Source organism: Prionailurus bengalensis, chromosome A2, assembly GCF_016509475.1.
Source record: "Prionailurus bengalensis isolate Pbe53 chromosome A2, Fcat_Pben_1.1_paternal_pri, whole genome shotgun sequence".
NCBI classification, from domain to species: domain Eukaryota; kingdom Metazoa; phylum Chordata; class Mammalia; order Carnivora; family Felidae; genus Prionailurus; species Prionailurus bengalensis.
The window spans coordinates 57,825,108-58,397,582 of NC_057348.1; the positions used below are offsets into that span (position 1 = coordinate 57,825,108).

A 572,475-nucleotide genomic window follows, 5' to 3' on the forward strand; every position below is an offset into this window, starting at 1 on the left:
TTAGTTTTATGTCTTTGTACCACCTCTAAGTTGCCAGCAAAATTCTCTTTGTCTGCTCTGTCCTCAGAAATCAGCCTAGGGCAGAAAAAACAAGCATGCCAATTAGGTTGGCAATAATCAGAGAGGCGTGTAATTCCAAATGTAGGTGAGGATGTGGAAACCCAAGATCACTGAATAAGCCAATTAGTTTTAAAAAGAGATTCCCTCAACAGGGTATTTCTTTGACTTATTGCTGATTGGCTGGGATCTTGGGACCATGGCTCTGAAGTGCACTCCACATGTTGGGAATTATTCTGCTTATAATAAGCATAGTAGGCTCCTTGGTGTGACATACTCTCTCAAAAGCTTTAAATGCACATTCCCAGCCATTGATCACCATGCAAATGATCTCCCTAAGACTAGACTGTCAGAAAAGGAATGAAGAGAACGATTAACTTCAAGAATGCAAACCTCACTTTGTGACCTGTGAATACCACAAAATTCAACAAAACACGGAGGATTCTAGAGCAACCGCTGGGAGGAGTGCTGATGCCTTACATTTTGATCACATCCTTCAGTTTGGCTGAGAGTCTGATCAAAAGGGGGGAATTGTTAAAAACAAGAAACTAAGCTCAAAATGGACTCACTTATGCTAAGCCCCACATCACCAAACCAAGACTTAATTAGCGTTGGTTCTCCAAGAAATGGAATCTTAAACCTTATCAGGAATCGTCTGATCAGCACTAGATAATCTGCCTGATAGACCCTGCATCCCCTAAAGGAAAGGAACCTTGTAATAACCAACCCACTTCTTTTGTCTAGTGGGACTTTCTTATTTCTGCCCCCTTTCATTTTGTGGGGCTCCTTGGAGATCCTTTCTGCTCATTGGATGCTGCCTGATCCGTGAATTGTTGAATATAGCCAATAACATCTTTAAAATTTACTCCGTTGAATTTTGTTTTTTAAGCTTGCAAAGGATATCAAAAGATATGGATCAACTGCCAGATGAAGAGATACATAGGTCAAGGTATGGGGAAAGAGCCTGAAGCCTAAGCACATCATACTCCCCAAATCTTCACGTGTTCATCAAGTTCTCTGAATCCTTTTGGGGTTTTTTTGGAGGCTTCATTACATGGGCACAATTGTTTAATCACTGGTCATTGGCAACTGATCTAACCTCCAGCCCCTCTCATCTCCCTGGAGACCAGGGGAATGGGACTGAAAGTTCCAACCCTTTAAATACTTGGCTGTTCTCTTGGTAGCCAGCCTCCATCTTAAGGTGCCGTCCACAAGCCACCTTACTAATGTCATAGACCTCCAGCTCCCATCACTTAGGAAATACCAAGGGCTTTAGGAGCTCGATGCCAGAAATAGCACAGAGACCTGTTAAAAAACAAAATTCATTTGACGATCTAATTGGCTTCATTTAATGATTCATGAATTGAGAAGCATCCCATCTTAGCAGATAGAAGGGAGCTCTGGGGAGCTGTACAAAATGGAAGGCTTTTATAGGAAGAAGTGGTGGGGGGGAGAAAAAGGAAGTTTCTAGCAAAGAGTGGATTGTTTGAGGCCAGGTCTCCTTCCTCTGCAGGAAGGCAGGGGTCTATTAGGCAGATTACCTCACTAGTGCTGACCAGATAATTCCAGATGGACTGGTTAAAGTCATATTTCCGGAAGGTGTTGAAACTATAGTCAGGTTAGGAATTAAGTCTTGTTTGTTGCCATGGGTCTTAGCACAAGTGACTCCATTTTAGGTCTCTTGTTTCTTTTTTAACAGACCAAATATGTATTTCTTTTTATAAAACACAGTATCATAGCTCCTATGGATAATGCTGCTATGAAAACTGGTGTGTAGCTAGCTCCTAAGTCCCTGTTTCCAGTTCTTTGGAGTATATACCTCAGAGTGGGATTGCTGGGTCACATGGAAAATCTGTTTAACTTTCTGAGGAGAAACTGTTTTCCACAGCAGCTGCACTATTATACGCTCTCATCAGCAATGCATGATGGTTCCAGTATCTCCACATCTTGGCCAATACTTGTTATTTTGGGTTTTTCTTTCCCTTGCCTTCCCTTTCCTTCCCTTCCCCTTCCTTCCTTCTTCCCTTCCTTCCTTCCTTCCTTCCTTCCTTCCTTCCTTCCTTCCTTCCTTCCTTCCTTCCTTCCTTCTTTTCCCTTTCCTTCCATCCTTCCTTCTTCATTCCCCCTTTCTTCCTTCCTTCCCTCCTCTCCTCCTTCTTCCTCTCCTTCCTCTCCCTCCTCCCTTCTTCTCCTTCTTCTTCTTCTTTCTCCTTATTCTTCCTTAAGTCCACCCTACTGGGTGTGAAATAGTATCTCAGTGCAGTTTTGATTTATATTTCCCTGATGACAAATGATGTTGAGTATCACTTCATGTGCTAGTTGGCCATTTGTACATCTTCTTTGGAGAAATGTCTATCAAGTCCTTTGCTCATTTTTTAATGGGTTATTTTTTTGTGTGTTGAGCTGTAGGAGCTCTTAGAATTTGCTAGACATCAAATCCTCATCAGATACATGATTTGTAAATATTTTCTCCCATTTTGTGCATTATTATTTCATTCTGTTGAGAGATAGAGTCTTTTGATGCACAGAAGTTTTAAATTTTGACTGGGTTCAACTTATCTGTTTTTTTCTTTAGTTGCTTAAATATGGTACCATATTTAAGAAACCATCGCCAAATTCAAGATTATGAAGATTTACCCTTATGTTTTCTCTTAAGAGTTTTATAGGTCCTCAACACAGGTTTTGGATCCACTTTGTATTAATTTTTGTATATTGTATAAGGGGCCAACTTCTTTCTTTTGCATATGAATATCCAGTTTTCCCAGCACAATTCATTGAAGAGATTGTCCTTTCCAACTGTCCCATTGAATGGTCTCGGCACCCTTGACCATATATATGAGGGCTTATTACTCTTTATTATGCCTTCCTGAGGCAGTGGTGAGGGCAGAGGTAGGTTTGATCTGGGCTTGTGGTTCAAAGGTCAGGTGTGAAAGAAGTCAAAGCAAAGAAGAAGCAGAAGGGGTTGAGAAACAGTTAGCTGAGATCATCAAACTTGGACTGGAGAAAAGAGGAGATGAGAAACTGGAGATGAAAGAACAAGGGTCACAGAAGTAAAATGAGAGAGCTGGCAGGTCTGAGAGTCTCATCCAGCACAATTCGGGAATGTAGCAGTCCACATAGTTACTTGTATATATATCATCACACTGATAAGGACTTTCATCAGTACCCATGGATGGAGACCTAACTCAAACTATTTTAAGCCCCAATGTCAGTGCCATTTACACTGAAAGTAGGGCAGAGCTGTACCTGGGAATGTAAAAGATCTCATCAGGAATGTCTGGCCAGCTTTCTTCTCCTTTGTGTTGACTTTATTCTTAGGCAGTTTTCCCATGAAGTGGCAAAGATGACCTGGAACACCATGACTCAAGTCTCTTTCTTGGTATTTCCAGTGAAGGGACCGGAATTCAGTGTCACTGGACTGTCTGCTCACATTGCTGAACCAATCATCATTTTTGTGGTGGGGAGAAGGGATACTTTGATAGGCCAGGCCAGGGTCCCATATCCATTCCTGAAACAAAGCTGTGGTTGGGTCAACCCATCCAAACAACTTGGACTCAAAGTCAAAGAAGGGTGGCTCTCGAAAGAAAATTAGACTCATGGTAGCCAGAAGAAGCAGGAGGACGCTGCGTAGGCAACATATGTCCACTACTGTGGGCTTCACCTCCCCTTTACTCACCTGTGTATCTTGGACAATGGCCTGCTGCATAGTCTTCTGTTGAAATGAAAGAAACCGTCTAGTTCTACAACCAGACCCAGCTTTTTTCTACACCAGATGTGGGTCTAGGCTTTGCCAGGCACTTCTCAATTTGTGATCTTGGACAAACTCTGACCCCTCCTAGGGCCTCAGTTTCCTCATCTGTGAAATGAGGATATGGCTAGGCCCGATCTGTGATGGAACAGCTCTGGTAGAAGGGGAGGTGGGGGCATTGGACTGGCATCCTGCCTCTCAGCTTTCCCTTTCCACACACCTACTGGCCACAAAAGAATTCTACAACCCCAGGGAATGTGGTTTGAAAACCATTGGATCAAGTGATCCTACTGAGTTCCCCTGAGCTCCCAAATCCTTATTCCCCAACCCTCGCCACTCATATCAGCCGGAAGGAAATCCTTCTCTTCATGCTAAAGTTTGGGGCTTAAAATACTAAATGTAGGAAAGGTCTTCTCTCCTAACTGAACAATACACAAAGAAGTAAGTCCCACAGAGTGCCTCACTTCGACTACTAGTTGGGGGAAAGTTTTCCTCTTTACAGGGTGAAAGAATTGCTCCTCACCTATGGGTAATGACCAGGAAAAAGTCTATGAGGTGCTAAGCAACCTTCTCAGTGTCATAGGGTTGACGAATCATAGGCCACCTGTAACAAACTCAAGCCTTCCAAGGATTTTCCAAAAGCTTCCATTCACTGACAGAAACCATTACTAAGTCCCATAAAACCTACTGTTTAAAATACATGCAAAATAATAATAATAATAGTAAGGGGCACCTGGGTGGGTCAGTTGGTTGAGCATCCAACTCCTGATTTAGATTCAGGTCATGATCTCAGGGTCATGGGATTGATCCCTGTGTTGGGCTCTGTGCTGAGCATGCAGGCTGCTTGAGATTCTCTCTCTCTGTCTCTCTGCCCCTCTCCTCCGCTTGGGCTGTCTCTCTTGAAAAAAAAATTTTTTTAATTTTAAATAAAAAATAAAATACATGCAGCAAAACTACATGATTTCAAGCGTGTATGTGGTGGTTTAGAACCTTATTTGGATTCATAAGAAGACTCCATTGTGAGCCAGGCTATGTGCTAAGCAATTGAGTTAAAATGAACACAAACATGGTCTACACGCTCCTAATGCCTGCAGTTTAGTGAGAGACAAACATTGACCTAATAATCTTGCAAACAGAAACCTAGACTCAAAAATAATGTTGAAGTATAGATGCGAGAGTCAGAAATTACTACAGTAGCATTTAACTTCAAGTCTGCCTCAACCCTAATGCAAGGCGTCCTAAGTTCTAGATAAGTCCCTCCTTTTCCCCATCTCCAAATCGGAGGTAATAACTTGAGCTCCGCAGAAGGGTATGACTTTCAAATAAGATAATACATAGTGGCACAATTAAGAGCCAGACTCCAGGACCTCACTTTGGTGCAGCGCCCCACTCCAAGGCCAAACTCCTGAGGAGGTCCCCTTGCATTTTCATCCTAGGGTCAGGGCAGGAAGCGCTGGCTGCGGGGAAAGCCAAGCGCGCGGCACAGCCGGAAGTGGGTGGGCGGAACCTTGCCGGCAGTCGCGATGGGCACGGCTACGAGCCAATGGGAGAGCGGAGGCGTTCCCGCCCTCGCCAATGGGACGCCGAGTGAGGCGGGCCTTGACAAACCGCCCTAGTAACAGCCGCATGGTAACCCAGGGGCTGGGCGTGTGGTACTTGCTCCCGGTTTTCCACGCAGGCTGTGGCTCCCGGCGTCTGCAGGATGAAGATTGAGGAGGTGAAGAGCACCACGAAGACGCAGCGCATCGCCTCCCACAGCCACGTGAAGGGGCTGGGGCTGGACGAGAGCGGCCTGGCCAAGCAGGCGGCCTCGGGGCTCGTGGGCCAGGAGAACGCACGAGAGGTGTGGCGGGCCGGCCTGGGAGTTGAGAGGCTACTGAAGTGGGGGGCTGAGGGCGGGGTGCGCGCTTGGATGCCCCGCCGAAGTTTCCGTAGGGCAGTGAGAATGGGCTACGAGGTCGACGAGGGTCGACGAGGGAGGTGCACCCTGGGAGTGGGAGAGGGGCCATCCAGGAGAACAGGTGCCGCCCCCACGGGGACGGTTGACTGCTTCACCTCATTGACAAGTGTCGATTGAGCCCCGTCCACTGTGCCATGACGCAGGGATAAGCGGGGAAGAAGATAGTTAAGGTCCCTGCTCCCCTGGAGCTTACATTTTGGTGTAGTGAGAGACGATAAACGTTTAACCAGTAAATAAAATAATCATTATGTTTTGGTGGAGGTCAAGTCCTGCAGGACTTTGTCGGACCTGGTAAGGAATTTGGATTTTTGTGAACAGCAGTGGGAGTCAATGGGGGCTTTAAAGTAGAGGAGTGATCAACCTTAGAAAACTCACTTTCTTTCCAAGGCCTTGGCAGCTGAAGGAGGAAAGCGGGAGTTAGGGAGAGGAGCATCCTTTCTGACCGTTCCAGTCAAATCCACTTTTTGTTTTTAAGTGGCAGTGATGCCAAGTCATTTCACTTACATTATAATCGCGAAACTATTCACGCTCTTCGTATTATATTTTTTGCAGATGAATAAATTGAGGGTGGAAGAGGTCACTTCACTTACCCCCTTGCCACTGTTTAGCAATGGTAGTGCTGGGATTTGTACTCCCATGTCTTTCTGACTCTCAAAGCAGTGCTCTTTCTGTGATATTACAGCCCCTTTTCTGCCTGCTGTGCTCTAAGATCAGATCCATGCCAAGGCCTTTCATAGCTTAGCAGCTATAGAAACCTGCACTTAATGTGAGGTTAAAGCTATTGCCTCCTAGGCTGATTGTGCTAAAAGAAAGGGCCAAAGAAAAGCCTCTGGCTTCTCTTTTGAGCATCGTCTTTCTAAAAGGAAATATTGACAAGGTCAGGGTGACTTTGAAGCTTCTTTATCCAGCCCCTCTCTGCTTACTGAGGACGTTTTACTGAAAACAGCTAACTAACACTGGTTGAATGCTTGCTCTGCGCCAGGCAGCTCTTATCTCCAGTGTCTTGTTTCACCTCCACCCTAATAACTGTCTGTCCCCTACTTTACTATGCCACTTTTCGGACATACAAAAAAGTTAAAAGACTTGTATAGGCACCTGCGTGCCCAATTGTGCAATGAACATTGTACTCGTTTGGTTTATCCTGTATCTGTTCATTGATCCATCCACCAATCCACTGTTGCATTTCAAAGTAAGTTGCAGACTGTAGTACACTTTACCCCTAAACCCTTTAGCCTGTGTGCCAGTCATGAACTGTGTTTTCAGATTAGGAACTTGGATTCACAGAAGTTAGGTAGGTAGGTCCAAGGTCACTCAGTGGGTAGTGGTAGAGACAAGATTTAAACCCAAGTCTGTTTGACTCCAGAGTTCATGCTCATAATTCTGATGCTTTATGCTTCCTTATGAATATGAGTTTCCTGAGAATAGAGATGGTTAAATATGATTATATTTACTCATTAACGGGGCGCAGTATTTATTTATTTATTGAATTAATAGGCATCCCGCTGCAGCTTCCAGGTTCTTGCATGACTCTGGTCATATCAGCAGTCTCCCTGGTGCTTAACATCCACTCATCTGAGTGTTAGATGAGGCAATCTTTTAAAGGCCCTTCCAGTTCTTTTTTTAGAATTTTAGAATTCACTAAATACATGTCACTGGAGAGAATTTGGAGCTTAAACCGAGGGAGAGAAATGGAAGAGCTCATAGTGTGTCAGTAAGAGTACACATCGACAGTTTGGAAAGTTTCTTTCCAAAGAGTACAGAGGATTATGAGCTTCCATTATTAAGGAAGACCATAGTGGGTGGCTCTATTTTCTTAGAAATGCAGTATATCTGAAGAATACCTTCTGGGCTCTGTTCAGGGCACTGCTTTTCCAACTGAGCCAAAAATGGAAGATAGCCCATCCACATGCACACTTTGAATCCACCTATTTATTTATTTAACAAAAATTTTTAATGTTTATTTATTTTTAAGAGACAGTGTGAGCAGGGGAGGGGCAGAGAGAGAGGGAGACACAGAATCCAAAGCAGGCCTGGAGGCTGTCAGCACAGAGCCTGACGCTGGACTCAGACTCACAAACTGTGAGATCATGACCTGAGCCAAAGTCGGACGCTTAACCGACTGAGCCACCCAGGCGCCCCTATTTATTGATTGATTGATCGATCGATTGATTGAGAGTGTGTATAAGTGAGCGTGGGGGAGGAGCAGAGAGAGAATCCCAAGCAGGTTCTGTGCTGATACAGCAGAGCCCAACTCTGTCTTGTGAACTGTAAGATCATGACCTGAGCCGAAATCAAGAGTTGGACACTTAACCGACTGAGCCACCCAGGCACCATTGAACCCACATTTTTGTAGTGGCTGTCTAAGTGTGGGACCAAGGTACTTCTCCACAGTCCACGGGAAGTAGTGGTAGCCTGGCCTAAGGCAAGGAGATGCACCCTTAACAGTTATATGTTAGGTTGTTAAATCAGTGTAAGAAACCTGATAGTCCTGGGATGTAAGTGTTCAGTAAGTGTGACTCTCAGCCTTCTTTATAGTTAATATCCTAAAACATATAAAAATCAGTAGCCCATTTATGGAATTTATATATACACACATTTATATATCTCTATGTATGTGTACATATGGCTATAAATGATTTAATAGTATTCAGAGAGTTAGAATGAAGTTATAATTCAGAGATGTATTACGAAATCATCAGGCAGTTTACTCTTGAGGATTTGAAAGACATTCACATCTTACGGCGCCCTAGTGTTCACCTCACGTGCAGCATTTGCAACATTCTGGGAGTTAACCGATGGCCAACTAGTAGTGTATGCCTTGATTTTTAACCCTTAATGAGTTAATTTGGGAATCTGATGAAAGCTGTGACTCTCTTCCCTGGAAAAATGCATATGGGAACATATACACACAATTTTGTTTTCAATTTAATTCCGAAATTCAGGAGGTGTTGGGCCTCTGAAGTCTATCCCTGGTCCCAGGCTAAAAATCACTGCTCCCATTTGTACCCTACCATCCATTCTCCACACAGCAACCATCAAGGTCTTTTTTTTTTTTAAATTTTTTTTTCAACGTTTATTTATTTTTGGGACAGAGAGAGACAGAGCATGAACCGGGGAGGGGCAGAGAGAGAGGGAGACACAGAATCGGAAACAGGCTCCAGGCTCTGAGCCATCAGCCCAGAGCCCGACGCGGGGCTCGAACTCCCGGACCGCGAGATCGTGACCTGGCTGAAGTCGGACGCTTAACCGACTGCGCCACCCAGGCGCCCCCATCAAGGTCTTTTAAAAAAGAAATCATCATCTTGGGATGAATAGTCTATGTAGATGAACTTAAACTTTACTAAAATTCTTTTCTGAGTCCTGGCCCCTGCCTGCCTCTTCGACCTGATCTTCCCATTCTCCTGTTAGCTATGCTTTGGGCACTGCGGCCTTTCTGTCCCTTGGATATATCCAGGTCATTCCTGCATTTTGAATTTGGGGTTTCCTTGGTCTGCAACACTGATTCCTCTTTGCCTGGAGCTTTACATGTCAAATAAAATGTCATCAGAGAGGCCTCCCCAGATCATTACCCTTTTTTCTTTACGTTAGCGATCTCATACAGTGTTTTTGTGTATGTCCCTTCCGCTAGACCACAGGCGAGCTCCATGACCACAAGGCTTTCTTTTCTGTCGCCCTCCACTGCTTCCAGCACCTAGAACGCTGCCTGTAGTGTAGTGGCACTCATCGTTGGCTGAATGAGTATGTGAATTGTTTGAACCAGAAACCGGAATTTTTCCCCACGTGAAACGTTTTAATACTGATTTATTATTTCTTTCCATTGTGGTGTCTAGGCATGTGGTGTGATAGTAGAATTAATCAAAAGCAAGAAAATGGCTGGAAGAGCTGTCTTGTTGGCAGGACCTCCTGGAACTGGCAAGGTACTCATTTTCTCTCATTTTCTAAATCTACCCAAGAGAATGATCTTAATGTTTAAGCCAAATTGAATTCGTGTCTTAACTAGTCTTTGTTTAGCTAAATTCGTTACATGTATGTTTGAAAAACTAATGTGCAGTGATACAATTGAGTATCTAAAATCCATGCTCCTCTAAAATTCAAATTATCCTGGCTGACCTCCAGAGAAGAGAGGATGAAGTCCTCAGAGGGGTCTCATTGTGTCTAGAATTTGTCCTTTATCTCTTTCCAGTCTCCTTTGCCTTGGAAATACATTTCTTTTGGCCTAGGGCTTCATTAAATCTTGGGGATGACATCTTACTTGAAGGGGAAAGAAAATCAGGCAGCAACCATTTTCCCGAATGCTAACTTTGCCTAGTGCTATTCTGGCTGTGTGAGAGATGGGGGAAAAGGAAAGAAGAACGGAATCAGAGATACGATTTTTATCTGTAAGGGGCTTCTCTCTGGGGGAGAGAGAGGAAACCATGACAGTACAAAATGCTTCAGTTGAACACTCAGCTGCGAGGTACTGACTGATCTTAAATGCAGTTGGAGTTTGAGCTGGAGGTGGGACTGAGGGTTGGTAAAAGCTGGTAAAACTCTGCTGGACATTTGGCCTGCAGTGTTTGAGAGCATTTGGCTTCACAGGGAAGAAGAGGGCCTTCCAGGCAGAGGAGGCAGTACAGCTTGTTGAGATTTGTGAGAGCACTGGCCAGATACTTGAGACGTATCAGTGTCCCCAATCTGAGTCATGCACGTTCCTCCAAAGGGCCACTTGGTACAGGAGCGTAGGAGCTTGGGGTTGTGTTTGTAAGGAAATAAGCTTTAAATTGCAGCTCTGGTGTTGACTTGCCATAGGACCCAAGGCAGGTTTCTCCACCTTTTCTGAAGTAGCACATGCCTCATTTCAGACAGTTATTCCAACCGGTCAGTTGTAAGATAATGACTGTAATTATCATTTTGAAATCATGTAATTGAATTGGTGGTGTCTTTACATATGTCGGTGTCTTAAAATAGAAGAAGTGCTGTATTTGTGAAAAAGCCTACTTAACCTTTAAAGTGCCATATAAATATGAGCTTTAATTATCTCTCTGCAGACGACATCAGGTTGTCCACTGTATTTACCACGTATTTGCTTACTTTCCTTTTTCTATCTTAGGCCTTCCCTCTCCCTCCATTTTTCTTCTTTCTAAAGAAGAAAAGTACATCATTTAGATGTTGCTTCTAGACGTTTGTTGGTGGCCAAGTCGGGCTTGTATTTATCATGTTGCCCTTGTTTTCAAAGATGGTTATGTTGGATATATAAGTCTGTTGATAGCTATTTTCCGTTGGTACTATTTCTCTTGATATTTGCTACCTGTTGGCTTCTCTCTTTGCTTTTGAGAAGTCTCATTTTGAGGGTTTTGTCTTTTCTTTCTGATGTTTTTGGTTTTGGTGTTTCACTATGATACGTTATCTCTTGATATCTCTTGACTATGATATTATTTCTTCGGATATTGCATTTCCCTATTTGTGCTCTTCTTTTGGAACTCCAGTCAGATATTTGTTTGTTTTTAAATTTTTTATTCTTTTATTATTTTTGAGAGAGAGAGAGACTGAGAACAAGCAGGGAAGGGACAGAGAGAGAGGGAGACACAGAACCAGAAGCAGGCGCCAGGCTCTGAGCTTTCAGGATAGAGCCCGACGCGGGGCTTGAACTCACACAGACCTCGAGATCATGACCTGAGCTGTTGTCGGCCGCCCAACCGACCGAGCCACCCAGGCGCCCCTCCAGTCAGATATTTGAATGCAGCGGTTCTCAACTTGGGGCAGTTTCACCCCCCAAGGGACATTGGTGATGTCCAGAGACATTCTTGGCTGTCACAGTTTGGTTGAGCGGGTATCTTGTGGGTGGAGCGCACAGGTGCTGCTAGACAGTGCTCAGGACGGTCCTTACAAGAAGGAAACACCCAGCACAAAATATCAGTAGTGCCAAGGCTGGGAAACCCTGCGCCAGAGTTTCTCACTTTGTCTTCTTTCTTTTGCAACCTCACTTTCGTGTTTTCCATCTCTTGGGCTTTGCTGCACTGTGGGTAATTTCTTTAGGCCTCTGTTCCAGTCTAATTGTTTTGTGGATTATGACTAAGCTGCTGTTTAATCCAACCCACTGAATATATTTCTCTTCCTCGTTTTGAAAAATTTGAAACCTACAAAAGAGTTGGAAGAATGGTATGATGATCCCCTCTCTACCCTGCATGTAAATAATTAATTGTAAATATTTGGTGACATTTGTATTTTCTCTATTTCTGAACCATTTGAAAGTCAGTGCAAGGACATTCTCCTGTTACCAAGATACTATCATCCGCCCAAGAAACTTAATGTTGCTAACGATATTAGCTAATGTCTAGTCTAAATTAAAATTTTTCCCAGTTGGTCTTTTTGGGGGCTTTTTCATATTTTATATTTGTAAATTCAGAATACAATCAAAGATCATACACTGCACACATTGTTATGTCTCTCTCTTTTTTTTTAAGTTTTTTTATTTATTTTGAGAGAGCGGGAGAGCATGTGTACACAAGATAAAGAGGGAGAGAGAGAGAGAAAGAGAGAATCCCAAGCAGGCTCCACACTGTCAGTGCAGAGACTCATGTGGGGCTCAAACTCACGTACCATGAGATCACAACCTGAGCCAACAGAGCCACCCAGGCACCCCTCTTTAGTCTCTTTTTATCTAATCAGTTACCCTCCCCAGCCTTTTTTGGTTTTGTTTTCTTTTTTGACATTGACCTTTTGGAAGAGTCCTGGACACTTGTTTTGTAAAAAGGTTCTACAGCTGTCCTACAGAGATCATCTTATTGTTTTGTCAGTAGGAGAAGTTAAACACTTGGAAAAACACTGCCCAGGTGATGTCGTGTCCCGTTGTGTCACAGCAGGAGGCTGACAGGAAAGGGGGATAAGGCCACATTCAACGGGAAGGTCCTGGTTCCCTTTATAATTAATTAGTAATTGGAAGTGAAGTGACCTGTGGAGATGTTGCAAATACCCTTTCACCCTAAGGGTGTAGTGCTCCCTCTGATGGTTATTGCTGTATCAGTTACCACACTGGTAGTTGCAAAACAGTGATTTTCTAAATCTGTCATTCTATATGTATTAGCTTGCTTTTGGTTTTGTTCTTCGTAAATAAGGAGCATCCCACTCTTACAAGTTCTATTTTTTTTAATCTGGATTTTAAAAAGTCTGGCTATTTTTGATAGCCTTTTATTCCTTGTTCATGAATCAGTTTCTTTTTTCTGTATTCTTGGTATGCCTGTGAACTTATGTTTGGCTGGTCAAATCTGCGAGGCTTCTCCTGAGAGTGCTTCTGAGGGGCCCTGCTGCACTATCCAGGGCACTTGCTGTGAATTTTGTGGCTTGGGTTTTCTGGTCATCAGCTTAAAGACTGATCCTAGAGTCGTGTGAGAGCATGCTGTGGAGACTTTTCTCCTCACCCAGAGCCACAGGCAGGACCTACAAGTTTATACCTTGTATGTCAGGGGTTGTTTGTTTGTTTGTTTGTTTGTTTTTGGGCTTTTTTTGGCTCACCTTTTCTACTCATGCATGGCCCTTCAAGCCTCCTTTTTATTCGGGGGTTTCTCTCTTACCACTGTAGTACCTTGCTGAGGTTTCTGCTGTCAAAACCCTCCAAACTTTTTTTTTTAATGTTTGTTTATTTTTGAGAGAGAAAGAGAGAGAGACAGAGTGCGAGCACGGGAGGAGCAGAGAGAGGGAGACACAGAATCCGAAGCAGGCCCCAGGCTCTGAGCTGTCAGCACAGAGCCTGATGCGGGGCTTGAACCCATGGACCGCAAGATCATGACCTGAGCTGAAGTCGGACACTTAACTGACTGAGCTACCCAGGCGCCCCAGAACCCTCCAAACTTTCAAGGCGATGGTAGTTTACTACTCTGGATTTTTTATTATTTCTTTATTTCTGGCTGTTTGTAACAGGAAGGATTTTCCATGACTCTCTCTAGTGTGCCATATTCCTGGCAGCGTAAACCGTTCGTTCCTTTTGTAGTACTGTACCATTTTCCTCTAGGAAATACGGGAAGTTCTCACCACTGCTGGTTTGTCCAGTCCCTTTACATGAAGGCATGTGGTAACTCTTCTGCTTTCCAGGGCGTTGATGGGCCCCACGGTTTAGGCAGCTTAACTAAGTGGAGGCAGGAATACGGTGGTGCTTATTTTAGAGAAACAAAAAAGTGGTTGGTATGGACGACCTGTTCTCTTGAGGATGTCACACTGTTCGTAGCAGGGCCTTATGTTTAGGTTTTAGAGAAAGGTGGTGTTCTAATGAGATGGGAAATGAAGCAGACTTCTTCAGTCTTCTTTTGGCAATAACCTCTTTTTTGTGTGCCACTTGCCACTTGCATGAGGGGTAGTCACAAAGAAATAATGTCTTAGAGGTTGGGGTTTGCATCTTGGCTTTGCTGCGTGCTAACTGATGTTGGGTGAGTTAGTAACGTGTGTGTTTCAGTTTGTAAATCTATCCAACACGATATCAGACATCAAACACTAGATCATCAAGTTCATAGGCTAGTTGGGAGGATCCACTGAGACCTCATGCAAGTGACCTAGCACTATATACCAGGTGTGGGTATAATAGCTATATTGTATACCCGCCTTCTGGGAACCTTTACAAGGAAGAAACTAGACATGCCGGAAGCATTTCTTAACCAAGTATTTATCATATTTTAGTGGAAGGATACTGATCATCTCGGCTGTATTAGCTGGAGGTGGGGAGATGTCACCGAATCAGATAGAGTCACTGTCTTTGATGTTCACAACTGAGGGTGTGGAGTCAGGGCCCGTGGAGATACCTGGGTGAGAAAGAGGAGTGACTGAGAAGGTGGCAGGTTTGGGTAGCAGGTGGACGTGGTGCTGGAGTCTGCTCCTCACACTGTACCCTGTCGTGCTCCAGAGATTATTCCTTCGCTTTAGGGTATCAGAGAATAACAGTTTTAGGGGCATCAGTCTCAAGGTCACAAACTCAGATGCCCACTCAGATAGGCTGTGAGGATGAGGGAGGTGCCTGGGCACCAGCACGAAGGGGCAGGGTGACTGTGGGGGCCAGAGCGGCACACCCTCACTGAAGGTGGCAGCTGTTCCTGAGGTCTACACCCGGTGCTGCCACGCAGTAATGAGGGCCCATTGTGGCTAGACTTTCTGGATCCTCAAAAGAAGCCAGATACCTCGATTTTTTTAATATATGAAATTTATTGTCAAACTGGTTTCCATATAAGACCCAGTGCTCATCCCAAAAGATGCCCTCCTCAATACCCATCACCCACCCTCCCCTCCCTCCCACCCCCCATCAGCCCTCAGTTTGTTCTCAGTTTTTAAGAGTCTCTTATGCTTTGGCTCTCTCCCACTCTAACCTCTTTTTTTTTTTTTTTCCTTCCCCTCCCCCATGGGTTTCTGTTAAGTTTCTCAGGATCCACATAGGAGTGAAAACATATGGTATCTGTCTTTCTCTGTATGGCTTATTTCACTTAGCATCACACTCTCCAGTTCCGTCCACGTTGCTACAAAGGGCCATATTTCATTCTTTCTCATTGCCACGTAGTACTCCATTGTGTATATAAACCACAATTTCTTTATCCATTCATCAGTTCATGGACATTTAGGCTCTTTCCACATTTTGGCTATTGTTGAGAGTGCTGTCATAAACATTGGGGTACAAGTGCCCCTATGCATCAGTACTCCTGTATCCCTTGGGTAAATTCCTAGCAGTGCTACTGCTGGGTCATAGGGTAGGTCTATTTTTAATTTTTTGAGGAACCTCCACACTGTTTTCCAGAGTGGCTGCACCTGTTTGCATTCCCATCAACAGCGCAAGAGGGTTCCCATTTTTCCACATCCTCTCCAGCATCTATAGTCTCCTGATTTGTTCATTTTGGCCACTCTGGCTGGCGTGAGGTGATATCTGAGTGTGGTTTTGATTTGTATTTCCCTGATGAGGAGCGACATTGAGCATCTTTTCATGTGCCTGTTGGCCATCCGGATGTCTTCTTTAGAGAAGTGTCTATTCATGTTTTCTGCCCATTTCTTCACTGGATTATTTGTTTTTCGGGTGTGGAGTTTGGTGAGCTCTTTATAGATTTTGGATACTAGCCCTTTGTCCGATATGTCATTTGCAAATATCTTTTCCCATTCCGTTGGCTGCCTTTTAGTTTTGTTGGTTGTTTCCTTTGCTGTGCAGAAGCTTTTTATCTTCATGAGGTTCCCAATAGTTCATTTTTGCTTTTAATTCCCTTGCCTTTGGGGATGTATCAAGTAAGAAATTGCTGTGGCTGAGGTCAGAGAGGTCTTTTCCTGCTTTCTCCTCTAGGGTTTTGATGGTTTCCTGCCTCACATTCAGTTCCTTTATCCATTTTGAGTTTATTTTTGTGAATGGTGTAAGAAAGTGGTCTAGTTTCATTCTTCTGCATGTTGCTGTCCAGTTCTCCCAGCACCATTTGTTAAAGAGACTGTCTTTTTTCCATTGGATGTTCTTTCCTGCTTTGTCAAAGATTAGTTGGCCATATGTTTGTGGGTCTAGTTCTGGGGTTTCTATTCTATTCCATTGGTCTGTGTGTCTGTTTTTGTGCCAATACCATGCTGTCTTGATGATGACAGCTTTGTAGTAGAGGCTAAAGTCTGGGATTGTGATGCCTCCTGCTTTGGTCTTCTTCTTCAAAATTACTTTGGCTATTCGGGGGCTTTTGTGGTTCCATATGAATTTTAGGATTGCTTGTTCTAGCTTTGAGAAGAATGCTGGTGCAGTTTTGATTGGGATTGCATTGAATGTGTAGATAGCTTTGGGTAATACTGACATTTTAACAATATTTATTCTTCCAACCCATGAGCATGGAGTGTTTTTCCGTTTCTTTATATCTTCTTCAATTTCCTTCATAAGCTTTCTATAGTTTTCAGCATATAGATCTTTTACATCTTTGGTTAGATTTATTCCTAGGTCAGATACCTCGATTTTTATATGAAATTTCCCAACATTAAAAAATGGGCAACAGATTGAGTTTAAAAACGCACATGACACTCAGCAGGGCAAAACAGAACTGGGCTGTGGGCAATGAGTTTACAACTTGTGATTTAATCCAGGACCTTGATTTGGCAGGTGGGGAAACAGGGCAGCAGAGGTTTGCCATGGGCCCAGGGTCACGGTAATAATTAGTTGCCGAACCAGCACTACAACCCAGTTTTTGCCCTTTCCACCAGTGCTTTTTGTGCTACATCACATGCTGCTTCTCTAGCAGATGCTACCATCTTAAAACTATCACCAAAATGGCACTGAAAAGAAAATCTGAGAGGAACCTCTGCTGGGCCAGTTTTAAAATACTGTCTCAGGGTGCACTTTGTTGTTCTGGGCAAGCTTGTTTTCTTGCTTAGCCCTGACCCCTTGGGAACTGACCTTACTTAGGCTCTTGTTTCAAAGTTGAGGAAAGATGAAAACAGCATTAAAATGCTGTGGCATCTCCCTGTCCTGTACCAGCTTTAAAGCATCGGCTTTTCATACTTGATATTTGACGATACATCTATTTGGTCTGCTTGTGTTTACCATCTGTCAGCTGTAGTTATCTTTTGTAGTTATCTACAGAATCAATTTGTAGTTTACTAGGGCATGTTCAAGTGTAACTTGGGACCAGCTCATAGCTTGAGAATCTAGCTCCCACATCCTTCTTCACCGTGTGTGGGCCACTCAATCCAAAGCGAACGTCACGTAATTCATTCTTTGGTTAGTGTTTTCTGATGCTCTCCAGGTTGGTGTCCTCCCATGCTTGTAAAAACAGAGAGTAGTATCTCAGAGACTGGAGCGGTGTTCCGAGCCCTGTTTTGATATCGAGGGGACAGTTTGGGAAGTCTACTAATTACGATGGCAACAATGATCTTTGGAACCCTACTACTGCCAGAGTTCAAGTTCCCACTCTGCCATTTTCTAGATTATGATTCCCAGGACATGTTATTTTACCTCTCCTGTGTCTCAGTTTCCCTATTTGTAAAGTGGGGAAAGTTCATTGTGTAGCTCATAGGCAAGTGGGAGGGTCACGTGATGCACTTAGAGTCGGGCCTCACTGGTGTCAGTGAGTGATAACTGTGGTAATTACAGGGATGATTAAAGGTGCCATTTAGGTTATAAATCGACTGTCCACAAAAGTCATTCAGCATTTATTGTGTGAAACATGCCAAATGATGTTGAAACTAAAAGGACTAGATCTTCGGTTACTCCTGATTCATAATTTTCTGATAGGATATGTTTCTGAATTATCATATTTTCAAGAATGTAAAACAAGTGCATTCCCATTGTTCTCTGTAGACAGCTCTGGCTCTGGCTATTGCTCAGGAGTTGGGCAGTAAGGTCCCCTTCTGCCCAATGGTGGGGAGTGAAGTTTACTCCACGGAGATCAAGAAGACGGAGGTGCTGATGGAGAACTTCCGCAGGGCCATTGGTGAGTATCACGTCTGTGGCAAGAGTTGTTCTCATTTGCCCAGTTCGCTGAAGCTGCTTCATTGTGCAAACGCCTTTACAGCTTGTATTTGTTGTGCTACCATTTTTCTTTTGGCACCATTAGTGTTATCTTCGCAAGCCAAACAAAAACCCAACTTTTCTAGTTGAAGTGTTTTAGCAGTCAGAAAATGTAGACCCTGGTTACGGGACTGGGGTTTTTCACATGACAAAGTAGATGTGGCCATAAAATGATTTTTTAAATAACAAGTCAGATTTTCCCGGCAGCCTTATTATGCTTTTAGAGGTGACTGTCCAGTGAGAAGGTTTGGACTTATGCCATAAGCTTTGTGTGTCGCGATGCTAGAATGTCCCCGGTCCTGGATGTTGAGCCAGAAGAATCGTGGCCTGTCAGAGAGTGAGGAAACCATGGGGGGGACGGGCAGAGGTTTGAGCTTACAGGGTTTGGTGCTTGTTACATGGCAGGGCCCCCCTCAACATTGATTATAGCCTTTTGTTCCCCCAAGAGGAATTCTCTGTCTTCATTTTGCATATGATGACACAGAGTCTCAGGACGTTACACGACTTGCCTACAGTGACCCAGCTAGTGAGTAGCAGCACTGTAGTCTGAACCTATAGCTCTCGGATTCTAGAGCCTGTGCTCTGAAGACCTGCAATGAGAAGAAAATGGCCTCTCCCAAATAGTTACGTCTTCTCCACTAGGAGGTCTGGGCCTGTCTCCCTGCCCCATTTTTGTTGCCCTCGCTCTGGGAAAATCCCAGTGTCCCTCACATCTAGAAATAGTTTATTCCTTTTAAGATACTAAAAACTGTTTAATGTGTGTCTGCACATGTGGGAGCCTATCTCTAGGATACGGTTGCTGAGTCATGGGTTATGAACCCTTGTCATAGTGCCTGTACAGTTTTCCAGGCCCTTTGGTTGTCAAAACAAGGTGAGCATTCTTCAGAAGGAAATTTACTGGAAAGCTTGGAGGAAATGAGGAAAGTTTAAGCAAGAGTGGATTTGTCTAACCCAGAATGCTTGCCTTAAGAATGCTAAAGTCTAGGTCAGGGGTGAAATCATGTAGGGTCTTAAGCATGATTAGGGCTTTGCATCTGTCACTGAGTGAAAAGGGAAGCAATTAGAGAGTGGTTTGGGTTGTCCAAGGATCCCTCTGGCTGGGGCATGGAGAGGGGACAGTGAGAAGAGTGAAGGGACAGTGGGAGACTGTGAGGAGCCTGAGCAGGAGATGGTGGTGGCTTGGACCTGGTGGTGGTGGCAGAGGTGATAAGAAATGGTCAGATTCTGGATCTAGTTGGATGGTGGGGCTGACAGGATTGCCCAGAGGATTAGATGTGGGGCTGTAAAGAAAGAGAGGTGGCCATTTTGGGAGATGGGAAAGTCTGGAGAAGAGCAGACTGGGTGTTGATTGAACATCTGCTATGGACAGAGTATCTCCTGTGGCCCCAGTTCCTGGCACATAGTGGGGCTCAGTGAAGTTTTTCTGAATGAGAGAAGGGACTGGGCTTTTAAAGCAGGTAGAAAACAGAAGCCTTTAGCCGAAGAAAGATAGCCCTCAGTCTGTGTCTGGTGATAGACATACTCCGCTTGGTCTACACAGGGTTTTTTAAAATAAATGTTGCATTGGTTGCCAGTGTTGAGAAATTGGGAAATGTCCTATGAAATCCTTCTTTCTGGCTTCCTGAGAGAAGCTTTCCTTCCCACATAGCAGCAGTCGGGTGGGGCTGAGCAGGGCCCCTTTCCAGAGCGGGGCTCGCCCTCCAGCCTGCCGCCGTCCCTGGTACACCGGCCCTGCTTCTTCATGTCGCCCGCCAGGCGCTCACCCGCACCAGGTCCCTGCGATCGCTGGAGGGTGGGACTCTTGTTCTAAGCCAGAGACCCTGTGAGCTGTGTCTGTAGGCTTTGTGTTGTGTAGGTATGGACTTTTTTTTTTTTTTTTTTTTAACTGTAAAGTATTTCTTACTGGAAATCTTTTTTACTGTGAAACATTGAATTTTTTTGGTGGTTGTTATAAACTGAAATATAACATACTTAGAGAAAAGTATGTAAAGCATGCCTGTAGTTTAACAATTTCTTATGAGGTCAACGCTTATGCCGTCACCACTCAGCTCAGGGAACGGAACAGGGCCAGCACCGCAGCTGTCATTCTGGCCCTGGCTGGCCACAGCCCCTCCCCTCTCCCACGCCAACCCACAGAGTGCGAGGGTTGTGTGGCCGCGGCCTCTGTGCTCATCAGAGCCTGTACAGCAGTGTGGCTGAATTTTGCCCTTTTCTTTCTTTCTTTTTTAAAGTTTATTTGTTTATATTGAGAGAGAGAGATTGAGATTGAGCAGGGGGAGGTGCAGAATCCTATACCAGCATTGTCCATGACTGTCAAACGCTGGGAAAACTCCAATATCCATCAAATGTGGAAGAGATGCTTAAATGTGGCTTATTCATACTGTCAGCACGGAGCCTGACGTGGGGCTCGAACTCACAAACCATGAGATTATGCCCTGAGCTGAAACCCAGAGCCGGTCGCTTAACTGACTGAGCCACCCAGGTGCCCTGTATTTTGCCCTTTAAACGTCTTCTAAATGGAACCTGGTTTAGGTGTTGTTCCTTTAGCAGCATTGATGTTTGTGAGGTTCAGCGGGTGTCATTACATGTTTGGCCGTCTTTGGACTTTTGCATCGTATCTGGAATAAGGGTGGAAATGGGTCACAGGACCCAGGGTTTATAAAATCTTTCTCTGAGTGCCTTCTAAAAACTTAATGAACATGTGGCAAAGATCGTATTTAACTCACTAATTAAGACGCTACAACTGGCCCAAATCCCTGAGCACTTTCAATATGTATTGTTAATTATTAAAAAGAAATATTTTTCTGCCCTTGATAAAATCTGACAAAACTGACTTTCGCACACGTGCGTGCGTTTAGGTTGCATGAAAGTAACTTTAATGCTCTGCAGTTTGAAAAAATAAAGATAAATTTCCTAGGTATCTATTTTGCAATTTGCCATTTTTGAGGGGAGGGGCAGCGTAGTTCTTTTGATGGCAGTGAGGTAAAGAGAATTTCTTGATCCTGCCACAGAATAAAAAGGCAGGCCATTGACTGTCTTCAAAAAGGAACCCTGCCCATCTTCCTCTGCCTTTGAATTCCTGTGAAGTTGGCAGAGGGGTGGGGAGGAAGCGGTAAGCTGACCAGAAATAAAAAGCAAGAAGTCTGTGCTGTTTCCTTGACGTGATGAAGGTCCCTGTCAGGGATTTAGAAACCTGAGCCAGCAGATGAAACCTGTGTCATTTGTGTTGCCGGTGCCAGAGATAGCGCCAGCTCGGCCCCTTCCCTGGCTAACAGCCGCTTTCATTGTCCGTCACCCACATCCCCTGCCTGCTTGTCAGCACAGAGCGACTTCTAAACAAATACGGGCACTAGTGAGAGACGGGAATGCCTTTCTTCCCCACTCAAGGAATTTCATGTCATGGTCATTAACAGGAAATAGAGGGAAGCATTCCACTGGAAGGAATTTATCTCTGTGGGATATAAAATTGTTGATTGAAAAAAAAATCCAAGTTCATTTTAAAAGTACAGAATTTTCCAAGTATGTCACAGGCTTCTGATACATTCATGTAGTTTGGAAAATTTTTGTCTTGATGTTCAGGAATTGAGAGTTTGGTAAGGCAAAATGTAACACAACATCTCTTTTGGGGCTGTTCCAAAACTTCCATTTGTAGGCTATCAGATTGACTGAAGGTAGAGTAGAACTTTTCCTTAACTTCAGTATCTGAGAGAGTCTTTGTCCTGGTTGGGTTTCTGGAGAAAGAAGGCAACTGCTCCAAAGATAAGATAATGACCACATTTAAAAATGCGAAGTGATGGAGAGTGTCTGACCCCATTGGCGGTGTTTCTTTGTGCCGCTGGGCTATTTGCATATCAGAACAGAGGTGGCTTGATGGTGAGGACACCCAAACCATATCTGGGCTACCTGTCATCACAAGTGGTTCGTGTCTCTACATTGTGAGCAGAACAGAGTTCTTCATTCCTTCTTACATGAGTGGTTCTCAGCTGTGACTGTACGTTGGCATCATCCGGGGAGCAATCCCAACCCCTGAGATTCAGGCAGATGGTCTGAGTACAGCCAGGGCAGGAAAAATAGTAGAAACCTCTCGTGATTCTAAAGGGTGAGAGCCATGATGTAGACTCCAGCTGAGGTTTAGAGCAGTGTTCCCAAAACTTAAGCCAGCAGTGTTCCTCCTTTGCCAGGTCTTACCAGTTTTACGTACTTAAATATTTCTTTTTAAAATGACGTGGTACTTTTGTGTGCACATACAGTAAAGTGCACGGGAGCGTTAAGCATATAGCTCTGTGAATTGTCGTACATGGAAAACCCATGCCGCCAGCATCCAGTCAAGAAAGAGAGTATTGCCAATACCCCAGAGTGCCCTTCATGTCTGCCCCCAATCTCCATTCTTCCTTCCTCCCCGCCCCCCCACATTAACAACTGTCTTGATTCTAACATTATGGTTGTAGTTATGCCTGTTTTTGAACCTCATATACACAGTCATGCAGTATGTATTCTTCCGTGTTTGGCTTCTTTTCCACAAAGTTATGTTTGTGAGATTCATCAGTATTGTTGTATTTAGAATAATTCTTTTTCACTGCTCTGTGATATTCTATTGTGTGAATAAGCCACATTTAGGCATCTCTTCCACATTTGACGGATATTGGAGTTTTCCCAGTGTTTGATAGTCATGGACAATGCTGCTATGACCGTTACTGGCCATGTCCCTTGGTGCACACGCGCGCCCATACCTAGTGGGTATATACCTAGGAGCTGAATTACAGGGATACAGGATATTCATGTGTTCAACTTTAGGAGACGTCAGTTCTAAAGCATTTGTGTCAATTTATACTCCCATTCGCAGTGCAAACCTTCCTGCTGTTCTGCGTCCTCACCAACTCTTGGAATTGTCATCCTTTTAATTGTAACGATTCTTGAGGTTGTCGAATAGTATTTCATTGGTTTTTTTTCTTTTTAGTTTGGAAATTTTCAAATGTACAAAAAGTGGTCAAATGCTGACCTTCCCACATGGTCTCATCACCAGGCTTCAGCTCATAGTTAATCTTGATTGATCTGTAGCCCCCATTATTCCCCTCCCAGATTCTTTTGAAGTTAATTGCAGACCTGCTTTTTCATCCATAAATATTTCAGTATGTGTCTCTGAAAAATAAGGACTTAAAGGAAACCCCATTGTACCACTGTCCTGCCTAGAATAAACAATATATTCCTTAGTATCATCAAATATCTAGTTAGTATTCAAATTTCCAGTTGTCTTGTGTCACAGTGTGCTTTTTCTTTTTTGAAGATTTTTTTAATTATTGTTTGAATCAGGACACAATCTATCTGCATGATAGATTAGTTGATATGTGTCTTCTATCTTTTTAGCCTATGGGTTTCCCTTACATTTGTGTTCTTTCCTTGGGGCAAAACATGAATTTGCTGGAGACTGGGCTCACACCCAAGGGCTGGCAGAAAGGACCGCTGAGGTCTGTGGGCACATGTTACCTGGAAGAGGAAGGACAGAGCAAGTGTTGTAGGAAAGGCAGTCAGTGAGCTGGGGCCCTGTGGTGTAGTGTGGTGTGGTGGGAAGAAGCTGGTCTCAGAACCAGAAGACTTGCACGCTTGTCCCAGGTCTACCACGAGGGAGGAAAGGACCCTTTGCTCCAGTTCCCGGAGCTGACTTCCCCTCTGTAAAATGACCTAAAGAGTCCTCACTCTGGCTGTTTCACAGGGCTAGGTTGGGATGTGGTGGCACCTCCTCTTGTCCTCACGATACCAGTGCAGGATCAAATGAGGCAGTGACATGCAAGCCCTCCACAGACTGGCAGGAGGGCTGCTTCTGTGGGCTAAGAGGCTGCCACAGCCAGAGGTAAACCTATAAATAGTATGTTCCTACTGGTGTGGCCCGCGGCTTTCCTAAATGTAGGGACTCCTTCTGTACCCATCTTCAACTAGTATGACCCAAGGATGTTTTCCTCCTTGTCTTTGAACCGATGACATATACAGTGACTTAAAATTATTTTCTTGTTGATGTAGAATTCTTGGAAAACAGATGCATTAGCTGTTAACTTACCTGTGGTGGGCATGGTTTCAGAGAAAGCCATTTGTATCTCTAGACTCAGACTTTAGGAATTTGGGAGAGTTTGTGCATGCGTGTGTGTGTGTGTGTGTGTGTGTGTGTGTGTGCTTTCAGAGCAACCGTGTTCAGTGGTATGCGTTTGTTTTCCTGTCTTAAGAAAACCTTTATTTGCAGGGTGTTTGGGTGGCTCAGTCGGTTAAATGTCCCACTCTTGATCTCAGGATGGTGAGTTCAAGCCCCTGTGTTGGGCGCCATGCTGGGTGTGGAGCTTACTTATAAATAGCTTACTTATACATACATACATACATACATACATACATACAAAAATCTTAGCAGAGTTTAAAAAAAAAACGAAGAAAATCTTTAGTTATTAGTAATTATCATTGCTTTGTTAGAAAAACTCATGGGGCGCCTGGGTGGCTCAGTCGGTTAAGTGTTTTACTCTTGATTTCGGCTCAGGTCATGATCTCACGGTTCGTGGGTTCGAGCCCCACGTAGGGCTTAGTGCTGACCATGCAAAGCCGGCTTGGGATTCTCTCTCTCTCTCTCTCTCTCTCTCTCTCTCTTTCTCTCTCTCTCTCTCTCTCAAGATAAATAAATAAACTTAAAAAAATTAAAAAATTTTTTTAACGTTTATTCATTTTTGAGAGACAGAGAGACACAGAGCATGAGCAGGGAATGGGCAGAGAGAGGGAGACACAGAATCTGAAATAGGCTCCAGGCTCTCAGCTGTCAGCACAGAGCCCGACGCAGGGCTCGAACCCAGGAAATGTGAGATCATGACCTGAGCCGAAGTCAGATGCTCAACCGACTGAGCCACCCAGGTGCCCCAAACTTAAAAAAATGTTTAAAAGAAAAGAAAAACCCAATTTTCTTGTTGTTATTTTAATGTGTTATTAAAGCATTATATATATGTGTGTGTGTATGTATGTCGATACATACATACACACAGGAAGAAAACATAATCATAGGTATATAGCTCAGTGAGTTTTCATAAAGTCAGCATACTCATGTACCCTACACCCAGATCAAAAGACCAGTACTAGAACTCCAAAAGCTCCTTGTGCCCCCTCCAGTCACTCTTCCCTGCAGGGGCATGCCTGTGTTGACTTTGGAGGCAAAAAACCTTTGATCCAGATGAGGCCTGGGTTTCAGGGTTGGGGGTGTCATGGTGGACCTGAGCTATTGCATCACATGGCAACTTCCTTAGAGATCTTGGGCATTACGGAGAATATGCAGAAGTATCTGTAGACAGATTTCTTAGGTATCGGATGGTCTGCCTGATGGCACTCCCTTTCCCCTTGAGTATCTTCCTGCATTCATCCATTTTTGTGTGTGGCTATTGACTGTCTAGCAGAGGGGGAGTCAGGTCTCCAGAGTCCCTGCAATCCCATGTGTGAGTGCTGGGTGGGAGGCACAGGTTGCCATGGGAGTCATTGGAGGGTAAAGAAGAAGGGTGTGTCAGGCAAGCTTTCTAGAAGGAGTAAGTATTTCAGCTGGGGAGTTGGCAAAGCCAGAAAGGAGGGAAGAGTACTTTAGGCAGCAAAAACATTATATAAAAAGGCACTGAGACCATGTTGTAAAAATTAATTTGGTAACAATTCTTTGTTTGCCAACAACATTTATTGACTAGCTTATGTGGTTGATGTTTCGAACAAGGAGAGACATTTGCCTTCACTTATAATATTCTAATCTGAAAACTGAATGCTTTATTATAGGGTGAGGGGGGGTTGTTTTGGGGTTGTGGCCTTGGAAAACTTCTAGAACAACCCACTGCAAATGCTGAATGACAACTGGGTATTTCTTCTTGGGGTGTGCACCAAGGGTCAGTCAGAGGCCCAGAACATTTGGCAGGTCACATATCACTTGCTGTTGGCACGGACCTCTAATTAACATAACATACCTAGCTCAGGTCTGTTGGTGACACAAGGGATGTAAGGAGTTATTCCATTGGTTCTGAAATTTTTTTTCAAGAATCAAAAACACAAGAAACAAGGGTATATGTAGTTGCTGCTCTAGTGGAGTAGAATGGTTGGGGTTCAGAAATTGGATTAGAGGTTAAAGCTTAATTTCACCCCCTTGGGGGTGGAACAGATGGCGGATACAATTTTGAGAATTGTAGCTTGTCTAATTAATTCTAGATTTGAACCGAGGAAGTCCCTTTGAAAAGTTGAAATAAAATTGTCTGCGTTCTGACTAGCTCCTCCAGTTTACAGTTACAGTATTTTCCTATCCAGTACTTTTCTACCCTTGAACGTACATTATTAGTAAGGCTGACTTGTCAGTCGTTGTGACATGGAAGGTTTGTGGCTAAAAAGGCTATTAAGGACTTACGTAAGAGAGAGAGGGAATACGAATCTGTGAGAGAGAGTTCTGGAGCTCACCTGCCGTCTCTTCCAGGGCTGCGGATAAAGGAGACCAAAGAAGTTTATGAAGGCGAAGTCACAGAGCTGACTCCGTGTGAGACAGAGAACCCCATGGGGGGATACGGGAAGACCATTAGCCATGTGATCATAGGACTAAAAACGGCCAAAGGAACCAAACAGCTGAAAGTGAGTATGTGTTTGTCCTCTGTTTTCTCTTGCCTCAGAATCTCTCCGCACTGCATGGCCTTGGGCAAGTGGCATAACCGCTCAGTGTCCCATTTTGCTCTGTGCGCTGTGGGTGATGATACGTCACAGGGCCGTTTGAGGATGTTTCGTGTACGGAGCAGTACCTAGAATAGGGCAAGTACACAGGGAGACTCAATAAAGATAGCTCTTGCTTTTCTCATTCACTCCTGTGAAACTGTGCATTAAGACATGAGCTGAGTGCCTGCCATCGTGTATCCTGTATTGTGACCGTGTGTCAAAGGTCACGAGCCTGTCTCTGAACCTGTGGATTAATTTTTCAGATATCAGTGCCCATGCTTCGAGAAAGAAGCAGCAGTGACTAATCTGGTAAGAGTCGTGTAGGATGACGAATGGACGTCTCAAGGGGCCAAACACAGAATCCTGACTGCCAATTCCTTTCAGGAGTCAGGGCCCCGAAACCTATAGTAGCTTTAGCGGTTGGTTCTGCTCAGGCTACAGCTTTGTGGAGAAACCATAGTGGTGGCAGCGTGGGGCCCTCGATTATGCTCCTCAGACACTTGTCTGTCAACCTTGAGGATGCAGGTGGCAGGGGCACCTGGGGGAAGAGTGTGGTTTGGAGGCAGACAAAGTCTGAAAGAGAGACCAGCCTCTGCTGCTGACAGCGGTGTGGCTTTTGGCAAGTTACTTAATCTCTGAGCAGTAGTTTCTTTGTCTGTTAAATGGGGATGTTTGCCTATCTATCTCATGGAGTTCTTAGAAGGATATAAAAGTTGTAGCTTTGGGTGTAGCCCCAGTTACCTAGGAAGTGGTAGCTGTTGATGTTACTGTGAGAGCCTTCAGTTAGAGAAATGGGACGATTGGGATTGTAGGTATTGTCTTATTGCTATTTATAATAAACAGTATTATAATAGTTATAAAAGCATTATAGCTCTTACTTACTGGATGTGGCAGGCCCCGGCTAAGTGCTTTAACAAATACTTCATTTGTTGTTATTTATAGCTTTCTACATGTGTATGTGCCGCGTGTATAGTTTCCCTCATGTTACAGATAAGGGAACTGAGCCTGCATAAAGAGGTTAATAAGCAGGTGTCCTAGGGTCCTACAGCCTGTTAACAGGGAGAGCAGACTCTGCATCCCAACTGTTATGTTGTCCCTCCAACTTGCTGTGTGACCTTCAGGAGTCAGTTGAGCTCTCTGGGCCTCTGGGTGCCCATCTGTGAACTGTGGTAGGTTGACCATATAATGTCTCCATCTTCGTTCTCTTCTGCGATTTTATGGTTCTTTGATCCTGTAAGGTGGTTTCTTGGTCACTGCTTTATGGAGATCATAAAAATGTCACTTCTTCAGAGGGTCATTTTTCTTTTTCCTAACAGGGTTTCCATCTCAGGAAGTTGCCTCTGCAAATACCTCTTTTAAACCTCCCCCTCATCTCTCCCATTCTGTATTAATTAGATTTCTTAGTAGGATCTGCCGCCTTTCCAGTAATTACATCTTCAGTCAATTCATTTGGGAAATTAACCGATATTAAAGTGCTTGAGGCAAAAAAAAAAAAAGGACCCCTCCCCATTGTAGGATAGCTGAAGTCAGGCCTGCTGTTTACATTCCTGCCCTCCATCAGGCCACTTTGCACAGTTTCTTCAAGAAAATAACAGAAGCGGGGCACTTGGGTGGCTCAGTCAGTTAAGCATCCAACTCTTTTGTTTCAGCTCAGGTCATGATCTCGCAGTTTGTGAGTTTGAGTCCCACGTCGGGCTCTGCGCTGACAGCAGGGATCCTGCTTGAGAGTCTCTATTTCCCTCTCTCCCTGCCCCTCCGCCACTCATGCTGTCTCTGTCTCTCTCCAAATAAACAAATAAAGCTTAAAAAAAAAAAAGAAAATAACACGAGAAAGAAAATAAATTTTTCTTCTTCCCAGATGAGTACTTCTAGCTCCTTTGAGCATATGTACAAAATACTTGGACAAACAGAGCTCAAATAGTTGGTGTAGGGGGGTGCCTGGGAGGCGCAGTTGGTTAAGCATCTGACTTCAGCTCAGGTCATGATCTTGCAGTTCGTGAGTTCAAGCCCCGCATCAGATTCTATGCTCACAGCTCAGAGCCTGGAGTCTGCTTTGGATTCTGTGTCTCCCTCTTGCTCTGTCCCTCTCCTGCTTGTGCTCTGTCTCTCTCAAAAATAAATAAAGATTTAGGGGCGCCTGGGTGGCGCAGTCGGTTAAGCGTCCGACTTCAGCCAGGTCACGATCTCGCGGTCCGGGAGTTCGAGCCCCGCGTCGGGCTCTGGGCTGATGGCTCGGAGCCTGGAGCCTGTTTCCGATTCTGTGTCTCCCTCTCTCTCTGCCCCTCCCCCATTCATGCTCTGTCTCTCTCTGTCCCAAAAATAAATAAATGTTGAAAAAAAATTAAATAAATAAATAAATAAATAAAGATTTAAAAAATTAAGAATAAAAAAGAGAAATAGTTGGTAGAGGTATTGATTTGTGAAGGAGAATACCGTATTTGCCATCGTTACCACGTACCTGCCTCGTGCCAGGCCTGTGTCATAAGCTCTGCTCCTTGTGCTCTAGGAGGTTACCAGGCCTCACCACGCCAGTGACACAAAGCCCCGAGTTTGTTCCTGTGGTTACTGTCTCTAACAGCTTTATTGAGATTTAATTTTAAATAAAATTCACCCATTTTAAGTGTACAACTCTAGGAATTTTAATCTACTTACAGTGGTACAACCATCACCACTGTCCAATTTTAGAACATTTTCAGCACCCCACAAGAAACCTCATGCCCATTGACAATAGTGCCCATTCCCACCCACACCTCCTGGCAACCACTAATTCATTTTCTGTTTCTGTGTATTTGTCCTTTCTGAACATTTCATGTAAATGGAGTCATACAAGCATGTGTTCTTTTGTGTCTGGGTTCTTTCACGGAGTCCTAGATTTTTACTCTTTAATTTTGAGACAAAGTTTTTTTCGCATTATAAAATATAAAGTTTAACTGAGAAACAGGTGTCCTTGAAGTTTAACAGAGAGAAACTTCCTATTTTTTTTTTTAGTTTATTTATTTTGTGAGAGAGAGAGAGAGAGAGAGCACACATGAGCAGGGAGGGGCATGCAGAGAGGGAGAGAGAGAATCCTGAGCAGGCTCCATGCTCAGCACGACGCGGGGCTCATTCCCACAACTCTGGGATCATGACCTGGGCCGAAATCAAGTCAGACAGACGTTTCACCAACCAGGTGCCCCAAGAAACTTATGTTTAAATCCTGACTGCTGACAAAAGATGCTGTCCTAGAATATTAACATCAAAGGTAGCCTGAATCTGGATGATCCGGAGAAAAGCAGCAGTCTGCAAAATACACTCCTCTCCTTTTCTGGAGATTTAAGCAGGCAGGTCCGAGAACAGACATGGATTTGAATTAAAAGGCCTGGGAAAGATCCTGGTTTGTGTTTCCCTTTGGATATTTACACCTGGGTGCTGCTGTGTAGATGAGGAAACTGAGGCTCAGAGAGCCTTGTCTAAAATCACGACCACCAAAAGTGCCAGCCGTAAAGAGCAAGCAGGTTCCAGCAGGTGCTTCACTTGCAGGAAGTTCCACCCCCACCTGAGGTGAGGAGGAGAAGAATTGAAGCAGGGAGAGCAACCCCAAAAGGGGGCGTTAGGGCCTGTGGTCCCCTGGACAGCGTAGACCTCACCTAAAAGCAGTCAGAGCCATATTTGCCATTTTGCGACCTCAGGAGTAAAAGGAAGGAGAATTCTAGATCTCCCCTTGTGTTCTCCTTGGGTGCCCTCACTCTCCTGCTATCTCTAGGACACACATCCCCAAAGCCAGTGTTCTCCTATATCCACTCACACACACACGCACACACACACACGCGCACAAATATACTTTCTCCATATAGTCATGAGGTAGCTACAAGCCTCTTGTGGAAAGGTACCTTACGGTGAGTTGGAAATAAATATTGTATTACAGTTCTCTGAGCCCCATGTTTTTGGGTTTTTTTCTTTTTTTAAAGCTGGATCCCAGCATTTTTGAAAGTTTGCAGAAAGAGCGAGTAGAAGCTGGAGATGTGATCTACATCGAAGCCAACAGTGGGGCTGTGAAGGTGATGCTATGACTGGTTTGCGCGAGGAGGCCTGGGTTACAAGGGGGTTGTTTTCTTCAGGGGGTGCGGGGTGCGGGAGGGGGCTGGCATCTGGCACGATGCTGATGGAAGGTCAGCAGTTGCCCCTTTAGGTTTAATAAAGTTTGCTTTCCCTTTATCTTCCTGCTTTAACCTTCTCATGATTAAAACAGACAGTCTGTTCGAAAAATACTAAAACCTGCGTAGAGGGGGGGAGTACAGGGTGAGAAAGCAAAACAACTGTAGTCATTTTCAAATTGAAATGTGCAGCGTATTTAATCTTCCTTTTATCTCTTTGGTATTTTCTTCCCAAGATATATGCATGTGGAAGGGGATGCTGCATTAGTTGGCATTCTTTTTATATCTGATTTTCAGTGTCCTGTACAGTGTTCCTCACTGTTTAATGGATGAGCATAATACTTCATATCATACGATAAATCACCCACCTACAAAAGAGTCTGAACAGCTCCCTCCGTCTCCAGTTAATCTACTGGATTTGCCCTTTATCAGGAATTGCATACAGTTAAAAGAAAGAGAGGGGGGAAAGATTCTTGGAGAAAGTATCAGGTGTTTTTCAACTGGGTTTTTGGAGCCCAGTGATGAGCAGATAGCTTCCTTCTCTTGGCAGCAGGGGAGTGGGGCATATTTGGAGTTTGTCAAGTAGGCTGTCAGGCCTGCGGTTGGGAACTGAGACTTTTATCTCACTTAGCACTGTGCCATTCGGGGACTTGGCAGTGAAAACTCACCAGGCACTCCGGTTTCTCTCTTTTTGCAGAGGCAGGGCAGGTGTGATACCTACGCCACAGAATTCGACCTTGAAGCTGAAGAGTATGTCCCCTTGCCAAAGGGGGATGTGCACAAGAAGAAAGAAATCATCCAGGATGTGACCTTGCATGACTTGGATGTGGCCAATGCACGGCCCCAGGTGCTGCCTCGATGCCGGCGTGACCTGGCACACGAGCCCTTTTGTGTGTGCACGGAAGCCCTGGGAAGCCCTGGGAATGAATTGTCAGACTCTTGCTGCCCGTTTCTTAGGGCAGACGGTCCTTTTCTATCTGTGATGTTCAGCAATTAACATCGACATGAGCTACGAGCGACTCCTTTGTTCCAATTCAAATGCTCTAGTCACAGATGATTTCGTGTGTATTGTTTCTTATCCCAGCCAAGCCTCTGGCCCTGAGCTAGCCAGCTTCTTCTGTGGCTTCTCTCCAGCATCGGGCTCACGCTCATGCCTGGGATTCTCTGGGTGTTAACAGTGGAGGGCAGGAGTGTTCTTTGAGACCTTTGCAGGATTTCAGAAAGCCCGACAAAGCTGTGTCTTCCCCCCTGCTTAGCAGAATCTTCAGTGTTTCCGCTTTGAGCAGGAATTGTGTCTGCTCCTCATGCCGACAAGATGGATACTTACGCCTTGACTGATAAACGTGGGGGAAATATAGTATGACTTTTTGACATCTCTAGGAAATGTGTGATTTTAAAACCCCACCCCTTCCCTGCTGCTGGTCTTTCAGTTCGATTTCCTCTTGATCTTAAGAGAGTCCACCTCCTCACCAGCAGGGAATAGACTTTCTAACTTGAAATTTGACCCTTGGTGTTTTGCCCCTTGGAGCCTTGGCCAAGAGATTGGTGAAGAATTGTCTCGGACCTCCAGGTCCCTCAGTGTTAGAATGGCTGTCCCCAAACCAGCCTCCTGGGAGTGTTTGCCTTAGTTAGAGTGTTTGGCCAAGAGTTGGGAGTCAGGGATTGTATCACTCCGACACTAATGAGCTCAGCCAGTTAGTCCCTCTGTGTCCCCGGGTTTTCCGTGATTTAGGGCTATCTGGTTTTGAGTTCCCTCCTCTGTGAAGAAGGCATTATAGTTCTTGTCCTGCAGGATCAAGTGTTGTAGGTTCTCAGGAAACATTTGCTACATTTTACAGCTGAACATTTAGCGAGCACCTCTGTGTCGCAGGGCGTGGCAACAATGGGATCTCTTCATCCCGTGCAGGTGACAAAACAGCACCTCTTGCTGATGGCACTAGGAGGGGCTGGGGGGACGGTCAGCAGTGGGCAGGTGGTGAGCAGCTCCAGACCAGGACTACGTTAATGTGACTGTGTAGTCGAGTTTAGTAAGGAGACACAGGAACGTAGATAAGTATGTCTTAACGCTTCCTTCCACAATCCCTGTGTCCCCAAGGGAACCAGAGCATCGGCAGAGGGCAGGGGCCTTTGACCTGAACTTTACGGGTAACTGGCGCTTCCCAGAAAAGAGATGGTGCTTCCTGGCAGGTGAACTAGAGTATGCCAAAGCACGGAAAGAACGTGGGTGTTCAGAGGAGGGTACAGTCCTGTGTGGCTAATCAGGGAGTGCTGATTGGAAAGGAAATGGCTGGAGAGGGAGACTAGGCCGGGCCCCACAGAGCTGGTACTTCCCACGAAGGGTTTTGCTCCTTCTTGCAGGCTGAGGGGAGCCTCTTAAAAATCCCTCTGCTTGGACGCTCCTCACGCTTTCCGTTGTGGGGGAGGGGTGGGAGAAGCGGTCTGGCTTCTCCACGCCTCAGGACCCTGTGTCCAGTTGACAGTGGTAACTGGTGTGATGGAGGTGGTGACGATGAGACTTCTGCAGGTGCCTTAGAGAGCGGGACTGACTGTGTAAATCTTCTGTTTTGCAGGGCGGACAAGACATCCTGTCTATGATGGGCCAGTTAATGAAGCCAAAGAAGACCGAAATCACAGGTAAGAGAAATAGTAAGGCCTGTGAGCAAGATGCTGAGCTGTAGGGCCCTGGATTCTGGCATAGCATGAGAGGCTTTTCAAGTGAATCCCCGGACCTGAGGAAATGCCTTGGGACAGGTTCTTTCTTCCTCTTCATTCAGAGTCTGACCAGCCCGTGGCTGCTTTAGACAGTTGTAAATAAAGCACACTGTGTGCTGTCTGGCCCCAAGTGCTAGCACGGCCTCCTGGATGCACTTAGTATCCTTGCACTCGTCTGTGAGATGGGGGCTGTCACAATCTCCTGTCCCTTTGAGGTCCCAGAAACGTGGGTTGTATCGGGCCAGCCGTGCAGGACAGCTCCTGCCGGAGCACCCCGAGCACGGCAAGCCCCGCCGCCTTAGTTCCCTGCAGCCACCCCACAGCTCCTAGCCTGCCCCACTCAGCCTCCTGGGCCCTTCCCAGAGTTTGGCAGGGATGTCGCTGCTCCCTTGTGGACCTTGGGTGTCCTCTCTTCTCACCCTGGTGAGGACCCTGCCTCTCCTTCTCACCTGGTACGTCCCTCTTTTTTCTAATTACCACCTATGGCTCTGTCACCTTGAAAGGTTTTCTGTTTCACGTTAGCCCATGGAATGATCTGAGACCTTTCTATTAGAGTTGCCAAGACCAGTGTCTGTGCTGTAATCATTTTCACCATGCCTCCTCTTCTGACCAGCCCTGCCTCAAGGCTCTGGTGGCAGATGTGGCATCTGATCTTCCTTTTCTGTGTTTGTGAGCTGCTCCCTCCTGATGCTAGTGCAGGGGCTGGGCAGGAGAATGAGAACCGTGACCTTAGATGGTCCTCTTTGACGCTGAGAGCCCCGCCCCTCTAGATCTCTGAAGTGGGACCTTTCCTCAGAGCCTGCAATTCTCCAGATTTCCTGCCAGAGAGGCTTGTGAGAGGCCTGTTCACGCACCCTGTTCCTTCGCCTAGGCACTTGATTGAAAGTTAATTAACCTAAGCTTTGTCTACAGGGCCAAAAGAAAGGGTCATTTCCCGAGTGCAGAATGGAAAAATTTGCATATGAAAACTCACTTCATGCAGGGCTCCCCAACTCTGGGATGTGGCAGGGCACTAGGTGGGTGGATGTGAGCAATAAGGCAAAAGGTGAGAAGTGCGACTGGGGGGAGATGTGTGCCCTTGTGAAGACATGCAAAATTCAAAGCCATTTACAGACTTAACAGGACATGTTGGCAGGGGAAGCTGCCAGTTCTGTGACTTCTACGTGGTGATTATCCCTATTTTCAGATGATGGCACTGAAGCGGGGATGTAACCTGACAAAGGTCACACAGCCAGCAGTAAAACTGGGCTCCACACTTGGGTTTGGGTCAAATTTGGGGGGGGGATGAGGAGAAAAGGTGACCACTCCCGCCACCTGACCTTGCCTGTCTACTCCTGCTCTCTCCTAGACAAACTTCGAGGGGAGATTAACAAGGTGGTGAATAAGTACATCGATCAGGGCATTGCTGAGCTGGTTCCAGGTGTGCTCTTTGTTGATGAAGTCCACATGCTGGACATCGAGTGCTTCACCTACCTGCACCGGGCCCTGGAATCTTCTATCGCCCCCATCGTCATCTTTGCATCCAACCGAGGCAACTGTGTCATCAGGTAGGGTGGCTACCTGCCAGCCATGAGGCTTTTTCACCCTCCGTCTGGGTTCGTGTTTTCCTCTGGGATCACTTTAAACCCGTAACATCATGAGTGGGGATGGAGATGAAGGAGGTCACGTTCATTTCGAGAGAAACCTGTCAAAATGGCCTCTGCCTTCACAGGTAGTTCATGCATCAGCCTCATACCATCATGGCCATCAAAGGCAATAGTCACCCTGTTGCTGAATATGAGGGCCTCCCACATGGTCTCTGGGGCTATGGTGTGGTGTGATTTGGTCCTTTGGTTGGAGTGGGCAGAGATCAGGTAGACAGGCTGGCCTCCAGTGGTCTTACATATGTTGACTTCTATCCTCATACTAGCTATGGGCAGTAAGTATTTTTGGCTTCATCTTTTAAAAAATTTTTTTTTTCAACGTTTTTTATTTTTGGGACAGAGAGAGACAGAGCATGAACGGGGGAGGGGCAGAGAGAGAGGGAGACACAGAATCGGAAACAGGCTCCAGGCTCTGAGCCATCAGCCCAGAGCCTGACGCGGGGCTTGAACTCACGGACCGAGAGATCGTGACCTGGCTGAAGTCGGACGCTTAACCGACTGCGCCACCCAGGCGCCCCTGGCTTCATCTTTTAGATAAAGAAACAGAATGGCAGAATAACTTGCCCCTGGTCATAAAGATAGGCCGAGGACCCAGATCTTTCTGATAATGAAACCAGTATTTTCTCTCTATCCCAGATCTTCTTGGAGCCACACTGGCGCCTGCACCCACTCCCAACCCCTTTGGCCTGCTTTTGGGAAGGGGGTAGATGTTCAGGCCCGGAAGGCACATGCCCACATGGTGCTCCACCCTGCCAGGGCTGGGACCGGGGACTTTCTTGAGGTTCTTTTTCTCCTGATTACTCTGGAAGCTTATGAGCCCCTGAGAACAACACACTGTCTTCCTAGCTCTCAAGGGCCCTGGACTTGGTTGTTTTCTTGCTCTTTTGTTTGAATGTTGGGGCCTGGTCCCAGCAGTGCTGGGGCGTGAAGCAGGGTGGCAAGGAGCCCTTTTGAAGCCTGCAGCGAAGTCGTGTGGGTGAACAGAGCCCTGGAGGCTGCCAGCTCCTGGCAGCAGGGCTGGTAGGAAAGAGACCCTCAGGCCCATGACTGTCTCAGCACAGAGCTGGAGCCAAACCAAGTGAGGAACCCAAATTGCTGATTCACCTAGACTTGCCTCTGAGTGATGGCGGGTCAGATCCAGGCATTTAGCTCACTCTTGACGGAGAAGCTTTGTCTCCATTGAGATTGTTCAGAAGCTGTGCGGCTGGCTGTGGGGCAGCTCCCCTCTCAGGTGATCACTCTGGCTCCGAATTAGGATTTGTGAGTGTGATTCAAGTTCATGTGGCAGCAGCCTGTAGTCCCTCTTTAAATCCCTGTAATGCTGTCTTGACAAGATTATCATCACAGGTGTTTTCTGCATCCTTGGGAAGAAGGCAGCTTGTTCCAGGGCTGGGCCAGCCATTGGTGAGAGGAGCTGGCTACCTGGGCAGCTTCTGGAAATGGGGATGTGGCCTGGTGCCCGGTGAGCCTGGCATCCCTGCTGCACAGACCCTGTAGGTTTGCCGAACTTTGCATGCTTTGGGGAGGCCTGGCTTCGGTCTGAAAGTTGGTGAAAGGCTCAGCCTGGAGTGATGGCTCCCCCTGCTGGGGACTGCTAACAAGCTCCTCTCCCTTACGGCTGAGCAGCCTGGCAGCTTCTGACAGGAGCAGAATCCCTTAGGACTCAGAGTACCTTCTCTCAGACCCAGCCCGTTCAGAAAAAGAGCACACGGTGAGGCAGCTCTGATCTCAGAACATGCCCAATGGGCATGGAGCTCTGGTCCGCCTGAAACCTGGGATACTTGGCCTCAGCCCCTCCAGACTGATTTCATCAAGGGCTGCTAGAGGTTGTGGCTGCCTGCTGCCGCCAGACCGCAGTCACCCACCTGGGAAAAAGATGCTCGGGGTGTGAAGCTCTCTGCTGGGGCCACCAGAGTTGGGGTGTATGCTCTCAAAGCGGGTTGTGGTGCTAAGCCCTAGTAGGAATTTTGTTGTCGTGGTGTTGATAATAATAGTGTCAAATTAGCAACAATAAAAATAATAGCTAACGTGTATCGAGGAGTCCTTCTGTGCACCAAGCACAGAAGTTCACACCTCAACTTACTGAGGAAGGGACTGGTTCTCACCGTTCAGATGAGGACACTGAGGCTCCACCAGGATGGGGGACTTGGCTAAGGTCATACAGCACAGAAGGAAGGCTGGGATTTGAATCCAGTGTTGATTGAGTTTAAATGTGAAATGATGAAATTTCTGGAACGTTGGCACAGTGTTGGCAATATCTGACTTGCTTCCCAGCAGACTTTTTCCTAGAGGGGTGCTGTTGAGCCTCCTTGCCCTTGAGACCCTCTGTGACCTCCAGAGCTTGAAAGAAAAGGGAAGAGGAGGAAGCGCCCAGTAACTGAGGGCTTCCTCTGTGCCAGAAACTGTCCAAAGTACTTGACATGGGTCATCCCATGTAGTCTTGGGCATCTGACAATCCTGTGAGCAGGTGATGTTATTTCCAGGTGCACACGGGAGGTGACATGAGTGGGCCACAGGCCTGAGGGTCGGCTGGCTCCAGAGCTCCTGCTACCCCTGTTCTCCTGTGTTGCTTCTGGTCAGTGTGTGTGTGGGGGTTGGGGGGGGGGGGGGGTGGGGGGGTGGGGGGTAGGTTGAGCTGGTGCAACGAGCCTTGACCACCGCCAATGAGTGGCCCCCTCGTCCTCTAGGTCATGGCTCCCTGTGCACAGGGGAGGGGGAGCCATTCCTACAGCAGCATCTGACACTAGGTTTCTTCCTTGAGGCCTTAGGCTCCTCCTGGGAAGAGATGACACCCCTGGGTCCCCAAGGAGGTGCACCTGTACTGCTGTGCCTTAGCTCCACCCTCCCTTGCTTCCCTAAGAAGTCCCCTCTGTGCCAGGACCCTCAGCCATTAAAGGAGAGCCTGACCTTCATCCCAGCTCCCAAAACTTGGGAGGTCTTCTTTTCTTGTGGGGAAGAGCCCCCTGGGGCTAAGAAGTCTTCAGAGGAGTTTCTCTCCACTTTGTTGCACCAAAGAGCAAGACTTAGGAAACAGCGTGGTCTCCATTCTGTGTATTCCTGTGGCAGAAAATGGCAATTTAAAAAAAATGTTTATTTATTTCTGAGACCGAAAGAGACAGAGCATGAGTGGGGAGGGGCAGAGAGAGAGGGAGACACAGAATCAGAAGCAGGCTGCAGGCTCTGAGCCTGACATGGGGCTCAAACTCACAAACCGTGAGATCATGACCTGAGTCGAAGTCGGTCGCTCAACCGACTGAGCCACCCAGGTGTCCTAAAATGGCAATTTTTTAAGAAAACAGCTTTATGGAGATAGAATTCACACACAACATAATTCACCTATCTAAAATGTACAATTCAGGGGTTTTTAGTATATTCACAAAGTCGTATAACCATCACCACTATCTGTCTTAAAGTATTTTCATCACCACAGCAAGCAGTCCTATGCCAATCAGCAGTTACCTGCCATGCCTCATCCCCCAACTTAACTTCACCATACAATCTGTTTTCTTTTGTGCCTGGTTTCTTTGACTTTTACAAGGTTCATCCATGTTGTAACATGTGTCAGTGTTTTTTGGTCTTTAAGGCTGAATTGTATTCCATACTGTGGAATATTTAATAGCACATTCACCCATTCATTAGTTGATGGACATTGGGTTGGTTGTTGGGTTGTTTTTACTCATGGCTATTATGAATAATGCTGCCATGAACACTTGTGTACAACTTTTTATGCAGACTTAGGTTTTTATTCTCTTGGGTACCTACCTATGAGTGGAATTATTGGGTCAGATGGGAACTCTTTTTATTTTTTTTTAAGTATATTTATTTTTGAGAGGAAGAGAGAGAGAGAGAGAGAGAGCGAGTGAGCGAGCAGGGGAGGGGCAGAGAGACAGGGAGAGAGAGAATCCCAAGCAGACCTTGCACTGTCAGCATGGAGCCTGACACAGGGTTTGAACTCCGGAACCGTGAGATCGTGACCAGAGCCGAAATCAGAGTCAGACACTTAACCAATTGAGCCACCCAGGCGCCCCCAGATGGGAACTCTTTTTAACCTTTCACGGAACTGCCAGACTGTTTCCACAGTGGCTACACCATTCACCACTACACAGCAGTGTCTGAGGGTTCCAGTTTCTCCACATCTTTGACAACACTTGTTACTGTCTGTCTTTTATTTTATAGCTTTCCAAGTGTGAAGTGGTGGCTTACTGTGGTTTTGATTTGCTTTTCCCTGGTGGCTACTGATGTTAAGCATCTTTTCATGTGCTTATTGGTCATTTGTACCTCTTCTTGGGAGAACTGTCTATTACTGTCCTTGCCGCTTATCTTATCCGGGTTATTTGTCTTTTTATTAGTGAGTTGTAAGATTTATGTGTTCTGCACACTAGACCCTTACCAGATGTATGATTTGCAAATATTTCCTCCCATCCTGTGGGTTGGTTTTTTTTTTTTTTTTTCAGTTTCTTGATGGTGTTTTTATGTTTTGATGCAATTCAGTTTTTCTGCTTTTTTTTTTTTTCATTGCTTGTGTTTTTAGTCTCATCTGTGAGAAACCATTGCCTAATTTAAGGTCACAAACATTTACATCTGTGATCTCTTCTAAGCATTCTATAGTTTTAGCTCTTAGGTTTAGGTTTATGATCATTTGTAGTGAATTTTGTGTTTGGTCAAGGAGGAGGCCTGTCCAGCTTCAGTCATTTGCATGTGGATGTCCATTTGTCCCAGGACCATTTATTGAAAAGACTTCTTTTTTCATTGAATTGTCTTGGCAGCCTCTTCAAAAACTCAAATGGTTTTCTTCGTAACACTGTTTCTGTGTCCACTGAGCCAGGGTTCAGTGTGCTTATGGGGATTACCCTTCACATTACCAGAGAGGTGTCCTTCACTGCACTTCCTGTCATCAGAAAAGCTTTGTGTTATCTGTGTCCCCGCAGTTACAGGGTTATATAAAGAAGCAGTCAGGCAGTGGTTCTCAGCTGGGGACATTTTTACTTGTCACAACTCATGATGCTACTGGCATCTAGTAGGTAGAGGACAGGGATGCCACTGAAGATCCTGCAATGCACGGGATAGTCCCCTACAAAAAATTGATTTGATCCGAAATGTCAAAAGCGTCGCAGTGGAGGAGTTCTGAGTTGTAGTAAGAGGGAAGCATTCACAAATGAGTCAACCATTTACACTTGTAGGTGTAGCTATAGGATAAATAGAAGTGCAGTTACCTTGTTCTTGCAGATACACCATATTGGATTTGAAGGAGAATTAGGCGTCTGGCGTCACAGCCCAAAATCGTGTGCCTGGAAGAGGCACAGCGTTAACACCATTTGAACAGTTGTCAAATGGCCTAATGGTGAAATCAATATCGGGCTGGGGCCAAAGCCAGAAATGAGCCTCTGGGTACAAGAATAAATCTGCAGTTTTAGCCAAATGTAGTTATTACAGCTTATTATTAGCAATTTCATAATCTAATAGTGCAATTATGGCAGCCTTGTCAAACGGTGATTGCTCTGCACGGAGAGCTCCTTCTGGGCTCACCACCTGGGCAGGAGCTGGTAAGTAGAGGCTTCCGTTCCTGGCCCACTTAGTGTGATGGACTCTTTTTGCAGAACAGAATTCCAGAAACCATTTTTCACTAATAAGTTTTCTAAAAGAAACTTTGTACCTAAGATTTGTAGCTTGGACAAATGTTTTGGCTTTAATTCCTAAAAATGCTTAGCAGTCTTTAAACAGACTTTTTTGTTTAAATTTTTAGTTTTGTGGACTCAAAACTATAAGAATTTTTTTCCTTTTTTTTTTGCGTAAAAAACAATCAAATTAAATTTTAAAAAATAGAAATAATTTGAAAAAAAAACCAAAAGAATGGTGCAGATCAACTGAAAAGAGTTCTATGTTTTGGTGAGCACATTTATTGGAAGGGTTGGAGAAAAATAAAAATGCCCTTTAGCTTGAGAATTTGTGGGTTCTCTGCAAATCGACTCCTTTCAGGAGTGGAGGAATCCTTGGTTCTTTCTTCATACCAAAATTTACGCAGTTTTCTCTTTTGAGTGTCTTCTGTAGTTAAGGAGGCACTCCTTCCTACAGACTCTCCTATGTCCCGCGGTCAGTTCTTTGTTTCAGCCAACTCTCAGTGGTTGGGCAACTACTACAACACCATCTTCCCGGACAAAGAGCATCGGAATATTCCGTTTCGCCGATTTATGTCTCTTTGCATGTGTCCTCATCAGTTTCTGTAGTAGTCGCCGTCTCTCCCACATCTCCTGATACCATATTTAAATGTTGAACATAAGCATATAATCTGCCTCAAAGCTCTCTGTCATTTCTCATCTTTGTGTAAGGTCACGTGTCCAGGCTGAGCCTGCGGAGACCCAGGGGCTCTTCTGAGGTGCTGGGGATTTGCTGCTGGTCCACTTGTCCGCCGTGGGTCAAGTCCCTATGAGAATTCTTTTTTATTTTTTTTAAGTTTATTTATTTAGAGAGAGAGGCGAGTGAGGTGGGGGCGGGGCACAGAGAGAAAATCCCAAGCAGGCTCCATGCTGGCAGTGCAGAGCCTGATGCGAGGCTGGATCCCACAAACTGAGATCATGACCTGAGCCGAAATCAAGAGTCAGATGCTTAACGTACTTGAGCCGCCCAGGCACCCCCTCCACGAGAAATTCTTAGTGCACTGTTATAAATACTGTTCTTTTGAAGTTTAATTAGGGAGTACTTCATCTTTTCCTCTAACCGTTTCTTCTTTATACTTTCTATGTTTGTTATTATATCTGAATGGAGAGTTATTTACCACAAGTGTTACAGAATTTGGGATATCTTAACATGGCAAAGTTGAGATCTTTTAAAGAGTTCCCGAGAATTCCCAAGAGAAATCCAAAGTAAGACTTAAAAAAACTGAACTTGCGGCCTAAACAGAATCAGATACTTCAAAATTAATTGTAGTTTTAATTTTGCATGTAAAGATTGCAAGCATACCAAATACTGAGATTTGAATCATGATAGAATTTACTCTTTATAATTCTTCCTTGTTACTTTGGAAATCTTTTTTTGGTGGAAAAGATTTGTTTTCTCTGAAGTTACCTTAATATTTATATTTGCTATTAGTTGACTTCCCTATTTATTTTGAAAGGTCTTAATTGTTTTTTAATATTAGATTTAACAATTATTCCTTAAGGATAGCATTTTGTTCTTCCTTTGAATTGTTTGTATTTGAGAAAATGTATATAACGGAATTTGCAATTTTAGTTACTTTTGAGTATACAGTTCAGTGGCACTAATTGCATTCACAGAGTCGTACAACCATCCCACCACCCATCTTGAAAACTTTCCCATGTCTCCAGACAGAAACTCTGTACCCATTAACCAGTGAGTCCCATCATCCCCTTCCCCGAGCCCTTGGTAACTTCTACTCTACTCTGTGTCTATGAATTTTCCTTTTCTAGGTATTTCCTACCAGTGAGATCCTGCAGTATCTGCCCTCTTGTGACTAGCTTCTTTCACTTAGCATCCTGTTGTAGTGTGCATCAGAACATTTTATTCTTGCAATGATAAATATACATTTATACTTCGACTGACGACCTGATAGAATTTCAACACAAAGATTTCTTCACTAAAGTTGTATTTCTTGAATGTTCACTTATGTTTGAAACGGAATACTCTGATGTTAACAGCTAAATCCAGATGACCTTCCTTGTTCTTTGTTCTGTTGATGAGTTATGACCATGGACTCTGCAGCCTGGCGCAGGTTTAGGGACGCAGGAACAGCGCCGATGTAGACCTACGGCCGCTCTGACGCCAGTGGCTGCAGTGGGAGCCCGTGGCACGTCGGGCTTCCGGACCCTATGGCTGAGGCCAACCTCATTTGCGACCAGGTCTGCCGGGCACATGGCCTATCGGGCACCTGGAGTCTTGGGGCCTGGTGGGTCGGCAGGACTCCCCTCCTGGGCTGCTCCTCCCACGACTTGTTTAAGGACTCGAGAGAAAAGTAGGCACCAAGGACACAATTAGTTCCAAAAGGAAAGAAAATAATTAATGCACCTAAGGGAAGACGTTCAAGTGATTTGCTAGTAATCCAGGAACTGTAAGTTCAAACAAGGTGTCACCCTTCCTTTTTCTAAACCATGAAAGCAGCAAAATATTTAAGAATTAGACTACCCTGTGCTGGCTGCAGTGCAGTGAGATCGGATCACTCATGTAGCTGTGTAAATTAGGACATTCATTCCTTCAGACAGATATTCAGGGTCGTGTCAGGCACTCTGAGAGTGGCTGAGGAAATGTTCATGACTGTATGCATAAAATTATTTATCAGACATCATTATTAATAGCAATACTTGGAAACCAGCTAAATCCCCAACAGGTTGGGTTAAGTAAAATACTTGATAGGTTATTAAGACAGAAGCAGTGTGGGCAAAACCAAAACAAAAATCTACATACTTAGCGTAATTTATAAAGGCATGTATATGCAAATTTGGTAAATATCTATATGAATATTTTTAATAGGATTTTAGATGTCTTTTTCTTCTCTTCCCCAAATATCCTATGATATTGATATTTGCTAAAATAACGAAGCTGTTTTTGACACCACCTGAATGTTAGTTAATTTATTCTGTGGTCGCAGCTCGGCCCAGGATGTGAATTGGCTGCTCTTTCATTGTGAGCACCTCAGCCATGTTTCCGGTGTCTAGTTTCTGGTCTCAGAGAGGCCCGGGTGATGTGATCATTTTGGTCCTTGCAGGGGTACTGAGGACATCACCTCTCCTCACGGCATCCCCCTTGACCTTCTGGACCGCGTGATGATCATCCGGACCATGCTGTACACCCCACAGGAAATGAAACAGGTGAGTCCCCCTTCCCCCTCTCCACAGTCTTCTCCCCTCATTTGCCCCAGCATCCCTGATGCTGTGTAGAAAGGTATTCACGGAGCACACCTGGCTCCCACCACCGTCCCGGCACTTAGCTCCTGGCCTTGGGCAAGTCACAGTACTCCAGAGCTTCAGTCCTCACGTCTGAAAGATGGGTGGGCTAACGGGGGGCTAACGAGACATTGCTTGAGGTATTCCCAAACCCTAGCTGCCTGTGGGTCTTGGCTGTTGTTTCTTCTATCATATCCCTTCTGATAAACTTTAGGAAAGGGATAGTGAAAAAATCAACTTGATGACAAGCCTTTAGGGAAGCTACCAGCTCTAGGAAAGAGGCAATAAAATATGATTTTGTGGTAGCCTCTTGCTATCTAGGCCACGCCCCCTCCAAGGCTTCTTCTGTTGAGTAGGCGAAGCCAAGAGCTCTGTCCCACCAGGACCCACGCAGGCTGGCTCCAGCAGGGCACAGAAGCTGGAGGGGGGCGAGAGCGTATCTGCTGCCACCCACGTGACTAGTGGTAGCCGTCCTGGGGGCTTTGGAGGCTGTGCCTGAGGCTGCTGCGGAGGCCTAGAGAGCTGGTGAAGCAGGGTCACACAGCTTCAAGGGGCCCCTGGGAGTGGAGGTCCTAAAAGCAGCCTATATGAGGCTGAAGGAAGTGTACCTAACACAGAGTGTATGCTCGACATTCCACGTGAGCCGAATTTGCGTTAGACCTGGGGGTGGAAAATGACATGGGTGTCTGAGATTGGGCCTTACCCCAAAGGGCACTGCCCCGGCTCTCTGCACAGGGACAGCCTCGTGCTTGATCTGGACCTGGGGCGCCACGTGCCCAGGCACTTTACACTTAGAATTTCTAGTCCCCTTATGCGTACTTCCAGGTAGTCATTGGTCACCCTCGCTTCCTGCGGATGGCTCAGTCCCTGGGTGACAAGTCCAACATGCAGAGCCAGCCAGTACCCTGCAGAGCCCAGGCCACGTGCTCAGTGGCAGCCTGTGGCCTAGGTTGGTAGCCCACCGGGGCAGCGCGGCTGTGCTCTTGCCCTGCTCTGCCCGCCCTTGCCCCAGATGGTCCCACTGCCGGTGTAGGTCCCTCACTGTGGGTCCGTGTGGACCAGGGCTGCACCAGTGTGTGTCTCCACAGGCCCTGCCTGGACCCTCTCCTCTCACAGAGCGCAGGCCCCCTTTGTTAGATGTCATGCTGAGCCCATGGACACACTTAGCCAACACGCTTCCGTTTGATCCCCGGTACCTGTGAGGTGGGAGAGTTATTACACTGTCATTCTTAAAGGTGAGGACCCAGAGACCGAGGCTGACTAAGCCACCCAAGCTCATAGAGCTTGTCAGTGGCCAGTGGGTGACAGGACTGACAGACTGGAGTCCAGGCTGCCTGGTCTGGAAGCCCCTGGTCTTCATCACTGTGCCACCAGCTCCCACGTGCTAGAAAGGTCCCGGTTGGGGGTGGCTTCCCTGTGGCAGTTTGTCGGCAGGGCCTTTCCCTTTGGAGCTCTGAAGGCCTCTCCTGGCGTTCCGTGGCAGCACTCTGCTTGCCGTGGCCCGAGGGGCCCAGCCCTGCTGGTGTTTGTGGTCGACGGCGCCCGTGAGTGCTGTGGAGACTCGGGAGCCAGAGACCTCCTCGTGACCAGCACTGACAGGGGTGCAGAGCAGCGGCTGGCACGCTGTGTAGGGGACGGTGTCCGTGGCCGGGGGCCTTGTCATCAAATCATGGTCTCCAGCCCTTGGACGAGTGCCGGGTTGAAGCCAAGGCATTCACTGAACAGAAGCAGAGGCAAAAGCAAAGGAGAAGCCGGTCGCGCCCCCATCCTTACCCTGGGGACGGGGGCACCGCGTCATCGTGCCAGGGAGGCAGCCCACACGCTGGCAGTACTTCCTGGCTGAGTGACTAGAGCAGTTGGCACAAGGTCTGCTGTCTCTTTTCAAGGTTGTCGTGAGGAGTGAGTGAGACAGCGAGGCTGACTGAGGGAAGGGATGGGGCCGGCTGCCCCGCTCCACTGCGGTTACTATCATGGCTGTTAACAGCTTGCGGGGACTTCACAGTCACCTGCCAGGGTCCTCACAACAGCTCTCAGTAACCAGGCTTCGGGGCTCGGGAACAGCGAGCATCCCCAGGTCACAGAGATGAGCTTCAGAGGTAGGACCTCACGTGGAGCCAGCTCACCGTGGAGCACGTGGTCTGGGCTCTCCGGGAACGTTCCACCCCATGCCTCTGGCTCCTCCAGAGGGCTGGTTCCCTCTTGGCTCAGCCAGGAGAGCCTCTTCTCAGGCTCTCTCTCTCGGGTGAGCAGAGGTCAGACTAACTGCCGGGACGCGCACTGCTTTGTTCTTGTGGGTTCAAGGGATAACCTCAGCATTTTTACGGGAGCCTGGGGTGGGTTTTTAAAAAAACAAAGTAAATGTAACTTGTGTACCCTGCCATCAGTGCCGACACCCTCATAAACTATCCCTGCAGGTTATTAAATGATTAAAGATCTAATTTATGAACTGTCCGTTTCCGAGCAGTCTGCAACAGGAGCGCTTGGGATTGCTCTGACCTGCTCTCGAGAGAGAGTGAGAGCAGAGCGTCCCTGACATTCCCGAGGCCCGACGTCCAATGCCGTGGGGCTTGCTGACAGCCGGATGCTCTGGTCTGAAGCTCTCACCTTGAGCGGGCTCCAGGATTCAACATTTGCATCTCCCTAGAGTTTCCGAAGGCCCCCAGGGGACGTTTTTCTTGGCAGGACCTGGAGGTTTCCTTAATCCCCAGCTGTCAGTGAGAAGCCCTCTTGCACAAATCTGTCTGGCTCTGGCTGTTGTGGTCGGAGGGGCGTCCTGTGGTCGGAGCCAGGAGCAGGATCTCTCTCCCTGCTCCTTTGCCAGCCACCCTTCTGCCTATCCGGTTACTTCCCTCTGCCCGGTGCCTTTAGCTTCACACCCTAGACGGTGGACGGTGGAGCTCCTCCTGCACAAGCTAAGAGTCTTTTGACAGAGGTCACACTGGCAGCCCGCTCACTGGCTGAACAGAAGAATTCTACACGGCCGGGGCCGTGTTTGTGAATTATTCGAACAGGTTGCCAACATTTAGACATCAGAACATTTCACACAGAAGTCTAAGTTCTGAGTCTCTCCTGACAAAATGAAACTTCCCTACCCTCCGCCCCGGTGGCACTGGTGGCGTGCAACAGGCCACCGGCCCTGGCTCACGAGGTCTCGTCCACCTTGGCTCTTGCCCTGGTCCAGTTGTGCAGGGCCTGGCTGTCCTACCGAGCAGGACTCATCCCGTTCACGGCAGCCGACGTGCTGGGTGCCCTCCCCGGGGTCCCCGACGCTGAGCTGCCTGCCTCTGCGGGTCTCTGCCCGGGAGCTGTGAGGCCAGTCTGAAGAGCCCAGCTCCTAAACCCCGGGTCCCTCTCTTCCCCATGCAGGGCTTGAGCCGGGGGCTCAGTCTTTCCCATTTCCTATGCCTCTACCTCGGGTGTTTTTATGGCTTTAATTTAAACAAGGGCTTCTTGATATCTTGTTTACGAAGCTGCCAAAGTGAAAAATTCCTGTATTATATGAGGCTCGAAGTCCTCGAGTTATCTCGGCTCCCCAACACACAACATCATTATCCCAGCTGCCCCTTATCACTCAGCGCCGGTGCGCCTGCAGGATGCCGGGGCCACTTGTACTCCAGCGGCCGCGCCGCCAGCCTGCCTCCCCTCCAACTTCACCAGGATCTTCCAACCGCAACAAGCGTCAGCCTCTCTGTGATAGATTAGATATCTCCCAGTGATGTTATGAGGGCTGGTAAATCTTTAAAAGTAACTTTTTTGATTTATTTAACCATCGTATTTATCAAACAAATAAAAAATGTCTCCTCTTGCCTGAGTGCTTATAGGTGGTGGTACCCATGCTGGGGAGGAAGGTTAGAGCCCTTGAGGGAGCCTGGGCAGGTGTCGGAGAGGCCCACGTTCTCTAGGTTTGGGGACTGCCGCGAGGAGGGTGGGGAGGTAGGAGCCGAGCTACCTAGCCCACACCTCCAAGGGTACCAGCCGCCATCTGGTCACCGTGAACCCTGCACCCCGGAGGTATGCAGGGCCAGCAGCCCAGGGTGGAGGCCAGCTCTCTGCCCTTCCAGCCCAGATTTGGGCCTCTTCGGCACGGTTGATGCCAGGCAAGACACGCTGGACAAGATTGTTTTTAAAGCACTTGATAAAGGGGACACTTGAGGTCAGTCACTATTGATCATGGTCTTTCTCCTCCAAAAGATTATTAAAATCCGAGCCCAGACAGAAGGGATCAACATCAGTGAGGAGGCGCTGAACCACCTGGGAGAGATTGGCACCAAGACGACTCTGAGGTGAGCACGTCTGCCCGGAGCTACTCCCTGCCCATCTGCCCTGTGGAGCCTCCGTAGGGCCCATTCTGAGACATACTGATGGGTCCCTCACAAGGGCACAGGACCACGTCTGCTCTCACTGCTGTGATGGGTCTCGTCCTGGGCACTGCGATTTAGAACGCGGAACATTTAAGTGACGGCGCCCATAAAGCTAGAGTGACAGGTTAGGTCCCTTTGTCCTACAGTGGATGCTCCCCTGTGTGGAGAGCTTGCCAGCTCCCTTAGTGGAGGAGATGGACAGTCCGGAGACCAGGGTCCGAGGCAGAGGGCTCACTGGCCAGGCCCCGCTTGACCCCTCCCCCTGGCTCTGTTCTCCAGGCTGTGGTGGGCAGGGGGTGGCGGGTGCAGGGGAGGGGGAAGGACGAGCATGGACACAGATTGCTCTCCTGACTGTTCGCCAGTGGCCCAGAGCCACCTGCCTGTGGATGATGTCCCTCTTGGTGTCCCGACTGCTTGAGAAATCACGACCTCACAGCTCCCAGCCAGTCCCTGTTTCCCTTTGAGTCTGTTCCTTGCTCGGAGGTTCAAGCAGAACTGCAAGATGTTTTCTTTGGGTGGAGCGGTACTTAACTCCAGGATTTTTGTGCCTTTGCTTGGGGAACGTGCTTTTGGTTGACTGTGTGCTCATTTGCCTGCCGTCTGCCATGTCCAGTGTCCAGTCTGGGCCTTAGCATTCCTCGCCTGCACCTGTGTCCACCACAGTTTGTGGTCCCTTTTATTTTTCTCAAAGATTTTAGTTTTAAGGAATCTTTATACCCAGTGCGGGGCTCGAACTCACAACCCCGAGATCAAGAGTCTCGCACCACCGACTGAGCCAGCCAAGCGCCCCTGTGCTCTTTCGAGTAGCAGCGCAGTTACAGCCTGTCTGAGAACTTTCAGACTGTGACAGATTTGGGGGCTGGGATGTGGCTTGTGGCTTGTGGCCCTCCTCTGATGTGGCCCCGTCTCACTCCTGCCCCGGCCCCTGTCACTCTAGGTACTCGGTGCAGCTGCTGACCCCGGCCAACTTGCTGGCCAAGATCAATGGGAAGGACAGTATCGAGAAAGAGCACGTGGAGGAGATCAGTGAGCTCTTCTATGATGCCAAGTCCTCGGCCAAAATCCTGGCTGACCAGCAGGATAAGTACATGAAGTGAGACGGCCGAGTTGGCTGCGAGACACTCCGGGCGAGCCTGGCCTTGGGTCTGGCGGGAGGCCGCCCTGCGCTTGGGCTCTGTCCCCACTCAGCCGCGGTCGGGAACGACATCAGTTCAGCGTGGAAAGTGTTTCTTTTTAAGTTATCATAACTTCTGTGGTTGCTTTGAAGGAACCCTGCTTCACCTGGAATGTTTTCTAATAAACCCTTGTAGGTTATTTTGATGCCGTGTCTCTCTCTGAATTTTTTAAAAATAAACTTTGTGTTTTAGAACAGTTTTAGATTTCCAGAATGTTGTGAAGACAGTGCAGGAGGTTCCCGTGTGCCGCACACCGCTTCCCTCATTGTTAACGTTCCACAGTGCTGGTGTGGTTCCTTTGTCACATCTGCTGTGCCAGTATTGGCTCGCATTGTCCTGCCCTGCTCAAATTTCCTGGGTTAAGGAATGGCCTTGTCTGTCCCAGGATCCCACCCAGGACACCACACTACATTTAGCCGGCCCACCTCCTTCAGCCCCTGTTGGCTGTGACGGTTTCTTACCTGTTCTCTGATTTTGCCGACCGTGACAGGTTGAGGGGTGCCGCTCAGGCGTTGTGTCGATCAGCCCTCCGCGTTTGTCTGAGGTTTTCTCACCATCACTCTGTGGAAGACCACGGAGGTGCAGGGCCGTTCCCGGCAGTCACCTGGCTCCGGTCATGTTTGTCACCTTTGTCTCATCCCTCTTCTATATCGTCCTCTTTGGAAGGAGTCACTAAGTGCAGCCCACCTGGAAGTGGAGGGGAGGGGGGCTGCTCCACCTCCTCGAGGGCTGGGGATCTACAGAGATGATCTGGAATTCTGCATGGGAGATACCTGTTCTCCCCCATTCTCTCCCACTTGCGTGTTTACTCAATCCTGTATATCGGTGTGGATCGGGGAGGGATATTCATCTATACTTGGGGTTATAATCCAATACCACGTTACTTATTCTGTTACACTGGTCCGGCTTCGACCGTTGAGAGCTCTTTCGGTGGGCTCCTGTGTCCCTTTGACACGTTAGTGCACCGAGTGGGGCTTTCGCCCCTTGAGAGGAAGGGGAAATGGCAGCCCTGGTAGATACCTCGGTGGAATGTTCTCGCCTGGTAGGATGAGCACAACACTCTGCCTGCCCAGCCTGGTCCTCGTCTGCCAGCTTAGCCACCGAAGTGGTTCCTGACACGGGCGGGGTCTGCGTGCTCCTTTTTTTATTTTTTAAACGTTTATTTATTTTTGAGAGAGAGACAGAGCGCAAGTGGGGGAGGGGCAGAGAGAGAGGGAGACGCAGAATCCGAAGCAGGCTCCAGGCTCGGAGCTGTCAGTGCGGGGCTCCAACTCACAGACCACGACGAGATCATGACCTGAGCCGAAGTCAACACTTAACCGACTGAGCCACCCAGGTGCCCCATGTCTCCGTGCTCATACACGCCAGAGAGAGGACCAACCATGATGGGGATGTTGATCCAATCAGGGCTTTAATCCCACTTAGCCATGAGGGCCCTGTGGGGCAGGCACAACTGTTTTCCCACGAGTGATCTCCACCTGAAAATGTCCGGGACACTGAGGGCAGGAGGGCTGAGGTCTTGTGTGGGAGTTCATCTAACCCTCCGAGGGTCCCTTGGCCACACTCACGCCCCGAGAAGGCCCCAGCTGGTCCCTGTTGCCAGAGTGGTGGGCCTGGCCCCAGAGGGAGGTGCCACCTTGGAGAGGGGGGAGGGCGGGTGAGGACAAGGGCTTTGGCGGGAGGTGGCGAGACGCTTCCAGAAGTCGGGGCTGAGTGCTGTGCCTTGTCCCTGCGGCCTATATCCTCTGACCTTGTGCCTGTGTCTCTGGCCTCCCAACTCAAGGCACGTTAGAAAAAAAAATGACACCTAAGGTGTGGCAAGAGCTATTTAGTACTGGAGCCCGTGTAACTGTTTTCCATTTCCATCCACGTTCTTACTGTAGCCCAGCCGGAAAGAGGTGGAACCGGGATTTGCGGTCAGACTGGCCTGAGTCCGTGCTCCTAACCCCCGTGGGCTAACCACCTTGCTCCGTGTGGAGTTGTTGGGGAGGCCTCCAAGATCTGACCTCTGTACCAGGCAGGTGAGGCAAGCAGGGTCCGGTGTGAGGACAGTGACTTGCCTCAGATGTCCCAGAGGCCGAGAGCAGGCTCTGCCCCTGCAGGACCTCCTCCCCTGGCCCCCAAACCTTTTCCAGTGTTTAAGGAGCAGCAGTGCTGACAAACCTCTCAGGCCCGGGTTAGGACAGCTCCCTCCCCACTGCTCAGGGAACCCCCGATGGCCAGAGCAATGGCCAGAGCGCTGAGGAGTGGGGGGTGCGGGGGGGGGGGGGGTGGTGTCACAGCCTTCCTCTCCTCAGGTATCTTGGCCTTGGAGCCACCCAGGGAGCTAGCCCACCTCCCTCATCTGTGCTCCAGTAAGGGAGATGGTTCTGGATAGGTACGAAGGTTGGGTTATTTTAATTTTCCTCCTATTTTTTTCCAGCAAGGCCCGTGATTGTTACATTAATCTTCCAGGCGAAGTTTTTACGACCGATCCCTCGCCGACTATGAGAAGTTTCTCCATCCATTACCAAGAGGGAAACAGACCCTGGTGGGGAGGAAAATATTTGTTACATCTTATCAGGCTGACACACAATCTAACAACAATTACAGCAGCCCCATTTTTTGCACTATTTCAGCTCCGGTGTGAAAAATTGTTGTAATATTAAAGTGAGGCAGGGTGGGGGGCTGGTCGGCTGATATTCAGAGCCCTGGGCCCAGGCTCTCCTGGGGGCCTCCCGGCTTGCCCAAGTTGATTGGGTGGCTGAGGGGAAGTTGTTGGCATGTAAATCCCAGCTCCCCGATGGGAGCTAATGGCCCTTGAGATGCAGAGATGCATGTGAGAGCTGGAAGGGCTCCTGAAAGACAGAGCGTCCCTTGTCTGGGAAGTCCCCTTGTCCCCCTCCATTTTCTCAGCCCACATGCCTTTGCCCCGGCCACACACACCTCTTAGGGTGCGCTTCCTACATTCGTTCGTAGGATATCATGTTTTTTAAGGACTGAACAGATAGATGGTGTCACACCAGAAAGTGACTTCTTGGTTAGCAAACAAGAAGCAAAACAGAGCTGCACAGCGGTGGGGGGTGGACTCCCTGGTGGCCCCCATGTCTGAGCCCAGCGTCAGCAGGCTTCTGCCAGGAAAGCAGCAGACGTTGGTCACCCAGCAGTCCTCGGCGGCCCCCAGAGCCTGGGCAGCTGGTCCGGCCCGAGCAGCTCTTGAGGGATCCTGGTCAGGCGACAGGTGGGAGTCCAGAGCATCTGGGTCTGGGGGCATGATGCACAGGGATGTGTTTTTGATTGGGTAAGGCCCTTGGTCCCGATGAGGGTGGTCCCTCTGGTCCTTGAGCTTTGGCTTCCGCATCTATGAGATGGGGGCAGCCGTGTCCCATCGATGGATGTGGGGACATGGTTAAGTGATGTGTGGCTGCATCGGGCGCTCCAGGTAAGTAAAATTCAGAAGGAGCGCCGGATCCTATCCTATCTCCTGGGAGAAGAGAAGGTCACAGTTTTGCCCAACGGGAGGCAGAAGCTGGCTAGGCTCTGCGCCTCCCTATCCGAGGAGCAGGCCCTTGGCAAGGCCTAGAAATCCCAGGTGGCTGGACTCTTCTGTTAGGCCCGGAAGGACAAGCCCTGCTCAGGGCTCTGGAAACCTGCAAAGGCAGGAGCTTTTTCCTCAGTGTTCACAACTTCCCGAAGCCTGTGCTGCCCCTCACTGGGCCCCTGGGCCCTGCACCCCCAGAGGCCCAGCCAGGGCTGGAGCAGCCAGAGGGCAGAAATGGCTGCCTCCTGATTCCAGCCAAGCACTGGCGGCTGTCAGGACAGGTCAGCCCTCCCTTTTGGTCTCTGGGAGGCCGCGTAGCCCAGGAGCAGAGCAGGGTCCACCTGGGCGCACCTGCTCGGCGCTCCCCACTCCATACCCCTCCCCCCTCCCATTTATCCCGCGGCCAGCAGCCCCCTAGGGACCAGCCGGAGGCCCGGGCAGGGTCACCGGGCAGCCCAGGGTGCGGGGAGAGGCGCGCAGCAGGGCCGGGTGGTGGGGAAGGGGTGGGCCGGCCGCGGGGGCTGGCTGTCGGCCCGGCTGGCCCTGTCGCCCCTCCCCGTCACTCGGCGGCAGGCGCGGTGATTAATGGCCGGGCCGCGCCGCCCGTGCCGCCATCAGCGCGCGTCTGGGCGGCGATGGATGCGGCTGTCAGGCCGGCCCGGCCCGCGCTGACCCCCGGCCCCGGCCCGGCGCGATCAATGGGCGGCGCGCGGCGGGCGGCGGCTGGGCCGGCGCGATAAGATGGGCCGATGGGCGCCCGCGGATTGCCCGCTCCGTCACCCGCCGTCACCGTCCCCGTCACGCCGCCCGCGCGCAGATCGGCGCCGTCAGCGCCGCGTGATTAATGGGGACGCGGGCAGCGGCGGGGAGGGCGCCAGGGCGCGGGCGCGCGGACCCCGCAGCGGAGGGACGCGCCGGCGGCGGGGGTGCCCCCAGGGGCCCGCCAAGCCCGCCGTGCCACCTGCGGCGGGTCTCGCGCACAGGACACCGCCCTCTCACACTGGGGCACAGGGGTCACCGAGGGGGTGGCGGAGTGCGGGTCTGACAGCGCGGGGAGGGCCGAGAGTAGGGGGGACAGCTAATGTGACCTCTGCTCTCAGACTCCTCCAGGCCTCTGCCACCAGGGCCACCAGCCTCCTGGGCCTTTGCAGGCCTGTCCCCACTGTCCCAGCCATCTTTGGAAACTCCAGACCTGAACCAGTCAGGCCCCTACTCAAAACCCTTTCATAGATCCCCACGGCCCAGGGGACAGATCACAAGGCTCGCGGGTGGTGTCCCACCAGCTCCCTGGCCCCTGCCCTCTCGCCAGCCCGGCGTCCTGGGTTCACCCCGTCTGCCCCGCCCGTGCCACACCAGGTGACTGAGTAGAGCCTGCGGACCGCCAGCGCCAAAGTCCACAGATGCCCACCGAGGTGACCCGTCCCCAGGCCTCTGCTGGGGAAAGAGCCAGGCTGCCTGGGACGGTCAGCCTCGGAGACAGACGCCAGCCTACCCACCCATTGACAAACTGACAGAAAGGAGCCGGAAGTCAGGTGCTCAGGCAGGCGTCTGGAGGGCTTCCCAGAGGAAGCGACGGGAGCGCAGGGGAGGCCAGCGGCCCCAGGCCGGGATGGGGGAGAGGCGGGTAGTAGGCGGGAAGCCCGAGTGGCTGAGCACAGCGCGGGCGAGGCGAGGGGAAGGGCGAGGGGCCCGGCTGTGGCCTATCCGGTGGGCGGCGGTGTCCCAGAGGCGAGCGACTGCGAGGACAGTGCCAGTCCCTCTCCCTTGTCGCTTCCCGGGGGTCTTGACCGCCTCCCCACGGCGGCGCGAAGCCCGTGACTGCGAAGCCACAGCGCCCCCGCGCGGTCAGAAGCGCACAGCGCCTGCCTCCCGTGTGCCCGCCCTGCTCCCAGCGCCCCGCCCACGGGGCGTGGCCAAACCTGGTCTTAGGGTCGGAGATGAGAGCCGGCCCTGAGCCTCCAAGCAGGCTCCCTGCAATGGAGGCTGAGGCCAGGCCGACTCCAACACGCTAGAGAAAAACAACGCTGTTCTGGTTTTTCTCACCATAGATCAGCTCTGCCTGATCTCGGACTTAAAAATGGGGTAGTACTTAAAAGCGTGGATGCATTCTCTTGTGACTCGTTTGAGTCCGCTTCAAACAGATCCACGCTTCTGAGATTCGTGCAGGCTGTGCTATCACTGTTCTTTTGATTCCTGGAGATGCCACTGTATGAGTGTACTACTGTTTCCTCGTCCACCTACCTGCCGTTGGCTGTTTGGCCCAATCTTACATTTCAGCTACTATGAATCAGCTGTGATGAACATTTAAAAAAAAAAAGAGTTGCCTTTAATTCTCTTTTCCAATGTTCAGCAAATATATTCTCACAAAATAGTGAATGGCAGTACAGAACGTGCATGTGATGTATATAGTCTTATTTTTTATTTTTTAAAATATATGTATTTTTTTGGGAGTGAGAAAGCAGGACGGGGGTGGGGGGGTACAGAGGGAGAGAGAGGGGGAGAGTCCCAAGCAGGTTTCATGTCCAGCGTGAAGCCTGACACAGGGCTTGATCTCACGAAAGTGAGATCATGACTTGAGCTGAAATCCAGGTCAGATGCCGAACAGACTGAGCCACCCAGGCGCCCCTGATTGTTTTATTTTTAAGTAGTCTCTGCACCTAATGTGCTTGAATTAACCCAGAGATCAAGAGTCGCATGCTTTACCGACTGGGCCAGCCAGGTGCCCCAGACATTCTTGCATAAAAGTCTTTGTGTAGACATAGATTTTTATGTCTCTTGCGTAAATACCCGGGAGTGGAGCAGCTGGGTGCAGATTCATGAGAAATTGCTAGACCTGTTCCTGATGCACAGTGTGCTTTTTAACCCCCCACCAACCTTTAAAAAAGTTTATTATTTATTTTTGAGAGATAGCGAGCGTAAGTGGGAGGGGGCAGAGAGACAGAGAGGGGGAAACAGAGGATCCAGGCTGACAACAGAGGCTCAAACTCTACGGGGCTCAAACTGTCAAACCTGGAGACATGACCTGAGCCGAAGTCAGACGCTTAGCCAACGGAGCGACCCAGACGCTCCACCCCTGACCCAACTTTTAGAATACAAATAGTGACATATGCTACTGCTGCTTCTAGGGTTTTTTTTTTTTTTCTCCCTCAAGGGCACATCTTGGAGATTCCTCTAAGACCATATATAGACTTTTTTCCTAGTTCCATTCCATGGGAGGGAGGGGCTGTAATTTATCCAGTCCCATTCCGATGGGCATTCCAAGGTTTCTAGCTTCATTGAGCTGGGCTTTGAAGGATGAACAGGAGTTTGTCAGGCAGACAAAAACTGAGGGAAACTGGGGAGAGCCCAGAAGCTAGGCAGATGTTGCAGAACCTGTCACTGGGGGGGTGAGCTTTCTGAGCATAGAATCAACCCCTGCCCCATTTACCCCCGGGGGCTCGATAATGTGCTTCAAATGGAAAGGAGTGGGCGATGTGGACGTGTGCCGGCCAAAGGTTCTGGAGCAGGGTGATGGAAAGTCCCAGAAAGTTTGGGGCAGTGGGGCAAGGTGGGCATCGCCACCAGGGGGCACTCCTGGGACTCTCCAGAACCAGGTACTGGTGGATATTATAGTTCGTACTAGGGCTTTTGCTGAGCCTTGGACAGGGGTCACCTGCCCACCCCTGGGGCCTCATGTCGGGAAGCTGTGCTCTTCCCTAGGAAATGGCTATCCTCTTGGGGCAGAGACAGGATGCTCACCTGTCTTCCCCACTATACACAGGCTTCTTGGCCCAGCCAAGGGCAGGGTCTGCACAGGTTCCCAGCAGGGGGAAGCTCCCAGGAGCGCAGCAGGTTTCCCGAAGCCCCCCATCCCTGGTTCCAACTATGCCCCTTGCAGAGGAACCCACAGGCGGGCAGGCCCAGCAGCCAAGCAGGAACTTGGGGCAAGAAGGGCGCCTTGGGCTTTCAGTCTTGGCTCTGCCACAGAGTGGCCGTGTGGCTTCGGGTCACACTCTATTTCCCTGGGCTCAGTTTCTGCACCAAATGGGGCAAACTGTTTCTCTCCCTCCCAGGCCTTGACCGGGTCGAGGGGCAGAGAATGAGATCACGTGTAAGGGGGCTAGCACAGCACCAGCCCCACGGGGAAAAGAAGGCGTTACCAGGCGGTTAGAAGGAGGCGCTGCCGGACAGTTCCTGGCACAAGGGTCCCGCCTGGCATCACGTGAGCCGAGGCAGAGCCTGGCACCCTGAGCCACATACACGGCTGCTCCAACATGGGCTCCGCTTGTTCGGCTCCCAGGTTGAGGCCGGTCTGGTCACAGGCCCAGCCAAATTGCCCAGGCAGCGAGAGAGGGTGCAGTGCCTCTCTGGGGGCGGGAGCTTCTCTGACTTGAGTTTCTGGATGTCACAGCCGGGGACCCTACCTGCTTGTCTGGCTCCCATCGGGGGTCTCAGCCCATTCCGGCAGCCAGCAGTCTGGAGGGAACACAGGGCAGGCTGGTCACACACCCCATCTTGGGCGCAGCCTCAGCCCAGCTCTGACAGGGGGCTTCTGCAGGGTCAGGCTCCAACACCTGTCCCTCCAGGGGTCCCAGAGGGACATCCTGCCCTGGCCCAAGCCCATCTCAGAAATCAGAAGTTCTCTGTTTTTTTTTTTTTAAAGTAGGCTCCACATCCAGCGTGAAGCCCCATGTGGGGCTTGAACTCATGACCCAAAGATTAAGACCTGAGCTGGGATTGAGAGTTGGACACTTAACCGACTGAGCCACCCAGGTGCCCCAGAAATCAGTTTTCCAAGACAAAGTCTAAGGTTGTCCTTGGAACACTGAGGCTGGAGCCCAGCTAAGGAGAAAGGGTCCTGCCCACCGGTCACTCGAGAGTCACTGAGGCAGCACCAGGCCGGTGGTGGTGGCAGAGGGTTCGGGGTGAGGCACCGTCCAGGAGAAGCTTGTCAGCTTCAAAACCAGGCAGGCAAGTGGGAAGTTTTCCTTTCACATCACCCTGGGAACATGCGCTATTCTCCTCAGGGTGGAATCCCTCGGGAAGACTTCCCCACGCCCATCCCACGGGAGCAGTCATCATGTCGGCCCCCGCCATCCGCGTGATGCTGGGGTCCAGGACAGGGTGGAGACCCTCCTGGCTTAGCTACAGGTCCGGCTGATCAGTGGCTGGATGTATAGTGATGTCTGCCGTCACAGCCTAGGGCAACGGTACCCCTTGGCCTGGACAGGCCGGGAGGGCGCTGCGTGGGTACGGCGTGATGGGCTGCATTCACAGGGATAACACCCGTCTACTCCCTCACTTCTGGGAGGACCCGGCACTTCACCCGTGTTTCTCTTCACCAAAACCCTGGGCGTGCAGCTGACACACCCCAGGAGAAGCACGTTTCCCAGGGGCTACGCCCGCCCGGGGAGGGACTTCTGTCTAGTGGAGACTGGGGCACCCTGTGCAAAACCAGGACTCAACCACGCCTCACACACACCCGAAGGGCACCCAGCTCTTCTCTCGCCGGCCTTCCTGGGAACTGTAAACCAAGAGAACGTGACCAAGTGGCTTGTAAAAAGTTGGCTTTATTTGTCACTTATTCACCTTAACTCAGTTATGCCATTACGGCGTCCACAGTGACAGTCCCCTGGAAGCTGGGGTCGGCCCCCACCCACCATGATCATGGACCACAGAGCACGAGCCCCGCGGGGCCCCACCCACGAGGCAGGCGCTCCCGGCGTTGCCACGCAGGGGCTCGCGCAGACTGTGCGTCACAGGGAGGCATGGAGTCTCTGCTCAGGACTGGGTCTGACAAGGCCACGTGTGATATGGTGGTATGCCCTGGACTGGGGGTCGACAGACCTGCCGGGCCCATCCTGGTTCTGCCGCTGGCTTGCCGGGTGGCTTTAGGCAAGTCGCTTTTTGTCCCTCGGTCGGTTTGTTTCCTGGTTAGCGCTGCTAGTGAGGTCTCCTAGGACTCCGACTCAGACGGGCGCCGGCCCTGTCACCTCTGCTGAGTCGTGACCATGGCTCTGTGCTTCGAAGGCCGCTGTGTGCCTGCTGCTGGTGGGGCGTCTCCTTCCGCAGGGCCCCAGGTGCTCCCTTTTTAGAACTGGGGCGTCTTCCGGTGAGAACCCCTCAGGGTTGCGGTGCCCGACTCTGCTGTCCCTGCTGCCAAGCACAGCCTGTCCCCTGAGGAGCCTTCCTAAAGGCCTCAGAAAAGGTTCCAATTCCTAAAATCTAGGTCCTCTGTTACTGCAAACAGAACTTAATTTAGACATAATTGTGAGTCTTTTCATTCCAAACACACTGGAGCCACTTACAAAAAAACAAAACAAAACGAAACCCAAACACCAAAAAACCCGAAGCCCTCTGACCCGGATCTCATCATGGATCTGAGGCCCGAGTCCTCCTCTCTGCTGGGTGGTCCCGATGGAAGTCGACAGGAGACGGGTGGCATCTAGTCACTTACTTTACATGCATTTGGTCCCAGGCACAATTAAAAAAGTGCTAAAAACATGATAGGAAGTCCTCAGCCTGGAAGGCAGCGGTGCTGCGACAGCCAAGCTGCTGCCTTTCCACGTCTGTGTGCGTCTCCCTAGGGGTGAGCGGGAGGCCCGTCCGGCGACAACCAGAAGGACTGGACAGACACACATCACTCCAAGGGACCTCTATGCAACGTCCACCTGGCTTGGGTCAGCCACAACGCCATAAAAGCTGGTGACTCCTGGCCCCGCTCGATCAGGGGACACAAACCGACTACAGACAGACATGGTGGAGCCAAGCCGACTCTGTGCTTTTCAGCCTCAAAGCCCGACTAGAACAGTCAATGAGAAGAGCCAACAGGCACATGCAGAAAAATTAACAGACGGCCCAAGAGCATCTTCTGGAAAATCCATCCCTTTCTTTTGGAAGAAGCTTGGTCCTAAAAAACTACTTACAAAAAAGGAAGACAATTGTGTCTTCCAGAAAAACAGTTTTAAGCCAGATATTCCCACCCCTGATTGTGAAAGGGACTCACTAGTGAGTCCTCCAGAAAACATGATTTGCTCTCAGCCTCGTGCCCTGTGGCCACGACGTAGACACTGCCACAGGGTTTGTGCTTCTAACCAACAGGACATTCCCTTGGTGGGGGAACAGCTCAGACCACTGCAGCCGCCTACGGCACTGAGCAGGTGCAAAGGTTACAACAAAAGTTACATGGACACTTGGGGACGGTCACTTACCACCCCCACCTCTGGCAGTCAGCTCAATAAAACCTCAGTTCTACCGTTCTTTCTGCCAATGCCAGAATAAAAAGCAAAATTTCAAACTGGAAAAATTCTAGCACTTTACAAAGTGGAATGAAAGAATATGAAATTCAAAACCATTATTAAACAAAAGTCCCGGTGCCGTAGCAGCACTCCCTGTGATGAGCACCCCACGGTGAGGTCTTGCTGTTCCCTTCCCCCACAATTCCGTGCACGGCCCCTCTCCCTGGTCCGGGGAGACAGGGCTCAGAACAGAAGGGCCCCCATGCTGCCGACCTCGCTCTGCTCCTTCACGAAGATTTCAAAGTACTGGTATATGATCGTGACCGCGAGCAAGATCCCGGTTCCAGACCCGATGGCGCCCAGGAAGTCGGCCAGGACGGAGAGGGCCCCGATGCACAGCCCGCCGAAGGCTGCGGCGGTGGGGATGTACCTGGGGAGCAGGGGGGGCCGGTCAGCCACGTGGCACCATGCAGAGTCCCCCGGCCGGGCCATCCGACATGCCCACCTCTGATTCAAGACCCTGACTCCTTAGAGGCTACTCCACTACCTCCTTGAACCTTCACCTACGTCACGGCTTGTTGGTCTAGACTGGGGCTGTGCTGTCCAGTGAGTGCCGTGTATGGCTCGTGAAATGGGACTAGTCCAGATCGAGATGGTAAAGGCCTCACGTGAGGTTTTGAAGACAAGAACGTAAAATCTCAGTATGCTTTTTCTTATGTTAACTGCAAGTTACAAAATGATATTCTGGACATAACTGGATTAAATAAAATATACCATGAAATTTCATTTCACCAGTTTCTTTTTAAGATATAGTCTACATACGACATTTTATTAGTTTCAGGTATATTCTTACTTTTTTCAGGTGGCCGCTAGAAAATTTAAAATTTCCCACGTGGCTTGCAACCTATTATGACTGAACAGTGACATCAATGCAGAGGGCTCAGAGATCTGCCCTGCTAGAGATCTGGAAACAATCCGAAACTTGCAGCACTGGCTTCCCCTGTGGTTGCTTCCTTTAGGTGAGGTGAACAAGCTACCGGCCACAGGACAAACCTTGTCGGCCACCTCATTCTGTGAACGGTTTTCCAGGAACACAGCCTCCTTCATTCGTGTACTGTGCACGGCTGCTTCCCAGAGGCATTGGAAGAAGTAAGAACTCACAACAGAGGCTAATGGCTTGAAAAGCTTGAGACACCCGTGCAGCCCCCAGAGACAGCTCACACTGTAACCGCCTGTCTATGAAGAGGGAGTGCGGACAGCACGGTGATGCGTAAGCACCCTAGGGGCCAGCCTGGAGCTTTCTCCAACCCCAAACGCCCACACCCTCCTCCTGCAGCTGGTTACCGAGCGCTGCAGCCAGCCTCTCCTCCACGTCCCCAAGTCCCTGTGGCACTCGGGACCCCGTGCCGCCATGCTCACCCAAACTCCCACAGTGGCCTCTCAGTCAGCTTCACCTCCCTCTGGTGGGTCTGCCTCCAGCGCTGAGCTTCCTGAAGGGACCCGGGGTGCTGCCCCTTCCCTGTGCGGCTTTGTTAGCCTCACCTCCACCTTGGCCCTCATCTGCACTCAGAGCATAAGCAGGGTTCCCGTGCCCCAGTGGCCAGCTCACCGTCCTGTGACGGTGGGGCCGTGTGCCGCTGCCTTGCTCCCTGGTGGCTCCTTCTCCGAGGAGAGGGGCTACACGCACTTACTTTTTCTATTTCCGGTCTCCAGCAGCTGGCAAGCTCACAGTTACAGACGCAGGGGTCTTTCCTATCCCATTACCCAAGGGTAAGAGTTAATAAACCCGAAGTCCCTAAGCCTGATCAGGATGCTGAGTGTGTAAGGAAACCACAAACACAGAATCTGGGGACCTGGGGCCAGCACTCACCGATTGAGCTCATGGACCATGGAAGTCTCTCGGTGGCCCCTCATCACCATCTGCTGCTCCTTTAGCTGCTTTGCAACCTGTGTGACGCCCACCAAAGAGACAACGTTAAACTCTAAACTTGAAATTGAAGGGAAGGCAGCGGTCTCCTGGCGGCACTCGGCCCTCACCGCTTTCTGTTTCCACCCCCCTCAGCGCTCACACGGGTAACCCTGACACCTGCTGCAAAGGCGAGTCCCACAGTTTGGCTCCAGCTTCCCAAACCGAGTGCTCATTTACTTTTGGGCTTTATCTCTGGCCATCAACGCTTCACAATTGCCCCGCAATAGGACGAGGGGTATGCGGGCATTCACAGACCGCTCTCTCAGGAAGAGGTGAGGAGTGGAGACTCTGTATGCCACTAAGGAGTGACGGCCACTGCTTCCCCATTTAACCACTTGTCCAGCACCCTACTGTAACTTCTACTCACATCTTTGGCGGAGGAGCCCGAGACCTCAATCCAAGTTTTGGAGAAGAACGCACACGAGCCGAGCATGAACACTATGTACACCACGGCATGGACGGGGTCTTCTAGCACGGAGCCGAAAGACTCTGGAGGGGACAGGTAATAGCACAGGCCACCAACCGGATAAGCACGTGCGGGACCCCCGGAAGAAGTATCCTGGAAAGAATACGCGGAAAACCTATGGGTGCCACCTTGTCATACCTTAGCATCAAGACACAAATAGTTCCGAGCAGACGGAAGGCAGTTTTGCTCAAGTGCCCGCAGTGCGGTTCACGCACGGACAAGAAAATTTAACGCGCTGAATTTGTAAAAGGCACGATTAGGAAAAACCTCTGGGTGACATATTTGGTCAAGAGCAAGACACACGGACGCACACACTGCCACTTGCCACAGCACTGACACAGACTGCTTCGAGCAGCTGTACTTACAGACCAAGTGCCCAGGAGGCTGACCAGCAGGTTGCCACTGAAGCGGGCGGACAGCATCTGGGAGATGACGTACAGGTTGGACACGAGGGCGGACTGCAGGATGATGGGGATGTTGGAGGTGTAGAAGAGCTTGATAGGGTACGTGTTGTACTGGCCTCGGTACCGGGCCGACTTGATGGGCAGGTCCACGCGGAAGCCCTGAAGAGCCAAACAGAGCGAAATGGCCCTCAGAGCCTCATCCGGCCGGTTGCCCAGGACGGCCCGGCATGGCGCAGCCGGGGACAGCCTCGAGAGAGCCGGCCCGGAGCATGGGTTCCGGGGCTCTTGTGGCCCTGCCTTACCCGCCTCCCCACCTGGGGGCACCTGAACGGAAGGTTCCTAGAAACACTGGCGTAAACACGCACCAAACCCCAGCAGAGTGAAATAATCCCACTTTTGTCAAAAACCAAAGTCCAGCACGTCACATTCACCTCTCTGCAGGATTCAGAGAGAATCCAGAGAGACGTGCGCCTGAGTCCCAGGGGCGCCTCCCTCACCTGTGCTTTCTGTGGCCACCACGGCCTCTGCCTCACTCCCCACAACAGCCTTTTAGGACATTTCTGATCATAAACAGAAAAGCTAAGCTCTTCTAGGAATTCAGCCTCTCCCTCTGAAACCCCTGAGAAGAGAAAGGGTTTCTTTTCTATTGTTTTCACAAACTCCCAGTGCCTAGAACAGGGCTCAGAATACATACGATTTCAAATAAAATGTTCACACTCCAAGTGCAAGTAGTTGCCAAGCCCCCAATAAGTCCACTTGTTAGTAACGAGGCTTCTGAGTCTCAGCTGAAGGACCAGAACTGTTAAGCCCTCAGAAAAAGCATTTGCCTGGTTTAAATACCCTTTCGACTGCTTCCTCAACTGTTGTCCCTCCTTATCAATAAATACCAGAATACAAAGCAGCCAATCAAAAAATAAAAAGATTAACCTGACCCCCAGCAGTTCAAGTCCCTCGTGCAGACGCGTGTGACACAGACTGATAATTTGGAAGGTAAGAGGAAGGCCTTTTCCAAGATGAGGCTACTGCCTGCAATTACTACACAACCTTTGGGTAACACACAGATGAGGTTTTAGAGCTTGGTTACTTCTCATTTCCCCTGAACTAAGAACTTAAAGACAGATCTTCTCTGTCTGCTGACAGGCCCGACCCAAGGGAACACGATTTCAGGAGCGTTCTGCCTAAACTGTGTTTAGCGCAGTCAAGTTCTGACTCAGTGGGAGGAACCTGTGCCGCTCACATGGAACGCGTGCCCTTCAAACGCCATCTCATTTCAGTGCGACGCAATGGGATGTGCGCCACCCTGGGGTGTGGATGGGGGACACGCACACCAAGGCGCTCTCAAACTTAAATGCAGTCCATCAAAACTTGCCGTGGCCGGATCTGGACGCACCTGGAAATAGATCACCACTGCGAAGACGAAGATGGTGGCGATCAGATTCATGAGGTTGGGCAGATTCTGGCGGTAGAAGGCCTCTCGAAGGGCTCGGACCTTGTCAGTGCGTGTGGCCAGCAGATGGAACAGTGCGATGATGGCACCTTCGAATTCCATTCCTGTTGGCGAAGGAGAGGACGCATGTGGTAAAGAAACAAACCACCAACTAAATTTGGCTCTAAGGATCTTGGTAGCCAAAAAGAGTAAGCCCTACCATTCGCAGTGCCTGCTTCTATAACCACAGGGAGAGAGTTCTCTCACACCTCTCTCATCCTGTAACCTGCAGAAATGGGCCATTCTACCTTTTGACTTAACTGATCTCAAGTCTTCGACATATAGGAGTCAATGGCTACCAGATGCCTGGCATGATGATCGATTACGAAATCACACCGGCAGGGTCTGCTGAACTCCCGCTGAAGGGGTCTCCACTGCAGAGTGGCCTCCCAGCAGTCGGATCCTCCTCCTGGAGACGCCGGCAGCACGAGGAGCAGGCTGGCCCTGACAAGGCAGGGCTCGGACTCTGCTCCCTACACGGACGGCTGAGCGGAAAGGACCACACGTGTGCCTACCACATGGCGGATCCGAATCCGAGTTCACGCCTTACCCTGAGAGGGTGTGGAAGGAGGCAGCCCGGTCACAGGGCCAAGAAACCAAGGCCCCGAGGCAGACTGAGCTTACCCCGACACCGAAGGAAAAGAGCAAGCGTGGGCACCTGACCTGAGGAGCAGGCAGCACAGGGGCAAGTGAGAGGGCCTGGGTGCACGGGGCAGCAGCAAGGCCTAGGGGTGTATACATTTTCAGGAAATTTACATAAACTGAACACACAAAAGCTAACGCCAGAAACGGGAGCATTGCATTACTGTGACTGACCACTGCTGACCCAGGACAGTCTAACTATCCCGTGACAGACGTCTGGCACTCATGCACAAAGCTAGTGCCACATCCAGGCCACGGTCTCCGAGGACCGGTAGCGGGTACTGGGAACAGTGGCATGTGGTGCGCCTTGGTCCTGTGCTGCGACAGCGTTTGCTCAAGTTTCTGACGCGTGGTGACTGGTGCCACACGTCGCGTCTCCCTCTGGCTTCTCCTGGACTGTTCTGAGACGACACTTTAGGTCAACCATCTAATGGGCATCACCACTGACCTTCTGGATGTAGCTTCTATGGAAGCAACACTTGTTCCCAACTGTCAGGAATTCCTCCCCTCACCCTATGATGCCGTCCTCAGTCATGTGACTGGCCCATCTTCCTAGGGCACAGAGTTCAGGGATCTTAAAGCTGGAGCCAGGACAAGCGCGTACTTCACAGAGGACACTCCAGCTGCCCAGGAAGGGGGAACACCCTCTGCCCTCTGTCAATACTGCCCCACCCCCACACCTCTGATCTCAACTCTGACTCCTCTCCCCCTTCTTCATTCTGCGCCAGCTGACCTGGAACACCGGCTACATTCCCACCTTAGGGCCTTTGTAGCTGCTCGTTCCCTCCACATGGGACATTCTTCCCCCACAGTCACGGGGCTCCCTCCCCTCTAAAGGACTTTGTTCCAACGGAGGGTTGGGAGGATGGACATGGTGGGGGTGGGGGAATCTTCTTGATCACCCAGACTAACCCTGAGACAACCTTCCTGGCATTTCCATCTTTTTCCTCTGCCTTGTTTTTCCCCAAGGTACCTGTCCCAACACCTAACCTACACAGTACTCGGCTCCCTTCATATTCCCAGTGCCTAGAACAGCGCCTGGTCCTTAATAGATGCCTGGCCAATACTTTCTCAGTGAAGGGTGATGCCAGGGTTAAGCTGTAGTTCTCCTAATTTTTAATACAATCATTTCTTAAAATTCGTTACCTGCTGAATCTCTGGGAACAAGACCGGGTTTCCAAGGGCGAAGTGTCACTTCGAGGGCACAGGCAGTTTTGTACCTTCATGGTCCCTGCTAATCCCATTTGTGCTGTCCCCACTTGCCCACGGAATGGTTATTCTCCCAGACCTGAGAGGGTCACAGTAAGTAACCTATTTCCACGTGCCCAACAGAGTTTCAGATGTGCCGCCATGCTGCCTTCTCAGTCCTGTGACCTCTGTGACCTGTGCCCTCCTCCAGGGTCCAGTCCTCATGAACCCCCTCTCCTGTTCCCTTCACCCCATGGCTCCCACGGTGACACTCACCACCCACACACGTGGCTGTGGAGTGACCCTTCCTGGCTGCATCGTCTCTCCAGCTCGGTCCCAAAACTACCAGCTGACAGCATGACACTTTTATTTTAAAACCAGAAACAAACCCGACTTTGCTTCACAATTTTCCGTCACCCTTGAAAGAACCTCCATTGTCCCACCTCTTACACGCTGTTCTCCTCGTGCCCTCGCTCAATGTTTTCTACGACAGGTTGGCTCATCAAAGCTGAAGGACTGATTAGCTCCCTGGCTTTGCTCTCTGCCCGTCTCCCCCAGTCCAGGGTGAATCATTCCTTCCACACCCCAACTCTCAGTGCCTCATGGCCTGCTCCTGAATAGAGGGTGGCACAGTGGCCAGAAAGCCCTGGCTGGTGGCTTCTACTATCCCTTCACCGTCCTGCCTTTTCACACCCATTCCTGAAAAACCCTGACCTCCTTCCCACCTTCCAGCTTCTCCTAATCTGCCCTGAATTTCCTAAAATTCCGGGAAGTGCCCAGGGAGGAATCAAGTCTGCTCCTGTACTCCTGAGGCCCTTCTGACATTTCCTATGTCCAGTTACACTCTTTTCCTTGTAATCTATGGGATGCAAGTGGCCCTCATTTGTCCAGGGACCTACTTTCAGTCTCACAAATGAGACCATGTGGTCTCTGGAGGCCAGGGACTGTTTCCAGCAGTCAGTTCAAAGAAAAATACTCAAATATGCATGAATATTGACTTCTCATGGGACTCTTCCAAGTGAAAAGCATATTTAGTGATGAAAAAAACTTGATTTTCCTTTTCTAGGAAGTTTCCTTTTCTAAACTTCCCTAAATGTTTAGAAGTTTTGTTAAAAACACTGCCTGTAACAAGTTTTCCATTCTTTATAGGTATAACGTGGAACACCTATATGCGGTATGCACCTACTTTGAGCCACATATCACTGAGTTCATGTTATTTCTCACTTAATCTTGGCACCCATGGCCACTTACTACTACCAGCAACAGCCAGGATTTAAACCCCAGTGAGCTCCAAGTTCAGACCTCTCTCACAAAACTGCCCTTTGCATGACCAAGTGCACTAGTTTTGTAATTTCATTTTTAAAAACGTATTCGCTGTGAGCAACTACCAAGATACGTCAAGATGAATGTGTGTGGATGTGCTGTAACAACAGTGGAACTGGAAACAACCTCAGCGTCCATCAGAAAAAAACTGGTTATGACAAGTGTTGCTTTATCCTCGCAACAGAAGTCCACACTGTGCTAAGGAAAATGAGCCAGAGCTATTTATTCCAGCATGGCAAATGTCCATGAAACGCTCACATGAAAAAGGCAAATTACGTGTGTTTATGAGCACAAACCTATCTGTGTTTAAAAATTTCTACAGATAGAGGTTACTCTAAACCAAACCAAAGCAAACCAAACCAACGAAAACAACTCTGCAGATCCACAGAGAAAAATCAGAAGAGATGTACCTAAAACCGAAAATTTTTCCTTGGAAGCGGGGGGACTACTGTTTCCTGCTTTGCGCACATTGGTACTTTTTACTGAACCCCATCCCCAGAGAAGGCCAGGGCCCTTACCTCGGCCGGTGTTCACAGTGGTGGGGCTGAACGCCTTCCACACAATGGTCTCGCAGATGTTAGTGGCAATGAAGAGGGAAATCCCAGAGCCCAGGCCATACCCTTTTTGCAGAAGTTCATCCAAAAGTAACACAATTAAGCCAGCGACGAAGAGCTGTGAAAATTAAAAAAAGAAAAAAAAAAAATTAAAAACCCAAACAGACTATGCACTTCTGTTCTTCATGGGCATAGTTCTCTCCTTCTGCAGTAACGACCTTCCCTGATATAAATGCAAAGGCAGAGTAGGCCTCGGAGAGTACAGACTTCCTCTGGTGAACTCAGAAAGGCCAACACAGGGGCTCCGGCTTCCTCTCCTGCTTATTTTAGGCATGCCTCAGATTTGTCACTTGGGAAGTCTAAGTGCGTGTGAGGGACTACTCCAAAGGGGGCATATGTCAGAGTAGCAATTACCTGGATGGTGATTAACAGGCAGATTCCAGCACCCATCTCAGAAGGGTCTCCGTACATTCCTGTCATCACATACACGATGGACTGGCCGATAGTAATGATCATGCCGAATACTGGAAATGAAAACAGTGTTCAAAGTGGGACATTGCATGGTCCAGGAGAGAACAGTTACTAAACACCAACTCTGTGACAGGCACAGCGGAAGACGAAGGTGGAGAGGAAGAATATGGATACTGCCTGCAAGGAGATTGGTCCAGGAAACACTCAACAGCCCCATGGCCAAAGCACAAGGTAATTCAAATGCCTTCTAACAAAAGCACGCAGGCTCGTCAATTTCAGCTTCTCCTAAATTCACTTTCCTTTCAGTGAGGGCAGGAGAAAAAGTTGAAACGTGACAAATCTAGTTCTTGATAAAAAGGTGTCAGGGAATCAGGGGAGATGACATCCAGAGACACCTGATTTGGTGATGGTGCTGACCTGAAGCACCTGAACTCAGGGTAGGTCGCTGGGGCTTGGGAGAGCTCCTTAACTGAAGTCCATGCCCGGGCCCTCTCCAGGCTCATCTGGGTCTGAGTCCAAAACACTGAATATTAACTCTGGAATAAAGTGACCCCTTCCCAGTTTGTAGTTCATGTGTTTTTTAAGGAAAAACTTCACAGTGCCATCAATTTAGTTACTGGTTTCCTCTGCCACAAAGGTCTTCTGGCCTAAGACACTTTTCTTTTTGTATGCAGACGCGTTTGTTTCTTGTACCTCATGACACTCCATTGTTAGGCACAATGGAATCCATTTGTTTTTATTGGTTCCACGAAACCAAATGGGTTTGGGACTCAATTTCCCTTTTCTGCTTAGTTTGCACATAAAATACAATTTTATTTCAAAGTACCTATCAGATATAGTTTCCATTGGACTTTTTTAAAAGTGCCTAATAAAACTGAAGTCTTAAGACAGAAAAATTTCAAAAAATTGTCCAAGGCTGAAGAGAAAACAGCTGGTTTGTACTTTTGAAAAATATTTATGTATATCCTTTTCAATCCTGATTTGTGTCTGAAACTGACATGTCTGAATTAGCTTAGTCTTTCTTGTTCAGTCACTTAACCTCCTAACTTAAGATCTGTAAAACATGCTGGTGTGGAAGAAATACGGCTGCAGAGGAAACTGTAAACGTCGTTTCCTAGTTAACACATTCCACTTCAGAGGCTGAATGTGGTTAATTCTGAGGCCCACTCACTGTTGCTAGTAACACGTTATTTGCCATAAAGCAAATACCAATATTCTGCTTACTTTTGCAGATGAAAAAACTGAGACTTCAGAGCTGTCACCTAACTTTGTGCGAGGCCACAGAGCTAGGAAATAGCAGAGTTGGACTGAGAGGATCCTTTTCCCCTAAGTTCAATCCTTTCAAACTCCCAGAGGAAGGAAAACAACACTTGTAGAATAACTACTGTGTGCCAGGCACTGAGAGAGGTTTTACACACACTGTTCAACTGAATTCTTACAACAGCTCTGAAGTATCTCCTTCGAAGTGGTTAAGTGGTAAGGAAGAGTGAGACCTCCAAGCCCCACTCCTTCCACTTGATCACATGGTGTCTGGGGCCTGTGACATTGCTTTCCCCTGCCTCATCCCACCCATCCAAGTGCTCTCTCTCACTGACAAAGCCTAACAAGGTGGTAGGCCAAGGAGGTTACCTCGTACAAAAATACCTGTTTGTTTTTTTTTTGTAAACCTGTTTATAGAAAATTTGAATTCCCAACTACAGACATCTGAACATTACTCAAAATCTCACTTACGCTTCTGGGCTCCATTGAAGAGAGCTCGGTCTTTTGGGGTGTCACCGACTTCAATTATTTTGGCACCAGCCAAGAGCTGCATGATGAGGCCGGAGGTGACAATGGGAGAGATACCCAGCTCCATCAATGTGCCTTGAAGGAAGGGGGAGGCAAAACACAGCCAGTATGAGCTTGGAAAAGCAACCAATTATTAATAACTGAATGAACAAAATTTGACTGTGAACACCGTATACAATGTGTTTCAGTTTGCTAGTGGCAGTTAATTTCGAGAATAATCCCCCAATATCAATGATGAGAGTGTGATTCAATTCGTTCCATTCAGTCTGTCAGGCAACATCTTATTCTGTTTAGGAAGTCACGTGGCATGTAAACAGATGAATGCATCTGAATTCACCATAAACAGATTCATTCTGGCTTTGCAGAGATAAGAAAGGTTCGTCTCTTCATCAGTTAATAAAAACAGGGTAACATTCAAATAATTTCCAGAGTTTGGAAAGAAGGTCTGTACCACTGTATCTAGATGGGAATAAACGTCTACTTCCATTATGCCAAAATGAGCTACACTTCCAAGGAATTTGAACTTAATTTGAACTGTATTTAAAAAATGAATTAATCAAAAGCAGTATCAACATAAGTGTTCAAAATCCTCCCCCCATAGGTAATGGGTTCAAGTACACAAAACACCGTTATGTATTTTCTTTGACACATACACGTAACCTATACACACGAAAAAAAATGTTGCAGGGAAATAAATGACATATTCCAAAGAATGTTATCAAAACAGGAGAAAGACTGGTACAAATGTCGCCATTTCAGCTGTTTAAAACACATTCTAGTTCTTCCATGCTTTTTTATCCTCTACGACCTAGACTAATCTTGTTAGTACAGGTTTTGTGTTGCATTCAAATACAATTCCGAATGTGACATTAGGCCTCAGTGCGGAATTTGGCATTTGCTAAGGCTATTCAGCACAGCACGCCAACATTCTTCCCCAACGCTCTGAAGCCCTCTGAATTCCGCATAAAGCCAAAGCCTGTCATTTAACTGAGGGAGGCCAGGCAGGTCTACACTGCAGGGAAGTGCAGGTGGCCAGGGTCCTACCTCTGTTAGAGGCCAGAATCACTCTCATCCAATAGAAAGGGTCAGCTGAATCTGAAGACATGATTCCGAACAGGGGAATCTGGAAACAAGTGGAGAGAAGGAGTCAGCACACTTAGCCCCAGCCTGCTCTCATCCCCACTCCAATTCTGGGACGTGAGCTGTGCTTACCTGGCAGCATACTAAGAAGATAAAGAGGGTGATTGCGGTCCACAGCACTTTCTCCTTAAACTGAATCTGTAATGGAAGAAAATGAATTCAGGCAAGAAGGTATTTTCATAAGCAAATTAATAGAAGTGACCTCTACTCGGACCCCTTTCTCGGTTCACCAGACAAGTGAGCGCTGAACACTCCAAACTACGTGCCAAACATAAAAAAAACATAAGCACGTGTACTGCATGCTTTCTACGTACAAGACACTTATACAGAGACCTTCAGATGTACTATCTCATTTGATCCTCTTACCACATGGCATTATTGTCTTTATCGTATGAGAAAACGGAGTCTTAGGAAAGCTAATTTGTCCCAAATCCCACAGCTGAAGTGAGTTTGAGTGCAAAACCCGTGCTCTTAACCACCAGCATTGACACTTTAGGATTAGACCCAAGATCAAAGACTGTTGCGACAGAAAGGGATTCCGAAACCAGACACGCCCTTACAACCAGTGAACAATCAATTCTCATTCGAAAAGCTTTTGTAATTGATAAAATCTTGCAATTCTGTAGGTAACTAATTTGCAATTTGTGATCGTTCAACAGCGTATTTGCTATGAATTAAGCGTAAAACAGTGTAATAAACAATACTGGGGGGAAGACACCTCTAACCTACTCACTGCCTACTAATGGCACCTATTTAAGACTTTTTCACATTTCCTTGGGTACACAGGTAGGACAGGTGACTATTAGGAATCATTTCATAGATAACTTGTAAGTATCATTAGAGAGTTTAGAACCCACCACCCCAAGGTCCCTCTGGTACAAAGTAGTGGCAGCTTTTCCAGGTGTTCTGCCTCTACAACTGCCTTCCCTAGTACTTGCTGCCTATACTGCAAGAAAGGTTTCAAAGGGCTTGAAAAACACCATAACTATTGCGTGAGCTGAGGATTCTGATAGGGAAAATACTTTGTGAGCAACAGTGTTAAGTGAACAGAATTGTGTTCTGAAAACCTACTTTTCAACCGGAGGGGAAGAGAAGTCAAGCCTAAGCGAGCTCCGAGTCAGAGTCTGGCTCTCTGGTCTGAACAGAAGCTGCGGTCTTCCTGGACTACCCCTTTTGGCAGGCCCCAACGAGGTCGCAGCACAAAGGTGATGGGCATACAGTGTCTCACGCTCCACATGAAGCTGAGCTGAATTCCCAGAAAACTTCTTCCTCCTGAGAATGCTCCCCTGCCCACCTGGCACCTCGCTGCACCAAGAAATTAGGCCAAGGGAAGGCGACATCCCTTCAGGCTAACTAGGAATGCAACATGCTTGTACTGAAATGATTCTTTAAGGGAAAAAAAGAGTAGATAATTAAAAAAAATTTTTTTTTTCAACGTTTATTTATTTTTGGGACAGAGAGAGACAGAGCATGAACGGGGGAGGGGCAGAGAGAGAGGGAGACACAGAATCGGAAACAGGCTCCAGGCTCTGAGCCATCAGCCCAGAGCCTGACGCGGGGCTCGAACTCCCGGACCGCGAGATCGTGACCTGGCTGAAGTCGGACGCTTAACCAACTGCACCACCCAGGCGCCCCATGAGTAGATAATTTTTAGAAGACTCCTCATTTTTAAAAAAAAATTTTTTTTTAACGTTTATTTATTTTTTTGAGACAGAGAGAGACAGAGCATGAACGGGGGAAGGTCAGAGAGAGGGAGACACAGAATCTGAAACAGGCTCCAGGCTCTGAGCTGTCAGCACAGAGCCCGACGCAGGGCTCGAACTCACGGACTGTGAGATCATGACCTGAGCCAAAGTCGGTCGCTCAACCAACTGAGCCACCCAGGTGCCCCGACTCCTCATTTCTTTTTTTTTTTTTTTAATTTTTTTTTTTAACGTTTATTTATTTTTGAGACAGAGAGAGACACAGCATGAACGGGGGAGGGGCAGAGAGAGAGGGAAACACAGAATCGGAAGCAGGCTCCAGGCTCTGAGCCATCAGCCCAGAGCCCGATGCGGGGCTTGAACTCGCGGACCACGAGATCGTGACCTGAGCCGAAGTCGGACGCTTAACCGACTGAGCCACCGAGGTGCCCCGACTCCTCATTTCTTAGTAACCAAGTCTCCTCTCCTGGACGCAGCCAAATTCAACAGCAAAACTTCAAAAGCACTTATCCCAGTCCTATCTACCTGACCTTTGAAACAGCCTCTTGAAACCTTGTCTCCTAGCCCACCCCACACACCCTCTATTGCAAAAGCCTCTAGACCACTCTCCTCTCTACCTACTTCCAGAGCAAGTTTCTAATCATCTGGCCCTTCCACTGCTCCCCACCATCTTTTATGTTCTAGCAATGTGGATCTATAGCTAACACCCTCCCACCTGCTCGTCTTCCTGGTCTTTGCACACCATATATTCCTTATGCCTGGAATTCCTTCTCCTCTCCTCAAAAAAACTTCTATTCTTCCACTAAAACCACCATCAGAAACCACATCTTCCACAGTTAATCCTTCCTGAGCCACTGCTACTCCTTGCATGTATTTCCACTGCTCCATCTACCACACTTAGTCACAAGGCCAAGGATGGACAGCTTTTAAGAGGTTTGTGAAGGGTAGGTCCGAAGCTTGTCGGCCTCCAGAGCCATACCCTTTCTACTAGGCCAGGAGGGTGGAGTGGAGGGGACACCTTTACATTCTGCCCCCTGAAGGCAGCACGCATATGGAGCACTCTTACACAAAATGATTAGAAGAAAAAAAAAAAAAAGGAGACTCCAAGAGTAAGTGTCCACGCTGCTGTCAATTACACACACGTACACGTGAATGCATGAGCAACAGTCTGAAAAGAATCTAAAAACAAAAATATTTCACTATTCATTCTTTTCAATGCAAGAATCTAAATAAAACTGTCTCATTGTTTAACAGCTTTACTAACAGTGGCCACACTCGCTATCCTGGGCTGTTGCTGTGCAGGAGCAGAAATTCTGATAAAGGGTCTACATTTTTATCTTCTCTACATTTTATCTTTAACGTGTCTGCCGTAAAAAGTAGGGTTCCTAAAACGCCTTTCCCCCCCCTCAATGCTGTGACAGTCTACATACAAACTCATCTATACGGGGAAAAGTGACCGCTCTTAGCCTCTTTTAGCACATGCATACTAAGATCTTCTCCTAGGAAAACACCAACCATAAAGTGCTCCTGGTGGACGTGAAGAAGGAAGGGTGGGTAACCCAGTCCGAGTATCCTGAGGCTTTCGAGGCCTTATACATTCACAGCCGAGATCCCTTTTTGGGACAGAGCAAACCGAAGGCTTTGTTCCCTAGAGATGCTCCAAATAAAGCACGACTTGATTTCGGTGCAAACTCCCACACAACCCGGTCACCTTTCAACAAAGCTCAGGAGTACACACAACTACACTCCAGGAGGAAGGAACAGGAGACAGAGTTTCCATCTGGCGTGTTGAAGCCATTTTTAATTGTACTGTAAACTTCAAGCGCCCAGTTTCACGAAACCTTCTTTGACGGCGATACGGGGAACTTACCTTCCTCTCCGGCTTCTGAATTTCCGGCAGGATGACACAGAAGGGCTTGATGACTTCCAGAAATTTGACTTTGATGGGAGAAACAAAAGCAGAGTTAGGGCACGTAAAAACCTCCTGTGCTCCCTGGGGAAGCCTTCTGCCCAGCACGAGTTGGAGCAGGGACTAGGGGAGCAGACCGCGCGCGGGGACCACCGAGGGGGCCAGGGGACGCGGGCCTCGTTCTGAGGGGACCCGGGAGGGCCCGGTGGGTGGGCGCTCGCCCGGACCGGTGAGGGGAAGGGCGATCTGATCCTTCCCGGCTTTGCCGCGGCTGCCCCGAGGGACTCACTCGCCATGGCGGCGGCGGTTCAGGCTCCGGGTCCCGCTTCTGCTCCGCTCCACTCCGAGTGAGGTGACACTGCCCGCGGCCCAGCCCGCAACGGAGCGCAGCACCTTCGCCGAGAGACACGTCAGTGCTAGCACCGCGGCGAGCGGCGCGGCGCGGCGCGGGGCGGGGCCGGGGGCGGGTCGCAGGCCGCTTCCGCTTCCTGCCACGCGCCGTGGCGCCGCACCGCCTCCGCCAAGACCACAATTCCCGGCATACAGCGGGGCTCCCGGGGCCTGCCGGGAAGAGGGTGCCCGCCGGCGGGGTTGGGTGGGGCACGCCGGGATTGGGAACGTGCGGCTGCGCAGACCTTGCAAAGTGACAGGGCGGGGGGGAGGGCGGGTTCGGCTGATGGAGAAACTGAGGCAAAGGGTAGAACCCGTCTGCGCCGCAACCCTTTGAGCAAGGCGAAGTCCCAGGTCACTTCTATACCCTTCATAGCACTTATAATTCTGAATTAATGAATAGAGCGTAACCTCCTTTAATCAGGAGCCGTGTCCCGGCGTAGACCGCAGTGCCCGACTCCTACTAGGTTACCCGGCTGGTGGGGCCGTCGGCACACCCTCGTTTGTTGAGTCATTTAGCAAACCCGGAGGCCTGCTTGGGCACAGGGTCCCAGAAATGATTCCTGTCGGGTCCCTGCAATCTCAGGACGAATGGGAGGAGTTCCTGGAGAGACAGAGGGTCAGAGAAGAACTGGGAAGCTCAGGAAATGGTCTGGCCTGCTAGGGAATCCAGGGGGGCCTCCCAGAGGAGGCTTTTGTGCCACACCTTGAGGGATACTGCCAATGAGAAATGAGGGAGGAGAGTGCGCCAGGTTGAGAAAACCTTTGTGAGCAAGGCATGGCGGTGTGACTGCCTTAAAGATCTATAGGGGAAAATGTCCTGTTTGGAGCAAAGGCTATATGAAGGGAAACAATATGACTTAATGTGCGTTGGAGGATAATGGGTGGGGCAAGGTATGCTAGATGGGGAGTTTGGAATTTATTTCCGAGCCATGTATACTCAAAGGGTAGCATTGAGGGAGAGACTTTATGCTGTGATCATTTAGAGGAAGAGGAGATGGGCTATGCTGGCTGGGGGTTAGGGAGGGTTTCAGTGAGCTAAATCGTGACCTGGACCTGGTATAAGTTAGAGGTGCAGATGTGGCAAGATGCATTTTTGTAATATTAATTTAGGGTTGCTATTTCTCTTTCCCCCCTCCCTCCCCACTCAGCCAAGATTTGCAAATTCTTGCCTCAGCAATTTTGCTGGGACAGGAAGTCTTTTTTTGAGAACCTAACCCGGGGGTGGCAAATTACAATGACTGCAAGAGGCAGGCAGGTGACTTCACTTATTAGTGAAGTGGTCCAGGTGTGACATCACTTGATATCCATCCCCCCACACAAAAAAGTGACCATGCACGACTCTCAGAGGTGCTTCTGAAATGCAGCCTCATCTTCCAATCAAGGAGCCATTGATAGTCTTTTCTGGGGTGGCGGCCAAATGCTAAAACTGGCAGCTCCTGGTCTAAATCCAGGAGATAGGCCAGAGCTGGTTTAGCCAGCCCGCACCCTGTACCACACTGATGGTTAAATTATTGAAAGACAAGGGGTGCCTGGGCGGCTCAGTCAGGTAAGCATCTAACTTCAGCTCAGGTCATGATCTCACGGTTCATGAGTTCGAGCCCCGCGTCAGACTTTGTGCTGAAGCTCGGAGCCTGGAGCCTGCTTCAGATTCTGCGTCTCCCTCTCTCTCTGCCCCCTGCTCCCATTCATGCTTTAATGTTTTAAATAAACATTAAAAATTTTTCTTTAATACTGAAATACATAAGGGTAAATTGTATTGTACTAATTGTGATGTGTTATAGTTAATATAAATTTAATATAAACTCATTGGTGACAGTTTTAGGGTATTAGTACCATTGAAAATGGGCCTCCTGATGTAGCTACATCTGAGAAATAGTCATGACATAGTTTGGCCTGTGTCACTGAAGGAACTGGCTGAGTTACTTATGTTAACAAAATGCTAATTGCTTTAGGAGAATCACTAGTTAAAATAATCTTATTGTTGGCACTTTGTGATTGTTTTCAAAGTAGTAGCTGTGCAGCGTCTCGTATTTATACATGTAAGATTTTAGTATAAAATACTAAAAAATACCTAGAATGAACAGACAAAAAAATCTGGATACATTTTTAAATATATTTATTTTAAATATAATAAACATGAATCTTGTCCATCTGCAGAAGAAGGAATTCTAAGAGCAGTGAATCCCAGCCTGAGACTTGTTTCGATGCTGTATGAAAATCTGCACAAAATGAAACTTGTATTAAATAAACTTTATCATATAAAATCTATAGTTCTGGAGTGAAAAAGAACTTGATTTTTTTTTTTCCAAGCAAGAATATGACTTCTTGCTGGTGACAGAAATGTTGGATGCAAATAGTGCTCGAAAGTTATGTGTTGAAACATTAAAGTACTAAGCAAGTGTATTTCAGCAGGATGCTGTTAAAACTTGTTCAAGTGAAATCTTTGGTACTATATATATATATATATATATATATAGGGCATTTTTATGAAAATATTTAGAACTTTTTTTAATTTTTAAAATTTATTTCTGACAGAGAGAGAGACAGAGTTTGAGCAGAGGAGGGGCAGAGAGAGAGACAGAAACACAGAATCTGAAGCAGGCTCCAGGCTCTGAGTTGTCAGCACAGAGCCCAACACAAGGGCTCGAACTCACGGGGGCCACTAAACCGACTGAGCCACCCAGGCACCCCTAATAGGACTTCTAAAGGACTGCTATTGATATGGACATGGGTACCATGGACCCACTCGTTACAAAACATAGATGTACCTAAATGAGAAAACAACTTTTTGACAAACATAAATGAAGGCAGTGCACTTAATTTTTTACTTACTAGATTACCGGTTTATTATAAAAAGTGTACTCAGGAAAAGCCAGATGGGAGAGACACACGGGGCAAAGTATGTGGGAAAGGGCTCAGAGATTCTGTGCCCTCTCCAGGTGGGCCGTTCTCCCCAAATCTGCATGTGTTCACCAACAGGGAAGCTCTCCAAACCCTGTCCTCTTGGGTTTTATGGAAGCTACATTACATAGGCATAACTGATTGAATCATCAGCCGTTGCAAATTGATTTCAACCTCTAGCCTCTCCCCCAAGGCAGAGTGTTTTATTTTTTTATTTATATATATTAACAAAAATTTTTTTAATCTTTATTTTTGAGAGAGAGCATGAGCAGGGGAGGAGCAGAGAGAGAGGGAGACACAGATTCCGAAGCAGGCCCCAGGCTCTGAGCTGTCAGTACAGAGCCTGACACGGGGCTCGAACTCACAAAAGCGAGTTCATGCCCTGAGCCCAAGTCGGATGCTTAACCGACTGAGCCACCCAGGTGCCCCTATTTATATATATTTTTAATGTTTTTATTTATTTATTTTTCCTTTAAATTAAAAAAAAATGTTTATTTTTGATGGAGGCAGAGACAGAATGTGAGTGGGTTGGGGCAGAGAGAGAGGGAGGCACAGAACTGAAGCAGGCTCCAGGCTCCGAGCTCTCAGAACAGAGCCTGACGTGGGGCTTGAACTCATGGGCTGTGAGATCATGACCTGAGCTAAAGTCGGATGCTCAACCGACTGAGCCACCCAGGCGCCCCTGTTTTTATTTATTTTTGAGAGAGAGGGAGAGCCAGCAGAGGGGCGGGGGGGGGGGAGGGGAAGAGAATCTGAAGTGGGTTCCCTGCTGACAGCAGATAGCCCAATGTGGGGCTTGAACTCAGAACCGTGAGGTCACGACTTGAGCTGAAGTCGGAGGCTTTTCTTTCTTTTTTTAATGTTTATTTTATTATTTTTGAGAGTGAGAGAGGCAGAGCACAAGCAGGGATGGGCAGAGAGAGACACACAGAATCCGAAACAGACTCCAGGCTCTGAGCTGTCCGTACAGAGCCAGACGTGGGGCTCCAGCTCGGGAACAGTGATATCATGACCTGAGCTGAAGTTGGGCACCCAGCCGCCTGAGCCACCCAGGCGTCCCAGGCAGATCGTTTTAAATCACCATCAAAGAAACTTCATTTGGGGGCCCCTGGGTGGCTCATTTGGTTGAGTGTCTGACTTTGGCTCAGGTCATGATCTCGCAGGTCATGTGTTTGAGCCCTGCGTTGGGCTCTATGCCAATGGCTCAGAGCCTGGAGCCTGCTTTGGATTCTGTGTCTCCCTCTCTCTCTCTGCCCCTCCCCTGCTCATGCTCTGTCTCTCAAAAGTAAATAAACATTAAAAAAATATTTTGAGGGGCTCCTGGGTGGCTCAGTTGGTTAAGCGTCCAACTTCAGCTCAGGTCACGATCTCGCGGTCCGTGAGTTCGAGCCCTGTGTCGGGCTCTGGGCTGATGGCTCAGAGCCTGGAGCCTGCTTCCGATTCTGTGTCTCCCTCTCTCTCTGCTCCTTCCCCGTTCATGCTCTGTCTCTCTCTGTCTCAAAAATAAAAAAAAATATTTTGAAAAAAAGAAACTTCATTTGTTTTACTTAAAGTCAATAATTTGCTTAAAATACAAATTTCAAGATTTTGAAGATGATGGTTTTTGTTGACCTTATGATGTGAGCCACACTTAATACAATGTAAAGAACTTTGTTCGTAGGTAAGAAAAATTATATTTCACTGAAAAATATTTCCCTAAAAATGTCATTGGAGTATTTGACAGCAATTAAAAAAAAGCCATTGGATTTTGTACAAAAAGTACTAGTGTAATATTAGAGGGTCTGGGGTTTCAGCCAAAAGTTTAGAAAAAATTTGGATGTATTAACTTGGCACTAAGTTACCAAATTTAATTAATTTTGGATAAAGCAATATACAAGATGCAAGTCAAGTAATTCTCATATTTTGCTTGATGCACTATATTTACTATCACACATCAAATAAAGATCAGAAAGAACTGCAAATTACAGAGTGAAAATGGAACCTTGATAGACAGCTTGAAGCCCTAGAACTTCAAAAGCAGTTTGGAAATCAGTAAGTTGTGTATACGTTTGTTCACTGTCAGAAACAAACGGAGTGGTTAACTGTTTCAAAAACATGTTTTAAGCATGTTGGCCTTAATAAATGATATTTTCATGGAAATGTCAAAATTCATTTCAGTTTAATGAGAAAAGTGATTTCATTATTGTAGCTGATATTTTAATGAACTCCATAAATGAAACAGCTGAACGTATGTAAACTGTTTAGTCTGTTTGGGCTGCTATGATAAAATATGAAAGACTGGTTACTTATAAACAACAGAAACTTCTCACAGTTCTGGAGGCTAGAAGTCAGATTACGGTGTCAGCACAGGGTGGGTTCTGGTACAAACCCTCTTCTGGGTTGCAGACCACAGACTTTTCTTTGTGTCCCCACGTGGTAGAGAGCAGAGCAGAGGAAGCAAGCTCTCTAGTGACTCTTATAAGAGCATTATTCGTTATGATTCCCACCCTGTGACTTTATCTAATTCTAATTATCACATTGGTGGGGGGGGGCATGGCTTTTTTTAAAAAATTCTTTAAACATTTATTCATTTTTGAGAGAGAGAGACAGAGCGTTAACAGGGGAGGGGCAGAGAAAGAGGGAGACACAGAATCCAAAGCAGGCTTCAGGCTCTGAGCTGTCAGCACAGAACCCAAAACAGGGCTCGAACCCACAAACTGCAGGATCATAACCTGAGCTGAAGTCAGACACTCAACTGACTGAGCCACCCAGGCGCCCTGGGACAAGACTTTAGTATGAATTTGGGGAAGACACATTCAGTCCATAACATAAACAAATAAAGGAAATTGTGAAACAGATGTGGAAGATACAGATACGAAAAAAATAGGTATACTGTTTGAAACTAAATAATCAATTTCAATAAAAAAAACTATAAGATTGTCCCACAGATAGTATGAAAACGTATTTGAGGACAAAAGTGAAAAATGTAATGAACTTTCTGATTGCTTCAATTTACTGAGTTCTGAAATTTGGCCAACTGGTTTATGCAGTTCTGCAGATTGAGGGTGAACAAGAAGTAGTAAATTAAGCCAACTGGTTAAAAGGCATTTCAATAAATGATTTTTGTGATTTAGTCAATAATAGAAATATTGAATATGTAAAAGCCTCAGAGTATAAGTCTGGAAAATGTTTAAATATAATTGCTATTCATCAGAAGCTGAGAATTCAACACTGTCACTGATGTGAAGAAAGATTGGCTACTTAAAAAACTCATCTAGTGGTTATCAATTTAATGAGGAAGTTGTTGGAAGAATTTGATGTCGCTCCCTATGTCAAATCATGACAGAATTTAGTGACAGCTGCATCAAAAGATAAATAATTTCCAAATATAAACAAATGATTTACCCTTACTGGAATGATCTGATGAATTATTTTTGCTACAATTATATTATTTAACTAGCCATTTTATAATACATATTGTTTATCTAGAAAATAGCGTAAGATGTGTTTTAAGTTTTTCATTTACATATTGATCCATATATTAATATTGCTAGTTCAATATTTCTGTGGAAGATAGCTTTTGTTGTTATTTTTAAAATAAATATAGGGAGAGTACCTAAAGCATAAAATTAAATTTTTACTTTGAAAAATCAGAAGACCTTACAACATTGTGCCTACATTCCTGCAAGTGAGAACTCAGCCACATAGTGGTTGCTCTTTTTAGGTTGGTCATGAACTCTTCAGTTCCCATAAGCATTTGAAATTGTGGCCCCTGCTTTAGAGTTTTAAGCCTGGGCTCCTGGCTGGATGGTGGTGTCATCTACTCCATTTACTAAATCAGAGGAATCAGGAACAGAATGAGTTGTCTACCCTTAGCTCTGTGGTGAGTGTGTGTATGAAGGAGAGGGAGAACTGTGGGCTTGATTTTAAACATACAGAGTTTGATGTGCTGGTAATGCATCAGGGAAGAGAGGTCTGATAAGCAGAACTGATGCTGAGAGATGGGTTAGGTTTAGAAAGGTTTGAAGTCCTCTTCAATGACAGTAGATGAGATTTCCAAGGAAGGAAACATGGAGAGAAACCAGATTTAAGGAAAGACCTTGAAAGTGAGAGCGCCACCCATGTTTAAGGGTAGCGAGGAGGAAGAGCAGTAGTTCAAGAAGTAGAAAGGCTGAGTGGAGGGGGCGTGTTATTTTGGCAAGTTTGTTGATGTACTACTTAGGATGTAAATTTGGCTGTTGCTGCAGAGTCCGAAAAAAACACAGTACAATAAACCAGAGGAAGTCTGGGTAGCAGTATAGAACTCAAGTTCTGCATATCTTATCACTTCTCTCCCTTTAGGGTGGTGTCCTTGCCTACAAAATCCATCATGGCACACCACTGTGTCTACGTTTTGGCATGCCCTTCCTTTTAACACACAACCTGGAAGGTGAGCACATTACTTCTGCTCATATCCCATTGGCTATCACCTAGTCATATGACCACACTTATCTGAAAAGCAGGCTGGGAAATGTAGTCTCTATCTTGAAACGTTATGTGCTGGCTAAAAATCAGAATTACCGTGGAAGAAAGGGAGAATGGATATTGGGAGACAGCCTGAGCATAGGATGTTAATATAGGAATTACCATCAGAGAGAAGTCTAGGAATTAGGTTTTAGATTGGAGAGCTACCAAACGGAATTTGTTCGTTTTCTCTCTTCTGTGGGGGAAATTGTTCCTTTCTGTTTTTATTTTATTTTATTATGTTTAAAAATTTTACTTTTAAATGCAATTTGTGTTGCCTCTTCTTTTTATTAAAAAAATTTTTTTTTAATGTTTTTATTTATTTTTGAAGGAGAGAGAGAGACAGCATGAGCAGGGGAGGAGCAGAGAGAGAGGGAGACACAGATTCCAAAGCAGGCTCCAGGCTCTGAGCTGTCAGCACAGAGCCTGACACGGGGCTCAAACCCACAAACTGTGAGATCATGACCTGAGCTGAAGCCAGACGCTCAACCGACTGAGCCACCCAAGCGCCCCAACCTCTCTAATCTTTTTGTCAAGTTGAAAAAGGTATGCAAAAATGAAACAAACATCCTTATTCCTACCGCTCACAATTAACATTGTCAACAAATTGTTCACAGACAAGGCTGGGTGCTTCAGTGGATTTAAGAATCCCTTGCATTAATTTCCTCACCCTCTTGGCTTAGCTGTATATGACAAAAAAAATACCCAGTTTGAATACATTGGAAAAAATAAACAATCCTGGAATTTTTTAGCTGATGTACATCTAACCATAGGTGAGTCTAAGGGCTCAAAAAATGTCATCAGACTCAATTTCTCTCCACCTCTTCTCTGCTGTCTTTTATATATAGGCTTCCGCCTTAGACTGATTCTCCAAAGTTCCAGGCTTCCCGGTTCAAGTCCCCCAGAAGGAGAGATTCTCTCTTTCCCACAGTTCTTACAAAAGTCCTGGGTTTGAGTATCATTGGATTGATTTGGACCAGGTGTGCATCCCTGAGCTGTCCCTGTGACTATATGGGATGAAATAAACTGATTGGTCAGGCCTGAGATTAATCTCATCCAAACCATAATGGATGGACAATGTTCGAAGGGTGGTTGTATCGTGGAAAATCAGGGTCCCCTTCCAGAAGGAGGAATAGATCCTGGGTGAGCCAAAAAATATGCATATCCCTACCTGTCCACAACCTGCCACTGGAACGAGCATTGGATATGGAGTCCAACAGACTCACATTCCCATTCTGGTTCAAATATTTGATAGTCACATAAGTTATTTAAAATCTGAGTTTCAGTTTTTAATCAGAGAGAGATGCTAATGTTCTTATGGGTTTGTTGTGAAGGTCAAGTGGAATAACACAGGTGAGGACACCTAACAAAATAATGGGCCTGGACGGCCTAACGTTTGCAAATTTCCTTTTTGCTATTAATTCAAGCCTCTTTGAAGCATCCAGGGGCAAGTTCACCTTTCTTGCAAAAAAAAAAAAAAAAGTGAGTTAATAATTATCACACTTGTTAGCACCTATTGTTTGCTGTGCACCATATGCATTGTTAGATAGGACTGTCTCACAAGCCCACACAGACTGGGCTGCACAGCTCCCCATCTGGCCAATCACAGACTCCAATGAGGATGGCGCCCCCTGGGGGTGGCAATGCAGCAGTCCTATTTACAGGTACTAAGTCAGTCCTCATTGGTCCTGTGAAGATGGTATTGTTAACCCATTTTACAAAGACCTTTGTAACTTAGGTTAAGGAACTTGCCTAATGTCATTTAACGACTAAGTGACACGAACCAATGGAAACTGTACCCTTCGGAGATACCTTGCTGTGGCATTATAAGCATAATCTCAGGATCCACAATGAGTACAGCCCTCCACTGAGGGGACTGGAGGGGAGGCAGAGGGAGAGGACAGACCATTTCATTTTGTAAAACCATCTCCAACCTCCCCTCCCCGCCCCCAATAAAAAACGCCTACCAGAACCCTGGAGCTGAGAATATTGCCAGCTGACTCATTTACTATCCCTAGCCTTTAGGAAAGGGACAGAAACATAAACAGTCTGGAGCATCTTCTACCTCCTCCAGATAATTTGAAGCAATTATAGCAATCGTGAAATGTGTCAGATTGACAAGCTTTGGAACGATGCGGTTTATTTATTTACTCAGTGGATAATGCTCGGGATATGGTAGCAGAAGTATCTTCCAGGGTCCTGTCAAAGTCAGATGGTGCCGTTTCTTGGATTTTTCATGTGAAAATACATGCTTGTAATTCTGGAAAGGACTTCAAGCACTTTTGCTCCAACCACGTTGGCCTCAAAGTTAGTTGAGAGAGTTAGAGAGTTAGTTGTCTTCTGTCTCTTAAAAAGGTTTTGATTAACACCTCTCCGAAGGCCATGAGTCCTCACAAATTTGTTTACTTCAAAACAATAAATTTGAGATATTTTTTAAGAAAATATTTTAGGGGCGCCTGAGTGGCTCAATTGGTTAAGTGTCCAGCTCTTGATTTCAGCTTAGGTCATGTTCTCACGTTTCCTGAGTTCAAGCCCTGCATCAGGCTCTGCGCTGACAGAGTGGAGCCTGCCTGGGATTCTCTCCCACTCTCTCTGCTCCTCCTCTGCACTCTCATATGCGTGCACACTCTCCCTCTCTCAAAATAAATAAGTAACTTTAAAATATTTTTTAAAAAGAAAGAAAATATTTTATAGATCACAAATAAACCCAATTTTTTATTTGATAGGCTTTCATGACAGGTTTTGCCAAAACTCACAGTGGTTTTCAGTGGCCTTCGATGTTTAGCTTTGGGGAAGCACCTGCTGGCCGTCTGTCAGGTCAAGGCCAGCAGGCTGTGCGTGGTGCTCAACATCAGTCTTACAAAATGCTCAGCATGACTCTTCGCTTGTTCAGGGAACTTAATGGCAACCTCAGCTCTCAAGAGAACAGCTGAGAGTAAATCAAAGGAGACTCCCAGATGGCCCTCACAGGCGTCCTAGGGCTCACTTTACTCTTGAAAGAATCATTTCAGAACCTATTTGCTTTTCTAGAGGTACGGTCGTATGTAGTTGTTTTCTGAGATGCAATTCGAATACCATAAAATTCAACCACGTAAGGTGTACAACTCAGAGGCTTTGGTATATTTGCATGTTTGCACAAACATCGTTATCTGATTTCAGAACGTTTTCATCACCCCCAAAAGAAACCCCACACCCATTAGCTGTCGATCCCCATTCTACCACCCTTACCCCTAACTCCCAGCCACTGGCGACCACCTGGTCTGTCTTTAAGGATTTACATTTTCTGGATACTTTGTTTAAGTAGAATTATATAATATGTGGTCTTTTGTAACTGGCTTATTTCACTTAGCATAATGTCTTCAGGGTTCATCCATGGTGGAGCCTGCATCAGTATTCCATACCTTTCTATGGCTAAATAATAGTCCGTTGTCTGGTATTTAATAGCACTTTTCACCTTTTCATTAGTCGGTGGATGTTGAATTCCTTCTACTTTGTGACTGCTATGAATAATGCTGTTACGACAACTCACGTATAGGTTTCTGTGTCAGTATTTGTTGTCAGTTCTCTTGGTTATGTATACATAGTGTGGCATTGCTACATCATATGGTACCATTATGTTGGACTATTTGGGGAATTGCCGAACTGTGTTCCAAAGCAGCTACCCCATTTTACGTTCCTGGCAGCTGCATACAAGGGTCTAATTTCTCCACATCCTCCCCAGTGCTTGTTATCGTCTGTTGTTTTTTAATTGTCATCTTAGTGAGAGTGAAGTGGTATCTGGTTGAGGTTTTGATTTCCGTTTCTGATGGCTCATGAAGTGAGCATCTTTAATGATGTTGAGAATTTTCTTTTTAATACTTATTGGTCCTGCATATATGTTACCTGGAGGATTAGACATTTGAATTAGACATTCAAATTCTTTGCCCGCTTTTAAATAGAATTGCCTTTCTACTGTTGAGTTGCAAGAGTTTTAACATATATTTTGGGTATGAGTCCCTTAGTAAATATATGATTTATAAATATTTTCTCCCACTCTGAGCACTGCCCTTTCACTTTATTTTTTTTTAATGTTAATTTTATTTTTGAGAGAGAGAGAGAGAGCAGGGGAGGGGCAGGCAGAGAGGGGGCAGAGGATCCAAAGCAGGCTCCACGCTGACAGCAGCGAGCCCGATGTGGAGCTCGAACTTACAAACTGGGAGATCATGACCTCAGCTGAAATTGAATACTCAACTGACTGAGCCACCCAGTGCCCCTGTCCTTTCACTTTCTTTTTTTTTTTAATTTTTTTTTTTCAACATTTATTTATTTTTGGGACAGAGAGAGACAGAGCATGAACGGGGGAGGGGCAGAGAGAGAGGGAGACACAGAATCGGAAACAGGCTCCAGGCTCTGAGCCATCAGCCCAGAGCCCGACGCGGGGCTCGAACTCCCGGACCGCGAGATCGTGACCTGGCTGAAGTCGGACGCTTAACCGACTGCGCCACCCAGGCGCCCCGTCCTTTCACTTTCTTAATGGTCACCTTTGAAGCACAAAAGTTTTTACTTTTGAAGAAATCCAATTATCTGTTTTTCTTTTGTTGCTTGTGTTTTGGATATCGTAAGAAATTATTTCCTCATCTAAGGTCAAGAAGATTTACAGCCATTTTCTACTAAGAGTTTTATAGCTTTAGCTCTTAGATCCATTTTGAGTTAATTTCTGTATATGGTGTGAGGTGGGGATCCAACTTTATTGCTTTGCATGTGGATGTCCAATTGGCCCAGCACCATTGGTTGACAAGACTATCCTTCCCTACAAAATTCTTATGCGGAAGCACTGACCAACCCCTAGGACCTCAGAAAGTGACTGTACTTGGAGATAAGACCTCGAAAGTGTTAATGAGTTAAAATGAAGCCATGAGGGGGGGACCTCATCTAACATCCAACTGGTGTCCTTTTAAGAAGAGGACATGTGGACACACAGAAACATCAGGGATGAATATGCCTAGAAGGATGGTCATGTACGTGAAGAGGCAGCAGGAGGGCAGCCATCTGCAAACCCAGGAGAGAGGCCTTAGAGGAAACCAACTCTGTCAGCCTCTTAATTTTAGATTTCCACCCTCCAGAACTGTGAGAAGTAAATGTCTGTTGTTCAAGCCACACGGTCTGTGACGTTTTGTTATGGCAGTCTTAACAAACTAATACAGCTGGGGTGAAATAAGAGTAGGTTCAAGGGCAATTGACAGATAGGAGCCATTTATTATGCCCCCTCCTCCCCCTCCACTGCTGGCCCAGGGTGATATTTCTGCCTTTTCTTGCTGTGGCACCTCTCACTTCCTCTTGGTGCCAGTGTCTTTCTCTGATCATTTCCTGTCCCCTTTACCAACCTGACATTGCCTGAAAAAACAATACCCACAGTAGTTAAAACTGGACTGCTGTTGATGTCAGTGCAGTTGGCAGAGTGAGGACCTCGCCCATTTTCTCCTTCATAAAAGAAACAAGAAAACTGCCAAAAATGATTTTTAAAAAAAAATCGACTTATTCAGAGCTCTGAAGGGTAGCCAAAGCCTTGCGGCAATCTGGTGAGCATTGATTCAAGAACAACAGCAGAATCATGATGAAAGTGGTGAACTTTGTGGTGTTTGAACCTGCCCTGTCCTCTCCCCACAGCCCCCAGCTCTGCGGTACCTCCGGAAGAGCAGCAGGTGCAAATGGCGAAAACCGATGGCCTGGCAGTCACTAGAGGGTGCAGAGCGGGGTGGAGCTGCTTCAAAGCCCCATTCCAAGAGAACTGGCACTACTTGACTTGTCCGGAGAGTCTCTGGAAGACCCCACTTGCAAGACCCCACTTTATTTGACTTGATTTGGAGCTCAGAATTCACCTAGTGCAAAAAAGCCTTTTCCCCAGGGGCATTTGCCAATAACACGTGCAGGCAAAGGTGTAGGCAAGGGTTCAACTTGCCTTCACAACTGCCTGAAGTAGCAAATAATGCTTGAGACAATAAGTTAGCCAAAAAGGTTAAAAGGCAGAACTGGAGAATGGGCATCCATAGCAGCTCCGAAGAGCTCTAAAACATTCCTGAAATCTAGAAGGCCACATGCATGGGTTGAGCACACACATGCTTACGGCTATGCATGTGCCCAGCAAAGACTCTAACATGGGGCGGACCTGGAGGCTCTACTCCTTGAGCTGTCCACTGACTAGCTGAGTGTTGAGGGTTTGCTCAGGCAGTGAACCCCTCCGTGTATGTTAGGAGAATATTGGTCTCCTGTGTTTAAGGAAATCTCCATCTTATCATTAGGTGATCACTAACCTAACTCAGCAGAGACTTCGGTGGCCACACACAGCAAAGGATACAGAATTAGTCCAAATAAATCACTAAGCAAACAAACAATAACAATGATAAAAGTAAGCCCTAGGGAGGGGACAAAATCGGCTTCCAGAGTTGCCCTATTATATTGTTTAAGATGTCCAGTTTTCAATGTGGATTTGAAAACATGCCCCCCAAAAAAGGAAGAAAAAAAGAGAAAGAAAGAAAGAAAGAAAGAAAGAAAGAGAGAAAGAAAGAAAATATGACCCATACATGGTAAGCAGAAGCAATCCATAAAAGCTGTTCTTGAGGAAGCCTAGATGTTGGACTTAATACACAATGACATGTATGTATGTATGTATGTATGTATGTTTAAATGATTCATTTATTTGTCAGTGTGTTTACTTTAAAACTTTTTTTAACATTTATTTATTTTTGAGACACAGAGAGAGACAGAGCATGAGCAGGGGTGGGGCAGAGACAGAAAGGGAGACACAGAATCTGAAGCAGGCTCCAGGCTCTGAGCTGTCAGCACAGAACCCGACACCAGGCTTGAACTCACAGACCGTGAGACCATGACCTGAGCCGAAGTCTGGTGCTCAACCAACTGAGCTACTCAGGTGCTCCTGTCCGTGTGTTTGCTTTATTAGTAAGATACAGCATACATACTATAAGATACACAAATCTGTGTCCAGCTCAATAAATTTTACTTACATACACACTTGTTAACCATGATCAGATCTAATTCACCAACATCCAGAAGCCTCTCTTATGCACCCTCCCAGTCATGACTTTCTCACCAAATAGAACCACTATTTTGACTTCTATCACTATATATTAGTTTTACTTCTTTTAGAATTTCATGTAGATAGAATTAAACAATATGTATTCTCTTGTCTCTGCTCTCTCATTCAACAATGCACCTGTGATGTTCATCCATGCTCCATGTAGTAAGACCTTGTTCTTTTTCGCTACTGGTAGTATTCTATTGTACAATATAGCACAATTTCTTATTCATTTTATTGTTGTGGAACATTTGGTTTGCTTTTCATCTTTTACTATATTGGACAGTGTTGCTATGAACCCACTTGTACATGTCTTTTGCTGCATATATCTATGCTTTTTCATTGGTATCTAGCAATGGAATCGCTTATCATATGGTCATGTCACACTGCCAAACAGACTTCCAAAGTGATTCCAGAAGTTTATACTCCCATGAGCAGTGAACGAGAGTTTCTGTTGATCTGTACGGTTGTCTACCCTTGGTTTTACCTTTTTTCTCCTTTAAATTGTATTCATTCTAGTGGTCATGTTGTGATCTCTCATTGTACTTTTAATTTGCACTAGCCTAGATGGCTAATGATGTTGATCACCCTTTCATGGGTTTACTATCTGGTTATGAAATGTCTGTCCAAATCGTTGGTCTTTTTTACATGAAATTTTCAGGGTTGTTTTTTTCTTGTTAATTTGCAGGATTTCCTTATTTTTGGCTCTATTATTGTGAACATAATTCTGTTCTGTGACTTGAGTTTTCACTTCTTGGTGATATCTGCTAATAAACAGAGAAGTTCTTAAATTCAATGAAGAAGAATTTATAAATCTTCTATATTATAGTTCGTGTTTCTGTACTTCTGTAAGTTTAGTGTTTAAAAAAATTTTTTGCATACCTCAAAAGAATGAAGATTTTCTCTTACATTTTGAATTTTTATTGTTTTATGTTTTGTAGTTAGGTCTTTGACCCACTGGAAAATGATTTTATGTACAGTGTGAAGTGTGAGGTAAGGGTTCTTTTTATGTTTTAATTTTTTTCCTCCCAATTTTAATTTAAATTCTAGTTAGTTAACATATAGTGTAATATTGGTTTCAAGAGTAGAATTTAGTGATTCATCACTTACATATAACACATGAGAAGGGCATCAAAACAAGTGCCCTCCTTAATACCCATCACCTCATTTCGCCCATCCCCCACCCACCTCTCTCCATCAACCCTCAGTCTGTTGTCTACCATTAAGAGTCTCTTATGGTTTGCTTCCCTCTCTCTGTTTTCCCCTTCCCATATGTTCATCTGTTTTGATTCCTAAATTCCACATATGAGGGAAATCATATGGTATTTGTCTTTCTGTAACTGATTTCGCTTAGCATAATACACTCTAGCTCCATCCATGTTGTTTCAAATGGTAAGATTTCATTCTTTTTCATGGCTCAGTAATATTCCATCACACACACACACACACACACACACACACACACGCACACACCACATCTTCTTTATCCATTCATCAGTTGATGGACACTTGGGCTCTTTCCATAGTTTGGCTATTGTTAATAATGCTGCTATAAACACTGGGGTGTTTGTGCCTCTTCAAATCTCTATTTTTGAATTCTTTGGGTAAATACCTAGTAGTGCAATTGCTGGATCATTGGGTAATTCTATTTTTAACTTTTTGAGGAAACTCCATACTGTTTTCCAGAGTGGCTGCACCAGTTTGCATTCCCACCAACAGTGCAAGAGGGTTCCCGTTTCTCCGCATCCTCGCCAACACCTGTTGTTTCCTGTGTTGTTAATTTTAGTCATCCTGACAGATATGAGGTGGTATCTCATTGTGGTTTTGATTTGTATTTCCCTGATGATGAGTGATGTTGAGCATCTTTTCCTGTGTTTTTTTTTATCCATCTGAATGCCTCCTTACACAAAAACTTTAAATGTGCTTTTCCAAAACATGTACAAAGAGTTAAAGCATGTCTGAAGAATTAAAGGAAAGTATGCGAACACTGTCTTACCAAATAGAAAATACCAATAAAGAGCTACAAATTACAAACATAGAAATTACAGAGTAAAAAAACAAATACAGTAACAGAAATGAAAACTCCACCAGAGGAGCTCAATAACAGATTTCAACAGGTGGGAGGAAGAATCAACAAACATAAAGATAGAACAATTGAGATGATCCGTTCTGAGGGAAAGACAGAAAAGTGAGAGCGAGCTAAGCCCCAGGCAAGCATAAGGAAGCATATGACAGTCACAGTGATGACCATGAGACCTAAAAGGGGGCTTTCAGTTTGGTACAGTAGTTAGTCCTTCTTACAGGGGATTGTAAGGTGTATTTTGCATATATTCAAGTCCCGTTATACAAAAGTGTGTTGATCACAGGATAAACCCTGAACCCCCAGAACAGCTAGTCCCAATGTTGTTCTCTGCTGGGATGTCTCTGACCGGTAGTAGTTCTATTGCAAGCAGTCCCTTGGGTTGTATGCAGTGTCTTGCTTGTACCTTCCTGGTACTCCCTGTAACACCTTCATTCCCTCCCAAGAAGCCACTTTTAAAGTGCAAATGATGAGTTTGATCTGATTTAAATAAAGCAAATCATTACTGACAGACCTCTCACAGTGCACTTTACTCTGATCAAGTCACATATGTGACTTAATGCATTTTCCAGCATGACAGTTGAATACTGTTGGCCTAGGAATTATGCTTACTAGAAAATCTTTATTCTCTCATGTTAGGGATAAATGAAGTGTTCCGCCAGCAATGACTCATACTTCCAAAACTGTTTTTGAAGATCCACGGGGCCAACTCGTATTTACCTCTGAGAAGTTCAGCCTGGGTGGGCAAGGATGCCAGAGGGCTGCCGTGGACGAGAGAACAATCAGTGAAGGGATTCAAGCCCCTCCTCCTTGTAGTTTTCCCTGTGCCACGGACCCGTGGAAGAGATGGGGCCAGTTTTCCTGTAGAAAGTCCCTTTCTCTGGATTGATCTGCTTGCTCCCCTGAGGTACTGTATTAACTGCTTCTCCATTTTTTGTTTCCTAACAACTTAAAGTAATATTGAAGGATGTATTGGATGTAGTTACAACATTTTTGGCAAGAATCCTTCACAGGTGGTGCTGGGTACTTCATTCCGTATCATGTCAGATGGCACAGAATGTCTGCTTGTTTTGCTCTTACTGATAAGTGGGTCCAGATAATGACAGCTTGCTCTCCCTTATAAGGTATATTTTTCCTCTGGATTTTTCCCTAGGGGATGAGACTTTGTCAGCCTGTGGCTATCACCCCACGGCTTTGGCATTCATTGATGATTGTAGCCCGGATCAGTTATTTCAATTGTGATTTTAAAGCTGTCCCTACTTCCACATTTATAAATGGAATGCTTCTGCACGGAAGAGCTTTCCCACATCAGCTGGAGTCCCTCGGTAACCCGGAATTCCAGTTTGTACCGGTAAGTCGGGAATCACGCTTAATTATGCCCCGTAATAATTTTGAGAATAAGGAGTTGATACTCAATAGTGGCAAATTAGATTTATTTTTGCTTTCCCTTATTTTGATTATGCTTATAAACTTGTGAATTTTTATTTGATGGGTTTTAATCAATTATAATAATTCTTTTTAATGCTCAAATATTCCCATCTTTGGACAATGGGGCCTTTTTTTAGGGGGCTCCTTGTGACCTTTGACATGTTATGGAGCTATTTTTAAACATTTAATTAAATTTAATTTTAAATACTATACTGGTATTTAAATATCGTGTCATATTAGTTTCATATTTAATATTTAATATTTAATATTTAATATCGTGTCATATTAGTTTCAGGTGTACAATACATTGATTTAACAGTTCCATACATCACTCGATGGCTCATCATGACAAGTGCACTCCTGAATCCCCATCACTCATTTAACCCATCCCCCCATTCACCTCCCCTCTGGTAGCTGCCGGTTTGTTTTCTGCAATTAAGAGTCTGGGGGTGCCCGGGTGGGTCAGTCAATTAAGCATCCGACTTCAGCTCAGGTCATGATCTCACCGCTCGTGAGTTCGAGCCCCACGTCGGGCTCTGTGCTGACAGCTCAGAGGCTGGAACCTTTTTCCTCTGTGTATGTCTCTCTCTCTGCCCCTACCCTGGTCACACTCTGTCTTTCTATCTCTCAAAAATAAACATTGGAAAAAAAATTTTTAAAGTACATATATCTTTTTGAGTTAGTGTTTTTGTTTTCTTTGGGTAAATACCCAGTACTGCAGTTACTGGATCATAAAGTAATTCTATTTTTAATTTTTTGAGGAACCTCCATACTGTTTTCCAGAGTGGCTACGCCAGTTTGCACTCCCACCCGCAGTGCACAAGAGTTCCTTTTTCTCTACATCCTCACCAACACCTGTTGTTTCTTGTGTTGTTGGTTTTAGCCATTCTGACAGGTGTGAGGTGGTCTCTCATTGTAGTTTTGATTTATATTTCCCTGATAATGAGTGATGATGAGCATCTTTTCATGTGTCTGTTGGCCACATGTATGTCTTCTTTGGAGAAATGTTATGTATGTCTTCTGCCCATTTTTAAAATTGGATTATGTGTGTTTTGGCATGGAGCTAGGTTTTTCAAAGCTGCCTTATCACCACTCATGTGCCAGACTAGCTAATGAACAAGTCTGATAACAGCAAGGGACAGTGAGCTCATGGAGCCATAGGACCTCTGGTACATTGTTGATGGGTGTGGAAATTGGTGTGACCGTTTTGGAAAACAGTTTACCTTAAGCTACACATACACCTATGCTATGACTCAGAGATTCCACTCCTAGGAAGATACTCAAGAGAAATGATTGCATATGTTCACCAAAGGACATGGACAAAGTGTTCATAGCACCCTTCATAACAGTTTCCCAAACTGGAAACTATGTGTTGATTGATGGCAGAATGGAAATATATCGTGATATATATATATGATATATGATATATATATATCATATATATCATATATATATATCATATATATATCACGATATATATATATATATATATATATATATATATCATATATATATATATATATCTGCACTGTCAGTGTAGAGCCCAATGTGGGGCTCATACCCATGAACCATGAGATCATGACCTGAGCCAAAGTCAAGAGTTGGACACTTAACTGACTGAGCCACCCAGGCCCCGACTCCTTCATTTCTCCTGACAGGGTAGCTCTTACTATTTTCCTGATACAGATAAGGAAGCTCAGATTCAGACAGGTTAAGTGACTGGGCCAAGGCCACACAGCCAGTGGTGCGGGAGCTGGGGTTAGAACCATGGAGTGCTGTGTGGCTCTTTATAAAATATATTGGAAACATGTAGGAAAGAATAGAGAACAATGTAACAGATATCTGTGTGAAGATCACAGGGCTAGAACAAATCCTGATGTTGCCTTCTACTTGGTTGGGAATCCTTGAGGTCCTGGAGACATTCTGATGAAACCGAAGTCAGCTTTGGGCCTTTCTCCATCGCATTTCTCTCTCTCCCTACACATAACCCTGTCTGAGGTCATTGTGAATCTTTGTCATCCACGTTATTTACTTTATTACATCCGTACACATCTCTAACTCATACACAGCATCATTTCGCATGTTTTACCCTGTGGTTTCATGCGGGATCTATAATCTGGCTACATGCTTGTTGTCATTCAATGTTATGTTTCTGAGATTTATCCACACAGATGTGTGTATTCTGGTTTGTTCTAATTTCTGCAGATGGTTCCGTTGCACGAATGCACCTAGAGTAGCCATCCATTCTTCTGTTGAGGGGCGCTGGGTTCATTTTCTGACACCTTCCCAGTTATTACAGAAAACGCTGCTGTGAATGCCTGGCGCGGATGCCTACACCTCCCTTGGCCTGGGGGCAAGGGTTTCTTCCCTCTGCATCTGCGAGGGCGGCAGGGCGTTTGCACCTTCAGCTTTACCAAGTAATGCCAAGCCATTCTCCAAAGAGGCTGCCTTGAGGTGCTCCACGCGGCAGAGGGTCCCGGCCAGGCCGGGTCAGGACGGCGCTCTTGTCTGCTTTCTGCCAAAGGAGGGGTGAGGAGTGGTGTCTTCTCGGCTGCTCATCTCCCCCCCCCCCCCCCCCGCCCACCCCCCCCTGCTTTTTTTTGCTTATCGTTTTGTAGACCTTCTTTAGGTACCCTGTTTCTAAACCAGGTCTAAGGGACTTTGCCGATGCGGTTCCTGCATCTCCGGATCCCTGCTGTCCGGGTTGTGTCGGGAGCAGGCCCTGCTAGGGCCTGGGGAGCGAGCCTGGTCCCGGGGGGCAGGGCGGGGGCCCACCGCCTCAACGCAGGCAGTTGTCGGGTCCGGCCACCAGGGGGAGGAGCTGCTTCCCTGACATCCTCGCCAGTTCGCGGCCGCAACGTTGGGAAACGCGGCCTCCGGGAGAGGGGCAAGGAGGGTGGGTCGGGGCTTGACCCTAAAAGCAGGGTGAGCCCCCCTGATGGTGGCGCTGAAGGAGGCGGCCCTGGCTAGCTGGCACCTGACGCCTGGGCGGGGCAGCCCTTGTCCACGGGACAGTGACCCGAAGGCTGCGGCTGGAGCCACCAGGTCCAAGGCCGTTTTCCAGGTGGCCCTGTTTTCCCGCTCCATTTGCTACCATCCTTCATCCTTCCTGGGTTTAAGGGGACCAAAGAGCAATCCGTTTGGCAGCTCGACCTCCTTCCTCGGGGGAGCCTGATGTAATCAGTGTTCTTGGCCGTTGAGTCCTGACTGCCCTGAGTTTCACACCCCGCCTGTCTGACCCGGGTCCTGTCTGACCCGCAGCCGCAGCCGCTGCAGGCGAGACTGGGGCTGGGCGGGGGCGGCGGAATCCTGCGAGACGAAAGCCCTGACGGGGGGGGGGGGGGGGGGGGGGGGGGGGGGGGGGGGGGGGGGGGGGGGGGGGGAGTCTGGCCGGGTGGCTCCCAGGGGAGAGAGCCAGGGACGCAGGACTGAGGGCTGTAGGTCCCCAGGGACCAGCTGTGGGTGCCGCCACTCGGACCCCTGCGCTGGAGGGACACTGGGCACGTGGTTGGCACACAGAGACAGGTCTGGGTGTGACTCCCCACCCCGGTGTGCCCCCACCCCCCTGACTTTGGACAAGCATCAGCTTTCCTGTCTCTAAAATGGGAGTGATCACAGCACTTTCCTGTCTCTAAAATGGGAGTGATCACAGCAGCAGCGATTGGCTGGCAGGTCTGCCAAGTGCTTTGGAGGTTAAATGACTGAAGGATGTAGGGCCCGTAGGGAGCTGTGGTTGGGTTAACTGTCATTAGTCATATAGAGAAAACCCTCCTGCAGACAGTGCAAAGTGACTGGAAATTATGTCTTTCTGAAAGACAATGCATGTGCTTAGTTCAATTGCCACACAGAGTATATAGAAAAAATTTGGTTTCAGGGGCACCTGGGTGACTCGGTTGGTTAAGCATCTGACTTCGGCTCAGGTCGTGATCCTGTGGTCCATGAGTTCCAGCCCCGGCTCGGGCTCTGTGCTGACAGCTCAGTCTGGAGCCTGCTTTGGATTCTATGTCTCTCTCTCTCTCTCTCTCTGCTCCTCCCCAGCTCACGCTCTGTTCTCTCAAAAATGAGTAAACGTTAAAACAAAATTAAAAAAAAAATTTGGTTTCTCCCTTCCCTGTCTGACCCCAGTCTCCCAGTTCCAGAGTCCTGGAGGGGTGCAGTGTACCAGCTTCTTAGGAATCTTGCTATATACCCCCACACCCTCCAATGCCTACATATACACCCAGGCACACACACATGTATACACACACTCAGTCGTATACACATGCACATACCGCTGGGAAAATAATTAAAATCTCTTGCCAACCCAGAAAACCTCTCCACGAAGATAGAAGAGAAAGAAAACAGTTTTGTTATTGAATAAGCATTGAACCAGACTGCATGCATCATGGGTAATCCGCTAAAGAGGTTGCAAAGAAGAAAACGACAGCTTACCTTTTTATACAGCCTGGCAGACACAAGCCATTGCCCACGTGCTAGTTGTCTTTACCCAGAGGAAAAGTGAAATCCCTCTCATCCTTTGACAAGCAGGCAGTTGCGTCCTGGGACCTGGCAAGAGGGGGGACAGGCACCAACCTTCTGAATGTTTACATTTTAGAGAGGGAGGCTTGACTCTGAGAAAGCCAGTCCCAGGATGCAAAACCATCAAGAAGCTTATTTAGCTTTTATCTATTTTTAAAAAGTTTATTTTATTTATTTATTTTTTGTCATCTCTACACCCAATGTGGGGCTCGAACTCACAACCCTGTGATTAAGAGTCACATGCTCTTCTGACTGAGCCAGGTAGGTGCCTCCTTATTTACCTTTTTTTTTTTTTTAATTTTCGAGAGAAAGAGAGAGAGAGAGAGAGAGAGAGAGAGAGAGAGTATCCCAAGCAGGCTCCATGCTGTCAGTGCAGAGCCTGATGCAGGACTCAATCTCATGATCTCTGAGATCATGACCTGAGCAGAAATCAGGAGTCTTATGCTCAACCAACTGAGCCATCCAGGCACCCCCTTATTAAACTTTAAAAGAGAGTGACATACCAGGCACCTGGGTGGCTCAGTTGGTTGGGTGTCCAACTCTTGATTTGGGCTCAGGTCATGAACTCACAGTTTGTGAGTTCGAGCCCCACGTGGGGCTCCGTGCTGGCAGTGTGGAGCCTGCTTAGGATTCTCTCTCTCCCTCTCTCTCTCTCTCTGTCCCCTGCTTTCTTGCTCTCTCTCTCTCTCTCTAAATAAACTTAAAAAAAAGAGAGAGGTTTACATACATCTCAGGGAGACAGAGATATAGCATTTACAATGTCAACTTTTCTAAAGGAAATGCTGAAGTGTGGGAGAGGGTCTGGTTTTCCTGTCATGCACCAGATAAGACTCAATTTCTCTAGTTTTAGGTTTGTATTCACCCTTACAGGGCACACTCATACATATATACACACTCACACACCGCCATACACACATTATAGGCACACACGCTCTTATACACATATACACATGCGTCTGCATACACACATAACATTCTCATAAACACTCACACACATGCATACATGGACACAGACATGTATGGTGGTGCTCATGGCCTTGTCCACATCCCGCCAATGGAACCGGGTTATATACTTAGTTCTCCATCTTGCCTTTTTCACTTGACATTGCACCACAGAGATTGTCTCTTCCTGGTAGAGGAATTAACGATAATTAATGGTAGTGCAGACCCCTAACTTTTAGGTGAGCCAATATTCCCCTAGGCGCTTCATCTACATGCGTGCTTTTAACCCCCATACCCTAAGGGTTGCATACTACTATACCCCCATTTTACAGATGGGGCAACAGAGGCGCAGAGAGGCCCCGAGGGCCACACCTGGTGCTGTTTCGTGGTCTTTAAGCAGTGACGTTCTCCACCACGTGCATGCACAAGAGCGAGTGGGGAGGGGACCGGGGCCAGCTGAGTGGGTCGTGTTTGGTTCTGCCACGAGCTCCTGGTGTGGCCTTGCAAAAGTCCTTCCCAGCTTGGGCCTGGGGTCCCCCTTCTGGCGGGTGAGAGGTTGGGCCTGTGGTGCGTCCAGGCCAGCTCTGAGTTTTGCTGGTTCAAGGGCCTCCAAACTGTGGGTCCATTAGCTCCTGAGAACCAGGCGCTGCCCTGCCGAGGCTCTTCAGTGACTCGGGCATGGAAGGCCCTTTCCTGCAATAATGGAGAACACCCGGCATAGGAGTGGAGGGTACCTGCTTGTTGAGGATCTTTCGTCCCTGTCCTCACCCATGTCCCTGCCCCTATTCCCTTCCTAGTCATTAATTCCAGCTCAGGCTTTGCGTTCTTGTAAACTGATGTAAACACCAGTCATAGCTGAGCCTTGGTAAGGTGTGGCTAGCTTTCCTCTCCGGGGTTAATGGTGCCCTGATTTTTATTTATTTTTTTCCTTTGGCTTAGCTTTCTATGTTCTGGAGAGACTGAAGAGGGGAGTTCCCAGAGCAGTGCATGGACCATGGTAGATACTCAGCAAGAGTGTGTCGCAAGAGTGAAGAGTTCTTGGTGCTGTGGGGGGAGCTGGAGAAATCAGAGCAACAGAAGACTGTTCTAATCCCTTCATAGCTCTGAACAACGGTCTGGTCCAAACGTCTGGTCTTCACAGCTATCCTGAGACCGATGCTGTTCTTTCTCACCCTTCTTTTCTCAGACCGAGAAACTGAGGCAGAGAGGTTTCAGGTCACATAAGGTGGGTGGTGTGGGATGTGGCCCTGGAGAGCTGTGGGTAGAGAGAGGCCCCAGGGTCACTCCCCCAGGTTACGAAATTTTCTCCTCCAAGGGGGGAGAATCACTTCATTCGATTTTCCAACATCCTGCAAGTGGAGTAGAAATGATTAGTCCCACTGTCTAGGTAGGGACCAGAAAGGAGAGGGGATGAGGGGTGCCCAAGGTCACACAGCAGGGTGTGGGGGCTGGGATGGGAACTGGTTGGCCCCGCTTTCTCTGCACCCAGCTACCTGCACCTGGGGTTCTGGGCCATGAGAGAGGCCAGCAAGGTGGTGCTTGCATGGGTCTGCTTTTGAGACAGAAAACTTTTTTTGGTAGGGCTTGGTGGCGATTAGAGAGTATGTGTGCTGGTATTTTAACTAATCTCTATGCCCAATGTGGGGCTAGAACTCACAACCCTGAGATCAAGAGTCACGTGCTCTACCCACTGAGCCAGCCAGTGACTTTTTTTCCGGCTGAAAGTTGTGCACATAATGATCGGAAACCACTTGGGCAGAGTGAGTGCATAATGTGTAGACTCCAACCCCTCATAAGATGTCCTTTGCTGTATATGCATTCGTCTCTCCTCTAGAACGTGAACTTGTGAAGGGCAGGGCCCTGCATCACGGATCTCTGCCCAGCTCAGCCCTGGCTCAAGAAAAGTGAGAAAGACCAGGTTCCCCACTGCGGGTGAGTTCTGATCCTCCTCGCGCGGCTCCCCTCTGAGTAGCTCCTTGGTGGCAAGGGGCCTCCCGCTAGCTCAGGGCTGAGCCCTCCAATGTGCCAAGTGGAGAAAGGGGGAGAGTGGCTCCATCTGGGCTGGAGCTGTCAGATCTGTGCCATGGGATGTCCTGATCCTGCCCTCTCCCTCGTCCGTCCTCTCAGGTCCTGCCCCTCAGATGCTACAGACACAGAGTCGGCTTGCTCCCCTTAGAATATGGTTCTGGAGACCCACAGCATTGCAAAGGCAGAGAAACCGGCTATCATTGCCACTGCTGGGCCTTAGACCATGCCTGACTCAAAGGAAGTGCTCTTGGGGGTGAAGAGCCCCAGGTTTGGTGTGGCACCAGAAGCTTCGGTTGCTCTTTCTGACCTCATTTTTCCTGTGCTGCACTGGCCCTTGGAGATGACCCACTGCTGGGTCTTTCAATGCTGAGGGAGGTGCCTGGCCTCCCACGTGGGCTGCGACCACGCTCACACATCAGGTGCCCCTCTCGGTGCTGACTGGGTGCCCTCCTCGTGAGCCCTTCAGTGCGGCTCAGACCAGCCTTTGCATGAATCCACTCTACTTCCTAACTTGGCTGCTACCTGTCATGTCTCTCCATAAGCCCAGATGCCACTGAGTGGCTTGAGACCACATGCAGCACAGCCGGGCACGCCCCTGCATGTGTCTCCCAGGCTCCCGGCCTCCACAGAGAACCTAAGTGTCGTGCAAAGCCCACTTTCCAAACAACCGCCAGTCTGGAATTGAGTGCCACAGCTCACAGCAATAGAGCAGGTCAGATCCCTACCCCTTCAAGTAACAGCTGGAGGGAACAACTGTGAAATCCCCATCCCTGGGTGATCTGTTAGAGAAATTAGGTCACACCTGTGATAAGGTGCGATATGGCCCATAAAAAAGAAAGTGAAACCCTCTCTTTTAGCCATATTGCTGAGTAAAAGCAGAATGGAAGAGAACCATGGTATATATGTGAAAACAAAAGACTAGGCATCTATTTTCCTTTATAATGGACGTATTTCCTTAGCTCAGTATTTCTCGTCAAGGGAATCTGATGGAAGGCACTGGAAGTTGGCAAACCTTTTCTGTGAAGGACCAGATGGTAAATATTCTGGGCTTCACGGGCCGGAGGTCTCCATCGCAGCTCCTTGGGTCTGCTGCTGCAGCCGGAAAGCCGTAGACAAAACGTGCGTGGTGAGTGTGGCTGTGCCCCCAGAACATTTTATTCACAAAAACAGGTGGCGGGTGGGATTAGTAGGAAACAAAAACACTGGAGTTTTGAGAGGAAAATACTGGAGAGATAGCTCGGAAACCATCGGCCAGGCATGCAGAACTCCCCTCACAGAGGGAATGAAGACACTCTCAGATATCCCAGCAACTGGACTGTTTGAGTCCTCCCCTTGGGCGGGGCTAGCAAATGTCACCCCAAGAGCAAGTGGCTTTGGTGGGGGAGGGTTGGAGTGTTGGGAAATCTTGGGCTGCAAGGAACTCAGGGAAGTCTGAACTTAGGGAACATTTATCGAAACAAGTGGCATGTGGCAAAAAGTCCCATGGCTGGTTCATTCCGTGGCTTCAGCGTGTTATCCAGGACCTGGGTCTCTCCATGCCCCCGGCTTGTCCCCATCTGTGGGTCAACTGCAGCTGTCTCTGTTTGTCTCCTTGTCACCGCAGGGCAGTGGCTGCAGCCCCAGTGGCACACAGATTTGAAAAGACTTGGCAGAGAAAACCCTTCCAAAAGTCCCTCCAGAGATGTCCCTCTAGATCCCTTTGGCCGAGACTATTCTACATGGCCTGTTAAGCTAGCTATGGTACAAGCAGTGGCTTCTGTGACCGCTTCATGCAGGACTTCCTGATGAGCTGGGACAGCCTCCTTGTTGTTGCAAACAAAGATGGGGCCAGCTGGGGCCGCTAGGGCTGGCAAAGAAGTGGTATGAGTCAACTACACCCCAAACCCTCTTTTCTCTCTTGATGACTCCCGGCTGGGCCCGGTGTGAACGGCTGAAGCCATCTGGTTGGTGGCTGTCTTTAAGGGTCACTGGTGGAGGGGGCAGGACCCCTGAAAACGTTTTCTGGGTTTTGGTTTTGGGTGACTGGCCATTCTCCTGTGGTAAAGCTCCCAGCATCTCCCTGCTCTCTGAATCTGCTAGCAAACCACACACACCCTCTGCTTCTGTGCAATGGACTTGCTGTCCTAACCTCGCGGTTACCAGGTTAGTTCAGCTTCGGTGACAGGGACTCCTGCCCGTGTCTGCTCTCACCCTGCCCATCCACACTGCACCCTGGAGGGTTGTTCCTGAAGGACTTCCTTGCCTGAAACCGAGGTGCCAAGGCAGCGACTGACTCTTTGGTGTGGCATTCAAGGCCTCTCGTGATTGGCCTCATCTCTTTTTCCTGACATCCTCCTGTGTTTCAACTGTCCTGGAAGCAGGGTCACCTCCTGCCCCCCTTCCCACCTCACACGTCCTGGCCTCTGGGCCTTGCTTGCTCCTCGTGATCTTCTGGCGGGACATCCCTCCCTGCCCTCCCTGGGATGCTCAGTACTTGCTGGGCACAGGAGTCCCTTCTTCAAGAGAAATCTACATGGAATTGCAATATGAAAAACAATAAAAGTGATTGTTCATTATCGTACATTTTTATTTTGTAAGTTCAAACTGAAAGCATTTGCTCATCATAAAGTCGATCAGTGAGAACAGTGGCGCTTTCTTGGCGGATGCAGACCAGACGGGGCTGGGCTGATGGCTGCCACCTCTTGCCAGCCTCAGCCTCCGGATCATTTCCCTACTATGGTGTGCTGCTCAGTGTCCGGAAGTCCTGCCTCACGAAGAGTCCATGTTTTCTGAGAGTCCTCCACTGAGATACTGGGACAGCCATCAGCTGAGATGAGGAAAGGAGCGGTAGGAATTCAAAGCTGAATCTCTGACAATATCTGCCAACAGGAGGGCAGAGACATCTTGTTTTTAATTTACAAATATGAAAGTCAGACAAAAAGCACCTCGGGCTTAAAATAGACACTAAAGCGAAGGCTTGCTTGTTTACCTGCACACCACCTGGAGGGCCTGAGTGGCTGGGTCTGGGGAGCTAAGAACCCCCTCACACCACATGCACGGCTCCCCTATAATCCCACGAGTCCACTCAAGTACTGGTTGTTGTGGGCACCATGCTTTGGGAAATGCAGACTACAATGACGATGCTACTAGAAATAATGGCAGGTAAAGGATGTTTATTAGTATCGAACAGGGACTGTGCTCAGCACTTTCTCGCTTGGTCCTCACACCACCTAGAAATGATTTTTCTTCCCATCCTTCATTTGGGGAAAATGAGGGGCGCCTGGGTGGCGCAGTCGGTTAAGCGTCCGACTTCAGCCAGGTCACGATCTCACGGTCCGGGAGTTCGAGCCCCGCGTCGGGCTCTGGGCTGATGGCTCAGAGCCTGGAGCCTGTTTCCGATTCTGTGTCTCCCTCTCTCTCTGCCCCTCCCCCGTTCGTGCTCTGTCTCTCTCTGTCCCAAAAAAATAAATAAATAAAAACGTTGGAAAAATAAAAATAAAAAAAAAAAATGAGGCTTTAGAAAAGGTTATTTTTGGCCAAGATCACACGGCTGGCTAAGTAGCAACGCTGGCACCAGGGCCGAGATCTTGAACCCAGTGCCTCTAGAAGATGGATCACGACGTGCCGACCAGGCCTCCTTGACACACGGAAATGTGGCAGCTTCTAGTGTGTGTGTGCAGCAGGCACTGTGGTTCTGCTAAGAGGAAGTTGGGGAAACAGACCTGTGGGGGGCTCTCTGCAACCATGGCTTCCATGGCCAGCACTGCCCACTCCCAGAACTGCTCTGCCTTTGCAGCAAGAAAAATAATCCACAGATTGTGGAGAAGGATCAGCTCATTTGAACTCACGTGAGTAGTGTTCTTAGAACCCTCTGTATAAACACAGAGAATGTGTTTGCGCCTCACTGCCTACAAGCACACTTTGCTCACCGCGGGCTTCGAGTAGCACAGTTGCAAAGTGCAAAGTGACAGACACGGCCCCTGCCCTCCTAGAGCCTGGCCTACTTGGGGACAACCTGTGCTGGTCTAAGTGGACCCTCTGGGTGGTGGCAGAAGCAGGTTTCCAACTGGCTCCAGTTTCCATGGACCTGGCTCTTCTGCCTGGTGTAGCCTCTCACTGGAATCTGGCGACATGGGCTGATGGGCATCACGGCCACATAGCTCTGCACCAGAGAAGAGCCATCTCGATCTAGCATTGTCTCCTTCTGGGAAAATTCTAGGGAATTTGCTGACCACTCCTGTGTAAGCAAGAGTCCTGTGCACTGGGACACTCTGGAGAAGCTACCAAAATGCATTCTTTGAATCCATTGTGCTTCCAAGAGTTTGGATGGCCAGGAAAATAGATGGATTTCCCATGTGTCATTTACATGTCAGCCCTAAAGCATATCTTGGGAGTACCTGTTTTCTGATGATGCTCAACCGGAGCTGAAGCAGGCAGCTCCATCCCTACCTTCCAGTCTTGGGGAAGATATTGCAAAGGCTGGGTAAGAGGGCAGGCGGCAGGTAGCCAAAAGGATATGCTTCCTCTCTCCTTCACTCCAGGGCCTGGACTATGGGTGGCCTAGGCCAGTTGCATGCAGCCAGGGCCAGTGTCCAGAAGGTCATATGCACTTGAGAGCCGGCCAAGGGCAGCTTGGATAAGTGTTGTCCAGGGCACTGTGTGCCAACCTGAGTGGGCCAGGGTAGCAGGGCTCCCCATCTCTGTCCCTGGCACTGCCCTGGCCCAGGGTGGAGTTCCTCTCTGCTCACTGTGGTTGGGCTTGAGTGCCTGAGCTGTTGGCAACTTGTGGTCCACGGCTAGCCCCGTTTTGGGCAATGTTGTTGCAGTAGAAGAGTATCATACACGAGAATAGAAAGCCTTTGTAAGACTGAAACCAGAACAGAGCAGAGAGAGAAGTCTTCCTTTAACATCACAGGATGTTGAGATAACTCCCCTGCTCAGCGACCAGGTCCACAGTCCTTGCTTTTCCAGGTGTTGGTCACTTATCTGTAACCTTCTTTTCCAACCTTAGTAGCAGAGCCTATGGCCCCGGCAACCTGACCCAGTTCTGGGCCTTTGCTCAGCTGTTTCTGTGATGTCCCCATCAGCTGGACCCATGGGACTGCTTCTTCCTCATCCTCCGAGGCCCTGGTGAAAGGCCTGCTCCTTGACAGTGCAGTCCTTGAGTCCCAGCAGCATGAGGTCCCTCCATCACCCTATTCCTATGGCACTCACCCTGTGTTCTTCCTGTGCTGTCGCCACACTTGGCCTTGTAATGTCTTGTCCATCCTAGCCGACTGGAGGTCCCTGAGCACAGACTCTGCTCACTCCCTATCACAGCACCAAGCACACGCTGCTATGCACATGGACCGCTATGCCTGCAACACACATGTCCAGGGTGACTGGCTGGGGCCTGTGGCTCTCTCCATTCCTAATGCCTCCTGTGCAGACGTAGCAGGAGGTCCTACAGCAAACACTGACTTCAGTGCTCATTGCCTTCTTCCACCAAATCTGAAGGTGGGGGGATGAGGTCTCGGGGGTTCATCCTGGCCACCAGGCAGACATCGTAACTGTCATGCATGAGGACATCAATGGCTACAACATTCCACTGGTTTTCCCATGGGTCTAGCTCCAGTATTTCTTTGGAGATAACTTCATGTCGATCTGAAAAATAGCAAGGTAGGAAGACAAAAATATCATGGGGGTATTAAATTCAGAGGCCATTTTCACTCTATTTAACAACTTCCTCTAAAAGGCATCAAGTACCAAAATGAAAAAACAACTGAATAAACATACTTTACATGGAAGGCACAATGCCCCTGACATTTAAGAAACTAACAAAGGCCATGTTACAACTCACATTCAGAAATTATTTGACATACTAACAGACTACTGTAGACTACTGTCTACATTTGCTAATTTATTAATGTTGGGAGCTACAGATGAAATTGTCATATTTCTACACCTGTAGGGGAGATACAGCTTGTGACCTTGTATGAGTTGCTGACCTCCCTGAGTTTATGTTTCCATAAGGGCAGACAGGGATGCTAATACTAAGCCACGGTCCTTGCAGGAAACAGATGGCTCACCCTATCTGGATGATTTGAAGAGAATTTAGTGAAGGGTCTGTTGGAAAGGTGTGGGCAGGGTTCAAGAAGACCCACAAGGGATGGCACAATCCTCCAGGGCTAAGAACATCAAGGGCTATTACCACCCCTAGACCTGAGAGGCAGCAAGGGGAGGAATAGGGACTGGACTTGGGGAGGGCAGCTGTCTGGAGAGTGCAGCCTGGTTGCAGCAGACATAGGTGGGGAAGATGGAGCAGTCATCCTCAGCAACCCCACAGGGAGGAGGCAGGGACAGGAAATGCCCTGACTCTACCCTCCTTTCACCCAACAATCTCTGCTCTTGCCTCCCATTGGCTGAACCCAACCAGAAGACAGAGGAGAAAGGTGTCTGTGAATGCACCCAGTATACGTCGGCTTCGCAGGATGTAGAGCATGACAGAGAATGGGGCAGGGTGAGTCTGGAGGGGCAGATGGAAGATTCCTGGTCTGGATGACTATTTCATAATTTTATGATGATCAGAGGAGATAATATATACAAAAGTGCCCAATACTGGCATATTATCAATTTTTGAAAATGGTCCGTATGTGCCTGTAAAGGATGTGTATCTTGTAGTTGGTGCAATGTCCCATATACACTCATTGGGTCATGTTAGCTAACACTTCCATGTATTTACTGATTTTTGTGGGCTTGTTCTTCCAGGTACTGAAAGAGTTTTGTTAAAATATTCTGCTAAGATTATGGATTTGTCTGTTTCTCCTTTTAGTTCTGTCAATTTTTAGTATACACATTTTGAGTCTGCTATTAAGTACATATAAATTTTACCATTTATAAATTTATTATTATGAGTGATCTTCTTACTCTAGAATAAGTTCCATCAGCAGTCTTTTGACTGATATGATAAATACTAAAAAGTCAGATTTTTGGCACAAAAACAGACACATAGACCAATGGAATAGAATAGAAACCCCAGAACTAGACCCACAAACGTATGGCCAACTCATCTTTGACAAAGCAGGAAAGAACATCCAATGGAAAAAAGACAGCCTCTTTAACAAATGGTGCTGGGAGAACTGGACAGCAACATGCAGAAGGTTGAAACTAGACCACTTTCTCACACCATTCACAAAAATAAACTCCAAATGGATAAAGGACCTAAATGTGAGACAGGAAACCATCAAAACCTTAGAGGAGAAAGCAGGAAAAGACCTCTCTGACCTCAGCCGTAGCAATCTCTTACTCGACACATCCCCAAAGGCAAGGGAATTAAAAGCAAAAGTGAATTACTGGGACCTTATGAAGATAAAAAGCTTCTGCACAGCCAAGGAAACAACCAACAAAACTAAAAGGCAACCAACGGAATGGGAAAAGATATTTGCAAATGACATATCGGACAAAGGGCTAGTATCCAAAATCTATAAAGAGCTCACCAAACTCCACACCCGAAAAACAAATAACCCAGTGAAGAAATGGGCAGAAAACATGAATAGACACTTCTCTAAAGAAGACATCCGGATGGCCAACAGACACATGAAAAGATGTTCAGCGTCGCTCCTTATCAGGGAAATACAAATCAAAACCACACTCAGGTATCACCTCACGCCAGTCAGAGTGGCCAAAATGAACAAATCAGGAGACTATAGATGCTGGAGAGGATGTGGAGAAACGGGAACCCTCTTGCACTGTTGGTGGGAATGCAAATTGGTGCAGCCGCTCTGGAAAGCAGTGTGGAGGTTCCTCAGAAAATTAAAAATAGACCTACCCTATGACCCAGCAATAGCACTGCTAGGAATTTATCCAAGGGATACAGGAGCACTGATGCATAGGGCCACCTGTACCCCAATGTTCATAGCAGCACTCTCAACAATAGCCAAATTATGGAAAGAGCCTAAATGTCCATGAACTGATGAATGGATAAAGAAGTTGTGGTTTATATACACAATGGAATATTACATGGCAATGAGAAAAAATGAAATATGGCCTTTTGTAGCAACGTGGATGGAACTGGAGAGTGTGATGCTAAGTGAAATAAGCCATACAGAGAAAGACAGATACCATATGGTCTCACTCTTATGTGGATCCTGAGAAACTTAACAGGAACCCACGGGGGAGGGGAAGGAAAAAAAAAAAAAGAGGTTAGAATGGGAGAGAGCCAAAGCATAAGAGACTGTTAAAAACTGAGAACAAACTGAGGGTTGATGGGGGGTGGGAGGGAGGAGAGGGTGGGTGATGGGTATTGAGGAGGGCACCTTTTGGGATGAGCACTGGGTGTTGTATGGAAACCAATTTGTCAATAAATTTCAGAAAAAAAAAATAAATAAAAAGCAAAAAAAAAAAAAAAGTCAGATTTCAAGAACCATTCTAATGATCTTTGTCTTTTAACTGGAGCATTTAATCCATTTATATTTAATGTAATTACTGATCTATTTTGATTTAAATCTACCACCTAATTTGTGGATTGTCCTTGTCTCACTTATTCTTTCTTTTCTCTTTTAATGCCATCTTTTAGATTGGCTGAGTATTTTTTATTATTCCATTTCCTTCCCTCTACTGATTCAGAAGTTATAAACCCTGTTTCTTTCTTTCTTCTTCTTCTTCTTCTTCTTCTTCTTCTTCTTTTTTTTTGGTGTTTATCCTAGAAAGTAAAACATGCATACTCAACTTATCAAGACCTAAAGATAATCAATGCTTGACCCTCTTCTTGGAGGGCTTTAGAATAGTTTAATTATATTTACTGCCCTCCCAATTTATTAGCAACTGTTGGTGTGCATTTAAATTCTACATATCTTTTAACTGTGCAAGACATTATCATTATTGTTTTATACAGTAAATGCTCATTTAGAATTAACCCACATATTTACACTTTCATTGCTCTTCATTATTTTTTGCATCTTAGACTTCATCTATGATAATGTATGATAAAGTATATACTGTGATAAAGTACATACTTTAGAGGAGGTCTACTGCAAACCCTTCAGCTTTCATTTCCCTGAAAATGTCTTTTTTTCACCTGCATTTCCTGAAAGACTCTTCACTCCCCAAACACCAGAAAATAGTAAAAAACTGATATTTATTGTATGTGTACTGTCTACTGTGCTCACTATGTGCTGGCTGCATTTGAGACACTGTGTTATATCATCCTCATAGTAAGCCTGTGAGCCAGTACTCTTGTTATTCCAGGTTTACAGATTTGGAAAAACTTACAGCAATTAAATGCTGTGGCTACAGGCATACAGTTAGAAGTGGCAGACCCGGAATATGCACCCAGATACGCAATTCTCAAAACCTGTGCTCGTAACTACTAAGCTCTATTGAATGAAGGGGGACATCGTGGTATCACTGTATTTTCCACAGTATATTGATGAGGACAATGAGTGGGACCTAAAGCTTATATAAATTTGGTGGTCCTCTTTAAGGAAAATATCACAAAATTACAAATACAAAATTAGGTGTAAAGGTGAAGATTTTTTCCAGCTTTACTGAGACCAATTGACAAAAATTATATATGTTTAAGGTATACATTGTGAGATGAATACCACAATCAAGTGAATTAACACATCCGTCACCACACAGTTACCTTTGTGTGTGTGTGCATGTGTGTAGTGAGAACACTAAAGCACATTTCAAGTGTACAATACAGTATTGCTAATTGTAGTCACCATGCTGTACGTTAGATTCTCAGAACTTACTCATCTTATAACTGAAAGCATTTGACCAACATCATCAGTCTCCCCACCCCAAGTCCCTGGCAACCACCATTCCACACTCCACATCTGTGAACATCACTATTTTAGATTCCACATATAAGTGAGATGGTATAGTATTTGGTTTTTTGTGTGTGTCCAGATTATTCCATTTAGCATGTTGTCTTCCCAGTTCATCCTTGTTGTGGCAAATGGCAGGATTTCCTTCTTTTTCATGGTCGAATAATATTCCAGTGTGTGTGTGTGTGTGTGTGTGTGTATCACATTTTCTTTATACTAATTCTGTCCAGTAGAACTTACTGTGATGAAGGAAATGTTTTATAATCCATGCTGTCCAACACAGCAACCTTTAGACACATGTGGTATTGAATAATTTGAAATATTGCTAGTGGGACTGAGGAACTGATTTTGAATTCTTATTTAATTGTACTTAGCTTAAATTAACACAAAGCTCTAAATCTCTTTTTGCCTTGATTTCTTTTTTTCAATACCTATTTGATCTGTCCATTTATGAGAAAGGTATCTTAAAGTCCATGCAGATTTTGTGGATTTATCCACTTGTCTTATGATTTGTATACATTTCTGGTATGTATATTTCAAAGTTGTTAAACACAAAAGGGTCATGCCCTTTGTGTCAGTTCAGGTTCTTGGTAGCCACAGCAGAAACCAAATTGGGCTGGCTTTCCAAAAATGGGGATTTATTGCAAGGAAGGTAGGTCAACAGATTGAGGAGAGCTGGAGGCTTGGCAGGAGGCCCTGTCAGGGGAGAGCACTACCACTGCTGCTTCACACGGCTGGCTGCTGTGGCTGTGGGCACTGCTGCTGGAAATGCTGTCAGCCCCTAAAACATGACAGGTGTCCAGTACAATGTTCCATCTTCTTGCTTGTTACTCCTATTGAGATGAAATGGCCTTCTCCATCTTACTACCATTGTCTTGGAATGTGTCTTTTACCGTTGCCACATCTGGCTTACTGTTTTTTTTTTTTTTTTTTGCTTTGTTTTAGCTGGGTGAAGGCTTCTGGTGTCCTTCTGAAACTTAATGCAGGCTGGGGCCTTTTACAATTTCGAAGTAGACAGTTTTCTTCACTAATTTTGCTTCCTTCTGCTCACTGCAGTGTTTATTGGGGAGACATTTTAAAAAAAAACCATGTATGCCTATTACCAGCTTTTCTAGAAATCTCTTACTTTATTTATATGGAATGAAAATTACTGCATCAGTGGCAAGGAAGTGAAGAAGACAGCCAGTAAGCTCTCTTGAGTATGAAAGCTCTGAACTAGTGTTCTAGAAAACAGGCATGCTTGTGGGGGGCTTGAACTCTCAGGAAGAGCACAGACCCCTGCCATGCTGCCCCTCCCCTCCCCCACCCCAGAATCACCTGGGCAGGGCCACACGTTTTGGTGGGGCCATCCTGGATGCTGTCCTAAATTTCTGCTAACAGAGCTCATAAAGCAAGGAATCAGGGGTTGGCATTTGTACTTATCTATTTATGAGAGTTTGGGTTCTGGAAACATTATCACACTAACAAGGATAAAGAAACTGGAGGTTGAACTCAATGTCAGCTTTTTTCAATTCAGCTAATATTCCAAAAATAAACACACTTAATTATTAAAGGAGTCAAGAAACTCTCCCTGCATCCTGACACTTCCAAGACTAAGTGGTCTGAAACATTATTTTACATGAAGTAAATAGAAGTTTTGAGATAAATAATGAGCTGTCAAAGAAATTCCATCTATGTGGTAGACTGCCTTGGATTGCACCCCTATGTATTTTAGGGGGGGTGCTGTCTGTCGTTGGTGGTACGTCAGTGGAAAAATTTGAGAAGCACACTTCAGTCTAAATTTCATCCTTGAGGGGCACCTGGGTGGCTCAGTCGGTTAAGCGTCTGACTTCAGTTCAGGTCATGATCTCATGGTCCGTGAGTTCAAGCCCCACGTCGGACTCTGTGCTGACAGCTCAGAGCCTGGAGCCTGCTTCAGATTCTGTGTCTCCCTCTCTCTCTGACCCTCCCCCATTCATGCTCTCTCTCTGTCTCAAAAATAAATAAACATTAAAAAAAAATTTAAATTTCATCCTTGAATTCAATCAGACTACCAGAAAGCCAAAAACTTAGAATATTTTAAACCTTTGTAGAGTTGTTTTCTTTTGACTTACTCTTCAGTGAGATGCTAACTTGCCATTTTATTCATTATGGGAGCATTGCTGGGGGCATTTCCCACTACTCTATATGAGGCTATGGGGAGAAGTTTCTCCCATGTTTAAAAGATGTGTACGTTCTAAGCAGTGGCTTGTTCTTCCCGTGAGGGTGATGTGCAGTGGCACATCTCTGACAGGGAGTGCTTTCCTTTCTGCTCTGGCCTCTAGTGAGATCAGAGATAAATTGGCAGTCCAGACATAGCCAGGGCAAAAGAACTTCGGGCACCTTTATGTACTGACATCACCTCATCTTGCTTGATTTTCTTTTTCTATTTTCATTTTCCTTTCATTCAATTACCTGATTTACTTTAATTTCTATCTTCTTGCGTTGTATGCATCTCTATAAGCCATCTCAAATTCTATTTCATTTTGAATGAAGGGGTATGTGAATAAATAATAAATCATAAAATGAGTAATGGACCCCAGGCTAAATTGGTTTGTCCTCCGCTGAGGGGACCGAGTGGTGAAGGGGCCACATATCGGTGGAAGGAGCCACTTAACTGCCCCTGACTCAATCAGGAAGAGGAGGGTCATAAATGTCACAAATAGGCATAACCAGCGGCTGATGGCTTCAGCTAGTGGAAGAAGCCAAGAGTCCATTCAAATGGGGGAAAAAAACCCCAAATGAATGGCTGAGTATACGTAGTTGTCTGTCTGCAAAGGAGGTGGACGGGGAAGCAATGGTTCTCTATAGCCCTCTAGAGATATCAGTGTAATTATAAAATCATGTTGCATGGTCACGTTCTTTCTCTGTCTATAAATTCAATTACTTAATCAAAGATTTTATATTTTCCACCAAGTTGTAGAAATGGATATGTAAAACCCCTTTTGATCAAGTGATAATTGACATTCTATGTAATGGTTTGTAAATGAACTCCTACTAAGTATTCTGGGTTTATGTATAAGAAATATAGAATTCATTTTATGCTTAAAGTTACATGGAGGAGTTAAAATAGGAAATGATTCTTTCAAGAAAATATTTTGAGTTTCATGTTCCCAAGAGGAAGACATCTTTTTTTATTTTTTTAAATGAGATTACACTTTCTTTAAGCAGAGGTGGAAGGTCTATGAGATGAAATTACCTGATAAAGACCATTATATTTATGTAAGTATTGATATGTTTAGATTTAGGTCACTATTTTATGATTCCTTTTATTTTTGTACCTTGATTTTCTCTTTCCTTCTTTTTGTATTCTCTGAACATTTTTAATATCCATTTTAATTTATCTTGAGTTTTTACACACCTTTTTAAAATAGTTTTTTGAGCAGTTGTTCTAAGGATTACAATACATATACTTAACTTTTAACAGATTAGTATATTATCATTTCAAGTGGAACATAGGAACCATGTAGTTCCTCTCCCTACCGTTGGGGAAATGGTCCTCTCTGTGTAACATTAACATACACTGAAAACACTATCAGACCATTGGTTGTAGCAACTTCTTTCTAGAAGAAAGAAGTCTCCAGAGGCAAGAGAAACAAAAGCAAAAATAAACTATTAGGACTACATCAAAATAAAAAGCTTCTGTACAGTGAAGGAAACAATCAACAAAACTAAAAGGCAACCCTTGGAATGGGAGAAGATATTTGCAAATGGCATATCCAATAAAGGGTTAGTATCCAAAATATATAAAGAACTTATAAAACTCAACACCCAAAAACCAAATAATCTAACTGAAAAACGGGCAGAAGACATGGACAGACATTTCTCCAAAGAAGATACCTAGATAGCCAACAGGCGCATGGGAAAATGCTCATCATTGCTTATCAGTGAATGCAAGTCAAAACTACAATGAGATATCTATTACCTCACACCTGTCAGAATGGCTAAAATCAAAAACCCAAGAACCAATAGGTATTGGCAACATGTGGAGAAAAAGGAACACTCATGCACTGCTAGTGGGAATGCAGAGTGGTGCAGCTGCTGTGGAAAACAGTATGGTGGTTCCTCAAAACGTCAAAAATTGAACTATCTTGGGGGCGCCTGGGTGGCTCAGTTGGTTGGGTGTCCAACTTCAGCTCAGGTCATGATCTTGCGGTTTGTGAGTTCAAGCGCCACATCAGGCTCTGTGCTGACAGCTCAGAGCCTGGAGCCTGCTTCGGATTCTTTGTCTCCCTCTCTCTACCCCTCCCCTACTTGTGCTCTTTCTCTGTCTCTGTATCTGTCTCAAAAATAAATAAATATTAAAACAATAAATAAAAAATAGAACTGCCTTATCACCCAGCACCCACACTACTGGGTATTTACCCCCAAAATACAAGAACATTAATTCAAAGGGAAACATGCACCCTTATGTTTATAGTAGCACTATTTACAATAGCCAAGATATGGAAGCAGCCCAAATGTCCATTAATTGATGAATGGATATTATATATATTATATATTTATTACCTTCAAATGTACTTCACATGTATATATGAATGTACACCTGAAATATTCATCCATAAAAAACAATGAAATCTTGCCATTTGCAATGACATGGATGAAGCTAGAGTGTACTATGCTAAGCGAAAGAAGTCAATCAGAGAAAGACAAATACCATATAATTTCATTTATATGTGGAATTTAAGAAATCTCTCTCTGTATTTAATATATAAATTTAAAATTTATATATAAATATATATATTTAAATATATATTTAAGAATTTATATATATAATATATATAATATGTATTTCCCCTTTGCTCATTTGTTTTGTTCCTATATGTCTATATATAGAGAGAACAAACTGATGGGTACCAGAGGGGAGGTGGGTGGGGGGATGGGTTAAATGGGTGACAGGGATTCAGAAGTGCACTTGTGATGAGCACTGAGTGGTGTACAGAATTGTTGAATCACTGTGTTGTACACCTGAAAGTAATATAACACTATGTTAACTAACTGGAATTAAAATAAAAACTTAAAAAAAAAGAAAACGCTGTCAGACAATGTAAAAATTTTTTCTGCCAACTGTCAAACATATTCTAAAGAACTGAAGAGGAGAAAAGCAGTCGATTATACGAATATCCACGTATTTACCATTTCTGTTGCTCTTCCTTGATTCCTGAGGTTCCAACTTTCTCTACATCATTTGCCTTCAATCTGAGGAATTTGCTTCAACTTTCTTTTTTAGAGGTCTGTTGGCAAGAAACTCTTAGTTCCTCTCCATCAGAGAATGTCTTACCTTAATTTTGCCCTCATTCCTGAAGGATATTTTTACTGAATGTACAATTCCAGGTGATTCCTTTTTTTTTTTCAGAGCTTAAAGTTTTTGTTCTGCTTCCTTCTGGCCTGGTTTGAGAAATTCACACCCATTCTAATACTTTCCTCTCATATGTTATCTTTTTTTCTTCTCTGGCTTCTTCAAGATCTTTTCCTCTATCTTTAGGTTTTGGAAGTTTGCTTATGATGTGTCTGGGTGTGAGTTTTCTTGTGTTTATCTTGTTTTTAGTTTGCTGAGTTTCTTGAATCTGTAAGTGTATTTAGTTGGCCAATTTTGGCAAGTTTTCAGCCATTATTCTTTTAAATATTTTTTATTCACCCATATTTTTCTCCTTTCTTTTTGGGATCATGACATGAGTATTAGATCTTTTAATATTGTCTCATAGGTCCCAGGGCTCTGTTCACTTTTCTTTTTCAATTTTTTCTCTTTGTTACTCCGATTGGGTAAGTTTTATTTATTACCTTCAAATGTACTCACTTCTCATTTTTTCCTGTCATTTCCACTGTGATATTAACACCATTGAGTAATCTATTTGCTATTTCATTTTCCAGTTCCAAAATTTCCATTTGGTTCTTTTTAAAAAAATAACTTCTACTTCTCTACTGAGACTTCCTATCTTTACATACCTTTCAAAAGTAGTCACTCTTCCTTCTTGGAGCCCATTATTATAATTGCTTTAAAGCATCTGTCTAGTTATTTCAAAATCTTGGGGTGCCTGGGTGGCTCAGTTGGTTAAGTGTATGACCTTGGATTTGGCTCAGGTCATCATCTCACGGTTTGTGGGATCAAACCCCACATTGGGCTCTGTGCTGACAGCATGGAGTCTACTTGGGATTCTCTCTCTCCCGCTTTCTCTGCCCCTCGCTGGCTTGCTCACTCTTTCTCTCTCTCAATAAATAAATAAATAAACTTAAAAAAGTATTTCAAAAAAACCCCAAAAGACAAAATCCATGCCATCTCAGAGTTGGTATCTTCTCTTGTCTTCTCCCTTGTGAGACATTGATATTTTCTTGGTTTTTGGTATGTCAAGTAATTTTGAATTACATGTAGGCATTGTGAATATTGTATGATTCTGGGTGTTGTTTAAATCCTGTGGAAAAATATTGATTTTTTTTTAAGCAGAAAACTAACCCAGTGAGATATGTTCCCATCTATCTTTTGCAGGCTATGCTCCTGGTGTCAGCTCAGTTTTCAAAGCCCTTGCAATGTTACTGGGCTCTCTCCATCTGTGTGCCCATGCAGTGGCTGTGCAGTGACTGAGCAGCGGTTTACTATTCAGATCAGTTTTCAAAGACTTTGGTATACCAAAATATATGGCTAAATCATCCATGTGCACCTTGGGCATGAGCTCAGGAGTTCATAACCAACTTCACGGGACCTTTTTTTTTTTTCTTCACTAGCTGGGTATTCCACCGCACCACTATTGATGACATCAACACTGTAGCCCACACACTGGGCAGTCCCCAGGATATCTTTAATGGTTCCAGAGAGTTCTCTGGCTAAAGCTTGGTGCTGTATCTGTTGAGAAATGTTGACAATCTCATCAAAAGTGATATTTCCATTGTGCTTAATGTTTTTCTGCTTCTTTCTGTCTCTTGCTGGTTCCTTGAGGGCTTTGGTAATCGGGGCAGACGTGGAAGTTCCCACTTCAATCTGGGCCTGTCAGTTTCACTGTGATCCCCAGACCCTTTCAACCACTGGTTGCCTTGTCAATGTCATCACCAAACTTTTATGGAGACAGATGCAGTGGGTTGATCTTCTGGGGCAGGGAAGATGTGGCACTGACTGCCCCACCCATGCACCTCAGGTATATGACTTTGATCTTGTTGGTGTTGAACTTAGGTGGTGTGGTGGAGGTGGCTGGTATCAGATGAACCCAGATTTGGGTTGATGAAAGATAGTTGCACCTTCCCTTCCTCTGAGCCAAAAGCCCAAAGCTATGGGATCATTTTCTTGAGCTCATTCCTATCTGCAATCTTCCTGACACTTTGCCCCTAGGGATTCCCTTGTTCTCCTTTCTGGCCTTCTGGCTATAAAGCTGGGGCTTTAGATTCCTGGCTCTGCAGCACACGTTCCTCGAATGTGTTTGCCTCCAGGTCTAAGTGACCGGTAGATTGAGAGAGAAAAGCATTGGGGTCTTTCCTCACATACTTGGGACCAAAGTTCCCTGGTCAGGAGAGAAGGATGCCAGCCCAGACCCTGCAGCTGCCAGGCACCACCAGGCATTGCCTGAAGGCTGGGGTGGGAGAGAAGGGAAAATGAAGCAGAAAAAATCCCCCACTTTCTCTAACCCATGGGGTCCTCTTTCTTGTTCCTTGAAACAGAAATAAAGGGCTTCTCTTAGAGCTCTTTCTCTCCACACTTGGTGCAAGGTTCCAGGTTTCAGATTGCTTTTGAGTCTTGGCCAGTGGGTAACAAGGGAAACAAATGAGGAACTTACTGATTTGGTAGTATTGCAAGTTCTGGTTCTCTTCCCCAATTTGCTCATGACCATTTAGTTTCAAGAGTTCTCAGGTAGCTGCTCCATGCATTCTACCCAGGGATATTGCTTGCATTCAGTGGGAGAGACAGGGTGAAAGGCACTTACTTGATCTTGACTGGAACCCAGTTTACAATCTGTTGTTAAAATCAGGCAGATGGCCCTAGCTTTTGGTCCAAAGAGATGTTGGGGAGTTGCCTTAGCAAAGAATAAAGAACAGAGTTCCTATGATACATAAACACAATGGAACACTAGCCAGTAAAAATGAGCAAGGATGATCTCTATTACCTGATATGGAGTGATTTCTGGGAGATACTGTTAAGTGAAAAAATTTAAATGTGTGGTTTTAAAGCATCTCCTCACACATTGCTCATTAGTTGCAAGGGAAAAATAGGAATTATACATTGGAGAAATTAGACAATATCTTGAGCAGGTAAATAAAAACTTCACTGCCAGTGAGGGGTAATGGACTTGACTTGCCTCTTTTTGTCATGCCCTGAGAAGGACATAGTGGATATGTAATATTTTAGCCAGAAAAGCATTACCTGAGTTTGAGCACAAGGAAACATCAGCTGGATCTCAGAAGAGGAATGTTTTATTTAAAAAGGGGGAAGATTGCATCACTTTAAAATATCAATGTTATAAGAGGCAAAATAATGTATGTAGAAATATTTCAGATTTAAGGAAACTGAAGAGACATATCAACAAAATGCAATACCTGCTTTTAGTGTCAAGAGGAAAAAATTCTATGAAGGACATTATTAGGTCAATTGACAAAATTAGAATACTAAGAAGAAAATAAAAGGATGGAATCAATGTTAAAATTACTAAAATTGTTAGTTATATTGTGGTTATGTAAGAGAATATTTTATTCTTCGTATTCCACACACTCCAGTATTTAGGGCTAAAGGGCATGATGTTTGCAACTTACTCGCATATGATGAGAAGAAAGTTATGTATCTGTCAGCATGTATGAATATATACATAACTATGGCCAGATGGATTCAATTACTAAGCACATGCTAAATAAAGCAAAAGGGACAATGTGTTAGTGACAGGTGAATCTGCGTACTCAGTATGCTATTTTTATTTTTGCAACTTTTCTGTAAGTTTGAAGTTGTCTCTGAGTGAGTTTTAAAAAGAACAGAGTTCTCTTCTTTGGAAAAATGTCTATTCATGTCTTCTGCCCATTTCTTAACTGGATTATTTGTTTTTTGGATATTGAGTTTAATAAGTTCTTTATAGATTGTGCATACTAACCCTTTTTCAGCTTTGTTCAATTTAAGAAACAAAACAGCTGAACATATGGGAAGGGGAAAAAAGAGAGAGGGAAGCAAACCACAAGAGACTCTTAACTGTAGAGAATAAACTGAGGGTTAATGGAGGAAGGTGGGTGGGGGATGGGCTAAATGGGTGATGGGCATTAAAGAGGGCAATTGTTGGGATGAACACTGGGTGTTGTATGTGAGTGATGAATCACTAGATTCTTCTCCTGAAACCAATATTACACTATATGTTAACTAACTTGAATTTAACTAAAAATTTGAAAAACAAAAAACAACAGTTTCCCAAATTCTGTTCTGTCATGGGTGTTGTGATATCTATGTTGCAAATGGCAGTAACTGATCCTAGGCCTTTCTGCTACCTGCAGTCCAGCTGATAGCAGTCTTCCCCAGCCTTTCCCAGCTTGCTGAGATTGGAGAGAAAATTTTATGTCATGCTTACAAATCAATGTCAACCTTTAAAGCTTGCAAAAACTTATAAAACATATATAGATCTGTATGCCAGCTCAGCACAGAGCATAGAGGCTGCATTCCTATTCTTGGATGTGTTCTAGAAAAAAGAATGCGAACCCAGTGATTACATGGTAAGAAGAAGCTGGTGCAAGATGAAAACAGTGACAGTCGGCTAAAATCACCAGAAGCTGAATCTGCTCAGATGCATCTTTTTAGTTAAAAGTAATAAACCCTCTTTGTTTAAAGGTGGGTGGTTAGGCTGGTGTAGAAAACTCTGTCAGTAATATCACTGACATATCAGCTGTCAGCCATATCCCCTCTGTGATCATTGTTCCAGAACACGCTGATTACATCCACCTGCTACTCTTTTTGCCTGAGGATTTTCTCTCCACTCAAGTGCGGCAAGTTGGGAGTGCCAAGAAGTCAATCTGAGGATAAATACCTCAGATTCTGCACCCTCTGGTAAGGAACAGCCCAGAGGCTGTTCCACACTGTCACTAAGTTTTCGAATGGGATTGAATGCCAGTGGCCCAAGGCGGTAACCTGTCAGTTAATTTTCCCTTGTGGCCCCCTACTTTCCCATCTTTTTCCTCTCTTAATGCTTCCCAGAACTATGTAAACTCAAATCCTGTCTCAGCATATATTTTGGAGGAGCTCAACCTAAGGCAGATGATTATTTTTATTAATTGGAAACTTAATTGGAAAATTAAGCCAAATGGTGTGGAAAGAAAAGCTGATGTGGAACAAGGAGTTAGTCCCTTAGCAGTCAGGACAGGAGCTGATGTGGTGTAACCCCAGGATTTCAGGATGACATGTTAGCCTCTCACTCTCTAGTGACAGGAGGTCACACCAGTTGGAGGATATTACCTTTCTGATGGCCTGAACATGAACTGAGGCCCACTCCATTGCTCTAGCATCTAGAGAACAGTGCTGGATGACTGGAGAGGCAGAACAGGGTAAAATTGATGGCTGTTGCACCATCTTGCCCTGTATCATGGAAGGTCTCTGGGAAGGGCACAAGTGGAAGAGAAAGAAAATAAGTCAGGACAGAGCCTGAATCATTAACCTGGCTTCACTTCATCAGGCAGGCAGTTTATTATCTTGTCACTCTGGGAGGAGACAAAGGATTCTGGCAGAGGACATGAAACTGTAGTCAGAGACAAAGGACTCCGTCAGTCATGGCACACTTCCCTCAACAAGCAAACTGAAATACACCTAGGATCTAGCTTCCTTTATTTGACTTTTTTTTTTGTTTTAAATTAAAAAATGTTTATGTTACTAATTTTTTTCTTCCTCCAAAATGACAAGACAGAGGAATTCACACCTAAAGAAAGAACAAGAAGAAATGACGGTCAGGGGTTTAATCAGCACAGATATACATAAGATGTCTGAACTAGAGTTTAAAACCATGATTTTAAATAGTAATAATAGTAGCTGAGGTTGAAAAAAGCGCAGAAGACACCAGAGAATCCCTTTCTCCGGGGATAAAAGAACTAAAGTCTAGTCAGGCCAAAATTAAAAATGCTGCAACCAAGATGCAATCTCGAATGGATGCTGAAACAGCAAGAACGGATGAAGCAGAGCAGCGAATCAGCGATACAGACGATAAAATTATGGAAAATAATGAAGCAGAAAAAAAAAGAGGGAAACAAAGGCAAAAGATCACGATACATGACTTAGAGAAGTCAGCAACTTATTAAAGAGGAATACCATTTGTATCATAGGAGTCCCAGAAGATGAAGAGACAAAAAGGGTCAGAAGGTTAATGTGACCAAATTATAGCTGAAAACGTTCCTAATCTGGGGAAGGGCACAGATATTAAAGTCCATGAAGCACAGAGAACTCCCATTAGATTAAAGATTCAGGCAGACTTGGATGAGAAGCAGTAGAAGGAGGCACTTACATGCCTCTATCAATAGGAGCTTCAGAAACCATCATTTTTCCTTCTTTGCCTTGGTGGCCAAGAAGCTGAACTAAGTTCTGGAAATTTTTCTTAACTTAGGTTTTCTGATAAAATTACCCCCTCTACTTATTACTAAGCATGTTTGTAGTTTCATTGCACCTACACTTATCCTTTAAATTGTCTCCATTGTTTTTGGAATACAAATGGCATATATGACATATACAGTATAAATATGTGGTGTATGTGGAGCAAAAACCAGAGGTAGCAACTCTCCTTCAGGGTATCACAAGTTCAGTACAACTTTTCCAGGGAGGACTGAAATAGCAATAGTAAAACAGACAAATTCAATCACAGTGTATCTCTCTCTGTTGATAGTCCTGGGATAAAACAGAATTTCATCCTGTAGTTGTGACCAAAGTTGTTTGTTCCTTTCTCAACTTTCTATTTTGAGAAATTTGAAACAGTTGAAAGAAGAGTACAATGAATACCTTCAGACTTTACATCCGGATTCAGTAGTAGCTAACATTTTTTCCATATTTTTACTGCCTCCCTCATGTGTACACATGAACACGCACTTTCTTTTTCTGAAACCCTTAAAAATTAGTTGCAGACATGACACTTCACCCCTTCACGCTTCTTCTAAGAATAAAGATATTCCTTTACATAATTACAATACCATTATACCTATGAAAAAACATTAATTCTATCCCATTAAGTAATATTCTGTCCGTGTTCTGATTTCCCCAAAATGTCTACATTGTCGTTCTTTTCAATCAGAATCCAATAAATGCTCACATTTTGTATTTGGTTTTTATGTCCCTCTGATCTCTTTTCACTTAGGATGGAACCATCTTTTTTCCCCCATGACATTAACTTTTTTGAGTATCTGGGCCAGTTTTCTTGTTGAATGTCTACATTCTGAATTTGTTTCTCATAGGGTCATTTAACCTGTTGTTCTCCCTTGTATTCCCTATAGATTGGAAGTTTAGAGGCTTGATTACACAGGAGTTAATCATTTTGGTGGTGGTAGGTGGGCAAGAATCCTTCCTACTGTATTACACAGAAAGAAAATACACTCATTCTTGAACAACCTGGGTTTGAATTGCATGGGACTACTTATATGCAGACTTGTTTCAATAAGTATAGCAAGTACTATAAATGTATCTTCTCCTTATTATGATTTCTTAACATTTTATTTTCTGTAGCTTATCTTAATACAATTATTTTAGCATATAACACATATACATAATATGTGTTAATTGACTGCTTATGTTATCAGTAAGGCTTCTGGTCAAGAGTGTAGGCTACTAGTTAGGTTTTTGGAGAGTCAGAAGTTATATGTGGATTTTTGACTGCACGGGGGGTTGGTACCCTAACTCCACATTGTTTAAGGATCAACTGTACTATAAAATTATCCCATTTTAAATGATGATTATTTGGTTGCAACGGTAGCCATCCAATTTCACCACTGTAAGAGTATATATTTTTCCTCATTGTAATTAGTATTAATTAGAATTGTGGTTAGTATTGGTATTATTTGTATTATTAGGCTAATACTTTGGTGTCATGTACATATCCTGTTCTTCATAACCTGTCAATCAATGCTTTTAGCATCCGCTGATGGTTTGCCAGAGCCAATTATTATATGTAGTCTTCTATCATTCCTTCTACATTTATTATTCATTCAATCAATTATAGTCAATTATGATTTTTGATGTTCAAGTTATTTCAAATTTGGCCACGGACTGCCCTTTTACACTGGCTTGTCTGTCTTTTGATGGGACTCCCTTAAGTCTTTGATAGTTCACCTGCTTTCTGGTATAACAGGACATCCCAAGCTCAGCTCACCATTTTCATGTTCCACACCTGGAACCGGCTATTTCTCTAAGGAGCACAGCTACTTTCTAAGCCTCTGACTGAAAGCATTGTTCTACTAAGGTAGCAACTTCCTATTTGGTCCTCGCTTAGCCCCTTCAGGGCTGGGACTGCATATATTGGTTCTCTAGGGCTTATCTAGAAGTCATTCAATAAAGGTTTGTTGAATGAATGAACAATGGACATCAGCCAGGGCAGTGGTTCTCATTTGAACCACTGCATATTAGAACAATCTGAAGAGCTTTTATTTTTTTTATTTTTTATTTTTTTCAATATATGAAGTTTATTGTCAAATTGGTTTCCATACAACACCCAGTGCTCATCCCAAAAGGTGCCCTCCTCAATACCCATCACCCACCCTCCCCTCCCACCCCCCCATCAACCCTCAGTTTGTTCTCAGTTTTTAAGAGTCTCTTATGCTTTGGCTCTCTTCCACTCTACCCTCTTTTTTTTCTTTTTTTTTTTTGAAGAGCTTTAAAATTTTTTTTTAATGTTTATTTATTTTTGAGACAGAGAGAGACAGAGCATGAATGGGGGAGGGGCAGAGAGAGAGGGAGACACAGAGTCGGAAGCAGGCTCCAGGCTCTGAGCCATCAGCCCAGAGCCCGACGCGGGGCTCGAACTCACGGACCGCAAGATTGTGACCCGAGCCGAAGTCAGACGCTCAACCGACTGAGCCACCCAGGCGCCCCGAAGAGCTTTTAAAAAATATTGATGTCTTGGGGCGCCTGGGTGGCGCAGTCGGTTAAGCGTCCGACTTCAGCCAGGTCACGATCTCATTGTCCGTGAGTTTGAGCCCCGCGTCGGGCTCTGGGCTGATGGCTCAGAGCCGGGAGCCTGTTTCTGATTCTGTGTCTCCCTCTCTCTCTGCCCCTCGCCCGTTCATGCTCTGTCTCTCTCTGTCCCAAAAATAAATAAACGTTGAAAAAAAAATTAAAAAAAATATTGATGTCTAGGCCCCAGACCCAAATATTCTGATTTAACTTGTCTGGCATGGAGAGACAATTTAGCTTCCTGGTTAAAAAAACACAATACAAATGGTGGGGCCAGACTATCTGAATTTTGAATCCCAGAATCAACACGTACCCTCTGTGTGACCTCTTTAGATGGCTTGTTTCTCCAGTGGTCTGTAAAGGTAATGACATCTACCTCACAGACAGGTCACGGTGAGATTTGTATAAATTAACATATGCAAAGTGCTCACAACGGCTCCTCGCAAAGTCAACACCAAGTAAGTCTTACATGTCCATTTGATTCTACATTTGTTAGTGAGGTAATTAATTTTTTGAAATACTTCCCAACGCGGTTCTTCTTTTTGATTACTCAAGTTTGTCCTCAGCAGCCTTTCTCCCTTTAGGGCTGGGCCCCGTGCTGAATGAGAGAAGACAGAGGGGTGGTTTGCGAGAAATTCCTGCCAGGGACAGGGAAAAGGCAGAGAGCTTCTCTGGTCCTGGGCAGAGAAGGGGCAGCTTCCTGGCTCCCCTAGAATTATCCAGGGAAGATGGTGCAAATGAGTCAGGTGGGTTAAGGGGGACTGGAAGCAGAAGGGCCTTACGGCTGGACTCTGGCAGAAACTCTCTGCCCAGAGCTCTACCCACTCTGGCAGCCAGCATGGAGCCAAAGTGGAGAAGAGGTGCACTCCCTCAGCTCGCTCAAAGCATTCCTATGTTACCTTGGAAGGATTGCAAGAGTAGCTACAGACTGCAAATAAGTGCAGGTGCCAACTGGCTGCTGTAGTGGTAAAAGGTGAGGGGACCCTGCCCCAGAGACTTAGGGGGAAACACACTAAAACCAGAGGCTGGGAGGAAGATGCAGGCGAGTCTCAAAGAGCTAGTAGCTGGAACAAGAGCCAAAGTGGGGGCTCTGTCAGCAGGAAGCCAGCTGAACCCTGGGAGCAGCCCCTACTCCCGGGATATTCAAGAATCCTGGGTGCTCACTGGAGCTAGAAAACACGGGATGCTTCCTCTCCAAGCTCACTTGGTCCCTCGAAAGGTAGGACTTCTGGGGGTGCCTGGGTGGCTCAGTGAGTTGAGAGTCCCACTTTGGCTCGGGACATGATCTCACGGTTCGGAATTCGAGCCCTGCATCGGACTCACTGCTGTCAGCGCAGAACACGCTTCGGATCTTCTGTCCCCCTCTCTCTGTCCCTCTCCTGCTGGCGCTTTCTCAAAAAGGCAGGATTTCTGTGTCATCGACACAGGGATCCTTTGCAAGTTCCTAAGGCCACGATGCCATCTCCTCCTGGAGGCTTTTATGAGCAGGAATAAGTTCCCGCCACTAGGTGTCACCTGCCACCACTGTCTCTCTGTCTCTGGAAACTTAACATTTCTGTCCCGGGATAGAGCCATTTCTGCCTCTTCCGCACAAAGAACTCCCTCCCCTCCACTGCACTCTCCTGTGGGCAGTTCAGCTAATTCTCCTTATTAGTGTCAAACACAAGAGCCAATTACTTTGGGGGGAGAGAGAGGAAGAGCCTCTTTTTCCTTAATAACAGCATTATTGAGATATGATCTACATGCCATACAATTCATCTTTAAAAAATGTGTGATTCAGTGTATTTTAGTGTATTCACAGAGCTATGCAACCATCACCAGCATCTAATTTCAAAACATTTTTGTCACCTCAAAAAGAAACCTTGTACCCCGTACCCACTGGCAGTCATTTCTTGTTCCTGATTCCCCCTGACAAGCACAAATCCACTTTCTATCTTTATGCATTTGCCTATTCTGCACATTTCACAGAAATGGAACCGTACAGGGTCATCTGTGATGGCTTTCTTTTACTTAGCATAATGTTTTCAAGGTTCATTTATGTTGTAGTATATGTTAGGACTCCATTCCTTTTTAGTGTCAAATAATATTCCATTGTGTGAATGTACCGTATTTCCTTTGTGCATTCATTAGTTGATAGACACTTGGGTTGTTTCTACTTTTGGGCTGTTAAAAATACTGCTGCTATAGGGGCGCCTGGGTGGCTCAGTTGGTTAAGCATCTGACTCTTGGTTTTGGCTCAGGTCATGATCTCAAGTCACGAGATTGAGCCCCGTGTCGGGCTCTGCACGGGGCGTGGGGTCTGTTTGGGATTCTCTCTCTCTCTCTCTCTCTCTCTCTCTCTCTCTGCCCTTCCTCTGTTGGTGCTCTCTGTCTCTGTCTCTGTCTCTCTCTCCTCTCAAAAAAAAAAAAAAAGAGTGGGATGCCATGGAATGCCATGGAAACTTTCTCTGTGAGGTTCTCCACAGGGTGACTTGACTTATGCTCTATTTTGGGGCTGGTCAGGTCCTGAAGACAAGTCTTCTGGCCCCCTGCTGGAGGCTAAGGCTGCCCACATTCTGGGAGCCAGGGAGGGAAGAAAGGTGGTGTCTCAATATTCAGTGTGCAATTTTTGCTCAGCCTGCCTGTTTTAGTAGCGAGTGCTTGCCCTCCACTCCCGGCCTCAGCTTCGGTCTCCACTGGGGTGAGCAGGGGCTCTGTGTCACTACTGAGAGTGGGGCAGGAGACTGGCTCCTCCTTGCTTCCAGCCAGTCTTCATGGTCTCAGCTTCATGTTTCAATCGCCTTTTTCCTGAATCAACTACACAGATTATGAGACATTCGTTGCTTGACTGTGGTTTTCTGAATAAATAAATGGAATGACTAGGTTTGTGTCACACAAGGAGAGGAAATCCAGTGCCTGTTTTTAGATCTGATGCTGAAGTTTCTGGTTCATAACGGGCATGCTATTATACAATTGCTCTATTTTTCATAAACCCCAGGAATGATTCATTCAGCTAATCCCAGACAATCCATCATGTTAGGACCAAATAATTAAAATGGACTTTGAGAGCTCATATGGTAAATCCCTTTCCCTCTGGCTGAGAGCATTATTAGTCCCCTGTAGTACCAAGAAAAGAGGTTGGCTCATAGTATGAGGATAGACCGTTTGAAAAGTTGGAGGTTATCAGTTCTCTAAGTCAATATTATACAAGGAATGAAAAGATAAAGAAAGGAGACAAAACAGAATTATCTTCTCGGTCTTCAGATACTAACTGCCACCCACCCCTCTGGATGTTCTGAGGCCATCCTTTGTATTCTCCTGGTGAAGAGAAAGCCAAAAGCCAGGGGATGAAGAGGAGGCCTGTGATCCCAGTGGGAGGAGAGCCCTGGTGGGTGTGTGGATGCAGCAGCTGGAATCTCTCTCCTGACTCCGTACTCGTATCCTTCTTACACACAGAGCTTGAACCTGGGGGCACTTATACATCTCCTTCCTGAGCCAGGGTTCTTGGCTACTGTGATAGATGACACAAGCATGTGCAGTTTAACATAAAAGATATTAAAAGCACTTTTTAAAAAACCTCTTTGGAAAGTCCTCTGAAGAACAGACAGAGAAAGGAAAATTAAAGCTTTTTATTATGGGAATACTCAGACATACACGAAAGTAGTAAAATAACACCCCAGTGTATCCATTATCTAGCTTTACCAATTAGCAACATTTTACCAATGCTATAAAATCTGTTCTCGCCCCTCTCACCCCAATCACTTTTTAAAAAGTCTTTGCTGGAGTAGATTAAAGCCAATTTCAGACAGCATATCACTGACACCCATAAATACTTCTAGATGATCTCTAATTGTTAACATTTCTCTTTTTTCCTTTCTCCTTTATATAAAACCACGAGGCCATTATTATCATAACCGAACAATTAACAATTCCCGAATACCATCTAATTCTCCAGTCCATATTAACATTTTCCAGATTATCTGAAAAATATCCTTTTTTTAAAAAAAATTTTTTTAAATGTTTATTTATTTTTGACAGAGAGAGAGAGAGAGAGAGAGAGAGAGAGAGACAGAGCGTGAACGGGGGAGGGGCAGAGAGAGAGGGAGACATAGAATCCAAGCAGGCTTCAGGCTCTGAGCTGTCAGCACAGAGCCCGACCCGGGGCTCGAACTCACGGACCACGAGATCATGACCTGAGCTGAAGTCGGACGCTTAACCGACTGAGCCACCCAGGCGCCCAGAAAAATATCTCTTTACAGGAGATTTGTTTGAATCAAGGGGCAAATAAGGCCCACTTGTTGTATTCAGTCTATCCATCTCCTCTCGTGGTTGGTAATGAAAACTTCATTCTTAACTTACGTCTAATTATGTGCATTAAAAATGAAGGTGGGCTTATAAAAGGCTTTGCTCTGCTGCAGTGTCAGCTTTATTTTAATCTGGCCCCCTTCCAAAGTTTTAAGTGCTCTAGAGGCATGCTTTTCATGGATATATACTGGCCTAGCGCTTCTATCAGTGAGGTTAGAATTGAACAGTTCGTCATTTCAATATACCTGCATTCTGCCGTATTTACTGGTGTGGCGAAATAACTTTGGAGACAGTTGCTTATGAGATTGGTGCCTATTTCAACAATTTCTGTTACATTAAAAATTCTAAATCCATACTGTGCTTTGCAGTGACGTTACAATCTGGTACGTGGGAACTAAGTGTGGTAATAAATACGTGTGTATTTAGAAATGCTTTCAAGCAATTGATTTCAAGTGGTAGTCGTGGAGGACGAATAAGAGTGTCCTCTGAGGGTGGGATCTCTTGGTCATTAAAGACAGTGATGAAACCCAACAGTCCGGCCATGGCTCTATTTCTGCCTGGTCTTCACGTTCTCAAATCTCTTGTTAGCCCTGCAGTCGGGCCTTAGACTTGCTCTCCCACTTCTCCTCTCCTCATATTCGGCTAATATTTACTGAGTGACTGCTGTAGGCTAGACACATTATAAACTGGATCTCATTTAACTCTTAAAATAGCCTGTGGGCGTGGCGGTTCCATTTTGCAGCTGTGAAAACCCAGTGCAGAGCTTCGGTGAGAGGCTCCAGGCCACTGAATTCTGAAGGCCAGGCTTCTTCCCGGGCTCACCCTGCTGTCTGGATTATCCTTTGGGGGCTGGGTCAGTTAAGGGAGTTTAAAGCCAACACCAGCGGAGGTGATAAAACATTTAAAATTGGATCGGTACCTGCTCCGTGGAATCCCCCGCAGACATAGAGCTTCCCATCCACTGCTCCTGCGTTGGTAGAATTGGTTCGAAGGGAGAGCAGGGGGCTTGGCATAGGTGGGCCCTCTCTCCAGAAGTCCCCATCAGGGTTATAGATCTCTACCACATCGAGGCACTTTCGAACCTGGCCTTTGTCTGGACCTACACAGCCAATTCCACCTACAGAGAATGATACACAGAAATGAGATTACCAAGAACTGCACCTTCATCGTGGCTAGCACCCTCTTCCTGCTACAGTTTGTATCACATATTTACAGGCCTTTGACTTTTCCTTGCTTGGTGCTACTTCTCAGATAATTTCTTTCCTTTGCTTGCTCTTTCTTTCTTTCTTTCCTTTCATTTTCTTTCTTTCTTTCTTTCTTTCTTTCTTTCTTTCTTTCTTTCTTTTCTTTCTCTTTCTTCTTTCTTTCTTTCTTTCTTTCTTTCTTTCTACGTTTATTTTTTTAGAGAGAGGGAGACAGAGTGCCAGCGGGGGAGGGGCAGAGAGAGAGGGAGACACAGAATCGGGAGCAGGTTCCAGGCTCTGAGCCGTCAGCCCGGAGCCCAATGTGCAGCTCAAACCCATGAACCGTAAGATCATGACTTGAGTCAAAGTCAGACACCTAACTGACTGAGCCACCCAGGCACCCCATCTTTTTTTTTTTTTAATGTTTATTTTTGACAGAGAGAGCACGAGCAGGGGAGGGGCAGAGAGAAAGAGAGACACAGAATCCGAAGCAGGCTCCAGGCTCTGAGTTGTCAGCACAGAGTCCGACGCGGGGCTCGAATTCATGAACCATGAGATCATGACCTGAGTCGAAGTCTGATGCTCAACCGATTGAGCTACCCAGGTGCCCCTCAGATAATTTCCAAGCAATAGTGATGTCTGCTCCGTACTCCATACCCAAAGTTAACATCATTTTTACTCATAGTGTTCTGTATGTTTGTGCTATGCATGAGGCTGATTCCCTTTTATGTTCTACAACTTCCAACACTGGTTCACACAATGAGCATCGCCCTTAGAATAAGAATTTCAGGTTTGAATGTGAGGGTAACTCAACTCTGACATCTGTCTTTCTGTTGATTGTTAGCAATGATTTCACTAATCTGCTAGTAGGGATGCATCCTTTCCGTTCTTCATCATTGTAAGCTTGTCTCTTCCTCTCTTCTTAAGTTGCATGAACTTTTCCCCATGAGGGAAGGGCTCTCCTTTAATGAATTTCAAGTTTGAGGTCAAAGAAAGGCTCCATACCCAAATGCCCAGGGCTTGTTCCATTTTTGGATGATACAGGTCATTCAACAGCTATTCACTGGTTGCCTATTTTATCAAGGCAATGTGCTAAATTATAAGAAGTTTAGGGAAATGAATAAGGCATGTTTCTTGCTCTTAAGAAATTAATGAGGTGGAGGGGCACCTGGGTGGCTCAGTGGGTTAAATGTCCGACTTCGGCTCAGGTCATGATCTCATGGTTCGTGGGTTGGAGCCCCACATTGGGCTCTGTGCTGTCAGCTCAGAGCCTGGAGCCTGCTTCAGATTCTGTCTCCTCTCTCTCTCTCTGCTCCTCCCCTGCCCATGCTCTGTCTCTCTCTTAAAAAATAAAATAAACCTTAAAAAATTTTTAAATGAAATTAATGAGACACAAAGGGTCATGTATGCAAATAAATAGGTAGACAACATCATGACAGGTAACTTAGAAGAGATACAAATTAGACTCAGAGGTCCAGAGTCTGTGACAAGTAACAGATATATCATTTACATAGTTATGATTTTAAGTCCAGCCCTTCATGGGAAAAGTAATCGTATAAGAATTTCTAATATACTGTAATAAGAAACACTCGTTTGTAGGTGATCTTTTTTTTTCTCTCCTCCGAAGTCCCACAGTGAAAGGTCTTTGCCGCCAGGGCCATGTTTCTTGACCTGAAGGATGGCTCCTGAGGCAGAGGTGAATTTCCCGGAAGGACAGACACTCCTCTCATGGGTGACCTCCTTCCATGCTGACCCAATCTGACAACCCTGCTCTACATGACCAATCTCCTTCCTGTTTCGGGGGTCCAGAAGAGTCGTGTTGGCTGAGGCTTGGCTGTGTTGTTTACAGCAGTATCAAAAAACCTAAACTGAGCTGGTCTGATCTCCTGGCATTTACCTCACGTACCACTTACTGAGAATTTAATCAGATACCATTTCATGGCATTTTTTCTTTCACTGTTACTTCACACCTTTTGCCCATCGTTGTGCTAGTCAGATGGTATTTTCATCACCGCCTGTTTTTTTTCAGTCTTTCTTCATACCTAGCACAGTGTCTGACACATGGGTGCCTGGAATGAATGAATGAATGAATGAGAAATTTAACTCTTCCTCTGCTTTCTCTGTCCACGTGGATGTATCATAAGCTCACTGAGGGCAAACGTTGCTTTTTACACCTCATATCTCACAGTGCCTCACACCCAGTGCTCAAAGAATTCAAGGAGATTGATGGGAACAGCTTATTTTCACCCTGGTCGGGACCTACGCCAGGCAGGAGAGGTGATGGCAGAGGACTTTGGAGGAAGATTCCATTTTTTTTATCCCCCCTCTTTGCTGATGGAGCCTGGCCTGTTTCCTGTCTCAGTATGAATCCAGGGACAGAGACTATCAGCTCAGGAAGCTCCTAGTTGCTTTCTCTCGTATCCGACCAGATAAATAATTTAGCCTATTCCAGTGCCAAGTCTGGGCCGCAGCGTTTCCAAGGAGGGGACGTGCTGGCCTTGGCTAACTGCACGGCTCTGCTGTTCACGGGCCCTCTTTCAGCGTGGCACTGTGGTAGTCAGAGGTGTCTTAGGCCAACAAGAAGTGGAATTTGCTATGTGTGGGGCAAGACGGCCTTCAAGAAGAGGATTTATCACCAGCAGCTAAACCTGGCACCTACTCATCAGGTAAGAACGAGACGACTTAGTTACCTGCTCTGCAAAGACCCAGGAGAGGTATTATTAGGCTGGTTTATATTACAACCACTTTGGAAAACTTATGAACAAGTGGAAGCAAGCAGGTTAAATGTGAGCCACTGAGAGTCAGGCTGGGGGCAGGCGGAGCACCCAGCATCCTGAACAGAACTTAGAAGTTTCACTAAGAGCCCATTCGAAAAGCTTTCCCAACATAATGTGTATGAAGAATGGTAGTATTCTCTTGGTTTTTGGAATAATCGGAGCGCTTGCCATTTTTGTTATTCTGGTACTAAGTGCACTTAATTATCGCGTGCAGCCCTCACTCTGCTCTTGGAGACATGTGCCCTTTCTGTTTGGTTGGCAGACCGCGTGCACGCTCTGCTCGCGGGTGCCACATGGCTTACGGGACATTGTCTTTGCTCCTGACCATTAACGCGTGAATATGTTCCCTGTCTCACTTGGATGTAATCCCACCATCAAGTACACTTAGAGCGTCACTCTGTAACAGCAGACTTAATGAGCTTAAACTGAAGGTGAATCCTGATTAGATAAATAATCAAATAAAAGCGTGATCTTTATTAATAAGTCAGCAGCAGCACCACAAGAGAACTCTTTTGATGAGAGAAATCTAGGGTAGGATCAGCACATCTTTAGAATTTCAATGAGATACCTCCATATCTTTAATTTATATGCTATCAGAACCTCTCAGCCTGACTTTTCTTTATTCAAAACAGGCAAATGAATAGAAATCAGCTTTGGGAGTCACCCCCAAATCGACCTCAAGTGCAAACTATACTCCTTAGGGTTTTTTCAGTGGGTGGAAATTATAGAAGAGGACAGTTTCTGCCTCTCCTCGTTTTTGTTTCTACAAAAATGAAGACCCGCTCTTCTTGGGTGTGGCTGCTACAGATTCCTTCTCTTCTGTGGCCTGGCGGGGAGGTGGCTGAGGGCAGAGGGGAGTAGCACTTCTCTGACCCCCTCCAAGGACTCCCTGTCCACAGCACCCTGCCTGCAATGGGGCTGGCTCCCAGCATCTGCCCTGACGGGTAGCCTTCAGGTGGCAGACTTACTCTATTCTTCCCTGGGCTGGATCCAAAAGAGGAAGGGGATTGTGTAATGGCTCTGACAAGCTCCCAAAGTTACTTGCGTTGCTAAAGACGCTTTAGAAACAAGCTTTAGTAAATATCTTTGGTGTCGTAAGCTCCCTTGTGACGCAGGAAAAACACGTGGGCTTTTGGAAACAGCCAGACTCTGGTTTACATGCTTGGGTAGCCACTTACTAGCTGGTAACTTGGGTCAATATGATTTCCCCAAGCCTCAGTTTTCTCGTCTGTACATTAAGGATAATAATACCAATGTCATAAGTTGTGGCAACGATTACGTTATTATATAACTATGTAAAGGGGAAGAGGGGTAAGGAGGTACTTGCGTTTGCTGTGTATCTATTCACAGGCATTCCTATGGGAATTTTCTTTATTCTCCTGTACTGTATGTAAACAAAGTGGCTGGCAGGCAGTGTGAATTCTTTCTCCTGCATGTTCTGCAATGTTGGGTAAGTAAGCCAGTGGTCACCGAAGTTGCTGAAATCTTATGTTTGCTTCTTCTCAATTTAACTATTTGCTACGTCTATGGCTGATTTGACTGTGTGGTCAAATCTCTCTTAAAAGTTTCGTCTTCAGGAGGTCAGGGGGCTGCAAAGTAGGCTGAGCCATCATCTCAGCCATCATGAGGAGAAAAGCTCCCTGACAAGATTTAGAGGAATTCATTTGGTCATGAATGTCTGAGAGAGGCAGGGGCTATCAAGTGACATCCTAAAAGCCAGAAAAGGATTTTGCAGTGAGCAGGTTTCCAGGAGTGAAGCTGGCCCACCCGTCTGAGTGGATGGGCTACTTTCTGACTTGTGTGTCAAATTCGATCTATTCACTGCTGATAGAATGCCTGTGACGATTTTGTTCTCACTTGAGTTGTCTGCTCTCCGAGTTTTTTTCTACTCTCATTTTAGAGTTCCCGATTTGGAGCCTAAGACCCTAGGAGATGTGATCTTGTTCCTTTCTTAGTCTAACACAGGCATCTTGGGTATTTTGAGAAAAAAGTCCTTGAGGACTGGGTTGAAAGCAGGCTTATCTGCCGTTTACAAAATTCCGTGTGATGCCAGGCACTGCTTATCTGTGTTGTGCCTTGGCTCCCAGAACATGGTCTGACAGTCCTCACTTGTAATAAGGCCATTCTCTTCACCTGCTAACCCTTTACTGTCCTTTGCCAGTTTTTTTTCTCACCAGGCTAAGAAAACAATCATCTGTCTGCATTTAATTTGCTCCTCAAAACATATTAGCTTGAAAATCAAATGAAAGAGCTGAAAAGTTCTTGATTGTGAAAAGCTTGATTTTGCTTGAGGGCAAATCATGTGTTTGAAATGTCTTACATTTCCACTGGAATTAGAAATACATTTCCAGGGACACCTGCGTGGCTCAGTCTGTTAAGTGTCAGACTCTTGGTTTCAGGTCAGGTCATGATGTCACAGTCTCATGGGTTCAAGCCCCGCCTTGGGCTCTGCACTGCCAGCATAGAGCCTGCTTGGGATTCTCTCTCCTGTCTCTCTGCTCCTCCCCGACTTGTGCTGTGTCTGTTTCTTTTAAAATAAATGAATAACCTAAAAAAAATTAAAAAGCAATACATTTCCACATTGAGAGAGAGAGAGAGAGAGAGAGAGAGAGAGAGAGAGAGAGAAATACACTTCCCACTGGAAATGTAGGCAGCTGAATAGTAAGTTCTGGCACTGAAACCTCGGGTGCCAGATAAGCTGCAATTACAAAATTGCTGTCCCACCTGATTCTGATAATCCCTGGGCTTTACTGGACCCAGTCCTGGGAGTCAGTGGATTTGCATATGTGAGACATATTCAAATACGTGGCCTGACCCCAGCAGTTCTTTCAAGCCCTGGGGTCCTCTTTCTTTCTTTCTCTTTCTTTCTTTCTTTCTTTCTTTCTTTCCTTCCTTCCCTCCCTCCTTTCCTCCCCCCTCCCTCCCTCCCTCCCTCCTTCCTTCCTTCCTTGCCTCCTTCCTTCCTTCCTTCCTTCCTTCCTTCCTTCCTTCCTTCCCCACACCTCTTCACTAGCTTGTTCTGCAGGCTTGACAGGTCTGAAGGCTGAGTCCCTATGGGGAGAACCAGAGAGAGCCTGGGAATGGTGGGTAGGAGCAAGCTTAGCAGGTGACCTAGAGATGTCATGCCAGGTCAGGGGTGACAGGGCTCAGCCTCAGATGAATATCACCACTGTCCTCCTTGATTCAGCAACCTCTGTATCTCACCCGTCACCCAATTCCGTTGGTGGTACCTCCTCAACACGTCTCCTATGTACCCCTTCCCTGTAAGGTACACAAGCTTTGATGACCCAGCCACTGCCTGGTGCTACGCCTTCCTATCACCTCATGCTCCAGGCATGCTGGGCTGCTTGCAGCTCCCCAAACAGGTGAGGCTATGTAGCTCTTGGCCTTTGCTTAGGCTGATCTCTGCCTAGAACGGCCTCTCTTCCTCCTCCTCCCCTCCTTCCTCTCCCTCCTTGTCCTCCTCCTCCACTTCAAAAACTCCTACTTCTCTTTTAAGGCTCAGCTCAATAGTCACCATCAATAAATCTTTCATGTCTAGGGGCGTCTGGCTGGCTCAGTTGGTAGAGCACACAACTCTTGATCTCGGGGTTGTGAGTTCGAGCCCCATGGTGGGTGTAGAGATTACTTAAGAATAAAAAAATCTTAAAAAAAAAATCTTTCATGTCTCTACATAAAATTGGCCATTCCTTTCTTTGGGCTTCCACTGTCCTTTGAACCGAAATCAGATTCTATATATAACATATATTGTTCTTATTTATCTTCATGTATGTTTCCCTATTAGATTAGGTTGTAAGTCACTTGAGGGCAGAAGAATGTCTAGGTCACATCTGTATCCTCAACACTTTTTACAGATAGTTACGAAACAAACATTTAACTAAATGCACAAATGGATCCGCTCCTCACCCTCATCCCAGGTATCTTTTTTCTTACACATTTTGTCAAAACAAAAAGCGATGACTGGCTTCCCAGAATGTGGCAAGCCCTGAGTCCAAAGGGCTGAAAATTCACTTCCTGTCAGTTTATAAAAATCGTCTTCTTAAGGATACAGGAATGTCCGCCCAAGTATTGAGAAAAATTGTGGGTGTGAGTCTGTTGTTGTTGGGCTCAGCTCTTCCCCCGGGTCAGCCTGCCTACATCAGTTAACTTCTCTTAATCTGGGCTGGACCTGACCTGACAGGACACGAGCCCACACTCTGCTAATACTTCTCTGAGGTGAGGACTATGAATCAGATATATTCCCCGGCTGAAAAATGTAAACACACAGGATGTAAATCCTTGAAGGCAAGGTATGCGTATTGCTATATTCTCTGAGGTGCTAAGAATAATGCTTTTTTTCCTAGAGGATCTTGGCAATATTTGTCGAGTAACTATTGAAGAAAAAAGGCCATAATAAGGGTGTGGCATGTTTATCTCATGTGTAAATAAAATGATTTGCAGAAAACCATAATTTGTGCTCATTTCCATATTTACCCAAGAACTTGTAGAGAATCGGAGTGATAAAAAAATGATCGCATATATGAATCAGGATAAACTCGTTGAAGATAACACATTCTACTCTTTTATGTTTTAAAACATATGTTATTCTCTGCCTTAGTGAACTGAAGATACCAAATGTAATTAAACATTTTCTCAAGGACTCAGGAGTAACAATACAACTTGTTGTCATAATATGCCATAGATACAGAGATGACTCTATTCATTAGGCTGCGCGAAAACAGACCCAAGATTTGCTTTCATGAACAAATCTTTGCTGTTGGTGTGGCTTTTAGCAATTTACCTCTTTTCATAGAAGCAAAGCATAGAATGTCTAGGTGCATGCACAGCCCTTTGGCTGTGGAACACTATGCTAAATCAGGGGCCAAGACAACAGTCTCCAGAGATATTACTCACTTTCAAGAACATTATCACCACTGCTCATCAGGGGCTTTCACATTGGAGAAGCTTCCAATTTTGACTTCAGAGTAAAAAAGTGCTTTAAATTTATAGTTAATTTTAAGCAATTTATAAGTATATTCTGGATATCCACTTTGTATTTATACTAGGTATCTGAGAATAATACGTTTAAGAACCTTTTTTTTTTGTCCTTAAGACACAGTCTACTGGGGGCTGTGGGGGGGGGGGGCGCCTGGGTGGTTCAGTCGGTTGAGCGTCTGACTTCGGCTCAGGTTATGATCTCATAGTTTGGGAGTTCGAGCCCCGCGTTGGGCTCTGGGCTGTTAGCTCGGAGCCTGGAGCCTGCTTCAGATTCTGTGTCTCCTTCTCTCTCTGCCCCTCCCCTGCTTGTGCTCTGTCTCTCTCTGTCTCTCAAAAATAAGTAAATGTAAAAAAAAAATTAAAGAAAAAAAAAGACACAGTCTACTGGGAAACCAAAGGCAAATATGAAATCACAAGTCACATAGCATTATAATTATATATGGATTGAATAAATAAGTATATATAAATAAAATATATATTATAAACATATAAATGAAATATATACATAAAATATAATTTCTAACTAACTGCCACAAAGAAATGCGGGACTGCCAACTTTCTGTGAACTTTCAGGATATCAGTGATAAAAATTACTATAGCTAAGTTGTAATTTGGGAGCCACTTGGACTTCAGAAATGTCCCAGTCCAGAACACTCTGGAATTAGATCAGAACACACTGACAGCCTGCTTGATAACTTATGACGGCCAGGATGCTTTGACTAAATAACCTTGACATGCTCTGAGAACACCTGACTAGACAGTGCTGTCCCGGGGGAAGGGATGCGGTTCCATTCTTCTCTGCAGCTCTTCCAAGAGCTGCCTCAGGGCCTGGCCTGTGTGATGCACGCTCAGTAAATATTCTGGGCATATGATACTCCGACCCAAACGATACTACCTCTTCTCTGTCCTCACCATATTTGTATTTCTCAAAGGGTAGTTCTACGACGAGTCATTCCAGAACTGCCTGGATGCTTCCTGCAATTCAGATTCCTAAGTCCCACTTCAGACCTACTAGCTCAGAACCTGCCAAGGGTGAGGGCCAGGGACCTGCCATTTTGACGAATAACTGAGGTAATTTGAGGAACACTTCTCTCTTTTAAAAAGTTGCTTCAAATTGTATCTGAAGAAAGATAAAGGCAAAATCTTACCATAATAAAACTTAGTGCTTCCATCTGATAAAAGCATTCACCTCTAGCGTGATCTCTGAAGTGCATTTACTCTAGTGACTGAAACCTTCTGTGTGACTTCCCGTGTCACCCTCGCTGGCACTCCAGCTGAGAGACTGCACAGTACGGCTGCCTCAGCAAGCCAGTGAGGTACAGAGTGGTCTCCTGGAGAAAGTGATACCCGGTGGTTTGGGACATCAGCTGTGTGGGAAGACTTCTTGTTAGCTGGCTCCCCAGACAGGAAAATGAAGAGTCCTACTTTAAATTTTTTTAATGTTTACTTATTTTTGACACAGAGAGAGAGAGAGAGAGAGAGAGAGAGAGACAGAGCATGAGCGGGGGAGGGGCAGAGAGAGAAGGAGACACAGAATCCGAAGCAGGCTCCAGGCCCTGAGCTGTCAGCACCGAGACGGACGTGGGGCTCGAACTCACGAGCTGTGAGATCATGACCTGAGCCCAAGTTGGATGCTCAACCGACTGAGCCATCCAGGCGCCCCAAGAGTCCTACTTTTAAAAATTCTCCATGATACCCGGAACTGATTGTTTTTGTGGCTTTTCATACGATGGGAGAAAACGACGGGCTACAGAGATGAGGGAAGTCAGCTCGGTAAACTAGTGTATGTCAAGCCGCTGTCACAGAAGCCAGGCCCTGGGCTGGCTCTTGGAAGAGATGTGGACACGAATGAGCCAAGGTCTCTTCCCCTAGTCTGTCTGAGTATAGCGTGATGATGGCAATGACAGCCACAGAGCAGCATGCTGTGGGGAACCCGGACCTAGTGGCCACACAGCCACCAAGGGGAAGGGCATTTCTTGCCAGGTGTTGAAGGATGTGTAGGAGGTAGGGAAACAAAGGAGGAGGCAGTAGAAGCAGAGGGAGGAGAGTAGCCACAGGTACACAATGGAGGTGTGGACAGGAAATGACTGTTGCTGTGGCTGGGGTTTGAGTTTTGTGGGGCTGGGAGGGGAGAGGCTGGAGGGGATGAGGCTTCACAGGCAGGCTGGGGTCAGGTTGGGAAAGGTCCAAACCTTTCCACAAATAGACGCGGGTGCTCACTTTCTATATTTGAGTTTCCTGACCCATCGAGCTGAAGCAACTTCTGACTTTTTAAAAACACTTGCCAGAATCCCATATTTGTGAGTATCCATTGCCATTTCAGAATCAAGCATAATTTATTCAAAAGCCTAACTAAGAGCAGGAGAGCTAAAATGCTTGCTAGTTTATTTCACAAAAACTCTTTTTCAAAGACAACTCCTGGTACCATATTTAAAATCATTTTTTTTTTTTTTTTTTGGTCATGCAGACACCCAACAAGAGCTCATAACCAGGGATTAATGAGGTGGAGCCTGGAAGATTCCATCTTTCTCAAAACTTTACTAATAGGAGCCTGCATTTAATTCATCTCCTCCTTTATTACTCATAAAAATATGAGTTTAAACCTTGAAAACAAGGAGTTAACATTTTCTCACAGTGATGGGATAGGTTCACCTAAAATTTTAAGGCTGCCTGTTTAAAGAACATTTTCTGGCAGATTAGGATGTATTTTGGATTAAAGTAGCTTAACTATCTCTTATAATGAGCATTCATAGTACAAATGACAAAAGATTGTTCTTGAAAAATAAAGCACTTTAAAATGCATGGCTTTAAACAGCATTTTAAAATGCAAGGCTTTTTTTAAAAAAATTTTTTTTTTCAACGTTTATTTATTTTTTTGGGACAGAGAGAGACAGAGCATGAACGGGGGAGGGGCAGAGAGAGAGGGAGACACAGAATCGGAAACAGGCTCCAGGCTCTGAGCCATCAGCCCAGAGCCTGACGTGGGGCTCGAACTCGCCGATCGTGAGATCGTGACCTGGTTGAAGTCGGACGCTTAACCGACTGCGCCACCCAGGCGCCCCTAAAATGCAAGGCTTTAAACAGCACCCTCTGCTCTCTTCCCAGAGGGTTTCAAATGGTTCTGCCATCGAGCCCACAGCCCGCTCCTTCCTGCACAAAAATGGTTACGCTCCACAGAAGCCCTCAGAAAAAAAGCCAAAATGAAAATCAGCCAGTTTTAAATACCTGGGCTTTCAATAGGGTGTCATTTACTCATAAGGCTTACATAGACTCTTTCAATTATTTAAAGCTCTCCAGGAAGTTATTCAACAGAAGAGCCAAAGACAGTGTGCAAAACTGACCAAATACACATGTAACTGAGTGGACAGTGGAGTCACTTAAGCAAACAATCTGGCCGTATCTTTTCCTGTATTTTTATTTTAAGAATGCAATTTATAGATTTCCAGGAAAAACTATCCAGTGTCTGACTAATATGCCTCTTGGCTAGTTTGCCATCATTCCAGGAGCCATTTTCGTCTAAATTCAAGTCATTACCTGTGGCAAGACACTTATGCAAAAATTTAGCACAGATGTTAACTGAAGCCAATATTCTGAAATCTTGACAACGCCTATCAGACCTTGGGGTCAGCCTCAGCCACAACGTGCAGTAGTGTAAATGGAAAGAATACATTCTGGACAGGATTCTCCAAGAGCCCCTCACATGAAAATGTGTCCCTGCTCCACACAGAAAAGCAGGCTGGATGGACACGCAGTGTGTGTTTGGTGTGTATTTACAATGGGAGGGAATGAGAAAAGTGGACAGAAACAGACCTCTGACCCCAATGCGTGAGGGCAGAGTGATCCCAGCACCCAGATGGCTCCCCAGCTGGGCCCTGCGGCCACAGCACAGAGACCTGTCAGCCGAGGAGCTGGGACAGCTCAGGCTACTGAGGTTAGGAGGACTGGGCTGAGCATTTTGGGGACCAAAGTGTTAATTGTCACTTATTACGAGTAATAATAATAATTATCATTATAACTCTTATTTCTTGTGCACTTATATATGTGCCAGGCACAGTATTCCTCATCTGACATAATACTCTCAAGCTTCATGACTGCATGAGATGACGGTGTATTATTATTATCCTTATGTTATGAAGAAAATGGACTAACAGTTAAGCAACTTGCTCAAAATGGCATGGCATTAATAAGTTGCAGAAATAGGATTTGTCTGCAGAAGGACCTTTCCTTTATACGGCTTATTTGAGGTAAAGAAGAAACCTGGGAAATCTTTGTACAGATGGCATTAACTCAGATTTGTAAAAGTATAAAAAAGTAAAGGCAAGGGCCATTAATCAAATGAGCCAGATGCCGCCCACCCCCCCCGCCTGGCCTAAATCTCTCCCCAGGGTGGTTAGATGCTTATTGGGACTTTCAGGCCCCTAGGGCTCCAGTTAACCTGACACGCTAACCCCTCATTTAACAGGAAGCCAGATTTCAAGTCACGGCCCAGAACACAAATACCAACGCTGAACAAAGTAAAGAGAAGTGAATGGCAGTGCTGTGACGGAGACCTTGAATTCTATTCTGAAGAAAACTGGAGACATTGTTAAAGGTCCACAGCCGCACAATCTGTGTGAACGCACAATCGTCTGCCCGAGCAATCTTCAGGCACAACTTGGGGAAGGCAAGGAGAGGGGAAGAAGCGGCACCGGAGCAGTGGGAAGGAAAGGAAGGACCATCACAACATAGCACCTGCTGGCCTTCTAGCTCGGGGGCGGACGGTCCTACCTAATTCACAGCCAATTTGTACGGCACTCACGTACAGAGTGGTACACTTTTTGATGTTCCTCATGATGATCTGTACAAGTTATTTTAACCTTGACATGGGGCAGATTTGGGTTTGAACCCTAGATTTAATCGCACTACTTGTACGATAAAAATAAGCAGAGACGTTACCTTTGTAGGACATTGTGAGAACTCGGACAACACATGCAAAGCACCAGCATTTAGTGATTCTTCGACACAAATTACTTTCCTTCAAAGAAATTTCTTCAGGAGGCAGAGAAAAGTGTGATAACCTAAAACATTTTCTGTCTAGTTACAAATGTTATCAGATGTTGGCACTTAAAGGTGCTGGCACCAGTTATTTGGCAAATGTAACTTTGTAGACTCTTTCCTTTTCCAATGCCTGGGAAACAGTTTTGGCACCACTCAGAGCATAGACTGACAAGGGGGATTATCTACTTATTTAAAGGTATATTTTACTCCACAAGTAAGGTAATAAACTTTTTGTGGATAGGGGCTTTGTCCACGTAATTACCTAAATAGTGCCGGATAAGTAATAGCAAAATTGTCCACACAATAAAGGCGAATCAATAGGAGAGTTGGAAAAAAATTTTAGGAAACTTCCAAACAATTTAGGGTAAAGTAAGCCTTGTCCTCTCTCTTTGTAAACGGACTCAGAGTGGAAACAGGAGTCTCAGAAAAATAAAATGGAATTAAAAAATTGCTGATTTAGAAGATCTCTAAGATGGGCTGAATGTTCTTAAAGAGAAAGAGCAGGAGGACCGGACACCCAGCCACTGGGGATCTTAAAGGGAAATTCTCCAGACAACCCCCAGAAGCATTTACTCCTTGGAGCATCCTTAGGATGTGGGAAACAAAGGCAAATGAAAAATTCCCTTACTGCCTGCAGCCCATTGGCAAGTCCTTGAAACAGGCAGAGTGACCTCCCTCTAGGAGCTCGGCTGCCTCGATGATGGTGACACTTTGCTCAGGCCAAAAGGCAACCTTAGCTTAACATTATGTCGACACCCCCCCCCCCCCCCCCCCCCCAGCATCCTGTAAGTCTACTTTCACATATAAATATTCCTTTGGAAATTTCCTTTATCTCTACCCGCTTCCCCATATATGTTGGCAATCATCCTCCAAGCTTATGGCCCCCGACATACATCTGAAGGTCTCATGACTGAACTTTTACTAAACAGTAATAAATGACCTTTTCCTAACAACAGCTAGCCCCTCAAGGTCCTGGAAACCTTGCTTCCAAAATTCCTTAGAGACTCTCGCTGTCCCTAACCCCCTCCCAAACTGAAGGTTTATAATCAGTCACCCATCATAACCTCAGAGCAGCTTTCTGCCCATGGGTCCTGCCCCTGTGCTTTTAATAAAATCACCTTGTTGCACCAAAGACGTCTCAAGAATTCTTTCTCGGCCATCAGCTCCGGACCCCCACCACCACTCAACTGCATCACTTAGACTCAGACCATCAGGACAGACAAGACTTTAGTAAAACCACTGTCAGGCTCTTCTTTGTGTACTTCTTTATCCCTTTGGCCATATTTTTCCCTCTTTACTGGTTTACTAAGGGCTGGTGGCCATCCTAACTTTTTAATTTGCCTCTCCCAGACTATTGCTTTTGCAGTGAATTTTAAGTATGGCATACAGATATGTCAAACTGATGTTACCAATAGTGACACGATAAAAAAAATGAAAAAAAAAATGTCCCTGCATTGAGAGAGAGGGATAACAATTTTCTTGAGATTGTTTAAAACAAACAACCCACAAAAAGCACAAGGCCCAAAATGGTGTCATTTAGACCAAGTTCTCACATCAGTGCTCTATACATCATCTAATTGCAGTTTCAACCTCCCCCAGAAATATAGTCTTAGCTGGTCAGTCAAGAATTTTTCAGTCCCTGCCAGTGAGTCTGCACCGGAGTCCTTTCAGGGCCCCCAAGGAAAGATGAGGTCATCTCCATGATAGGGCACTTTGCTTCTCCCCCGCCCCAGAAAGCTGCCTCACATAAAATAATCCTTTTCTTTTGCTGATAACTTTCTTGTCCCCACACTGGGCTGTAACAACCTTCTGTTTAGTCCCACTCCTCTGGCGCCTCTCCACCTGCTAGGTGGGGGCTGCCCAATTCATGAATGGGTTAATGAAGCCAGTTAGACCGTCAGATTTACTTGGTTGAGTTTTGTGATTTAACAGGATGTGATAGCGATTGTTTATCATGAGCCCTTAAGACAAATCTACCTCCAGCCCCAGTAGCGCTGATCATGTCTCTGTTGCAGCACTCAGCGTCTTTTTTCTGTGTAGGAACCAGGCTCTTTGATGCTGATCCAGGACCAGGACAACTGTTTTATCAGTCTTTTAGTTAGACCAGGTGTACAACTCTCCGGTACCCTCTGGGGGTTATGTCTTCTTGTAAAGAGTTTGAAGGGATAGAAACCCTTCCCACATTGGTGGGACAGATTTCTGAGGGTAACAATCCCATCCCCACGTGCTGCTCAACTCAAGTGATCCTTGGAAATTTCTCCCTCGATTTGGTCAATATAGAAAATAGTAAACAAACCAGTTAAACTTCCTTTGCCCAAAGAGCCATGAACTAGCATAATCCTTGATTTTTCCATTGCTAACCAAAAAGAGTCTGTGCCATTGCTGACACTTCATTTTGTACCTAGATTAACATCGCAGGGGAGGTAGAACAATTTCTGTTAAGAACTGTTAAGGAAGACTCAGGGAGTTGCTGGGCCTTGTTTTGATGGTCAGACCTGGAAAAGTCTAAATTGTGCCATGAGAGTGTCTTCCACTCTCTTCTTGTAATACCTTGTCACACTTGTATATCGCATATCTTGACGTGTTTATTCAGAGTCTTAAATCTACACAGCCACTGTCCTAACACATGTTTTGACAAATGATTTGAGGACAAAAACAGGACAAATTCATGCTGATCGACAAGTAAATTAAAATCTGATCCACAAGTAAAACCTTCTCTTCAAGAAGGATCAACGATAATGGAGATTGTCCGGACCAACCCTGATGGTCTCTCCTTGTGCTTGGGCTGAGAAGACCAGAAGGGGAGGGGGAGAATATATCAAACTTCCACACTCCTAGGAAAAGTCTGGCTGTTCTAGAGCCAGGGTAACAAATCAATATCGGAAGTGGTTTTCAACCTGGTTAATCAATCAATGACAACTTGCTTCTGTGAACGTGTCTCTGGAACCAGTCAGTCAGCTGGAGCCTCAGACTCTGAAAGGAAGCCAATCTGAGGCCGACTCACTCAACTGACCCCTCTGCTAGGACGGACTCCACCCACTCCTGCCTCTGTAATGGACACAATCCATCCTTCTAAAGGTGACAGCAACCTTTGTAACAACACTAAACCAAAATAAGCTCCTGCCCGCGATCCTGAGTTATCAGTCAGCTGTGTTCACTGGGAGTATCTCTCACCAGTTAACCATTCCTGCATCTAAGAAATCAATATACTCAGCTTTTTTGACTCCAAGATACTGAGTGCTGGTCTCATCCTTTAATGGTGATAAATAATTGACATTTAATTCAGAAACAGACAAAATTAATATGCACTCATGAAATGAATGTATTAAAGCAACTCAACCTAATCTTTCTCTACCATGCTTTGACTTCTACTGACCCTGGTGCCAAGCCTCCTTCCCCTTTTCCTTCATCTGACTAAGTCGCACCTGTAGGGTGACCGAGTCGACCCTCCACACATCCCCATAGGTGTGCACTTAACCGTATGCACGACTGACCTGACTGTATCTTATTCTGGTCCACGAGTTCCTTCTGGGCATAGAGTTTGTCTTTCATTTCTAGATCCTCAGCACCCAGGCCAGGGTCTGACATATTATATGCCCAAAAAGTATTTGTTGAATCAAATTATGGTATGATAAGAAAATGCAATATCTCTCCATTGGAAATTATTAGTCTCTCTGATACCAATGTTACTCAGTTGAATTTTACCTGTTATTTAGAAAGGCTTACCTTCCCTGCTTGTTTCTCCCTTCAATTCTGAAAGGCCAGATCTTGCTCATTTTCATTCATCTAGTTCCTAAGAACTGTTTTCATTCATAAGTCTCTTGATGATGCTTCTTCCCCATTAACCCAGGCCTTGCTACTTGCTATCTCCTTCTCCCCACTTCCCTCACTGTACTAATTTTGAATTTCTAGACCATATCTTCTTTCCTTACTATGTGTGCTTCCCATCCCTTTACATCTTTCTTAGTTCAATGGCATGTTTTGTAATATTAATTTAAGCAAATTTTATTTTGGTAAGAACACTTAACATGAGATCTATCCTTTTAACACATTTTTAAATGTACAACACAGTATTACTGACTCGATACAATGTTGTACAGTAGCTCTCTTGCTACCATATTCATCTTGCTTAACTGAAAATTTATGCCCACTGATTAATAACCTCCATTTCCACCTCCCCCAGTCCCTGGCAACACCATTCCACTCTCTGCTTCTGTGAGTTTTACTATTTTTGACCTCAGAAAAGTGAAATCTTTCTGTGACTGGCTTATTTCCCTTAGCATAATATCCTCAAGGTTCATCCATGTTTTTGCATATTACAGAATTTCCTTCTTTTTTTAAGGCTGAATAGTATTCCATTGTATGTACATGCTACATTTTATCTGTTCGTCTCTCAATGAATACTTAGGTTGTTTCCATATCTTGGCTATTGTGAATAGTGCTTCAATGAATATTAGAGTGCTAGTATCTTTTTGATATTCTAATTTCAAATATTTGGATAAATACTCAGATGTGGGATTGATGGATCATATAGTCTTTCTATTAAAAAATTTTTTTTAAATATTTATTTATTTTTGAGAGAGAGAGTCAGAATGTGAGTGGGGAGGGGCAGAGAGAGAGGGAGACCCGGAATCCAAAGCAGGTTACAGGCTCTGAGCTGTCAGTACAGAGCCCGACACGGGGCTCAGACTCAGGAACTGAGCCCAAGTCAGACACCCAACCAACTGAGCCACCCAGGCACCCAGATATTTCTATTATTAATTTTTTGAGGAAAAAACTTTCTTTTAATATTTTCCATAGTGGCCACACACTTGCCTTCTTAATAACAGCATTCCAGCGTTCCAATTACTTCACATCCTTGCCAACACTTATCCACATGCAAGAAATTGAAATTAAACCCTTATCTTACACCATACACAAAAGCCAACTCAAAATCAATTAAAGACATAAAGATGTCAAACTGTAAAATTCCTGGAAGGATACTTAGGAGAAAAGCTTTGTGACACTGGTTTTACAGCAATTTCATGGGTATGATACCAAAAGCACAGGCAACAAAAACAAAAACAAACAAATGGGACTACATCAAGCTAAAAGTTTCTGTACAACAAAGATAATAACAGTAAAAAGGCATCCTGTGGAATGGGAGAAAATATTAGCAAACCATGTATCTGATAATGGGTTTATAATTTTAACTTTTTTTTTTAATTTTTTTTTTCAACGTTTATTTATTTTTGGGACAGAGAGAGACAGAGCATGAACGGGGGAGGGGCAGAGAGAGAGGGAGACACAGAATCGGAAACAGGCTCCAGGCTCTGAGCTATCAGCCCAGAGCCTGACGCGGGGCTCGAACTCCCGGACCGCGAGATCGTGACCTGGCTGAAGTCGGATGCTTAACCGACTGCGCCACCCAGGCGCCCCTATAATTTTAACTTTTGTACATATTGCAAATATTACTATATCAGGCTCAGATGGCAGTAAACAAAATTTAAATACTTCAAAGGTAACAAAAACCACATTATATTCTTATCCAAACCCAATAGGTCCCACTATAAAGCCAATTCTTAAATTCTCATACTAAGTCAGAAGAAAGAAAGCATAGATAATAAAAATCCACATTTTACCCAAGCCATAATTTAGCTACTGCCTTGGCAAACCACGTATAAAAGTTATTAAGTCAGAGGGCAAAAGTAGCTAATTTGATTTTCAGCTCCTTTCCTTTCTCTGGCTCACCATCTGGCTTACACATCAATAGTGTAGTGACTAAATCACAGGTAATGGAAAGAAATAGAGATCTCACTTGCTTCAGTCTCTAAAGAGTGAGAATTTCTTAAAAGACCCAGTTAGAACTTTAACTTCAAATATTCAACCATTCTGGGGGCACCTGGGTGGCTCAGTTGGTTAAGCATCTGACTCTTAATGTCAGCTCAGGTCATAACCCTAGGGTCATTGGATAAAGTCACATGTCAGGCTCCACACTGAGCATGAAATCTGCTTAAGATTCACTCTCTCTCTCTCTCTCTCTCTCTCTCTCTCGCTCTCTCTCTCTCTCCCCCCTTCCCTCCCTCTGCCCCTCTCCTACTCAGTCCCTCTCTCACTCAGTCCCTCTCTCTTTCTCTCTCTCTTAAAAAAAAGAAAAGAAAAGAAAAAAATCAATCATTCTGTTTCTCAGCTTGGATTTTGTGAGAAGTGCTATAGGTCCTATTCATTCAGGACTTACATACGAGATGTCATGATCCTGGCTAGAGCATACGAGTTTATGATTTATCTCATTCTTCCAGTTATGGAAAAACATCACAGAACTTATATGCTTACATAGTGGTAAACCAGATTTCCTAGGTCAGCCCCTGTGGGGAGTCTCTCGCTTATGATTTTTGGCAGGAGATAAAGAACTACTGAAACCTGAAAGCCCTAACCTTGAAGGCAGAGAGTTGCAAGGCCAGCAGCATCCAATACATAACTCGTTGGAAAACCCTCAGCTGACTCAAGGCACAGACAGAACCAGGTACTTCCCTAAGGGCTTCTGTTGACCACTGACCACGGCTACTGAAGCAGTCTTAGTTGAATGACAGGACCAAAGTCAGTAACCCTGCTGTAAGGAAGGAACAGCACAGTGGCCAAAAGTAAGGCTCTCTTGTCAGACGACTGGTTCTGATTCTGCTCCGCCATTTAATAACTAAGTTTGAATAGGGTACTTACCCTGAGACCTTGTTCTTTCCCATTTCCCATTTTACAAAATCGTAACACAAACATTTCATACAAAGGAACTGTGTCTAAAAAAATGAATCACGGCAATAATTTTTCCATTTCTTGGGGCGATGTAGTAGTAGGTCATGGCAGGTTAATGACCCTAATGCAACTAGTAAAACAGGAGCACATTGAAAACAATCACATTTTTAGAGATGTTAGAGAGGTGTGGAAACAATAAAGACTGGATGAACTAAAACGCCAGAGAGGAAAGAGCCCTTTCTGGGCCATTTTCTACACCTGGGGCACGTGTTAATTCTGGACGGAGGCAAAGAACTGGATTGGACACAGAGAGACTGTAGTGAGAGAAAGAGAAACCGGGGTGGGGGCTGGGGGCAGCTGTGCGGGCTGTGTGACAAACCGAAAACCAGAGGATCTGCAAAGAGGAACTTCCCACACATGGCCATTTCTTTACTCAGAAACGCTGAGTTATTAAGGCAATCTGGGATTCTGAGCCAAATACTTTTAACGGTCAGAGGGAAATCTCTTAGAGCTGCGTGGTATGTAGAACACCAAATCTGACTGAAGTGAGGTTCCCTGGCACAAGCCAGAGGTCTCCCTTTTGAGATGTTGTCAGGTTTTGAAGCTGTTCAGGAAGGAAAAAAAAATTAGCAAAGCTCAAAAAAATCTGAAGGGAAGAGCTGAATCTCCATAGTCTTTCAGGAGAGAGGATACAGAGATCCATGAAGCTCTCAGTCCAAAACCTGGAAGGACCATGACCAGGGAACAGGGACAAACAACAGGTGAACTAAGTGTTACTAAGGCTGCGGCCCAGCCCTGGCCTTGCTCAACCCCTGATCACACTGAGGTGACTAGTCCCTTGCTCTGTTTTGCCAATGAGGGCAGACTCTTTCTTGGGGGAGGACAGCATTGGGAACCTCTTTGGTTCTTTTCCATTGTTCAGCATACAATGAATAATTACCAGACATGTGAGTAGGCAGGGAACTAGGACTGATAAAAGAAGAAGAAAAAAAAAAAAAAACAACAAACATAATAGAGGCAGATTCACGAATTACCCAAATACTGGAATTAGCAGACCAACAAAATAACTGTTTAAGAAGATAAAAAAGAGGAAAAGATCTTTGACAAAGAGGATGAAAAAATTGGAGAAATGCACCAAAGAACTGGAATCTATGAAAAAGAATAAGGTGGACATTCTGGAAACACACAGACAAACAAACAAAAATCATAACTGAAAATAAGAATTCATAGGATAGTTAGCAGCAGACTGAATACAGAAGACAGGGTAGTGAATCTGAAGATGGTTCAAAAAAAGGTATTCAATCTGAAGTATTGGAAGAAAAAAGTAGGAAAGGAGAATCCAGATAAGATCATAAGGGACACAGGGCCCACATCTAAAGGTCTAACATACAGCTAACTGGAGTCTTACAAAAGGAGAGAAGGGAGAGAATAAAATAGAAGCAATATTCAACAAGATAAGGGCCAAAGTTTTCCCCCAAACTGATGAAAACATTAATCTATAAATTCCAAAAGCTCAGTGAACCCCAAACAGAATGGGGAAAAAAAAAAGACATCACACTCAGGCAGACATCAGTGAAATCACTGGAAACAAAAATGAAGAGAAAATCTTAAAGGAAGCCAGACAGAAAGCATACATTACCGTCAAAGGAACCACAATAAGACTATTGGCTTTTTAAACAGACACCATGAAAGCCAGATGCAACAGGCTGACATATTTAAAGTGCGAAAAGAAAATCTGCCAGCCGAGAATTCTCTAACCAGCAAAAGATTTGCTTCAAAAATGAAGACAAAATAAAGCCATTTGCAGATGATCAAAAGCCAAGAGAATTCATTACCAGCAGACCTGCACTACCGGAAATATTAAAGACAATTCTTTAAAGATAATTGCTCTTTATTGGAAGGTTGGAAGGAAGCCTGTAATGTAAGGAAGGAATGAAGAGAGCACTGGAGATAGCAATTTTGTGGATAGCTATCAAAGGTTGTTTAAACAACAACAGCAGCAGAAACAATAACCACAAAATAAGGGTATGTAAAGTGTATGACAACAAAAGTACAATGAGTAGAGGGGATGAAGTTAAACTATTGCTAGGTTCTTATAGAAGCGGTAAAAGGATTAATGGAAGGGCAGACTCCAATGTCCAGAATGCATATTGAAATCCCTGGGCCACTACTGAAAAATTACATGAGTGTATAATTTTATTTTATTAAAAAAATTTTTTTTAATGTTTTTATTTATTTATGAGACAGAGAGAGACACAGCATGAGCAGGGGAGGAGCAGAGAGAGAGGGAGACACAGAATCCAAAGTAGACTCCAGGCTCTGAGCTGTCAGCACAGAGCCCGATGCTGTGCTCCAACCCACGGACTGTGAGATCATGCCCTGAGCTGAAGTCGGGCGCTCAACCAACTGAGCCACCCAGGCGCCCCTAATGAATGTATAATTTTAAAAGACAGAATAAAAATAATCAATCCAAAAGGAGGCAGGAAAAGAGGAATAATGAAACAAAGAAAACATAGGACATATAAAAACAAGTTGCAAGATGGTTAAATTAAATCCAACTACATTACTAATTATGTGAAATGTACATGGTCTAAAAGACATATATATATATTTTTTTAATTTTTTTTTTCTCAACGTTTATTTTCATTTTTGGGACAGAGAGAGACAGAGCATGAATGGGGGAGGGGCAGAGAGAGAGGGAGACACAGAATCGGAAACAGGCTCCAGGCTCTGAGCCATCAGCCCAGAGCCCGACGCGGGGCTCGAACTCACGGACCGCGAGATCGTGACCTGGCTGAAGTCGGACCCTTAACCGACTGCGCCACCCAGGCGCCCCTGTGCCTTCATTTTCTTAACAGTGTCTTTCACAGAGCAAAACTTTTAAATTGTGATAAAGTCTAATATGTCAATATTTTCTTTCATAGATTGAGGTTTTGGTGCCATATGTAAGAACTCTGTGTATCTCAAGGTCATGAAGATTTTCTTCTCTATTACCCTGGAAGTTTTAAATTCTTGTGTTTTACATTTATATATATGATCTATTTTCAGTTCATTTTTGGGTAAGTTCTGAGGTTTAGACTGAAATTTTTTTTTTTCTCTTCCATATGACCAGTTGTTCCAATTGTCTTGATTGTATAGGATTTTAATTTATAGAGGGGACTGGGTGATGACATAGAGAGGTCAGTGACATTGAAATAAGAATTTATTAGTTACGATTCCTGAGAGAAAGGGGCATGTCATGCCACAAAGATGGGAAAAGAACCAGGGTCAGTCAGGAGGCAGAAGGGAAGGGCATGGATACAAACTTTTGTTTTTTTACTCTATGGCAGGAAGTTGTTAGGTAGAGATAGCCACTATTCGTCAGGAAGAGAAACACAGATGTTAGAAATTGTGGTTGGAGATTTGTAATATCATTTTCAAGCATCCACAAAAGCCAGAATGCAGGAGAGATGTAACCTTGGGCAGTTAGTTTGGCTCTGTGACCAATGGATGCCAAATCTTCAAAGACAGAATCTATAAAAGTTCATTAGAACACCAATGCTGTTTGTTGAAAGACTATTCTTTCTTAATTGAATTTCTTTTGCATCTTTGTCAAAAACCTATTGACGATACTTGTGTGGACCTAATTTGGGGGCTCTATATTCTGTTCCATAGATGTATATGTATCTATCTATCTATCTATCTTTGTGCCAATGCCACACTGTCTTGATTATTTTAGCATTATCGAAAATCTTATCATCAGTGTGATTCTTCTAACTTTATTCTTTTTCAAAATTGTTTTAGCTATTCTAGTTTCTTTGTCTACTCATATAAATTTTAGATCAGACTGTCTATAGCTGCAAAAGAATTCCTGGCATTTTGACTGGCATCGCATTAAGTTTCTAGATCAATTTGGGGATAACTGACATTTTTACTAGTTTGAGTCTTCCAATCCTCTTTGATTTCATCAGCATTTGCTTTGTAATTTTAGCATATAGCTCCTGTACATGTTTTGTTACATTTATGCATCAATATTTCATTTTCTTTGGAGCAATTGTAAATAGTCTTTTTAATTTTGGTTTTGTACTTTGCTAATGTATAGAAATGATACTAAACTCATTAATTCTAAGAATTTAAAAAATAGATCCCTTGAGATTTTCTACATAGATGATTTTATGCAGATGTTATTTGAAAACGGGGAATTTTATTTCTTCTTTTTCTTTTGCCTTTTATTTCTTTTTCTTTCCTCATTGCATTTAGACTTTCAGTATGATGTTGAACAGTGACAGTGGACATCCTTGTCTTATGTATGAACTTGGGGAAAAGCATTTAATTTTCCCATTTAGAATAATGTTAACTGTAACTTTTTTATAGGTTGCCTTTATCAGGTTTCTCTGAGAAGCTGAGTAAGTTCCCCTTCTCTCCCTAGTTTGCTGAGAGCTTCTTTTTATTTTTTAACTGTTTTTTTAAATGTTTATTTTTGAGGGAGAGAGAGTGCAAGCAGGGTAGGGGCAGAGAGAGAGGGAGACACAGAATCCGAAGCAGGCTCCAGGCTCTGAGCCATCAGCACAGAGCCCAGCGTGGGGATCGAACTCACAGACCACGAGATCATGACCTGAGCTGAAGTCACACACTTAACCAACTCAGCCACCCCCGTGCCCCTGCTGAGAGTTTCTAACCATGAATCGTTGTTATATTTTTTTCAAATGATTTTTCTGCATCCGTTGACATGATTGTGTGGTTTCTTCTATAGATTTCATATGGTAGATTACATTGATTAATTTCTGAATACTGAACTGACCGTGCATTTCCAGGATAAAACTCATTTTTGGTTATGGTATGTTATTCTTTTTAATATTGCTAGGTTTAACTTGATAATATTTTCTTGAGGATTTTTGTGTATGTTCATGAGAAATATTGGTCTGTAGTTTTCTTTTTCTGTATAATCTTTGGTTTCATATCAGGTAAAGCTGTCTCATAAAATGAGTTGTTGAGTGTTTCCTCCTCCTATCTGTTCTGAAAGAGGTTGCAGAATTGGTGTTATTTCATTCTTAAGTGTTCAGTTAAATTTACCAGTGAAAACTTGTAAGCCTGGCAATTTATTTTTTGGAATGTTATAAACTAAGAATTCAATGCATTTAATAGTTTAGGGTTACTGATTTCATCTTGAGTGGCTTTATGTAGTTTGTGGTTTTCAAGGAATTTGTCCATTTAAGTTGTTGAGTATATGTGTCTAGAGTTGTTTGTAGCGCTGCTCTCTTATCCTTTTAATGTCTGTGGAGACTGTAGTGATATGCCCTTTCTCATTTCTGATGCTGGTAGTTTGTCCCTTAATTTTCTTTTTATTTGTCACTCTTGCTAGAAGTTTATTCATTTTATTGATCTTTTCAAAGAAACAGCTTTGGTTTCATTGATTGTCTCTATTTTTTTTTTAAGCTTTCAGTTTCTTCTTTCATTGTTTTCTTCTCTTATTTCCTTTCTTTTTGATTTGGATTTCTGTTGCTCTTCTTTTTCTAGTTTCCTAAGGCTAGCACTTAGAGATTTGAGACTTTTCTTCTTTTTTAAGCACTTACGCACTCAATGCTATAAATTAACTTTTAAGCACTACTTCTGCTGCACTCCATAATTTTAATTAAAAAAAATATTTTTGAGAGAGAGAGCACAGACAGGGGAGAGGGGCAGAGGGAGAGAGACAGAGAGAGAGAGAGAGAGAGAGAAAGAGAGACTCTTAAGCAGATTCCATGCTCAGCACAGAGCCCAATGCAGGGCTCGATCCCATAACCCCTGGGATCATGACCTGAACTGAAATTAAGAGTCCGACATTCAACTGACTGAGCCGCCCAGTTGCCCCAATAATTTTTGATATATTGTGTTTTCATTTCCATTCAGCTCAACATGTTTTCTCATTTCTTTGAAGACTTCTTCTTTGAATCATAGATTATTTACAAGTGTATAGCTCAATTTCCAAGTGTTTGGAGACTCTCCTGTTATCCTTATGTTGTTGACTTCTAGTTTAATTTCACCATGGTCAGAGACGATACTTTGTAGGATTTCACTTCTTTTAAATTTGTTAAGGTTTAATGACTCAAGATACGTTCTATTTTGGTGAATATTCCATGTGCACTTAATGTTCCATGTGTTCTTTTTGGATGGAATGGTCAATAAATGTCAATTAGATCCAGTTGGGTTGATGGGGGCATTGAGTTCTTCTATATTCTTTATGATTTTCTGTTTACTGGTTCTAGCTGAGAGAGGAGTGTTGAAATCTTCAACTGTAATTGTAGATTTGCCTATTTCACATTTCAGTTCTGTCAGTTTTTCCCTCATGTATTTGGAAGTTCTATTATTAGGTGCATACATATTTACTATTGTTATATCTTCTGGTAATCATTTTATCATTATGTGATGTTCTTCTTTATCCCTGGTAATCTTCTTTGCACTGAAGTTTACTTTGACATTAATATAGCCACTCCAGACTTTGCTTCATTAGTGTTTGCATCATATATATTTTTCATCCTTTTACTCTTAAATTATCTACATCATTATGGTTGTAGTGGATTTCTTGTAGACAGCATATTGTTAGATCATTCTATTTTTAATCCATCCTGACAATTTATGTCATCTGATTGGTGTCACTAGACTATTTGCATTTTACTAAGTATTTTTATGGCTAGAATAAGGTCTACTATTTTATTGCTTATGTTCTGTTTATTCCTTCTGCTCTTTGTTGCTCCTCTTTTTTTCCTTGTCTACTCTTGGATTACTTGAACAGTTTTTCGTTTTCCATCTTAATATATTATTGTGATTTGACTGTATCTCTGACTATAGTTCTTACAGTGATTGGTTTGGATGTTTAAAAATTACTTAACATTTCATAGTCTACATAGAATTAATATTGTGTCATTGTAATTAGAATGTAGATTTACCACCTTATAAGTCCTGTTACCCTTCCCTCTTTATACTATATAAATATATCTCATGTATTATATTTAAATGCATTGAAAACTCAATCAGAAAATGTAGTTTTTTACTTTCAATCACTAAAGATATTCTAAAGAACTCAAAAGGAGAAGAATTTTCTATTATATTTACCCAGATATTTACCATTTCTATTGGTCTTATTTCATTCTCGATGTTTCCAGTTTCCTTCTGTCATCATTTCCCTCTGAAAAACTTCCTTTAGCAATTCTTTTAGAGTAAATCTACTCCTGGGGCGCCTGGGTGGCTCAGTCGGTTGAGCGTCCGACTTCGGCTCAGGTCACGATCTCTCGGTCTGTGGGTTTGAGCCCCGCGTCGGGCTCTGGGCTGATGGCTCGGAGCCTGGAGCCTGCTTCCGATTCTGTGTCTCCCTCTCTCTCTGTCCCTCCCCCATTCATGCTCTGTCTCTCTCTGTCTCAAAAATAAATAAACATTAAAAAAAATTAAAAAAAAATCTACTCCCATAAATTTCAGCTTTCCTTGAAAGTATTTCATTTCCACTTCTGAAAGATATTTTCATGAGATATAGAATTCTATGTTGACAGTTCTTTTAACACTTTAAAAATGTTTTTCCACTGCCTTCTTGCTCCCATGGTGTTTGGTGAGAAATCACCATCTTTTCTTGTACTTCCCAGATAGGCATATATCTTCTTATGTAAAATGTCTATTCAAATCTTTTGCCCCTTTTTTTTTTTTTTTTTTTTTTTTTTTAAGTAGGCTTCACGCCCAGTGTGGAGCCCAATGCAGGGCTTGAACTCACAACCCTGAAATCAAGACCTGAGCTGAGATCAAGAGTTAGACACTTAACTTACTGAACCACCCAGGTGCCCCTAATTCTTTTGCTGATCTTAAACAGGATTATTTTCTTATAATTGAGTTGCAAAAATTATTTACAAGCTACTTGTATTTTGAATGCAAATCTGTGTCAGATGCATGATTTGCAAATATTTTCTCCCAGTCTCTGGCTTGTCTTTTCCTTTTTCTTAATGTTGCCTCTTGAAGAGCAAAATTTTTAAAATTTTGATGAAGTCCAATTCAACCCTTTTCCTCTTATGGATCATGCTTTTAGTTTCATATTTTTGCCTAATACCAAAGTCATCACATTTTCACCTGTTTTCTTAAGTCTGGAATCCATATTGAGTTGTTTGTGGTTTATTCCCCCACCCCCCCCCCGCTTTTTTAAAAATTTGCTATGGTGTGAGGTAATGGGCTAAGCTCATTAGGTTGCATATAGATCTAACTGTCTTGGCATCCTCGTTGAAAAGTTCATCATTCCTCACTGATTTGCCTTGATACTTTTGTCAAGGATCAATTGACTATAAATATAAACATTTATTACTAGACTCTCATTTCTGTTCTATTGATTTAGCTGCCTGTCCTTGGGCCAATACCACTATATCTTAATTATTATAGCTCTGTAGTAGGCTTTTGAAGTGAGTTAAGTTCTTAAGCTTTCTTCTTTTTTTAGAATTCTTTTGGCTATTCTACATCACTTATATTTTCACATAATTTTAGAATTAGCTTGTCAATTTTTAAAAACAATCCTTGTTATTTACAATAGCCAAATTATGGAAGCAGCCCTAGTGTCCATTGATACATGAATGGATAAAGAAGATGTGGTAAACACATGCAATGGACAATTATTCAGCCATAAAAAGGGAAATCTTGCCAGCTGTAACAACATAATGGACCTAGAGAGTAAATGTTAAACAAAATAAGTCAGTCAGAGAAAGACAAATACCATATAATTTCATTCATTTGTGGAATTTAAGAAACAAAACAAATGAACATAGAAAAAAAAAAGAGAGAGACAAACCCCAAAACAGACTCTATATTAATAGAGAACAAACAGATGGTTACCAGAGGGGAAGTGGGTGGGGGGATGGGTGAAATAGGTGAAGGGGATTAAGAGTACACTCATCTTGATGAGCACCAAGTAATATATAGAATTGGGGAAATTTACATTGTACATTTGAAACTAATACAACACCGTATATTAACTATACTGGAATAAAAATAAAAATTAAAATTAAAAAAGACTTAAGACAAAAAAATGAAAAACAATGCTAGGATATCACAGGGATTGTACTGAATATACAGCTCAACTTGGGGAAAATTGCTATCTTAACAATATGGAGTCTTTGGATACATAATCAAGAATATATCTCTACTTATTTAGATCTTTAACTCTCAGGAGTGCTTTATAGTTTTCTGCATAGGATTCTCACAATTTGGGGGTTAAATTTATTCATACATATCTTTTTCTTTTTCATACTATTGGAAATGGAATTATTGCCTCAATTTCATTTTTGGAATTTTCATTGCTAGCACATAGAAATACAATTAGTTTTTCTATACTGATTTCATATCTTGTGACCTCTTTACCCTGCAGCCTTGGCTAAAATTATTAGCTCTAGTAGTCTTTCTTTTCTTTCTTTCTTTTTACATTTTGTTTTTTTTTTTTTTTTTTTTGGTAGCTTCTTTAGGATTTTCTTCCCTCCCCCCCCCCTTTAGGATTTTCTACACACAATAACATATAATCTGTGAATAAGGCTTTTTTAATTCTTCCTTTCTAATCTGTATACCCTTAACTTCTTTTTCTTGCCTTATTGTATGGGTTGGAACCTCTGGCTCAATGTCAAATAGGAGGAGCAAGAAAACATCTTTCCCTGTTTTTAAGTAGAAAGATCACCTAAGCTGTAGGATTTTCATAGACACCTTTTAGCAAGCTGAGGAATTCTCTTCTATTCCTAATTTGTTGAGAATTTTATCAAGAATGGGGGTTGAATTTTGTCAAATGCTTTTTCTACATCTATTGAGGTGATTGTATCCTTTATTAATATGGGGTATTACACTGAATTTTGGATATTGAACTAAACTTGCATTCCTGTATTCCTGGGATAAATCCCATTTGGCTGTGGGATTTATAATCATTTTTTATGCTGCTGGATTCAGTCTGCTCATTGTTTCTTAAGGATTTTTTATGGCATATAATCATTTTTTTATGTTGTTAGATTAAATTTTCTAATTGTTTCTCAAATATTTTTGAATCTATAGTCATGAGGGATATTGATTTCATTCAATTCAAAATATTTTATTTTCTGTGTTTTTTTTTTACCTAAAGGTTATTTAGAAGTATGCTGTTTAATTTCCATATATTTGAGGATTTCCTTTTTCTGTCTTTGATTTATAATTTAATTATGTTATGGTCAGAAAATGTACTTTGAATAATTTCAATAAAAAAAAATCTGTTGAGACTTGTTTTTATGACCTGGCATATGATTAAACCTGCAGAATGTTCCATGTACACTTAAAAAGAATGTGTATTTTGCTATTGTTATATGCAAGTACTGTAAATGTCAGGGAAGTTAAGTTGGTTGATTGTGCTGTTCAAGTCTTTAAAATTTTGCTGATTTTCTGTCTGGTTCTTCAATTATTGATGGGATATAAATCTCCAATGGTGATTTTCTATTTCTCATGTTAGTTTTTGCCTCATATACTTTAAGGCTCTGTTTTTGGGTGTGGTACATCTATAGTTGATATATATTCCTATTGTATTGACCATTTTATTACAAAATTTCTCTTTGTAGTTCTTTTCTGACAGTCAATTTTGTATGATAATGATATATTGCCTTCAATTCTCTTAAAGTTAGTTTGCATGGTATGTATTTTTCTATAATAGTAAAACTTTCAACTTATTATGTATTTGAATATAAAGTATCTTTTATAGATACCATACTTTATTCAGTCTGAAATCTCTGCCTTTTGATAAACGTGTTTGGTCTATTCCCATTTAATGTAATTTTTTTATATACTTGGATTTACAGCTGCCATCTTGCTATTTGTTTTCGGTCTCATATCTTTTTTGTTCCTTTGTTCCTCCTTCACTGTTTTCTTTTATGTTTATCATTTTCTAAGTGTACCATTTTAATTCTTTTGATTTTTAAACTATTTGAATCTTTTCTTAGTTGCTCTAGAAATTCCAATATGTGTGTTACTTTATCACAATCTACTTCAGGTTAATACTGCCTTAAATATAGCAACTTTGTTCCAATATATCTCTATTTCCTCTCCCTCTAATTCTAATATTGTTATATGTACCAAATCTACATATGTAATAAATCTAACAGTATAGTCCCATAATTATTGCTTTATTTGGTCTTATTTCATGAAAAAAATTGAGATGAAAAAGAGAAATATGTATCAAGTCTTTTATGTTTACCTACATTTTAATCACTTCCAGTGCTTTTCATTTATTCCTGTGGATTAGAGTTACTCTGGTGTATTTCTTTTTAATCTGAATTATTTTAGTATTTCTTTGGTATTCCTTTAGTATTTCTTGTAAGTCTGCTAGCCTCAAATTATCTCTGTATTTATCTGAGAGTGTCTTTGCTACATTTTCATTTTAAAACAATAGTTTTGCTGGACATAGAAGATAGGCCCAGAAGCATTCTTGGTTGAGTATTTTTCCTTGTAGCACTTTGAATATATTATTCCAGTGCCTTCTCGCCTCCACTGTTTCTTTTTGCTTTTCTTCAAATTTTTATTTAAATTCTAGTCAGTTAACATACAGTGCAATATTGATTTCAGGAGAATTCAGTGGTTCATCACTTACATGCAACACCCAGTGCTCATTCCAGCAAGTGCCCTCCTTAATGCCCATCATCCGTCTAGTCCATTGCCCACCCACCTCCCTCCGTCAACCCTCAGTTTGTTCTCTATCATTAAGAGTCTCTTATGGTTTGTTTCCCTCTCTCCCTCACCCCATATGTTAATCTGTTTTGTTTCTTAAATCCCACATATGAGTGAAATCATTTGGTATTTGTCTTTCTCTATTTCCCTTAGCAATAATACTCTCTAGCTCCATCCATGTCATTGCAAATGACAATATTTCATTCTTTTTGATGGCTGAGTAATATTCCATTATATACATTATCACATTATATATAATATTCCATTACACACACACACACACACACACACCACATCTTCTTTATCCATTTATCAGTTGATGGACATTTGGGCTCTCACCATAGTTTGGTTATTGTTGGTAATGCTGCTATAAACATCGGGGGAGCATGTACCACTTTGAATCTGTATTTTGTATCCTTTGGGTAAATACCTAGTGGTGCAATTGCTGGACTGTAGGGTCGTTCTATTTTGAGGAACCTCCATACTGTTTTCCAGAGTGGCTGCACCAGTTTGCTTTCCCACCAACTGTTCAAGAGGGTTCCCCTTTCTTTGCATCCTCGCCAACACCTGTTGCTTCTTTTGTTGTTACTTTTAGCCATTCTGACAGGTGTGAGGTGGTATCTCATTGTGGTTTTGATTTGTATTCCCTTGATGATAAGTGAGCATCTTTTCATGTGTCTGTTAGCCATCTGGATGTCTTCTTTGGATAAGCGTCTATTCATGTCTTCTGCCCATTTCTTAAGTGGATTATTTGGTTTTTTTGGGTGTTGAGTTTGATAAGTTCTTTATAGATTTTGGATATTAACCCTTTATCAGGTATGTCATTTGCAAATATCTTCTCCCATTTTGTAGGCTGCCTTTTAGTTTTGTTGATTGTTTCTTTTGCTGTGCAGAAGCTTTTTGTCTTGATGAAGTCCCAATAGTTGATTTTTGCCTTTGTTTCCCTTCCCTTATGTCTAGTAAGAAATTGTTCTGGCAGAGACAAAGTGGTTGCTGCCTGTGTTATTCTCTAGGATTCTGATGATTTCCTCTCTCACATTTAGGTCTTTCATCCATTTTGAATTTAGTTTTGTGTATGTGTAAGAAAGTAGTCCAATCTCATTCTTCTGCATGTCCTTGTCCAGTTTTCCCAACACCATTTACTGAAGAGCTGCCTCCCCTGCTTCTGATAAGTCACCTATGGAGCATATTATTGTCGTATATTGTGTGTCATTTTTTCCTTGCTTGTAATAATTTTTTGTCTATGATTTTTTTCAATGATGTGTCTATGATGCGTTTAGGTGAGGATCTCTGTGAATTGATCTTACTTGGAGTTTGATGAACCTCTTGGGTAGAAGAAAAATCATTAAAAATTATTTTTGTTCATTCTTTGAACATATATTTAATAGCTACTTTGGGGGCACCTGGGTGGCTCAGTTGGTTGAGCATCCTACCCTTGATTTTGGCTCAGGTCATGATCCCAGGGTCATGGGATTGAGACCAATGTTGAGCTCTGTATTGACAGTGGAGCCTGCTTGAGATTCTCTGTCTCCCTCTGTCCCTCTCCCCCATTTCTGCTCTTTAAAAAACACTTATTTTTTTTTGTTTTTTAAAAAATTTTTTTATATTTACTTATTTTTGAGAGACAGAGTGAGACAAAGTGAGACTGGGGAAGGGGCAGAGAGAGAGGGAGCACAGGATTGGAAACAGGCTCCAGGCTCTGAGCTGTCAGCCCAGAGCCCGACGTGGGGCTCTAACCCACAGACTGTGAGATCATGACCTGAGCCGAAGTCGGACGCTCAACCGACTGAGCCACCCAGGCACCCCTAAAAAACACTTTTTAAAAAGCTATTTTGAAGCCTATGCCTGCTAAATCCAACATCAGGAGCCACCCAGAGACAGATTTTATTGAATGCTCCCATGCCCCTGCCCAGCATGGGTTACACTTCCCTGTTTATTTTTCTTTGTATGTGCTGTAAATCTTTGCTGGTAACTAGACATTTAAAATAATATATTGTAGCAATTTTTAATTTTATTTCCACCCCTAGGGTATTTTTGTTGTTGTTGTTGCTGTTGTTTGAAGTAATTTGCTCAGATTGAATATGCCTCCCCTGTGGTTTGTTTCTGTCTCTGCTTCATTTTTTAAAATTCTCTCTCTCTCTCTTCAGCATAGGGGTTACTCTTATTTCTTCATGGCTTAGGTCTCCTCAATGACTAACTGTTTGTAGTCAAACACTAGTAAGGCTTCCAGCCTCGCTGGGTGGGTCTATGTGTAGGTTGGGAGCACATTCAAAGCTCAGGTAGTTTTCGAGTCTACCATGACTTTAACCTTCTGCCTGGCTTTCTCAGATCTCTGTACATGTGCTCAGCCTCCCAGTCGCCCAGGAATGTGTGAAGAACTTGTATCCTCTTCTGGGCTGCATGTCTGTATGACATGACTAGCTTCCCTAGTCTCTAGGGATGTGTGGAGCATTTATCAAGCCCCTCCATGACTCTCATTTCCAGGATTTCCCTGGAAGATCCCTATTAAATTTTTGGCTAATTCTCTTGTCTGCTGCTATCCTGACCAGGACTAAAAGCTCAGCTTAGGAGAGATGCAGCCTTTTCCCATTTGTCACTGTGAGTGTGGGTTTCCCACCCTTCACTCCCAAACATGTCAGCCCCCACCCCCCCGTCAAACAGAGATGCTAGTTTTCATAGGTAGCCCAGTTTGGTAGAAGCATCGGGCTGAATCAAGTGGGGCGGGAAATTGGGGCAGCTCAGGAAAGAATGCCAAGGATTGCCTGAAGACTCACGTCAAGTTCAGCAGTTTTGAGAAGCGAAGCTCTTCTCGATTTGTTATCTTTGGTTGGTTTCTAGAGACCTGATAGGGTTGTTTCCAAAACCCTGGTTTTATAATTGCTTATTGAGGAGAGGATGTCAACTCATTCACTTCTTCAATAGCCGGAAGCCTCCTGCTTTCACTTTGCTGTTGGCCTGCTAAATTCTTACTGCCACACAAAGTGTAGAAGCTTCTCAAAAAATTTAAAACATGTTTTCTCAACATTTTTTTGGTGTTTCCACTGGGAGAATCAGTCTAGATATCTAGTGTTCCATACAGGAGAGTTAATACTGTATCAGTTTTTTATAAGCATTAAGTGAATTTCTTTATGCAAAGAATTCAGCAAAGTGTCTGTAACAGAAAGGAGCTAAAAAATACAGTAGTTATAATAATGTCTGAACACTTACATTGTAGGGATTTTACATACCTTGTTTTATTTAATCTTGACTCTAATAAGAGGTAGGCATTCCAATTTTAATGTTAGCAAAAAAATATATATGTATTTACTAGGCCAAGACATGTAAGTAATAAATGGTAGAGTCAGGATCTCAATCCAAATCTACTCAATTCCAAAGCTGGTACCTTCCCCACTTTACCACACTGCTTCTGTGGTAAAGGAGATTTCAGAGGTTGTTATTTTGGGGTAGCCTCTAGACTAACTAGGAGATAGTAAGAAATTAAGTCTATTACAGGTATCAGGGGGAGGGGTTATTGTTATAGCAATTGGCAGTGACCCCCATCACAGTGGGGCACACATAGATTCCCAAAAGCAGACAGGGCTTTCGCTAAAACAAGTAACACATGACTGTAAGGCTCCTGTGTGAACCATTGACACTGATAAGGTTTTAGGGTTCTATATGGTATTTGCCCAAATTCCAGTTACACATACTATAAACAATGATATTTGAACTAAGGCTACCACAAAAGTCCTTAAACAGCTGAACTTCATTCCATTTCAAAGCTGATAAGTATATTTGGGTATTAAGTAGCGAATGTTGGGAACGTTGACTTTTTTGGTTTGAATCTTCCAAGTGGGTGACATTCATTTGAGTGATTATGAGACCGGTTCTCAGTTCTGAATATTCAGAAACTAGATTCTAAGTTACTACAAAAGCCTTCCTGACTGGTCTTTTCCATATCTAGTTTCTTCTCACCATTGATCTGTTCTCTAATCCTTGCCTCACCAACATTCCCCAAACATTCTTTAATCATGTTGCTTCTGCATGGTTTCTCACTACTTATTACTATTCTCAATTCTCTACTATAGGCCTTTGTAACTGGCTCCCAACTTACCTGTAAACTCTCTATCTCCCACAGTTCCCTGCTCCTGGTAGGCTCATTTACTCACTCTTCTTCCATTCTCTATTCTTACTACCTTCATTCTCACCTCCAAACCTCTGCTTATGCTTTCTCCCTACTCGTTTTCTTTCCTGCCCCTCCACATGATCTCTCTTCCCGGGTGGGCTCTTTTCTCCCCTCACCTACCCAAATCTTACGGGTCCTTTAACATCTACCTCCTTTCATTCAGCTGCGGACATTTGTTCGTGCCAAGAAGCATAAGCTCCAAAATTTGTCTCTAAGGTTCCTTTTCCCCATCTAACTTACCCAAAAAACAAACAAAAATTTACATTTTTATCCCACATCTAGCCTAGTCGTGGCTCCACATTAGGGGAAATCTCATTTTTGTTCAATTGATACATCACTTTTATCCCTCTTTTGACTGCCTCCGACTTTAATATAATTAGGAGATCGGCCCTTCCCTCCCCGGAGTTATATATCTGTCCTAGGCAATCTATTCTAGTTTAGATATGGTCTCTTCTGGGGCTATGACACAGCATATGGTTATTACCAAGTAACAGATATATTTCCAGAGGAAAAACTTGATTATAATTACGAGTCTCATAACTGAGGTAGTTGTAAATTATGTTGCATAATGTTCTTAAAATTATAAAACTATTAATATTTGAGTGCATTAATTATTTTGCTTCATGCTGTGCAGGCAGCCAAGAGATAATGGCTTCCTTTTAGCAAAAAAAAAAAAAAAAAAAAAAAAAAAAGCTATTCAAATGCTTGGTTTGCTCTGAGCCCGTATCTCGTGTTTTTTCTTTGCCATCTCTTTGGTACCCATCACCTTCCCTGTGTTTTTTCCAGTTAGTCATCAATGTGGATGAGATGACATAAACAATACTGGCATACTTATCAGTTTACCAGCCAAGTGTGTTTCCTTGTCCCAGTCTCACCCTTTCCCACACAGGAGCAGGACAGTGGGAGAGGGAGAGGAAGTGATGGAATCTGCTTAGAAGAGCCAAGGACATAATAAAAGAGGAAAAAACAAGAAGTGAAGAAGGAGAGGGGAAACTTAGGAGATGTTCTAGAATTTCTACCCACTTTAGTGGGTATGAACCAGTCTTACACCATTCCCTACTGGTTAGGACAAGACCACACATATTTAGGACATAAGAAAAAAAATGCATTCAGATGAGAATTATTTGATAATACCTCTACAGGAATTTGGTAGGTGAGGCAAAATGAAGAGGGTTGGCATAACTGGTGTCTTACCTATTGTGGCTGAATCTTCTATAAGCAGAGACAATCAAGGTTGCTAAAACCCACATTTCATCAACTAAAGGTGGCCAAAGGCTTATTCCCATTTCAAAATATTTTAGTTGATAGTATATATAAAGATGTATCACTACTGTTCTTGCATTCCAAGGGACCTGAAAATTCCATACAAATAATTTTGCTTTCAATAAGTCAGTGGACTTTCATTTAATCTTATCTGACTGCACTAGAAAAACAAGAAACAAAAGAATATTTTTGGCTAGTTATAGATACATCTGAACTGGGATGCAAGAGGAAGGAAGAATATGTCATTTTTACTGAGGTGAACTGCTCAGGAAAATAAAAGTAGTTATACTCTTTTAGCAATCTGCTTCTTCTTACCCAAAACATAAATCTCACTGTTGACTACGGCTGTACTGAATCGGTACTTAGAGAACTTCATGGGCGCCCGCTCTGTCCATTGATCTTGGCTGGGGTCATACTGCAACAGTCGGTTGCTTAGTCGATCTGGTTCTTCATCAGGAAGATCCATCTGTGTGAAATATGACAGCCGATGTAATAACATACCATTTAGAAATCTCTGTGAGTGCATGAGTGCAATTAATCAAAGCAGACAGCCAAGGAGATGAATAGAAGTTAGCTGTTGTGACTCACACTCACAAACACACCAGATCCCGTGACTTGGGGTGATGAGGACTCTGTCAATGTCAGAGGAATTTATGTTCTGTAATAATGGAGCTAGGGTGTCGGCCTACAGCAAACAATCTGTGATCTTAGCAATGAGACAAGACAGCATTTTTTAGAAAATGAAGTGATGGCAGAGCCTTAAAAATGAAACCAAACTTTCTTGAACAGTATTTAAAGTGTAATTTTATTTCCGCAAACGTTATTGGGCTAGAGTTTAATAATATTTGCAAGAGACTAATTTTAATAATTCATAAGGCATTTTTCTTTTTAATATTTTTCTAATCCAAATGGAATGAAATTATAAAAACGTTTTAGTGTTTTAATCATTAGAGTATTTTTACACTATAATTACGACCTATATGGGAATGGTTTGAACTCAATTTTTAAGATTTATGGATTAATATAAATTATTTGCAGTTATTTTAATGTATTTATTTACATACATTTTTAATGACTAGAAACAGTAAAAATTGAACTGTTTATTCTTACACACAAGAATATGGCTTCCCCTAATCATAAACTTTAGGTGAAGTGATGTGTTTTGTCTTCAATGTGTCAAGAACTTTTATGGCCTCAGTCTAAGGATGCTTAAATGGCTTTTGTTTTGGATGCAGGTGTTTGATATAGAAATAATTGCCATACTTATGAAAGTTGTAATTAATTTAATTACTCTAAATCCACCAGGGGTTATGATCACTGTGATACAATCACGAACCCACGTGAGCTTGCAGTTTAATGCTCTGTAGTTACAGCCCTGCAAATGCTTTTGTTATACGGTAAATATTCATGTGCCATTTGTGTGAAGACGTTATACAGGAACATTGTTGACTTTACCGTTTTAATTTTCCTTCTCATTTTTAAGTATTTGATCTTTATTTTAGTGGGAAGAAAACCAAAGAAAAGCTTCTATGTTGTCTTTGGAGCTTATTCGTGCAATATTAACTATAAAATGGATAGCTCTGAAAAGCTTAACTACACATAATCAGTCAGGTCTCGGCTACTAGCTGTGATTAAATCTGTACTGCTTCTTGATGCACAGCACAAATTTCACGAAGCATTAAATGCGGAGTTTAAGTTTTAAAAACAGGTATGATAAATGGCAAAATCCAAGCTCGTGAAATGAATGCAAAAAGCATCAGTTTGATCACAAGGCGAATTTCCAAAACAAGAAATCCTACAGGCTGAAAGAGGTTGACTTTTTGATATGAGGATGGACAGTGAGCTACGGAGAAGAGTTTTTACAAGGAAGACCCGCAGGCCAAGGCAGAAGGCAGCTGGCATGTTACTGCTGTGAGAGCTCAGGGCACTGGGAGGGACGGCCACGGAGAGAAGGAAGGGCCGCTGTGGTCACACTCTACTGACTTTGCCATCTCGGCGTGTATCTCCTCGCAGGGCTTTACCACAAACGGTATCCTGGTTTCTCTATCTGCTGGTGCCCAGCAAAGACATGAAGTGTTTCCAATGACAATATACTTTTGTGGCAATGATCGTACCATCACTGGTTGGGTATTCTGGCTTCCTGGTTAGAGTAAGAGCTTTATATTTAGAAGAGACCTCAGAGTTACTTGGCCTCGGCTCACACAACTATTGAGCAGACAGAAGCGGCATGAAGATCCAGCTTCTCTGCCTCTAACTTAGATGCTCCCCACAGATAATTCCTCAGCATAAGCATCTTTCATAATTAGCAAGAATGGGAAGGATTATAAAGAGCATAGCATGAATACTGAATGAAGTCATATCTATGAATAACACACTTTAAAATTCATTCCCCTAAAATGCTTTAACACTTTACAAGTTTAATATTCTATAAAGTAAAAGGCATTTTACCCAAATATAAGTCATGCTCTTTTAGTGTTCCACGAGTACATTTTTCAACACAGCAACCAGACGCGGCACGGCCATGCCAGTTAGCGATGCAGGAAATTTCTTAACCTGAGGGGTCCAGCCTCCGATCACGTAAAGTTTATTATTCACCGTGACTACGGCATGGCACGCCAACTGCAGTGGGAGGGGAGACACCCTTCTCCAACTGTCCCGTTCTACTGAGTACTTATCGACACAGTTTGTGATGAGATACTGGTTTTTAACTTTCATCTGTCCTCCTATAACATAGAGGTCATTACAGACACAGCCCAGAGCGTAGAGCTCTCGAAATTCAGCTGTGCATAACTTCTCCCAAAACTGGTTCCCTCTGTCATGATACCTGCCAATTAAAAGAGAGAACCTGGGATTAGTGTTAACTGGAACACAACTTACCCAAGAAACATACTTAAGTTTCTTTTCCAGCTACAAACAACATGATCTGGGTCCTACTATTGGTATGAGGAAGACACATTAATATAAGATAGTAATACAGGTTTGTGCTTCTTTTTTTTGGCAAGGGTTGATGAACAGACTCTAATGTGCATAGAAACAATTAACCGTATCTCTCTGCCGAATTTATTTATTTTGGTAGTTATTATTTATTGATTAATTTAGTTTAAATTCAAGTTAGTTAACATACAGTGTCGTCTTGGCTTCAGGAGTAGAATTTTAGAAAATATACTGACAAAGTATAGGTGATAGCTTTCATTTCCTAGTTCCGGGAAAGCAAATCAAGAATAGGAAGTCTTTCAGAAAATCCTTTGTAATTTTACTAGAAAGGAGGAATAAGTAAAAATGAAAAAATGGCACAATGTATTAGTCTGTGGAGTAGAAGTCTCACTTTAATACCATATTCAAGCAAGCAGCTTTCCAGCAAACTCAAAATACCTCAATTCAGAGATTTTTAATGGGACAATGTATGCTATGCAGAATTTTAAGGATTCTTCTTGTAGTGCTAACTGGCTGAGAACAGAGTCAAGAGCACCTGTAGGTGTCTGATACATTTAGCATCTACTTTAATGCTCTGGGTATGCTAATTTCCGTAATTTCTTCAACGAATAAGTGTATCTGTCTGAGAAGGGTTTGGGGTGGTAGAGATACCAGGATATTGGTTTCTCAATATCTCCTAGAGTCTGACACTTTGATTGTGTGTGTGTGTGTGTGGCGCATTATAGAGTCACTAAATATATGATCTTGTGGGTATCCTTTGTCTTGCCTCTTGATAATAGGAAGTCTGTTTTCTCCAATCATGATTTGGGACATGCAGTCTAAGATGGACAAAAGTACTCATGGGGACAGTGAGGCGTGAAATTAGATCTGTCCCAGGAAATCCAGAATGTATTCTGGAATTCAAAACTAAAACAAAACCAGGAAAATGTGGAAAATAAGAAAAGTTATTCTGTTTGGAAACAAATGAAGAAACTATGAGTGTTCTATACAGAGGACAGTTTTAAAGTACAGACTACTTATTTTGCATCAAACATTTGACAGTTAATAGGATTATAGGAGTTTTCCCCAGCAGTTCTGGGCCAATTCTTATATTCTTCCCCAGAGATAACTGCTTACTTAGAGCTTGACAGGGAAGTTGGAAGATTACATTCCTTTCCTAGAGGGCTTGTCTGGTTTGTCACAATCTGAATGCAGAAACTTAATGCTAGCTGTTGTCTATGCAATTCTAGGTAGGACACCGGTCCCTTGAATCACAGTTGGAATTTTCACCAGTACTTTTAATTGTATTGGGTTTTAGAAGAGGAAGGAGGGCTAGGTGTCATGGATGGGGGGAATACTGAAGTAAAGCCAATTTATTAGTATATCAATAGAACTAAAAGAATGGGGTTTTGGCTTACTGAGACATGGTTTAAGAGAACAAGCCAAGGATGAAATATGTCCCATGAGGGTTGGGAAGTACACGTTTTCTGGGCAAGCTTGCTAATCTGATTTTTGTTTTGATACTTTAAAATGAAAATGGGGAGGAGAAAAGGACCAGATAAAAGTATAAAACATATTATTAAGAGAAATGGATAGAACATAAAAAGACTGACAAAAGAGGTTCAGCATTCACAGAGGTTGATAGTGTAAAGACAGCCCTTATATCCTCAGCTGTTTGTATAACTGAAGTATGAGGGAGAATTAAAGAAGATGGAAAGGTAGATTTTTTTTTTTTTTTAAAGAAATTACCTACTAGGGGCACCTTGGCAGTTCAGTCGGTTAAGCGTCCGACTCTTGATTTTAGCTCAGGTCATGATCTCATGGTTCATGAGATCGAGCCCTGCATCAGGCTCTGTGCTGACACTGCGGGGCCTGCTTGGGATTCTCTCTCTTCCCCTCTCTCTCTGTCCCTCCCCTTGCTCGTTCTCTGTCTCTCTTAAAATAAGAAAGTATACTTAAAATAAATAATGACAGAACTGCAGCCTGTCTTGATGAGGAAGCAAAGTAGCAATCTAAAGAACCCAAGGTACCTGTACAAGAGGCTCTACGATGAAAAGAGGGACACCGAGGGATCTGATAGCCTGGCTCTGTAGTCTATACCTGATTATTCTGAGCAAGACTGTTCTTGCTGCCCAGGAACATGCTTGGTCCCCATGGGCATAGGGCCAGGTCACTTACCCAGGGCTCTGCAGTCCCTCCCCTATCACTACTAGGGGAGATGATGGTAAAAAAGGGACAGGCCTACAGTTCAAAAGAGATGATGGAGTGTTAAGAGATGACAGAAAAATAATAGACCTCTTAAGTCTTCCTCCCAACTTTGCCATGAAGAGGAACTACTTTCTCACTGAAAAGTCTGAACAAACCCTCGTAAGAGGGAACTGAGAGGGGAAGGATACTAAAGGAGAGCTTTTCTACCTAGTATTTATTCTAGGTGCCTATTTCTCACTTACCCAGTTAGCTGAAGACCTGAATGCTCACTGAAGACTTGCTGAATAAACAGTAAACAGACACATCCTCCTCACATACAAGACCTATGCTACCTCTTAGCAGACACTCGTTCCTTTTATGATTCTAGGATTTGAAGCATTCTTAGACCACAAACATTTTACACTATTGGAGGTTTAGGAAAGATCTACAAATTAAGAATACAGAGTGAAAACTGATAGATAATTAGTAATTTTTGGTTGAGAAAAAAAAATTACTTGTTCCTCTGAATTATGAACTAGAAAATCAGCTCAAAGGAATCAATAAACTTTTCTTCTTGTTGAGTTATATCAACAAGCTCTTCAAAACCTTATCAGTTACACACTTAATTTTTTTTAAGTTTATTATTTATTTTTGAGAGAGAGAGAGAGAGAGAGAGAGAATGAGTTCAAGGGGCAGAGAGAGAGGGAGAGAGAATCCAAAGCAGGCTCTGAGCTGTCAGCACAGAGCCTGACGTGGGGCTGGAACCCACAAACCATGAGATCATGCATGACCTGAGCCAAGTCAGACACTTAACCGACTGAGCCACCCAGAGGCCCCTCAATTACACCCTTTCTTTTGGATCAGAAATGAAAGCTAAGCATGAAAATATACAACGGAGTCATAATATATGTACATTTACCTTATAGAAATCCAGCTGTATGCTCTTAACAAAAGGAGAAAAATAATTTTAGAATGTAGGTGATTTCATTATGAATGATAATACATATGTAGAATATGACATTACGGGGTAATTTTGACTACATGTAATTAAGATATGATCGCTCCTTGGGAAGTATTTCCTTCTACTGTTGCTAGAGTCAAGATAATTAAAACCAATTTACAAATATTTGCTAGATACAAACCTATAGATTTCAACATTCTTGTTCTTTTGTCTAGCGAGTTTGGAGGCACTTGCTTCTCCGGCCACAATTATAGTGTTGTTTTCCGTGACGACACCAGCACACACGGTTCCCAAACCCTCTCCATACTTGGGAGATGAAATGAAATAGGTCTTCCGTGAAGCGGGATCATAACAAAAACTGGCCTCCCCATAGTTCCTGTGTCTTGACCTGATTCCTGAAGAATTGTTGCCAATGCAAAGCAAAAGACTAGTAGTCTCCATGCCATAACGGAGATTTAGAGAGTGCTGCTGGGGTGTCTTGATGGCTTTGAATGCGTTTTGAATGATGTCAATGCAAGCTGCATCACACAGAAGCATTGTGTTCCTTTTTAGGGCTTGTCTTAAAAAAGAAGGATTTATAAGTTCCAATCTGACCTGCTTCAAAAGCTCAACAAGATGTTCTGTGCGCAATTCTTGGTTATGATTTACCCATCTCAGGACTAAGTCCAGGATGCTCTCCTCCCTGGATATGTTCAAGTCATCTGATTTAATAAGCGTCAGAAATTGGTGTGCTCCAATTTCTAGTATTTCTTCATGTAAGCTCACCTCAGCAAAGTGCTGATATAAATATTTCTTCGATTGATCGGATAAATCTTCAGCTCCAATCTGCTTTGCAAAATAATAGATACCTACACAGTTCGAGGCATCCATATGGTCCATCATGTATTTTTGACACACACTAAAGATTTCTTCCATCTGCATAAAGTAGGCAGCCATAGCTACGGTCTGTACATTGGCATTGTTGATCTCCAAAGCCGCATTGTACATGTAGTTCAGTATCACTGACACACTTTCTGCTGTAATGTCATGAAGTATGACTTCCCTTTGAGTACATTCAAGCAGTCCACAAGTGAACATAGCTTTGAAATAAGGACTAAATGCAGCCAGGACCAGCCTGTGGCAAGGAAATTTCTCCCCTTCTGCTATGAGTACTACGTCAATCATTTCTGCTAATTCTTTCATGTTCTTAACTTTATTCAGTAAATTCAAGCTATGTTGGTATTTTTCTTTTCCCTCAGCCTTGAACTCCATGATACACTTTTCAATGTTTCTAAGTAAGTCTTCTTTAAATTTAGCTTGATTCTTGTGGGGCTATTTGCATGTCTGATTACTCACAAAGCAGAGATGTCCTGTAACACTCCTGAGGGAGAGAAAAGAATGTTTTCTTGTAAGAAAAAAATTCTCTGTAATTTAAATATGGAGCATTAGTACTAAGAAGTATTTGTAAATAAATATTATCCATTCCAAACAGAGTTTAAGACAACCACTTTTGTGTCTAAAAATAATGCCATTGATTGCATAAACAGTAAATTATTAACTACTAACAACATTAACCTAATCAGCAGCAGAGATTTTTCTAGGAGGGCTGGAAAGTCCTCCCTTCCAAGGTGAATGGAGAGAGAGGTGATAAGCTGGCATGTTTTGCAGATACATTTCCAGTTACCAAATACAGCTGGCCGGCAAGCAAAGGAGGCAGGGGCATCAGGTAGCCTTCTCTCTGAGGAGATGCATCATTGAAAATGTTATGCGCACCCTCCCAAAGAAACACACCCACATGTTTAATGGCCACAAAACCATACAGGATGGCTGAGAAAAGAAGTCCATTAAAGTTCTGTGCAAACTTTTGCTACGGGGCAAACAACTCAAAACAGTGCTTTGCAAAGCACAACCAAATGTCTACTGACCTGAGAATTTACAATACTTGAAACTTAGAACTAACTCATCCTAAACTTAGAAAGGACCCCAGAGCCAGCCTGTGTCTCTTTCCCCACTCCTTGCTCAGCTTCTCTTGGTTCCTGACTTCCTCATGGTGTAGATGGACTCACTTCCACCCTTAAAAAGCACTGGTCTAATCAGAAGTCTCTTTAAGCTCGTCTTCACCTTGCCCAGAGGAATGGTAACAGGGTATTTCAAGGGAGTTAAAGAGCTGTTTGGATTTAAAGAAGGGCATTCTAGAGTGAGCAACCCTCACGCGAAGAGCAGATCTCCAGGCCCCATCACCCTCTGTAGTTCTTACTTGGCTATTAGCTGTAAGCAATAAGAATAAATGATGGTAGGAAAGTCAGTGTTAGGAGTTAAGAGAGGAAGAGAGGTGATTATTTCAATCACGTGAAAGCATAATTTGTCAGCTATAGAGGTTGTAAATTTTCTACATTTCTGTAATCCTATCAAATCTCGATGAGATTTCTCCATCTCCATTCTCACTGTGTCTCAATGAGCAGTGGCACTTGTTTCAGTGTTGAATGAAAGTTCATTTCAGGAAACAAGTGTTAGGCATGACAGGAATGTTTAAGTATGTAATGGCAACTATAAGACCTAAAAATCACTGCACTGGAGTGTGTGGAATTATAACAACCAGCCAATCTAAGAGTCTGCACAGACTTCAAATAGGAGTAAAGCCCTCTTTGCCAGATTTTCCAGCATTAATGGCTCAGCTTGATTTCAATAAAAGCTTAAGGCTTTCTTTGTGAGGCCTTGCAGGTTAAAAGTGAACCTCTGCTTTTTACTTTCATTTGTTTTAGATTTTACAAAGAGAATCCAATTATCGGTAATTAGGAGGTCATCATATTTCTGAGCTCTCCTACACCACATTATGGGTAGCCCAAATAATATTACGTGGGCTTCTTTGTACATAAACACATCAATTCACTTTACAGATGGCAGCTGTTACCTTGAGCTGAAAACCAGAAAAGTTTCCTCATAAGGAAATAAGTATTAGAAAATTTCTACTATTCCATCTGTAGGGATACATAAGAATCACTCAGAGGATAACCAATCCCAGTGCTGGAAAGCCAAGAGCAGTTTCCAGATAGGGTCACTAGATCTAGTATAATGCAGGCAGTTAAGACTCGTCAGTTTCTAAAGTGTTGACCTTGATGCTGCTAGGAAGAAACGAGATGCTGGGGACCCAAATATTATGACCATAACCCTAGGGTTTTGTATTTTTGAGGCAGGAACCAAACCACCCTTGTTGAATTTGGTGGCATAGGGCTATCTTAATAAAAACACAGGCAGCATTAGTTTCAAAGAGAGTTAAAAAATGGACTAACTAGTATAATATGTTTGTTTTCTTTATAAACATAGTAGTATCTTATAAATGACTTTACAGTGGACAATATTGGGTTTCCCCCAGCATCCCAACCTGCCTTCTCTTGGAGTCAATGGGGTAGGGCCACTGTGACTGGTTCAAGGATGGTGTGAGACCTGAGGTTGGCTTCATCAGTGTGAAGCTCACGTCTCTGGTTCGATGGTTGGAGGTGCCCATGTGTCATATAGATGAGAGGTCTGGACCGGCTACAGCCACGTCTCCATAAGCCAGCATGAGGACAAAGCTAATACAGGGAAGAAGGCAGAGAATAGAGAGTGACGGGTTCGAAACATGCTGTACATCTGTATTTTTCAGGTTTCAGTGACAAACCATTTCCTTTACTGTTTACGCTAGTTTGAACTGGGATTGCTGAACTGACACTCAAGAGTCCTTATGGTACAAGTGGCAGGTGCAAAAATATCAAGAAAAGGTTGCCTAACATGCTTGCAGTTGTATATGTTGTAAAATTTCACTTTCGTTATGTTCTTATGTTTTCTATTATTACATTGTCAAGTAAAAGAAAGATGGAAACTTCTAGCTATCTTCATTTCTTCATGACAGAAGACAACTATCACTAAGTCACTCTTCTGAGTTTACCTCTTCTCGTTAAATGGCCACAACATTTTACAGGTGCAGGAACGGAGTCTTGAACCCAGTTCCATCTGACTCCAAAGTCTGTACTCTTAACCATTCCCTCTTGTACAAGTGCAGACAAACTAGGGCCACAGACTAAATATTTCAGGCTCTGTAGGCTCTAGGGTCTCTGCGCAGCTCAACTCTGCCATTGTAATGCAAAAGCAGCCAGAACTGATACATAAACAAAGGAGCCTGGCTGTGTGCCAGTGAAATGTTTTAGGGCTATTGAAACTTGAATTTCATATATTTTCATGTGTCACGAAACATTCTTCTGATTTCAAAAAAAATTTTTTTTAATGTTTATTTATTTTTGAGAGTTAGAGACAGAGCATGAGTTGGGGAGGGACAGAGAGAGAGGGGGAGACACAGAATCTGAAACAGGTTCCAGGCTCTAAGCTGTCAGCACAGAGCCTGACACAGGGAGGGCTCCAACTCTGGAACAGTGAGATCATGACCTAGGCCACAGTTGGACGCTCAAACAGACTGAACCACCCAGGCACCCTAACATTCTTCTGATTTTTAAAAGCTATTTAAAATTATAAAATCCATTCTTAGCTTATGAGCTATACAAAAACAGGCCACAGGTCAATGACTCTTGCTCTACTGTTATAAATAAATCCATTTTCTAGATCATGAGTAGGACAATATCCCATCTGGGTGCCTATTCTCCACTTCTCTGCTTAAACCCAGCTGGGGAGTTTTGAGAAGGGTAATGGTCAGATCCCTATTTCAAAATGATCATCTGATTTTTCCCAAGGTCCCCAAAGAGAAATCAATTTCTTGCATAAATACTTTATTTGGATGCAGCTTGTCTGCCCCAAACATTGGCTTCAACAACAACAAACACTTTTAAAACAAAAATAACTGTTACAAACACTATGAAGAAACATTTATGAATTTTTTAGATGCATGTAAATATTTAAGTACCCCCTCCTTCCAATTGCCTTTTACACACCTCCTGAAATATGCTCTAAATTTCTATGGATTTATAGACCAAATGAATTTGCTGATGGAAACCCTGAAAAATACCCAAGCAGTTAAACTCACCACCATATTTCAAAGACATTCTCAGCATTGTTTCCCGTATGTATAAGGTGTAGAGAAGATACTGGCATTGCAGTGAGATAGCTTTGAAGGGACACCAGTCCTGGCTTTGCATCTGTTTGGATACTTGCTATAATCCTAAAATTATTTAACCTTTGAAAGCCTTGGTTTGTTCATCTGTATAATGGGCATAATGTACATAAATAAGGTAGTTAGGTTAGTTCTTGGCATCCAAGTGCTCAATAAATGGAAATTACTGTTATTTTACGGTAGTATAGCAGGGTGCAGCTCAGAGGCTAGAAACGTGGGCTTTGGCTGGGATTACTGAGGCCTGGGTTTGAATCCCTGCTCTACTATCTAGTGACATGAGCAAGTTTCTTAAGGCTCGTTCAGTCTTTTAACTGGAGATTAGCTTTGAGAATTATATAATAGTCGGGAGAATTAAATAAGGTCATGCATTTATAATATGTAATTTGCTTGGTAAAATCTGCTCGGTAAAGCTGAAGTAGGATATACCTGTACAAATAATTTTCTAATAATAACGATGTTTGGGTCCATATACAAACTGCTTGTGGGTACAGACACAGCTCATAAATAAAAGAGAGCTGACAGAAACTTTTTCTTGTAATGAGGGCAGAGAGGGCATTCTCCTTTCATCAGCAAAACAAAACTGTATAAATGTTCTCAATGATATCAATGGGAAGTTATTCTCTGCTCCAATTTATAGAAGACTGAACTGGTGCATTCATATTAATAGTACCCATAATAACAGAGAAAAATGAGTAGCAAAGATAAATACAAATCACAAGAATAATGCCTAATTACTCTGCAAATCCAAAATGCAGTTATACCCGTGTCCAGTATACTTAGTTTTGAGAGATGGACTGCTACAAATTTTAATGCGGCATAAAAATGTTAATTTAAACTGCCAATGATTTGCTTTTATGTTTGATTTTATAATCTTTACATTACCTTTTCCTAAATAACAAATGATACATGACCTTCTTCCATGTGTTGAAGTCAAAACTAGTTTAAATTTAATAGTAGCACTGTTTGAAATGGTAAAACTTTGGAAATAACCGAAATATCGATTAATGTGAGAACGGTAGTACATTCCTTCAAGAGAATACTGCACAACATAAACAAAGAACTTCTCTGTGAGTTTGAAATTACATCAAAATAAAAAGTTAAAAATGTTATATACATACAACTGTGGTGGACTATAAAGAAATGAAGGGTAATTATAAAACAGACCAAATTCAGGATAGGGTTGCCTTCAGGAAGTGCGAAGGAGGGGATACATTGGAGAATGGCACAGCACGTGTCACCGTGAGCACCGCATAATGTATGAAACTGTCCAATGTCTACGTTGTACACCTGAAACTATTATAACATTGTAGGTCAAATATACTTCAATAATAAGGATTAACAAAATTTTTCCTGAGCTTCTTTTCACCGCCAGCACTCCTTGTTCAAACATTATGAGGTCCTTCACAGTCTGGCATCTCCCAACCTTTCCTGCTTCATCTCCTGGCTTTCCTTCCGTATACTTCTCAATCTTTCAGTAGTACCGAACCACTAACAATTCTGATGCAACTTGTATCCTCTTCTGGGCTGCATGTCTGTATAGCTTCCCTAGTCTCTAGGGATGTGTGGAGCATTTATCAAGCCCCTCCATGACTCTCATTTCCAGGATTTCCCTGGAAGATCCCTATTAACTTTTTGGCTAATTCTCTTGTCTGCTGCTATCCTGACCAAGACTAAAAGCTCAGCTTAGGAGAGATGCAGCCTTTTCCCATTTGTCACTGTGAGTGTGGGTTTCCCACCCTTCACTCCCAAACATGTCAGCCGCCCCCCCCCCCCCCCCCCCCACCGCCCCGGTCAAACAGAGATGCTAGTTTTCATAGGTAGCCCAGTTTGGTAGAAGCATCGGGCTGAATCAAGTGGGGCGGGAAATTGGGGCAGCTCAGGCAAGAGATCTGGAATATCCTTCTCCCCCTTCCATCTGTTCCACCTGAAAAAATACAAGTGGCTCTTCAAAATTTAGCTCAGACATCGCTTCCTCCTTGCTCCTGCCTTGAACACAGTGATTGTTGCACTGTTGTACTGCAATTTATTTATGCAATTGTCTGCCTCCCCTTTCAATAATGAGCACATTGAGAAAGAGGGCTCATGTTTTAATCATTTCCATATTCTTAACCTCTGTCCCCAATGATGCCTGGTGCATTAGAGTCGCTCAATTAAGGTCTCTGCAATTTTATGAATGTTTTGCTTAGTCCTAAATTGTAAGTTCACGATAACCTTTTATCCTTCTGGTTTTATATATATTATTAAACCACTACCTGGAAGATTTTGTTTCTACATTTAAAAGTTGTGCCTGATTCTTCAAGTTGCTAACCTATTGTCCAAGTCAAGCAAACAACCCAGAATCATTAACTTGATTTCCTTGCCTAGAACGTGATGCACTGTGACACCCACTTCTCACTTCTAATTTTGTTACCATGTGCTCTCAGGAATTTGGCCCCAATTTCTAGAGAACTGAAGCCGAGATCACAAATTACCTGCTCAAAGACTTTTTTTTTTGCAAATTAATTGTCAACAGGCAAAACTGACACATTGCAGCATCTATTGAAAACAATGGAAGATATGGCAACAGTGGGCCAGCCCTTCATTCCCATGGCGACAATGGGGTGCAGGACCTGAGTCGTCCGTTGCCACCTCTCAGATGGCACTTCTACTCTCCGGTCCGCAGCCCCCATTATCCTTTTATTGGGACCGGAGTGTCTGTCTTCATTTATAATTCTCCTCACGCTGTTGCCTTTCTCCTCCGGCCTTTTTAGTTATCCTACAGCCACTTATTTGTGACCCCAGGCTTTCACCATTCCACCCCCACACATTACTTTGCCTCAGCATCACAACAAGGTGCAGACACTGGTAGAAAATGGCTCAGAATACCCGCACCACCCTAAATGCACTCTGAGTCTCCCACTAGTAGGGAAAAACACCTGGTTCACTTAATAGCAATAATCCATCCCACACACTTGGGTGTTTAAGAACGGCCAGGCATATGAGTGATAAAGCTAAATAGGACACGTTTCCTTTTGGCTTTCCTTTGAGGAGTTCACAGTTTTGCGTTCTCTGGGCACTTTATACTTTTCAAAGTGCTTTAATGTGCATTATACAGTAGCTCATTAGTTCCTGTTAAGAATCACGTCGGGGGGAGGGGGGGGGGACGCAGGGCAATTATATTCCTGGCTTTCAAGTTAAGAGAGTTGCCTGGGGATACTTTTGATACTTACAGAAGCTTTTTAAAGTGCCAGGCACTATTCAAGGCTCCAGGCAGACAAGCAGGAACGAGAGAGACGGAAGTGTCCCTACCTTTACGGAGCTTGCAGTCTAGGGAGGGAGGCAAACAACGTAGATAATTCAGAGAATGATGCTGCCAGGACAATGGATGCTGTGACATTAAGGAGGGGAGAGACCCCTGGCTGGGCAAAGACGGTCTCGTTGGGAAGCGAATGCTGGGCTGAGCTGTGAAGGCAGTAGCTGGCCCCCAGGCCACCGGAGGGAAGCGCAGAAGGCCCCGCAAGTGCCAAGGGCCCGGAGGTTGCCCCCAAGTCCGGCCTGGCCCTTAGAGCCGAGATAAGGCCCTCGAGAGGCGCCCCTGTTTCCTCTGTCACTGTTACTTACTTACGAGCTGCCGCCCCCCCGGCTTGAGGCACGGCCCCCACTGGCTCCGCAGAGGCCGCAGCGATGGCGCCGCGACCTGGCCCTGTGGCCGCGTGGACCGAGCCAGATGGGCTGGGGCGGGGCGGCCAGCGGGCTTGGCCGGCGGGCTTGCCCGGCAGGCACTGCCCAATATGGGCCTGTGCGGGCCCAGCGATATAAATAGACGGCGCTGGGAGCCCCGGGGACCGACGGCCGGCACCCTGCGGAGGGGGAGGGAGGGCGCTGGCAGCTCCTCTAAAGTGACAGGTGCCCGCCCTGGCCCTCGGGATGGGCCGCTCTGCGCCTGCGCGGGCCGTCCGCGAGGCTCCGCGACGGCAATCCGCTGGCCCCGCCTCGGGCCGCTCTGCGCCTGCGCGGGTCTTCCCGCGCCGGCCCGCGTGCCAGGGCGGCTGAAGGTCTGCCAGGACTGGGCGAGGTAAAGAGAACCCGGAGACGGAATTTTTATAAATGACACATCTCTCCGTTTAATCTCTTAAGAAAATGCAAAACGACCCAAATCCACTATGTGTGGGCTCACTGAATGTGGGTAGGGAGTAGGGTTGCCAGAAAAAATACCGGCTGCCCAGTTAACTGTAAATTTTAGATTCTCAACCAACAGTTTTTAAGTATATGTCCCAAATACTGCTTGTGGGTTTTGTTGTTCTTGTTCTTGTTCTGTGTTCTGTGCTTTTATTTGCTACATCTGGCAAGTCTACCTGGAGACCAGGAGCTCCGTGACCTTGGGCCTCAAGTGGGAGGTCCCCTAGAAGCCTGAGAAAAGACTCATTAGTTATGCCCAGGTTTGGGGTAGTGCAGGAAGGAGGAATGTTCCCTGGAGGCAGCTGTTAACAGAATATTTACTGTGTGGATAAGGCAGTAGTATGAGGTCAGCCAGTTGAGAACAAAACAAAATTTGTTTTTGGTGGTAATAACACAAAGTTGTTATCTTACACAAATTTATTTCTTGTAGTTCTGGAGGTCAGAAGTCCAGAATGGGTCTCTCTAAGAGCTAAAAGCAGTGTCTGTAGGGCTATACTTTTTTTTGGAGGCTCTAGGGGAGAATCTGTTTTCTTGGCTTTCCAGCTTCTGTTAATTGTACTCATTCTCTCTGTAGCTCACGGCCCCATCCTCTGTCTTCAAAGCCGGAAACAGAGTTGAGTGTTTCCCAGGTTGCACTTTGCACTAACTCTTCTGCATCTCTCCTCAGTTTTTTGTGTTTGTTTGTTTTTTTACTTAAATTATGGTTGGTTAAATATGCATAAATGTTTCCATTTTAACTATTATTTATACATAAATTTACATATATACATATATTATACAATACATATATACGTATATTATACAATAAACATACATATAAATTTCACCATTTTAACTATTTTTAAGTGTGTAATTCCGTGGCATTAAATACATTCACAGTGGTGTGCAGCCATCTCCACTAGCCATTTCCAGAATTTTTTCATCAGAAAGAAAAAAAGTTTCCCAGGCAGAAACTCTATACCCATTAAACAGTAACTCCCCATTCTCACCCTTGCTCCCCTGCTCCCCTTCTCCCCCCCCCAGCACCTGGAGACCTCTATTACATTTTATGTCTCTATGAATTTGCCTATTTCAGGTACTTCATATAAATAGAATCATGCAGTATTTGTCCTTATGAGTCTGGCTTATTTCAGTTAGCATAATGTCCTCAAGGTTTATCCATGTAATAGCCTGTATCAGTATTTCATTCTTTTTAAAGTTGAATATTCCAGTGTGCGTGTGTGTGTACATGTGCCATATTTAAAACAAAACACATTTCATGTTGGTAAGTAAAATTCCTTAAAACATTGTAGAAGCTCATGTCAATCCTTTCATGCATTTGTAGTTACATGTACGCATTATAGCTTTTTGATAAAACTCCTCTCTCTAGATCTCTTGACCTGATAGCCCCATTAGGTCCTTCTACACCTGATTCTATTCCTGCTTTTGGTTTTGTTTACCAGATGATTATGCTAAGCTAATGAATCTTTTTTGGCTTGCTCTGAAGACCCTGTTTGATTTCCTACGTGGCTATTTTATTTCATCTGTTTCATTGGTCTCTAGAGGAAGTGAGTCATGGTGTGAAGGGCTAGGGCTTCCGGTCCATTAAGAGGCTAAGTTGGAAGCTGGGCTCTCAGGGACTTTAGCTGATTTTCAGATGATTTTCCAGATGATTAACGAAGGACTAATATTATGAAATATGCTGATTAACCAAAAACTTATTTTAAGGAACATACTTCTTGAATAGATTACATATTACTATTTACTCAGCAGTGACTTACTGCTTCATTTTCAGCCTTCAATTTCTTACAGTGTTGAGTTGCTTTCCAGTATTCCTTTGGGCATATTTTGCCATTTTGGTTTAATTTATTCCTCCTTAAGGCTAATCTACCAGTGTCTGGCTGTCTTTTATTGTGATTTGCCTCTGGGCAGCTTTTTCTTAATAGAGAAGTCATTTTTTTTTTAATTTTTTAATGTTTATTTATTTTTGAGAGAAAGAGAGAGAGAGACAGAGCATGAGTGGTGGAGGGGCAGAGAGAGAGAGGGGGAGATACAGAATCCAAAGCAGGCTCCAGACTCTGAGCTGTCAGCACAGAGCCCAACACAGGGCTTGAACTCTCAAACTGTGAGATCATGACCTGAGCCGAAGTCGGATGCCTAACCGACTGAGCCACCCAGGCACCCTGAGAAGTCACTTTTCTCCCTACATATCCAGTCCCATGACATCTCCACCTGTTAAAGGAAAAGTACATACATCTGAACTATTCCTGACACAGCACACTGGTTCCTATCTTGAACTATATCTATGATTTCGCTCGATCAGTTCCTCGATTAGAGGAAACCATTCTTCTAAGTGAAAAAAATGAACAACCAACCAGATTATTTAAAACTTAATCTGTCCTCCAAAACAGCCTGCCACGGAATGATGAATGGGTACATACCAGTGTACCCGTTCATGGATCAGTTTTCTTTTCCTTTCCATGTCTTCATTCTTACTTTCCTGCTGTAGTTCTTTTGCTGTATCTTCCCATCCGTGGAGTGATATTTTTGAAATATTACCTGTTTCTTCCCACCTCCTTCCTTCAGCATATATCCTTGTGATGCTTTGCTTCTCGATGCCATTTCAAAAAGTTAAAACTGCTCTAGGCTTATTGCCTCCTGTGGGTGGAGAAATCAGGACCTCAGAAAACCTAGAGGGAGGGAAATTAAAGAAACGCCGCCTTCTGATTCCAGAAGCCTAGGCTCTTTCAAGAAAGGAATGAGTTCTTAGAAGGAAACCTAAATTATGTTAATGGATCTTCTTCCCATACCCCTTTTCCCAACTGAGAAGCAGGGAGGTCTCTGGAGGAGAAGTTATAAAGAAGACCCATGCCCTGTTCTGCCGGACTAAGTGTGGGGAGGTTTGTGAGATCTGAGAAGACAGGGAACTGATGTCTCCTTCATCGAGAAGGGCTGTCGGGGGTCAGCCAGAACCCAAAGAGAGGAAATGACTCCATAGCATCTTGGATAGCAAGGGCTTAGGTAACCCTTCCAGAGACCTGCATATCCCCCAGGCCCCAGTGGTGGAGAGAGCCATTGAACCAGAGAGGCCCATGCAGACAGGTACATGGAGACTCTTGCAAGACCGAGGACCTAGGGGCAGTCGACCTCTCCATGGGTCAGTATGGATAGATGACAGATATGGAGCGTGGGAAGGCACGCCCCTTGGCCTGACTCTAGTGCATTGGTTAGACACCCCTGTGCCCCAGAACTTAGATGGGACTCTGGGGAAAGGGAAGGTTTGGCCATCCTGGGAGCATGGGAACTTCAACTAGAATGTGTTGGCACTAATAAAGTAGTGTTTGACCCATACTGTAGTTTGTGGACCGTAGCAACGGAGACACAAAGTCTGGTGCAGGAAAACGAGCAACAGCAGAAGTGGTTTGTCACCCTCTGAGGGATGGAATGCACAGAACCTCAAGATCGTTGTTTTTGTTTTGTTTTAAGTTGATTTATTTTTCCAGAGAAAGAGAGAGCATGCACACGAGCAGAGGAGGGGCAGATAGAGAGGGAGAGAGAATCCCAAGCAGGCTCCACACTCAGCACAGAGCCCAGTGCAGGGCTTGATCCCGTGAACTGTGAAATCATGACCTGAGCCGAAATCAAGCATCAGATGCTCAACCGACTGAGCCGTCCAGGAGCCCCTAGAGATTATACATTCAACTTTAGTTTTCGCGAGCAGCAAAGAGCAACTTGAAAGGCAGAGCTAAGAAACAGGACCCAGAGTTATCGCTACCGTATCACACTGTTGACATAGGTCTTGTCTGTGGCTGGTTCCCTTCTCATCCCGAATGTTAGCCCCCTGAGGCCAGGCAGTAGGCCTGTCTCCTTCACTGGTGGATCCTCAGCACCTGAAAAAGTGTCTGGCACAAAGTTGGTGTTCAGTACTTATTTGTACAGTGAAGGAACACATGAGCAGGTCAGAGCAGTTGAGGTGCAGGTGGTGGAATTCAGTTTGGCTAGGTTGGGAGTGCCCCTGAATCGGGCTTGGATGTTAGAACGCTGGGGTGGTGGGGGGGGAGGGCAGTGTGTCCCAGGGCAACAGTCAGAAGAAATGCTCCTGTCACCTGCTGCTCTGCCCCATGAGGGGACAGACTCAGAAACTTCCACAGCTTGCCTCACACTCTCCCTTGACACAGGACCTGGATTCACCTCGAGGTGACTCGACTCACCTCCACCTCCAAGTGTCCTGTGGGTGCCACTGATTGACAGAAGCCAGGTCACCTGTCCACACCCTGGCTTCAAGGCAGTCTAAGAAATGGAATTTTAAGAAAAAGGAATTTTGGGGCGCCTGGGTGGCTCCATCAGCTAAGCATCTGACTCTTGGTTTCAGCCCAGGTTGTGCTCTCACAGTTCATGAGTTCAAGCCCTACATCGAGCTCTGTGCTGACAGCGCAGAGCCTGCTTGGGATTTTCTCTCTCCTCTCTCTGCCCCTCCCCAACTCGTTCCCTCTCACTCTCTCAAAATAAATAAATAAACTTTACAAAAAATATATTTTTTTGTACTTTCCAGTTCTTATAGTTGGAGGGTTGGGACACATGTTGCCACACCTCATCCTGAGGTCTGTGAGCTGTGAGGAACTTAGCCACCACCCCCGAGAGGGCCTAGAGGGCTGGAGGTAAGTGTGTGTGTGTGGGGTGGGGGGGACGGGGTATTCACCCCTGCAGCTTCAGGCTCAGCACCTGTAGGTGTGGGAGGGCGGGGTCCCGGGCAGTTGCCATCATCTTATTGTCTTTACTGGCTGTTTGGGTCTGAAGGACTCAGCGCATTGTTGCCTGTGGCTGTCACATGGTGCCATCCTATAGAACTTCACACTGTAGCAGGTGTATACACCTGTCATATTTTCCCATCAAGCCCACAAGCTCCCAGAGGCCAAGGGCTCTGTCCTGTTCACCTTTGTGGCACATTCACATGCCTGCCTCAGGCCCTCCAGAGAACAGATGGTCAGGGGATGTTTACTGATTGGGGTGACTGAGAGGTGAAGCTGGTAAGTGAGAGGAAAGTGGGGCTGGGGATGGGACACCCGGTATCCTAACCTGGCACTGCTTCTGAAGGCCTCATGGCCTCATGTAACGCAGACTCTTGGAGGATAATAATAGGCAAAGTGATAATTCATCTGCCTCTCACAGATTATGTGGAGGATAAATGAGGAGAACTAACAGATGTGAACAAGGGCTTTCATAAACGATGAAGTGACTCCACGTCATTTTCCCTAATGAGGCATGTGTTCTTAAATGGAAATTCCCTTCTCCAAAGATCTTGAAAATGAGACAGAAATCCATTTCTTCCCAATAATATTTATTGCATCCTGTCTTGAGGCAGAGATCGGACCGTATTTCTTTTGGAGGCTCTTCTGCTTTAAGAATCCATCACAGGGAAGCATGGGGAATGGAGTTAGCTACCTCCTAAGCCCTGCTTCCCCACTTCTTTGATGATAAACCATGCTCAGACAGTCCAGCCTTCAGCCTGCAGGTGTTCGAGGCTGCGTGCTAAATCTAATAGATTTGAGGGGTTTTGACAGGTCATGAACTCTCTGAAAACCACATTTCCCTCTCTGTATCCCAATATTATTTCATTTTCCCCAGCAATGAAATCCTCAAATCCTGAGTATATGAATAATCAAATCTTGCTGTTTTAGGCAGACTCCTAAGTGGTTTCTTAACACAAGCATGACCAATTGTGATTGTTGGTTCCATTATTATGTAGTGACCACTATTTATACCATGTGTAAGTTAAGGTCTGTAGAGATTTAGCCACTCTAACAAAGAATTTGAATGATAGTTCCCTAAAGAAGAAGGAAGTTAATTTTTCTTTCATGCCTAATTACAGGTAGTAAAGAAGCAAATAGGGCAGTGTGTTAGGCTACAATAAACAGGGCTCAACATTTCATGGCTTAACATAATAGGAATTATCCTTTGCTTATGCAAAATTCTAGGCATGTATTCAGATCATCAAGGTAGCTGTCTTTCATCTAGTGGTTCTGGGACCCTGGCTGGTGGCAGCACTGCCGAGGGCCCCTGGGTGTTCATCTCCTGGCCAGCCAGAAGGGAAAGGATGAGGAAGAGGGTACATAGCAGGTTTGTGGATCAGGCCTCAGAGGGGCAACTCTCACACCTGTTCACATCCCCTTGGAAAGGATTTTGGCGCATAGCCATCTGTCACGGACCAACTGGAAGTGGAGACACTGAGTGCAAACCAGAACTTGTAAGAGCAGGACATTAGTTCCTCCAGATATTTGGAAAATGGAGTTCTGCGTTAGAACCATTTGGGAAATGCTGCGTTCCATGTCCCTTGTTGAAGAGTCAGAATGCAGGATGAAAGGTCCTGATGAATCCTGCAGTAAAGATGCAAAGCATTTCCTTAAGCGTTCTTGACTCTGGATCTACAGTGTGAATATGGGTCTGCGTATGATGCATGCTGAGACCCTGTGGGGCACACCTGGGAAACAGGACCTCAGGGTAAGTTAGGAATATGTCCAGATAGAAGCTGTAAGTCGAGACAAAGGCAAGAACCGAGAGACACCCTTGGAAAGGGGGGAGATTCCAAGTGTCGGAGGGGTCAAGGCAAGGAGGTGGGAAGGAACTGGGAATTAAAGTAGCACAAACACCTCCCAGCCTCCCAGACCCGCTACAGACAGCTGTAAAGGAAATGACAGAGTGCTGTCGCTCCCAGAAGTCACGGCTGTCTCCTGCCTGGCGCTCTCGCTGCTGGGGCTCTGACTCCGTCCCCAGCAGGAGGTGGTGCCCTGATTTGTGGGTCTTGTGAGCCTTGCACTTTGCATAATGCCTCCTACCTGGTTCTCTTTTAATCCTTGCGCCATCCAGGAGCCTGTATGGGGAATGACAGGGTGGTGCCCCCTGCCGGTGAGGGAGCCGGCTGCGGAACCCTGCCCCCTAATTCTGTATCTGTTACACTAGCTGTCTCATCATCATCCTACTGATTATTCTCCCTTTGCAGCTTTAGATGGTCCCCAGGTGTGAGAAGAGGGTCTCATGTTGTCTTTTCCTGATAGAGTTGAACAGAGCAAGGCTTTGTGGCACTTTGCTAGAGATCCTCCCCCCCCACCTCTACTGTTAGGGGTTGAATTGTGTCTTCCTAATTCATACGTGGGAGTCCTAACTCCCTGGCAACTCAGAATGTGATCTTATTTGAGATAGAGTCTATACAGAGGTAATCAAGTTAAATGAGGTCATTAGAGTGGGTCCTAATCCAATATGACTGGCATCCTTATCGAAAGGGGAGACTTGGACACAGGGAGGTAGCCCCTCAAAAGTGAAAACCACCATTGACAAGGCAAGGCAAGAGGGCTAAATAGACCCAGTTCACATTGACTGCTAGAGCACACAGTCTCTTCTAAATGTTCATAGCCCATCTATTTGAAGATTCATTCCAGGATTTCCCCGAGGATCAAGTTCATCAGTCCGTAATGATCCTCACCCACTTTGTATAGACCCTGCTAAACAGACCCTGCCCTGTGTGCCCTCAGAAGGAACCTGCTGCCCCTGCCATCACCTTAATCTTGGACTACTAGTCCCCAGCACTGTGAGAAGGTAAATTTCTGCTGTTTAAGCCACTCGTATGTGGTGCTTTGTTACAGCAGCCCTGGGAGACTAATTTTCCACCTCCGCCCCAAGCAGGTTGTGTCTATATTGTGAGTAGTGGTGGTCAGGTTGCTGTAAAAATGCTCTCTGGGGTTTTTTGTCTTCTTATCCATGAAGGTATTATGGACAACTTAGTCAAAAACTTCGCCTACGTAGGGATACACTGTGCTGGTGATCATTTCTTTAATTTACTTTGGAAAGGAAAATGAGGTTAGCTTGACCTAATTTGCGTATATTTATTTATTTATTTATTTATTTATTTTTGGGGGGGAGTTCACATTGACTGCTAGAGCACACAGTCTCTTCTAAATGTTCATAGCCCATCTATTTGAAGATTCATTCCAGGATTTCCCCGAGGATCAAGTTCATCAGTCCGTAATGATCCTCATCCACTTTGTATCAATTGCAACACTTGCCTATCAGGAGACTTACCAGCTCTGAGTTCCTTTAGGTGGTTGGATTCTCTTGTCCTACTGGCTCTCCTGTCTTGGGGACCCTTCTCTTTCTCCTCTCATTTTGAAAGAATTTCAAACATACAAAACCATTTCAAGAATATTACAATAAATTCTCAATGTATCTTTCACCTAGGTTCACCAGTTACTAACTTTTTGCCACACTTACTTTCTCTCTCTCTCTCTCTATGTATATGTAATATATATATTTATGATCTATATATGTATATATATGTATTTATATACTTATAATTTATATATATACATATTTAATTTTACTTTTATTTCACATATATTGTGTTCTGAATATTTGAGAGTAAACTCCAGATATTGTGACCCATTACCCTTAAACACATACACATAATTTTAAGAACAGGAATATTATTTTACATATCCATGGTGTGATTGATTTTCAAAATCAGGAAGTTTAATGTCAATAACAAAACTTTTATTGTACCTACAATCTGTACTAACTTTATGCCTAAGCCCTCATATCACCCCTTATACAATTTTCACAGTGCATTTGTTGTCATATCTTTTCTCCTTCCTTTAATCTGCTTCTGCGGAAGCAGAACATTTCCTCAGCTTTCCTTTGCCTTTCATGACCTTGACCGTTTTGAAAAGTTCAGGGCAGTTATTTCATAGAGTCATTCCAGTTTGGGTATGTCTAATGTTTTCTCCTGCTCAGACTCCAGTTGTGCACTTTGCCATATATAGGTTCGTTTTAAGACCATTCCCTTCCTGGGGCACCTGGGTGGTTCAGTCGGTTAAGCCTCCCACTTTGGCTCGGGTCACGATCTTGCAGTTCGTACCCCATGTGGGGCTCTGTGCTGACAGCTCGGAGCCTGGAGCCTGCTTCGGATTCTGTGTCTCCCTCTCTCTCTCTGCCCCTCCTCAGCTCATGCTCTGTCTCTCTCTCAAAAAGAAACAGACATTTAAAAAAATTAAAAACAAAAAAGACCATTCTCTTTACTGAGGAAGATTTGAAGAAAAATAATAGTTGCGTGTAGTAGTTCTTTCTTCTATTATTAATCTGTTTTCATGACTTTTCCCTTATTCCAGAACTTCCCCTCCTTTGTTCTCATTGCCAACATGGTTGTAAAAGTCTTTTGTGATGCCATTAATAATTTTCACTGAAATCAAACCAAATAAAGTCTCCATCTTCATGACTTCATGTTGGAGGTACAAAGTGGTTTTGCTTTCCCTGTCTGGGTTTGAATCCTCATTCTATTATTCCTCTGTTGCCTCTTCTTGGACAAGTTTTCCTAACATCCTTGAACTTGAGTTTCCATACATATAAAAATGGTGAATTTAAGCACTCAGCTTGCAAGACTATTGAACTGAAGAAGGTAACACAGGAAGTGACAAGCACATGGCACATAGTATGTGTAAAATGCTATTTCTGATTTTCCTTTCCTTCCTTCTCCTGGCTGCAGGTGATGCCTTGTATCTATCCCTGGTGTAGTATATGCCCTCGCGCACCACCAAGACCCCCCATTCAGCGCAGAGCTACATTCCACCGACTGAGTGCTGGCTGCTGAGGACCCATAGCTCAGTCCCCTCCAGAGGAGGTTTCCCCCCTCCCTAAGGGCAGCGATTGGTTGTTGAGGGTATACAAAGGCCCTCAGTTTGGGACAGATCTGAAGAGCCTTCCCAGACCCAGAGCTTCCCATGGGTTACTTGTCTTTCAAGAGGCAGCCTCTGACCTTAGATTTAAATTTAGGTCATTCATTTGGGAAAAAAAGTTACTGAAAAATATACCTATTATAAATATTCAACCAATACAGAAAAGTTCAAAGGAGTGAGTAAAACTCACCCAAACTCCCAATAGTTTGGTGTCTTTCCATCCATCAAGATGCATGTGTGTGTGAGAGTGTGGGCAGTGCATTTTATACAAATGAGATTATGCACTACGTGCTATGCTATAATCATGCCAGAGACCGCTGGTCTTTCCATATCCAGCCTCTTCTCCTCCTATAGTAATGTCATTTAGGCACATGACTTCCTAGAATAAAGATGTCGTCTCCCAGTCTCCCTGGCCGCTGGGTACAGTCATATGACTTCTGGCCAATGGCACGTGAAAGATAATGAGGTGGGCAACTTCTGGGTCAGGTCCTCAAGGAGGAAGGGACATGGCTGCCTCTTGTCCCTTTTTCCTTCCAACTGATGACAGTATAAAGGGCTTTTAGCAAAAACCAGCAGACCCCGTTATGTCTCGATGGACTCACTTAACATTTTATATGTTGAAGGGAGTCTAGGTGGCTCAGTCGGTTGAGTGTCTGACTCTTGAATTCAGCTCAGGTCATGATCCCGGGGTCATTGGATTGAGCACCATGTTGGGCTGTGTGAAGCCTGCTTGGGATTCTCTCTCTCCCTCTCTCTCTGCTTTTCCCCCACTCATGCATGTCCTCTCTCTCTCTCTAAATAAAAATAATAATAATAATTAAAAAAAGGTTATATGTTAACTTCATTTTGTTTTGGTAGTTGAGGTTTAGATCTGGTGTGGGAACCAAGAAGTTGCACTGTGCCAAGACTAACTTTGAGATGTCTATGAGACGCCCAGCTGGAGATTTCAAGGATGCCATTAGATATGTCAGTCTGGTCCCTCATAGGAAAGAACTTTCTTTCCATCTTTTACCTTTAAGCTCAGAAAATTACACGCTCAAGGGGTGCCTGGGTGGCTCAGTTGGTTAAGCTGACTTCGGCTCGAGTCATGATCTCGTGGTTCATGGGTTCTGTGCTGACAGCTCAGAGCCTGGAGCATGCTTCCAATTCTGTGTCGCCCTCTCTCTGTCTCTGCTCCTCCGCTGCTTGTGCTCTCTCTCTCAGAAATGAATAAACGTTAAAAAAAAATTTTTTTTTAAAGCAACTTCTTTCATCCCATTTCAAGAGTTTTTATGAATAATTTTATGAGTTTTTATGAATAATTTTATTTTCTTTTAATGTTTTTTCAGGTTCAGTGTTTAAAAAGGGTTTTTTTTATTTATGAAAGTATTATATTCAATAACAAAAATCAAGAAAATACAAAACATTATGAAGAAGGAAATAAAGATCAACATGGTTAATGTTTTGGTTATATCCTTCCATGCAGAATTTGTAATATTGACAGAAAAATTTTTTTTTCCCCTTGTGTGAGATTTTTATTTTTGTTTATGGTACATTTTACTAGAGAAATTTAAAGTTGTTATGTAATCAAATGTATCAGTCTTCTCTTTTTTGGGCCTCTGGGATTCATACACTTAGAAGACCCCTCCCCTGAAACACACACCAAAAGATTATAAAAACGTTCTCCTGCTGTATTTTCTAGTCGCCTTTTTGTCTTTGTTTTTTACACTTACAGCTTAATACATCTGGGATTGATCATGGATAAAGGAGAGTGTTCATTTTTGCCCTCAGCGATGCAGTAGTTTTCCTACCGCCATTTATTAATAATTCATTTCTTTCTCCCTAATTTGAAATGCTACCTCAGCCATAAACTAAACTTCCCTCTGTCATTGAATCACTCTCTCAACTTTCTTTTCCCTCTCTTCATTTCAGATTTCTGCCTCCGCCTGTAGCGTTACCACTCTGTTCTAATGGTTGTATCTTTAGACTACGGTTTACCACCAGCAAGGGCAAATGCCCCTTTATTACATTAAAAAAAAAATTCTTGGCTTTCCTTGCCCATCTATCCATCTTTTTTCTCTTTTGAAAACATTGTTTACAGAAAATTTCATGTAAGCATAGTGAACTAATTCGTTGTACCCCAAGGAATAACAACAACAGAAGCCTTTTGGCCAGCATTGCTGTAGACAACAACACCATGCACTTGTTTAGATAATAGACACACTGTTTGCCAAAAGGAATCACATTTCTTTCTCTGATGCTTTGACAATTTATAAACACGTCAATAACATGGATTGCAACTTTTGGTGTCTGCTTGGTATGGTGCCCAGAGCGTACCAGAATACATGTGACTGCTTTTCACTGGTGTTCCTTTTGTATCAGTTTTCTTTTTCTCTTTTTCTTTTCTGGCAGTTGGAAGTATTGTGAGGAATTTCATTGTGCAGACAGCTTTTTGAACCTCTAATAATTTTCTTCTGATAGATTCTTAGAAATGGGATTTCTTGGGCAAAAGGAGTATATCCTTTTTTGGGCAGGGGTTTTATAATATTTTGTAGTTTTTTTTTTTTTTTAGTTTTCATCTTGATTCTAGTTAGTGAACATACAGTGTTGCATTAGTTTCAGGTGTACAATATAGTATAGTGATTCAGCACTTCGACCCATCACCTGGTGCTCATCACAACAAGTGCACTCCTGAATTCCCATCATCCATTTAACCCATCCCTCTACCCACCTCCCCTCTGGTCACCATCAGTTTGTTCTCTATAGTTCTCTATAGTTAAGAGTCTTTTAATTGGTTTCTCTCTCTCTCTCTCTTTACCCCCTTTGCTCATTTGTTTTGTTTCTTAATTTCCACATATGAGTGAAATCATACAGTATTTATCTTTCTCTGACATATACCCTCAAGCTCCATCCATGTCATGGCAAATGGCAAGATTTCATTCTTTTTTATGGCTAAGTAATATTTGTTGTGTGTATGTGTGTGTATATATACCACATCTTCTTTATCCATTCATCAGCTGATGGACACTTGGGCTGCTTCCATATCTTGGTTACTGTAAATAATGCTGTAATAAACATCAGGGTGCCTGTATCCCTTTGAATGAGTATCTTTGTATTCTTTGAGTAAACACCAAGTAGTGCAATTACAGGATTGTAGGGTAGTTCTATTTTTACTTTTTTGAGGAACCTCCATATGGTTTTCCAGAGTGGCTGCACCAGTTTGCATTCCCACCAACAGTGCGTGAGGGTTCCTTTTTCTCCACATCCTTGTAAACACCTGTTGTTTCTTGTGTTGCGTTTAGCCATTCTGACAGGTGTGAGGTGATATCTCATTGTAGTTTTGATTTGCATTTCCCTAATGATGAGTGATGATGAGCATCTTTTCATGTGTCTGTTGGCCATCTGGATGTCTGCTTTGGAGAAATGTCTTTTCATATCTTCTGTCCATCTTTAAATCACATAATTTTGTTTTGAGGTTGAGATATATAAGCTCATTTCAGATACCCTTTATTGGATATGTCATTTGTGAATATCTTCTCCCATTCCATAGGTTTCCTTTCAGTTTTATTGTTTCCTTCGCTGTGCAGAAGCTTTTTATTTTGATGGAGTCCCAATAATTTATTTTGCTTTTGTTTCTCTTGCCTCAGGAGACATATCTAGAAAAAAAGTTGCTATGGCCAATGTCAAAGAAGTTACTATCTATGTTCTCCTTTAGGATTATTATGGTTTTAGGTCTCACATGTAGGGCTTCAATCCATCTTGAATTTACTTATTTATTTATTTATTAAAAGAAATTTTTTTTAACGTTTATTTTTGAGACAGAGAGAGAGAGAGCATGAACAGGGGAGGGTCAGAGAAAGAGGGAGACACAGAATCTGGAACAGGCTCCAGGCTCTGAGCAGTCAGCACAGAGCCCGATGTGGGGCTCAAACCCATGGACTGCAAGATCATGACCTGAGCCGAAGTCGGATGCTTAACCAACTGAGCCACCCAGGCGCCCCCATCTTGAATTTATTTTTATGTGTGGTATAAGAAAGTGATCCATTTTCTTTCTTTTGCATATTGTTGTCCAGTTCTCCCAGCACCATTCGTTGAAGAAATGGTTCTTTTCCCATTGGATAGTCTTAAGGCGTGCAGAGTTTACAGTCAGGGTTTTTCCCAGCAGCCTGCACCCACAGGATGTGAGTACCCAGCGTCTACATCTTGGCCACCACCAGCCTTTGTGGTCTTTCCTCTGTGCTATTCTCTTAGGTGAGAGTTGTTATCCTGTTTTTATTTTTGCTTTTTACTGTTAATAAAGTTGAACATCTTTGCATATGATTATATTTGTATTCTTTTATAATTTTTCTTGTACAATGTATTTGCCCGTTTTTATGCATTTGATTCATTATTTTATTTATTGCTTTATTTATTTGCTTTGTTTTATTATTATGGGTTTGCTTTTTATTTATCATTTGAGGCTTGAGATAGAAATAACAATAACTTTTTTTGCTGTAATACATTACAAATATTCTTCTCCAGCCCCCTTGTCTTTCAGCTTTATGGAATTTTTTTAAGTTCTGTTGTTGTTTTCTGGGTTTTGCAGTATGCTTAGAAATGTTTCTTCTAATCCCCAGATTATTTTAAAAATGCATCAGTTTTTCTTCTAGTGTGTTTATGGCTTTGTCTATTTAAAATCCTTAAATTTTTGACCCATTTGGGATTTATTTTGGTGTCAAGAATGACGTGGGCATCCAGATTTATTATTATTTTTTTTTCCCCAAGTGTTGAGTTAGTTATTCCAATTCTATTTATTGATCACTCCATCTGGAGTGTTCTGATTTAAAATTCTAACTTTCTCCTGTATCAAATTTCCTTATTTGCTTCTGTCCATTTCTGTACTCTCTTTTTTTCTGCTGGGCTGTTTGTCCTGTCATGGTAGCATAATGTTTCAGTCCTCATAGCTTTATAATATTCTATAACTCATGCTAGGATAAGTTTCTCTTTGTTGTCTATATTTTCTTGACCATCCTTGTATAACTTCTTATATTTCAATTTTAACATCATTTTGTCAAGTGTCCAAGAAAATTCACTTTGTCATATTATTTAGAATTGCAAAAAAGCCCAATATATTATTTGGGGAAATAAAATAATTTTATCATGTTAAGTATTTTGTCCAAGATTCAGACATACCTTTCCAATTGTTGAAGATTTCCATTACGTCCCTCAGGTAGTGTTTTTTTTTTTTTTTTTTTTTATGAAAAATGCCTCTAGTTCTTGGCCTGGGTGGATCTCGTTGTGATAGGGAAAGAGGATAAAATAGGCAGAGGGAAAGGTTACAGAGTTAAGGTAGGGGTGTGGGAGGAAACGCCTATTTTGGAACAATGCTGAGGAGCTTTTGACCTCAGCAAACCCCTTAAGAGGGCCTAAGGTCCCTCTTAAGAACGCAACAGACACCACCTACACCCCCTCAGGTTCTCCTCAGGAATTTGGCAATCAAAAGAGCTAACTAAAAAAACTAAATCATAAAACTAATGTTATAGGAGGGACAGTATGACCAATCTGACTGCTCACACAATGGAGTTGAGCCAATCAGGAATGGACCACCTAGCACCTAGAATGATCCACCCAGTAAGGGTAGAACCTGAGAAGGAATGAAGGGAAGGGAAGGGGGTGCTGACCAGAACCTTGTAAAACAAGGACGCTTGCCTGTTGTCAAGGGCATTCACTTTGGAATGCCCCCTCTCTGTAAAGAGAGCTTTCATACTCTTCTTACTTTCTGATCTTCTCTTATACTCTAATAAACTTTTGCCTGCTGCTCATTTTATTTTCTGTCCACCTCTTCCTTCTTTGAAGTGGCTAGACTACGACGCCTGAGCATTGAGGTAAAAAAAAAAAAAAAAAATCAAGCAACATTACCAAGAGGCACACACTATGTGTCATGTACCTTAGAGAAAATTTAAGACTTAAAAAAAAATTTTTTTTAACATTTATTCTTTTCTGAGAGACAGAGAGAGATGGAACATGAGTGGGGAGGGGCAGAGGGAGAGGGAGACACGATATCCAAAGCAGGCCCCAGGCTCCGAGCTGCCAGCACAGAGCCTGCCTGATGTGGGGCTTGAACCCACGAGTCGTGAGATCATGACCTGAGCCAAGGTCGAGTGTCCAACTGATCGAGCCACCCAGGCGCCCCAGAAAATTTAAGACTTTCAAGGGCAATTTGGATTATCACTAATTTTTCCATACATGTAGATTTTTAGAACCCGACCCATGTGGGTACCATATCATCCATGCTGTTCCAGTGACCTCTGGAGGACCAAGTGGGCTAGAGGCATTCTTCATTTTTTGTTTTTATTTTTGTTTTTGCTTATTTTGAAATAACTCTAAATAGAGTACAATTGAGGGAAACAGTGCTCTATTTGGATGTCTAATCACCAGCGTGTATGTAGTTTTTGGTGCTATGTAATTTGCCATGATTGCTCAGTGGTTCCCCTTTGGTTGCGGGGAACTTGCTGCAGAAGTACTGTGACTTCTGAGGACAGGTGTCTGTTATGTTTTGAATCTGTGCCAATCTGTCATATTCCAAGTGATAGGCACCTGTATATGGAGTATGTATATACTCAAAGTATATGCAGCTGTGGCAAAGTTAGGTTGTAAGATTCAAGATACTGCTTTTTACCAATAAGAGTTAAAGGGTGTCCTGTAGCCTTGGCCAGTGCCAAAAAAACCAGCGTTTCCTGGAACACTGCAAAACTTTTCCTTATTAGGGCAGGTCCAGTCACAAGCTTCACTCAAAGACCCAGTGTTGTAGGGTGAATAGTGAGATAACCGTGGGCTCTTTTATAGACCCGCAAGACTTGGTTCCACTGAGAAAGTGTTTTCACTGTAATTATTTCTGACCTGTTTAGTGGCTTCCTCCCCGCCCCCCTCCCTGCCTTGATCCTTTATTCCCCTCAAGTGTGCTGTAGCCATAAAAAGGTTACCAAGGAGTGGGGGGATAGTCAATTTAGGGCCAGGAAGGTGGGATGTAAATATAGCTGTGTGGCTGACAACATGATTTATTGCTTTGTAGGTCATTGGAAAAGAGCAGAATTTCTCAAACTGTGTTCCATGGGCTGATATTAATCATACAAATGCCCTAAGTACAAAAAGTTCTCAGGGCGCCAGGGCCAAGTTGGCTTAGGAAATGCTGCCTGCTAATTCCCCTCTCAGAGCTCTACAATGTGCATTAGCATATTAAAAGTTCTGAGAAGTACGGCAGGAAAGAATCCAGTTTTAATTCTGCTGAGTGATTAAGCAAGTATATTAGTGCAAGGGATGGTTTCCTTTTAGGCCGAATGGGTTTCCCTTAACGCCAACTCTGGAAGGGCTAGAGGAGATTTAATGGCATTTCACCCCCTCTTTTGTCAGAGGGTCCCAGCGGCCCATTAAAATGTGTCAGAATACTAGAGCTAGATTTTAAATGAAATTCAATCAAAATCAAGTTCTACTGGAATATAACTTTGCTCATTTATTCATAAGATCAGTGGTATATTTAAGTGTGTCAGATACAACAAATGGTGGACCTTTTAACTCACGTGATACTTTCAGAAAAGGACCTTCTAATATATTCACTGATGAATGTATTCGAATAGTAGGTATTAAAGGACTTCGGGATCTTTAGCACTGTGCTGAGAGAGAGGAGTGGGAGATACTTTAGAGTCTGGGAGTGGTAAGGGATAAGAGAATTTGGGGGATCCAAGAAACCCATATCGTTGGTGTGGCTCCCATCTAATCCTTTGGCAGAATTCTGTCATCAGCTTTCAATGGCTGTGGGAGGAGAAGTTCCAACTTGAGCCTGAGATGACTGGTGGCTCAGGCCAGAAAGTAGGTCACCTATTCATTGGGAACCCTTGAGGGGTTTTGGTAGAGACACCACACCTACGAACAAAATTGTGACGTGTATTGGTTTGCAATGATAATACTATTGCATAACAAACCACCTCAGAACTCAGTTGCTTGAAGCAATATTCATTTGTTATCACTGGTTGGCTTGGGTTGATCTTGATCTCTGCTCAGCAGGTGGCCCTGCTGCGGGCTGTGGCCACAAGGCAGCTCTGCTTCCTGCTTCTGGTCCGTGAGTCCAGTGGGAGCATCTCTGCTCACAGGTCTCTCATCTTCTTTCGGCCAGCGGGCTCACTAGGAATGCCCTTCTCATGGATGTGACAGAGGCAAAGATGGCAAGCCCAACCATGCAAGAGCTTTCAAGACCTGGTTGCATCTCATCTACGAACATCCCCTAGACCAAAGCATGTCAGAGGATAGCAAAGTGTGCCTCGCTCCTATCAGGTGGAAGTTACATAGCAGTGGGTGTGGATGTCTTACTCTGGTAACTGGGGAACAAGTAAATAGCTGGAACCATAATGGGTCTGACACATTGTGGGAAGGGCCTCCTCTAAGACCCTGGGGTGATGATGCTGGCTCCCCTTCAGGAATATAAATTCCACTGGGGCCTCTGAGACCTCTGGTCTGGCTAGTGGATATGAGAAAGTCTCTGCACCCAGTGAGACCCAAGGGCTGGCGGCTGACTTGAATAACATATAGCAGCCCAGGAACAGAAGCTGGGCCAGATGAGTAGGATCCCCCAGCTTATATATTCTAGTTACATCCTCCTTCTGAGACTCAGGCCCTGGCTGCAGCCAGCACATATGGTGCCTTTGAACAGATTAGAAGAGGGTGGCTCCCCCACCCCACCCCTGCTATCATGAGCCCCTCTTCAGGGAAACATTGGAGGATGAACTCCAACCAACCAAGGAATGGCAGAGGAAACTTCACAAAAGAATTGAATGTTGGAAATATTTGATCAGAGACATTGGGCAAAAGCAAAGCAGGGGATAAGATGAATGGAACAGAGTGTGGGGTAGCCCATACAAAATGGTCTTTTCTTCCACACTGACTCTGGGCTTGGCCCAGTGACTTGTTGGGTCAGTGGAGCAACAGAGGTAATGCGAGTGGAAACCTGAAAAGTGCTTGGTGTGTTGGGGCTTGCCCTCTCTTGCTGCCGAAGCCCTTCTGCTGCCATCTGAACAAGCCCCTGCTGGATGATTAGAGGCATGTGTCTGTTGCCTCAGCTGACATCTAGCCACTGCCAGACCCCTGAGTGAGGCCCCTCAGGACCAGTCTTGCTGCCAACCCTGTGACTACACCATGTAGCCAAGCTGGCCCAGGGGAGCCAGCTGCTCAGCCAACCCATAGGATGATGACAGATAATGAATGTTCATTGCTTTAAGCCACTCCATTCTGAGGTGTTTTGTTAAACACAGAAAGCCAAATGCTACGTAATGTAATCGTTGTATGCCCTGGCAATGTATAAATACAATAAGCTCGTGGATTGCCTTGCCTTTAATGCTGACAAATTATGTTGTCCAAACTTAAGAATGTTTTAATAAAAAGATAAACACTAAGAAAAACAGTATTATTGCTGAAAATTGGGGAGGAAAAGACAGGGAGAGGTGAAGGAAGCAGAGACAGAAGCTAATTCCGTAGTTCACTTTTTAGAGAAAACAAAGAAGACATTACAGGTGTTGTATAAACAGATAAATGTAAAGCTGACCACTAGAACAGAATACAAATATTCCTTAGTAGTTGAAGAGCTGCAATAAAAAGTAGAGGAAATACGTTACATATATATTAAAATATATACCAAATTTTATTAAATCTTAACATTGGATCAGTTGTAAGATCACTATCATTTTAATCATCTTTGTTGCCAATTAAACCGTGAGGCACCATTGGTTGTAAGACATCTCAATTTCAAAGATGCTACAATGTGAAAAAGTGACAGGGAATTGCTACGATGCAGCATCTAAAAACAGAAAACATGGTATACAATACGACACAAACCAAGACCAGACACGTCATGCTAATAAATGCAAATATAATTCTCCCATTAGAAGAAAAAGATCTTCAGATTACATCGCAAAGCAAAATAGAAAAACTAAAACTAAAAACTATTTGTAATAACATGGATGGACCTAGAGGGTATTGTGCTAAGTGAAATAAGTCAGACACAGAAAGACAAATACCACATGATTTCACTCATATGTAGAATTTAAGAAACAAAACAAATGAACAAATAAAGGAAGAAAGAGACAATAAAGAAGACTCTTAAGCACAGAAAACACACTGATGGTTAGCAGAGGAGAGGTGGGGGTAGGGGAGGGGTGAAGAAGATGAAGGGGATTAAGAGTACACTTATCGTGGGGCACCTGGGTGGCTCAGTCGGTTGAGCGTCTGACTTTAGCTCAGGTCATGATCTCACAGTTCTTGAGCTTGAGCCCCACGTTGGGCTCTGTGCTGACAGCTCAGGGCCTGGAGCCTGCTTCAGATTCTGTGTCTCCCCTGCTCATGCTCTGTCTCTCTCTGTCTCAAAAATAAATAAAAACATTTAAAAAAATAAAGAAAAAAGAGTACACTTTTTGTGATTAGTACTGAAGAATGTATAGAATTGTTGGATCACTGCATTGTACATCTGAAGCTAATTAAACACTGTATGTTAATTGTACTTTGATTTAAAAAAAGAAATAAAAAGCATCGACAAAGATACACCAGCAAAAACACCGTGTGTGTGTGTGTGTGTGTGTGTGTGTGTGTGTGTGTGTGTGGTGGAGACATAATCCTGGTATAAAACAAGGTAAAATTCAGGCCCTAAAGTATTAAATAAGACAAAAGCTGGCACCTTACCATGCTACAAACCACTATGGAAATATAACAATTATGCATATCTATGCATCAAATCATAACATCTTTCGTGAAGCATAAACTAAGGAGACATAAGGAGAAACAGACAAAGCACACTGATCATAGACCTTAACTCACTTATTTCAGTAGAAGGCAGATAAAGCTGACAAAAAAATTGTTGTATCAACTTCATTAAATATTTTGTAGCCATTGCAAATGAGGATTACCTAGTTCTAGGAGAATAGTGTACAAACGTATGAGAAACAAATACATCACACATGTGTGACTGTGTTATTTCATTATAACTTGCAAATTGGGTGTTTAGAGGTGCCTAAAGATTGGAAGAGCCATAGGGAAGTGTAATTAGTTGTTTGAGTGAACAGAATTGTGAATCCATAGATTTTTAGCAAATTGTTTTGATGATTTCAGTATTTTAAGGAAAATGCATCCATCTGTATGTTCATTATAGAGGAAAAATGTGACAATGCTGGTCCATGTAAAGGTACATGTGGAGACATCTAAACAAGAAACATAGTCATTTATGAATTAACTCATCATATGACTAACCCCAGAGCATCTGACTAAAAACCAAAATGTTTTTAAATTTTTATTTATTTTTGAGAGAGAGAGAGAGGGAGAGGGAGACACAGAATCCGAAGCAGGCTCCCAGCTCTGAGCTAGCAGCACAGAACCCGAGACAGGGCTTGAACTCACGAACCGCGAGATCATGACCTGAGCTAAAGTCAGTTGCTTACCCGACTGAGCCACCTAGGAGCCCCAAAAACAAATTTAAAAGGTTAGGCTTCGCGAAGACAGTGTAACCAGGACACTGGGAGTCAGACATTTGCTGGTTGTTTTCTGTGCTCTGAACATTAGCTTTGATGCATGAAAAGTATTTTCTACCAACCATTCTCTACTGCAATCCTTAGGCTAAATGCTTAGCTAAAAGAGTTTAAGTGTCTGAAACAAACAATAGTAAATTCCCAGAGAATTACACACTCCCAGGGGTAGGGGATAGGGAGGGAAGAGAAGAGTAAAATGGAATTTTGAAGAACTATTGATTCCAAACAAGGAAACTAAGACAACTCAGATTGTTTAAGTGATTCACCTGTGGTCACAAATAGAGGCAGGATTGAGATCAGAACAAAATTCTTGCTTTCTAGGAAGAAAAATGTTAAATTCCTTCCAGTTCCACCACCTGAATGTTCATTAGAACTGGGCATATTTTAAGATAAATGTTATGTTTCATATGATATACTTAATATGTGTTAATATGTCCATATATTTTTAATTTTCTGGGTCTTTAAGAAGTCTTGTATGGGAGGGACCTCTGGGTGGCTCAGTCAGGTAACCTTCTGACTCTGGATTTCTGCTCAGGTCATGATCTCACGGTTTGTGATTTCGAGCCCCACATCGGGCTCTGTGCTGACAGTGCAGAGTCGGCTTGGGGTTCTCTTTCCCCTCTCTCTCTGCCTCTCCCCTTCTCGTTCTCTCTGTCTCTGTCTCTCTCTCTCAAAATAAATAAATAAACATAAAAAAAAGAAGTCTTGTTTGGGAGTCTCATACCTTAGTATTTCACATCTTCACATGGGGCGCTTTTTTCACAACATCATGCCGATACAGTAGCAGACTCTGTCATCGGCTGTCTCTCCTGGTCACGGGTCCCCTTTTTCATGGCAGCTGTTTTGCCAACCCTGTTTCCCGACTGGGAATGTCCCAGTCAGCTGTGGAAAACAAAACCCAAGAAGCACAAAGTTTAACAGTCGCATACGTTTATTTAAAAATAACAATGCATGCAGGGCTTCTTAAGTTAAAAATCTTCTGCACACATGTTTCAAAGCCAAAGTGCACCAAATTTCCAAAATAAAGCTTGTGGAAACATTAGCAGGCGTGAGTGCACTCAGCAAGCTGATGGTCCGCAAAGCCAGATGTGAGGACAGAATGCTGTGGAGAAATGCAACAGTGGTTTCCAAGTTAAACAAATTTTCCAAAACAGTAAACAGGGTGAGTGGATAAGATCTCGGGTCAACACAGGGAATCAGGGAAGAATCTAAGCGTAGTCTGTGAAGGGAAGTCTTGGGGATGAATGCTTAAAGATTTGAGCTGTATATGTTTATTCAAAAATATTTTAAAGCACCTATAAGTGTGCCCAGCGCTGCATATGCTGGCTTGTTAATGCTGTTAATGGTCTATATGCTTCGTTCCATTTTATAGATTCTTTGTGATAAACCCTCAGTCCCTATATTGGCTAGCAGGTGCCCAGAATACTGTTGGGGCCTTCCTGCCTACCTTCCTGGAACATACCTTTTTATTTATCTATTTAACCTCAGCTAGAGAGTGGGAATGGTAGGTCATTCAGTAGCACTTCAAATGTAAGATATAAAAAAATATAAATGCAAATATATATTCTCTTTTCCTGTTTTGGTTGAATGGCTGTTTTGAGCTTGAAACTGTCACTGCTATTCCTCTATTAGGGCGTATTATCCAGAGGATTTTCTGTCTTGTTAAAATGCAATACAAGCCAGGGCGCCTGGGTGGCCCAGTTGGTTAAGTGTCTGACTCTTGATCTCAGCTCAGGTCATGATCTCACGGTTCGTGAGTTCGAGCCCTGTGTTGGGCTCTGCACTGACAGCACGGACTGTGCTTGGGATTCTCTCTCTCTTTCTCTCTGCCCCTCTCCTGCTCTCTTGCACATGCTCTCTCTCTCTCAAAAATAAATACACAAACATTTTTAAGAAATGCAATACAAGCCAACAGCTATTCAGGGGTTTCTAATTTCTCCTGTTGTATTTGGCCTTCAATAGAATACATTTCTGTATTGGAAGCCATTGTCCTGTTTCATGTTATATGGTGTTTGTATTTTGAGACCCCTTTTGGGCTTTTTTGGTGAATTTCACTTTCTTCCACATAATGGCCATTTTGTGATTCCTGTGCCTTAGGAAAGACTCAGGATGGAAGGAGAGGGGGAAACGGATAGAGTGTCAACCCAAGGGAGGCTGTAAGACATGCTGGTGAGACAGGAGGAAACTCTGACCTGTGCTCAAGATACTGGCTTAGATATAGGATGGGTCCAGCAGGAGAGACCCAGTAATTTAGTTTTCCTTGTCCATTTATTGGGTAACCTTGAACTGTCCTTTTTGATGTATTTTGATGTCCTATTTACTTATTCAACAGACTTCCAGTTTGGGCCGTGATGGAGTAGCTGGTATAAAATGTGACCTCTTACTGAGAATAACTTTAAAAAATGGATAGAACTTAAGCAATAGTTTTCAGGCATTGGACAGTGAGTAGCTTGGAGCCATGATCTTTGAGCCAAGGGAAGCACATGAGGTGACCTCCAAATTCACCCTGGCTTCCCGCTTGGACATATTTTGCAAACCACAGTGCCAGAAAAGAATACCCTAATAACCTAATTAACATTTCTTTCTTTCTTTCTTCTTTTTTTTTTTTTTTTGTGGTGGGAACACTTAGGATCTACTCTTTAACAAATTTCAAGTATACAATACAGTGTTCTTAGCTCTAATCACCATACTATGCATTAGCTCCCCAGACTTGCTTTCCTTCTTCATGGCTAAATAGTATTCCATTGTGTATAGACCACATCTTCCTTATCCATTCATCCATTGACAGATGCTCAGGTTGTTTCTGTGTCCTGCTTACTGTGAATAATGATGCCATGAATATGGGAGTGCAGATATCTCTTTGAGATTACTGTCCCTTTTTGTCATGGTTTTGAAATAGTAATTTTACTTTTCTCTCCATGAAATTATTCCCCCACTTCCGGTTTTATTGACAAATGGCACTGTGTAAGTTGGGGTATATGGCATAATAGTTTGACTGACATATTTTGGAAAATGGTGACTACTCAAAGTTTAGTTAGTATCCATCATCTCATATGGGGACAATAAAAAGGAGCAAAAATAGAAAGGAAAATAATTTTCCCTTGTGATGAGAATTGTTAGGATTTACTCTCTTAGCACCTTTCCTGTATATCACACAGGGGTGTTAGCTGTAGTCACCACGCCGAAAGTGACATCCTAGGACTTCTTTATCTTACATCTTTTGCCTGCCTTCTCCAATTCCCTCTCCTTCCACCCTCTGCCTTTGGTGACCACAAGTCTGATCTCTTTTTCTGTAAGTTTGGGGTTTTTTTGTTTTGTTTTGTTTTTAGAGTCCACGTATAAGTGGGATCATACAGTATTCATCTTTCTCCAACTTATCTCACTTACGTAACACCCTCAGGGTCCATTTATGTTGTTGCAAATGGCAAGATTTCCTTGTTTTCTATGGCTGAATGATATTCCATCTGTATTCCAGATTTATATTCCAATTTTATAAGTTTATCTATAGATTGTGTGTGTGTGTGTGTGTGTGTGTGTGTATATATATATATATATATACTGTGTATATAAATTTATATGTAAATATATGTTGTGTGTATACATTGTGTGTGTGTGTATATATATACATACACAACAACTTCTATATCCATTCATCAACCAATGGACACTTAGGCTATTTCCATATCTTGGCTATTGTAAATAATGCTACAATGATATCTTTTCAAGCTAGTGATTTCATTTCCTTTGGTTATATTCCCAGAATTGGGATTGCTGGGTCATGTGGTGGTTCTATTTTTAATGTTGAACCTCCATGCTGTTTTCCATAGTGGTTGCACCATTTACATGCCCACCAACAGGGTTCCCTTTTCTCCACATCCTCACCAGTATTTATTATCTCTTGTCTTTTTGAGGATGTCCATTCTAACAGGTGTGAGGTTAACACCTCATTTTAGTTTTGATTTGCATTTCCCTAATGGCTGGTAATGTTGGACGTCTTTTCATGTACTTGTCCGCCTTTTGTGTATCTTCTTTGAAAAAATGTCTATCTGGGTGTCTTGCCCATTTTTAATTGGATTATTTGGGTTTTTGTTTTTTTGTTTTTTGTGTTTTTTTGCTATCTTATCATTCCCTTTCTACAGCTGTGGTCCAAATATGATTTCCCATAGCATCGCCAAAGTAGGATGGAGTTTTTATTTTATTTTATTTTATTTTATTTTATTATTTTTCAGGTTTATTTATTTATTTTGAGTGAGAGAGAGCATGAGTGGGAGGGGCAGAGAGAGAAGGAGAGAGAGAATCCCAAGCAGGCTCTGCACTGCCAGCAAAGAGCCTGATGCGTGGCTTGAACTCACAGTGAGGTCATGACTTGAGCCAAAATCAAGAGTTGGACACTTAACTGACTGAGCCACCCAGGTGCCCCTAGAATGGACTTTTTAAAAAGAACTTGTTAAACATCAAGGGGTACAAAAGAGAAAGCCAGGAACATACAAGAAGCATAAGAAGAGTTTTGCTTACAAAAGTTCTTAGTTTAGCAGACTTGATTGGGGTGTGGGCATTGTGCCACTCACTTCTTTCCTCCCCAGCCCCTAGAGGCTGGTACAACCAGACAGGCTCTTGACAGGGGTACTTCTTTCCCTGCTCCTAGCCTGGGTACACGTGGTAGGCATCACTAATGGCCCACAGACTCAGCCTCTCAGACATGGTGAGTTGCTCATTGCCTGGTCAAGAGAGTGATTCTACTTTATCTGCCTTTGTAAGGTCCTTCCTCTTGGTTCTTGTTTATGGACTGATACACTCTTCTCAGTCCCCAGATGATAAGCAAAATTTTGATAACTGACACAATGCATTATGTCACTCTTCAAGTCAGATCCAGTCTACGGGATACAAGTCCAACAGGTAAGATGCCTACCCACATACTACCCCTGGCCCCAGTGCGACAGATGTTATGATAACATCACAGCAGTGGGTCCTTCTACAAACATTTGATTGACATGGGAGCCTGCTGGTTTTTTTTCTCCCCGATATTCTCTGCCAATGTTTTGCCTGGTGTTTTAGTTATCTAAGGCTATGTAACAAACCACTCCAAAAGAGTGGCTAAAAAAAATAGCAAAAGTCCACGAGTTGGGGGGGTTGATTGGGTCAGCTGGGTAGTCCTTGCTTGGGGTCTCTTAAGGGGCTATAGGCAGTTGGTGACTGGGGCTGGGTTATCTTGAAAGCCTCTTTAGTCACATGTCTGCCACCCAGGCTTGGAAGAGTGGCTGGCACTCCACAGATACCTTTGTGTCTCTGTCTCTGATCTTCCCACAAGTGGCCTCTCCAGTCTTACATGACCACGGAAGCCTCCATTCACTGGCAGTTTGTGAATCTCTGTATTTCCTATTCGACATCGCCACGTGGGGATGAAAGAAAACCGTAAATACTCAAATAAATAGTGTGCAGCCAGGACCACAGCAGTTTAAATTCTATATAAATCAGGAAGAGAAATTTCAAGAAGGCATCTAGTATATAAGTCTTGGATTGTCTATCAGGTTTTCAACATCACTGTACTTCCCAAGGAACAAGCCCAGGAGGGGATAAACCTGGGCCTCGTGTGTTTTGGGAGCTGGTGATGACCCCCATGGACAGTGGGAGGGCAAGAGACATGATGTAGGCTCTGGCTGCCTGGATTTCCCCCCTGCCCGGCACAACCACATCCACTGTGGGGTCTCCATCAAGTTTCTCCAACCCCTCTCGGCCTATTTTCCCTCCTCTGAGAAGTGAGGATCATAGTAGCACCTCTCTCACTGTTTTTGTGAAGCATCGGTGAGCTATTTCACCAAAAGCATTCAGAACATCTATCTGTCCATTACAGAGTAACGCTCAAAAAACTGGTAGCTATTATTGCCATGGACACAAGATCTTAGAATTTTTGCCATGAAGCATCAGATTTTTATTGACAAGCTTTTGGCCTGACGTCCCTATCTCTCTGAAAATGTTGATGTGCGTATATATGAGTAGACATAAATAGAAAGAAGAATAAAAATGTTCCAGTGGGTTTGACACAAAGACAATTCTCCTTTGGCAATTATGAAGCTATAAAAAGAACGAGAGCAGCTAGTGTTCTCAACACGTTCCCAAACAACGTGGCTCAAGGATCAATTACAGTACAGAGAAGAACTAAGTACCGTGGGAGCTCCTTTGCAAAGCCCTATGAAAGTTTCAGGGCTGATTGGCTTTTTTGTTGTTGTTGTTGTTTTGTTTTTTTGTTTTTTTGGGCAGCAAGAAAATTTGTCAAGCAGGAGTGTGAAAATTGGAATTGCCAAGACTGCAAGAAAAAGCAAACACATTTCACCATTTTGAGGAAGCATCCAGGTTGGGCTTCGCAGCTGTTGTCCTGGATGAAAGAAAATACAGGCCCCTGGCTGGAAAAAATGGAACATAATTACGTTATGATGAGCTGGGAGAAAATGGCAAAGAAAAATTGTAATGCAAAGCATGATGGATGCTAGTTTGTCAGTCGGAACTGCTGGAATATAGCGGTAGAGCATTTTCCAACTTGGCAAGCAGAAACACAGCAGCATATCACATCTCGTTGTTTGTTTTTTTTTTCCTCAACATAATTATGTCAGGTTTGTAGAATGGATTGTAGAGTCATTGATAATGAAAATAAAGCAGATATACCACCTTAAGGCACAAAACTGTAATTCTATTGAGGAGAAATTTCCTGTTGCTTATTTATATTTTGAAAATTACACAGGGGGCCTTCTCTTAGGGTAGTTTACGTGATGGCAAACCATCCGTCTTTGACTACATGGCTTCCAGGTAGTGTGGATTTTATTCACATCCAGTCAGCATTAATCACATTTTACATCATGATTTATGTCACAATCAGGAAGACTCAACTCAGATCATTAATCAAGGAGGCTCAGTTTCTTTTTTTTTAAATTTTTTAATTTTAATTTTAATTTTTTTTTTGAGAGAGAGACAGAGCATGAGCAGGGGAGGGCAGAGAGACAGAGACACAGAATCCGAAGCAGGCTCTAGGCTGTGAGCTGTCAGCACAGAGCCCGGTATGGGGCTCGAACTCACGAGCTGTGAGATCATGACCTGAGCCAAAGTCGGACACTTAACTGACTGAGCCATCCAGGCGCCCCAAGGAGACTTCAATTTGTATTTGTTCTTCTGCAAAGGGTGCATGTAGTCCAGTGATTTGGTTTGGTGGTAAGTTAATGGGTTTTTTTTCACAGAGGTAGAAGATGTATTCTTCTTTAATGCAGTATTTCAATTTCATATGTTTTCATAACTAAATAAGAAATCTGAGTGATGATTCAGATATTTTAACAACCAAATTACTCAGAGCATATTCTTTTAATTTATTTACTGGGAGATTAATCATTTATAATTTAACAGAATAACCATAGATATACAGAGATTATATTTGGCACGCCATATTAAAGGAAAACAACCAATATGTCTGAACTGCTTTAATTAACAGAAATAACAAACATATATTACATATGCAGGTGTATGTTTTGAAAACTAACTTTGGAGTCCAGCATGCGGGGTGAATTGGCAACTAGAGGACTGGAGGCACAGAGACCAGTTAGGACATTATTTCAATGGTCTGGGAAGGAGGCGGGGAGCACCTGACCCCAGGGAGTGGTACTCGGTAGGAAGCAAGGGGACAGACTAAGTGGCAATGAGCAGAAACCTCTGAGAGGAACAAATGATGAGCGGGGCAACAAGTCATGGGAGGTAAGCCTGGGGAAGATGTTTACACAAGACTGACGTCTTCTTTCCAATATCATTTTTCTTCACTAAGAGCTGCTACCATGCTTAAAAATCAAAACATCATTATTATAGTAGTACTTAAAAATTCTACATAGTGTTCATTGAGGGTTCTCCCTCTGTGCTGAGTCTTTTGTCAGTCATTTAGAACTCCAGAATTAAAAAAAATATATCACACTTTCATATTTTTTGACTATTTGTGTATACATTATTCATATCTTATATATACATAAAATGCACTTGCATTTTATGCAAGAGAAATTACAGATCTAAGTAAGTGCAGAAATATACCATGCTTATCAATTGGAAGACTCAACTTAGTTAAAATGTAAAAGCTCCCCAAACTGATCTTTAGTTTTAATCTGATCTCAATCAAAAAGCCCAGGAAAAATGGATAAGTGAATTGTAAAACTTACATGAAGTGCAAAGAATATAGAGTAGCCAAAACAATCTTGAAAGAGTACAGTAAAGCTGAAGCCCTCACGCAGTCTGATTTCAGGACTTACTACAAGGCTAAAGTAATTGAAACATAGCATGGTATTGGTGTCACAATGGACAAATGGATATTGGAATAGAAGAGAGTCTAGAAATAGACTTACACATAGTCAATTGGTTCTTCAACAAATGGCAGCAGAACCCAATTTTAAAAAAGGGCAAAAGACTTAAATAGGTACTTCAGAAAGAAGAAATACAAACAGCCAATGAGCACATGAAAAGATGTTTATGTCTTAGTCACCAGAGAAATGCAGTCTGAAACCCAAATTAGGTCCCATTATGCATCCAACTGAGTGGCCAATGTTAAAAAGATGGACAATATCAGGTGTTTTCAAGGATATGGAGCAACCAGAAGTCTCACATATGACTTGTGGGAGTATAAAATGGTACAACTTTGGAAAACTGGTGTTTTCCAACACATTAACTAATGCAGTTCCCAGAAATGCCATTTACAGGTTTTACCAAAGTTAAACAAAAATATATCTTCACATGAAGATACACAGAAAAAATAGTAAAAAACAAACAAACTAAAAACAACACAAATGTCAAATAGGAGGAGAATAGACACACAATTTGTATCACATCCATAGAATGGAATACTAACCAACAATACAGAGGAACAAACCACTGATGTATATAACAGCATGAATGAATCTCAAAAATAATATGAGTAAAAGAAGCTAGACAAAAAAGTACATACTGTATGATTCCATTTATATGGAATTCTAGAAAAGGCAAAATGATCTACAGTGACAAATCAGAGTAGTGGTTGCTTTGAGTGGGGAGAGTTGACTAGAAGCGGGTACAAGGGAATTTTCTGGATGATAGAGATGTTCTTTATCTTGACTGAGTGTCAGTTACATGGGTGTAGATATTTTTCAAAATGTATTGATTGCATACTATGATCTGCATTTCACCATATGTAAATGTTACTTCAATGAAAAAAATGCAAAAATTCCTAAGGAATAATAGTTTCGTCAAATATTTATATATGAGAGGTCTTTAGAAGTCTTCTGACATAGTCCCACATTGATAACTACACTAATTAGCATAACTACAATTCCACATTATCAAAACTCAAAAAACGTGGATGTAACCAAAATTGTCTCAAGGGCAATTTGTAACTCTTATTATTAAACATTTATAACTGTGTCAGTATCTTGGATGTCACCCCATCCTCCCTTTGGCTGAGAAGAAATCTTAAAACCTGATTTCCCCTGGCAATACATATGGGGCTTAATAGTGGGGGAGGAATTATAATTCCCTTGATCACTCCTGACTTCTAATGATTTTGTGATCTGCGTTCTAGATCTTTACTTCCTTTGCTCTTTTCATGCTGCTTGTTTTCCTGGGATGACATCCATAAAGCCAGCACAGTATTTTCGCCCAAGGTTGTGTGTGGAGTCCACAGGGCTGGAATTTTGAAGCCGTGGAATAGTTTCATAATGCAACAAAGCACATCAAATGATGCGTATGTTTCTATGGATCTTTCATTGGTCGTTTTTTACATCTGATACCCAGTATCTGGCCATATAGCTGGGCTCTCTCCTTTCTGCTTCTCCTCTTCTCCCCCTTGGCTTGCTGCAATCCCCAGTACCCCTTCTCATTTTGTAGTTTCTCTCCTTGCCAATCTAGGCTGGGCTCTGGATTCTAACTTCTAATATGTCGGGTGGTCCACTAAGATCATTTGCTGAAATTCCTGAGAGGGATTTAAAAAAATTTTTTTTAATGTTTATTTATTTTTGAGTGAGTAAGACAGAGCATGAGTGGGGGAGGGGCAGAGAGAGAGGGAGACACAGAATCTGAAGCAGGCTCCAGGCTCGAGCTGTCAGCACAGAGCCTGATGCGTGGCTCAAACCCATGAGCCGTGAGATCATGACCTGAGCCAAGGTCGGAAGCTCATCAAGGTCATACCGAATCACCCAGGCTCCCCCCCGAGAGAAATTTTAAACTCATGAATATCTTCCTTTTCATTGACTGTCGCAAAGAAATACCAAAAGTATATAAAAGAAATACCAAATAGCCTCCAACTGGAAGAAAAGTGGATGGAGTATGTAGCTATGCAGCCCTGGGGAAGAGAAAAGGAAAATCTTTCTTAGTAGGACATCTCACACATCACCACGGATTATAGAGGAGGCCAGAAGGGGCCATTTTCAGGATTCTTTGGCATTTTGCCCAAAACATGAAGAAAATGACTCAATGCCCGTGAGAGTGGGACATATCTCTGTGAGGACGGTTGTCCCAGATACAAGACACCGAATGAATGTGCAGAAAAGAGAGCAACGGGCAGTGCCCTGGTAGGGGCTTCAGGCACCTGCAGCTGGAACAGCATTGCTTCCGACCCACACCACACGTGCCCTCAAGTGACACACAGTTTAGTCTAAAACAACTCTTAGACTATCAATTGTGGCTCACAGGGGAAGACCCAGGAGTGTCAGATCAGGTGGAGAAAACACTAAGGGGGACTTGTCCACACGATAGCAGAGAAAATAGAAGATCTGGACAGATGGGGACCATCATTAGTATGTGCAAGATAAAAAGAAATGGCGCACAGCTATGCAAGTTTGTAACAACAGAAATGCACAAAATATTGCATGGAAATAAAGAACCCAGTCTGGAAGAAAACATAATTTGAGAAACAGAAGAAAACTTCAAGGTGTTTTTCATGATGCAGATGAATTGAAAGAGGGTATGAATTCAATCAAACTAGCTCAATATTGAGGTAATAAAATAACAGAATGAAAAGGAAAGAGATGCGGAAAAGAGATGCGGGAAAGAGATCCAAACACTATGACAGATCTGATACATAATTTAAAAGGAGCCAGAAATCAAATTCCTGATATAGAAAAAAAGTTTGAGATAATCACAGTAACTTCAGAGGAAAAATACAAAAGGACTAAAGCAATGAAGAAGGTGACAGATTTGCAGGAATGACAAAATGAACCAACGTAAAGATAACGAGAGTCAAATACAGAACCCAAGACGTTGACCAGATGAATGTTCATAAATATAATAGAGAAAAAAATCCCTCTAATGAAAGACCAATAACATCTTTGGCTCATAGGGGCACATATGGTCTAGAGGAAAATTCATACAGAACAATCAAAACCTTACACTTTGTGAAGTTACTGAACTTTGAGATGAAAGATGTAATTTTTCAGGCATCCAGATGGATGAACAAGTCATTTACAAGGGAGGACAGGACGTCAGTTTTGATTTCTCCTCCATAGCCTTCATTTCCAGTAAACACTGTAGTGATGTCACATTGGTGGTGTTCTGAGGGGAAGAAGGTGTGACCCAGGATGATGACAACCAGCCAAAGAGTTATTCTAGTAGAAAGGAAACAAGAAGTCCCACTCAGACATGAAAAAGTCCAAGAAATATTGCATTTGGCATTTCTTGTAAAAAAAAAATGACAATAAATAGAACCAATGATGAGATTAATTTTTTTCACTTTTATGCAGTAAAGAAAGAAAACTTTATTTTTATGTTTTATTTATATTTAAAATTTTAAGTTTTTAAAGAAGTTTTTATTTATTTTGGGAAAGAGAGGGTATGTGTGTGCACACGAGTGGGGGAAGGGCAGAGAGAGGAAGAGAGAGAGAATCCCAAACAGGCTCTGCACTGTTACTGTCAGCATAGAGCCCAATGTGGAGCTTGAACTCAGGAACTGTGAGCTCACGACCTGAGCCGAAACCAGGAGTTTGGCACTCAACCGACTGTGTCACCCAGATAACCCTTTTTAATTTTTTTTTTTTCTTGAGAGAGAGAGGGGGTGGGGAGAGGAGCAGAGGGAGAGAGAGAATCTTAAGCACACCAGGCTCCATGCCTAGCGGGGAGCCTGACATGAGGCTCGATCTCACCACCGTGATTCATGACCTGAGCCCAAATCAAGAGTCGGTTGCTTAACGGACTGAGCCACCCAAGCGCCCCTAAGGAAAACTTTAACAAATTTTTGAAATAAATATGAGAATGGCCAATTGAGTTTAGGAAAGACAAGAACAAGAGGGGTGACTTACCCTGTGGAATACTGAAACACTGTAATGCAATTGCACAAAACAAAGCAACATGGAGCCCAGGGAAGAACAGACAGCTATTTCACTGCAACTCAATGAAGTCCCTTTCCTGACTCACGTGTTTATGGGAATTGGTGTCTGTTAGATGTGGCCTATAAAAACAGCAAGGTAATGTAATAAATTCCGTTAGGTATTTGAGAAATAAGTTGAAAAGCTATCTCACAAAATGTAACACAGTTCATCTTTAATACTGTAAGAATTTAAGAGTTTAAAAAAAGGAATAATAAGAGGGAAAATCATAAGAAGATGAGGAAATTGTAGGTGATTTCTGGGTAGGGAAGGACTTTGTCATTCTGATACCTAAAGAAAAACAAATGAAAATTGCAGTAAGATTGACTACTTGACATTTTAAATGTTTCTATGTGACAAACCACCACACAATGATTAAAATCAAATGTGAACTGGGGAAAATTTGGCTGTCTATGTATCTATCTTTGTTATAGGCAACTAATTTGTGTCTTTAACATGTAAGAACTTTGCAGGAATGACTAGGAAATGAATGACATGAACAGAACAATCACAAAGACAAGAAACATTTAATTTTTTTTTAATTTTTTTTCAATGTTTATTTATTTTTGGGACAGAGAGAGACAGAGCATGAACGGGGGAGGGGCAGAGAGAGAGGGAGACACAGAATTGGAAACAGGCTCCAGGCTCCGAGCCATCAGCCCAGAGCCTGACGCGGGGCTCGAACTCACGGACCGTGAGATCGTGACCTGGCTGAAGTTGGACGCTTAACCGACTGCGCCACCCAGGCGCCCCTAATTTCTTTTTAATGTTTATTTACTTTAGAGAGAGAGAGAGAGCGAGAGCGAGAGAGAGAGAGAGAGAGAGAGAGAGTGTGAGCAGGGGAGGGGCAGAGAGAGAGGGAGACACAGAAACCGAAGCAGGCTCCAGGCTCCGAGCTGTCAGCACAGAGCCCGACATGGGACTTGAACCCATGAACCGGCAGATCATGACCTGAGCCGAAGTAGGACGCCCAACGGACTGAGCCACCCAGGTGCCCACGTTTTCTACTTTTTAAATGTTTCTTGTCTTGAGGCACCTGGGTGGCTCAGTCAGTTAAGCATCTAACTTCAGCTCGGGTCATGATCTCACAGTTTATGAGTTCGAGCCCCGAGTTGGGCTCTGTGCTGACAGCTCGGAGCCTGGAACCTGCTTCGGATTCTGTGTCTCCCTCTCTCGCTGTGCCCCTCCCTCATTCATGCTCTGTCTCTCTCTCTCTCTCTCTCTCTCTCTCTCTCAAAAGTAAGTAAACGTTAAAAAAATAAAAAGTAGAAAATGAAGCAAATATTTCCTTTTATTTGTAGACAAATGTAATTTTCAAACTGTGGCATGTCAGGGTTCTTTCTACTTATATTAAGTAGAAAAAATTTCAAATTGTATAAAACTCAAGGTAGGTGAAGTTTCAGGTAGTGGGTACTTTCCTATACTATTGTGGAACTATAAAGTAGTACAATATTTTTTTATGGTTGGAGCTCTTTTTTCTTTTTTTTTTAAGTTTATTTATTTAATTTGACAGAGAGAGAGTGGGGGAGGGGCAGAGGGAGAGGGAGAATCCCAGGCAGGTTCCATGCTGTCAGTGCAAAGTGTAACATAGGGCTCGATCTCAGGAACCACGAGCTCACGAGCTCACGACCTCAGCTGGAGTGGGACACTTAACCGACTGAGCCACTCAGGCGCCCCTATTCTTTTTTCTTAATTGAAGCATAGTTCACATACAAAAGTTGAAACAATATTAGTTTCAAGTGCACAGCATAGTGATTTGACAATCCTGTATATCACGAAATGCTTACCATGGTAATTGGAGTCACTGCCACCATACAACTTTATTATAATATCATTATAATATGCTGTACAATATGCTGTAGTCTTTAACTCCATGACTTATGTATTTCATAACTGGCAGTCTGTACCTAGGATGGGCTAAGTACAGTTTTTAGGACAACTTGGCAGTTTATTATATTAAAACCTTAAAAACACACAGACCCTTTTACCCAATAATTTTTTCCTTTAGGATTTATTCTGCAGAAAGAGTTGAATCCTGTGCAAAAAAAAAAAAAAAATTAGCAGCATTGTTCAGGATAATCGAGAACTTCTCCCCAACTGTTTCATGAAAAGTTCTCACCCCACCACTCTACTTGCCACTATGAGAGATGAGGAAATTTATACTTAAATTTCCCCTCCATTTATCCCTTATCCTATAATTTTGTGTAAGTCCTATTATTTTTAGGTTGCCAAGGCTTACATTATTTACATCTGTTTTATCATTGTGAGTAAGTCTTCCATGTTCTGATTCTAAAAATGGAAGGCCAATAGACTTCATTTACCACGTGATGATCATGTAAGTGTTCCTTCTGGAATTTTGAGAAAGCACCACAGGCAGGGATTTTCATCTGCTTGAACATGGATGCGGCCCAAAAGCGTAGAGGAGGACAGCGCCTTGGTAAGCATTGAATAAATATTTAAATACGTATTTGTTGAATAAGTGAGACTATTCAGTGGTATGATTGGATTCACAGAGAAGAGAATGTCATTCTTTGTCATTAGAAATGCGGCTGGAGAGAGGCCAGAATGTGGCTCAGTTCTTCCGAGAGAGCTAAGGAAGTGACCTGGGAACTTGCTTAAAATATAGCGTCTCGGGGCGCCTGGGTGGCTCAGTCGGTTGGGCGTCCGACTTCGGCTCAGGTCATGATCTCGCAGTCCGTGAGTTCAAGCCCCGCGTCGGGCTCTGGGCTGACAGCTCAGAGCCTGGAGCCTGTTTCGGATTCTGTGTCTCCCTCTCTCTCTGACCCTCCCCTGCTCATGCTCTGTCTTTCTCTGTCTCAAAAATAAATAAATGTTAAAAATTTTTTTTAAAAAAATACAGCGTCTTGCATCGGGATCTGCGAAGAGCACGTGGGAATTCGCATCTTTAAGATGCACTCAGTGTGGTCCTCCTACACGTCCCTGATGGAGAATCATCACCCTGTTGGATCCTTTTTCTTTTCATTTTGGCCTCATTCGTTCTTTCTGGGCCACATACAGATGCCACAATATGCTGTATCCTATGTGGTCTTTTTATTAGAGCCTTTTTGCTAGAATTCCTAGGATAGATTTAAAAAAAAAAAAAACCAGACTACGGCCAATAAATTATGAGTTCTTGTTTTTTTTACATGTCTTTCTCTTACCTTCACGTTGATGTAAGGTGTGGGTGGGTCTATAATTCTAGGCTCCAAAGTCTTCACCCAGAATTCTGAAGCATGGCCCCATGACAGTCTTGGGTCCAGTATTGCCAGTGAAAAGTCTGGTGGAAAAGCCTAATTCCCTTATCTTCTACAAAGCCTGCTTTATCTCTGAGGGTTTTAGGATCTCTTCTTGACCTTACCTCTGAATTTTCACTGGAATATGTTTGCTTGTGAGTTTCAGATAAAATGAAATCCTGCTGGGCCCTCAGTGATTTCTTAGCTTGAGGACCATCTTCCTTAGAGCACTGGGCTGAAGGAGAGGTGGTGATGCTTCCACACCCTCTAGGTTAGTGGTCGGCAAACCTTTTCTGGAAAAGTGAGCATTTTTAGATAGGGAACATTGGAGGCTTTGCAGGCCACGTTTCAGCCTTTGCTGAAATGACTCTACTCCGCCATTGAGAAATGTGAATGAATGACTATGGCTGTCTCCCAGTGAAGCTTTACTTGTGCACCCTGAAATGTGAGTTTTGTATGTTTTCACGCCGCAAAATATTATTCTCGTTTGGATTTTTTCCAACCATTGAAGAGCGATCCAGAGCGTTCAGGCTACACAAAAACAGGCGGAGTTGGGTTTGGTCCTCAGACCTAATTTTGCTCACCCCTGCTCTAGGCCAACAGAGAAAGCACAATATAGTATTTTTCCCAGTTTGAGAGGCTCTCCAGTGTATTTATTGTGTTTATTCTGTATGTTCTTTTTTTTCCTTCCATTAACATCCCCTTTCCTAACCGGAGGTACTTTGATTCCCAGAAAACAGACTGCCTTTCAAAGGATAAGCCAGCTTGTTGTTGGGGTTGTTTTGGTAACTCCAGGGGAAGGACTGTGTATGAATATGGATTCACCTCAGGCAGACCTGGGTCCTGATTTTACAGAATTATATAAATGATTACAACACACCAAAGAAGATAAAGATGTAACGTATGCTGGTCCCAGGTAGTAAATTAGTACATCAGAAACACATCTCCACGGAGTCAACATTTTCTTTTTTTTTTCTTTTCTTTTTTACATTTTCCTGATGAAGTTGATCTAGTTACCATTCCCACTTCCCAGAAGGTGCCCCGGGCCAAGCAGCGTTTACACTTATTGTTTTAAAAATTATTTTCTCTCTGTTGTTGTTTCTTTCCATTTCTTCTAGAATTCCTAATGGTTGAGTGTTAAACCTTGGATCTATCTTCTATGTCTCTGAATTTTTCTCTCTCTCTCTCATCTTTTCCATCTTGTCTTTTTGCTCTACACCTTAGATCTATTTGGTTTCATTTTCCAGATCACTAACGTGGTGTTTCTGTAAGTCCATGACGTTTTCTGTACTCAAGGAATGTCTTATTTCAGTAAGCACGTTCTAGTTTCCAAGAACTTTGAGGCTCCTATTACTCCTTTTACACAGCAATAAATAAAGCTGTGTGCAGTAAGCGGAACAGCTTATATTGTAAGTATGTCCATACTGTGGTCTCTAAATACCGTTCCCACAAAAAGGAAAGCAGGCTTCTTGGAGGAAAGGTTAATTCCAGGTCTGGACCAAGAAATATGCAAGATGAACTGCAACCACTCATTGGACGGAATAGCCAGGGAAAGTCATAATGAGGACTGAGGTTGTGTGTGAAGGGCTCCAGAGCCAATCTGGAGCGGCTCCCACAGGCCAAACATGGGACAGTTGGAGCATTAACAGTGGTAATAACTATGATGGATGGAAACACAAAATATGTTAAAAGAAATGAGCTCATAATGGCAAGAATACAATATCTCCCTTTGGAGTATCCTAGGGAACCAATCATTATTTTTTTAAAGTGGCAGTAGAGGAAAAGAAACAGACACTTATCTTGTCTTTGTTACATAAACTGCTCTTCTGGTTAACAGAATAGATGATTCAGGGAAGTGTCTTGTTATGGGTGTATTTCAGCAAATAAATGAAGAAGGGATCAGTAGAGTTTGAAAAACATTATTTTGCAACATCTAGCAACATCTAACATGGATTTAGGCAGTGATCATTAACAGCTGCCAACATCACAAAAAGAGAGACAAGCAGACACGAAGGGCCTCTTGAAGGAAGTTCACAACGCTTCCTATGAAGTTGTTTTGCCTCCCATCCACCCCAGTCAAAATCAAATCAGAATCTGATAATGTCTCTAAATCTAACTACCAATTTACAGAAGAAACAGACAACAGAAGAACACGTTAAGAGACACCATGGACACACTCAGCAGAATCCAAACTGTGGGGGATTCTGCTAGACCAACAGCTCAATTGATTCTTCGAAAATTTATTTCAAGGGAAAGAAGAAACAGTGACTGAGGCTGAACCTACAGATTAAAAGGGACTTAAGAGGCATATTAACTAATCATGATGTGTGTTCAGGGAAATTTGAATGCTGATTGGTTATTGGATGATATTAAGGAAATGTTAATTTTGCATATGTGATTATGGTATTGTGATTATATATTTTTTCTAAATGTTTATTTTCAAGAGAGAGAGAGAGAGAGTGAGAGAGTGAGCGCAAGTAGAGGAGGGGCAGAGTGAGAGGGAGACAGAGGATCCAAAGTGGGCTCTGTGCTGACAGCAGAGAGCCCCATGTGGTGCCCGAACCCACAAAATGTGAGATCATGACCTGAGCCAAAGTCGGACGCTTAACTGACTGAGCCACCCAGGTGCCCCTGTAATTATGTTTTTTAAAAGAGAGATACAAACGGGCGCCTGGGTGGCTCAGTCAGTTGAGCATCCAACTTTGGCTCAGGTCATGATCTCATGGTTCATGGGTTTGAGCCCCGCATCGGGCTCTGTGCTGATAGCTCAGAGCCTGGAGCCTGTTCCAGATTCTGCATCTCCCTTTCTCTCTGCCCCTCCCCCACTCGCACTCTGTCTCCCTCTGTCTCAAAAATAAATAAACATTAAAAAAAATAATTAAAAAAAAAGAGAGATACAAGCAGAATCTTTTACCTAAGACTACTGGGCTGTTTATGAATGAAAGCTGTGATGAGTGGGATGTGCTTTAAAATAATGTGGGATGGGAGCTGATGGGATTATAGACAGACGAAAATTGGCCATGCGTTAGTAATGGGTGCATTTGAGTAATCGGTATATGCGGTTCACTATATAATCTCTCTACTTATGTCAGTGTTTGAAATTCCCCAAATGAAAAGTTTAAAAAGCAAAGTGAAAAGACAGATGATAAATTTGTGGAAATATTTTCATCATACATCACAGACACAGAGTTAATCTGGTTACTGTATGGAGTGGCTAGGAATCTGGCACAAAAGGAGGTAACAACCCAATAAAAAAGAAAAACAATTAAAAATTGCCAGTTCACCAAAAAAGGAATCTAAAATGGCCTTAGAATGTAAGAAATACGCTCACCCTCACTTAGAAGGGAAATGAGAATGAAACTGTATGAAGAAAGCATCTCTTACCCATTGGATAGGCAAAAATCCCAAAGATTAACAACATAGTCTGTTGGTGAGGCTCTGAAGGAAATGAGCCCTCTCATACAATGTTGGGGGAAGTTGCAAAATGATGTAGCCAAGGAGAGCCTTTGGCAATATCTCTCAGGATTACAAATGCCTTTCGCCTTTGGCCAAGCAATCCCATGGCTATGATCATACCATATAGACATGCCCAACAACCTATGAAGTGGAGCTTAGTTTATAAAGTGACAAATTGGAAAAGCAACCCAAGTGTTTGTGCATGGAGGACTGATCAGGTACACCACAGTATATCCTCTGAATGAAGTAATGTACGCCATGAAAAAAAATGAAAAAAAAAAACCTCTATGTATTGATGTGGGAAGGTCTCCAAGGGCATATTAATGAGTGGAAAAAAAGCTGAAGGGTATTGTAGTGGCAGGGGTTGAATTGTGTCCCCTGAGAATTCCTGTGTTGATGCCCTAACCCTCAGAATGTCACCTTATTTAGAGATTAGGTCTTTAAAGAGGTAACCGAGTGCAGACGAGATCATTAGGATAAGCCCTAACCCAATTTGACTGGCGAAATACTTGCAAAAGGGGAAATCTGGAGGCAGACATGCATATGGGAGGAGCGCCATAAGAGCATGAAGACGGCCATCTACAAGCCGGGGAGAGAGGACTGGACTAGATCCTTCCCTCCCAGCCCAGAGAGAGCACTGACCCTGCCATCACCTTGATTTCAGACTCCAGAACAGAGAGGGTAGATTTCTGTCATTTAAGCCACCTGGTTTGTTACGGCAGCCCTGGGAATCTAACCTATGTAGTATGCCACATTCCACGTGAGACAGGAAGGAGAATAAGTATATTTTGTCATATTTGATTGCATTTGCACATAAAGTAAGGCTGAAGGGCAAGGATGGGAGTGAAACTTCTCAACATATCCCTTCCCATTTTTTCTTTGAGTTTTGAATCATGCAAATATAGTACACACTTTAAAAGCTAAAAATTAGGGGCGCCTGGGTGGCGCAGTCGGTTAAGTGTCCGACTTCAGCCAGGTCACGATCTCGCGGTCCGTGAGTTTGAGCCCCACGTCAGGCTCTGGGCTGATGGCTCAGAGCCTGGAGCCTGCTTCTGATTCTGTGTCTCCCTCTCTCTCTGCCCCTCCCCCGTTCATGCTCTGTCTCTCTCTGTCCCAAAAATAAATAAACATTGAAAAAAAAAAAAGCTAAAAATTAGAATAAATGTAAGATTTATATTGTGTTTTTCTCTTTTTAATGTGTATTTTTTGAGAGAGGGAGAGAGCGTGAAGGGGGGGAGAAACAGAGAGAGAGAGGAGACACAGAGTCTGAGTTGTCAGCACAGAGCCCACGTAGGGCTCGAACTCACGAACCCTAAAATCATGACCCGAGCCGAAGTCAGATGCCTAACTGACTGAGCCACCCAGGCGCCCCTGTACTGTGTTTTTCTTTAATGTTCTGAGTCATCTCTGATTCCTTCAAGTTCCTGTCCGTCTTTCTCTTACTTGGTGGCAGTTTTCCTCAAATGTCTGGTGACCATTCGTTGCCACGTGTGTTTAATTAAGGAAAGACTGGGGCGCCTGGGTGGCGCAGTCGGTTAAGCGTCCGACTTCAGCCAGGTCACGATCTCGCGGTCCGTGAGTTCGAGCCCCGCGTCAGGCTCTGGGCTGATGGCTCAGAGCCTGGAGCCTGCTTCCAATTCTGTGTCTCCCTCTCTCTCTGACCCTCCCCCGTTCATGCTCTGTCTCTCTCTGTCCCAAAAATAAATAAACGTTGAAAAAAAAAAAAAATTTAATTAAGGAAAGACGGTCCTGGCCGGTGTCGGTTTCTGTGCCGTGGGTCTCTGTTTTCCCCAGTGCTGGCTCCCCTGCTGGCAGGTTGTGTGTGAGCCGGGAGTGGAAGCCTACAGTGGGGAGAGGTCCCTGCGTGGTACAGGTCAGGGAGCTGGCTGGCTGACTGGGAGCCCACGGCCACATGGCAAGCAGAGCTGTGTTCTGCTCTATCCCGGTCCTGGGCTGAGGGACTTCTCTTTCCCTCCTGTATCCTCCCCTGTGTCTGCCTGTGCTCCACTCTGCTTCTCTTGCCAAGGACCTCAGCTGAGGCCTTGCCCTTTCTTTGGAGTGCCTTCGCTGCTGCCAGGAACTGTTTGACAGAGACAGGGGGACTCAGATTTTCCCAGTGGTCTGGATGTGACTCAGATGCCCAAGAGTGGCTCCTGTCTCTGTACCTGCAGGTACCCATCGGGGGGCTTCTCCAGGGCTCCCCTGGGAAGAAGGCCTTTACCCTCTGCCCTGATTTCTCTATCCATCAGGCTCCAACTGCTTTCTCCCTCCCTAAAATGCCTCTGAAATCCTGGTCTGCAGGGGGCACCCTTTGTTGCCTTCCAATGTTATTATAGCTTTATTACAGCTCAAAAACAGAAAGAATAGTTGTTTTCTCCCATCCTTACAAAGTCTGTTGGGAAGCAGGGGTGGCAGGTGTGTATGCTCCTGAAACAGGTCCCGGGGACCTCGCTGTTGCAGCATCGTCGTTATTGCCACTTGTCAAGTCAAGAGTACACAAGTTCATTATACTCATTTCAGAAGACAGGGAAATATAATACATGTAAGTAAGGTGTCAGAATCCATCAGTATTCAAGAAAAAAAAATTGACCCGTATATTTCCAGCAGAGAGGGATTGTCTGAAGGAAATTGGTTTTCCACTAAGGAAAGGCTGGAGGTGCGTAAAGTGGGGGTGGGGTGGGGGGAGGTGTTGGTGCCCAGAGACCAGGGCGTAAATGAATGTGCTGATGCCCCCGTTGGTGTCCACCACGCCGTCACTGTGGAGTGGGTGTGTTGCTCGTCTCTGTAGATGCTGGGCTCTCTTTGCTACTGCAAACAGCCGGAACCTGCCTGTGGCATCTGGGTGGCATGGGTGCCTGGAAAAGCCCAGCTGGATCCCTGCTATCAGGGCATCTGCACCAGGGTGTTTCTCGCTTCCTTCCCCAACTGCATAATGAAGAAAAAGAAAGGATGAAATTGAAACATTCACGGACACAACTAAGTTATGGGGGAACTGACAAGACATTCCTGGAGGTTCAGCAAACAGCTCAGGAGCCAGACTGCCTGGTTCAATCTCTGCCACTTAGCAGAGCAGGGATGGCTGTGCCTCAGTTTCCCCACTGGGGGAGTGATAAGAGCAGCACCTCATGGGGTTTTTGTAACGATAAATGAGTTAATGCATGCATGGTCCTCAGAACAGTGCCTGGAACAGTCGTCCTTTGTGAACACTAGGGCACTCAAAGAAGTGACTCTGTTTTAAAAATGCTTTTCTCATTTGGTGGAACTGGACTTTATGGAAGGATATTTTTAAAAAATTTTAATGTTCATTTATTATTTTTAAGAGACAGTACGAGTGGGAGAGGGACAGAGAGAGAGGGAGACACAGAATCTGAAGCAGGCTCCAGGCTTTGAGCTGTCAGCACAAAGCCTGATGCGGGGCTCAAACTCATGAACTTGGAGATTATGACCTGAGCCGAAGTCGGACACATAACCGACTGAGCCACCCAGGTGCCCCTATGGAGGGATATTTTTATACCCTTTAGTGAAGGAGTTCATGTTTCCAAAATCCACAAATCACTGGAAGTTTCTGAGCAGAGAACCATTGATATGAAGTGTGTGTGACTTAATTGTACCACAGATCATGACCTTTAACCATTTTGAATAACTAATTTACCCCAAATACATTTTTGTCACAAGGGCTCTTAATATAAAAATATTAAGTATTTAAACTTAATTTTTACTTCTACCCATCTCTCAATAAACGTGAAAAATATAGACTAAAGGGGAAAAAGGAGCAGGAGTGGTGAAGGTTTTATGACAGCTGATTGACTGTTATTGAGTTTGGAATTTGAAAACTTGGGTTGGAGTCGTCATCTTGCCTCTCACCAGCTGTGTTACTCTGAGTCATGTAAATATTGCCTCATTTTATCTTCTTTCCAAAAAAGCGAGGGGGTACTGGACCAGGTACAGTCCAACCTAACAAGCCCTCCTAACCTTGTTAGGTTACAGTTCTATGTTAAACTATTATGGATTGAGATTGAATTGATTCAACCATGACATACGACCCCATACATGTGTAATCAGATTGCCCACTGATGAAATAAAGACCATGTGAGGGTAGGAGTCTTATAATTAGTACACTTCGTTTTCATACAAGGTATAGTATAGGGGTGCCTTGGTGGTTCAGTCGGTTAAGCGTCCGACTCTTGATTTTGATCATGATCTCACAGTTCGTGGGAGCTTGCTTGGAATTCTCTCTCCCTCTCTCTCTCTGCCCCTCCTCTGCTCATTCTTTCTCTCTCTTTCTCCCTCTCAAAATACATGAATAAACTTAAAAAAAAAAGGTGTAGGATATATTTTCAAATTTGAAATAATAAAGTAAAAATTAGTGATTTTCAATATAAAATAATTTTTCATTTCCAAAAATATCTCCCATATTGTTTTTTTAATTTCAGAATCTCCCGGGCATCTCTGTAAAGTGTGTGAAACATGAAACGATTTGGGGCACCTGGGTGGCTCAGTTGGTGGAGTGTTCTACTCTTGACTTTGGCTCAGGTCATGATCTCACGGTTCTTGGGATTGAGCCCTGCATCTGGCTCAGCGCTGACAGTGCGAAGACTGCTTGGGATTCTGTCTCTCTCCCTCTGCCCCTCTCCCCATCTCGTGCTCTCTCTCACTCTCTCAAAGTAAATAAATAAACATTTTTTAAAAGGAGAGAAAAATTAAATGATTTATGCACAGCTTTTCAGGAGGGCTTGGAGAGCTCTGCTACTTTGACAAGAGAATTCTAACCTCTCAGCATGACATAAAGTGAAGATCATGATCTGGTGTCTGTTCTCCATCCCTTCGCCTCATCTACTCCTTCCTCACCTCCCAAACTTCCATTCTGGCATTAAGACAACTCTTAGCCATTTATTAATGTCCTCTGCATCCCCACTGTCCAGCATGTGGTAGGTGCTCAACAAATGTTTGTTAAGTGGACATCTCGATTTTGCTTTGATCTGCATTCAAAAGATAAATAGATGTTCCAAAGAGGGAGGTCAATTCACAAACTATAGAAGGCTCAGAGGGACTGGTGTACTTTAACTTTATTCAACTTTATTTTTTTAAATTTTCTTTATTAAAAAAACTTTTTAAATGTATATCTATTTTTGAGAAAGAGAGAGAGGGGGGCAGAGAGAGAGAGGGAGACAGAAAATCCGAAGCAGGCTCCAGGCTCTGAACTGTCAGCATAGAGCCCGACGCGGGGCTCGAACTCTCAAACTGTGAGATCATGACCTGAGCTGAAGTCGGACGCCCAACCGACTGAACCACCAGGCACCCCTAATAGTTTGACTTTAAAGGTAACTTTAAATGAGAGGAGTCCTTCAGGGAACAATGTGTTTGTTATCCCACAGATGCTCCGGGGTAGAGTGAGGAGGGAGGCAGCATGACCCAGTGCAGAGGCAAGCCTGTTGGACTGGGGCACCTGTGGTTGCACAAGTATTGAACACCTGGTCGTTAACTGGTATGGCAGGGACACCTCAGCAGCATCCTGGATGCTCCTTTCCACACCTCCTTCAGGTGTTAACCTACAGATTTCCCCCCAGCATTTTATTATGAAAATATCTCAACATACAGAAAATTTGAAAGAATTGTACAGCACTTTAGAGTCAGACAGGAAGTTTTATTCACTCTGACATGGGGGTCTCTCTACCTAATGCAATGGCTTATAGATGGGGCTGCAGCCATCCAGCGTGCAGGTGAGTAATATTTTAACATTTTGGATCCTGGAGACTCAGGAAATCACGGTTTTGTTCATGCTGCCTTTTGGGGAGTGGGCTGGAATAATTTTGCCTTTTCTTCCCATCTGGCTATGAACAAACCTTCCATATATTTTAAGGCACCGTTCAACTAGCACCATTAAAGCTGACTGAATCTCTCCCTTCCACACAAGCCTTCCCTTGACCTTTGTTAGGGCACTTAACCATTCTCTGCGTGTGGGCTCCTTTTCTGGACACGTTTTATATCTCATTGGCCGTGAGCTCCTGTCAGGGTAGGCGCCCTTCCCTCTGTGTCCTCGGCTTTCCCACAGCACCTTGCAGGCAGCAGGGACTTCAAGTTGCCCGGGGAAGGGACTGAGAATCTGTGCGTGGGGACTGAAGTGTCACAGATATGTGTGTCTGGGAATGGGCCTGTTCAGTAGGAGCTGGTGAGAGCTGCATTTGGGGCGTGTGCCTGCTCTCTTGCGCTGTAAAAATAGCCACAGGCGAAGCCTATCATCAATCTGCAGAGGAAGCCACCTCAGGAACACCCAGAAAGCCACCTGCTGAGAATATCACACCAAACTGGGGGAGGGGGGGTGTTGAAAGAGTAGGTGTTGTTAAGAATATGGGAATCAGAAATGTGATCTATATGGAAAACAGCAGCTCATTAGCATGTGTCAAGTGTGGACCAGGGGAGGGTTGGCTTTCTCCATATCCCTGAGGGTTTGGATCAGTAGGCAGGAGTGACTCTACCCGATTTGTAAAAATGACATGATTTCTCACCCCGGAAGCCTCGGGTTCCACCAAGATGCCCTCTGATTTTTACTGTTTTCCAAGCAGGCTTCTGAGCTGGGAAGAAAACCTGGCAGGCTGCCGACACGAATACTGCAGGATACTTGGCAATCACGTTTAGTTTAAAAAAAAAAATTGCGCTTATTTTTTCAATTATAAAAATAATACATGCTTATAATAGAAAATTGGGAAGTATTAAAAACTAGAAAGGAAGAAATAATTATTCATGATTTCACTGCCCAGAACACCCACTGTTAACATTTTAGTGTATTTTCTCCCAGTCATTTGCTATGAATTTTTATATAGTTGGATATATTTTCGGGGTGCACTCTTGATCTTTCACTTTTGACTTGAAGTTATAACACAAGCATTTGTCCATGATGGATGACTGTTATAGGTATTTACCACCTAGAGTTTTACTTCTATTTTTCTAGCTTTTTAAACTCTTCAGGGACATCAATAAAATTAGAAGTATAGGGGCGCCTGGGTGGCGCAGTCGGTTAAGCGTCCAACTTCAGCCAGGTCACGATCTCGCGGTCCGTGAGTTCGAGCCCCGCGTCAGGCTCTGGGCTGATGGCTCAGAGCCTGGAGCCTGCTTCTGATTCTGTGTCTCCCTCTCTCTCTGCCCCTCCCCCGTTCATGCTCTGTCTCTCTCTGTCCCAAAAATAAATAAAAAACGTTGAAAAAAAAATTTAAAAAAAAATTAGAAGTATACACATTTTTTTTTTCCTCACCGCAGCAGTAGAAGCTCATGGTAGCAAAAAACATCAAAGAGGACAGGAAAATATAATTTGGAAAAGAGAAAGTTTCTTACACTTCCTCTGCTCAGATAGAATCACCATCATGGGGTGAGCTTTTCTATACATATGTGAACATTCATATATTTATACACATGTACAATTTTAAGATTTCTAGTACTTATTCATTACAGTATGAAGTAAGTATTTGAAAGGGCGAGTGTGCAGAATAAAATGTGGACGGCCGTGCCCAGCACACCCTCATTCCCTTCCCTCAGGGTGACAGCACTTAGGAATTTGGAATCTGTGTGTCCAGTTCCATCCCTGAGCACTTATGTACAGATGATCATGTTCATTCACATTTTGCTGAGGGCTGCTAGAGCAGTGGAATTGAATATGTGAAACAAACACGGAATATGTGACCTTCACCGCCTGGCATACATATGTGACTTTTCTGGGCAGAGGCGTTTTGCAGATGTAATTAAGGTTACTACTCAGTTATTGTCTGCCTAGTATAATGTCACATGTCCATTGTACCTCAGTTAGGGGGGAAAGGTGGAAAAGGCAAGTAGAGAAATTCTAAGCACAAGATGACTTGAAGACAGGAGGGGCCATGTAGCTGGAAACGGAGCCGTCGCCCCTACAACCAAAAGGAGCTGATTTCTAGAAGTAGGTTCTTCCCCAGAGACTCCAGGTAAGAGGCTGGCAGCCAACACCTTGATTTCTGGCTTGTGAGCCCTGGGCAGAGAATCCAGCCATGCTGTGTCAGACTTCTGAACTACAGAGGTGAGAGCTAATAAACGGGTGTTGTTTTAAGTCACTATGTTTGAGATCATTTGCTATGCAGCCTGGAAAATGAATACAGATTTGTGTTGTATTGTAGATCTTTACGATCCGGCTATTTGCGGTAAAAGTTTGCTGACCGTGTACTAGACAGCCCCCATTTTTCTTTCTCCATTGAAATTTCCTGAGCCTTTACCTCTTCTGGATGATTATTGTGGAAGGTGCCTCCAGGTCCCTAAAAAACATTTTCATATCACTCCTTCCTTTTCAGGTTTTCTTCCGGACTATGGATTCCCACCCTGAAACTCAAAGTGGGCTTAGCTTCCCACTCTGGCCCATCCTTGCCCTCCCATGGTTTTAGTGTGATTATGCCAATGGTCAGTGTTCATACTATCATGGCTACAGAAATACTATTTGCAACTATACAATTGCCCAATGTAGTAAACTATGATTACCTTTTCTTTTTCCCCACACAACTTTTGTTTTCCCTGGAGTTAGTAATTGTCTTTTGTTTTCATGAACTTTGTGTTAATTCAGTCCCAAACTCCTTATCCATTGTCTATATTTCCTCACAATACATCAGATACACTACCAGTTCATCTTCCCCAGGGTCTCTTCTGGACTGAGCCACTCCAACTCGGACCACAGCACAGTTGTCCTTCTGGAATGTCTCTTCAACATCATCTTGCTCATACCCTTTCCTTTGTCCCTATGTGGGATCTACTATTTTCTGGATTCCTAATGCCTTCTCTATCTTGGTTGAGTCATTTGTTTGAGAATGTCCTTCAGGAGCTTCTTCAGAGAGGATGTGTGGGAGGCAAATTTCTTGAGAATCTTACATTTGAAAATGTCTTTATTTTACTCTCACACTTGACTGATAGTTTGGCTGAGGAAAGAGGTCTTCTAGGCAGGAAAAGAGGGTTGCCTTGCTGCCAACCAGGTTCTAGTGTTGCTCTTTAGAAGTCCAACTCTGTGGTGGATAGAGTAATGCCCCCATCCCAAAGATTCCCTGGCCATTATCTCTGGAACCTGTGAACGTGTGACAAAAGGGATTTTGCAGGTGTGATTAAATTAAGGATTTTGAAACAGGGAGATTATCCTGGTGGGTTGAATATAGTGGCAAGCATTGTCCTAGGAGGAAGACAGAGGGGTTGGAGTCAGAGAAGAAGATGTGAGAGTGGAGGCAGAGGTGGCACGGCGGGCAGAGAGGGAGGGGCTTGAAGATGCTACTCGTCTGGAAGACAGAGGGACCATGAGCCAAAGAATACAGGTGACCTCTAAAATCTAGAAAAGGCAAAGAAACAGATTCTTCCCCCAGAGTCTTCAGAAGAAACACACCCCAGCCTGCCCCATGACTTCAGCCCAGTGAGACCTGTTTGGGATTCTTGGCCTCCAGAACTAAGTTTATGCCATCGTAAGCCACTAAATTTGTGGTTATTTTTTATAGCAGCAGAGGGAAATGAATACAAATGCCATTCAATGAAAGTCTGACAGATAGTCTGATTATAGGTGGTTGACAGTCTGATTCTTGGTCTTTTCCCCTCAGGCTTTCTCTGTCTCTGGAAACTTGTAGGATCTCTTCTGCCTCCAGCATCCTTCGGGTTCAGGATGGTGTGCCTCAGTGTGCATTTGGTGGATCTCTATGATGTGGCAACTCATCTTCTGGGGGGGGGCAGCTAGACTCTTCCCCACTCACCATCTGTTTGATTATCTTTTTTTCCGAAATGCCTGCCATTTGAATACTGGACCTCACAGACCAGTCTTTTAATTTTCTCAGCTTTTCTTTTTTTTTTTTTATTTTATTTATTTTTTTTTCTGAAATTTATTGACAAATTGGTTTCCATACAACACCCAGTGCTCATCCCAAAAGGTGCCCTCCTCAATACCCATCACCCACCCTCTCCTCCCTCCCACCCCCCATCAACCCTCAGTTTGTTCTCAGTTTTTAACAGTCTCTTATGCTTTGGCTCTCTCCCATGCTAACCTCTTTTTTTTTTTTTTTCCTTCCCCTCCCCCATGGGCTCCTGTTAAGTTTCTCAGGATCCACATAAGAGTGAAACCATACGGTATCTGTCTTTCTCTGTATGGCTTATTTCACTTAGCATCACACTCTCCAGTTCCATCCACGTTGCTAACAAAAGGCCATATTTCATTTTTTCTCATTGCCACGTAATATTCCATTGTGTATATAAACCACAATTTCTTTATCCATTCATCAGTTGATGGACATTTAGGCTCTTTCCATAATTTGGCTATTGTTGCGAGTGCTGCTATGAACATTGGGGTACAAGTGGCCCTATGCATCAGTGCTCCTGTATCCCTTGGATAAATTCCTAGCAGTGCTATTGCTGGGTCATAGGGTAGGTCTATTTTTAATTTTCTGAGGAACCTCCACACTGCTTTCCAGAGTGGCTGCACCAATTTGCATTCCCACCAACAGTGCAAGAGGGTTCCCGTTTCTCCACATCCTCTCCAGCATCTATAGTCTCCTGATTTGTTCATTTTGGCCACTCTGACTGGCGTGAGGTGATACCTGAGTGTGGTTTTGATTTGTATTTCCCTGATAAGGAGCGACGCTGAACATCTTTTCATGTGCCTGTTGGCCATCCGGATGTCTTCTTTAGAGAAGTGTCTATTCATGTTTTCTGCCCATTTCTTCACTGGGTTATTTGTTTTTCGGGTGTGGAGTTTGGTGAGCTCTTTATAGATTTTGGATACTAGCCCTTTGTCCGATATGTCATTTGCGAATATCTTTTCCCATTCCGTTGGTTGCCTTTTAGTTTTGTTGGTTGTTTCCTTTGCTGTGCAGAAGCTTTTTATCTTCATAAGGTCCCAGTAATTCACTTTTGCTTTTAATTCCCTTGCCTTTGGGGATGTGTCGAGTAAGAGATTGCTACGGCTGAGGTCAGAGAGGTCTTTTCCTGCTTTCTCCTCTAAGGTTTTGATGGTTTCCTGTCTCACATTTAGGTCCTTTATCCATTTTGAGTTTATTTTTGTGAATGGTGTGAGAAAGTGGTCTAGTTTCAACCTTCTGCATGTTGCTGTCCAGTTCTCCCAGCACCATTTGTTAAAGAGGCTGTCTTTTTTCCATTGGATGTTCTTTCCTGCTTTGTCAAAGATGAGTTGGCCATACGTTTGTGGGTCTAGTTCTGGGGTTTCTATTCTATTCCATTGGTCTATGTGTCTGTTTTGGTGCCAATACCATGCTGTCTTGATGATGACAGCTTTGTAGTAGAGGCTAAAGTCTGGGATTGTGATGCCTCCTGCTTTGGTCTTCTTCTTCAAAATTCCTTTGGCTATTCGGGGCCTTTTGTGGTTCCATATGAATTTTAGGATGGCTTGTTCTAGTTTCGAGAAGAATGCTGGTGCAATTTTGATTGGGATTGCATTGAATGTGTAGATAGCTTTGGGTAGTATTGACATTTTGACAATATTTATTTTTCCAATCCATGAGCAGGGAATGTCTTTCCATTTCTTTAAATCTTCTTCAATTTCCTTCATAAGCTTTCTATAGTTTTCAGCATACAGATCCTTTACATCTTTGGTTAGATTTATTCCTAGGTATTTTATGCTTCTTGGTGCAATTGTGAATGGGATCAGTTTCTTTATTTGTCTTTCTGTTGCTTCATTGTTAGTGTATAAGAATGCAACTGATTTCTGTACATTGATTTTGTATCCTGCAACTTTGCTGAATTCCTGTATCAGTTCTAGCAGACTTTTGGTGGAGTCTATCGGATTTTCCATGTATAATATCATGTCATCTGCAAAAAGCGAAAGCTTGACTTCATCTTTGCCAATTTTGATGCCTTTGATTTCCTTTTGTTGTCTGATTGCTGATGCTAGAACTTCCAGCACTATGTTAAACAGCAGCGGTGAGAGTGGGCATCCTTGTCGTGTTCCTGATCTCAGGGAAAAAGCTTTCAGTTTTTCCCCGTTGAGGATGATGTTAGCTGTGGGCTTTTCATAAATGGCTTTTATGATCTTTAAGTATGTTCCTTCTATCCCGACTTTCTCAAGGGTTTTTATTAAGAAAGGGTGCTGGATTTTGTCGAAGGCCTTTTCTGCATCGATTGACAGGATCATATGGTTCTTCTCTCTTTTTTTGTTAATGTGATGTATCACGTTGATTGATTTGCGAATGTTGAACCAGCCCTGCATCCCAGGAATGAATCCCACTTGATCATGGTGAATAATTCTTTTTATATGCCGTTGAATTCGATTTGCTAGTATCTTATTGAGAATTTTTGCATCCATATTCATCAGGGATATTGGCCTGTAGTTCTCTTTTTTTACTGGGTCTCTGTCTGGTTTAGGAATCAAAGTAATACTGGCTTCATAGAATGAGTCTGGAAGTTTTCCTTCCCTTTCTATTTCTTGGAATAGCTTGAGAAGGATAGGTATTATCTCTGCTTTAAACGTCTGGTAGAACTCCCCTGGGAAGCCATCTGGTCCTGGACTCTTATTTGTTGGGAGATTTTTGATAACCGATTCAATTTCTTCGCTGGTTATGGGTCTGTTCAAGCTTTCTATTTCCTCCTGATTGAGTTTTGGAAGAGTGTGGGTGTTCAGGAATTTGTCCATTTCTTCCAGGTTGTCCAATTTGTTGGCATATAAGTTTTCATAGTATTCCCTGATAATTGTTTGTATCTCTGAGGGATTGGTTGTAATCATTCCATTTTCATTCATGATTTTATCTATTTGGGTCATCTCCCTTTTCTTTTTGAGAAGCCTGGCTAGAGGTTTGTCAATTTTGTTTATTTTTTCAAAAAACCAACTCTTGGTTTCGTTGATCTGCTCTACAGTTTTTTTAGATTCTATATTGTTTATTTCTGCTCTGATCTTTATTATTTCTCTTCTTCTGCTGGGTTTAGGCTGCCTTTGCTGTTCTGCTTCTAGTTCCTTTAGGTGTGCTGTTAGATTTTGTATTTGGGATTTTTCTTGTTTCTTGAGATAGGCCTGGATTGCAATGTATTTTCCTCTCAGGACTGCCTTTGCTGCGTCCCAAAGCGTTTGGATTGTTGTATTTTCATTTTCGTTTGTTTCCATATATTTTTTAATTTCTTCTCTAATTGCCTGGTTGACCCACTCATTCGTTAGTAGGGTGTTCTTTAACCTCCATGCTTTTGGAGGTTTTCCAGACTTTTTTCTGTGGTTGATTTCAAGCTTCATAGCATTGTGGTCTGAAAGTAAGCATGGTATAATTTCAATTCTTGTAAACTTATGAAGGGCTGTTTTGTGACCCAGTATATGATCTATCTTGGAGAATGTTCCATGTGCACTCGAGAAGAAAGTATATTCTGTTGCTTTGGGATGCAGAGTTCTAAATATATCTGTCAAGTCCATCTGATCCAATGTCTCATTCAGGGCCCTTGTTTCTTTATTGACCGTGTGTCTAGATGATCTATCCATTTCTGTAAGTGGTGTATTAAAGTCCCCTGCAATTACCACATTCTTATCAATAAGGTTGCTTATGTTTATGAGTAATTGTTTTATATATTTGGGGGCTCCGGTATTCGGTGCATAGACATTTATAATTGTTAGCTCTTCCTGATGGATAGACCCTGTAACTATTATATAATGTCCTTCTTCATCTCTTGTTACAGCCTTTAATTTAAAGTCTAGTTTGTCTGATATAAGTATGGCTACTCCAGCTTTCTTTTGGCTTCCAGTCGCATGATAAATAGTTCTCCATCCCCTCACTCTCAATCTAAAGGTGTCCTCAGGTCTAAAATGAGTCTCTTGTAGACAGCAAATAGATGGGTCTTGTTTTTTTATCCATTCTGATACCCTATGTCTTTTGGTTGGCGCATTTAATCCATTTACATTCAGTGTTATTATAGAAAGATACGGGTTTAGAGTCATTGTGATGTCTGTATGTTTTATGCTTATAGTGATGTCTCTGGGACTTTGTCTCACAGGGTCCCCCTTAGGATCTCTTGTAGGGCTGGTTTAGTGGTGACAAATTCCTTCAGTTTTTGTTTGTTTGGGAAGACCTTTATCTCTCCTTCTATTCTAAATGACAGACTTGCTGGATAAAGGATTCTTGGCTGCATATTTTTTCTGTCTAGCACCCTGAAAATCTCGTGCCAATTCTTTCTGGCCTGCCAAGTTTCAAAAGAGAGATCAGTCACGAGTCTTATAGGTCTCCCTTTATATGTGAGGGCACGTTTACCCCTTGCTGCTTTCAGAATTTTCTCTTTATCCTTGTATTTTGCCAGTTTCACTATGATATGTCGTGCAGAAGATCGATTCAAGTTACGTCTGAAGGGAGTTCTCTGTGCCTCTTGGATTTCAATGCCTTTTTCCTTCCCCAGTTCAGGGAAGTTCTCAGCTATTATTTCTTCAAGTACCCCTTCAGCACCTTTCCCTCTCTCTTCCTCCTCTGGGATACCAATTATGCGTATATTATTTCTTTTTAGTGTATCACTTAATTCTCTAATTTTCCCCTCATACTCCTGGATTTTTTTATCTCTCTTTTTCTCAGCTTCCTCTTTTTCCATAACTTTATCTTCTAGTTCACCTATTCTCTCCTCTGCCTCTTCAAGCCGAGCTGTGGTGGTTTCCATTTTGTTATGCATTTCGTTTAAAGCGTTTTTCAGCTCCTCGTGACTGTTCCTTAGTCCCTTGATCTCTGTAGCAAGAGATTCTCTGCTGTCCTGTATACTGTTTTCAAGCCCAGCGATTAATTTTATGACTATTATTCTAAATTCACTTTCTGTTATATTATTTAAATCCTTTTTGATCAGCTCATTAGCTGTTGTTATTTCCTGGAGATTCTTCTGAGGGGAGTTCTTCCGCTTGGTCATTTTGGATAGTCCCTGGCGTGGTGAGGACCTGCAGGGCACTTCCCCTGTGCTGTGGTGTATAACTGGAGTTGGTGGGCGGGGCCGCAGTCAGACCTGATGTCTGCCCCCAGCCCACCGCTGGGGCCACAGTCAGACTGGTGTGTGCCTTCTCTTCCCCTCTCCTAGGGGTGGGATTCACTGTGGGGTGGTGTGGCTCGTCTGGGCTACTTGCACCCTGCCAGGCTTGTGATGCTGGGGATCTGGCGTATTAGCTGGGGTGGGTAGGCAAGGTGCTCGGGGGCAGGAGGGGCAGGCTTAGATCGCTTCTCCTTAGGTGATCCACTTCAGGAGGGGCCCTGTGGCAGCGGGAGGGAGTCAGATCCGCTGCCGGAGGTTTGGCTCCGCCGAAGCGCAGAGTTGGGTGTTTGCGCGGAGCGAGCAAGTTCCCTGGCAGGAACCGGTTCCCTTTGGGATTTCGGCTGGGGGATGGGCGGGGGAAATGGCGCTGGCGAGCGCCTTTGTTCCCCACCAAACTGAGCTCTGTTGTCAGGGGGCTCAGCAGCTCTCCCTCCCTTTGTCCTCCAGCCTTCCCGCTTTCCGAGCAGAGCTGTTAACTTATGACCTCCCAGACGCTAAGTCGCGCTTGCTGTCGGAACACAGTCCGCCCGGCCCCTCCGCTTTTGCAAGCCAGACTTGGGGGCTCTGCTTGGCCGGCGAGCCGCCCCTCCGCCCCGGCTCCCTCCCGCCAGTCCGTGGAGCGTGCACCGCCTCGCCGCCCTTCCTACCCTCTTCCGTGGGCCTCTCGTCTGCGTTTGGCTCCGGCGACTCCGTTCTGCTAATCCTCTGGTGGTTTTCTGGGTTATTTAGGCAGGTGTAGATGGAATCTAAGTGATCAGCAGGACGTGCGGTGAGCCCAGCGTCCTCCTAAGCCGCCATCTTGCCGCAACCCCAGCTTTTCTGCTTTAGTTTCCAGCTCTTTGTCTTTTGTTTACTTTGTGTCCTTTTATCTTCTAAACTTTCTGTTGAGCTTTTCATTTCGGCCATCATGACTCTAATTTCTGGGATTTCCTTTTTGTTCTCTGAATGTTAATTTTGTGTGTGTGTGAGAGAGAATTCGAACCTGAGCATGTCTCTCTGTCTCTATCTCTGTTTCTGTCTCTGTGTGTGTGTCTCTGTCTCTGTCTCTCTCTCTGTCTCTCTCTCTGTCTCTCTCTCTCTCTCTCACACACACACACACACCCTGCTAGTGGAGGAGGGGCAGAGGGAGAGAGAGAATCTCAAGCAGGCTCCAGGGTCAGTGTGGAGCCCAATGAGTGTCTTGATCTCATGACCCTGATAATATGACCTGAGCCAAAATCAAGAGTCAGACGCTTAACTGAGACACCCAGGTGCCCCATGAATGTTAATTTTTATAGTATCTTGTCCGTTTCATGGTTGCATTATCTTCTTTGATCTTTCTGAGGCTATTAATAATCTTTTTGTTTTAAACATTCTTCTCTTTGCAAAAATCTCTGTTTTCTCCAGATTTTCATTCTCTGTTTGTCTCCATCTTGGCCCATGTCTACCTGCACCTGGGTATCCTCTTGCACATTAGAGCTTTCCCTCTGCTGTGCCCTGATGCCTCTTCACAGTCAGGAATGGGGCACTAAAACAATTATTGGAAACCGGGGGCCTAGGTGGGGCCTGTCAACTTGGCGCCTCACTGCAGGGTGCTGTGGCTAGGTTGCTTGGTTGGGGATGTCCCAGTGTCATTCCACAGATTCCATCCAGAAAGATCCTCTGGTCTCCTGCCTCAAGGTGAAGATTTCTGGAAACGGAGCCAGGAGAACAACTGGGGATTTCAGCATCAAATATACACATAATCTTTTTGGTTTTTTTGGTATGACAACATTGCCTTCGACTGTACCTCGTGTTTCCCAGTGCAGAAGACTCCCTTTTATACTCTCCCCTCCCAGAATGTTTCTCATCCTCTGCTAGGTTGGGAGAAAGGCAATAATGTGGAGTGGGGCGGGGTCTCAGCGGGTGGCTTCTCCCGAAATCCCCCTCATCACCATCATTGTCACCCCTACCTCCAAAGGTGTCCAGTGCCTCTCGTTCCTGGGAATCCCGGGATTCTGCAGAGGTTCCTCTGGTTTCTCCACTTCCAACCGAACACTTTGTCTTCCTGGGCTGCTGAGTGTGCCATTCACCTGTCCTCCCTCTGGGTTCCAGCTCCCAAAGCTGGGTCACAATTGTCTCTCTCCTGCCTCCTCTCCCTACAGGTTCTGACTTTTTAAAGTGACCTTCTTCTTGGCTTCTAAAAGGAGTTTTGGAAGAGAACAAAATAGACACCTGTGTTCAATCTGCTGTCTCCACCTGCTGTGACTTATTGGGCACCTCAGGAAAATACTTCTTTTAACAGCTCTTTCCTTACACAATATTCTTTTCAATAGCAATCGTGAAATAATAATCATGAAGAAGACTATCTAGAAGAGAAATGCCACAGTGAAAATTGTCTTTTATTGAACTTCACACATAGAATCATGTCAGCACACAAACACGAACAAAGAAAAAGCAATGGATTAACATTTTTAATTGGATTAATTTAAAAGGGGGAATATGCAGTGAACTCTCACACTCTATTTCAGTGTTTTAAATTTTAAACAGAAATTAAAAATTCCAAGTCATCATGTAAAAGAATAGCAGAACTGCAGGAACTCAAGTTCCCTTTTCTCCTCTGCAAAATCACTGTTTTGTTTTTTTTTTAATCTGCTATCTCAAAGTGGAACATGTGATATCCATACCATGTATACACTGGAGATAGGAGTCCGAAGCAAGTGTAAATGACTCCAGACTTCCCACCTGTGTTGGGACCTAGAAGTTCTCTGAATGGACTAGGCAAACTGTTCCCACTGTGCTGCCCTTAGCATATACATCACATTCTAGAAGATTCTTAAATTATTTTTAAAGTAAAATTTGTTGACCACCTACCGTATGCTAGATACTGCTCGGAGCTTTCACCTGTATTCTCTGTATATGGATATATGTAATTGAGTTGTCATCTTTTTTTTTTTTTAATGTTTTGATTTGAGAGAGAGAGAGAGAGAGACAGAACAAGTGGGGTTGGGGGGGGGGTAGGTGGGACAGAGAGAGAGAGAGGGAGACAGAGAATACAAAGCAGGTTTCAGGCTCCAAGCTCTCAGCACAGAGCCCGATGTGGGGCTCGAACTCACGGACTTTGAGATCATGACCCGAGCCAAAGTCAGATACTTAACCGACTGAGCCACCCAGGCGCCCCGAGTCCTCTTCTGATGATTTCGGCAATGTTCACTGCCTGCTAGGTCAAGTGGTTCCATGTCAACTGTGCCTGCAGTTCAACACTGAGATGGAAAACCCTCCTCTAATGAAGTTGGGCTGCGGGTTACCCGTCATCCAGCTGCATGAGTAAACGATTTGTACAAATGTGTGGAGAAACTGAGGGAGGGATTTCCAATCCCCTTGAGAGGCTTTCCTCCTTGGTTCCCCTCCCATCCTGCAGCCGAATTCCTGACTCATTCATAAGGAGTCTGTCGCTGGCTCAGCTTGTCATGGCTGCTGTGGTCGTGGCTGTTGATGTCACTTGCGGAAGTTCATGTTTGTGTGAAGGTATTTCACAGGACAGTTTCCCCCTTACTCTTTCTGCCTCAGCTTGTGAACCTCACTGTGCATGTTGTTGTCAGGAACAAACCTGACCATGTCCCAGAGTGGGGGTGAAGCTGATGGGTCTCTTCCGCTCTGCATTGACTGCTACCCACTGACAGTGCCAAATCCACTGTGAGCAGAGACCACTTGTTCGTGTCCCCAAAAGTCTTACTGAAACCTACCCCCCATGGGATGGTGTTAGGAGGCAGGGCCTTCAGGAGGTAACTAGGTGATGAGGGTGGAGTCCTCATGAATGGAATTAGAGCCCTTAGGAAAGAGACCCCAGAGAGCTTTCTAGCCCCCTTTCAGCCATGTGAGGACCCATGGGAAGAGAAGTCAGTCATCTGCAACCAGGAAGAGAGTTCTCACCAGAACCTGATCAGGCTGGGACACCAAACTTGGACTTCCAGCCTGCAGAACCGTGAGAAACAAATTTCTGGCGTTTAGAAGTCACCTCATCTATGGTGAGGAGCTATAGCAGCCAAAATGAACTAGGACATCTTTTTCTTTTTTTAATGTAAGTACTTTCATTTATTTTCTACATTGTCATTGGAAGAACCAACAGGTCGGTAGGATGCAGAAGGTCTCTTGAATACATTGCCTCCTTGAATACATCATCTCAGACCCTCTTGTATGTAACTCAAATTCTTTCCCTTCATTACATCTTATTTTTCTCCTCCAGCTTTCACTGTGACAAATTTCAAATCCACCCCCAAAGTTAAAGGAATAATACGATGAAAAAGTATATGCTCTGTATCAACAATTTACCAACTGTGACGTTTTGCTTTAGCGTTTTCCCTTCCTCCCTGGCCTTCTCTCTTTCCTCATTACACTTACATACACAAATACACATTTAAAAGTCATTGGAAAGCTGGGCACCTGGGTGGCTCAGTTGGTTGAGCATCTGACTTCGGCTTAGGTCATGATCTCACTATCTATGAATTCGGGCCCCACGTCGGGCCTTGTGCTGACAGCTCAGAGCCTGGAGCCTGCCTCGGATTCTGTGTCTCCCTCTCTCTGTGCCCCTCCCCTGCTCACTCTCTCTCTCTCTCAAAAATAAATAAACATTACAAAATTTTTAAAAATCATTGGAAACTAAATTTCAGGCATCGTGATATTTCACCTTTAAAAACATCAGCATGTAGTTACTAAGAGAAAGGACATTCTCTTACATAATCACCACACAATGATCTCAGCTGATGAATTTAACATTGGTCTGTACTATCATTTAGTATATAGACTGTATTTGAATTTCCCCAATTGTCCCAACAATTGTCTTTCACGGTGGTTTTTTTTTTTTTTTTGGATCAAAGATTTTATCAAGTATTTGCATTGATTTGTTATATTTCTTCATGTGCTTTAAGCTAGAATAGTTCCGTTTCCTTTATGTGCTCACGTATGTGCTTATGTGCACATTCATGTGTATGTGTATCTCATGACATCGACATTGTTGAGTCCAGTCCAAATCTTTCCAGAATGTCCCTTGATTTGAATTTGTCTTATATTTCTTTATGCTTAAATTCAGGTCGTATGGTTTTTGAAGGAAAACCGTAAAGTGACGTTCCTAGTGCACTTGGTACCTTTATTACTCATGTTAGGATTGACTGCTTGGCTAAGGTATCATTGCAAAGGTGTCCTTATCTCTTTACAAGAAACTGGGTTTATTTTTAAATTTTTCTTTTTTTAAAATAATTTTTAATTAAGTTTATTTATTTATTTTGGGCGAGAGAGAGAGCGCGCACATGCGTGAACATGTGGGGGAGGGGCAGGGAGAGAGAAGGAGAGAGAGAATCCCAAGCAGGCTCTGTCTGCGCAGAGTCTGACATGGGGCTTGACCTCACAAACTGCGAGATCATGACTTGAGTCAAAATCAAGATCTGGATGCTCAACCAACTGAGCCACCCAGGCACCCCTGATTTTTAAATTTTCAAAAAATTTACTTAATTTATTTTATTCAAATTATTAACATACAGTGTTATATGGGAAACTGGGTTTTAAAATCCTTTCATGGGGTGTAGTTTCCAACCAAGTGCTGTGCACATGGTACCTGACAGTTAATGTGCTGAGTTAGAAGGAAAGTGAACATTTTGTTGTGCTTCCCTCTTTGGGTCACATTAGCATCTCATTGAATTTCGCCAGCCAGTTCATCATTATTCCCATTTTATAGACGAGACAGTTGAGGCCCAGAAACATAAACATAAGTGATTTGTTCCAAGTGGCACCCCAAGAGATACACTGGGATTCAGACCCAAGGGTATTGTAAAGTTGACCACTGCCTTATTTCCCTGCCCTTCCCTGCCTAGAAGTCTGTTCCTGTCTCCTTACTCTGGGGGGGTGGAAATGCTCATGACTTGCTTCTATACACATGGGCAGTGGATAAACCTTCTGCAGGCCAGAGATGTTAGCAAGTGTCCTTTAAAACAGCGCCGGAATTTGTGCTTATGAAGCACGTGTAAATAGGACAGCACTCATTTACTCCTTGCTGGCATTGAATAACCTCTCACAGCCTGACAATTCTACTTTTGAGAAATCAAAAAATCACTATCGGGTCAGCATGTCAGAATAAATTGAGCAGAAAATGCAAGCATTTTACATCAGGTTTTCCCAAAAGTATTCCAGAGATCCCAGTGTAGCATATGAAGGCAGAGGCTGCTGACACTCTCCCGTTCTTTCTTAAGGAAATAGGACCTCCCACTTTTGACTTGGCAGATGGCTGCCACATGGCTGCCCAGAAGAACTACATTTCCCAGGCTTCCTTGCAGCTAGATTCCTACCCTGTCAGTATGCCACGTAAGTGAGCCCTAGGTGCAGTTTCCAAGTTGTACTCTTAGAGGGAAGAGGCTTGTGCTCTGCATGCTCCTTCCAGATAGAACATGGGATGTGAATATCTAAAAGTGGTAGGGGGGAGTATAGAATCCATTCTGAATGCAGATGTGGCAGGGGTGAATGGAGAACATGCAGGACCATGTAGGGATGAATGGAGAGTGCCCTGGAACCACATGGGGGTGAATGGAAAATGCCCAGGGTCTACAGCTATGGCAAGGATCAAGTGCAGAGGTGGCAAGAGTAGAGTACTGAGGCACAGGGGTGAGCGTGTTGAATCTTGTGGAAAAGAGCCCAGCCCCGGTAGAGTGGCACCAAGATGGAGGGAGCTGGGGACTCTCACACTGAGATGCCTTCCTGCCAGCCTACTCTGCCCATGGCCATACTATTAGGTGAGAAAGAAACAGCTTCATGTTTTTAATAAAACTTTTAAATTTATTTTTTAATTTGAGACAGAGAGAGAGAGCGTGCATGAGCAGGGGAGAGGAGCAGGGGGGAGAGAGAGAGAATCCGAAGCAGGCTCTGTGCTCGATCACAACCTGACCTGGGATCACGACCCGAGCCGAAATCAGGAGTCGGATGGTCAGATGTTCAAGTGACTGAGCCACCCGGGAGCCCCAAAAACTTCATTTTTAAAGCCACTTTTATCAGGTGACTTTTTTTTTTTTTAGGACAGCCGAACCTATTTCCAAAGTAACAGCTGAGGCCACACTCTTCGACTTCATCCTACCTGGCTTCCCTGCCCCCTTTCACACCACAGCTCTCTGAGGACACCCTGCATTTCCATATGTGTGTGGTTTTTCTTGCGAGTTTTGTATATGCTGCCTTTGCTCTGCCCAAATGCCCTCCCCTCCCCTCTTATGCCTGGTAAACTCCTACTCACCCTCTGATACTCCACAGAGCGGAGGGAGCCTTCCCTGACTCCCAGCCCTTGCCAGGCAGGATTCGTTCTTTTCTCTTCTTTGAGCCCATAAGAAAGTGCCTAAATTGTTATTGGCACTTGCTCTATGGCACCATAATTATTTGCTCACATGTCGATCTCTCCAGCTAGGCTGTAGTTTTCTTAAAGTCAGGGGCCATATTTTATTCATTTTTGTATCCCCAACACTGCATTTGTAAAAGGTACTAATAGATCGTTGGTGAACGGCTGAATGAACACAGATGATATAATTACACGTATACGCATACGAACCCTCATTCTTTACAAAAGTGTTTCCTTCTTTACGTGACACCTCTTGCGAATAGCACACCCATTCCTCCCACAGAAACTCAATGAGCATAAATTTACTATTATGTAATTTATAAACCAGGGGACTGATTATACATTGCCTGAAAATTTGCATCATAGATTTGTCAGGTCTCCTTAGCTGCAGTCCTGTAAATGGGCTCCTCGCCCTGGCATTTCGGTGACTGCACCATGTTACTTCAATCAGTGCCGGGGCTCTGTTTGTTTCTGTCTCTTTTCAGTTCAGAGCAGGCGATCTGGGTTGCAGTACTAGCAGCTTCCAGAAAATGCTCAGGCGTGCTCAGAGCTAACAAAGAGACTGGCATGTTTTCCTGCCCTGGAACGCTGTGGAGTTCAAGGGCTTTTCAGGCTAGCGTGTTCTGTTCCAGTGGGTATCATGTTTTGCCTTTCTTTTATTCCATGCCAAATATCCTACCAAGGCTAGCAACTCTGCAGGTGCATTTGGCACTACTTTTGTACGAATGCTAATACTGGTATTAAAATTAATTTTCTCCTCTCTAGAAATACGTTGTTAGCATTTTCTAGGTTTCAACATGCCGTGCGTGTGGCAGGTCTAGAAGCTGTCCCACGTTTGCGGCACTCTGCTGGGACTGAATCTCCACCCATTCTGAATGCCTCTTTATTTAAAAAAAATGTTTTTTTGGGGCGCCTGGGTGGCGCAGTCGGTTGAGCGTCCGACTTCAGCCAGGTCACGATCTCGCGGTCCGGGAGTTGGAGCCCCGCGTCGGGCTCTGGGCTGATGGCTCGGAGCCTGGAGCCTGTTTCCGATTCTGTGTCTCCCTCTCTCTCTGCCCCTCCCCCGTTCATGCTCTGTCTCTCTCTGTCCCAAAGATAAACAAACGTTGAAAAAAAAAATTAAAAAAAAATGTTTTTTCTTTAATGTTTATTTTTGAGACAGAGAGAGACAGAGTGTGAGCAGGGGAGGGGCAGAGAGAGGGAGACACAGAACGTGAAGCAGGCTCCAGGTCCCGAGCTGGCAGCACAGAGCCCGACGTGGGGCTCAAACTCATGAGCCGTGAGATCACGACCTGAGTGAAGTCGGATGCTTAACTAACTGAATGCCCAGGAGCCCCCTGAATACCTCATTAGATGGTGGCCTATGTGTTCTTATACCTAGCCTGGGTTCTATTTTTGCCGAGATTTATCTTAAATATCCTTCATTTGTAAAAATCCTAAAATTATTCTCTGAAAAAATTCCACTTGCCCAATTTTATCCCCCGAGCTGTGGATTTTAAAAATTAATTGGGAGCATGGATTCTCTTCTCTGAGCATGCAATACTAAATATATAGAAGGCATATATTAATTTGTGGTCTTCTTTGCTCATTTTCGGTCTCCTCCAGACAGAACATAAGCTCCAGTAACAGAGGCATCCTGTCTGTTTCATTCTGGCTGTATCCTCAGCACCTGGCACATGGGAGGTGCTCGGTAAATCTGTGCAATGGCTGGGTGGGTTGTAGACATATTTGCTGCATTAGCCAGCCGCTCTGAGTGGGGCCTGTCTGTACGGGTCTGGGAAGGAAAAGCTCGTGGTCTACACTTGCCCCTCACTCTCCACTCCTTACCTGTCCCTGATTCATCAGCACGTGGCGCCTTTCTGATGCCCAGGCCTGCTGCCCATTGTGCTGTCTCCCGTGTGAATGCCTGCTTGTTCATGTTTTCATTTCCTTTCTCCCAGGTGTTCTGTCAGTTTAATTTGATTAACTAATTTGTCCATAAAATGAGCCATTCAAAATGCAAGAAGGATTTTGGGAAAGAATGGAGCCAATTTTCAGAAGCTAGTGTTTTTAAGACATGTTTTTGAGCTAACCAAGAAGGAGCTAACTCAGGACAGGGGCTTAAGTGAGCAGACAAGGAAGGCTGTCAATTTCTTATGTAACAATGATATCAGAGGGCAAGGAACTGAAGAGGGGTGGGAGGGGAAGACAGAGGGAGATTGAGGGCAGAGGGAGAAACCGTGGATCACTAAGTTTTCAATGAACACATAGTTCTATTCAACAAATGGATACTGAGCCTGTACCATGTGCCAAGTGCTCTCCTAGATGCCAGGACAAGATAGACAAAGTTCCTATTCTCATGGAACATTCATCCTAAATCACCACCACCCAATGGAAACAGAATAAAAATCACAAATGCATGCCACATGTGGAATTTGAAATTTTCCAGTAGACACACTGGCAAAATGAAAAGGAGTAAATGAAATTAATTTCAATAATAAATGGTGGTTAACCCAATATATTGGGTTCGTGTAATCAGTAATATAATTGATATATAATGACATACTTTGTATTCTTTTTTTAGGCTAAGTCTTTGAATTCCAGTGTATATTTTACCCTTATAACCCCCTTTTCAGTTCAGACGAACCAGGTTTCAAGTGCTCCATAGCCACATGCCGTTGATGGCTACCATATTGAATGGTACCATTCTAGATAATAAAGATGTAATATATAATAAGTATATTTATAAATAATGTAGTTTTATTATTGAGTATTGTGATATATAATGAAGTATTCTTAGCAGTAAAGGTATTTGGAAGAAAAACAAAAAGCACAGGCAATAGAGGATAAGGGTACCATCTGGCCAGCCTCCTATCTATGGAGCTGATGCTTGAGCAGAGATTGGAGAGAGTGAAGGAGTGAGCCATGCCAGGGCTGGAGAAAGAACTCCCTAGGTGGAGGGCCTCGCAAGAGCAAAGGATCTTAGGACCCCACGTGGAGTGTTCAAGCCCCAGTAAGATGGCAGGTGATAATCATGGAGATCAGATCAGAGCCACTGGGGCTGAGGCCTAACCCCTAGAAACTCGCAGGCCAGGCAAGGAGTTTGGCCTACCATGCCCGTGTCTTGTCTTTAGGGGACATGAATCTATGCTCATGTTTCCTAGATGTTCTGGGGTGGTTTTTTTTTTGGCCCATGTTGAAGGGTAAAAGTCTAAAAGCCTCTCTCTGATGCTGTCTTAGGATCTTAACACTCTAAATATAGTGGTTGGCCTGTCTCCTCTTTCAGTGTCCTTAGCAGTTCCTATATTACAGCTACTGTCACGTGCTCTGGACACACACACAGTGTGTCTGCAGCTTGGAGGGCAGAGCATGCCAACACACACCCATTTATAGGCATTTTCTCCCTGCAAGGTGTCACAAGTCACTAGCACGTCCTTTGAATAGCTTCATTCGCACGCATCATAGTCATGCTTAGAAAGGGAGTTTTAAATGCATTATCAGCTTTTTTCTGGGGTCAGATATTTGGAGGGGTTTGTCCTTTCCCTTGCCGAGGAAGTCTGACTTAACCAGCTCATCTTCGTACCATCCATCAACTCAAGTCCCCACACTCTGAACACCTCTGGCATTTGCAGGACTCTCCAAGGGCAGGAACCTCTAGACGCCGGCCCCAGGCTGCGCATCCAGTGAGGGCAGCAGGCACTTGTGGGCGGGAGCATGCGTGCCTAAGACAGTCTGAGCAGCCCCTCTGTTTCTTTCTGGAGATTTCCCCAGTATGTTGCAGACACATTTCAGTGACCCCTTCAATCCTCTGCTCCCCCTTCAGTACCCCCTTCACCTGCAGGGCCCTTCCGCATCAGCCCCTTAAGCTCTAGCTCTCCCTCTGGACTTCTGGGTTGGGGAGGTCAGTGTGGGATGGCCACCTCCACTTCCCGCTGTAGAGCAAGTTCTGACCCATCCTCAGGGAGGCAGCCAAGTTATTATGCTCATCACTCTCAGAAAGCAATTTAAGACATTAGGGGTCACGCTCCCCCTACCCCATGTGAGGACATCTAGGGTTCCTATTACAGCAGGTGTGGGGCTGCTGGCTACATGAAAACAGTGTTTGTAACCCCTCAAGAAAACAGGCTAAGTGTTACTACTGCCTGTAGTAGCTTCACGCGCCTGGTGGCCCCCTTCCTATCGAGGCCACTGTCTATTTTTCCATGGCACTGTGCTACCTCATTGCAGTTCCATTTAGGGGACGGTGCCCATGCTCCCTATAGTTCTGGTTTAATTTATTTCTTAGAAAAAATGTAAATATTTTAAAATTTATTCTGAGAGAGAGAGAGAGAGAGAGAGAGGGGGGGGAAGGGGCGGAGAGAGACTCCCAAGCAGGCTCCTCCCTGTCAGCATAGAGCCCAGCGGGGAGCTCAGTCTCACAAATCATGAGATCATGACCTGAAATCAAGAGTCAGACGCTCAACCCACTGAGCCACCAGGGTGCCCCTGGCTCAATTTCTGAACGAACATAGGAGAGTATTAACTTAGAGGTAGAACCACATGTTATTTCCAACCTCTTTGAAATTGGTCTTTTTGTGCTTTGGGTGCTAGAATTTAAAGGATTTTGTCTCTTCCAGCATTTTGTTCCCCTTTGTCACATGCCCAGGTCCTCTGTCTCTTCTGGTGTTTCCTGAGTACAGATGGGCAGTAGCCTCGATGCTGGTTGGTATACCTCTATCTGAATTCAGCTTCAAATTTGTGTGGTTCTTGTGTTGACACATATCACACATATATACTGAGGCGGGAAAGATCTAAGAGCTTTTGAAGGGCCAGAAGGGTTCCCTGCTGGGATAGCAACAGTTCAAATATTATATTAGTCACAGCAAGTAACGCCAGCTGCTGTAACAGACAAAACCCAAATCTCAGGGACCTCAGGCAATAGGTTATTACTTCTCCTTTGCTCTATGGCTCAATGCAAGTTATTGGTGGTGGGGGTTTCTCCTCTCCACGCAGTAACTCAGGAGCCTAGGCTTTTTCTATTGCATGGCTTCACACCACCTTTTAGTATCCTTCACTTTTTACCTAGCGGGCAGACAGGGAAAGGGAGAGAGGTTTTATGGGGCAGACCTGGCCATGGTAGGGATCATTTACCTCCACATTTCATCGGCCAGGAGATCCCGAAGCCACAAGGGTGTGTGGGAAGCGTAGTCTAGTAGTGTGCCCACGAGTGCTGGCAATCTTCACCACAAATATGGCTTGAATACATTGTGTACATCACGGCGTTGTCCCAGCTGTGCAGGTAGATGAGTTGGAGGTGGCTTGAAAGCCATAGGATGTATTTGTTCTTAGGGGAACACTCTGCCCTAAGTTAATTTGCTGGGGAGTTGAAATCCCAGCAGGTGACAATCGGGAGGGACCTGAGAAGCCCTTAATACCAGTGGTTTTCCCATAGCTGTGTGGTTTCCTTTTTTCATGTCTGGATCCCTGATCCCTTTGGAATTTGCTCTTGAGTAAGGTGTGAACTGTGTTACCTTTTCCCAAACTGCTAACTAAGTTGTCCAGGGCTGTTTGCTAAAAAGCCCCAGCGATTTGAGAGGCCACCTTTATCAGATGCCAGATTCCTCTATGTGGCTGGGTCTATTTTTGGACTTTCTGTTCTTTCCCACTGGTCTGCTGGTCTTTTTATGTGCCAGTACCACACAATCTAAAAAGGTATGCTTTAACATCTGGTAAGACATTCTTGCCTCTCAGACATTCAATGCTAGTCTTGCATTTTTTAAATGAAGAGCTTTAGTATCTATTGTCTAACTCCACAAAGAAGCTGGTTGCTATTTTTGTTGGGAGTGTTTAAACTTCATAAATTAATTTAAGGAAAACTGGCATCTTTATGATGCTGTCATCCTATCCAGGAACAAGGAATGCCTTTTCACTTGTTCACATTTTGCCCTGTCTTTCAAAGGTGATATGAGTTTTGCATATTTTTTAAGTATATTCCTAAATATTTTACCCTCTTCATTGTTATTGTAAAGGGAATTTTCTCTTCCTTAATATCCTCTGATTATTTTATGTATGTAAATATAGATACATATGTATATGTATTTAAAGGCTACTGATTTCTATGTGCTAATTTTATTTCCTGCTATCTAATGGATTTTTTTTTAACATCAGTAGTTTGCAACCTGCAAGGTTCCTGAGAGCCACCTAAGGAATATTTTGGGGGGCACCTGGGTGGCTCGGTCGGTTGAACGTCTGACTTCAGCTTCAGATCATGATCTCATGGGTTCGTGGTTTCGAGCCCGGCATCGTAGCTGAGAGCCTGGAGCCTGCTTTGGTTTCTGTGTCTCCCTCTCTCTCTGCCCCTCCCTCCCCCCCCCCACTCATACTCTGTTTCTCTCTCTCTCTCTCTCTCTCTCTCTCTCTCTCTCTCTCTCTCAAAAAATGAATAAACATTAAAAAAATTTAAATATCTAAGGAACATTTTCCAATAGAGATGCTGAGACTCTCTCCCCCACCCCAGGTTGCGGAGGATGTCAGGGAAGGAGGAGAGCTTTGGTGGCACTCTGTTTCTCCGTTCAAAACCCATTGATTAAGACCCAGAATGTGAGCGGCTCAGGTCACGAGTCAGAGTGGGGCTGGGCCAAGCACCACCCTGTGTGCGAATACATTTCCCCCCTGAGACCAAGGGAAGGACCAGAGCCTCGGACCAGAGGAAGCAGGGCATGACCTCTCAAACTGCAGAGACACACATCCGAAAAAGGTGCAGCAGCCTAGGGGAGCAGACCTCGAGGCTGAGCAGAGCCAAGCACCAGGCCCAGGAGGCCGGCACTCCGACTCCTGGGGAGAAGTGAGAACCTCAGAGCGAGCCCCAAAGGGGACGAGGACAGTGACTGTAGACACTTGTCATTACTTGTTTATAGATTGACGTGTTTAGTTTTGAACTTGAGGTGCATGGGCCTGAGCCAATCATCCCCTTGTTTCACACTACTTTGTCACGGTTGGTTCTTTCTTCTTTTATGTTATGTACGTTTTTCTTCTTCACTTATTATTTTATTGTTTGCCATTTAGTTATTACTTTTTAGTACTGTTTTTCACTTGTCATTCTCTGTATCTCCCAGTTCTCCTTCCAAGCAAATATAGCCCTTCTTTTCCGTTTATAGATCATGTTTTAAAAATATGTTTTCTGTGGGGTGTCTATGTTTTCAAACACGTATCAGCGGAAGTGTGTTCTAGATTTCGTTGTTGTTCACTTTGTTCCCCAAGTGCTCTGTGTAACATCCATCCTATCACTTTGGGTGTGTCTGACCATTGCTTGGAACTCTGCGCGACTTTCCGAGGTGTGTCCGTGGCCCCAGCGGTGGCCACTCCACATACCTGGACAGCCCTTCACAAAGGATTGTGCTTCCGCCTCTGGACCTGTGTGAGAACTGGAACGTGAGAGGCTGGCCATGGGGGGCATGCGCTTCCTTGAGAGTGGCTGTCCACTCCCACCCAGCCAGGCAGAAGCTTTCCCCCAGCTCCGTCCTGTCCCTGCCACCACGTCCCGTGGCTCGGCTTCTGCTTGATGCCAGGCTAATGAAGTGCTGATGTTATCAAACTGTGCAATTCTCGGACGACTGATGATTTGGAGCATCTCTTCGATGTGCTTGTTAGCTTTTTGAGATTCTGTTTCTAGAAATTCCGTTCCTATTCCTTGCCCATTTATTAAAAATGAGGGCAGTTCAGTTTTTCTTGTTGACTTGTAAGAGTTCCATGTAACTTTTATAAATGAATCCCTAATTTGTCTTGGCAAATATTTTCGCCTTTTCTTTGTTTTCCCCTATTTGTCCTAGGATTCCCTGGCTGGAAGAAAATCCTGAATTTTGATGTAATCAAATCCGTTTATACTTTGTGTTTTTACAATGTAATTGAAAGAATCCTTTCCTTCACCTGGGTAGCAAAGATATTCTCCTCCATTTTCTTCTATTCATTTTTAAAGTCTATCTCACTTTTGGGTCTATAGTCTATGTGACGGTAGGTAGAGATCCAGCATTATTTTGCCAATACCATTTACTAACCCCTCTCCCATCTCTGGCTCCTACTCTTTTATGAAAAGAAGCTAGTGATTCAACTACATTCATATCTGGGTTGAAAATATTATAATTAATTATATACACATCTCTAAATCTTAGTCACTCATTCTGTCCTTTTGGGTCCTCTCAATCCCTTTGTTTTAATAGTTTGAAGCCCCTGTAGGTGTTGAGAGCTAACACTTGGGGCCTGGTAGACTAGGGTTGCCAGATTTGGTAAATAAAAGCACAGGATGCTTAGTTACACTTGAATTTAGAAGAAACAACGAATAGCTTTTTAGTGTAACTATGTGTCAAATACTGCATGGGATGTACTAATCCTGAAAATCACTGCTGACCTGAAATTTAGATGGAACTGGCTTTCTGCATCTTAATCGAATGACTCTCTGATATATTCAGCCCACAGGGACGTGCCTTGACCGAGTCTTCCTGCCCTCCCTCACCCCTCTGCCATTGTCCCCACTAGTCACAAGGACACTGGTTGCACCCTATTTCTGGCTGACATGGCTCGGTTCCTGACCCGAGTCCTTCTAAACAACCTATCCTTAAATGAACATCTCAGTGTTTCACCTAAGGGTTTGACTAGACTAACCCTTCTCAAAAGTGAACATGCTTGTGAACCACCTAGGAATCTTGTTAAAATGCAGACTGTGGTTTGTGGGTCTGGAATTCCCTATTTCTTTTCTTTTTTTTTTTTTTAACGTTTATTTATTTTGGGACAGAGAGAGACAGAGCATGAACGGGGGAGGGTCAGAGAGAGAGGGAGACACAGAATCGGAAACAGGCTCCAGGCTCCGAGCCATCAGCCCAGAGCCTGACGCGGGGCTCGAACTCACGGACCGCGAGATCGTGACCTGGCTGAAGTCGGACGCTTAACCGACTGCACCACCCAGGCGCCCCCTGGAATTCCCTATTTCTAACAGGCTCCTAGGGCACGTCAGTGCTGCTGGTCCGCGGACCATCCTCCGGTAGTAAGGAACTAAGGGGTTCCTGTGCACGTCCCTAGGGGGCCTGGTTGGTAAACCATTGGGACTTCGGGAACCAGAGCAAAGCCCAGGTTGGCCTACTCATGTTCCTTTCCTCCGTGCCAAAGCCTGGAATAGGACAAGAACCCATGTTTGAGAGAAGACAGGTCACACGCTTGGAACTGTCCTGGACTCTTCACACATCCTCCTCTGGCTGTTGAAGATGAACGTTGCCATCACATGCGTGTGAGCCATTGGTTGATCCTTTGTGGTCCGTCCGCACACACACCTCCCTTGGGGTGCTTACCTCCTCAGCTGCGATTGTAGCTTTCTTGTCCCTCTTGCTCATTAGACTGCAAGTCACCCGAGGGGCGAGATGGCGGCTCTAGCTCCGTACCCCAGCATCCAGTGCAGTGTCTGGCATGTAGCGGCTGCTTAGGAAATCTGAGTTAAATGAAGGAAAGAAAGAACAAGTGAACACTGACTTCCACTGTCAAGGCTGTCCTTAAAACCATTTTTTGATTCACTTTTAAGAGCTCTCTGTTGTTTTGCTGTGGCTGTTCCCTAAGGGAGGAAGGAGTCCTGGGAAGTTTCCCTCTCTCCATTGTCTGTTTTCCTGTTTCCCCGCTGTCAGCTACACCATACCACTCACCCACCCCACTCTTGGGGACTTCAATAGGCCAACTTCTCTGCTTGACAGAATTCCTGTTTCCCAGTCTTCTGGGCCTTCTCCATGCCGCTGGGCCTTCTCCATGCCGATCTGAAGAGACTCCTTAGTTCTCAGTCTCTTCAGCTCTTTTCCTTCTCCCCAGACACCTCAACAGCATACCCTGCACTTCCCGCTCCTCATGTCTCCAACATTCCTTCCACTTGCCAGTTCCCAGGGGCTCTGAAAGGCTAAGTCAACAAGTCAAGTTGTATCTGCCAAGGTTCTTTGATGGCAAGCAACAGAAATCAACTCTGGCCGATGCAAGGCCAAGGGGACTTTATCAGAGGTCTGTTGGGCCGCTCATAGAACACACTAGAGACTAGAAGACCAGGCTTGGAAACAACAAATGAGGACCAGGACGTGCAGCGGGTATACCCAATTACCTTACCTTGCCCAGAAAGCCTGAGGATGAGTGAGCTCTGCCTGGGCCTCCCGTCTGACATCACTCTGCTCAAGATCTAGTCAGGGACAGTGCAGTGGCTTCCGTGGGCCCTGGTTGGCAAGAGTGATGGGGGCACCTCGACTGACAGTTGCCCCAAGAATTCACAATAGTGGTGGAGGCTTCCTTTAAAGGAAATGTAGCTGTTGGTAGAAAGTAGTAAATAATGCCTGGTGGGCAAGAAACAAACAAATGAGCGAGAAATCTGACACAGGTGTGTGGCAGGGTGTGGGTGAGAGACCCCAAGGTATTCCTGGTCTCCAGCTGCTTTTCATTTTTTTTTTTTCAATGTTTATTTATTTTTGGGACAGAGAGAGACAGAGCATGAACGGGGGAGGGTCAGAGAGAGAGGGAGACACAGAATCGGAAACAGGCTCCAGGCTCTGAGCCATCAGCCCAGAGCCCGACGCGGGGCTCGAACTCACGGACCGCGAGATCGTGACCTGGCTGAAGTCGGACGCTTAACCGACTGCGCCACCCAGGCGCCCCTCCTGGGTTTTCATAGTGGGAACACTAAGAACCTGTTAGGAATGAAAGGAGATGATGTAAATAGTTCCAGGAGATGCAAAAGGTGGGGCCCGGGACTCTTTTTCTAATTCAGATCTGGTCACCAACGTGCTGTACAACCTTGGGCAAGTCCCCTTACCTCTCTGGTCTTAGCTGCTTTACCTATAAAATGATGGCTTTGATGCCATGCTATCTAGGACATATTCCAGCAGTAAAATCCTACCCAAGGCTTGCCAATTTTGCTTGACATGCACTGAAATGTAGATTTAATATTGTAGAAGGTAACATGATTTCGGAAGGCAGATTCTCAGTGTATGGTATTTACAAAGGCAACTTGGAGAGTTGAGGCTGTATTCTACTGCTATTACTACTAATATAGCTCATACATTAAGCATTTACTATATGCCAAGCATTGCTCTTTTTTTTAACTGTTTATTTATTTTGAGACAGCACACGTGGGAGGGGCAGAGAGAGAGAGAGACAGAAAGAGGGAGAGAGAGAGAATCCCAAGCAGGCTCTGCACAGAGCCCAGCATGGGGCTCTATTCCACAAACTGTGAGATCATCAAGAGTCTGCACTTAGCTTAGCTGCTTGACTGACTGAGCTACCCAGGCACCCCTGCCGAGCACTGTCCTAAGTACTTTAATGTGTTCATTTATTTCATCCTTACAATTCTGTGAAGCAGCTTCTATTATTACGTCCATTTTACTGAGAAGGAAATGGAAGCACAGCCAGGCTAAGTAACTTGCCCAAGGTCACACAGGTTTTAAGTCCAAGACCTGAGTCAGACCCTGAGGTCTGTGCCTTTAAAAGGCATGCCAAGTGGCCTGTTTGACCAAAACCAGCCAATTAAAAACAGCCCAGGAGAAAAAGTGCTATTGTTTAGAAAAACTGTGCTAGTGTGCTCCTTCCCTGCCCTGACCTGCCTAGATTATCTGGAAATATCTATACATATGTAACAGTTTCTGCAGAGCTACTCAACCCATCCCTGGACTTTCCCTGCCTAATCATAACCACTACCTCATTTGCCTTCAAAGACTAAAACTTAGCATTAGGTCAGTCGCATCTATTTCAAAAGAAGTCAGGATTTTTTTTAATTTTTTAATTTTTTTATTTTGCGAAAAACAAAGTAGGAAAATACACACATGTGACCTGCCACTGTTACTTGCTAGCAGGGGTCCATTTTATTTGCGCTTCTAATGACCCCAAAGGAATATTTTTCAGCATGTATAACTTTTAACTGGTCCATTAACCAGATTAGTCAGTGCAGGAATTTCTCCTTTACCGCTGAGTGCAGATCTCGTTATAGTGATTGGGCCAGATTACTAATTGCTGGCTTTCCGGACTTGCCAAATGCATTTAAAGAAGGTGGTGGGTGGGTGGGAACCAGTATTTTGATCTTAGTAGGTTTGATTGTGCTTAATGGCCTTTCCCAGTAGGGCTGGTGCTGGTGCTTAAATACATAGCAAAAATAGCCATCTGCAGAATGTTTCTGAGAGCTGGAAAGGACCCCTGGAGACCATCTGGGCCAATCCTACCCTGACCCACAGAAAGCTGAGGACCAGAAGTGCAGTGGCAGACTGGTGTGGAAGGAGCTGGAACCCAGAAATGCAGGTTAGAGACAGAGCAGGAGAGTGGGAGGGGCCAGGCCCACACCCTGCTCTCCTACCAGCATTTCACCCTGAGTCCCCAATCTCAGTTGTGGCTACCACTGACATTCTGACTTTGCATTATCTTTGTCCCACGTGCTCTGTAATTTACTTAATATCTTTCTTTAAATCAACCCGTATTTTAAACTCCATTTATTTTTATTTTTGTTTTAAGTTTATGTATGTTGGGGGAGACAGAGTGTGAGTGGGGGAGGGGCAGAGAGAGAGAGAGAGAGAGAGAGAGAGAGAGAGAGAGAGAGAGAGAGAGAGAGAGAGAGAGAATCCCAAGCAGGCTCCACGCTGTCAGCATAGAACCCAGCTGGAGGCTTGAACTCACGAACTGTGAGATTGTGATCTGAGCCAAAATCAAGATTTGGCTGCTTAACCGACTGAGCCACCCAGGCGCCTCAAACTCCATTTATTTTTAAAAGGTTTCATTAGGGGCCCCTGGGTGGCTCAGTCAGTTAAGCATCTGACTTCGGTTCAGGTTATGATCTTACAGTTGCTGGGTTTGAGCCCCGCACGGACTCTGTGCTGACAGCTCAGAGCCTGGAGCCTGCTTCCCACTCTGTGTCTCCCTCTCTCTTTGCCCCTCCCCCACTTGTGTTCTGTTTCTGTCTCAAAAATAAATAAACATAAAAGGTTTCTCTAAATAGAAAATGAACACTTGCCACACATTTAAGGTAACCCAATAGATAGAATGAATTATAACAAAGCCAAGTGGTTAAAAAGGGAGATGCACAAACGGAATGTTACAGACACAGGAAAACCTAATGAAGACTGCTTGTTACTCATCATCAGAAAGATGAGAGCAAAGAGGGACTCTCACCATGAAGCTGTTATTTAATACCCTGCATGTTGAACACCTGCATGCATTTTCCCCATTAGCCTGGGTCCACACGCCAGCCTGCAGCAAAGGACCAAATACAGGACGTGGGCGGATCAGGTCGAGTCTGGCTCTGCCACTTGGGCAGTTTCTCGAGCTGCCAAATTCCGCGTTAGAGCCCTCTCTCGGGGTCGCTGTGACGTCGGTGGCAGTGTTGGCAAGGCACCTATTCAGTTACCTCCCTATTTTGGGTCTGATTGTGCAACTTCTGTGGGAACCACACTAAAAGGATGAAAAATTCCCTGTTTTGTTTTTCCTGCATGATTCTTTTTTTTTAACTTTTTTTAATGTTTAATTTTGAGAGACAGAGTGAGAGTGGGGGAGGGGCAGAGAGAGGATGACACAGAATCCAAAGTAGGCTCCAGGCTCTGAGCCGTCAGCACAGAGCCCAACGTGGGGCTCGAACCCACAAACTGTGACATCATGACCTGAGCTGAAATCCAGAGTCAGATGCTTAAATGACTGAGCCACCCAGGCGCCTTTCCTAACCATGGGTATCACTGGCCCTAAATCTCTAAACCTAAATAGGAAGAATTTATATAGAAGGAGCTTAACATTTTGTGGGGAAAGTAGGGAAAGGGGCCAAGGCAGAAATGATTTTGGGGGAAATTTTTACAACCATTTCAATAAGAGCAACAGAATCAACACACATATTCCCAGCAATATTAAGAATATTTATTGACCTCTCTGTTATAGCATTGGGTACGTGACTTTGTTGGTTCTGTCCTTTTTTTGTAGGTATTGTGTATAGTACAAAGTTTCTTTTTTTCCTTTCTTTTTGTACTGGAAAAACCCAGTAGTCCTCTTGAGTAGGGAAAAACCCAGTTCTTCTCTCCAGGAGTGTCTCCTTTCACACAGAACACTTCCCTTCTGACACTCCTGGTCACCAGACAGGTGGGGTTTTCCCCGCATGAAACAATTCTGTGACACCAGCTGAGTCACAGAATCTAACTCCATTCTGACACTGTCTACCTAGAGGCAGTGCAAACTTGCACAAAGTCACAATGCAAAAGGCCATTTACTGGGGTCACTGAAGCAACAGACCTCCTCCCTCCCCGGAAGAAATGGTTCTCAAGCCCTGTCCTTAACACCCACTCAACAGTTTGGTCCCGCCTCTTCAAGAAGCCCAGCACGATGGAGCCACCAGAAATGCAGTGACTCCCTTCTGATACCTCGGTGTCTTAGTTTCTCTCTCACAGGTATTTCTGGCATGTTCCACGCTCCTCAGACCTCAGAGCATTTCCAGTAACCCACGCAATAACCTGCAGAGGTGTTTGCCTCCGGGGACAGAAACAAGGGTGCAGGAGTGGGAAGGAGATTCATAATTCACTGTTAACTCTGGTTCTCATTGGAACTTCTCATTGGAGCTTTTCTTTTTTTTTTCTTTAATGTTTCTTTATTATTGAAAGACAAAGAGAGTCAGAGCATGAGGAGGTGAGGGGCAGAGAGAGAGGGAAACACAGAATCTGAAGCAGGCTCCAGGCTCCAGCTGTCAGCACAGAACCCGACACGGGTCTCAAACTCACAAATCACGAGATTGTGACCTGAGCCGAAGTCGGACGCTTAACCGACTGAGCCGCCCAGGCGCCCCTCATCAGAACTTTTCAAACATGCATATGTTCCCTTAACTTAATAATGGTGACACTACGTGTCACCCTGCCCTCCTGTGCCAGACATTCATGCTAAGCAATTTACCTGTCCTATCCCAGGCAGTTGCATGAGCTAGATAGGATTCTTCTTTTTAATATGAAATTTATTGTCAGATTGGTTTCCATACAACACCCAGTGCTCATCCCAACAGGTACCCTCCTCAATAGGATTCTTAATGATCCTCCTTTTACAGAGGCATGAAGAATGTAAACCATGGGTGGGTGACTTAGTCGGTTAAGCATCTGACTTTGGCTCAGGTCATGATCTTGCGGTTCTTGGGTTCAAGCCCTGCATCGGGCTGTATGCTGACAACTCAGAACCTGGAGCCTGCTTCAGATTCTGTGTCTCCCTCTCTCTCTGCCCCTCCCCTGCTCATGCTCGCTCGCTCTCTCTCTCTCTCAAAAATCAATAAACATTAAAAAAAATTTTTTTAATTAAGAATTTTAATTCCAAGATAGTTAACCTACAGTATTATATTAGTTTCAAGACAAGTGTACCATATAGTGATTCAACACTTTCATACATCACCCAGTGCTCCTCACAAGTGCCCTCCTTAATCCCCATCACTTGTTTAACCCATCTCCTGACCCCTCTTCCCTCTGGTAACCATCACTTTCTTCTCTGTAGTTAAGAGTCTGTTTCTTGGTTTGCCTCTCTCTCTTTCTCCCCTTTCCTCATTTGTTTTGTTTCTTAAATTCTACATATGAGTGAAATTGTATGGGTATTTGTCTTTCTCTGACTGACTTACTTCACTTAGCATTATACTCTCTAGCTCCATCCATGCCATTGCAAATGGCAAGATTTCATTCTTTTTCATGGCTGAGTAATGTATATGTATATCATATGTATATATCGCATCTTCTTTATCCATTCATCAGTTGATGGATACTTGGGCTGCTTCCATATCTTGGCTATTGTAAATAATGCTGCTATAAACACAGGGGTGAGTGTATTCTTCTGAATTAGTGTTTTTGTATTTTTCGGGTAAACATCCAGTAGTGTGATTACAGGATCTATTTTTAACTTTTTTAAAAAACCATTTTTAGAGCGGAGGGGGTGGGCAGAGGAAGAGAGAGAAAGAGAGAGAATCTTAATAGGCTATACACTCAACACAAGCCCAAGACAGGGCTCAATCCCATGACCATGGGACCAAGGGACCATGACCTGAGCCAAAATCAAGAGTCCGAAGCTCAACTAACTGAACCATTCAGGCCTCCATAGTGTTTTCCACAGTGATTGCCCTGGTTTGAATTTCCATCAATAATGCACAAAAGTTCCTTTTTCTCTACATCCTTGCTAGCACTTGCTATTTCTTTGTGCTTTTGATTTTAGCCACTCTGACAGATAGGAGGTGATATCTCATTGTCATTTTGATTTGTATTTCCCTGATGGTGAGTGATATTGAGCATCTTCTCATGTATCTGTTGGCCACCTGGATGTCCTCTTTGGAGAAATGTCTATTCATGTCTTTTGCCCATTTTAATCAGATTATTTGCTTTGGGGGCTGTCGAGTTGTGTAAGTTCCTTATATATTGGCTACTAACCCTTTATCAGTTATGTCATTTGCAGATATCTTCTCCCATCCCGTAGGTTGTCTTTTAGTTTTGTTAATTATTTCCTGCACTGTGCAGAAGCTTTTTATTGTGATGTAGCCCCAATAGTTTATTTTTACTTTTATTTCCCTTGCCTCGGGAGACCTATCTGGAAAAATGTTGGTATGGCTGATGTCAGAGAAATTCCTGCTTGTGCTCTCTTCAAGGATTTTTATGGTTTTAGGTCTCACATTTAGGTACTTAAATCCATTTTGACTTTACTTTTGTATATGATGTAAGAAAGTGGTACAGTTTCATTCTTTTGCATGTAGCTGCCTGGCTTTCCCAACACCATTTGTTGAAGAGACTGTCTGTTCCTCACTGCATATTCTTGCCTTCTTTTTTGAAGATTAATTGACCATAAAATTGTAGGTTTGTTTCTGAGCTATATTGAATAAAAGAGGGGAGAGTGGGCATCCCTGTCTTATTCCTGACCCTAGAGGGAAAGCTCTCAGCTTTTCATAACTGAGTATGATGTTAGTTGTGTGGTTTGTTTCTGAGCTCTCTATCCTGTTCTATTGATATATGTGTCTACTGTTGTGACAGTACCTTACTGTCTTGATTACGACAGCTTTGTAGTATAACTTGAAATCTGGAATTGTGAGGCCTCCAGCTTTCTCTTTTTCAAGACTGTTTTGGCTCTTTGGGGTCTTTTGTGATTCCATGCAAATTTTAGGATTATTTGTTCTAGTTTCATGAAAAATGCTGTTGATATTTTGATAGGGATTGCATTAAATCTGTAGATTGCTTTGAGTAGTATACACATTTTAATGATATTTGTTCTTCCAATCCATGAACATGGGATATCTTTCCATTTCTCTGTGTAATCTTCAATTTCTTTTGTTAATGTTTTATACTTTTCAGACACAGGTCTTTCACCTTCTTAGTTAAGTTTGTTCCTAGGTATTTTATTATTTTGGGTACAATTGTAAATGAGATTGCTTTCTTAAGTTCTCTTTCTGTTGCTTCATTATTAGTGTATAGAAATGCGATAGATTTCTGGGCATTGATTTTGTATCCCATGACCTTAAATTCTAATAGTTTTTGGGCAAAGTTTTTAGTTTTTTTTATACATAGTATCATGTCATCTGCAAATAGTGAAAGTTTTACTTCTTCCTTGCCAATTTCGATGCCTTTTATTCCTTTTTCTTGTCTCATTGCTGTGGCTAGGACTTCCAGTACTATGTTGAATAAAAGTGGTGAGAGTAGACATCCCTGTCTTCCTCCTGACCTTAGAGGGAAAGCTCTCAGTTTTTCATAATAGAGTATGATGTTAGTTGTGTCTTTTTCATGTATGTATGGCCTCTATTATGTTGAGGTATGTTCCCTCTAAACCTATTTGTCAAAGGTTTTTATCATGAATGTGTGTTGTACTTTGTCAAATGCTTTTTCTGTATTGATTAAAGTCATCATATGGTTTTTAATCCTTTCTTTTATTAATGTGGTATATCACGTTGATTGATTTGTGAATATTGAACCACCGTTACATCCCAGGAATAAATCCCAGATCGTGGTGAATGATTTTTTTTTTTCATGTATTGTTGGATTCAGTTTGCTAATATTCTGTTGAGGAGTTTTACATCTATGTTCATCAGAGTTATTGGCCTATAGTTCTCTTTTTTGTAATGTCTTTATCTAGTTTTAGTTGCACGGTAATGCTGGCCTCATAGAATGAATTTGGAGGATTAGCTTTTCTTTAGGTGGGCTCAGCAGTAGGGCTGGCAGACGGGCAGATGCATGTGTCACCCAAAGAGGACAGGTTCCATCCAACCACGCTGCTGACCACTGCCAGGCACCAATGTGGCCCTGTGTTGACAGGCTTTTTGCCTTTCAGAGGAAACCCAGGGACCAGCACTATCATGTGAAATGTCCTGGTTTTTAAAAGCTGGCCACTAATTCAAATATTTTGAAAGCTCAGCATTGGCCAAGCTCAAACTCCCGCAGACTAAATGCAGTGTGTGGGATGCCAAGTCATACCTTCACCTGCTTATTCTCTGGAGGTGAGTGTACTGTATTCCACAGATGCAGGGATCGTTTCTGGGCCAACTCCCACATCTCTGGCCTGACCTTTGTCTTCACTTCTAGACCTACAAATCCAGCCTCCCCTACAGGCACCTCATGCTCAACACATCCAACACTCTGGCCCCTTGTGCCCGCATCTCTCTGCTCTTCAAGAGAAGCTGGGAATCTGGATTTGCGTGTGACATTACCAATCTTAAAAATTCATATTAAAATTTTTGCTCAGATGAAAAAGTACTTTTTCTTGGGCCACACGCTGCCACTCTTGATTTAGCGCAAGCTGGCTGCCCACCAGGCCCTGTGCTGAGTGCGGCACAGACACGATCTGAACTGACTGTGGCCAAGGCCCAGAGTGGGTATTCATATCACCCCGTTTCAGGTGGGGAGGCAGTCTCAGCAAGGCAAAGTCAGTCACCAGAAGTCACACAGCTAGTCCGTGGAGCATATTTCAGAGTTTACGTATTTTTGCTCAAGTTCATTTTTAAGTTTGTACAAAGTCTTACATCTTTCGTTATTCACTCTAATTACCATCTCCACTCCCAAGCTCCACTTCTCTCCATCCAGGAGTGATTTGTAGTTGAAATATACCACCACCCACATTCCTAGGATTGCAAAAAAGCAGTAGAAGTTAATTCACACATACCAACATTTCTAATAAGAGACACTCCTGGCTTTCTTAACGTCTCCTAGTTTGCTCTTACTGCCTTCCTCCCCACAGATATTTCCAGCATGTTCCACTCAGCTCAAACCTCAGAGCATCTCTGGAAGGCCACACAAGACACTAGTGGGAGCAGAAAGATGCTGCTTTTACTTGAATTGCTGGCCTGCTTTTTCATCCCAGGCAGTAGGGGCATATCCTGCCAACTGGCACTTTTCTGGGAGGTGACTGTCTCTAGATCAGTCCAGTCTAGAGAGACTGGGTTCTGAGGTCTTTCTGGGCGCGTGGGTTGGTAGGAATTGCTGAAATATATAGCCAGATACAGGACATCTGCATCTGCAATGGCACAGGAGGTGTGTTGTTTCCTATTCCTCCAGGTAAATCCCACTAAAAACCCTGGACATCATATGTAAACCTAACTGAAAGAGGCTCTGAAAGGGGAGAAAATAGGCAGACCAACTAGAGACCTCAGGAGCCAAGGAATGACATGGTGGCAAGTTCCCGAGTTTTGGGTTTGTCTCAGATATTCCAGTCTTGCAGCTAGAGAAGCCAGCAACCCAAAAATGCCAAAGGCACAGACCAAATGATACTTAACCAAAGCCTGCCCTTTCCAGCCCAAGGACCAGGAGAGAGAAAACTAAATAAGCCAAAAAAGTTTCAGACGTTGGCCTTTCTACACTAGTCAGACAACACAGAAGAAAACAGTGGCCCACACCCACACCCACACCCACACCCACCAAGACTGAGTGGGCAACCTGTGTGTTTAGCTCCACCTGGGACTAATGAGGCCACATGGCCACCTGCCTGTCCCCTGGCCCACAGCAGTGTCAGAGAGGATCAGCTAAGACAGAAGCTTTAAATAAGATCCAGAGTCTCATAACGTAATACAAGATCATCTGGTTTCTGTAGAAAATCACATATCTCACCAAGAACCAGAGAGATCTGAAATTGAACGAAAAAAGACAATCAATAGATGCCAACTGAAAGAACAGAGATTTTAAAGCAGCCATGATAAAAGTGCTTCAAGGAGCAAGTACAAACATGGCTGAAACTAACAAAAACTAGAGATTCTCAGCCTAGGAAGAGAAGATCCAATCTTCATTAGAATTTCCAAATGGAAATTGTAGAACTGAAAAGTTTAATACTGGGGTAAAAAAGCTCAGGGGATGGGTTCAGAGGCAGAATGGAGAAGAAGAAAGAAGCAGTGAACTGGAAGACAGGGCACTGGAAATTACCCAGTCTGGACAACAGAGGGAACATAGACTGGAAAACAACTGAAGAGAGCCTCAGAGACCTATAGGACTATAACGAAAGATCTAATACTATATCATCTGAGTCCCAAAGGGAGAGGAGAAAAGATGGTGAGGAGGAAAAAACTAAAATAAAAATATATATATTGACAACACTAGATGCTGACAAGGTCGCTGAGAACCTAGACCTCTCACATCAGGAATGTGAAATGGTATCGCCACTCTAGAACACTTTTGGGCAGGCTCTTAAACAACATGTAATTTCCTTATAGCCCAGCAATTGCCCTTCTGGGAATTTATCCCAGAGAAATGAGGACTTGTGTTCACACAAAAAGTTCTACAGGAGTGCCAAAAGCATTTTTATTTGTGATAGCCCCAAGCTGGTAATGACCCAGAAGTCCCTCAACAAACTGTGTGGTACGTCCACACCACAGAATGCTACACACACTGCCTGGAGATGCTGAATGAAAAGGTGAATCCTCAAAGGTCATATACTGTGTGACTTTATAGAACATTCTTGAAATGAGAAAATTTTATAAATGGAGAACTAATTAATGCTTGGCAGGGGTTATGAAGGGAATGGGGGTGGGAAGGAAGTAGATGTGGCTACAGAAGGGCAACACAAGGGATCTTTGTGGTGATCGAATGTTCTGCATCTAGACTGTATCAATGTCAATATCCTGGTTGTGATATCATCCTACAGTTTCGTAAGATTGGGGGAAACTGGGTAAAGGGTACACAGCATTTCTCTGGATTATTAACAACTGCATCCAGATCTACCTGTATCTCAAAATAAAAAGTTTAATTAAAAAAAAAAAGCCAGATACAGAACAGCACAGTCTCAATGTCTTAACTCATGGTTTCCCAACCTGCTGACCACACACCATGCTCTCATCTATGTCGGTAACCAAGGACGCAGAGCTTCCAATTCTCTACCACCATTTCTACTGAGGCTCTGCTGACAACTTCAGCAAAATTTGTCCTCAAGCCTTTCACACTGTCTATTTAAAATGTTGGAATATTGGAGCTGGAAAACACTGAAACCACAGCTGTGTACAAGGTGCGCTTTGGGCCCCGCCCCCCCCCCCATAGCATCCATTAGATCCCCAGCTGCCGCCCTGCCCCCACCTTGAACAAATTACCATCCAAGTAAATACAGTGTATTTAGCATGGCCAGCTTGAAAGCCAGCCCCCAGCTCCCTGCCCCGATTGCTGCCTCGCATGGATATTGTAAAGCTGCATTTAGCTACCCTTCTCTGTCCCAGGCCTGGTTGGTGAACTGCTTGAGGCCAGAGGGCTGGCTGAGCTTGGCAGCACTTACAGCCCATAGCTTCTCAAAGGCTATTGTTTTATTTCTTAAGTTAGATCACAGGCTCTAAGCAGCCTGGGCCTCCTGCACACACACAATGTGACATTGAGACACCAGCTTCTGGAGTACAGCAGTTCTTTTCAACATTGCAATGGGATAAAGTTATTTATGAAAGAAGAAAACGTGAAAAGGCCAGCTGAAGTCAGTGTGACCTGGGGACCTTGGTCACACTCCTTGGGGACACAGGTATGGTTGCACCCAGGCTACAGGTGAGGAGATTAAGGCTCACAGGACAAATGGAGGAGCTGCTGCAGGTGGTCTGGACCCTAAATCCAACACTGGTTCCTGCACCCCCACAATCTACATTGCTAGTTGTACTGGATAGTGTTCAGACCTTCCCCTGGCCTGTGTAGATCCACCTGAGATTTCGTTTGGGGGCCGGTCTCCTAGAACGTAGGGACGGTTGCTGGGTATAGGGGTAGAGGGATAAGGCCTACACTAGTCTGCCTTTACCCTACCTCCTGGGGGTTTGTGCACCCCCAACCCACTTTCTATGTGGGTGTCTGATCATGTGCATCTCTGTGCGGGTGTGAATGTGTCTGTATATGAGTGTCTGCCCATATGTGCATGTCATGTGTGTATACTTGATGTCTACGTGTGTCTCTGTGTGTGTGTGTCTGTTTCTTTCCGTGTGTGTCTATGTGAGTTTGTGTCTCTGTGGATGTCATGTGTCTGCCTTTGTGTACCGAGTATCTGTATGTGTGTGGTATATTTTTTGTGTGTCTGTACATGTCCATGCGTGTGTATCTGTGGGGAAGTCTATGTGCATGCCTACATGTGTGGCGTGTGTCCTTGTGCACATGTAGTGTCTACATGTATCTGCATGTGTCCCTGTGTCTGCACGTGTACTATCTGTGTGTGGGTCTGTGCACGCATGCGGTCCGTGTGCATTTGCAGATTGTGTGGTGTCCGTGTGTGTCCCTATGCGGGTCTGTGTGCGCGAGGTGTGTTGCGCGTGGGTGTGGCGAGCCCTCCCGCGCTGACACTCGGGAGAGCCCGGCTGGGTTCCAGGCCTCGTGACGGCCCCCCGGGCGGCCACCCCGGGGCGCGGCCTCCCCCGAGGCTGGGAGGGGAGGAGCGCGTGGCCGGGTCCGCGGGCTGCGCCCCCGCTCCTCCCCGCGGGCCGGGCACACGTGGGCCCAGGGCGCCGCCTCCCCGCACCGCCCGCCGGTCCCGCGCGTCCCCACCCACCTCGGGCCGCCCCCGCCGCCGAGCGGGCCCGGGGATAAAGTGGCAGCGCAGACGCCGCGCCCTGTCGCCGCGAAGCCGGCGGCGCGCAGCTCGGCCCGGCTCTGGCCCGCCGCAGACGAGGACCCGCGGCGCTCGGGGAACGCGACAGCGGCGCTCGTGGCCCCGGTAACTGCCTCCCGGCCCCCGCCCCAGCCTGCGAGTGCAGTCCCCACCGGTGGGGAGCAGCCTCGGGGGTCCCCGGCATGCTCGGCGTGGGCTCCCGCGCCCCTGGTGCGCGCGCGTCTGTGCACGAGTGTGTGCGCGCGTGTCTGTGTGTGCGCGTGTGTGCGCGCGCCCTCCCCTGCTCCCTCGCCCCCAAACCAACTTGTCCCCGTCAACTCCATTTTCCCGGTCCCCTTCGGCCCCGTGCACACGCCCGGCGACGTCTCCCGGTTTTTCCCGTGGTTTTTCCAGTGACAGCTGCGGGGCTCCGTTCCCTGCGCTGTCGGAGACAGGCAGGAAGCAAAGTTTGTCGGGAGCCTCGGGGGTGACTTTGCCTCGGGGACCCGCATTTGTGCGTGTGCGAGGTGCCTCGGTGTGCGCCGAGCTGGTTTCCCAGTTTCCGGGGCAGGGGTTGCCGGGCTCGCGAGCCCCTCTCCTCTCCGAACCCCTCCATGGATTTGTGTACAAAAAGTGATGACCTGAACTAGTAGTGGGGCGTCGCGCGCGCCTGTTCCCCGCCCCTGGGGACGGAGGGGGAGCCCCAGAGAGCTTCCAGTGCGAGCTGGAAGCAGGCTCCCGGGCTCAGCACCCCGAAAGCCCTCAAGACTGGCTCTGGGGGCAGGGCGCGGGGTGGGGGACAGGGGCTGGGGAACTGCTTGAATGCCGCCCTGTGACCGCCGAGATGAGGGAACAGCCCTTATTTGCCTGGCTCTGATTCTCCATGCTGTCGTGGTTGTGGAATGCAAAAGCCAGGACATGATGGAAACAGGTTTGTCATGGAATCTTTGGAATTTCAGACACAGGAGGCATTAATTGGAGTATCATCCACCTCATTATTGTGCCCCTTTGAAACTTCCTTGGGGATTTTAAGATAGATGGGTCTTCTTGCAGCTGCGTCTTTATACCCACAGAGCTGAGTATAATTTCCACTTGATTACAGCTAAAATAGTCTTTAAGATGAAGTTTCCTGAAATGATTTAAAATAAACACAGATGGGAAGGGGGGAAAAAGCTGTAATGAGGCACTTAAAAAACAAAGTGAGCATTTTCTTAAGAACAAATGGGATTTTTCAGTCTTGGAGAGACTGCAAGAAATATGTTTTTGTTTTGTTTTTTTTTTTTAAGTCTTTGAAATGGAGGGGGTCCTTTTAAACTGCTTAAAAATGTTTCTGACACCGAACGAGGCTTTGCTCCCCATTTCTGTGTGTTTTTGCCGTATTTCTGACTTCGGAATATGTCTTCTTTTCTTTCAAGGACTTGGAGATCCTTTCAGAATGCCGGAGGAAAGTTCTCCCAGGCAGACCCCACAGAGCGTTCCATACCAGGACCTGCCTCACCTGGTCAATGCCGATGGACAGTACCTCTTCTGCAGGTACTGGAAACCTACGGGCACACCCAAGTAAGTCCCCCCCTCCCCCCCTGCCGAATGCTGCTCCAGACGCACTTGGCTCCATTCACGCTGGCCTCTGCCCTTCTTCCTGTAGCATACCCTTCGGGACTGCTTTCTTCATGACCTACTTCACATACGTTTTAACGTCAGGCACAGCAGTGCCCACAAAGATGAGATTTAGACTTTATCATTTTTTTTTTTAAATTAAGAAGCAGGAGTTCTATTTTCATTATAACAACCAGGATACGGATTCTACCGTATGGCAGTTTTCAAAAATTCCACATGACTTTATTTTTTGTACTGGACTTGATTTCCTGTTGCAAGGGCATTCCTTTGAAATCAACGGCGACAACTCCAGAAAGCCACCTAAGCAGATAAGAACATCAAAACTGTATATATAGTAACCTTTGTTCTGTCTTCCTGTTTGATTATGAGCTTCAGAGGTGTCCTACGTGTATAACTAGGGAGAAAGGGGTCTGGGTATTTCCTTCTGATTTCTTGCCAGCTCAATTACTTTGTACATTTTCCATCAAGGATTTGTCTTGCTGTTAGAAAAGGCATTGGGACGATACACCATAAGACAGCTGGTCGCCTGCTGCTCCCCTTCTCTTGTACGAAACAGGGAAAGCCCTGCTTGTTTATGTTATTCGGGGAAAGGAATTATTGGTGGTAACCATTTGGCCTAGTGACGAGTGAGCGTCTCCTGTTCCACGGATGTTTTACCTGTCTCCCAGGCCTCTTGTCTCCCAGGGTACACGGTGTGATGTAGATTATAGCTCTCTTTGTGTCTCAGTAATCACCCAACCCTAGCACAGCTATAGCATTTCTCCTGTTTTTCAACAAGGTGTATATAATCCAGGTAGCTGCACGTTAAAAACACAGAGATGTGGACTTTTAAAGACCCGGTTTAAAATCATAGCTTCAGGGCAGCTGTACAAACTGCCTATCGTAATGGGCTGTTAATAGTTCCTACCAGTTCTGGCAATATCTTTCTTAAAGATATCCTCCAGAAGAGAGCGTGTGTCTCTGCATATGTGTCAGATGGAGACAGAGGAGAAGAGAGGGAAGGAGGGAGGGAGGAAGGGGGTGAGGAGAGAGAGAGGAGAGAGAGAAAGAGAGAGAGAGTTGTCAAGCATCGTCATTAATTCTCCATTCTGACTTACTCTCCACTCTGACTTATTTGGCTGTACAGTTGCATGTTCTTGGTTTAACTTCTGAGAACTGTGTGGTATATGGGGCATTATTTGATCGATATACAAAAAGAGGACAAAGAATTGAAAGTAGGCATTTTTTTTGTCCAAGTCCTAGACTTTGGGGGCTTTCCTCGGTTGAGTGGGGAGGCTGTCCTAGTTGGAGGTCAGCGAAATAAAGAGGACCTTTGGTCTCCAAAGGGGGCGGTGCAGGGCGGTGGGTGAGTGGGTTGGGAATGGCCAACCGGCTGCCCTTCCTTGGCTGTGAGTGGTTTTCACAGTCTCCACGCTGATGTCGCCTTGTGGGGAGGTCTCTCGGTTCCATTGCTTTTGCTCCACTTAGATGTGGCAAGCCCCCAGTAGCTTAAACTGAGCTGTCTCTGGGAAATCAGTGTCTGCACTGTGGTGGCCGCCGATGGCAATAAGAAGGTGGGGTGGGTGGTTGAGGCAGTTGGGCCCTGGGATTTGGAAGAGAACTGTGATGGGAAGGCTACTGGCCTACCTACTCTGCCTCTACCCTCTGGAGATGATTCAGGTCAATAAACACCCTTTTGGAGTTGGGGCCAATGTCAGAGGTAATGTTTAGGCGATTTCACAACCAGCCCTGACCCATCAGAAAGTCCTGGAGGCCTCCGGCAACAGAAGTTAACCCTGTGTCTGCATCTCTGTATATCAAATAGGGTGAGGGGTTCCTGGAGGAGGGATCATGGCAGCCAGAGTGACGGGGAGCAGGGGGGTGGCCTCAGGGCAGAGGTTTATGCCAACTGGAATGGAAGCGTGTCCATGTCTGAATAACTGAGACCAGCTGCTTGGGCAGATACCAGCCACTGTGCGGGCCTGCCTTCTTGCATGCTCTGGAATGTCTCTGCTGTTGAGTTTCAACACCATTGCCTGTTGCTTTTAGGAAGGGAGAGGGGACCTCAGGTCACCCCTGACTCCAGTCCGTCCCTTCCAGGGAGTGTCCTAAAGTCCCATTCCCAGTTCAGCTCCAGGCCTTCTCTACTCCACCGTCTGTGGGGAAAACCCAGACAACTGTCACCTTTCCTTCTGTTTTTCCACTCTGCTCCATTTAAAAAATAATCTCCCTCCCAGAGGACCTGGAGACCTCAGAAGCCACCCTGGGTGGCGTCTTTCAGAGCAGGGTCTATGTGCACCTCTATTAGCCACACTGCTTTGGGTTGGTTTTTTGGTCAGCAAGTTGCCTCCAGCTCCTTAGGCCTGCCTCAGAGTGCCTGAAACTTTCCCATCCCGAGACCAGCTCTGCAGGTGGCTCAGAGTGACACTGGGTCACAGGTGTCAGCCATAGCTGAGAAACCGGCCAAACCTGCTTATGGAATCAACTTATGTCCTTATACATGCCAGCCTCTCACGCTGGACCCTGAGAGAGAAGAAGGCATTTCTTGGGAGTGTCATTACGATGTGTGTATCCAAACACAACGCTGTTTTTAGTACAGCAGACCAAAGACTCCATCTTTAACTGTTTTGCACCCAAGATTTTTAAGCCTACATTTGGCAGTGTCAAGGCAAATTCGTGTTCAGCTAGTGGTGTTTACAGTGTAACAAATGTTAGACTTAAGGTATAGCAGAATTATCTTATGTTCATTGAGTATCTCCTATTAATTGAGTATCAAATATGTTCTAGGGTCTGGATTAGGCTCTCTACCTACATGATCTCATCTTAACTTGACATCAGCCTGTGAGGCCAATGTTATCATTACCATTTCCTATTTTACACATGGGGGCACAGGCCCAGGATGACCCAGGTAGGGTAGCTGGATTCAGTTCAGATTCCTCTGGCTCCCAGGTCAGTTGCTCCTCTTAATGCATCACTGTGGAAGGCAGACTTTCATCTCTGCAAGTAGCGTCTTCCTGATAAATTCTGACATTTTCCATCAGGGTTGAAGACCACTTCACCCTACGGTAAAGAGTAATAGAGTAATGAATTCTCCCTGATTGTTGGCTCACAATTACTGAAAGTGGGAAATCAGTGAAAGATATGTCTCCATTCTGAAACTAGAAATCTTGCAATGCCCTGGGGGAGTGGCTGCTTGATCCAGATTCAGTATCTTGGACTTTTAAAGTACTGGTCCTTCAGCAAATTTCCAGCAATCATGTCGACAGAAAGACGGAGACTATAGCACCTATGAATTCAGTCCACCAGGTGGTCCTCCTTAGTCCAATGAAAGATGACTTTAAATTCGCTTCTGAATGTTAGTTAGACATGCTCGGAACAGTGAAGGTGTTCCTGTCCCATGTGGCGAATGGCCGACCGGCTGGGGAGAGGCTGGGTGGTCAGAAACCGTACTCAGTCTGAGGACGTGAAGCCTTCCTTTGATTCTGTATGACAAGGAAGGCCGGAGAGCCCCCCTACAATTGTGTGGTTGTGCAGCCGAGGTCCCCACCAGACAGTTCATTCTAAACATGGGCCAGAGCATGTTGGTCTGGTGATCAGCAGGGCCACTGTGAAGTGTGTGTGTGTGTGTGTGTGTGTGTGTGTGTGTGTGTGTAATATACCCCTCGGTGCCTTTCTTCCTTCTCTAAAGCTGCTACTTCCCTCCTGTGCACTTGGTCTCTGGGCCACCCCTCACCCCCAAAGGGCTGACAGGCTTTCCTTTCTGTAGCTGCTGTTGGGATAACAGCTGGGAGATTGAGGGAGCTGTTTCAAAGTGCGGCTGTCCCCGGTCCCTCTGCTTGCAGAGTCCTGATGCCAACACCCTGCCTGGAGAACCGCTGCAATTCACAAATGACTCATTTTTGAAAGTTTCATTTAGCATTTTGTTCCAAATTTCCCTACATTTTCGGAGACGTTCCAGAACATAAGCCCTGGAGTTCCTTCCACAGACCTTGCTGGCTCTGTGTTTTCTCCCTTTCTTGCCTCCGACTTCAGGTTCAGTAACCTGGCTTTTCCCTCCAGTAACCAGGCGGCCACACCCTCACATGGATGCCACTCCTCTCCCCTCCTGGTTCCAGCAGTCTGAGCTTCCTCCAAGGCAGTCTGCAGTTGGTGTCGTTTTTAGGACTTTCCTCTGGGTGACATGGGGGTCAGGGCTGGGAGTGGGATCCTCCCCAAGTTCTCAGTCTTGGCCATTGTCAGTGGATCTAGAAGCAATAAGCCAAAGTCCTAACTCTGGCTGCTCCTTTCCTTATTCCTTATTCCCCAAAGTGGGGCTCAGCTGATATCCCCTACCTCTGCGCTGGGTCACACTGATCCCTGTGTCCTCGAAGCCTCAAAACCCTGTAGCTGAATTTTTGGGCAATGCCACCTTAGGACACTTCCTCCTAACTATGCAAATTTACCTGGAAAAGAGGTGATTTCCCGGAGCTGGGAATGTCCTCATGATGTCCTCCTCATGTCAGCCACCAGCCCTTTGGGTGTGGTACCAGTGGTTCCAGAAGCTAAGGGCTCCTCCCAGCCAACTGGATCCAGCCCATGGAGACGCAGCATCTCCATCGTCTGGCTGGACATAATTTTGACCCCCTACTGCCTTCTGGAATTTTCTTCTCATAGGTCAGACTGGCTTTTCCTATGTTCCCCTCACCCTTTGGTTTCCTAATCAGGTTGGAAGTCACTTATTTAGTGCCTTCCTCCACGCCCCCTAGCCTATGGCATTGGTTCAGTGCTCTGAGCAACATTCCACGAGTTCTGCTTACATCTTTGGGTGTTTCTGTGCGTTCCCTGCTGAGTCCTGCAGTCCTCATGGCCTTTCTGAACTCCTGCCCCCTGGGTGATGAGGTGTTGCTGCATCACTTGCCTGTGGTTGCTACATCCTCAGAGTGAACCAAATCATATCCCTTCTTTGTCCCTAAGAGGAGCCATTTTGAACTCCATTCTGTTGGTCTTTGTGGGTGTGAGAACAGGCAGGCATCCCCCCGCCCAGCCCCTTGAACATTCCCCCTGGCTGTAAGGCTCTGGGTTAGCTCTTTGGCTCTTCCAAGCCTCTGTAGCAAGACAGGCTCTGAGGGTTTATCTCCCTGCTCTTTTTGTTCAGCCACAGTCTCGCTCCCATTCAACCGACCAGTGACGTCAACGGTTTTTGACATCCACATGTTCCAGGCATTGTGTTGGGCACCAGCGTGGGGAGAGACTGCTTTGTTTGATGAAGGGGTGGGGGTAGATGAACATGTGGATAATTATGATGTGATGTGGCAAGCCCATAGAGATAGGACCCCTGCTAAGCCATACGGAGCCTTTGTGCAAATTAAGAAGGGAGTCCATCCATGAAGACATAGCCCCTCAGGTGTGTGGCTTGGGAGGCAGAACATGGGCTGGGTTTCAGCTCCTACTTCCCTTTTTACCCATGCCCTCGAACAGCACTCCACATGCAGGAAGGGCATGCCAGGGGAGGGGGCTGGGGCAGGAATGCATGGGCTGCGTGAGAATACCAGCAGTGGTATTACTGGGGCAGAAGGCACCAGGTGGACAGTGGCAGGAACCTAAATGAAGCTAGAGAGGTAGAATGAGGCCATTCCCTGGGGGGTGAGATGGATGGGGGGGGTGCTGCAGGTTGAGCTACAGGCTCAAACTTGAACCTTCGGGGGTGGGGGGAGCCCAGTGGTTTTAAGCCAGCAAGTGCTGTAGGCAGACTTGTAACATGGACAAATGGTGGTTGGAGGTGTTTGCCACAATCCAGGGGACAGGTGAGGAGGGCTGAGATCCTGCAGAGTAGTGACAGCATGTGATAGCAGTGGAAGGACTAAAGTTGCCTGCTCCTGGTAATGGTGGCAGGAGAGGTGGGGGAAGGATGGCTCCCAGGTGTCTCCCCAAGGGACAGGCACATAGGGAATATGGGGGTTCTCCTTCCCAGCAAACACCTTTATTACCTCTGCTCTCAAGATACCTGCTCTACTCTCTGACAGTGAGGACAGGTAGGGCCACCTACCCTGTGGGACACCTCATTGGAGCACCCCTGGAATAAATCAGTGGGACAAATGAAGGAGAGAGAGCATGGACAAGCCAACCAAATTACCAGTAAAATATTAATGACAGGGACAAGTTCATTTTCATGAAGGTGAGAGAGGAATCATGTCTTACACTGGCGCTTTGCAATGAGGACTCGAAAATGAAGCACCTTTAATTTAATGCGTTGTTTTATGAAATTTACACCTAAGCTCCTGGAAAGCGGATATTACTCTGCATTTAGAGCAACAACACTATTTTTGATCAGATCGATCAACTTTACAGTAGCAGTTCAATTTTTTTTTTTTTTGCCTATTTAAAAAATTTCTAAAAGTTTTTTTTCTCTTGTATGAAACTGTTGTTTCTCCTTCTGATGCCTCTGCCTTTGTTATAGCATAGGAAACTGCCTTATTTTTACATAGGGATCTCTTCTGGGTGCTTTCTTTTTTTTAAAGACTCTTTGGATAGCAAAGATCTTTTGATGACCAGGGGAAAGGCCGGCTGCTATTCTTGCAGTTGATTTTTCCAACAGCTTCGTCAAGGGATAATTTCTTCCAGTTGCTATAAGAATGTTCTGCAGATACAAATCTGGCTTTGTTTTGCAGTGGAGTCTAAGAAAAAAATAGCCAAATAAACTGCTTCCTGAATAGCCCCCATTGTCCACCATCGTCTATTTATTGGCACCTTCTAGGTTTAGATGTGAATCCCAGATGCACTTTGTTTTTGAGTGCAAACCCGACCATCAGTGATTGTGTAAATGGAGGAAATGGTCTTCTGTGGTGCAAATTTTTACAGCTGAGATTACAGGACAACCCTTGTCCCATATTTGAGGGTCATCCGAGGTTCTTGTTGGTAGGACATTCCTTTCATTTCACACAGCCTTGTTCATAGCGGGTGGGGGTAGGGATGCTGATGGTGGTCACTGACGGACTGGGAGTGACATTGTTCTCTCTGTGTCAGAGACACACACAGCAGGGGGCTGTGTGTAGCTAGGAGGTCACAACAAAAGCTGTGAGCTGTGTCACTCCACTTGGAACTGCCCCCCCACCCCTTTCACGTTCATCACCAGCTCCCAACATGCCTCTCCTGCACCTGCTGACCATTCATTTCCTCTCTGGGCTGCCCAGCAAATCCTCCTGTGTGCAGTGGTGAGAAACCATGCCTCACCTTCCTCAAAAAGGTGTAAAGGAGCTGTTTCTCCTGGGCTCACAGCTCCATCAACATTCTGGAAGGAAAAGGAGGAGGGAGGGTGGGAGGGAGCAGGGAGGAGGGGAGAGGAGAAGGGGGAAGAACTGAAGGAAAGAAAGAAGGTTTGGAAAAATACATCTTCAGTTGATGTTAGGATTGAGGGGAATTAGACCTTCCTTTTCCTTGAACACATTTCCCAAACCAGAAATATGGGGCAGGATTAATAGAGATCAGGATGGAAATGGGTCACTTTGTGAAATCACACCTGTGCTACCTGTAGGGCACTCGTGCCTCTGTCCCCTTGCATTGTTCTCCCCAGAGAGCAAGTGTCAGTGGAATGGCCTGTCGTCATGTCCCTGGTGCTTAGAATAGTGGCCTGCCTTCAGCAGGAGCTTAATAAATGTGTGTTAATGAGTGAATGAATTGCTCCCAGAGAAGAAAGGGGCGTGAGCCAGTCACTGGCACAGTGTCTTTCTTCTGGTAGAGGAAGTCAGACTTGAGTATTAAGGTCCTTAGAGTTCTCCAGCTCTCCCTAACCCTGGGGACTTCCCCTGAGTAGGTGGCAGAGGGTTTTAGGGTTTAGACTCTAACCGAGTCTGTTGGACCTTTTGACATCATGGCTACGTTAAGTATATGCACTTTTCTGGAAAGGAAGACGCATCACAGACTCCATCAGACTCTCGAAATGGGGGTGGTCCCTGCCCCCAGGGCTCAGTGGCAGCCTTATCATTTTGTCAATGGGAAGACTGAGGTTCAGAGAGTAAACATGAAGTCACCTAGGGGGCTGGCGTGTGCCCGGGGGCTAGCTCCTGACCACGCTCTCACCTCTGTGCCATGCCGTGTCTCAGGAGTTGTTGACCCCATACCTTCTCCTTCTGGGTTGAAACCACAAGGCAGCCCTTCACAGTGGGGATTTCAACAGATGGGAAGTTTGGGGCTGGGCTTGGAGAGGTCTTAACTGGCCACCTCCCTCCTCGCTGCCAGAAGCTGTTTGATGACATCTACATTTTGGGGGCTCTGTTTTCTGTGGTTAGAAGCATGTGGGCACCTAGGCAATGCCCCAGGACTCTGAGTAATGGACTTCAGAAAGGTGGCAAGAGACTCACTTAGAGGACCCACGAGATGGGGTGGCAGAAGGGGGATGAATTCTAAGAGGGGGAAAAGAACAGACAGCCTCTAGGAGAATAAGAGAAGCATGTGGGAGAGGAGGTATGGGGCCCCCGAATACAGAGGGGGGCGGGAAGGGGAAGGACAGAAGGAGAAAGAGCTTGAAGACAATTAGAAACCGCCATCTTTGATCTCAGGAAGCCTCTGGTTAGTCTCACCTTGTCAGGGCAGGCAGTTTCCCCAGGCCACTTGCAGGCCACTGGATTAGAGACGAAAGACCCCTGGCTGGGAAATTGCTGCCTTTAGACATTTTGGTCAGTTGATCCCTGAAGGGACATGTTTCAGGGAAGACTGGTCTGTCTGGGACACAAAGCATCCCAGTGTAGGGAGAACAGTGTAGGCCATGGAGCCAGACTCTGCGGGGAACAGACTGGGTCCACTCAGACAAGGCATGGGGCCATAGATTCGCTACTTGACCAGTCTCTGCATCTTTAAAATAGGGGACACCAGCACCTTTCCCTAGGGTGCTTGTACAGGTTAGATAGATGCGTGGGAGTTCACATCTGGCACAGTGTAAGTGACATGTGAGTGTGAGCTCTTACTGCTTAGTTTGATCTCTTTGGCTGCCTCTGCCATCAGTCTGGCAGGCTGCGAGGAAGGACTGTGTGTTGGGCTTGTTTGTTACCTACCATTGTCCCTTACTTCCCAGCACCCTCCTGGCAAGCATCAGCCACGTAAGCCCTAGAGTGAAAGCAATACTCATACATCCCACCTTTACTGCTCTTCCCCATGACCCCAGGCTGCAGGCTTTCCCCCAGTCTTCAGCTTATTTACTGGCTTTTTTTCTTAACAGTTCAAACTCAGTTCTGTTTTGGGGCACCTGGCTGGCTCGGTCAGTAGAGTGTGCAACTCTTAATCTCAGGGTCCTGAGTTGGAGCCCCACGTCAGGTATAGAAATTACTTTAAAAAAAACCCTCAGTTCCATTTCAGTGAGATTTCAAACTCCCTAAATGACAGAAGTTAATAGAAATAGACGCTGGATGGGACACCTGGGTGGCACAGTCGGTTTAGCATCCAGCTCTTGATTTTGGCTCAGGTCATGATCTCACAGCTTGTGTGTTGGGCTCTGTGTTGACAGCTCAGAGCCTGGAGCCTGCTTCAGATTCCATGTCTCCCTCTCTTTCTGCCCCTCCCCGCTTGTGCCCTGTCTCTCTCTGTCCCTCAAAAATTTAAAAAAATGTAAAAAAAAATAGACACTGGATGTTTAATCTACAAGGTAAACAAAACAAGAAAACCGTGAGAAAGCCGTTGGTGGTGAAATTCTTTTTGAGATAACACACAGGACAATGAGATGCTTTTATCTTGTGTAAAGCTTCCGCGAGTGACAGCATTTAGGTACAGTCTCACTGGCAGGGAGGCCAAACCTTCATGAGCAGGGCTGGAAATCTGTGCCAGCAAACTTCCATAGAAGCATCCACTCCATTTTCGGTAGTCTGTGTCTTAAGACGTTCCAGTCTTTGGCACGTGTGTTTCCATTGGTCCTGAATGCGTCAGCACTGTGTGGAAACATTCCTAATTGCAGGAGATGAGATTACTGGTACAAGTGCCGTCCTGCCATCTATCCGGAGTGCCCAGGGCCGTCGGGGGCGCCTTTGTAATCTATCGCCGTGTAACCCCATTTACTTAGCTCACAATTCCAATGGATTGGCGATTTGTGCTGGGCTCAGCCGGGCAGATGTTCTGCCTTGGCTGGGCTTCTTCATGCATCTGTGGTCAGCTGCGGCCTCTACGGGCACTGGTGGGCCAGCTAGGGGCTCCCTGGGCTTCGATGGCTTTACTCATGTGTCTGGTATTAGGACGCTATTGGCAGGAGGACCTCGGTTCTTCTGCATGTGGTCTGGCACCCTTTAGTGGGCTAGCTCAGATCTGTTCTTAGGGTGGCAATGTTTCAAGAGCAGCAAGAGAGCAAACCCCAATGTGCGGGTGCTTTTCAAGTTTCTGCTGGTGTCAGAGCTAGTGAGCCCAGAGGTGGTGTGTGAGGGCACATCCAAGGAGCGAGGATGAGGGCAGGGCCTATTTTGAGGCCACTTTTGAAATTCTACCACGTGGAGAAAAGCTCTTTGTCCTAAGAGTCAGAAATGCAGCCTTGAAGTTTTGTTTCTGCCTCTGCCTCTGAGTAATTCTTGACAAGGTATCATCTCTTAGACTTTCGGGCAAGTTCCCGGAGACTTTTGCATTTTCTGTAACTCTAGGACACTTTGCATCTTGTGATGGTGAATAACCCCTGAGCTTTTCTAGGGCAGAAGTCATGTTTACTCTTATTCTTCCTTCTCCAGCGCTCCCCTCCTTGTAGAGTATCTTGCCTGGCACAAAATAAGGGATCTAACTGTGTTTGTTGAATGAATAAATGAACTTCTCATATTTAGAGTCAGGTAATTGGGTTAGATGATTCTCCAGAGTCCCTTCTGGCATGGTTTTCTAGGGAAAGGACAGACTGTTTCCACAGAGGATGATCAGAGGGGCTTTTTTGTTCAGGAAATGGAGCAGCAAAATCCAGAAGTATCCCAGAAGGAGTCAATAATAGCTAGAATAAGAATATTCCCTGTAGGTGATCCCTTGACATAACAGGGGGCTGTGTTTTCGCCAATTTAATGCAGAGGTAAAATTCTGTATGTGAAAACGCACATACGAGTGGGGCCTGCAGGACAGCAGAAGGGGTTTTCCACTTGAGCACTGACATCAGCATAGACACCAGAATCTGGACGTGAGTGAGGTGTGCCTCCTCTTTTGACATGGGGAGATGATTCCGCAGTACTAACTGAGCTCCAAATGCAAACTCGGCACCATGCCAGACAGCAAGGGAGGGTCCATGGTGCGGCATGGAGGTTCGGGCCTGTGGGAGGGCAGACCTCCAGTCCTACGAGTTCCTCCTGGACACCTTGCGTGTGCATTACCCCATTCTAGTTTGGCAATATGGAAATGAAGGGGCTCTGTCTCTGTCTCCAAAGGCATCTGCGCATGTGTACTGAGGACACCATTCTGGGCACCGCGGGAGTTTGCTTGTGGGGGCCACCCTGTGTTGGGGCCTCAGAGAAAGGTTAGGTGACGCGAGCTGACTCTCGAAGGTGGAAAGGGGCATTCCGGGCAGTGGAGAGCACTTTCATACAGGCATGGAGGTATGTTCTGGAAATGACAGGAAGTCTTCAGAAACTGTAAAGTACGTGGCAGAAGATGATTTTGGAATGGTTTGTTTGGGGGCCAGGATTTGAATGGCTGTTGTATTCGCTTGCTAAGGCTGCCATAACAGAATACCACAGACCCAGTGGCTGAAACAACAGAAATGAAATTTCTTACGGCCCTGGAGATTTGAAGTCCAAGCTCAAGGTGCTGGCACAGTTGGTTTCTGGTGAGAGCTCTCTACCTGGCTTGTAGACAGCTGCCTTCGTGTGGTCTTTCCTCTATATGTGTGCATTCCTGGTGTCTCTTTCTCTTCTTATGAGGACACCCGTATTATCGGATAAGGCCCAGTCCTTATGGTGTCATTTAACCTGAATTACCTCCTTAAAGGCCTTATCTCTAAATACAGTTAGATTGGAGGTTAGGGCTTCAACATGTGAATTCTGGGGGGGTGGGGAGGGGACACAACTGTTTGTAACAGCTGTATTTGACATGCTTAGGGACTGGGATCTTATTGTGTAGGCTGTGTGGGAGCCATCATAGAGGCAGGGGTCCCGTGCGGTTGGTTATTGTTTACAGTCTAAAACATTCAAAGCAACTGGAAGATCTTCCATGGCTGAACTTGGATGAGGATCCGATCCTGGCTTCTCACATTTTTGCTTCTCTGTGGTTTCATGGTAGATGCCCCAGCCTGTCTGAAGTTGCTGTGGATTTACCTTTTGCCTTGATGTCTCGTGTCTAAGACCATCTAGTCTCAGCAGGTCCCATCGGCCAGCTGGCTCAGACACAGGAGTGGGAACATGCCAGGGATAAACTGTGTCTTTACAGAGTTAGGGCACTGTTCAGACCCGGTGTTCACCCGCTCTGTAGCCATTCCTCCTTATGTCTCACTGATTGTTGTCCCCAGAGGTACAATTCATGATTGGTTTCTATCAGGTGTGACTACACCATTGCCTTCCTTGGGTCATTTGCAGCCAGGGCTGGCTATAGGCCTGGTCTTCTTATGACACTGGACTATGTCAACTTATGACACTAGAAAAAGAAGAGCAAATTAAACCTAATGCAAGCAGAAGGAAGGAAATAAGATCACAGCAGAAATGAATGGAACAGAGAATGGAGAAACAATATGTAAAATAAATGAATCCAGAATCTGGGTGTTTGAAAAGATCAACAAAATGGACAGATCTTTAGCTAGATTGATCTAGAAAAAGCAGAAGACTCCTATTACTAGTATTGGAAATGAAAGAGGGAACGGTGTCACCCATCTTTCATGAATACAAAGGATTAGAAAAGAATACTATGAACAACTGTATGCTGATAAGTCAGATAACTTAGAGGAAGTAGACAAATTTCTAGAAAGGTGCAAACTACTGAAACGGACTTGAGAGAAATAGAAAGTCTGAATCAGCTTACAATAATAAAAGAGCCTGAATTAGTAGGCAGAAAACTAGCCACCAAGAAAAGCCAAGGCCCAGATAGCTTCACTGTTGAAATCTACCAAACATGTAAAGAATGAATATCACTTCTTCACACAACTTTCTAAAAGAAGACAGGACACTCCCTAACTCATTCTAAGTGGCTGCTGTTACCTGTATACCAAAAGCAAACAAAGACGTACAGGAAAAGAAAAGTACAGAATATTTCCTATGAATATTAATGCAAAAACCCTCAATAAAATACTAGCAAACTGAATCCAACACCATTGTAACAGATTTATACACCGTTACCAAGTGAGGCTTGTCTCAGGAAGGCAAGGGTGGTTTGATATCTAAAAATTAATTACTGCAACACACCATATTGGTAGAATAAAGAAAGAAATCATTTCAAAATATGTAAAAAAGTATTTGACAAAATCTAGCCCACTTTCATGATAAAAACGTGCAAGAGACTAGAAGGGACCTTCTTTAACCTGGTAAAGAGCAATGACCAAAAACTAAAGCCAGCATCACACTTAATGATGAAAGACTGTATGCTTTTTCCCTAAGGTCAGGAACCAAACCAGAGATATCCATCTCCCCGCTGCGATTCAACACTGTATTTGGAGGATCTAGTCAGGGCAGTCAGGCAAGAAGAGGAAATAAAAGACATCCAGATTGGAAAGGAAGAAGTCAAACTATATTTGTAGATGACATGACCTTGTCTGTGGAAAATCCTAAGGAATCCGCTAAAAATCTATTATAACAAATTAATGACTGCAACAAGATTGCAAGATACAACATGAATATATACAAATCAATTGCATTTCCACATACTTGCATTGAATAATCTGAAAATGAAATTAAAACAATTCCATTTACGAGAGTATCAAAGAGAATAGAAATACCTAAGACTAAATTGAACAAAAGAAGTGCAAAACTTATACTCTGGAAACTGCATCACATTCTGAGGGAAATTAAAGAAAATCCAAATGAGTGGCAGACATCTCATATCAATGGACTGGAGGACAATATTGTTAAGATGGCAGTACTCCCCAGATTGATCTACAGATTTAAGGCAACCCTTATCAGAATCCTGGATGGCTTCTTTCTAGAAATTGACAAGCTGTTCCTGAAATTGGTGTGGAAACTCAGGGGGCCCAGAAAAGCCAAATCAATCTTGTAAAAGAAGAACCAAGTTGGAGGACTCCTATTTTCTGATTTCAGAACTTACTACAAAATAACAATAATCAAGGCAATGTGCTACTGGCATAAGGAATTGGGAGTCCAGAAAAAAAGACATGTCTATGATCAATTAATTTTTGATAAGAATGCCACAATACTTTAATAGGAAAATAATAGTCTTCTCAGCAAATGGTGCTGGGGCAGTTGGATTTCAACATACAAAAGAATGAAGTTGGACCTCTCCTTATACCACATACAAAAATCAACTAATATCCTAAATGTAAGAACTCAAACTACCAAAATCTTAGAGGAAAATATACGAGTAAATTTCCATGACCTTGGATTTGACAGTGGTTTCTTAAGACACCAAAAGCATAAGTAACAAAAGAAAAAAATTGATAAATTGGACTTCATCAGAATTAAAAACCATTGTGCTTCAAAGTACACAATTAAAAAAGTAGAAAGAGGGGCTCCTGGGTGGCTCAGTCGGTTAAGCGCCCGACTTCAGCTCAGGTCATGACCTCGCAGTTCATGAGTTCAGGCCCCACATCAGGCTCTGCTGACAGCTCGCAGCCTGGAGCCTGCTTCAGATTCTGTGTCTCCCTGTCTCTCTGCCCCTCCCTTGCTCACACTCTATGTCTCTCTCTCTCTTTCTCTCTCTCTCTCAAAAATAAGTAAACATTAAAAAAAAGAAAGAAAGCAGAAAGCCAATTCACAGAATAGAAGAAAATATTTACAGATCATCTATCTTATCAGGAAATTGTATCTAGAATTTAAAAGAACACTTACAACTCAATGATAAAAAAAGAAAATAACCAATTTTAAAAAGTGGGCAGAAGACCAGAGAATATTTCTCCAGAGAAGACATACAAATGACCAGTGGGCACATGAAAAGATGCTGAACATTAGTTGTCATCAGGGAAATGTGACTCAAAACCACAAGGAGATACCACTTCTCACCCACTAGGATGGCTAGAGTCAAAAAGGCAGACAACAACTCTAGGTGAGGATGTGGAAAAATCAGGATCCTCTTGCGCTGCTGGAGAGAATTTAAAATGGTGCAGCCACTTTGGAAAAGCAGTGTGACCATTCCTCAAAAGACTAAATGCAGTTACCATAAGACCTAGCCATTCCATTCCTAGGTATGTACAAAGGCAACTGAAAACCATGTTCATATGTCTACATGAACTCTTGTACATGAATGCTCATAGCAACGTTATTGATAACAGTCAAAACGTAGGGACGATCCAGGGCACCTGGGTGGCTCTGTTGGTCGAGTGTTCAACTGTTGATTTTGGTTCAGGTCACGATCTCACAGTTCGTGGGATCAAGCCCCACATTGGGTTCCATGCTCAGTGTGCAGCCTACTAAGATTCTTCTCTCTCTCTCTCTCTCTCTCTCTCTCTCTGCCCCTTTGGCCCCCTCCCCCACTTGAGCTCTCTTTCTTTCTCTTTAAAATAAAAAAAAAAAAGTAGGAACAATCCAAATATCCATCAATTAATCAATGGTAAATAAAATGTGGTGCATCCAGACAGTGAAATACTATTTGGGCATAGAAAGAAAGGAATGAGATACTGATATATGCTGCCACTGCAATGAACCTGAAACAATTTTGCTCTGAAGCCAGTCACAAAAGACCACATATTATCTTATTTCCTAAAAGTATCCAGCATAGGCAAATCTGTTGAGGCAGAAAGTAGATTAGTGGTTGTCTAGGGCTGGGGTGGAGGTTGGGGGAGTAGGGGGTGATAATGAGTACAGGAGTTCTTTTTGGGGTGATGACAATGTTCTAAAATTGATTGTGGTGATGGTTGCACTACTGTGTGAATAGACTAAACACCACTGAATTGTATGCTTTAAAAGAGTGAATTGCATGGTGTGTGAATTATACCTCAATAAATCTGTCACTAAAAGATGCAAACCTAGGGATATGAATTAAGGAATATTATGAAAACATTTTAAGTGACGTTTACCATTAAAAAATCCAATAGTACAGAATGTTCTTTAGGAGACAACGATACATAGAAATAACAATGTAAGACTTTGATCTCAGCCATGTTAAAAATATGATCATGGAAAAAAGACTAGAAATACAAATAGTGGTCATTTCTAGGTTGTGGAATTGTGATTGGTAACTTTAATTATATTCTTCACACTTTTCTGATTTTCCCACATTTTCTAAAAGGAGCAGTTTGTGGAAAGGCTTTGGAGGGCTTCCTACCTGAGCCAGGTCTGGGAGGGTGATAGATTTGAACAAAGAGGAAAGTGTGTTCCAGGCAGGACTGAATAGCCTCAGAGGACATAGTGGGAATGGAGAAAATGGCTTGAACACTGAGGGATGAGGTTGGAAAGGCAGGTGCGTGTCTGGCTGGCAAGGGCTCATGAGCCTCGTTTGGACTTTAACTTGCAGGCAGTGGAGAGGCTCCAAGACTCCCTTGTTGGGAGTTGGTGGGCATTAATACAGGGAGAAGAGCAGAGACCCTGCTGCTGAGATCGCCAGCAGATGCAGTAGCAGGAAGCATGTAAAAGAGAGAACAAAAAATAGTAGATAGCTCCGAGGGAGTGCTGATAGGGAGCACCATCACAGGAGGAAGAGCGGGCCACTGGCATCAGCCCCTGTGGATAAGAAGCTGGCCTGTGAGTCCCTTCTCCCTCACCTTGGTAGTATCTGCCACAAAGCATGGAGATTTCTGAAAGATGATTCCACCATAGCACTCCTTCTTACAGCTTTTCTCGAAATGACTCAGGGACTCCCTGAGAGAGAAGGGTGTGCCCAGCTTCTGTGCCCCAGAAGGGAGAGCCTGGATCTTCTGCAGCATCCGTGAGGGAAGAGACAAATGTGTAGCTATAACCATCCATCTGTGCAGCCATCCACCTGTCCCTTCCTTCATCCGCCCATCTATACATCTCCATCAACCATCTGTCATCCATCCATCCATCCATCGATTTCATTCAACAAACATTTACCGAGCACCAACTCTGTGCCAGGCCTTTTTCTGGGCCTTGAGAGACCATTGAGACCCAATGGTCCCTGCCTTTGGAGGACCTCCAGTACAGAGAGAAAGGCAGGAAGGCAAGCCACTTGTGCGTGTGCCAGGGTCCAGCGGAGCCTGGGTTCTAGGCCAGGTGCTTTGCTTGGAGAAGCTTAAGAGCTTCACCGAGTGTCCTCCCCTTGCAGTCCCAGCTCATGTCCTGCCCAGATGTTGCATGCATTCAGAATTTCACACAGCACATCCAAGATGGCCACTGTCAGATTCCATCTCGACTGGCTCCAGCCAAGAGCTGGGGAGAGAGCCTGGCTGATCTCCATGGCTGAACCTGAAAGGGCTGCAGTGAAGCCAGACTTCCTTGAATACACATCTTTAAGCCTGTATCATCTTTGGAAAGGGAAAGGAAACAGATCCTCAGAAAGGCCCAAGCCTGAGGCTGACACCTTGCTGGATAACCCTTTGCCTGTATCTGCCCGACTCTCACATCGCCATAGGTTAGAATCCTTCTTGCTATTTTATTGATGGAGAAATGATCTCTGAGTCTCAGAGAGCCACATGTTCATAAATGGCAGAGCCAGGGTCTGAACCCATATCTGTTTGCTTTAAAGGCACTGTTCTTGCCCCAACACACACCTTTGCCTTGTGAAACACTTAAGAGAGCCTTTTATATAGCCCTGATAGTGTGATAGGTGCTATTCAGTGCTCACAATGACCAGTGGAGGTAGAGATGATGGCCCCATTTTACAGATGAGACTGAGGTTCAGAAGGACACAGTGGCTCGGATAGAGACCCATGGCAGAAAGACAGGCCTGTGGTAGGAGCCCATGGTCCGTGGTCCGTCCAACTCCAGGTATCCAACTCCAGTGTCTCCACGCCTCAGCTGCCAGTTAGGGTCGTAGCAGAGGTCAGAGGCCTTGCGGTGCCCATAAAATTGTGGCTGTGTCCCTTAAATTCATCCCTGTGTGTTCGTCTCACCTCTCCTGCATTCTTAATAGATTCCTGATCGTTTATTGCCATCCGTTTGGCATCTCACCACCCAGAAGAACTTCGAGCCATCTGCACACTTGGAAAGTTCATGCTGTTCTCCTTCCAGGAAAAAAAAAAAAAAAAAGAAAAGAAAAAAAACGTTACATAAGATGGAGCCCGGCACGCTCATATAGGAAGGTCTGGGAGCCTCATCTCTGACTAAAGAAACTCTCTGCTCTCTCCACTGGCCATTCCCTATTGTCTCGAGGTCCAAAGCCACATCACAGCTGTCTCTTTAAAGTTTTTTCCTTGCAAAGCCTTCAAGAAGACTCTAGATGTTATCCCCATACCCTCTCTCCAAGGTCTCCTTTGGGTTCTGTGAGGAGAGGTTTCTCCTGGAGAACTCTCGGGCCTTCCTCCTTGCTATCAGGGCTGGTCACTTTGTCGTTGGTCCTTCAGGTGGTGATTGGGGTCATATCTGGGGGCCAAGGTTCCCCATGGACCCTCTCTGGGGTCACTGGCTGGCCTGACTGTGTTCGTTCGTTTCTCCCTCATGGAACAGGCTCTTTCTCTACTCATTCATCTTTGGTCATTTAATTTTGCGGTCGTACATAAAATTTGCTCTATTTTTATTTTTATTTTTATTTTTTTGGCAAACATGTTCATTAAAAGACGTTGAGAAATTAAGGGAAAGCAGAAAGCTAGAACACCTGACCACCACAGGACAGTCATGTTAATAGTGGACTCTGGTAGGTGGGAAAGCACCTAAGGATGATCTAGTTCCATCCCTTGGCTCTACAGTTGGGGAAACTGAGGCATGGAGGGTCTTTTATTCCTTCTCAGAGATGTAGCTGGCAGCAGCAGGGGTTGGGGAGTGTGAGCTGAGTGTGCCAAGGTCCTTGCTTCCAGGAAGCCAGAAGTGGGATGGCATGCAAGACAGCAGTTGAGGGATAGGTCACCAGTGGGGTAATGTGGGACAGGTGACAAGTGAGCAGACGGATCGACTGACTGCTGCTGGCTCGGGTGGCTCTGAGGCCAGGTGACATTTGAGCTGGGTCTGGGCTGGAACCCCTCTGGCCAGTGACAGGGAGGGTCTGGAGCTCGTGCTGGCACTTGCCTCACCAGAGTGGGGCTTCTTCATCCTCCCAAGACCACCATAGAAGTGGGCCTCCTCCCTGGGTACCCTCACTCGGGTCATTTCTGCCCCACACCTCCCTCCCCCATCTCAATCGCAAGTGAGTCCTCAAATGCTTGCCAAGGGCTGCAGCGAGCAGCTGGGCAGGGACCGAGGGGCCTGGAGACCCCCCTGACCGCCCCCCCCCGCCCCGGTCAGTTTTGCTGGCCCACTGCAGACAAAGAGCCCGCGTGTCCTTGTTAGACCACGTTCCCCACACCTTGGTCGTTCACACACCTCCTGTGTGCTGTTCAGTGCAGCCCTTTGAATTGAATATTATTTTTCATGGTTGTCTTTGACTCTCTTTTTCACTTCAAATCTATTTTAAGAGGAAACGTTTTTCTAACTCAGGAAACAGAAAACCAGTATCATATGCCATCAATAGAAGCGGAGACCAGGGGAGAAAACGAAACCAAGGTGCTAAAACTACCTTGGACTTGCCGGAAAGCCCCAAGCCCAGCGGCTTCTCTCTCCGTCCTGGAGATTGGCTCACGTTCTTAGGTATTTAAGACAGATCGGCACCTCCCTGAGACCCTCCCTTCCATGCTCACAGACCGGAACTGGGTGACTAGGGTTAAGTAACATTCTCCTTGTGCGCTTTCATGTTATTTAAGGTTGTGTCACTGAACCTCCCTCCTCCCAAGCACCACCAGCGTGAGGATCTTGCAGGTCGAGAGCCTGTAATGTGGCAGTTTGGCACCTGCAAGATTCATCACACCAACAAGTAAATGTTGACGTTCGTACCGTCCCTCCAGGAGATTAATAGTCTAGCTCTCCAACTTTTTTTTGCCCACATGTGTACACATGCCTGCAGTCAAGAGTCACCCTATAATAAGTGTGCCTCCCCCCCCCGCTTTTTTTTTTTTTTTTTTTTTAGTGGCACATGCCAGTACAGCAAAACCATCCCAGGCAGCATGAGTTCCCCTGCCTTGGCCATTGTGGTGGGTCTGGTCGGCACGTGGGAGGATGCGGGCAACAACAGAGGCGAGGGGTCCCCCCTCTGCACCTTCAGGTGGCCTGCATGTGGGCACCCCACCGTTGACAAGGGCAGACGCAGCCCCTTATTTGTGCAGTATGAAAGAGAAGACAGAGCTCAGAGTGTGTCACATCAACGTCTGGCCCTGCCTTTTCTGCAAGTGGGGGACAGCTGTGAAGCTCTTCATTAATGGACTGTCCTAAAAGTCACGCCGTGTGCCTTCCACAGACCATTAATGATTTCCCAGAAGGCCTGTTCCAAATATTGATCAGGACAGCGGCCTCTGAGGAGCCCTTTGGCATGAGGACCTATTCAGAGCTGGCCACAGCCGTGGCTGCCAGAAGAGGTCTCTGAAGAGACTTTGCATGTTAATGAAGGGTCTGAATCTCTTGGCCTTTCACAGAACTGCTTTGCGATGAAAAATAAATCATTCCTGGAGGTTGTATCCCTCAAAAGGTAGGAAATTATCTGAGGGCAGGACGTACCTGATGTTGCAGGAATAATCATTTCTCTGGAAGCTTCTAACTTAGTTCACGTAAGGCAGTTACCTGCCTCACTTCCTTGGAATCGACACGTTTTCTGCACCTCCAGGAGATTATGAGAAGAAGGGGACATGTAAGGGAGGCTGATTAAGCTTCATTAGGGAACCCAGGATGTCACTTTCGCTCATTATCGCGTTCTGGGCACTAAGACTGCCAGCTGTGAAGTGCCTCAGTGGGCCCCCATATTTGGTCATTTTTTTCGCTTTATTGGCAGCAGTAAGGCACTTACAGCACTGACGTCTTCTCGGACCAAACTCTTGCTGGCGCTCTGTGCGGCTGACACACAGCACCGGGTAAATCTACGACGGACAGCGCGGTGGCTCGTTTCCGTGTGTTGTGGCACGATCGCGACAGGTTCACTTAGCATCCGCCACCTCATCCAGTAACAACAACAAAAAAGTAAAAGAGGAAAAGTTATTTTCCTTATGATAAGCGCCCTGAGGATCTTATCACCTTTCCGAAATGTCGCACAGCGGCGTTACCTCTAGCCACCACGCCGTACGTGACATCGCGGGGATGATCTATCTTATAACTGCAAGTTTGTATCTTTTGACCCCCTTCTGCAAGTCCCTCTCCCCCCTGCCCCCCGTCCCCCAGTAGCCACAAATCTGATCTCTTTCTCTATGAGCTTGTCTGTTTTTCTTTTTCTACTTTAGATTCCTCACACAAGTGAGATGAGATGGTAGTTAGCACAGTGCCCCAAAAGTCTGTCCATATTGTCACAAATGGCAGATATTCCTTCTTTTTATGGCTGAGTAATATTCCATTGTGTATGTGGATGTGCACACCCCCTCCTCTTTATCCACCCACCCATCTATGGACACTTAGGTTGTTTCCATGTCCTATGACCCTCCAGCTTGGATGACTCACCTGTGGACTGGTAAGGGAGAGGGACCTAGACCTTTGTCTTGATCTAAGCCATCTCTTTCTTTTACATTGCTCAGCCTGTGCTCCAACAAACGCAGACCCATTAACAAGATTCACGTAACAGCGTTATACATCGTGCTGCCGTGAACACGGGCCGCGGAGGACTCTTCAGCATAGTTTTCATTTCCTTTGGGTATATTTTCGGAAATGGAATCACTGGTTCCTATGGTGTTTCTATTTTTAACCTTTTGAGGAAACTCCATGCTGTGTTTCTTAGCGGCCGCGCAGTTTCCATTCCCATCAGCCGTGCGCAACGTTCTGTTTTGTTGCCATCCTCGCCACCCGTTACCACTTGTCTTTTTGATACTAGCCATTCTGACTGGTGTGAGTTGATATCTCATTGTGTTTTGATTTGCGTTTCCCTGATGATTGTGAGATTGAGCACCTTTTCATGCACCTGTTGGACATTTCGTAATCTTGGGGAAAATGTCTCACCAAAGTCTTGAACCTAGCATCTCTAAATTAAAACAAAAAACATTTTTATTGCTTGTTTATTTTTGAGAGAGAGAGGGACAGAGTGTGAGTGGGGGAGGGGCAGAGAGAGAGGGAGACACAGAATCCGAAGCAGGCCCCAGACTCTGAGCAGTCAGCACAGAGCCCGATGTGACGCCCGAACTCACGAACTGTGAGATCATGGCCTGATCCGAAGTTGGATGCTCAACTGACTGAGCCACCCAGGCACCCCTTGAACCTAGTGTCTCTAGTATGATTGGTACTGTAGGTGGCAATGCTGTGTTGTTGGGGGTGGGACAGAATACCCTGACCTCCAACCCTGACTGTTTTTCTCCACAGTGCTTAACACGGCCCCAGAATGTATTTATTTGCCAAGTATTCTGGGTCTGGCACTAGCATGAAATCTCCATAAGGGTAGGGACTTCATTTAATTCAGATGTGTCCCTAGAGCCTCAACGAGTGCATGCCCAAAGTGCTCAACAATTCTGTTAATGAAGAAATGAAGGGCTGAGAGCTGCGTGGGCCTCAAGCTGATGCCAGGCAGTCCTTCTGTTCCTTCATGTTGCATTATGGGTGTAATCATAGCAGCCTTCCAGTCTCGTGGGGCTTCATCTTTTCTAGGAAAAGAAAAAAAATACACACACACACACACACACACACACACGTATTTGAAAGAAAATAGGCGCTTTGGGAAATATCCCAGAACCTTGCAGGCATCTGAACTTTACTCTGCAGTTCATACAACCATGCTTTTTAGGGTGCTTGCATTAAAATGGATGTGAGGGCAGTAAAATCAGTTGTGGCAGGAAGATAACAGCTAACCACACAAGGGACCAACAGAAAAGCTATTTCCTCTGGCACAGGATGACTGACACAGGGTGGCCTGGCTGGAGCTCTACCGGTAGGAAAACATTTTGATGTGACGCCAACGACAACAGCCGGGGCTTTGTTGTGTGTCTTCGATGTCCGTTAATTCTCCCTGAGGGTCCTGTTGTTTTCTACCTCGCAGACGAGGAAACAGAGAATTCAGCAACTCACTCGAAGTCACAGAGTTAGGAAGGAATGGAGTCTGGATCTGAACCCAGGCCAGCTTGCTGCTGGGCATGTAAGGGACCTTGTTAGCGAGTCTGTATTTGAGTATAGGCTGAGCAATGTGAAAAAAAAAAAAAAAAAGGTCTCCAAACTTAGATCAAGATGAAGGTCTATGTCCCTCTCCCTTACCAGTCCACAGGTGAGTCGTCTAAGCTGGAGGGTCAGTCGGCTCCCCACGGTCATTCAGGGGCCCAGGTTCCTTCCACCTCGTTTTCTACCACCTCTGAAGGTGTGGCCCCACGGCCAAAGCTGGGTCATGGCCATTTCTGTGTTCCAGGCTGGGGGAAGGAGACAGAGAGCGAGCATAAGACAAGCAAGGGGGTTTAAAGTGGGTGTCATGGAAATTGCCTCTGTTGCTTCCGCTTATGTTCCATGGGCACATGTCAGTGATGTGGCCATAGAGCTACAAGGAAGCCTGGGGAATGTGGTCTCTACCTGGGCAGCCGTGTGTCCAGGTAAAATTCTATTGCTCTGGAAGGAAGGGAGGACGGAGTTGGGGGCAGTCAATTTGCAGCCTGCCATGAAGAACATATCCTATTTCATCAACGTTAATGCTGGTCTGTTGCAAGGAAAGTGCTAGCTCTGTTCATTATCATCAGGCATGCGTGTGGTCACCTACTCACTTAGTAAATGTTCTTCAGGCTTTCTTCGGGGGGCAGCTCTGTGGTGAGCAGCGTGGGAGCCCCCAAGAAGCCAGATTCACTGTTTCTACCCGTGGCATAGCTAGGAGAGGAGAGATCAGCCACCAAGCACAAGGGAGCAGAGTCGACTCACGATTTCATTCATCCATCCACTCTCATTTATTCACACGTGTGTCTTTCCAAGCAAGGACTGAGGTGGCATAACTACAGTGCTGGGCAGTTGGCAAATGCTGTTCACACACACCATCTCTCTCATCTTCTTCCCTACCCCGAGAGAGGCAGGGCAAGTTCAGAGAAGTTACATGGCCCCCAAATCACATGGCTGGTGAGGAATGGAGCCAGAATTAGGAGCCAGACGTTTAGGGTAGTGTGGCGAAATGGGCAGAGCACAAGTTCAAGGTCAGGTACATACAAGTTCTAGTTCTGACTCCTCTGCTAGCAAACAGCTTCACTTCTTGGAGCCTCAGTCTCCTCATCTTTAAAATTGGTGCCATGGTTCCTTATGTCAAAGAGTTATGCGTAAGAATCTCCTGGCGGAATGGATTAGTCTTTGGTTAAATGGATGCTCCCTAGGTAGGCACGCCCTTCCCTTCTGGCTTCTTTGGGGCACTTGATCTCTGACAATTTATCCTGCATGCTTCATGAGGTCCTGAGAATGCACTGGGATAACACGGAAGCCACAGACCCCAGGAAGCTGGGCAGATGGCTCTGCCCGTCCCTCCCAGTCCTTGCTTCCTTGTGGGGGTTGGGGTGCTCTTTCGTCCTGACCCTTGTTATCTGCGGTCCTGCTTCGGAACTGCTCCCGCCTCCTGTGGATCTGCCCCAGATGACTCCCAGGTGCTGCCCGTCTTGGCCACATGGTCCATGGCCTCAGTTCACTGTGGGGACCCTGACCACCTCACCCTCACCGGGGCCCCGGTGGCCAGAAGGCAGAGCCTGGTGGGACAGGAAACTTTGGCAGAGTGAAGCAGCTGGGGCGGGGTGGGGTCACGGGAGGGGCTGGCAAGGTGAGGGCTGAATGGAGGAGTCGGTTGTGGGAGCAGAGCAGTGATGACTTTTAGCTGCAAACACAATAGAAGGCTGGGGTTTGTGCCAGCACAGATTTGAGTGGGAGAGGCTGGGGGCAGGGTGTCGAGCTAGAGGCTGCTGCAACCATCCAGGTCTGGGGCAGTAAGGGCGGGGGTGGTAACAGAGGGAATGGAGAGAACAGAGAGGAGAGGGGGGCTCTCAGGGAGGAGTCTGAGGGAGTTGGTCTTGGGACTCGGTGTCTGGGGGGCCAGCTGCTGGAGCCACAGGCATGGTCACAGAAGTGAGAAAGAGGCAGGAGTCCAAACCGGGCCCTCGGAGCCAGAGGGGACCCAGGACTTGGAGCTCAGAGCTGGAGGGGGCGCCCACAGAGATGAACTGCTTATACAGCATTCCAGGAATTCACCTTGGTAAGGAATCCAGACCTGTCTTTTTATCTAAATCCAAACTTTCTTTCACCCTATGTCCAAACTCCCTCGTACTAGAAGAATAAGTTTTTCTCTAAACCTGATAAAATCCATTGGCAAACATAACCTAAGTAGCCATTCTGTGCCAGGTGCTGTTTTGCACAATGTACACAAGGGAAATTTAGGAAGACTGTCATTGACTGGCAGAAACAATAAGGAAACAGGTTATTCCAGCCCAGGGTGGTCAGGGAGTGTGACACAGCTAAGCCCAGCGCTGTGGGAACCCAGCAAGATGTGTGACTAATTCTGGCTCAGAGAACTTGAAAGGATGCTGTTACCCAGAAGGGCCCATCTGAACTGGGTGTTGCAGAGTGAACAGGAGCTCACCGGCAGAGAGGAGGGTACTCCATAATGCATGTGGTCACGGTGGTGCGAGGCAGCTCAGCACGGAAGGCTTATGATGTGCCAGACGCGCTCACACCCATCAGTAATCAGCAAACAGGAATTAAAACCACAACAATATACCATTTCACACCCATTGAACTGGCGAATCTGAAGTCTGACATCACCAGGTGGTGGTGAGGAGGCGAGCAGAGAAATGTTCATACCTGTAAGGAAGAATGTAAACCGGTCCCACCTCTCTGGAAAACAGTTTGTCATCACCTGCTAGAACTGAACATCTTCATGCCTTATCCAGGGACTATTACCAGATAGACACGCTAGAGACACTCTTGCCCACGAGCGCCCAGAGACATGTAAGAATGGCAACGTGACTCGTAACATGCCCAAACTGGAAACAATCCAAATGCCCCTCCACAGGAGGCTGGATAAGCGCATTATAAAATATCCTTATGGTGGAATCCTGTACAGTAGTGAAAGATGACCCTGAAGCTACACATATCCGTGTGGGTGAGCTCCCAAGGCATACGGAATAAAAGAAACAATCAAGACCCAGAAAAAAACGTCAGGATGAGTCTGTTCACACACAAGTTCAACACAGGCCAAACTAAACAGACCACTGTTTCCCTCCATACAAAAGTGGTTAAACTGTGAAGAAAAGCAGGGGCGCCTGGGCAGCTGAGTGGGTTGAGCATCCGACTTCGGCTCAGGTCATGATCTTGCAGTTCATGGGTTCGAGCCCCGTGTCGGGCTCTGTGCTGACAGCTCAGAGCCTGGAGCCTGCTTCGGATTCTGTGTCTCCCTCTCTGTCTGCCCCTCCCCCACTTTCACTCTGTCTCTCTCTCCCTCAAAAATAAATAAACGTTAAAAGAGTTTTTTTTAACTGTGAAGAAAAGCAAAGCAGTGATTATCCCAGGAGTCAGGACAAGCAGTGACTTCTGGAGGGAGAAAGAGGTATACGTGCGCTTCTGTAATGCCAGTGATGTCCTGTACATGCATTGTCCATTTTTGTTATGATTATTAACCTGCATGTGTAGATTCACAATGAGAAGTCACACAGCCTTGCTGACCTGGCAACACTGACCTTGGTGTAATGGGTATAGGGGCTGGATTGAGGCTGGAGACCAGGGCTGGAGACACATGGAGAAGGCTCTCCGGGGCAATATAAACAATAGGATGTTGTGTTGTTTTTGATTTTACGTTGTTTTCCTCATCTGGGATATTTTAGAATATCAGTGATATTCAGAATATACAACACCTTGGGTGTCTAAATAAGGAGTTGCAGGTAGCCATAATGAAAGGATGTTCTGGGTCTCCATCTTTTTGCCCTGGATTTCTGCTTTCCGAGGCCTTCCAGCTCGGAAAATAGGCTGTGTGCAGAGGAAGTCTAGACTGTTCATCAAAACATCTCGAGGAAATGTTGTTTAGGAGAGATGGTGCTCTTGTCCATCGGGGGACATTTTTCTTTGCCTATAAAAAGTAAGCTTGACTGTGGGCCTTGTTCTGCTCCCCCCCAGGGCTGCTCAGGACACCCACAGGAGTGAGAGGAGCCGGCAAAGGAGAGGTTGGCAGGGAACAAATGTCCCAGAGGCTGAGTGGAGAGCAGTCCTGGGACACATCCTCTGCAGAGAAAAAGAAGGACAGTGGGGATGGGGGGTGGTGTTGATATGGTCATGCAGCCCACAGCCTGTGACGCACCGGTGACGGAGTGATGTCACATGCTTCTCTCTGCCAACCCTGACTGCAGACCCACCAGTTGCTCACAGGCTCCCATGAGGCTCTGCAGAGTGAGGAAGGCATTGCCTTCCAGAACCTCTGGGCTTAGCAGGCCGGATGAGGCAGGTATCTGGGTGGCCCAGGGAGGGGAATGCGCTAAGTGTCCAAAGAGAGATGTTAGTGGTATGATAAATCAGGTGTTAAAATGCATCAAACTATTTATCCCCCTCTGTTTCAAGCTGGTTGATGCTGGATTTGCTTGTGCACATTTATATGGAAATGCATCGTTGCTGTGGCTTGTAATTTTCTAGTTGAATAACTTCAGGGCAGGCCCACTTTGGAATTTAATTATCCTTACGCTGGGAAGGCTTTACGGCTTTGCTAAGGCTTTACTGCTCAGAAGACCAGATGACTCCAGGCATCTTGTGATACTTATCAAGGAGCACCAATGGCTTCAGTGTGTTGCTATTTTGAGAGTTGTTTGATAACGTTCTTTTATGGCCCAGGAGTCAAGATGGACCGGCCTTAAACTAAATTCTGCCCAGTCACTATGGTGCCGCAGGGGAGTCTCTTGTCTGCTGGACACCTGACTAGAGCTTTTAAAGCCAGACCCTTATTTGGGCAACCCAGATGCATCGCTCCACTGTGCTCTACATGGAAGGCCCAAGCTACATGTGAAAGAGTCAACTACTGATTCGTGGAATGCAAGAGGCTGGATGCTCCAACTAGTGATGACATCATCCTAGGGGGAAATTGGGGATTTAAGCTACACAGAACTAGCCTTCTCAAAACCAGGGCCCGGTTGGGAATATAGTATGTGGCCGTCCAGAGTGGGGTAACTGCCGAAGGCTTACAGGCTGCCTGGGGATCAGAAGAGTAGGGAGCTGTGATTTATTAATAATGTCTGCTCTGGACTCAGGAAGGGAATAGGGGTCCAAGTGCTATGTGTTTTTCACCTCATCACTTCTTAGATACCTCTCAGGTGCTGGGCCCTGTGCTGGGGGCTTTCTCAGATGCCCCCCCCCCCGCCCCTGCCATTCACTCTCAGAGTGACTTGGAAGGAAGTGGCAATGTTCTTCCTGGGGCAGCTGTTCATGGAAAGATGTTAAGGAATCAAAGGCAGGATCCAAAATGAAACATGCAGTGTGATTACGATGATAAGTTATAATTACAATTGAAAATCGTAGCTGTTAATTTATGATGAAACACTATCAGTAATGACAAGCAAAGTTTAATATATATGGAGAGAAAGAACCCAAAAGGAAGCAGAATGTTCATACTGGTTATCACTGCGTAGTGAGGTTATGGATGGATTTTATTTTCCTTTAGGCTTATCTGTATTTTTCCATTTTTTAGAATGACCCACATTCCTTTTCCGAGCATACATAAATTATGTGTGTGGGTGTGGGTATGTGCATTTGAAAATGTTATATATAGAGAAAGGTTTGGTGGCATGCATTTGTCACTTCATGAATTCACCAGGCATATCAATTATTCCCTCCCAATGTATTTCTTAGTAGCTACTTAGAGTAACCCTAAACCTTTTGCTTCATCTGGACTGAAATATTTGGGCGAGAACCTTCACAATCACCTCCCAATTTCTAACGCTGAACAAATCCTGGCCTTTGGAAAATGTGGCCAAAAGATGAAAAGTCACCAAGAGAGCCAAAACACGTAGCAGCCCTGAAGAAGGGCATCCTTCGAAGGAGTCACAGACACGGTCATCTTAGGAGGTAGTATTGCTACAAGAAATTTAGAAACTTGCTAATGACTTCCAGCGTGATCCAGGAAGACTTGGCTTCTGTAAACTAAGAATGGACATTTTTGAAGAAGGAATCAACGGATATCTGAAAAGACTCCATGGGATCTAGAACTCTGAGCTTTTCCAGTCGGCGGGGGTTGGAGGAGGCACATAGCCTAGCACCTGGCACAGAGACACTCAAAATATGTTGTCATAATTTTTTCAAGTTTTACTGAAATTCGGGTAGTCAACATACAGTGTAATATTAGTTTCAGGTGTACAATATAGTGATTCATCACTTCCATACATCACGCGGTGCTCATCACAAGTATACTCCTGAATCCCCATCACCTGTTTTCACCCATCCCCCCACCCACTTGTTGCAGTTTTTAAAATAAAATTATAGTTATAACAGACACACACACGTTATCTGTTTTTGAAATGATTTAGTAACTTTGGCTCATTAGGAACCCCGCTGAGTGGGGTTTTTGAAACCCTCTAGTCTGTGCAAATCTGCCAAGCCACGGTCTTCTTTCCTTGTCTGTAGACACAGGCGGGTTGCAGACCGAGCCCAGACCGTGGCAGTGAGAGCTGCCGTGCCAGCCAGGGTCCGAGGTGGCTGCTGTCCTGCCCCGTGCCTGGTTCCACTCTGATTGCTTCGTTTCCCTGAGGGAACCATTGTGCTTAGCATATTGGAGCCGTTTCATCTGGCTCACAGCTGAGGGAGTGGAGAATGCCTTCAGACTTTGGTAGGCCGATGGTCATCACTGCTCCAAGTAAAACCGTTTCAGGTACGACCCCCGGGTGGATTAAGTTCCCATCCATTTCTGACACAGGTGTGCCTGCCTGATGTGAGTCTGAGATATAAAAAACCCAAATGCACAGACCAGAAAACCAGCAGGGGACCCGGCACATAACTAAATGGCTGTCTGGAACATTCTTTGAAAGTGCAGGCCTCCTTTGCGTGTTCTGAAACAACTTGACTCGTATAACCCTGACGTGCACGTAAGGGGGAAAGGAAGGCCCAAAGAAGGACACCAGCATTTAGGCAGGTGCAATGCTAGAGATTCTGAGAACATTGTCATTTAAACTTCAAAACTCCTGTGCACGGCATGGATTATTCTTCTTCCTTTACAAGTAAGGTCCTCGAGGCAACGAGTGACTTTCTCAAAGACCAAAGGTAGGGTTTGGCCCATGCTGGTATTGAAATGCCCTGGTTCTGGGTCCTGGGAGGAGGCTGGGGGTGGGATAGTCAAGGAGCTCATTTGACAGCATAACATATATAAAGTGCTCAGCTCCACAAATAAGAATTTCTCTGCTTTCGTGGGATAGCTAAGCGACACGCAGTTTCAATGCAAACACAAAAATAACCAAATGTCACTGTGTGGAATAGCCAGGATGTGAAGTTTGAACTGTGGCTGGGCTGTGGCTACCGTGGAGGCTGCAGATTCTTCGCAGAGTGCTTTAAAAGAGGGTGCATAGACAAAAAAAAGAAAAAAGGAAGATGGGGGGGAGGGGTGCCTCTCTAGTTCCTGGGGCAGGTGGGGCACAGTATGATCTTACAGACTCTTGTAGGATTCTGATCTTTTCAATGGTCCACAAGCAAGCTCCTGATGGGAGGTGGAGCTCAGAACATGGCGAACGTGGGAGTAAAGCTGAGTGGCCTCCACTTTTGCCTGTCTTCTGTCTCTGGGAGCATTTTGGTATTGAGAGGGCATGCTTCATCGAAAAGGAGAGGACGACAGGCCAGGTGCTCAGCCAGCCAACCCTAAGTGTGTACTTCGGGGACCCTGGCAGGGCTTTCCAGTGGGGAAGGGAAGAGTGGGTGGCATGGAGGCCCAGGGCCTGGGTCACATCAGAGTGGGTAGCAGTGTTGTCGCCCCCATAGTGGGCCTCAGGGGTAAGTGGGGCGTGAGGGAGCACTTACAGGAGGAGTGCAGGCTTCAGACCCATATCACACAGGAAACGGGCTGTCAGACCAAAGTGGGGCAGAGTAGGGGCACTGAACCAGAGAACCAGGCATTCAGTCGGGAGTGGAGTGGGGAGGCTGTGCTGCGGGCCACGGGGAGGTAAGAGTTGTTCCCACTCTGACCTCCCTTCATGAAGCAGTGGAACTGTCTTATTCATGGGATCCTTAGATGAATTGACACGTAGCTGGTCTAGCAGGTCATTGATGAATGAATGAATGACTCAGTGCATTTATTTCAGGGTTGTAGAAATAGAAGCAGATCTCCGGCTGGTAATCTCCAGCCAGTCTTGCCGGTGGGGGGTGGGGGGAGTTACTAATGTCCTCTGTGGAGGCCTCTTCAAACACAAGCCATTCATAGCCCATCACCCCTTAAGAACACAAAGAGCACCCCATTTCCCTCAGAATTTAACATCCCGGGTAAGAAAGAGTGACCTCCAATCAAATTTTCCTCCCTTGCAGATCGCCATTTAACATCTCCGTGCTTATTCCCTAATTTGTAAAATGGCGTGGAATAGTAAGTACCGGTTAGATCACGCGTGGTGAGTTAATACCATGAACTCACGTGGACGGCAGGGGCTATTGACCTGATCCTCAGGACCCTGGGAAGTAGGCTCAGTTGTTGGTGCCCATTTCACAGATGAGGAGACTGAGACTAAGAGAGGCTGAGTCCCTTGTCTGAGGCCTGTGGGGCTAGTGAGGGCCAGACTCAGGGTCCAAGTCCAGAGTGACTCCCAGGCTCCAGCCCACCTCATGCTGCCTCTTCGTGTATATCTGTTAGCACTGCTGTTGCTAATCAGGGGGAGACTCGCTTTATCTGCTTTCTGTGATCTGTACTGAATGTCTTCTCTGCTTAGACAAGCTCTTCTGTTTCAGTGTTATGATAATAAATAAATGAATGAATGAATGAATGAATGAATGACATTTGGGGCTTCAGACAGCAGCATTTGAGGTAAATATACTTGACACAGAGCTGTTCTGGGTTTGGGGTTGTGAACATTTCAAAAGGTATATTAAGTGAAAAAATTCTTTTTTTTTTTAAGTTTATTGTTGAGAGAGAAAGAGACAGAGCGTGAGAAGGGGAGGGGCAGAGACAGAGGGAGATACAGAATCTGAAGCAGGCTCCAGGCTCTAAGCTGTCAGCACAGAGTGGGGCTCGAACCCATGAACCAAGAGATCGTGACCTGAGCTGAAGTCGGATGCTTAGCCAACTGAGCCACCTAGGCGCCCCTTAAATGAAAAAAATTCTTAAGGAAACTTTCTCTGTGGTCTTTTAAAAAGTGTTATAATTTCATTTTCTCCTTGGAAAATACCTCTATTGAAGATCCGCCTTTAAAAAAGATAAATAACTAGGATGGGGCTGGGTTTCAGAGATGAGTTATCTAATTCCCACTGCATTCCTGAATCTTGAATTTGCCTTCCAGCCTTAGGTATGTCCCTCTGGCTTGTCACATCCTAGCGCAGAAACCTTCAGTGCCTCCAAGTCCCTGGAGGATGTAATCAAGTTCTATTCCTGCATCTGGGGCCCCCTGCAGTGTGACTACTGTCCCCACTCTGTTGAGCTTTGCTCCTGCCCCTCCTTCCTCTGGGCCACCCCCTTCCTTGGAGTGTCAGAGTCTGCCTGGGAACCCTGGTACCTCTTATGGGTCCTCTATCACCTTGAATGCCCAGTTCAGGTCCTTCTCACCTGTCTACATTCTCCTGTTCCTTTGGGCCAAGAGCAGTCCTGGGCGCTTGACTGAAGTCTGTGTATCCATTGCAGACAACAGAAACCTTAGCAGGGCAAGGTGAAAGGGAATTTACTAGGGGGAATCTGGCGCTTTCAAAATAGTTGGAGGGGCTGCAGGAGTGGTCTGTAGGCCTCCAGGAATGCCCCCCTGACTGTCCCAGCCCACGTTTGTGTCTGCCTTCTCAGAGCCCCTTCCTTCACTTATTCATTCACTCATTCATTCATTCATTCATTCATTCATTTATGGAACAGAGGCCATCCTAGCTTCTAGGGACAAGACACAGGATGAATCAATAAAACATGGTCCTTGTCCTCAAAGAACTCATGGTCTACTCACACTAGATGCTGATGAGTACTGGATAAAAGAGATGTGAACAGAGTGTTATTAGGATCTCAGGAGGGAGCTACTAACTCAGCCTGGGGAGGTGGGGGGGCGCCAGGAAAGGTTTCCGAGTTCATAGAGAGCAAGGATGGAACTTGAGCCAGACCACGGGCATGGGCAAAGATGGCCAGCTAAAGAACAAGATGTCCTTCTTTGATTGGTGGACAGGCTGGGGCAGGAGGCCAGAGGGATACGCTGGTCAGGGCGAGGAGCCTCTGGGGACTGCCTGACCGTGCACTGTGACATGACTGCGCAGCATCTTCCTCTTGTTATGCAATCGCACAGTGGTCAAGAATGTGCACGTGAGAGCCAGCCTGGCTGTGCTCAGGTTCTGCTGAGTTCTCAACCTCCTGGCTGTGTGACCTCAGGCAAGCTGTGTAGCCTCTCTGGGCCTGACTTTTCTCATTAGAAAAATGGACAAAACAGCCGTACCCGCCTCATGGGGTTGTTGTGAGGGTTAAAATGAGTTAGCGCATAACACACTTAGGCCCATATCTAGCCAAAGTAAATATCAGCTGTCAGCACTGGCTATTATGTAATGCCTGACTGTGCACCAAGCATCCTGCCGGGTTCTTTTCCATAAATTCTCTCAATCAACCCTCACAAAGACCCCGTGAGCTAGGCGTTATTGATCTGTTTTACAAATAAGAGGTCTATTTCTAGCTCCCCCTATGAAATTTTAGACCCCTTCGCGGGTTTTGTTCTATTCCCGTCCCCGCCGCACACTATTTGTGCTGCGGGAGCCCTGCCAGAGACGGAGGGGAACAAAGTCATCCTGGCACTGTGGAATAGCAGGGGAAACAGTTACATTTGGATTCCAGCAGAGCCTGTCAGGATTCTGCTTTAGTTATGGGAAAGGGGTCCAGCTCAGCCTCTCAGTCCCACTCACAGGCCTGATGACAAACGTGCCGGGTGAATTTTTTTTTTTAAGTCAGAAAATTTGGCAGTAGGGAGTCTGGTGGATGTGGATGATGGAATGAGCCACCCGGGTGCCTGAGTGGGATGCCTTGGGGATAAGCGAGAACTTACAGCAGGCGCTGCCCCCAGAACAGGCCAGCAGATGCCCTCCCCCCACTTCCCTTGAGGGCATCATGAGGGTCTGTGGGGCTAGCGTCCTTCCCTCCCTGGGTCGGATGCCCCCACCTTGCCATCTGAGCTGCTGCCTGGTGGTAGGAACGTCCACGGTGCTCACCTGACAAACGGGTTTCCTCCCACAAATCCTGGGCTTCCGGAATTTTCCTATGTCTTCAGTTGGGCATTCAGCTCTTCCTTTAATGAAGCTTGCCGTTGCTTTGGAGAGGGCAGGCAGGAAAGAGCCTAATGTTTTCTACTCGGCACCAGACTATGCTAAGTGCTTTAGGTGGGTTCATTTCCACCTCCTGACAGCCTTGTGCGGGAGGTGTTGTGACCTCCCCTGCAGGTGTGCACTTAGAAGGGAAGCTGTCCCAGCCAAGTCCACGGTCCTGTACGTAACAGATGGGGGCATCCTTCGTAGAGGTGAATGCTTTTATTCTAGCACCGGGCCCTCTCTTTCAAGCCATTGGTGGCTGCAGGCCTGTTTTCCCCTACCCCCAACCTTCCAGGGGTCCCTACACAGTGTGGGCCCATGAATAGGCCTCACCTTCTGGGGAGTGAGCAGGCAGAGTGGATGGCTCGAAAGGCAGAGGCCTCACCCTTGGACTGCAGAGCCCTTCAGCACACCTGCGCGTACTCTCTCATTTCATCTCAAAACCCCAGGGCAGAGGTGCTGTGTCCCCATTACACAGGTGGAGAAACTGAGGCCCGCACCCATCCAGGAGCCACTTTCTGGGAGCACTGGAGTGTAAAGCCAGGGCTCTAGACCGCAGGTGGACCGTCTGTGCGAGCAGAGGAAACAGCTTCATGGCAGGCAGTTACAGAGTGCCAGGAAGACCCAAAGCTTCCAGACACGTTTGGTCATTTATGTGACACTGTACTGTCTGGGGTTGGAGGTGTCGGGAGTATCCCCATTTGACAGGTGAGCAAACCGAGACCTAGAAAGTTGAGTCACTGAAACAATAAACAAGCAAAGGAATAAAGGGAGAAACAGTTTTTTGATCGAGGGGACATTCCACTTTGCTGGGCCTGGGCATGGTCACACCAGCCCCGGTTTATAAATTCTGAGAAGTTCTGCGGCATTGTTCATCTCAAGGGCTGCATATGCTTTACTGGGAGCTGCCCCACCTCCCAGGGCTGGATGCCAGGCAGGCCATCTGCTCCCGGGGCTGGGCCTCCCCCTCTGACAGTCATTGCCTTCTCCCGGAACGACTGTCTCCCAATGGGCTGCAGCCATTAAAGAAGTTCCAGGAAAAAGATCTTCGCCAGCCTCTTCTGCAACCTAATTTCTGCCGCCGTGGGTATTGCCTTGTCTGCATAAATGGCCCTGCTAATTTTCTGCTGCTGTTCTCTGTGGAGGTTGCAGAATGCCAGGGGAGGGCGGGAGCGAGGGAACCGCTTTGCCCGGCACCTGCTGAGAGCCCAGCCTGCAGGTTCCTTGACAGACATCATCCCTCATCTCTCCCTCTGTTCTCCACAGCGGCCCTGGAAGCTTCAAAAAGTCAGATCCATTCGCGGCTCTGCTCTGAGCTGTCCTCTGTAAGGAGAAACCCCTCCCGTTCCTTGCTCCTGGGACCCTACAGGCTCTGGCTGCCTCCCTTCTCAGAGTTGATCTCAGGCCCCTGGCCCTGCAACCAGGGTTCTAGATGCTGAGACCTTCTTTTTGCGCCTGGGATCCATTGCACACCTGTGTTGCCCTGGGCAGGACCACGCCCCTTGATGCCTCCCATCCATCCACACCCCTGACTTCTCTCTTTCTCAGCCGTCAGTTCTCAGCTTAAACACTGAAAGAGCCCTTCCGGGTCACTCCCTCCTGTCCAAATAAGGCTCCCTGTGGTCCCTTCTCTCTGTGTCCAAGGCACTTGTCACAGTACACGCCCGCAGGTATATCCTCTGCGGAGCGTCTGTCTTTCTCGCCGGACTGTGAGCTGTGTGAGGGCAGGGACAATGCTGTTTCTCCCTCTGTGGGTCCCCGGCGCCTGGCAGTTGATAAGCTGTGAGTCGGTACTCCTGGATGGCCTCAGTCAAGGTCCCCTGTCACTGCCACCCTGCAAGTGTGGGCTGGGAGCCAGTGGGTGGCTTGTGCGGGGCCACACATGGTGACGCCGGGACTCGAACCCGGTCATCCTGGCTTCAGTGTGTCCTGTTGACAGCCTCCCAGCAGCCTTGGCGTTTATTTCACCACGTCTCGGTTCCTTACTGCTGGCTGCGTTCAGAGCAGAAATATAATCACAACAGCTTGTGAAACCCCAGACAAGAACTTCCAAGTGGAGGTCAGCATCCAGCGGTGAGAGGGGGCGCTCCATCAGACAGTCTCAGGCTGGGGGTTTCCCTTCCCCCAGAGACACAAAGCCTAAATGCACACGGCTGGGGGTGTGGCGGGGGTGTCCAGAGAGACAAGGTGGGGGCGCTGCGAGGGGCGGGCCAGCGACAGGGGAGCAGATGAGCACACAGTACAGTGGCCACACGTACGGCAGGTATGTTGGGGGGTGGGGGGAGGAAGGTCTGACAAGGGGAGCAGGTGTGACCTGACAGGTGAGGTGGACGAAGCAGTGGAAAACCCAAGGCCAGGAAAACCTGGCTTCCCAAGGCCCCTGCCCCTGGGCCTGAACTCCGACTTGGGGGGCTGCAGGGGGCGGAGGGATCCGGGCCACAGGGGTCCTCCGATCTGTCAACAAATCCGTACTAAGCTCCTGCTGTGCACGAGCATTTTCCCTGGCTGAGGATATAGCAGTGAGCAATGTAGACGACACCCCTGTCTTCGTGGAACACATTCCAGCTGGGTGGGTGGGTGGGGGCAGAAGGGAACCTGGTGGTGGACAAGTGGTTTTGGACAGTCACAAGTCTCAAGGGACTCTTTCCACTGCAGTGGTCACAGAAGGCCTGAGGTCCACATGGCAGTCCAAGCCATCATGCACAGATCGGGAGGGGTCCCCAGCACATGCCTCAGCAGGGGCAGAGGCTCTGAGGTGGGAGTGGGCTTGCTAGTGGTTTGCGTGCCCTTCAAGTCTGTGTTCGGTGACGGCACGTTAACCTGAAGTCAGCCATGAGAGAGCGTTTACACTGTGGAAACTGGCAAACCGGGACCCCCCACCCCAGTTGTTAAACATTGAGCAGCGCACCCCAGTTGGCATGTCTGAGCGTTGGAAAGGAGGCCACAGGCAGAGGGGAGGGGGGGGAGGTGAGGATGTCATCACAGAGGCAATAGCTTTGTTCTCTTGCAGCCAGAAGTCTCTGAAGGGTTTAAGGCAGAGGAGTAATGTGATTTGATTTTCACTTTGCCAGACAGATCCTACAGAACAAAGACTTGGGTCCAGGGAACAAGTAGGTGTGGGGAGGGGGAGGGGAGACCCAATTATCAGAACTGGGGCCCAGGCAAGAACTGAATGCATAAACTAAGCGGAACCCCACTTACCACGGGGGCAGCTGAAGACCAGAAAGAGGCCACTTGTCCAAACGTGTGTCTGCTGAGATGGCTGGTCTGGTTCAGGGATGGGGGTGGGGGGGGTGGGCGGGGAGGGTGTTAAGCCTGCAGGTGCTGCCTCATCCATGCAGACAAGGACTGAAGAAGCCTCTGCTCCCTGCAGTAGGTCAGTTCGCTTTGTTTCCAAAGGAAAGGCAGCAGCGAACTCTGACAGCCTGTATATCTCTACAGATAGAACGTGTGGTTTGCCCGGCATGTTCCCTGGGCAGATAAGTGGCTCCAAAGTGGCTGTAAGCCTCCAGGCCATTAGCTGCATTCTTGCCACTGGCTGAGCAGTACGGTTGCCCAAGCCGTGCACTGTGATGACTGCAGGTGCTTCCGCATGTCAGAACCACCGGGGAGCTTTTCCTACCCCAGACCAGTTAAACCCAGAGGTTCTCTGGGGGCAGGACCTAGCCTCCACATTTTTTAAAGCACTCCAGGCGACTTCAAGCTGTAGGCAAAGTTGAGAACCACTGGATTAGAAGAAATTTCTGTAGAGTCAGAGGCCAAGTATTTTTCCACATCATATCTCAGAGGTAGACTATTAACAAGCAATCCCAGGCATAATGACAGTGCCTTATGCCACTGCTGTGGGCACTAAGGGAAACCCTGAAGGCCTCTGCCACCAAGCCGGCCCTGACTGCAGTTTGGGGGGGGGGTGGCTGACCCAGCTCGATCTCTTGTTCGTCTGCATTAACTGTGGTCTGAATTAATACAGCAGCTGCCACATCCCCAAAGGATGTGAAAGTGCTTGTGTCATCCCTTCTGGAAGCCCTTCTGCAGATGGGAGAGGACTATTTAGAGGTTCCGGCCATGCCCCTCAGTAGCTAAGGGGAAACCCCCCAGCCGACCCCAGAAGCGTCAGCTGGACAGGTGTAATCTGCCCAGATTAACGTCTGATCAAGAGCAGGTGGCCAGATGTTCCGAGGAGCAACGGAGACAGTGTGAAATGTTTCTCTTATTATTTTTAGGAAACGGGCAGGGAGGACAGATGCCAAAGGCAGATGAGGTTAACGCTGGTATTTTGCACACTGTTCAAAGAATAAAACGTGTAGCCTGGTGAAATAAGCCCGTGCACTTCTGCCCCTGCACAACCTGGCGAGTGGAGCTGTCGAAAGAAACGGGCTTTTGAGTGAGGTGTTCATTCCCTTAACATACATCCGCCTGCCTCTCTTCAGTGCCACCGGGGCCTGGGCTACAGCACTGGTTCCGCCAGAAAAAGGTGGACATGCCTCCTGGACTCTTGAGCCAACCTTGAAGTGGAGGAGAGAGCCAGGAACCAAGAAAGCAAATGAATTGCAAAACAAGGGCAAACTGTGATGTGCGGTTACAAACCAGTGCAAATAATGGCAGAACGTGCTGTGTGGTGAGGGGCCAGTGGGGGTCAGAAAGGCCCAAGGGAGGGAGGCCACCCCAGGTGGGGTGGAGAAGAGGCCTCTTCGAGGTGATGTCTGTGTGAGGAGCAACCAGGGGAGATCTGGGGGCGAGCATTCGGGAGAGGGGACTGGCAAGGCCCCAGGTCCTGAGGCGGGAAGCACCAGGCGCTGCCAAAGAATGACTGCCAGCCCCTCGTGAGGACAGGGAGGTAAGCGGGGGAGGTGGCCATAAGGAGTGTGGAGGCAGGCAAGGGACAGGGTGACTTGTGCTCTGAGCCCGCTGGTGGCTGACCAGTGGGAGACCTGAAAGCCGGAAGTCACGTGCTGTGATCTGTATTTGCTGTGTGACTTGGGCAATAAATTTAACTTCTCTGATTTGCATTCTCAGCTACAAAGAAATCAAAGCCTCAGACAACTGTAAGGGTTAGAAATCTCGTGTGTGGGGTTAACGGAGGAACTGACGTACCGTAAATGCTCGGGAAGATGGCAGCTGTTTTCCCCCCATCCCCCTTCTCCCCCTCTTCCATCTCTACTCCTCCCCGCCCCACTCCCTCTCCACCGCTCCTCCCCCTCCCTCACTTTTGGCAGAAACTGGATGGGTGTTGCTCACAGCGTTCACTCCTAGCCCGAAGGGGAATCTAGCATCCTATGGGGCTTATGCCAAGAATATGAGTCTTGACAACTGTCTGTTTGAGAATCCAAATGCCCTTTCATCAACCCCCACCATGGCCAGGCCGACTCTGGCTAGTGGAGAAGCTGGGATGAGTCACAGCACGGTCATGCTAGTGTTTGGGTCCCAGAGTCACCCTGCCACACTGAAGGCTTTCCAGGGTGACGGGGTGCCCAGCCAAGCTCTGCTTCCAGATCCCGGGGCTTCTCCTGCACAGATCGTAGGTGCAAAATACAGCCGTTTCTTTCAACACCTTGCAGCCTTCATTCGTTCGTTCAAAACAGCGTTTGCAGAATCTCCACCATGAGCCCCAAAGTGTGCTATCTACTAACGCTAAAAGCAAGGGAGACATGACGTCTTTGCATGTCCTGGAGAAGGTCATAACTGGTGGTGGAGGGAGGCAGAAAGCAGCGCCCGTCCTTGCGTTAGCAGAGGGATCGCAGGATCCCCGAGGAGAGAGGAGACTTCGCAGAGCCAGTTGGGGGCTGTAAAACCTTTCACAGACGAGGGGAACCTTCAGGCTGGGTCTTGAAGTAAGGGGAGGAGTTTGCCAGACAGATAAGGGGGGAAGAGAATACGAGGCACGCACATAATACAAATTCCAGCTGCCTGTGGAAGGATGGGTATTTAAGTAAACTATTACAAACACGGAGAGCTGTATGTCAGTTAGGGTTCTTCTCCTCACAAGTACAGAAAAGCCAGTGACCTACCTCAGCAGCATAGCAGAAGGTGGGGATAGGGGAGAATGCTGGTTTCAGGTTGGGCTGGATTCAGGACTCAAGCAACAATATCAGGACGTGGGGTCCCTTCTTTACATGGCTCTCTTCTGTTGGGTTGACTCATCTTCTGTTTTTGCCGGACGACTGGAGCCCCTCGAGGCACACAGCCTCTGTGGCTCACACCTGGCGGGAAGTTGAGGGTGCCTTCTCCTGCCTACCTGGGCCAAAGCTCTGGGGTCCGCTCTGATGGGACCCAGCCAGCTTGGCTCGAGTCAGGCCCCCGAGACAGGCTGTGTCCTGATTGGTTGAGGTCTGGGTCGCCTGGGCAGCTGGCTTGGAGGAAGCTGCCACGTGCGCTGTGCCCAATGTGTTGGCATAAAGTAGCTCCTTGACCCTCACGAGCCCTGCTCCTCTGCCAAGGGAGATACTGTTTTACAGGCGAAGGAGTGAAGCATCGTGGGATGGGTACTTGGCCAGAGAGTTCACAGGAGAGCCGGAATTTGAGCTCCATTCCATATAGCCCTGAAGCCTAGCATTTTTTTTTTAATTAAAAAAAATTTTAATGTTTATTTATCTTTGAGAGAAAGAAAGCATGAGTGGGGTAGGGCAGAGAGAGAGGGAGACAGAGACTCTGAAGCAGGCTTCAAGCTCTAAGCTCCAAGCTCTGTCTGCACAGAGCCCAACGCAAGGCTTGAACCCACGAACCTTGCGATCATGGCCTGAGCTGAAGTTGGATGCTTAACCCACTGAGCCACCCAGACGCCCTGCCCTGAAGCCTAGCATTTTAGAGCAGTGCCCTTTCCCTCACGTGTTTAGCTGGAGATTCAGTCTCCAGCTCACTGGCGTCACGAAAGCTCTGTGCTCAAGTTCAAGCTGTGCTCAGTGGTCCACCACCTTCCTAACCGGGCTCCCTCTCACCCCCGCAGGGCCCTCATCTTTATGTCCCATGGAGCCGGGGAGCACTGTGGCCGCTATGACGAGCTGGCTCAGATGCTGGTGGGGCTCGAGCTGCTGGTGTTCGCCCACGACCATGGTGAGTACCCCCGGGGGGACAGGGCCCGCGCTGCCGGCCGGTGCCTGACAGTTTGGGAACCCCCTCTTCTATCACCTCTCCTCCTCTGGTATTCTCTTGTGAATCCTGCAGTGACAGTGGGAAGAGATGTTCTCCATGAGTGTTTCTGGGTTAAAAAAAAAAATCATTATGTAAACAAAAAAAAGATGTCTGACCAGCAGTTTCTGTTGAGTCTGGGATTGAATGCAGGCTGATTAGAAATCTCCACTGAAAGAAATCAAAGTCAGAATCTGTTTATATAGGAACTTGCCCCAGGCCAAGGAATCCTCTCTTGCATTTATAAAGCACTTTCGGTACAAAATGGGCCCTGGTCTTCTCCCAAGGGACTTCAGATGGATGTGATGTAGTCGGTGCAAGTACAGTTCAACCCCAGTTTAACCACAAGACGTTTACAAAGCATTTCAAACCAGGAGAGCAGGAAAAGTCTCAAAGGACACGAGGTCACACACAAGAAAACCCCAAACACACATGCACGTGCGCACACATGTGTGCACACACATATAAATACACAGGCAGGAACATGTACACACACACACACACACACACACACACACACACACGTCCCCAGGCCGATTCTTCGATCCTTTGCCCCATAACAAATCCACCATAACCGTCAGAAGGCCATGTTTATTGCCTAACTCAATATGGCACGCCTTCATCATTTTTGTGACTTCCCTCATGGCTCGGAAGTCTCCCAGCTTAGATCTTTCTTTGCCGAACAGTCTTTAAAACGAAGCGTTCCCTGTGACTGAACGTGGTGATTTCTCCACAACTGCGATGTAGAAATCCATTATCCCGGCCCAGATCCAGCCATGCGGCTTCTGTTTTATGTGATTTGAAAATAGATAATTAAGTGACATTGCTGAAAAGAGGGAGAGGGGGTCAGTGACAGGGCCCAGGAGTCCTTGCAAAAGGGAGGGAGAGCGTATCAGTACAGAGAGACGCTGAGAAGCTTGCTGGGGCACTTTGTGGATACCAGACTGCAAACGTGGTTTACCAAGAGCCCTTCTTAAGCCATATATGCGCGAGCGTCCTTGTAACTGAGACTGTTGACTGAATTCTTCCTTATTATGGTTGTAATGTTCTTTGGTGCTTTGCAAATGGTCCCAGTAATATTTGTGAGGCTGTTTGAGATGTGATATTTGAGGACTAACCCGATTTTCACGATGGGGACGGTGTCATTATTAACTTTGGCACTTTCCACAGTGTGTGAAGGCCCAAGTTAGGAATGCCTTTCTTCCCGTTGTCTTTGTCTCTGTTAAAATCTGTCGCAACCATCGTCTCCAGCTTCAAACTGAACAACGGAGGGACATTCTGAAAGCAAAGAATAATTAATTATACCCTGCAAACACTGAACACCTCCAACCAGAGTCTCACGTCTCTGTTGTGAGTCTTGGAGTCAAGTTACCTTCTTACAAGCTCCCCCTTGGCCACATCTGTGGGAGCGAGTACCTGTGGTGCCTGACTTATTTTGCCTGACTGTGGAACTTTGGAAAAAGGCTTCCTTTTCTGAGTAAAAGGAGACGAGAAACAGCCCACCTTTCGCTGTCTCCAGAAGAGCATCTAGGATTGAGGCATAGCTCTCCGTGGTGTTCTAAATATAGTTCAAAACCGGTTGTTTATATTCACCTGTTTTAAGTTCCTTGGTTTATCGGTTTCTTCCAGGGACTCATTGGAAATATCTCCGGCAAGTGCCAAAGGGGAGGTGTTTTATTCAAGAAACGAACCCAGTTGAATGTGTGTGTGGCTTGGGTGGTCATCTACAGACGAAAGTGACTGTGGCTTCCCTGGTAGGAGAAAGCCGTGTGGATGGGCCTTCATGGCGGGGTCTTGTGCAGGCTGGAGAAGTAGATATGGGCTTAGTGATCTGTGCTTTATTCCTTCTTGCCGAGAAATGCAGAAGAGGAGGGATTTGAACCCAGAATGTAGATTCTAAAGCCTGGCCTCCTTTATGACAAGACACGGATGATATACCAGGCATGAATACATGCAGGGACATATACAGCCTTCATTCTTTCCAACGTAACTTTTAAATTTAAATGGAGCATAGGTGGGGAGAATGTCAGGCATTTACTGGGCCAGCTGGAGGTACACAAAGGGTTCAAAAATGCAGGGCTGAGAAAGACTGTTCAAGGGCTCATGGTCTCTCCAGGATGAGGCCGCAGCCCCCATGTGTTCAGGCACACTGCCATCCTGCACTCCCGTGCATCGTCACCCCAGACTGTTAGAACCTTCACCCCAGACAGCAAGAGGGCTCAAGCGCAAACAATACCTGGGTCCCTGTCCCTGCTAGACTGTGACTCCAAGATCGCAGAGACCTTACTGAACCATTCCAAGCCTCTGTTTTCTCATCCACCAAATGGGTGAGGCAGTGCTGTAATACACCAAGGGTTGTTGGGAGAGAATGCATGTAGAGGGCCCAGCAGAGGGTGGAAACTTCTTCCCCTTCACTCTGCCCACCCCGAAACCCCCTCCAGCCACCATGCAGACCAGCTGGTGAGCTGTGTCCCCACCTTGGGGCCTCCAAGGCTCTGAGCAGGACCAGCTGTGCATCAAGCTCTGCGCTAGGCACTTTTCATACGTTCTACTCCTTTTTTATTTTTTAAGTTTTTTAACGTTTATCTATTTTTGAGAGAGAGACAGAGACAGAACATGAGCGGGGGAGGGGTAGAGAGAGGGGGAGACACAGAATCCGAAGCAGGCTCCAGACTCTGAGCCGTCAGCACAGAGCCCAATGTGGGGCTTGAACCCACGAACCATGAGACCATGACCTGAGCCGAAGTCGGACGCTTAACCGACTGAGCCACCCAGGCGCCCCTGTTCTACTCCCTCTTAACGACTGATATTTTGACTGTTTTAGAGGTGAGGGTTCTGAGGCTCTGTAGCCAAGGGGGCCCATTCTCATTGCACGAAAACACTCCTACCAGTCACGCAACAGAGGCCTGACCGTCGTACCTGAACAAGACACATATCTTTTTCTCCCCCGCCATGTGGACACCACTGTGCCACCACTGCCCAGGGCTCCCTCTGCAGTTTTGCTCAGCTGTTCTTAGCTTGTGGCTTTTGTGCCTGTGGGTACCAGCTCCAACCTCACGTTCCAAGCAGGAAGGAGACGTGGGCCGCAACACAGAGGAAGGGGCTGGGCTCATACCAGGAAAGCTCCTGGCACATTCCAGCTGGGTCTCATCTGCCAGCGCTGCATCACATGGCCACCGCTAGCTGCAAGGAAGGCAGGGAAGTCTCATGTGTTCACTACATATCCGCTGGTACAAACAGAACAGGGCTCAGTAAGAAGGAAGCGGAGAAAGGACCTTGCCAGTAGCCATCTCCTCTTCCACAGCACAATTCCAGGCTGGCCCAGAAAGAGCATTTCCCAACCGTTTCTACTTTGTGTGTCTTCTGGGTCTAACCGCATCCCCCGTCTATCTTATCTATCCTGTTGTTTCGTAAGGTTTTGATGCAGAGGTCTTTGTTAGCATCATCAGTCAGCAGTGGTTAACGTTCCTAACCGTGCATTAGCCCTGGGTCAGTTGCTCTACAAGCACAAACTCATGGACACGGTAACTGACGTCCTAATGGTAGAGTGACCTGTGTCCCCCAGAAAAAGTAGGCATCCCCTGTTAGGTGCTCCTCTGCATAATAGCGTTCAGCATCCCCAGTGGTAGCTCCGTCCTCTGGAGGAGACTGTCTTACCGTGTCGTGTTAGTCCCTTGCTCTCCCCCACCGACTGCTCATCTGCTGTGTGGAGCCCAGGACTGAGGCAGAGGGGAGACCTCACCAGTGTCTGCTGAACGAAGGAAGGAGTTTCTGATCCAAAATTCATCACCCCACACATGTTTTAGACATCCCATAGTAGGACATCCACATGAAAGTATCCACAGCAGCGGGGCACTCTTGGGTCTCATCCCTGTGGAGAGGACCAAGTGGAGTGGCCACTGGAACTCTGAGACTGGTGGCCAAGGCTGGGGGCGGGGACCACCACCCAGTGAGGCCGGAAAGTGATGTGGATGGAGACTGGAACAGAGGAAGCCTGTAAGTCCAGTGTGCCGAAGAGGGCACGGTGCCTCAGAGGTACACGGGCTCCCCGATGCCTGGAGTGCTGACAGGGTGGCTGGGTCTTGTCGGATGGGTGGGAACCCCCCAAGAGAAGAAAGGGTGTGGAGAGGTTCTCACTTCGACTGCCCATTGACAGTCACTGGGGAGTCCTGGAAAATACCGACACCTGGGCCCTCTCTCCACAGAGACTTGAATTTCTGAGGTCTTTGATGTGTCTGGGGGCAGGGAGGCTTTTGGAATCACCCCAGGTGGTTCTAATGTGCAGCCAAGGTTAAGAACCATGGTTCCAGGTGGAGGAGACCATACGCGCAAAGAGTGGACACACAGTATCACGTGCTTATGTTTTATTTAGGTAGAAATCTGAGCCTAAGGATTCTGCTGGATCCCAAAGTTTAGAAGCAGTTACCAGGGGGGCAGGGGGTACAGGAGCAAAAGCCCCTAGCCTACGAAGCTCGGGGCTCTGGTATGAATCCCTTTGGACGCTTGGAGCTCATGAGGGAATTGAAGCGGGGAGTGACAGGCTGGCTGCTGGAAGCAGGGAGGGCCACCAGGAGACTTCGGGAGCTGCCAGGAGACGGGACCCAGGGCAGGGCCCAGCAAGGGGGAGGTGTGGGCGGACGGAGTGGAGGAGCTTCCGGGACGTCTGAACAGGTGGAAACACCAAAGGATGGGATTTTCTGTGCCGTTCTAAATATAGTGCAGAGAAAACCAGGGCTCGTGCTTACACCGTCCCTCGGTCACCAGCTGCTCGCGGTGACTCACTGGAAACCCCTCAGCCTTCCACACAAGCTGAGCGCCTGGTGTGACCATGAGAGAGGGGGGCCCCCCCGGTCCCACCTGGAGGCCCTGCTGCGGGCGGAGGCCGACACGGGGTCCAGCCTGGAATGTGGGCAGCCTGGACTGGTCCAGGCGACAGGGCTGCTGCAAGGTGGCCCTTCCCGGCCGGCAGCCTCCCGCTTAAGAATAACATTTGCTGAGGCCGGGGCTGCTCTCTCTCTATTTACAAAGTACCAAAGAACCCTTCTCAACTGATTAACAGTGAATTAATTATCCACAAATATTTGAGGGAAAGTGTTAAAGGGAGTTTGTTTTATTTTTTCTAACTAGCAGGGGTGTGTGAGAAGAGGAAGTTCTGAGGGAATGTTTGTGGGCGGCAGCCGGGCCCCATTTTCTCGGTGAGGGGGCCCTGCCCCGTCCCACGAAGGGTATTTAGGAAATTCGGGGGAGGAGGAGAGATGGTATGTGTGTTTTCCAAACACGGAGACTGTTTTGAGTCAAGGTCAAAGACCTGTTCTTGCGGGACCTGTTCTAAAGATCTGTCGCCATCCGTTACAGGAACATGTTTTTCGGGTGTGCGAAATGTTTGAGAAATGTGTCGGCTTCTCTTGCCTTAGTAAATACGAAAGTGAGAGTAACGGAGTGAGTGACCCCTTGATACTTCAGGAGTTCAGGGGGCCCAGCTCCGAGGACAGGCCACCGTGAATTCGCTGCAGGGACGACGCAGAGGGTGGTGGAGGGTGGGCCATGCACCTGCCATGTCCCTGAGAGGGCTTTGCCCTCCCTTCCTCCTTCTCCCCGTCTTCTTCCTTTATAATCCAGGTAAGCACACCCAAGCCTTCCATCTTGGATATAAATAGCTGACATGAGTTTACGTGGCCACTTGCCTCTTTCTTGACTAAAACACAAACTTTCACGGCTTCAGTTTGCTTGTCTATAAAATGAGGCTGATAATAATAATAATAATAATATCGTGGTGGGAGAGTATGAGCCGAAGCAGGGTTCTCAAACTCCAGTAGGCAGCAGTGTCCGCAGAAGGCTTGTGGAAACTCAGACGGCTGGGCCCCACCCCCAAATTTTCTGATTCAAGTGGGAAAAATTGCAAGAAGGGGGCCAGGTTCACCACAGGTGTTGGCTTATGTAGAATTTCTTTTAAATTACAGTGTTAGATGTGGTTAAAATCGGAAATGTAATGTTTTTTTTTAAGTTTATTTATCTTGAAAGAGAGAGCAAGCATGAGTGGGGGAGGGGCAGAGAGAGAGAGGGAGAGAGAGAATCTCAAGCAGGCTGTATGCTCTGTGCTGAGCCCAACGCAGGGCTCGATTTCATGCCCATGAGATCATGACCTGAGCGGAAATCAACAATGGATGCTTCACCAACTGAGCCACTCAGGTGCCCCGGAAATGTAATATTTTCAGTAAACATTCAGCATCTCAAAAACCAGATGTAGTAGAAGAACCTACTGTGTGCTGGGTCCATGCTGGGTACAGGAATATGGAACTGGCAGAGACCTAGTGTGACAGCCTCCAAGAATCCCAGTACAGTAAAGGAGACAGGCATGTTTTTTTTTATTTTTTTAATATCTATTTATTTTTGAAAGAGAGATACAGAGTGTGAGCAGGCAGAGAGAGAGGGAGACACAGAATCCAAGGCAGGCTCCAGGCTCTGAGCTGGCAGCACAGAGCCTGACGCGGGGCTCGAACCCACGAACCGTGAGATCGCGACCTGAGCCGCAGTCGGACTGACTTAGCCACCCAGGCCCCCCCAGGCAGGCATGTTTTAAAAGAACAGTGAGTGGAGGCACTCCTTCAGCGGGGGGGCTTTGGTGGAAGTCTGTCTGGGGGTAAAGGGAGAGAGGGTTTGAGTTTGCCGGGGGGAGGGATTGTTGGGAAGATTTTCATAGTACATGACACGGTGACCTTGGCCAAGTCACTAAACCTCAGTGAGCCTTAGCTTACCCCTCCCCCCAACTCTCGCCCCATAACGGAGCCATAGTGTCTAGCTGGTGAGGATTACACGAACGTAGTCGCTGCTGGGCACATACTATGTGCTCAACAAATATCAGTGCTGCCCTCCCCACTCACTTTTCTCTTCATCACCAAACACTGTCTTTCTTCTTCACTTCCCTCAGATTAAATGGACAGTTTCCATCTTTTCCGCGACCAGTGGCACGCACCTGGCATTGTATTTAATCCAAATGCGATTCGGCCCATGCCAGGTGGCTCTTGCTGGGCGTCGCTGCCTCAGAGGCAGCCTCTTCATCAGCCTGGCCGGGGGGCTTCCCTTTGGTGGTGTTCGGTGTCATCCCCTCTGGTCTTTTATCTAGCCTTGATTTCATTTCGTAAGAATGCTACACAGTGATTGCTGTGGAAGATTCACCATGAGCACTCAGCCATCCGCTTGGAGATCAGGCACATCGTTTACTCCCGCTTTGTGGAAGCATCAAAACAGTGTAGCCCTTTGGAGGGCCCATAAGGCAAGTCTGTAGTCTGAATCCTGAATCCTGCGTTTGTGTCAGGGCCTTTGAGATGGATGCTTCCGGAAAATCAGTGCCACTGTTCTCATTTCCGTGCTGGAGTCTGCCTGATAATGTGACACCTGGTTATTTTTCGAAAGGAATTCACCCCAAGGGAGTATTCATTCATTCAAAATTATTCATATGGTCCCTGAGATGGAAATATTTAGGGTTTTCTGGTAGGGAGAAAACAGACATCACTCTGTGTCTCTGGAAGACACAGTTTCTGGAGTGTTCAAATGAGTCACTTGGAGGAGGAAAAAAAGTCAAATTACTTATGTGTGATGCTATGTTTAAAAAAAAAAGACTGAATAATTCTAGGGAAAGAAATTCTTCTCAGCACCATGGATGGCTCTTTGTCGTGGTTCAGGAACTGAGAAAAGATGCGCATAATTATAGTGTATACATGGGTTCTATTTAGGAGCAGGGCAAAAACGTAGACCTTGGTGTCTGCAAGACCCAGGTTCAAGTTAGTTCAACCACTTAGTTGCTGTGTGATGCTGGGCAAGTCGCTTAACCTCTCTGAATCTCAGTTTTCTCATCCAGAGCAGAGAAGACCCAAGTCTCCACCTACCCCATAGCGTCAGGAGTGGGAGACTAAGTGCGATAATCCATGGAGAGTGCCTGGCTCACCTTAAGTACTCTGTAGATGCTGGCTGTGGTGGGGTAACTGGTTATTAGTCATAGAAAAGCCTGAGTTTGATGCTGGTCGCAACTCCACACTACTGAGTATAGTTTCCAGATTTGAAAAGTGCATGTCACTGTATTTGCCTCATGGGTATTTGTAAGTCATCACAGGACGAAATGGTACTTGCATTCAATTAATATTTATTGATAGTTATTGTTCCCCTGACCACACAAAAGGCCTTGTTTAAAGTTTATTTTGAGATAGAGAGCACACACGAGTGGGGGAGGGACAGAGAGAGAGAGATAGAGAGAGACAGAATCCCAAGGAGGCTCCACACTGTCACTGAGGAGCCCAACGTGGGGCTGGAACTCAAGAACCACGAGATCATAACCTGAGCTGAACTCAGATGCTTAACCCATCAAGCCACCCCAGTGCCCCAAAGGCTTTTGAAACATTGCCTTGTTTGGCCCTAGAGCCAGCCTGGAAGTAGGTACAGTGATCACAGGTGAGGAGAGCTCATGAGCACCCCAAGTCCCCCCTCTACCCCACAACATAGCACCAGTAGTTTCCATTCGGACCCTAACTGTGGGCCGAGACTGTCCTGGACATTTCCCACCCTTCCTGTCACTTACTCTGCACAGCATACCTAGAGCCGAGGTGTTTGTAGGCCGGTCCTCTAGTCAGGGCGGCAGAGGAAAGGAACACAGGTCACAGAGGCCCACAGTGCCAGAGTCCCTGTTCCCGGCCTCCCCCGTCAAACGCTCCAGACCTGCTCTTCTTCTTTGGCTTCACAGATCCCAAGGAGCCTGCTGTGTGGACGCTCTGGGAGGCGAGCAAGTTCTCCCCGGGGCCCTCCCTTATTGTGTCAGAGCAGGGCTCCTGCATCCGGGCAGAGCAGGGAGGACGGCTGGCCCAGGTATGGGTGGATGGTGTTCAGTCACCACAGCAGACAGGCCTGGGCGCTACCCAGGAGGCCCTGTGTGGGGATGGGACATCCAAAACTCACACGGGCCTGTCCTGGCTCTAGGCGTGGGTCATCAGGGTGGGGCCAGGGGACACTGCCAACTCCAAGAGAAGCAGGTGGCACTCGAGATGGCCGGGAGGGAGGAAAACTGGAGGAGAGGGGGCAGGGTGTCGGTGGTCCTTGCAGAGGAGGCCCCACGTGGGCTGAGGCTTGCACTGCAACGGGGAGGCCAAGGTTGGGGGGGCGGGGCGGGGCGGACCACAGCAACCCCGGGCAGAGTTGCAGAGGCAAGGGCAGGACACGGGAGCGAGCTTCCCTGTCACAGGCTGGCGCCACGGTCATAGGAGTGTCCTCCCACTTTAAAGACGGGAATGCTGAGCTCTGGAGAAGCAGAACACCAGGCACATGGTGGGAAGGGCACACTGGATTCCCTCCACTGTCCAGGATGGTTGAGCAGCTACGACTGAGTTAGGGGGTCAAAGCTGGGAACCAGGTGGCCGGGTGTGGGCAGGACTTTGGGGATGATGGTCCAGCCACACAGTGTGCTGCTGCCCAGAGGCTCACCGGTGGCTGGGACCAGGGCAGGGGTTAGCTGCTGTCAGGTGGATCAGCTCCTAGACTTCTAGCACCATCTTCAAGCAGCTTAGTGTTGCCCACAATGGCCAAGGGTACTTCAAGGCCTCAGGGGCCTCAGCTGCCTCCTAACATACAGCTTTGTGCAGACACTGGCCAGTGGCCACGCCCACATCTGGGCTGAACCTCCACGCCCCCCTCAGGGACCGGCCACCTCCCGTGCCAGCCGCTGGCCTGCCGGTCCCCACCGAGCCCAGCTGGCAGCCTCAGCTCCCTGCAGGTTTCCTTCCCCTCTTTGCCCTCTGTGCTCGGGTACCATCTTTCACTTGCTTGAGGACTCTTCTCCCACTGTGTATTTTTAGTTGTTTGTTCGTGCATTTGCCTCTTCTGCTAGACTCTTAGTTCCTCCAGCACTGGAACCGTGTCTTTTTCTCTTCCTGTTTCCCTCACATAGCTGAGATTCTGGTCACTTACTGGGGGGAGGTGTACTGGTTTTGTGAAATAAATAGCTTAGCAGTTCCCTGAGGATAGCGCCCCGTCCAGTAGGGTCCCATCTCTGGGAGGTTGCAGGATGGGGGAGCAGTGGGAGGGAACGAGGTGTAGCAGAGGTGTAGAAGTCTCCAGAGGAGACTGGAAGGCGGGGTCACCATGGCAGAGCTTAGAGCAGAGGAGGAGATCGACCCCCTCCACGTCTGCACCTGGTCAGTAGCTGGACGTGTTGAGGAGGGCCTTGTGGTTGGACAGCAATGGTCCCCGCCTGGATCGGGGGAGGAGCCACACCCTGGGCAGCCTTGGCCACAGTAGGGCCCCTCGGGAAGCAGGGGTCACACGCCTGGGTGTGCCTGGAGGCCTTGCGAGCGGGTTCCCATTCTGGCTGAGTCAGAACTGGCCTTGAACTTGCAGAGCCCATGCATCTACCACGACCACTGGATTCTGGCCAGGCACTGTTAGTGGCCAGTGTAACTTTGTGCTGTCAGGAAGGTTGATGCCTTTAGTGGTCATCTTATAACACCCTCAGTCGGTGCTCCCGCAGATGCCCGCACTGGCATCTTCAAAACCTGCTTTGGAGACGACGTGCCTTGTAGAGCCTTTTCTTCCCTGGAACGCCTGTTCCCTGGCTGCTGGGTCCACGTGCGGGCAGGCCTAGTGGACCACCGAGGGCGCATCAGCACGTGCCCTGCCACATGCTCCACGAGGTCAGCTCCTCCCTGCCACACGCCAGACACCTTCTAAATTTAAACACTCTGCCCCCAGCTTAGGTAACAGTTACCTTGGATTTTTTTTTTTTCCCCATCTGCAAATACTATTTTCCTAAAGACATTCAAGTCGGATGAAACACACACGTGTCCCCAGTCACTATGAGGGACATGCAGACTCTTGATGCACGTGTTGAGACCAAGGACAGCAGGAGGGGAGTGACCTAACGTGGTGGCCCAGGGTGCCAGGGACCCTGGAGTGACCGCCTGGGTTCAAATTGCAGCTCCTACGCTCACCAGCTGCAAGGCATGGCCAAGGACCTGACCCCGAGTAGCTCCATTTCCTGATGTGCAAGGTGGAAATAGCATTAATGGTACCGGATGTAGAGCCCCTGTGGGTTACCATCTGAAAAGCCTTCGGACCAGGACCTGGCCTGGGGGAGCCTGTCAGCAGGTGGTCATACTCATGACCGGAGCTGCAATAATATCATAGTTACAGTCATGTATCAGTCACTGGCAAAGCAGCAAGCTGTGTGAACCTGCAAGGAGGGCCCTCTTCTCTTCTAGGGGGACAGGGGCAGGTGCAGGCTTCAAGGTCCCGCCAACAAACGGCAGGTTTGGGCCCAGACTCCGGGCTCCCAGGACCGGGTCCTTGTGCATCTCCCAGGCTTGGACAGTGCCACCACTGTCCGTTTGTAAAGTGACAGTCAAAATAACTGGCTGCAGATGGACCAGAAAAAGGAGCTCCTCACAGAAATTTAAAACAGGCAGGGCCAGCACTGGCTGCATCTGAACGTGTCCCTGGGAGGGGCCCGGTGGCTCTGCCAAGGCCCACGCCAGATGCCTCAGGTGACTGCAGGGGCTTCCCAGGGGAGGGGGCAGCTCTGGTTTGTGAGCCCTTCTGAAGTAGGAGCTCCGACAGCATGTGACCAGGACATGGCTGGCCCGCTGAGAACTAAAAATAAACGGCCACTGGGCTGCCAACTGGCAGGGCAGGCCCAGAAAGCACAGGCGAGGGGCGAGGAACAGGTCCTCCTTGGACTGGAAGCGGGCCTCATGACAGCAGGGAAGGCAGCTCCAGAAGTCTCTGGTGGCAGTTTTTAAGGGTACCTGTTACCAGCTTGGGAAAAGTAGATAATTAGCTGCAGTGTTACAACATCCTTCTGGAAGGTTCTCATAGCCCCTGCTTAATTTCATTTCTGCAAGTTGCTTCCAAGGCTGGCAGAAAGATCTCTGCCTTGACTCACGGACGAGGGGCCAAGCCAGGAGCGGGAGGGCCAGGGGCAGAATCCCAGCTCGCAGCTCCGGGACGCCTCGCAATCAGTGCCTTGATTTCTCTCCTATTAGTGGTAAAAGAAAAAATGTAAAGGCAACCTGAGGACCCCAACCTTGCCTGGGATGCTGAGGCGCATTCAGATCCCCTTGGCAAGCACCCTGGGCTGCCACACATGCTCAGTGCTTGCCCAGACGTTTGAGAATGAGGAGCTCTGTGTGTGAAGATGGGGCAACTCTGAACCTGGACAGCTGGGCCCCCAGAAGCCAGGCCAGTGAAGTGAGCGGGTATGATGTTAGAGGCCCAGGGTGACCTGGGTGGCCGTGCCTTGAGCTAGGGAGCCAATGCTGGCTCGAAAAAGACCAGCTGTGTGCAGGGCCTCTCTGGACCTCCGTTTCCTCATCTGCAAACACTGAGGCCAACGTCGCCTCCGTCCGGGGCCGTAGCTGAGAGACTGATAGAATGCATGGACATGCGCACGTGGAAAGTGTCTGGAATGGAGCCTGTGTTCTAGGCCGTTCCACAGAGCCCCTGGTGCAAAAAGTCGCTTCCCCTCAGCCCCGTGGGCTCCTACCCCAAACCCAGAAGCAGAGGTTGGGCAGCAAGCGGCACTGGCTGCTGGAGAAGGGGCACCCCCTCACTCATAGCATCTCACCCCTGCCCTGAACCAAGCTAACCGCCCCAGCGCAGAGGCTCTGTGGAGACACAGCCACACGGGAGAAGCTGGTCTGCCCCGGGCACTCCAGAAAGCAGGGCAGTGGGGCCATCGGCCTCCCCACGGCTCCCTCCCTCACTGTGGGTCCCTCTGCCGGCACAGTAAGTGCTCTGAGAACACCAGCCCAGGCTGCCCATCTCTGCATCCTTCCCGGTATCAGGATATAATGGCTGCTCCATGAGTGCCTGCTTAATTACAAGGCACCCGATAGAAACGGTGTTTTCTTTGGGTCTGCCCAAGTTTCCACTGGAGAACTGTATGTGTAGGTGTATGACTTGGGACCAGAAGATGAGCCCTATTTAAAGGAAATCAAATAACACTTGTCCACCTGGGAAAACCTGCCCTCTCCATGCTAGTCATTTTTCCACGGATCACCGCCCCGTGTAATCCTTACAACAATGTGGCACAGGCAATGTGCCCATTGAGGAAGCAAGCTCAGAAACGTGCAGTAACTTGCCCAAGGCTACACAGCCCTCTCGTGCCAAGGCTGCTTCAAGTCCCCATACCCTCTCGCCTTGCTGGGATGTCAACTTTCAGAAAACCATCTGGGGGCAGGGTGCCTACACAGGCTCTGTCCGACCAGCGAGGGCCCTCTGGGTGCCATGCCTCTGAGCAGCCCGGCTTGTGGCACAGCCCCCCACAAGTGGCCCCAGGGAGCACCAGAGCGGCTCCGGGAATAGCTTGTGACGCGCAGTCTGTCGGGGTGTGGTGCCAGCTCCCCAGTGCGCACCTTCTGCCGAAGCTCTGCTCAGAGATGCTCAGACTCCCAGAGGTGGCACCTGAGCCCAGCCAAGAGACTGCCAGTGGCCAGGACCGAGTCCAGGAGTAGGAACACAACGCTTTCACCCCAATTCCTCAGCTCCTACACGGGCAGCCATGCGAAGTCCCTCCTCTGAGCCCCACAAAGGGGTTGGCTCCCTGTTTTCAGCTTGAGCTCAGCTCCAGGTGCTCTGTAATGGGACTCTCCTGGATGGAGGCAGAGGGACTCAGGGCTCCGCTGTGTGGCCAAGACTAGTCAGTTGACCTCTCTGAGCCTCAGTTTTCCCATCTGTGTAATAAGCCTGAGATGTCCCCTAGGAACCTTAAATCAAAGATGTCAGCACAGACTGCTTGTAATAAGCGTAGGCTGCAGTGTCCACATAGTTCTGCCCCTTCCTTCTGCTCTGCTCTCGTCTGGAAGGTGGCACTCCCATCGGATGGCTGTCTCTACCATGCCACTAGCTTCCCTTCTTCAATGCAGAAAACCAGGCCTGCAGGGCTGGGCTTCCAGCAAAGACTGAGAGCATGAGAGGCAGGGGCCAGCTGTCTCTCTTCCTGGAGTTGGGGAGAAAGTGCTGGATCATTTAGGCACCATAATAATAATTATTTCTTTTCCTAGTTATTGTACAGATGTCACCCGATCAGAAAAATTGCTTAGAGGGTTTATTCAGTGGAAACTTTCTCTTTCACCAAAAAAGGAGAGGAATCCTCCACAGCTCTTTATCTGAAGGCCAAAGGGACAGATTCCAAGGCCCCTGGGTGCAGGGAGGGAGGGGTGGCTGGGCTGCCTGGCAGCAGGTGGGGCTGTGGGTCAGGCCCTCCCTCCTCCCAGCTGACCCACCAACCAAGAGCCCCTGAGGTCATCAGGCTCCCTGGGCTCAAAGCATCTCAGTAAAATGACACTGCCTCTGTGAACTAAAAAAGCCTCTCTGAGCAAGTGAGATGAGACGTGAGAACACACCCGTGGTCAAGAGTTCCAAATGACCACAGGTGGACACAGACATTTTGGGCACATAACCCAGAGGGAGGTGAACGGAGCTTCACTGAACACCTGCCATGGGCCAGATACAATGCTGCGTTTTGTCACACACTGGTGTGTGGTACAGGGGCCAAGAGAGGGATGAAAATCGGCCTGGGGAGGTTAGAGACGTTGGCCAGTTAGCTGGGTGCAGAAAGCCAGGGCTAGAAAGCCAGGGCTGAGACAGCCCCCCCCCCCCACAACCCCCAGCCTAGGTGTTTCAGCTGCTGCAGTCACAGAATAGGAATACTGGTTTATAACAAAAGGAACTATTTGAAATAGCTGCTGGGGGTGGGGAGGCGCCTGGGTGACTCTGCAGTTAAGCGTTAGGCCTTGGCTCAGGTGGTGATCTCATGGTTCATGAGTTTGAGCCCCGCACTGGGCTCTCTGCTGTCAGCACAGAGCCTCCCTCTCTCTCTGCCCTTTCTCTGCTCATGCCCTCTCTCTCTCAGAAATAAACATTAAAAAAAGAAGAAAAAATAGATGCTGGGGAGGTGCCTGGGTGGCTCAGTCGGTTAAGGGTCCGATTTCGGCTCAGGTCACGATCTCACAGTTCGTGGGTTCGAGCCCCGCATCAGGCTCTGTGCCGACCGCTTGCTCAGAGCCTGGAGCCTGCTTCAGATTCTGTGTCTCCTTCTCTCTCTGCCCCTTCCCTGCTCGCACTCTGTCTCTCTCCCTCTCAAAAAAATAAGTAAACATTAAAAAAAAATTTTTTTTAAAGAAATAGCTGCTGGGGACCTCCCAAATTGTCCTCACCTGCAAGAAATAACATTTACACTCACATCTTCAAGAATGATATTTCCCCTTTAGTAATAGCTTGTCATTGACAAGATAGATCAACTGGTTTTCCCATCAAATGTATCTGATTTTTAAGGCCCTTTTAAAAAGCAAGAGAGTAAAGACAATTGTCACTTCCCCCATTCTCCTCCCTCCACACAGCAGAATTGTCAAGAAAAGAGACTGACACTTTGTCTTTCAGAGCTAACAATGGAATGCACTGGAAGAGAGAAGTGTGGCTGTAGGTTTAATTGTGCAAGGCGGCAGGGGCTGTGCAAGGTGGCCAGGCAGAGTGTGGGGGTTCAGTTTGCTCAGAAAACTTCTTACTGGTGACATTTTGCAATTCCCGGCATATCCCCGAGCCTCACTCATAGGCTGTTCGTTCATTGTGTAATTTGTGGGGTACCTGCCATGGCCAGGCTTGGTCTTATGCACAGAAAGTACAGCTGTGAACGAGACAGACAAAAATCCCCGCCCTTGTTAGGCCATAAGCAGGAACAAATGACGTTAGAGTATACAACCTGAAGATAAGTGTTATGGAGAAAAATGAAGTAGGGGTGAGGTAAGGCAATGCAGTGGGGGCTGAGTGCCATTCTAAATAGGCTGGTCTCACTGAGAAAGTGGCAACTGAGCAAAGACATGAAGGAGGGGAGGAGGAGCTAAACAGGTATTTGAGGGGAAGAGGGAATAGCCAGTACAAAGGTCCTGGGGTAGGAGGGTGGCTGGCTCATGAGAGGAGCAGTCAGGAGACAGGGGACACAGGGTGAGAAGGAGAGAGTGGCAGATACAACAGAGGAGACCATGTAGGGCCCAGGAACCTCATCTATAAAAAAGAAATAAAAGACCCACGTGGCTGTCATACAAACTTGATGGGATAGCATGTACCAAGCACCTACACATACAGCAGGCGTTCGCCAAGTGTGAGCAAGTCCTCTCCTCCATCAGAAATACAGGAGGTCAGCGGCCCGTTTACAGGCTGCCAGCACCACGTGGCTGATGCAGCCGATTCAGAGGGAGCTTGGGTTCAGACCTGCCCTGATTGGCGCCAAGGGGTCCTCTCTCATTAGCAGGACCCCCCCAGCCTCACGACACTGTTGCAGATTCCTTAGTTCTCCCCAAGGCTCCTCAGAGGCTTTATCTTTCGGGGGAGTTCAATGAAGAGCTTCTTTCTCTCATAGAATCGATTCATCTGGGGAATGATAATACAATCCTGCTGGAGTCTGCAGCCGGGCATCAGGCTAATCTCGGTGGTTTTTAAAGGTGGAGAGTTCCAAAATTAAGGTGGAATCCTTGAGGCCAGGAACTATGTCACTGATTGTGAGTGTGTTGTGTGTTAATATGTTTAATTTTATTTTATTTTATTAAGTTTACTTATTTATTTCAAGTGTGTGTGTGTGTGTGTGTGTGTGTGTGTGTGTGTGTGTGTGAGCGTAAGCAGGGGAGGAGCAGAGAGAGAGGGAGAGAGACAGAATCCCAAGCAGGTTCCATACTGTTAGCACAGAGCGCGACGTGGGGCTAGGTCTTATGAACCATGAGATCATGACCTGAGCCGAAATCAAGAGTCAGACATTTAACTGACTGTGCCACCCAGGTGCCCTGATTTTATATATATTGTATATAGGCATCGGGATATGCCTAACACAGTTTCTAACCATACGAAATCAATCAGCATTTGTAGATTACTGCTTTCCTGACTGAATCAGTCAGCAATTGCCACAATAATATTATGGAAGACAGGCTCCCGAAACTCATTAGCTGAAGACAATAACTTTGTCTTTCTCCTGTATGTGTAGGTCAGCTGACTTCCAGTTATCTCTTCTTCAAGTCTATCCTCCTCCATAGGCCAGTGGATGGGCTGAGTCTTGTTCTTTCCAGGGTGATGTCAGAGGCACAAGAGAATGTAGAATCATGAGATGCTTTTTTTTTTTTTAATGTTTATTTATTTTGAGAGAGATAGAGAGGGAGCATGAGCAGGGGAGTGGGGCAGAGAGAGAGGAAAAGAGAGAGAATCCCAAGCTGACAGCACAGAGCCCAACGCAAGGCTCAGTCTCACAACCATGAGATCGTGGCCTGAGCTGAAATCAAGAGTCAGATGCTTAACCAGCTGAGCCACCCAGGTGCCCCGAATTATGTGATGCCTTTGAAAGTCTAGACTCAGACTGTCCCATCATTAGTTCTTCCCATATTTCATTGCCCAGAGCAAGTCACATGGGAGAAGGGAGGTCTGTCTAGAAAAAGACCTATTGACTGAGGCCTGAACCCTGAGGGGTGGAACTCAAGATGATTTTAAATAGTACATAGGCAATGATGCTTTTCTTTAAATTATCTACAGTTATGTTATGATTCCTATATGAGTTAGGAATTAAGTGTGGCTGCTAGACCAGAGATTGGTCACGGTGGTAGATTAAGCAAGGAAAAGTTAATTTCCCTCTCACTGAAAAAAAGAAGTCTGGAGATATTCTGAGCCTATTTTAAAATGTAGGTCTTATTATTGTTCAGATGTGGTGAGGCCAACAGATAGTTTGTTAGTCACAGTTCCCAGAGGAGGGGGTACTTGGCACCAGGCAAGGCCACACGGGGAAGCACCAGTGGAATCAGGAGACAGAGGGAGCTGGGAAACTGTGGGCAAGAGCCTTTACTGTGGTTTCCATGGGAAGGAATGGGTGGGGCAGGGTAAGTGGGTTTACAATTGGCTAGTTGGAATAACTTCATGACTCTGGGGCATAGGGGTGGTGCCTAGTTGTCTGATACCTGACTCCGGAGTGATTAGGGCAGGGGGATGTTGGCCTGGGGTGTGAGAGCCTGACAGAGGAGATTGGGGGCGGCAGCAGGGAGTGGGTTCTGGATTGGTTAGTTGGCATATGCAAGGTGCCCTCAAAAGCAAGTTGTTTGGTACTGTCTAGGCATTAGCTAGCCCTAGATGGGGCAGTTCCCCTAGGGTTGGTATGGCCCCAGAAGTCAAAATATCAGAATAAAAGGACATAATTAACACACCCTGGGATGGCTTCATTGTGTTATCAAGAAACCAGCTTTCTTTTATAAGGCCCAAGTTTCCCTCTTGGTCCCAAATGGCTGCTAGAGTTCCAGCCGTCACATCACATTCGTATTTCAGACGTCAGAAATCATGTCTACCATGTTATCAAGAAGCTTTTCTGAAAGTTCCTGCTATCAACTTTCTCTTCTATCTTAATGAATAGAACTTGGTCACATGGCCACAGCTAATTGCTAGGGAAGCTGGGAGATAGAGTGCTTTAGCCAGGTACATTGCCAAACTGAATAAATTCCGGTGTATAAGTTACAAAGAAGGAGACAAAGAATAGATATGGGGTAGGCCAACCACAGTCTCTGAAGTTACTTACTATTTATGGGATGTGACTGGTTTTCTGTTAACGGTAGTGATAGAAAGTATCTTTGATAAATACATTGCTATAAAGAAAAAAAGGGAGTCCGTGTAATAGGGAAATGTGTTCAGTGAATAACAACGCAGATGGCCAGGACAGAATTGTGAAGGTGGCATCTTACCGTTTAGGAACCCACGAGCACATACTTCAGCCTTTTTACTTTTTAACCAACTCTTTGCCTCTTTCGCCAAGAGTAGAGCTAATGGGAACACAATTTTAACTTTGGTTTGGCCCTTGTTCCCAGGTCACAGTGACTCATGAGAAGTGAAATTGTTTGAATTCAGGTTTTATCTTCTGCTTTTCTTCCTAGCGTTGAGCAACTTGTGGGACCGCCCTGTGCACATGGGGCTGTGTAAGCCAAAAGAACAGCCCTCGTGTCTGAGGGGCTCGTCTTAGTACAGTCCCTCCCAGACACCATGGCTGGGTGACCACTCAAAGCGGGTGCCTTTGCCCAGAAATCTGAGGATGCCAGAAAACACTTAGAAAAAGCAGAACACCCTGCCATCTTGTCAAACATTGCATTCCTCCTACACAGTCTGCTCACTTGGGTTCAAGGTGAATTTGTAAGGCAGAATGTACAGATAGTGGAGGGAATGTTACCGCCCTAGGGGCTAGGATATACGAACCAGAAGACACACAGGGTTAAAAATCCATCTTACGATGGGGCACCTGGGAGGCTTAGTCGGTTGAGCGTCAGACTTGACTTTGGCTCAGGTTGTGATCCCAGGATTGTGGGATCAAGCCCCACATCGGGCTGTGTGTTGAGTGTGGAGACTGCTTGAGATTCTCTCTCTCTCTCTCTCTCTCTCTCTCTCTCTCTCTCTCCCTCTGTGCCTCTCCCTAACTCACACTCTCTCTCTCTCTCTCTAAAATAAAAAAAGATATATGTCTTACAAGATGCCTACCCAAGAAAAACCCTTTCATTCTGACATTCCCCTCTCCTTGTGGTTGTTGGCTGCGGAGTGGGGGACTGTGGGGAGGCTGGCTGGGAGCCTCCCCTCTCCTCCTAGGGAGGGGAATGCAGGCATGCCCCCCACCTCCCAGGCCACCTCCCAGGCCATAGCTCTGGGACCCTGGCCTTCAGGACTAACAGCCTCAGGTGCTCAGAGCAGAGCCGTCCAGCTGTGGATTCTGGCCCTGCCGTCAGCCCGCTGTGCCTCAGTTTCCACCTTAGTAAAACAGACATGAGTAGTGCTGCTTCTGTGAGAATTAACCCAGTTAATGTATGTAAAGCATGTGAGGCACCAAATGGACTTGGAGTGTTTTTGAGTCTTCCGATAGCCCTCGGCAAGAGGCTTAAGATTTCTCATCCTACAGTCAAGGAAACTGGAACAGAAGTGAAGTACTTCTTCCAATCTTGGGACATATTGGTATGGAGCTTTTTATATATTTGTTTCTTCCTTATTTTGCCTTTTATGGCTGTGAGGGGGCCAGCAGGGCTGACTCCCTAAACGGGAGAGACTTTCTCATTTCATCTCAGCCTCTCCTCCTTGCAAGGGGACCGGAGGAGCTTTGCCATGACCTTGGTGGGAAGGTGGGCGCCGAACCTGACGGGTCCCAGGCATCGGGGGTCAGCGGTGGGGGCCTTTCGTGGACTGGGGACTGAATTCACGGAAGGAAGCCACCAGCAGGAGGACAAGCTCAGAGAAGCAGGGTGAGACCAGGCCTTGGGGAGCTGGGAGAGTGTGGCCTCCTCTCCAGGGCACAAAAGTCCACCCGCAAGTGCTGAGCCAGCCACCCACCAGAAGTGATCAAAACACTCCCACATGGCCTGTGGGAGGCAGGGCCTACACAAACAAGGAAAACAGCTAAGCAGCTCAGGGGCCCGATACTGGCCAGCTCAGGCTGGTCCAGGCTGCTTCACATGGTCGGACAGAGGCAGGGGTGGAAGTGGAGAGCCATCACCAAGCAAAGGGTGTTGAGGCTCTGCTGGGGGTCATGCCCACATGCCCGGCACGTCCCCCTCGACCAGGTGCTTTGCTACCTTGTAGCATGTGGCCTTGGTTAAGTCACCAGGTGGCTTCTGATCCTCGTGTTATTTGCAGAAGGAGCTGTACTCCCCACAGATTATATGCTGCCCTTATTACTGTCACATTTGCAGTGAGGAAAGTGAAGGTCAGAGGGCATTTGTACACCACTCCCCAAGGGAAGAGCCAAAACCCAGGCATGTCTGAGGCTGTAGACATGCCCAGCTCAGCAGCTGAACTGTGTTCTGTTCTTGGCAAATTCAGGGGCACCGGTGGGCTGTGACCATTGGAGCAGACCTGTGCCCACTTGGACCATTCTGTGTGGGGGTAGATGGCCTCCTGCCTAATGCCTGAGAACATCCCTGGGTTCTCAGGACCGCCAGAAAAAGGATACACTACCTTCCACATTGCCAGCTATGGGTGTGGAAGGGAGTTTGGGTCCAACACCTGCAGTCCTCACTGTTCCAGAACCCTCGCCCATCCAGGCAGCAGGAGAGGCTGTGGGGCTGGCTCCGGACAGCACGGGGCGAGGATTCTCTGTACCTCTCCACTGTTTTGTTACTTCTCGTCGTCTTCTCTTTGGGTTTCTTTTGTACTAACTTCCATGCATATTGTGTCTCCCAGTTTTGCAGGAATTCCTTTTATAGCCTTCCCATAAGAATATGGTGTTATTTTATAGTCTAACAGTAGAACTCTTTTTTTTTTTTCTTTTTAGTGCAAGATTGTTGAAGGAGAAAAAAAATTAAGGGCACAAGAACAAGTAAACGGAGGGCAGTTTTTATCCCCTGTAGAAAATATAGCAATTTCAGTGCACATGCTTTTTGGAGTAAAGCAGGAAAGATAACACTATTTGACGAGTCCCGTGCTAAGTACATTTGAGGCTACGGAAAAAGGAAAAGGAAGGAGCCCAGGAGAGCAGGAAGGTGACAGAAACCAGAAAACATGGACAAGGGGAGCTTGGCTGGTTTTGCAGGAAGGGTGGTTCATTGGTTTGTGGATTTTTGCAAGTCTCCTTCTGCCTCTGTCTTTCCTTTAAAATGCTCACTTTGGGGCGCCTGAGTGGCCGACTTCAGCCAGGTCACGATCTTGCGGTCCATGAGTTCGAGCCCCGCGTCGGGCTCTGGGCTGATGGCTCAGAGCCTGGAGCCTGTTTCCGATTCTGTGTCTCCCTCTCTCTCTGCCCCTCCCCCGTTCATGCTCTGTCTCTCTCTGTCCCAAAAATAAAAAAACGTTGAAAAAAAAAATAAAATAAAATAAAATGCTCACTTGGGGCGCCTGAGTGGCTCAGTCGATTAAGTGTCCGACTTCAGCTCAGGTCATGATCTCACAGTTTGTGAATTCGAGCCCCACGTCAGGCTCTGTGCTGACAGCTCAGAGACTGGAGCCTGCTTTGGCTTCTGTGTCTCCTTCTGTCTGCTTTCCACTGCTTGCCCTCTGTCTCTCGCATTGTCTCAAAAACAAACGTCAAAAAAGAAAATTTAAAAAAAAATGCTCGCTTAGCCAATGGCACCACGTTTCTGTTTCTATCCTAGAGGGACCTATCAGGTGCACAGAGAGAGGCAAACCTTGTTCTGTGAACAGTCCGGAACAATCCACATGCCCACCAGCAGAGGAATAGTTAGATCAACTATTCGTACGATAGGGCACATTCGTACGTTGCTGCTTAAAAAGAAAGAGAGAGATCTGTAATTTTGGCTGTGGAAGGCTTTCCATGATACATTGTTAAGGGCAAAAACAGACAACAGTTTATGGAAAGAAAAAGAGGGTCATACCACATAATTACATGGAGATAACAGACATAAGAATGTGAGTATGTAGGAACATAGCAAAGTGATCAGGGTAACAGATCTGAGATTGCACTCATGTATTTTGTAATTTCGAATAAATAACAATTTTAAAATCAATAAATGCAGTGCCTGCTACCAAGTTATTATCTGTGGCTCTTCCTCTGCTGCAGTGCCTGACCTCTGAAGGGCGCTGCTGTGGACTGGGAGACCCAGGCGTCTGGCACAGGAGAACAGTTCTCCCAGCTGGAACCTCACGGTCTAAAACAAAATTCTCTGAGGAGCAGTTTAAATTGAGCCAAGGTTATCCTGCCCAGGGACATTCGTGACATAAGTGATCAGTCAGTATCGCTGTGTAACAAACCACCCCACAGCTGAGTGGCTTAAGACAACAGCCATTTGTCTAGCTCATGGTCCCGAGAGTCAGTGTGTTAGGCCAGGCTCAGCCACAGGTCATCGGCAAGACACCTCTGGTCTGGGGGTCGTCGGCTGCTGACTGGGGTGGCAGAGGCCGTGGAGGTGCCTGGGCTGGTCTCCCGTCAGCTGGCAGGTGAGCAGGCTTTCCAGAAGCTGCAAGATCTTTGGAGCCTAGGCTCAGACCTGGCCATACATCACCTTCGCTGCATTGCATTGATCAAAGCAAGTGCTGAGCCCAGGTCTGGGACCTTCAGGGACCTGGGAAAGGGAGGAGGGGTTGCAGCCACATTGGCAGTGAACGTACCATGTGACCAAGATAAGCTTCCAGGTGTGTTTCCGAGAAGGCAGAGATGGCAGAATAGAAGGGAAAGCATTTCCCGGACCTATTTCTGGTAAGAGCCTTGCCGGAGGGTGTCTCGCTGGAGGCTGAGGGATTGTCTTGGTGGCTCTGATCCAAGCCAGTAGAAGCATCAGTGCGGTATTAAAGGAGTCTTCATATTGATTGCCGCTGGTACCTCACCCTGCCTCCTCTCGTTAATTCTCACATCCTCCCCACCTGGCCAAGTCCCTGTGCGTTGGTTTAATGCATGGACGCCCTAACTCCAGTTAAAGTCATTTCTCAAGAGCAGATAGGATGGGGGGCTGATTGCAGAGCTGGGTGATTTCATTTCCATGCTTTATGTGTCTGTGCACAGGTACAAGTGTGACTCAAAAAAAAAAAAAAATCAGCCTTTATTTTTTCCCCAGATGACAAAATGCTAGTTCATTGTACCAATTTTGGAAAATATTTAAAAAAGAAAAAAAATTAAAATGACCTCAATCAGACTACCTAGAAGCAACCAGTACCCATTTTATGGTATATCCTCTCAGCTATGTGCGCGTGTTTATGGGAGTGTGCGTGCACACACGCGTGTGTATGTGTGTGTAAATGACTGAGGCCAGTGGTTTGGTCAACAGAACAAGCTGATGTCTCCTTGAGTCCCTGGGGTCCTGCCTCCCCCCCTGCTGTTTGGGCCATTCTCTGTTTCCCTCACCGTGGGCTGTGGGTCTCACTCCCTTGGGTTTACACTTCCCTCTACTTTTTTGTATGTCACTTCTGACGTTGACAAAGGGGGGTGCGGCACATTGAAGCTTGGCGGGAGCAGATATGGAGACTGTCTCCTCGCCTGCATCAGTGAGGAGGCTCAGGGCCACCCCCTGGGCTGGGTGTACAATGGGGACTCTGAGTTCTGTCTCTACAGCAAACCCTGAAGGAAAAGGGCCCTGAATTTCACCAGGAAGCAAACTAGACACAAGAGGAGGCTCCTCAGCAGGGAGCCTCTGCCCCCACCCCACCCTTGCCCCTTGGAAATCTCTTCCAGGGACTCTCCCTTCCCTATCCCCAAACCCCCACCCCCATCTCCAGATCTCTGGCCTCCCTGTGCTCCCCGCCCACGCACCCCCCGCCTCCGCCGTGGGAAATGGGAACATGCATCCCTAGCCGTCTGAGTGGCTTCCTCTGTCACCTCCTTCTCACCTTTACTGAAAGATCACTTTCTCATGAGGCTCTGAAATTGTCACCCCCACATCCACACACGCACCTGTGCATGGCCTGCCTGCCCCTTGCTCTGCTCTGTCCCACCAGCAGACCTGCTCTGCATTTTCTGTGTTTCTTGTCTGATTCCAGCAGAATGACAACAGGCCTGTCTGGGGTGGGGAGGGGGCTCTTGGCTGATCGCATCCCCTGCCCACCCTCACATAACAAGCGCTCAGGAAACATCTAGTTGAATAAAAGATGAATGGAATTTGTCATGCAGGTGGGTTGGGAAGTAGGAAATAGAGCAGGCCATCATGCTATCTTCCTTTTAAAATGGACATTACCTGAATGCATACATCTTGAAGGGATTATAGCAGGAAAGCTCTCTGAAACTTTTACTCTGGTCCTGTTCAGTGTGAGAACGGTCAGAATCCCAGTGTCGGGAGCTCAGACTTTGCACCAGATTACAGGCCTCTCAACAAAGGGCCATTCGTGGGCTGCACGCATGATCGTGGCCTCTGACACACAGAGGAGGGATCAGCCCCCTGCGGCAGGGGGCCCAGCACGCGGGCGGTCATGTCTGCAGGGGGTGTGGATGGTTGAGGATGAGCTTGTGAGGTGGGCAGGCGAAGGTGGCATTCTGAGCAAAGAGAGTTCTGTTTGCACGAGGACAGAGCCCATGATGGAGCCGTGTGGAGGGAAGGCAGACCATTTGTGGTTGTCGCAGCCCGATGGAGAGGATGCCATGCACGTGAGCTGGCTCTGGCCGGGCTCCTGGAACAAGTTCCCCGCGCGGGGGGCTTAAACAGCACACGTTTACTTCTGTGTAGTTCTAGGGGCTGATGTCCAAGGCCGGCAGGATTGGTTTCCCCTGAGGCCTCGCTTCTTGGCGTGCAGATAGCTGTCTTCTCCCTGCGTCCTCACGTGGTGGTCCCTCGTGCGTCTCTGTGTCCCCATCTCCTCTTGTAAGGACACTGGTCAGGTTGGAGAGGGCGTGCCCCCCGTGACCTCATTTTAGCTTGATCACCTCTTAAAAGGCCCTGTCTCCAAACACAGTCACATTCTGAGGTGCTGGGGTTTGGGACCTCAGCATATGAACTTGTGGGGGCCACAGCTGAGCCCCCAGCGCCGTGATGGCAGTGAGCCAGGTGAGTTGTGGGCAGGTCTCGGGGCCGTGGCCAGAACTTCTGGCTTTCTCCCGGCAGTTCTACAAGAAGGAGCAGTGTCAACAGATTGTGTACAACCCTGAACTCAGAAGAACTCAGCTTGAACTCGGATGTTCCTTTGGAGGCCAGATGCCTCTTCATGGTGAAGAGGGGGAAGAAATCCGAGGCCACAGAGGGCAGGCATGCTTTTATGGAAGAAACTAAAATTGCCCTCCGTGCACCATACCAGTGAGATCCACAGTGCGGTCACAAGTTATTTGATCTTTGCTTATAATTACTTTTAACACTTGGCGTTTTGGAGAATACTTCTGAATCTTCTTGCTAATTACACTTTACTCTGTGTGATATCTTTGGGGCCCCTTCCCTCATGAAGTCCTGCTCCTGTGGGGCAGCCCCCCCCCCCTTTCTGTGACGTGTCTGAGTCACTTGTGCAGGCTCAGGAGTCTGTGAGCCAGTGCCAGGGACCTTGGGTGTGGACTCATCACAGAGTCAGACCCATCACGGGGTCTGAGTGTTTCCTTTGAGACCATCGTTGAGAAACTGGATAGGTGTCTTGGTGGAAGCCGAGGTCCCCAGGGAGCCTGCGAGTATGTCTCATAAGTCTTTGGACAGCCACCTGATGGAAGACACTGTGACTGTCCCCATTTGGGGCTGGGCTGGACTTGAGACCCTGCAGTCAGTTCCCTGCAGTGAACCTCTCATTTGTGACCCCGTAAACCACAACCTTGGGTTCTCACTAGCTCCCTTATTCCTGAGCATCCTCTGTGGGCCTGGCACTTTCTGGATGCTGGAGACACAAAGATAAGGCATCCTGCCCCCAAGGAGCACACCGTCTTTGGGGGGCGTGGTTCTATGGTGTGGAGCACGTTACACTACAGAGCAGGGACACTGGGACTGGGGAGGCCAGGCACACAGGGAGAAGTTGGGGGCCTTCCAGGGGAGAGACAAGATGAGCGGAGCCCCACACGCAGTGAGGGGGTGGGGAGCGGTGACGAGAGACCCTCTGGGCCGGCGAGGCGGGGAACACAGGACCTGCGAGCCAAGACAGGGGAGAGTTTCGCTCTCGGAAGAAGGGTGACTGCCATCTGCTCAGGGATGGTGAGCAGCTTGGACAGACTGGGACAAACATAGCAACAGTGATGTGTGGGGCCCCCATATGAGAAACCTCGGTGGCAGTGGCTGCATGTACTTTTGTTTCGCTTTTTTTCCCCCTGAAGCAGAGCCTGGAAGACTTTCCCACTTTAGCCGGACGCTGGGGCATCTGAGCAACCCCAGGAGCTGGGTCTCTCCTGCTCCCCTCAGCCCTGCTGCCATTTCCACCTGTTCCCGTGTGGGCCACGTCTCTCCCAAGCTCCTGGCCCTCGCCAGGTGTCCCATTCTATTGGAACCCTGTTCTTCGCGTTGGCCTCAAGCCGATGCACTTTTGTTAGCATGGTGGGCAAGAACAGGCAGATTCACAGCAGGTCCCGTAAGACGTTAGTGCCCCAGTTGGCCTTCTCCATTCATCCGCCATGGCTCGTCTGCCCCCGCTCATAGGGCTTGTGACAACTGTCTCTGAGGGGAGCTTGCTCTGGGCGCAGCGCGCCCCCCCCCCCCCCCCCCCCGCCCCGGGCCACCCACAGCCCTGTTCAGGCGAGGGAGGAAGGCCGTGCTGGGGAGGCTGGACAGACAGTGCTGCCGACAGCCGCCTTCACCTGCTCTCTTGTGTAACCTTCAGCCACCTGCCAGCCACCATCCCTGGGGGCAGTCGTAAGGGACGGGAAACCAGGATCACAGCAGCTTGGTTGGCCCAAGCTCGCACAGCTACAAAGCAGCGGTCAGGACGTGAACCCAGATCCTTCCTATTGTCTTCCAGACTGACTGTCAGTCAGTGGGTTTACTGTGTGCTGTCAAATACCTAAGTCGAAACAGAGTCTCTTTAATCTATTTCCCAACAAAAATGAGGACCCTCTGAAGGACATGGGGAAAATAGTTTTAAAACAATGTGTTCTGTGAAAGCCGGGTCAGGTCAGGGATTTACCTGGTTTGGCACATTGTTTGTTGCCTGTCCCTGTGACGTTTTTCCTTTGCTTCTAAATGTACGAAGGCTTTTAAAAATATACTTAACGTTTTCTGAAGCTTCAAACCCTTGGGATTGCTGCTCTCATGGAGTAATCTCATGGTGTGCTGTAATTTGCCTCAAGCGTTATTTGGAATTTCCAGAGCGTCCTATTATTTTTTTTTTCACGGGCTTTTTAGTCCTTGATCTCATCACATCCTGGAAGTTTCTGGGAGTGAGCGCCTTACCCCACCCCACAGCTGTTGCCTGTTTATAAACTTTCTGTATATTCAACTTTGGTCAGAACTATGTGGGTGAAAGGTCTGGTATTTCTGGATGATTCTGGCTAACCCAGAATCTGTTGGTGAGACGGAAAACGAACAGGAGAATGGTCCCCATAGGCATGACACGTGGGAGGTGATTGCTAGTCCCATGGTGGGAGCCAGCCTCCCTCAGTTCTCTGAAACTGAGTCCTCATCCTCCAGCCTGATGCAGAAGATCCTCTTGTTAGACGCCAAGAACCTTAGTTATGACACTTTTTGTCATGCTGTTTTCTCTTATTTATATAGTAGAGAGTAGGATGTTTTCAAATAAACCCTCTAAACACGAAATCCCGAAAACGCATTATTTCTAAAATGCCGCACCGTTAACAGCCTCCTAGCTGGTTATATTACAAAGCATGTTGCAACAGCTAAAAAAAAAAAAAAAAAAAAAAAAAAAAAAAAAAACTGAGCCAAAATGTGTTTCCATAGCCCATATGCTGAATTCTGGCATCTTTATACCTTTTTCAAGCTGTCGTCAATTAGTAAAGAAATTAATGTCTGTCTTTATGTCCTTCATAAAGTTGAGCTTGTACATGGATGCTGCAGAGAGCTACAGCGGAGGGCGGTTTCCTTTAGTGGAAGGTAACTCCGTGTGGTTGTAGCTGGGGAGACAAAAACATGCTGTTCCAAGGGTCCGTGGAAGGAAGCCTGGACCATCAGCAAACACAAGAGGAGGAAATGGCTTTTGTTGAGGGAAACAAACTGTTTTTCAGGCCAACAAGCTGTGATCTCGGACTTTTTGCCATATGCACGGTTCGTAAAAAGAGAGCAGAAGACAGAGGCGGAACGCCCCTGGTCACACGCTGTCCTTGCCCTGGTGGCACACAGCCCCCGTCTCGCCTGGATCATATCGCCTCCGTAGCCCCTTGGCCCTGTGACTCTGAGTCCCCCTTCGTCCCTGCTCCCTGCTCTCGGAACCTGACGAGGACGTTTTTAGCACAAGTGGGGTTGTGTAAGCTGATAACCGAACTCGTTTTCTTGATGGCAGCAAATGGCCATTCGGCTGCTAGCTTAAGGATGCAAGTTTACTTTTAACTTGTCTTTGGTCTGAAGCTCTTACACTCATGCAATATGCCGCTGCTAATGGGGTTTCTGCTTATTGGATGTCACAGGAGCACGGAAAGCAAACGAGACCTTCCTTGGAAAACAGGCCTCCAAACCGTGATCTCTAGAGCCGGAAGGCAATTCGGGGACGTGGGCATTCTCATCCCAGTAAAGCACTGAGGTTAAACACTGGAATCAGACGGTGCAGCACCATCTTGAGAAAGTTGCTGGAACAGGAAGACTATGGCTTGATGACATAGGCAGCCTCTGAGCTGGTTCTCAGTCACCTCACTTTTGGGTGCATTGGGTATGGCCCGTGCAGTCACACAGATGCCACCTGCACCGGAGTCCACTTGAGTTAACCCAGTGCCTGGGTTATTTTATGAACCCTTGTTTGGGTCACATGTAGGTTCTGTGTTCTCTACCAAAGGTGGAGGACAAAAAAATATATATGTGACTTGAGCTATGTGTTCTTCAGACCAAAAGGACATTTCCACAGGGTTCTTGCCTGGAAACCAAGTGGGTTTTCCACCTCCCCCATAACAAACAAAGGCCCGGCTCCCTGTGCACACAAGCATGTGAGAAAGCTCAAATTTCCACACTTTGCTGGCAACAAAATTGTCCATTTGGAAAGCATTTTTGGTTCTATGGATGGAGACTCCCCAAAATAGTCCTATCTTTTGATCTAGAACTCCCATTTTGCCAAGTCAGTCCTAACAATTCTATAAATGTCTGTAAAAAGATGTTCATCTCATTGTTATTTATAACAGCAAAGATTGAGGGCAATCTCAGTGTCTCACCCTTGAGAATAGTTAAGTGAGTCTTGATTTTATCCCCCCGATGGGATATCATGCAGTCAGTAGACATCACAAGTACAAATTATGTAACAAGGGCGCCTGGGTGGGTCAGCCAGTTGAGTGTCCAGCTCTCGATTTCAGCACGGGTCATGATCCCAGGGTCTTGGAATGGTGCCCCACATCGGGCTCCACACTGAATGTGGAGCCTGCTTAAGATTCATTCTCTCTCTCTTCTCTCTCTCTATCTCTCCCTAAAATAAAACAAACAACAGCAACAACAACAAACCCCAAATTATGTAACAGTGGGTAGGGGGCTATTGATATAGTATGTATCAAATTACGAATCAACTCTAGGCTCCCAGTGCCTCGCCAAGACCAGGCATACAGCAGGCATTTAGGCAACATTTATTTGGTTGCTTTTCTGTCTTCCTGCAGCAGCCCTGTTAGAGAAGGCCTGTCCATTAGCAGGAGTGACCTCCTCCCCACCCCACGCCCCAGCACATGCCCTTTGGGACTGGATGTGGGAACAGTGGGGGTTGACTGAACAAGGAGTCACATTATGCTCCCTGGTTGTTCTTGCCAAAAGGTACAGCCGTGGCCGCCTCCACCTAAACCTTCTGCCCTTCGTAAGGCATGCATCCTGGGTGTCCCAGCAGGAGGCTCAGGCCTGACAAAGGGCACTCGAGGGGCGGCTGGCCATAGGGAAGAGCATGAGTCTGTGGGTTGTTAAAAAGAGCCATTTAGGTATCATTCCACAGTTTGACGTTTTTCTTCCAATGACGTGTCTTAGAGGTCTTCCCAGGTCAGTTCACACAGTTCATGCTGGCAAGCCATTGAATTGAGAACAAACTTTTTTTTTTTTAATGTTTATTTATTATTGAGAGAGAGAGAGAGAGACAGAGGATGAGCATGGGAGGGGCAGAGAGAGAGGGAGACACAGAATCTGAAGCAGGCTCCAGGCTCTGAGCTGTTAGCACAGAGCCCGACATGGGCCTCGAACTCACAAACCGTGAGATCATGACCTGAGCCGAAGTCAGACGCTCAACCGACTGAGCCACCCAGGCGCCCCAAGACCAAACTTTACTGATAGTCATTTCTGGTCGGCGAGGACAGGAGTGGGTTGTTTTTTGTTCGTTTGTTTTGTTTCTTATTTCTGCAGCTAATACTTAGTGATCACTTCCTCTATGCCCAGCCTGAGGACTCTGTGCAGATTATCTCAGTCAATCTTACCAACAATCCAAGTCGGGTAGGGTAATTATTGCCCCCTGCCTTGTAGCTGAAGGAAGTTGAACACACTGCATGACGCCTTACTATAACGAAGCCAGATTTGACCTGAGGAAGTCTAACCCCAGAGTCGTCCTACCTAACCCCATACTCCACGGCTACCTCAATGCTTGTTGGTTTCTCCCCAGACGTGGGGCTGGTGGCTACCATAGGGGACAGTGCAGCCACGTCTAGCACCATCCTGCAGTCACACTGCCCGGTGGCACAAAGACCTTGGTGCCCTGCAGCCGGGATGGCTGGGGAACACTCACTCCACAGGGCGCTGGGCTGGCAGCGGCAGGACCACGGCCCATCCCTCCATGCTGGGAGATGAGCAGCGTGCCCAGGTGGTAAGGGTGGGCAGAGAGGGCCAGAGGGCCGGTCTCTAACCTCTTCACAGGCAGGGCCAGCAGGGATCAGGGGCTCCAGCTAGCAAGACCCCTAGGATCGTGGCAGATGGCTTCTGCCAAAGGCCTCCCTTTGCCTGTCCATTACCCTGACAAGACTGAGTGGGTGGGGAAAGCCTGCGGCCGGATTCCAGGCCCCCAGCCTCCACCTCTTCACCGTTATCACCCGGGACGCCCACCCCTCATTAGGAGGTAGGGATTTGATTCAGGAAACAAGACTTCCTGGGGTATGGCTTGCCCCTGCATCTGCTTGAGGAATCAACAGGAAAGATCTAAATCATCATTTCCAAACTTCTAGGAACCAAGGGCACTTCTGACGTTGGTCTCCCTTGCTGACATGTTAGTGCATAATTAATGCTAGTTTAGAGGAGTGGCTGATTTCACTGTATCCTGTGCTGGAATTGACAACACCACACATGCTTCAGTGCAAAGAATGCAGAGGTGCCTAATAATGACAGTAAGCATTTACTGAGCACTTCCTGCGTGCCACATACCTTACACTCATGCCCTCCCTTAGCCCTCATGGCGCCCCATGGAGTGGGATTTGTGAGTGCCCCTCCCTGGAGGTGAGGAAGCCGAGCCTTTGGAGGCAAGGTCACCTGCCCCAGGTCACAGGAAGGCAGAGCTGACTCCAGCCCTCCACCTTAACCCCAGTCTTCTACTGCCTGGAAGCCTCTGGCTTTTGCCTGTTTCTCTTTACGTTAGACGGTGATCCTGCAGGTTAGAGTTGTTATCACGGGGCTCCTGGGGGGCTTAGTCAGTCGAGCATCCGACTCTTGATTTCAGCTCAGGTCATGATCCCACGGTCATGAGCTCGAGCCCCGTGTGGGGCTCTGCAGTGACAGCACGGGCTTGCTTGAGATCGTCTCTCTCTCTCCTTCTCCCTCTGCCCATCCCCTCCTTGCATGAGCACGCTCTCTCTCTCTCTTAAAAAACGTGTGTGTGTGTGTGTGTGTGTGTGTGTGTGTGTGTGTGTGTGTTTGCGTGTATACATATATGATCTCACGTCCTGGAGAAATGAATCTGCGCTTCTTTTAAGGCAACCCACTTCACTGTGCGCATTGCCCTTTGTTTTTTCAAAGTAGCCCTTGGCCGAGTTTCAATAGAAGCTGAACTTGGGTTGCAGCATCGCTTTGTTTTTATCAAGCAACTGAAGAGCCCCACGTGGGAATTTCTGGAATCGGGTGGAGGACATGGCAGATTGAACTTCATGTTTTGGAAGAGGGGGAGAAAGGTCTGTTATATGTTAAACCTGGGAATTTTTAGTTTGCAGGAAGTCGAGCTGAAAGGTAGTTTGATGCTTCGTCTCTAAGAAATCCACGGACCAGCTGTCCTTCATCTCTTTGGAGAGCTGGTTTGTGAATTTTCTCCTCTGAAACCGTATGTGGGGACAGGGGGCTGTGCTGGCCTGTGCTGAAGACCTATTACATGCCGGGCATGCTGTGCGATTTCACTGATTCCCCCGACAACTTTATGAGATGGGTACGTGTCTTCCAGTTTTACACTCAGGCAAGAAACCGGACATAACCATCCTCTTCCAATGTGTGTCTCATTCCCTTGCTTTGTTATTTTACCCTTTTATCACCTAGGTATAAGACTCTAAAAAGATACATTGTTGGCTTTTCCTTGGGTTTTTTTTTTTAGCTTTTATGTAAAATAGCTGAACTGCACACTTCCCCAGTCTTTCATGACTTGCTTTTTTCACTTTATATTTTGTTGCTAAGTTTTGACCATGGGGCTGCGTGTAAGCTTTAACTTACTGCTTTGACTGTAGAGTAGTCCCCTTTGGTACAAGATGTCCATCCTCTGGCTACGACCACAGGCTGTTGCACAGTCGTATTCCTGTCTCCTGGGGCACGCACGTAGATTTCTCTTGGGTGTATTTATGCCTAGGGTAGAATTGTTGGGTTGTTAAGCATGAAATTTCCACCCTACAAGATGCCCAAATGTTTTCCAAAGTGATTGGACCGGTTTCTCCCTTTCCTGTAGCGTATATGAGCTGGTGCTTACATTAGACTTAGAAGTAGGGGTTTCACGAGGGCCCTCTCCTTGCCCTTAACTGTGCCTGCTCCTCTCTGGTAGCTCATCCACAGCTAACACGCCCTCTGGGTTTTGGTAGCCGTGACTCCCACATCTGGCTCCTGCTGGTCCAGCCACAAGGTTCTCAAAGCCAGAGGCTCCACAGTGACCATCTGTCTTGTTGGTCTGAACCACACATCCTGCAAGGGCCCCGCCCACCTGGTGATGGCTGACCTCTTGTGGGGTGGCCAGGAATGCAGGGCTGATACCCTAATTGCAGTGGGAGCAAGGGTCCGTCCTCCTATCAGCCTGATGTCCCCAGGAACACCAAAGCCAGCTCTCTGGAGCCTAGGCTCTGAGTCAGCCCCACACCCCTCCCGTGGCTGCCTTGCCCATGGGAGGAAAACTCCCCAGGAAAGTCAGGAGCGGTTGAAATCACTGGGCTGATGTGAATAAATGCAACGGCCTGCTAGATAGCTAATCGCCTTGGATCTCTCTGGGTGATGGGGAATTGGGCCAAGGCCAAGACCAGAGCTCTTTTCTTGTTAGTTTGTCTTTCCAGAGCTGGTTTTTCTGGCAGGCTGAGCAAATCCTGCGGGGCCACCTGTGTGGCCTGTGGGAAGGCAGCCACCTTGGAGGGTGGGGGGCACCTCCAGAGCAGCGGAGTCGAGAAACACGGAGAGCTCCCTGCTTGTGCAGAAACCCTCACACAGGATGGGAGCTGGGGCAGTCAAAGCCTTGGGCTCTACCACAGACCCCTCACCAGAGATGCCAGGGTGCTGCGTCCACACAGAAGGTGGCAAAGTTGGGAGCTGGGGCCCGTGACATCTCGTGGAAACCGTGTTATCATTCTAGAGTTGCCTCGGTGACATGCGCCTTTCAGAAGGCAGAGGGACTGATGCAGGAGAGCGCGGGTCTGATGCTGACACCTGTATCCACAGGCCCCCATTTTAAGTAACACCTGTATCTCTTCCCTTGATGGTAAAGGTACGGTGTGGCTTACCAGCTCCACCACTCTGAGGCTTCACTCGGACTTCCTTCCCAGCGTCTGTGGGCCTCAGTCTGCCGGTCTGCAAGGAAAGCGGATGGTGCTGCCAGCCGGCCTCTAAGCCGAAGGCTGCCCTCCTCCATGTGGGTGGAGGTCAGGTCAACGTATCTTTTATTGGGGAAAGTCTGTGGCTCACTGTGTCTTCAGTCCCCCTGCCCTGGGGGCGGCTCCACACCCCGACAACTCCCTCCCTCCACCCGGAGATGAATCTTTCCCTCCAAACTCCTGGCAGCCGGAGCCAAGGCGGCATTGGGGTCCCTTATACCCAGGGGGACACAGATGTAGTCAGTGGACAAATCCTTGGACAGCATTTTTCATGATGGTCTTGTGGCAAAAGGGATCAAGTGAAGCCAATTTTTAAAGAAATGCACATGTCACTCTTCTTTGTGAAACTGTCCTCGGTGCCCCTTCTCTCTGAGTAGATGCCGCACCCAGACTGTGGCCCCCGCCCCAAGGCAGCACACTTCCTTCCTCCCACCCGGGGTCCTTGCCCACTCTTTCCCCGGGGCGGGGGCGCGCTCACCCTGCCCTTCCCGGACCCGGCCGTTCTTCCCAGCTCAGCTCAGATGGCATGTCCTCGAGGCAGCCCTCCACCAGGCAGGCTGCCGAACCTCCCAGAAACGTGCCTTCGTGTCTGTAAAGCTTGCAGGGGCACCTACAGAGTCTGCCCGTGGTAACACGTGTGAACACAGTTTGCTCATAGACACGAGGTGTTCCGCGAACGTCTGTTGCTGTTTTTCGTGGTTCAATTCAATTTAGATATCGGTCTCTGCCCAGCCTGGATGTTCCCACCGTGCCCCGCTCTCAAATATTTGCGAAGGCTCTCAAAGGATGCCTCCCAGCGCCCCTGTGTTTGCACGTGTACAGGCGCTAAAGAGCTCAGCCGCTTGGAGAGTGTGAGCCACCCCGCGTGAGACACCGCCAATCAGCCACTCCCAGGACTTGCCTCAGGTGTGAGCAGCTCTGGGCACCAGCTCGGAGGGAAGGTGCCAGCGGTGTGTTTTCACAACGGGTCCTTTATCCTATCAGGAAGGGCTTTTCTTTTCATGCCATCAGCTTCCGAACCTTCTGCTTCCTGCCCAGGTTTTGCATGGAGCCGTGACAGTCACAGCACTGGATTCAGAGCCTGGACCCCACGCTGGAGTCCTTGGCGGCCTCTAATGCACTGGCAGGCCGAGCATGAGGGTGCTAGAAAATGGGGAGATGGATCCCTCACTTGCAGAGTTGCAAGGATCAGATGGAATAAACTCTGGGGAAAGGGCTTTGTAAATTATGAACTGCCGTGTGAATGTCAGGTGCTGTTATTACCGCTTTGTCAACACCTACACTCTCTTCCCTTCCTTAGGGCTGTGGGTTACCTTTTCTTCTATAACAAAATGACTACTGAGTAGAACTGGTCCCCTAAGAAAAGGGAAGTGGGGTGTTCATTTCTTTCTATTCTAACGTTAACAGGATGATCAGCTTTCTGGATCCTTCTCATGGATTTTTTTTTTTTTTTTTTGCACGTGGTAGGTAATAGCATGGAAAATAGAAGTATTTTGTATGAGACAAAGAGAGACTGGGATTATTTAATCATTCAACAAAGAATGGCTAAGTGTTTACTTTTCATCAAAAACAAGGCTAGAGTTTTAAGGGTAACTAAGATTGGTTTTAATCAGGTGTGGTAAGTCACAGAGACACAAAGGTGACTGTCATGAAGTAACAATTTATTATATTCAAGGGCACCTGGGTGGCTCAGTTGGTTAAGTGTCCAACTTCGGTTCAGGTCGTGATCTTGTGGTTTGCAAATGTGAGCCCTGCATCGGGCTCTCTGCTGTCAGCATGCAGCCTGCTTCAGATCCTCTGTCCCCCTCTCTCTCTGCCCATTTCCCACATATTCTCTCTCTCTCTTTCGAAAATAAACAAAAAAAGAATTTATTATATTCATAGATCCCTAGAAACAGGAAACAGGGCACCAGGCAGGGTCACCCAAAGAGGCACCAGGGTCATCAGGAGACAGAGAGAGTGAGGGGAAAGTGGGGGCAGGAAACTTGACTGTGGTTTCCGGGGGAACAGGTGAGGCGGGAGAAGAGGCATAGAATCGACTGATTTGAATAATTTCAGCATGCTCTGGGGCTCAGGGCTGTCCCTAGTTATCTGGTACCTAGCCCTGGGGTGATTAGGGCAGGGGGTTAGTACCCTGGAGTGTGAGAGCCAAAGAGGAGGGGTCCTGGGGTGAGTGGGCTCTGGAAGGCTAGCTCACAGACGAGTTCTTTCCCATCTCTAGAAATTGGCTAGCCCTAGGAGGGACAGTCCCTCTAGGGCCAGCAGTAACCAGGGGCTTAAGTGTCAAAATACAGAATAAAAAACATAGTACGTAGGGAAACCAGGCAAACAAGACAAAAATATGTTGGATGAAGGTCTGTGGTGCAGGGTTCTTTAAAAAGTGAGGGGCACCTGGGTGACTCAGTCCATTAAGCGACTGGCTTTGGCTCAGGTCATGACCTCGCGGTTCGTGGGTTCAAGCCCCATGTCGGGCTCTGTGCTGACAGCCGGAGCCTGGAGCCTGCTTCGAATTCTGTGTCTCCCTCTCTCTCTCTGCCCCTCCCCCGCTTGTGCTCGCTCGCTCTCTCTCTCACTCTCTCAAAAATAAATACATTTAAAAAAAGATACAAGGGAAAGAAGAATTTGAATTGCCCATGCAGACTAGTGCTCAGTTTGCTCAGTCTACTCGGTGGGAAGGGAAATGAATCACATCAACTGTAAGTGGAGTCATGGGGTTAAATCTCTTTGATGAGTGGCCATTATGGAAATACTGCCTACAATTCATGTGAAAGGCATTAATCAAGCACCTACCTTCCGTGGGGTCTGTGCACGGAGCCCTGGGGAATATGCAGATGAATAAAATAGGATCCTTGCTCACGAGGACAGCCTGGCGAATGTGGGGTCCATGCCTGCCGAATCTCCTCTTTCGTGTCTGTGGCAGACATCACTAATTACTCACAGCCTTCTTTTCTTCCCAGTCCAGCCAGACTCGCCTTAGAATCCTCCAGAGCAGAGTGCAGTGGGGGGTCAGCCACTAATCAGGGCTTTTGTCACCCTTGCTCCAGGGGCCCTCAGTCTGTGGTGGGGGGATGCTGGAGGAGAGAAAGGGGGGAAAGTCTCATCAACCCATGTTTGATGGAGACCGGAAGTGCTTTGGGAGTGTGGAAGGGGAAAAAATCACACCTGCATCCAGGGGATTGCAGCAGACATCATGGAAGTGATAGGATTTGAGTCTGGTCTTGAAGGACTTGGCTCCTGGCCTGGTGCAGGAGTGAGGGCACTGTGGCAGAAGGGCTGTTCCATGAGAGGCACGAGGCAGGAAGTGGATGTGCTTTGAGGAACAGTGGGCAGGTGGTTGGCAGTGTGGCTTGGAATGTGCTTTTTGTGGAGGCAGAGGGACGAGTGGGAGCCTTTAGCGGAGGCCCCGAATGCTGGCCTGGAATGTGCAGACTGAGTTCTGAAAAGTGGGGAAACTCTGGCCACTTCAAGATCAGAACAGTGCCCAGAAGACAAGGCAGAGCAGTGCCCAGCAGGTTGGAGCCGGGAGAGCTTGAGGAGAGGGTGGGCAGTGAAAGGCAACAAGGGTCTCACCCCCTGCGAGGGATGTGGTTGTGCAAACAAGAAGACTGGTTCAGGAGGCTGTGCATCTGGAAGTCTGGAAGGATTCAGGGACCAGCTGGATGTAGGGATAGAATGAAAGTCAAAGACCACAGCTCTGTTTTGGCCCGAATGATTCAGAAAGATGATGGGGCCGTGAACCACCATGTGGAACCCAGGAGGGGAGCCCGTTTGAGAAGCAGTGTAGGGGCCATGTGACCGTCAGGAATCTTTAGGACCAGGGGATGGCAAGACAGATCTGCAGCTCTGGAAAGAGCCTGGAACCAGAGACTGTGTGGCTAGGAGACATCTTCATTAGGAGGAGAGCCAGAGCACGGGAGCCACAGACATGAGCAAGGGCAAACCTGGGGCGTGACCAGGGCTTCCTGCACCTAATATGTAGAAAGGATGGGCAGATACTGTCATGTTTAATAATAGGGGCTAACTCACAAATAAGCAGGCCGGAGGAACTAAACAGAAATCCAGAAATAGACTAGATTCAAGTGAAAAGGGAACTTTCATGTATGACAAGAATGAGCTCACCATGAGGTCATGAAGGACTTTTTCCTGAATTTTGTTAAGACAATTAAGACCCATCTGCGTTTTGGAGCTTGATAGAGGGGAGCAGTTACGACATTGTGAGTATCGTTAATGCCACTGAACCGAACGCTCAAAGTGATTAATGTAAATTTCATGTTATGTACAACCACAAAAAAAGAAATGAAACCGTAAAGTCACAACATATGACTGAAATGAAACCGTAAAAGAACTTACAACATGTGACTGACCTCCCTTAGAACCCTGAGGTGGAGAAAGCCTTTACAGCCAAGAATCAAAACTCAGAAGCCATGAAAAGAAAGGATTGATCGTTTGACTATTTAAAAATAAAACTCTTCTGGGGCACCTGGGTGGCTCAGGTTAAGCGTCCGACTTCGGCTCAGGTCATGATCTCACAGTTGGGGAGTTCGAGCCCCACATGGGGCTCTGTGCTGACAGCTCAGAGCCTGGAGCCTGCTTCAGATTCTGTGTCTCCCTCTTTCTCTCTGCCCCTCCCCCGTTCATGCTCTGTCTCTCTCAAAAATAAATAAACATTAAAAAAATTAAAAGATAATAAAACAAAAAGAATTAAACTCTTCTGCACAGCCACACACAGCATAAACAAAATCAAAGTACAAATGAATAACTAGCATATAGAAAGCTCTTAAGTACCAAGATGAAATGTAAGACCTTAACAGAAAAAATAAGCAAAGACATGAATTCTCAGTTCACCACAAAAGAAATACAACTTGTTCCTGAGGAGATGTTCTATCTACCCTTTCTCTCTTATCTTACTGGTAAAAATCCAGACTCGCTTTGTTGGCAAGGCTGAGAGAGACCAGCCTTCTCCCATCTCTGGCCGATCGAGGAAAGACAGTGTGTCCCACATGGAGGGAGATTTGGCAAAAACTACCAAAGTGACACACACACGTCCTTTTCAACCTGGCAACCCCATGTCTAGACTTACGCCCTGAAGGCGCATCTTCCCCATCATGACATCTCCGGGTTATTCATTACAGTCAACTGTGTAATCAACAAGAGATTGGCTCTTACACAAATAGTTTGCAATAAGAGACTGTCTGAAGAAACTTTCATTCACTCACAGAAGGAGTACCACGCAGCAGGAAAACAGAATGGAGAAGAGTTCTGTGGCCTGGTTGTGGTGCGGAATAATCTCCAGAATATGCTAAAAGTGGGGGGGGGGGGGGGGAGTTGTAGTAGAGTCACGTGTGGCGTGCTACCTTTAATGTAGGAAAGGAGGGAAAATAAGCATAGAAAGATAGATAGATAGATAGATAGATAGATAGATAGATAGATAGATAGAAGGTGCCTAGGTCACTCAATAGGTTGAGCACCCGACTTTTGATCTCAGCTTAGGTCTTGATCTCAGGGTTGTGAGTTCAAGCCCCACCTTGGGCTCCAGGCTGGATGTGAACACTACTTAAAAAAAAAAAAAAAGATCAGGGCACCTAGGTGGCTCAGTCAGTTGAGCATCTGACTTCAGCTCAGGTCATGATCTCATGGTTTGTGAGTTCAAACCCCACCTCAGACTCGCTGCTCTCAGTGCAGAGCCCACTTCAGATCCTCTGTCCTCTCTCTGGCCCTCCCCTGCTTGCGCACTCTCTCAAAAATAAATAAAACATTTAAAAAACGTATCTTAAAAAAGACGATTTTCATATTTCTGCAAAAAAGAAACGCTTCGAGGAAAAACCAGAAAATGACTAGAGCGGTGAACCATAGGGAACAAGAGGGAAAGATCGAATAGATAGGCATAGAAGCAAGATGTGGCTGGCTGAATCTTTTTATAAATTTCTAACTGTTGTAGCAGGTCAATGCGTATGTATTCGGAAAAGAAAATTAAATTGAAAAGCGAAACTTAGAGCTGGAATCGAATTTATTTTGAAATTAATGAATCTAATTGTGTATCAAATTAGAAGCACACAGAGAAAATAATTATGACACATTTGTAATAACTTGAACTTGAAAAATAAGACTCTGGCCATATCATTACGGAACTATATTCTAAGGACTGCGGGGTGGGGGAGGGGAATGGGGGATTGTTGTTCAATGGGTGTATCAGTCGGCTCGGCTGCCATGACAAAACACCAGAATAAGCGGCTTAAACAGCAAACATTTATTCTCTCACAGCTCTGGAGGCCTGAAGCCCAAGACTGAGATGTGGGCAGGGCTGCTTTCTTCTGAGGCCTCTCTCCTTGGCTCGCACATGGCCGTCTTCTCCCCGTGTTCTCACATGGTCTCTCCCCTGTGCACGTGCTCCTGATGTCCCCGTGTCCAATTCTCCTCTGCCTTCAAGGACACCGGTCAGATAGGGTTAAGACCCACCGTAATGGCCTCTTTTAATGAGATCCGCCCTTTGAAGGCCCTGCCTCCAAATACAGTCACGTTGTGGGCTGCGGGAGTTTAGGAGTTCAACACCAGAATTTTGGAGGGACACAATTCAGCCCACAACCACGAGTGTAGGGTTTTGGTTTGGGACGTTCTGGAGCTGGACGGTGGTGATAGCAGCACGAGACTGTGAATGTACTCAATACCAGTGAACCGTGTGCTAAAAAAAAGTTAAGATGGTACATTTTGTGTTATGTATATTTTACCACCATAAAAAAGTAAATATAAATTTAAGAAGGGAGAAAAAATCCTCAGAGGGGCAAGAGAGTAGAGGGTGCCACTGAGCAGGTGACAGAACTGGTGTGCAGCGACCCCGCGTGCCTGCCCCCGGCGGTGGGGCCGGGACACCAGGGCCAGGGATTCGTGGCAGTAAGTCCTTACCCTTTCCATCTGTGAAATGGGTGCTGCCATCATTATTACCGTGACAGGTGCCTTGCAGAGGTGGCAGGAAGGGTTTGGGCAGATACCCTGGCTGTGTGGCCCCTGTTCTTTTTTGTGATTTTCAAATACTTGCATCAGTGGCTTTCAGCCTGAATAAGGAAGCCGCAGCAGCGAGCAAGCTGTTTCTATAGCGACTGATGTCCTTCAGAGAGGGAAAACGTGGAGAGACCCTAAGAAAAGAACAAGGGGGAACGAACAGCCCAGAAACGTGGCAGATAATAAAACCCAGGAGGAATGCACTGTGACCTAGTTTTCCTGCGGTTTCGTCGAGATTTCTGGCAAGTTGCACCTGACGATTTCATCCTAACGCATATCTGTCATGTTAGCGTCACTGAAAGCTGTAAAGTGAGGTGACAGGATGCAACACTTTACCTGGTGAAAGGCTAACACTGAAACACAACTGTGAGGATTAAGAAAGTGGGAAAAGCCCAGAAAATTCCGAGCCCCATCAATCTTAGTCCCGGCCACTTGGTGGAAGATCGGGCCTGGTGAGACTTGGTGCACCTGTCCTTTTCTTTCTTCCTTGGAAACAAGGAAAGCGTCCTGGCCGCACGGGCAGGCTTTGTGCGCTGGCTCGTCACCTCCTGGTCGTGTGATCTTGGGCAGGTTCCTTAACCGTTCTGTGCTTCAACTTGCTAAGCTGTAAAATGGCGAGAGGATTCCCACGTCGGACAGCGGTTGCAAAGAAAGGATTCAAGGGGCGGGGGCGGGGGCTGACCCATTCAGGTCCTCAGTAAAGAGTGGCTGGTAACTCCTGTGGGGAAGTCACTGAGCTTGGGCTTTGTCAGCCTCCCGGTAACTGTGGTTCTCTCGTCTCCCTTTCCCTTCCAGTTGGCCATGGACAGAGCGAAGGGGAGAGGATGGTAGTGTCTGACTTCCACGTTTTCATCAGGGATGTGCTACAGCACGTGGATATCATGCAGAAAGACTACCCGGGGCTTCCTGTGTTCCTGCTGGGCCACTCCATGGTAAGTAGAGCACAGGAAGACCCGGCCCAGGTCAAGCTGGATCCCCAGCCTGGGGTGTGAGGTGTGATACCCCAGTGATGGAGAAGAGGCAGCCCCACCTCCCCACCCCGGGTGCTCTCTGCCTTGCCGGCACGTCTGCCTCTGCGTGCCCCGTACTTGGAGTTCCCGGGAAATTTAGTGCTTAGGACGGACCAGGGCAGAATCCTGGAGACAGCCCCAGACAGAGCTGTCAGGGGCCCCTTCCTTCCCATCAGGGCCCAAGGCTCCAGGAGGCTGCCTGCCAGTCCTCACTGAGGACCTCTGGTGTGGGACCTCTCAGGAAACCAATGTTTCTTCCGAGCTCTGTCGGCCCCTCAGTGCCATTTCACAGGGAGGGCCCCCAAGGGCCCTTCTCCCCACAGACCCACTTCTCAGAACGGGGCTGCCTCGTGGGTCAGTGAGAAGCACAGGGGAAGCTCCCTGACCCCGTGTTCCTGCCCCAGCTTGTACAGCACAGATGGGAACTAGGGACATAGTCTCCCCAGGGAGACAGTTCCTTAAAAGTCACCCAGAATCCTTTTAATCTTTCAAATGTGTAAAATCCTCTAAGAATCAACCAAGTGTCATCTTTAAATCCGTGGTCCTCAAATTGGTGGCCCCAAGGGCACAACCGGACACGTTGGCTGGCAGAGAACTCTGAACTGATCCAATTTGGATGTGGGGTAGAGCGGGGGACTTTTCACTCTGGGGCAGGGATGCTGCCCCTTCATCACAGCCCGTCTTGCTTCCGACATTTGATACCTACCTGGGTTCTATAAGCATTTGCAACTTCAGCTCTTGGTTCCACTTACCCTCAGCATCAGCAAACAACCAAGACCTCATGATTTCAGCACCATTCGTGTTCACTAAGTATTTTTCTTGGAACCTAATCTAAATTTCTGGGACCTTTACTGAACCAGGAAGAGAGGGGAAAAAAAAAAAAAAGTATCGTGATCTCTTCTTCTAATCAGATCACAAAAACACAGATCTCATATTAAGCCTGACGGAATGGCTGAATTGGGGGTCTGCCAGCTTTTGGCTTGAAACGAAGTAGGAATGTGTTATTTAACTTGCAGCCCACAAGCAGGAACCTTATTTATATCTCTCTGAAATGTTTGCTCTTGGAAAACCCAGAGAAAAAAACATGTGTAATAAAATAATTGCAGATCCAGTTTATCCAACATTCCGTGGTGTCTATTCCAAGGTAGACCTCGTCAGGGCTCCGGGCCAGGACTGTAGCTCAGGATGGTGCTCCTTAGAGACATGTGTGCTGGTGAAAGCAGCCTCCGCGCATTTTCCTTTGCAGGGAGGTGCCATCACCATCCTTACGGCCGCAGAGAGACCGGGCTTCTTCTCCGGCATGGTCCTCATTTCGCCTTTGGTTCTTGCCAGTCCTGAGTCTGCAACAACTTTCAAGGTAAGTGGATTTCCAGTTCTGTGCCAGTCCTGCACTTCTGGGGACCCGGAGCGTCCACTGATTAGCTAGAGGCTGGGGAGAAGGGCTGAAGTCCGTTCTTGGATGTCACGCGCTACGGGGTGAAGGTGGGGACACATATCAAACGCTGTTGCCACTGGGGTTCTGGATTTTCTAAAGTCAGGTGTGGTTTTTTTCCAAGAGACAAAATTTGAAAAATGAGTTCCTGTTTGCGCATATTTTACTGGTGAGAGTTAAAAAGAGAAAAGGGGACACACGTGTTAGGAATCCAGCCAAATAACCTTTGTTAACAAGTCAAGTGCAAAGCTCAAGCTGATTTTCACTGAATATTTACCAACTTCAACCAAAAGTGCATGGTGAGTGGATTTGCAGGCAATTTGTAATTGCGACACAGAGGTGTACCCACTGTGGCTCTGCTCCAGCCCAGAGCATCTTTCCCTCTGACTCTAATGATTCATTGCTTTGTTTCATCCATCACTTTGTTTTTCTGGTCGTACTGTTACACAGTGGTACACAGGTATATGTTCTTGGATTCTGGGGCTCTGACCTACTGTGACGAGGCAAGTGAGCTGACAAATACAGGTGACCCTTGAACAACGGGAATGAACGACGTGGGCCCACTTACACAGAGATGTTTTTTCGATAAACATAGCACTGTACTGTTAATATATTTTACCTTCCTTACAACTTTCTTACCAACATTATTTCTCTAGCTTACTTTATTGTAAGGATATAGCATGTAATACATAGAACATACAAGATAGGTGTTAATCAACTGTTTACATTATTGGTGAGGCTTCCCGTCAACATTAGGCTATTAGTAGTTAAGTTTTGGGCAAGTCAAAGTTACACACGATTTTAAACTGGATGGGGGGTGCGGCGCCCCTAGCCCTCGAATTGTTCAAGGGTCACCTGTACCACCTAGAAGTAGAACAGGTGTTTTCTCTCCCTGAGAAAAGAGATGAAACCATTGTCTCAGCAGGACTGCTTGTTGGGAAGCTGGGGTGGGAATGTTATGGACCCACCTTTTGGGGGTTTAAGGAGAGCATAACTGAATGAGAGTGGAGAACCCAACCCTGTGGGTCCCAAGGAAAGGGTTGATCTCAGGTCAGCGCCCGGTGGGGCTGCTGCCTCCTGAGCCAGTTGTCAGACTCTCAAAGGGCTTGAAGGGAGGGGTGAGGGGTCACGAGGCCATGGGGGACTGGGCAGCCATCAGCCCACAGCTTAACCCTACTTTCCCTGGCCTCACAATCAAATGACAGCAGGGCCATTTAAATAATCGCCTTAGCTCTGATGCCTGCAATATTCTCCTGAGGACCCAGGCCAGGGAGCACAGTACAGGGAATGAAACCTTATAAAAATGTTTTCAAAGTGTTGCCTCCAGCCCACAGCCAGAGATGGGTTGGGAGGTCCCGTGTACAGGCTTTTGGTTAGATACAGAAAAACGTCACCAATTTGAAATGGGGACAGGCTAAACAAGAGAGAAACCCGGAACTATCTGATAGTTTAACCAGAGAACAATGATTTACTCAATTTGCTGAAGAATAGAATTTTACTCCATTGTAAGGAAATCGCCACCCACTTACTGAAGTCAACTATCATGAGTAAATTTCAGTGCTGTGTGAGAGGACAGCAGTGGAGGCAGAAGCCACCCTGGCGTGGAAAGAAATAAAGGCAATTCACAGAACCACAGGGAACGAACGCACAAATGGGCTACTTCCCGGTCATTTCAACACGCAAGAGGAGGCATGACCTCCTGGACAGCTCCTGCCAGGATTGTAACTCGAGGCCAATTCACTCAAGGGTCCTTGTCCAAGTAGAATAAGCAAGATCAGGATCACAGAGGAGCTACATCCACGTGGTCTGATTCAGGAAGTTTTCCTCTGTTCACTGAGTGTCAAACATGTGCTGTCCTGTGCTGTCCCAGGCGCTAGGGAGAGGGTGCGACCTTATTCTGTGAACAGGGAACACTGAGGCTGCCGCAGGGTGAGTGACTCCCCAGGATCGCACAGCTTGTGTGATTGATTTGAATCCGGGGTTGTCCATTCTCCATCTAGGATGTTTCCCCACGGAAGAAAATAGGTGTGTTCTGCCGTGGATGTTTTCCCTTAGAGACATGCTGGAGAGCATGGGGCTTTCCGGATACAGTGCACAAGGGGGTGATGGTAGCAGGGCCCGGAGGTGGGCCACAAGGCTTCCTCTCGGAGTCACTGGCGGAGGTGGAACTTCTGGGCGAGGCCACCGCCGTGACCTCTCCGAGCCCTGTGCTAATAGATCACCTTGTCACATCAGGAGCCAGCCATCCCTGGGGGGTGCTGGTCTCCTCTTATTAACCGAGACAAATTGGATTTCTTGTTGCCCCCAGACCTAAGGACACATCCTCCCCACCATGAAATCTGTTGCTGCCCCTGGGTCTTGGGCAATTTTGCCTGACAGACTCTGTGATTCATTTGCCTACCCGCCCCCAGATGACTTGATTACCCCGCACACATCTAGTCTTGTCTGACAACCTTCCTGAAAGAGTTTAGGAGAATCTCTGTTTAAAATTTAAACATCGTTAGAATATCACATTCATACACTTCAAACTTTGAAAGATGAGGCTATGCAGCAAGCAGCCTCCCGGCCCAGGGGAGGCAGACAGCCCGAGTGTCCATCTCTGCCCACGCACCCTCCATTCGTTCCTGTGTTTCACACAGATGAGAATACACCTCTCTGTGCTTTCTGTAGGCTTTGTTCTTTTGGTTTCCTTTTTTGTTTTTGTGGGTTTGGCTTTAATTTGGTTGTTTTACTTAGCGATACCTGTGTGGCTCCTTCCCCATCAGGTTTAAGGAGAAGAGCTCGGGATAGGTCCTGGGTTGGGTGAGGTCTGTGTGTTCCAACAAGTTCTCAGGCACCACCCCCACCTGAGAAAACTGAGGCAGAGGAGCAGGCTTCCCAGGGCCAAGTCCTGGCCTCATGCCTCCTCTCCCAGAGCTCAGCCCGTGGACTGTTCCAAGGATTTATTTGATGGCACCAAACTCCTGCTGGAGAGATTCGCAAAAGCATCAAAGCAGGCAGCATGAGGCATCCGAGTCTTTGAGTATAGACAGGCATGTGGAAGATGACAGCCCCACCCCCTGGAATGTAAGAGCACTAGATCCCCCTGCCAGATACCCCCCCACACACACACCAGACCCTGCACACATCTGGGTCTTACCTCTGTGTTCCCTTTTCAACAAGCTGGGGTATATTTAGCCTGGAGAACAGACAAGGAGAACAGAGGCTTCTGGCCCCCAAACACGGTCTGTGTTTAGAATGTGGTTGCATAAGGGAAGTAACAGCGGGAGAAATTTGGACACAACATCCAGTGTATCAGAATGAGTCTCGGCTGCTTATGAGGCCATTTCATGGGGACCGGCTCCATGTCCCAGACCCTGGGGGCATTAGGGCTGGAGTCGTTCCTGGGTATAGAGGTGAAACCCTTGACTGCCCAGCTAGTATGGTGTGTGAGCTAGAGTTGGACGTCCTCACTTGGCCTTGCCCTGGGATAGCAGGCAGCAACGTGGGACAGATCACAGAGCCACTCCCTTCTCTGGGAGCGGGGGACACCCCAAATCCCCCTGGGCAGTGCCTAGGGTCAGGACAGGGGCTCAGCCTGCCAGGAGGGTAATCTTGTAAATGATCTTCTCTGCTTCTTGCCTGGACGCTGTCCCTTGGGGTCCAGGGTCAGGGATGCAGGAACTGGCCCAATGCTTCCAGATGCTTCTACTCCCTGTCAGCCAGGGCACCTGGCCAAGTAGAGAGAAGAGGGCCGCTATGAACCTTGCACACGGTACATGATTCGTATTGTCTCATTTCCTTTCCGTCACCACCCAGTAAGGAGAGAAAACCATTCCCAATTTACAGACAAGGAAACGAGGCCAATTGTCTTGCTCAAGGTCAGCTTGTGCCCCAGCTCAGGCCAGAGAGCAAAGCAGGATGCTCCCTTTACCCCAAAACATGCCTAAGGTCAGCTTCCCTTGACTTTAGCCCAGTTCTCATCTGTTTTTAGTCACTAGGCTCCAAAAGGCCCTTGGGGGAGTGGAGGGACTGGGGATGGAGGGAAAAAGGGCAGGAGCATGGGAAATTGCCACTCTTTCAAGTATATTTAAAGTTAGATCCAGGGACCAGGACTTAAACTGTGGTCATGAACTGGCCCATGAATCTGGCAGCTACGAGGCACCTTGGGGAGTTGTTACCTCTCTCCTGTAGGTGCCTGCGCCTGTCGTAGCTGGGGTTCAGACTTCTAAAATATTTTTTTAACATTTATTTATTTTTGAGACAGAGAGAGACAGAGCATGAACAGGGGAGGGTCAGAGAGAGAGGGAAACACAGCATCTGAAACAGGCTCCAGGCTCTGAGCGGCCAGCACAGAGCCTGCTGCGGGGCTCGAACTCACGGACCACGAGATCATGACCTGAGCCAAAGTTGGATGCTTAACCGACTGAGCCATGGGGTTCAGACGTCTAAACACTTGGCATTCAAGGAATGAGTCATCTCCCCCCCACATCTCTGGGGAGCCCCTGCTATGTGTCAGGCATTGGGCATTCAGCAGTGAACAGGTACTCGATCCTCCCCAGCTTGGCCTGCAGAAAAGGCACGGGGCACTTTCTGGTCTTGGCGGGTCTGACGGTGCACTCCCTCCACCAAGAAATTCTGGGCCGACCCTTGCATGGGTGTCACCCTCACAAAAGACCTGGAGTTTTGGCCCTTTTTGCACAGGTCAACTTGTTGGAGCCACTTCAGAAGATAGTGATTACAATTCCCTCCCTCATGTCAAGTCTTTCACGGGCAGAAGCTTAAAAATGATCTTAGGGAGCCATTAAATCCTTTTGGATCAATAAAGGCATTTGTGCAAATCACTACTATTTAAAGTGATGGGCACTGCACTTAATCCAGGAATGCCCCAAGGGCATGTCAAGGCCCTGTGACACACTCTGGTCCCTCACTCATCAGGAGATGGGCCTCACTTCTGGGAGAGTTGTCCTTTTTTGTGGGTGCACTAACTTGGGGTTCTGGCCGTGACCGTGATGCCTGTGGCAAAGCTGCCGGTCACATACTTTTCCCGAAGTCTTCATTCGGAACAGCATCAGTAAGTGCTCTCTCTTCAGTCAACCAGCAAGGATTTGTTGAGCTTCTCCTGGGGCCAGAAAGCAGTGGGGCAGTTAGAGTTGAGCCCTGTGGGAACCAGGTTTTGGGTAACCCCCAGAGCGGCCCTTAGAACTTTGTTTCATTGTCCCCATTTGAGAAATGGAGAAGCTGAGGACCACAGGCTTTCTTGGTGATTCAGAACCAGAGTTCGAATCTAAATTTGCCTGGCTTCCAGTCTCCTGTTTCCAGGGCTGGGGTCTGGTAACTTTGTGCCCATTATCTGTAGGTCCCGCCCCCCCCTCCCACCCCGGTTATCCTCCGGTGATGAGACTTGGGGTCCCTGCTAAACCAGCACCACTGGGGGCTCTAAGGTGGCACAAACCCAATTTCACCTGCGAGGGTCATTTTGTGGCGGGGAGGGGGGGGTCTCACGTCAAGGGAGGCCGTCTGCAGTTGCCCCTCCCCTGAGCTGGATCCGAGGCTCTCTCCACACTCCCGCAGGATTATCCGAAGAGCGTGGTCGAAATGGCAACGAGAGTGGTATTCTCTTCGATTTCAACTTCTTATTGGGTGAGCCGCACCCCTCCCCGGCACCTCTGTCGGCTTCCTTTGCCTACCCTTGGAAGCAGGTGTGGGGCTCTCCCGGCTGACGGTGGAGGCTTAGGGAGCTCATGGTGGGAAGCAGCAGCAGCCTGGACAAAGTTGATCCTCAGGGAGTGGGGTCTCTCAGGCTCTTTCCACCCCGACTGTCCTTACTCCGTGACCCTCCCTTACCTCATATGCCCTGCTCAGCCCTCCTGGCTTCCTGCATCGCCACAATCAACCTGCTGCCCCTGCTTATTAGTTCTTTCTGCCCCACCTCACACTTTCCTCCCCTCATTAGCCATTAGGCTAATGAAATAAACAACCCCTAAAAGAACAGCAGGGAAAGGGCATACATACCTTTTGCAACTGTTCAAAGCATCCTGCCCCTGCATTCTTCTCGGATGCCGGGGGGGCAGGGGTGGGGGAAGGAAGAGGCTAAAGCACCTGATTCTTTTGGTTTTTGTGGTTTTTTTAAGCCATAGTATCATCACCAAAAGATTTGCCTCTACCCAGGTTCGTCTTGTTAGAAATGTGGTTTGGAAGTTACCACGCAGCTTTAGAAAAAGAGCTGAGGGTCAGGGCTGTCCACACATCTCTGTCTTTCATCACAGCTCCTTCAAAAGGGCAGCGTATCCTTCAGAGATATCTGTGTGGCACCCCCAACCCTGTCCTAACTGGGAGAAGACAAGAACACTTTCTCGACTCTGGCTGCATGCTGGAATCACCCAGGGAACTTGAAACACACACACACACACACACACACACACACACACACACACAATTATTGACGCCAGGGCCCCACCTCAGACTAATTCAATCAGAATCTCTCATGCTGGGGCCTGGGAAAAGGCATTCGTGGTGCTTCCCTGAGGCACAGCAGCTGCCAGCCCCCCAACCTCAGGGCACACAAGAACACCCTGGGGTCTGGTAAAAATGCAGACCTTGATCCGGCAGGCCAGAGTCCCCAGGAGCTGTTGGTGCTGCTGGTCTGAGGACCACGCGTAGAGCAGGGAGGCCATGGAAAATCAGGAAGGGATAGGGCCGGATGGGGGCATTGCGCCCGCTACCAGTATGCTAATGGGACGGAAGGAACAGAGGGTTCAATCAAAGATGCTACCTTCCTGGGAAAGCACGGTGCCACAAGTCACTTCAAGGGAATCCCTGAAGTCAAGTCTCCCTCCCTGAGCCTGCTCTTTGAATAGTGTGTCTGGCCCAGGCCTCTCCGTGGACTCTCTCTGGTGTCAACTCACACCCAGGGCTTAGCACTCTCTCCACACCAAGCCCCTGCAGGGCTGAACAGAGAAAGGGTGGCGATATCTGTACCCTGCGTTCCTGGAGGTGTCTGCCCCCTCATCTGGGTCTGTGACCGAATCCCCAGTCCTCCTTGCTCCAGCACCAGTGTCTTCCATGGCACTCTACCCCTGGAGCTTTGTTGTCATGAGCTGGTCCTTTTAGGCGCATTGGTCCATCCTGAGCCCACCAGCTCCAGCGCCCTCAGAGAGGCAAGAGGGGCCACTGCTCTGGGAGTCCTGGTGGAGGGAAGCATACGGCTAGACAGTCCAGTGGCCCAGCCTCCTCCAGTCCTGAACCACGATATCATCATCCTGGCCGTGTCTCCCCGGCTCGTTCTTTGGGCGATCACGCCTTGGGCAGCTACAGGAAGAGGCGGTCTCCCCAGCATTTGGCTTATGGTACTCTGATGGGGGAGGAGCAGCGGCCAGCTGATCTGCCCTTAACTCTTTAGTTTCCTCCAGAGACCAAACCCTGGCATTGTCCATTTTGTGCAAAGCAAATACTTCCCCAGAAATGGCCTTCCTCTTTTTTGTTTTTGTTTTTTTTTCCCCTACAACTCTGTTTTCCTAAAAGTTCTCTTTTGCTGCAGAAAGCCCTGTTAGGAGAAAGACAAATGCTCGCTCGGAGAGAGGACTGTCATCCTCTCCTGAGATAGAGTCCCTCCTGGCCCTCTTGTCCTCAGCCTTGTGAACCCAAAGCAAGGATGCTTCGAACCAGAGCCCTGCCTTTTCTGACCCTTGTCAAGCCTAAACTGTCAGCATCTTGTGCTGGAAATAAGGATCTTGGCATTTTGGAGTATAAATGTTTTGGTTTAAGAGGCACCAGTGGATGGGGCACCTGGTGGCTCAGCCAGTTGAGCGTCTGACTCTTGATTTCGGCTCGAGTCGTGGTCTCGTGGTTGTGAGATCGAGCCCAGCATTGGGCTCCACGCTGGCAGCACAGAGCTTGCTTGGGACTCTCTCTCTCTCTCTCTCTCTCTCTCTCTCTGCTTCTCTCTCTCTCTCTCTCTCTCTCTCTCTCTCTCTCTCTCAAAATAAATAAACTTAAAAAAAAAAGCATCAGTGGCAGGAGCACAGATTCAAAGATAAAGGTAAGTCTGTGTCTTCACCAATGGCTGGCATCTGTGTGCCCAGGTCCATGCAGAATCAGGTGACGGGCCACAAAGCATAAATTGTTGGCAAATGAGGAAGCTGGTGGTGGGCTTAGGAGCATTGGAATGTATGTTGTGCAGTCTCTGTCCTTCACTTCTGTTGCAGGGTGGGTGCCAAGGTGCTGTGCCCCTGGCCCTTTTCCTGGCCACTGGCCATCTCCTCTGGGAACGGGTAGGAAACCGAATGGCAGAAAACCAGTGGTGTCTTTGAGAAGGCTGGGCCAGACCGCACAGGCACCCAGGCCAGACGTGTCTGGCCACTCCTAGGTGTGGCAGGGTCACACATGGTCAACTGTCAGCCGTCCTGTCCATTCAGGGAGCTGCGTCAAGAGTCACTGAGGACAGCAAAACATCTAGACGCCAGTTCTGCAAACTCTGGGAGGCACATTAAGTTCCGCCCTAATAATGTGGCCTTCGGGCCACTACTGCTGGAGGAAATAAGTCCTGGCAAGTCCACCCTTCCAAAGCACCAGGAGCCCAGTGAACACAGCCCATCACCTCCCTGCCTGTGGCAGTCACCCCTTATCTGCTGTGGTTTCTGTGCATTGAAACATGTATTTAACCTTTGAAAGCACAGATCCCAGCTCCTGAATTTAGATTCCCTGAGGGACCTCCAGTTCCTGGAGTTCATAGGCATTGGGTCCGTGTTTAGAAACACCCAAACTCTCTCCTTCCTCAGAGCCCCCAGAGCTCTGTCCAAGCCCTCCTGGTCCTGTGCATGTCCAGGGAGCTGACCCACAGCCCCACCTATCTCTTGACCCCACCCAACGGGTCATGTCCATCCCATGAGGCTGCAGACTGTGTGGCTGAGCACTTACCCAGGGCTCCCAGTTGGATTTCCTTGTATCGCTACACTAGACTGTCACAAGTCGGCTCAGGGCTTGGCCTAGTGCCTGGCATGTGGATGGCAGTGAGTTGACATGCACGGGGTTTGCTGGCCTGGACAGCAGGCATGGGGTGCAGGAAGCCAGGCTGGTCTTGGAGGCAGTGAGCTGCCATCCTTGCCTGAAATGCAGAGAGCTGACCGTGTGGATTTCACAGTAGCGTCACGCACCCGGACTCCTTCAGGACCAGAGCCCTTTTTGCTTCTGTGCCTGATCCCTGGCCATCTGACAGACCGTGTGAGGTTATATCCTGCTTGTACAGCCTGAGGACATAGGATGTTTTAATCCTTTTTTTTTTAAGGTTTTATTTATTTTGAGATAGGGAGCGTGAGTGGGGGAGGGGCAGGGAGAGAAGGGGGAGAGAGAATCCCAAGGAGGCTCCATGCGATCAGCACAGAGCCCGACGAGGGGCTCGATCTCAGGAGCTGTGAGATCATGACCTGAGCCGAAGTCGCATGCTCAACCGACGGAGCCACCCAGGTGCCCCCATAGGACGTTTTGTAGTTCTGAGTGTTAAGGGGGTTGAGGAGGACAGCGCCCATGTCGGCACAGGGAGTCTCAGTGGCCGCTGTTTGGGGTCATGCACAGGCAAGGTTAGACCACCAGTTACATTTGTACAGACAGAGATAGAATAATGAAGGGCAGGGACATGAAAGGAAAGAGTGGTCTGGCTCAGGCCCTCACCCCCATCCCAGCTGACTGCGTGGTGTGGGGCTTAGCCTGTTTCCTTATGTGTTAAATGAGGATGAACCCTGACCTCATGGCGTCTGTCAGGATTGAAAGACCGAGCGCCTAGAGCTGTGTGCCACACACCAAAGATTGCCACTTGGCAGATGTTAGCGCCCTTGCCCTCATCGAGGGCACAAAGGGCCATAGCTCCTTAGCTCCGTGATGTGTGCCTTCGACACAGACCGAGAGTTCGCCACTTGCCACCTTCCCTGCCGTCCTGATTTCAGCGTTTCACAGCTCGCTTGTGGGATCGCACCTGTCACCCCTGAGTGTCTGTGCGCCACGCAGAAATAAGAACGGCCCCCCTCTCTCTGCAGGCAGACATGTGACATCAGGCTCACACTGTTCCTGGGTGAACACCAGATCCTGCAGGAGAGATGGGGTGGGGAGGGAGGATTGTACCCGCATCGGGGTCAAATTCAGGGAGCATGGATTAAGCACCTCCTGTGTGCCTGGTGCTTCTGCACACAGTGGTCCTCTGGGGGGAGCACCATTAGCAGCTAAGGAAACAGAGGGTCTGTGATGTTCAGATCTCGTGCCTGAGTGCACAAGACAGCACAGCCAGGGATCAGATCGGGTCTCTTTCCCGCTGCCATGCTTCTCCTAATCAGGCTGGTTAGCCATTTCTGTTTCCCTCCGGGAGAAGCCAAGGCAGTCAACAGATTCTTTCTGACCAGAGCAGTTTCCTCCAGGGCCTTCTGAGCTATCCTGCCTCACAGGTGATCTGGGTGATTCTGCTCCTGCTTTATATTTTTAGGATCCCCAGAGAAGGGACTCACGCAGAAGAACTCAGCTAGGCAGCTCCTGCAAAGAATTCAAAATTACAACGGGTGGATGACTGGGGAGGGCGACCGCACAGGATCCGGAGCAGGCAAAAATTAGACACGGCGTTCCTACCGTCAGCCATAGTGGCCCGCATCCCGCCCTGCTCACCCACGGCGGATCCAAGCCAGACTAACTAGAGGCTGGCTGAATCAGAGCAGGGGCAGTCCTAGGGTGTTGAGCCTTGGGAAGCGAACCTGGCTGATGTTCAGCTTGGGCGTCACTTTCTTTAATTTATTGTAAACTGTCCCGTGGGCAGAGCTGGGCACGGATCCCACTGAGCTCACACCCTTGTTTTCCTTTCCCGCCAGGTCTTTGCTGCGAAAGTTCTCAACCTTGTCCTGCCAAACATGTCCCTGGGCCCAATCGACTCCAGCATGCTCTCTCGGAATAAGACGGAGGTGAGAGTGTTTCTGAAAACCTGGGGGGAGCCGAGGCTGGGGAGGGACTGAAGGCAGCAGCCCCTGGTTGGAAAAGCTGCGTTCTAGATCTGTCCATGGCTTTCTGCCACCCTGTCACTGAGGCCCTTCATGAAATGATGGTGATATAGAGATGCGGGAGGTGCCATGTGGCATCAGGACTGGGTGGGAAAGGACAGGTGCTAGGGATACCTGAGCTATGCCCTGAACATAAGGAGCAAACCGGATGAAGTTGCATGAATCAGCCAGGGCTCTTGTGGCTGCAAGTGACAGAAACCCAAAGCAAAGTGATTCAAGCAAAAAGAGGGATTTATTGATGAATGGAACTAAAGGCTTTCAGGCATGGCTGGATCCAGGGGCTCAGAAGTCTTGTTCACCGTCTGTGGCTCCCCAGCTCTCATATCCCCTAGTTTGGCTTCATTCCCAGGCAAACTTTCCCCAAGTGGAAGCAGAGGGGGCCACCAGCAGCTTTCCTAAGCAACTGCAGCAGAAAGATAGACTGTTGCAAAGCCAACAAACGTGTCAGGGCTGATTGTTATTGGCTGACTGTCCAGCAAAAGGGGTGGGTCAACCCCACCCAACTTCACGGACTCCGCATAGAGAAGGGCAATTTCTGGGGGGCCAATTGGGATGATGGTAGCAGATTGGATTCAGGCCAGGCCAAAAGTCATACGTCTGTGTGTTGGCAGGTGGGAGCTGGTGCAGGAGCTGAAGGGGGTTCAAGAGGAAAAGGGTTCCTGGTAGAGGTCACCGTGCCAGTAAAGTCCTCATTTGAAGGGAGGGCAGCCCATTTACTGTGGTTCAGCCACAACACAGAGGGCAGCAGGTGAGCGGCAAGGGGTAAACTGAGGTCAGATCATAAGGCACGTCGTGAACCCCTTCTCATGGGGGCCAACGCCCTGCCCGAAACACGTCACAGCCCCCCCAAGCAGAGCTGTGCTACTATTTTTAAAAGCAAAACCCGCCGAAAGAAGCCCAGGAAGAAAAGGTAAGGTGGCCTTGAGAGACAGGGGCTGGGGTTATGCCATCTGGTTGATGTCACCACCTCTGGGACCAGGCACCGAGGTCAGCAGGGACAAAAGGTCAAGGTCAACTCACGTGCCTGAGATACCGGGCCAGAGTGTAGTCCAAAACCCCAGAGATTTGGGTTGGTCTATTAAGGTTCAGCGAGCTGGGTCACTTCCCAGGTAGCTAAAGCCCAGCACCTTGCACCCTGCTTTTGATTGGGCCCTTGTGTTGTGTGCCAGGCCGGTGCTATGTGCCCTTCCAGCCGCACGACAGCCCCATGTTGCAGATGAGCAGACTGAGACTGGGCAGGTCCAGAGGACTTGCCTGGGCCCACCCACTGGAGGGGCTGGCCTGAGAGCTTAGGTGGGTGTGGTCCCCAGCCTGCTCTGTCAGTGGGGGCAAGAACCCCTGTGGCTTATAGCCCGTGGACAACAGGCAACCCTGGGCATCTGAAAGACACTAGAAATATCTTCAGGATTAAGCAAATCATTTTACCACTCTTCTGCCTAGTTTCCCCTCTTGCCTTAGGAATTTGAAATCATGGGATCATTGGCTCCCCGAGGACCCTGGAAAATAGAGCAGGGTGCTGTGGTATTCCAGTGGCTGTCCCTGAGACCTGAGCACCCAGACTCTAGTGTCATTATTAAATGTGACCTGCTGGCCCTCTCAGCCACTCAGAGGGTATGACTAATTGAGAACACTCCGTAATGTGTGGGAGGGAGAACTCTTGATCAAGAGTCTGGCTCCCGGGCCTCTGAAGGCCACCTGTTTATGAATGACACCAGTGAGAGACCCTAGGTGGTAGGGATGGGGAGGTACCTGTAGGATGTCATGGGGGTCCCATCCACCCAAGTTATCCACATTCCTTGGAATTTTTAGTCTAATTTTTAAAATGCACAGTGCCCCCCAAAGCCACATTTTGGGGCCAAATTTGACTCACCAGGATCAAAGAGTATTTGAGTAAAGGAAAGAAAATCTAGGGGCGCCTGGGTGGCTCCATCGGTTGGGTGTCCGACTTCGGCCCAGGTCATGATCCCACAGTTCGTGGGTTTAAGCCCCACGTCGGGCTCTGTGCTGACAGCTCAGAGCCTGGAGCCTGCTTTGAATTCTGTGTCTCCCTCTCTCTCTGCCCCTTCCTTACTCACACTCTATCTCTCTCTGTCTCCCAAAAATAAATAAATATTGAAAAAAAAGAAAAGAAAAGAAAAGAAAATTTCAAAAGGCCAATCTATATAGTCAAAAGGCACCACTTTGGGACCCAGAAACACCAAAGTCAAACTCATGCTGCTTGGTTTAATCCTGATGTGCATGGGTGAGATCAACATTAACCCCATTTCACAGATAAGGAAACTGAGGCTCAGGGGTTACATAGGGGTCTGTCTAATTTGTCCAAAGTGGCACACCTCACCAGGGCCAGAGCTGAACCCATCTGATTCAGAAGCCCATGCCTGGCTGCTTCCTTCCAGCTACTATTTACAGTCACTAAGTTCTTTTTCCTGTTTTACAGTCACTGGTGCCCACAGCCCGTGTGGGGGGCCACTGCCCTGTGTGCAGGATTCACTTTGTGAGGGGATCCGAGGGGGCAGGGGCTCCTCCACCAGCAGGCATCCCGAATAATGGCTCTGGCTTGAATGTGCATTCTCTAGCAAAACCAATTATCTTTGCCTCTGCTGTGCTAGTACAACAATGAGAGACAGAGAGAAAGAGAGAGAGAGGGGACGCCCCCTTTGACATCTTTGAGATGAAACATCCAGGTGCAAATCCAAATTGTTTATCTTACCACCTGAAGGTACTTGGGCAAAAAAAGGAAGGGAAAAAAAAAAAAAAGATAACGAAGTGATTCCGAACCCTCTTTGTTTAAAAGTGGTAAATTTCAGAGCTTCTATCTCATTTTTGAAATAGTGGAAAATTCCATCGAAGGCCTTACAAAAGCCGGGAGTCGGGTGTGAACGTGGAGCCGGCACCCCTCATTGCTCAGGTTTCTGACCACTCAGACAAGAGAGGTGATTCTTTTTTTTTTTTTTTTTTAACGTTTTAATTATTTTTGAGACAGAGAGAGACAGAGCTTGAACCGGGGAGGGTCAGAGAGAGAGAGCGAGACACAGAATCCGAAGCAGGCTCCAGCCTCCAAGCTGTCAGCAGGGCTCCAACTCGCGGACCGCGAGATCATGACCTGAGCTGAAGTCGGACGCTTAACCGACTGAGCCACCCAGGTGCCCCAGAGAGAGGTGATTCTTTAGAAACGCGAAAACATTTCCCTGCTGGGGAGCCTCCCAGGAAGGCAGGACGGTGGTCAGCCTGAAAGCTGGACTCCAGTTGGAATAAACAAGGAGCGAGCGGTTCCATTCCTCGGTGCAGAGAACCAGTCCCTCTGCTTGTCGCCACTCAGAGGCTCTCTTTGAACATTCTGCTGAGCCTTAAAAATAGCAACGCCCAGGGGGAAAATGTGTTCAGAAAAGGCACCTCCCCGGATCTAACATCAGGGTGTCTTCAGGCACATCTTTAGCTAAGATATTTCCCATGGAACCCCGCGGCTCTAAAAGCCCCAGAAAGAAAAGAAACGTTGGCCTGACCAGCTTACTATAAAGCAGGACCCGGTGGAAGGAGCCATGGGCTCTGGGAAGATTTGGAAGTCTGTCTCTGGGGAAGCAGGCTGGCTCTGTCGTTGGAATGTCAAAAGCACGGTGTTTGTGTGGGTTTTGCCCACCCAGGCCCGTTAGCATGACACCCCTCGCGAGCCAACATCCCTCACGGCCACCAGCCCACGGAGGCACGTTCTCCCAGCGCGTGCAAAGCCTTCCGGGAATGAAGGCCGAAAATGCCTCGTGTTGTCTCGATACTGGCCAGTGCATGACTGTCGTACCCTTCTTCTGTGTCAGACGCCCTAGCCCTTCTGTCCGGCCACATCTCCCGGAAGTCAGTCTTCTTACCAGTATTTGCATTTGTGGAAACTTGGGCCCAGAGAGGGCGAGTCACTTACCCAAGGACACGCAGCCACTAAGTAAGGGTTTGAGCCCAGATCGCTCTACTCTGAGCCAAGTGCCCTTGGCACTAAATTCCTGAGAACGAAGAAGTTGCCACTTGGGCATTTTTTATGTTTGTCTACATGGTTAGCATCCTTGGTCAGAACACTGGAGTGCTGCCATATATATTCATCATTCCGCCCTCAACAGTGGGTTCTTCAGAATGTGATGAATCCCTCCCACTCTGAGAAGCCTTGAATGTTCTAAATAGTTCTCAGGCCAAAGGCACTGGGGCAAGAGGTGAAGAGGGGAGGTGGCCAATGATCTCCTCACACCCTCGAGCCCCCGACCGCCCCCCCCACCCCGACTGCACAGAGACAGAACGCACCGCTTTTTCTGAGCTCTGTCCTTCAGCCTGTGAACTGGTGGAGACTGGGAAAAAGCAGTGGCCGCAATTCCGAGCATACCCTCAAGGCGGGGCATCCGCTGTTTGTACACAGAGGCCATGTGTCTTCTGAACTAAGTCTGTTTTCTCGCAACGTGCTGGCTGCCCTCGGAGCGCATCCTGGCGAGTTGGCACTCACGCCGGCAGGGCCAGATGGTGAGATCCAGGCGCCCAGAGAGCTGTGGGGAGTGACCAGCTCTCTTCCTGTCTTTCCTCCAGGTGGGCGCCTCTCCAGACCCCCACCCAGCACTTCAGAGGCGCCCAGCGCTGAGGATGAGGCTCCCCAGCTCTTCTTGTCTGCACGCTTCCCACCCCCGCCCGCAGGGAGGCTGTATCTGCCGTGGCCCTTCGGAAGGCTCCTGCCAGGCCTTGGAAAGCTCGGCCATCCCTGAGGCTTTTGACTAATTGTAACCACAGCTAAAGATAGGCCTCAGCCTCCCACTCTGTCCCCAGGACACAGCCTCCCACAGAAATCCCCTCTGAGAACCGGTTATTAACTTTCCAGTGTGCCCAGTTTGGTCAGCCAATTTTATTTTGTGACTCTCCATCACTCCTAGCTTACATTCCCCACAGACGACTTGTCTATTTGAAGCAGCTAAGAATTTACTGGTGCCTTAAAAAAAAAAAACAAAAAACAAAAAAACACAAGAGGCCATTAGAATGTCTTTTGTCATGTCTAGCTCCATATGGGGGCAGCCAGCACGGAGCACGACGATGTGACTACGTTGGTCTTGTGCCCTGCCCACGAGAGGTCCGCTGACCTGCCCCCTGCCCCCTCCCCTGCCCCCTCGCATGTTTCTTGCTCACAGCCCTCCTCCCGCTGCGGACTCTTGCAGCCCTGAGCACACAAGCCGGCGGACTTCCTGAAGCCGGTGGACTCTCCAGACTGTCAGGGGTCGTCACAGCTGCCAGCCAGACCCAAGACCTTGACGCATTCTCCCTGCCCTGCAGCGTCACATCATCCAAGAAGAAAGAAGCCACCAGCTTGGCTGGGTTCCCATGGGAATACCACCTGGGCCAAATGCGCTCAAAGACACCATCGGTCACCTCGAAGCCACCCAGGAGCTAGGATTTGGACCCTCATTTACAGGACGATCAGAGGCAGCCGACTTGCCAAGCCTTGGCATAAGCGGCCGATCCAGACACCAGCCCCAAACGGGGGACTCTGCCCACCAGCGTCTTCCTGTTCCAAGCCTACCCAAGGGACGTGTGTCTCCTACTGGCAAAGGGAAACCAAAGAACCTGAAAACTGGGATTGTGGGGAAAGGAGCTTTCTCCTCCGATTTTAATTATGGAGAATTTCAAACCTACAGGAAAGTGGACAATAACAGCACAACACAGTCCCACGTACGCTTCCCCGTGATTCACCAAATGGGAAATGTTACGCCATACTTTTTTCATCTGTGCTTACATATGGAAATAGCAATATGGATGTGTAGCTTAAGTCTTTTCCAATTTATTGTGGTAATATACACGGAAGATAAAACCTACCATCTTTTTTTTTTCAATATATGAAATTCATTGTCCAATTGGTTTCTATACAACACCCAGTGCTCATCCCAAAAGGTGCCCTCCTCAATACCCATCACCCACCCTCCCCTCCCTCCGACCCCCCCCTCCCTTCCACCCCCCATCAACCCTCAGTTTGTTCTCAGTTTTTAACAGTCTCTTATGCTTTGGCTCTCTCCCACTCTAACCTCTTTTTTTTTTTTTTCCTTCCCCTCCCCCATGGGTTTCTGTTAAGTTTCTCAGGATCCACATAAGAGTGAAACCATATGGTATCTATCTTTCTCTGTATGGCTTATTTCACTTAGCGTCACACTCTCCAGTTCCGTCCACGTTGCTACAAAGGGCCATATTTCATTCTTTCTCATTGCCACGTAGTGCTCCATTGTGTATATAAACCACAATTTCTTTATCCATTCATCAGTTGATGGACATTTAGGCTCTTTCCATAATTTGGCTGTTGTTGAGAGTGCTGCTATAAACATTGGGGTACAAGTGCCCCTATGTATCAGTACTCCTGTATCCCTTGGATAAATTCCTAGCAGTGCTACTGCTGGGTCATAGGGTAGGTCTATTTTTAATTTTTTGAGGAACCTCCACACTGTTTTCCAGAGTGGCTGCACCAATTTGCATTCCCACCAACAGTGCAAGAGGGTTCCCGTTTCTCCACATCCTCTCCAACATCTATATCTCCTGACTTGTTCATTTTGGCCACTCTGACTGGCGTGAGGTGGTATCTTGAGTGTGGTTTTGATTTGTATTTCCCTGATGAGGAGCGACGTTGAGCATCTTTTTATGAGCCTGTTGGCCATCCGGATGTCTTCTTTAGAGAAGTGTCTATTCATGTTTTCTGCCCATTTCTTCACTGAGTTATTTGTTTTTCGGGTGTGGAGTTTGGTGAGCTCTTTATAGATTTTGGATACTAACCCTTTGTCCGATGTGTCATTTGCAAATGTCTTTTCCCATTCCGTTGGTTGCCTTTTAGTTTTGTTGGTTGTTTCCTTTGCTGCACAGAAGCTTTTTATCTTCATAAGGTCCCAGTAATTCATTTTTTAAAACCTACCATCTTAACCATTTTTAAACGTAGGGTTTGGTGGCCTTAAGCATGCTCACCGTGTAGCACAGTCGTCCCCACCACCTGTCTCCAAAGCTTCTTCATCTGCCCAAACTGAAACTGTGTCCCGACTAAATAATAACGCTCTGCTCCCCGTCGCCTCCAGCCCCTGGCACCCAGCGTCCCCCTTTCTGTCACTATGAATTGGACTCTTCTAGGGACCTCATACGAGTGCGATCATACAGTGTTTGTCCTTTTGTAAATGGCTCATTTCACTGACCCATGTCCTCAAGGCTCATCCCTGTTGCAGCTTGTGTCAGACTTTCCTTCCTTTAGAAGACTGGATGCTATTCCATGGCATGGATAGACCACATTTTGTTCATGCATCCGTCTGTCAACGGACGCCCAGGCTGCGTCTACCTCTTGGCTGTTGTGAATGAGACTGCTGTGAACATGCGTGTGCAACTATCTCTTCAAGACCCTGCTTTTGGTACTTTTGGGTTTACACCCAAAAGGGTTTGCATTTCTCTAATGACCAGTGGTGCTGAGCACCTTTTCATGCGTTTACTGGCCATTTGTATATCTTCCTGGGAGAAGCGTCCATTCACGTTACTTTTTCCATTTTTTCAATCAGATGTTTTGGGTGGCATTGTTGTTGCATCGCGGGAGCTCTTTGTATATTCTAGCCATGAACCGTTTGTCAGTATGTGATTTGCAAGTATATTCTCCCATTCTGTGGGTTGCCTTTCTATGTTGATAGTGTTCTTTGATGCACAAAAGGTTTTCATTTTGATGTAGTCCAAATTCCCTACTTTTTTCTTTCGTTGCCTGTGCATCTGGCGTCATGTTCAAGAAGTCATTGCCCAACCCAGGGTGGTGAAGTAGGTACATTGTTTTGGCTGAACCATTTGAAAGTTAAGTTGCAGGCACCCGGGACCCTAAACTCCTCAATACTTCAGTGTGTGTTGCCCAAGAGGAAGGAACCGGAATGAGGACATTCACACATGGCCCCATGCCGTCGTCACGCTTTGGAAAAGTATCAGTAATTCCCTGTCTTCATTCTCTATCTAATCTGCATTTTGGTTTCCTTAGTTGCCACCAACTTTTTAAGACTTGTGGTGACGGGATCTTGCTGTTTGTGACCCGCCGTGACGGAGGTGGTCCTGTAAGATCCCTGTAATTCTTTCTTGTTTCTCTCACTTCGTATTCAATCCCTGGGCCTGTGAAAAGGTGGCTGTGGCCAATGTGACTGCGTGGAGAGTACAGCGGCCGCTTTTCCCCTTCTTTTGGTGACCACTCAGGAGCCGTGTCTGGGTTCGGGGTCACAACTCAGGGAGCTCCACTCTGAAGGAGCCGGCAGGGTTGCCTGTCTGATTGTGAAGATCCTCGGCCCTCCAGAAGGAAGCCCCAGAACCTTGTGCTGGGTTTTTGCAATGTTCAGTGATGCTCAGTAATTCATACGCTCTTGATTCAGCGGTAACTCATACATGTAGGCTAATCCTGATTCATCCCGTGTCTATCCAGAATGGAACCACAGTGGCCTTATTTCTGATGGTTCTTGTCTGGCTCGAGAATTTCAGCCACCAAGGTTGGGCAGGTCCTCCAACAGCCATAGCAGTGACTCGGGCCTCCTGACTTATCTTCAGTCAGCCGAGTTGGGGGGACTTTGTGCCGCATCAGGCAAGACCCTCATCTCCCCTCTGCCGTCCTGCAGGTGGCACGTTACACCAACAGGATTTCATGGAAGCCCCGCTTCGGGCCAGGCCCGGAAATACCTGATGAGCCACCCTGTCTTCTGGGGTCACGGCCACAGGGCAGAAAGGTGGTTCTGGAGGACAAAGAGGCAGGCAGCAGGCTCGGTGGGAAGAGTCCAGACCCAGATCCCCGACTCTGTCTCCTCCTTTGTGCCACAACACGACCTTGGAAACCACACGGTGCCACTGATCCATCTTGGAGCGGGGTGGCAGGGGGGTGGGTTTGGCCGCAGCCTGGTGCCGTGTAGACACCATGCCGATGGGAGCTGTTGTTATCACATCAGCAAAAGTTGTGTCAAAGATACAGGAGCCCTGGAGGGAAGCGCCAGGTTCCCCAACAGTGCCTGGGCGCCTGTCAGTGGGAGGAAACATGTGAACTGGCCCTGAAGAGGGGCCCAGGGTTTGCCAGCAGACAAGAAGAGGGGCATGGGAAGGGGGATTCTGGAAACTGGAAATGTCAGGGGCAGCCCCAGGCTGTAGGTACAGAGGATGCCTGCCCGGAGGAAGGACAGGAACAGTGATGGCTCACAGTGCCCCCAGGGAGGGAGGCCTCCCAGAGCAAGGGGCAGTGAGCTGAGTGTGGGAAGAGAGGAGAGACTCTACAGGCATCCAGACCCCAGGGACAGCTGGACAAGGCTCAACAAGAGAGGGCGCACGGAGAGGGGAGCTTACATTGGCCGCGCCAGGCAAGCCTGCTTTCAGCGGGCCGTGTCTTCGGTTCAGGCCGATTCCTATGCTGAGTTCTCATTCGCCCTGACGATATCCCATGAACCTGGCACTCATGAGAGCTGGCCTTCGTTGGGGGTGGGCGGCACTCCTCTCCGGTGCCCAGCCCTTCTTTGTGACATGAAGCCTCTGAGCCTGGTGTCATTCCAGCTGTGAACAGCCCCTCTGCCAGCTGTGGGCCAGCAAGCCCGCTGCGGAGTTTCCCAGCTGCCGCCTGGTGTGCACCAGACCCCCAGAGCCTGAGTGCTGCTTCTCAGACTGGGTTAGAGGAAGGCTCACTCATCCATCCATCCATCCATCCAGTGTCTACCAAGGGCCTCCCAGGGCCGGCCCCAAGGGCTGATGCTTGACTGCCGAGCCAGGCGCACGAACACCCGACTGCAGACCCCGGTGCGCGTGGGGCTGGTGGAGGGCCCCTAGCTTGAGAGCCTGGGGAGCCTGATGGAGTGAGTCCTGACCTGAGGCCCGAAAGCAGACCAGACCCTCAAGGAGACAAAGAGCATCCGGCTGGGAAAACACTTGAGACAGGAGATGCAAGCCAACATGCGTGGGACAGGATTTTCCCTCATCCAACTCTCTCCACAACAAATTGCCTCTCCTGCCATTCAAGGCAAAGGTGGGAAATGAAGAGATTGTCTCTGCAAAGGCCTGCCGGTTCGTTTTAGGGTCCCCACAGTTTCATAGCAATCCTTTGGGCAGAGTTGCTACACACTGTCTCTCCAGTATGCCAGAGAAGGTGAGCTGATTTTCCTGTGAAGGAAATGGATGGATTAACAGAGACCTAAAGAATGGAGGAAGGAGGTGGGAGTCCCAGGATGGGTGGGCTAAAGCTCAGGTGGAAGCATGAGGCTTCCAGAGGAAAAGAAAGGGATTCGAGGGAAAGAGGGTGAAAAAGCTCCAGCTGTAGACACATCTGTAGGTACCTGAGGGGAAGCGTCAGGAGAGGAGGCCCGCTGGGCTGTATGCGTCTGTCACGTGGAATGACACCTGTGTGTCTGTGCCCAGAGGGCACCCCCTTGCCCTTTGGCAGTCCGCGAAGGATCACCTCGTTATCTGTCAGGCCCAGACGTTTCTGGTCCTCACCAGGGATCCAGCCCTTTCTTTTCTGGAAGGGCCACCTCCACAGCTCCTGGCCATCTAAGTGCACAAGACCCACCTTTACTTTCTCTTCTCTAGACAGGTAGCATAGCCTGATGAGTGGTTCAGAATGCTAATGTGGAGCCCACCTGCCTACCTTCTTATCCTGGCTCCGCCCCTTAATTACTGTGTAACTTTGGGTGAGTCACACAGCCTCTCTGAGCTTCAGGCTCCTCACAGATAGAAGAATAATACCAGTCCCTACAGAGCCTTCCTGAGAAGTTTCGATGAGCAAATACAAGTAAAGCACTTCATGTAGCACCCGGTACAGAGTTAAGGGCTCCGTGTGTTAGTTATTTTTAGTATTATTCTAATTAAAAATGTAATTTTGCATTCCATCACAGAACAGATTTTCAAAAAAATAGGTCAAGAGCTTTGACTGGTGGGGTGGGGCCTAGATTTTGCTCAACCAAAGGTTCAAGAAAACTCCCAGCTGTGGATTACAGCTATATTTACTGTGCTTTGGGGCAAAGTCTCTTCCCACAGAGAGACCTTGTGTGGAAGTCAGGAGCCCCAGTTGGCATGTTCCTGGCTGTCCGGTTCAACCTTGCTGACGGCCCTGAGAGCCTCAGAAAACCGTGAAGTACTTGATGATTGCTAAAACACACACAGGAGGCCAGGAACATATTCACAGCTTATGAAACTTACAACCCAAAAGGAATTTCAAGGTCCTCCCTGTGGGGAAACTGAAGCCCAGGAAGGAGAAGGGCCTCGCCCAAGATCACACAGGTAGGAGACGTCAGGGCTGAGTGGCCCTCACTCCTCTGGTCTTTCTTATATTGGTCAGTCAACTACCCCAACCAAGAAGAAGGATTTCAAGTCTCAGCGAGTGGAGGTGTCCCCAGAAGTCAGTCATCTGGAACAAAAATTCAGTCACTTGGACTCAGATCCACAGCTTCTGGCTGGTAGGTCCCCAGCGGACACTGTCCTCCACTGGCAGGACCAGCTGTGGTCCAACAAATGGAGGGAGCTGGGCGTGAGAGATAGTACCAAAGACTGGATCTTTGTTATGTATTTTTAATCAGACTTTTTATTTGAAGATAACTGTGATTCACACAGACTTGTGACAGATAATACAGAGGGATCCCATGTACCCTTCCTCAGTTCCCCCAGTGATGACATCTTGCAAATCTGTAGGACAGTAACTCAACCAGCATACTGACATGATACAGTCGAGCCCCAGAATCCCTCCACGTCCGCTTCCCTCCCACCTCATCCCTCCCGAACCACTAATCCATTCTCTCATTTTTGTCATTTCGAGAACGTCGTGGAAATGGAATCATACATCTTTTGGGACTGACCTTGTGGTCTCCGGTTTTGAATGGGCTAGTTCTGCAGACCTGTGCTCCGGGCTCGGACCCGGCCGAGGAGGGAGAGCCCTGTCCATTCCTTCCTGGGGATGATAGGACACATTGCTACCCCCAAAGGAGGACTTTGGGCAGATTTAGATCTTAAGCTTTGGGCAGATTTAGATCTCAAGCTCTCAGAAAACAAAGGCTGCCATGACTGGGCCAGAATGGTTACTTGGAGGCAGGGTTGGGCCCTCTGAGCCTCAGCTTTCCACATGGCCCTCCTCTTCCTTCTTGGTCCCAGTTCCCCTCTGCCACTCGCCTTCCACCCTGGCCATGGTTTATACCAGGGCCTGCCCTTTCTCCAACACATCTGGTGTGTCCTTCCCCAGGCCCGTAATAGATCATTGTGTAAACAGGGCCTACGTGATCCAGACGTGGAAAAAGGAAGCCAAGAGCCAAGAGCAGGAAGCCGCTTGATTGTCAGAGCAATTACACCCAGGAGCAAACTCCTCAAGGGCCTTCACGTGCCCAGGGTGATCTGGGTCAGAAGGGCAAAGTGTCAAGCCGCTTCAGGAGGGGGGTGGTCTAACGGGCTCGGGCCCTGTACTCTTGCAAGGACACAACCGGGGCCCTGGCAGCGTGGAATGGAGTGCTGTCAGCCCGGGACCCGCCAGCCTGCCCAGACCAGACCACAACAACAGGGTTAACAGGAGAGAGGCTTGTTTCCCTGCACAGTGACTTCTCAGGGCTAACGGCATCCATTTTTTCTCTCTCTTTCCAAGGGGCAGCCCTTGTCCCTGTGGCATCACCTGTCTCTGTACTCCACCCGTGTCTGCCCTGGCAGGTGGGAGGGGCAAGGGTAGGATAAACCTTTCCTTGACCAGAAAGTGCACACTCCCTCCCTACAAGGCTACAAGGGAGGCTGGGAAATGTAGTCTTTATTCTGGGTGGTAGTGTTCCAAACTGCGCATCCAGGGCTCTATAGGGGAAAACAGGAATTGGGTAACTCGTGACAGCCACCTCCTCTGCAAAACAGGGGTAATGAGAGCCATTCCTCATGCAGTGTGTTTACAAAGCTCATGAAGGTTGAATGGGTTGAACGCTCAGGGCCAAACTCGCAGGAGAGTTCAGGAATGAATGTTGGCTACCCTCATTTCTTTTTCCCAAACGAGATCCTGCTCGTGACACCCCGGCCCCACGCTGAGCACAAAGTATGTGTCCGGTCAGAAGTGCTGCAGTTGCCTTTGTATTTGTTGGCATCAGTTTACGACAGACTTTAGGCCCAGGCCTCTCTGGGGGGCCCCACAGCCCTCTCCCCAAACACGCCTCCATGCAGACCCCGAATGCTCTCCCGCTGTGGCCATGTGGTCAAGCCAGAAACTGCCTGTGCCCTGTCCTGGCCAGTCTCTCATCCTCTCAGCCCCCAAGCAGATGGCCTGGCCCTGCAGGAGTCAACACCAGCTCAGCTGCAGGAAGTGGTTAATCCATCTCGCGTGGCTTTTCACAAATGGTCTGGTGTGCCATGCTCAGTCCCCAGCATGGGATCACTCCAGGGTTGGCAGGGGCGACCCAAGACAGCCTGTCCCTTCTTGGCCCGGATCCAGGATTCTGGCGGAGGCCCTGTAGGGGGTGGTGAAGAAGGGGAGATGTAGCCCCCACACCTGGAGGGTCAGAGTCAGAGCGCAGTGGATTCTCTGGTGGCCTCGCGAGCATCTATTCCCGGAAGCTTCATCCCTGTGGCTTCTCTGCTCCCTCACCCAGTCCTGACACCACAGGGCACTTCTCCAACTGGCTAAGTACCCACTGGCAAGGATGAGGAAACTGAGCGGAGGGGCGTTGTGGTCTCACACCTTCCCATATGGGCCTCAGAGAGTTCTAGAAACTTGTTACCCAGATTCTGTGGGGCAGATGCCCCACCTCGGGCCAGAGTGAGCAGGCACCCTCAGAGGCAGAGGAGTCCAGCCAGAAGGTAGGGAGAGCAGGACAGGGTGCCAGGGCAGCCCCACCAACGGCTGGGTGGACCTCCACGTCAGACCCGCCTCTAGGCACATCCCGTGAAGGGGCAGATACGGCTGAGGGTGCAGGTGTGGTGACAGGCTCCTTGTCAGGGTGGCGGGCGACCTCTGCGGCCCAGACCTGCCCCGGGCCTTGCTTCTCCCGAAGGTGAGGGGGCAGTGCCCTGCCAAGGGCCTTCGGCACCCCTCGCAGCAGCCCCAGGCCTTCCAGCAGAGCCCCTTCTACCCCCGCACTCAGCGTGTGCTCCTCACCCACGCCCACCAGGCAGACAGAATTCCAGGTGGACAGACTTAGAGAAAACAGAATCCACGCAGATCAACGCCAAAACCTCTTCAGAGCTACTCCTGACTGAAATCATCAAAGCAAACGATATGATGCTGCTTACATCTTTTTGGTGACAAATCAATGCTTGAAACTGTCCATGGGCACGGGTATGAGTGCGGCATGCAGCGGAGCCTGGAAGGAGGGGGGCCAAAAGTAGTGCAGGTCAGCCTTCTGGAAGGGCTGGCCCTGCTCCTGGCTCTCGCTCGGCACCCACAGCCCAGAGGAGCAGACGTGACCCGAATCAGCCGTTCAGGCCAGAGCAGGAGGAAAGCTCCAGGAAACAGGTCCGGGCCCCTGGACTGGAAGCCCCCTGCCCAACATTTCATGGATCTCTCTCTCTCTCTCTCTCTCTCTCTCTCTCTTTCCTGCAGGTCGACATTTATAATGCGGACCCCCTCATCTGCCGGGCGGGACTGAAGGTGTGCTTCGGCAACCAGCTGCTCAATGCCGTCACGCGGGTGGAGCGGGCCCTCCCCAAGCTGACCTTGCCCTTCCTGCTGCTCCAGGGCTCTGCCGACCGCCTTTGTGACAGCAAAGGGGCCTACCTGGTCATGGAGTCCTCCAAGAGCCAGGACAAGACACTCAAGGTGAGCAGCTGCCCCCCACGTCCCCAAGACAGAGGGAAGGTGGCGTCCCTTGGGCCCCCCCGGGGGAACAAGTACCAGGGATGCCAGGCATCTATTAATTCTGAGCAAGTGCACAAGCCATGAGCTGATTGTTCACATGAACGAGCTTGAGAGGAAGAAGGAGAGAGCACTGAGTTGTCGCAGTCAAGAAGAGAACCGCAACCGGGCATGGAGCAGAAAGAGGTCTCCCGAGAGAATGCCCTCGGCGTGGCCGCGACCGAGGGCCAAGGGCGTGTGTTCTGCCTGGCCTCCCTACATGTTGGCCTTACGCACCAACAGCAACAGCCTCAGCCTGCCTGCCGCCCCCGGGGGCTCTGGGCGCAAAGGTGCAGGGGGCCTGGTGGGATCTGGTCTGCAAGGGAACCCTCAAGAGCAGAGGGGACAGCACCTGTGGTGTAGCCACGTGGCACATCACACCCGATAGACTGCAACGGACTAACTCAGAGCACTTTCAAGATGGCAGATGTAGTTGTGAGGTTGAGAGGGGCCCCTTTTGTTTGCCTGATGGAACCGGGCAGAGCCCCAGGTGGAGGAACACCTACTATATACCCATCAAGCGACAGTTGACCCTGAAGGTGGCGCTCTGCGGCCGGTTAGGCAGACACACCCCGAGGGTGCAGCGCATTCCCCAACAGACGTGTCCTTGACCGTGCCACCACAGCCTGAGCAACCGAGTGCAGGGGCCCTGCGTCTAGGGCCATTTCTTGCTCAGTGTAAGGAGAGCAGGCAAAGTCACACAGAGTCTACACCTATGAGTGGCGGAGTCGGAATTCGAACTCAGGTCCTCTGACAGAGCCCCTGCCGCTCTCCACCCCGCACCTCGCTCACAAAGACGCTTCCATCCCTGCCAACCATCAAGTGCTCCCCTGCAGCAGTACGAAGAGCAGACCCCGGCCCACACCAAACACCAGATGCAGACTCGTGGATGAAGAACAAGAAGGAGAGCGGGGAGAGGAAAGCTGGCTGTGTTAGTGCCAGAGGCATGAAAACTCCGGTGGACCTGGCAGCCTGGGTGGGAGCCTCCCGTGTGGCACACCCCAGCCCCAAGAAGACCACTCAGTTATGCATTCACCCCCCTCTCATCCGTGTCTTCTTTAATTCACTTACTCATTGGGCACTTACTCTGTGCCAGGCCCGGGGTCCAGACAGGCAGAGTCCGACTCCCATGTGGCCCCCATCCTAGCCAGATGAGCACTAAGCAGAAACGCGACCAGGATGATGATGCAGGGGGTCGGTGCCAGGGGTGGGCTGGCCGACCAGAGGGACGGTGAAGCCCCTGCTTCAGATGGGGCGCACAGGGAGAGTGGTGGAAGAATGTTCTAGAACGAGGGACAGCACACCAAGACCCCAGGTTGGAAAGATCAGGCTGTGTGCAAGCAGCCAGCAGGGGGCGGTGTGAGCCGAGCAAGGGAGTGGTGGCCCGCGTACCCAGAGTCGGGACTTTTTCTCTGGGTTGCATGAAGATTCACCTGAGCATTGGAGCTGGAGAGTGACATGTGCTGATTTCAGTTCTCCAGGAGTCCTCACAGCTGCCACGTGGAGGCAAGACTGGAGGCCAGAGACAGGCTGGGAGGGAGCAGGGCAAGCCCTGGGCTGTGGGCTTGCACCAGGGAGGAGACGCGGCTCCCAGTTGTGAGACACTGGGACAGAGGTGTGGGGAATATCCAGAATTCCATTTTGAGCCACCTGTTAGAGGGTCCTGTTAGAAATTCAGAAAAAGAGGGGCGCCTGGGTGGCACAGTCGGTTAAGCGTCCGACTTCAGCCAGGTCACGATCTCGCGGTCCGTGAGTTCGAGCCCCGCGTCAGGCTCTGGGCTGATGGCTCGGAGCCTGGAGCCTGTTTCCGATTCTGTGTCTCCCTCTCTCTCTGACCCTCCCCCGTTCATGCTCTGTCTCTCTCTGTCCCAAAAATAAATAAACGTTGAAAAAAAAATTAAAAAAAATTTCAGAAAAAGAAAGGAAAGCAGGGTCTCCAAAAGGTGCTCACCACCCGTGCTCATGGGGGCATTCTTCACCACAGCCAAGCAGTAGAAGCAACCCAGACGTCCATCGATGGATGAGTGGATACATCAAATGTGGTCTAGACCAGTGATGGAATATTATTCAGCCTTAAAAAGGAAGGCAGTTCTGACTCATGCTACAACGTGATGAACCTTGGGGACATTATGCTCAGTGAAATTAGCCAATTGCAGAAGCAGAAACACCGTATGATTCCACTTGCGTGAAGCATCTAAAGGAGTCAAAAACCGTAGAAATAGAAAGTAGAATGGTGGTTGCCCAGAGCCGGGGGAAGGAGGAGAGGGAATTTAATGGGAGTTTCAGTTTCGCAAGGTGAAAAAGTTCTAGAGATCTGTTGCACAACCGTGTGAAAATACTTAACACTCCTGAGCTGTACACTTAAAAATGATGAAGGTGGTAAATTTTATGTGATCTTTTTTTTTTTTTTTTACCACGGTTAAAAAAATAAATAAATAAATTTGGAGATGCCTATTGGCAGTCCTACAAATAGGCAGTCAGATATACACATCTAGAGTTCAGAGAGAGATCTGGCTGGAGATTTAATTCCTGAGTCACCAGCACAGGAGTGGTTTTAAAACCACGAGACCGGACAGAGTTACTCCAGGGAAGGACAAGGAGACCCACGGCCACGCCCATGGGCCCTGCCAGCATGCAAAGGTCAGCAGGGCCGTGGGTACAGCCTAGACTGAGAAGGGGCTGGTGGCAAGACAGGAAGAAGACCGTGAGGGTGGAAAGCCGTGCAAACCACAAGAGGAGAGTGTTTCTAGAGAGTTCACACTGGTCAACTTTTGAATGAGCTGAGAAGTCAGATCACACGAGAGCAAAAAGTGTTTCCTGGCTACTGCGAGGGGAAGGTCATGGGAGGGGGTGCCAAGAACACACGCTGAGGGCTGGTGGGAGTGAAAGTCAGGTTGGAATACGCTGAGCACCAGACGGAAGGCAAGGATGTGTAGACAGTGAGTGGAACTCACCCTTTCGAGGTGGAGGCCCAGACGGGTCCATAGCTAGAGAGAGAAGTAGAGTCAAGGGAGGGTGTGCGTAAGGAAAGGCATGCTAGAATATGTTGGGACATTTTATTTTTTTTTATTTTTTTTAATGTTTTTTTATTTTTGAAGGAGAGAGAGACCGAGTGTGAGGGGGGAGGGGTACAGAGAGAGAGGGAGACACAGAATCTGAAATGGGCTCCAGGCTCTGGGCTGTCAGCACAGAGCCCGACGCGGGGCTTGAACCCACAAACCGCGAGATCATGACCTAAGCCGAAGGCGGACGCTCAACCAACTGAGCCACCCAGGCGCCCCTAGAACACGTTGGGACATTTTAATTTATTTGAGCTGTCCTCTGATCGAAAGACAACAACAGCATAAAGGGGGGAGTCCTCGGTGCATGGGGAGAGAGCCCGGAGCACCCGCTGGCTCCTCCCTGCCTGTACCTGTCCCTTCCTGTGGCCCTGACTTCCTGTCTCTCCCAATTGCAGATTTACGAAGGTGCCTACCACGTTCTCCACAAAGAGCTTCCAGAAGTAACCAACTCCGTCTTCCACGAAATAAACATGTGGGTCTCCCAAAGGACAGCAGCCGTGGGAAAGCGGTCCCCGCTCTGAGCGAACTGGCTGCGTGACCTGCCCACAGCCGGTGGGTCGGGGAAGTGGGCAGAGGAAGGGCAGAAGCTGGCTTGTCAGATGTGGCTTGCAGGGGGCAGGGGTGGGGATCACAAATCGGAAGGATCCCTGGCACAATTTACTTTAAAACAAGACATCCTTGTCATATATCAGGCTGTCTGTCACTGGATCTACATTAAGGGATAGACACTTCATGCACAGAGAAGGGCCACAGGCAAGTTTCCCAGGGAGAGAATGTGCTCAAATGCCCTTAAAACCAAGCGGAGCCTCTGCCCTGCCTCTCCCAGCCCCCACAAGGTTCCCAGGAATCCCTGGTGTTCCCCGGACACCTGACCGCAATAATCAGAGGAGTCTCCCCTTCTGCCCTCCCCTCCAGCCCCCACCCCAAGACCCTCCCCAGCTGGCCTCGCTCTGTGGCCTTTCTCTGGCCGTGGGACAAGGTGGCAGGCGTCACCTCCCCTGGGCAGTCTCATGTGCCCCCCGAGGCCCAGACAATGCCCAGGACTTCCTTGACATGAGGAGCCACCCATGACCCATGTCAGGTCCTCATCAGCCTGGAGCTGGGCTTTGGGATGGGAGGAGGCTTGGCCTGGAAAGAGAACGTGGTCAGGAATCCCTTCCTTCCTGCCAGGGAGCCTGGCAGGCGCCCGCTGAGTGCTTTACATATTCGGAGGCCGCCTTCCCTCACGTGACTAATTTGACCTGACACTCAGAGAGGGAGTGTATTCAAGATGAAGCATCTAATATATACTGTATATTCTAAAGCAGAGACTCTTTGGGTGGGTGGGTGGGTGGGTGGGACCGAGGGGGGCTTGAAGCTATGGGAGCCTGATGCCCCCGCACAGGAGGGGGACAGGCTGGCAGGAGGGCCCTGGTTAAGGCGCTAAGGTGCAACCCCCGGAAAGCGGGGCCCTGGAGCGCCAGCAGTGGTCGGTTACGGGCCCATCCCTGGTCCGGGCCCACAGCCGCCCTGGGAGCCTCGGTGCTGGCAGCACAGCCACCTCTGGTGGCAGAACGAGAGAGTCCCGACTCGGTGGCCCTGCCCAGGACTGCAGGCCCCGGAAGCCACAGCGAGGCTGGCCCCGGGCGACCTTTCCCAGCAGAGGGCCCAGCAGCGCCTGACCTGCCTTTCTCAGGTGCCGACCCCCAAAGGCCCGCCCGTGGCCCTCACTCAGCGCCAGCAATAAACGGGGATCACCGCCAACTGCAGAGTACTTTCACTTTCAAGCGGGACTGCTGTTACCTCATGAGGCTCTTCGTCAACCAGGACCCCGGGTGGGGGTGGAACCATTGGGGGGCACCCACTCGGCCGCAGGGTACAATCCGGGGGCCCCAAGGCCCCAGACGAGGCGGCCGCTCCCCTGCCAGGCCCTCTGACTTTGGAGAGTGGGAGTTGGGGCTCCCACCCCTCTTCCTTCGGCAGTGGGAACCGCTGCCTTTCACCCCCTGTTCTTCTGAGGCTTGGTCTGGATGTCCGGAGTGGGGCATCCGTCGCGCTCTCCGTCCGGGGGCCCTGACCCCACCACGGCGTAGCCAAGAGTGGGGCACCCTCCTCCGGTGGGCAGACCCCAACCCCCAGCTGAAAGTCATGCTTGCCCGGAGGCCGGGGTTTGTGCTCTCCTGCCCCTCCGGTGGGGGAAGGGCACGGACAGGGCCCACATTCCCAAGGAGGGAGGCTTTCATTGCCCTGTCTTCCTTCTCTGGCTTCTCTTCGAAGGAGAAAAATGTAAAAAATGCACTGAGAGAGAAGGTCAGCCCTGGCCTGTTCAAGCTGGGCCACTGGTGAGTGTTTGTGCTGCTCAGCGGAGAAGCAGAAACTCCCCCCACAGACCCCCAAGCCTTGAGACGCCCCTGAACCCAGATCTGGAATTCTTGCCCGGAGCTGTGATAGCGCGGGTCACACAAAGTCCCCACGCCCTCCCATCCCCACGGCCTCTCCGAGAAGCGTGTGCCGGCCAGGCTATTTCCCAAATTAAATATCAGGCACGTGGTTTGACTGGGAATCTTTTGGATGCATGAGTTTATTTATATGAAAGCTCTAACAGAGATTATACGAAAGCTCTAAATCAGTCACATTTGCATATCTGGTTAAAGACTCGCCTATATTAGAACAAAGAATTATTTGGAAGCAGGAGTGTCTCCCAATCTAGGAGGGGACGGGGACATTGACAGGCCACCCCACCTGCTGAATAGGAGCAGGGGTGGGAGCTGGACACCAGCTGTGTCTGGAGTCCCACGCGGGGCCACGCCAGTGCCACGTGCCCGCCTGTCCTGGGACAGCTGTGTGAGTCTTGAACTGAGTTCGTGCTCAGTGTTGACGGCTCCATGCTCCATGCTGACATTCGGAACTTCCAAGTCCTGCCTTCGCCACGACGAAGAGCTGGGTCTGGAAGGGAAGGAAGCTGGGTCACACGTGTCCCGGCCTCGAGCAGGTGGGAAGATGGATTCCGGAGATGCGACGGGACGACAGTCGGGACACTAGGCCCCAGCGCTGTTGTGGATGCAGCACCTTCCCCCTGTAACTCGGAGGTCACGCCGGTCCGTATGGAAATGGGTTTCATGGCTGACAGTCTTTCTGGGAAGAGATGCCACCTGTAAGCAGGAAGAGGGGGGCGCTGCTCCTTTGCAGGGAGGGGGTGGATGGTCTCCGGCCCTCCCATCCAGCTTCTGGGGGGCACGGGGGCTCGCAGTGAGAGCACTGAACGAGGCCACAAAAACCCGCCTGCTCTGCTCCGCACCCGTGGCAAGGTCCCACGCTACGTTTTCTTTCTTTCACAAATCGCTAACATAACCCATTGGGGTCCCCGTGATTTTCTAAGCAGTTTACCAGTTACTGTCTGTGTTCAGCCGCATCCCTACCTGTGTACCGTTACTGGGGACTCGTGATCAGCTCAGAACTATCAAAGGAACCATGTACGCCACAGCTAATCCTAATAAACCGGATGTTTTCTGCATGGTGGTGCCGTCTGTCTGTCTGATCCGAGACTACTCCACTCCCTGTACGGGGAACAGCAGGCCCTCTGGCAAGGCGGTATTGCCGTCTGGGCTGAGCCGGTCATGTGATTCAAGCCGGCCTGTGGGGCCTTGATTTTCCCTTCTCCGTGCTTGGGGACCCGTGCCGGAGCAGACCACATGCGTGCTTTCTCCCAACTCCGCCGCCGCCCGTCCCAGCTCCGAACTCCCCGGCACGACCCCTCTCAGCTCTCCTGCTCTGCACACCCTCCTCCACTTCGCGTGTGTCCCCTGGTCAGCTCCGTCTCAGGAGCAGGGCGACGGGCCACTTCCCTCTGCTGTCCCCTCTGCACTCCCCACTGCTGTCGCCTTCTCCTCCCGCCAGGTGGCGACAGCACCCTTCTCAGGCGGTGGTGCCCTTTCAGTCTTCCCCACATGGTGGCCAGAGGGGGCGCTAGTGAGTCACAGGTGGCCCTTCTGGCTCATAACAGGCCCTGACTTCACCCTCTTCCTCCTGTGTCCACTGCCCCCCCCAACCCCCCCCCCCCCCCCCCCACACACACACACCAGCTTCCCTTGCTGGCCTTTGTGAGGCCTTTCCTTACCACCTGGTCTAACGCCAGCACACCTACCCTGGCTCCTTCCTGCCTTCCTTCTCCCCAGCACGTTATTGCCATCTGCCATGATCCGTGTTCTGCTTGACGCCTCGGTAACTATCTCTCCACCAGAACTGAGCTGCAGGAGGGTGTGTCCTGCATTAGGCCTCTGGTCTCTAGGGGTCCCCGTTAAATACCTGTCCAATGAGGGAGGGAAGGCAGGCTGCAGCAGGCACCTGGGGCTGCCCCCAAAATGACAGAGGGCCACAAACCTGCCAGCCAGTCCAGTGCCTCCCAGCTGTGGGGCAGGAAAAGGGACAATGAGAGCACAGGGGACCAGCCCAGAGGCAGCCCTGCAGGAAAGCAGAAAGAGGAACAGGAGTGGGGTGCACCGGTCCTGTGGCGAGGGGGCTCAGGGCAGGGCTTGGTGGGGGGAGCTCAGGTTGGCACGCACAGCAGCAGCCAACCAAGGCTAGTGTGATGAAGGGGTCCACCGGGGTGGGTGTAGCATCAGGACTAGCCACAGGGAGCCCTGACGGGGGAGAGGGGGGTGCCAGTGGAACACACTGCCTGGGGAGCAGGGTGCCCGTCAGGCTGTGGCCTCAGGTAGAGGACACGGCCATGATCAGAATGGAGGCTAGCAGGGAGGAGCAGCAGCCTGGCCTCTTTCTCCTCCCACCTTCCCCTCTCTCTGCCGGGGAAGCGTTGAGCATGTGGCCTTTGGTCCAAGGTGGCTGCTGCAGCTCCTGCCGCTGCGTCCTCATTCCAGCCCACTGGAGGGGAAGAAAGGAAAGGGACAGGCATGCGCCTTTCAGGAAATAAATCAGAGACTGCGTTGTCTCAGATCACATCCAGAACCCGGTGGCTCAGCCACAGCCAAATTCATGGGAGGCTGGGAGGCGAGCCAGGTTGCCCTCCGAACAGGACAGGCTGGTATCAGGGGGAGACAGCTGGCTGTGCCCGAGAACCAAGTGTGTGCACTGAGGCTTGCAAGGATGGGATGTCCAGGGTCAGCATCTGCCAACAGGGGGGTGAGAATGAGCTAGAGGTGAGGCAGGGCCCCAACTAAGGCGGGCACAGTGTGGACACAGAAGGGCAGACTGAATCAGTGGCTACTGAAGAGGTAAAACCTACAAGGTTTTATGACCCTTCAGGGCCAAGGGATCCAGAGGGAACTAAGGAACGCAGGCACATCTCCAAAACGCTACAGATAAGAAAAGCTTACAAAGGAGGCTCCACGTTGCTCCTGTTACATCTTCCAGGAGAGAACGGAAATTCACATCGGGTGAGCGGCCACTCCTGATGGGAGCTTCCTCATAGGCACCCCAGTTTCTCCACGAGCTTTGGGTGGTTGGTAGTGTTGCTCTCATCTAGGTAAGGCGGGGTGGGGCGCCTGGGTAGCTCAGTCGGGTGAGCATCTGACTTCAGCTCAGGTCACGAACTCGGGAGTTCGTGAGTTTGAGCTCCGTGTCGGGCTCGCTGCTGTCTGCCTGGAGCCTACTTCGGATCCACTGTCCCCCTCCCCCCCCACCTTCCCCTGCTTGCACGCACGCTCTTTCTCTCGCAAAAATAAACATAATAAAAATAGACTGGTAAGGAAGCCGGCTCTGTGGGACTCAGTGATTTGCTCTAAGCCAGTAACTGAGCTCCAGCCCAGGTGTCTGGGACCCAGGTGCAGGATACCCCAGCACCTCTAGGGGAAGGAAGGCAGGTGACAAAGCCCCAGGTGCAGAGTGCCAATGCAATGCTCAGCTTCTACCAGGCCTGGTATTGCCTGACGGTGGCCTCCTGTGCGGAGGCAGAAACTCCCAGGAGCCCGAGGGCCCCAGAAGTCCCTCCTTCTGAGGCCTGCCGGTCAGACTTTTCCCAAGTGAGTCATCTTTTTTGCCTTCAATGTGCCTGCCCCTGGTCATGGCAAGAGCATTCCTAACCATGATGCCAGTGCCCTGATGGCAGCCCAGCCCAACCTGGGTGCTGCGGCCTGCTGCGGTCACATGGGAGATGAAGGGCTGTGCAGTTTTCCAGGGAGAGGTAACAGCATATGCAAAGCCGTTGCTCTCTTTTTTTAAATTTTATTTGTTTTTCAGGTGGGGAAGGTTTTATAGCATGGATGAAAAAAACATTTTGTATTGTCATCACAGACTTGCCTCACGTAATGACTGTTTGGGTCGGGACAGGACCAGGGAGAGGCCAGCCGAGGCACTTGCCCCGGGCACAATGTAAACGGGCCCCAAGAATCTTATAATACACAAGATACGTTAATACTTTTAATGTGATTTAAAAAATCAAAAGTAATGGTAGGGGCGCCCGGGGGGCTCTGTCGGTTGAGCGTCCAGCTTCGGCTCAGGTCATGACCTCACGGCTCGTGGGTTCGAGCCCCGTGCCGGGCTCGCTGCTGTGAGCACGGAGCCCACTTTGGATCCTCTGCCCCCCCACCCCAGCCCCTCCCCACCTATCAAAAATGAACAAACATGAAAGAAAAAGTAACGTAAAACAAACTCATGATGCACCAAACAGCAGCATTTCAAATAAAGAGAGGGTGAGGATGACTTATGTTGATTCCAGCTCCAGCAGCACTCAGCACAGCACCTTGCCGATCCCGCCTCCACCCCTGCCCGCCAGTGCTCCTGTCTCTTGCTGGGGGTGCACCGGGCCGTCCCTACGTCACATCTTACGTACAAGCTCTCTGTTGCTTTTCCAGCGTTGTTTATTTTGTCTGTGCCCAGCTGATCTATGCTTCCCTCTGTGAGAAAAGCGGGGAATATCCCGAATGGGGACAGAATGCATATATTCCCCGATAGATTTGATGGAAATAGTTTTCCATTCAGCAGGAATGGATTGAAGTTGTTAGGGGAGGGACAGATGTGCTTCTGAATCGTAAATGTAGCACAGCCACACTCTGAGCACAGCACAGACATCACAGGAGAGCCTCAACCCTCAGTCTGTGTTTCTGAGCCCGGGCTTGTGGGGAACACCCCAAGGCAGGCTGAAAGGCCCCCGCATTTCCCCTTGTGGACAGAGGCTGTCCCGAGCATCCTTACGGCCAAGGGAAGTTCTGCGACACCCGCTTTGTCACTTCCTTCCCCGCTTGGCTCGCTGAGGCCGTCCTTCCTCCTTGGTTCCTGTTTGTCTGCAATGCCACACCGAACGCCTTTGTACACAAAGCCTTTCTCCTCCTCAGACCACAAGTATCGGGGAAAATGTCGAAGGGGTGACTGAGCTGGGGAATGCCTAAGGCCCTGCTGCTGAGGGGAACTCAGCCCCGGGGAAGGTGACTGTCCTGACCCCAATGGCGCCCCTCCCCATCTTGCTCTGTCAGTGAGCTGCTAAGGTATCACTTCCAGAGGCTTCCCTTTAAATCCTACTCCTAGGGGTGCCTGGCTGGCTCAGTCGGTTAAGCGTCTGACTTTGGCTCAGGTCATGATCTTGCAGTTTCTAATTCTCTCTCTCTCTCTCTCTCTCTCTCTGCCCCTCCCCTGCTCATGCTCTCTCAAAAATAAACATTAAAAAAAATTTTAAATCTCCTCACGTATATTTTTACTTAAATTTGTTATAAAACAAACACAATTTCAAATAATAGCTGTAAAAAAGATGGGTTCGGTAAACGAGTTCATTTTTGTCCCTAGTATCTATTTAAAAAAGGCATTGTAATGTAAAAAATTATTTTACTGCTTAAATCCCTTACCACATACCTTGGCACGCAAAGAGTTAGTGTGTGGTCTAAGGTAGGACCTGTGGCTCTTAGGCCACCGGGCTGGCACCGCCCTTCCTGAGTGCCCAGGGCAACCAGAGTGACTTTGCTAAGCTGCAAGCGGCCTCCTGCCACTCCCTCCACACCTTGGGTGGAGCCCAGCATGTAAACAACACCACCAGCTCACTGCCCAGGCCTTCACGAGTAGCAGTAACTCGCTTTTAATGCCCCCAGCGAGAAAGGAGGCAACTATCAGAGTCATCCCAATTTACAGCTAGGCAAACTGAGGCACAGAGCTATGACCAGGCATAAGAGGCAGAACCAGGGTGGGAACTCTGGCCCCAGGAGGCCTGGGCTCCGGTCATGCTGACCCCTCACCCCATCTCATCTGGGGCCTTTTCAGGCTCCCAGGCCCTTGCCCAAACCCTGCCCTCCACCCAGCAGGCCCCGCTGTCCACTTAGCAGGTACTCCTCCCCTCCCACATGCTGATCACCTCCCTGCCTGCTGGCTACCTTGTTCAACTGACTCGTCCAACCTTATAGCTTCCCCCACACGACCAACACGGCACACCAAAATGGATGAAATGCACTGGAGAGAGAAAAAGTCCCAGAAGTTCTGGAAATGTGAAGAGTAAAGAGGCACAAAGGGCAGGGAGGGCCAGGACACCTGCCCCTGCTCCCAGGGCAGAATGGGGCAGGCCTCAGGGTGCTCACTGCCTGGTCCTCGGGGCCCAAGGGATCATGGGGACAGCCTGCAGGGCATTCAGAGAAGGCCCCCTCTGACATCCCTGATAATGTCACAGACCCTGTGGGAGAGGCCAGGAGGCCTCCCCAGGAAGGAGGCTGGCCCTGGGTCGAGGGAGGTAGAGGTGCGTCCTCAGCCCCTCCTGGCGCAAGGCTCCCCACAGCCAGCAGCCGGCAGCCAGCGAGTAGGGTCCCTGGGCCTCCTCCCACCCCTTCCACTTGGATGCTCGATAAATGAGCGCTAGGAGTGTCTGGGGCACAGGCCGCTCTTGCCCGGTCCAGGGGGAAGCAGCCTCTGCGGTCAGGCGATCAGCCTTCCCACTAAACCTCCCCCGGGACCCTGGGGTCAGACCTCACCACGAGGAGCCCGAGGCGAAAGCTGTGCCCGAGAGGAGTGCGACCACTGGAGAGGCTGGGCCCGGCTGTGAGATCTCAGGGCCCCCACAGAGAAGGGCCGCCTACTCAGACCCACAGACGCAGGCGCCCCCGGCCCCCAAGGAGCCCTCGCTGGGCACCCAGGCCTTCTAGCCTGGATGAGGGGGTCCACATGCAGAGCTCCTCCCTGGTGCTCCCCAACTCCTGCTCCTGGGCTCCCCCCATCCCCCACCGACACAGGCTGGGGCTCCCACGGTGAATTCAAGCTTTATTGCCACACACAGACTCTCCTGCTTCCTCTGGGCCAACTCCACGCCAGGCAGAAGCCGGCTTGCTGGGCTTGGCCTGGAAGCAAACACGCCACGGCCGGAAGAGCGGGGGGAGGGAGGAGGTCTGGGGGAGGGAGGCCCTAAGAGACCCCGACCCCAGGTTTCCCTGAGTGGCGCCCAGCCCCAGGGCCTTGGGGGCTGGCTTGTGTTGGGGGAAGGGGCTCATCCTGACCCTCCTCTGGGGCCCCCAGACCTGTGGGGGGAGGGGCACCCCACCGAGCCCCCTCTGCCCCCGCCACACCCCCGAGGGGCCAAGAAACAGAAAGAAGAGCTGCACGTGCATGTGCGCCCACACGTGCCGCCACAGGGGGCCCTCGCCAGCCGGCAGTCAGCAGTCCAGGCCGATGGACACCAGCAAGTCCTCAAGCGCCCGCAGCCGCTGCTGTGCCTCCTCGATGGCGCTGTAGGTCTGCACCGTGCTGGCCACGTGGAAGCGGATGTCGTCCACCAGCGGGATGGAGTCCGTCTCCTGCCGGGCAGCCACGGCCGCCGCCTCCTCCCGCACGGCCTCCACGAAGTCCTCCCGCTCCACCAGCTGCAGGCAGGCCAGCTCAGGGCGACGCCAGCCGCCTGCCCGCAGCCCGCCCCGCCCACCACGGCTCCCACAGGCCCACCTTCTCAATGACCTTGGCCATGTACTCGGTGCACTGGTCCTCGAGGCGCGCCAAGCGAAACAGCTTGGCCACACGCCACACACCCACCACACTGTCCTCGTCCAGCAGCTGGGCCAGGCTGCGGCCACACAGCCGCTTCAGGCCTGGCAACAGGTACATGTCGGCCACGCTTAGCACGTCGTAGGCCGCCTCCGGGGGCAGCTGCGGAGAAAGGAGGAGTGAGGGAGGGTGTGCCCAGAGGTCACTGAGGCCACTCGGGGGGCTGGCAGCAAGGTTGGGAGCTGTTAGGGAGAGAGCGGAGAATGCAGGCAGGGCAGGGGCTCCCACCCATGCCTTGGGGTGCCCAGACCGCTGCAGGCATCCGTGGGCCTAGAGGGCTGGAGGACCTGGGGTCCCGTGCCTCAGGCAGGCCTGGAGGCTAGGTGGCAGGCAGGGCCTTAGGGGTTGTGAATCACAGACCTGTGCTGTGGAATTCTAGCTGTGGGACTGCAGGCAAGTTACTTCATCTCTGTGTGCCTCAGTTTCCTCTCTGGGAGGTGCAACCATGCCTGCCTCAAAAGGTTGTCGGAAAACAGAAGGTGCTACCCAAACGGAGGCACCCACATGAAGGGTGATGGAGTTAACTCTTTCTCTGCTCTCTCCCACCCACACCTGGACCCTGTGCTAGGAGAGACCATGTGCTCAGTTCTGGTCCAGACTTTGGACAGTCACAGGGAACAGGCTGGAGACAGAGTGGGCAGGACCTCTGCTAGCACATCCCAGGCCACGCACACTGCTTACTTGGGCCAGGCACTTTCCCTGCGACACACACATCCACCTGCACAAGACCTTAAGAGAGAACAACTATGGGCATCCCTGCTTTCTAGAAGGGGGAAACTGAGGCACAGAGCAGTTCAGTAACCAGCCCGAGATCACACAGCTTGCGAGCAGCTAACCCAGTGCCAAACCAGGTTTGGAGCCCAAGTCCACACTTTGAGCCAGCCGCAAAGCTCAGGAGGGGTGGGGATGGGACAGGGTGAACCCTGGGTGGCAGGGGCCACAGAGCTGAGCTGTGCCGCAGGAGAAATGAAGCTGAGGAGGCAGGAGGAAAGGAGGCCCGGGAGGGCACTCAGGTGGAGAGGCTGGTGGGCTTAGGAATGGGGGTGCTACATGAGGCGAGCAAGCAAGGGGCTGAGGCCACAGCCCAGCTTGTCCCCCATGCCCTCCTCCTGCCCAGAGACCACCTTTCCCAGCCTGCCATGTTGGCAAGCACAGCCGCTAAGTTCTCTCCAGGGCAACATGAGAACCAGCGTGCGTGCGTGCGTGTGTGCGTGTGTGTGTGTGTGTGTGTGTGTGGCCTCCACCTGGCTTATGACAAAGACACTGCTTGCCTAGTCTTCCTCTTCCTCCTAAAACGTGAGCTGGCCTGCACACCAATCTCCAGATGCAGAGGGGAACAACACCCTGGGTGCTGTGGACCAGGTCTGGCCCACCCCGTGTTTTGTAACCAAGTGTTACTGGAACGCAGCCACACCCACTCACTTCTGCCCCAGCTCCCGGCTCCACAGGAGGGGAGAGCTCACCGGCTGGGACTGAGACCCCCTGGCACACGGCATTTACACACACACACACACACACACACACTTCTGGCCCTATCTACGGCTATTCATGTTGCCCGTATGTTAGGGATGCTCTGGGGCAACTGAAGACCCGGAGAGGCACCAAGAGAGCTGGGGACAGACATCCAGACCCCTGGGAGTGGACAGCCTCAGGGTTCCCCACTGCTGTGGTAACTCAGGGTTACTGTCCCTACCCACCCTCCCTCTGGAGAAGAGAAGGCGGGGACCCCGGAGGCTGATACTAAGTTCCAAGTGTCACGGACTCATGATACAGCTCTTGTCACTCGTTTCTGTTCTAGAACCTACCAAGGCCCCCTCAGCCTGAAAGAAAAATCCAAACATGTCCCCCACTCCGTCTCCAGCCTCACAGAAAACCAGCCCCACGGAGTCAGTCAGGACCTAGGCACTCCTTTCAGCCCACGGTGACCCGGCCTGTGGACCTGTCTTGATTCCTGACTGTCACGCCCCCAAGCCCAGCAGACGCAGCCCGCCCGAGCCCCGCACCTCTGTGTGGTCACTGTATATGTAGTAGAGAACATGGGTGAAGATGTCAGGCGAGATGCCGTGTAGGGTGATGGCCGGGAGGCCGCCTGAGGCCTCCAGCTCCTCGTTCTCTCGGAAGTGGTCGTCCAGCAGGGCCCGGAAGTAGTCGCTTCGGCCGCAGAAGAAGGCCTGGGGGAGGCTGGGCTCAGGAGGGGCCGCTGCCAGGGTCTGTGGCCAGAGAGCTGGCCGGAGACTTAAGGCAAGGGGCTGGGGGGCTGGGGGGAAGGGACGGCACCTTGTGGCAGAGAAAGCTGCAACCTTCCACCCGGAAGCAGACGTCAGGACAGCTGTTGAAACCATCGGGGAAAGGGAAGGGCAGCTCCCCGAGGTCGCCCTGGGGGATGGGAGAGAAGACACCATCAGAGCAGGGGCAACAAGGGAGAGTGGCCGGCCCCAGCCAAGAGCCTGCTTTAGCTCCGTCCTGGCGGGGTGGGCTGCTGCCCCATCTGCAGGTTTGGGGAGGGGCGACAAAGGTAACCTGGGCTCAGAAAAGGGAAGTGACTGGCCCCCGGTCACACAAAGACTGAACCCAAGCATGGGGCTCGTGTACCACGGCTCCGTGCGCACCAGGCCCGGCCCCGGGCGGCCGTGCACTTACGCGGAGCTCAGGGGGCAGGGCACAGTCGGCCAGCAGGGCCATGTCCTCCCGAAGCCGGGGGTCTGCTGGGGGGGGCTCGATGGTCAGCACCTTCACGCACGTGCCTGGCTTGGACGCCACTGTGGAGGGGAGAGCACAGCTGCAGGGAGCCCACTGACCCTGCCAGTTCCCGCCCAATGCCCCGGACCCTAAGCCTGGACGCACCGAACTCGGACACCTTCTCACACTTGGCCTCCAGGTCGCTGAGCAGATCCCACAGCTGGCACTGCTTGGCCAGGCGCTCGCAGTCACTAACATGCTCCACACCAACGTCCAGGCGACCTGGGTGCAGCGCAGGAGGCTCAGAGCCTGAGAGGGGCCGTCCACTGTCCCCCACGCTGGGACTCCTGGGTCTGCTGGCTGCCTCGGCTTTCCCATCGGGAGCCACTGCCTGAGTTCTACAGACCCCAGGACGGGTGGCAGAGGGCTCGGTTTATGGGCAGGGTGCTTCCTGAACGGACGCACAGGCTCATCGCCTCCCAGCCCACCCAGGAGGCAGCTGGAATAGCACCACACCGCAGGGGACAAGCACCAGGACGTAAAGGGTGGGCCTGAGGCCACAGCTGGGTCTGCTGCTGGACAGACACCCCCTCCCTGCCGGCCCCACGGGGCCCGGAGGCTCACCTGTGTACAGGTACTGCAGCAGGGCCCCAAAGGCCACGGGGTTGATCTGCAGGTAGACACAGCCAGGAGGGAAGGTCGGAGGTGGCCCCCTAGCACGAGCCACCAGCCATCCCTCTGTCCCCCGCCCCCCGGGAGGGACGCACCAGTGGGTGTCGGAGGACCACGACACTCTTGCCCTTCCATTTGGTGTCCAGCATGTTGGCAAAGTAGGTGCTGCGCGCACCCAGGACGCAGCGGTGTGCCCGGAAGGGCTTCCCGTGCACCACAAAGATCACATCGCTGTGGATGCCTTGTTCCAGAAGCCTGCGGAGGGACAGGCAAAGGGGGTGTGCGGCACATGCCTCCCCGCGGTCTCACCACAGCAGCCCCCGTCCCATCCTGCAGGAGAGCCCTCGGCCCCGCATGACCACCCCACGCCACACACGAGCCAGCCCTGCACCCCATCTCACCGCTGCAGGAAGTCGTCGTAGTAATCCCGCCTCCTGCAAGAGGCTGTCACCTGCTTGTAATCGCGCAGGGCCCGGCGGATGGCGTCGCTCAGCGCCCCATAGAGGCAGCGCTCCCCATCAAAGGTGTTGGCCTCGCAGCGGGCTCCTGGGAGCAGCCCCCGCCAGCCAGCAGGTCAGGGATTTGAACACTGCAGCTGGGACAGGGTCTGGGGGAAATCCTAATCTCCCCCCCCCCCCCATCCCGCAACCTTCCCACACGTAGGGCCAAGCCCTGGAACTTGCAGCCCCTCCCAAATGACCCTGGGCCCCCTCTGACGCGAGCATCCTCTCTGCCAGGGCCTAGGCACGCAAGTACTTCCGTGGACCACAGACTACAAACAGGGCAGGCTCAGGACTGCCCCTGTTCTATGCACCAGGGACACAGCCGTAAACATACAAATCCCTGTCCTGCCTGAAGTGACACTCTAGTGGGGCAACGGACAAAAAGCAGGTTAACAAATGATGTCAGGTGCTATGAAGAAAACCAAAGCAAGACAAAGATAATGGAGGTTGCACCTGCCCACAGGGAGGTCACAGAAGGTCACCGTGTCAGTGACAACATCCAGTGACCTGAATGGCGGAGGGAGTCGGCCATGCAAAGATCTGGGAAAGGGCACTTTACGTAGGAAGAACAGCAAGTACAAAGACCCTGAGGTAGGAGCACCAGAGAGGCCAGCGCGGGTGGAAGAGTGAGCCCACAGGAGAGCCAAAGTAGGTGTGGCCAGAGGAAGACGACAGGCTGTGTGGACTGGCAAGGCATTCTAGTTTCATGCTAAACGCAAAGGGAAATCATTGGAGAAGTTTTAAGCCTATTAGACTTGTTGCGAGATGGACCAGGCTGCAATATGGAGAACAGACTGTAGGTGGGGCAAGAGGGGTGGCGGGTGACTGGAGGAGGCTGGCTCTGCGGCCAGGGAGAGATGCTGTAGCCCGGCTGGGCGGTGGCAGTGGAGATGGGGAAGTGGGCAAACAGGAAAACAGGTTCTGAAGGTAGAACCAAGAGTACTGGCTGACTGGGTATGTGGAGGGGTAAAGGAAGGACAGGGCGTGAGGGCATCGGCCAATGCACACCCATGCCTTTGTGCCCCCGCACACACGCAGACCGCACGTACACGCACACAGCCCCGGCCCCTTCTCTCACCATTGGCCAGAAGATAGAGTACTAGCTCCTCGTGCCCACACAGGCAGGCGTAGTACCTGAGGGAGGGAGAGGAGTACAGGAGGCAGTTATCGGGACTGAAGGCGCCCCCCACCTGCCCTGACCACCCACCCGCCCGGCACTCACAAGGGGGTGCTGTCCCACTTGTCCCGCACATTCACCTCCACGTCCCGCTGCTCCAGCAGGTACCTAGGCGGGGAGGAAGTCAAACCTGGGTCAGGACAAGTTCATGGTCTGGGAGAGGAGACCCATGGAGTTGGGAAAGAGAGAAGATATCACTTTTGGCTGGGGGAAGTCTCCCCTAGGTGAGGGCAGATGACAAGCAGACCAGAGCAGGAAAGACATTCGAAGCAAAGGGACCAACATAGGTAGAGAGTGTATATGTGAACGCCTAAGGCAGATGCTGAGACTGCGAGCAGTAGGGACCTCTGGCCTGAAGGCATTTGGGAGTGAGGAGGCAGCAATGGGCCATCTGTTCTGCCACAGCCCTCTGGCTGTTTGGGACCGCAGCCTAGATAGAGGAGACTGGAGGTATGGAAGCCAAGGAGAAGGCTGCTGCAAGTGTCCTGGTGGTGTGGAAGCATGAAGAGAAGTGGCCAGATTCTAGAAGGCAGAAGTCAGGAGACATGGTGGCTGACGGGATGTGAGAGGTGACGGGGGTCATCATGGACTGAAGCCATCACTGAGGTCAGGCAGCCTGGGGGAGATGTCTAAGTTGGACCAGGCGTGCTCTGAATTGCACTTGGCTTTGGGGGATATCAGCTAACTCCTAGGTGAACCTGATGCTGGGGTGGGACCAGGGACACCGTGGGAGTCAGCAAGCCTGGGACTAACCCAAGGGAGCTAGTGGTGGGTCAGAACTAGGGAACACGGAAGGGCCCGCTAAGAGATGTGTCTCACATCCCAACCAGGCACCCCCTCACTCCCTGCTTTATGGCGATTTCAGTGCCAGATTTGTTTTAACCGCTTTTAGGAGTTTCCGAATCTCCGGGATCAGAGGTTGATTCTGGGTCCTAATTGTCCCCAGAGTACCAGGCCCAGAGCGGCTCTGTGGGGTGAGCCACGTCTGGAGTCCCAGGCCCGCCCCCGGGATTTGACCTCCGGGTCCTGAGCGCTCAGAGGACGACCCCCTCCTCTCCGCCCACTTCTCCGGAGCTCCGCGTAGCAGTCCTCTCCTCTAGGAAGCCCTCCGGGACCCCAAGGAGTAAATCACCGCCAGCACTCCGTCCCCAGCCCCGGTTCGGAAGGCTGCCGCGGCCCCCTGCTTTGCCTCTTGGGGGTAAGTCAGCTGAGGGTCGGCCGCCAGGGCTGCGGCGGCACAGGGGCGCGCGCCTGTCCCGAGCCAGTCCACTGCACGCCCCCGGGGGCGCCCCGCCCCACCCCCCGCACACTCCCAGGGCGCCGGGGTCCTCACCGCACTCGGCCCACATCCCCCTTCCTGCAGCTGGCGAAGAGATCGCTGGTGTCCATGATGCGGGCGGCTCGGACCCCGGCCGAACGACCTCAGGCGGCGGCGGCGGCGGCAGCGGCGGCAGCGCGCCCCGGCCGGATGTAAACACACGCCGACCCCGCCCCGCTCCGCAGCGGCGCCTGGCGCCCGGAGGACCGACCTGGGCCGCGCCGCCCCGCCCCCTGCGCGCCCGCCCCGCCCCCGCCCCGCCCCGCCGCGGAGCAAGAACGAGTCCGGCAGGCAAACGGGCTGGGCCCGGCGTGGTCTCCGGGCGGCTTTAATGGGGGTCCCGGGGCGCGGCCGGGGAAGCGGGGCCGTTCCGGGACCGGCTCCTGGGGGCGCCAGACGGGGGTGGGGAGGGCTGTGCCGAGACTGTTCCGTGAGTCTGTGGGAAGCGGGAGGACCCCGCACCGAGGGCCGGGCTGCGGGAGAGCGGCCGGGGCCGGGAGGGGAGGGGAGGCGCGGTTGTCCGCTCCGGATCCGCCCAGCTCGTCCCGGCGCAGTCCCAACGGGGCGAGGGTACGGCCGCGGGGTCACAGCGGGCCAGAGCTGCCGGAGGGCGCCCTCACAGGTGCGTGTCCTCCTCAAACACGTCCGAGTCCTCAGGGTCTCGCTTGCCCCCCATGAGCGCGCTCCAGCCCCCCGGGCCGTTGACGGCCCCGCCGCCGTTCAGGCTGGGCTGCTTCTCCTGCATCTCCGACTGGCTGTCGCTGGCCACGTCCAGCGTGGGGTTGTCGTGGCAGCCGTTCTCTACGAAGCGCAGCTCCTCGCCGTGGGACTGTGGCGACGGGAGAGGGACGCTGGGCAAGCGCTGTGGCCCAGGCCCCAACCCGCCTGTGACCTTGAACGAGTCACCTCACTCGCGGTTCCTTCCCTAGTGTGTGAAACCCTCCACAGGCAACCACCAGCGGACCCTCCACAGACGCCCGCTCCCTACTGTTCTGTCCCCCAAACTCCTAAAGATCCTTTGCACTAAACAACCGGTGGCCTCCCTGGTGTCATCTGAGCCCTCCCAATGGCCCCCCACTGCACCTCTAGCACCTATCACGGGGCTGCTTCCCTGCAGAGGGGGACAGGTTGGGTGCCAGGCTCCAGACAAGCAGCTTCACTCGAAGTACCCCATCCCGGGACAATCGCGGCCACCCCACCTGCATATGAGGACGACGACCTTGACCTTGTGGGGTAGTCTCCACCACAGGCCCCGCCCCCAGCCCAAGCCATCTGGCTGAACTTGACCCCATGCTCACCACGTGTTTGAGCTTGGGCAGCCGCCGCTGCCAGCAGTTATAGAGCAGGCCCAGCACGATGATGATCACACAGATGGCACCGATGACCACCAGCACCACAAAGAGCGTCCCATAGTCGCTGCGCACCTGGCTGGCCCGGGCCTGGCAGCTGCTGGTAGTGGAGTAGTTCTGGATGCCAATCTGGGGGTGGGAGGGGTCAGCTTCCTCAGCTGAGGTCCTGGGTGCCAGGGCTTCCCACAGGGCCGTGGGGTTAGGGCTCAGGCACAGGAAACAGGCTTTGAGAAGAGCTGGCATAATCCTGACTAAGCCCCCTCGGAGGCGGGGACCTGTGCTCATCTGGGAATCTAGCCCTATCTCTGCCCTATCTCCCTCTGTTCACCTGACAGCAGCCCCAAGCCTCTTGATCCCATGCCTCCATTCCCAGCCTTCCCTCACATTGCCACCATGGCTCTGCCCTGACTCTGTCCCTGCTGGGGCAGAAGTTTGGCTCCACTATGGAATCAGGTCCCTGAAACAGTCTCCACCTTGGGGATGGAGGTGTTCAGGTATCATTCTGCCCATTATGGGCTATAGACAGTGTAGACTGGGATGCTGGGGACAGCCTACATCCCAGGCTATCACCAGCTCCCAGCTTCCTCCCTTTGCCCGTTAAGAGTAGTCACCACAGGCATTGAGCTGCCCAGTACCCCTGCCACAGAGCAGGCTGTCTTGGGCGGGTCTGCCTTCTTGGCCCTTGAGGTTGCTGTGCCCACACCGGGCCAGGCAAGCACTCTCTCCATAACTCCGCCTCTTGGGCAGAAAGCAGGGAAGGGGAGATGCCATCCTCATCCGATGACAGGTGCCAGGGAGAGGGTGCTGTCTACTAGCCCCCAGTGTAGAGACCTGGGAACCTCCCTTTCTGCTTTGGGCTTCCCTAAGGCAAGGTTGTCATCTCTTCCTGAGTGTCTGTGAACATCCTGCTTAGTTACAGTACTATTCTCCATTGGCTTTTGAAGTTATCAAACATCAGTTTCTCTCAGTAGAATCACCCACCAATGACACTGCTAAATTTTCCCACTCATATACTTCCAAAAAGACACAGCATGCCTTCTGGCCAAGTCAGTCTGAACAGTGTCCAGTAAAGCTAGAACACCCAGGGGCCGGGAGAAGAGGCAGGAAGTTTGTGGGGAAAAAAAAAGATCAAGGCCAGCCCAAGTTTCCTTCCACCAGTCCCCCTGTGTTCACGAACCCAGAACTTCACAACTGGAAAGGCCCTCGGTAACCATCCAGGTAGTGAGGACAGCCTCACGGTTAAAGGCCTGGACTCTTAACATCATTCAGGCCTCGTCTGAAGCCTGGCTCTGTTGCGTAGTGGCTGTGCCTTCTCAGGTGGGCCACCTCCCTTCTCTGGGCTACAGCTCTCACATACAGCACCTACAGTACTCCACAGGTACCTTATTTAATCCTGACAAGGCCTGGGGTGGCGGTGAGGGCCAAGTGAGAGAACCCAGCGGAGTCCAGCACTTAGTAAGCACTCAGTGTGCTTATCAAAAACACCCAAAACCATCACCACAACCACCTTTCCGCCTGGCATGTGATAGATAGGGAGGCAGGGCCCATGGTCACGGCCAAGTCATCTTTCACAGCTATGAAATGCTGCAGAGCCTCGGAAAAGGAGACTAATGCCAGGTCACTGGGTTCCACAGTGAGTACAAGTACTTTGGATGGAGATGAATGGTGATGGTCCTGAAGAAAGGAGGTGAGGAGCCCAAGGTGTTTCCCTTCATAAAAAGTACAAGGACCAGGAGGACCGAGGGGACCTGCCCCTCCCACAGGCCCCAGCTCTGCTCAGCCTGACGCAGGGGTAGCAGGTGGTGCAGGAGGAGAGGTTGGCCAGCCTGCCCTCCAGCCCACATCTCCAGGACTGACCACGTAGCTGGCCAACCGCACAGGGGTCAGGGATGCCCCTCAAGATGGCAGGGCTGTCGCCCAAGCCTGAGCCCCGTGCCCACTCCCCAGCAGGCCCTCCCCCACCAGAGAGCTCCTGGCTGATGGCCTCCGGGCCGTGTTCATGCCTGTCTTTCCCCTGTGGTTTCTGAGACTGCGGCACACTCTCCCAGCCCACAAGGCCTCTGCCCAGTTCCTGGGCCAGACATGGTGTTGCTCCTGCTATCTTCCCAGAAATGCCCACTTACCAGTCCAGATCCCCCTCGGAGGTCCCCTTCCCTCTGAGTCCTCTCCTGCCCCCGACCCGCTCCTGGCCCTTCCCGCCCCTGGCCGTTTCGTGAACTGTGCGGTTGTGCACACACGTGTGTACGCACTCCGTCTCTCCCACAGGAATGGCGTCTGAGGACAGCTAAAAGGAGGAGCTGCCCAGAGCAAGAGGCTGTCTTCTGCTCCTTCGCACCACGGTGCAGGTTGTCTCCTGCCCTCAGGGAAGCCAGCCCTGCTCCCAGAACTTCAAAGAACAGGAGGGGAGCGGCTCCCTGCCCTCTTACCTCCACCAGATTCCTGCGGATGTCTCCCAGCATGGAAAGGACGTCTTGAGTGGGCACCACCCCTGGGGGGAGACACCATCATCAGCACAGCCCCGGCCACTGAGGCACCCCCAGCCCCCTGGGACAGCCTCTGGCCTAAGCTTCCAGAACCTTGTTTCCCAGCTCTTGACCACACGTGGACCTCATGGTGCATGTGCTCCTATGCTTGCTTCCTGCTGGCTGACTCATTAAAAAGGACTGAGTGAATGACCGCCATGTGACAGGTGTGACACCAGGCGGTCACTCCCACAGCCCCCCAGCGCTGCGTTCTGAACGTGTCCCCTCCACAGCCCCCTACCACTAAGTGTACGCCCCCCCGTGCTAAAACCACACCTCTTCCCCTCTGGGTCCAAACTTCACACCCTCGTCTTCTCCAACTCCAGCTTGTCAATACTCCCTGAATCCTGCACTGGGGGCCCAACCACTACCACATCCTCTTATCCCAGAGGTCCACGTTCAAAGCCCCTGTCCGTGCACTCGCCTGTGGTTCTGCAGACCTCCCGTGGCCCTCAGGACATGGTGCTGGTGTAGGGCTGCCCCCCTAGGCCCTCCCTTCCGTGGGCTGTCCCCTCTCACCCTGCTCGCCCACCAAGGTCATTAGAAGGTGCTGCTCCTTCTCGCTGGGCTTGCTCAGGGAGATGTGCCAGTCCCCGTGGCGGCCACTGCCGTGGCGGGGCAGCACCTCCTCCACCAGGGCCAGGAGCTGCAGCCCCCGGTGCTGCCGGAACACCTCCTACAAGGACGGAAAGAGAGCCCCACGCTCAGTGAGGGAGGGGCCCGCCTCCAGGCCCGGCCCCCATTCCAGCCCCCAGCCTCCAGCCTCCCGGTGGTCAAACTCTGGGAAAGGCCATCTGGCTGCTCCAGAGGGGACTGCTCTCGTAGCTCCGGAGACCGCTAGAGAGGCCGTGAGCGTGGCCTTCAGGCGAGACTGTGGGAACACGTAGACGCACACCCACTGGTTCCGGCAGGCATCTGGGAGCTCCTTCCAGCCTGGGCTTCTCATATGAGGAGGGCATGGGCCTGCCCAGGGACACTCACAGCTGACCTGGGAACAGATACGCTCGCACGAACAAGGACTGTGGGGAGCTTGTGAGTGGTGTGTGAAGGCCTAGGGCAGTCTGCTGGTCAGGCCTGGGGTTCAAGAGTATAGTGCGAGGGGTGAATATACCGGGGGGGGGGGGTCAGGGGTGCAACGGACCAAAGATGCGCACGGCCACGCAGCCACGGAACCCGGGGGGGGGGTGGTGGGGAGGGGTAACGTGCTCCTCTCTTGCCTGTCATTGCAGAGATACGGCCCAAAGCTGGGGAGTCGAGAAAGATGTCTGACCACCCTTATGGAGGCAGCGGTGACCAAAGGAACTAAAACAGACATGGTTAAAATGGTAACTCCTGGAAACAGGGCCAGGGGCAGGAGGAGGGATATAAGGAGACTTCATTCGCATTTGACACTCTCTTGTACTGCTTAGATTTTCTTCACCTCGTGTATATATAATTACATAATTAAAAACCACAAACGAGAGGCAGGCACTGGCTGGGAGCTCACTGAGTGGCGGAAACCCACGCAAGCCGCCAACCTCGCCCCATCAGGGAAAAGCCCCCCCCCTCCAGGCCCTGTAGCCGCCTCCCTCACCCAGGCTCCTCTCCAGCAGCCGTCTCCTGCCGGGACGCAGGAAATCACGGGCTGCTGCACCTGGTTTCCGTATTCCCAGCTGTTCGCTCTCTCTCCAGTGCCCTGCCTTAGAGCTTCGAGCCGGGCATCTCGTCACACCACTCCCACGGGGCCCTGATGCTCCTATCGCCTTTCCATGAGAGCCCAAGCTAGTGAGCCTCCCAGGTCATCGTCCTACCCTACAGGCCACCAAGGGGACTGGAGTTCCTTGTGACCATGGCAAATGGCAGGTGGAAGCCCAAGCCCTGGCACTCACCAGCCTAACAGAAATCCAAGTTAAAGCCAAAGTTCCGAACTTGGCAGAAAACTGGTATCCGGAGCTAGCCATGAGCTGCTGGGAAAGCCCTGTTCCCCAAGCAGGTCTTACCGTCCTCATGTTCATGTGCACACGCGTGGGGGGATGGGGTACACGCCTGCATCTGCCTCAGTCGCATGCATGCACTGAACCCAGCAGCCTCCCTGCTTACAAAAGGAACACACTCCTACCAGGGCAATGCCTCCCCCCTGCCACAGGCCTATGATCCCCGACATGTGCACGTCCCACGTTTTCTGTGTCCAGATGTCTGCCTGGCTTAAGCTCACAGACCTGTGATGTCCTGGTAACATCTGATGGCTATGTATTTCGTGCCACTTATTTTGTAGATAGGCACTGAGTGTCACTGGCTTAGAGAGAAAGCCCTGAATCTGGAATCAAACAAATCTGGGTTCAAATCCTGGTTCTGCCATTCACCAGCTCTGGGACCTTTAGCAAAATACTAAACCTCTCTGAGCCTCAGCCTCCCCATCTGAAAACGTGAGCATTGGTCCTAACATGATGGGCTTAATGTTAGGATTAAAAGGAAAGTACTTATTCTGTCACAGGTGCGAGGACAATTGGATAGCCCAGTGTCAAGAAAAAAATTCCCTGACTCATACTTCACACTACAGTCAATTCCAGATGGATTTCAGATCTAAAGCTTTTACAAGTAAACCTAGAAAGCTATCTTCGTTTCCTCCGAGGAGGCAAAGATTTCTAAAATGGACCCGAAAACACTAACCATGAAGGAGAAAATTGGTAAGTTGGACGATTTTATGATCAATTTTTTTTTTTTTTTTTTTGAGACAGAGAGACAGAGCATGAACGGAGGAGGGGCAGAGAGAGAGGGAGACACAGAATCCGAAGCAGGCCCCAGGCTCCGAGCCGGCAGCCCAGAGCCTGGCGCGGGGCTCGAACTCACGGACCCCAAGATCGTGACCTGAGTCGAAGTCGGACGCTTAACCGACTGAGCCCCCCAGGCACCCCTTATGGTCAAATTTTTAAAAATTAAGAGCTCCCGTGGGCGCCTGGATGGCTCAATCGGTTAAGTTTCCGACTGCGGCGCAGGTCGTGATCTTGCAGCTCGTGGGTTCGAGCCCGCGTCACGCTCTGTGCTGACAGCTCAGAGCCTGGAGCTTGCTTTGCATTCTGTGTCTCCCCTTCTCTCTGCCCCTCCCCTGCTCGCACTCTGTCCCTTTCTCAAAAATAACTAAACATTTAAAAAATTTTAAAAAAACCACTTCCGTTTATCAGAAGGTACTATTAAGAGAGAAAAAAGGTGGGGCGCCTGGGTGGCTCAGTCAGTTAAGCAACCGGTTTCGGCTGAGGTCATGATCTCACGGTTCGTGAGTTTGAGCTCTGCGTCAGGCTCTGTGCTGACAGCTCAGCACAGATTCTGTGTCTGTCTTCCTCTCTCTCTGTCTCTCCCCTGCTCACACTCTGTCTCTCAAAAAATAAACATTAAAAAAATTAATAAAAAAAGAGAGGAAAAAGGCCACCCACAGAATAGTAACAGATATTTATGAGATATATGTCTCGTATATACACACACACATACACACACACTTCACAGAGATCTCACATCCAGGTTATATAAATTCGGAGAAATTAATTTGAAAATGTCAAGATAACCCAATCGGATGCAATCAGCCGAAACACATATGAAAAGGTGCTCAAGTTCGTGACTCATCAGGGAAATGCAAATTAAAACCACAAAGTGACACCAGCACCCTACACACTTTGAGAAATGCCTAAAATGAAGACAATGCCAAGGCTGAGAGAGACAAGGAAGAACCAGACCTGGCACATACTGCTAGAGGCAGTATAACTGGGTACAAACGCTTTGGGAGGCTGTTGGACAGCTTCTGTTCAAGGTGGATATATACACACCGTGCCCCTGCCATGCCACCATGAGAACTGTGTCCATAATGCTCCCCAAAATATGTGTCCAAGAGCAGCCACAGCAGCACATTCCCAAGAGCCCGAAGCTGGAAATTACTCAAAGGCCCAGCAACATTAGAACACATACATCAATGGGACACTATACAGAATCACGAAGGAACAAACTTCCCTACATGCAATCTAGATGAATATCAAAAACAAAATGTTTTTGCAAAAATGCAAAAAGCCAGAAACAAAATAACTGAATGACTCTGTTTACATACAGTTCAAAAGCATGCAAAACCAGCATACGGTTACAAGTCAAGAAAACGGTTCCCCTTGAGGGAACAGCGTCTGGAAGGGGGAATGAGAAGGGCTCTGGCAGTGCTGATCATGTTCTGTGTCTTGATGTGGGTGGTGTTTATGTGAGCGTGGTCCCTTTGTGACAGTCCAACAAGCTGCACACTTATGATCTGTGCACTTTTCTGGATGTATACTGTAAGGCATTAGAGCTTTTCTTAAGGGCAATACACATGTGGGTGTAAGCTATCTTCCCTGCTGACCCCTGGGTGGATGGTCCTTCCTGTACGTCACACCATTTCTCCCACAGTAGAGACTCCAGATCCTCTGCTACCATCCAAGCACCCATTTCCAATGCCCTAAAGCTATATGCAACTCCAAATGACTGGTATGGTCCTTACAGCAAACAGAAAGGGACACATGCCCTGGCCATCAGATCATTTTGACTTGTGGCAACACAGCAGTCAGAACTGATGAACGTCCTGCTCTCCCACCTTGCTACAAACATAGAGAAACGCTGGAAAAAACCACGGCAGAAACAGAGGGCGCTCAAAGCCAGAAGAGTGAGCAGGTGCGGAAGCCACAGCATCAACTCCTGGGGGTCTGGGGCCCAGATAGAGGACCCTGGACCTGGACACTTGGCTTTCAATGTCCACGTGCTCTTGGCGCATGTGAGATGAAGAACTAGAGCAGAGCACCAGGATGGAGTCCGAAGTCCCCAAAGAGCAACGCTTTTGGTGAAATGGGGACTCAGAAACATTCCCAAGTTGGAGGAACTGTACAGGGTGTCTGCCCGTGTCCATGAGTAAGGGAAAAAGGTCATCCAAGATCACTTAAACACTCAGGCTTGAGGCGCCAGGGAGGCTGTCGGTTAAGCCTCCAACTCCTGACTTTGGCCCAGGTCATGATGTCACCATTTGTGAGATGGAACCCCATGTCGGGCTCTGCAATGACAGTGCGGAGCCTGCTTGAGATTCTCTCTCTCCCTCTCTCTCTGCCCCTCCCCTCACTTACTCATGCACTGTCTCTCTCAAAAATAAATAAAAAACATTAAAAAAAAAAATAGACTTGTACTTCACCGGGGTGTGGAGTCCAAATGTGAAGTTCTTTGTGTTATAAAGATCCAAGCCAAGAACTAAGATGAAAGCTGACCCGGGGCCCCTGGAACTCCCACAGTCTCCCTGAAACCACTTTGTTGGAACTCTTTCACAACCCAGGGTTGAAGAGGAGATCACAATAATAAATGGTGACCCAGAAAGAAAGTAAAATACAAAGCCACAAGCAGAACCGACATCCCAGGATGCCGTCCGTGTTACTAAAACAAAAGGAAAATAATTATTAATAACAAAATTAATATACTTACAATAATTCAGAAAATGAAGGACAGAAGCCATAATGAAAGAAGGGAACAAAATGAAGAACAAAGGGAGGGATTTGGAACCAAGGAGAAATTCTTAACATACAAAACAGTTATCTATATTAAAGATTCAATGGATGGCTCAAACAGAAGATTAGACACTGCTGGAAGAGAGTTATTAATTTGGAAGATAGAGCTAGGAAATCACTCAGAATGCATCAGGGAGGGGCGCCAGGGTGGCTAAGTCGGTTGGGTGTCTGACTCTTGATTTCAGCTCAGGTCATGGGATGGAGCCCCGCACTGGGCTCTGCACTAAACACGGAGCCAGCTTGGGATTCTCTCTCTCTCTCCCCCTCTGTCCCTCTCCCCAGCCATGCTCTCACTCTCTCCAAAATAAATAAAATGGAAAAAGAAGAATGCATCAGAGATATTTTAAAGAGAGAAACCATGAAAGTGTTAAGAGACGTAGTAGACAGAAAAATAAGGCCCAATAAACTTGTAACGAGAATGAGAGAGAAATGGGAAATTGGTAATATGTATCAAACTGCATGTGCAATCCCACTTCTGGGAATTTATTCTGAAGATACATCCCAACAGCACAAAAATACATACAAGGTTAGTCAAGGCAGCCTTGTAAGTAATTGCAGAATACTGGAAACCACCCAGATGCCCACACAAGGGAAATTTAATGAATAATCTATAATACACATACATAACGGAGTATTATTCAGTTGTAAAAATAAAATGATTGAGAATAATCTCCGTGGGCTAACATAAAGTGGTTTCCAGAATATACTGTTAAGCAAGAAAAGTAAAATGCAAAAAAATAATGTTATAGATTGAGTTGTGTCCACCGCCCCCCCCCCAATAAATTCATATGTTGAAGTCCTAATGCGCGGTACCTCAGAATGTGACTGTGTTTGGAGACAGGGTGTTTCCAGAGGTAATTAAGTTAAAATGAGGTCATTAGGGTGGCCCTATCCAATCCGATAGTGACTTTACAAGAGGAGGAGATTGAGGACACAGACACACACAGAGGGAAAACTGTGTGAAAACACAGGGAGAAGACGGCCATCTGCTAGCCAAGTAGAGAGACTTCAGGAGAAACCAATCCTGCCAGCACCTTAATCTTGGACTTCCAGCCTCCAGAATAGTGAAGGAATAAATTTATGTGTTTAAGCCATCCAGTGTAGTACTCTGTTATGACAGCCCTATCAAGCTAATAAAAATATAAATACTCTGCTACCTTCCCTGCAAGAAAAAATGGAAAAAATTCTACATCTATCTGTTTATTTCTATAAAAAGAAACCGAGGAAGGATAACCAGAAACTAATGAGATTGGTTACCTAGAAGGAGTGGGTGGGAATGAAGGCAAGAGGTAATGGGGGAGAGGGGGGTTTCTCTAAGCATACATTTTTGTGTCCCTTAGATGTTTAGAACCACATTAATGCTTTACATACTCAAAAATACAATTAAATCAACAAGGATGGGGGATCCAAAATTGAATACAAACAGAAACAAAGAAACCTAATCATATTTCAAATGCATAACTACACCAAAAGGGGGAAAAAAAACTAAATTAATTTCGGAATCATCCAAAGACCAAAGAAACTTGCAAGCAGACACTGAAGTTTACTTATCAGCAGGTTTGCTTTTGCATCAGCGTGGGTTAAAAATCCTGCAACCGCTTGTGTATTCTAGAACTGAAGAAATGAGTACGTACATTGGGGACGTTGGGAGTGAGGTTTCCGTCGGTGAAGGAAGATACTTCTGTGGAACAGAAGAAGGCTGGGAAGAGCCAGTGGTCCTGGATTAGAACTGGAACATTGGGACGGTAAGCAATCGAAGTTATCACTGTAAATATGTGTGAATACAGAAGTAAACACATATGTACATGTGCACATGTATTATGTATATCTGTGTCTACAGAGAAAAAATACAGATAATTCTCTCTCAGGGCCTCTAAAAAGGCCAAGAAGCAATGATAGCCCAGTAGCCATGAGCACACTGGGAGCCCGGATCTTATTTCTGAATACCTTTCCTCTTCAAAAGGAACCAGGGCTCCCTGAAGAAAGGGCCAATTCCAGGGTAGGGCAGAGAGAGTACAAGACAGCCTGAAACATCTAGTAAGTATGTCCGTGGTGTGCACTCAGCAACTCAGGGGACTCAGACGCAGGATCAACTCCTCTCCAGCCGTTTCTGTCTCTAGGCCTTCGCGATCCAGTCCTTTGTGCTGAAGAGCTCTTTCAGGGCCCTCACCGAAGGATGGTTGGTACCACCCCCCCCCAACACCTCTCGTCCTGGTGCCTCGAGGCTTCTTTCTGTTGTGCAGAGCAACAGGTCAGTTCCCTGCACCACTACCGAGGATTTTCTTTTGCCTTCCAGAACCCAAAGACCGTACCTCTCAGTTTACTACTTCATCCTTCTGCTCCTCTCTTGGATTTTTCTCCACAGGCTCCTTTCTAGTTGCCTCTGCGTGGACCATCTGTGATATTGTAGGTCACGTAAAAGAAGCTGTATGTCTACACTGCTTATTTCGCAATCTTGCGGATCAAATTCCTGACACTGAAGCTTTACCTTGCAAGACTTTCTCTGAGAGGCTGTCAGCACTTTCCTCCCTATCTTTTTCTCAGGATGTGTTCTCTGCAGAGCTCCATCATTTTTACGTGCATGACTCCAATTACTTTTCATTGAACCCTTGACGTTTCATTCCAGATTAAAGACTAAAACATGAAAACTAAATGCAATGCCTTGTTCCGGGTGAGACCCTGGACCCCTGGTGAAATCTAAGAAAGGTCTACAAATTATACTTGTGCATCAGTCAGTGTTAACGCCCCGATTGATAGTTGTGCTGTGGTAAGCTGAAGGACCAGACTTGCTCTGAAGACACACATACTCAGGTATCGAGAGGGAAGGACAAAAGGCAACAATGCCATCAACTTACTCTCAAATGGTTTGAAAAAATGTTAAGAGGTGGTGAATCTGGCTGAAAGATACATGGGATTTCTTTGTATAAGTCTTCTGAGGTTATCTCAAAATAAAAAGCTATAAAAAAAGAACAGGAGAAAATTAAAGACGTTCCTCACACTAATGAAGGCCAATAGAGATATGTCCTTGCAGAAAGAGCTGCTAACGGGTATATTTCAGGAAGAAGGTGGTTAAATTCAGAAGAAAGGAATGGGGATGTGAAAAGACGTGCAAGCAAAGAAACGAATAAATATATTGATAAAGCAAACAAGCACTGTTAATAATAGTGACTAATGCTCAATAACAGTCATCGTCAGAGAAATGAAAATCAAACCCATAATGAAATTCTACCTCACACCCATTAGGATGGCCACTATTGAGGGGCGCCTGGGTGGCTCAGTCGGTAAAGCATCTGACTTCGGCTCAGGTCATGATCTCATGGTTGGTGAGTTCGAACCCTGTGTCAGGCTCTGTGCTGACAGTGTGGAGCCTGGAGCCTACTTCAGATTCTGTATCTCCCCCTGTCTCTGCTCCTCCCCTGCTTGTGCTCTTTCTCTCTCTCAAAAATAAACAGTTAAAAAATTTAAAAAAGGATGGCCCCTATTCAAAAAAATAAAAAGAAAGAAAGAAAGAAACAGAAAACAGGAAGGTCTGAGTCAGTTGAGCATCAGATGCTCAGTCAGTTGAGCATCCAACTCTTGGTTTCGGCTCAGGTCATGATCTCACGGTTGATGAGTTTGAACCCTGCATCAGGCTCTGTGCTCTGTGCTCTCTCTCTCTCTCTCTCTGCCCCTCTCCCATTCTTGTTCTCTCTCTCTCTCTCCCTCTCTCTCAAAATAAATACACTTAAAAAAACAAAACAAAACAGAAAACAAGTGTTGGTGACGATGTGGAGAAACTGGAACATTTGTCCACTGCTGGTGGGAACGTAAAATGGTTCAGTCACTATGGAAGACAGTACCAAGGTTTCTTAAGAAATCAAAAATAGAGTCACCATATGATCCAGCAATTCCATTTCTGGGTATATATATATATATATATACCCCAAATCATTGAAAACAGGGTCTCAAAGAGATATTTGTATATTCATGTTCACAGCGGCATTATTCACAGTAGCCAAGATGGGGGAGCTACCCAAATATCCACTGGCGGATGAACGGATAAACCAAACGTGGTCTATACATACCATGGAATGTTATTCAGACTCAGAAAGGAAGGAAATTCTGACACAGGCTACAACATGAATGGACCTTGAGAACATTCTGCTGAGAGAAACAAGCCAGTCACAGAAGGACAAGTACTGTATGATTCCACTTATAAGATGCACTTAGTCAATTTCTTAGAGACAGAAAGTAGGGTGGTGGTTGCTGGGGGTCTGGGAGAGTGGCTAACGGGGACAGAGTTTAGTTTTGCGCGATGAAACACTCTGGAGATCTGTTTCACAACAGTGGTAACGTACTTAACACCGCAGTACCCTAAAAATGGTTAAGATGATAAATTTTACGTTAGATTTTTTTTTTTTTTACCACAATAAAAAAATCCATCACTGGGGTGCCTGGGTGGCTCAGTCGGTGAAGCATTCGACTCTTGGTTTCGGCTCAGGTCATGATCTCACAGTTCGTGAGTTTGAGCCCTGCGTAGGGCTCCATGCTGACAGGTTGGAGCCTGCTTGGGAATCTCTCTCTCTCTCTCTCTCTCTCTCTCTCTCTCTCTCTAAATAAACAGACTTAAAAAAATAAAATAAAATCTTAGAAAAAAACACATCATAAAAAATACGAATGGCTAATTAGGTGGAGATTAAATGAGAAAGACTAACAAGGCAAAAACAGGGAAAGCAGAATGAAAGCATTTTTATAGGGGAGTCTAGTTGGCTCAGTCGGTGAAGCATTCGACTCTTGGTTTCGGCTCAAGTCATGACCTTGCAGCTTCATGAGTTCGAGCCCTGCATCAGTTTCTGCGCAGACAGAGCAGAGTCTGCTTGGGATTCTCTCTCTCTCTGCCCCTTCCCCACTTGTGCTGTCTCGGTCTCTCTCAAAATAAATAAATAAAACTTTAAAAATATTGAAAAAAAAAAGGAAGCATTTTTATATATGTATGTGTTGTTTGGAAAGAGGAGAGACATTATCTTTAGACTTTATTATTCAAATATGCACACACAAAATTTAATGGCCTCAAGTACCCATACTGTGGTCTCTAAGTACCGTATTTCAATAAAACGAATGAGGGCTTAGAGAAATGTTGATTTCATGTCTAGGGAGGGAAAGTACGAGATGAGCCTGGCACATTGTATTATACCAGAAAACCAGGAAACTATCAAACACTAACAGTTGGTCAAAAAGAAGCCACCTCAAAGAGGCTCTCAATGGCCAGGGACGGGCATCAGTAAGAATCACCACTGCAACAGCTCAAAACACATCGACAGTGTTAAAAATCCACTTGTTCGTTACTTATAAGGGAAAAAAGAAAACCTCATGGGTCACTCTTGAATTAATAAACACACGCGTCGCATACACTTTACCTTCTCCCCTAAATCCACTAAATGATAGTAAAGGTCAAAAACCACAATGACAAGGGGTGCCTGGGTGGCTCAGTTGGTTAAATGTCTGACTTCGGCTCAGGTCATGATCTCACAGTCCGTGAGTTCGAGCCCCGCGTCAGGCTCTGTGCTGACAGCTAAGAGCCTGAGGCCTGCTTCCAACTCTGTGTCTCCCTCTCTCTCTCTGTTCCTTCCCTGCTCATGCTCTGTCTCTCTCTCTCTCTCTCGAAAATAAGTAAACATTAAAAAGAAAAAAACAACCCACAAAGACAAGAACAAAACAAAACTGAAAAGGAGACAAGAGTGTGAGCGTCTGGCCCCGGAGGCCTACGGAGGAGCTACATTCTCCTGGTCTAGCAGGCCCCAAAGAGCTGAATCCTAAGCCAAAATGGGACAAGCTGAGAAGCAGTCACACTTCTACTGTCAAACTCCCAACTGAAACGTTCTCAAATAGGCAGTGCTGGTTACCTTTGGAAGAGGTGATGAACGTGATTCTAAAAATAGGAAAACTGTTTGAAAGTCTGTTTAAGAAGTGGCTGGATCCCTAATTCCTCTCCCCAACACTGCACAGCTGACAAATGTCCCCACTCCCTGGCAGAAGACTGGGAATTGATTCTTCAAAGAGGGTTAAAACAGAGGCTCTCTGACCCAGAGGTCACGGGGCACAATGAGGGAGGGGGCTCACACTGCAAAGCAGGGGGGGTAAATGAATTTATCTATGTACATGTGTTCTGACACCGAGATACCCACCCCTCTCCCCACCCTGGCTCTCAGAACACTGGCAACTAGCCCTTTATGCTCCCAGTAGGACCGATGTCCCTTTTTCAAAGAATCTAATTGCCCAAAGAGGAAGGACCTAAAAATGTTGACATTAGAAATCGTCTAATAAAATGGCCCAGCCAGTCCACCCTCCTGAGAAACCACAGTTAGCAAACCCCAATCCTAAGCTCAAAGCTTCCAACTGGCTTTTTGATGGCCCTCCTTAAATAGCTCTGAACAAACCTACCAGGCATCTGAGGAGCAAATACACGTGAGAAAACCAAGGCCAACAGTAACAAATAAGGAAAGCAACTTTTTAAAAACAGTTCCAATATCCTCCAGGAGATATGGCATTGCACATGTGAACAAAACAACCCCCTGAAATTAAAAACGGAGTAGGGCGAGAATAAAAGAGCCTCTAGAAACTTAAAAATATACAGGCGCTCCTCTTTTAGACATGGGTGGGTGCTGGTTCACCCCCTGGGTTAGGCTGGCCCCCGTGACTGACGGGCTAAGCCCCCCTCCCATCCCCCGTGCGCCCGCCCGCCTCCATCCTTCCTTGCGGCCCCCGCCTAGCTCGGCACTCACACAGTCTATGTTCTCTGTCATGTTCAGAATGATGTAGTTTTTCCCGGCCAGATTGCTCCAGTCTTTGCAGATCACCTGCGCAAGGAAACAGAAAGAAGGGTGACGGTTACAAAGGCACGAGGAAAGGCATCCAGAGAAACTCTTTGAGATGCTGGAAGGTGAAGGCCAGGTACAGGTTTGCGGCAGCTTGGAGGGAGCTGACAGCCTCTGCAAGGCGCCGTGCCCAGACTCCGGCCCAAGACTCACAAGCCCAGATGTGTCCAGGGACCCCACGGAGGATGTCTTCAGCGAGAGGAGGGGTCTGACAGCACAGGGCTTGCCAGAGCCACAGACTCTCGATGGCAACCCCGTAGGGGTTTAGTGTTCTGTCGGCCCAACAGGAAACAGGCCTGTAGGCCTGATGCATGGCCTGACACAGTGGGACTCCCTCCCCTTCCGCCTAGTGGAGGGAGCCGGCCTGGGTGTGTGGGCTGGGGCCGGTTGAGGTGAGGAGAGCAGGGGTGGGTGCGGAGAGGGGGTGGAGGGCACAGGTCAGGCAGTGGGAAAGGCCAGCGGTAGCACTGAACAAGGCCAGGCCGAGGGAGCTGAGCTCTCCCAAGGCTTTTTACCTTTGCATGGAAGTGTGGGTGTGCATCCCAAAAGTCCCGCCAGAGAGGGGCCGCCCACCTCAGCCTGGCACACCCTCCCATCCCCCCTGTGCACCTGGGGATGACCAGGCTTCTCAGAGAAAGGTGCAGCCGCGTGGCCCTCGAGTGCCCTCACTTTACCTGAGTAGAATCCCAGGGTATTCTGGACTGGGCTTCGGTGGCCTGTCCTTCCTGGGGCTGCTGGCTGAGGTCTTCTTGCCCCAAGGTGGCAGAGGCAGGTGTCAGTTCCGCGTCTCGGGGGGCCAGCGGGAGAGAGGCGGAGGCTCCAGGGTAAAGGGGGTCTTCAGCTGGGGTCTCGACCCCACTGGGAGCTTCTGTCTGAGGGAACGAGGCTAAGGACGGCACCTCCGCTTGCTTGCCAGCCAACCCCGCTGCTCCCACGGTGGCCTCCTCGCTTGCCTCCTGAGGAGCCCCAAACTCCACCCCACGCCCCGTGGCCGGCAGCGTCGTGCCCCCCGTCTCCTGGCTGACGAAGTCCTGCCCCCCTGGGGTCACTGTGCTCGGGGTGACTGCGGACGGTGACAGGCTGGGCTCCATGCTGCTGCCCACCTCCACACCCGAGGAGGCCTGTTCCCCAGATTCTTCGTGCCTGTGCTTGGCAACCCCTGGCACCCTGCTGCCGCTGGTGGGAGAAAAGCCATGGCCCTGAGTTTGGGCTTCTTCTTGGGATCCGTTCACAGGCAGCAGCTCCTCCTCTTCTTCCTCTTCCTCTTCCTTCTCTACCTCCTCCTTCTCCCTTTCCTCCTCCTCCTCCTCCTCGTCCTCCTCGTCCTCCTCCTCTTCTCCAGGAGCCATATGCCAGGGTGGCTCCACCAGGTTCATCTTGGGCAAGGGTGAGGGCGGGCTCGGCACCTCCTGGCCCTGGCTGGTGTCTTCTATGGGACCCGCCTTCTCCGTCAAGTCTGGAAAGACGTAGTCTATGGACAGAGACAGAAACCTCATTCGCTAGTTTCATCACCCATCACTGAGGTGTTCAGTGTTCGCTGAGCAGATGATAGAAAGGAACCATGAGACCCACAGGGGGACAGTGGGGAGTTGGACTACCGGTCATATTGGAAAGGAGTGGGAAACAAGGCTGGATGGTGGGGGTTTGGGGGGCAGACTGTGGAGGAGACAAGGGCCAAGCTGGTCCCTGTTTCTTTCATGATGATACAAATGACACAAATCTGCCACTAAAATTCTATGAATACAAGAATGTGAACAGTAGAAAGATAGCTTGTATGATCGCACCCCTTGGAGACAGCTCTCGTTAACAGTCCACGACAAGAAGTTAACATCTTCTCTATCATTCTTATAATGGGTTTGTTTCCTTGTCTGCAGATTTCACCAAGAAGACTCAGACAACCCATTAGAAAAGGTTCCCTCCCCCATCAAAATAAATAAACTTTAATTTTTTTTTTAATTTTTTTTAAAAAGGGGCACTTGGGTGGCCCAGTCAGTTAAGCATCTAACTTTTGGTTCTGGTTCAGGTCATGATCTCGTGGTTCATGAGTTAGAGCCCTGCATGGAGCTCTGTGCTGGCAGCAGAGAGACTGCTTGGGATTCTCTCTCTCCCTCTCTCTACCCCTCCCTCCCTCTCTCTTAAATTAAATTAAATTAAATTAAATTAAATTAAATTAAATCTTTGTTAAAGAAAAAAAGTTTCCCTTTAAATCTCTTTACTAATGGGTTGTTATGGGGGTCCTCTTGGTAAAACCATTGAATGATGTCTGAGAACCCTCTGATCACAGGAAAAGATGAAATGCAGAGATCATGGCCATTGTTCCTAAACTGTGCTCTTTTGCTGAGATGTAGGCCTTGGCTGGGAAATAAAAAAGATGCCAGGAGAGCTCGAGAGAGTCCAGCGGCTGAGCCCAGAGCCTCCCAGAACTGACAGGGTCGCTGTTGGCAGTGACAGTGGGACTTTTTACCCTCACTGCTATTCCTGGGAATCACATCTTGAAGTGCAGAACTTAGGAGGCTTCCTGGATGGCAGGACTTGTTCTGGCTTTTCAGTGAAGCCTAGGCCCCTTCAGGGTAATGACGTATAAAAATCATGAGCCAGTTCTGTTAAAAATTCCTTTAAAACACTGGAAGGTATTTCTAGGTAGCAGCTTTTATTGGCTGCCATTTTGTTACAAATAAAAAATATCTAAGACCGTTTTAAAATACTCTTTAGACATGAGAGAGGTGGTAATAGTTTAAAGTGGCGAACTGGGCCTCCTCCTCCAAAATGTCTATCAAATCAGAGAATGGCTTTTCAACTGTCAGATTAAATTTTGAAAGATTTAGATACATTTCTGGGAACATGGAAAGCAGATGAGACCAACGAACAGATAACCCCTCAGCCAAGACAAACAACAGGGAAAGATAGTGGTGGAGGGAGGGTCTCTTCCCAACAGAATTAAGGAGACAAAACAACTATGGGAGCAGCAAGGACACACAACAAAGAAAATTCATGGAATTGAAGATAATTTTTAAATTCCAGTTAGAACCTCAGAGAGACCCAAAGATATTGTATCCCCAAAATGAGAACAAATAATAAAATCAAGTAATCTCTAAAAAATAAAAAATTTGTAGAAACTGAAATTAAATTCTTGAAATGTAAAAATTCAATAGAGTAGTTGGAATAAAATGTCAAGAAAAAGTCTCCAAAGCAAAAGTAAAAGGACAAGAAAGAAAAGTTAAAAGATACAGATGACCAGTGCAAGAGGTATAATATCTAATACAATTTCCGGACAAGAACCTTAAAATAGAGAGCATAAAGAGTCAAACAAAGAAGAAATTTCCCAGACCTGGCAGCAGGAGTCTTTACATTGAAAGTATATATAATTGAGGTGAATGATAAGAGACTCACACCTAGCTTTATTCTCATGACATTTCAGAATTCTAAGGAACAAGACAAGATTCTAAAAGCTCTCAGAAGAAGAACACATAAAGTAACAATAAAGAGATTATCAAATTATCATCAAGCTTCTAATTCATAATGCTAGACTGCAGGAAGGAAATTGAAAATGCATCCCAAATTCTGAGGGAAGTTTATTTTGAACCTGGAATTTTATACCCAACTAAACTATTAATGAAGTGTGATCACAACATACAGACATTTTCATATATGCAAAGACTTAAAGGTTTGAGAATCCACGGATTCTGGGAGAAGTATTTCAGGAAGTTCTCCATGAAGTCTAAGGAAGACTGGGAATCAAAAAACATAAGAGGAAGTCATGAAAATAAATCTCTGAAGGGAAACTGTGCAGCAGGCCTAGAGAACAAGCATTCACATAAGAACATGGAATCACAGGGCTCTGAAAATTACTACAAAAGGAAAATCGACTCCCTATAAGAAAAATTATGATTTTTAGCTGAATGATCTTAGTGATATTTGAAAGCCCACTGTGATATTTAAATAAATAATTAGAGGGGTGCCCAGGTGGCTCAGTCAGTTAAGCGTCCCACTTGGGCTCAGGTCATGATTTCACAGTTCATGGGTTTGAGCCCCACACTGGGCTCTGTGCTGACAGCTCAGAGCCTGGAGCCTGCTTTAGATTTTGTGTCTCCCTCTCTCTCTGCCCCTCCCCCTGCCTGCACTCTCTCTCTCCTTCAAAAATAAATAAACATTAGAAAAAATTTTTACTGAACAATTAGAATATTCTACCCACCCCAATTTTGTTAAGTATACTCTTTTTGAGTCAAAGAGACTGGTAACTGGATATCTTCCACTCCTCACAGTCTGCAGGGAAACTTACCTATTCCCCACACAAAACAGTCAGTCATGGCACTTAGGGGGGAGATGTGCTCATGGAACAGAGACCACAGAACACTGAGGAGCCAGACACCAGCCTCTAATACTGAACAGTCTAGTATCACCTTTATAAATATGAACAAACAATCAAGATTCACAGGACATTAGAGGAAAGCCAGGCTCATGACAAAGCATGAAGGAGAGAAAGAAAAGCAACCCACCTCTGAGAGAAGAGTTAACCCAGAAAACAAAAGAGAACTTATAAAAATGTCATATTAACACCTCTAGAGAGACTCAAGAAGAAATTATGCCCATAAAACAAGTATATAAAAGAATAAAAATATTTTAGTTCAATATAAGTAAGCATTTTGTAATATCTCTGTTTAAAATCGAAATGCAATGCATAAAAACCTATTGAAATGGCCTAGATGGCCACCTGACAGGAAAATGATATAGCAGCATGTCAGATGGCTTCTGGGGAAATGGACATATAAAATCCCTTACATCATGAAATTTTATGGTCAGGAGACTGCTCTGACAGCAATGTGTAAGAATTTGATGAAAGAGGGGATGAATAAAAGCAGAGAAAAGAGTTGGGGAGCTTGCTGCACGTTTCAGGAGAGATGAACACAGGTAATGACATTGAGACTGACGAGAGAACAGATTCAAGAGCTGGCCCCAAGGCAGACTTGATAACCTGTGTGCACTGGCTGACTAACAGGAAGAAGGGGGCACTCTGGCTGACTGTGGGGGCAGCCGTGCCCTCAGCAGAAATGGCGAAGTCTAGAGGCCAAGTGCCCTGGAAACCCTCAAGAAGCACTTGAAATAGTCAGTAGGCTCAGGAAAGCCTAGAATATGCTGGGGATGCGGTGGATGGCGGTGCACTCCAGCAGAATCCCCCTGGGCTGGGGGAGTTCCCAAGAGGGCAAGCTGACCAAAACGATCCCTCTACTCATTTGATGTGGACTTTCCAAAAGTCGAGCTCTCTATTCCTCCAAAGGCAGCCTGGCTCCCAACAGAATTCCCTCAACTAAACTGGACAGTAACAGCCGTCATGCTGTGGGTGATGGGGCCTGGAAGCCAGAAGAGTCAGCCACCAACTGATTTGTCTGAGCAATGGTCAGTCCCTGGGCTTCTCTGGGCTTCGGTTTTTCATGAGACGAATGGATACTGGCATATCTGATTTCTAAGGTTCTTCCTGGCGCTGATATTCAATGCTTTGGAGATAGTTTTGATAAATGTGTCTCATACACCAGTGACATTAAAAACAACTCCTCTACAGTCCCAAATAAGAATAATCAAGGATTTACGAGACCACGAACTCTGATTGCCAAGCAAGGGGATTTTCTTCACCCCTGTGTTCCCAGCACCTAACACAGTGCCTGGCCCAGTGCAGAAAAGAGAGCAATGTGTGTTTGCTGAACTCTTGACTAGCACCTTCTGCCTCCTGAACCCAGGACCTGTCCATTTAGGGAGAGAGAAGCGCCTCTGAAGGTGTGGACTACTCCTTCACTAGCTCCTCCCCGGCTCCCTCCGTGTGATTACTCCCACACAGCCAGCCCTTGACTCATCATCTCCACACTTCTTTCTCAGTGAGTTACTGATTCCAAAGACTTTCTCTATGGCCTCCATGCTAAAGACTCCCAAATCTACATCTTCCATCAAGCCTTTGCTCTCTCCAGCCCTCTCATCTCTGGTGACTTGACAAATCACTAAATAATGCACCCTGGTGCTTGGACTCAGCAGCCTTTTTTTCTACTTTTTTTTTTTTTTTTTTTTTTACCACCTCTCCCCTTCCAAAATTATTCCTTCTTCTTTTACTGTGCGATCTCAGTTCCCGCTGCTTATCAGCAGTGTGGCCTTGGACATGCACTTGACCTCCATGTGTCTCCTCTTCCTTATCTATAAAACAACAGTAGTACCTGACACACAGGGCTGTGGTCAGGATGCACTGAGATAAAGCCCACACTGCACAGCGAATACCTGAGTCACTTCAGCTATTCCTCTACCTCCTCCCCGTTATTATCATTAAATTTACATACTATAAGATCATAATAGGAAAAGTGGCACCATTTTGGAAGTCTGCTCCACAAGACGAGGAGTAAGAGAAGCGCCTGAGTGATAAATTAGTCAAGGAGAATCCTGGGAAGAGGGCAGGGCAGGAAAGGATTGACGGTTTCCTGACAAATCTAGATATGATCTGAGTATGAGAAATGTCTCTTACACAGAAACAAGAATTTAAGGGGAGACCCTGTGGGGACACAGATTATGAACCACAGAAGGTGTGGAGGGAAGTGGAATGGGAGCAGGTGTGGGACCGACCCTGGTGGGATGGAAACGAGGATGCCAGGAAGAGTGGGCAGGGGGACTGGATCCAAATATGAACATAGAATAACAAGTAAAGGGGCGCCTGGGTGGCTCAGTTGGTTAAGCATCTGACTCTGGACTTTGGCTCAGGTCACGATCTCACAGTTGTTGGGATCGAGCCCCTGACTGTGCAGGACCTGCTTGAGAGACTCTCTCTCTGCCCCTCCCGCACTATCGTATGCGTGACCACTTTCTCTCTCAAAAAAAATCAAGTTTAAAAAAAAAAAAGTAAAGAAACCATCCTTTGTCCAAGAGTAGCACCAAGATTCACTGAGAAAGAGAACAGCACTTGTATGACATTCCTGTCAAAAATGCAGAACCTGAATGTAATCATGGGGAAACACTAGACAAAACTGAGAGGTATTCTACAAAATAGCCTATCTCATTCAAAAATGTTAAGGTCATGAAAGATAAATAAAGTCTGGAGAACTTTCCAGAATAAAAGTAACGAGGCATGACAATAAATGCAGTACATGATCTTGGACTGGATACTGAACTGTAAAATATAATTTTGTTTTCTTCTGCTACAATGGACACTGGGCAGGGGGTGGGGAATGGAAAGTCTAAAGTTTGTAATTATATAACAGTATTGTATCCATGCCAATTTCCTGATGGTCATTGTACCCTGATTTTGTAAGAGAATGTCTCCATTCTTGAGAAATATACACTGAGGGGCACCTGGGTGGCTCAGTCGGTTGAGCATCCAGCTCTGGATTTCGGCTCAGGTCGTGATCTCACAGTTTGTGGGTTCGAGCCCCACATCAGGCTTCATGCTGACACAGCAGACCCTGCTTGGAATTCTCTCTCTTTCCCTCTGTCTGCCCCTCCACCACTCTCTCTCTCAAAATAAATTTTAAAAACTTTAAAATGTTAAAAAATATACATACACTGAAAGGGCACCTGGGTGGCTCATTTGGTTAAGTGTCCGACTCTTGGTTTCAGCTCAGGTCATGATCCCAGGGTTATGGGATCGAGCTCCACGTCAGACTCTGTGCTGAGTGTGGAACCTGCTTGAGGTTTTCTCTCTCTCTCTCCCTCTGCCCCTCCCCCATTAGCTCTTCCCCACCCCTGCCTAAAATAAATAAGCAAAATTAAAAAAAAAAAAGAAATATACACTCAAGTATGTAAAGTCAGCAAAGGGGCATCATGTCTACAACTTACTATCAAATGGTTTAGAAAAAAACTGCATGTCTGTAAGTATACATGTATATGTTGGGTAAGACGTTAACAATGGGGGAATCTGAGTGAAGGGTATACGGAAATTATTCTTGCAAGTCTTCTGTAAATTTGGATTATTTTTTTAAAATACGGAGTTAGAAATCCCTTTAACTACTGGCTAGTGAACATGCCGGAGCCACCAGATGGGGAATGAAACAAGGTAAGGGACAGGGCAGGCCAACCTGGACCAGGAGCTTCTGAAGGCTCCAGGAGCAAGGAACACAGTGCCGTAAGAGGGGAACAGCCTTGGCGGACGGGGCAGAACGTGCTTCTCCCACTCAGGTGTCCAAGGAGAGGCTTCCCGGGCCTGGCGACACTGGCCTGGGAGAGGGAGCAGGAGCAGTGGTCTTGGAGAAGGGAAAAGGGAGTAGACTGGCAATGGAGGAAGAGAAGAAAAGCAGGGAGGTGGGGCAGGAAAAGGAGAGCGATGGAGGAGGGAGCTGCGCCACACCACAGCGGGTGAGACACGATGGGCCAGGCAAGGCAGGTGGCTGCTCCGGGCACCCCTCCACCCCCTGCCCCAGGTCTCCCAGTGCAGTGACAGGTGGTGCGTCCCAAGTCCTGTCCACTGCTGTCACCAAGAGCTGTGACTCCACACGGGGAGAGCCTCTCCTGCTTAGTGCCCAAGGCTTGGCTGCCCATCCCATTTACTTCAGCACAGGGAGGCAGGACAGGAGGGTCCCATGAATGCTGAAAGCCTGTCTGGGACAAAAGCATACCCACAGAGCACTCCCCACACTCCCCATACGGGGACCTGAGTATGAACAAACACAGATGCCCAGAAGACATGTTCAAGACGGCACGAGAGCCAGGCAAAGCCTGTCCCTATCCCCTGGAGGGTAGAGACAGCTGGGACACTGAAGAGATGCCAAAGGTCCCCCACAGCTCAGACCCTCCAGAGGGGGCCTGACCTCAAAGCATGGAAGGTCAGGGAGTGGCTCTGCTGCAAGGGCACTCAGGAGACAGGTAGCTCAGTCCCCTCACTGTCTGTGAGATAGCAGAGGACCTCAGCCAACCCTCCCCCCCACCCCAGCCTCAGGAATCTCCCTCCCAGAACACGGGGTGCCAGGTCTGTGAAGCTGCAGTACCCCCTGGTGGCTTCCACTGGGAACTACATCTTCCCTGGAGCCGAGGGAAATCAGGCCTTCAAAAGACAGACTCGGGGTATTTCACACGACACAGGGGCCCTGCAAGATCAGAGAGTCCACAGCCTGCCTTTCACAGATGAGGAAAGAAAAGCTTACGGGGGGGAGGGGAGGACACTTGCTCTCAGTTGTGAAGCTACACTTATCACAGTTGTAAAGGTGTAAAACTCAGGCTCGTGGGCAGCCTGCTCACAGTTAGGACGACACCCAGACTTGGCTTCAGACGCAGCGAGGAACCAACTACCGGCAGCGGCATCACCTCTCCCCGGGGCATCCACACTGTGGGCCAAGGCCCATCTCTTTAAGGCTGGGCTTGAATCAGCAGACTAGCTGGCAGGGCGAGCTCAAGGCACAGCTTCAGAGTTCTGCAGCCAGGGGCCAGGAAGCTGGCTGACCGGCCTCCAGGCTAGCCCGCCATCCCTCTGGGAAGTTGAGGCTGAGGTGAAATGACAGAAAGCATTCAAATCACCTCGCCCAGAAGGCAGGCTCTTCTCCCTAAGGCATTCTCTTAAAACCCTGGTGCGGTCTTACATTCCACACACCCAGCTGGCTGCAAGTGTATCTGCGGTGGGGTGTTCCTGCTATGGGACGCGAAGGAACTAGCGTTCTAGCACAAGAAGGGACCCGGGGGGTCATCTTGAGCAGATGACAACTAAGTCTAGGTAACATGGGCTGTCACCGTCTTCAAGAATATGTCTCTTCAAGAATAAGAATATGTCTCCTTACAGAGGCATTTTTTTTTTCAGTTAAAAAAATTTTTTTAGCTTTTTAAAATTTATTTTTGAGAGAGCAAGCAAGCATAAGCGGGGAGGGGCAGAAAGAGGGGGAGACACAGAACCCAGGCTCCAGGCTCTGAGCTGTCAGGTCAGAGCCCGACAAGGGGCTCAAACCCACGAACTGCGAGATCATGACCTGAGCTAAAGTCCGACGCCACCCAGATGACCACCCAGGTGCCTCAAGAGGCAATTCTATCTTGGCGGCTTTTTTTCCTCCCCAAATTCCTTAAACCCACCTTCAATGGTCCCTTTACAACTCAAGCTCATTTCTGTTTTATCTAAGTGAGGAAATTGTGGGAAGCCTCTCCCTCGGGATAAAAACCTACATATTTTCTCAGCTGTTCCAATTCAGCCTTCTTTGCCTGGGGCCAAACAACTGGGATTATTCCTCATTCTCCACCCCTCCCCTTGTCATTCTTTTGTGGCAAGTCTGGATTCCCCACACCTTTTAAGAGTGGTCACAAAATCAGCAGAGTAGGTACACAATAAATATTTGCTGAGTAAATTGTGCAAAAGTGAACAAGATTCACGGGCTAGAAGCTGGCTGATGCTTGACTCATGCAGAAGGGTCTGAGCCGAACACAGCCCTCACGCTACACTCTCCCCACTGGACGTGATCTGGCGGCTAGCAGGAGGCCACTCCGATGAAACTCCGGGCCCTGGACAGCCTGGATTCTCCAGGCTTTTGCTTTTCCTTTCCATCTCACTCTGGGGCTGGCTGTTTGTTCCCTAAACAGATCAAGTTGCATCTTTTCCCCTCATATATTTCATCACTTTTGTGAGTCTCTTTCCCCAGTTTATCAAGGTCACACTGGACTTCATTTCTGCCTTCTGAGGTAGCCATAATCTCATGCTTGACCCTCGGCGTCAGCTGAAATATTATGAGCTGACTTCCCTGTTTGGGACATGAAATTTAAACAGGCACCAAGCCAATGGCCTTGAAAGATCACTTTAAATGTCCCTTTCGGTTAATGTCAAATCACTGAAAATTGCCCTGTGAGTGCAACACTCAAGCCAGTTATTCGAGTGAGTGTTAATACAAAAACACTCACAAAATTCACAATAGACTTGTATAAAACAGAGGCACAAGGGAAGAAACTTTCAGCATAATTACAAATGACTTTTTAATGGTCAACCTCAGGAGTCATCAAAGACATGTAAATTCAACAAAATGATACATTTTTCGGACTGCCAACTGGACAATCTGCGGATATATTTAAAGGTGACCGCCAGGATTGGATGAGTGCAGGAAACAGGCACTCAGTCTGCCGCTGATGGGACCACAATGGCGGGGGGGGGGGGGGGGGGGGGGGGGGGGCGGGGATTATGAATGAAGAGCTTTAAAACCAAACACTCTGACCCTGTAATTTCACTCCTAGCAGTGCACCCTACGGAAACAATGAGGATGCTCACGGTGATGCGGTTCCAAGGATTCCCATCATGGCACAGAGAGGGTAACAACAGACTGAAAACCATCCAGTGCTCAGGCAGCAGAGCATTAACTGAGCACGTAGTAGCCTGGCCCTCCTCGGGATGCTATTCCAGCGTTACAACTGGGGGCGGAGGGCCCTGTCAGCGGGCGTGGAAAGACGCTGCCAAGTGAAACACCGAGACCTGGGCACTGTCATTCCATTTTTCATAAAAGCACATTCTATGTATTTCCCGTACGGGAAAACCATCCAGAAAGACATGTGCCAAGACGTCAACATTCGCCAATTCTGGGTGATGGGATCATGAGTGGTTTTCACTTTCTTCTTTTCTACATTTTCTAATTTTCACACCAGGATGTTTGTTACTAGTGTAAAACAAAACTAAAGGGCTTTTTTTTCTTTCTTTTAGCATCTAGGTGAAAGCGACTCTTTTCAGTGGGCCTTCTTAGCAACACGCCTGATGTGTGTGCAGTGACCCAGAAGGTCAAATCACTCAAGAGCAGGTACAATCTCAATGTATGGAAGCTATTTCCAGGTCCCAGCAGACAGTGGTTTTGATGATCTGGTTTCTATGAAATTCATTACAGGCAACAGTAATTAAAGTGGTCTAATGAATAATTTTAGATGGAGTAGCAGCTCTTGAAGTAGAAATCTCAAATTTGAGATTTAGCTCTGCCACTTATTACCTGTGTAATTTAGTGCCTCCTTTAAACCTCTCTAAGCCAGTTTCCTTAGTTATAAACGGTGATACTAACCATGCCCGCTTTTATGGATTTCATCAGGTCGCTCTGAGGTTAAAAAAAATTATGTGAAAACGATTTTTAAAATAATATAAGCATGCTATGAACGTTCCTTATTCGAGAGCAGTGTGGTTTATGCCCACCCATCGCTTGGCAGATGCTGCTCCCTCCTCTTAGTCCAGGAGCATGGGGCCCAACCCCCTGCCTCCAGGTGTGCTCGAGACCCCGTCTGGGCCAGAGAACTCCATCCCCAAGGCCTCAGGATTGGGTCGGAGATGGGCTCATCACCCAGGGCAGACTAAGGAGCTTCCATTCTGAGGCTCTTCTAGAAACACTGGGGAGGCAGAGCTCTCTGTCTGTTGGGGCTGTTAAGTGAACGGAGATGACACAGGAGTCGCTGGAGGCTCTCTAAAGCCACCACGCACGGACATTGTGCCTAAGAAAGAAGCCAGCGAGGGGAATGAAGCATGATGAAGCAAGCCAGGTTCTCCTGTCCCATTTCCACACCTGGATCCCCCCTGCCTGGGCTCTGGGCTTACTGGGCCCATTAACACCTCTTTTTTCACACAGTCCTCTGAGCCTGTCTGAGGAAGATTTCTAGAACTTGCCAACCCCGAAGAGTTATCACTTTTCTTGTAGAACACTAATTAGCTTATTCACCAGGAAAATTAAAATTGCATGCAGAGAACTTTATTAAGGATACTGGAGAACGAAAGAGGTGGAGGGTGACAGGAGAGAGAGCCTTGGGATGAGTGGGTAACCTGGGAAATTATTATCAATCATTGACAATCCTGCCAGAATGAACCCCTCAGGTCTTAAGCTGGCTTGATGCTAGCTGGCGGAGTGGAGATCCACACTTCCTCCCTATTTTGCTGAGACTACTCTTTTCACCTGAAATGTCAGAAAATCATAATATTTTAAAGCTGGAGAAGGCTTCCATCAATCGTTCCTCGCTTACAGATGAGAGGCTGAAGCCAAGATGAGACAAGGAACCTGCTCAAGGTCACAGCACACTCATCAGCAGCCGATCAGAAACGCCAGCGGCTGTTTTGGCCGCGGGGCCTCAGGACAGTCACTGCAGGAGGAGCCTAGCTCGGGCTCTTCTAGGCCCAACAAACTAGCAATGAGACTAGACGTAGCACACTACTGGTGACAATGGAACACACTGTTTCCTCTCTGACACAGGCCACTGGTGCGCTCCCGTGGCAGGTGGCGAGGCACAGGCCCCTCACTGCTCAGGAGCTGCTGATTCCAGACTCAGGCTCTGCCACACACAAGCTGTATGGCCTTGGGCAAAGCGCTTGTCCTCTCTGGGCCTGGGTTTCAGCATCTGTGAAGCAGTGACGACTGCTGCCTGCGCAGCTCACAGGGTGGTTGTGAAGTTCCAATGAGCTAACCAAAGAGAAAATTCTATGAATAAAATGGTGAGAATTTACCAGTGGTAAAATACAAGACAATACTTACTGCTGGCCTCGAGTAAAATTGCGAGCTAAGAGGCAACCTCATGGAAAGAGCCAAGGCTATGGACTCTGAGAACTCAGGTCTGAATCCTTAGTACCCAGGGCTGTTATCCAAACTCCCGCAGCCTCAGTTTATTCCCTGGGGGGATGGGAGTAACCACATATAATTGTTTCTGTGAAGATTAGACGAGATATTATACTGGAACACCTAACACGGTGCCTGGCGCATGCCCAGTGTTCACATATGGGGCGGTATTGTAATTACTAGAAGGGTACCGGGTCTGCGACTGGGCCGGGCCACGGCATGGCTTTCAGCAGTCACTGCGGCATGGACGTATTCACGTCCCCAGGGGCCGTGTCAGGATGGCACTTAGCATGGTCACTCTGACCTCTGGACGGACTCCTCACCCAGGCAGGCCCTTTGAAGGCTCCTGGGGTCTCCTCCAACCTGAGGGGCAGACCCCGAGGGGCAATGCCCTCCTTCATTCCAGAGAACCCCCGGGTGGAAGCCTGTGACTTTCAGGGTCAGGAGCAGAAGAAGGCAGAGGGGACTGGCACTCTGTCCTGTCTGGGCTGCCTCCCCATCCAAATGAGCCTCACACCTGGGACACTTTCTGCCTCTGTTGTGGTCTAACACCGTGTTATCAAGGTACTGCGACGACGCAGCTTAACTTCAGGGCCACCGCTAGCTCACAGAGACGCCCCTCTGGGTAGGTGACTTAGAAAAAGGCACTCCTTCGTCCGGCCCATGGCCCAGTGAGCAGTGTGCACCCTGACTTGGGCCCTGGCCCCCCTGCTCAGCGAGGCCCCCTTGGACCACAACCACGTGCAGTCCTGCTCACATGGCAGAGCTGGAAAGGCCTCTCAGAGGCTGTGTCTTCCAAGCTAGGGGTGGCAGCAGGTACAAGTCCCCCAGGCGGTCAGGATGCCCAATGGCGCTTGGAGCAGACAGGACAGGGGGGGCAGGGCACCACAGGCTCAGGGAACAGACCTGAGCCGCTGTCAGTAAAAAGGCACCGATTCTCCATCTAGCTCTGTCACATACCAAGTGTGACCTTGTTAAAGCACTTAACTTCCCTGTGCATCAGTTCCACATCTGCCAAGTGGGGACGATAATAGGCTAATTAAACGATGCATGTTGGAGAAGGGAAGGAGATGGGGCCAAGGGGAAGGCCGGGCCAGATGTCAAGAGCATTTTCTGCAGTGCTAAGATGTTTAGCTTTTGTTCCGTGGGTACTGTGTTTTCACGAACTGCCTTGGGGGTGTACGGAGAAGAGAGCCGCCTGAGGAAAGGGAAGCGCCCGGTGGGAGGGAGAGCAATGCGAGAGCCTGGCCGAAGCAGCTCTCCCTCCCCCTCGCCTACTCCTCGTGCAGGGCGCCTGAGTCCCCGTTGTAGAGCAAAGATGAGGAAACAGACCCCACGACAGAGCTGGCACAAGAGGAATGCAGGCAAAGTGCCCGTGATGTAGCACGCGTTCAATGAACGACAGCTGTTTTCACTATTAAGAGGCCTAGACAGGCTAATGGGAGGAGAGAGGTGAAGTGAGAGGAAAAGGAGGGGAAGGGAAGGGAGAGGCAGAGCAAACGTGAGTTCACTGAAGCCTAAGGAGCCATCCCACTGTGATCCTGAGGAGGGTCCCTGGCTCACCACCGTGGCGTTCTCGACCACGGCTCTCGGAATGACTGCTTGCCTCAGACCAGAGTCTCGAGAGTCTAAACAAGGGAAAAGCCCAGGGAAAGACCCGAGTACATCTAATTGTCTAGCACTTCTTTTCAGTGCGGGGGGGGGGGGGGGGGGGGGGATATACCGCTGCGGGAAGCAGCTAGCTTTACGGGGGAAATGAATTCAATCTCTACCTTATACCGCATACCAAAATAAATTACTGTTAAAGAGTTAAGTGTAAAAACTGAAGGTGAAAAAGAACAAAGGAAATAAAGGGGCATACATCTCAGGGAGGGAAAGGGTTTTCTAAACATAAAGCAAAGAAAAACACATAAAAACATTTCAAACATTTCAAAAGAAAGACCGTCCAAGTTCGTAAAAAATACGTTATGTCAAAAGTTACTATAATAAAGATAAAAGTGATAAACTGGAAAAATGTGTTTTATATACGTCAGAGAAAAGGTTAGCATCCTTTTTATATGCAGATCTGTACAGGGGCAAGAAAGAACTAAAGCTTCAATAGAAAAAAATCTAAAGGTAGTAACAGCTAATATTTGCGGAGTACTTGTGACGTACCAAGCACTGTGCTAAGCGCGTTAGATGTATTACTGCATTTAAACCTCACAACCCTATGATACTATTTCCTAGATGAGAAAATTGAGGCTTAGGTTGCTACTTGCCAAAAATCACATAGCTATTAAGTGTCGCTGCAGGGACTTTGGGAATCTGCCTGATGCCAGAATCTGCTCTTAATTATATCATGCCTCAAATCAGAAAAGACTGTAAATGGTCAGAATATATACACATACCTGAAGTTAAAATTTACTAGCAATTGAAGGCCATTATAATTTGCCTATCAAACTGACCAAGATTTTGGGGCGCCTGGGTGGCTCAGTCAGTTAAGCGGATCGCGAGTTCGAGCCCCACATCGGGCTCTGTGCTGACAGCTTGGAGCCTGGACCCTGCTTCGGATTCTGCATCTCTCTCTCTCTTTCTCTGCCCCTCCCCCACTCACAGTCTCTGTCTCTCAAAAAATGAATAAAAACGTTAAAAAAAATAAAAAAACAAATTGACCAACATTTCTCAATGACAAAATACAGTTGTGGGAAGGGTCCAAAACACTGGCATTCATTCCACCTTTGGTGGATATGCAAACTGGAAAGACCTTTCTGGAGGCTGATTGGGAAATACTGAACAAAAGCCTGTGGAAAGATTCCCATCCTTTGTGTCAGACACGCTCCACCCCCTCCAGATCCCCTCTCTATCCTTCTCTACCCCATGAATTACATCAACAGGCCATGTCCTTGCTTCCTGACCAGACTCCTCAACAGAGGCAGGGGAAGAAGGAATGACAGGGCCCCTGGCAGAAGATGGGAGGAGAAGGGGTGGGTTATTTACTTTCCTGGTTTCACCCCTGCTGGGTCACTGCTCTTGTCAGGATTACTTGCTCTCCACCACACTCTATCTATCCCTCTTGGCTCCTTTCATCCATCCCTCCCTCTGTCCCTTAGGGTGTACGGGCGCTGAGTGCCCCACTGCCACTAGCCCTGGGTTCTTGTTGCTGGCCTATCCCTTGCCCACCTAAGTCCCTTGTTCTATAAGTAAACCCTCCCTGGATTATCTCAGTTTGACTGTGTCTTCTATTTCTCCGTGGGATGCTGATACATCCCACCCAGGAAATACATCTTTACACCTAGCAATTTTATTCTAGAAATGTATTATGAGGAAATAATCAAAAAACTGCAAAAACATATAATAATAGTGTTAGCAACATTCAAACTGTTAACAACCTAAATATTCAACGAGAGAGAGCTGGTTTTATATATAAAATGATCCACATGATGAAATACTGTGTAGTCATTAAAAACCAGATTAAAAAGGAATAGTTAATGATGTGGAAATACACTTGTGAAATATTTTAAGTGAAAACGGGATTCCAATGTGGCACATAAAAGTGGCTACAAGGTTGTATCCCAAAGTATTAATAGTCATTCTCTTTGAGTTGTGAGGTCATGGATGAATTACTATTTTCTTCTTTGCAGTTGTCATGTTTTCTACCATCTCCGTGTATTCTTTTTATAATTAGAGAACATAAATCCAAAATACTATATACTCTGAAAAGAAAGATTAGGACTAAATTCTGCAACCCCCCCCCCCCCCCCCATGTGCATGCATGCACACACACTGCCAGGACAACATTTAAAAACGGGCTTCTGCTGGGTGCCTGGGTGGCCCAGCCAGTTAAACGTCTGACTCCTGATTTCAGCTCAGGTCATGATCTCCCGGTTTATGGGCTCGAGCCCCATGCCGGGCTCCACGCTAACAGCACAGAGCCTGCTTGGGTTGCCCCCTTTCCTCTCTGCTCCTCCACCACTCATTCTCTCTCTCTCAAAATGAATAAACTTAAGAAAAAAAAAAAAAGAAAAGAAAAAAGGAATGGGCACAGCTGCCAAAGCCACAAGCATGAAGACACACATCTGTATCCAGTCCCTAACTGCAGACATTCCTGCTCGCTGCCAGGCCTCAGGCTCGCTTTGGCCCGCACGCAGTCATCAGCCATGCTCTATAAACCCCAGAAACAGCTCTGGTGCATGACTGAGAGAAAGGCAGTTACAGTGCCTTGATCAAGGGTCCGAGAGACCGCAGGAAGGGCGCGGGAACCTTCGACAGAGATGATACAGCACAGCAGGGCAACAAACAAAACCCTAGACCTTGGAAAGACCTAGGCTTGGACCATGACTGAGCATACGAACAGGTGCACGACCTTAGGCATGCTTTTAGCTCCCCTGAGCCACAGTTCTCTCATGTCTAAATGGGGAGAAGCTTTCTCTCACGGGCTGTAAGCGTTCTAGAGTTATGTGAACACAGAACATGGGCTCCCTAAACAGCAGCAAAGGTTAAAAAGAAAAGAGCCTCTTGGATCAGTAAAGCATTCAGAGCCCCAGAGACTGGGCCTCTGTACAGGAGGGCAGCAGCATGGTAAAAGCTGGCGGGAGAGACAAGAGATGTGATTTGAACAAGGAAATGGTCCTCTGGCGTTCTGCCTGACGGCCTCAGTCCCAGCTGCAGTCAGCACATACTCTTAGGTGAGGAAAGCTACCTGCAGTGGGTCCCAGGTCCAGGCTGGAGTCATTCAGCTCCTCCTCTTCTTCCCAGAAGTACTGTGGCGGCTGCAGGATGCGGGACTCTTCACTCTCTTCGCTGGGGAAGCCCGAGCCAGGGGCCCCCAGGCCAGCTCCCAGCCCCATGGCCTCACTGGGTTCCTCTGAGTCCAGTGGCTCCAGGCCCGTGGGTGGCAGGAGGTCCAGCAAGGAGGTGGAGGTGAGGCCCTCGGGGCCAGGCTCATCGGACCCAGCCGCACATGTGCCCAGGGACGCTCCTGCATAGACACGGAAGCCAGATGGTTGTGAGAGGCCGGAAAGGTCAGACTGGCGAAGGTCACCCTGGAAAGAACCCAGGGGTGGTGGTGGGGGGACTGCAGAGGGGTAGGGGGGACACTCCTGACACCCAGGGGCTGCCAGGGGCTGCTGTTCTCACTCCACGAAGGCCAAACTGCCCAGCCCTCCCTGTGAAGGGGCAAAGGAGAGACCAAGGGAGGTGGGCAGGAGAGAGTGAGCTTCATCTGGCTCAGCACCCACTGGGCGTTTGCTCACTCAAAAACTGCTCCCAGCACCCACCTTCCTCACAACTAAGCTAGGTGCTCAGGGCACAGATGCAGTGAAGGACAGGTCCCTGCTTGTAAGGACTCTGTGTGCACACTGTTCCCCAGGCTTCCATCCTAAGCTGAACAGTTTCCAAAACTGCATTAGGAACGTGATTTGTATTTCAGCAGTACGATCTCCTGAACAGTCTTTAAGAGCCACATGAGATCGCAGTTCAAACTCATGCAGTGTTGATAATAACGTATTTGTTTAGAATCTTGGAGGATCCCTCTTTCCTAACCTATAACACAAATGAACAAACAAAACCCAGTAAATTAAAGGGCATCTTTTCTTCTCTCTCACTCCCACTCACTAAGAATAGGAAGACAGCCCTATTTGCCAGCTTCACAACTTAATTACACAAATATTACTACCTCGCTATATGTCTTCTGGAAAGTTGCTTAAAACCTCTCTGTCTCCTCATCCGAAAATTAAGCAAGGTGGGTGAAATGCCCTCTACATCTTCTGTTCCAAGACTAACGTTCAGTGATGTAGGGAAGAGATACGTCCCGCTACCCCTGTTGTGCACTGGGCCCTGGCTTGAGTAGCTCACGGAAATTTTTTGTGATGTTTTTAATAAAAAATGAGAGCTAACACTATTGTGCTAAATGCTTTGCAAGCGTCATCTGAACTTGGATCCTTACAACCACCTTATGAAGCAGTCGCAAGCCCTAAGTTTGGCATCCAGAGCGCAGTGGAGACTGCATGGTACGCACGGTCGCACAGCATGGGACCGTGAATGCAACATTTAGTCATAAGGAAAGCCCTCCGAGTGAACGGGGCTTAACACAGTTAAGAAGTATGCAGGAGAGGGTCAACAGATCCTGAAATGGAACACAGAAGGATGCCCTGCAGAGAGAGCTTGGGCCAAGCAAGCAGGTTTGCGTCCTGGCTTCACTGAGCCACTCTGGGTAAGCTACTTCTCCACCAGGGGCCCCGGTTTCCTCATCTGTAAAGCAAGGACAAAAATTCCACAGCTTCCCAGGAGGCAGGGACCTCAAATGAGGTAAGCTCCCTACAGACTGGACTCCAACGAACAGGCTGTATTCCATAAATGTAAGTAATATTATCCTACCTACTGGGACGTTCTTGGCCAGGAAAAGAGAATATTCGAGAGGCAATGGTCAGTATCTTCAAATATATTAAAATACAAGGTTGATGTGAATAGGAATAATACAGACCACAGTTATTCTATGCGACTTCAGAGGAAAACTCAGGACTGATGAGTGGAAACCCGGGATGGCATCTAAGCCTCAAAGAGCTTTTAACCAGCAGCAGGTAATGCCTGGGGCCACCTGTGCCCACCACCCAGCTCCTGCTCCCGCTTCCAGCCTCTGCTTCTGAGAAGCGCTCCCCGGCCATTCCCAGACTAGGCCAGGCACCTTCCTTGTACCATAGCCTCTGAACCAATTCCTGCACTTTTCTCACCACACCATAACAGGCCATCTTACAGCCTCCTTCCCTCACGCGGCGTGCCCCGTGTCTGATTCCACTTGGTCAACCCCACTGAGTGGGACCCCGTGACGCTAAGGTCAGAGAGCTAGTTAATAGAAGAGCTGTAATTAGCCGGTCTCTCCCCTCAAACGTGACCACTGCATGGAAAGCGTAGTCTCAGTTTTACATACGATACCAGCAGGTACGACAGCCCCGTTCTGCAGAGGTGGTACCCCCCAAGACTGGGGGAACCAGATGTGATCAACTTACCCGGAAAAACCTCACACAGTCCATGAAGGAAAAATGTCAATTGATGAGAAACGTTTGCAATAATGACATAAAAATTTCACGGATCCCCAGGGCCCCTGAGCAGCCAATCTCTGAAAAGGCCATTGGCTGAAAATCTTTATCTATATATACCAGCATCTAGCAGGTGTGTGGGGAAAGACGCTTTGTCAGCCTTTATTGAAAGGCGCACACTGGTTTTCTTCAGGAATTCTCGGAATTTTATCCTCCATAAAACCACTGGAGGATCAAATTTGCATTGCCTCTTTGACACCTGAGAGTTGCCTCTCTCAGAGCTGACCCGTGGCATGAAGGGAGCAAAGTCACTCCCTCCTAGGCCTTGGTCCGGCTCTGCAGAGCAGCGTGGACCTTGAGAAAACGAATATGCCCTCTCAAGGAAAGGCTGACCAGCAGTCCCGATGATGTCTCACCTCTGCTGACCAAATACCGCCTAGTCAGTGAAGCTCTCTGCGCAGAGAATGAGGTGAGTTCCTCCATTCTCCAAACCTCTCCCCTCCACCTGTCAGGCAGAGAAGCCACCGTCTCCCTCCACCTTCTCTCCCCCTCCCTCCTCCTCTTCCTTTCCAACCATCTAATAGGAACGAACAGAGATTTTGTTGATCTTGCTGAAAAGCCGTGTGTGAAAAAAGGGATCTGGGTTTTCATCCCTTTTCCAGCACACGGTTCTGTTTTCTTGAAGCTATTTTTCCCCTGCGATGATTATTTTTTCTTTATATAGACCTTGATATGTTCAAAAGCCTTGGCCACGGGTGATTATTTAAGTAATTGCCAGAGGTTACTTATTTTCAAACTTGCCCCCGAAAATAGTAGCTGAGACCTAAGCATTCTCTGTGTAATTGCTTTTGCACTTGATAATTAATCTGCTTTAATTGAAGACTCCATCTGATTTGGAAGTTCAGAATTACACTCTTTGTGTGACTTTCTTTTTTTTTCCTCTAGCACCTAAAATGTTCTGTTACTTCATGACTCCCAACAGAGAGAGAGGGAGAGAAAAAGAAGGCACATGAAAAGGATTCGGGGACCAGCCTCAAAGAATTGAAAATCTGACCCAGACTCAGAAAAAGAGGCGAATGAAGCAGGCTTACATCTTAGGGGGTGAAAAAAACAAGGCCTTACTAATCCCCGTGTTTTATCTCCCCTGCAATCTGCTTCTGATCCAAACATCCTTTTCTGATGTCTACCATCAGCTACACCCCCACCCTTTCCCTCATCAGCAGCTTTGAAGTACAGATCTGCCTAAGCCCTTGCCAGACACCAATACGGGGAGCCTCCCAGCAGCACCTGCCACGCGGCCCCCACACCCTTGAGCGTCAGCTACAACAGAAATCGTCTAGCACAATCACCCTGCCACACACGCACATTCCTATGTGTGTCTGGATGTGTCTGAGAAGCAAAGCCGAAGAGTTCTCAAAGGCTTTCTATAGAAAGGTGTAGAAGAACGAGACGTACTGCTGAACACACACGTCTCCAAAAAGGAGGCGACAACGTACATCACATACATCATGAAGTGTGCACAGGAGGGAGCAGGTGGGAGGCGAGCAGGAGTGGAGCTGCCCATAGTGATCCATGGCCAGCCGCAGCTGGGCATGGGTCCTGACCCACCGTGCCTGCCAGCTCTGGTGTGGCTGTCGCACAAAGAAGCAGCAGACTAATCAATATGTAATTTATTTGTTGAGTCTCACCTCTTCCAAAGAAGGTTTAAGGCATGCAAACACAGACACGGGTGCGTGTGAGCGTCTGAGACACGATCTGATGGACGCATTTCTGTGCACACCCCCTTTGGTCCTTAGCTATCCCTGGACTGATGGTGGCGAAAAACTACCCTCGCTGACTAACCCTTCCAGGGGCATGCTCAGAGCGGGAGGCCCCTTTCTGCTCCTAGTCATTTTCCCTGGGATCCTGTCACCGTGGGCCATGGCAATGGCCCATCTCACTGCCAAGCAGACTGTTCTCCCTCCTCGGGCAGAGACCCTTTACAGCCTCTCCTTCACTCCCACAGATCCTCGCATGTGCCTGTGTCCTTGTGGGTTAACTGCACGGGAGGTGACTAAGTAGCCAGTGTCCCAGGCAAACTCCCACGTCACACGCACACATGTCAATACGCCTGTGTGTCCCTCAGAAGTGGAGTCAGCCAAGGCTATCTGATAAGTGAGCCCGTACACACATACACACACGTGTGCACGCACACTCATTCCGGTACGCCTCTCCACCAACCCCGATTAGCAGTCACCCCTTAATACGTACTCATGGCTGTGTCCGCCACATGGAGAAGGTGTTCGGTCCTGTCCCTATTTGACCCACCCTTGCGGACAGCACTTCTCCCCCACCCCTCATTCAGTGGTGGTGGCCTGTCACATCGGCTGCCACATGCCTGTGCCCACCCACCATGCACACACCTGAATCCCACGTCTGCCACTCAGAGGCCATCCAGCAGGTTCTGTCACGGGCACATGCATTTCACACCTGCCCCCCACATTTCACCTGTCGTCACCCACACACATCCCAATGCCCTTGCGCACCGCTGAACGGGAACTACATCTCAGAAGGTCTCTCACGCGCACCCCTGCGCGGCAGCAGCGCAGGAGCTATCCAGCAGTGTCGCTGTCACAAGCAGACCTGGTTGCTGTCATACGTGTTTTTGTTTTTTGTTTTTTGTGTTTTTTTGTCAGCTCCTAATAAAGTTGCCCCGCACAGCCTAGACAGGCTTTGACAATGACACACCCCCCCTCCTGTCCGGCAGCACCACACGCGCGTAAACACACCCCCCTCATTGTCGCAGCAGCTGTGTGTACGGCTGTTTGGCACTTTCCCCCTCGCGGCCGCAAGACATCCGCGCCCCACGCCCACTGTGGTGGCCTCACGGACCCTGTAAATGCCGTGTCTCCCTGTGTGGCTGTCGCCCAGCTGGCGGCCAGGGTCCGCCCTCCTCTCGCCAATGCTCCCACCCTCCCCAAGCCCCCCCCCCCAACAGAGCCCCCAGAGAGCGCGTGCAGGCGCGCCCTCCATCCACCACACTCCTCGTGCCTCCCCTGCGTGCGTGCGTGTGTGTGTGTGTGTGTGTCCACACGCACGCCCCCGCGCCGGGGAACCGCTCTCACACGAGGCACATGCGGTGGCCCCACGCCCCCCCACCCCGCGCCCCGGGAGCGCGCGTGTCGCGGACGGCTTAGCAGCCCAGCCGAGCCCCGCGCTCCCGCGCCTCGCGCTCCGGCCCCTTTGTTGGCTGCCCGGGAGCTGTCCAGCACGGCGGCCCGCCGCCGCCGCCGCCGCCGCCCGCCCCGGCCCTGCCACCGCCCGCCCGCGCGGCGCGCACTCACCCCCGGCCAGCAGCAGCAGCAGCGGCGGCAGCAGCGGCGGCAGCCGGACGGCCCGCAGCAGCCGGCCCATGGTGCAGCCGTCGCCGCCCGCAGCCGCAGCGGCGCGGCGCCTCGGCCGGCGTCAGGGGCCGCGCGGGCGGCGGCGGCGGCGCGCGCCCGCCCCATTGGCCCGCGTGGCCGTCACTCACCCCCGGCCCCGCCCGGCCGCGTGCCGCGGGCGCGCCCCCGCGGAGACGAGGCGGGCGCGCGGGCGGCCGCCCCTCCGCGCGGTCCCCGGGCGCCCGGTCGGCCAATCAGCGCCGCGGGTGCCTGGAGAGGCGGGGCCGCGACCGTGACCTCCCGGAGTCCGGCCTCGCACCTCTAGCCTTCGAGAGCAGAGGCCACCTGCCTGGGGCCTGGTGTCGGAGGAGGGCGCGCCCGCACCACCTAGTCATCCATCGGATGGAAACCTTTCCTGCGCGCCCAGGAGGCAGCGGGTGGTCACCTGCATGGAATGACACTGTTCAGAGAAGCCAGGAACGACCCCTGACCCTGTTGACGTGAAGAGTATCTTTAATCCTGCATCAACAGGTTGAACATCAAGAGGTTGAATGGGACTCTAGGAGGAGTGGGGTCAGGGAAATCTTCTCAGGGGTCCCTGAGCTGGGCAAGCCCTGATGGCCAAGGCAAGAGAAAAACTAGGCAAAGGCCCCGGGACAGGAGCGAACCAAAAATGGGACTTAGAGCCAGGCAGTCTAGTGCATTCAAAATGGCTCAGAGACCTTAAGCCAAACTCTTCTCTCCTCTGGGCCCTGGTTGCTTCATCTGTTATATATGCGCTTTCCGTTATTAGGGCAGCGTTTTTTAACTTCCTGTTGAATATTTCGTCCTTTTTGGTAACTAAAGTTCTTTCATGTGCCAAGCACCATGGTAGTGAACAAGACAGCCACAACCCATATTCTCAGAGCTTAGTCTAGTGAAGGTCTGTTAAGGTCTGTTAAGGTCTAGTAAGGTCTGTTAAGGCCTATAAGGGGCTATGAGAGAGTATGGAAGGGAGCATTTACACGTGACTTCCTGAAGAAACATTTAAGCTAGCACCTGGACGGATGAAGGGGTATTAGGTTGGGTTAGGAAGGAAGTCTTCCAAGAAGAAAGAAAGGTGCATTGGCAATTCCTGAGCTAGAATGGAGCTCAGCCTCTTTAAGGAACAGAGCAAAGTCCTCACCCTTTCAGAATCACTGCAATTTAAACAGCTGCAGCAGTGATAATTATGTGGAGTTTTACTTTATATATAGCATATTTGGAAAACATTGCTTTCAATAAAATAAATTATTATATTGAACCTGCTTTTTCAAATTATATTCTCATCACGCTATCCAGGGGTAGAGCACTAGGTATTGTAGATGATCTCAAAGGACTCTTCCAGGACTACCTACTTAGGGGAAATAAGAGTTGGGGTGAAGGGGGATAGGGTGGGAATGGGTCCCAAGCAAAGAACATGGGCAAAATGTAGCATGGTGTGGTAATACATGGCATATCATATTTAGGGGAATGATGAATTTCAAGATTAGCCTGGGGGCAGGAGACAAGGTTAGAAAGAGGACTTAGGAGCTAAATACCTTAATTAATCTTTGGTTAATTTGTACAAAGTAGTAAGCCCTTATATTACAAATGAGGAAGTGAAACACAAGGAGAAAGTGATGGTCTAAGAACATAATGAAAAGCAGTACCATAAAACCAGAACCTTTAGGTAAAGTTATTCTTATTTAATTAACAGAACTACATCATTTTGTTTAGCCTGCGGTCAATGTAAACTCCACAGGCCATTGGAGTCTAAGGACACTATGGGTTCCAGAAAAGTAGGTGAAGATGAGTAGTAAAAGATCTTGACCAGTGTCTCTATGAAAGTACAAATTAAAGGAGACCTATTTTGGGGCACCTGGGTGGCTCAGTCAGTTAAGCATCTGACTTTGGCTCAGGTCATGATCTCATGGTTCATGGGTTCAGGCCCCATGTCGGGCTCTGTGCTGACAGCTCAGAGCCTGGAGCCTGCTTTGGATTCTGGGTCTCCCTTTCTCTCTGCTCCTCCCCCACGCATGCTCTGTCTCTCTCTCAAAAACAAATAAACATTAAAAAAAATTTTTTTTTAAAGGAGACCTATTTTATAACAGTTCACACAAAAAGCCCACAAATAGGTAATGGCTACAAAGTGTAAAGCAATTTGGGACTTAAAAAGAGTAGTGTCCAGAACAAGGAAGTTAATGGTCCTGTTATTCTGAACTGCGTGAACTTCATTAACATTCTATTTTTTATAGTAACCTTTTTCTTTTTAGGAAGGACCAAGTAACAGAGGAGAAATCCAGGAAGATGTCATGAAAAACAACTATTAAAGCTGAGAGTATCTGACTTAGGAAAGAAAAGACTAGGGTGCATCTAGACCCATCATCTATCTCCTTCTATCTGGCCAGTCTCCTCCACTTGGGCTCACCATTGTATTATCTGTCTCCTTTTCAAGGACTTCCATTTTAGGGTATCTCTTTTCTGACGGTGTCAGTCTTTTTTCCTCTGGATCATTTTCATTAGATACAAACATGATCCAGAACCTCTCACCTTAAAAGAAGGAGGAGCAGGAGGAGGAGGAAGAGGGTGGGAGGAGGAAGAGGAAAGGGGGGAGGAGGCAGAGGAGGGAAGGGGTGAGAAGGGGGAGGAGGAGGAGGGAAAGGGGAGGAGGGGGAAGAGGGAAGAGGGGAAGAGGGGATGAGAAGGAGGAGGAGGAAGAGAAGAAAAAAGAAAAAATTGGGGGATATGAAATCATGCTACTGGTACACTGACTACATGTCCCTGTTTTCCCTTTCTGCTCATGATTCCTAGACATGATAGGAAAGATACACATATACACATGGGTCCAAATGGGCACTGGAAAAGAAGATGGGATCAGCTGGTGTTCTCAAATGAGGAGGAATTACTTGAAAGATAAAAAGCAAATGAGATATAATTGACGGAGGGAACCACAGTCTAAAATGCATACCTGTCTAAATAATCTTAGGTTAAAGAGTGAATCACAATATCAATTTTAGTCTATTTAGAAATTAATGACAATGTGAGAACACTGCATATCAAAATCCATAGAATATAGCCAACAATTCACAGAAGAGTTTTTATAGCTACAAATGTATTTATTAGGGGTGGGGGGGGAAACCACAGGTTAAATGTAAATGAACTAAGCATTCAATTTAAAAAGCTTTAAACTACATACACATAACATACACGAATCAATAAATTTCTATTGTTGTTAAAATAACAATAAAAATCCAGTAGAACTGATTGCTAAAAGCCTGTTATTTGAAACGATAAATAAAACAGTCAAACCTTTAGTATAAGATAGAAAAGAAAGACATTAGTAAATACCATTAGGAATGAAAAAGAGAACAAAACTAGACATAAGATTTTTAAACTACAGGCAAAACTTGACCTATATCAATAAAATTTAAAATGCAGTTGAAATGAATACTTTTAAGGAATACACAAATTACTGAAACTGATTCAAATAGTAGAAAAGCTATATAAACAGTGGAGAAAATTAAAAGACAGTAAAAATCAACCCTTAAAAGAGACATTAAGTCCCCTTCGGAATGAATGTATCCTGTCAAACCTTCAATGTATAAACTCTTCTGAGCAAGGTTAGAAAGTGTTCCAATTCACTTTATGAGGTTAGTGTAACCCCACTGCCAAAACAACTAAGAATAATACAAATAGAAAAAAAATCCCCAGTCAATCTTCCTGAACACAGATGCAACTTTCATAAAGAAAATATGAGCAAGCTGCTAATGAGCAATGTACTAAAAATATAATAGACCATGATTAAATATGACTTAACACAGGGACATAAGATTGGTTGAGAATTAGCAAAGTCACTAATTTAACTCCCTGCATTAAGAGTCAAGAAAAACAAATCTCGAGAGATGCCCCCCAGGGGCATGTGATGAGACTTAAAACCTACTCCTTTTAAAAGGAACAAAAACTTAAGAGGTAAATAAGAAACAGAAGGAAACTTCTTTAATTCAATAAAGGATATCTCTCAGAAACCTACAGCAATCACCAAACTTAATGAAGAAACATTAGAGGCATTCCCTCGGGCTCCGTGCTGACAGCTCAGAGCCTGGAGCCTGCCTCAGATTCTGTGTCTTCCTCTCTCTCTGACCCTCCCCCACTCATGCTCTGTCTCTCTCTTTCTCTCAGAAATAAATAAAAGTTAAAAAAAAGATTAGAGGCATTCCCTTGTAAGTGAGGAACAAGAGAAGGATAATCATTTCCAACACAAATATTGAATATTTTGTAAGAGACAATGCAATAAGGCTGCTGACACTCTGACTTTAGCTCAGTGAGATCCATGTCAGACTTCTGACCTCCAAAATTGAGATAATAAATGTGTGTTATTTGAAGCCACTGAGTTTGCAGTAATTTGTTACAATAGCAACAGGAAACTAATACAAGTGGTAATGAAATTAATAAAACAATTCCATTTACAACAGCATCAAGAATACAATACTTAGGAATAAATAAGTACAAAACTTACTCTGAAAACGACACATGAAAGACACCGAAGACCTAAATAAATGGAAAGACATTCCATTTTCATGGCTAAGAAGACCCAGATGGTTAAAATGGCAATCCTCAAATTAATCTACAGATTGAACACAATCTCCCTCAAAATTCCAGTTTGCTTCCTTGTAGAAACTGACAAGATGATTCTAAAGTTCATGTGGAAACTCAAAGGGTCCAGAATAACCAAAACAATCTTGAGAAAGAAAAACAAAGTTGGCACTGGCACCAGGATAATTATATCCTTGGATAAAATTGAGAGTTCAGAAATAAGCCCTCACATTATGGCCAATTGATTTTTGATAAGTGCGAAAGCAATTCAATGGAGAAAGAACAGTCTCCAGAAAATCATGCTGGGACATAGGGATATCCACGTGAAAAAGAATAAGATTCGCCTCCTCCCCCCACATCACACACTAAAATCTAACTCCAAATAGATCAAAGACCTACATGTAGGAGCTAAAACTATACAACTCTTAGAAGACGACACAGCAGTATATTTTCATGACCTTGGATTAGGCAGTGGCTTCCGAGATGACTCCAAAAGCACAAGCAACAAAAGATCTATACCCTGGAAATCAAGAAAATGAAAAACTTCTGTGCTTCAAAGGGTATCACCAAAGAAAGGAAAACAACCCACAGAATAGGGGAAAAAAAACAAAAAAAACACAAACATTTGGAAGTCACACATCTGATAAGGGATTTGTGTCTAGAATATATAAAGAACTCTTATAATTCATAATTCAGTAATAAGGAGACAAACCAATTAAAAACAAGCAAGCATCTGAAGAGATAGGTCTCCAGAGAAGATCTACAAATGGCCAATAAGCACACAAAAAGATGCTTAACCTCACTGGCCTCAGGAAAATGCAAATCAGAATCACAATCGGTGCACTTCACCTGCACGGAAATGGCTAAAATCAAAGAGAAAGGCAACTCACGTTCCGTGGGATGTGGACATCAGAACCCTCATGCCCTAATGATGGGAATGCACATAGTGCAGCGGCTTTGGAAAATAGGCTGATGTTTCCTTTCCAAAAGACTAAAACAGAGTTGGGGTGGCTGGGTGGCTCAGTTGGTTGAGCGACTGACTCTGATCTCGGCTCAAGTCATGATCTCGTGGTTCGTGGGTTAGAGCCCTACATCGGGCTCTGGGCTGACAGCATGGAGCCTGCTTGGGATTCTGTCTCCCTCTCTCTCTCCCCCTCCCCACCTTGTTTCTCTCTCTCTCTCAAAATAAACAAACATTTGGGGGAAAAAAGATTAAAACAGAGTTGCCAATGACCCAGCAATTCCTGTCCTAGGTACTATCCAAGAGAACAGAAAACATGTGTCCATATAAAACTTGTTACAGGATTGTTAACGGTAGCATGACTCATAATTGATAAGGTGGAGCCAACCCAAATGCTCGACTAATGAGCAGATAAATAAAATAAATAAAGAAATAAATAAAATATTAATGAGCAGATAAATAACAACGCAATGTTATTCAGCCATAAAAAGGAATAAAGTGCTGACACAGGCTATGACAGGGATGGAACATAAAAACATTAGAGTGGAAGTGGCCCATCACAAAAGACCATGTATTGTTAAGATTCCATTTATATGAAATGTCCAGAAGAGGCATACCATAGACACAGAGAGTAGGCTTGTCTTTCCCCAGGGCTAGGGAGTGGGGGTGAACAGGAGGGGAGTGACTGTTAACAGGTATGGGTGTTTGGGGGGTGGGGGTGTAATGAAAATGTTCTAAAATTGATTTTGATGATGGTTATACAATTCTAAATGTTAAAACCATTGGATTGTACATTTTAAAATCATATGGTATGTAAATTCTATCTCAATAAGCCCGTTATTTTAAAAAAAACACAAGAACATAGAAGCAGACGTTTCATATAATTTCTTTCATAGAATTTTTTAAGTTTATTTATTTATTTGGTGGCAGCGGAGGTGGGGGGGCAGGGAGAACCAGAGGAGAAGAGAGAGAATCAATCCCAAACAGGCTCCGCGCTGTCAGCACAAAGCCCATCGTAGGGCTCAATCCCATGAACTGAGCCATGAAATCATGACCTGAGCTGAAATCAAGAGTCAGCTGTTTAATTGACTGAGACATCCAGATGACCCATACATTTTGTATTATTTTTAACACACATATACACATAAACAGTACATAGTATCAGTATACTTTTAAATTTCACATATATGGGATCCTCTGGCATTTTATTTTTTCACTCAGTTATCTTTCCAATTAATCCATTAGTAAACTCTCATTGCACAAATACAAACTTTAATCGTCCCGTTATAAAATACATAAACACAGGGTGCCTGGGTGGCTCAGTCAGTTGAGCATCCTGTCTTCGGCTCAGCTCATGATCTCATAGCTCATGAGTTCGAGCCCCATGGCGGGCTCTGTGCTGACAGCTCAGAGCCTGGAGCCTGCTTCTGATTCTGTGTCTCCCACTTTCTCTGCCCCTCCCCCACTCGTGCTCTCTCTCGCTCTCTCAAAAACAAACATTAAAAAAAATTTTTTTTTAAATACATAAACACGACAGGAAAAGCATTCCCTTGATCCCATATGCCTTGCCAGCTGCCCATTTCCATGCTCCCCCTTCAGAGCCAAACTTCTCAAGACTTTTCCAGATATACAACTTGTATTCCTTATCGCTAACCTGCCCTTTATTCTACAAACAGAGCGGTGCATTGAAACCGCTCCTCAAGGTGAACAGCAGCCTCCGCCTTACCACAAATACCCTATTTCCACTTAAGATGCACGTTGGAAACAATGCCCCAGCACCTCTAAGCTGCGATGTGTTATGGTTGACAGCATCTAATCTTTCTAAACGTTAGCATTTTTGTCTCAGCAGCACGTACAATAATGGTGATTTTTATAATAGATGGCATCTTAGGTGCAATGAAACTTGGTTACGGGGGACAGGCCTGTCATTTTACCCAAACTTACAGCTATGTTGGCCCCAAATGACCTCAACCCTCTTCAATTGCTTTTTTCTGGCTTCCATAACCACCCTTCCTCTCATTTTCCTCCCGCCTTCTGCCCACTCTGAAGTGTCCTTTGCTGGTTCAGATAATGGGCCCTTGAGTCTCCTTGGGTGCTCGTGTCTTGCTGCGCTCTGCTGGGTGATTACGCCCGGCCCCGTGGTGACAGCTGTCAGATGACTACAGCTCCTGCCGGAACATCTATCAGCAGTCCAGGCTCAAGTCAGCCTGCAAAGTTCACAGTTACCTGGATAGCTACAACGCGTTCCTAGCCAACATGCCAACAGTGAAGCTCTTGGTTCTCCACTAAACCTCTACCTGTTTCTCAAGCTAGAAACGGTTTCTTTTCTCCCACTCCCACTTCTTATGCATTCCTGTCTTATGAAACCTACCTGCAAAATCCATCTAGACTGCATCCACCTCCCCCATCCCCTAGTTCAGACCACTGCCATCCACAGACAGCGCCAGAGCCTTCTATGCCACTAATTCTTCTTCCTTTCTCCCTGTAGGAGTCGACAGTGGCCAGGAGCCCCCTGTAAAATACACCGTGTTAGTCTCCTGCTCACCACCCTTCAAGGGCTGGCTACTCCAGCCAGACTCGAGCCCTTATCAGGCCTGTGTGGTACTGTCCTGCAATGTTATAGAAATATACAGTACACCACGGTGACTATAGTTAACTGTGCTGTCTTATGCATTTAATTGTTGCTAAGAGAGTAAAAAGAGACCTTAAAATTTCTCATCACAAGAAAAAATAATTTTTGTAGCCATGTGGGGTGATGGATGTTAACTAGATTTATTGTGATCACTCTGCAATATGTACAAACTATCAAATCATTATGCTGCACGTCTGAAATGAATAGAACGTGGTATGTCAATTATATCTCCATGAAAAAAATTTAGATCCCTAATCTGGGTTTCTATAGAATACAACTATGTATAGTGTATATATTCTATCTTCTTCCCCAGTCCTGGTCAGAGAGCTTAATGTCTTTGTCGTCCTCTAAGTGACAAGAGGAAAAGAGCATCTTGTTCTAATATTTGGGTTTTATCTTGGCTTCTGAAGCTCCAAGTAATAAAGGTGAAAAGAATGCCTTTACTTTTTCCTAACAAGCCCTTTCAACTATACCATAGTTGAAGGAGGGGACTTTTGGAAAGCCTCTAAGGATGGGGCCTGGTTGTCATGGGAACCATGGGATTAGCGGGTTGGAAGGAGCAGTCCCAGCCCCTGACCTCTGGGGAGGGGAGAGGGGCTGGAGGTTGAGCTAATCACTGATGGCCGATGGTTTAACCATTATGCCAATGTAATAAAGCCTCCATAAAAACCCCTGACTGAAGGGGTTCGAACATCTGGGTTGGTGAACAAGAACACATTCGTGTGCCCGGAGTGTGGGGCACCCCAAACTCCACAGGGACAGAGGCTCCTGTGCTCAGGACTCTTCGGGACCTCACCCTACGTATTCTCTCTCCATCTGTTCATTTGCGTCCTTCAGTATGTCCTTTGTAAGAAGCTGGTCATAGTACATACACTGCTGCCCTTGGTTCTGTGAGCTATTGCAGCAAATTATCAAACCTGAGGAGGGGGGCACGGGAACCTGCGATATGTAGCCAAGCTGGACAGAAGTGTAGGAGACCTGGGGACCCACGACTTGCAACCAGTGTCTGAAGTGGGTACAGGCCTGTGGGACTGAGACCTTACCTCCCGAGGTCTGCACGCTGACTCCAGGTGTTGTCAGAGCGGCCTTAAATCGCAGGGCACCAGTGTAGGACCGCCGTGAATTGACTAGCGTGAAGAACCCTCACATCTGGTGTCAGAAGTGTTCTCTGTGTAAAGAAAAAGCTTTCCTTTCAGCCTGCAAGCCCAAGGGCCTGGCTCCTGCTCCCACTCTCCCCGCTCCCAAGCTTCGGCCACACCCGCTGCTTTTTCTTTAGGGCTGGCACGTTCCCTCTTCCTCCTAAAGATCTCACTTCATAAGGGGCACTTCCTCATCCCTCTCCTCCCCCATTCAGTTCTGCAGAACTTGACTGGTTCCTCAGGGATGACTGGAGTATTGCCACACCCCTCAGACCCTTCCAGGATTTGCGGAAGGGACTGAATGAGGGAGGGAACCAAATATACTAGGTTCATCAAACATCTGCAGGGCTTTCGTACGAAGGACTATCTTGGCGGTTTCCAGAAAGGAAAATTTGGACAAGAGAGACACGATGGAAGGGAGACACTTCTGCTAAATCTCAGGTAAGAAACAGTAAGAATCACTGGTGTCCACGCATCCGGACGGCAGCTGATCACAGCTGGGCATTTCCAGGTAGAGGTCACGTGGCAACGCTGTCGAGATGAACAGTGCTGCTCCGTTAGGAGGCAGGGCCAAGTTACCTCCAGCCCCACCAGGTATACAACTCTGTTCTACGATTCTCATGGATTCCACAGAAGTCACAGAGGCAGCAGTAGCCAAGTGAATTCCCCAGGGAGAAGCCACACCATTTTGCTTCTTGCACATCCACAAAGACGACAGCTCTTACAGCCAGATCTGCCTCCCACCGAACACCAAAAATGGAAGGTGGGAAAGGCCTTCAAGGGAAGTGCAGGAAAGCCTGCGTTATATTAAGACAGAATTCAGACCGGCAGCTACCAGTATTTAGACTTTATTTCATTTTATTAAAAGTTAAAACTACAGAACAAAAACTGAATGTACAAGATGACGGGGAAATGCCTAAGAGGAGAAAACAGATTAACACGACAAGGATGACGGTCAGCCCCGGCTAGACCAGAGCAATCCCTGTGGCCGTTACAGAGGCCAAAGGTGCTGGCCCCAGGTTGCACGCCCTGCTGCCCACACATCCTCTCTACTCACAGAAGCCCAGAGAAACCTGCAGGACTGGTTTCAGAAAAACACTAGGAATACCTTCAACGTGCTCTTTGGCACAAGTGGCAGAAGCACCCAGGACAGGAACTCACACCAAGAGGCAACAACAGTCCTCGTGACACCCTCATACTCTCAGTCACATAAAACAGACCACAGTACTCTGGAAACAAGCGACTATGATCCACGGAACGAAGTGGAGACAAACCTCCGGGAGCCAGTGGGCCATCAAGTAGTTCAGAGAGGAACACTGGTGAAGCATGCCCACCCACAACGGCGCGAGAAGCAGAAAGTAGAGCCCATGAAACAAACACCCCCGTCCCCAGCCCAGCCTGAGCCCAGGAGACTGCGGGTGACGCTGGACAGTTCAGCCGCGAGTGCCGGCACTCCCCCGAGTCCTTCGGCGGTCAGCTCTGTGCCCCCCAGGCAGTGTGAGGGCAGCACCGGTCTGCTCGCCTGGCTGGCGTCTCAACAGCCTCCTGCACTGGCCCCGGGCCTCAGAACTGCTGAAGGATCATCTTCCGTTTCAGGTCATGGCTGAACCTGTTCATCCTAAAGAGCTCGCTGTCATAAAAAGCAGACAGGTTGTGGATATTGATCTGACGAGCCTAAAAAGAGAAAACGTCAGAGTGAGCTGTGGGCATGAACTTCTGCTTGTCTGCAGCACAGCCTTCGGTCCTGGCGCAGTTTCTAAGGCCCGTTCCTGGCCGGGGGGAGGGTGGCAGTCAAGTGGAGCAGAGGCAACTGGGCCAGGGTCCGGAGCCAGACACAGGGCTTGGAGTCTCAGCTCTGCCGATGGCCTGTGAGCGGGGACCAGCTCCTCAGTCACTTAGCCGCACTGTGCCCATCTCGTCTGTAAGAGGCGATGGCGGCCTCATCACCTTGTTTCGCCACGGTCAAGAGCGAAAGTGCGTGGTGCTCAGCATGCCACGGACACTCAATAAATGGCTCCCATCCAAGGCCTGCCCACCTTAATGAGGAGACAAGGACTTCTTGCCCCCAAAGGTGATGGACAGCCCCCCAGGAAGCAGCCCTGCCCTTCCTCCCCTCTGTGCCCATACCTTGTCCACCAAGTCCTTCTCAGGAACTTCGATCGTGTCCTGCTGGGCCCCAAAGCGGTTGCGCTGGTATGTCACCTGCTCTGCCACCAACTGCTTCAGTATGAACAGCAGGAGCTCGTTGTTGTCTCGCCGGAACGAGAGGTAGCGCGCGAAAGTCTGCAGAGAACAGCCGAAGTCCAATGATGCCCTTCCCTACCAGGACCCTCGAGACCAGTACAGGATGACCGGCCTCCACTTCTAACACACTCCTGTCACGACCTGCCAGAGCAGCCGGGAAGGACAGCAAAGCTCTGGTCTGGGCCAGAGCCTTGGGATGCCCACCGTGGCCGCCTGTGATGAGCAGCAGCCCCTCCCCCTGCAGGCCACGTTCCCACGGGCCCTCGCCGCAGCTCCCACCCACCTTCCTCATGCTGCGCATGACGCTGAACTTCTGCGTGTCGATGAAGCTCTCCAGCATCACGCGGATGGCCATGCTGACGTCATCCTCTATCACGTAGTCGCGCAGGTGGATGCGCGCGTGGGCCTCTGCCATGCGGATCATGGACTCGATGTGCCGCACCGTGATGGGGATGCTGCCTGTCGCCTGCAGCGGGGAGACAGAGGCGAGGAAAATGGAGAGGTGGCACGGCTGGTGGCTCCTGTGGCAGAAGTCGACGGAGCCACTGGGTGAACTCACACCTCCCACCCTTCTCGAAGCGTGCTGGGGGCCCCCATGGATGCCGGATGCTTGTGGCCCGACCCTATCCCGCCCGCACCTTCTCTCCTACCAGCTCACTCGTGTGCCCCCTCCCACCCCAAGTGCGCGATGTTTCTGGCCAGCTGTACTGGCTTCTGCCAGGTGGTAAGTATTGCACATTCCCGTGCTACGTGAGAGAATATAGCCGTCTCTATAAAAACCAAGTTGAATGCTCACCAAAGACCTGACAAAAAGGTAAAAAAGAAAGAAACACAGCAGCTGTCGCCTTGACGAGGTAGGTCAGACCCACCAGACTACACGAATTCTGCATTCCAGCGGCACACAGGCTGCCTCTAAATTCCACTCCGCTACGAAAGAACTAACACTCGCTCAGATCGTGCGTTCATTTGGGGGAGATTCACACAAAGTCAGCCCGGAACTTGACCAGTGGCCAACACTCCAGAGACCCGGGGCCCCGTACCATGCAGACGGATGCATTCACACTCCATCTGCAATAGGATGGCTACGGTATCTACATAGCAGTTCTTAGAGGAAAGTCACACTGGCGCTTCTGAGATGAATCGCACAGCTGAGGAAGCTTCTGCCGTGCTTCCCTCTCTGCAGCCCGCCCCCCGCCCCGACCCTGGGTGCTCACCATGGACTCTTTCCTCAGATCACTGTACATCTGGGCCACCTTGTCCTGGTCCATCTGGTTGAGCTTCGGGTGGACCCTCTCCTTGGCGTAGATGATGTACTTCTTCAGGACCTCCTGTGGCAGGGGCTCCACACCGTACGTGTTGGGCATGGCAGGCTCCTGGGTGCCACCGCTGCCCGGCTCCTCCTCCTTGTTGTTGGGGTGGTGTCTGATATGGCTGCCAACCACAAAACGGGCCAGCATCTCATCCTAAGACGAGACAGGAGAGGCCAGGCCGCAGGATGAGTCTTGTGACCTGGCCCGGGGTAGGTCAGCTCACCAGAAGTGAAAGCCGCATGTGGCTCGGGAATGACACTCTCCCAACGGTGCCATCCTACATCTGCTGTGGCCACACGGCGGTGGGTGCCGGGGGTGACCAGTGCACATGACGGAATTCCGCACGGAGCTTGCCTCCTAGTGAGGGGAGAGGGAACAGACACGGTTTCCGAGATACCCGGAGAGTAACATGCCTGAGATTGAGGCCCGAGGAGATCCCTACAGCTGAGGCCGCCAGAGCGCCACAGCCGTGCCGCAATCTAGGAAGAACACTCCAGAAAGAGAGCCGAGCATGCTGACAACACAAAGCCTGGCGTCCGCAGGGGAGGGAGAGAGGGCAGTGTGGCTGGGGTGGACGAAGCAAAGGGCACGAGGAGGAGACAGGTCCACAGGAGTCCTCATAGGGCCAGCGGATTCTCTGCTAGTTACACTAGAAGCTGACAGCAAGTTAAGAAAAGGCATGATGCATCCACCTTATGCTTCCAGAAGATGGGCCAACTTCCACCTTCCATCTTGGGAGCAGAAGCCAAGAGACCCACCACCAGACATGGCAGCTTCGGGTCAGAGCAAGAGAAGCTGGCACCTGGATTGCAGCAGGGATGCAGGAGAAGCACGTGGGTGCAGTTGGTGGGGCCAGCAGGGCCTAGTGACAGAGTGGGGACCATGTCAGCTGGGCGGTGGGCACAGGCCAGTGAAGGAAAGAAACCAAGGCTGACTCCCTGACAAACACCACGGTCTGAATAGTGTCCCTTTCCTTGCACCTAGTACAACCCAGGCTCTGATCCTCACTCAAGGTCCCTGCAGCTTGCCGCACGGGGCCCGAGACATGGGGCTGTATACCTGGACTGGGTCCACCGTGTCCCTCACCACACACAGGATGTCGAAGCGGGAAATGATGGGCTCCGTGAGGTCCACGTTTTCTGAGAAGGTGAGCGAGGGGTCATAGCGGCCTCCTGTAACACAAAGGCACCTCTCCATCAGGGCTCATGCTCTCCCGGATCTGCTCATCTCCCGAGCAGAGTTCTTGCCAGCCCCAAGTCGCTTCAGAGACAAAACAGAAAGACGACCTTGGAAGAGGATGAACACTCAGTGCCTGCAACTGTCAGGCATGCTTGACAAGACGTTGAGGTCTTTCCCTGAGCCCTTCCCTGACATAGCCTTTTCATCGAATGTGTAACCATCTCCCAGCAGGAAAAAACCTAGAATAAGTGGGCGGGGTGCCTGGGCTCTCACCTACGTGCTGGCTGGGACCAACAATCAACTCGACTCCAGTGGAGACAATGCACTAAATTCTTGTCTTCTAAGGAAAATGTCCAAAACTGGTTCTGAGAACACAGCCCAACAAAAGACCCCACGTCCTGCTTCCACGCCGCCCCCTCCCCCCAGCAAAAACCAAAAAGAGGAAGGTTTACTGATGCTCAGTTCCTTCCTTCCTCGGACCCTGGGACTGGCCGAGGGAGGCTGCAGGCTCATACTTCCCGAGGCAGGACCTCTCTGGGTCTTGCCTCCCTGGGGCAGAGCCCCAACCCCCATGGCTGTCGTGCCTGGCGTACCTATGGGGTTGGCCGCGGCAATGATCGTGCAGCGAGCCTGCAGGGAGGTGACGATGCCGGCCTTGGAGATGGAGATGCTCTGCTGCTCCATGGCCTCGTGGATGCTGGTTCTGTCCTGGTCGTTCATCTGCAAAAGTCCAACTGCATGATGCTTTGCCCCAACTGCTATCCCATGAACATTTGTTCCCTGACTCGGGGCTAAGCCAACACCTCCCCAGTACCACCACCATGTGGCCCAGGGGCCCACCTTGTCAAATTCATCGATGAGACACACTCCTCGGTCAGCCAGAACCAGGGCTCCAGCCTCTAAGGTCCACTCCCTGCTGACAGGGTGTCGCTGGACATACGCTGTGAGGCCCACGGCTGAAGCCCCCTGGCCAGTGGTAAAGATGGCACGGCTAGACACTTTCTCGACGTATTTGAGGAACTGAGACTTGGCTGTGCCGGGATCTCCACACAAGAGCACGTTGATATCACCTCGCACCTTGTGCTTACCCCCTGGAGGCAGGGACAGAGGTGGGGATGTAAAAGAGGAGAGGGGTGTGAGATGTAGTATCGCGAATTTCTCAGCCTGCTATGCGAAGCACATTCTTTTAGAAAGGGACGTGATACCCTAGGGCTAGCAATCCCACTTCTGAGCACTGGGCCCAGAGAAATGGGTGCACAGGGATGCCTGTATAACGCTCTCAGTCAATGTTAAGCGACTGGAGGCAATGCAAATGTTCTCCACCCGGTACGCTAGGCTACGGAGGCCACAACACAGTCACGGGAGAATAAACCAGCTCAGTGGGCACCAACACAAATCTGCTACTGGGCAGAAAAGGTAAGGCAAGTATTTTACACAATCACTAACACACGCTACAGGAAATTACTACGTTTGTAAACAGAGACATAAACACACATGCCACGAAATTCTGGTTTTTGTAGATGTATGCATGTAAGTCTATGTGAACGGCCATGCGAAGGTCTGTTAGGGCACACAGCACACTAATCAGAGGAAAGACCACAAACGGGACCGGCTTAGAAACTAGGCGCTTGGGTGGCTGTCGGTTAAGTGCCTGGCTCTTGGTTTCGTGGGTCTGAGCCCTGAGTTGGGCTGGGCTGTGCTGTGCACGTAGAGTGCGGAGCCTGCATGGGATTCTCTCTCTCTCTCTCTCTCTCTCTCAAGATAAATAAACTTAAAAAAAGAAAGAAAGAAACATGGTCAGCAGTGACTTTAACCTTTCTGTGACTTCTAACAATTTAAGAAGAAAATATCAAAACATATTCACGTATTATTATTTTTTAAACGTTTATTTTTGAGAGAGAATGTGCACATGTGTGCACAGGGGAAGGGCAGAAAGAGAGGAAGACACAGAATCCGAAGCAGACTCTGTGCAAACAGCACACAGCCTAATGCAGGGCTCAAACTCATGAACCGCGAGATCATGCCTTGAGCCAGTCGGATGCTTAACTGACTGAGCCACCCAGGCGCCCCCGTGTTATTTTTATAGTTAAAACCACCCAAAGAGCCACGGCCATGGACTACACTCCGCCTACAACGACCAAGCCATACATGGTCTGGCCATCTGTTAATATGTGCTTTCTCCCCAGGCGCCCGGCCTTTAAATGCAGAGTCCTGCCTTGTCTAATACCCACAATGCTGGCTCCTACGGACACCCGTGCAGAGGAAAGGTGGGTGGCACCCAAGCGCCACTCACCTGGGTTTTTAGGCTCCCCTCCAAACAGAGCCAGCGCCAGGCCTCTCTTGATGTCTTCGTGTCCATAGATGGAAGGAGCAATACTGGCGAAGATCTGCAAGGAAGGAAAATAGCCAATGAGAACGGCACCTGTGCTCTGCGTCTGGGCCAAGCTGACACACACAGCAGGTCCCCCCCACGCTCCAGTCTCAGGGAATGGGGACACCTCCAGCCCCCAAATGCCCACACCACGGCGCCCGGGTGGCTCAGTCAGTTGAGAGTCCGACTCCTGATTTGGGCTCAGGTCATGATCCCAGGGTCGTAGGATCGAGCCCTACGTCGTGCTCAGTGCTGAGCGTGGAGCCTGCATAAGATTCTCTCTGCCCCTCCCTCTGCCCCTCTGCCCAATGTGTGCACATGCTATCTAAAACACAAAAAATAAATAAAACATCCTAAGATTTGAAACAACATCAAATAAAGATAATACCAGAGACATCAAAGAAATGTCTTGCCAGCAGGAATGAATTTCCACCTCCACCTGCATGCCTTTACTGTTCTCGACCTGCCTTCTGAACTGAGGAGCTCTGCACAAGCACTGCACATCCTTCCCTCCTTACAGGTCACACCAAGGCAGTGCAGCCGGCCCCAGGGGGGAAGGAGGCACTGGAGCAGGAAAATCAGCGCTGAAAATCCTGAGGGAGACCCACCGGGCTGGATCCTGCATGCTCCACCGGCCAGAATTGCTCCCTCTGGACTCCCCAGAAGGTGGAGTGAAGGTGGGAGAAATCCAGTTCTCAGAGCTGGGCTAGGGGTCAGCGGTTTATCCCAGGCATGGCTGCTTTCCCCTGCTGCCAGAGGACAATGTGACCAGCAGGTCCTTCCGGAAAGAGGATCTGCCAGCACCACTGGCACTGTGCCAGAAATGCCTCCTGCTGTGATTTTACGCAGTAAGTTAGGAGCAGAAGTCGGTTCCACATGTACGCTTTTGCTGGTTCTTTCCTTGGCCCTAACATTTCCCGCAAGACCTAGCCCAAGGAGAGGACATAGAGCGTTAACCGGTGAACGGTAGTCCAGGCCTGGTGCGTGTGAGAGGCTGCCATCTCTAAATACCATTTCCCACTGAGAGAAAATTATACATCCCACAGGGCTATTTGGAGAAACGGCAGTGTCTTACAAGAGAAAGAAGAAAGCCATCACAGACCACTGGGGTCACGACGACACCACTCAGGAGCCAATACAACAGGCTTCATACTGGCCACTAGAGGGACACGCTGGGCATCACCTGGAGCCTCAATGACACAGATATTCGTTAATTTGTAATGACATTCAGTGGTCACCCCAGGGGGGGTGGGGACCATTGCTTATTTTGAAAACTGGTAAACAAAGGGAAAGAATCAAGCACCTCCTGCTTTTCCTGCTGGACCTTAACCCAGGGACAGTCCAAAAATTAACAGAGAGAAGCTTCTCTACATAGAAGCATTCCAGAAAATGAATGAAGAAGGATCTGGAATTAGAAGACCATCATTTTGCAACCCCTGATGAATGCATGGGTTTAGCCAAGGATCGTCAGTGGCTGTCACAGAGAGGCAAGGCACGTGTCCCCGGTGGGAACACGGGCCCCTGATGCAGTCTTACCGCTCCACCCCCCGCCCCCACACCAAAAGAAGAAAAAACCCATCAACCTGGAGACTGGGTAAGCCTGCGTAGCTCAGGGACAATTCACAGAAAGCGGGTGGCCCAGGAACATGTTCAACAAGGGCACAATCGGCAACACCAGACTGTGGAAAATTTAGCAGGCAGACAACCCAAATTTTTCCACAAACAAATTGGAAGAGGGCACCTGGGTGGCTTAGTTGGTTAAGCGTCTGACTTTGGCTCAGGTCATGGTCTCGTGGTTCTTGAGTTTGAGTCCCACATCAGGCTCTCGGCTCTCATCACAGAGCCTGCTTCGTATCCCCTGTTCCTCTCTATCTCTGTCCCTCCCCAACTCATTCTCTCCCTCTCTCAAATAAATAGGTAAAACCTTAAAAAAAACTTGCAAGAAAAGAGGAGATGGAGAGGGGACCTAAAAAGATTGAGACTTAAGAGATTAATCCGTTGCAATGTGGGGGCCTACCCTGGGGATCAAGTCCAGGAAACTTGCAAAAAAAAGAAAAAAGTAGGATAATCAGGGAAATGTGGAGACCAACCAAATACTTGGTATTACAGAATTGCGAATTAGTTTTTAAAGTGTGGCTGCAGAGTTGGGGTTAGGTTCAGCAGAGAGGGCCTGTCAGAGATCCTTGGCTGCAGATGCTGCGTCGGAAAGCGGCCTCACAGTAATGAGTGGGCCCGAGGGGACACAAGGCTGGCCCGACTGCAGCCACCGGTGGAGCCGGGGGAAGGACATGTGGGGCTCACTGTGCCGCTCCACGCCTACATCCAGAAGTTTGTGTGGTAAAGTCTTAATAGTCAGGTCAGGACTTGTGCTTGGGCGTGCACAGAACTCACCGTAAGCCAGCATGCACACAGGCGTCCTCCCCCAGCTGCAGTAACTGACGGAGAGGGAGCAGAGAGCTGTCCCTGGAGCACGGGCTCAGACCACACCGCCAATGGGGATCCTGCCTCTGCCATTAGCAGCTGTGCGGCGTGGAGGCTTATTTAATCCGTGCCTCAGTTTACTCACCAATAAGACGGGTACATGTGACACCTCCACTATATAGGACTGTTGTTGCTACCTGGAAACTACCTAGAGAGCGTCAAGCAGGTGCTTCATGCTCAGTGTGCATGATTCTGCCATGAAACCCTCACTTGTGCCGGGAGTGTCAGGAGACACGATCTGCCATGGATGTTTCCTCCTCCTGTGCGTCCTGTGGCTGTGCCAAGTCCACTTGTCCCTGACCTCTCTTTACCCAGACCGTTTCTCAGGGCTGTTCCCGTATGAAGTGCCCCTGCATGGATGAGGTAATGTCTCCCTCCAGCACCAAGAGCAGCAGGCCCCCTTCTTGCCTGCTATGCACCAGTTTCCCAGGCTCAGCTCCCCTCCTGCAAAGCACCCACTGCATCCAGATGGGCCTCCTATAGACTAGAGGGCAAGGAAGCAACCATGCTAAAGCCCAGGCTGTCCTGTCGCTGACCTAGCTGGTCTGAGCGAGTAACAGGCAACCTTAATGGCTGGTAAGAAGGGTGAGACTAAACCCAGACCTGCCGAGGAAGGACACGCTTCCTGTGAAGTATTCCATTTAAACCTCATGATCCTGGGGCCTCCATGTCACAAAGGAGGAAACAAACCGAGGCTCTGGGCAGACAACTGTCTGTTCCTAAATGAGACAGGCAGGACCTGACCCCAGATTCCTCTGAATCTGAAGCTCATGCTATTAACTCTCAATACGCACTGTTCCCACTCCCCATGCAGAATACCCCGCCAGAAAGAGGAGACAAGCCCCCAACTGCACCGCGACTGTGAACACCAGACGATGCTTATCTTCCTACGGTTCTTTACGCCTTTGGGACACCCATCCACGTTTTGTACAAGTAGTCTAACTTCTGTACGGACGTGCAGTAACAGCTCCCTGCTGAGCACACAACAGTGGAACATTTGTGTGTGCACATCTATGTAATCTTTGTAACAACTCTGCCTGCGGATCCTACTACCCAGATGCAAGCAGCCCATCTGATCACACCAAGGGTTGGGCTGAAATCCAAACTAAAGAGGCTGGCTGCACACCGACGCTCCCATTAGTTCTTTGCAATCTAAGTGTTAGGTGTGAACTGCATCCCTTGATATGTCGGTAGAAATATCTATCACGGACGAGGGCCCACAAAATCAAATGCCCTAGGTTTTTGCACACTCGAGTTATTCAGGCTGCAGAGAACAGAGAAGCGGGTGGCTGGGGCAGACAGCAGGGGGCATGCCCTGTCTGCAAGGCAGCTGCCGCTTGGCTCCCGTCTGTCACTGCTGGAGAGCAACACAGACCTAGCACTGATGGATGCTTGGATGGCTTCTGGATCTTTAGGTGAAAACTCTTGGACTCCTAAGGATGATAACTCATTCAAAAATAAATGCAAACTATAAAGAAAAGGAAACACAGAACCACATACCAACTGAACAAAACCTGCTGGCAGGCAGCATGTGGCCCACAGGCTACCAATTTGCAAACCTCTGGCTTCGGTAGTTCAAAGGAGCCCCCACCATTTTTGGATCCTGCCTGTCATCCATTCTTTCAGTTTGTTCCCCAAAACTTGAGTGCAGTTTCTGTCTTTGAACAAGTTATTGGTGAAAACATCCACCCTGACACTGGACTAAAGATGGGGCCAGTACAGATCAACCCTCCCTGGTATCATCTGGTCTTCCTTTACCCATGGGGGCTCAGAAAGGGGTCCCACAGAGATGTCATCCTCTCTAGAAGAATCCCCTTCAGGGACACCTGGGTGGCTCAGTCAGTTAAGCATCCAACTTCGGCTCAGGTCATGATCTTACGCATCGGGCTCTGTGCTGACAGCTCAGAGGCTGGAGCCTGCTTCAGATTCTGTGTCTCCCTCTCCCTCTGCCCCTCCCCTGCTCATGCTCTGTCTCTCAATAATAAATAAATGTTTAAAAAAAAAAAAAATTAAAAGAAAAAAAAAAGAATCCCCTCTAGATCCTTCTAAAGGACCTCTCTTTAGGAGTGCCTGGGTAGCTCAGTCAGTTGAGTGTCCGACTCTTGATTTCAGCTCAGGTCATGACCCCGGGTCATGGGACCAAGCCCCAAGCCCCACGTTGGTCTCTGCACTGGGTGTGGAGCCTGCCTCAGTGTCTGTCTGTGTGTCTCTCTCTCACCCTCCAACCGCGCTCTAAAAATACAAATAAATGAATAAATAAAGGACCTCTCTTTAGAAGCCACCCTCTCCAAACGCTGGGAGAGTCACTGTGTTAAGCGTGCAGGTGTAACTGAAACTGAGCCGTCAGTCACTGACAGCCCACACGTGTGCACCTGAAGAAGTTAGCTACACAGACAAGGAGGCAGACGAAACAGCAGCTACCAAGGCCCAGAAGTGCGGCACAGCTTTCTATGCTAGGACAACTACGAGCAGCTCTGGAAGTCTGGGGCACAGGGCACGCGTGGGGACCGCCTCGTCCGAAGCCTTGGGTAAGTCAACTGCATCCTGTCTCCCACGCTCTCATCTGCTGCCATCCTCGTCTCCTTGACAAAGCGGGAGAGCGGCAAGAACTGAAGCAGAGAGAAAGAGGGGTGCTGGCAAAGTGTCCTAGAAGCACGGGGCTCCCGTGGCAGGTCAGGTGCACATGAACACGGCTGATGTGTGCCAGGCCACCCAGCGGGGAGGGCTGGGTCTCTGTTCCTGGAGAAACTGGCTCAGATACTCACAAAGAGTCTGAAAACATGTCCACTGCATTAGCACTCATTTTCCTCTGGGAAGCGTGGGAACCAAAGAATCATGGGTTGTAACCATCTTCCCATGGTACCGATTTTGTGAGAAGATCCTGTTCCATTGTTTTCTTTCTTGTTATTGGGGATCCTGATTAACTATGAGCCCCATGAGGGCCAGGACTGTGCCGGACTTCCCACCAAGATCCTAGACTGTGGCCATAAAAGGCATCCAAGGACTGAGTGTGCTGACAGAATGAGGTTCTTGTCGTCCAAGGCTGGGAAAGCACCCGCCTCCTGGTGGTACCCCAAATCCTAGTGGCCCAGGTGGAGGTGACAGAGGTGTGTCACATGTGGCCCTACCCTCAAGGGAAGGATCCCATTTGTTAAGCCAAATGGAAGCTGCACTGAATCAAGGGTCTGGCTCTGCAGAAGAGCAGAGGCAAAAAGAAGGCTACGCTGTTCTGCGTTAAACGCTGAACAGGAAGAGAGAACGAAAAAAAGATGGAGGACAGCCGTGAGCTTGAGGAGAACACTTCCCGACCTGGGAGCCAAGCGATACCTGAGCAGGTGAAACATACATCCCAGCTCCCCAACCTTCAGTGACAACATCCACGATTAAAACAAAGAAACCCCGAAACCACGCTGGGGTTGAGTCCTTCCTGGAGAAACCACTGTGGGGAGGAGTCTGGTAGCAGGGCGCACTCCCCCCCCGCCCCCCGCCATGCGGCACCTGTTTCAGCTTTGAGCCCAAGCTCTACTCCATCCACTGACTCCTCACCACAGCCCCATCCCACGCGAATAGCGGTACAGTCCCCCCCATCAAGGCAAGTTTTCCGAACTGACGCCAGGAAGGGAGCCCAGACTCCAGGACCCGGGGAATCAAGACCGTGGTTCTGGGGCAGTGGGCCCCCAGCCTCCTCTGGGAGCAGGGCAATCCCGCCCGGCCTTCCACCTGCCTTCTCCCCGATCTGCTGGTCCTTGGAGAGGCTGGTGATCATCTTCACATCTTCGTCTGTCAGTTCCCCCACAGCGACCTTGTTGTCCTTCTTGGCCACGTGGTTGGCTAAGATGACAGTGGCAAACACGGGGAAGCCGTTGGCCGTGTTGAGGGAGCCATCGTAGTTGTTGTGGTAGATGCCAGTCAGCTCCTGGGAGAAGGGAGCCAAGCCAGAGGGCCAGCCCTGGGTCAGACCCAGGGGCGCGTCCTCCTTCCCAAATCATCCCCAAGTCCTCCACGCCAGGCACCGAGACAAGTAACCCAGACGGCCAAAGCAAAACTAACTCCTACGTTCCAACCCGCCAGCCTTTACAAGGACCGAGGGGTCTTCCTCTCAGCGATGGAAGAACCAGCCTCAGCCGACGCCCCCGCTGCCTGCAACCCTCTCCAACCCTCTCCACACCACAGATGCTCACGCTGATTTCCCTAGCAACTCGGCTCCCTCTGCGCCTGCTCTGGGCCACTTACTATCTCATCTCCTGGCTTGCAGCTGTCCACCAGATCGGCGAGGAGGATCGCGTCCTTGGAGCGGGGCAGCCGGCCGGCCGCCACTTTGCCGGGACTCTCCTGAATTCGAATGCGCTGGTAGTTCTGATACACGGTCTGTGTGGGGCAAACACAAGGTCACAGGAGCCTGTCTCTGCATGGCCAACCTTGCACCCCTCCAAACACTGACTTATTATGCCACCCGACCTTGGCCACGGCCCCATGAGGAGGGAAAACAGACATGGTTCTTCTTTCTACCAACTCACTAGAAAACGGAGAGTGAAAGACAGCAGGGAATGAGCCTGCTGTGACCAACATTATGAGTAGACGGTCCCCACCCCTGCCACCACCCCTGTGGATGCCTCCCTACTGCTAGACAGTCAAGCACCTGCTAAATGCTATGTAACCCAGCCCTTTGTGCACATGGATGCTGGAACCAGGCTGCCCCAGTTCAAATCTTAGCTCCATGGCTTAGGCTGTGTGATCTTTGGCAAGTGATGTCCCCTCTCTACGCGTTTTCTGCAGAATGGGGATGCTAACGCTCTGAGTGCAACCTCATGGTTAAATCACGCCATATGTCAAAAACACATCAATGCCAACCAAGACGGTGAGCTCCACTAAGCGTTGGCCCTACTGCCAAACATCACAGGCTAACGTCGTGCTGTGCAATGTAACATCCATTATTTCACTGTCTAGCAAACAGGCCACAAAATACAGCCATCGGAAGCACACACTCTGATCAAAATCCGGAGTTCAAATCCTTTGGACCTCTTCCTAGCTGGGTGACCTAGGAGTCAGTAATACCACCTGCCTCAAAGGGTGTGAAATTACACACCACCCACCACTCGGTACCTTGCAAGTACTCCAGAAGCTTCAACTATAATTACTACTTGTTTAGAAGCAGAGCCTGAAACTCTGCTCCTGTGTACAAGACTTCTCAAGAAGCTTCTGTGAAGGTGGACTCTTAAGGAGCATAAGCTAAGGGGCGTCTGGGTGGCTCAGTCGGTTGAGCGTCTGACTTCGGCTCAGGTCGTGATCTCACTGCTGTCAGTACAGAGCCCACTTTGGATCCTCTGCCCCCCTCCCCCGGCCCCTTTCCTGCTCACACTCTCGCTCTCAAAAATAAATAAACATTAAAAAAAAAAAAAAAAAAAAAAAGACGAGCTAAGCAGGCAATCTGGGCGTCCCCTAAAAGTACTGTGATGACCCCCACTCTACAGATGAAGTCATTCAAGTACAAAGGCAAACAGCTCAGAGACTTTCAGCAGGACCTCCTGAATACGGCACAGCAGCATCTGAGGCAGTCACCATCTAGAGGCTCCCAATGGGAGGCTATCAGAGAGGTAGGTACCAGGGTCGTCAAGGGGAAGCCCCATGTGGGTGAGGGACAGGAAAGCAGGTGCCTTGCTAAGGGTGCAGCCAGGTGAGAGTGAGCCCAATTTTCCAGAGCTTCTCATTTTTTTAAAGAAAGCCATCAACTCTGATGTTTTAAATAAAATTATCTGCTTAAAATACTGGCTTAAATTCTCAAAAAACTCCTGGGCCAAACTAAACAGACTAGCCAGATAGATCTGGTTCACCTCAGGGTGCGGCCATACACACTTCCCTCCTGCACAGACAGGAAGAGCAGCCAACAGTGGGCACAGGACGGTCTCTCACCTCTTCCATGTTGACTTCAAAGGGGCCAGCTGACTGGCACTCGGGGCAGGAGCCCGGCTTCACCTCCTGGTTCTGAGACTGACAGAAGGGCCCCAGCACAAAGTTACACTTGTTGCAGTTGTACTTGACCATGCTGAGCTGGGGCAGGACACCGGTGCAGCTGGTCACCACCCCGCTGGTGCGGATCAGCTGGTTGAGGTGCAGCTGCCTGCAGACACAAGAGCGAGAGTATCAGAGTCCTGGAGGCCAGATGCGTGACCCATGCCCTGCAGAGGTCAGAGCTGTAAGTAGGTGGATCCAGAAAACCCAGGGTCGGGGCGCCTGGGTGGTGCAGTCGGTTAAGCGTCCGACTTCAGCCAGGTCACGATCTTGCGGTCCGTGGGTTCGAGCCCCATGTCGGGCTCTGGGCTGATGGCTCAGAGCCTGGAGCCTGTTTCTGATTCTGTGTCTCCCTCTCTCTCTGCCCCGCCCCGTTCATGCTCTGTCTCTCTCTGTCCCAAAAATAAACGTTGAAAAAAAAAAAAAAAATTAAAAAAAAAAAGAAAACCCAGGGTCATCCCATCGCGCCCCAGTGCCAGAGCACAGGGGGTGAGGACTCTCTCCTCAGCTGAAGCCAGCCTGCCCACACCTCCGTGGCCCTGCCGGAGCTCCCCCGAACGAAGCCACAGCGGGGTGCTAAGGACCGAGACCCTGAGGCTTGCCCTGCCCTCAGCTCACCTGAGCGAGCGCAGCTCCTCTACCAGAGGCAGGTGGGAGATGCGCACATGGATGTGGCTGGCGATGCGGTCATACTTGGGGTACATGGCCAGCACAACCTCCAGGGCAGCCTCATCAAAGATCTGCAGCAGCTCTGCGGGTGCCTCAGGCAGGAAGTAGGCCAGGACGTGCTCCCGGGCCGCCAGGTCCTCGTAGTTCACCACCAGGCTCTCGCGGTTCTCTGGAGGCAGGAAAAAGAGACTAAGCACAGAGCTCAGCCGCGGACACAGCAGGCACTTTCCGTCTCACTGCGCGGGGAAGAAGGCCTGCCCGCCCAAATCCTTGGCTTGGGGCTAGCAACCCCAGCCCTGACTTCTAAGCCTGCCCTGCTTTAGCTACGTGACTCAGGCAAGTGACACATCCTGAGCCTCGGCTTCCCAAACTGTAAAATGCAGATGTCACACAGCGTAGCGCAAAATTACATCAAGTGAAATGCACAGGGTGATGTTTACAGGAGCGTTGCAAACTCAAAATGCCTAAGAGGGCCACGAAGGAAACCTGTGAGTAAACTGTGTAAAATACAAAACAAAAGGGGGAGGAGTGGACAGCAGGGAACCAAGATCTGTGTGCCTTTTATTTTTTTTTTATAATGTTTTTATTTATTTTTGCGACAGAGAGAGACAGAGCATGAGCAGGGGAGGGGCAGAGAGAGAGGGAGACACAGAATCAGAAGCAGGCTCCAGGCTGTGAGCTGTCAGCACAGAGCCCGATGCGGTGCCCGAACCCACAGACTGTGAGATCATGACCTGAGCCGAAGTCGGATACCCAACTGACTGAGCCACCCAGGCGCCCCTGCGTGCCTCCTTTTAAATATAATTCCCGCCACACGGAAACATGCTACTTTCTGACTGAACTAGTAATCCAGACTTTTACATGAAACCGGCCGCCTATTAAGTACTCAAAAAACATTTCTGTGGTCCAGCTGGTGTCCCTGGACAGCCAGTGAGCATCCTAGTGCAGACACGCATTTTTTATTCGCCTAAAAGACAGACATCTCCAGCTTCAGGTGGTAGCTCCTGTCTAGCTAAGGGCAAGTTACCCAGTATTCCCCACACTTCCCACCCCTATTAAATGTGCCGTTAGAGACCCATGCAAATGGCCTGTTGCAGGAGAACTCGGAAAGGCGGATCGAGTGAGTGAGGGGCCGCAGGGATGCTCAGAAGCCACACCTTTGCACATGTCACTGATGCGCTCCTTGAAGACGTTGTGGCCATGGCCGTCCACGTGGGTGCGCAGGAAGTTCTTAAAGCGGTGGTGGATCTCCAGGCGTGGGCCTGCCATGCTCACCCACTCACGCACAGAGTGGCCCTTGAGGTCCTCCAGGTTCTCAATGCTCTCGATCATGTCCTCGTCCTCCTCACCCTCCTCCGTGGCCCGCTCCACCTGGCGGCGCTTCCGGGAGGGACGCTCCTCGTCCTCCTCGTCGCTGTCTGGGGGCCGAAGGGATACCCTCAATTGAGGCCTTCCCCAGAACTGCTTTTCCCAGCTCCCCTAGGCTCTGGAAGCTAGGACCAGCCTTGCACCCTTGGAGGTTGCAGACCTTCGAACCTACCATACAGGAGCCCACGGCGCATGCGGCCCAGGCCCCGGCCAGCCTCTCGGTCACGCTGCCTCATGGCCCGCTCCGCTGCCTCCCTCTGACTGGCCGTCAGCTCCTCTACGTCCTCATCGTCCAGGGCCAGTCCCTCGGCCTCGTAGGCATCCAGCTCTGGGATGGCACGATAGTCCCTGAGAGAGCCCCGGAATGGACCCTGTTAGTTATCAAGACCAAAACAAACCCCCCCACCCCCAGAAGTGGGCTTGCTCCAGAAGGCTCAGGAGCCCCAGGCTGGGCAGGCCAGAAGAAATCTTGGTCTGTGTATACAACGGAGTATATTTCAGTCTTCAAAAGGAAAAACAGTCTGACATGCTAAACATGGGTGAATCTTTTTTATGTTTTTTTATGTTTATTTATTTTTGAGAGAGAGACAGAGACAGAGCACAAATGGGGAAGGGGCAGAGAGAGGGAAACACAGAATCTGAAGTGGGCTCCAGGCTCCGAGCTGTCAGCACAGTCTCCCACAGACTGTGAGTCATGATCTGAGCTGAAGTCAGACACTTAACAAACTGAGCCACCCAGGCGCCCCTAAACATGGGTGAATCTTGAGGACAAATATGCTCAGGGAAATAAGCCAATCCCCAAAGGGCAAATTCTGCAGGATTCAGTTTGGAAGGATGAAAAAGTTCTGGAGATGGGTGGCAGAGATGGTGACACAACAGTGTGAGTATACTTGATGCCACTGGATTGAACACTTAAAAGAGGGTGAATTTTGTGTTACGTGTATTTAACCACAATAAAAAAAGGGGACAGATCTCCAGACAGCTTTGAGCATCCCGAAAGAAACAGGAACTAAAGGAACCCTAAAACCTTCAGGCAGCCAACCCCAGCCCCCCAACAAGGCAGAAATTTTCCCCACACCTTCCTCCTCCCAGACAGTGCCGCCCCAAGCCCCTGGAAGTTCTGGGAGGGTCATCTATTGACATCTGCCAAACCAGCTTCTCTGAAACGTCCACACACTGGACTTTTTTCAAAGTGGTGATTGGAGGAACTGCACCCCCCCTTTCTTTTTCTTTGCAGTAAACTCAGAATAAGTAATTCCACACTGCTGATGCCAGAAACAGATCCCAGAGCCAGGTACATTTCTGGGCTGATCCATTTCCAAATGCTTAAATGCTTTCAGTTAAATGGTATTTGTCTAGTTCTTTGAGAATTTTAAGTCACATGAGATGTCCTCTGTCCTCCGTGAAATTCTAATTGGTCCATATTAAAACTAAGGAACTGAACATAATCAAAATTAAAAGTTTTTGTGCCTCAAAAGACACCATTAAGAAATGGTTAAGAAAAAAAAAGCCAGATTGAGAAGACAATATTTGCAAACTGCGTATCTGATAAAGGACCTGTATCCAGAATAAATTTTAAAAACTTACAACTCTGGCACAAAAAACAGACACTCAGATCAATGGAACCAAATAGAGAACCCAGAAATGGACCCACAAACGTATGGCCACCTAATCTTTGACAAAGCAGGAAGGAATATCCAATGGAATAAAGATAGTCTCTTCAGCAAGTGGTGCTGGGAAAACTGGACAGCGACATGCAGAAAAATGAACCTGGACCACTTTCTTACACAATACACAAAAATAAACTCAAAATGGATGAAAGACCTAAATGTGAGACAGGAAGCCATCAAAATCCTAGAAGAGAATGCAGGCAAAAACCTCTTTGATCTTGGCCGCAGCAACTTCTTACTCAACATGTCTCTGGAGGCAAGGGAAACAAAAGCAAAAACGAACTACTGGGACTTCATCAAAATAAAAACCTTCTGCACAGAGAAGAAAACAATCAGCAAAACTAAAAGGCAACCGACAGAATGGGAGAAGATATTTGCAAACGACATATCAGATAAAGGGTTAGTATCCAAAAATCTATAAAGAACTTATCAAACTCAACACCCAAAAAACAAATAATCCAATGAAGAAATGGGCAAAAGACAGGAACAGACACTTCTCCAAAGACATCCAGATGGCCAACCGACACATGAAAAAATGCTCAACATCACTCATGATCAGGGAAATAAAAATCAAAACCACAAAGAGATAACACCTCACACCTGTCAGAAAGGCTAACATTAACAACTCAGGCAACAACAGATGTTGGCAAGGATGCGGAGAGAGGGGAACACTCTCGCACTGTCGTTGGGAATGCAAACTGGTGTAGCCATTCTGGAGAAGAGTATGGAGGTTTCTTAAAAAGTTAAAAATAGAACTACCCCACATCCAGCAATTGTACTACTAAGCATTTACCCAGAAGATACAAAAATACAGAATTGAAGGGGTACCTGCACCCTGATGTTTATAGCAGCACTATGAACAATAACCCAACTATGCAAAGAGCCCAAATGTCCATTGACTGATGAATGGATAAAGATGTGGGGTGTGTGTGTATATATGCATACACACACACACACACACACACACACACACACACACACTGGAATGTCACTCAGCGATCAAAAAGAATGAAATCTTGGGGTGCCTGGGTGGCTCAGTCGGTTAAGCGTCCAACTTCGGCTCAGGTCATGATCTCACGGTTCATGGGTTCGAGCCCCGCGTCGGGCTCTGTGCTGACAGCTTAGAGCCTGGAGCCTGTTTCAGATTCTGTGTCTCCCTCTCTGTCCCTCCCCCATTTGCGCTCTGTCTCCCTCTGTCTCAAAAATAAACATTAAAAACAAAAAATTAAAAAACAAAAAAGAATGAAATCTTGCCATTTGCTACAATGTGGATGGAGCTAAAGTAAATTATGCTAAGCAAAATTACTCAGAGAAAGGTAAGTACCATATGATTTCATTCATATGTGGAATTTAAGAAACAGAACAGATGAACATATGGCAAGGGGATTTTAAAAAAGGAGAGGGAAACAAACCATAAGAGACTCTTAATGATCAAGAACAAACTGAGGGTTGACGAGGGACGTGGGTGAGAGAGGGGCTAGATGGGTGATGGGTATTAAGGAGGGAGGGCACTTGTTAGGATGAATACTAGGTATTGTATATAAGTAACGAATCACTGAATTCTATTCCTGAAACCGATATTGCACTGTATGTTAACCAGTATTTAAAAAAAAAAGATTAACCACAGAGTTCCCGTATGAGCTAGCAATTCCGTCCCTAGATATATGCCAAAGAGAATGGAAAACATATGTTCACATAAAAAATTCAGAACATCTGTCCAAAGACTCCCAATTCCTTCCACAGTGTGACATGCATGGCACAATAGTCTCATCATCTAGGGTAATGATGCTTAAAGCAAAGTTCTGAAAGGTCCAGAGAGCCCTCGCAAGTCCCCCGGGCGGCTCACAAAGGGCATTTTCCATGGATTATAGGATGGCCTGTACAGTGCTCTCAAACACACCACATTTGGAACCCCTGAGTCAGAGTAAAAGAAGGTCCCAAAGGGGGCACCTGGATGGCTCAGTCAGTTGAGCGTCCGACTTCGGCTCAGGTCATGATCTCGCAGAAGGTGAGTTCGAGCCCCACGTCGGGCTCTGTGCTGACAGCTTGGAGCCTGGAGCCTGACTGGGATTCTGTGTCTCCCCTTCTCTCTGCCCCTCCCATGCTCATCCTCTCTGTTTCTCAATAATAAGTAAACGTTAAAAAAAAATTTTAATTAAAAAAAAAAATCTTGATTCATTAGGCATCCCCGCACAGTTTCAGTTGCAGAAAAGAAGTGGCAAAAAACAAGTTGCAGAAAAACACTCAGCTGCCTCCTCTTCCTGTTGCTCCAAGTCACCCTTGGCATCCTTGACGTGGTCCACCACATTAGAGACCCCGTGCATCCCCTGGGATGCACATCTCATGGAGCTGAGGCTAGCCCAGGCCTTAGAGCCCAGACGAAGATACAGCAAGTTACATGGACCTATACTGTGGCTCCATGAACCTGCCTCCCCCTAGACCCTGCCATCAAGGTGTACTCACAGACAAGGATACTCTGATTCGTCTGCTACCCCTGCACCCAAAGCAAGGTCACTGGACACACCCCACGAGCTCTCTGCAAAAACCATCTGCTGAGTGCCTGGCCTTGAATGAAAATACCTCTCCATGCCATCTCCGATAAGCTCCTCTCCATCTTCTTCCTCTTCATCCAGGGGTCCTTCTGTACCTAGAAGTCCCTCAGACTCATCCTCAAAAGGGGGAAGATCACGACCAGGGCTGGAGGTCAGGGCATCGGTGCGACGGGAGCTTCGCCCAGGGCTGGAAGTGAGAGGATCGTTTCGCAGCCGCCGGGCTGGGCTGGATGCCACAGTGTAGGACTCAGATGATTCCTGCAATGGAGGACCGAGAACTCGTGAGGGCTGACTTAGCTTCCCATAAGGCAGCCCTCTCTACCTGTGACCCTGTGCCCCCGACACTCCAAACCCTGTCAGGCTCAAAACTTTGCCCTCAGATGTTCCCTCTGCCTGGAATGCTCTCCAGTGAGCTGAGCCAATGGCTTCTGAGCACACAGGAAGCAGCTCAAGTATCACTTACTCAAACACTGCAGCCACTCACTCCCATTTCCCTTCTCCAGGACCAGTCACTAAGCACACCTCATTTGTTTATGTACCTGTTTCTCTACTCCCTCTGCCTTCCTCTCCTGTAAGCCCGCCTTCCCACCCATGAAAGCACCCACAATATGCAAGACACTGCGATAGGAAACACAATACAAGAGTGACTGAAACCTCAGAGATCTGGAACGTACAGACTGGTGGAGAGAAGACAACAAATAAGACAAACGGACAAAAAATACCACAATACGTGCACGAAGATGGCGGGACCGTGTCTGTCTTGTGTACACCCAGCGCCAGGCATAGAGAGGGTGCCCCACAAGCATGTACGCGGTGGGTGAATGATAGTGGCCGGGCGGGCCACTTAGCTCGGGTTAAGGAATTCCGAGCTCCCAGCTTGGCGCGGGGCCCGCTGGCTTTGCAAACCCCGCAAGAGACGAGTACAAGGGAGAAATCAGCTCCCGACCCGAGCCCAGGGACCCAACCTCATCCGGAGGCCCCTTCCCGGCGGGACCGAGCGCGGCGAAAAGAGCCTGAGAACCACAAGCGCGCAGCCCCTCGCCCCAGTTCCCGGAGCGCGCCCGCACCGCCCGCGCCCCTGGCCCCAGGCAGACGTGCCGGGTCGCGGGGACCACCCGCCGCCCCCCAGGCCCGCTCCCCTCCGCACGGCAAACGCGCGCTCACCGCCATGGTAGCGCCTCGCTCCCCGCCGCCACTCCTGCAACAACCAGTTTTCGCGCGAAAAGCGGCTCACGTGACCCGCCCGAGCCCGGGAAGCGTCCGAAAGAACACAGCGTCGTGACGTAGGCCTTAACTGCGTGCGCGGGGGGCGGGCCAGAGGAGGAGGCCCCGCCCTCACCTCCAAGGCCCCTCCCCTGCCCTGCCTTCCCGCAGCCGTTCTCAGCGCTTCGACCAGCAGAGAGAGGTGTGGGAGCTGGAGCTGCGGGTGGGGGCAATGAAGACCAGCGCCACCTGCTGCCTGCGCGACCTTCGCCACCCTGTGGACATTTTACAGATGGGGCAACCGAGGCTCAGACAGCCCTGTTTCCCGAGGTCTTATGAACAGAAAGTCTGTTTCAGCTACTCCAAAAGCCCTCAGGCCGAATTCTTCAAGCACCAAAACAGCTCCAGGATTGTAGGAGGCCACATTTGGTGTTCTAGTAAGTTATTTTGACTGAGGGAAGCAAAGATACCGAGATGTTCCAGATACAAAGAACGACAACTGTAAATATATAAGAGAGCACGGCGCAGCGGGGATCTCTAGGCATTTCTGTAGTTTCGGTTAAACAGCTTGCGTTGCCCAGGAAAGGAGAATCCCTCAGGCTGCTCCTGGGTGGTGGTGGATTGAACCAAACTGGAGACCGTTGCTGCTGTCCTCTCTCCAGTTACAGGCAGCTAGCTCAAGCTAGGGCAGGTCCCTTGGTGAGCGCGGCAGTGAGGAAGCATCTCTGGATGGATCGCAGTGTAGGTGCAGGAGGGGTGATGAGGACTGGAAATATGCCAGAGATACTTAGAAGAGAGAATCTATCGGCATTGGGTATTGAGGACAGGCAAAAGGGAGGCATCCGGGATGACACCAGGATTCTGGCTTAGGAGACTAGGTGGATGATGGCACCACCTCTGAGATGGGGAGCTCAGAGGGAAGACAAATTTGGGGGCAAAGAGGATGTTTGTTTCTGGCTGTGTTGAACATGGGCCCTGAGTGGAGATTTCCAGGAGGTCATCCAATGCTTGGGTCTGGACCTGGAGAGGGAGTTTGGGCCTCAGCTGTAGATTGTCTTGAGAGTGGTTGGACAATCCAGAGAGTGAGCGCAGTGAGAAGACCCAGGCCTGGGACCTGGGAAACACTGACAGTTAGGAGGCACCAACAAAAGACTCTGGGCAGGAGATGGGATGCTGGGAGCTGCTGGGGAAAAGCCAGAGAAGAGATGGTGGATGGGACTGTATTAGTTATCTATCGCCTTATAGCAAATTATCCTGAAATCCAGCAGCTTAAAGCAATGACCGTGTCTAGGGGTCTGGGATCTGGCTGTGGCTTAGCTGGGTGTCTCTGCCTCAAGATCTCTCACAGTGCTGCTGTCAAGGTGCTGGCGGGGGCCTCAGTCTCCTCGGAAAGGCTCAGCTTGGGAAGGATCCACCTCCAAGCTGCCTCATGTTGCAGGAATCAGTTCCTCCCAGACTGTTGGATGAGGACTCGATTTCACACTGGCTGTTGGAGGGGGTCCTCTTACTTCCCTGCCATGTGGGCCTCCCCACAGGACATCTCACAACATGGCAGCTGGCTTTGCTCACAGCAAGTGAACTAGAGGGTGCGAGAGGCCATATGAGACATCTGATAAGGAGCCAGCTCATTTCCGATCAAGCTTAGCCTTTTTCCTTTGTCAGCTGGTCACGAGGGACCTCTTGAATAGGTCATAGGTGTGAATGAGGGAGAGGTGCTGGTGTGACAGGGGTAGATGATATGGAGCTACAACATATCACTTATAATCTGCTGGGCCCACATGAATTTACCACTTAGCGAGCCCGATAGAACCCAGTTCATTAGGGGAAGCTCTGGCTTTATGGTCCCTGATGTCCCCTAGTTCTCTCCACCAGGGTCCAGTAGCCTAGTGGAATTGCTTTTGGAATGTATATATAATTTTCTGCTGTAGGTGGCCTGGCGTTGCTCTAGAACCCTAGGGGTGTACATGATGGATTTCCCACTAGGGCTTGCCATAAACCTCACACAGCATCTTTATTCACCATCTATGCCTCTAATATTATAGGGTCTGTGAGCCCTGTGGTCCATGGGACAGCTCTTTCCTTTTATGTCATCCAGACATGTATGGGTCAGCGCAGAATTCTCAGGTGTAGAATATACTGCCTCCAGATCCCAAAGAGTGAGTTTTTGCATTGTGTTTCCTTCCCTGCAATGGGGTATTCAAGATGCAGTCATTTGTCCTTTACTTTGGAAGGGATGTTCTGGTATGCCCCAGACCACTAAACTCCACTGATGTGGCAAGCCCCCACATCTTCCCGGGGTTTATCTTCCACCCGATTCGGAAGCACATATGTTTCATCGAGGTCTTCGTTTACTTGTTACTTCTCGTTCAGCCAGCCAGATTAGTAGGATGTCATTGCAATGTTCTGTCAAATGTCCAGATGGCCCGGGCCCTTCGGACCGCATGACAAAGGTGGGAGAGTGACCACTGGCCTGGGGCAAGACCATAAATGTGAATGGCTGTCCTTCCCTGTGAATGTCAATGGTTCCTGATATGAGTGGTCAAATAGAAGGCCAGCCTCTGGGTCCCTGAGGCCGTGCTGATCCATGCTAGCAAGGACACCAGCACGGAAGCTGTAATTGGGGCTACTACTTGGTTGAGTTTGTAGCAATCCACCAGCATTTTCTGTATTTTTTAAAGATCAGACTGATGAATTAAATAGGGATACGATGGGGTCCATCCCCAACTCCAGATGCTTTAGGTCTTCATGGGTAGCACTAATCTCTGCATTTCCCCTGCCATGTGATATTGTTTTTTTGTTTTTATTTATTTATTTATTTATTTATTTATTTATTTATTTATTTTTTACTTATCTTGGCTAAGCTAGGTGGGTAGGAGGCAACTTTCAGGGGCTTTCACTTGACCTTCACCTCTGAGAAAACTCTCCTCACACAGACCAAGGAACCAACATGGGCATTCTGCCAACTACTGAGTACATGTATCCCAGAGATCTTTTCAGCCTTCCTGGCTGCTCCTTTGGCCTCGACAGTTATATGACAATTGTACAGACTTTTCTTCTGACAGCAGAGCAGTCATGTTGTTTCTGTTGTTTTGAGATTTCCATTGCTTTCAGGGATCCCCGTTCTGTAGCAGCCATGGCCTAGAGAGGATGACCACCCCTGAGCCCAGTGTAGGACAAGGAATAGAACTTGGGAGTCTGATCTTTGTTTGTTAAACTACCACTTCTTGAACTTCGCTAATGCTCCACTCTGTCCTGTATGTAGGGGATACCACAGTGAATAAGATCCTGATTCTGCCCTGAAGAGGAGGGCACGAAATAGATACCCTCGGAAATCCTGCAGAAACCTACCCACAAGGCCCCAAACCCAGGGTATAGAATGCAGAATTGTGCATTGCAATGCTAATAGCAAACTGCCTGCCCCGGAAGTCTGTACTGTCTTAAAAAAACACACACACACACATAAAGATAAAGATGGAGGGTAGTCTTTTAGCCTGGTCACAGATACTCCATTTCTTCTTCCTGGAACATGGTAGGAGGGAAGTTTTCCTGCCCCCTGGAGGTGAGGAGTGGCCTAGGACTTGTTTTAGCTAATTAAACATGAGCAGTGATGAAGTTCTTTTCTTAGCTTCCTGGCAACTCTAGGAATGGACTGTGACTCCCCGTAGCCCATTCAGGAAGGCAGGCATCAGCTTGGGCACAGCCCCTCCTGGCCAATACAGAAACTGTGCACACTGACCACAGTCCAAGCTGGGAAAGTCCCAGACAAACCGAATCCCAAATGGTCACGAGGTGGTGACTTCCCAACCTTCTCCTGTTTTAGAAGAACGGGGTCCATCTCATTCCAGCCCAACTGTGAAGTGACCGTCTTATCACTGGGTGTGTGTCCTGAGGTTACCGTGATGAGTGGGTGTCTACAACTTGCACCAGGCACCGAGTCAGCCTCAGGATATTGCAAAGAAAGTGACAAACATGGTTTTGTCCTCATGACATTGACATTCTAGTGGAGGGTGGCTGATGAACTAGGAAGCAAGTAAATGAATATAATCATGTTCGAGAGATGGTGCTTGGAGGGAAATAAAGGGGCATTATGTGAGAGACTGCACAGCTACTTTAGCTAGGGTGTCAAGGAGGTCATGTGACAAGGAGCCAGCCAGACAGGACAGATGCAGAGAGTGGGAGGCAGGGACAAGTTTGGTATATTTAAGGAAGAGAAACAGAAAGCACCCTGGCTTGAACACGCTGAATGAGGAGGGGTTAGGTGGGAAACGGTGACTCAGACGCAGGAGGGGCCAAACCACGCAGGGCCAGCAGAGGAGAGGCAGGAGTGAACACGGCAAAGATGGGGCAATCAAGGAAGGCTTCCCAGAGGAGATTGCCTGAAGACCTGTTGAAGTCAGAGATGAGAGGAGGGGCAGTTCAAACCCCGGACGTCTTGACTTCCTAGTTGTATGGCTCTGGACAAGTTATTTAACGTCTCTAAGCCGCAGGTTCCTCCTCTGAATAGGCGGCTAATAATAACCGCCCTGCAAGGCTGTTGTGAAAATTAGTGCCTGAAACCCGATTGGTACTCAATAATGCCAGAGCGCTTTGATGGTGGACGTAGGGGCAGCGTGGCATGCTGTGGAAACGCGTCGTTCCGGGAGAGGGGGAGGGGCTGTCCCTACCCTTCCTTCCCCAGCCAGGTGACCAAAGATCACCAGGCAAGACTGCCGCTGAGGGGCGCCCGAGGCTGCAGCACGCGAGGGGGAGGTCCACGGAGGCTCCTCCCTGGACGGTCCGGCCGCGTCCGGGCCCCAGAGGAGGAGCACTGGCTGGAGCAAGCGGGTCTGTTGACAGCTGCTGACAGCTGGGGCAGGAGCAGGGGCCAAAGGGGGGCAGAGTCCTCAGTTCTCGGGTCCGCGATCCTGGCAGCCTTCAGGGTGAGATACGTAGCAGCTTCCCTACCCCGAAGCTGCTTCCCTCCCCCGCAATGCCCTCTTGCTGTCTCTTTAAGAGGTCAGCGGGTCGCCCCGCCTCTTAGGGATCTGATTGGCTTCTTCCGCGGCTTGCGCCTTCTTTTTGATGTAACTCCATTTCTATAGGCTTCTGGGGGCTGGGGGCGGGCCTGAGGGCTATAAGTAGGGACTGTGGCTGTTTTTGCAGTTTTGGCTGAACGAAAAGGACGCGCCTGCCATCTGGTCGCCGCTGCCGGGAAGGGCTGCGTGGTGTCCTGGGGGCCGGTGGGCCCGGCGCGCTGACCGCGTTTCCCCTTTCCCGCTGATTCCCCATTTCCGCGGAGCCGGCTGCCCCCGGCTCTTGCGCGACGTTCCCTGGCCTTGCTGCCTGCCAGGGGCGCTGGAGGCCGGAGTCCCGGGGCCTGGCCGGGTCTGCGCACCCTGCGGTGGTGGATGAGCGACCCGGGCGGCGGGGGCTGAGCACGGCCCGGGACCCTCAGGTAAGGGGGGGATCCTCTCCCCTTTCCCTCCACACCTGGACGGGGAGCCCCATCGCGGCGCGTCCCGAAGCCCTGCCGCGGGGCTGGGTGCCCCCCTCCCTCTGCCGCGCCTGGGACCGGCGCTCCAGGGACGCCTCCCGGCCTCCGCCGCACCTACAGTCCCTCTCTGTCAGGGAGCTCCCAGAGCCTGGGTGCCCATAGTGACTCCCCGCGACAGCTGCGGGAGAGCGGGGAGCTGATCGGGACCCCCACCCCCATCCCCACAGCTGGACCTGGGGCCCACCTGTCGCCGTTCCTTCCTTTCGGAATGACCCCTTCCCGCTCACGGCACACTCTCAGAGGACCCCCTTGGGGAAGTTTCAGAGGGCCAGGGGCCCCTGGGTGAGGACTCACGGGAAGAGGGGACGGGTAATTGGGAGGCCCGTAAATGGGATGGGGCGGCTGAGCCCTCTGCGAGCGGGAATGAGGACACACAGGGCTGCACAGGCCCGGGGCTGGCCATCGAACAGGGCTGGTGGACCCTGGGGCTTGAGGCTGTGTAGGAGGAGATCTAGGCCAAGTGGCCCCGCATCTGGGCCTGTGTCCCCACCTACAAACAGCGTGACAGGACCTGCTTCCACAGCAGGAGGTGTTGCTTATAAGGCCGGGGCTGCTGTTGCATCAAGGATCGTCTGGGAGGCTCAGAGACCGCTTCCACCGGATGGGGGGTGGGGGGGGGGGAGCGATTTTGCCTTCTGCCTCTGTAGTGGGGATGAGGCTGTGGGGTCCTCCCAGCGATCCTTCTCCAGCTCCCCAGAAGGGCTTGGCCGCACTCTGCTGGAGATTCATCTGTCCACATTGTAACATTTTGGTGAGAACTTAATTCTGTGCCAGGCGCTATTCTAGGGGATTGGGTCATGAGCGCGCCTGGGATGGGCAGCCAGTAAACACATAAACACGCAGCTGGGGCCACTTCAAATGAAGTGCTGTAAAGAAAACACAGGGCGGGCCAGTCGTGAGAGATGGTTAAGGAGCGCCCTGAGGAAGTGGGCCACGTGAGGAGATGATGCAGGAGAGGAGCAAGCACCAAGGCCCTGAGGTAGGAGGACGCTTAACAGCTTGGAGAACAAGGTGGAAGCCAGGGGCTAGAGAATGGAAGGGAATGAGGCAGAGCAGAAGGCAGGGGTCAGATCAGGTTGGGCTTTGACAGATGAGGGAAGGGGCCCAGGGCTTCCCATCCTCCCAGGGGCTCCTGCCTGGGCTGCTGGCAGTGTGTCTCAGACAGTGTCCACCTCCCCACCCCCAAGGATGAAAGATAAGGGGTTGGCGTCTGTCCTCTGGAGCCTTCTCATTTTGTTTTGGTTCTAGGGTTTAGAAGCTCAGCAATCTGCTAGAGGTCAGAAGCCCCGAGGGGCGTGACAGTAACTATGAGGCATAGCCTCTCTCTTACGCTCGGGGCTCTCTGTCTTCCCTAGAGTTTTCCATCCAGCCCTGGTCAATCCCAATGCACAGATGGGAAAGCTGAGGCCCAGAGAAGGGAAAATCCCATCCAGGGGCTCATAGCAGGTCTGGCACTGCATGACTGGAGCCAGCCTGGCATCCTGCCCCATAGGCTGGCCACAGAGGAAGGGACGGAACTGGAGACCTAAGTGGTGAGTGGGAAGATGGCCTCTAGAATGTTAACAAGGTCAGGAAAGTCCCTCCCAGGTGGAAGACAAGTCTGTCCCAGTTTCCCTGGGCCTGAGAGGCTTGGGGTTGCCTTAGGCTACTCAAGCATCCCAGAAAGTCCTCTGAGAATTCCCCTCTCTAGTCTGGGCTCCACCCCTACTGCCCCCTGCCCTCAGCCAGCCTTCCCACCGTCTCCTGTCCCGCTGTCCCCCATTTCCTGAGCCTGCAGTCCCCTTCCTTGTCTGTCACCACCAAGACTTCTGCCTCTGAGGCCAGGAGCTTGCCCACGGTAGGGGGAGGAGAATGTAGAGCCAGTGACTCACCCCTCTGTGCCTCTCCTTTCCCCCTCTGTACAATGGGTACAAAGTAGTTCCCTCTCATTTAGGGGCTGCTGTGTTAGTTAAGTGTGTCACCACACGTAAAGTCCTCTGTCTCCAGGTAGTGTGCGTGGTTGTTTCATTTTTTATCATTGCCTCAGTTGATTTGTAAGCTTTGACCCATAGTGGCAATTCAGGTGTGGCCAACAGCCTCATGACCCGGCTGTGGTTCTCTGATCAGCAGCGCTGCAGGGGTTAGCGTTGAGGACTGTCAGCCGGGCCCCGGGCCTGCGGATCAGAACCTGCCTGTGCACAGTGCTCAGGTCTGAGAAGCACAGCTCTAGATGAAGCCTTTCATCTACAGATGGAGAGATCAATGCCTGGAGAGCGGCCCTTGGCAAGTTGCCACTTGAGGGCCTGGGCACTGGAGACAGATTACGTCGCAGGCGGCTCGCTGGCCCTGAGCTTTGTACGGTGGGGGTAACAGAAGTACTTCCCTTGTAGGGCTGGGAGGGTTCAGCGAGTGTTCTGTGCTGTCGTAGCAGAGTCAGCAGGGGCACTGGTGGGGAGCAGTGGATGTTGTTCTCCTTCATCACCCCACAGCCAGCAGTGCTTGCAAAGGGGCCCTCGGACTTGGAACCAAATCCTTCTTTCCTCTACACCCCAAGCCCTCCTCTGGGGGTGGAGGGGGCGGAAAGCAACAATTACCTTTATGTTACCTTCTGTAGACCTTTGCTTCTCTGTCCTTGTCTGATCCTCAGCACCTTTGTTGGGTAAGTGTTATTGTTCCTGTGACGCTCAGAGAGGAGAAACGACTCACGCAGGGTCACGGAGCAAGTACGCGGCAGGGCCAGAAGTGCAACCCGGATCTGCCCAACTCCATAACGTGTGTTAGCCGGAAGTTTTTCAGTAGTACAGGAGAGAAACCAGACGCCACCAGACCTAAGCAGAGAAAGGAATTTGTGGGATTTAAAACTCAAAAGAAAGTCCAGGGGTAGGATGAACTTCCGGTGTGGTCAGATCCAGGGGCTCGCATGAGGTTGTTCTGTCTCCGGGATGTATTTCCATCTGTCTCTCGGCTCTATATTCCTCGAAGTTGGCTTTATTCTCGGGTGGGTATCCATGTGCAGGGTCAAAGTGGGACAGCCCTGGCGTACTGCTTTTAGCAGAAAGCCCATCTGTTCCGAACAACTATAGCAAAAGTCTCGGGGCTGATTCTCCTTGGTCGGGGCAGGGGAGCATCCCGACTGGCCGGGCTTAGATCCCGTGCACGTTCCTTGGAGCTGTGGTACAGTCTGCTGTACCCAAACTTCATGGGCAGAGACTGGGGAAGGTGAGGCTCCCCCTTAGGAAAATGGGGCGCTGGACAGGCAAAACCAAGTGACGCTTCCCCCTTCAGACTCTCTATCCGGCCCTCCTGCTCCTTGGCCCTGTTCATCCCCACTGGGGACTAGGATCCCCATCCCTTCACAAGGAACTCTCAGCTTCCCGGCGGCTGCTGGGAGCTTGGCCTGCTCTCCCAGGCCTGCCCCTCCTGGGGCTGCTTGACACTCTGTGCTAGGCCAGAGCTGGTATCAGGCTGCTGGGACCAGAAGTTTGCTCCACAGGGAGTGGTGAGTGGGGCGGAGGGGGCTGCAGAATCTCTCTCCTTCAACTCCGGTCACTTAAAAGTCATCATCTCAGGTCACGAGAAGTCTGGAGGGGGCCGGCACACCCCCTGCCAGCAGTAACCTCCCCGTGTTCAGCATGGCTGCAGTTCAGACGTCACACCCTCAACAGCCACATGCGGGTGCAAACAAGGGGCTTTCCTCCTTCAAAGTATCGGGTGCTCAGGAATGAAAACGTTTCTTGGGAGACTTCCCCCGTGTGGCATCACATGCCCTGGCCTGAACTGGCCACCAACAAGGAGAACACCCTTCTTGACTTTGACCAGAGCCTCCCTTCGGGGCACTGTTGGCAAAGGTGAGGACGATTATCCATTTGGTGGACCGTCCCCCATGTGGCGGGACATTGGCAGCCTTGGCCCCTGTCTATAAAAACATCATAGCACCCTGCCCCCGCAGTCCCTGTGTCAAACTGGAGCACCCCTGCACACGGCCCAAGTGCCTGGTCCTGTTCCACACTGCCCCGACCCCAAAGCCACTGTCCGATAGTAATTAGTTCAGCTTGTGGCCCGGGAGAGGGGTCCCTGCCTGTTCAGCAGGGCATCATGGAGGGGGCCTGGACGAGAACAGCACTTTGTCAGCTAGGAACAAGGGAGCAGTGTTTGGTGGGGCCACATTAACAGCACTGGCCTTGCCATTGCAAAATATCCAGTGGCTGAGGCCAGAAGCCACCACATCCTTCCTGTCTTCCCTCGTTCCCTCCGTGTATCCATGGGGAGGTCAGGTCGGCCAACCCTCCCGAAGGTATCCCAAATTCCTCCACTCTACCCCCACTGCAGCCACGCCCTCCCGCCTGCACTGGTACAGGGGCTTCACTCTGCCCCCGCTCCAGTCCGTTTTCCACGGCAGCCTGAGTGGAAAGGGGATCCCGTCCCTTGCCTTCGTGACATGCTTCTCATTGCATTTAGAATGAAATCGCATTGCATGTGGTCATGTGGCCCCCAGTGACCTGGCCCTGCCAGCCTTTCTGATCACCTCCAGCCACACTGGCCTGCTTTTTGCCCTTTGAACAGGCCAAGCCTGTTTGTATCTCACGGCGTTTCTATTCATTGTTCTCTTGCAGATATGCTCTTTGTCCAGATTTTTCCAAGTCTGCCTGCTTCTCGATTAGTTAGATCTAGTGCAGAAGGCACTGGGTTGTCTGACGACCCAGTCCAAAGCAGCACCTCTTTATATTCATTGGGATTCTGCCTTAGCTGTTGAAACAAAGGTCGAGACAACAAGATAGAAGATTACTCCCGCATGTCGCGTGACAGTCTGCGTGCAAGCCGTCCAGGATATGCATGGAGGCCTATTGGGTGTGGGACCCAGATGCTTTTTCTTACTGCTCTCTCCTCAAGCCATGGCTTCCGTCTCGTGGTGTAAGATGGCTGCTGTTGCTCCTGCCACCACATCCCTATTCCAGGCAGTGGGAAAGGAGAAGTGCATGGCCTGAAATTGACAAACTCATTAAGTTAACTGTTCATTTACAATTGGATAAAAGTTGATTGAGGGGCCATAGCCAGTGGCAAGGGAAGCTTAGAAAATAGCCATTGTTCTGGGCAGCCTTGTGTGAGCTATGGGCTCCAGTGCTAAAGGGAAGGGTGGATGCTGGGGACCCTGGTAGTCTCTACTGTGTTACCCGTTGTTCCATTCCACTCCTCCGTTTTCTTCTCTGAGCCTTTATCTCTAGGAGAAGTTTGCTTCGTAACGCAGTTTTCATGCTGGCTGGCTGCCTCCCCTCCTAGAACAAAGGGGAAGTGTGGCCCAACACCCAGATTCCTCCCTGGCTCGCGGTAGGTGCTGCTGCTGTGGGCGGAAAATGCACGAAGAACGCACCCTTTCTTTGGACCTACTGTGTGTCGGGCATATGCTTGCCCTGTTGGTTTGGCCTCGAGTTGCCAATGGGGATGTGATCCACAGGCAGCGAGTGGCCTGTTGGAGAGAGGGATGGAGGAGGATGGTCTCAGCCCACCTGCCTCAGTTTCCTCTCGCTTTCAGCCAGAGGCAGTGCTCCCGTTTCATGGCCTGGATAGGTAGCAGGGATGTCCCTGTATCCCCTCCAGCCCTCGCCTTTGGCCCGTCGTTCAGGGCCCACCGATCCTTGCTAACAGGGTGCTGAGCATCCTGGGCTGCCCCTGGCTGAGTGTGAGATCTGCACTCTCGGGGTGTAAACAGAACGCGTCTTTCTAATTTTTTAAAACTTACTGACGTGTAACCCGTGCAGAAAAGCACACAGATCCTAGATGCGACTCAGTGGATTCTGACAGGGTGAACACGCCTTTGTACCCGCCTCCCCCCCCCCCCCCATCAAGCACCGGAAGCTGGTGTTCCTCCCCCCACCACTACGCCCTCCGTCCTCCACAAAGGTGACCCTCGCCTAGATCTTTGCACAGGGTCAGGCAGCAGCATATCCACTCTCGCGGCTGGCTCTGCTCAGCACCGTATCTGTGAGGCCCTTTCGTGTTACTGCTGGTAACAGTAGTTTCTCTTTCTGTTCTGCTGCTTATACCGACGCTGCCATATACGTGTGCCCGCTGCTGATGGTGGGCATTTGGGCTGTTGCTAGCCTGGGGCTATTGTAAATGTACCCAGAAGTGGAGACGCCAGGCCATCAGGCCCTGTGTGTTCAAGTATTCGTTTTCATGCTGGCATCTGTTACGTCCTGGTGCCCGGGCCACACACACCTCGCTCACATGCCCTGGGCCCCCTGAGCTCCCTGAGGAAATCCCTGCTGCCAACAGTGTGGGCCCAGCCCCTCTGCTCCTGTCCCTGAGAGCCCAGTCACCTGGGAGCCTGCTTTGTCCAGGGCAGTTCCCAGGGTTCCCGGCCACCGGCTGGACTCTTTTTCTTTCTTCTTCTTCTTCTTTTTTTTTAATGTTTGTTTTTACCTATTTATTCATTTTTGAGGGAGAAAGAGAGAGAGAGAGAGAGAGAGCACGAGCAGGGGAGGGGAAAAGAGAGAGGGAGCCAGAGGATCCAAAGTGGGCTCTGCGCTGACAGCAGCGAGCCCGATGCAGGGCTCAAACTCAAGAACCATGAAATTATGACCTGAGCTGCAGTCGGACCTCAACCGACAGAGCCACCCAGGCACCTCCAGGCTGGGGTCTTAAGCTGTCATTGGGAGACGCTTGTCTGCGGGCCCACCTGCCAACTCTACAGCGGCCCCCGTTCCTGCCTTTGCAGACACAGCGCCCTCTGCAAGACATCTCCTTCCCTCCCTTCTCCACTTGGACACCTGTGCAGCTTCCAGGCACAGTGCACGTCCCCCCAGATTTGCATCTGCCTTTCCAGGGTGGCAGCAGAGGCTGATGAGGGCCGTGGGCCACCTGAGGTGTGCCTGATGCCCCTCTCTGGCGCCTGGTGGCCGTGTGATTGCCTCGAAGTTGGCTCTGCATCTGCGTGCAGGGAGGAAGTGCAGCTCGCGGACTCTGGGGACTGCACGTGTGTGGGTCGTAGGAGGCGCCTGGCACCACTTAGCCTCCCGGGGTGGATGCCGTCGGTCATTACCACGTTGCAAGGGCAGGACGAAGCAGGCACAGAGGGGCCAAGAACTCTGGCTCCTAGCCCCTCTGTTCTCTGTCTGTCCCCGGGGCCCCCGGGACTGGGGGGATGAACTGAGGTCGTGCCGAGTAGCTTGCGCTGCTGTGCCAGGCTCACGGTAAGGCTCCATCAGTGGGGTGGCATTTACTGTTGGGGTCACCGGGCCCCTGTCTGGGGGTTGTGCTGTGGCACGCGCAGGAGCCACAGCCTGCCCTCCCCCTGCTGGGTGGGGGAGCTGTCTGCAGGCCCACTGTAGGCAGCCCTCTTGGGTTCCACTGGGAACCTGAGACCAGAGACCCCGGGCCACGCAGCTCCTGCACTGCTCACGCTGGGGCTCTCGCTCCCGCAGGGCCAGCTGCTGGCGGGATGGACGCCCTGGAGGAGGTGTTTCGGGCCAACGGGAGCACAGCCCCGCCCCCGCCCGTGGCGCCCAACATCAGCGTGCCACATCGCTGTCTGCTGCTGCTCTATGAGGATATTGGCACCTCCAGGTGAGGCAGCCGTGGCCCTGCTGGGCCGACTGGCTGTGTGTGAGTGGGTTTCCCCCGTGTGTGCGGGGGTGTGTGCGGGTGCGTGACGGGCTGTGGAGGGGGATGGGTGCAGACAGAGCCTTGCCAGTCAGCTGGCTTCTCTGCCCGTCTGCTAGGGTCCGGTACTGGGACGTCTTGCTGCTCGTCCCCAATGTGCTTTTCTTCATCTTCCTGCTTTGGAAGCTTCCGTTCGCTCGGGCCAAGATCCGCGTCACCTCCAGCCCCATTTTTATCACCTTCTATATCCTGGTGAGTTCAGTCCAACTCCAACTGGCATAAGTGCAAAAGGGAATTCTCAACTGCCTCTGTAATGAAAGCCAGCTTCAGATGAGGCTGGATCCAGAGGATTAACGGATGTCATCAGGACTCTGTTTCTCTGCATCTCTGCCCTCCTCTGGCCTTATCTCAGATGAGCTCTCCCTGCCTGGTGTCAGAGATAGCCAAGAGCAGCTGTGAGCTAACATCCTGCCTCCCTGCCAATGCCAGCGGAAGAGGACTTCTTTACTGGCGGTGCGAGTATGGACCTGAAATTCCCTCTGACCTGCCCACCTTGGGTCCTTGTTTGTCCCCGAGCCAATCACTGTGACTAGCAGGGAAAGGGGCACTTTGGCGCTGGGGTGTGGGGTCAACTCAGCCAGACTATGTGGACTGAAGAGGGTGGTGGTCCCTGAAAGAAAAGTGGGGAATCATTAGTAGAGGGAAGGGGAATAGATACTGGCTGGGGGGGAAAATGCCCACGGCCCCCCCCCATCTGTCCGTCTGTCCATCCAGCCATCCACACACTCTTTGAGACCTCTTTGGAACCTCTTCCTGCCTGTTGGGCAAACCTGAATTCTCCTCAGTCAGTGCTCTTGGTGTGGGCCTCCTCGGGAGAGGTAGCAGGGCTGCTGTGGTTGAGAAGGTGGGCCCCAGGTGTGGCTTCCAGGTGAGGGTTCCAGGTGCGGGGCCATCCAGCTGCATCCTTCAGAGCTCAGGCCTGACTGGCTGGAATCCTCCCCTCTCTCTGCCTCTTAGCTACCAATGCCTGAGAGCTGAATGGCTCTCTGGTCCCCCTCTTTGTGGCCTGGCTCAGAGCTTCCCAGGCAGGGGAGTTGTCAGCGGGCAGGCAGGGTCAGGGGAGGCTGTGTGGAACCCTGGAGGCTGTTGGTGGAGGCCCCAGGGGTCGCTGGCTGACTGGAGCCCCCTCCTCTGTGAGGCAGTGGTGGGCGTTGAAGCCTGCTCTCTTCTGTCTTCCGCTGCCTCTCTGACTCATTACAGAGATGAGTATTTATTCCACAGATAAAGCATTTATTTAAAGCATCACTTACCGATGCCCTCTCTGGGGGAGCAGGCAGGGAGAAGTGATCCAAAGCCAATGCCCAGGAACACGACGCAGGGACAGGGGACTCAGCACTGCCCTCTTATTCCTGGGGACTCTGTTCTAGAAAGCTCAGGAGACAGCGGTGAGGGTTGACTCAGGCTATCTCCGGACCCCAGCTGTGCTGAATGACCTTGGGCTGGTAGCTTGGCCTCTCTGTGCCTCAGTGCCCTCCTTCTCACGTCACGTGCACTGGGTCTGCTTTACCCTGGGGCGCTCCTGTGATCTTGGGGTCAGCCCCCCAGGAGGCTGACACGGTTTTTGTGGCACAGAGGACAGACTGTTGTGTGTGTCTGGATTCTTCTTTTTCTTACATTTGTTTATTTTGAGAGAGAGAGAGCACACGCATGGCAGGAAGTGAGGAGGGGCAGAGAGAAAGGGAGAGAGAATCCCAAGCAGGCTCCTCGCTGTCAGCACAGAGCCAGGCTTGGGACTCAAACCCATAAACCGCGAGATCATGACCTGAGCTAAAACCATGATTGTGACGCTTAACTGACGGGGCCACTCAGGCGGCCCTGTACCTGGACTCTCCTGTTTGTATGTATCCCAGAAAACCAAAGTTAAATTCATAGAAGCTGGAGGGAACATATTGACTGAGAAACTGACAAGTCCCAGGGCTTCAGGCATGGCTAGATTCAGGGGCTCGGCAATGCCGTGGGGGCACAGTCTTTGTCTCCCTGTCAGCTTGGGTCTCTCTGATGGCCTTGCCTCTAGCAGTCTCGCCCTCCTGGAGCCAGGCAGCCCGGCAACTCCAGGTTGGCGCGCTCTTCAGCTTCCTTTTGTAGTGGCTGCACCTGCTGTCCTGGGTGTGCCTTTCACTAGACTCCCTTGGGATCCCCCGCCATCCCCAAATCAGGGAATGCCATAGGCTGAGTGCCCAGCCCTGTGCTACAGGCCAGCCCCTGAAGCCAGGCATGGTGGGGTCAGCCCCCCCGAACCATGCGAGCAGCAGGGAGAGGGAGGAGGCTGTTGCCAGAAGAAGCGAGTGGACACCGGGGTGACAAAATCCAGGCACTTTTGCACTGCCTGCCGGTGCAGTAGCCCTCCCCAGGGTCTTTGATGTCTCTTCCCTGCACCCTCCCATCCCCCGTGTCTTGGAAATAAAACCACTAATATGACAGTGCTAGCGCCCGACGTGCACCTCGCCTTCACTGGGTGCCATGCATGCTTCTGCTACATGTACTTACCCATTTGCCCCTGCCAGCCATCAAATGCAGTGCATGCTAGTTTTACCCCATTTCATAGATAAGGAAACTGAGGCACGGAGGTGCACTTCCTGGCCCGAGGTCACAGAGGCAGGAGGCAGCGGGGACCCACCATGTCACCCCTAAGAATGTCACCATTCTCAGGCTGCCAGTGTAGCCAGGAAACTGAGGCCGGAGAGGGAACTGTCACCAGCAGCGGAGGATCTCACCACCCCCCTACATCCCACCCCCGACTCTTAGCGTAGAATCCTTCTGTTCTCGAAGAATCAGAGGCTCCTGCAGAGGCGGGATGTGGGTTTGCAGTCCCGCTGTTCCCAGAGGCCTTGTTCCCTGACCCCTTAATGGCATCCCCGCTCTTGCCCACCAGGTGTTCGTAGTGGCGCTGGTGGGCATCGCCCGGGCCGTGGTGTCCATGACGGTCAGCACCTCGGACGCTGCCACCGTTGCTGATAAGGTGGGGCCGGGCCTGCTGACAAGGGTGGGAGGATGTTGGGCACTGGGGAGAGGGGTGACTGGGCCCCCCAGGCTGACAGTCTGCCCACTCTGTGTCCAGATCCTGTGGGAGATTACCCGCTTCTTCCTGTTGGCCATCGAGCTGAGTGTGGTCATCCTGGGCCTTGCCTTTGGTGCGTGTGTGGCTGGGGCCAGTGCTCTCCCTGTCCCTCCCTAGCGGGCACCAACCCCACCACGGCCACCTGGCTGGCTCCCCCTGACCGACCAGCATGTTTCTTCCAGGTCACCTGGAGAGCAAGTCAAGTATCAAGCGGGTGCTGGCCATCACCACGGTGCTGTCCCTGGCCTACTCTGTCACCCAGGTAAGAGGGGAGGTGGGGCAGGTGCAGCTATGAGGGCTCCCTGGAGGAGGCCAGGGGTCACTGAGGGCCGCACATCCACTGCTTCCTGATTCTGGGTCAGGGTTTGAATGTTTATCAGGTGCAGTGTTCTCAAACTTTAAATGCGCCCCAGGAATCACTTGGGGTGCTTGTTAACAAAGCAGGTTTTACCCCCCCCCCCCATTCTAATCCAATAGGTTGGGGTGGGGGCAGGGAGGAGGCCCAGAACTTACTGTTTTAAAAAGCACCCCGGGTAGGGAAAATACGGGTTTGCAGACCACCCTGAGAGCTGTCCATCTAGAGACTCCTTCCTTAGATTTGGTGGGGGCTGCCTCTTGCCCAGTTCTGTCCCCTGCCCCATGGCTGGGCCTATTCTGGGTGGTGGAGCGAGGCGGGCAGGGGGCAGGGCGAGGCCAGAGAGCAGTCTGGAGTGGGGATCTCTGATGGCCAGGCTGGGGAGCTGGGCTTGGGGTGGTGAGAGATCCGGGTGCTTTGTATGAGGGAGCTCCCAGGGAGGAGGCTTTCCAGGTGGGCAGGAGACCGAGACCCTCCCCCGCCTGCCCCTGCAGGGGACACTGGAGATCCTGTACCCTGATGCCCACCTGTCGGCTGAGGACTTCAACATCTATGGGCATGGGGGCCGCCAGTTCTGGCTGGTCAGCTCCTGCTTCTTCTTCCTGGTGAGGCCGAGGGTGCCCTCCCCCCTTCTGGGCACCTTGGGGGTGGCCCCGAGGAGCCTCAGAGCATGAGACTGGATGCCTTGGTACTGGTGTCCCCAGCATCCTTCTCAGCCCTGCTCTGTCACCACAGGTCTACTCTCTGGTGGTCGTGCTCCCCAAGACCCCGCTGAAGGAGCGCATCTCCCTGCCTTGTAAGCAGCTGGTGGGTGGCTCTGGGATAGGGCTGGGTCCCTGGGGGGTGGGGCGTTGACTCTTTTCCTGGAGAGCCGTCGGTGCCAGGGAGGGAGTCCTCCTGGGGACCCAGAGGGGTCTCCGGTGATACCCTGGGAATGAAGGGTGGAGGCAAGGGCAGGACCTCACGGTCCCCAACCCCCCAGCACGGAGGAGCTTCTACGTGTATGCGGGCATCCTGGCGCTGCTCAACCTGCTGCAGGGGCTGGGAAGCGCGCTGCTCTGCGCCGACATCATCGAGGGGCTCTGGTAGGTGGGGCGGGGTTCAGGGTGTCTACTGGCCCGGCTGTGGGGGCGGTGGGCAGGGGGAGGCCAAGCCAAGGCCCCACCCAGAGGAGGCCCCTCCCTGACCTGCTCCTCCCGCCCCCCCCAGCTGTGTAGATGCCACCACATTTCTCTACTTCAGCTTCTTTGCGCCCCTCATCTACGTGGCCTTCCTCCGGGGCTTCTTTGGGTGAGTCTTCCCACCGGGGGTTGGGGGGGGGGGTGTGGGCAAGGGGTGTGGGCCCCGAGGGGTAGGCGGTGGCCTGCCTGCTCGCCACCCAGCCTCTGGTGGTTTGAGGGCCGTGAGCTCCGCCTCGTGGCTGCCGGCGGAACTGCGCCTCCAGCTTCCTGCGCCTGCGCATCCGCAGCTGCGGGGTCCTGAGCGTCCCTCGGCCAGGCGCAGGCTCGGATACCAGGAAGGCGATGCTGATGAAGGGTGTATGTATATTCCCACACGTGCTTACACGCACGCATATACATTCGCACATTATATATGTATACACGTTACACGTTATGTATACAACACACACAGACATACACACTTTCCCCGCAGGAGAGTGGCTCTGCGCTGTTCTACACTTGCTGCTTTTCGTTCTACGGTAGATTAGCTAATTCTTTTAGCAAGCATTCACTGAATACCTACTCCGTGTCCCGCACCACTGCAGCCGCCAGACACCGCAGGGGACAAAGGAGACACAAGTCACCATGCTCCCAGATTCAAGCTGGGAGTGGCTGGGGAGAGGAGCAGGCCTGGGGGAAGCCGGCCTGTAGTGCAGCGTAGGGTGGGTGCACTTTGGTGCACGTGGCAGGGAGACAGGATGCTAAGGACACGTGGGGTGGAGGCTTAGACCCTGGGCCTCTATTGTGGCAGGAGTGCTGGCGTTTTGCCCCCCACCCCCACCTGCCACCGCACCCTCCCCCACCTGCTGGGTTTGAGGAGGTGGGGGCATCAGAGGTGGGGTGAGAGGGGCTGTATTGGACCCCAGCCCAACCCTGATCCCTGCGGGACCTTGCACGTGTATTTATTTCCCTGGCCTCAGGCTCCTTTTTGCAAATCGGGTGCAGTGCTTCCCCATCAGTGTTATCTCGATGCTGGAGGGACCAGGTAAATGCAAAGTGAGAGGTCATAAAGCTGCAAGGGTGGAGGTCACAGCTGGTGTTTGCGGAGCACCTCGGGGCCGGAATTTACCTCCGTTTACCCTCTTAAGCTCAGAGTTGTACAGAAACAGGCGCAGAAGTCCTTGCCCAAGCTCACATACGGGCTGAGTTTTAAAACAAGTCCCATTGGACTCCAGAGTCCAAGCCTTGGGGACCTCCCAGGGCGGCGGTTAGGCAGCCATTCGTGCGTCTCGTTCCCTGGCCGAAGGCCTTATTGTCCAGAAAAGGAAGCCTCTCTTGACCCTCCGGCGGAGCTTCCCTGTCTCTCTGTCCTCCCCACCAGCTCGGAGCCCAAGATCCTCTTCTCCTACAAATGCCAAGTGGACGAGACTGAGGAACCAGACGTGCACCTGCCCCAGCCTTACGCGGTGGCCCGGCGAGAGGGACCGGAGGCGGCAGGGGCCGCGAGTACACAGTTCGACTCGGCCGGAGGGGTGGCCTACCTGGACGACATCGCCTCCATGCCCTGCCACACTGGCAGCATCAACAGCACAGACAGTGATCGCTGGAAGGCTATCAACGCCTGAGTGTGGCCACCCTGGCAGGAAGGCCTTCTGGGGCCTGCAGAGGGCAGACTGGAGAGAAGGCCAGGGCGCGCAAAGCCCCTGGTGGAGGGGGACGAGGTCGCAGGACCTTCTGTGGGCGGCAGCCCCGTGCGGGCCCTGTCCTGCCCTCCGCGTTGCCTGTGGCCACCTCTGCTCTAGCTGGGGGCCGCCTCCCCCTTCCACCTGCCCTCACCCTGCTCAGCAACATGGCCCAGACTCTGATCTCCCAGGGCCTGCTGAGGGCGTCTCCTTTCTCCAAAGCCTGCGCACCCGGGACCGGTCTGGCCTTCCTCGTCCCTTCCAAAGTCCCCTCCCCGTGGCACTTTGGCCTCTTCAGAGCCCACTCTGGCAGGTGGGCTGAAGTGTGGATATTTTCTTGATCTATTTTTTAATAAAAAACAAAAGGAGCAGAAGGTGTAGCTGTGGAGGTTCTGCCGGAGCACCGGGGCCGGGGCGAGAACCCGTGACGTACAGAGGTCCTGGCAGGTCCTGTGTCCCCAGCCCTGGGAGGCTCTGGGCCCCTTCGTTTGCTCAGCCAAGGAACACTGGCCAGTGCACACAGGCTGGCTGCTGGGGACACGGAGGGAAATCGGATCCCAGGGCTCCCTGCCCCAGACCCCTTTTTGAGCAGAGGAGACGCACGTGAAAAGAGAATCATGGTTCTGTGAGCTGTTGTCTCCCTACCCTGTTGGGGAGCCCGGGGTTTGGGATGAGCCCTGCGGGCCCCATCCTTTCTCTGCTCCTCCTGCTCCGCCATCTTGGACAGGCCTCTTCTCCTCCCCCGGCTCCCGTTCGGCATCTGGAAAATGGGGATTAGAAGGCCTGTCTTCGAGGGGCTCTTGTAAGGGTTAGGAAACAGTAGGCGTGCATGGCTGGCGGATGGTTATGGGGCAGTAGTGACAACTGGATTGTTTTTAGCCCCTAGAACAGTGCTTGCCACGTAACAGGTGCTCTGAAGGTAGGATGGCAGGGAGTTGATGGGATACGCTGAAAAGGGGCCAGAATAAAGCAACCTGTGAATAAGAGAGAGGTGCCGGTGTCCGTGTTGCTGCCATTGTCCCGAAGTCTGTCCCTGAGACTTTGGGCAGCCGGAGAAAAAGGGAGTTGCCAGTTACGCGATCCCCTGTGCCAGAGAGGAGGAGGAGGGCTCAGTGGGACCACAGGGGTGCTGAGGGTCAAGCCCGGCCCCTCCTGCACTGCCAGCCCTCTTTCGTGGGGGAACAGCAAGGGCACTGGCGGGGGGGGCCCATGAGGCACGCTCACCGGGATCCGGGGCCCAGAGGGCCGTCTGTGGGCCTGGACACCGGCAAGTGCAAAGGCTCAGCCAGGGAGGGGACCGTTGGGGCTCCAAAGAGGTTGCTTCTTGCAGCTTTCCTAGAAGCCGGTTGGGGGCAGGGGAAGGAGGCCTGCAGCGCCTCCCAGGCAGGGCAAGCGTTGGGGGCCGGGCGGGACCGGACAGTCCAGCCCAGAGCTGCATTCAGTGTCTGCAGCCCCGGGACGCCTGTGCTGAGATACCAGACTCACAGCCGGGGTTTGCTCAGTGTGGTGACGGACCAAATGGCTGTGTCAACAGGGAGGCACCAACAGAAGAGAAGAGGCTAGAACCCTACCGCTTTTTTTGTTCTGATCTTAAAGTTTGTGTTTTAATAGGTAATAGACATACATGCCAAAACACACACACACACACACACACACACACACACTCAAAAAACGAGGTGCAGGGGGGTGTACGATGAAGTTTGACTCTCCTCCCTACCTTGACTTTCAGGTTCCCTGTCCCCTTCCCCCCCCGAAGCACCACTGAGGCCAGGGGCTTCATTGCCTTCCAGAGGCCCCCGTGTGTATTCATTACCCCTGTTCTGGGAACGTAGACGTTCTGTAGATTTTTTCCTCACTGGCATCTGATCTTGGGATCATCCCATGTCAGATGCGAGAGCTGCTTCCCTCCGGCAGCTGCATACATTATGGATATATAGCAATTTATTTAACCAGTCCCCTTGGGATGGACTTTTGTTCCTGATCTATTTTTGCAACAACAGACAGCACAGTGGCAAAAATCCTTATAAATACGCTTTTGGTAACTCATGCAAGTGGAATTACTGGAGCACACGGTCTTAATTAGTTTTAATTAGTCTTACAGTCTTCTGGCAGAGACTAATAGCCGTCCTCCAATATATGTCCTCTTTTCTTCCATTGTTTTTTTAAAAAATTTTTGTTTAATGTTTATTTCTGAGACAGAGAGACAGAGCGTGAGTGGGGGAGGGGCAGAGAGAGAGGGAGACACAGAATCCGAAGCAGGCTCCAGGCTCTGAGCTCCGAGCTGTCAGCACAGAGCCTGACGCGGGGCTCAAACTCACAAACCATGAGATCATGACCTGAGCCGAAGTCAGATGCTCAACCGACTGAGCCACCCAGGCGCCCCTCCTTTTCTTCCCTTGTAATGGAATCCCTGGTTTTTTTAAAAGCTGGATACACAGCTTCCTGGTATAAGACTACATTTTCCAGCCATCCTTGCAGGTGGGTGTGGCCATGTGACTACGTTCTGGCCAATGGGATGCAAGCATGCACACAACTTCCTTAGAGAGAGAACAGGCTCTGTTCCTTCCTGCTAACTGGGATGTGGTTGCAGTGGCTGGTATTGTAGCAGCCATCTTGAATCACAGAGTATCTTGGGAAGGGAAGCCTCTCACGGAAGTGCAACAAGATAGAAAGGAGCCCATGTCCTGACACTGGTGCATCCATGGTGGCCTTGGACTTCCTTCCTTTTTAGAAAAAAAAATTTTTAATGTTTATATATTTTTAAGAGAGAGAGAGAGGGGCGCCTGGGTGGCTCAGTCAGTTGAGCGTCTGACTTCGGCTCAGGTCACGATCTCGCGGTCCGTGAGTTCCAGCCCCGCGTCGGGCTCTGCGCTGATGGCTCAGAGCCTGGAGCCTGCTTCAGATTCTGTGTCTCCCTCTCTCTCTCTGCCCCTCCCGCGTTCATGCTCTGTCTCTCTCTGTCTCAAAAATAAATAAAACGTTAAAAAAATTTTTTTTAAATAAAAAAAAAACAGAGAGAGAGAGAGAGACAGGGCACACATGGGGGGAGGAACAGAGAGGAAGACACAGAATCTGAAGCAGGCTCCGGTCTCTGAGCTGTCAGCACGGAGGACAACGCGGGCTCAAACCCATGGACTGTGAGATCATGACCTGAGCTGAAGTCAGAAAGAAGCTTAGCCGACTGAGCCAGCCGGTGCCCCTTATGATGGCTTTTTGAATATGAGGGAGAAAAAAATGTCTACTTTGTTTAAACCGCTTTGGATTTTTCTCTTACAGTTCAACCTAATCTGAACCAGCACACTCTTCAAGGAGGCTGTACGAGTATTAACTCCTACCAGTGCGGCCTCATTGACACTGTGCGCCATTCAAATTTTTAATCTTCCCGAAAAGATTTGCTTGCTCCTGTTCTTCTAGGAGCACTTTCCAGATGGCAACAAACACCACGCTGAAGAGTGGCCAGAATGTGGGGAATTCTGGAAGCCTTGTTATGGCGATGGAATTAACCCTATGTGGCCCAAGTTCCAGTCCTACCTCCCTGCTGCCTCTGCTCATGAGGTATGGACCTTGGGCGAGTCGCATCTTCTCTCTGACCTTCAATTTCCTCATAGGGACTCAGGGTATCTGATGACTGGTTGCTATCTAATCTTCCCTTCCTTAGTAACCACACGCTGGTGTTTTGTGGTTCAGTGAAGCAGGCAGGTGTAAGGTGACATTCCTTGACCCTTTGTAGTCACTCATGTGACTAAGTTTTGGTCAGTGGATGTTAGCAGGAGTATGAGACTTTCTTTAACACAGACTGCTTAATGGGCGTTGACTCAGCTAGGAGGTGTGCTCTTTTGTCCCCCTGCTTCCTACAATGCTGATGTGATGACCGACTCTCTGGCAGCCATCTTGGATGATGAGGTAGGTGACTTTGGGAAGCTATGCCTTGGGACTTCTCAAATAGACAGAACAACAAGTCCTGTCCCCAGTGATGGTGGTGCTGTGCCAGCACTGGACTGCTGCCAACAGCAGCAGGAGAGAAAGAAACTATCTTGTATACAGGGAGAGAAAGGGAAAGAAACTATCTTGTATACAGAAGCTTGGTCCTAATGACAATATGTGAGGATCAAAATAGCCCCCCTCCCACCACCAACAGGTCACTCGCAGGAAATAGGATAATATTTTGAGATAGTAATTGTGTCTTTTCCTTCTTGAGCTTCGCTTTCTTTTCCCTTTCATGTCAGGGGGAGTTGGGTCTTGTCCTTCCTTACCCAGGGAAGCCCACAGATGGTGGCTGACCTCCTGACTTTGTCCCAAATGCCTTGGGTTACTGAAGGCAGAAGGTGGGGATTCCCTTGGGAGTCAGGTCTATGTGTCCCTGAGCGTTGAGGACCAGGCATAGGGGAGGCCGGGCTCCAGATAAGATGGTGCCCTTGTGCGCCTCGGGAGGAAGACTCTGGGCACAGCGGTCTCCAAGCCCAAGTGATACAGACACTGCAGAGCTCTGAGCTCAGCAGGTCCCTATCGCCAGGAGCACTGGAGGCCTTAGTGGTAACAACTGGGAACACGCGACCAGTGGTGTAGTGGCCTGCCAGGTACTGCAGGCCAGGTGGCTAACATGAGAGACATTTCCTTCTCATGGTTCTGGAGGCTGGAAGTCTGGGATCAAGGTGCCAGCAGACTTGGCTTCTCCTGAGGCCCCTCTCCGTGGTGTGTTTTCTATGTCCTCAGATGGCCTTTCCTCTGTGCAGGCACGCCCCTGATGTCTCTCTGTGTGCCCAAATTTCCTCTTCTTATGAGGACACCCGTCAGATGGATTAGGGCCCGCCCGAATGGCTTTGTTTTAACTTAATCGGCTCTTAAAGGCCTTGTCTCCAAATACAGTCACATTCTCAGGTGCTGGGTGTTAGGACTTCACCGTGTGACTTTTGGGGGGGGGGAGACACAATTCAGCCCATAATAAATGGCACGGAAGCTTCTCTTCCCCTGACATCCTGACACTGTACCAGAGCTAGGGAACTTTTTTTTTTAATTTTTTTTTAAATGTTTATTTATTTTTGAGACAGAGAGAGACAGAGCATGAATGGGGGAGGGGCAGAGAGAGAGTAAGACACAGAATTGGAAGCAGGCTCCAGGCTCTGAGCCATCAGCCCAGAGCCTGATGCGGGGCTCGAACTCACGAACCGTGAGATTGTGACCTGAGCTGAAGTCGGACGCTCAACCAACTGAGCCACCCAGGCGCCCCGAGAGCTAGGAAACTTGACCTGGTCCAGGGACCAGGCAGAAAGCCCCCAAGAACAACAGAGGTGAAATCTTCCACCTGCTCAGCAGAATCAGACCAACTAGGAAATTAAGGAGCCTTCTAGAAAGTCACTTGTATGTTTGTGGCCTGGGATTCACTGCACTGGTGTAAGGGGGGTTCGCTTGAGGATTGCCCACACATTCTGCTTCTCTTCCTTCCGGACACACATAGAGGATCATTGTACTTCCCTGCCCCCTTTGGGGAGAGGGGTAATGCCGCGGGACTTACTTTGATCGGAGGTCCCACGTGTCGTTTCTGGGTAGAAGCATTTAACTGCTAGTACATTACTCTGTCCTCTGCAGTAATGGTGGGAACGTATGTCCAGATAGACCCCGTGTCAACCTGAGTCCCTGAGGGACCTCGTGACAAGAGTTCCTCTGCTAGACTGCACTGGCTATTTAGCCAGAATGAGAAAGAAGTCTTGTCCTTTAAGCTGCTAAGATCAGGGGCCATGTGTTAATGCAGCAGGTCCTAGCACATCGTGACCAATACAAGGGCGAAATGAAATAGACCACTCGATTCCTAATGGTGCTCAGTTCACTCGATGTTCAGCAAATAGGGGGAGCAAGGTCTGGGCTGGGGACAACTAACAGCCTGGGGGGGTCACAGGGTGACCCCTTATCTTCTGTGTGGCGTGGGCCTCCCTTTCACATCTTGTGCCGCTTTCCGGAAGCTTCACGCCAAAGTTATCCTCACCCATTCATGGCTTTCCTTCCTTGGAGATGCCTGGGCCAGGCTCATAGCCCAAGCGCCCCGGCCTTCCTCCTCCCTTGAGGTTCTATGAGCTCCTCCTCTGCTCTGGGACAGGACCTACGCGGTCCTGCTGGGGAGCTAGGGAGCCATGGTGACACTGGCTTGGCTCTGAGATGGGGCCGTGAAGTCGAGGAAACACTGGCATCCGGGGTTACGGTTTATGAACGCGTCTCCAGGACCCTGCACTGAGCTTCCTTCTGGAATGCTGATGTAGGAAGCGCCGTCCCCTCCCCTGACGAGCTGTCACTGCTGTGCTGCCCACCGTGTGGGCCCACACCCTGAGCCCGGGAGGGACAAGCACACTTCTCTCTTAAGATGAGGGGAGCAGCCCCTCCGAGAGCAGACAGCCAGCTTCCTGAGTCCCTCTCCAGCGATGCTCAGTGGCCTGCACTTGCTACCTGACATGTGCAGTGCCATGTGACGGAGCCTGTCAGCTCGTGGTCTGCTCAGAGAGAACCCCCCCCCCCGCCCCTGCTTCTCCCCAGAGACCCGTGTCTCTACCCTTCCGCCTCCCCGGGGCAGGTGAACACGACAGAGCCCAGCCAGCCCAGAGGAGCACCCGCTAAACTTGGTAAAGGGACGCTGCAGCCAGCAGCCTCAGTCTCAGGAGGGGGACTGGGGAGGAGTGAGGAGTCAGAGCTGCTACAGCTCAGTCCTAAGCCCCAGGGAGCAGATTGGAGCTGAGTGGCCATCCGGCTCTTCTCCCGACCTTGTCGCAGGACCGCACTGGAGACCGGACCCCTACTCCCCAGAGCTACAAACCCCAAGTGAGACCAGAAGGGTGTGGGTCCGAGCACCCTGTGTCCCCGGGATGCATGTATGGACTCTGCCTCCAGACTCTGCAGGGGCAAAGGCAAGGCTGCTCTGGATTCTGGGGGCTTGCTGTCTCTCAGAGAGCTGGTCTCATCTTCAGCCACGGGGCCTCCGCAGCAGGTAATTCTGCTAAGGTCCTGATACGTACCCTGCAAGGCAGATTTTCTACCATCACCCCCACCTTATAGATGAGGACACTGGGGCTCCGAGAGAGGCAGCTATGGTCTCAGGGGAAGCGGAGCTGGGAGGTAGGCCCGGGGAAAAGCGGGTGGCCACACTCCCGCCACACCCTCCCCTCTGCTGCGACAGGCGGGAAGGGGTGCTGACGGGCAGGTGTTCCATCGGAGAAGAAGTCAGGCCCCTGGCAGGCCCGTGTACTGGAGTGGAAGCCGTGTGATGTCGGCTGGTTGTCCTGGGGCATAATGACAGTCGTTTGTCATCCAGGGGCCTGTGACAACTGTCGATGTTCAGACCACATTCCGAACACTCCACGTGGGCGACAGAGGCCCACACGGTTACGATGCCCACTTTGCAGATGGGGAAGCCGAGGGAAGGAGAGGCAGGGCGGGATTTGACTGCGGGGATCCAACCACTGTGCTCCACTGCCAAGACTCACAGACACAGCAACAGAGAAGGGGCTCCGAGCCTTGCCGCTGGGGCCACTGGACCCAGGTGAGGAAGCTGCAGTCACTCCACGGTCTAGGGGTGCAGAGAAGTCCCCACAAGATTGCCCTGGAGGGGAGAGACAGCCCCCTGGGATGCTTATGGCAGAGCTGGGTCCAGGATGCACACCACTTGGGCATCAAGGAGACAACCCCGTTCCTCGACCCAGGTCTGACGTGTGATGTGGCAGGACCCCTTGCTCCCCATGCCTCCATTTCCTCGCCTGTGACGTGGCACTGATCGCTCCCCACCCCCACCCTGTGCCGGGCCTGGCACCGAGCAGCCTCTCTGTCTAGGGGGCTGTCCGCCCTTTGTTTCTAAGCAGGACCTTCCTCGGGGGGGCCGGGCCTGCTTGCGGGGAGCGGCCCGTGTAATTGGCCCTGTGGATCAGGAGGCGGCTGCTGGCCATCCGAGCGTGGCCAGCGTTTTATTTCTCATATTGTTTGGGGACGGTGACTCAGCTGAACGCATCCAGCAAATCAAGACCCAATCACCCGCTGTGAAGAATGTTTAAAGCCGGGCTCCAGTCAAGATCTCGTTAGGAGCTCAGGAGACTCTGGGACGCAAAATCAGTGCCGCTTGGCTGGGGCTGAATAGCATTCTGGGGAAGATGAGTCTGATTCGAGGTGGAAAATTGGAGAGCCACCCCAAGAAGACAGCCTTCCCGGCGGGCCAGGGTCCGCCTGGGCCGTGGGGCCGGCCTGGTGCACACCCTCATGGTGTGGGCCTGCCCCCCATGGTTGGTCCTGAATCCCCTGACTCCCAGACTGGACTGGTGTGGGGGTGACAGTGCTCTCGTGCAGTCATGGAAGCAGCCCCTGTGAAGGTGGCCTTCCGGAAGGTTCCGATTCCTCCCTCTTGCGCACATTTCAAATACGGACTCCGGTCATCCTCGTAAACAGGTGGCCCACAGACACATGCGATGTTTTCAAAAATTGTTTTAATTAGTTGTCAGAACATAAATATTAGATATCACACACACTTCCAGATTTTCAGTTCCTCAAAAAAAAAAAAATTCACGAGATGCAACGATCCCAGATTGGGCCATTCCTCCCCGCCCCAGTTATGACAGGCCCATCTGGCCTGAGTCGATTATTTGTGTCTCTGGCCTGGCCCCTCTACATATGGGAGTTTGAAATGTCTGAGAAGCTCTAAAGCTGTGGCATCAAGGTGACTTTTCCGGGCTGCATCTCGTATTTCCCATTCATGTCACTCTGCAAACATTTACTGAGCACCTACTATGTGCCAGGCTCCGTGTTTGTCCATCTGGACACAAAAGGCACGGGAGAAAATGAATTACAACTTCACATTGCAGTGGGCTTTTGTGCCAGCTCAGTGTACTGATGAGAACCACCCCCTTCCCTTCTCCAGGACTGGCCCTCCCACAGCACCAAGGCTCCATCCCCACTCATGGTGGGCACAGGTGCAGGCCTAGCCTGTGAGAAGCTGCAGTGTGATTGGCTCAGAGATGCATGTGACACTTGGGGAAGGGCCAATCAGAATCACAGAGCTGCTTCTGCCCTCAAGAACAAGATGTTTCTCTCTGCCGATTTGGATGGATCGGTGGGATGTGGTCCCAGAGCTGCTGACCCCATCCCTCCAACCCCTTGCTAGAACCTCTCTGATGACGAAGCCACCCAAGGCCATTGAAGAGGCTAGACCGGGAGCAAAACACGGGAACAAATCATCCTCTCAGCACCTGGATGCAGCTCTGCCTGAGTGCAGCTCGGCCAGGATTCCCAGGCGCTGGAGCTAACGCATCTCCTTCTTTGCTCAAGCTAGTTTGAATTGGGCTCCTATCCCTTGTAACTATAGGAACCCTGGCTGATGTGAGTGGGGGGGGGGGGAGAATTACTCTGGGAAATGCTGGGAAGCTGCAGGAATGGAGAAGGAGGCCCAGTTCTTCTAGGGGCAGGGTCCTTCCAAGATGGAGACTCTGGTTGAGCTTGAAGGGAAATGAAATGAAATGAAATGAAATGAAATGAAATGAAGGGAGAGCAGAGCAGGAGGACATCTGGATAGGGGAACCCATGAACAAATACCACTAGATCCGTGTTGATTTAAACGAGACGGGAGAGTCCAAGAATTTTGGTTCAAATAAGGAATCTAACAATGTCTTCGCCTTTGTTATTTTTTTTCCTTCATGCAAGCAGCAATGATCCTCTTAGGTTTTGACCCAGAAATTCCAGATGCCAAGTGCTCAGCAGGGCGAGAAAGGGTCACATAAGACACCCTCCCAATCCTGGGCCTTGCAGCCTAAGAGGGCTGTGGACACCATAGCCAGGCCCACAGGCCAGGCATCTAATAAGGCTCCTTTGTGCAAATAACCCTTCTAAGCACACGTCTATACTCACAGAAAATAGAACAGGGCTTTGCATTTTCACGCCAGTCTCCACTCTGAAGAGGAGAACATACGTCGTTTTCTCGGTGAATATTTTCAATGCACTACTTATCAGAACCGGCTTGATGATTCCGAAGAGCGTCTGTGTTTTTGCAGCTGTAGGGGAAGCAAGAACATTTTTTCCTTCTTATCTTGCTGAGATTTCTTTTACCGGCAGTAAGAAAAGCTTAGAGTTTTCAAGGCTAAGTACTGAAATTTTATTACTTGGCACCAAGAGGAGGAAAAAAAAAAAAACCCCAGCTCAACAAGCTGGAAATGTAGACCAGGAAAAGGCAAAGAGGAGGGTTAGCAAGCGAGGCAATTGGGGCACCTGCCATTTTTGCATGTGCAGCGAGAGATTGTGCTCTCAGTGTGCTTGGGGAGACAAGGGTGCAGGAGGGTGGACATAGCCTGGACCCAAGCAGCTTAAGTAAGGAGGGATTATTTGTCCCTGACGGAACATGAGCCAAGGGCTGATGCAGGGCTATGTGGTATCATCAGTGCTCAGGCTCCCCCTACGGTTACACCGTGCTCAGTCTTGCCTTCCATCTGCAAAGTGACCTCATGATCACAAAAGGGCTGCTGCAGCTCCAACCGTCTTTCCAACCCGGTTCTAGGTGGGGAGAAGGAGAAAAGGGGTGAGTGTGAGGGATGAAGAAAACCAGTGCGGTCAGTCGTCATCCCTTATAGTTGAGAATCTTTCCCGTGAGATGCCTCAGGTTCACCTTGTTGGCCCCAGTGTGCTGGTACGGCCACTACATTGCACAGGGGCTGGAATAGGCAGGGTTTTCTTTTTCTTTTTTCTTTTTTTTTTTTCTTTTTAAGCTGGGCACATGCTACCCCTGATAAATCGCTAAGAAGGAACACGGATATTAGGTAGGCGGCTGGCAGTCTCTGCTTCATGTACTCGCAAAGATGAAGAATCAGTTAATGAACTGGTGACAGCACGCACCGCCAGCTTGGCCCAGTTTTACATCTTCCCCCAGTCACTCGGGTACTTTAAAAATAACTTCTATGAATTAAACATCGCAGATGCAATGAAAACCCCCTGGGCAGCTTCCCCTTCCCGATTCTCTGCCCTGCCCCCCACAGTAGAGAACAATGGCCGCAAATCTTGAAATCTTGAATTTCGTGGTTATTAACACAGCAAAGGTTAAGCGTATCCATGAACACCGTGCAGCGCCGTCCTGTGTGCTCTAAATTCGTCAAGTGGGTTCATACCGACCTTTTCCCTCCTCAGCCTGTTGTTTGCATTCCCTTTTTGTTTGGGGGCCTTATGTATGTTGATACTGTGTAGTATTCTGTTATAGAAACAGAGTATCAGTTACCTGTCAGCTCTGTCCTTCAGGCAGTTTCCAAGCTGTGAAGGCAGATGACCTTCTCGTGCATTCTTGGGTCTGACTCTGGTTCACATGTGCATGTGCAAGTCTCTCTAGGGTGTGTCTGGAGGGACAGAACGGCTGGGGTCTCAGGCGGACGCATGTTCAACGTCACTCGCCACTGCCAGAGTTTTCTTCCAAGTGATCCCAGTGATCGCTGGAGCAAGGGTGTGGCAAATACCGGAGCAGGGGTGTGGCTGGGGGGCCATGCTCCTGGGCATTTCTGAGACCCTTTGAGGGGACTTGTGAGGTCAAAGCTGTTTTCATTATAAGACATTATCAGCCTTCCTTATGCTCATTCTTGTCTTGAGTGCGTGGTAGAATTTTCCAGAGCTGACATGTGATGATGTCATTGCTCCGACAGCCAATGGAATGTGTGCTTTAATTTTCTACACTTTTTTAGAGAGAGAGAGAGAGTACAAGTGAGAGAGAGGCAGACACACACACACACACACACACACACACAGAGAGAGAGAGAGAGAGAGAGAGAGAGAGAGAGAAGCAGGGCTTGTGTTTTACCCAAAGTGGGGCTTGAGCTCACCCCACGTGGAACTCGAACTGCGAGGTCACGACCTGAACCAAAGTCAGATGCTTGATGAAGGAGCCACCCAGGCACCCTGTGTGCTTTAATTTTAACTAAAATTAAATTTTGAGTAATTTTGAATATAGTAAACGTCGATAAACAAAACTCCCATCCACAAAAGCTCTTTGGGGGCCCTCACTCAGTAATCTTTCAGAGTGTTAAGGGGTCCTGGGACCCGAAAGGCACAGATGGGAAAAACCCCGGTAGTGCTGACTGCCCCTGCCTCTTGGACCGTGAGAGGACAGCTCACGCGGTGGGAATCACCTTGCCTGGGGGTACCCTCAAATTTCTCGGTACATCTTGGAACTGCCACCTGCTAGGTGGCCGCTAGGGGTGGCTAAAGCTGTGTCATAGATCTGACCTCTTTGATTCCGTCCCTACTCTGGGAAACCATGCATCTGAGCAGAGGACCCTTTTCCAGGCTGGGAAGGTCAGCAGACAGCAAAGGGAGGCTGGAAGTCAGAGACCCTGGTGTAGGTCAGACTCTGCCTTTAAGGGTGACCTGCGGTGAGTCATTTTACTGTCTGGCCTCAGTTTCAGACACAGAGAAAAGGTACAAAGATAGTACAAAGAACTCTTATTCCCTGGACAATCGGAGAGCAAGGGCCAGCATGCCACCCACCCCCTAGAAGACTTTCTTTTTTTTTTTTTTTTTTTTTTGCGTATTTCCCTCAAATAGACCATGCTCTCGCTCGACGACAGCACAGCCACCCAAATCGGGAAAGCCACTCTGATGGGACACCCCTTTCTGAGCCACAGACCCTGTTCACATTTTGCCAATTGTCCCAATAATGTCCTTTAGGGCAAAAGGACCCAGGTCAGGACCACACATTTGAGACCCTGAGTTTTCCTGTGTCTTGAGTCTCCTTTAATCTGGAACATTCCTCAGTCTTTCATTGACTTTCATGACTTGGATCCCTTTGAACAGGATTCTATTTTATAGAGTGAGTAACTGTTTCCTGATGATCGGATCCAGCCGATGTGTTTCCATATCACAGAAGTGATGCTGCGTTCCCCTTACAGGCACCTGCCACGGGGCTCCTGATAGCGCCTTGTCTCTTGGCATTAACTCTCATCCCTTGCATATGAGGGCATCAGCCGGACTTCTTCACTGCACTTACTCCTTCCTCCTTTGTAAGTAACGCGCCTCTACGGGGAGGTACTTTGAGCCTACAAAGACACCCTTTCTCCCTACCTTTTCTCTCTACCTTTTCCCTGCTAGGTTTACCAGCTTTCAATTCTTGCCAGGAACGGTGGTGCCCACGCTGGTTGCCAGATGGCGACTTTCCTTCCAATTGTGTCGTTCGATCCTTCCACGTTCACAGGTTGGCATCTGCGGTGAAGAAAGGCAGCTTTTCTCTCTGTTCATTCATCCGTCATTTGTATTTGTTTTCTGTGTTTTTATTTATGACTCAGAGGAAGACAGGGAGCCTGTTGAGAGTGAAAGGGGGCACAATTAACAACAATGCAAGGATGATACGTATAGACCTGGACTGTTCCCCCCAGACGGGTAGGTGTGCTCACCTGTGACACCCTCCTTCCCGGACTTCAGGTGGCTTCCTGCTGAGGACGGTGCTCCAAAGGGGAGCCCTGACCACCCGGTTGTGGAGGCCGGGGCTTGGAGGTCCTCCTGACGCCTCCCTCCCCCTCCCCCCGAACATCCGTGACCAAGTCCTGCGCATTTTACTTTCAAAACACAGCCTCTCTCTACCTGTCCCCCTTTCCTGCAGCAGCCTGGTCCATGCCATCCCTCACCTCTAGAGCAACGCTGTCATTTCCAGCCTGCCCCTCCTACCTTCCCTTTGCAGACTGAGGCCAGGGACGTGGACGCAGCTCTGTCTGTGGCTCCTTGTGCCCTCCCACGGCTTCCCTGGCACGGCTCCCAAAGACCTCAGCAAGGCCCCCAGAGGCTCCACCCCCTCCCCCTTCCCCGCCCCGCCCCCCCCCCCCCCCCCCCTACTCTGGGCCCCTCTAATTTAGCTTTCCAACACTAACCTGCAAGCCGTCGAGGGTAGTGGATTTTTGTACGCGTAAATTTTTATAGTTGCAAAATCGCTTTCTTGCAACCGTTCGATTAAATTCATTTGGAATTATATTGGGACATTATTTTGGCGACCTGCCAGCTCGAATTCAGTCTCTGGGACTTGCCTCTGTAGGCTTCCCACCTGCCACCAGAGGGCGCTCCGTAGCGTCCTGGCTGCGCCTCGCCGCTTGGCCGCCACCTGTCCCCGGCTGTTTCTCACCCACGAAAGAGCCGGTCAATGAAACGAATGAATTCTTGTTTAGGCACCGTATATAGCCATCGCGAGGACGAAACGTGATATAGCGGTGTGAACACAGTCATGTGGGTAGAAGCCAACTCAAGATCATTTACATATTGGAAAATGTTTTCTTTGGAAATTCAGTGCACATCCAATATTGGCTTCTTCCTTAAAGCCTTCACACTCTGCTCCTCTTGTCGGGCTTTATGATATAAAGAAAGTGCCATCCGTTTTCCGCCACACCTCATGGAGGCTGCCCACCCCCCTCCCCGTTGCTTCTTGTCTAGGTGAGCCTTGGTGGGAAAGGTGGCATGCCCAGGCCTGGGGCACCAGCTATCAGCGTCTTGGCACATGCAGTCACCCTGTGCTTGGCATGCCCCTGTCTCCCTCGGTGGTTCATTCCCAGCTATCCTCCAGCCTCTGCTCAAACACCAGCTTTCCTTGACCCACCAAGGAAGATGGGCATTCCGTGCCACCTATGCTCAGGTACGGCTGATGCGCCATGCACCAGGCACGGCTTCAGGTGCGATGCGCCAGGCACGGCTTCAAGGTACTCTATGTCCAGTGCTCCATTTAATCCTCCCCCCCCCCCCCCAGATGAACAGGGCAGGTACTGTGGCTATCCCCATTTTACAGATGATAAAACTGAGGCTCAGGGAGGTTTAGTGACCTGGCCACACTCATCCTGCTGGTCAGTGGTGGAGCTGAGATTCAGACCCAGGCAGCCTGGCTCCAGGCCCGTGTCCTCGGCCGTTGTATTATGCCGTCTGTCCTTCACGCGCCACCCTTTGTAACGCTGCATTTATTCGCGGTATTATTTGGTGATTGTGATGTCCGTTGGGGCATCCAGCACAGGCCTGGTCCTTGGTAGGTGGTCAGGATATATTGGTTGAAGGAATGAATGAATGAAAACAATTTTTTTTTCCTTTTGCTGATCGAAATATCCACCTTACCCTAAGCTCCTCCTTTACGGAACAAGGGGATAGGAGGCTGGGGGAAGTCAGGAGCCCTAGACCAGACCTAGAGCCCAGGGCACTGATAGATGATGGAGACTCAGAGGGCAGAGATGGATCACTCTGGGCCAATTTTGCCACAAGGAGCAAGGGAAGGCTTCCCCAAGGAAGTGACATTGAGATGGGTTTTGCAGGATGAGTAGGAGTTTGCTGAGGACAGCCATCGAGCCTGATAAGATCTGGGGTTGGAAGCATCATCTGTGGTGAAGGTCATTCTCAGTTTCAAGCCTCTGCCCTTCACTCAGTTGGGGGGTGGGGGCGACGAAGGAAGACAGGGACAGCAGGGCAGATGTTTACAGATGTCTGTGCACCAGTGAAACCTTCAAGTGTTTTCCAGTCACTCCTTCTACCAAATCATTTAGTGCTTTTCAAAGAAAAACGAGTCAAGCCTTTGACTCCTTTTACTTGAAACAGCTGCTTTTGGTCCCCAGCTCTTCTCTTCCTCTGTGGCTGGAAGCCTTTTGGATTTCTGGGGTTCTCCTTTGAGACTGCAGCTATCATGGGGGTGAGTCAACTGATGAGAGTGGTTGGCACTGACCCCTTCATTGTTAACAGCCAGGTGAGCAGACGCGGGCAGGGGTGAAGGAGCAGGGCTGGGCCTGGGGAGGAGCTGGCAGAGCCGGGCAGGGTGGGGCAGGAGAGCTGGCTCCGACCTCCGGATACAGAGGTGGCCTGTGGCCCAGGCTGGCCAGCGAGAGCACCACAGTCCCTTAGGACCCAGTGACAGTTCCGGTGGACATGTGATCTTCGCTGGTCCCTGAGAGGAAATCCCAAGCCATTGCTTGGAACTACATGGAAAAGAGAAGGAGCTGGGGTCATAAGCGAGAAGCTGGAAGCCTGGAGCTGGTTGCCCACTGTCTCTGCCTGCACGCATGAGGGCTGACACGAGAGTGTAGGCGGCACACAGCAAACCAGGATCCAGAGACAGATGTTGAGTCCGAATGGACTTCTTTCAACACCTGCTCCCACCTGCACCGGGGGTCCCGGACTTCTGATGATTCAGACTTCTTCCCCGTAGCGTAAAGCCAGTCTGGGTTGGGTTTCTGACCCTGGCTACCAGGAGGATCCTGGGAAGATGAAACTTGGCTTAGCTTGGGAGTGAGTGAGGTCTATAGACCCTCCAATAGCTGTGATCAGAGGGTAAGAACCGCACAGCACCGGCATGGGAGACGCTCTGGGCTTTCCCAGCTATTAGGCAGAGGACGGTGCTATTAACCCTGAGTAGTCCCAGAGCCTAAGGGTGGAGAGAGAGCACACACCCCCATTTATGCAAATCGGCACAGCAGGTTTGCTTGGTTACCTGCAGGGACCTACAGGCACAGACCCACAGGCACACACAGACACACACGCACAAGCACACTTCAGATGGCTCAAAAAGGTGCAGTCCCCCCAAAAGTACACACCCTCTGAGCTAGAAATTCCATTTCTGGGAAGCTGCCCTGAGGGCAGGATAAAGGACGTGTGCCAGGACTTAGCTTCAAGGAATCTCTCTGCAGTGCAGCTTCTAATAACAAAAAGTTGGCAACAATCTGGATTCCAATAAGGGAGTGGTTAAACCCGCTGTAGTAGGAGAGCACAGTGGCGTGCTACTCAGCCCTCAAAACGAGAAGCGGAGCTGTTTACTTACGTGGGGAGATGAGCGTCATTGATTATTGAGTGAAAAAAAGAAAGCCAGCAGCTTGCAAAACAGTCTAAATGCCATGAATCCATTGGGGTGAAATAGAAGTCAGAATCAGCATGCACTAGAGTCTGGGTGTAATTGAGGTTGTTTCCGAGGCGGTAGGATTGGGGCACTTTTCCAGGTCCTCTAGGGTGCTCTGTGGTGGGAAAGCACCCTGGATTTGGAAACGGAATATGCACTCTGTGCACATGTACCCTCCTGCGTGCAGAAATGAGGTACGTGCACACATTGAGGTAACGCCGTTGCTTATAAAGCTTGAGGTTGGAGCCAACCTTGATGTCCAGCAATAGGGGATTCAGGAAAGAAATCAAGAGCAGTCATTCAATGTCAAACAGATGAGGAGGCTCTAGATAAGTTCTGATTAGAAGCAGTCTCCGAGATACAGCAAGTGGGGGAGAAGAGCAGATCAATGTATGCAATCATCTGTGTGAAAACAGTCTTGTGCATGTATAAACATAAAATACCTCTAGAAGGACCCTCAGGAAACACAACAGTCTGTGTGTAGGGAAGGATGGAGGCAGGGGTGGGGGGGGAAGGGGAGACTTTTGTTGCAAACCCACTTACACCTTGAATGAAAACACCATTTACGTGTGTTCCCTATTGGAAAGCAGGGCTTAAACAGAAAGGGAGAGGCAGCACAGCCATGCTCAGGGAAGCACGCAACAGAGAGATCCAGACAGGCTCGCAGAAGCACCTGCTTTTCCTAGCACACAGATACTGCTCCGACCCGCATGCGTGTCTGCACGCACGGAGGCTCAGCTTTGGCCTTCCTGTCCCTTGTCCGAGCCCTGAATGTGGCTGTGGCCTCATGCGGGGCGGGGTGGGGGGCGGTGTGGTGCAGGGGCAGTGGGATGGCTGGGATCAGTGGCAGTTCAGTTCTCTGCCTCTTTAATTCCCTCTGGCTAAAATGCCAATTTTCTGCTAGGCTGGTCTGACTGCTGCAGAATCGCTTCTGTTAACAAACTGCACCGAAGAGCAGAGCAATTAGGCAATTAAACTGTTTTAAATTGAATTTAGAGCCCTGATATTTCTCTGGGAGGGTGGCCTCTTGGCCTCACCTCCGCCCTGTGCAGTGGATGAGAGAGCAGAGGGGCCAAAGGGCAGAGACCGATGACGGTGCCTGGGTGGGGGCAGCTCAGGGAGGACTCCAGTGGTGGACACTTAGACCCACGGCTCTGTGGGCACGCAGCCCCTCCTGGCTCGTCCCTGCAAGCTAGGGAAGGCTCGCATTCACTCACCCATTCATGTAGGGAACACCTACTGTATGACAGGCGCTGTTCTAGGCGCTGGGATCCAGCCAGCGGTGACTACACAAGGCCCTTGTCCGCTGGAGCCCATGTTCTATCACTAACAAAGTGACAAATAAGTAAGATGGTTCCAACGGGAAGTGGGGAGACGGGAAAGAGAACGGATGGGAGCTATGTTAGCTAGAGCATTCGGTGAAGGCCTGTCCAAGGAGGTCACATTCCTGCTAAGAAACCGAGGATGAGAAGACGCAGACATAATAAAAGCCTTCCAGATAAAGCCAACAGTAAGTGCAAGGGCCCTGAGTTATGCCCAGTCGTGGCTAATTTGGGCAAGATCAAAGGTTACTATGGCTAAAGCACAGAATGAAGAGGAGTGTGGAGGCGAGAGGGGTCAGGAGCCGGGGGCTCTCTGTGTGTGGGCACTGGTCCTCGATCATGTAGAAGGGGGCACATTTGCATATTGCTTCAGAGATGGAAAGGGACTTGCCTGAACCGCCCGACAAGGGATACTTCAGGAGCCAGGACTGCTCAGCCTGAAGAACAGCCCCAGGGGTCCTCATCTTTGTGTGCCCATGTGGCTTTCCTTGGCAGAGGGAGCAGCTGGCTCGGAGGGCAGAGCCAGGGCAGGGAGGCACCCCTGCTGAGTGAGGAGGCGTTTTTCCTGAACCACCCGGCCACGGAATGCCCTGCCTGCATGGTGGTGAGCTCCCCCGTGCTGGGAGGTATTCAAGCAAAGGCTGGGCAACAAGGCGAGACGATTTTATGAGCAGAGAGGGACCCCATCACTGTTTTCCACCTGCTGGCCTATGGTTGGTCCCGGGGACTCGATGGGCACACGCCCACCCGTGTGTGATGCAGGGCAGGACGCCCATCTCTCCTGGCCTCAGTTTCCTTGGTACTTCCTAGATGCGTTAAAGTAGCAAATGCTTGCAAACTGTCGGAACAGAACCTGGCTCGGGGCAAACACCGTGCCTGGGGAGCTGTTGTATTATTTTAACGGCCCGTAGGCTCTCCTCTGCCTTCTTTTTCATCTCTTTTTCTTTTGATTTGAAAGCTTCAAAACATGTATATGCTAAAAGAAAAAATAATTAATTAATTTAAAAAATCCAGCCACCCCAAAGGATCAACAATGAAAAGTGAGTCTCCCTCTAACCCCTGGCCCCGTGCTCCTCCCCCAGGCCACCTTCGCCAGCATTTTTTTTTTTTTTTGATGGGGGGGAGGGGGTTGCCCTTCCAGAAACACTCACACATAAGGAAATATGTGTTTTCCCACACAAACTGTAGCCATCTATATATACTCTTCTGGCTTCTTTCCCTCACCCCTCATCAAAGCCATGGATGTTGATTTAAGCATCTTGAATTTCTGAAGAGAAAATATATTCTTACAGGGTTTAAAAACTTCAGTGATCTGTGCTGAGAATATACTCTCTCCTCCCTGCCCCTAACCTCTCATTCCCCACAGGTAAGCACTTGAACTGGTTTCTTAGGGACCCTTTCAGTGTTGTTGTTGTTTTTGTTCCCCACACAAATACAAACACATACAAAGAGGCTCTTATTCCCATATCCTGTTCCTGCGCAAGAGCCTTACTCTAAATACACGGTTCTGCACTTTGCGTTTTCACCCCTCAGTGTCCACCAGCATGCAGATATTTTCCGTATCCACCTTGGAGCCTCTTTCCCACCCTTAACAGCTGTGTGATACTCCACCCCGCACTCAGAGCAGATTTTATGTAACTGGATCCTGGGTGGGGTGTTTCCAAACACACGGGCAGTGGCTCACTGGAATAACTTTGAAACATAGTCTTCCATGGTAGCAGGGGGTTGCTGGGTCAGAAGGTAACCGTGATGGATCGATACAGACAGCTTCTCCTGTACAGGGCGCCTCCTTTGCACTCCTGCCAGCCACACAGAGAGGACCTGTTTCCCTTGGCATCACCAACAGAGTGTCAACGGAAGTGCCGTTCTGATAAGGGAGAAATATTTCCACGTCTCTTATATGTGTGAAGTTGGGCATTAAGTAATATAGTTGGGGGCCTTTTGAGTTTTCTTTAAAAACAATTTTTTTTAAACATTGATTCATTTTTGAGAGACAGAGAGAGACGGAGTGGGGGAGGGGCAGAGAGAGAGGGAGACACAGAATCTGAAGTGGCTCCAGGCTCTGAGCTGTCAGCACAGAGCCGGATGCGGGGCTCGAACTCACGGACTGTGAGATCATGCCCTGAGCTGAAGTCGGCAGCTTTTTACTGCCTGAGCCATCCAGGTGCCCCTTGAGTTTTCTTGAAACTATCTGTTCATGATCTTTGCCCATTTTTCATTGGGTTGTCTTTTCTTGATTTCTAGGAGCTTTATATATATTGGTTAAATTAGACCACACTATGGCCCGTAAGCTAAATCACGCCTACTGACCTATTTTTTGTAAACAAACTTCTATTGGAGCACAGGCATGCTCATTGTCTGTGGTAACTAGCATGTGACAATGGCAAAGCTGAGTAGTTTTGACAGGGACCTTATGGCCCGGAAGTTGAAAATACTTACCATGTGGCCCTTTACACAAAAGGTTTGCTGACTTCTGTATTAGACTTTTATGCTGGGAGGTGCAAAGCTTTCCCCCCGTGTGTCATTTATCTTTTGACTTCTGAGGTGGGTCCTTGCACATCTTCTTTTCCTTTTTAAGTTTATTTATTTATTTTGAGAGAAGACAGGGCAAGCATGAATAGGGGAGGGGCAGAGAGAGAGGGAGAGAGAATCCCAGGCAGGCTTTGTGCTGTCAAGCACAGAGCTCAACACGGGGCTCGAACCCACAAACCAGGACCTCATGACTTGAGCCCAAATCCAGAGTCAGATGCCCAACCGACTGAGCCACCCAGGTGCCCCCTTGCACGTCTTTAATTGGGCTACAAAGTTGACTGTTGGAGGGTCTTGTTTCTGGAAAGCCATCATCTTTACTTTGGAGACCCTACAGTTCAGTGGGACTTCTTCATTCCAGAGCTGAAAGGAAATGCACGAAAAAGGCACATTTAAACTAAAACTAGAAACTGTTGGAGAATTTAGCACTTGGATTCTAATTGAGATTTAATGGCTTGGCAGGTGAAGCTTTTAAGCCAGGTGGGGGAATGATGATCGCTGCTTTACAGATGAGGAAACCGAAGCTCAGAAAGTCGTGCAGCCTGCAAGGCCTGGGTGGACAGTCGTGCCGGACAGCCCTGGTGACCTTGGCCATGCTCCCCTGGGAAGCGAGATCCAGGGTTGGGAGGTACCAAGGTCACAGGAGGGCAGCCAGGCTGGGGCTGAGCGTTAGCCTCCTGCCCGCGCTCGGCTGCTCGCAGTGCCGGGCATCACCAGGGATCTGCACCCCCAAGTCGGCCACCTGGCTGCAGGGACTCCCGCTTGGTCCCCACGAAGCCCGGGCGCGGCGCAGCCTGGGCGCGATGCTCGGCGCGGGCAGCAGGGGGCGGTGCCGCACCGGGCAAGGCGCGCTAGGCCGGCGCGGGGCGGGGGGGTGGATGGGACAGGGGCGCTGGGGCTGCGACAGGCCCCTCTCGGTGGCGAGCCCCGTGGATGGGGCTGCGTGCGCCCTGCTGCCTAGTTCGGGGCAGTGGGGACGCGGTTAGCGTGTAATCCCCACCCCTCCTCTGGACCCCAAGCTCTGTGCCCTCGGGCACACCCAGCTGGGCCCCATCAAAGGCCCCGGCCCGTGCCCCTCCCCCAGCCGATGCCCCCTCGGCCCTGGGGATCCTCCCCCCAGGCTTCATTTTCTTGCCCGGCGCCTTGGGCTTGGAGCCAGACTCTTAAGGGCAGCGGTTGGGCCCCGCCACTGGCCTCGCAGCAAAATGAAAAGCCCACCACGGAGCTCGCCTTCAACCCTCCAGGGGCCCCTGTCACCTTAAAATAGAATCCCGGCGCTTTGCTTTACCGCTGCTTAAAGGGCTGCGCGAACACCCTGCTGCCTGGCTGACATCATCTCCCACCACCGTCCTCTTCTGACAGTGCGCGCTACCGTCTACCAGCCGTCCCAGCGACGCCTCGGTGCTGTGACTGCCTCCAAGCCTATGTGCTTCCTGCACCCTCCGCCTGGAGGGCCTGTCCTGCTGCCCCGCTCCCGCGTCCCTCATACGCAGTCCTCAGAAAGCTCTCCCCTGACCACTGCATCTGCAGAAGCCCTAGTTCCTACCTGGACGCTTCTGTTCCACTCCTGTTTTATTCCCCTCCCCCATCGCCCTTAGAATGCCAGGGGCAGCCCCCTCAGCAGACCCAGAGCATCTTGGTCTCCACTGGCCCCCTTTCCAATGTTGACAAGGGTGCCTGGCACACGGGAGGGACTCAGTAACATAGGAGTGAAGGGCGACCTCCATCTGGGACTCTACTGCTCAGACATTTGGACACCGGCTGAGGTGCCCTGGAACATGGCCTTGGGACCCCTGGCCATGTTGGCCATGACCTTGGCCTAAGCCCTTGCGAGGGGGAGGGCAGAGGTGCTCACATGTACTGAGCACTTACTACAGGTTAAGTGCGTTTCTTGAATCATCTGATGGGATCCCACATTAACCCCAGAAATTACATTTCCATTTTATGGATGAAAACACTGAGCCTCAGAGAAGTTAAGCCCGGCCCAAGGTCACACAGATGGAAATAGAAGGGGCTGACTGAGTTTGATTCCAGAGAGACAAACTGCTCCTGTCCTCAGCTAATGGGTGCATGAGATGGGAGAGGCCTCAGAGAGCATCACCATGTATCCCTTAGTGAACAGAGGGGGAAAACTGAGGCCTGTCGCCTAAGTCTCACAGTTGAACAGAGCAGGGCTGGGCCTCTGAGCCGGGGAATCTAGGAAGAATGCACTTCTTTGCAGCGTATCTGCAGAGGGACTCCTGGGGATGATTGGGGGGCAAAGCCAAATGTGATACAATTGGGGAAGGAGGTCTGTGCCAAGCCAGGTGTCTCCCCGCCCGCTGTCCGAAGGGGCCGCTGAGGTCGACTCTACCTAAGGCGAGGGGTCAGGGCTGCCACAGACCGGTTATTCAAGAGACACGAAAGCCGGGAAATATTTCAGGTGAGGTTTTCTCATTTTTTAATGTTTGCAACTGACCCTCATGTTAAAAACTGCGGGGAAAACAAAAATACCTCTCTGGGCTGTATTCAGCTGGATGGCCGGACCCTGAATCCCTGCTAACATCAAGTTAAGATCCCTATCACTCCGGTTCTGTAACTTGAACTTCCCGAGCCTCAGTTTTCTGATCTGTTAAATGGGCACAACCATGCCTCCTTGTGGGGGCCAGTGGACATGGGAGGGCTCGGAGGCAAGGGCTGTGCATGGGTGAGAGGCACCACAGCAGGGGGAGTGGCTCACAGCAAGTTGGGACTGTTTCTGCCCTCACCTACCCGCCAGGGCCTGCCAGTGCATTCTGCATAAAGTCCAAATTCTTCCTGCCCGCGGACATCTCCGACTTCCTCTCTTCCGCTCCCACTTGGTTCAGCCACACAGCCTCCTCGATGGTCCTTGAACAGCCAGCCCCTCACTCGGAGCTGGGCCTTTGGCTTTTACACCCGGTGTTCCTTTTGCCTAGAGCCCCACCTCCTGACCCTGTGGCTCCATCTGGCCATTCAGGTCTCAGCTGAAATGTCACCTCCTCGGAGAGGCACCCCTCCCCCAGTCCAACACTAGTGCTGCACCTGCTTAACTCTCTTCCTGCCCCATATTGCGTTGGACCTCTTCCTGGGCACTTTTGTGGGCTCCCTCCATGGCGTGCGATCGCCATATGTGCAGCGCTTTATCTCATTCACCCCCAAGTCCCCAGAGCCGAGCTCAGTGCCCTCATCCACATTGTAGGTTCTGAATGAATGAATGAATGAATGGATGGATGGGCTGGCTGGGGATGGTGGCTCTTCTTCCCCAGGGATCCAATTAGCGGAAAGTCCCTGAGTGCCAGTGTAGCAGCCGGCCGGGTTAGCGCAGCAGCCCGTCCAGCCCTCCCCAGCAACCGAGGTCCATCTGGAGGCTTTGTTTAAAGATGTGGAAATCGGCCACTCAGCTGTACCACCATCGCAGACAAGGCTCTCCTGAGGGCTGCAGGCCCGCCCTGGCCCAGCGTTGCCAGGATCCACAAGGAAAAGTGTGGGTATAGGAGTGGCTGGCCCCAGATCGAGAGTCCTTGGGCTGACAGACCCTGCGCTCCAGCCCTTTCCTGGAGGCTCACAGAAGGCAGGGGAATTGCCCACGGTCACACAGGGAGGCTGGGACCAGGGCTGAGTGAAGAGAGGGGCAGGAACAGGTTCAGCAGGTAAGGTAGGAGAGGGGTCTGGCGGGGGTCTAAGTGGTAGGGTACAGGGAACTCTGTCCACTTGGAGGAGTTTGTGGCAGAGGGAGCCCTCCTCCTGTCCTAGCTCAGGCCAGCCCCCCCGCTTCCCCACCACCGCCCAGTCCCTCAAGTCTCCTTGCACACAGCTGCCAGGGGACGATGTCTCAGACCTTCAGTGATTGCCCGAGGCCTCAGGACCAAGCCCCCCATTCCCATCCACGGCCTGGCTGCACCTCCCAGAAGTTCCCCCTCTCCTCCCGATCCTTGCTGCCGTCTCCCCTTGGTCCCCCTCGTCCTCCAGTACTGGGCTGTCTGTCACTGCCTCAGCAGGCACCCCCCAGTCTGGTCAAGACCCGTTCCAGCTCGGCCTCTGTCACTCTGGGCTGGGCTGGGTCTGTTTTGTCTCAGGGCCCGCAGGGTTCTGCACACAGCTAGGCAGGGGTTCTGGCTGGAGAAAGAGGGATGGATGGATGGGACACTCTCCGAAGACCTGAACTTCAGAGCTGTTAAGTCCTTCACTGTGTGGCTGAGACAGTTTATTTCTTACCCCACTGTTAAGGCCAGTATCTTACATCCAGTAATTAATGCTGCAGTGAACATCTTTGTTTCTCCCTTGCTCCCTCCCTGCCGAAAATAAAAAATAAATGTATGAATGGGTGAATGAGTGAGGATGCTTAGCAGTGTTGGGGAAACCCGTGACCCAGTGGGGTACCCTCATCCCCACATCCGGTCTCTAAAGAAATCCTGCTCCCTCTACCTCCCAAATACACAGAATTCCCTCTTTCCCCACTCCCACCGTTACCACCCTGGTCTGAACTGCCCTACCCGCTCCCTCCTGGATTGTCAAAGCAGCCTCTCTGCTTCTGCTCTGGCTCCCTGCAGCACCCAGAGAGATGGTGTTAAGACTGAGCTCAGATCCACACCCTCCATGCGCCGACTTCCTCAGAGGAAAAGCCCATACAATCTGCCCCAGGACCTCTCAGGCCTCAGGGCTCACCTCTGTCCTTAGCCGTCACTCTGCTTCAGTCACACTCATCTCTTACAGGTCAGTCCCAGAACATGCCAAGCCCAGCCTTGCCCCAGGACCTTTGCACAAGCTGTTCCTGATGCTTGGATGCTCTTCCCTGGTATCCCCAGGATGCATCACTTCCTTTGAGTCTCTATCCCAAAGTCTTACAGGTGTCTTTCCTGACCACACTCTACCCCCTGCTTTACCTTGTGGTTTTCCTTCTCAGTTTGTTGTTGCACCCAGGCATTTTATATTTTTATTTATCGTCAGCCTCCCCCATTAGGATGTAAATTCCACGAAGGCAGGGCTTTTGGTCCCTTTGTTTCCTACTGTATCCCAGGCTCGGGCCACTGCCTGGCACACATTAGGTGCTCAATAAATATTTGTTGGATGGATAGACAGATGCCAGTGGGGCAGAAGGGCCGTGTGGATGCCCACACCTCTTCCAGGGAGTGCGGTGCGTCTCATTTGGCGGTGGCCAAGCCCAGTGTTTGTTCAGGCAGAGTGCCTTGCCTCTGCATCGAAAGGAGAGATTCTGCCGTGGCATAAAGTGCCCCCATCACAGGCTGCCCCTGGTGACAGCCGAGTGCTGCCACTGTCCCTGGGTGCACGGAGCGGGCCTGTCACAATATTTGTTTAACAGGCGGCGGCGGGCTAAGCCAGGCTGCAAACACAGCGCTACCAAGAGGGAGCCTCCTGCGTCCGCTGGGCTCCCTTGCGGTGCTAGGGACACGCTGTTGCCCCTGTTCCAGTGTCCGGCCTGACTGCCTGGCTGGGATGCTCAAGTGACCCTCACAGCCCCTGCCTCCCCATCATCCTTCTAGCCCAGGCCCACCTCTGCTCCAGCTCTGACTGCCGTTTGCTTACACCCCTCTGGAAGACTCTTGACTCATGGTCCCTGGCCCCCCAAGCAGCCAGTGCTGGGGTGCTCTCCCAGAACTCCCAGCTTCCGAAGGCTTCGGCAAGCACATGCTGCCACCCAGGGTCCCTTGAGACCCCCGGGCAGGCCCCGCGTCACCTGGCAGCCTCAGACTGCCTGCCTCTTGAGACAGGACAGGGGTGGGTAGGACCTGCTCCGGGGGGGCTCCTGTAGGGCCAGGAGCTGGGAGGCTCAAATCCGGCCATTTGTCTATTTGAATGTGTCTTGCTTGTCCGTCTGCCCACGTGTCTCACTGTCTGGCCATCCGACTGCTACCCTCTCTGCCTGCCTGGACATCCCTGGGGTCCCAGACCCTGTGCTGGCATCTGGACACAGACCGTCTTGTTGGGTGCCCCGGCAGCCCATTTCACAGATGAGACCCTGCAGCCCACCGAGGTCGCCCCGTGCTCACCCCAGTGCACTCCTGTGACCCTGTCCACCCAAGTCCCCATTGCTCTCATGGGGGTGGGGGCCTGCCTGCGTGACCCCTGCTCCTGTAGGGCCACCCCTCTTACACAAGCCACCTCCCCCAGCCACTCCAGCCTGGCATGACTCCCTCTACCTAGCGCTCCCGCAGATCAGCGAGTCTGAAACACACAATTTAGCACTTAATTATACACTCTGCTCACTAATTATTTTGTGCCTTATCTCCTCAACTCGTGTGAGCTCCGCGAGGCAGAGCCACACTCTTGGGGCCGGAACAGCCCTCTGAGCAGGCAGGGCTCCTCGCTGCCTAGGCTGGGGCAGGCAGCCACGCCCTGAGCCTAGAACCCCCCATGTTGGCACTTAGTGGCCGGGCAGGGGACAGAGGCCGCTCCCCCATTCACGTCGCAAATATTTATCCAGTCCTGTGGGCACAGCAATACACGGGATTTGAAGATGCCCCGTCCCCTGCTTTCCTAGAGCCCGCTGCAAGACAGGCTTAAACAACCCACCCTGGATATATGTGGGGTCTGGAACGGGGGCCCGAGCCCATCCTCTTTCCCTGCTGAGACCTCTCAGCCCCGCCAAGCCCACAGTCAAACCAGTGGGGGAGGGGGCATTGATTCTGTCTCCTGACCCACCTAAAATCACCACGCCATCACTCCGCTATCACCACTCTGGCACCTGGATGGCAGTGGCGGCCTCCCCTGGGCCTCCAACAGTCTGTCCTCCAACAGGTGACCAGAGGAAGTATCCCTTTTCTCTCAAACACGGCTCCACATAGAACCAAGTGCCAGTCTGTGCCCCTCACAGACCTCACGCTGCGGTGCTCTGCTGACGACTTTGACTTTCCCCGCCGCTCAGGCCTTTCTTGCTATCCTGCCACGAGTGTGTGTGCGTGCAGAGAGATCTAGAGAGACAGATCGAGGTACATTTAAATTTTTTAAAAATGTTTTTATTTATTTTTGAGACAGAGAGACAGGGCATGAGCAGCGGAGGGGCAGAGAGAGAGGGAGACACAGAATCGAAAGCGGGCTCCAGGCTCTGAGCTGTCAGCACAGAGCCCGACGCAGGGCTGGATATCACAGACTGTGAGATCATGACCTGAGCCGAAGTCGGACGCTTCACCGACTGAGCCACCCAGGTGCCCGGATCGAGGTAGATTTAATTCGGGGAACTGGCTCACCTGATGGTGGGAGCTGGCGAAGTCTGAAATCTCTAGGGCAGACCAGCGGGCCAGAGACTCCAGGAAGGGTTGATGCTGCAGCCTGAGTCTGAAGGCCATCTGCCCCCAGAATTCAGACCTTCGACTGATTGGATGAGGCCCACCCCCGTTCCGGAGGAGAATCTACTTTACTCAAAGTCTATTGACCTCAGTGTTAATCCCATCCAAAAACAAACCTTCACGACAACATCTGCACTGGTGTTCAACCACAGCGTGGCTAGCATGGCCTAGTCAAGTTGACGCTTGAAGTCAACTGCCAGAAGCCTTCCTAGTAATTAAAATAGCACCTGTGAGGGAGACCATGGCAGGCTGTTCAGACCGCAGCTTTGGGGGTGAGAGCTTTTTGCCCTCAGGTGCAGAAACCTGCCCCATGGAGGTCACCCCCTTCCTGTGAGTGATTGATGTGGGGGCTCCTCCCAATGCGGGCGGCTCTAAGGGACCGGCTGACTACAGAGCTTCCTGTAAGGTTGGTTGGAGCCACGTCTCCCAGCCGGCTTGTCCCTGCCAGTCCTGCTTCCTCCTCCCCTTTCCTTTCGTGTGAGCTAGAAAGTGTGTCCCCCACAAATCAGTGCGTTAAATCCTAACCCCAGGGTGATGGCAGGTGGGGGGCGGGGCCTCAGGGAGGCGATTGTGTCCCGGAGGGAGGAGCCTCAGGAACAGAATTCTGCCCTCACGAAAGGACCCCAGCGAACCCCGCCCCCTCCCCCGCCCCTTCCACCACGGGAGCACAGGGACAGAGGAGGGCCCTCTGTGAACCAGACACGGAGTCTGCTCACACCTTGACGTTGGACTTCTAGCCTCCCGAACTGTGAACTGATTAACCACTGAGACATCTTCCACCAGAGCCCTCCCTCCATCCCTGCGTGCTCGTCTCCATTTCAGGGTCCTCTTCCCGCTCTCCGTCTTCACTGCCTGGTGGGGTCTTTCTTCAGCTGCACTGACCTTGGCCTGGTGTTTATCTGATTTGGATGTATACTGTCAGTCTCCTGCCCTGGGGCGGGGGCTCCATGGGGGCGGGGTTGTGCTCCCAGCACCCCTGACATGCTGCGGACCATCCGCCTCCCGACAGGTGGATAAGCTTGCAGCAGCAACCACTCCAGGCTCTGGTCACCCCAGTCACAGCCAGGTCTGGGTTCCGGGAGCGGGGTGGGCTGTAAGCCTCCCACAGGGCTGGGTTCTAGGTGCATAAGGGGGCGGCTGGGGGTGCACGGAGGGAGGCCGCTGTGTGAACCAGACTAGGGTGGGTGTGTGACATGCAAGGAGGCACTCACTCCCCCTCCGGGCCTGGGACCAGAGGATCTGAGACCCAGAGACAAGAACCTGTTAATTCAAGGCAGCGAGGCAGGTCAGGGGCAGGACTGAGACAGAACGTAGGGCTGTCTGACTCCAAGTTCCCCGTCTTAAGGTGGGGGGGGGGGATTGTGTGGCCCCAGTGAATGCAGAGACCCCGCCAGGGGCAAGCTTTGGGCTTCAAGTCGCTTTGGGGAAGGGGGCATCGAGTGGGGAGACGGAGGGTAGAATGGATTGGGCCCATGCTGTGCAGCAACGGTGGGAGTGGGGAAGCTGGCCGTGGGATCAGAGGCCCAGGATGACATCCACACAGGGGCCGAAGGACGCTGGGGCGGGTCTCGTTTCCAAAGGGAGTCCCATGACACTCCCCAGTCCACAGGCTCTTCTGCAGCGTGACCTCGTCCCTCCGCTGCCCCCATGCCTGGCCTTGAATCCGGGCTGGCCTTCCGTGGCTCCCTTGCATCCGTAGAATGTGGTGGAACAGCGGGTCCCAGGATTCTACGTCGATTCTTGGAATACTCATTCTCAGGATGCTCCTCTGGGAACCCAGCCACCATGCTGCGTTGAAGCCCAAGCCCCATCCGCACCCAGCCTTCCAGTCGCCCCAGCCCAGGCTCCAGGCTCGAGAGTGAAGGGGACCCCGCCGTCCGGCCCCTGAGGTTTGAGTCACCACTAGCCTTCAACCTTCCCAGCTGAGGTCTCAGACACGAAGCACAGGCAGAACACCCCGCTGGGCTCTGGCAGGCTTCCTGACCTACAGACTCCCAGCGCTGAATTAAATGGTTGGTGTTGTTTGCTACTAAGTTCGCAGTGGTTTGTTAACACAACAAAGGGTAACTCTGACCCTGCTACCCACACACCCTCTACCCCTGGGCCCGCGGGCTTCTCTGGGCCCGCTTTGAACACTCAGGGAGCCTGGAGGCCTGGAGGGCCCCGGGATGGTTGGAGGAGGGTAGCCTGTCCACACCTCGAGTGGCTGAGGCGGAGGAAAAGGTCTACAGGATTTGGGGAGAGATTTGGGCTTTGGACTCCACCATGACCCAGGCCTGGCCTGCCCTGACTGTGTCACCTGGGCCAGCGTCCTTCCCTCCCCAAATCCCTGCACGGGGATCAGCAGGCCCAGAACACGGGGAGCCCACCAGGCACCTGTAGGCAGCTGGGGTGACATGTTTTGTTTATGCACTGGCCGCAGCGGGTGCGGCCACCTCTGCGCAGAGGTGGGTTTAGTGGGGAGGGCAGACTGTGTCCCCAGGAACGCAACTTCTAAGACTTTCTGCTCCTTCCAGGGAGAGAAGCGCTCCCTGTCCTACCCCTCCTTTGCTCCTGAATTCCCTTCCTCTTCTCTCCAATTCCTCCCCTGTCACCTGGACATCCCTGCCCCGGCCTCCCGCTGCCCCCCTGGGTCTTCCCTTGCCTCTGGGCCCTGTCTGCACACAGACACCATCACAGCTTAAACGCCTCACAGCTGACCCTGCTGCGTCTCTGGCTGCCACTCCTCAGACTCCTTTTCCCTCTGAGAGAAGGTCAGGGCGCCCAGTCAAGGTCACCGGTGACCTGGTGCGCCCTGCCTCTCTCCCTGCTTCGGATCCCTCCACCCCTGTGAAATTTCACGCTGCTAGAAAGCTGGCTAAGACTTGACATGGAGGTGGCAGACCCCACCTCAACCAGTGCTCAAGGTCAACAGCGCCTGCAACCAACCATCAGCCATTCAGGTAGCAGGCGCCCCCCGATGTGAGAAGGCACCCACCTCTGTGGTGTTCTCCCCCCAAACCCACAGCTCTTGTGTAATCCTGAGAAAGCCACAGACATCCCACAGAGTAACTGGGCAGTGTTCTTCATAAAGGTCAAAGTCATGAAGGACAAGGGACGACAGAAGAGCTGTCCCAGAGTGGGGGACACGAGAAGACCAGCTGACCAGGTGCGATACGGAGCCTGGACTGGACGTGAGTGGGTAAGCTGGGGACGTCCGAATTTCGGTCAACACTCTTGACCAACGTCTATTTCTTAGTGATGAAAAACACACCCCGGTTGTGTAGCGAGTTAACAGCAGGAGAAGCCGTGGGAGGGTATTTGAGAACTCCATTTCATCTTCGCGATTCCTCGGCGAATCTAAAATAATTTCAAGATGAAACATTAAAAAACTTCAGACGCCTGAAAATTCTGTATTGTGTCTCTTATTAAAACTGTCATACGCGCTCAGTGTAATGATTCCAATCAGCGGAGAGGCACGGCCACGACCCTCCCCTGCAGAGGGGAGCCCGGTCTGACGTCCGTCCCTCCGGCTTTTGTGCACACGTTAACGTACGTTATTCTCATTACTTTGTTTTCATTACAAGGGGGATTTAAAGCACGCTCTGTCCTGCCACCTGTGTTTTCGCCTGTTACTCCCCCGGGACGTCTGCCAGGCCAGGCCGGGCGTTCACGGTCACGGATGCAGACCCACACTGCCAATGGACTTCTCCGTGAGTTTGTAATTTCTGTGCTCGGCCCCTCGTCAGCGCCGATTAGACAGACCCCGTGTTTACCTAGTGACGTGCTTGTTCCAGGAGCGAAAGAAAGTGCCAACACTATTGTGGCCTAAGCGCACGCCTGCCTCAAATTCAGTCCACATGTCCCTTGCAGGGAACTTCTTCAGCTCCTTGGTCGTTTCGTTGGGGTTAGTTTCATTAAAACCCGAGACCGGAATCCGCAGACCCACTTACCCCGGCAGTGCCCTGAAGGAGCATGAAGCTGTGTGTGTGTGTCCCCTGCCCTGCGGGTCTCCCGTCCCCTGCGACATCTGGGGCTTGCAGGGCCACAGGAAGGTGATATGTCACCTTTCGTCAGATGTAGGGAGAGGCTGGTTATAGTCCTTTTTTTTTTTTTTTTTTTTTTTAAGAAGCATCCATTCAAAATACAAGTTCTAGCATTCTCTTCTCACACCCTGTAGGCATGCATAGAAGTTCTAGCTTATTTCTGCAGCTATCTGCTACGGCTTGAACTGCACCGAGGTGTGGTGCTCCATTTGGGGGATGCCTGACCCCAACTTTGACCAGGCTAAAGTGTCCTCTAGCCTCTAGGTAACGGCTTGCTCCCCCAGGAGGCCCCGCCTGGTCTCCCAGGCCACGCCCCTCCCAGTCTGGTCTCATAGCCACCACTCTCCTTAGGACAAGGCGGTGACCAGAATAGAGGTCAGAGGGCGTGAGTTGTCCACCTGAGGCCGTTAAGGACAAGGCCCTGGCCCTATGCCTACACTGCTGGGCACAGGGCTTGTGCTGAAGGAACGGAGGAAGAGTTTAAATGTGCAGGGAAGGCAGAGGTGGTGGTCCCCGGGGAAGAGAGGAGTGACACAGGTCGGGCAAGGGGGAGTCTGGGGTTGGCTTGGGCACATGTCCCAGACCCTGCGATGAGGCCAGCCCCATGTCAGTGAGGGCCCCCCCCCACCCCGAGCTGGAACCCTGGAACCTCTGTGCGTGTTGCTCCTCTCTCCTCTACCCTACAGACGCCCAGGCACATGACCCTACACCAGCCGTGTGGCCATGCAGCTCAAATCCGTCCCTCTCCATTCCTCTCCGCCCCCACCTCCAGTGTCCCCTCTGGACTTCCCTACAGATCTCACACCACTTGCCTGCCTGGATTCTTCCACGGCTCCCACTGCATTTAGAATAAAGCGAAATCCTGACCAGGTGCGAGGCTCACCTGCTGATCCCATTTTTACCTCGGCCCTGCCATTCTCCCCTCATTTGTTCCTTGTGCCCTGGTCTCTGCTCGAGCCATCTTTGTCCCCAGGACACTGACACGTGCGTGGAACCTCCCCACCTCTGCCACATCCACCCTTGCTCGAACGTCATCTCCTCAGGCCACCGCCCCCCAAACTAGGTCAAGGCCTCCTGTGTTATAAGCATGATGTGTTCGCTTTCCACTAAATTGTGGATGCCACCGGGCAGGGCAAGTCGCTTTCCTCCCACAGCTGTGTCTCCAAGCATCCAGTGAGTATTCATTCAAGGCACACATAAGTGAACAGACGGGGCGTAGTGAGCAGCTGGCTGGTGACACCAGGGCGAGGCCCTGCGTTTGGGCTGAAGGTGGCCTCTGCAGTTGGGGACGCCCTCGGAGGCCCAGGGTGGGCTGGGGGGGGGGGGTGGCAAGTGTGTCTGGAGGGCACGACCGTGTCCCGGGTTTCCCTCCCCTGGGGGGCGGCTCCCTTTGTGTCTCCAGCCCTGGCCAGGGGGCCAAGGGAAGGCCCACCGCCTCCCTCCCTTCCGCTCACGTGTGTGCGTCCAGGAGTAGGGCAGCCGTACCTTTATGCCTGCGTGGATCATCCCTGCTGTGGCGGTGAGCTTTGCGACTGTCTGGATCTGCGCGGGGCGGGGGCGGGGGGTGTTTGTGTGTGAGCGTGTGATTGTTTTGGTTCGCTATGACGGGCGTGGGTGTGATCCTACAGGGGGGCCGCCGGGTGCCTCTGTGGGGGCGCGTCTGTGCTCATCTGAGCCTGCCTGCCGTGGGGCGGGTGTGTCCCCAAGCGCCGGCGGTGCTGGGTGGGGGTGGTTTGTGCTCCCCTCCAGCGTCTGGATATTCGGGGACCCCTGCCAGGGGGCCCACTGGACCCTGCCCTGCCCTGCCATCTTCCTCTTCTCTGCAGTTCCCGTCACCTAGCAACCGGGGGACTCCAGTCGGCCAGGGCGGGGGGGTCTCAAAGACAAAGACAGTGTCTCTGGAAGGAAAGGCTGTGCTGGGAGGAGGAGGGTCTCTAGACTCTGCTCAGAGTGGAGCCTTGGGCCCGCCCGAGGGCTGCCTCCACCAGCTCATCCCTCTCACCAGACAGCCCTCTCTTGGTGGCCCCTCCACCCTCCCCCTTCCTCCTGGGGCTGGCACAGCCGCTGGTCCCACACACCGCCCCCACCCTCCAGGGAGCCTTGTGTGGGCCTCTGCTGGGCGGGATGTGAGGACAAGATTGGCACGGACGCCGGGCACACGGTCTGGTGGCTCTCGGCTCCACAGACTGAGGCCCGGCACTGAGCATGTGCTGGTGAGGGCAAACCCATCGAGGAGCTGGGCAAGTGGCTCTGGCCGCAAACAGGCGGACATCCATAGCTGCTCCTCCGGGGATGTGCTTCCCTTCCCCAGAAGCCAGAGGCAGAGGGCATTCACCTGCGGCTTTGGGGTGAAGGCCTGGCGATCCTGGGGGACAGGAAAAAGAAGAGCTCCCCATGCCTCCCAGTGGTTCTCAAGGTCCCGTGAGACCCGCTCTCTTCCGGGGATGCCAGCCTCCTCTCCGGTGCACTCCATTCCCTCACTCCAGCCACGACGGCTGACAGGCCACACTGATTCTTCCTCAGGGCCTTTGCACGGCTCTTCCCTTTGCCTGCCCATGCTTCCTCCAGGGCTCCATGGAGCTCGCTCCACCATTCGGGGTCTCGCTCAGCCGCAACGGCTTTGGTAAGGCCTGCCCATCTAAGGCGGCTCCCCTCCCAACAACCTGCATCCTACCCCTACTTTATTCTACCTAGTGCTTCTCCCTCTCAAAGATGACCCTATTTACTAAGCTAGTGATAAAATAAAAATTATTCATAAATAATAATAATAAAAGGCAAGGCAGTTTTATTTAGCACTTACTAGGTGCCGAACACGCACTGTTCAAGCCCTTGAGGCATTTTAACTCTGTTACCCAAGGAGCAACTGTGTGACGTAGGAGAAATTATCATCTCCTCTTTATCCCTGAGGACACTGAGGCAGAGGGAGCATGGCCACAAAGGGGCTGTCCTTTTGGTTTGCTGTTGCGTCCTTGGCACCCGTGCATGGGAGGGGCCCAGGGAATATTCTAGGGAGAAAAGATCGTGGCAGAGGAATACAGGGCCTCCCACCCCCCGGGGAAGGGGCCCACCGCCTCTCTGCCTAAGGCTGTTGCTGTAGCATTGCTGGTGAGGGTCTCCAGCTGCTTCGTGGATCAGACCTTGAAGAGAGACTGCCAACCTCTGGCTTTGGAGATGGGACCACACAGAAGCCTCCCCATCTTGCTCCGCTGAAAACAGTTGGACCCTGGAGAGAGCACTCAGTCGTGCACTCAAGAGAAAAAGGATCAGACCCCCGCTTTCTCCAACGTTGGTTTCGGGTGGTGCAGAGAAAGCTGACCAAGCCCCCGTCCTCAAAGGGCTCACCGTCTCAGGAAGACAGAAGGTTGGCCGGCCATCCGGATTGCTGTGGCATCCTCCAGGGATCTTGTCTTTTATCCACAGTTGGCAGCGTCCTGTACGGGACGTGGGTAGAGCCAGATTCCAGGGTGTGCGTGGGTCTGTTGCAGGCAGCCCGTCTCTGCCTGATAATGAAAACTGTAGCATGCGACAGACACACACGGCAACATTGATCTCAGGTTGGTGATGCCTGAAGGTACAATGTTCATGGATGTCTTTGGCCTCCTGCTTACGATAAAAGTTAACATTGTGGTACTTGTGTGGCCCACAGCTTGCTCCCAGCATGCTGAACAAACCACCAAGCCACCCATCTCCATTGTGAGTCCTGGCCGGGGAGGGCTTGCAGAGGAGGTGACATTCGCTCTGCATGTGCAGGGACAAGACCTCGGACACAGCTGAGATCCCCGTGGATCCCTTGACCATCTCTGAACACCCGTTCCCCGGCTCCCTTGGGTTTTTCATTCTAGCAGCCTCACTCGCCACCCTTCTTGTGAAGGTTTCTCTAGAGCCACTGGAGCTGTTCTGCCACTTTGGGCAGAGAGTGACAAAGGCCCCCAGCTGGCCCTCAGCCAGTGGCGATGGGTACGGTAGTAGGAAAGCCTGGCTCCCTTGCTTCTGGCGTAGCAGACACTCGAGCCCTGGCCCTGCACTTTGCTTGCTTCCTCACCTGCTATGTCTCACATGCTTAAACGCTTTTTCCAATGGGGCATCTGCGTGGCTTAGTCGGTGAAGCATCCGACTTCGGCTCAGGTCATAACCTCACACTTCACGGGTTCGAGCCCCACTGTGCTGTGTGACAGCTGACAGCTCAGAGCCTGGAGCCTGCTTCTGATTCTCTCTCTCTCTCTCTCTCTCTCTGCCCCTCCTCTACTTGTGCTCTGTCTCTCTCTCTCAAAAATAAATAAACATTAAAAACAAAACAAAACAAAACAACGCTTCCTCAGCATCTGACCACAGACAGACAGGGGAAGGGCGCAGGGAATAGCATTCTGAGCAGGAGAACAGAAGCGAGGCAAGGAGAGGACGAGGAATTGCCTTGGAGGGGGCACAAGGGGTGGGAGGAAATGAAGCTAGATGGGGAGGGATGTCCCTGAGTTCCCAGCAGAAGGGTGAAGGGCACACAGGAACCTTCATAGTCCCATGTGAGGGGAGTGGTGCCATCAGATTTGTGCTTTTCCAGCAGTTCCCACCCCGGTGCAGGCTGTGTGCACACACACCATGTCAGGATTATTCGGACAACGTACCCCTTTCCCTCCCGAGCAGAAAAGGATTTACTATGAGGAGGGAGGGGCTTACAAATCATCAGAAGGGCTAGAGGATCAACAGCTAGGGATCTCGTGGGTACTGACAGCTTTCTGAGAATTGGGGGGTTGCTGTTGTGTCTCAGGTTGGGAAATTGCAGAAAATTGTTGAAGATGCCAGATGCTTTTTTTTTTTTTTTTGGTACTCAGTATTTGTGGAATGAATAAGTGAATACACACATGCTTTCATATTACATCTGTGCCACATGAACCAATTTTTTCCAACTTAATAGTGTTTCATTACAGATTGACAAAATAATAACACAAAGAGCATCTTCATGGCTAAGTTTTTTTTTTTAACCTGAATACAAATTTTGGGGCTCTCCTGATGGTTATCTATACGAATACATGTGGATGCAAAGTACAGAAAGTAGTTTTGCACTTTAATCTTTTTCTTAACTTTTTATTTCGAAATATATCTAGAGAAGAGAGTTGCCACCATCCTATAAAGAGATCCCTGGTACTCCTCACTCAGTTTCCCCAATGGCAACATCTTCTGTGACTACAGTATATTACACCCAGAAATTGACTTTGCGAGGTTGCTTGTGCCTAGTTTTACTTCCTTTATCACAAGCCCATTGGTGTAAGTCCACAGTGATTGAGATACAGAACCGTCCCTTGCCACAAAGATCCCCCTCATGCTGTCCCTTACGGTTGTAACCACCCCCTCCCTCCACGATTTTTAGCCCTGGCAACCACTAATTTGATCCCCGTCTCCGGTTTTGTCACCTCACACATTTTATCCAAATGGCATTCCCCAGCATGTGAACTTTTGAGATTGGCTTTCCCCACCCAGCCCAATGCCCTTGAAATCCTCCCGAGCTGTCACAGGTATTAATGGTTTCTTCCTTTTTATTGCTGGTCCCGGTATGCCACAGTTTGCTTAAACATTCACCTGTGCTGGTCGTAGGATGTTCCAGGTTGGGGCGATTATAAATAAGGCTCCTATGAACAACTATGTGCAACTTTTTGTGTGGACATAAGATGTCTTTTCTCTGGGATAAATGTGCAGGGGTATGATGGCTGGGTTGTACAATACATGCACCTTCAATTTTATAAAAAACTGCCCACCTGTTCCCAGAGTGGTTGTCCAGCAACTGGTGAGCGTCTTACCGTTCCACACCCTCTCCAGTGTTTGGTATTGTTGTTATATTTGGTCACGTTTTCACTTTCAACCTACCTATATCATTAAATTAGAAGTGAATTTCTTACAGACAGCACACAGTTTTGTTGTGGTGGTGGGTGTTTTGTCCACTGTGCCTGTCTCTGTCTTTTAGTTGGTATATTAGACCATTTATATTTAATATCATTGTTTATATGTTAGAGCTTAAGTCTATCATTTTATTTTTTTGTCTTTGTTTATTCTTCCTGTTTTTAATGTTTTCTTTTTTCTTTAAATATTTTTCTTTTTCTTTTATTTTAGGAAGAGAGGGAGAGGATGAGAGGGGGAGAGGGGCAGAGAAAGAGAGAGAGAGAGAGAGAGAGAATCTTAAGTTGGTTCTGCGCTCGGCACAGAGCCTGACATGGGGTTCGATCCCACGATTCTGGAATCGTGACCTGAGCTGAAATCAAGATTCAGACACTCAACTGACTGAGCCACCCAGGTGTCCCTCTCCGTTTTCTTTTTTCTGCCTTCTTGTGGGTTACTTGAACCTTAAAAAAATCCCATTTGGTTTATATGTAGCGCTTTTCAGTGTATCTGTGTATACAGGCATTTTAGTGATATTCCAGGTATTATACTATGCCTACATAACTTATCAGTTTACTAATGCTGCCATTTTCTTAGTGGGACTTAAATCCCATTACGTCCCTTTAGTCTTCCAATTTCTAATATGATTCTCTCACATATGTCCTCAGCATATATTGGGAATCACGTCGGATAGTGTTATGATTTTTGTTTCAATTGCCAAGCACAACTTAGAAGACGAAAGAGGAGATAAAGTCTATTGTATTTCTTTATATCTTTGCTTACTATGCTCTTTCTTTCTGACTGATGTTCCAAGAGTCCTTTCTCTTATCATTTTTTTCCTTTCAGTTTAGAGAACTTCCTTTAATCATTCCTTTTGGGTGGGTCTGATGGTGACAAATTCTCTTAGTTTTCTTTCTTCTGAACGTGTCTTGATTTCTTCTTCATTCCTGAAGGATATTTTCACTGGATATAAGATTCCGGGTTGACATTTCTTTCAGCACGTGAAAAATGTTCTGCCATTTCCTGCTCGTCTCCATGGTTTCTGATGAGAAATCTGCTGACATTCAAATTGTTCTCCCCTTCTACATAAGATGTCATTTCTCTTTCACTGCTCTCAAGGTTTTTTCTTTGTCTTCAGTTCTCAGAAGTTTTAATATGTATGCTATGTCTTGGCATAGATTTCTTTTGGTTTATCCTGTTTGGGGTTTGCTCAGCTTCCTGAATCTGTAGGTTTTTGTCTTTTGCCAAATTTGAGAATTTTTAAACCATTGTTTCTTTGACAACTTTTTCAGTTCTGCCTTGGTTTTCTTTTTCTTCCTGGGACTCTGATCACACAAATGTTAGATCTTCTGTTATAGCCCCTTACTTAGGTCCTTGAATTTCTGTTCATTTTCTTAAGTCTATTTTTTTTCTCTGTTGCTCAGATTGAGTAATTCCTATTGTTTTAGCTTTAAGTTCACTGATTCTTTCCTTTGTCCCCTCTGTTCTGGTGAGCCCATCCATTGAGTTTTAAATATGGTTATTGCAGTTTTCAGTTCTAAAATTTGCTTGGTGCTTCTTTAAAGCTTTTATTTTTTGCTGAGACTTTCTATTTTTCTCATATTTTCCAATTGTGCTCATTGTGGAAACATTTTCATATGGTTGATTTAAAATCTTTGTGAGATCGTTCTAACATCTATATCCTCTGGTTTCTTTTTTTTAAGTTTATTTTATTGATTTTGAGAGGGAGAGAGAGCAAGGGAAGAGCAGAGAGAGAGGGAGAGAGAGAATCCCAAGCAGGTTCCACACCATCAGCATGGAGCCTGACGTGGGGGGCTCGAACCCATGAACACGTGAGATCATGACCGGAGCCAAAACCAAGAGTTGACTGTTTAACCTACTGACCCCCCAGGCACCCGTCCTCTGATTGGTTTCTGTTGGTGATTTCTTCTCATCCAAGTTGACATTTTTCCCAGATCTTGGTATAAAGGGGGACTTGCGATCGAAACCTGTATGTTTGGGGACATATGCTATGAGATTCTGAGCTCTATTTAAAGCTTCCGTCTCTGCTGGCCTCCTCTGACGCCGTTCTGGTGGGGATGGTGGGATGTCACCTCATTGTTGCTAGATGAGGGTGGACGTCTAGTACCCCCACCAGGCTTCCTTTGATATTAAGGGGAGGGAGGCTCTTATTACAGCTGGAAGGGCTGGGCTTTTCCTCTGCTGATGCAACCCTTGCTGGGAGGAACACCTTGTTACTGACCCATTGTGGCCTCTTCTGACATTTCAGCGTGGGTGCCTTGTGGATGTCGGGCTATGCTCAAAGTACCAAGCTCCCAGTTACCTTCTGATGCCTCCCCAGTGAGGAGAAGTGTACCTCATCACAGCTAGGTGAGGGTGGAAATCTAGCCTCTGATGGCCAGAGTGGAGGTGAGACCTCATTTCTTTCTGTGTTATTTGATGGTGCAGTCCAGCTCTTGTCTGAAAGTTTTCTGGGTTACCTCTTTCCAGGTTGTTGACCAGGGGGAGTGGATTTCTCTCGGAGATTTTTCCTGACCCGATTGGTGTTTCTCGATCACCGGCTTCTCCAGCATCTGGACTGGGATATATGAGGAGTAGAGAAGACTCAGGGAACTCACCAACATTCCTCGGGCCCCAAGATCCTTAGTGGGTCTGCTTTCTTCCCTCCATGTTTCAAAGGTTATATATAACGTCCATGACTGTTAGCAGTCCTCAGTGGGAAGAATGGAAAAGTACTTCCATCCCGGCTCTCGGTGTGTGAAAGTCCTCAAGGTCAGGGACTTTTGCAATTGCCCAGGGGTTCCCTCAAGATTCTGATTTCTGCATGACTCCTGTTTATACTGAGTTTCTGCTCTAATTGTTCACTTCTTATGCCAAAATATTCTTGTGAAAATTTTGAACACGACATACCTTGTGTCATACCCCTGGGGTGCATAGAACAGAACTGAGCTCTTTTGAAAGGTCCCTTGAATCCCAAAGGCAGAGCAGGGGCAAGGGGGTAGCCGGTAGGGGGCAAGCCAGTCCTTAGATTCGTGGGTACCCACATCTAAGGCACGCTAACTCCGTCCATTCACTGATTGTCCTCTCACACCTTTGGGTTTGTCCTTTTGCCAAATTTCTTAAAGACACTTTACTCCACCCAGGCCAGTTTCCATCCTCTCCCACGCTGCCATTCTCTTGCTCATTTCTACACCACTGGCTCAGCCATTCTGCTCTCCTGGAAAGCCCTCCCTTCTCTTCTATGCCCAGAGGCTACACAACTCCTAGGCCACCTGCACCTGCCCAGACCTCCTTCCCACAGAGCCTGCAGGTCTCAGGACATTTCAAACCATCACAGAGTAACAAGCATCGGGATTGCCATGGGGTCTCTGGCCGGCCTTGCTGCAGTCCTGTTGGGCTCACACTTAACTTACATGAATTCAATGTTCCCTTAGAGAAGGAGGGATCTGTTTCTTTACCTTTTGGGCTTTTTCTTGGTCTTATTAGATCTCTAACGTTCCAGGGAAGGGAAGACCATACCCCCAAAGCAGATAGAAACACAATGAGTTCATTAAGAAGGAGTTCATTTAGAATTAAGAATTTCTAACAGTCCCAGACCCTACGGTTTAAGGGATTTTTTTCTCCCTGGGTAAAATTGGGTAAAATGAGACTTTATCACATATGGTTTCACTTAGAATTTCCTTCTTATTTTACATATGCAAATAGTGAGTTTCTTTAAGGTAAGAGACTCCCAGCAGTAAGCCATGATGAGCATAGCCAATGAGCATTCAGCTCAGGATACATATGACAGCTTTATGGTTGCTTTGCTATTCTGGGGTCCAAGGCGGCTGCTCTAGCTCCAGCCATCACATCTGCATTCCAGCCAGTGGGAAGAGGAAAACTGACCCTTCATTTTAAGAACACAACTCACAGTTGCACACGTCATTTCTGCTCATGCTTCAGTAGCCAGCATGTAGACACATGGCCACAGCTAGCTGCAGGGAATGCTGGGAAATGTAATATTTATTCTGGGAAGCCCTGTATCTGGCGAAAAGTTTAGAGTTCTATTTCCATGAGAGAGAGAAGTTAAGAGTGGATACTGGGGGACAACAAACGGTTTCTGCCCCATCTCCTGATACATGTGGCGAGTGCCTCACTGGCCATGTGTTGTGTGGTGACTCAGTGCAGAACACGCTGAGCACCTGCTCCATACGAGGCTTTGACTTGAGCCCCATGGGAAATACAAATATGCGTCAAGGTCAGAAAAGGGGAAGAGCAACATTTATTGAAGAATTTCTGTATTCTTTTTTTTTAAGTTTATTTATTTTGAGAGAGAGAGAAAGCATGAACAGAAGAGGGGCAGAGAGAGAGAGAGAGAGAGACAGAGAGAATTGCCAGCAGGCTCAACACTGTCAGTGCAGAGCCCAATGCGGGACTCAAGCTCATGAGCCCTGAGATCAGGGCTGGTCGGAGTAAGCACTTGGGCTGTGATCATGGTCTCAGCCAGGGCCAGCTGGGATGGCCCTGCAGAGTGGCCCTGGTCTCCTAATTAGGGGCCAGGACCTCCCGGATGTGGGATGCTCGTCCCCCATCCCCTCCTTTCTGGGAGGGGCATGATCTTGGGGAAAAGCGGCTGCCACCCTCTGAGGACAATTCCCAGGGACCCGGCCACCAGCCGTCCACCTTCAACACCTCCAGCCCCTGGGGGAACGAGTGCTTTGGTCCAGAAGCGGGGATGTGGGCTGCACAGGACAGTGTCCCCTACAGACGGACGTATTCAAGGTCATATAGCATGCTGGTTCAAAGCGGAGATTCCAGTTTAGTTCTGTCTCCAACATTCATGTTCTTCCTTAGGTCTCTTGCTGCCTCCCAGGGGCAGTCCTGGCAGGGGAAGGATCTGGGTAGGGGATTCTCCCTGGCATGTTCTCCTGAGGGAGGACTAAGATGAGGTCCTCACTGCTCCTAGGACCCTAGATGACTCCACCCTCATGTTCCATACTCCCCCACGCTGTCATATGCCCAGCCACACCACCCTCCATACGGTGCCTTGGACATCCCACGCTCACTCTAGCCTTAGGGATGTCACTAGCTGTCCCCTCCACGGGGACCATGCCTCCTCCAAACTTTCACATGCCTGGCTGCCCCAGGTCATTAGGGTCCCAGCTCAAATGTCACCTTCTCTGACCACCCTATCTCAAGTCACTTCCTGCCCCAGCCCCTCTCTATTCAGCCACTTGTGTTATTCTAGCATTTACGATTCTCTAAAATGATCTTCTTTTACTGGGTTACATGAGTATATTCTGTTTCCCCTAGAATGTGAGCTCTGTGAAGGCAGAGATTTTTCTCTCTCATTCACCGTTGTCTCCCCAGCACCCAGCCCAGTGCCGGGGACATAGTAGGTGCTCAATAAACGCAAGTCAGGTTATGGAGAATGAATACATGAGTGCAAAAGGTACAAATAACCCTCATCGAGGCCTGCAAGGGACTGCCCAGAGCTGGGGGTGTTTGAAGAGAGCGTAGTCTTTCCTTACAGCTGCTCTAAAGAGGGGGGGGGGCAGTGTTGACCTTATGGAGCACGTCAACCCCTATCTCGCTTATCCCAACTATACGCGAGAGAATGGTACAGCCTGCCCGCCTCCTAGCAAAAGTGTCAGAGTCTTTTTCAGAAAGTGTGCGCAGTGGGGAGAACACAGTTGCCAAAGACATGCTGACGTAGGTTCAAATCCTGATGCCAGCCCCTCTCTCCACACCCCCCCCCCCCACCGACCTCCTGGAACCCCTGTGTCTGCGTCTGTAAATGGTTTTGATCATAAGAGCAGCTCCCTGTGGTGCAGATGAAGCGAAATGGACCACGTGGGGTGCCTTCGTTTCCTCTGGCTGCCAGGACAGAATACATAGGCTAGGTGGCCGAAACATCAGAGATGTATTGCCTCACTGTCCTGGAGGCCGGAAGTTAAGGATCGGAGTGTCAGAAGCATTGGTTCATTGGAGGCCTCGCCTTTTGGCTTATAGATGGCCGCCTTCTCCCTGTACGTCCACCTGGTCTTTCCTCTGTGCACATCTGTGCCCAAATTTCCTCTTTTACAAGATTACGAGTCACACTGGATGCTGCTCACCCAAATGATCTCATTTCAACGTAATTACCTCTGTAAAAGCCCTGCCTCCAAGTGCAGCCACATTCTGAGGCGCTAGGGGTGAGGACTTGGGCGGGGGGCAGGATTCAATTCATAAAATGGGAGGGTGGGCCCTCTCCAAGGTTAAGAGGGACCCTGGCAGGTCTCGTTACCTTGTTTTTATTTTTATTTTCCTTTAGGATCTGGGCATATTCAAGAATGATGGCATGCCTCAAGGGTTTAAACAACTAGTCTATATTTTAAACGGTTACTTTAACAAATTAGCACTTCACGTGCACACTTCACACGTAGGATGCACCACGGTTGTGCTAATAACAAGATAATTCCAACATTTGAAATAAAACATCCATTCGGTGCATTACAGATCATCTGGTGTGGCCACAGGACACGATCTGTAAGTTTGGCAATGAGCGGTTTTATTCTTTGAATCTTGTCACACACCTCAGATTTAGGGTTGGGATAGTCTAAACTTCCGGTTCCCGGAGTCCGGGTGGCCAGCCCTCTGCCACCAGCCCTGCCAGGCACGTAGCTGGGCATTACTGCCTAGACAGGAGACTTGTGCCTGTGCCTCCTTCCCTGCAGGCTGCAAAGCCTCTGCTTGGGCTGGTGGCCCCTCGGCCAGGAAAGCCGCTCGGCGAGTGGGAGGGGAGCCAGGCACCGCTTGGGTAGCATCGCCATGGCAACGCTCTCCCTCCTCCGCTCCTCGCTGAGACCCGGGCATCTGTGGCCATGGAGACTGGTCGCACCACTGGCACATCTGCATAGCAACCAGAGAGGGTGCCGAGCGCAGCTGGGCCCTGCTTCAGGAGAGCAGGTACGCTTAGGGCTTTTATAAATCATTAAGGAGAAGATGGGCGCCTCGATGGGAAAACGGACAAAGGATGCGGACAAAAGACGAAACCACAAGTGGCTAATAAATATATGACAAGTGCTCAGCATTCCCAGTGATCATAGAAATGCAAATGCAGACACAATAAGATACTTTTTTTTTTTTTAAACCAGAGCAATTGGCAAGAGATGAGGAGAACAAAAAGATAAGACCCGGTGTTGGGGAGTGTGTAGGGAAATAGGGAAATTTACATACCCTGCTGGTCCGAGTGCACATTTGTAGAACATTTCTGGGAGGGTAATTTGGCAATGTGTATCAAAAACCTTTAAAACGCGCATACCTTTTGAACCAAGAATTCCAGCTCTCGTAATTTATTCCAAAGTAATAATTAAGGGAGTAAAGATGTAACTACAAGCGTGTTCCCTGTAGGGGCAATTATAATAGCAAAAGTTAGAAACATCCACAGTCTGGAAAAAAAAAAAAAGACATGGCAGTTTAGGGGGGAAGAGCACTTAGGGAATGTGGTGGGCACCCAGGGAAGAGACGTCAAGGCTCAGGAAAAACCTGCCCACACATCCTGGACAGAGTTTCCAGAAGTTTCCGAGCACGTGCGAGCATATTTGAATGTACATCACCGGAGGGGCAGCACGGTGCAGGGGTGGTGGTGACTCTGGAGCCGAGGTTGGATCCAGCCACTGCCAGTGTCTGACTTGGGGACAGCCCTCCTTGAGCCCTCCTTGATCAGGTTGAGGGAGAAGTCCCAGCTGGGTCAAAGGGATAAATCCTGAAAGTTAAAAAAAAAAGGTGTTTTCAAGGCAGCTGTCCAGATTTGTGAACCTTGCTTGCATGAGAAAAATCAGCTTCAACGCGGGGCATTTAAAAAAATTTATTTAAATTTATTTGCGGCAAAGTACACATAACATAAAATTTATCATTTGAATCGTTTTTTTTTAATTTTTTTAATGTTTATTTATTTTTGAGAGAGAGACCCAGCATGAGCAGGGAAGGGGCAGAGAGAGAGGGAGACACAGAATGTGAAGCAGGCTCCAGGCTCTGAGCTGTCAGCACAGAGCCCGACGCGGGGCTTGAACTCACGAACTGTGAGATCATGATCTGAGCTGAAGTTGGACGCTTAACCGACTGAGCCACCCAGGCGCCCCTTGAATCGTTTTTAAATGTACAGTTCAGTAGTGTTAAGCACATTCACACTGTCTTGGCACCATCACCACCATCCACGTCCAGAACTCTCTCATCTTCCCCGACAGAAACTCTGTCCTGATTAAATACTAACGTCCCATTTCCCTGCCTTCCCCAGCCACTGGAAATCTCCATTGTGTCTGTCTCTATGAATTGGACCACCTTATATAAGTGGAATCATACAGGATTTGTCCTTTTGTGAAGGGCTTGTTTCGCTGAGCGCAATGTCCTTCAGGTTCATCCATGGTTGCAGTATGTGTCAGAATTTCCTTCCTTTTAGCTCTGTCTGTCTCTCTCTGTCAAAAATGAATAAACGTCAGAAAAAAAAATTTCCTCCCCTTCAAGGGTTGAGTAACATTACATTGTCTGTAGAGACCACACTTGGCTTATTCATTCATCCTTTGATGGACTCTTATGCTGTTTTGCCTTTGGGCTATTGTGAATAATGCTGTTATGAACATGAGTGTCCATATATCTTTTGTAGACCCAACCCAGGATATTTATGATGGAGAACCATCTCATGGAGTAAAGCTGCAAAGAGTTGCCAGGATGATCCTTGTTTCCCACGTGGAGAGGTCCAGCATTGTGGGGATCAGTTAGAGAAACACAAAGCAGACCAGGAAACACATGTGAAGGAAGTGGCCATCATCCAGAAGAAAGCTCTTCCAACTCGTGAGAGAGCCAGGGAGGACCATGCGATTGAGGAGACGAGTTTTGTGCATTTTCATCTTTCTGCTCACATACCTAGCATGTTCAAGGGTTGCATAACAATGTAAACAGTCATCAGAGAGGTGAAAATTGTGAGGAGCGATCTAGAAATAATGAGGGTGAGAGACCTCTCAGAGATTTTTCAGCATGAGAGAATTCAAATAGAAGACAAATCCTTGTAACTAGGTCAGTTCGGTAGTCACAGTATACAGGGAAGGAAATATTATGTAGAAGGTCTGTGGGCAAGTTTGGAGAATTGTGTGGAAGAGGGTTCAGATCAATGATAGATGGATTCCGTCTAAGTCTTTTGTGCTGCTTCTGAGCTTTTCTGTTTCTGCCGGCTCATCATGGCTTATCTTCTTTCTCTAGCTATGTCTTTGTTGAGCTCTTGTATCTCCTTTGTACTCTTGTTTTATATTGGCAGTGACTTCACTAAATCTCGGTTATTTATTGTAAAGTTCAGTATTTGTATTCTGCTGCTCAGAAGTGATATGTTTTCTGGTGAGTGATATTTATCTGCATTAATTTTTCTGTGAAACTTCTCATTTTTCATTTATCATGACATCATTATAAACATCTGTTAATTCGTTTTGATTACTCATCTCTGCATAAGGAAATTTCTCATGGATGAGTTGTTTATTGCAGGTTCAATGGAGGAGAGCCAGGGTTGTGCCCAGGGCTGGCTGTAGTTAATGGGGTGCATCTCTCAGTGTCCACTCGTTCCCACCTGACAGTGAGGTCACCTGTAGGTCTGGTCACAGAGCAAAGTGTCTCTTTTTACCTGGCCACATGGCCTGGTGGTTTGTTGTAAATATGTTCTCCCTCTGTCCGGGATTGCCTGTGGAGATCAGCCCATTGTATTTCAGACCCAAACAGAGTACAGAGAAGATAATATATATATATTTTTCTTCATCAGAAAGGATTTTGGTTTTATGATAAAGAATGTTGGGTTTTACTTGGGTACATATACCTTATCAACTCTTCCTGGTGCCTGCAGTCATGGGCACTTTCTTGAACACTGTTTCCTCCTAAATTCCTGCTCAAATTTTGTTGCTGTTTAATATTTCACCTATGTTTTGATTTGGTGTTTCAGGTAATTTCTAGTTCTAATCAAGGTAAAGTTTTCTTTTCTGGCTGTTTCTAAGAGATTTCAGTAAGAAGGAGTGAACACAAACTTAATGGGGCTGTTTTCAAAAGTCTTGTTTGTATTTTTAAATTTTGTCACAATTTTGCTGCCAATCAATGTCATCTAATGTATATATCATACTTTGTATAGCTGATAAGACAAATTCATACCTACGTCTTTAGAAAATACAGATTTCATGAAAAAATCCTAGGTTATTCATCGAGGTTAAATGAAACATCTTAGAAGACAGTGTAATGTTCATTACTGCATAGCATGTTACTATTTTCATACTCTAGCAATCTGGCTTCTTCGTTGGAAAGCTCAGGAACCAATTTCAACTGATTTGCTCAGAAATAGAGCTTGTGACAAGAATACTGGGTATCTCACAGAAGTTTCAAAGGATCTCAGGGTTGTTTATATGGTTCAATCTCTGGAAACCACTCCCAGCATCTTTCTGCAGAACCTGGGACTGTTCCTCCAGCCCCTATCTGTACATCTTGGTCTGGCAGACGCTGGGTCGTGTGCACTTGCTAACTCTGAGCAAATCTGGGAAGTGGGATCCTGGGTTTTTAACTGCTTCTAAGAAGTGGGTGGCTCTGCCCCTGCCCAAACTCATAAGGCAGTTATTCGTCACTCTTGGGAGGGTGTCTTAGTCGGTCCAGGTTGCTGTAACAAACATACATAGACTGGGGGGGTCTAAACAACAGAAATTACATTTCTCATGGTACTGGAGGCCTGGAAGTTTGGGATCAAAGAGCCGACAGACTCCCGGTTTCCTGTGTCCACACATGGTGGAGAGAGACATCATCTCTCTGGTGTCTCTTCTTGGAAGGGGCATTAATTTCATTCATGGGGGCTCTGCCCTCATGACCTGATTACCTTCCAAAGACTTAGCTTCCAAATACCATCAGATTGTGAGGGTAGAGCTTCAACATAGGAATTTGTGGGGGCCACAAATTCATTCATCCAAAAGAACTCAAATGAGATTCATTAAAACAAGCCAGCAAACAGGTTTCCTTCACTACCCCATTCTTTGAAAGACCCAATGTCAACGTTGACTTCGACATATTTAAATGCGTGTGTCACTGACACAATACAACTATCTTATTACTGAAAGCATTCACCCTTTAAAAAGAGGGTCTCCCAAAGTTTCAAAGTATATGTATTCATGTCCACGCCGAGGGTCTTGAGGAGAATGCCCTTTCCTTCTCTGGTGAAATGTCTTCAAACACCAAAAAAGGGTCAGGTGCTGAGTATCCAAAAAGACTAGAAGAGTCATCAAACTGGGTCTAATTACCAACCTGAAAGGGGGACTATGGTTGGGCACCTCTGACCGTTTCCAATTCATTTTCTGAGATGTTTTCTTGAAAAGCGTTTTGTAAACTGTAAGCAAGTTGGTGAAGAAGTAAATTGCTCACCGGCTAAGATGATTTTATTCCTTGCTTGTAATTCATTTGGCATCTGATCAAATCATTGACTTTGTCTTTGCTAGAAGAATTGTGTTCCAGAAACACTAACTTTTCTTAGGTTGTTCTTGGTGCCGTAAGAAAAGATACAAGAACTCGTGCTGTGGCAAAGGAGGTGTTGGTACGTAACCCACTGGGAACATGATCACCTCATCCCAAGGTCATTGTGTCACTTGTTTTTGGGTCTTAACAGACACCGTTTCTCCTGAAAAGAGTCATGAAGTTCTCCGTGATGGTAAGTCCTGGTTCCCTGGATTCCAGACGTCAGCCCCCTTCTCTCCCTCATGCACTGTATCTGCTTTCCCCCATCGGTGCCTTGCCTTCCAAGAGGACAAGGACAGCGCTACTCCTGACAGCCGCTTCCTGGCAAGACACGGTCTCTGCCTGATAGGTGCGACAGAATTTTCTCTTCTTTGAAAAGTGTTGAGGTCCTGCCAACAATCTGGGTTGGTACTGTGGGCTTTCATAAAATAGAATATATCCACAGGATGATAAGCAGAATGTGCCGGAATTCTGGGGGCGACACGTGGGTCAACAGAGAACCGTGTCACCCAAAGGCTAGAGGAGAATTTTGGAGAAACCTCAAAGGTGATCCAGAGACAGCTGGCTGTACATTCTTACCGGTGTTTGTCCGGTAATTGTATGTAGTTCCCTGGGTCCCTCTGGTAGCAGGGACTTGAGTCTCTGCACAGACCCAGTGCTGTGCTCAGCTGACAGTGATGATGGAGATCATCAGGGTGGGCACACAGCGAGGCTGTTCCCAAGGCAGTGCCCCAGGAAAGGGATACCCAGTCACCACCAGCAGGTGCACAAGATATATCCCTAATCTCCCCCCTGACATCCGTGGCCTTCCCACCCCCTCAGGAGCGGGATGGCTCATGTATTTGAGATTCTTCTTTCTTTTTTCCTGGATAGATTTCCATTAGGTGTTTAAAATCAAATAAAGGTTAAAATTAAAAAGAAACCTGAAATGATTCCATGTCAGTTAGAAAAGTATATACATGCATAGAAAAAAAAAAACTGTCAGAGAGACATAGACCGAAATGTCAACAATGGTTATCTCTGGGTGATGGGCTATAGGTGGTTTTATTTTCTTCTTTCTGTTTCCCCTCCCTTTTTTTAATGCTTTTTATTTATTTTTGAGAGAGAGAGAGAGAGAGAGACAGAGACAGAGACAGAGTGCATGCAGGGGAGGGGTAGAGAGAGGGAGACACAGAATCCGAAGCAGGCTCCAGGCTCTGAGCTGTCAGCCCAGAGCCTGACGCGGGGCTCGAACCCACAAACCGTGAGATCGTGACCTGAGCCGAGGTTGGACGCTTAACCGCCTGAGCCACCAGGTGCCCCATTGTCCACCCCCCCCGACCCCGCTGTCGTTTTCTAAATGCTCTACAGTTGTGCAGAACACGTACTATTGTTGGAATAAGGAAACATAAACAATAAATAAATAAAATGAAACAAACGCGTCAACATCTGAAAGTATAGACTTGCACAACCAATAAATTAAGGGCACATTTATTCACTTTATGAAAAAAATATTTTTATGAAAAAACCGTAAATAATATTAAAATAAACCTAACTTTAAGAGAGAACACTGACGTACCGGAAGGCATTAATACATGTGGAATGCATTTTACCTGCCTAAAAAATACATATATGTGGGATGTGGGATACCTATTGGAATATATTTAACTAAAATGCAGAAATTCCACACATCAAAAGACCCCATTGAGAAACTCAAAAGCAAGCCTTTTCGGTTTCAGTGGGGTTAACAGTTCTGTGAATAAAACAGGCACTTGATAAATATTTGCTGAATCAATTAATAAATGAATACACTCTGGGGTTTCCCGAAGTGGCAGGCTCTCCAGTGCATTTTAAATGAAATGAAATCAATTTATGAAAACGTGATTTGCACCTCCCTTCCCCCCTCAACAAATTAGTCGTGTAAAGTGAAAGATCAGATGTGACTGAACGTTCTGTTGCTGCTCTGCCACGGAGCATGGTCACGGCCCCCTCCCCTGTGTCTGCCCCAGCCTCAGTTTCCTTATCTGACAAAGCGGTGACAGCCACCCGCTATCATAGTGTTTTCGAGAATGTAAGAGTCCATGTGAATATGAATCCATCAGGGCCAAAGAAACAGAAGTAGTTAAAGGAATTTTTTTCACGGGGAATTGTAAAAAATATTTTTAACGTTTATTATTTATTTTCGAGAGAGACAGATGGAGTGCGAGTGGGGGAAGGGCAGAGAGAGAGAGGGAGACACAGCATCCGAAGCAGGCTCCAGGCTCTGAGCTGTCAGCACAGAGTCTGACGCGGGGCTCAAACTCACGAACCGCGAGATCATGACCTGAGCCAAAATCAGATGCTTAACCGACTGAGGCACCCAGGCACCCCATCACTGTGAATTGTCAACACGTACAGAAAATTGAACCAAACAGCAATGTACCTCTGAGTTACCACCAGGCAAATACCCAGGGAGCCACCTCTAAGGGCAAAAAATCGAACACTACAAGTGTTCAGAAATCCTCTCGTGCCCTTCTTAATCCTTACCTCCTCCATCCTCCCCTCAAATGACCACCATCCTGACTTTATGGTGGCTACTTCCTCTCTGTCTCTCTCTCTCTGTTTTATTTTATTATAATTATTATTTTAGAGACAACGCGTGAACTGGGGAGAGGAGCAGAGGGAGAATTCTCTACGCTCAGCACGGAGCCCGATGTGGGGCTCGATCCCACGACCCTGGGATCATGACCTGAGCCAAAACCAAGAGTTGGACACTCAACCGACTAAGCTGCCCAGACACCCTTTCTTTGTCTCTCTTTTTGAAGTAGTTTTATCACTATTAGGCATCTATCCCTAGAACAGGATTGCTTCATTTTGCTGGTTTTAAAAAGACCATTGGTGCAGTCGTACAGTTTGTCTCCTGTTAGTCTGGCACCTTCCCGTCAGCATTGTTTGTGACATTCATCTGTGCGGCTGCCTGGCGGCTTTGTTCATTTTCCTTGCTGTGCATTATTTCTCTGTAAATGCTCCATAGCTTACATTTCTGTTTTCTTGTTCACGGACGTGTGGCTCATTTCCAGTTTGGGGCTATTGTGAATAATGAGGCTGTGAATACTTTCGCACCTGTCTTGAACACTTTGCACACACTGCCGTGAAGTCTTTTTGTACATGTGCAAGCATTTCCATTTGGGAACCTATTTGGAGTGGAATTGTTGGGTCACACAGCGTGCTTGTCTTCAACTTAGTAGATAATGCTAAACTGAATTGCAAAAGACTTGGGTCCATTTTTACTTTCGCCCACAGTATGTGAGAATTACTGATATTCCACAGCATGCCCAAAGCTAATATTGTCATAACTTTATTATTATTATTATTAATTTTATTTTTAAGTAGGCTCCACACCCAGCATTGAGCCCAATGCGGGGCTTGAACTCTGAGTTTAAGACCTGAGCTGAGATCAAGAGTTAGACACTTAACCTACTAAGCCACTCAGGCATCCCAGAAATTTACATACTATCCTATTCTCATGGATGTATAAAGGTATCTCATTGTGGTTTGAGTTTGCATTTCCATAATTACTAACAAGTTGAGCATCTTTTTGCGTGTTTGTAGATCCTCTGGGTATTCTCTTTTGTGAAGTGCTTGTTCAAGTCTCTTGCCCATTTTTCTGTTGAGTTTTCTGTCTTTTTTCTTATTGAAATGTAGGACTACTTTTCATATTCTGGATCTGAGCCTTTGTCTGTTACAGATGTCACTAATACCTTCTTCCATTCTGTGGCTTGTCTTTTAACTTTCTTAGGGGTGTCTTAGATGTCCAGAATTTCTTAATTTTAATTTAATATATTCCAATATGTATTACGCCTCTGTATTTTTGTAATATAAATGTATCTTCACAAATAGAAAATATATTCCATGCATTCCAGTATGTCATTGTTTCCCTTAGATTAGATTTTCTGGTATCTAATTGAAAAACATTTTTTTTGACCCTGAGATTACATGTTCTCTTTATATTATTTTCCAGAAACTTTATTTTACCTTTCATATTTAGATCTACAATTCCACTGCAACTACTCTTCTTTTTTTTTTTTTTAAGATTTTTTTTTAACGGGGGCACCTGGGTGGCTCAGTCGGTTCAGTGTCCAACTTCGGCTCAGGTCATGATTTCGGGTTCATGGGTTTGAGCTCCACGTTGGGCTCTGTGCTGACAGCTTGGAGCCTGGAGCCTGCTTCGGATTCTGTGTCTCCCCCTCTCTCTGCCCTTCCCCCACTAGTGCTCCGTCTGTCTCTCTCTCTCAAAAATAAACATCAAAAAAATTTAGACAAGGAACTCAGTAGATTTTTATATATTAACCTTGTATTAATTCTAATAATTAATCTTGAGATCCTTTTCTATTTTCTACGTATGTTATCATATAATATATACATAAGACCAGTTTTAGTTCTTTTCTCTTCCTTACGTTTTCTTTTCCTTGCCTTGCTGCACTGGTTAGAATCTCTGATAAAATGATGAATAGGAGTGGTGATAGTGAGCCCCTTTGACTGATTCCTGATCTCACATGGGAAAAATTCAATATCTTATCATTGAATATGATACTTGCGTATGTTTCTAATACATTTCCTTTTTCAGATTAGGAAAGTTCCATTCTATTCCTACCTTGATAAGATTTAAAAATTAATGAATGTTTGTTAAATGTGATCCATTTTTCTTCATCTTCAGAGATAATCATATGTTTTTCTACTCTTTTCTGTTAATATGGTGACTTCTAGATGCTAAACCAACCTACAATTTTTGGGATAAATCTGGGTTGGTGTAATTGATATGTCACTGGATTTGATTGGCTAATAGTTGACTCAGGATTTTTCCATTTATTTTCTTAAGTGATTATTACCTTTCTCATAATGTCCTTTTGGGTTTTGGTATCGATTATATTCTGGCCTCATAAAACAAGCTGTGAAGCGTTCCCTTTTCCCCTCTTCTCTGGATTTAAATTTCTGGTAGAAATTGGTGAAGCCATCTAGGTCTCGAATGTACTTTGTGAAAAATTTTTAATTGTACTTTCAATTGCTCTAATAGTTTAATAGAACATTTAATATTTTGTAGTTTTTTTCCTCCCCCCCAGCTTCATTGAGACATGACTGACAAATAAAAATTGTGTATATTTAGGTTGTACGGTGTGATTTTAAGAAGTGTACAAAATGATGATTATATATATATGTTGTGAAATAATGACCACAATCAAGTTAATTAGCACATTTGTCATCTCACAGCTACCATTAATATGTGTGTGTAGAGTAAAAACACTTAAAGTCTACTTTCTCAGCAGATTTCTAGTATTCAATACAGTATTATCAACTATGGTCACCATAAACTTATTCGTCTTATAACATGGGTTCAACTTTATATATATATAAGGGTTCAACTTTATATATATATATATATATATAAACTTTAAATATATAATATATATGTATATTTTTTTATGTTTTTATTTATTTTTGAGAGAGAGAGAGAGAGAGAGCATGAGCAGGGGAGGGGCAGAGAGAGAGGGAGACACAGAATCCGCAGCAGGCTCCAGGCTCTGAGATGTCAGCACAGAGCCCGACACGGGGCTTGAACTTACGAACCGCGAGATCATGACCTGAGCCGAAGTTGGATGCTCAATCGACAGAGCCACCTGGGTTCAACTTCTTTAGACTCCACATATTAAATGAGATCATACAGAACTATTTTTTTCTCTTTCTGGCTTATTTCATTTAACATAATGTTCTCCGGGTTCATCCACGTTGTTGCAGATGGCAGGATGTCCTTATTTCTTTTTTTTTTTTTTTTAATTTTTTTTTTCAACGTTTTATTTTATTTTTGGGACAGAGAGAGACAGAGCATGAACGGGGGAGGGGCAGAGAGAGAGGGAGACACAGAATCGGAAACAGGCTCCAGGCTCTGAGCCATCAGCCCAGAGCCCGACGCGGGGCTCGAACTCACGGACCGCGAGATCGTGACCTGGCTGAAGTCGGACGCCCAACCGACTGCGCCACCCAGGCGCCCCAGGATGTCCTTATTTCTTTATGGTTGAGTAATACATCTGTGTGTGTGTGGGTGTGTGTGTGTGTGTGGGTGTGTGCGTGTGTCTACATCACATTTTCTTTACCCCTTCACCTGTCAATGGTCACTCAGGCTGTTTCTGTATCTTGCCTATTGTGGATAGGCAATGAACATCAATGAACATCAAACTGTAGATACTTTGAGATAGTGATTTCATTTCCTTTGGAAAATGATTCAGCAGGATTGCTGAATCATATGGCAGTTCTATTTTTAATTTTTTTTAATTTATGTATTTATTTTGAGAGAGAGAGAGAGAGAGCACACAAGGGGCAGAGGTGGGGGGAGAGACTCTCAGGCTTCTCAATGTCAGTGCAGAGCCTGACGTGGGGCTCCATCTCACGAACCGTGAGATCATGACCTGAGCTGAAATCACGAGCCGGATGCTTAGCCGACTGAGCCAGCCAGGGCCTCCTCTATTTTTAAATAATTGCCAAGACCAATGTCAAGTGGCTTTCCCCCTGTGTTCTTCTGGGAATTTCATGGTTTCAGGTCTTACGTTCAAGAATGTAATACGTTTGAAATTAATGTTTGTGCGTGGTGTGTGATAAGAATCCAATTTCATTCTCTTGCATGTGAATATCTGGTTTTCCCAACACCGTGTATTGAAGAGCTGACCTTTTCCCCCATTGTGCATTCTTGGCGCTCTTGCCAAAGATGAATCGTATATGCTAGGGTTTATTTTTGGCTCCCTGTTCTGTTCCATTGGACTGTGTGTCTGTTTTTACTCCAGTATTATACTGTTTCGATTACTAGCGGTTTGCAAAATAGTTTGAAATCAGGAAAAGTGGTGTCTCCAGCTTTGTGATTCTTTCTCAAGATTGCTTTGGCCACTTGGAGCCTTTTGTGGTCCTGTGCAAATGTTAGGATTTTTTTTTTCTATTTCTGTGAAAAACGCTATTGGGATGTTGGTAGGGACTGAACCGCATTTGTAGATCATCTTGAATGGTATGGGTATTTAAACCATAATAACTCTTTTGGTCCACGAACACAGGGTATTGTTCCATTTCTTTCTGTCTTCTTTATTTCTTTCATCAATGAAAATATCCTTGTCTTTCCCGGAGAGCAGATTTCTGTTCCTGGACCAGTCAGCTATGGTCAGGGAGGCAGTCAAGAATCATAGGTGAAGAAGCCGAAGGGGGACCCCGGGCATCCGTTCTAATACCAGGTCCCCATGTTGTAACAGTCCCCCCTCCCCTCCCAACCTGGAAGAGTAAGTTACATCAAGCCTGTCATGCCACTTGGTGAGCATGTGTCTGAGGGGACTCTAGGCTACACGGCGAGCATGGGCCCGGCCTCCAGACCCTTCTGGGACCGGAATTTGCCAGCCCAGGGAGCACAGTAGAACCGCGGGAAGTACAGGTTCTGGACGGACTCTCAACTTCTCCACCGACCTGCCATGTGCACTGGGCGTCAGGTCACCCCTCGGAACCCCAGTTTCCTCATGTGCACGTCTCAGAACCCACTCCACAGGGTGTCTTGGGGGATTAGATACAGCCAGCACTGACGCAGTGGGCATTCTGTCAGGACCACAGGAGCTGTTCCCACTTACCAATGAGGGAAGAGGCCCGGGGGACATGGTGTGGGCTCACGACCCTTTCTATTCCAGAGCCCGGCCTTCCTGTAGCCTCAGCTCCCCTCCTACCTGCCATCGTCCTGCTGGTGAGGGCCTGGGACCCACCGACCTAGGTCTGCCCTCACGTTCCCCATGCCTCTGGAGCATGAAGCTCGTTTCCCTCCCTCCCACGCCCGGAGTCTTTGCTGTGTTTTGTTTGCTGTATTCGTTACTGTGGTGAGAAACGTACAACATAGAATTGACCCCCTTCATCATTTGCAAGCGTGCTTTTCGGGGGCATCAAATACACTCGCACTGTTGTGCGACCATCCCCACCAGCCGTCTCCGGAACTTTTTCATTTTCCCAAACTGAAACTCTGTCCCCGGGGCACCTGGGTGGCTCAGTCGGATGAGCATCCGATTTCAGCTCAGGTTACGATCTCACGGTTCCTGAGTTCAAGCCCCTTGTCGGGCTCTGTGCCGACAGCTCGGACCCTGGAGCCTGCTTCGGATTCTGTGTCTCCCCCTCTCTCTGCCCCTCCCCTGCTCGCGCGCTCTCTCTCTCTCAAAAATAAACATTTGGGGCGCCTGGGTGGCGCAGTCGGTTAAGCATCCGACTTCAGCCAGGTCAGGATCTCGCGGTCCGTGAGTTCAAGACCCAGTCAGGCTCTGGGCTGATGGCTCGGAGCCTGGAGCCTGTTTCCGATTCTGTGTCTCCCTCTCTCTCTGCCCCTCCCCCGTTCATGCTCTGTCTCTCTCTGTCCCCCAAAAAATAAATAAACATTGGGAAAAAAATTTTTTTTTAAATAAATAAACATTAAAAAAAACCACAAGAAACTCTTTCCCCATTGGACGTGAACTCCCCGTCCTCTGCCATCCTGCTTCCTGTCTCTATGAATTCGATGATTCTAGATTCCTCATGTGGGTGGGAGCGTCCCGTATTTGTCCTTTTGTGACTGGCTTATGTCACTTAGCATGACGTCCTCAAGGGACTTCCGTGCTGTGACATGTGTCAGAACTTCTTCCATTGTAAGGTGGGATGAGTCCACTGTATGTAGAGACCACATTTAGTTTTTTCCATTCATCCGCCGATGAACGGCAGAGTCATTTCATACCCTTTCCCGAGAGGGCTAGGAGGGGGCCGGGGAAGGCAGGGGCTCCCTTGAGAAGCCACTTTCTGATGCTCAGATGTTTCCTAACGGAGTATCCAGGCAGAGCTATGCATCTAGTTTTGGAAGTTTTTAAGGCTGGCCGTCACTTTGGAGCTGGACCCGGGCTGGGTCAAGGCCCGGGTGAGGAGGCAGCAGGGGTGAGGTGGGAGCTGAGAATGTCAAAGCTGTGGGAGATGAGCTGTCCACCTTCCCTGTGGCAGGTGCCTCGGGGCTGGGTCTCTGTCTCCCCCACTTGGGAGGGGACAGTCACAGGTCCCAGAGCAAGGTGGCTGAAGGCACGCCCTGAAGGTGTCTGCTGGCCAACCACCCCCCGCCCAAGGCGGGCGGCAAGTTCTTCCTGTCCCCGCCTGCCACAGCCTGCTCCATGCCCCTGGTCCCCAGGACATCTGCTCGGATCCTGAGACCTCTGCGTTCTCCCCGGCTCTTCATCCTTCAGATGATGATCCAGGAGGCGTGTGGTTTCCTCCTGAGCACCCACTCTGACCAACAGCGCCAGGCTGCCTGGAGTGCTGTGTTGAGTAGGATTCTGAGGGTGGCTCAGCAGGAAAGGGTGTTCTCATTGATTAACAATGTCTGCCGTGGGCTTGGGAGGGACATGGTGGTACGTGGGCCAGCGTCGTTCTAGGCCCTTCTTATGCCATTTCCTCGCCTGGCACTGCTTCGCTTATGAGATCCACAGGTCTGAAAACCTCCCTCTGACCTCAGCCCCCTGTCTTTCCTCCCCTCCTTGTTCCTGGTCCCACTGGCCACCAGATGAAGAGGAAGGCCCAGGGACTTGGCGTTAGAAGACGGTTAAGAAGCTGAGGGAGGGGCCCCTGGGTGGCTCAGTCGGTTAAGTGTCCGACTCTGGATCTTGGCCCAGGCCATGATCTCACAGCTGGTGAGTTCGAGTCCCACAGTGGGCTCTGGGCTGACAGCGCAGAGCCTGCTTGGAATTCTGTCTTCCTCTCTCTGCTGCCCCTCCCCGCCCCCCGCATGTTCTCTCTCAAAATAAACAAATGAACTTAAAAAAAAAAAGAAGCTGGGGACCATGGCCAAAGTCACTGCTTTTTGCGCCTCGGTTTCCTCATCTGCAAATAGCACCTGACCTCCTGCCCAGCGCTTGGTTTGAGGCCAGGCAGATGGGTGCTGATGGGAGAGAGGTATCCGGCTGCGGCCCCTCTGTGCCCGGGAGAAGCAGGGCAGAGGCCAGTATGGTCCGAGGCAGGGCATATGAGCAAGCTGGCCGGGAGTCACTCTGCTGTGCTAGAGGGAGGGGATGCGGCCGAGGCGGGAATGACATCCACAAGCGTTGCCAGGATGTGGTATTGATCTGATGCGGTCCTCTACGCAGTCTCCCTGTGGTTCAGATGCCCCGTTGCCTGGGAGACCAGCCACAGGCTTCCTGGGAACGATTATGGAGGGGATCGCTCCCAGAGAAGGAAGACAGGGCCACATCTTGGTGCCGTCTGCAGGTGTGCACACTACCAGCCCTTGGCCCTCCGTTGCACAGATGGGGAAACTGAGGCTCCAAGATGGCAGTGAGCCACGCAATGTCCAGGACCAGAATCCAGGCCGCCTGCCTTCAGGCTGCTCAGAAAAGAAAGCCCTCAAGCTTCTCCTTTCACAGGCACCAACTGCCACATGCAGGTGCCCTCAAGGGGCAGAGGGGGGGCCGCTGAGGCCCGGTGGGGGCGCCGACCATGATGTTGAACCACTGGGTCCAACCTGCCATGGCCTCTTTTAATGTTGGTTTTGCCCCTTCCAGAGTAATAAATGCTACCTTTACACGGCACTGATTGTTTTGAGGCACTGTTCTAAGTGATGTACTTGTCTTAGCTCATTAATATTTAAAGAGATTCTGTGAGGTAGGCACTTTTATGATCCCTATTTTGCAGATGAGGAAACTGAGGCACGGAGAGGTTAAGAAACTTGCCCAAACGCACAGAGCCAGTGAGTGGTGGAGTCGAGATGGGAACTCTCCATTTGCTCTCCCGGGTACCATCCTCTGTCTTTGGTCACTCTTTGGACGGCATGCTCAGACTTTCTCAAGTTGGGTGTGGCCAACGGGAGCTGGGAGAGAAAGGGGACAGAGGTCAGGGCATTTGTCGCTGGCTGCTTCCTGCTGTTTGCTAGTGGGTGCAACCTGGTCCTGCTCACAGCAGTAACTCCAATTTCCTCTTCCTCTCCCGTCCTTGAAATCCCTGCAAGGTGGAAGCAAGCTCTAGATGCTCCCTGGTGGCCAGGGAAGGGAGACAGCGGACTTAGGGTGGGAATTGATGTTTGAGAAGAGATCTGAGTGTCAAAAAGGAGCCAGCCATGCATAGAGGACAGCTGGTGGTGGGGGGGAGAGCAATCAGGTAGAAGGTGCAAAGGTCCTGAGGCAGCCATGTTCTTGGCATATTTGAGAAAGAGCATAGAAGCCAGTATGGTGAAGCAGAGTGATAGGTGAAAGTGGTGGGGGATGAGGTTATGGTGGGGGTTCAGATCATAGCGCCCTGTCAGCCACTGAAAGTCCTCTGGGGTGGGGAGACACTGGGGAGGGTTGAGCAGAGATGTTATCTGATGCACATGTTAAAGGCTCACTCTGGCTGTGGTTTGCAGGCAGGACAGAGAAGCGGCTGCTCTAACTGTCCAGGCGAGAGCTGGCGGTGACTCGGGCCAGGGTGGCAGCAGGAGGGGGTGGGAATTCTGGCTGGATTCTGGGCAGAGTTTTAAAGCTGTGCCAACAAGGAGGCAGGTAGGGGGGGTTGGGAGCTTTGAGGAGAGTCCAGGCTGGGGGTGGGACCCACCAGTGCAGAGAGGTTTGCAAACAATGACTAATGTCAGTGGTCACATTAAGGCAGGGAAGAGCCAGCGGGCTTCCCCCTCTGGAAGTGACCCAGCAAGGCTGGCCGGCTGCGGTCCTCCATCGCAGGAGGGACTCCCAGGCAGGTCGGGGGACGGGGTATGAGAGGCCTGGTCTATGCGGCCCGGCCGGTTATCCTCCCATGTGGGTTCTGCCAGTCTGTAGCCTGCGCCTCTGTCCTGAGTCTGGGCACCTGCCCGTGGGCACCAGCCAGCCCTTCGCCATGGCCGGCCTCTGTCCCCCGCTCTGACATCCCGGCACCTGTCACACTCTGGATGACTGCTCTTCAGCTGTGCATTGAGGACACTCACACCCCAGAGCCGCTCGTGTGACCCCATGGGTCACCCCGAGTGAACTTCAGGGTGTCTGCTGAGCTCTCTGGGAAGCAGACGCTCTCTTTTCCCACCAGGGTCTCTAAGCCGAGGAACGAACGGTCCAGGAGCTGCTAGAAGTCACCTGTACCACCTTCCTCGCGGCGGGGAAAGGCTTTCGAGGTAGGACCAGCTTGGAGGAAAACAGAAGGGAGGGGCAGAGAAGAGACAGCCCTGGGGACATCTGAATAAAGGACGCATCTCAGTCTGATGTTCCAGGACACTCTTGGGTGGCTCAGGTGGCCCATCATCCTGGAGTCTCAGAGCAGCTCCAGTGGGCATCTGTTGCTTACAAAGGAAATAATTCAGTCTAACCCCCAATAGTGGAGTGTGGCACTGGGTGTGCAGGGGTCACCTGCACCTCTGGGTCACCGATTTCCCCCGTACCTCCTGCCACTGCTTCAGGCCTGGCTGTGCGTGTGGGCTGTGATGTCTTGCCCAGCTCCCTCCACCTTCCCCAATCTTTCCCGGGTCCCCCTTTCCCCCAAAGCCGCTGCCCTTCCTGATCAAGGCCACTAAGGTTTCTGTATATCATGTGTGTGACCCCTCTGTGGGTTGTGACCCATGTTTCACGTTCTTCCCCGTCTCCGGCAGATACCTCAACGGCAGATACCTCCGGCAGATACCTCGGCGGCTAGCCACTCGACTTTCTCGGCTCCCGGGCAGGTGAAATGGCCACGCGACCCACTCCCGGTCGGTGGGAGGAAAGGGTGAGTCTCCCGGCAGCTTCTGGGAAAAGGTCGGCTTCCCGGGGAAGAAGCTAGAGCGTCTCCAGGAGAAAGCGTTCGGCCCCTGCCTCTGGCTTTCTCAGTTTGCACACGGTGTGGCCATGTGACGCCTGGAGCTGCGGTGACCGTGCAGCGGCAGGGGCCATAAGGAAGAGCCATCGCGCTGAGAACGGTGGAGCGGAAGGGCGGGAAGGGTCTGAGGGAAGGGTCTGCCATGGCTGGGCCGCGAGAGGAGCCCCAGAACTGCTGCTTCCAGACGACTTCCTAAGTAAACAATCCGCGTCCGTCTGGTTTCAGCAACTGTTTGTCCAGCGTCCGGCCGGTCACAGGCCCAAGGCTTCCTGACTAACGCTCCCGCCACACCACCCCCTGGACCCATTCAGACGTTCAGCAGACATTTAATCCAACGTTTCCTGAGTATCCCCTGCACGCTGGCACTTTATCACGTCTGATCTAACCCACCCAACAACTTTGGAACATTCCCATTGTCCCCTTTTGCGAGATGAGGAATGTGGGTACATCGTAGTGATCCTTGTCTGCTGTAGCAGAGAAAAACAAACCGCTGCGGCTTCACGCCATAGAAGCGTATTTCTTTTTTTCCCTTCAATAAATCTTTTAAGTTTATTTATTTATTTTGAGAGAGACAGAGAGAGAGAGAGAGCGGGAGCTGGGCAGGGGCAGAGAGAGAGAGAGAGAGAGAAGGAATCCCAAACAGCGTCCATGCTGTTAGCACTGAACCCGACGCAGGGCTCAGTCTCACAGCTGTGAGATCACGACCCGACCTGAAATCAAGAGTCAGACGCTTCACCGACTGAGCCACCCAGGCGTCCCTCGGCCACCTTCAAAGTGTGGCTCCTAAGTCATCCCGGGTGCCAACATCTGATGGGCAGACATGGGCAGGACACGGGTGGAGGGTCACACAGAGGCCTCACGGTCCTGAGCTGGGTGGGATGGGCATCCCTTCTGCCCACACGAGTTCCCTAGCTGCACTCCCGAGCATAGGAGGCTGGAACACAGCTAGTCCTGTGGGCCCAAGAGGGGAGGGATGAGGGTCTGCTGGGCAGTTCGTCAGTCCCTGCTAGGTGGGACTCAGGGGGACTGTGTAACTCACCCAGGAGACTCTCAGATGAGCCGGAGGGGAGGGGGAGACCGCACGTGCTTTGTGTCCTCAGGTGTCCAGAAGCCCAGGGCTGCTGGCTAAGCCAGGCACGGCCCCGGGACCAGTCCTCAGCAAATAGAGATGCCCTTTCTAGCCTGGAATATTGGGGCCATAGTCTTCCTCCCGCCTTTATTCATCTCCAGGCAGAGATGAGTAACATTTTACAGCCTGTGGTTAGCACTTCTGTTCTACATGCTTGACTTACAGAGGCAAGGCTGTCTGCAGTAGACTGGAGAAGACAGGACGGGGAAATGGGATCCGGGTCTGACGCCGGGGGCAGGCCCTCAGTTTCAAAGGGCACTGATTCATTGTCCCTCACTGTTGCTGGGGCCGATGGTGAGGCAGTTAATGCAAGGGAAGCACTTAGAGCCACGCCCGGGGACAGGCTAGCATTTGCTGAGTGTTGGCGAGGTCATGTGCTCACGGAGCCCTCCAGTCACGCCCATTTTACAGACGGGAAATGGAGGCTTCCAGGGTAGGTTAGGGTCTGTGTTCCTCCTATCACTCACTCTTCCCCCAGGGGTGCCGGGGACACCAGGACCACATGTCACAGGCTGTGGGGAGGGCCTTGCTCACCGGCCACCTGGTTTGCAGTTACCTGCTCCAGAAAGCCCTGCCCTGCTTCTGGTTCCCAAAGCCCCCCACTTAGCCCTGGGCCCAGGCCAGGCCGGGGCCTGCTGTCTCTGCCAGCACAGTCACACTGTGGCCTGAGCCCAGTCTGTGACGTGTCACCCCCCCGTGCAAAACCCACCTTTCTTCTCTCGAGCAACCAACTCTCCAGACAGCTGAGCTGGCAGGGGAGGCCTCAGGATGTTTGTGGTGGGGAGATACGGCCATCTGGGAATGTAAATTGTTAGATCCAAGGATGGGGATGCCTCAGGTGTGACCTTTCCTAAACTCCGTCTCCTGGGTGTTTATTTTCTCCATAGCAGACTGACAGCTCTTCAGTATTTCTGGGTCCTGCTTCTTCCCTTCTTATCTCCTTCCTTTCCTCGTATTCATTCAATGAATTTTTTTTGAGCACCTACTAAGTTACAGTTTAAATGAAGGCACTCAGAGAAGGCCTCACGGAAAAAGTGGTAAAGCAGCCATGCGCCCGTATGGGGGAAAGGTGTTCTGGGTAGAGGCAGCAGCCAGCGCAAAGGCCCTGGGGTAGAGTGTGCCTGGCTTGTTTGAGGAACATTGAAGAGGCTGGGGTGGTAGACGCAGAGTGAGTGAGGGGAAGAGGAGGTCTTAGAGGTCACAGGGTGACAGCAGGACAGACCAGGTAGGGGCCTGTGCCCTGAGTGTGCTGGGAAAGAATCGAGGGCCCCAAGGAGAGGAGAAACAGGATCAGGGTTGTGGGTTGGCCGTGAACAAAACAAATATCCTTGCTCAGGGGCCTGTCATCTGTGCCCTGTCATTCTAGAGGGGGAAGAAAGGAAAGAAATGAAATAAATAAGAAAATAAGTCCTGTTAGAAGGTGGTTAAGTCCTAGGTGGGAAAGGCAGGCAGAGAATGGTAGCAGGAGGTGCTGATGAGGTCGGGGCTTCGATTTGCAATAGAATGCTTGGGAGGGCCTCCCTGAGAATTGGCATTTGAGCAAAGACCCTGGGACAGAGAGTGCTCTTGCAAGTCCCCAGGGAAGTTCAGGGGCACAGGCAACCGGCAGCCAGTGCAAAGGCCCAGGGGTAGGGGCATGCCAATATTGGCTGCCTTTGCTTTCTGCTGCTCGCCCTCTCACAGCGGTGGCTTCCCCAGGCACAATCTTCTCGTGCACAAGAGCAAAGCCAGCTAGACACACGTGTTTAGAGCTTCCGTGCACCTTCACGTCTGCTCACACATTTGGCCAAACCCAGCACTGAGTGGTTGGGAAAAGACACTCTGCCTCCAGGTGATATGAAGAGAAAGACTGGGGTGATAATGCGGAGGTCGGCAAAGTTTTTCTCTAACAGGACAGACAGTAAATAACTTCGGCTTTGCGGGCCACATGGTCACTGTCGCTGCTGTTCAGCTCTGCTGTGGCAGTGTGAAAGCAGCCAGGGACAATACACAAACAAAGAAGTGTGGCTACGTTCCAATGAAACCTTATTTATGGGCACCGAGATTTGGATTGCATAAAATTTGCTCAGGCCACAAAATATTACCCTCCGGGCGCCTGGGTGGCTCAGTCGGTTGAGCATCTGACTTCCGCGCAGGTCATGATCTCGCGGTTCATGAGTTTGAGTCCTGCATCGGGCTCGCTGGTGTCAGCCTGTCGGCGTGGAGCCCACTTGGGATCCTCTGTCCCCTCCCCCTCTGCTCTTCCCCCGCGTACACTCTCTCTCTTTCAAAAAATAAATAAAACATTAAAAAATGTGATAAAAAAAATTACTCCTGAAAAAAATGCTTTCCCAGCCACTTATAAATGTAAAAACCATTCTTAGCTCTAGGGCTGTACAAAAATAGGTGGCAGGTGGCATTTGGTCCTAATTTGCCGACCCCTGCAGGAGGGTTCCAGCAGCCCCTGGGCCACTCCACCCTTTCTGGAGCCTCCAGCCCTGCAGGGGGGCACATGCCTTGCCCAGGGCTGCTCAGCCGGGAGACACATGCATAGCAGCCAGATAGAAACCACTGTAGGATCCCACGTGTCCCGGGGCTGGGACTGGGGAGGGTGTCTCTGAAGCCGCTAAATGCCTCCTGATGGAAAGGCATGGGGGTGGGTGGCTCAGAAGTCATCTGTGACTTCTAGTGACAGTGGGGAGCCCAAATTCAGACCCACTTCTCAGCATCAAGTGGGGTGACCTTCCAGGGTGATATGAGATTCGGGTGAGGGGTGGGCAGATGGTAAACATTGGATGGATCTGAGTAGTTGGCGTCGTTCTGAAAGTTCTGTTTACTCTTGCGTTTATTTCCTCTGTGTGTGTGTGTGTGTGTGTGTGTGTGTGAGTGCACACCGCTCCACGCATGCACGGACTTTCCCGTGACCGGGGGAGGGGGGGTCTTAGCTTGCACTTGTCTGCACTCCCTGGGGCTTCCCAAGTCGTGGATGCATCTGAAATGCTGTTAGTCTGGGTCCTGTTCTCTGTGAAGTTGGCGATTGGTCGTATGTTGCAACCCGGGATCGGAAGGGGGGGCTCCATGGACACTGCACTGAGTTCTCTCCCTCAAGGTCTCCTGGTCTCTTCCCGGGAACCCCGAAGACTTCCGCAAACACACCATGTGCTTGGGCAGAGAAGCCGTGGGGGACGGTCCCTGGGGAAGCGTGGAATTGTGCGGTAGGATAGGGGGTGGGGGCTGGGATGGGAAGCCATCAGCCCTTCCAACAGTGGCTTACCGACCTGTGGTCTGCGATTCGTTCCTTACCTTGTGGATCCTTGGAGCATTGCTTAATCATCACAACCCAGTCGGGAGGTACTATCCCCATTTCATAGATGAGCAAGTCAAGGCAAAAGGAAGGTAAATAATCGTCCGCAGTCACCCCAACAAAGGCTTGGCCGAGCTGCGAGTGACGCCAGCGTTATCGGACTCCAGAGTCTGTGTGCTGCTTCCTCCTGATGCATTGTCCTTCTTTATCAAAAGAAGCATTGATGGAATCTGAGTGTTTGTGGATCCGCTCAAAGCCCAGCACTTCATATGTCGTTCACATGGCTCCCGCCTCCCCATCTGTCTCTCCCTGGACAATAGAAGTCCCCTCCACACCCACTTCTTGCGGGGAGGAGAAAGGGCCCGATCTCATTGTGGAGAGCCCTTTCCCTTCCGGCTTCCTGGGCTGGATGTAAACACCCAGGGGAGAATGCCCTCTCTTGTCTGGCAGGCTGTGCAGCCTGGGAGAGGCGGGGCCTGGAGCCGGGCTGCAGGGACGGGCGGATGTCACGCCATGTCCCTTGTCCGCAGACCAGCCCCCCGTGGGGGGAAAGCTTGTGGCTCTCGGAGAACCGCAGGGCCTAACCATGAGGGGCCTCCTCTGCCGGCCAATGCCCTTGTGTGGGACTGTTCAGGGGTCTCCCTCCTGGGCCCCTTGCTCACCCCCCCGCCCCCCCCCAGGGGGAAGGGGCCCTCAGCTTCCTGCCCTTGAACTCCATCTTTGTTAGGAAAATCTGCATTATTCCCTCGTTATTTGAAAGCCAGGTAGCTGCTACCTTTCCTATGAAAACATTTATTTATTTATTTATTTTTTAACGTTTATTTATTTATTTTGAGACAGAGAGCAAACGGGGGAGGAGCAGAGAGAGAGGGGGAGAGAGAGAATCCCAAGCAGGCTCTGCACCGTCAGCGCAGAGCCCAGCGTGGGGCTTGATCCCACGAACCATGGGACCATGACCTGAGCCGAAAGCAAGAGTTGGAGCCCAACTGACGGAGCCACCCAGGCGCCCCATCTTATGAAAATACTAAAAATATTTTCTTTATGTTTTGTTTATTTTAGAGAGAGAGAGAGAGCATGAGCAGGGGAGGGGCAGAAAGAGAGGGAAACACAGAATCCGAAGCAGGCTCCAGGCTCTGAGCTGACAGCACAGAGCACAACGTGGGGCGTGAACCCACGAAATATGAGATCATGACCCGAGCCGAAGTCACATGCTTAACCGACTGAGCCACCCAGGCACCCCTGTGAGATCATTTTAAAATAAATTTGGCCATCAAAATAAACTCTCCACTTGGTTGCTTTAAGCGATCGGTGTGGTATAACACACCTCATCTTTATATCAAGGTGATGATAACCAGTTTGAGTTCTTTTGTGAGCAGGGCTGAGGGTGTGTGGGGGGGAGGATGGAACAGCCCAGTGGAGACGGGCGTCCTCGACTCCAGGAGACCATGAACCTTGAAGTAGTTTCTTGGGGATAAAAGTTGCCAATAGTCTGCTTGGATCTGTTGCGACTTCTGCCTCCTTGCCTAAAAAGAAGAAAAGAATCCAAAAGAGAAATTCACTAGAAAAGAAAATTCAGGGGCGCCTGGGCGGCTCAGTCAGTGACGCATCCGACTCTTGATTTCAGCTCAGTTCATGATCTCACGGTTCGTGGGGTCGAGCCCCCTGCGTCGGGCTCTGTGCTGACAGCTCGGAACCTGCTTGGGATTCTCTGTCTCCTCTCTCTCTGCCCCTCCCCTGCTTGTGCGTGCATGCTCCTTCTCTCTCTCTCAAAATACATAAACAAACTTAAAAAAAAATATATGTATACATATATATGCATATATATATATAAAAGAAAATGAAGGACAGAGAAATGGAGGATAGGGCGGGAAGCCCTTCTAAGGGGCACAGATGTGGCCAGGTCTGGGGGTGCCTTTCGACACCACTCAGCTTGTCTGAGTTTACAATTTGCATCCGTGAAATGGGTTCGGGAAGCCACTGGGCCTCACCCATTCCCCATCAGGACCTCTGGAAGGACAGTCCCCCCACAGAACCTGCACACACGTCCCCCCGACACAAGGCGGGACTTTTGTGTCCCCAAGCCCACAGGTGCTGCTGCAGAGAAACATGTGATGTGTGTGTCCACACAGTTCCCCTCCCTACGACCTTCGCGAAGATTGTTTCTTTTTCTTCTTTCTTTCATTAGAATAGCCCGCCCGTCTTTAAAAAATTAAAGAGCACTGAATTCGAAGTGGAAGACCTTCACATTTACGGGTTTCCTTGATTAGATTTATCGGAGGGTTTTCTATGTTATTAGTTTCTTTTCAAACGAACCAGGTCTGTTATTTATTTATCATTCTCATGCTTTTATGTTCCCTAATTTATTTATTTGCTTTTATCTTTATTATTTCCTTTCTCCTGTTTTCCTTTGGGTTTGCTCTTTTCTTAAAAATCTGAGGTTGAAAGCCCCATCTGTTCATGTTCCCTTTGTGTGTGCGAGTGGGTTTTTGACAATAAAAGCATTCAAAGTTATGGAGCAGCCTCTGAGGCCGGCGCGGACTGTCCCAGAGGTTTTGATATGTGGGGCTTTATTTTCATTGTTTCCCAGGTAGTCTGTTGTGTGCTCGATTTCCTCTTGACCTACATGTTATTTAGGAGAGGAGTTTTAAATCTCCAATTTTCTTTCTGTATTTAGAAAGAATTTATCGCCAGCTTTATTTTATTGTGGTCAAGACCATCATCTCTGAAAGATCTGGTCAAACTTTTTTTTTTTTTTTTTTGACATTTGCGCTGTGACTGGCCGGAGGACGAGCTTTCAGAGATGTTTCATGGAACTCGCCTGGGTGGCGCACTCCCTACGGGGCGCAATGAGAGATGTTTATGTATTAATTCTATCCTCTTAATTACACAGCTCATATCCTCTGTGCTCATTTTTGTTTACTTAATATTTCATAAAGACGCATTAGTGAATTAGCATCACACCACAATCGAATTTCTCTCTCTCCTTTCATTTCTAACATTTAAGAGGTGTGTTTTGTAGCCACGTGGCGTATAGAAGCGTGAGCAAAAGGGAAAGTCGAGATTACCTGGATCTTTTCGCCATCCTCCGGGAGTGTGGACTCCGGAGCTGGGCTGCGGCGGCTCGAACCCGGGCTCTGTCCCCGTGCCTTCTGGCTGACTCCCCTGTGCATGCCTCAGTGTTCTCGTCTCGAAAGTGGGGATGAAGCAGTGTTCCCTGCATGGACCTGTGAGGAGAAGATAAATTCACACGTGGGAAGCAGTCAGCACAGCCCCCGGCATATAGCCGAGGATCGTTAATTCCGTTAAGCAGCGAACCTCCCCATCATATTCAATATGTTCGTTTCGTCTGGTATGATACGCCTTTTTGCTCTCTTTTGTTCAAGCTTTTTGGAAAAAATATAATTGATTGTCCAACTGGCTTCCATACAAGACCCAGGGCTCATCCCAACAAGTGCCCTCCTCAAGGCCCATCACCCACTTTTCCCTCTCCCCCACCCCCCATCCACCCTCAATTTGTTCTCTGCATTTAAGTGTCTCTTATGGTTTGCCTCCCTCCCTCTCTGTTTGTCACTATTTTTCTCCCCTGCCCTTCCCCCGTGGTCTTCTGTTAAGTTTCTCCAGACCCACGTATGAGTGAAAACATCTGTTATCTGTCCTTCTCTGATTGACTTATTTCACTTAGCATCACACTCTCCAGTTCCGTCCACGTTGCTACAAACGGCCATATTTCCTTCTTTCTCGTTGCCAAGTAGTATTCCATTGTGTCTATAAACCACAATTTCTTTATCCATTCATGAATTGATGGACATTTAGGCTCTTTCCATCATTTGGCTCTTGTTGAAAGTGCTGCTATAAACATTGGGGCACAAGTGCCCCTATGCATCAGCGCTCCTGAATCCCTTGGGTCAATTTCTAGCAGTGCTATTGCTGGGTTGTAGGGCAGATCTATTTTTAATTTTGTGAAGAAACTTCGCACTGTTTTCCAGAGCGGCTGCACCAGTTTGCATTCCCACCAGCGGCGCATCTTTTGTTCAAGTTTAAATCGAACACACTCACGCACACACCCCCCCTCCCACCCCCGCACTCACACACGCACACAGGAGTTGTAGACCTGCCTGGCCCTTCCCTGCCCTTTGACTTCCCTCTTCGTTTTCTCCACTTGATGTGAGGCCCCGAATTGCGTCCTTCCCTTCTGCAATCCCTCCCTCGGGTTTCACTGTGCACCCTCGTAAACAAAGGAGGGGTTCAGCCTGCTGACCTGCATCCTCCGGCCTGGCTGCCTCAAGAGGCTCCAGGCCACCCCCGCCTCCCGACCAGCGTTGTTCTGGAAGCACCTTTGATTCTCTCTGCTCTCCTTTCCCTGCCCGACAGGGGCCACCTGGACCGTTTCTCTTCATCTTCCTGATTTCGCTCCTTCCCGGGGAGGTTGAGCTGGTCCAGAGGTGTCCACCTCCTGCCAGCCCTCCAGGAACGTTTCCCATCTTAGCAAGAGACGGATCAAAGTGCCTGTGTTGTTCTAGACTTCTGATCTTTGCCTGAGGAGTTGTCCCTGGGGCTGAGGGCATTCTCGTTGGATCCGCGGAGCCTGCTGGCTTCGTGGTTCAGAGGCAGAAGCAAACCAATTTAAGAGACGGCCCCTCCTGTCCTTCCCTCCCTCTCTCCCTTTCTGTCTCCTTCCCTCCTTGCTTCCCTGTCTCCCTTCTTTGACAAACACTTATTAAATGTCTACCCGTGGGTCACAACCACTCATCAGAGCCTCCGCGACGAAGAGGAGAGAATGTGGAGCCCCCGCCATCCTTGCCGGGTGCCAGCGGGAGTGACTCAGAGCACCCACGCTGAGAACCGTTGGGCAGTCTGACATCGACTAAAACGTCGCTGTCTCACGACCTGGCAATTCCACACCGGAGTCTACCTGCAGCAGAAAGGTCTACACACATGTACCCAAAGGTTTGCACAAAGACGAGCCTCGCGGCCTCATCCATAGAGACCCCAGACCAGAGCAGCTCCCGTGCCCGTCGACCGTAGGTCAACTTCAGCACATCCGCGCCACGGAATCTTACGTGACACCCTTGGGGTGGGGCTGGTGACGTAGGAGGCTGCTGGAGGGTGGTCGTGTTTACACACAGGTGTGCACGCTGTAGACCCTCAGTGTGCATGTGCTTCTAAGCGTGTGAGAAGAGGATAGAAAATAAGACAAAATGAAAGCATGGGCTCCCTGCCTTTTGGGGGGGCGCAGGCAGATACGGGTTAAAGGATGGCACAAGTAACTCGGCAAGGGCCGAGGTGAGCGCGTGTGCTCGTAAGGGAGGCCGCTGCTGAGGCAGTGACGGGCCATCACCAGGAGGATGAACAGGAGTTAACCAGGAGGGGTGGCTCCAGTGGAGGAAAGAGCATCCTGGGTGCGAGATCCTGTGGTAGGAGAGGTTGGTGGGTTCCAGGCTGGTGAACCCCGGGGCATATCCATAGGGAGGTGAGGCAGTGTGGCTATAGGAGGGGCCAGGCCAGCCGGCCACACAGGGCCCTGCAGGCTACGAGCAGGGTTTTCATCTTTATTCTAAGTGACGACAAGCGCTTCAGGGCTTTAAGTACAAGATGCGTGTGTGCGGCAGGGGGTGTAGCCTGGGGTCCTTGGAGTGGAGTCCAGTCACTGGGTCCCCCTCTCCATCTACCCTGTGGATCCTTCCAGGTTGTCCCTTGGCACCTGAATCTGCTTCCCTCTGGTGGGGACCCTCCTGAGGCCTGGTCTCCAATGTGCCCACCCCTCACTGGGCCCGGGTCCATCTGGTAAGATCTGGCCCCCAACCCCCTCTTCCCCGGCACCCCTGGGCTGCATGGGTACCCCTGCGGGCCCTCCTGCTGAGTGAGAGCCCAGGGCCCTCCTCGCTGCTTCCTGACACTGTGCTCTCCTCCCCTGGGTCTCAGACATCTGTCACTGTTTTACACGGTTACACTTTTTTTTTTGGAAAGGTCCTATAAATGAGAGTCAATATATAGCGGTAACTAACTGTCTCAGCCACCCCTGACAACTGGTTTCCTTTCCCCGAGGTGGCCACTCATCAGTTTTACGAGCACCTTTCCGGAGGTATTTTACACAGACACACAGACCTATTCCCCCCGCACCGACAGTCGCGTGTCACACAGAGCACTCTACCTCTTTGCCTTTTTGCTTTATTAGTCTTCACGCTAGGTGGTTCCAGATTCACCCATATAGATCAGCTTCCTTCTTTTGAAAATGGTGGTGGAGGGTCCCACCTTACGGATGTATTGCAGCTCATGTGGCCCATCCCTCTGGATGGGCACTGAGATTGCTTCTCTGTCCTCTGCTGCCCTGCCGTCTTTTTACGTGCATCTCAGAGGTCAAGTCCCTGTACCCCCACAGGCGAGCTTCTCAGAAGCGGATACTGGGCACAGGGCCCGTGTACCTGTCATGCGGACAGATATCGCCAAGGTACCCTGCATGGAGGGCGTCATGTCTGTTTGCTTGCACCCTCATCAGTGTTTTACTATCACACTTGGTGATATTCACCAATCTAACAGGTGAAAACACCAGCTTATTGAATTTGTGTACATATTATTGTAAGTGAGCACAACCATCTCCTGATAGGGTAGAAAACTTTTATTTCCTTTCTCGCTCCTTTCTCGCTCTTTTATTTCCTTTTTCGCTCTTTATTTCCTTTTTCGCTCCTAACGTCTGTCTACTCCCCCCTCCCCCCGTGGAAGTTTCCATTGTGCTTCTTAGTGATCTGTAGGAACTCTTTATATATTAAAGAAATTGGCCCTTACATTATTGTGTCTCGTCTCTTACTCTTCCTAACTCAGGGAAGCTGGCAGGTTTGCACAGCAGTCGTACAATTCCACACATCTGGGGCACGTCTGAGGCCGCTTCTGATATCAGGGGCCCAGGAGTCCCAGCAGAGCCTTAGAGCCTGAATCACCAACCATCTCTCAGAAAGGTCTCCCTGGCAAACTGAGTTCTTACGCCAAAGCGAGAAGTGGTAAAACTCAATCCTACCCACATCCTGGGATTTGACCCTTTGGACTCGACAAAGGCCTCATTGGACTGAAATTTGCTGGGGTACCTGACCCATTTTCCAAGCCTGTGGGTCCTACCTCATCTTCCTGTGTGGGAACTTCTGGCCCTACCTCCCTATTATAGCCTCCCATCCTCTCAGGCTCTTTAATTGGGGTTCCAGAGCACCTGGTTATCATTTCTCAGGCACAAAGAAGGGCTCAGACATCAATCACACTTCTGTAGGCTGGTTTCCCAGTAGCAGAGCCTGAGACAGGGATTGAGTGCATTTGAGGGAACTCTCAGGGGACACCGTAAGGGAGGATGGGCAGGGCTGTGGTCTCAAGCCTGACTCACTGGGGATGGAGTAGGGTAGAGCTCTGAAGAATAAATCTCACCAGAGTTGTTCTGCCTGGAGGGGAGGGGCCTGGGCTTTTGTGCTCCTCTCAACCAGGCATGGCTGCCCACTTTCTTGGGGGCGTGGTGGAGGGGTGGCTGTAACCTCTCGGGGGTCTCCACCCGGTGGTGTTCATCAGCCAAAGGGTATTATTCTCTGTAGACCCTCACGGGTGGGAGCCTGGGGAGCCCCTGGGAGATGGTGTGCCAGCAGAAAAGGATGCCAACGTTGATGACAGTTCCCTTAACCCAGTCAGTTCAGATCTCTGTAGCTGGCATGGAGGAGACACCCCACGTAGGGACCGAGGCTGGTTCTTACTGCCTGAGTCTTGACCTCCCAGATTCCTTCCCCTGGGGAATCTCTTCCGGGTTCCAGCTGTGGTGTCCTCCAAGGAGCCCTGGGTCCTGTCTGTGCTCTGTGTTCTAGCCCCGTGTGCTGGGGGCTTGCAACAAGCCCGGAAGGAGACGGGCGTGGCATACGCAAGGAAGCTCCAGGCAAACACCGACAAGGGTCGTCCCTCGCCGGGGCTGTCTATGGCCTTCCCACAGGAGTCCAGGGGCCTGGCCCCTCATGCTACAACATGTGCATCAAGGCACCCTCAGGGCCGTTGTCAGGGCTGGGGGCCCAGGGCTGAGTCTGCATCTCAGTCGGGGAGGTAGACAGTACATGAAATAGAAGTGTGATCACATGTTAGAGGGTCGTATGGTCGTATGTGCTCCGGAGGAAACCACAGCAGGGAAGGGAAAAGAGAACTCCAGGTGGGGTGGGGTGGTTGCCAGTGACCCGTTGAGCAGAGATCTCCAGGACGAGATCGGGGGGTACCGATGTCTGTATACAGACAGAGACAGGGCAAAGGCCCTGTGTTGGGAGTGCACTTGGGCCGAGTGGCTGGGGTGGGGTGAGTGAAGGAGAGAGGTGGGGGGACCTGGATGGGAGCCGCAGGCCAGCTGGGCCTCTGTGGGAGCCTTGGCCTTGCAGACTCCAGCCAGCTAACCACATCTGGATGAATGCTGTCAATTCAGAAGGGGGAGGGGCACAAGGAGGGCGCTTTTCTATCCACTCTCTTTTTGGAGTGCTAATCCGAGGGGTCCCATTTCAAAGATGCTTGGATTCTGCATTTTTGGCTGCTGGACCGGTGCTGCCGACACGAAGGGTCCATTAGCCAAGCTGCTGGCCCGCCCGGCCCTCTTCGTATCACCTCCCCACCGCCCCCCCCCCCTTCTCCCCCTGCTCTCTCTCTCTTGCCTGGCCCCGCTGATAGGGCGCTGGTTCTCCACCTGTCAGGCTGTGGACCGCTCCCTCCCTCTTATCCCCCTTATCCACATAGCTAGAACCAGGCATGTTTCTTTCAGAAAAAGTAATTTATTTTCTAATTACAGAAGACGATGGGGTTGAACAAAAGGAAGGCAGATCAGAGCTCAGTCAGAAGGGCCTTCTGCAGACCTTTCTCCCCCCTCATCGGCCCAGGGATGGACGCGGGGGTGTCTCTGGGAGGAGGAACAGAAGCCCAAGGGGGGGTTTCTAGAGCCTCCGGCTGGTAAGCTGGAGATCTGGGTTTTATGCTTGGTCCTGTCATTTATTGGAAGACTTGGGGCCCACTTGGGAACTCAGTTACCCATCTGTGAAATGGGATGTCGAATCTGTGACTCCAGAGTCTTTTCCAGCTGGGATCATCTGTAATTCTGGAGACTCAGTCTGGGAATCACTTAATCATTCTTGCAGATTTATGTCTCTGTCTCCTGTTATAACTTCACTCCAAATACTGCCCCCGCCCCACAACTCTTTACTGTGAAGGCAACAGCCATGAAGTTGACATGCAGCCTTCGGTAAGCCATTTCCCGACGGGAATGGGGCCTCAGTCTCCTCATCTGTGAAAGGGAATGAACAAAACCCTCCATGAGGGTTGCTGGGTGGGCATTCGAAGTGACACAGTGGCAAGCCAGGCATACAGAGAGGCATTCAGGAAAGGCTAATGCAGCCGTCCACCCCCTTCTCTCCCTCCCCATCTCTGTTCTCTCCTTAATTCTGAGCCCCATTGCTGGGCATTCTACACAGAGCCTTGAGGACAAGATCATCGGTTTGAGCTGAACTTTGCTTTCTTTTCTGTGTTTCTGTCAGGGAACGTCCCCTTTCCTCTCCTAGCCCACAAAGTCTGACCCAGAGGGCACAAGACTGCGGGTTCAACAAGGTGAAGCCTGCTTTTAACTGGGTTGAAACACAGAGGAGGGGGTGGGAGTGGGGGAGGGAAGTGGACAGGGGGTCCTGGCGGGAGATATCAACTCTGGCAGAACCCTTGGGTCTGATGTGCCTGGACTCTGATTGGTCCCACTAGGGTCACACTCCCGCCCCCTGAAGCAACCACCGTGGCTAGTGTCTGCGTCACTCTCTGCGACCCTGGGCCTTGGGAGGCTGGGGCTGGAGGGTGTGGTGGGTATCAGCAGACATCCCTCCAGCCCTGTGCTCCCTGCTTCCCTTCCTGGTGTGCCCACCGTCTCCCACCCTCACCCTGGCCTGTTTCAGCAGCCCTGGCTGTGACCTGTGTTGTCTCTGACCTAAGCTCCCCTCAGACCCCTCCTTGCTCCCCGGCCCTTGGCATCACATGTCCTTCCTATGCTAAACCCTAAAATGACTAATTAGGCTAAGCTTGATTTGAGTGCCCAGCCCTCATTGGCAAGGGACAGAAACCCAACTCAAACTGGTTTAAGCAAAAGGTCCGGATGCATCACACAGAGCAGCATGTAGGGGTTCAACAAGGTCTTGGAGTCTCAACATGGCTCCATTTCTTACCTCTGGTTTCCCATGGATTTCTTCCTCCCCTCCCCCCTGCGTGATAACAAAGATGGTCACCCTGGTGGAGCCTGTATCACGCGCAGACCCCCCCTTTGACGAAGGGCTGTCAGCAGACAGTTCTTAGCTCCTGCTCTGGCTGCCAAGAACCCATGGCCTAGGGTCACAAACTTTCCTTTGGTGGCCCAGACCCAATGGCTGATGGACGTGGTGATGAAAAGGCTTGGCCATCTCAGCCCAGCTCGGGACAACTGAGAAGGGCCACTTGAGCTCCAGGGATCCCCATGGGGTGGCTGAGGCTGTCCCCCTCTGTGCACCCTGCTGCTCTCACCTGCCTTCTGAAGACTGATCCCCAGGGCCCTCTTTAACAAATGTCCCGCTCACTGATATCTGTCTCAGAGTCTGTTTCCCCCAGGAAGTTGCCTAACGATCTCCTTGTCAGTGTCTTACTGGCTTAGTGACCCCCCCAGTGAACAGGAAGGACCTCCTCTTTCCCAAAAGTGTTGCAAAATCTTAGTCGGCTACTCTCTACCTCCGAAGGGCTCTGTTTGGGTCACGTGATCTCTCCTTGACCCAATCACCATGACCCAAGAAATATAATGTTCTCCTTGGGCAGGCCCGGGACATCTGGTCAACCTAGAGCCCTGGTCCATAAGCTCAGCTGAGGCTGGGCTTAACTGGGACCGGCTGCGGTCCCGTTTCCGAAATGAGGGAATGGATGCCAGTAGATCCACAGCTGGCCTGGCACAGGCCCTGCTCTCCGAGAGCTCTGACCGAGGGTGGCAGCAGCAGTGTGGGGCTTTACTAGGGTTGGAGAGAACTGCCCCCGGCCTGGCCCCTGACAAGAGCAGAGTCGTTTGTCTCCAGTGCTCTGCCCTTAGAGGGTGGGGAGGAGCCAGGGCGAGTTTTACGAGGGCCACAAGCACAGTCCAACATCTCGCCGGCCCGGCCTTGAGCAGGCAGGAGCGGCGGCTCCCATCCACACCGCAGGCACGGATTCGGCCTCACCTGCCAGGAGACCTTGAAGCCGCCCCTTGATCAGAGGCCCCAGCTTTTTCCAATTAGTCACCCGGGTGACACACACCAAATCAAAGTCGACACTCCAAATGGGCCAATCAATAGCTCCATTTTCCCCTTCCCACCCTACTCGGGGAGGGAGAGCTACTTTATGAACGTTTCATAACGTCCAAGTTGCGTTCTGAGCTGGCAGGTTTCCTCTTTCCATCTCCCCCTGGAGACGTTTTGGGAGGCACCCCGGGGCTGCCGGAATCCTCCTTCCTGGTCTGAACATCTATCTTTCCTGGGCACTGGGCAAAGACCATGGTGGGGTTGGGGAGGACTGTCTGCACCCCAGCCTTTAAAGTCCTTGCTCGGCCAGGACTCATGTCCCCTGTGGCACCTCGGCCCGATGGTAGTCATTTCCCCCTTTTCCAAGCCCCTCATTTTGCTCCTCTGTGCTCTGCATGCCCCACCCTGTGGGCTTGGCTGCTCACCTCTTTCCCAGCAGCAGTGGAGGCCTAGCCCCAGAGGGCCTGAGACAGGCTCTTTGGAGATAGGACATCCAGAGAGAACCAGCCCCACCCCCACAGCCCATACATCTGTGTTGTGTGGATGGTGGGCCATCCACCTGTTCCCATGCCTTCTCTGAGCTCTGGTCCCAAAGTTCTCCCACCTCTGACCTTCTCACCAGTATCCTAGGACGTCAAATCCAGCAGGCTCCAGACCAGGCTCAGCATCCTCCCCGCACCCGTCCTTTCTCCATGTCCTCACCTGAGGCGTGGCTCAGTTTCTACCTGGACCCAGGGCCAGGACTCTGGATATCAATCGGGACCCCTCACCTCATGGTTTCCACCCCCTCTGCCTCCTCTGTATGCCTGTGGCTGCTTCTTGCTTCGGGTCTGCATCTTCCACCAGGATCAAGGCTCTCCAGGCTTCACACCCTTGCCCCACACCCAGCTGGGCCATCAAAGCATCCTCAGGACCCTAACTGTGACCACACTGCCCCACACTGAAGACTACCTATGGCTTTTTGTCCGTCTCAGTTTGGATCCCATGGTGACACTCCAGTGAGAGAACAGCTTTCATGTGCTGTCTCTTCTGTGGAACACCAGTTCCCATGCCTCTGGGACCCGCTTCTCCAGAACTTTCTGCAGGGGCTTGGAACAGGTCCTCCCTGCCTCCCCAAACTGTGAGCTCCTCGGGAGCAGCCTGGGTGCCCTTCTTCCTCACGTGCCCCACGGCAGCCTCACGGACCTGCCCGACCAAGACTCAACCCACATTTGTGGGCTAGGAGCAGAGTTCCTTGGTCATGGTGGCTGTACAGTAAATTCTCCCACGTGGGAAGGGCCCGCCTGCAGGCAGCTGGGAACGTGGCCTTAGAGAGCCTGCAGCAGGCTGGACTTCCCTGCCCCAGACAAGCCTGCCCTCGGCACCCCTACCCCAGGCCAGAAGGCTGAGGAGCCCTGGGTACGTGTCCCGTCCCGTGGGCCCCCACCCCTTGCCTAATTAACGCCTGGAGCGGCCGTCTGCTTCTTTGCTCCAACTCATCTCCGACATTTTTCATGTCTAATCCACCGAGGAGATCTCCTGAAGGCTTTGAAGTCTCCGGGCGCACGAATAAAGATGTCACCCTGGCACACGCAGTGCTTCTTAATGAGGACGGGTTTGATGTGGAAGCTGTGGGCCCGGAGGGAAGCAGCTTTCCTGCCCACCCCCCCCCCCCCCGCCCCTTTTGCAGCGGGGCGGCCAGGGCTGCCTGCAGCCGGCAGGCAGGGGTGCAGAGCCCAGGTTTGACGCAGAGCGGGCTAAGAGGGGTCTGGGCCTGGCAGGTCCCGGGAAACAGGGGTGGTAGACAGCATACCTAATATCTCTCTTCATCCCTCCAGGTCAGGGACCCCCCCCCACCCCACTCCCCGAGCCTGGATGCCCAAACTCAGAGACCCAGCTTAATCAGGGAGACTTGGCTGCAGAGGGAGTGCAGGTCAGGGAAAGAGAATATGGGGCACTCTGGAGAGTGCCCTCCCCCTCCCCTTCCAAAGCAGCAGTGAGGGAAGTAAAAGCTCTCCTACAGGCTCGCTGAGAAGAATCGAGGCTCTGCTGCCTGGGCGAGCACCTGACCTCTCTGGGCCTCAGTTTCTTTATCTGAAAGGTGGGCTGGCACTGGGCCCTCCCTGACAGAACTTTGTGGGCACGAATGGAGTCATCTCTATTAGGGGAGATGTCAGACACAGGACGATGTTCACCAAGGTTGGCTCATATACAGATCTCAGAGCCTAGGCCTGCTCG

The 572,475-nt window shown here is 48.3% G+C and overlaps 8 protein-coding genes, 2 long non-coding RNA genes and 1 pseudogene across 21 annotated transcripts; 4 read left to right on the top strand and 7 right to left on the bottom strand.

Moving 5' to 3' along the window:
- The first annotated feature begins 5,354 nt into the window (after positions 1–5,354).
- RUVBL1 (RuvB like AAA ATPase 1) lies at positions 5,355–49,985 on the top strand. 2 transcript variants are annotated; one of them, XM_043588275.1, is made up of 11 exons: positions 5,355–5,648; positions 9,596–9,682; positions 18,025–18,157; positions 26,693–26,844; positions 30,870–30,959; positions 31,753–31,902; positions 33,626–33,689; positions 35,116–35,314; positions 44,127–44,229; positions 48,496–48,587; positions 49,603–49,985. In XM_043588275.1, exons 1-11 carry the CDS (start codon positions 5,508–5,510, stop codon positions 49,760–49,762), a joined length of 1,371 nt encoding a protein of 456 aa, XP_043444210.1. In that variant the 5' UTR covers positions 5,355–5,507; the 3' UTR covers positions 49,763–49,985. The 2 variants fall into 2 exon arrangements, with proteins under 2 accessions (XP_043444210.1, XP_043444211.1); XM_043588276.1 differs by lacking the exons at positions 30,870–30,959; positions 31,753–31,902 and having other exon boundaries at positions 5,399–5,648.
- LOC122486495 lies at positions 41,515–43,278 on the bottom strand (annotated as a pseudogene).
- Positions 49,986–58,889: 8,904 nt separating the features above from the next.
- SEC61A1 (SEC61 translocon subunit alpha 1) lies at positions 58,890–76,105 on the bottom strand. The gene is made up of 12 exons (XM_043588277.1): positions 75,910–76,105; positions 75,582–75,649; positions 72,081–72,146; positions 71,913–71,991; positions 70,812–70,943; positions 69,024–69,133; positions 68,574–68,727; positions 64,807–64,967; positions 63,378–63,575; positions 62,914–63,105; positions 62,448–62,524; positions 58,890–61,007 (listed from the first exon to the last, which is right to left on the bottom strand). The coding sequence occupies exons 1-12, from the start codon at positions 75,914–75,916 to the stop codon at positions 60,821–60,823; spliced, it is 1,431 nt and encodes a 476-aa protein (XP_043444212.1). The 5' UTR covers positions 75,917–76,105; the 3' UTR covers positions 58,890–60,820.
- Positions 76,106–91,982: 15,877 nt separating this feature from the next.
- Positions 91,983–118,358, top strand: LOC122487593. The gene is made up of 4 exons (XR_006298415.1): positions 91,983–91,993; positions 96,471–96,482; positions 103,401–103,407; positions 118,117–118,358. It is a non-coding gene; the product is annotated as an uncharacterized LOC122487593 (long non-coding RNA).
- On the bottom strand, positions 104,955–182,408 carry KBTBD12 (kelch repeat and BTB domain containing 12). Of its 3 annotated transcripts, none has more exons than XM_043588280.1 (6): positions 182,157–182,408; positions 173,661–174,839; positions 169,972–170,242; positions 167,734–167,884; positions 130,560–130,757; positions 104,955–107,086 (listed from the first exon to the last, which is right to left on the bottom strand). In XM_043588280.1, the coding sequence occupies exons 2-6, from the start codon at positions 174,728–174,730 to the stop codon at positions 106,905–106,907; spliced, it is 1,872 nt and encodes a 623-aa protein (XP_043444215.1). In that variant the 5' UTR covers positions 174,731–174,839; positions 182,157–182,408; the 3' UTR covers positions 104,955–106,904. The 3 variants fall into 3 exon arrangements, with proteins under 3 accessions (XP_043444215.1, XP_043444216.1, XP_043444214.1); XM_043588281.1 differs by lacking the exon at positions 182,157–182,408 and adding an exon at positions 181,845–182,150; XM_043588279.1 differs by lacking the exon at positions 182,157–182,408 and adding an exon at positions 181,766–182,150.
- Positions 182,409–218,628: 36,220 nt separating this feature from the next.
- On the top strand, positions 218,629–387,713 carry MGLL (monoglyceride lipase). 7 transcript variants are annotated; one of them, XM_043588284.1, is made up of 9 exons: positions 218,636–218,715; positions 269,615–269,759; positions 311,268–311,374; positions 353,691–353,827; positions 355,152–355,262; positions 360,891–360,959; positions 366,164–366,253; positions 380,868–381,083; positions 384,616–387,713. In XM_043588284.1, the coding sequence occupies exons 1-9, from the start codon at positions 218,676–218,678 to the stop codon at positions 384,739–384,741; spliced, it is 1,041 nt and encodes a 346-aa protein (XP_043444219.1). In that variant the 5' UTR covers positions 218,636–218,675; the 3' UTR covers positions 384,742–387,713. The 7 variants fall into 7 exon arrangements, with proteins under 7 accessions (XP_043444220.1, XP_043444219.1, XP_043444222.1 ...); XM_043588287.1 differs by lacking the exon at positions 218,636–218,715 and adding an exon at positions 268,202–268,325; XM_043588282.1 differs by lacking the exon at positions 218,636–218,715 and adding an exon at positions 269,000–269,130.
- A 5,659-nt stretch (positions 387,714–393,372) lies between these two features.
- On the bottom strand, positions 393,373–400,681 carry ABTB1 (ankyrin repeat and BTB domain containing 1). Of its 2 annotated transcripts, none has more exons than XM_043588289.1 (12): positions 400,524–400,681; positions 399,236–399,298; positions 399,092–399,147; positions 397,912–398,056; positions 397,606–397,765; positions 397,463–397,508; positions 397,004–397,120; positions 396,800–396,918; positions 396,437–396,535; positions 396,163–396,330; positions 394,061–394,261; positions 393,373–393,981 (listed from the first exon to the last, which is right to left on the bottom strand). In XM_043588289.1, exons 1-12 carry the CDS (start codon positions 400,577–400,579, stop codon positions 393,775–393,777), a joined length of 1,437 nt encoding a protein of 478 aa, XP_043444224.1. In that variant the 5' UTR covers positions 400,580–400,681; the 3' UTR covers positions 393,373–393,774. The 2 variants fall into 2 exon arrangements, with proteins under 2 accessions (XP_043444224.1, XP_043444225.1); XM_043588290.1 differs by having other exon boundaries at positions 399,271–399,298; positions 400,524–400,667.
- Positions 400,682–400,806: 125 nt separating this feature from the next.
- PODXL2 (podocalyxin like 2) lies at positions 400,807–440,696 on the bottom strand. Its single transcript, XM_043588291.1, has 8 exons — positions 440,600–440,696; positions 434,942–435,220; positions 417,442–418,238; positions 416,675–416,749; positions 404,899–405,055; positions 404,284–404,345; positions 401,807–401,986; positions 400,807–401,337 (listed from the first exon to the last, which is right to left on the bottom strand). The coding sequence occupies exons 1-8, from the start codon at positions 440,667–440,669 to the stop codon at positions 401,125–401,127; spliced, it is 1,833 nt and encodes a 610-aa protein (XP_043444226.1). The 5' UTR covers positions 440,670–440,696; the 3' UTR covers positions 400,807–401,124.
- Positions 440,697–450,795: 10,099 nt separating this feature from the next.
- Positions 450,796–473,103, bottom strand: MCM2 (minichromosome maintenance complex component 2). Its single transcript, XM_043588292.1, has 16 exons — positions 472,981–473,103; positions 471,845–472,074; positions 467,767–467,942; positions 467,384–467,644; positions 466,176–466,395; positions 465,459–465,666; positions 463,782–463,916; positions 463,273–463,464; positions 456,990–457,083; positions 455,537–455,787; positions 455,290–455,416; positions 454,577–454,689; positions 453,422–453,670; positions 452,491–452,673; positions 452,091–452,246; positions 450,796–451,637 (listed from the first exon to the last, which is right to left on the bottom strand). The coding sequence occupies exons 1-16, from the start codon at positions 472,984–472,986 to the stop codon at positions 451,527–451,529; spliced, it is 2,712 nt and encodes a 903-aa protein (XP_043444227.1). The 5' UTR covers positions 472,987–473,103; the 3' UTR covers positions 450,796–451,526.
- Positions 473,104–477,775: 4,672 nt separating this feature from the next.
- On the top strand, positions 477,776–492,819 carry TPRA1 (transmembrane protein adipocyte associated 1). Of its 2 annotated transcripts, XM_043588293.1 has the most exons (12): positions 477,777–477,938; positions 478,162–478,453; positions 485,953–486,094; positions 486,250–486,382; positions 489,063–489,149; positions 489,249–489,321; positions 489,431–489,510; positions 490,098–490,208; positions 490,339–490,399; positions 490,586–490,688; positions 490,813–490,893; positions 492,145–492,819. In XM_043588293.1, exons 3-12 carry the CDS (start codon positions 485,970–485,972, stop codon positions 492,386–492,388), a joined length of 1,098 nt encoding a protein of 365 aa, XP_043444228.1. In that variant the 5' UTR covers positions 477,777–477,938; positions 478,162–478,453; positions 485,953–485,969; the 3' UTR covers positions 492,389–492,819. The 2 variants fall into 2 exon arrangements, with proteins under 2 accessions (XP_043444229.1, XP_043444228.1); XM_043588294.1 differs by lacking the exon at positions 478,162–478,453 and having other exon boundaries at positions 477,776–477,938.
- Positions 492,820–523,474: 30,655 nt separating this feature from the next.
- On the bottom strand, positions 523,475–526,253 carry LOC122486420. Its single transcript, XR_006298149.1, has 2 exons — positions 525,942–526,253; positions 523,475–523,770 (listed from the first exon to the last, which is right to left on the bottom strand). It is a non-coding gene; the product is annotated as an uncharacterized LOC122486420 (long non-coding RNA).
- Between the last annotated feature and the right edge of the window lie 46,222 nt (positions 526,254–572,475).

Coding starts and splice junctions, on each gene's coding strand:
- RUVBL1 (XM_043588275.1), top strand. CDS start 5,508: ATGAAGATTGAGGAGGTGAAGAGCACCACGAAGACGCAGCGCATCGCC. Junction 9,683..18,024: donor GACCTCCTGGAACTGGCAAG/GTACTCATTTTC, acceptor TGTTCTCTGTAG/ACAGCTCTGGCTCTGGCTAT. Junction 33,690..35,115: donor AAAGAAGACCGAAATCACAG/GTAAGAGAAATA, acceptor GCTCTCTCCTAG/ACAAACTTCGAGGGGAGATT.
- SEC61A1 (XM_043588277.1), bottom strand. Junction 68,728..69,023: donor GCCTGTTAATCACCATCCAG/GTAATTGCTACT, acceptor TAATTTTCACAG/CTCTTCGTCGCTGGCTTAAT. Junction 61,008..62,447: donor ATGGTCCATGAGCTCAATCG/GTGAGTGCTGGC, acceptor CCTGCTCCCCAG/GTACATCCCCACCGCCGCAG.
- KBTBD12 (XM_043588280.1), bottom strand. CDS start 174,730: ATGGAGTTCAAGGCTGAGGGAAAAGAAAAATACCAACATAGCTTGAAT. Junction 167,885..169,971: donor TCGGAGGCTGGACCCCTCAG/GTTAAGAAATTT, acceptor TATTTCACACAG/ATGGATCTTCCTGATGAAGA. Junction 107,087..130,559: donor CGGGGGATTCCACGGAGCAG/GTACCGATCCAA, acceptor GCTATTTTTCAG/ATCGACATGAAGTTATCTCC.
- MGLL (XM_043588282.1), top strand. CDS start 269,022: ATGCCGCCCTGTGACCGCCGAGATGAGGGAACAGCCCTTATTTGCCTG. Junction 311,375..353,690: donor GGTGTTCGCCCACGACCATG/GTGAGTACCCCC, acceptor TTTCCCTTCCAG/TTGGCCATGGACAGAGCGAA. Junction 353,828..355,151: donor TCCTGCTGGGCCACTCCATG/GTAAGTAGAGCA, acceptor TTTCCTTTGCAG/GGAGGTGCCATCACCATCCT.
- ABTB1 (XM_043588289.1), bottom strand. CDS start 400,579: ATGGACACCAGCGATCTCTTCGCCAGCTGCAGGAAGGGGGATGTGGGC. Junction 399,299..400,523: donor GGGGATGTGGGCCGAGTGCG/GTGAGGACCCCG, acceptor CTCCCCGCCTAG/GTACCTGCTGGAGCAGCGGG. Junction 393,982..394,060: donor TGGCCAAGGTCATTGAGAAG/GTGGGCCTGTGG, acceptor GCCTGCCTGCAG/CTGGTGGAGCGGGAGGACTT.
- PODXL2 (XM_043588291.1), bottom strand. CDS start 440,669: ATGGGCCGGCTGCTGCGGGCCGTCCGGCTGCCGCCGCTGCTGCCGCCG. Junction 416,750..417,441: donor TACCCTGGGATTCTACTCAG/GTAAAGTGAGGG, acceptor TTCCTTGCGCAG/GTGATCTGCAAAGACTGGAG. Junction 404,346..404,898: donor GACCTTGGTGGGCGAGCAGG/GTGAGAGGGGAC, acceptor GTCTCCCCCCAG/GGGTGGTGCCCACTCAAGAC.
- MCM2 (XM_043588292.1), bottom strand. Junction 466,396..467,383: donor CATCAGTGACATGTGCAAAG/GTGTGGCTTCTG, acceptor TCCTGCCTCCAG/AGAACCGCGAGAGCCTGGTG. Junction 452,247..452,490: donor TCATGCGCAGCATGAGGAAG/GTGGGTGGGAGC, acceptor TGTTCTCTGCAG/ACTTTCGCGCGCTACCTCTC.
- TPRA1 (XM_043588294.1), top strand. CDS start 485,970: ATGGACGCCCTGGAGGAGGTGTTTCGGGCCAACGGGAGCACAGCCCCG. Junction 490,209..490,338: donor GCTCCTGCTTCTTCTTCCTG/GTGAGGCCGAGG, acceptor CTGTCACCACAG/GTCTACTCTCTGGTGGTCGT. Junction 490,400..490,585: donor GGAGCGCATCTCCCTGCCTT/GTAAGCAGCTGG, acceptor CCAACCCCCCAG/CACGGAGGAGCTTCTACGTG.